We start from the raw sequence: 477,226 nt of genomic DNA on the forward strand, positions 1-477,226 counted from the left end.
AAACGTTACAATCTCTGCAAAACTGTAAGTATTCTGTGCCACAAGCCTCAAACTTTCACCACTTGACTGTTACACCACCTGTGTGTAATTAGCAGCTTGACATCAGATGGTAACTAGAAAGTTACGTTAAAATGAAAAACCTAGGCAACCTGATTTCCTATTTTCATTTTATACAGACAAGAACAGACACCACAAATGCATAGTCCCTTCCGTGCACATATTCTCTCAAATATTTGTCAGAGGCTTTACTGTTTTAACCAAGGATACAGCTAGCTGAATGCACATGAAATACATTGTTGTTCATGCAAATATTTTCAAATTAGAACGTATCTGTGATATATTTTACAGAAACTTTCAGTGTTAGCACAGCACAGCCACATGAAACCCACCTGGCGAACTGTGAGGTGTCTGGTTTCAGAGCCAGCTTCACTGAACCTAGCCCTCGTTGCAGAGTTAATTGGAAATATTTGTCCAGGGAACTTGCCTAGCGAATTTCGTGTGTTGTTTGATTTCCTCATTCTTGGCGTTTAATCTGTCATATCAGAACGCGTGGTTTGGTGCAGTTGGTTGGTACTGTCTAGAGGAGGGGATGGGGTTGGAGGGCGAAGCCAGCAGGCAGCGCACCTCCTGCTCCCTTGGATCCCCAGCAGCTGGGAAGCCTGGTGAGGAGGAGGGGGACAAGATAGTGGCCAGGGATTTTGGAGGAGGAGGAGGGTTGATGGACAGCTGCCTGCTGATAGCAAGCACAGGTTGGATTTTTGGCATTCAGTACAATGCCCTCCTTTGGGTAAAAGTGATAGCAGTAGGATATCTCTGTGCAGGATCACTGGCTGAGTACCCCACTATGATTGCCAAGTAATCCTAATTGTGTTTGTTCTTTAATCCAAAATTAATCTGAGCTAAGTCATCTGAACTCTTTAAAGTAAAAGCATTTGTTTCATTGCTGCTCTAAAATAGGTAAATCTCTTCTTCCGTGTTCTTTTCAAACTTTTGAGCAATACCTTGACTTTTTTTTAAAGGTCTTTTACCAAGTTATTTTCTTAAACAGCAGTGACAAGAATATGAAAGGAATTAGAAAATTATTGTGGGATTAAGACTCATGCACAAAAGACATGTAGATTCCCTGTCCTCCAAAGAGAGCAGGATCGGTTCTGCTATTAAACCTGGTGTACCTGAGTACAAAAGGGGCTCCTGTGCAGTAATGTATGTGCTAGGTAGGAAAGTAATGCATGGAAGAATCTTTGACTAAAAAAACCAAACACCTCTCTCCCCTAGACAGTCTAAAAGGGAATAGTCACAAATCTCTTACGATTTTTAGAACTGAAGAAAATGTATTCTTCACCTCTGTTTGCGAAAAAGTGTTATCTGTCAGTAAATAGCAAAGTGGGTACACTTCTGACTTTACTGATTCTGTAATATGTTATTTCTCATCAGTAAGAGATGCTTTGCTGTGTGGACAGATGTTTTTCTAATTCCGTATTAAGTTCCCATGTAGAGTGAAATTAGATGGGATACAAGAATGATTTATTTGATGCTTCTTTGAGAGTTGTCCTCCCCACCTAATTTTCAGCAAATGGAAATGTCGCCATCCATATCCTTTGCCTTCTAACCATGGATATGCCAACAGTTTTCATAACAATGCTGTGTATATGAGCAGGAAACTGGGTTTTTTGAGGAAAATTACATACAGCTCTCTGAACTCCTGTTTGTTACAAAATCTGACCAAGAAATAATTACTTTAAAACTCTACTGACTGGACTTTGGGCTATTTGGACCTCCCAGCTGACTGAGGGCCAGTCTTAGACCATGAACTCTAAGCTTAGTGCTTGGAAACCATAAAGTTAATATCACTGGGAATTGCATCAGTGAGGGCTTCAGGATGTGGCTGTGTGCATTACTCTGTACCTTATCCTAGTTCCTGTTTTCTTCTCCCTTTGAAAGCCCTGTTTGAAGTTGCTTCTTAATCTCCTCAGCTGATGATTTGAAAATGCAGCAGACCTCCTAAGCATGAGTCACACCAGCCCTCAATCATCAGTATTGTCCAGAAATGCTCTGTTTCCTTTCTCATCTCTTCTTACTCCTTAACCAAGGGCAGCGATGATTCATAGTGTAAAAGGACTAGATTTGCCTTTGATATGAGTCAACTAACTCAAGATCAAGAAACAGCATCAAACAGGCCTTGCAAAAAGGGAAGGCAAATTTCTTATTTACTGTGGCTGAATCAAAAGTACAGGCATAGACATTATTCTTGAAAAATCGAAAGATAAATTACACTGGCTTGAAAATCCCCTCATACAGATTCTGCAAATGTTTGAAGAAATCGATGTGTGTTAAAATATACTATGTTCCAAGCAAATCAAAATCTTGTTTCTCTTTTAAACATCTTTGCATGGAAACCTTTCTGCTTTTCTTTTTCTTTTTTTTTAGCAGAAATCTTTGTGCTAGGCACTTCACAGGCAAGCAGAACAAGATGAAAAAATCTCCCTTAAGAAATATTTTTAGGAATGCACTTAAAGTGTACAAATCTCATCTTATTTTAGATGTAAGTAATTATGTGCTTACCTGCTACTTATGTCTTTAGGCATTAATCACCTCTTTAACGTTAAGTACATTTATAAATTATTTTCCTCCATTGTGGTCTAAATACACAAAATAGGGGGAAAGTCTAGGGAGGGATCAAGACAAAATGGTTATAATGAATCTTGTAAATCTAGAAAGTTACTTCAGGGATCTTGAACTACTAGTATTGATCAACTCTGGGTGAGTAATACAGTTGAGCAGGAGCAGACTTTGCAGGATGGCTGCACCCCGTAGTCTTGGGGTAATTTCCTCTGAAGCAAATTAATATATTCACTATAAATATTGCCTGTCTCTTTCCCTCTCTTTTGCAGAACTCAGTTAGCCCAGAAGATGACTTGTTTCTTTAAACTGCCTTGAAAAAGATGCTGGAGGAGATGGAAATGGAAATTTTTATTAACATACTGAAGGAATTAGAGGGTTTCCTTTCCCTCTGCCTGTCTCTTGAAATTCAGCTTCTGTTGCTTTTCCCATCTACCATCATTATAGTTGTCTACCTGAACTCTAAGTTCTGTGAGGCTCATCTTGTGTCTTTAGCTGGTAGCCAAAACAATCACTTGTCATTTTCAAAGTAAGCTGACAACTGCTCAAAGGAAGAGTTTGGGAGAAAAGGAGATGGCTCCCTGAGCAAAGTCAGGCTGCTTACACCTACCTAGGTGTAAACTAAAATAAGATCTTGGACGGCACTGAGGACTTTCATTTCTCCATGGAGGCATGGATAAAATTCACGTGATGATGCAGCAAATTCTTCAGAGCTGTCCACTGGGCTCTGAACTGGTGCTCCTTTGGTTGTAGCTCTCCACAGTGTTTTGTTCAGTTCTCAGACTGATGTTGGCTAATCCCCTCTCCATTTATAGTCTGCTCTGATTCAGATCCTGGAGCCTCAGGATGTTTGTTTTTCCTCTTTCTTTTGTGCAGCTTTTAAGGTGGGCACTATTTGTGTGGACTTTCTTAGTAATCTCAGAGAAATGAATGAACTTGTTTTACAGGACACAAGTGATTTTCATAACTGCATTTGCTGTCAAATACCTTCAGTGTGCTATTCTGTGCATAAAAAGATTTTAAGTCATGTGATATACTGTCGCAGTAGGTCTTCTGTATCATTTTGTTTCAATATATGTGCACAAATTTTAAAAAATGCATTAATACCATCTTTGGTTCTCCAAAGCAAGTAACTTCTACACAAACAGAGATTTTGTATGTGTGGTCACAAGTTTCATGGCTGAGTACCCGAATGATCATATTCCTGGAAATTAGGAATAACCATATAATCACAGAATTATTAAGGTTGGAAAAGACCAAGATCATTGAGTCCAACCTGTGCCCAATCCCCACCTTGTCAACTAGACCAGAGCACTGAGTGCCACGTCCAGGCATTCCTTGGACACCTCCAGAGATGGGGACTCCACCAAGTCCATGGGCAGCCCCATCCAATGATTAACATCCCTTTTGGTGAAGAAAATCTTCCTGATGTTCAATCTAAACTTCCTCTGGTACATCTTGAGTCTCCATCTGCTTGTCCTGCCAACCAAAACATGAATAGTTATTCATCTATGTACGTACACCTGTATACATCAAATGTGGTCTATAGGTCTTACCTTGTTTAAAATTACAGTTTCTCCCCCACCCCTCTAGTTTCTGAATATTCCTGGTTTTGACATTTGCTATTGTATTGATAGGGCTTTATTCTCCCCTGAATCTGCATTAATTTTGAATCAAATATCATATGTTCTTAAACCAGACTCCTCCACTCCTGGTGTCCACAGACCTTGCATGTATTCACTTTTGTGTTTGCTACATTGCAATTTTACATGCCAGTTATCTAGAACCTCTGAGCAAAGTGCCATCTGCCACATAAATTTCTCCTTCAAAGTTGTTAAAAGGAGTAGGTTTACACTCAGAAGGTCAGCCAGCCTTAATCACTGGCTTTACCTTTTGCAAAGTCAATGCATTTTTTTGCATTACTGTCTCTTGCAGTGACTGATTGCATCCTGTCTGAGACCAAGAAAACTTTCTTGAACCTGTTTACACGAACAACATCAGACTCTGGTGTTTGTACTACCTCTCTTTTACTGAAAACTCAGACAGAGTTTTTTCCAGGTTTATATTCTGGCTGTAAATCATCCATCTGCAATTGAAATAACTTTTTCTGTTTGTAGACTCCTTTCTCCACCACTGGCATAAGCAGTTTATAGCCTGCTTTGGCAAACAAGGAGCCAAGGGGTTGTGCAGGCATAAGCACTGGAAGCTTTTAATTTTCCTGAACATATTTTCTGGCATTCACCTTCTGTTAGGTTTCCTGAAGCATTACCTACAGTCTCTGACGATCCCCATCACTGCAAAAATGTTGTTGCAAGACATCACATAGCGGGTTCAGGTGATGATTCTGTATAGCAATTACCATCAGAAAAGCAAAGGAAGGGTGTCTTCTTCATAAGCTGTTCTTAGGCTAATTATTATGATTAACGTGTTTTGTACACATTTTTTGTGGATTAAAGTATTTTAGATCAACCATTATGGCAGTCAAATTGGATAGAATTTTTTTCCAGCCAAATTTATCATTCATGTGTACTTTTTTTCTCTGTAAGTAAAGAAATAATTGATAGCCATCTCTAACCCCCCAAGGCCTAGAAGGGCCCCCAGATCAGACCTGGTTTTCCTATGAAAGTTAATTATTCACTCCTACCTTTACATTGCTGTCTGTTATGTTCCAAGCTTACACCACCAACTCCCCATCTGTGACACCGTTCCATTGTTCATACTCACAGCAAAATACCTTTGGTAAACTTCTGTATATTCCCACGTTAGGATATCCTTTCAGGAAACAATATGGGTGCAGTGCACAGCCTAAAAGTTACAGTGAAGCGCTGTGTTTAGAGGGTGTAAGTTAAAATTTCATGGACTATAATTTTCTTTGTAAAGAAATTTTCCACCACCCCATTGAACTACTTAGGATGAGATGAGAGGAAGAGGGGGTAAATGCATTTATTAAGAAACACTCTTCCTGGTAGATATGTGAAGTTCTGCACAGGCATTGGCTTGGCCCCTTAGGAGGTAGATAGAACATAAAATCACAGAATGGTTTGTGTTGAAAGGGATGTTAAAGCTCTTCTCATCCCGCCCCCTGTCATGGATAGGAACACCTCCCACTATCCCAGGTTGCTCCAAGCCCCATCCAAACTGGCCTTGGATACTTACAGGGATCCAGGGGCAGCCACAGCTTCTCTGGGCAACCTGTGCCAAGGCTTCACCACCCTCACAGGGAAGAATTTCTTTCTAATATCCAACCTAAATCTACTTTCTGTCAGTGTGAAGCCATTCCCCCATGTCCTGTCACTCCATGCTCTTATAAAAAGTCCCTCTCTTGGCTTTCTTTTAAGCTCAAGGTGGGGGTAGAAGGTTTCCCCTTCCTCTTCTGGAGCTGGTAGATGGAAGACTCATTCTAAAAGGGCATCAGTACTCTCTTCTGGATTTAGAGCAATAAGTCTAATTTCTTCCTTAAGTTTTCATCTAGGTATGCTTCTAAGTATGTGTTGGCACATGTATAGCAGAATTTGAATTCTGTTAACTTTATTTTGTGTTCTGTTGATAGCTTTTCTATGCCATTAAAAACATCTGAGAATATATTTTTGAGCTTTTAATGGCTTCTGTCTTCCTACTGTATTCACATTCTTAACAACCTAATATCTGGCATTTTCACCCCTTGAGTAAGTACTCCTTTTCCTGAAAATATTTTATAAGAAAACAATTGTAAATGTTATTTCTTCTAGATTTTGTTATACTTTCACATGGAGTTCATATCCACATGTTATGGTTTGATTTCACTCTAATGTCATCAAAGAAAGATTTTATCAATTCTTTCCCTATAAATAGGTTTTCTTTTCAAAATGATTTTGGTAACTTCAGCTGACTTGTATCCTGTACATACTCTCTGGGGGTGAGAATAATTTATGCACCCATGTCTAACCCATAAAAACTTGTAGCCATATGTGAAGAGTCCCACAACATTTTCTTTGTTTCTATTTCTCGCAATACTGGCATGCACACTCTCTCGCTTTTTGTCCTGGTATTTGGCTAAGGCTATGGCTAAAGTTTTGGTTCTGTGATCCACAGAGCTAAATCAAAATCTGATTACAGCTTTAATCAGTCACAGTCAAAAAATGGTGCTAAATACCTCAGAAGTCTTTCCATCTTTTTGTCTCCTAGGAAATTTCTATCCCAATGGCTTGATTTTTCCCGAAACTGCAGCATTGTGATTTCTGTAATTTAGAATGGCAACTAGTTTGCTCTTCTCCTCAATACATCTAGTGCTTCTGACCCAGTACTATGTAATAATAGCCACTTTTGCCTTCTCCCCCATCACTGTCTTCACGGAGGAAAATATTGGTTGAACCTCTTTCAGTTGTGTAACAGATGTCGTGGAGCAGTGCTGTGATTGACATGAGCCCTGCACTTACCCCTTAATCTCCACCTCAGGTTTTAGAGATTGCCTCCAAATTTATGGGATCAGATAATGCTCAGTCACCACTCCAGTGAGAATCTTGCATTGATACTTATAAGCCATAGATAGTCTTTTCTAGAATAAGCAAACTGTGAAAAGAGGGGATTAGTGAGAAACCAAGGGCAGAGAGGGCTCGCCACAAAGTCAGTAAACATCTAGGGACAGGATGAAATTAAATGCTCCATGCCTTTTAGATGGCCAGTTCTCTTGCAGCATGTGTCCTCTTTTGCCCTAACCCACAAAAAACATTGCCATCATGCTCGCTGGAGCAATAACATGGGCTTCTTTTTAATCATGTTCCAGTTGCTCTTGTGCTTGATCTGGAAAGGAAAATACCTGAGGCCAATACTTGGCAAACTCTTTCTGTGTAGCAGCTAAGATTAAATAAATGTTCCACTGAGCTAATAATAAGAGCAAGTTTATATCCAAAACCATTTCTGAAAATATGTATTCATTTTTTAAAAAATGTTTTCAAACTAACTTGCCTTCCACAATTTTTCAAAGAAACTGTTAATTCAGATTTCTCCAGATTTTTCTGTGAACCCTCTTCCTCTCTGAAAATCAGTCTACAAGCATTCACCAAAGGTACTAATGTTTGAGATGACATTCTGCTCTTTGTCAGACACTGCTGCTTTAACAGGATTATTTACAGTGCATAGATTACATTTTTAATGTTTTTTCAGGCTTACATTCTGAAAATTATTTTATTCCAGTATTCAAGCTTTTGGGAATTCATCTTTTCCCAATATGCGTAGTTGAAGGACAAGAATGAATCACAAAAAGAATTGAGTAAAACTCAATTTAGCATTTCTAACAAGTTATTTACTGTTCAACTCACCCACTCCTGCAGTGGAGAAGGGGGGAGGCTTCAGGTAGAAGTTGAGACCCTGTAAACTCATCTTTTATGCGTATAGGATAATGCAAATGCCATCCAGTTTCAGAGGAATGACACAGATGGGTTTTGCATATGTTGTTAGAGTCAGACTAATTTTAAGAAAAATAAATACAAAGGAGAGCAGGTTGAAGAAGGAGATCAGTAAAACTCAGAGCAGGGTTCAGGTTTTACAATGTATGTCTGTTCTGATGGCTATGGAGTTATGCTTATACATATGCTCACAATCTCTTTGGGTCTTGCATTTCCACTCTGGTTTTACTGTAAAGAAGTTTACAGTAAAGTTTTAGGTTATTAAAATACTTGAAAGTTAAGCTATTACCTTGAAAAAGGCCAGGTGAAATAGCACTTTCCAGTGTTCACAGTTGATTTTCCTGTGTTTTGGAGCAGTGTAACTCTAAGCCAGTATGTCACAGTACATGAAGTTCCTGTGAAAGTTAGTTGGGATATATCCTTGAGGACTGTTATGAAGCATGCAACCACGAAATATGGATCAGAAACATAAAAATGGACACAGAAATCTGCAGCTAGTTGGGGCTGTGCAAGATGTCCACAATGAAAACAGAAACTACATGATTTTTTTAGTTCGAGGATTTGTTTGGAAATTCAGAATAAAAACTGCGTTTGTCTGAAGTTTTATTCAAGTCCACTAACTTGTCTACTGATTCTGAATTCTTCTTTCAGATAAATCTAGGCTGATTTATAAACTGGTATGAAAATCTCACTAAATTTGTGGTTTTGAACAGTTTAAACTGGCCATGCTATAAAATTGAGGTAGCACCCAGTGGTTTTGGCTGGGTTTTGAGCGGCTGTTTTGAGTTCAGTAGAGCCCCAAGCTCAAGGTGGAAAGCCTGGAGGTGCCAAACCTGTCCTGCCTCCCTGCCATGAGCCTTTGGCAGGGCTGCAGGATTGCGCAGGGGAGCTGGGTCTGCTTCTGATAGAAGGACTTTAAGTGAGGGAATCTGTCCTTTCTCCTCGAGCAGATGTGCTCAGTCACAGAATGAAGTGTGAGTGTGTGTCTGCATAGGGCTGAAAAGCTGGTCTGGGCAGTGAGCACTCAGGCAGAAAAGTAACTGCTGCAAGTTCAAGAATGTTTTATCCAGTTGTGAGTTGAGAGTGTTTCTACTTGTGTTATTATGTCTACTATTATTAACCTCTTTCTTCACCTCATGCCAGATTTTATCAGTAATGCGTGTTTTGAGAGACAAGCAGCTCTTTTCGGAATGGGGCTTGTTTCTGTGACCACTTGTTCTGCATCTGTCTTGGGTGATTCAGGAGCAAATTCATCCACTTGTCTCCTCTGAAATATAACCCACTGTGCTTCTGTTATGTGCATAATTTCACATATTAAATTTATTTCTTGTGCTGCATTTATTTTAAAACTTTATTCAGCCATGTGCCTCTGTGTGCATTTAAAAGGAGCCACAAATATTTATGAGGCAATTTTAACACTTACCAATTGCTTTTGTGGGGCTTGATACTTTAATAGCTGTAGTTATATCAGCCTTGGCTGATATTTCCTAATTATTCATATCCTGACGTGTTATCAGCCATCATAGAGCGTTACCAGCATCATTTTAAGCTCTCTTCACCTTCTTCAGTCTGGGTTTTATTTGAAAAGCAGACATGCAGTCCCCAGTGAGAATTAAAGTAGAAGCATTAGCTTGCAAAATATATGCCAATGACCTAATGATTCTGACATTTCCACAATACAAGCTTTACAAGAAGGCATGCAGACAGCAAAGTCTGTTTTTCTATCTCATATTTTTTTAATGGCTAAATGTTTGGAGGAAACAAAATGGATTTATTCTGCTCAATCCAGGGTATAATATCAGGACTTATCCGGTTCCGGGCCCCAGGGCTTCAGACAACTAACAAAACACATCTTACTTCTGCTCTGCTAGTTCTCTGTTATGCTTTTCACATGCAGGAAGAATCAGTAAAAGCATAACCCAATTGAATAAAGCAGCATGGCCTGCTATTCTTTGCTTATGAAGCATCACATGATAGACACCAAATTAAGAAGAACCCCCCACCTGTGGTTAAGTATGTGTGCAACTGTCAAGCCGTTTTATCTAATAGAGAGGGAATTTTACCATTCTCTTCACTGCCAGAGTACAAGAATATGTTAAAAATGTTAATGCCTTACCAAAGCATGCTTCATTGTTTTTGAATAATCCAGTGATTTTACATCATTTAAATAAAATCAAAGCTGCTCCCTGATCTATTTTGAAATGCTTCCACCTTTCAAATCCTTTGCTCTGATATATGGAAAGAAGACTAATCTGAGGTGGTTCTCCTTATAGAGTTTAAGTTGCAATTTGTTTTTTGGCTCTTCAGTTGCTGTTTATGTAAGGATGTATTGGGATAGGGCTGTCTGCCATCATATGGTGAAAAAAGCAAAACCATCTTTTCCAATAAAAATAAGATGCTGTTTAAACAAGAGGCTAAAGGAAATCTATCCTCTCTGTTGACCTTTCAGACTGTGGTAAGCATAGAACATACAGTGCCAATTTTATGACACAGTCATGTCAAATAGATTGTATGTGACATATTTGAGTTGTGATTTCAAAGAAGGTTTAGATGTAAGAGTCAGGAGGGAAAACCCATTCAAATATGTTCTTGTTACTTTTTGTGCAGTGACTTCATGGACCAACCACCTAATGACTAAGACATGCCATATGCAAGAACATTCCCTTAACCACAGATTTTTCTTGTTCATTTGCTTGAAGAACTCCAAATTTTTCCTGTCATTGCCCAGGAAATCACAAGCAAATCTAACGGCATTGTCAAAGTCTTAGAAGTGCCTGGCATTTGTTCGGATACTGGGCTGGTCATTTCCTCTTTCGTGTTTTTCCTTCCTCTCTTTTGCATCCTTTATCTACTCAGGCAATGAGCTGGCTGCAGGAATTTCTCATATCTACAGATAGTGGGGTCCTTGCAGCAAAAGGGTTTAAATATCAGAGGTGGCCTTTGGACATTAAAACCATATAAACCTGGATTGCTTTCTTGTGATGCAGTGTTCAGTAAACAAGCAATGAAACAATAACTTCAAATTCAGCAGAAGGATTCGTACTGCACTTGTCATTGCCAAGTTCTGTGACAGAAATATTCCAAGTACCTGTCTGTAGACCAAAGACATGCAGAAGTGGCTTCTCACTGGGTGGAGAAACACAGTCCTTGCTGAGCATAAGAATCATTAGTTGCTTTCAGGGATTTAGCCTGGAATTAACATGACTCATTTTCTTGCAACATTTCTTTCCTGCCGTTGCTGATTCTCTCTGTGCATGTAAAAGCACTGATAGGGCCATCATTAATGCACAGCACCTCTTTTCTTCTTAACATTGGCTTCTCTTTGCTGCAGAGGTGAAAGCTGTGGAAGCTTCTGCCTTTGAAGAACTACTTAAGATGAAATGGTTTTGAAGTGCATTTAAGGGTGTTTACTTTAGGCACTTTATTTTTTTCTTTATTTTTATTATATTGGAACTGGCTAATGTTATTCATTAAACTAACAATTTCTCCCCTGCCTGTTCTTAAGTGTGACTTGTGACCTTGCAATCTGTGTATTTTGTCATCACAATGTGTTACCATGGAACTGATTTTGATGTCATGAATAAGGGCATTGTGAGTTTCCACGTTCCCAAGCATATTTGAGACACAGGTTTGGAAACAAAAATGACTTCACCAGTTAAATATTGTTAGATCCTATAGTATATCAAAGGTAAGAACACTTGTGCCCTATATTCCTTTACATAGAAGAATCTAAGGTTAGGAATTTCAAAGCAGGTATATACAAGAATGACACTACAAATAGCATTTTGCAAGATCAAATATTTTGTGAGAGTATTGAACTCTAACCCCTTTATGTTCCTGTAGACAAAAATCTTTCATATTGTTCATGGAGCCTCCTCAGACTGTCTAATAGGGATTCTGTATAAAGAGGAAGAAATGCAGTGTGCTGAACAGCTCCGGGATGCTGCTGGGACTTAACTCCTTCAAGACAATAGTGACCGAAGGGAGTTTTCCACCCAAGATCGCTCGCAGGCAGACAGAGGGCAATGTACCATTGCTGCTTTTGAAGCTGGGAGGAGTGTCAAGGATTTTTCAGAAAAGCACCTTACACAATGCACAAAGGGAAAATGTACTTTCGTTGTGCAGCAGAATGCATGTATTTCATGCCTTAAATTAAAAAAGCAAGTTCCCTCAGTGATCTACCTACCCACATAAGGTTAAAAGAGTTCAGTGGAATCTCTTGTCAAGCTGTTCCCCAGGGTGTTTAATTCATCACAGTTAAAGACTTAATAGCATTCTACTATAATGGAGAAGTTTGAAAATCCTCAAGTGAGTTTTAAATCCTGGGTAGCAAAAAAAAATCTAGTTTAGCAGGAACCTCATATACAGTTCTGTTTACTTGATCTGCTGGTATTTTTTTCAGATGAGACTTACCCATCCATTGCATTTTACAATCTAGCTCAGTAGCAGTTTGCTCCTGGCACCAGGCAAATATGTCCTCATTAAGTAAAATTTATGCTAATACCATTCTGATTAGCCAGCAGTCATTGATATTCACTCTCATTAGCTAAATTGGTTCACTGGAAGACATCCCGTCGAGGGGCTTTTTCTGTTTTAAATGGAATATAAAATGTATGGATTCACAGAGAAGACAGATGATGATAATTATACCCTGTGTTTACTCCAGCCGCTTTTTTATCCTAAAGCCTCCTGAAGTAATTTGCAGCATTTAGATCTGCAAGGAGGGAGAAGACTTTTTTCCCCCTTAGAGAAAAACCTCTGTCAGAAATATAGAAGCCATTCTGGTTTTATTGTTATTAGCACAGATTGCACAAAGGAATCTTCCATTCTGAATTTAGGAGCACTTTTTGATGAGACAAAATGCAGATACTTCATAGGAAATCTAGCTGGGGAATAAAGTCAGTTCATGCAGCAATGGGACTTTCTACATGCAATCCTTTTGGAGTAACCTTGTGACTCTGACTTACCATCTCTAGGAGTTGTGCCTGCAGTGATATTGCAAAATTAGCCTCAGAGTGAACCTTTCGTCAAAAGTACAAGGATCCTGTCTGCCCAAGCTTACAGATTTTGGTTAAAGGGAATGATAATTTCAGCTGAGAATTTTATTATATTTTCTTATGTTAAAACATACATGATCAGTTCAAGCCATGGTTTGGTGCAGTCTGGTATGATGCTGTGATGAATTACCACCTGTTTTCTCTTAACTCTGTTAAAGGGCTCTTGTTGGGCAGAAAAGACCAAGCTGGAAGCTGTTATTGCCAAGGTGTGATAATCTTGCCATTAACACTATTAAGTCCAAGAACAGGTTTCTTTGTATCACAGCCTCCATTTCAAGTGCAAGAAGGAAAGCAGTGGTCTTAATGCCTTATATTCTTACTGATATTAACAAAAATCCCTATTGATGTCTCTCTCTTTATGCAGAACATATCTGTCCTTTCCAAACTCTGCCCCTATAGTTGTCTGATAAAGTTGTTTACCTTTAAATATTGACACTGCATATACTCCATTCTCTTTAAAGAAGAAAAACATTTCTCTGGTCCATTCAACCCTTGACCTTACTAGAAGGATTATAAACAAGGATGTCTCTTCTTGCTAATTTTTTACCTTTTGGATCTACAACCAATACTGCTACTTCATCGAGGCTGCCAAGCAGCAAACAGATGGCAGCAACCACTGACCATTGGCAATGGTGAGATGGGAAACACTGGCCTACAGTGACCTTTGACTGGGCTTGAAATTCCTCAGTTTGCCTTTCAGTTCCCATCACTGAATAGTTCACATCACTCCTGGGCAATAATTGCAGTGTTTTCACATGTGCACTTCTGTTTCAAGTAATCTCCCTCTTAGATTGATCTAATCTTTTCTTCAGTAATCAAAACTAGTTCCACATCCAAAAGATGCTTTGGAGGGGAGATCTGTGACCACGAGCAGCAATGTGAAACCACCCAGATACAGATAAATTGCTGTTCTCTCTCACTGCACAGAGAAATTGTGTCCTAATGGTACAGCAATTACTTTGTTTCCATGGTAACGTGCGTGAGCACTATAAATAATGTTTGATGTTTATAAACAATGCCGTTTACACTGAATTACATACACTATTTGTATGCTAATTTATGGGATTCATTTCTAGTTGTTTCACAGCAATAGAAGAGCAAACAGAAAGCTGAAAGTTTTGTGGGTGCTGTTTTGAACTGTGTGGTTATTAATTTTTCCCATGTTTATGTCCAAAGGAAAAACTGCATGAGCTGAATCTATTTCCTTACCATAATATATACACTCACTAATGGAAAAAAAATCTTGGAATGAAAAACTTACAGAATTAGCAGATTGTTTTGCTTTCCATCATCACTACTGTACTGGGGGTTTTGTACCAGAAGGTAAAAAGCATTTGGATTACAATTCAGCAAAATGTTTCTGTGCATGCTTATTTTTAAGCTTGTAAAGTGATCAGATATCTTCGTTTGATATTTTAAAATTGCTTTTTAATTTTTTTTCCCACCTTTTATTATGTAACAGCAAAATATTTTCTCTGTTTTAGATTTGGCCATGAATTTTCATGATTTTTTCACAAAACCAGCAAAGAGCTGCTGGTATTTTTTTTAATAACGTAATAAATTCACTGCAACAGCAGTTTATTTGCTAGTCACAAATAGTGGTTGGGGGAAAAATGGGGCTACTACAAGTATTTAATGGGGTTGCAAGAGTGGTTGCAGTGAAGGCAAATTTTAGTAAGTGACATAGGAATGTCCACTGGCAGCTGGAAACACAAGGACGAAGGCACGGCTCTGGAACGATGGAGCTCTGTCATTATCAGCACGTTGGGAGGCACGAAGGGCATTCCTCTTCCCTCCTCCTGCATGTCTGGGGAAGCAGAGCTCCCTCATGCAGCTCCTTGGCCACGGGCCAGTGTGACTGAAGCACTGCACCTACCTCAGTGAGCTCTAATTGCTGCCTACACACTCTGCGAGCAGTGTTTGTGCTTGTTTGGCTTGGGAGCTTTGATAGGCTTTAGCAGCCAGGCTGGAAGAGGGAAGCAAACATGAGCAAACAGATTTGTGTTAACAGACTGTGAGTGTTCATAGGGCACAACACCTGTGGGCAGACACGTAGACAGCGGCGGGTACACCTCTGAAACAGTAAGAGAGTGCCATTTACCCATTGTTAAGGAGTAAATGAAATACATTGCATTAAATTTGTTCCTTGGCAGTTGTCCCAGTTGAACTGCCATGCTGGTTAACTGTGGACGCCCCTGTATTTACATTAAAATAGTTCAGAAAACTTTGCCTTTATTCATGCCCTGAGTATGCAAACTCAATCTCCTCAGCACGAGCTGCAGAAAAGGCATCGAGGTGGGCTGAAGGCTGAGCTTACACCTCTCTGGTTCCTGGTTCCACACCATGGCTCCTTGCTGGTGGCAGAACAGCCTCCCAAGGGCAGCAATCCCAGTCCATTCCCCTGAGCAGATGGGGTCCCCTGTACCTTTGATTTCCTGACACAAGCCACAGCCAAAATGACATGAATGGAGTATTTGCTTTATCCTCTGGGTGAGAGTTGTTTGTTTGCCTCATCCACACTCAGAGTGACTCCTCAACCTGTGCTGAAGCTGTGTAGCAACAGGCAGCATATTTATTTTGCACTGTTTGGTTGCTGGTCTTGAAAAGAAAAGTTTTGTCTTTTAGGAAAGCACCAAGGAAACAAATACGAGCCAAATAATAAGGCTGAATAATATGGGATTCAGTAAAGGGCTGTTAGCATTGCGACAGGGCTGCAGTGTCACTTGGGAGCCTCTGCTTGGGCACTGACTGCATCTTGTCTCTCCCTCTCTTAAATAGCTTCTCCATCACTGGCCTCCATGTGTTCTCCTGAGCTGGTACCACGAGAAGCAGAAACAACCACACCAAGTTTTCCAGCAGTTTTCCTGTAGCTCTCAAAGTAGCATTCTGTATCCTTCTGCCCTCTTCTCCCCCAGAGGATGCAGAAGTAGTCACTACTCAATAAGTGCAGAGAAGCCAAGCATTTTCCATTTGGAAGTACTGAAAATGACTGAAAATCGTTCCAGCCATAGATTGCCTGTTGGATTGAGTATTCCTGTGTTTCACAAATAGCTGTGGTGAGGTTAAAATACCCTGCTCAGTCTGTGCCTTGCTGCACCTACTGTGTGTTCCTTGATCCCTGTGTTTGATTTGATCTCTCTGACATGTCCTCTGCTAAACCTGACATCAGGACTGAGTTTTACCAGGGTTTGCTGAATTAAGGAAAGGGGAAACTACCCAGTCATTGGGAAATATTTCACACATGAGATCTCAGGTCAGGCCAGTAAGCTCGTATTTAATCAGCTGTATTTATTTTAAAACTGTGGCAGAATATGGTAGCCTGGCTTTGTTTTAATGGTAGGTTTCTGCTATTTAAATGTTGTTTTCTGTGTTGTTTTGGCGGGTTTTTTTCTCTATATCTTAATATCTTTAAAAAATACTCGTAACACCTTTTGGCTTCATATATTTCTCTGAGATGAAGACAGTGGTATAATCCAGTTTTGTTTTTTTTTTTATTTGGATGTCTGAATTTGGAAGAATAACAATAACAGAATATATCTGAGAAGGATTAGAGAGGGGAAAAATACAGGACTATCTTCTTTTGGAACTGAGATATGAAACTCCACATGGTCACCTAGTCAGGATTTTTGCAAAAGTAGGAGGAAAGAAAGATTATCAGCTGCATTGGAACAGAAATGTTCAAAAAGATAACATGCCCCTTAACTAGGAGTAGGATGATTTCCCCATCATGAATACACAAACACACACACACTCACACACTCAAAAGAATCCTGAAAAGTGTTCTCTTTCCAAGGAAGCACAAAAATTTATAGTTCCCCTTGATTTAAGATAGGGTCTGGTTTGGACCAGTCAACCAATTTCAGTTTGATATTTGTGAAAACTTTCTGTGTCTTGTTCATCCTTTCTTTCAAGCTTTTAGATTATATATATTAAAATATGTAATTAAAATAATGCAAAAATTAGGATGCTGAGGAGGCCTGCCTTAAAAAATGTTCTCACTCCTTGGTCTTTTGTTTTTATATTTAATTTGAGATATGCATCACAATTCTATTTTGGTCTTGATTAACCTGTCTTTTTTCACCAAAGATTTTTTTTTTGCATAGTTTGAGAGGTACACCAGTGTTAGAAGACTCCCTCTAGGATCCCCTAGTCTGGCTTTGCTGGGTGTAGACTCAGAGCCGAATTTGGTGCAAACCATCACCTTGGGCAGGTTTCAGGTCAGGAGTTGAGCAGAGCCTGATTTGATTTATTGCTCCTTAAGCTGATGTGTCTTACCTTGCAGTCATCCATAGTGGAAGGGGAAGCTCAGCCCCCTCCTCTTTCAGCTGGAGACGATAGGAGCAGGCAAACACTTCACTGCTTTGAAGTACCAGCAGAAAGGCTTTCAGGATCGTGGCCAACACCCTCTGCAAGTGCCTTTTGGATCTGTCTCAGCTTGAGTAGAGACATTTGAACAGGTATCAGGTTGTGAGGGAGTGTAGCCAACTAAAAAGCTGAAGTGGAGAAGGAAGCTCAAGTGAACCCACCTAGGGAAAAGAGGCAGCTCTTGAACGCAAAAGGCTTTAAACAGAAAACTGAGGATTCTCTTTTTAGAGGGAAGCGAATGCAGGTCCTAGGGATAGCATTAATTTAGCTGGGTTTTGAAAAATTTTATTTCTGTTTATTCTCTTTGCTGGTGGGTAGTTAGGCATGAGAAGAGAGTTTCAGGAACTACCTAAAACAAAATTGACAGTGCTGGTACTTTCGCTAAATGTGTTTTGTGTATACATGACTTCCTAATGCAGAATCAAAAACTACAAAAATGGTTCGAATACTAGTAGAGGGCATTAAATTCACTAAATCTTAACTTCCACTTCAGGGAAACATCCTCAAAGGGGTGTAGGACCTTTTTATTATCTGCTTCTAGAATCAAAAAGAGTGCTAGTTCTCACTTTAAAAAGTAATACGGTTTGAAAAATATGCACTGATTAAAAATTAACATTTTCCACATGTACATTTTCATTTTAATATTTAGTTTGCAAATACAGCCAAAGCATACAGTGGCATCACCAGGGATTGTTAATGGCTCATTGCTTCCTCTTGCAGGTTTTTGGGACTGAAAGTTGATAAATACCTCTGAAATGGGGTTACCTCTGGATAAGTTAATGGGAGCATTACGAACTCAGGAGTTTCTGGTTTATGATCCTGAAGATTAGAGAAGCTGAATTTGAATAAGGTGCTTGGGAACAAGGAAATTTGCTGTTCTGACCTGATGTCTGTGTCCTTTTGCTACATTTTTTTCCGTTTCTAAAATTAACTTTATAACTTTACTGAGTATCTCAGGGGTTATTTCTATTTCATGGAGACGTTTCAGCACAGACTATGTGAACTGTTGCAAAGGGTTTGGAGATGTAGAGTGCTAGGGGTGTAATTAGCCAAAATTAGTGTGGGCGAAAAAAATACAGGATATCCAACTTCTGTAAAAAGACCTTCAACCAGAATAAAAGAACAGAGGCTTATTCCAGGAACATTAATGCTTAGGAGTGGCTCTGTTTGACTAAGAAAATGCCATTAGAACCAAGTATTTATGACTAAACACACTTGAATAGAAAACATGTAGAGAAAACTCTTGGTAGTTCATTTGTCAAAAGCTGGCTGAACTGTAGCCCTGTAATAATTATGTACTGGGTATCACAGCCAGAGAAGCTGGTAACCGCAAACTGACTTCCTCATTCCTTCCCCTTCCTCCAGGAGTGGTTTGGATTAGGTAGTCAGCTGAAATTTCCAAAGCACGTATTTTCTTACCATGCTGCTGCGACCCATCTCCAGGTACTTCTTGCTTAGATTCCGCCTAACTCCTTCTTTTTTTATTTCTTTGATGAAAAGAAAAGTTTATTAATGGATTGACTCAGTAAATCTTTCCCAAGTCCCTCTGCATGTGCACACACGCACGGGGAGGAAAGCAACTTAGACACTAAAAAAAAGACAACTGGGCACTGTTGAACACAATCCAACAACTCTCTGGTTCCTTGTCCTGAACAACAGATATTCTGTATCACCTAATATTAACAAACAAAAGATTTTTTTCCCACGCCATTATATATTTACATTAGCCTACTCTTCAGGCTTGGCATGTTGGCTTCCTAAGACTATTTGATCCCAGATGCAGCTCTGTGCCAGAATTGCTGGAACAAAATGCAGTGGGTGGACAAACCTGTCCTGCTGCATTGCTTCTGGCCTTTTAAAAACAGAAAGCATTTTTCTGACTCATTACTGTAAATGTACTAACAGAGCATACCTGTGATGGTTTTCTGACTGAAAGTACCTGCATCTGCTCAAAAGGTTAACACGGGTGCAGATCAAGTGCATATCATGACACATTTGTTGATATCAGCCAGGGGCAAATATTAAGTAGCTTATCTTTTTAAGAGAGAGATAAGGAGGAAGGATTGTGAGGTGCTTGCCAATAAATGTATATTCATCACAACTGTCGCTCCTGTGTGCTGCAGGAACCACGGCAGGTAGGGCTGGTAACAGCACTGAAATCCAGGACGTCTGAGTTCAGCCCTTACTCTTGACCTTTGCTGGGGCCTTTGGCAGGGCATTTAGAACTAAATTAGGCTGCCTTCTGTTCCTTACTAGGTGGAGGGAGAGGTTTCACACATATCCCCTTTTAGCAACTGCAAAATCATAGAATCACAGAACAGTTTTGGTTAGAAAAGGCTCGTAAACATCATCTAAATCCAACTCCCCTTCTGCTTTCCATTGAGACCTGCTAATAAAAGAAAATACCTACAAATAAAAAAGGAGGTCTTATCAGAAGTTATTGGGTGCTGATGACACAGACATATGGAAGACAATGTACAAAATTTGTATCCCTGTATTTCAGTAGGAGGCCACAAAATCCACTCCCCTTGAAAAGGGAAAATTGAGGAAGGAGCTTATAGAAATTGTTCTGAATATCTGCAGTGAGTGTTTTTCAGATATGCACACACATATACATTTTTATGTATTTACATGTATCTGTACAAGTGTGTGGAAATACATGGATAATGTGCATGCATTTTAGGATTTTTATTTGGGATATAAGATGCAATTTGAGGACTACCTTTTTTCCCCCTCTCTCTGGGTATGCTAATTCCTACAAGTATCATAGAATCATAGAATATCCTGAGCTAGAGGGAAGCCACCTCAAGATCATCAAGTCCAACCTCTGGCCCTGCACAAACATCCCTCAATCCCACCCTGTGTCTGAGAGCATTGTCCAAACCCTCCTGGAGCTCTGGCAGCCTTGGGGCCATGACCATTCCCTGGGGAGCCTGTTCAGTGCCCCAGCACCCTCTGGGGGAAGAACTTTTTCCTGATATCTAGCCTAAACCTCCTGTTATATGTATATTTCTGTGTCTTAAAAGAATGCAATACGTCCCTCAGCAAAGTGCTGAGGTGATATTTAGCACGACGGAAAATTTTGTATTGTGTCTAGCACTACTGAAAATACGTGATTGTTAAATTTCCCTGCCTTTTGAACAAGCCTAACCTGGAAGCTGAACTCAGCTGGGTGCAATGTCAGGGTGCAATCCTTGCAGGTAATTGGGATGCAGTTGCTGTGAGAGCCTTTCAGTGCAGCCTGGATCCACTCTGGTGCAAGAACCAGGAGAAGATTGCAATGGACATCCATTACGATTGTCCACAACCAGCATCATTAAATGTTCACCCCTTGAATAAGAGTTCTCTGGACAGCTTATATGTTTAGAGGAATTCAAAATCATAAATAAGATGCTTTGTAGGAAACTACTTCAATCAAATCACTGAATAATAGTCTGCTTTAACAATTCTCTTTGAAATAATTTCTGCAGGGAAATAGTCCATGCATTAAATCAGGAGTTGGAGATTGGCTGGAAGAGAGGAGCGGATAGCAGTAAAAACCAAAAGCAAAGCAAATTTCACTGATGTAGTAGCGTATGTATTCCACAACACATAAAATAATAAAGATTGCACTTAAAAAAACCTAAGGAAAATAGAATTGGTGTCCAAGAGCAACTGAGGCAAATGGTAGAGGGGAAATGGAAGCGCATTCACATGATACAAATTCTGGTGCTTAATTTCAGCAGATAAATTATCCAGCGTTGTCTTCCTAGAGTTTTTCTCCAGATGAGAAGGAGAAGGTCTGTCAGAGCTGAACTAAGGCCCCCCCCCCCCCGGAGCAAGATTGCTCTCCCTATTGTAGAGGGGCTCCAGGGAGGCTGTCACTTCCCTTAACCCGTCTTTTAGTCTTTTAAGTTGAGTGGTGTGAATAGCCTTCAAAATGCCTTTGGGTTTCCCTTTACCCAAAGATTGAGGGAATGCTCCTTTTCATTCTCAGCCACAGGAATTAAACAATAAGATCAAAATCTTGTAATCTCCTTGGGAATTCCTTTCAGCTGTATGGGATCTAAAATGCAGGGTTTTCCCTAAATTGCTGGGCAAATGAAGGCAGAGGCTAATCATACAGCTGGCTTTCGATACAAACATTTCCAGTCTCTGGTATGGTTGCCAGTTGCTTGGGATTGCCTATGAAACAAATATCTTGATTGTTTTTATTACCTATGCAAGTTTAAGTCTCATTAAGCTGGTTTGTTATTGATTTGAGTATCTGTTTGCATCAAGAGGACCTGGAAACAAAGCAAACTTTAATGTTTCAATTTTTTGGTCTTTCATTGCATTGACTTCTGAAAAGGATGATCAAAATAGACTCACACTGGGGTCTCCAAACAGCTAATAAATAGTATATTGCTTTTAGTACAAAGAGCACAACAAAAGATTTTGAGTTTACAGTAGTACTATACCCTCTGTCTTTGTGCTCTATGGAACACGTTGCAAACAATTACCATGTATTATGTGAACTGCCATTCTTCACTGAATAAATCTTTTAAAGCAAACATATCTCTACTGCAGGAATGTGCAGGGGTGAAATGCCCTAAATCTTCATTTAAAAAATTAGATGCAAGTTTTAAATTTGAAAATATATGTTCCCTGCCAGAAAATGATCCCCTACCATTTCCTAATAGCAAATAAAACATGAAAAAGAAAATATTTGCCAACCTTTAGGTAGGTTTGTTCAAGTCTGAATGCACAGAGATGCAGACGGGGACTTTGGAGTTGAGGGGAAATGAGTTTGTGGGTGAAGTTCAGCCTACAGTGCGGTTTGTTTAGCACACAGGAGGTTTCTTACAATATCACTAACACAAACTGAAATTGCTTACAACTTCCCATGCCTTTCCAACTTTGATGTTTTTTTTTCCTTAGGCATAGGGGTTTTTGTGTATATCCCACATCTTGTTGTGGCTATCACTCAGAGAGAAGAATGTTGGGTCTTTACTGTACCATTTACTGTATCGCCTTCGCTGTGGGAACTGTCATTGCAACAAAAGCTCTGAAGAGCTGGAAAGGAAATGTGCAGTCATTCTGTCCAGTTATGAAAATTAGCTTTATAGAAAGCATTTTCTGCTGAATGCCATTTGTGCCTTCAATAGTGAAAGCCACAGTGAGTTATTTGCATGGGAAAGCTGCTGTAAGGGAAGGTCTTGATTTGTTACCTTCAGTATCACTTTGGAGTTTCAACCTTCAACTGAGAAAGAAACCCATGGAAATATGTTTAAAACTTTAGGTGACCTGTTTACAACATGCTTTAGATTTGTGAAAAGATTTGCAAAGCCTTTGATGAGTTTCATCTAGTTTCCAGATGTCATTGTAGAAACAAATGTAATATTATCGTGTGCTATAAAAGCTTCCTGCAGCTCTATTAACAAGTTTCCCATGATGTAATTAGAAAGAAGGTGCAATGTTTTCTTTGGCATCCGTGGGTAAAATGCTGTGCATACTTATGCTGCTGTAAACCCAGGCCAACTTAGTTCATTTTAATGAAGTTATTTTGGACTCAGTTCATGTAGAATTTCACTATAGCTCTATCTGGATATCTTCCCTGAGGGTAAATACAGCAAAAGTCACACATTTTCTTTAGATTTTGTATAGGAAGGCACTATTCTCAGTATCAAACAGGTTGTAACTATTTTAACCAAAGTAAGTGCTGTAAAATCCTTCAGGTTCAGATTCAGGCAGGATTTTCAGATGTATCCATACCTGGCTTGAATAAGCTGGAGCATGTACAAGTGACTAAGTCAGGGCCTTCAACCCTCTGTTCTATGGCTCTTATTCCTCTCTGCTAATCTGTTATGTGAGGTTCATGGACAAGCACCATTTTTGAGTTGGATGCCAAATTTCTATCACAAAACATTTATTTTCTTCCACCGAAAAATTTGTCTTTTCATTGTAGCCAGCTAAAGTCTCTGATAGCAGCAATGTTGGTGCCGGTTTCTCTGTAGCACTGGTGTAGGTAGATGGCTTGAGTCTGATACCACACACAGTCATGTTCATTACTATTTTTGCCAAAACACAAAAACTGCTTAGGACTTTGAATTTGCCCGTCATTTCTCATGTGGAGAAGCCTGTACACAAATGGCCTTTTCATAAGACCTTGTTGCCTTTTCTTTTTTCCTAAACAAAGAACAAATAAAAGGAAAAGAAACTAGAAGGGGAAAAAATTAAGTTTTAATGGAAACACATTTCATTTTTGTTTTCTGCTTGCCATAAAACATTAACATAGTAAACAAATTGATCTTTGTTCTTAAGTTCTTTAATAACATAAAGTATTTTGAGTTTTGTCATGGCTAAAGTATGGTTAAACCACACATTGCTGGTCATGTTCCAACCTGTATTGTCACAGGTCTTTGACATTAAACTACATTTTTAAAATAAAAGTTGTGTGTAACCCACTTCTATTCACAGACACCTTCGTTAAAAGTCGCCGTTTTGGGGGTTGTTTCAGTGTTTTAGTGGTAATGGTGTTTTCTGACCAAAACTACTTTTCCTTGGGACATATTTCAAAGTCCAAGCATTCCCACTGCCAGCCCCTGCTTTGTGCCATACATCACCTTTTTGAATGCTGCACCTCCACGTGAGCAAAGCTTTTGTAGGATGCTCTGAAACATTACATTCTAGACTGCTAACCCAGTCATGGGACTGTTACAGTGGTCTTATAATAGCAGACAGAGCTATTTCAAATAGGGGTGTGGAAGAGAGAAAGTGTCACTTTGGTCCACTTTTCAGAGTGGTTGGTGTTATAATATATAACCTTTTTTCCTTTTTTTCTTTTTTTTAATGCAGTGTAGTTCGCAATAATTTAAAATACTCTATAGACATTTAAACGATATACAATAATATAACTTAATTGGATTCCTCAATTGTACTTAACAAATACTATTCTAATGTATTTACAGTATCTAGTACCATAAAACTGTGCATTACTGTGTTTGGGAGCTTTATTTGCTTCCTGTCAAGAATGTAGTGAAAGTACAGTATTATCACTATTATTCAACAACAATACCCATGAATCCAAGGGCCTTTAAATTACATGGAGTGAATCTAGTATTTTGGGGGCCCCTTTGACTTCTGTGAAGTTGCACTCATTCATGCTGAGGCTGGTATTTAGAAATCAACAGCAACATTGAAAAAAATAAGCAATTTTGCATTGCTCTGTGGGGGAGTTATCAAAGGGGTCTGATTTTCAGAGGGTAAGTGCTTGGGGTCAGAAAGGCAGGTCCTCACAAGTGTTCAAATGAAGGTCCCCGAATCTTTAATTACCTTTGATAATATGGGTCCACAAATTACAGAGGTAATTCTGGCTCATTCACATACCCAGCACAGGAGCTGGTGGAGCTCTGGGTCCAGCAGCCCCTTTCCCCAAGAGCACCATGTGGATGGACAAGTGCTTCTGTGTCAGGTGGGGAGGACTCATGGTTCTGCAGCCCCTCAGTATAAGTAATGAAATGAAAATAAAAATGAAAAGCTAAAAATGCAGATATGCAGATGTAAGGACATTTTTAACTCAAGTTTTCAGAAAATCAGGCAGGGACCCTTGGGACAAGCAAATAATTACATGGTTAAATGGGCTGTGTTATAAGTGGGCATATCTGGGCTCTTGGGGTTAAAACACTAGATTTTACAGCAGTAAAATATCTGAGGCTGTTTTAAAAATCTCTCGTAGGGAAAAGGTATGGGAATTAGGATTGAGTGCTATTAAGAAGTGAGCTTCTTTCTTTTAACATTCATGTGCTTAACAGGGGGTATGTTATTGCCAATCTTAAAATAAAGATAACACAGACTAATCCAGATTTTAGCTTTCTTATGCTTGTGAAGCCATGACAGCTCAGAGGGTGCAGCAACCTAGAGCTCAGCTGCCAGACTTTTATTGACTTCTGAGTGCATACTGAGCGTAAGTTATTTAAAATTCTTGGAAATATTAACTTTCAAGGGAAATATTAACTTTAAAGGGAAAACACAATGCCTGGAAAATCCTGCCAGTGCATTCAATGGCAAAGCAAAACCTTTGATATTTGTTGAAGCACGTTTTTGTATCCTAAAACTCCCTATGAGGAGCTGTGAGCGGGTGCTTCACACCTCAGGCCTGAGTCTAAAAAAAAGTCATTCTTATTCAGGAGGCAAGCAGGAAAAGTCAGTATCAAGCATTGGTAACCAAAGGTTCATGTGATATTTTCGTTCGGTTCTGAAAATTGCTTAAGGCCTACAGTAATTGAACTCTCTAATAGTGGAGTGACAACAGATCAGTAGCATTGAAGAACTTAGGGAGAACCAAATACAAAAGTCATAAAGTCAGAGTTCCAATAAGTTTACATTTAGTACAGAATTAAGACATAGCTACCCGTTAGTGCTTAGAATTTTTTGATACTATTAAAAACATAAATAATTATTTTTAATGTTCATTCAAAGAGTTCCAGTGTCACTGGCAGCTGTTGTAATTTTGTGAATGTCTGTTGGGGTTTTTTTCCAAACTGATAGTGGAGTATTTCTGCCATAAATTTTGCTCCCTACCAGTTGTTTGCTCTCTACCTGCTTTCTTAGAAATTTTGGTTTTTGCAGTGAGAATGCTGTGTTCTAGTCAGTGAAGATTTCATTTCCTTAAAAAAAGTCTTTGTTTGCACAGGGCTAGAGAGTTTTGTTGCTGTAAAATAGGAGAAAGTGTCTTTTTCTTTTAAATGTCGTGGGAGCTGCAATGCAATCAGCTTCTCTGATATGTATAATTTAAAACACTAAGAGAACTCTACAACACTCAGATTGTAGTTTAAAAAAAATAGAGACAGAGAGAAAGTTTCATGTGGTTGTCAACATCACCTTAATCCTGTTGCCCTTGTTTCCAAAGCAGTTACAACAGCCAGCCAGCCAAAATGCACCATCCTTAGAAGTATAAGTAGTAGTGGGGAGGGAGTGGTTGTTGTGGTGTAGGCTGGGGTTCTTTTCCCCAAGAGAATTAGATGTGCAAAATGACGCTGTCGTTTGTTGTACTCCACTTTCCTCGCTCGGTGGTTTGTTCTGTTTGTTTGCACATGATGCCGTTATTTGCAGGTGAACACCTCTGTCCGCTCACTACACGTGTTGCACTTCACAAAGCAGCACCAGTGGAATTTGCAATTGCATTGCCACACCTTGGTGTACTGGTGTGTGTTGTACCCTCTTCCACAGCACATCATGTCACACCCGTCCGCATTGGGAGAGGTGCGGTTGCAGAGTCGTCCCTGGGTGCCGACGCTCCCTGTGGAAGCATCTTCCTCACAGTAGTTGGGTGACTTTTCAATATACACTAAATCTGTTTCCATGGGTTTCTGGTAGCTCTTAATCTGCTTGATCTTCAGGAAGGTTGGCTGTCTCAGTCTACTGGCTCGTACCACCTCCACTTGCACTGCAGCGTTGTATTTCTCTTTCAAAATATATCCAATCTCTCTGAATTTAGGAAGCGTGGTCCAGCAGGTCTTAGTTGTACAGGAACCTGAAACTCCATGACACTTGCACTCCAATTTCATTCTCTCTTCGAGAACCTATGGGTACAGACATTTGTGTATTGTTACTGCAGGAAAACAGTATTGCAAGCCTGCCTAAACCTGGGTCTGTTTAGGTCATATGAATATTCATTACTGCTGGTTGAAATTTTTTGAATGCATGCTTGTAAGTCTTCTCACCTCCCAGCTCATAACACACTTTGTTTCAAGTGGCACCTGGTTGGAAATACAGTGTTTTGTCATTTTTTGGTAAAAAATTTCCATTGTCTTTCCAAATATTGGAGAATATTTACTGACATTTTAGAAGACATTTCTTTAGAGCCACAGGGGACTTAAATTTTTTCAAAATATTTTCATTTTGAAAACAGAAAAAAAAAAAGGAGTTGGGGGTTTTTTAAGTGGTGTAAGATTCAGAATACTTAATTGCTTTAAGTAACGATCAAAGAATGCTTAAAAGGAACAGTATATACTGTGTGACTGAATAAGCCTACATGCAGGGAGGTGAAACTAGATGATCTCTAAGGTCACTTCTAACCCAAACCATTTTATTATTCTATATTCACTGCATAATTAAAGATTTTGCCTATGCACCTATACTTATACCACCAGTGGTAAATTTATGGACTATTCCACCCACAGAATGTCCCATCCCCTTTAAAAGCAGCACTCGTTGCAGTATTTAGTCCAACTATTAAGTGAATAATCAGTCACAAATACTTTTTTTTCCACCAGGGCAATAATAACACAGCATTAGAGGGAAAAAAATGCACTGAAGGGTCCTGCTCAACAGTGAGCCAAAGAGAAATGTATTGCTGTTGTAGGAGGTTCAGCCAGAGGGGTTTAATTCAGAGTCAGAAGGGACACAAACTGGTGGCTGCTTGGGCTCAGGCTCCACTGTCATTCTGCTGTTTTCTGCTGCAGCCAAGCCATGCCACGACTGGCACATCCCTCCTTCCCTGGGCCAGGTTGTGCCCGGGGGAAGGCAAGCGATGCCCTCCCGCTCCGTGTGTGCAGCAGAAGGAAGCCAGCTCCACGGAAGCGCCTCTCTGTTTTTCTGCCCTTGCGCTACCACTTAAGCCTGACCATAATTACACCCACAGGCATCATTAGCTTATGAAAATCAAGGCCTAAGAACAAAGCGAACTGATCTTTCCCCTTTGCAATGGGATGCTAACAAAGAAATATGAGCTACCGAGCTTGTCTGAAAACATTACTGATGCTGCAGACCATCTCCTGTAGTGGTTTCACTGCAGATCCCAGAACATGACTGAAATGGGCAAAGGATAAAAGGGCCGAAATCTGAGTACAATGGCATAATGAAGTAGGAGGGAGTAAAAACTGCTTACTGCTTCAGAAACTGGCCTCAAAATAAAAGCTGTACAGATCTGGTTATCCCTGCAAATAGAGGGCACCCTCCTGAGTTGTTTGAGTTTCACTTAAATTGTATGGTTTGTTTTTTCCCAAATTTCTGGGGTTTCAATATTAAAGAGACTATTTGGATTTGATTCTCCCTTGCCAACATACGGTAGCAAGTATAAGATAGCTGAGCAACCTATACAAGAATTATAAAATATCCTGCGTTGGAAGGGACCCACTGAGTCCAGCTCAGGACAACTCCAAAATCCCACCCTGTGCCTGAGAGCATTGTCCAACCACTCCTGGAGCTCTGGCAGCCTTGGGGCCGTGACCATTCCCTGGGGAGCCTGTTTAGTGCCCCATCACCCTCTGAGGGAAGAACCTTTCCCCTGATATCCAACCTAAATCTCCCCTGACCCAGTTCCAGCCATTCCCTCGGGTCCTGTCCCTGGTCACACAGAGCATAGATTGGAGCTGCCCCTCCACTGCCCCTCAGGAGGAGTCGCAGCCCCTGCTGAGGTCTGACCTTGGTCTGCTCATACATTAGACCTTCTGGAACCACAGGCTTTACCCAGGTCAAGGTCAAGTTACCCTATCAGAGGCAGAAAAGGTGTTTTCCAGCAAGGTTTACTGAGTTGGGGAAGAAATTCCTATAGCTGCAACTGCTCTAAAGAAAATCAGCAAGGCTGTGATGAGCTGGGTTTTTTGTGGACACTGGAATGCACTGTATCACCTTCCTGTCTCCTATACTGGTAGAAGAGAAAACTTGCCACCTTCTGCTGCAGCAGCAGCATTTCAGTGGCGGTGAGGAGATGGATGTACTCTGGACGTACTCTGGGGTCTTTTAGGATCTCCTCTGTAACCATTTCAGGCCTATGGAGAAGATCTTTGGAGAAAGACCCCCAAATAAGATTTCAATCCTGTTCCACAAATCTGGGTTCAAATAATCTATTGGTATTTAGTTATGTTTGTAGGTATGTATAAACATGCTTAGAAGCTGTGCTTGATATTGCTGAAAAATGTTTGGTTTTGTTGAAACTAACCCATTCCTGCAGCTTTCTTAGCATGCAGTTGCAGCTATAAGAACTGCAGCAAAATCCATGACAAGAGGTGGAGGCAACCTTTACACCTCCACCAAACAGCACTATGATCTAAGGATTTCCAGGAAAGCATTGCTGATGGGATCTGTCACCCCTGAGTCATACTCCTCCCTGAGCAGTGAATCTTGATGAAGTGTACATATTTTGTCATGCTCTACATGTGTTTCTGGTGGCTGCATTTTGGTTGAAAAGGCCAAGCCAGTAACTTGCTAAGAGAGTGGAAGGCAGTGAAGTTCATGAGGCTCCTTATTCTTCTGTGGTCTCAACACTGTGGGCACTGTCCCAAGGAGCCTCTGATGTGCTTCCCTGATACACTAGAAAGTGTCATTGTTCCTGAAAGACAGACATCACCCATTTCAGTGTCCTGGGTGACATCTTTGGAAATGTATTTTTATATGTGGATTCCTGTCTGTCTATATAATAATTGTTTGCCTATGTGTATTTGGTTGAGATACTGATGTTTATATACATTATTACATATGTTTTGTATATATATGTATATAATCTATAGACACTGCTTGGCAGCCTCTATAGTACAATCTCCAGCAACTTTATCCTAAGTCTTGATTTTCTTTTTTTGCTGTTATCTTTCTGAAGGTCCAGTTTTGTGATTCATTTTGGTGAGCAGAAACCTGATTTCACTGCTGTGTTTTTTCAAAGATTCCCACTGTTTGTGATGGTGGGAGGACTTGCAAATGCAAGCCATGCAGGCTCAAAAAAGCAGAAGTTTTGAAAAGTATTAATTCATGCTCCTGAAGCCAATCTTGCAGGTTTTTAAAATTTTTTTGGAGGCTTCTCTCATGAATGTGGAATGCTTGGGGTTACAACACTGAGCAGAGGCCCAATCATCAGGTAGTTAAATTCCTGAATGCTATAATTTGTGTGCCCACAGTCAGCTGTGGGTATAAAATTGTGCCCAAAAACTTGGAGGTCAGGGAATACAAGGCCCAAACTAAGCAAATTCTAAGCAACATTTTTTCCCCCCTCTTTCCACCCAGATGCTGCATAGTGCCCCTCCTTGCTGACAAGCCAGCATGCTCTGGCCCTCCCAGAGGAATGTCTCTCTGCATGGTGTCTTGAGCAGCTTCCCACTTGCCAGAGAGGTGCCATGGGACCTGGCAAAGGTGGCCAGATCTGACCTTGCTTGCTCAATGCTCTGAATGAGGAGCAACTAACATTTTGCTTCCTAAATGTCCCTCCAGCTCAGCTTTCCTCAGTGAAATTCCCATCAAAGCTCTGACCCTGAACCTTAAAGGTACTTATTTACTCAAATCTAAGACACGATGCCAAGCTAGGTGCTTAATTAAAGATTGAAAATCATTAGCTCATATGAGCCACTCTCTCAGCAGTTTCATTTGTCATATGTCAGTGCCTCGTATCTAATCTTGAATGGTTTACAGCAAGATCTACCTCCCAGAGCAAATTCCCATCGTTGGGCTGTGCTGCCTCAGATTAATCATAGGAACATTCCTCAGGTCCCTTTTCCACATACAGGCCCACTCCCACCCCAGAAAGATCTTGCCAAGTAAAATTTTCTAACTACTGCTACTTTGTTAAATGAATTGTGAAATATAACTTTAAAGCTTTCTTAATCCCACATCTTTTTATACCTATATAAATCATACATTTAAAATGCAATTTGAGGGCTGCCAGTTAAATAGAAAAAGACATGCGAAGACCAAAATTAAACAAAATGATACGCATGAAAAGAAATTCAGTTTTTCAAGTTCCATATCTAGACCCAACTGCATAATATCAGATACAGTTTCTGTACATAGTAAAAATCCTATTTGGATAAAGTATGTAAAAACAATAGTTACATTTTGTGTGTGTTTTGGCTTAGCCCTGCTGGTTTGTGTTTTCCTTAATGGAAATGCACATTGTTGGACCAAATGCTGAATGTAACAAAATCCATATAACTTTTTGACTGAAGTATCAAAAAGAAATAAAAGACTTTAAGAGTTTTGCCTCATCAAATATGCAAGCGATCAACTTTTTGTTTTGGGTAACAACTACCAAAAGAGAGAGATTCTGGTCACAAGATGTCACCACTTTGATACTCATACAGCTGCAGCCACGAGAGCCGAAGGCTTGCTCATGATGTGTGGGCACTGGCTAACCCAAGTCTCAGTGCAGTCTGGGGCCCACCACTGCTGACAAAATGCTGATCTTCTGGACCCATCTGGGAATCCAAGATGAGTTTGTTTGGGTTTGGTTTTTTATCTTGGATAGGCCGGGGTGTAACTAAGATTAGTAGGGTGTAATGCTACTCCTCTAATACAAATGTCCTGAAATTATTCTTTGTTAATAGCAGATCACAGAGCCCAGAATTGAGTAGTTCATGATGTGTCTCCTTAGGTTGTGCCCAGCCCTGTGAAGAGGGAGCATGGAGCCAGCAGGAGAGGAATAAGGGTACTTCAGCTGCATGATTTTCTTTCTGCTCCTCTGTGAAGCTGTTCCATCAAGCATCACAACAGTATTTATATTCTGTGGGATGTGGGATGAGGAACTGAATTACTGTGTTTATTCCTCTTGTCACATCCCTGTTTTTCTTATTGTTTAGTTTAATGGGAGCAGGGAGCCTTGGCTTTGCAGCAGGTTAGTATCCAGACACAGCATGAGGCGGTTTTTCCCTGGCACTGGCCAGAGCTTAGCAGGGCTGGGGACTGTGGGGGGTGCCAAGAGGTATCAATTCACCTCCTCCTGCCCTCCACTTGCCTCCCTAGGTAAGGCATCTTCTTCCATAGTGTCCCCACTTAATGCGTTGAAAAAGCTGAGGAAGGCCCACTGCACTCTTTACACAAGTTCTCCTCTTAGCTACCAGGAAAATTAACCCAGCATTTTGGGACCTGCTGTCCATTAGATGGATGTCTCTACTGTTATGAGGATGAACAATAGCCTAATCCATCAGTGTTTATTCTCTGCTTTCTAGGAAAAGAGAAAATAGCTGTTTGAGCAATAAACTGCTGCAATTGGTTACAACTTTCTGAATATTATTTTTACAGTGGAATGTTGCAAAAAGCAATCTTCTTCAGAAACGTCCTCCCAATCATCCCCAAAGCAAGTGTGCTTGCAGTGTTCCACTCTCTTTTCTATTTGTTGTAAACCTTACAGGTAAAATTTTAAATATCACCTTAAATAGTTAAAAATATTTCACTGGTAGTGTTTTTCTGTCAAGCAGAACAGATGTGTCAGGTTTGAGGTCGTGCAGTGATATTTCACTGATGTTTGATACGTTTTGCATGCATTACATGGTATGCAGGGGCATGCACATTTCTTGAATAAAACCATTTAGCAAGTCCTAAAATATTTGGCTATTCCCCCCCTCTAATTTTAAAGCAAAATGTTCAAAATTAGGGTAGTACCAGATGTAGCTGCTGGCAGTCTGCGTTAAGGGTGTGTTTCTGGAAGAACAAATAGGCTAACAAATCCAGCCCAACTGGAAGCAGGAGATCTATTCTCATGAGATTTTGAGCCAAAGCTTGCATATTCAGGACATATGGATAAGCCTTTAGTTGTCCATCTAACCCACCCAAGCTATAGCACCAAAATTTTTGAAATTGGATTTATGTCTGCAAATCACTTTAAGTGGGAAGATGGAAAGTATAGCATGAAGTACAACTATCAAAAGCTTTTCTTTCATGAGTGGTCTCACAAGGGATGTGTAGTGAAATAATTTGTCACTTTTAGAGAAAGAAACTTTCAGCAAATGATGGACTCGAGGCTGTAAAACCTGGAAAGTCACATTCTTTGCATCACTGAAATGACTTAGGAAACAAAGTCACATTTTAAAGAATATTTTAGTCTTATAAGAGCATAAAATTAGTTGGCTGTCACGTTTGAAACTGGAGTTCAGCCTCCACTGTGTCTTCAGAACATTTCATGCAGAGTCTTTTTCTGGGCATTGCTTTTTATCTCTACATCCTGTCAGGTGACAGTGTGGGCAGTCTGTAGCATATCAGGTGCTGTGCATCTTGCAGGAGCGAGCTGATTAATTATAATGCTTCATGTGAGGTGAAGGGAGCTTACACTGTCTTACATAATATATGCACAGACAATATACATAAATATGTATAAATATCCATTATAACATGCACACACACTACGTATATTTATGCCTGTGTATTATATTATATTAGTAATAGTATTGCATTATATATTAGTTTTATATCTTTATATGTATATATATATATAATGAAAGGTAATCAACAAATCACCTCATTAGCTATTCTACAGCCAAAGCAAGTGAGCAAAAAAACCCCTTCCCAATGCCACAGGCCTGTTGCACCTGAAACGATGAGAAAAAGCCATGGCTTAGATGGAAATGTTGTCCCAAGTAATAGAAAAATCTTTCTTGTTTTTTCCCCACACCCCATACTGTTTCATATATAAGATAAACTCTTGTCATCTTCCAGGAATTCCAAAAAAACAACAGGACAAACCCATTGCCACTACAAAGGAGTAAATATTGGGATGGTATCAGGCTGAGTTGCTGGCAGTGAATGTGATGGGTGTGTTTCTGGAAGGGCCAGTTTGTTCTCCATGTAACCACAGTCACTGTCTACTGTAAGAGCCTAATTGATTGATAAACTGTTAGAAACATTTCTACTTTTTGGTAAAAGCTGCAATCTGCTACCAATTTGTCAGTTTGTTCTTCATACTCACCCCATAAAAACAAAGAGAAACATCCATTTTTATAAATGAGATTCCCCATGAGAGATGGTTATTGTTTTGAAGCTTTCAACAAAAAGTTAAGATTAATGATATGTGTTCCTAGATGTTACTCTAAATTCATTTATCCCAGAATAAAGATACTTATTTCTAAAAATACATGGTAGAAAGCTGTCTCATAAAACAGCATCTAAGCTGACTTGGTTTGTTGGTATTTAATTTTTCATTACTCTGTCAAAGTTTTGCCCACAGCTCTCTCTGTAATCTTTCAGATTTGCCACAAGACATTCTTTCAGTAACATTTGTATTAGACTTATACTAGTCCTCCTTTGGGGGCTTGTTTTCATTTACTACACTTGTACTTTCCATCCCGAATCATAGTGGACATTTAGAAACCGACAGAGAAGTTTGTTCCTCTGCTCTTTCACACCATGAGGTGCTGCTTTGCCACCAAGCATAAATCTTCCATCAGGAGCATCTTGTGTCACCAAGAATCCCTGAGCATTTATTTATTCCAAATGACACCAATGGCAAGATTATGATTTTGTCACTGATGCTATTTATTGCAAATCTGTCAGAAACTTTGCAAACCTGCCATTAGCTGAAACAATTCTTAGAAATGCAATGCAGAGCCATTGGGGGATGCACGGCAGGGCAATTGGGGGATTCATTCATTCCACAGTCATCAGAAATTCCCTGAAAAGACTAAATGAAATTTTTTTCCAAGGAGGTAATTTATCAGAGGGTAGTACTGAACATCTCAACCCTAGACTCCAGTAAAAGACCCCCCAAGACTGTTTTTCCCCTCATCTGTTTGCAAAGTTTGTGCAATTATTTTTACAGCATGCTGCTTTTCCACGAAGAAAAATTCCTCTGGGCTCTGCTTTTAGCAACAGTGAAATGCCAGCAGGCCAGATTTTGAGAGCATCCCTACAAGGGCAAAATATTAGAGCCATACTGCTGTACTTACAAACCCCTCTGATGCCCAGGCGTGTGTGGGACAAGTGCTGGGAGAGATTGAGAATGGGCAAGATTTCTGAGAGCACATGAGAAAGTCCTTGTGGTGTTATAAGAGAACATTCAAATAATTGCTCAGGGGGAAAAACTGGTGGCCTTGACTAATGATCGTAGCAATGAACTTCTGGCCACCTGGTAGACATCAACTGAGGTCATCAAGGGCCTACCACTGACTTCAGAGCAAGTTGGGAATAATTTTAGTTGGGGTTGGGACCTCTTCGTGTCCCTTTTTCCTCATGTTTCTATCTTAGAAGGCTCTGGGCTTCAAAAAGAAGACTAAAATGAAGGTAGCACATTTGTTGGCTAAAAATTGTTCTTAGCTAACTCAAAAAGCCTATTTGATATGACTGAAAAAGAACTGCAAGCCTTACCATTACACATGTGAATGTGGGGTTTTTTAAATGGTCAAAGTGCTGTGAAATCTCTGTAGGAAGCTACAAAAGCATATATGTCCTTTACTGTCTTTACCATTACCACTCTAAGGTAGAAAATACTATTTGAGCACTTCTGAAGCAACGAAGTAATTAAAAAATAAACAGAGTTGACTGTGTTTTCCTTCTTACCTTTCATTCCTATTCATTACACAGGTAAAATATCCTTACTTTGGGTTTTTATAATAGCAGTCATGAACCAGAAGCTTGGCTACAACGTGTTTCCAAATTCTAAAACAAGCCACATACAGATCAGCAGGATGATACTGAGAGACTTTCTCAGAGCAGTACAAGCATTTCCCAGTTGTGTTGTGAGAGTTTTGGAAGGGAAAAGGAGAAAGATGGAGGTTCAGTGTAGTATCCAGGCAAATGGAGGAGCCAGTGAGGGAAGGTGTGCTTCTGGACCTTACTCTAACAAACAAGGAAGGCCTTGTTGGGGATGGGAAGGTTGGGGGCAGCCACGGCTGTAGTGACCACAAGATCATGGAGTTCAGTGTCCTATGAGGAGGAAGGGAGCTGCAGGAGCTGGGGCTGTTCAGCCTGGAGAGGAGCCCCAGCTGAGAGGGGCCCTCAGCCCTGGGTGTCCCTGTGTGCAGGGAGGGCTCCAAGCAGGGCCCAGGCTCTGCTCCGTGGGGCCCAGCCATGGCACCAGAGGAACGGGCAGGGACTGATGCCCAGGAAGTTCCACCTGGACAGGAGGCAGAACTTCTTCCCTGGGCAGTGCCCAAGCCCTGAACAGAGACCAGAGAGGGTGTGGAGCCTCCTTCTCTTGTCATACTCGAAAACAATTTGGACACAATCCTGAGTAACATGGTCTAAGGGATCCTGCTTGAGCAGAGGGGTTTAGACCCTTCCAGCCTTACCCATTCTGTGATTCTGTGATTACTTCCGTGATTCTGTGATTTCTGACTTGACTGTGAATAAGGACCATGTGGAGTATGTAAGAATTACATTCATTCATGCATAAGCAAGATCTCCTGGTTATAGATTTTGTGTCAGGCTCACAGTCCAATCCAGCTTTACCAAGGACCCCCAAAACTGCCAGATTTCAGGTGAATGTAGATCAGATTACAAGTTTGCCTGGATTCTCAGAAGGAACTTGTGATTTCACACTGAAATTGCAGAAAACTCTGTAACTGCTTTTGTAAGGGTCCAACCCAGAAACACAGAAAGCATATCCTGTGTTCCAGAGTTTTGTTCTAACTTTAAGTTTCAGTCAGTCTTGAATTCAGAATGTCTAATTTATACAAATAGGAAATTATCTCAGAAGAACCAGAATCACTAAATATTACAACTCTGAATATTCATTTTATGGAAATATATATCATAACACCAAGATTATTTCTAAACATGACTCTCAAAACCACCTTTTATGTTAGTATTATGATTTGTTTTTTGCAAGAACATTTGCAAAAAAGAAAATTTTAGAATTGTTAAATGGAATTTATTTGCATGAATGCTGTTACCAGGAGTATCCGTAAAAATATGCACTTCTTTAGTTTGCTTATGTCCCTCTGCTTATGAAATTCTGATGAAAAGTAAAATACTTAATAAGAATCAGCAATGTGGTCTAGTGGTTACTGGACTGTATTTAGAATTGGGGGACCCGTGATCAATGCCCGGTTCACATAATGAGCTCTTTTTGTCCTTGGGACTTCACTGTTCTCCATCTCAGCATCTGCTTTTGTTCTTTTGTCCCTCTTTCACATCTAGACTGTGACATGTTCCAAGCAGGACATGCATCAGGATCTCCATGGGGGTGGCACAGCACACACCACAGAGGATGCCAGTTTAAGGAGGGATGATAATGCATCTAGCAGTAATAAACTCTCCCTGGCAAGTTTAAGAGCTGGCTTGCATCTTCTTTTGCCTCCAAACACAATTCATGATGCTGAGCTGCAATTCCCAGCCTAGGTGAAATGGTCAGACCTGGTCTTCCAATGTGATGGTGAACTGCTGAATGAGGTTCTTTTGTGCCCATGGCCACAATATTTTAGGAAAAAAGGACTGTGCCCCTCAAGGCTGCTTTCCTGTTTGGCTCTTCAGTCAGCTTTCTCCTGCACATCTGGAGACCTCAGTGTGAGACAATCCTGTCTCTATGCCTGAGATTATGCCTCTCTCACCACATTGAATTTATGTAGGATTTCCATCCCAGTGACTACTGCCCATACAGAACCTTCAGTTTCAGTGCACGGCCAATGCAACTGTGTTAATAAGCAAGATCCAGGCAGTAAGATAATTGCACTGTTTCTGTCACCACCAATTCTACTCTCTTTGCCCAGTGCTCAGTTGCAGGACTGAAAGCACACATGGTTTCAGAGGAGGAAAATTCAATCTTATTTTGGTGATTAGAGGAGAAGGATTTTATTGGATTGCTATATTGATATATTGGATTTTTCTGCAACATCGGAGTGGAGGGCTTTTCCTGGGGGAAAACAATTTAAAGGGTATAATCTCTCCTGGGGTAGGTATATATGATGCAGGAAGATCTGTTACACTTTTTAAACTACAAGCTTTGAGAGCTATGAGGATTGTTAGTGAACATAAATCAGCATAGATCCATGATGTTTATTGTTTCCATGACAAGCAATTCAGTCATGGTTCTAGACATGAAACTGTTTCTTCTTATGCAGCCGTTTGTAGCTGTGTAGTTACAAAGAGACAGTTGTGTGTTTGCCAAGAAGTGCCCTGTGTACTGCTACGTGTATTTCATTAGAGCCGGGGTCAAGTGGTTTGGGTTTGGCTAGAGTAAATATCTGGAAGTGCTGTGGAAGCTGAGCAATGCAGACAACTCAGTTCTGTCCCATCACAAGCCCTGACATCCCTTGCTAGATTTTTTGCAAATTGGATGAAAAGCAGTGATATATCATTATACCAAACAGATCCTGCAAGCTCCTCCCTGTTATCAGGGGGGCTGGAAAGAAGGCTTAGGAAGCAGAAATTTTTACAGGAGTACCTGTAATATATGGCCAGCTCTGAATAAAAAGAAACAGCAAAAAAACTGTGAACAATAGATACCATCTGGTGACTTGATGTGGGTGCGGGATAACATCAGAGAGAGGGTAAGTTCTCAGGGAATGCCTCCTGCCACCAAGCCAGCCTCCCCCCATCCTCCAGCACACACATCCCCATCCCTTGTCCTTTCTGGAATACCTTTCTTCCAGCCTCATTGTTGTGCAAGTTCATCAGCCTCCGTGCATTCTTTTTGATTTCTCGGGCATCAACAAACCTCCGGGAGAACTCAATGCCGTATCTGATATCCGCAGAGCAGCCTCCCCACTTCCAGCCCTCCTCCTGGTTGTAGTAGCCCTGTTTCTCTCGGTCACAGCCACAATTGCTGAGGTTGCCCTGGCTGCAGGCGGCCGTGACAGCGTGTGCAACCCCGGCAGCAGTAATGGCATAGGTGAACGCAGCTTCCCTGCTTCCTGTGGAGAGAAGCCAAAAGCTGATGGGTTGGCAGAAAGGCAGCACGTACTTACTAAAGAAAGTACACACATTATCTACAGCAAGGGGGTCAGGCAGCAATGTGAGGAGGGCATTACTGCTCAGTGTGGATTTCTCATTCTTACAGAATTCCACGCATATTTAAAATGCTTGGCTCAACTCGGGCTTATTACCCCAGGTATGCAGCCATGTGATAGTCCCATGTAAACCCCTTCACCAGAGGGGAACTTGGCAATGAATCTGGACAGTGGTGAGGTGAGGCCACAAGATTTGTTTTCACACTGTCTAGTCAGGTTTGCAAGCTGAACTTCATCTGTTTCAGATTAATAAAAAGTGAGTTAATAACTACCTCTAAGCATTGGCACTGCATGGATAATGAAAAGTGTTCAGACAACAACAACAAAAAAACCAGGGCACAAAGGGGGCTGATTATTAAGCTAACTTTATAAATGCTCCAGCAGCACCCATTAGTGATGCTGAGTGCAAAGTACTGCAAGAGAGACCTACAGAGACAACAACTGTGTAGGTTTCATTTCCTTTCAAGGTAGAGGTTACTCCTTTCCCTTGCAGACTTCTCCTGTGCATTAGTTTGGCTGAAGTGACCCTTTTCCACTCCTACTCTGAATCAAACCTCTGCATTACCATGGCTATTGAGCATACAAGGGGCATAGAAGTGCTGTGACAGCACTATTTTCTCTCCAAAACAGGAGAGATATTGTCATGGAAGCACAGACTTGTTTTAAAAAAAGTTGTTTTAGAAAAGGAGTTCTTTTTTTTTTTTCTGTGATGCTGCTACTTGCAAAGGTTCCTCATTGCCAATTCCATGTAATAGCTGTTGATAATGAGTATATGAAGAGAGGTAAATAAGGCCCCCTTCTATACTGGTGGGCTGAGGTGCCTGTGAGATGCAAGGAGATAGCGAGGCAGAATGATGGGAAGGGAAGCTACAGCCCATCCCTGCTCTCATGTGAGACCACGCTCTGTCACTGACTTCACATAGGGCTGAATTGCGGCTCTAGGTGTTTTGCTGCACTTATTTATAACACTTGCCCACAAGTTCCCTTCTCAGTGCTTTCCTCTGTGTTTCTCTGGTAATAAGCAGACAATCCTGTAGTGCTGCAGCCAAAGAATAACTGTAAAGAATTTGCAGAAAGTTGCTGAAATGCTTTAATGACCACACACAGAGCTCTAGTATCATAAGTGCATTTGGGAAGGAAAAAAAAGGAACAAATTTTCCAGAGGAGGAAAATAAAAACCAATTTAGAAGCTAGTTTTAATATTTTAATTTTTGGATTTGTAGATCTCATAACTATTCTGGAATGATAACTCCACAGTTATCATTTATATGATATTTATATGAAAAATGGGGGGATTTATATTTCTTATTTCATAGATAGCTTCCTGAAAGATTACATCATTGCCAGACATGAGGAAGATCCTACAAGAAACAATCAGAAACTGAGGTTTGGCTCCATTTGCTTGTTTCTCTAAAGCAATAAAAAAGAAACTTTGGGTAAGGGAAAAACAAAAGGGTGCTGTGTTCTTCAGCTACCAAGAAGGCTGAACTGACATGTGCATTATTTGAGCACATGGTGCAGTTGCAGGACGGCCTCTGCTTGCAGACACAGAGGTGTTTTGCTGGGCTGTACGATGTGTGCAGTCTGGTGCAGTGCTTCCCAAACCATGGTCCGCAGAACACTGGTGGTCCAGGAGGCCACGGTAAAGGGTTCACAGCTAATCCACAGAGCCATATTAAACACTATTTTAAATAGTGTTTTCAATTAAAACTTTGATGATAATGATGCCTGGTGGTCCATAAGAAATTCTGAGGGTTGATAGCAATCCAAAACAGTTATGAAACTACTGTTCTAGTTCCTAATGTTATCTTCATATGTTGATATTCACTCCTCTCCTCTTCGCTTGCCAGCTGAAGTCAAATCTGGCACTCTTGTTTTAAAATGTCTTCTGTTGACTTGCAGGATTTCTTTCTTCTTCTTTTAAAAAAAATTCTATTTCTAATCTATAAATTGAAATATTGGAAGTATGAGAGGTAATAGAAGCTACATACATAGATACAGTTTGCTTTTCTTCAGGATGAGGGTAAATGACAATGCAAAATCAGACCCAGGGAAATTTTTGGTTCAGTCACCTTTGAAGTACATGTAGAAAGGTTTATTAACAAGAGGAAATTTATTCCTGTAAGGGAACATAGCAGCTGTGACCTACAGTTCAGTAGATTCAGAGATTAACTAGTGACAGTTGCTCATATTTTGTGTTTAAGCTCAATATATTCCGTATGTCTCCAGAATACATGGTAAGACATTTTATTATGGCCACTGTGTCTGTGACCTCTTTGTAAATTTTCACACATTGCTTCCCTTGATCAGTTTCATAAAATGTCAGCATATAATATTCCTATTATATGCTGACTACCATGAGCAATAAAGGAAAGTATCTTTCCTTTACCCATTTGAGAGCTATAGGAGGGATGGAATTATCTCAAGTCATGGGATAATATCAAATGGAGACCACAGTGACTCTCTGAAGAGATTACTCTCCCGTTTCGATGCAACTCTAAAATAAGAAGGTCTCAGAAATTAGACCTGGCTTGAAAGCCAGGTTTCTTTAGCAAGTTAAGTTGTCCTGCTAAAAAAATAAGGGTTTTGGGAGTTACTAATTTTTTAACTAGAGGATGTTCTAAAACTTCACTTGTGTTCCTGAACAGTTTGCTAAAGTCCCAGGATCAGTGCAGTCTATCAGAAACTGCTGATGGGGGAGGGAGGGGAACCTCTGTGCTCAAATAATGTCCGCTGTACACAAAGCTTTCCATTAACATGTCATCACTTGGAATCTGTTCTAAGCAAATCTTTGTTAGGCAGCTAAAAATATTTATGTAATGATTGCTGTGACACCTTAATGGAGAACAATAATCTCGTTTTATGGAATTTTCTGAGATTTCAAAAATATTCTTGGTCTGTAACGAAAAGGAGACAAGTCTTTCCAGAAATGTTCATGAAATGAAGACATAAGTAGCAGCAGATTTGGGATTTGACCCAACTTTGGGGCTAGATTTTTCTTTTTCCAGTGAATATCCTGATTATCTAGTTATTTAGCACTGTATATACTCAGTGTCTCTGTCTCAAGAAAAATTCTTGTCTGACTTCCAAAGTTTTCTGTCGCATAAACCAGAATAATTCTGTCAAGATTTTTATTTTGGTGAAAAACACATTGCTTCGGCTTTTATTGCAACTCTTGGATTCATCCATTTCTCTGTTAGAAATGCCTGCCTTGGTGTCAAAGACAACAGTTCTGACTTTATTCCCAAAACATAGAAGGGATGTTTTCATGAGTAACATGATCTAATAACCATCTGATCTGATAACTGTCTGATCTAATAACTCCAAAAGGAGATGACTGCCAGTATTAATTAGGATTAAGCCTTTTTTCTTTGGTGAAGGTGCTCAAAGCCACCTCTAGCCATCTGCCAGGCCATCAGAGAAGTCTGTGGTTTGCCAGTCTGAGTTACTGCCATTATCTTGAGTTCATTTGCATTCTAACAAAGGACTGTACTTTAAAAGTGCTCTAATAGACAGCAATGCAGGCAGCTGCTGCTCAGACAGACAGACATTGGACCACTGGTTCCTTAAGTGTGTGTCTTCTGGCAGATAGGCAGAGAGGAGCCTTTTTTGTCATTGGAGTCAAGGAGTAGCCTATATTTTACCCCTCATTTAGATGCCATTTCTGACAAAGTTTTAGACTTCTAACTGAGCACTAAACTTAGTATGGTTTGATGTGGAAATTCTTACAAGTTCCACAATTGCTGTAGCTTACCAGACTCGAATATGCACAGATTCAGCAGAGTATTTTCAGCCTGGAGCCACAATCAGCTGAGAATCACAGAGGCTAAATACATATTCAATTATTCAGCAGTGAACACAGAGTTAAAAAGACTTAACTGTTCCACAGCTATTTGCAAGACATCTATTTGTCTGAGTAACTAGATGAGAATTCTGCTATTGCACATGTCATCCTTCAATGACTCATGCCAGCAGCTAGATGAATAAGGCTGCCACTGAATGTCAGCTATTAGAACTGTAATTTAACTTGAAATATTAAACTGCAGAACATACAGTGTTTGGCCAGTAAGTTCCTAGATCTTGCATCAGCAATGATAGAAAAATGTACTACACACTGTCGTTAAACATAACAAATTCTTCATGCACTTACACAAGACACCAGATTGATTATATGACACAATACAACATAGGTCAATGGGAAAAAGAAATGAACCACAGCAGAACTAAAATTTTTTTGACAAACCTACCCTTTTCAACAAGTCTTGTAAGCTGATGACAGATTGAGTCATTTTTTATGGCAAAAGACAATAGATACATCTAGAGGAATAAACTAAAACTCAGACAACAGCAGCCTAAGTAGTGTTGGATGAAGACTTTTACAGACAAGTTTATTTCCTTTGTAATTTTGTATTTTATTCAACACACATATTAACAATTCTCAAGGAAAATAGTGCAGGCTCTTCTTTTTGGGTTTGATCCAAGGGCAATACAAGTCAGAAGGAGTTTTCTCACTGTCTGGAGCAGATTCTTTATTTGCATTTTCAGTGTAATTAACTTTGAGCTTCTTGGTTTATAAAAGCAGGGATTAATTTAATTTTTCTGTCCCTCTAACTTTCTGTACCCAGTGCTACATGTCAGAACTAAGGGCCACTGAAACCCCTTTGTACAGGCAGAAAAAGTAAGGCAGAAGAGCAGGAAACACAGGAGGGTCTCTAGTCTGTCAACCCTGACATAGGCTAATAAGACAGATGTTCCTCACAACAGCTTTTATTCTTCCTGTTCTTAAGGATCTTCAGTAGAGGAGGTTCCAGGGTCTAGTCCAGTACCTCAGGACCCCCACTGGTATGTATTTCACTAATATTAACCTGAAATTGTCTTTCTGAGTGAAAACCCACTGCTTCTTTCTCTAGGGCTGCCAAGAACCAGTTATTCCCTCCTTCTAGCAGCAGCCCTGAAATATGTAAAGACTTCCACCCCTTCCCAGATGTGTTCCATCATCAGTCCTTGTCCAGCACCCCCAAGAGCTCTGCTCCTTGCCCCTGCTCTCCCAACTGGCTGGTTGGTGTTGCAGAGATGTGACAGGGTGCTCCAGATGAGGTCTTGCCTCCTTGGGCCCTGAACAGAAAGAGCCCTTCATATGCCTTGTGTGCTGTAGTCCTGTTTATTCCTGCCAGCATGGTGTTTTCACAGCAGCAGGACACTTTTGACTCTTGCTCAATTTGCAGCTGTCTTCTGTGCAGCTGCTCTCACACCAGATGTTTCCCATCTTGTATTTCTGCAGATGATCATTCCCATGTATAGACCTTTGTATTTGCCTTTCTCATTTGCCTCCTCTTTCTTTGCTTTAGCTCTTTTTTCTTCTTTTCTGGATTACTTCTCTGTCATCATGTTCAATTTTGACCTCGACTTCCTCCAGCTTCCTGGTAGTCCTTCCCAACATTACATAATTCACAAATGCAGTGTGCTCATTCTCTTGGTCAAATCAAGAGTATAATGCTGACTGGTACCAGACCCAGCACAGATCATAAGAAACCTAGTCAGCACGCCCTTCCACTTTGATAACTACCCTGCAAGTACGATTTTCAGATGGTCTGTACCCATGTGGCATCTTCTTATTTTTCTTATGAGAATGTCATATAAAGCAGTGTCAAAAGCTCCCTCTAAGTCCAAGATGTATGGTACAAACTGCTTCTGCTCTGCCTCTGAGGGCCTGGGTGGGCAAAGAAGGAAATGAGATTGGTTTAACATGATTTGTTCTTGACAGATCCTGGTTGACTCTTACTCATCTCCTTGTTCTTAGTTATGAGCTTACAAACGGGGGTCTGTACCCATATTTTTTCAGTTACTGAAGTTAAGCTGATTGGTCCTACAATTCCTTTCTTTTCTTCTTTTTTTTAAACAAAGGCATACATTTGTCTTTTCAATTCTTCTCAATTAGAGTTCTCCGCAAGTTTGGTCCTACAATTCCTTTCTTTTCTTTTTTTTTTTTTTAGACAAAGGCATACATTTGTCTTTTCAATTCTTCTCAATTAGAGTTCTCCGCAATTTTTCAGCACTAGTGGCTGTCAGGACTACCAGCTGCACACTGGCTCCGTTAAATGTTCTGAGATGAGGGACAGCTAACTGGAAAGCAATCAACATGGACAAATACTGCTCTCTAATGCTCAGAGGGTATTCCTGTGTTGATGGTATTAGTTTATAACCATCTGCTCACCATTCACCTGTTTAGTGAAATCTGAGGCAAGAATGCTTGGCATTCTTGGTATTATCCTTGGTTTGCACTCTCCTCAGGGGTCCACTCCACTGAGTAGTGGACCAGCTTTTATTCTACATCTCCTACTCGCTGACAAAGTACTACTGACTCATTGATTTCTGTGTAGCCTTCTGTCAAAAAAAAAAAAAAAGATATAGCCATCCATGTTGTGAGGTTCCTTTGTAGCACCTATGCTCAGAAATATTCCTGAACAATGAACTTGGTACTGGTTGAGTATCTGTTACTGGCAGGACTTTCTGGTCAAGTCTTATGGAGCCTGCTGATCGTCATGTTCAGTAATGTTCTCTTTACAGTATTTATTCATTTCATTTTTCCTCCTTAAACCCCTGATTTTCTACTACAGTCTTGTTTAATTTTGTTTCATCCATATAGGTCTGTTTAGTTGGACTAGAGCTAGAGCAGGGGTTGCACATGATTACAGCAGCTTCTTCCTAGGCTCTCTGTGGTGTCTATTTTCAATTACATGTGGCCAGGACAGAGAATATTGCAGATCTCAAAGCTGAGCATGTGTAGTGATATGACATAATGGTTTATTTACAGATTCTTCTCTTATTCGGCATTTTTAATCTCCAGGCTCCCACTAAGTTTTTATGGTTGGAGGTGCCAGGATCTGGGCCGTCCATTTAGAATTGCTCTGTCAACTGGATTGTTTTCTGTTGCTCATGTGGGTTTGTCAAATCTTCTTTTAGAATGGGCTGTACATGAACCAGAATTATTTCACACGAGCCTTATGGTAGCTTCTTGCTGTCACTGTTTATATACTTTTGGAAGCATGTCTATTAAGAAGAGATACTTACTCTGCCTCTGCTTTTCACATTTTTTCAAACATGTTTTGAATGTCATGGTTATTTTCTAAAGTCTTGGTAGTACTTTCCACAGTGATTTCTGTAATGAGTCTTCCAAGGATTTACAAGGATTTTTTACTTAATTTACCCCATAAATTTATTCCGTTAAATCCTGGCAACCTTAAACAATAGTCAGCACTTCTGTTCCAGTGAGCATAATCGTGTTGTGTTTTTGACTGTCTTTTGGCAACATGTCCCTTGGTGAAGTTTTCTGGGACAGTTTCTGTGAGGTTAGTGAGTTTGCTGTAATCTTTGAAAGGATGTTTAGCAGTGCCCAGAGAAATATGAAATTTTTTTGCTCTCCACTGTAACACTATATTTGCCATAACAAATATTTCTTATCAACTCAGCCCTAAGAAGCAAACTGTATCCCATTCTTAACAGAAAATGGGGAAATTGAGGTTTGGTCCCAAAGCACCAGTGCTTGTTTTTGTCAAAGTTAAATCAGAACATGGTGCTGAGCACACATTTAAAGAGTGCATGAGAGCATGGCTTCAGGAGCACGAGGGGGTAGTTCCCAGATGCACTGTGCCTTTGAGAACAGCCTGTGTGTGTCACAGCCAGCTGTGTTTTCACAATGCTGCTGCTAATACTATCAAAGTAGCATGTGGGAAGCAAGAGCTGGAGCAGAGAGATCGTCTCCTGCTTGTGTTCTCTTCTGGACCTGCTGGTGTCCCACTGTGGCACTCAATAATTCCCTGCTGAATGTTTGGTGCCTTTTCTTTTCAGCGATGACAAGAGGTTTGATATGTCATAGTATGTGAAAGCTCAGCTGGAGACATCTTGCAGTGTACTGGAGTTTTAAAAAGTTCTTTGCACCCCTTGCATGGAAAGCATGGAAATCTGAAGGCATCCCAGAGAAACTGGGTTCTTAAGTATACCAATGTCCTTAAATTAAATGGGTCTGTGAGGAGCCAGATGTGTTACGTATTCTATTCTATTCTATCCTAATCTAATAAGTCAACTGCCTCAACCTGTTAACAACAGTTCTTATGTAGGATTTGACAATGCATTAAAGTCTCTCTTTTAAAGGGCATTTCACAGAGGAAAGTAAGTCCAATATTTAAGAAAAATGGAAGGGAATCTATAACTATGTGGGCACATATTTTTATCTTTTTTTTAGGTTTGGTCTTGATAGTACTCTTGCACTATAATATGGCCTGTTAAAGGTTTCTGTGGTACCTGTGTGGTGCTCAGCGAGGGAAACACTGTTCACTCTGATTTAAGAAGTAGAAAATATGCCTGCCACATAATAAAAAACAAAAGGAAATAAAAACCAAGCAGAAAAGAAACCTCCACTCTCAACCTGGCAAGAAAACAGAGTGCAGTACTACCAATCACGTTTTTAAAGTATGTTTGCTTTCAAGTCAACTTTGTGCTCTATTTAATGAGATACAAGAGCAGAGCAGGTGGCTACCATACCACTGAGATTTTCATGTGCATAGATTTTATTGGCTTGAGCCTTCCATGAGTGAATCAGTTCAGAATGGATGTACTTTAGGTAGGATCCTACCAATCTAAGTTATTTGGTGATTTTGTGTCTATATTTGGCTTTGCTCTGGACCCCATTTCACAAATACTCTGTCCTTCCTTCTATAATATTCATTAATATTAAAAATCCACTACCATGCAGAATCAGACTTTCTCAGTGGACTTTTTGCTGGATCAGTATTTTAATTAACTGATTTTAATCATCTCAGTGGCCTAACATAATTGTGCTGTGTTGAAGAGCACCTCTATAAAAATAAATCTGCATGAATGCCATTTGCATGGAGCCATCTTTTCCTCTATCATCTTATGTCATTTCTAACCCAGATAACAAATTCCCAAGGGCAGAGGTCAAGTCCGTATTCTTCTGTAAATCACTGTGCATACCTGTCCTTTGCTGTAGAAACATGTTAAATAATAACACCTTCTAAAGGGTCCACTGAATTATGGGTAGTTGTATGCACCAAGCTCCTATACCTGAGCATGCCAGAGTGTGTGTGTGTGGGTTTCTGTGTATTCTGCAGATGAAATTTCTGATCTTGCTTCCTGAAGTGGTTTAGTTAAATCATGAGTATTACCTGAGTGTCCTGTGCAGAGCCTATGAATGGGCCAGCGCCACTTTGCCAGAATTATTGAATTACAAATATCTGAGTGATACCTGGATGAAATTGGTGTTGGACACAAATCTGTTTCTGCAAGAGGCAGTCCTTGCTCTAAGGAGATACATCTTTCAGCTGGAGAGGGCAAGAGAAGAGAGATATTTTTACCTCTCTTCCACAGGGGAGAGGTTAAGATATTTATCCAGAGGACAGAAGGACATGCAAGAGAACAAGCTGTCCTCTTGTCGGATTCTTTTTGTGCGGAGATAACAGAGTAACTCAGTTGCAGTCTTCTCAAGCAACAACTGAAATACAAATTCAAGCCAGGGAGAATATCCATGGAACTGCATGGTGGGACAGGAGCCCTCCCAGAGAGGAGCAGCAGTCCTGGGACTGGAAATCCTCTGCTCTGCTCTTCCACTGTTCAATACAGTATTGAACTGGACATCTACTGCCAGAAGCATAGAGAGGTCTGACCCAGCAATGCTGAGCATCCCAATGCCTGCCAGAGAAGGACATGGCTGTTGGAATCCACTCCTTACACTCACACCCACACACATCCTCACATGCCATACCTGCTTAGCATGGATCCACATCCTTCCTTTTCTTTTAATTTGGAAAAAATAACTGACTAAAAAAAAACTAGTCTTCTCAGAAGAATTGCTGAGGTCCTGTCTGCTTCTGTTTCAGAGAGATATCGAGTGATTTCGCATCCCCATTTGGAATTGATAACATTTCTTGACTACTAGTGAGATATGTGCAGCTTCAAACTGGATCTTCTGTTTGTCAGCATAGACTTTTTTTTTTAACTCACTTTTTATGTTAGCCCACACAAACGTTTGAGATAGATAGATAGATAGATAGAGATATAGAAACATATAAATCTAGAAACCTCCTTTTGGAAACACATACAAAGCAAGCGTAGCCCAGGACATTTAGCAGGTATGAGATACTGCTTTCAAACTAGGTCCTAACATGTATGGGATACAAAATTAATTACATCTATAGGGCAAGAGCTAATCACCTAGAGCTAAATCTGCAACAGGGTGTTGGCTCTAAAAGCCTGTCTTTTAGATGTTCTTCCACATAGCATTTTCCATGTGGCTGACACAAAAATCCAGCCTCACCAAGCACTGAGAGAATTAGAAACCAAAAAAGCCAGACTCCCAGAAGGTATCAAGCTGCATGGGGAAGCCCCGAAACTGGCAGTACAAAATGCAAAGAAAGGGAGAGTCTAAACTTATCCCATCAGAGTTAAGCCAGATTTCCCTGCACAGTGAGTCTTTCCAACTGCGCTGGCAGCAATCATCTAAGTGTAATTGCTGGGGGGACATGGTGGTTTTAGAAAAGCAGAGCCCACCCTTAAAATATTCTGACTGGGGAAAAAAGATTTCTTTACATGAAAAGCCAGGAGATGACTTTGTTGGTTTCACTGATTAGAAAAAAGACATTCTACTGAACATAATATAACTTCTTCTAGTGTTTTTTTCTAGGGTTTTTTTTTTTTCAGTATCATTTAACTTGGTTCTATCAAGTACAGAATTAGCATGAGTTTACATAAAGTACTAATTCTACTTAGTCATGACATTTCTAAAGCAAGATTTATGAAGAGCAGCAGTATCTTTTATTAAACTGAATCACATACACTAGGCATCTAGGTGATCTATGAAGGGTCTAATAAATATATATTTTTTTTTTTAAATTATCTTTCAGATTTCCAATCTAAATCCAGACAAATATAATGAAATGGAATAACCACTGACATTTTAGTTCTCACTGCAACAGTAACACAAGATGAGCATTATGTGAAATAACTATGAATTAATGACCTTGTTCTACACAACATTTCGTGGTAAGAGCAGTGAATATGGAGGACATACTGCCCAAACCGAGAAATGGTGACAACCAGACTGGGAACTCTGAAAAGCATTTCAGGCTGCTGGTCATGGAGAAACAGCTCCTGTGTGCCTAGGACAGCACTTTCCAGGCACAGAGATTGTTATGCTTTCTTGTCTGGTGACTCTACTATTCAAGATGGCCTTATTCTTAATAAGTGCACAGACATAGACAAATGAGTTAAGTTTGACCAAAAAAAGGAAAAATAATTTGCATCAAATATTATACCAGAATGTTGTCTTCTGTAAAAATTCTGCACAGGAACATAGCAGAGACATTCTTGCTGCATTTGCTGGGAATGGCTGTTGGATTGTCTCTTGGAGGATAATTCTGTATTAAGGTTGTCCTACAAATCTGTGGCTCACATAAATTCCTGGCATGGTTTCCAGTGCCCGGCAGGATACCTTAGAGAACCAACTCAGTATGTCAAATTCCACAAGCAAGTCACTTGCACTGTCACAGGTGACCCATCCTGTAGGTGTGGGGGCTTTCACGTGTTTGCTGCATTCTTGGCAAGGCAGAGTTTGGCCAGGGGAGACAATAGTGAGTGTTATGGGGCTGTTCAGGATGTTCCCACTCTCTGGATATCTCCCATGGCAGCAGATGTGCCTTGCTGGCTTTAGCCCACCCCACCCAGCCCTTCCCTGGTGGCTGCAGCAGAGGGGCTGGGCTGGCAGACCCCGGCCTGTGCCTGTGCTCTGCTAACTCTGCTCAGAGGTCACATCTCCTGGGCTCAGGGCAAAAGGTTGGGCAGTAAACCCTGCAAGTGACCGCAGTCCTCTCTCAGAGCTCAGAGGCTGTGGAGAGCAGATGAGAAAGTTCTGGTGGAAGGGCTGGGTTGGGACTTGCTTTTGAATTTACTCAAATGTTTTCCAAATGCTCTTTCACACTGCTTGTCTGGCTGCATTCACCTTTCTGATATGTCTGACTTGCCTGTACATCTTGCTGGGAGGAGAGACACAGTCAAGTGATGATGTCCACCCTTCTTGGCGTTTAAAGGGTCCTTGCCTGGTAGTCACGTTTGTAACCCCGGGGAGCAAGACACAGCACAAATCACACATATGAAAGAGATTTAAAAGACTAAAGATCTCAGAGAAGTTTGGATAAATACACTAAGTTTAGATTCTGATCCAAACCTCTCTGGTTTGCAAAATGAGTTTGGAAGCATCACAAGAGCAAAGTCTTTTTTTTTCAGCTCTGGAGTTTCTGGTCCTGACAAGAGTTGGGAAGTGACAAGATTCACATAAACAAGGAAGGGTTATCTGAATCTTCTCAGGATTCATGACAGATACTGAATCAATGTTTAATGTGAGCCTGTCCAGCTAACACCACTGGGTCAGGTTATCTGATCTAGTAGACAAGTGGTTGCTGTTTATTATTTATGTTGTGTTAAGCTTGTGTCTTGCCATGTACTGAGTGAGCCCTCCCTAAAATGCTGATCCACACCTGCAAGAGATTGACAAATGGCAGATACCATAACAACCCTGCAGGTTACCTGCTGAAAAAACTAAATGTTATAAGAATAAAAAGATCAAATTTCTAGCCCACAGTCAACTGTTTTTAACCACTATACCCTAGAAATGAATGATGAGTTTTAAACAAAGACAAGAAGAAAAATTTCTAGGTTTTTAAGGTACTCCAGCTTCAGACCAGGATCCAGGCTTTATGACCAGGAAAGGAGGAACAAGACCCTTTCTGCCGTACGTGAGTATTTCAATAGATAGATTGGTATTAATACCAGTATTCCAGAAGCTGCTCATGTAAAACTGCTTCTAAAAACCACTAGCAAGTGTCTCTACTGCAAATCCCCCATTAAAGCAAGATGTGGGTCTCACTAAATAATCTTTCCAGCCCCCCATTTTGCAGCAGCTTATTTCCAGATCTGAACTTTGGAGTTGACCCTTGTCTTTGTGATGGGCCAAACCAAAAGCCAGATCTGAACACGGCTGAACTCTGGGAAAGTTCAAATCTATCGTTTGTGGTTCAGGTTGAGCTCTAATTAAAACAGACCAGCTAGAAAGGCAAATGTCTTAAAACCAAAACAAAACAAATGTTTCACGTGAAAAGTTTTGGATCAGGCTATATGGTACCAAGTAGTGTTTTTGTCTATCACATGATGTCATGTTCCTCTGGTTAACACAAACTGACAGCATGCACATGCTGCTGCATGAGATGTTCCATGCAGACACTTTGAATCCAACTTCAAGAAGAAAACAGTATTCATGGAAGTGCTTTCATGATGTGCAAAACCCCATCAGCAATCTTCCCGCCACTCAGCTCTGAGGGTAGGCTGCCACCTTTCAAACTTTCCATGCCCATCCCTAGCAGCACAGTGTTTCAGGGTCTCCCAAAAAACCAGTGTCTTGCTTTCTCTGAGTGAAGCTTATGCTTCATTATGTCAGTAGTATGTGGAATATTGCCACTAATCCCTGAAATAAACAAGAAGGGGGTACTGCAGAACCTTCGGTTGCGTAAGAGGGCAGGGAACACCCAGATAAATCTCCTGCTCAGAGCTTCTATTTATACTATAGTTAATACTACAGTGTCTGTAATAATCAACATGGTTGAGCAGTAGACAAGGGAAAAGCAAACAAAAGGGAAGGGAACTTGGTTTCAACATTACTGAACTGCTGAAGTGAAGGAAAATGGGAGACAGCAAGGAGAAAGGAAGGGAAAGAAGGAAAAATTCTAGCGCCCCATCTCTGGTGTCAGGATGTCACAGTGCACCAGTAGCTAGAAAAAGAGGGAACTCAAGACAGGAAGATTTACTCAAAGAATCACAGCACACATACAATAAGTAATGAGGATTTACTCTCCCTGTGGGCTTTATTCGCTCTCTTTTATTTTACATGTAAGTACTGAACATCAGTTCAGTGTTTTCTCTTCATGAAATTTGAGTGGACAGTTACTTAAGGTTTCCAAACTTCCTTCTTCTGCAAACTAAGCTAATAATCCTACCAGACCTCTTCTACTGAGATTTTTCACTATGTTTTTTTTTCAGGCTGGGACTCACTTTTTAGAAGACCAAATTCTTCCATGACATTTCTGTCCTTTTCTTTCCTCTTTGTATAAGAAGACTTTAACAGCAACCAGTTTTGCTTGAGGATACATCCCAAATGTTTGAGTGGACGTTAGTCCCCAATAATTTCAATTCTTCATAGTAATTTTTACTTTCCAGAGAGTGAGATATGAAGTGACTTGACCAGGGACACAAGAGAAGGCACAGCTGGGAGCAGAGAACAAGTCCGTTATCTCCTGGTTCACGCTTTCACCATAAAATGATTGTTCTTACATTGAACTAGGAAACACAAGGTATGTGAAAAAGAATAGGAAGGGAATGGTATTGAGCTTCTCAACGTGATGCCTTCCTCTCAGCTTAGACTCAGAGAATGAAAAATTTTTTTATCCATTCTGCATGAATACTTCTCAAGTTAAAGAATATTCAAATGTTTTCGCTCAGGAAATTTTCACTTCATTTTCACTGGTGAAGTTGTAACTAAAAGAACAATCTTTCTAATTAATCATTCTTAGCAATAGACTAAATTCTATTTATAGCACCATTTTAAACACACCAAAACACCAGAAAGCAGTAAAAGACCCACATAAGCAAAGGAATGAGACACAGTACTTTCTTCTGTTTTGTGACGTTCATGAAATAGGATTGCCAGGAACCTAGTTATTACTTTAGAATTTTCTTTAAAGAAAGAAGTAGAGTAGAATGGGAATAGATACCTGCTCATGTGCTACACATGATAATATATTGATGGCCAGAAAATCTAGCTGAAAGAATCACATGGTCTTTTGTCATTGTGACAAATATGGCAGAAAATACATGCGTGTTGAATTGCGCTAATCCTTCTCTGAGTGTGGAGGACCCAAATGCTTAGGAATGAGAAGCAGTCAGAGAATAAAACCCACCTGACTGTTTAGGAAAGTTCACCACCTTTGCTGTGCACTTATTGAAATACCCTGTCTGTTTCTGCCTGGGATACTGGCATTAGCAAGTTTCCAAACTATTGACTTAGACATCAAGATTATCCTTCAGAAATGCACTGACAGGTACCCACCACTGATAGAACTGCCTCATCTTACAGCAATGCACAGGTGCTCTGTGCTGGCCACATCTGATTTTGGATCCTGTAATTGCCCTTCACCATTACCAATTTTTACTGCTTCTGGCCCATCCCTTTTTCTTTCCTCTCCCTTCACATGCATTTATAGGTCTGCTACACTCTTTCCCACTTCCTCACATCCCTAGCCAGGCAGTTGAAAGGCTTCCATCCCAAAGATTGAAAACATACTCCATATTAAAACAGGATAGTATGACCAGCAGTTCCATGTTTCAAACACATTCAATTTATATCAAACTGAGAATAAACAGCTGGGGAAGCTACTTGGTGGGTTGCTGGAGACTGTGGCTTCCATTTTTTGTGTAACATGTCTCTGTCACTTGCTAAATAGGTGCACCATCTGGTGGTAATTTTGGACTCCCACTTCTTAAATTTCCAAAGAGCAGTGGTGGAGCTACGCCTGTGGTTGCAGCATTTATTTTTTTGCCACTATCTGTCTGAAAGTCCTCAGATAAGACAACTTTTGCAGGTACTACTGGTGATTGAGTACTAAGAATAGGTAGGACTTTAAATAAAGATCAACTTTCCATGTCTGCTGCGTGGGGCAAGCAGGTATGACTTTCTGAAAGGACCACATGCTCCCCTGAGGAACATACATAGGGATGGAAAAATTTCAAACACAAAGAGAAATTAGGTATTAGGGGAGTCTAAACTCCCAGGATAGGAAACAGGGACTGTCATGCAGTCGAGTTAAGATCCAAATCACCCTCTGGAAGCATTTCTCCCTGTTCTTTGACCATACAAGGAATACAGCCTGACATCTCATGCAAATGCCTGGAGCTGTGTGATGTGAAACTGGGCCAAAGGAAAGAAGCGAGGAAGGGGCTCCTCATTTTTCTGCCTTTGTTGTCTGAAACCCTTTAATTCAGCAGCAGAGAGAAACCACTACTATCTCTTGTGCCATTCCCCTCAGAAAATGCAAGGTTGCACTGAGCATGTCTGATGGAACTTAAAATGGAGATCTCCTCTGAACAGGATGGCTGGAGGCTGAATCAGACAGAAAATGAGTCTCCACATTTTGGTGAAGAAATGAGTGAACAGGTAAAAATAAGTCATGATCCATGAGTAAACTTTTTTTGTTTTAGCAACCTGGATAGAGCTGTAAGGTCTACAGCAGTTCAGTGCATGTCTGTTGAGCTTCTATCTAGAGATAGCAGTGTCTTCTCTCAGTGCATCAGTGATCTTTCTGGGGTGAGAGCAAACCAAAAAGACACCTCAGTAATTCAAGCCCACTTAACTGACACCGGCTAAGTCTTAGGAATCATCTTTCTCACACAATCCCAGAACTGGAGTTGCGGAGAAAGCATTATAGATAGGAAGAAATTACACTTGTGGCTAAAAGTAGTCCGTCTCCTAGGTACACTCCAAGTGGATCTGGGATGGGCAGAAGGACCCATCATCAGCTTGATCTTGCATGCTGTCTTTCGCTATGACTTCTGTATTCTGCAAACCACTTGGTTCTGCCTTTAAAATGAAACACTTTCAAAGCCTCTTTATTAGCACTTACAATGGAGGGTTTAAAGTTAAGCACGTATTGGGTAAAAAAAGCATGGCTGGAGTCTGTGGCCAGTTTGAATCCTGAGGGAATGACTACCTTAGAACTACAATGCTAGATTCACTTTCTCAAGCCTCCAAATAATAGATTATAGAGTCCTCTTTCTTGCTTGCTTTATTTCTTTTTTTAAATTTGCCTCTTCTGTCAGTAAAAATAATATTGTACTTCACAGTATGAACATCAGTAAGAAATAAACTACAGTCATGCACAATTTAATCCAATGCTAAAAGGTCAGACAGGATACGCACGAAGGAAATTTTGTCAATTAGAAAATGAGGTATTTGTCAGATGTAATATTTTGCAATACACCAGCCACTTCATTAGGAAAAGAAATTGCTGGTGACTGGAGGCATGATGGCAAACTGCATGGATCAGTGATCTAATCCTGAATGCTAAAATATTTGTTTGCAAACCAAAATGTGCAGATAACAAATGCTGTGTTTTTTGTAATGTTTGTACATGCCTCTCTCTGCACTTCAAGCTTTTCAGTTTAGAAACAGATGGTTTACCAAACAGAACCTATCCCTAAGAACAGAGGAGAAAAGGGAGGGATGCTGCTACATATGTAACTCTAAAGTCTAATGGCATGTTTAGCCTGGCCTGCTTGATGTAGAGGTTGGACTAGATGACCAAACCTATCATCTGTAATTCTAGGGAAGAGATTTTGACAACACACTTAACCGCAGTAGTAAAGCTCAGGGAATCTCCAAAGTCATTAGAACCCCAAGTTGTTACAGGATCACATACCAGCAGGTGCTGTCCTATACTCCCTGTCATCCTCCATAAAGAACTTCCCCTGCAGTGGCAAGGTTTGGCAGCACCTGCCTGTTTGCAAAGTTGCTCTGTACTTAAAAAGTCAAATGTCATATGGTTGATTTCTGTTTAACTAATTGGGTTTTAGCTGAGTCCCTCTATGAAATTCAGCTTCACTTTCAACTTCTGCTCATAATCAAAAGCCAGGAGACTTTTGAGTGGCTCTGGTGAAACCAGTGGCAAAATTTCTACTGACAGCAATAGGACAAGAATTTGGCCCCTGCCCTTTTGGATTAAGACCAGCACCACTTTATTTGACTTTTAATGTCATTTGCCTTCCTGGTTTAAGCATGCATTTTGTTGTAAGTCATTGACCAATAGGACTGGGATGCTGAAGTAACTCATGAGTCAGCATGCTATGGAACATTTGTACTCAGCAATTTTATTAAAAAGTGATATGAAAAAAATGACACTAAATGAACATTAATGTTCCTTGGAAGCATTTGGACGTAAGGAAATGCCAAGCTTAAAGCTGCTATGTGAAGTTAGCCCTGTGTCCAAACTTTGGTACAGTATTCAACTAAATCATAGCCTAGAATTTGCATACTATCTTTTCCACAGGACCTCTGACTGACTCATCCCAAGGGAAACCAGAAAAGTAATATGGAAAAAGTTACCTGAATAGCTACAGACAAAGCTAAAAGAGAAAAGGAGGACTTTTGTTCTGGCCGGTGCAGAGCAGGAAGTTATCATCACAGACCCAAGGCCCCATCACATGTACCTATTCCTTTTCCACTACACCTAAGTATGCAGTAGGATGATCAAATGCCAAAACCTGTGAGTACCCATCCCTCCCCCTCCCCCTCCCTACATGTTTCTTTTCCATACTGACGCCTAAATGGAGCGATTCCATACAATAAAAAAGGTCCATTTAGTTTTGAACCCCTTCCCCATGTCAGTCCATCAGTTTTTCAGGAGATCTAAGGTCACAGGAAGACAGTGTGTCGTGCTATATGATGTGCAGCGTTGTGGAACCTTACATTCCAGCATACCCATGGAAGCATGTGAGAGCAGAGTTGAGGAGATCCAGAGACTTGAGTCTCCCCAGTTACAGTTCTTGGCATTAATTTACATCAATGCATGGAACAAATTTAAAATTAAGTGCTCTGACAACAAAAATGGAGTTGCTCACAGTCTGGTATGTTAGTGTATTTAAATTTGAAAATGTCTACAGAAAAGCACCTGTTCCAAGAAAATCTTCATTTTTATATGGAATGGAATGACTCAGAAGACCTTTCCTTAAGATGGAAAATCCAGATTTCATTCAGATCAATAACCACCATTCCTCATCCAGCTGCGAGCCACACACAGTTCACCAAGTAATTATATTACCATATTAGTGCTGTGTTTGGAATAAGGATGTCTGCCTTTTAAAGAAAGTCTGCTGCCAAATAGGTAAGTATTTAAATGGCAACAAGAATGTTTTCATTTAAGAGAACTTATACTATTCTTCACACTCATGACCCTTGAGGGAAGAGAAAACACAATTGAGCTATACTTGAACTAAACAGTAAAACCTTACAAAAAGACTAGGAAGTGGAGAAGATGAATTGAGATGTATAAAAATCTGTCTCTTCATGGCTGGAAATTATTATATGCTGCAGACTATATATGCTTTTATTTCTTTTATAGGGACACAAAAAAATAAAGATTATAAAATGAATGTAGCAAAGTGTCATTTTTTCTGGTTAAGTCAAACAAAATTTATTTCTGTCAGCTCGTAATTTACAAATGGTACTGTCCATTTATATTTTTCTTTTCCTCTATGATTGACAATGTGTTTTGAAAACATTACTAAGGCCTCCCTGAATCATTTTGAGGTTCTGGCATCTAAGAAATTTTTAAAGCACAGAGAAATTATCACCCACAAATGTTCAAATTGATTCACCAAGCTGGGAATCCTCCATCCTGTCAAAACAGGATGTTTCTTTAAAATAGCAGCACTTCCTTAAAATAAAAAGATATTTTTTCTTTTTTAAAAACATCCAAGTGACAGACATTGAGAGTCTGAACCTACCACTCCCACAATAGCCTGTCTCCTCAGCTAAAAAAATACAAATTCCTAGCACCTTAGTGGTTTCATAACTTTTTTACTGCTCCTTCACAACCTCAGCTACCGCCAGCTGGGAGGGTTTATTTTCTTATTCTGGTTCAGGTTACTGTCTTACTTTGTTACTTGTGAGAGTAAAAAGCTTGCCCCCCTTCTACAGTAAGAAAGTATGAACTGTTTGAATCAACTCCTCAATTTCCCCCAAAGATGATAATACAAACTGAAATGCCCTCTCACACACTTCGCCTTGTAACTACTACATTATCACACCTTTTCCCCCGTGTTCAGCTTTCAGTTGTGATGAGGTGCACTGAGGAAACTGTTCTGCTAAGGCAGCCTGCCTTTGAGGACTTTTCTCACTACTCGGAGCAGCATGCAGGGCTTTGGGTGGAACAGCTCAGCTTTGCTCCAGCATGGCCTGTCTACCTCTGTAAGGCAACTTGTGGGATAATCACTGACACACCAAAATCCTTCTGCAGTAATATATAGCTAATAAGTGAGAACAAATAGATTGGACATTCTTAAGGTTAAAGATATTTTCGTTTCTCCTTGCAGCAACAACATGCCAGTTGTGAAAATAAAGGAGCTGTTTGGGACATTTTAAGAGAAGACTTTACAATGACTGTTTGCAGGGTGTTTAATCTTTCCTGCAAAATGAGCATGCAGAGGAAGTCCACAGATTTGGGGGGTTTTACCTCTTTACTGCCTGCCTTTACCTGCCAGCCAGTTACCTAGCTGCTAGGGGTGGTGGTTCATCATGCATGTCTTGTTGTTTTTTTTTTTTTTAATTCAGGCTAATAATGAGAAAACTCTCCCTCTCCAAATAACCGAGAAATATACATCTTGTTATGCACCACTGTGCTTCTATTAAGAGCTTATGCTTGCTTAAGCCACGGATCATTAAATTTGCCATGGTATTTGTAGTTTAACTAAATCAAACGTGCAAATGCAATGACTCCACATGGCATCTTGGGAAGTGGACATCAGCAGTCACTCCAAGTTGGCTACATGAGCAATAAGGATATTGTTTGTACTGGTCTTACATCATCTTCTGGAGCTGCACACATCCTTAGTACAGACTGCAGCCGATTGAATGCATCCTGTGCACCTCTCTCCTGGCATCCCAGACAGCCCACTGTACTAGGAGCTGAAAGCTGATGCCATGCTCTGAGAAGCCACCCCTCACACCGGAAAGTTTTTTACTATATCCTAGCACCAACAGAGAAATCCAGTTAAAATTACTGAAAACAAATTTTTTTCTCCTCAGTTGCTTGAATGCTCAAAGGGCATTGTTGTCTGGGCCCATGCTATCCAACAAAAAACCCTAAATTTTTCCACATTAGGTCCAAAAGCCACTGTGCAATTGAGGTTCCCCGTAGCTGACAAGTGCCTAAACCAATCATAGCACCTACTGCTATGACAAAGATAATTACTGCCTTTCCGTTGGTGAAGTGTGTACCCCGCTCTGTATCATATTTAAAATAATCTAATTCCAACTCATTTTCCCCCTCCGAATTGTTTCCAGCTGTACAATTCCTTTTTTCCCCCCATATTGTTTTTATTGGATATAGTGCAAGTTCATAAAGATAGATTTTCCCATAATAAATACACAGATGTTAGAATAATAAACATACAGTCAACCTGATATATGAATATTACTAAGCCTTAACAAACATATAACAAACAACATAAATTGATTTTAAAAAATTGAAAATGAGAACACAGAGTAGCCGAGAAGGAAATGGCAGGAGAAAATAAAGGCAAGAAGCGAGCTAGAAATGTACTTACTTTAGCAAACTGTCTGGATTCATTTATGGTTCCCTTTATTGACTTGCTGATAGCATTAAAGCACAACTATGGTTGTAAAGCATTCCCAAGAATGCCGCCTGTCTTCATGTCTTGGAAGTTTTCTGCTCACCCTGAAAGCCAAGCTTTCCAAGTTGGCCAACTCATACCACACTAGAAACTACTGCGCTAGATTAATCCATCTGCTTGGACCCAAATATCCATTTTTGGAGAATAATGAGCCTCTCTACTCCTCCCATTTTTGGTAGGAAGTTTTTATGAACATTTGGCATCTCGGTTAAACCATCATCATAGCCCAGAATAAAAATGACTGGATTCATATGTGGAATCCAAGTTTAATTAAGCCTATATATGGCCTGAACCAAGAATAATTTACTGGCTGACACCCCCTCAGCATGTGTGATAAGATGCCAACCGTTTCTCTGTGACTCCATCACTTAGATATCTTTCATGCCCCATTCCCATGTTCCAATTCAGGCCTGCAGCTAAAACATGGGATCAAGAGTGGACTTACAATGTTATCTGATTCCAGTACAAATAGAGCAAGAATCACTTTTTTTATGAGTATCTCTCCTTCAGAAGCTATCCCCCTCCCTTTCCCAGTCTTACGTTTGGAATTATCCATCCTGTCCCCAGTTTATGTGTGCATGTGTACAAGTGCATGCTTGTAGAGAGAACTGTGACATTCAAGTTTATGATCTGATTGTGTTTACCAAAAGTTTTCTTCACCTGGGAGTTAATAAAATTCATGCACAGATTTTTTTTTTGCTCTAAAAATCCAGGGTTTTTCTCCTATCCCTCCCCCATTCTGCCTGGAGAGTGGATCAAAAGTTGAGTGAATGGGAAGAGACAGGAAACTTCTTAAAATGTTCTTCTCCTAAACCTCCCTTGGTGAGCAGAGCTGTAACTTCCCTTCAGATGCATTTTTTCAACACAGCAGAAAACTAAAGACCAAAACAAAAGGTAAGACATTAAAAAAAAAAAAACCAAACTTCAGAACTCCCTTGGGTTTGGCCTACTTGTTAATATTTCCCTGTCAGGTGTCCAGTTTAATGATTTTACAAATCACTGCACCAGTGACACCACCAAATATTGCTAAATCGTGATCATTTTCCACTTCATGAGTCTGAGAAAGGAGACAGGTACAGATCACTTTAGATATCTTGACAGATATATTTTTCAAAACACCAAAACACCTCTGTTTTGCCCTGGATTTAGCACTGGTAAGAGCTGCCTGTTCATAAGCACTTGAGCTGGAAGGATTCCAGTGGAAAGGGTCAATGCACAAATAATTAGCCAGAATAATCCACTGTCAAAGAACAACAGTAGGTTTCATTTCTGCTATTGATTCGGACTTCATACTACAGAGCCTGCACTGCTTACTTTTTTGGGGTGGAGTTCTTTGCTTTCTATGCTATTAATGATCTGTAGCTTTTAGAGGCATGTAAGTGACAAATTGCTCTGCCCATCCCATTCCCATTTGGGGGAATAGAGACCAGTTCCTAGTGGAGCTGGAGCTCTTTTGCATCAATAACCTGATAGGACCGGAGGCGTTACTCATCCAGATCAGGGTCCTCACTTTCAAAATGTTAGAAGGGCAATTATCTTTCAACAGTGATTACCAGTAATAACATTTGATATATAATTATTTTTTAATTAATTTAAAAATTTTTAGTTTTTAATTTTTGACTCGGGTTGTTTAAGAGGCTTAAAGCAAGAAGGATGAGTGGAGAGTACAGATGATTATGTGAGAAGCTGGCATGAAAGCTAGGGATGTGTGCAAGAAGGTGACAAATGTGTGTACAGGACAGCATGGGTAAAGTAAGTGCAGGACTGACTTTCTTTGGGGATGGCATGAGTATGGAAGATTTCCCAGCTATAAATATATCAAAATAAGCTATATGCAATGCTTGGCTGATTCATCCCATGCTACAGTCTTTGTACATGCCACTAATTTAGATTTCTCTGTCACTTTTTATCTCTGGCTGCTATAAATCTTTCACACCAACATGAATGCCCCATCATTTCTATGGTTGTTATTCCATCCTCTGGACTATTTCCATTTTTTTTAGTACAGATTCTATGTACTGTATTGGTGATGCAGCCCTCATTCACTGAAGTACCTCTTTGAGTAAATAACTCCTCATTGATCCATCTTGGAGCTTAGCTAAAAAACTGAGGACTTCTCCTGGCACAGTAGGATCCTTGGAAAACACAAGGGGGGATATGTGTCCCTGTGTCATGTCTTCTGGCTTGGTGGTGGGTGGAAGACATGCATAGTAAGAACATAAAGGCACCCAAGAGGTGATCGTAGCAACAGATACACATCTGTTGGAGAAACCTCACATTGGGTGAGTCTGAGTGTTTGCTTTGAATCTTGAAGGGGGAGTGTTGCACCAAAATACAAGTTAGAATAATCATAAATCTTCACTTGTCAGTGTAGTGGTAGAGTCTTGGCCAGTGGTTAAAGAGCAGGTCCCATATTTCCCATGCAGCAGGAGAGCAATTAATATCATGTTATCACTGCTTACTTTCCCTCCCCACCCTGAGACCTGAATAACTCACCTTCAGTGTTCATCTCCCCAAGGGATTCTGGGATGGAGCTTTCCTTTGGGGTGAAGTGAAAAACATGCCTGTCTTTTTTTAGTTTTAGTCCTTTCTTCAGTATGTTCAGGCAGAACCAAATGGCCGGTTTAGTGTTTCTGTGTCAGACACAGGTGTGTTTTGTTACACAAGTGAATATTTATGCTTAAAGGTGTCTTGTACTTTTAAGTAGTGGGGTTTTTAAATCTTTGTCCATTTTTTACCTTTTCCCCCTTTGCTAGTGTAATAACACTACTTCCTAAACCCTATCCTTTTCCTAGGTACTGACCTCATCATCTCTGGGTGCTACTCCACTAATAAAAAAAATAAAGACATGTGAATTATGGGATCCTTTATAGACCTGCATGGAACTCGTCTGGCTTGGCTGGAAGGGGTCATGTAAACCTTCTCCATCTGTTGGAGTCTGTGTGGTTTCTCTCCCAACAAATGTCAAAGCAGAACTCAGCTGCAAGAGCCAAGTTTCATCTGTGCTCGGGTTAACCCATAAAAGAACCCACCAAATTCCACATCAGTCATTTCAGACTTTCAAGAAACCATTCAGGTTCAGTGGAGAGGTCAAGAATCTGGTAAACATTTTGGCAAATATGGCTTGAACAGTGGCTCAAGAAAACCCTGGTTTTTCCAGTTTTGTATAGTCTGACCAACCTGATAGCTGGTCCATCCTAATGACAAATAATTTCTGTTCCTTGTAGCACTTACTTTGAGTAGAAACATTGAGAATGAAAGCACAGCTACAACTTGTCCTCTTTAGTCATTTGAACTGCATTAACTTGCAAAGTTTTGGAGGAGGAAAAGAGTCTCTGTGGTGAAGAGAATTGTTACCCATAAGCACAGTGGTGGAGCTGGTAAAGCACCACAAGATTTTCAGCTTGGAAAGGAGAGCAGAAATGGTGAAATCCTTTTCACTGGAAAGCTTAGTAATGACACCAACTCTGGTACAACCCTCCAGAGTGGCCCTTCTCAGGCCATAGGGGATCTCACAGAAGGTAAGAGAACCCACTTATCTAAGGTAAGAGCATGCCCGCAAACTTTGGCAGATGAAAACAGAGCATGAAGAAGTACAGCATGCTTGGCAGATGTATATTTTCTGGCAGCAACATAATTCTGGTCATTAACTGAAAGCAAACAAACATATTATCAACCAAGGAGGACCAGACCATGCCTCTAACAGTCAAGACAAGTGAATAGAGTTTTTTCTGGTTCATTTAAATTTGAAGGTAAAAGTTAGGCTAATTCCTGAATATGATTCCTTGAGAACATAATATAATGCTCACAGAATATGACAGACCCTCTGCAAATGTAAGTCAATTGCCCAATGCCAATAGATTTATTTTACTCTTTACAGCTGAACCACTGTGTCCTTAAAGTGCCCAGACCCCAGCCAGATTCTCAGATTCGGATATTCTTTCAAAAAATATTCAGTTCCCTTGTTGACTCAAACATACCTCAGTTTTTGGCATTCATTTCACAAGGGTGTTAGAAAAAAACCCTAAAGCTTTGACCACCACTACAAACAAAAGCACCATGTGAGTCGACTCCTCTTTGCACAGAAGAAATTAAATGTTATGCCTTTTTTTCATACAGTTTTAATGAGATCTTATGTCTAACCACACTCAGTTGTGTTGGAGGGACAAGACTCACCTGAACCATTGAATGCAAGAGGTATCATGCAGAGAAAAATGAAACACATGAAGAATAGGCTACAACCCCACTGAGAAGCTGGATGGTATCACTTTGAGTGCCCTTGAGAGAGCCACACAGTACAACATGTTATCCCAGCCCAAAACAGCAGACAGCATGTGAGAATGGGCAGCCCTTGGGGGAGAGAGAAAAGGTCAGGAATAAGCTAAGGATACCCAGCTGGGTGATGAGGAAAATAGTGACCTCAGTGCTGGAAAAAAATTTACATAATCTCCCCTGTGAAATAGTATCAGACATATGGTAAATGGAAAGGTATTGATTTAACTTCTGCCAGCTAAAAGCTTGTCAGGCCAAGACCATGTGTTATTTTCTTTGAATAGATTTCCTGCCTCAAATCGCAGTATTTTCTTTGCAGTATGATAGCAACACTAAAATGTATCACTGCCGCATATAGGAAGGCCAGTGTCATATGCAGAGTACTTCCATCAATTATTTGGGACTATCGCATTATTTATGCTTCTGGGAAGTCTTCAGAGGGATTTTTCTGAGCTGCTTTTAGTTCATTTTTGATTAGCCTTAATATTCACCACAGTTATCATGACAACCTGTAACAAGACAACAGCTGGAAATACTCTCTTCATGAGCTGTGACCTTGGATGGCTGTGCAGGCACTGAGGCCATTGCTGGGTCTGAAGTTGCACAGATATGAGTGACTTCATCTACAGATCACTGGAGATTTCATGTGTCTTGCCAGTTACTTTTCAGCGAGTGGAAACACACTTGTTCTGGGAGCATCACAGTTGAACTCTGAGGGTTATAAACCTTTGCAGGACCATAGCAAGAAAGGCAAAAGAAAACCATCTCAAACAGATCCCTACAGCATCGTATTAGAGACACCCTTACCTACTCGAAGCTCTTGTCCAAAGACTGTTTTCTCTCCCAGCGCAGAGCAGTTCCACCTCCCATACCGAAACTGGTACTGGCACTCATTGATTCCCATTTGTGCCCCTTCCCCGATCACAATGATGGCATCAGGGCGGCTCTGGCAGATTGCTCGCTGCCGAGGGGCCAGGCCTGGGATTTTGTTGCAGATTATATTAGCTCCTAAAGCCACCACGGATGACAAAGCTCTGAGGAAAAAAGCAGAAAGACACGTTATAACCAAATTGAGGTGACCAGGTGCTGCTGTGTGGCTGGCAAGGCACTGTGCAAAAGGGGAAGGGTTGGAGGTTGAGTTCCTGTAATTATGCCAGCTTGGCACAATGTCTCTGGTCTGGTATAGGAGCCTGGAAATCTTGCAGTAATTCCTGATCTGATTTGTGCCAGAAAAAACAAAGAAATGGAATTTTGGCACTTTTGTTTCCAGTCCTACACAGAGACATCAGCTTGTGAGATGTGGAAAGCAAGACTTATTTAAAAGAAAAATAGTGACAAGTGATCATCCACAAATCTCTGAAATTCATGTCTACTTTGAATGCGGGTTCAGGCTTAGTGTTTTAGTTACTGCAGCCAGTTCATCCACCCCTCATTTGAAACTGTTAAGCACAATTTAGAAAATGACTTGACACTAGCAACACTCTTGCCCATTGTTAGGCTCAGGGTATTGAATGATTAATGAAGTTCACCAGCATAACTGTACTCGAGATCTGGCAAACATCATGGAGTACATAGGAATGATTCTTAGTACGTGCCATCCAGACTATATCTGCAGTTCTCATTCTTCAAGTATATTTTCAGAATTCATTATGAAGTTTGCATATAACTTGCACCTGCCATATGTTTTCACTTGAGTGTATTTATTTTTCATTTTTCAGCTCACTTTTCAACATCTTCACAGGCTCATTTTTCAACATCTTTACAGGCTACATTTTAAATGGTAATATTTTGGGAAAAAAATGGGAAAACATGGATACACGTTCAGTGATGCCTCTGGTCACATCTACTGAGTAGCCACCAGGCTCATGTGGAGATGCTTCAGGTGGCTCTGGACAAGCAGACACTGCCCCATGATTCTACTTTCCCTCTTGAACACCAGCCTAAGCCTTTCATCTTAGTATTAAAAACTTCCCACTGGAAATGCTTCCTTGGGGAAATGCTGACTAAACAAAATTAAAGAATTACATAAGAATTTATCAACTTCATCACTGCAAAATTACATAAATGCTGCATTTCAATGAAATCAGAGTGTTTAATTTTGCCATTTCAATAAGCTACAGTAAAGCCAGACCAAGGAGGGTGAAATGGAGCACTATTCCCTGGCCAAAATGAAATACTGCTATTCCTGTGGAATGGCAATTCCATGATGATTCCCTCTGCCTTTAATAGGTATTTGTGCATCTTTTCCAAAGTTAACAATCCATGAGAAATTCACCACTTAGGGGTTTTTTATTTATAGAAAGGGGGGGGGGGGGGGGGGGGAGGGGAATGGATATAGAGATAAGGTATCAACACATGCCCTGTTGTTCTGCCTATTAAACAAAAGTAAGAACAAAAGGTAGTTGCAGTCTGACCACTCTCAGTGTTGGAGCAGGAGTGCTCAGACCTGTAGCTTTAATTTGTGTTCCTCTGGGTGCTGAGCAATGAAGCTGGAGCATTAACTGGAACCAGAGAGCCCCTGAGATTCATGCAGGTTTTGAACTAAGGTTTTGTTTCTGACAAAAAGTGTTTCTCCATTTAAAAAAAAGAAAAAGAAAAAAATTTAAATAGTGATGTCTTTAAATCAGAACTTTCCAAGAGATGTGATAATCTTAAAAAAGTATTATGAGTTTGATATAGGGGTAAGATTCTCTTTAGAGTGGCTTATGACCTTAATGTTATGGCTTCAAAAGCTGATGAAAATCACAGAGGAAAGTATCAATACTTAACTTTTTAAAAAAAAAAAAATCAGACACTTTTCAATATTGAAAAGTAAAAGTGTTATTTTCTTTGGAAGCTTTTCTCTCTCTGACTTCATCCACTTCCCACACAAAGTAGGATGAACATTCTGAAAATATTGCAGTAAAACACAAAGGAAAGCATTTTTCCTTAATAGATGTTTTGTGTTAAATTCAGAAACATGCACTCGTTGATGATGCTAAAATGCTGTGCCCCATTCTTACCCCATCCCCTCCACATGGCTTTGCCCAGTTCCCTGGGACAGACCAGGTGCCCAAGCGTCCTGCAAGACCTTCCCGCCTGGTAACCCATTTCCACTTCTGCTTCAGACACTGACCCTTCCAGGAAAACCTAATCCTGAGGAAATCTGGGGTTGACTCCTAAGAAAGAAACATGCACAAGGCATTCATCATTCCATTTGATGCTTAGCACATGCACAAGACATACAGTTCTGGTCTCGTAGCTGCCTGACAGTCATCAAGTTACTGAGGCTATGCCACCATCTTACTAGCAAGAATTACATCTAAAAATTGTTTGTATGTTATATAAATACTTTTTTTAAAATTAAAAACTGATAAAAACTATGCAATAACTTCCTGACATCATTTTTTTTAAACTGGTGGGCTTCCAGAGTTTCCACTAACTGTTCTCAAGTTGAGCAGCAAAACCTTACGACTTTCAAAAAAAAGGAAAGCAAGAATTGGCCACAGCATCTAAACATATAATTTTCAGTTAAGTTGCTTGCTTCGTACACATTACTGCTGTCTCATGATTAGGTTAAAGAGTATATTCTTTGGTTTCCCATTGTTTTTTGGAGCAGACCTTGGTCAAACTGACAGTGGGTCAGTTTATTTGTCCAGAAAATAAGCATGATCATATCTGCCTCAGAAGGTATCGTGAGGGTGTCGTAATTATTGTGTGCTTGTAACGTGTATTAAAACAATTAAACTGCAACTATTGGGCATTGAAGGGGTCTTAGTTTTTCTATTATTACTTCCAGAAACTTCCCCCTCTCTGGCCTGAACTTACCAGCATATTCCCTCAGACTTGTTTAGCCTACTTGTAAATTGTTACAGTGCCAAAAGAAATGCTGAATCATGAAACTGAGGTTTTGGAAAACTTTATTTTTATTAAAGAAATGCACCCAACAGCATTTCAAGCTTCCTCTCCTCCATTTCTTGTGGCATCCCTCAGTTTGTGCATCAGTCACACATTCGGGAGGGTTGTGCACTGCCCCTGCCCCTTGGCAGGTTGAAGTCTACATCATTTTTTTTATGAGATGGAGATTGTTTTACTTTATAGCTGTCAAAAGGCAGATCCTCCATGCCACATTTTGGCATCTTCTTTCATCTAATCTTTCTCTGTGGTGCAAATTTCCTTGACTCTTATCACCAGAAACTCCTGAGTGTGTCATTTTGTTAAGATTTCTGATGCAGTTTACAGTAATTGTAACCATCCTGCACCACGACAGTCTCCACACGCCTCAGAGTCTTCTGCTGGCTCATCCACATGGGCTATCCAATTAAACATCATCCACATGGCTTATCCAGATAAACAGAGCTAGTGGAATAATGGCACATTTCCTGAGGAATTAGTGTCCTTAGAATCCTAAGGCATTAGTGTCTGGAATATGGAGAGCCTTCATGTTTCTTCATGCCTATGCCATTAATCCAAGGGAAACACCAGCACTGAAATTGAGCAATGGCTATAAACAGAGTTATACCCGAATTAAAAAAAAAAAAAGAGCAAAAAAACAACGACCAAAAAAACCACAGGAAAAACCCAAACAACCCAACAACAACAACCAAACAAACAAACAAAAAAAAACCAAACCAAAAAAACCCCACAGATCTGGGCTTGGATAGGACCTTGTAGTTCAAACTTCCATCAAATTAAACCTGATGAACAAGGTTTTGGAAGGCGTGGTCTCTGCATAAGAATTTTGAAATATCAGGGTTTTTTCCTTTGAAAAATAACTAGGACTGTGTCACAGCAAGCAGAAATTCACGGCAGTGGGAGACAAGTTTCAGCTTATTTTCTGAAATAATGCTTGCTTACTTATGCAAAGACAGACGAATCCTGTCACAAAACGAGAAAATTCTCCCTCCAAATGTATTTCCTGTTACAGGTGTATCTCCTCTGTAGGACCTAAGCAACTCCAGCTTCCCTTTTCACAAAGTGAAACGAAAATTATTAAATATTCTAAGTAAGTCATAAAAGTAAAGGTCTTTGAAATGCTTCAGAAATTAAACACTAAAGCCACTTGAGTTTTAAGAACTGCTTGTTGGAAGAGAAATGTACTCTTCATTCCTGGTTGGCTTGCTTGAGTCTCCATTTTATATTTGCAAATACAAGCATCTGCTTAACTTGAGCGTGAGTCATTTCATTGATTTTCAGTGTTATCAGGTCCTTGCAACTTCTGATTAATTTCAGGTATAGGAAGGTCATCATGTGAACTGCAGTTTACAGAGTCTTTGCACAAGTGGAAAATACATAAAATAAATCCTTATAATGGACAGCTGTACAAGCACATGAGAAAAAAAAAATTTAAATTTTATTCTTGTTAAAAGAATCTGAACTTTGATAAAATTATGCAACAAAGTTGTACACTTATAGATGAAGAGCAGTAACTAACCAATCTTTGGAGTTGTCCCCAAGCTCCTGCACAGGCAGAGATGTGTACTGATATTTCTCCAAGGAGTTTAATATACCATTCTGACAAATACATGACAAAAGATGTAAAATAAGAGATTAAGCCAACAACGCATTGTATACAGATGAAACGCTTAAACAGGTTGATTTTAACCTTTTGGCTAAAAAAAGTTTTTAAATTGTTTTAAAAATTCTCTGCCAATCCATGTTGCCTGGGCAAATTACATTTTATTGGAGCCCAGGACTGGCTTCAGGAACTTCTTCTCCTCCAGCACCCTCCTTCATTTGCATTCCTGGCTGCACAACAGCACAGTGCACACTTCCCACTGAGCCAGCCTTACTGCAAGCCCTTGGATAGGCAACTGTAGGGTCACTGAGATCCCACCTCAGCTCTGCTTCTCGATATTCACCTGAAACTGCTATTGGGCAGGGGGTTTGTTTTCAGCAAGGAATGAAGGGATTTTATCCACATGAATCCCATTATCAGCAGGGGAGCTGTGCAGCTTTTTGGCACACTGTACCGAAAACTTGCCCAACCACCTCTCACAAAAAATCCACATAGTGGGTTTTTTGTTAGCAGGAACCACCGAGGTATTTTGTGGTGACACTGCGACACATCTGAAACTGTACACCGCTACCGAATGGTTGACTTAATTAAGAATTTCTAAGTAAATATTTTGAGTGTGTATCAGTTGCAGAAATTGGCAGGAGTGTCCTGGGCTCTGAATGCCATCTGCATATGTTTAGGCTTTCAGTTTTGTTTTCCACCCTGGCTTTGGGAAATTGTTGTTCAGCACATATGTTACTGAAGCGGAAATCCAGTAAGGCTGGGTGGTACAGCCCTGTGGTGCTCTCCCCTCTGCTGGGGCTCCGGACCTGGGGGTTGCACACAGCAACCTGTTCATTCCCACCAAATGAAAGGCAGAGATTTCTTTGAGGAGCTCACCCAAAAAAGTACCTGATATCCTACGTAGTGTGCTTGCTGGCAGGAATGAAAGTGGCAGGCTAGGTGAGTTGAGGGGATGACTCACACAAGGGCAGAACATGCCTCGGGCTAAATGCCTGCTTGAGAGAGGTGTGGGGGCATGGCCCCCATCCCTGTATGCCATAGTGATGGGGGGAACACCAGCAAAGCCTTGGATCACACCCTCCCCTACCTGCCAGCTGGGATGGTTGCTATGAAGCCAGCAGTGAATCATTAGGCTTCAGGAGAAGGAGGGGAGACATTGCCTGGGAGCCATGTTCACAGATGAGCACCAGCAACCAGCGCCAGCCTCCTGCGAATTCCTACTGTTCACTGAGCAAGAGAAATCTGATTTTGACACATATCTTATTTGCTGTATGACTGGTCCACTACAATAATTTTTATTAATCTGTCAGTGAGGCAACACTTGATATGTAGCAGCAGGATATCTTGAAGACTGTTACATCTGTAGTTTACCTGTATTCAACTTTTTTACACCAAAGAAAGGCTCGTGGAGAACAGAAATGCCTCACATGCCTCATGTGTCCTATTGCAAAGGTCACAGTAGCAAATTCACATTTCCATTTTCATTGGACATTCACTCCTCCTGAATTTTCATGGAAAACTACTGTATAACGAAGATTTTCTTTCTTGTCTCAAAACACTTTATTCTAGGGGCATCTTGTTATATGGTGGAAAACACATCCTGTGGATATAAAAATTAATGAAGATAAAATCAGGTGTTAAAATATCTGAAGTGTGGCAAATAATGATTCCAAAGGAATTTGTGTTTCAAGAATTTTTGGTTTGCTAAACCAGAGAAGACTGATAGGCCAGTGTTGGAAAGCTGCAGGAAGGCTGCAGTTCTGGCATTCTCCTGAGCAATTCATGGAAGGCTGGAATATGCCTGCTTTGGTCTTGTCAGTGATGAAGATGGTGACATACATGGTGTAATTGAACTTATCTGAATAGGCTTAATGAAAAATTGAGTTGATATAAAACTATTTGATTCCTTTTACAACCAAAACTTAATCAGATTTAGAAATCAAACTGAAACAATTTTGTTTCACACTGTTATTTTATTTTGTCTCTATAAACACCGTTAGCAGGACCTACCAGTTCAGTTCTGCAAACATGCACACACCTTACTGTGCAAAGTACCAAGCAGCTTCCACCCTCAGTAACAACAAAGTCCATTCCTGAATGCCAAGATGCCTGTTAAGCACTCACAGTTGGTGTTGTCTATAATTATATATTATTATATATATTATATTACTATAATTTGCCTTCCACGCCATTTCTTTTTCTCCTTAGCACTAGAAAGAGCCACACTGATATCTGACAGAGAGGCACAGAGCTGTTTGCTGAGCAGCAACCCACCACAGTGGAACACAAAGTTCCCTTGCAGAGTAACTGGCGGGGGGATATTGCAGTTCTCCTGGCGTGGAATGCAACTTTGAAACACCAAACTGGCTGGAAGAGATAACTCACAGATTTTCTGTGTCTATGCAGAAAACAGTCCAGTATCATAGAAAAATAAAATTTTCACACTTCTATATGTAAAGTCCATGGTTTTGTCATGTTTTTCATACAGTAAATAAGAACAAATAAGCTTTCTCCAATCACATATGGCATATGTATAGATATGGGCATTTTCCAAGCTTTATCAATTCCTAGCCTTAATTAAACTTAAGCAAAGTGCATACTTTGGCTCTAACCAAAGTTTAGCAGTCTGTTCTCTTTGGGGAACAGGTTAAGAGGAAAAGAGAAAAAGGAAGTCTTCAGGCAAAGTCCAAGATTCATCAAGACCATACCCTGCTTAATTTGTCAGATCTGATGAAAGCGTGTCACAGTCCTACCACAGATGCCCTGCACAGAAGCAGTTATCCATGGGTTAGCTCATTCTAAAATGCCAGGTATGCACTGTGGCTTTAAAATCTTTAAGGTGGACTGTTACTGGAATCTATCTTAAAATATATGCTTTGTGATATTTTTCATTAAACATTTATGATAGATCTTAAATTTTTGGCTTTGCATGCATGAGGCTTCCATAGATATGATACAAAAATTGAAAGAGGAAAGCATTTAATAGTGGGTCTACAGGAAAGGAAAACTTTTCCTTCTTGAAGTGAAATCAACTGGCTTTACTGCTATCGTGGTTCAGGTAGGAACTCATTTTTGTTAGTCTGAGCAACCAATGAGAATAAATTCTGAAAGTCTACTGGTGAGCCATTATGTTGGAGAATTTAGTCTTTTGTGTTAATATTTTAAGACTCCATTGCAGTGTCTCAACTCCTGGGTTGCAGTGTATTCTATTACCATCCCCATCAGCTGTTGAAATCAGGCGGGGCAGTGTTTCCTTGCCTCCTCCCCCCAGACTATCTTTCTGTTAATTGCCCATCATTGTCCTGCCACCTGACTCAGAGATAACTCCCTCTGGACTATCTTCTGTTAATGAGCCTAATCAACACTTTGCCTCATGACTCATTATCCCATTGTGAGATGCTCCACCCAGAGGGAGGAACCAAGCATCCCATCGTGGATATAAGCTGAGGCTGAACACCAGAGACAACCCTTCCCACTGGATTTCCAGAGGACAGGAGCTACACAGCCACCACTGGACCTTCTGAGGAAGAGCAGACTGTGTTACTACAGGATCACTGCTTCAGAGGACTGCAGCCACCATTCTACCAGACTGTTACCACCACCCTGCCTAACAGGGTGTCAGGTTGTACCTTGACTCTGTCAGTTTGACAGTGTTTTCTTTTACCTTTTTTTTTTCCCCTTTTCTTTAATTTCCATTAAATTGTTATTCTGACTTGGTGCCTCCCACTGGTTTGTTTTCAAACTAGTACAGTCTGTTAATCATGAGGATCAAAGTCTGTATGGAGCTCTGAGGTACACCCAAAAAGCCATACAAAGTTGTCTCAGCTGTTCTTTTGTCATTAAGGTGGAGAGGCCACATTGACCCCTCCCACAATGTGTGCTTCAGACTAAATGACCACTGAAAGCGCTATTTTTGCATGGAGATATGACCACAAAACAAGTCTTACTGGTCTTGAATTAGCAGCAGAGGAGAAAAAAAATTAATTCTCTTTGTCAGTGACACTGAATTTTTATCCACTGAATACCCCACTATTACGAGCCATGATTTATTTCTTTTATTCTTGCCCTCACCACTGTTTTCATGGTGGTAAATCTTTCCTAAGGCCATAAAAAATCAGGATATGGAATTAAGTAACATCCACGAGCAAAATTAAAACCAAAAACCCATAAGCTTGGTGCTGTCAGGTTTACTTACTGGCTCCTACATCTGGAATGGGAGCATTGCTCAAACCAGCAGCAGCATTTGTTGTTCTCTTCTGCTCTAAGTGCCTCAGGCAAGATCGTTGTCAGGGGGGACAGGGAGCAGAATGAGTTCTCTTGATGTTTCTCTACAGCTGCTGAAGCTTTGGAGTGACAGATCATCAGAAGGGCAGGTCCTCCTGCTCAGGTGTGCAGCAGGCGAGGAAGTGAGTGTGAGGAGTGGGTACATCCTTGGCACCATCCAAGCGGGACCAGACACCTTGACATGGTCCCAGTTTGGTTGTGAAGCCTTGAGCCCTTGTGTTTTCCTCCTCAATTACTCACTCTCCCCTTTCTCTCAAACTACAGTAGTTGGGGAACACTCATTCATAGTGAACACACTTGCATTGTTCTCAAGATGTGGGAAAAACTGTAAAAGAAACACCAAGTCCCAGAAGCAGAAAGCATGGACCTCTCCAGGCTTAGCATGAACGGGTAAGAATGGGGAAAACTGTGGGGTTTTAAAAATTTTTTATATTTCATTTCAGAGTTTATTCCCTCACTGGAGAGCTGCAATATCCCACCAGATATGGGTGGTGTGCCTGCATGAGGCTGGTTGGTGGTGCAGAAGTACCTCTGTCTGAGACATAGGTCGAATGTACTCTCCATTTCCAGTACCAAGGACAGGAAGGAGAATGCACCTTCCACATCACCTTGAAAAGAAACAGCTGCTGCTCTGCTCCTCAGAGTCATGGTATGGTTTGGATTGGAAGGGACCTTAAAGCCCATGCAGTCCCACCCCCTGCCATGGGCAGGGACACCTCCCACTAGACCAGGTTGCTCCAAGCCCCAATCCAACCTGGCATCAGGCACTTCCAGGGATGGGGCAGCAACAGCTTCTCTGGGCAACCTGTGCCAGGGCCTCACTTTCCAATAGAGCAGGTTGCTCAGATTGACACAGGCTGATTGCCTGGATACATGTTCTGCTCCCAGGACAGGTTTGGCAGCCAGGAGGTTGTGCTAGGGCTGCACAGGCAGCTTTGAATGAGCTCCCTGGGCTGGCTGCAACTTCAAACAAAAGTGCCCTGAAAGTCCCCTTCAGCCTGCATAGCTCAGCTAAGCTCTTGCAAAGCCTGGTTTAGGAAGGAAAATTATTTTAGGACCACCTTATTAAATACAAGAGATCTATTGCAGATTTCAAGGTGCTAGATGCGTGGCTGACACCCTTTGTGTTTTCCTGGTCATGTAGTTCTATTTGCTTCCATGGAAAATTTGCTGTTCAGCTGCAACTCAGCCCAAGTCAATGCACCAGAATATGTCCCTGTACAAAGACTTCATGCTAAACACCAGATCCCAAAATAAATTAAGAAGGTAGAGGTGTTACACTAAGGTAGTTGCCTAAGAAATGCAGAGCGCAGAAATGCTGCGCTTGGTAGGTTTTGTATATCTTTAGTTAATAGTTACTGAAAAGAAAAAAAATGCAACATATTTTCAAGCAAATAGCAAACGTCACTTGGATATAATTTTTTTTAATAGTCTCTTAGTGTGTTAACTAATTCTGTCTCTCATTTTCTGAGTCCGTTTCCCTATGAGAAAATTATTTGCAGCCTATCTTGTACCACCACACCAGCTGTAAGGAAAACTGCTTGGCGCTTCCATGGAGCAGGCCTGCATTCCCTGCACCCAGCAAAACTCCCAGTGGCTATTGGTGGTCACACAAAGAGAAATTCTGATCCATCAGATAGAAAACTTATGGCTAGCTCCTTACATGGATTAACCTACTGAAGTTATGAGACAACTTGTCTACTTGAGATTATACATGTTGGTTATAGGAAAATAGGAAAGGAAATAGGGTTTGATCACCAGTCTGATCAGACCTTCAAATCTGTACCTAAAAGTTGGATATTACTATAAAATAGCTGCAGTCTGAGAAATCCTCAAGTGTGGAAAAAAAGGGTGAATCCCTCAGAAACTGCAGAATATAAAAGATTATTTCCTATGCAGATTTCCAAGCATTTAAAACATTATTGTATGCAGCATGTGGGCTTTCTGTGAACAAAAGCTCTCTGTTTTATAATCTGAACTGTCAACACTGGCACAAAATAATGTGACACCAAACAGGACCATCTATGAATTTCTAAGGTTTCTTTCAGCTACTTATTTCAAAATTTTAATTCTGAGTGATGTAAGAGGCCTGGTAAACCACACAGTAACTTTTCTAGTTCCCTGGCTTGTTGAGTCTATTCCAGGTGTTCAGAAGGATTAGCAAAAGTCATTTTGAGTTGTTTTTGTAGAGGGAGTTTCTAAATTTGGTATGCAGCCATAAAAATCGTGCATCTGTGTTATTATCCCAGTGGCCTGTGCTGGGTGTGTCCTTGGTGTTTTGCAAATCGCTATAAGCTTGTGAAAGCAGCTGGATGGAATACTTCTCCTAAAATCCTCTCTCAAAAGATCCAACACACACTGTCAATCATACACATGCAGGCATTTACCTGCCTTTCTGTTATGTGGCATATTGATCCCAATTTAGCTGCTTCTTGCCTTCAAACTGAAGATGCTGCTGACTATGGGCATCTTCAATTTCTTTTTCCTTCAGTTCTCTCTCTGAATCTAATAATTTGAAAAAGTCCCTTTATGGCCATGCAATCCAAAGAGTGAAGAGATTTAAAGAGGTAAGTGATAAGGATTGTTTGGGATTCATAGCTGAGCCTGCAGAGGCAGCACTAAAACAGCTCCACCAAAGTGAGTCGCATGAAATCTACAGGGGCTATAGGCAGCTGGTGGCACACACAGTGTCAGCCAGTGAGCACCCAGAGCAGGTTAAACCTGGCTTAACAGCTACATCTGAGCCACATTCTGTTCTTCATCTTCAGTTAGCCCCACACTCTTAGAGAAATCTTCTTTCACTGCTAACAAATATTTACTCTCATTTTTCTCCCTGATGCTTTTAAATTTTTACCCTTAGGTGAAACAGAAATTGATGGAGAAGTGCAACCTTTCTGTCTGAATTGCATTTATCTGTTCCACAGAAGAAAAACTTAAGCTAACAACAGCATCACAAACTATGAGGAAGATGAGAAATTATCAAAGTTTCCTAAAACTCAATGACTTAAATATATTTTAAGCACTATGGCATACTCAGAAGGAGAGTTTGTTTTAAAAGGGTTGTGGTCATAGGCAAGGGCAGCCACAGACCTTCTCTAAGATGTGAAATCTTCAATCTGTCCCCTCAGTTCCCCCAGTGGTTACCCCAACGATGTGATATGCCTTTGTACATGGTGTTAGGCCAAGAGCATGCCTGTCTTTAGGCACTATATCAGAACTCCTGCACCAAGGGTTTTGAAAGCACATGCCAAGGCATGTCAGACTGGCAGCTGTGTGTGCAGAACTGGCCCCTGTGTGTGCATGTGGAAAGGCTCCTTTTGGGAGAGTATGAGACCATGAACGCTGAGGACTGAATGAGCTGCATTCCCTCGAGAGAGCTTGGTGAGAAAGCAATGTGGTGAGCACATCTCTCTGAGGGGTGATGGGAAGGCACAAGATTCACAGAAGGGAGCAAACAGGACAGTAAGTGACTGTGAGGAGACAGTAGTCCATCCACCTTCCCTGGGCAGGATCAGCTACACCTTTCCCACTCCTAACAGGTACTTTGTACCATTAATAAATCATCCTACCTAAATTTTCCCTAAAAGGGTGGTTGGGCCCTGAACAGGCTCCCCAGGGAATGGTCATGGTTCCAAGGATGATAGAACTCAAGGAGAATTTGAACAACACTCAGGCACAGGGTGAGGTTCTTGAGGTTCTCCTGTGCAGGGCCAGGAGCTGGACTTTATGATTCCTGTGGGTCCCTTCCAACTCAGAATATTCCAATATTTCTTTTCCATGATTCTATGAAATTTCTGCAATTGAAGCTCAGGGTTTCTTCTCTGATACCCGATGGGAACAGAATATTTTGTCCCTACAGGCCTTGCACTGTCATTTAGGTTGTTTATAAATCTTCTGCAGAGCAAAACAGCCCTCATTCAAATTTTCCTCTCATGCATGAGACCTCTGATCATTTCTATCCCTCTTTTCAACGTTCCCTCCCACTGGTCCAAGCTTTTCCGCACAAGAAGATAAACTAAACATCATGACTGGAATTACACTCCCGTCTCCTCCTCTGGGATACAATAATAAGATAACCTCTTTTGTCACCCGACGCCTTTAGCTCCACTTAGTGCAATAGAGTTGAGACCTAAAGTGGCTCTTTAGTCCTCATTCTACAGTGAATTACCATTGCTTCTGACTTCTTCAGTTCCTCCATGGACTGGATTGCAGCTGTGTCAAATGGGCCCAAAAGTATTTTGACTCCTTGTGTCTCACCCCCTCATTAGTAGAACAGTAGCTGTTCAGCAATTAGTGTCCAGTTATGAGCATTCCTTTGATTTGCAGCATCTGACTTTGAGAACACGGGACAGATGGAGGGGAAGTATGGTTAAAAGTGTAGAAAAACAATTTGCTTAGATTGTGCTTATTATTTACATTGGAGGTTTTAGTGTCTGAGACGGGGCAAGTAAAAGTATCTTCACTAAGTACCTAAAATACAAAAAGCTTGTGTTTTAAAAGCACCTATTTTAAGAGTCTTAAAAATAATGCATATATTGCCTTGCATTGATACACTGCCTGAATAAATCTACGCCAAGTTTTGGTGCAGTATTGAGTGGAATTACAGCATAGGAATCAATTTTCCCAATAAACCATAGCCAAAGTGGGCTTGATGTGTTTTGGTTTCATTGCACTTCTGAGAAATGGAGTGACTGCACAGGAGAATGAGAATTGCTCCAACTGGAGATCTGTGAACCAAGGGGATGAGGTGGCATCACTTCCAGCCTTACTAAGTCATTCTCTTGTGTCTCCAAACAAAGCCAGAGAAGTTTTTCTTGTAAGGAACTACATGCATTGGTGAAAATGTGTCTTTCAGTTGAAGGCTGAAATACTGTCACACTTTGTTTGATTTCTAGGCCAGTCTGTACGTTCAAGGGACCCTAGGAGTTAAGATTTACAGTTCAAACCATTCAATGCTTCTGAATTTTCTGTAATTCATGGATTTTCTATAGAGCATGGATGATGTAAGTTTCTTTCCAGTAACACTTCTAGAATTAAACCAGTGTTTACATTTTTAATCCAACTTCTGAGCATTTCACCCCTAGCAAAAATCAAAGTGCCTGATTTTATTGGATTACCATTGCGTTATGCCATTAAACACGAATCTTTAGACTCCAGTTTCTGTACCTCACACACAAAGCATTTGTGCCATATCCACAAGTTTTCCTAGCACAGCCTACATGATCCAGGATGAAAGTTTACTGCCATGGAAAAAAACCATGCAGCATGGGAAAGACATTCCGAAAAAATAAAACTGAGTGGAAACTGAAAGCCCAAAGGAACTTTGAGAGCTGGGTTTTGGTTTCTTTGGATCTTTAATCCCCAGAATGGCTCCATTTTTTTCGTCCAAATTGTTCACCCAGGTCTAATGACCATTGAACAGTCTGGCAGGCACTACACATGAGATAGGATTAGGAGGTCATGGGTTCAGTCCGTAAGTAGGACCACTCACCCCTCTCACAAATCTACTCAGTTGACAGACAATTCTTTGTGATGAGTTGGCCACCCATTTGGAGGGTCAACAGAATTCTTGCTTATTTTGAAAATTTGACCATGAGACACAAACTGCCTTTCTGTGTGGGGAAGCCCACCCCACAGACAGGGAAAAAAATCACAGTTCATGCTGTTCAAAATCCATCTTCCCAAGACTCTTCCTGTGCTGGCCAGTGTTTTCCAAGCCAATTGCTTTTATTCTGTCTTCTGGTGTGTTCTAAAAAATACTTACAGAATGCTAAAAATCTTTATTTTAAGGGAAAAACTAGTTACACTAAGGGAACAACATATGTATTTCTTCAGTTACTTTAATGAAGAGAATATTTTGAATGCTTTCAGGGAAAAAAAATTTTAAGTAAGACCTTAATGCCATGTCTTAAAGTATGCTTTAGAACTCCCCTAAGCATCTTGTTTGTTATGCTTCAAAGCTTTCTGTCACCAGAAAGGAAAAAAAATCTACAGCATTCCTTCTGTCTTACAGAAAGACGAGAGTAAGAAAATCGCCCCTTTGGGGTTTTTTGTTTGGTGTTGGGAAAACTATAACTTCATGAAGGATCTGATAACTAACCCATATGGTGCATGATCCCGATAATACAATCCAAATATCACAAACCAACTCCCCAAAGCTAACAAGAATCAGCGTCTTTGTTGTAGAACAAAACAATGCGATTTCATGCTAACCCAAAATCCAGTTCCTCTGGAGATAACAAATGCTTAATTCACAATGAAAATAGATGGTGATAGATGATGACGCATGTCCTACAGTTTGATGTTGCCTCCCACAGATGAAACAGAGGGCTTGATCTCTTGTGGTATTAAAAATCCTCTGGCATTTTTTAGAATCAAAGAACTGATGGAAAATCAGATAATTAAACTTGCCTGTGTAGAATCCCTGTAAGCATTAACTATATGTTGTATTCTTCTGTTCTGTTTAAACAGTTTTTCTGCATTTTGTCTGTATAAAAACCATCCTAGCTTTTTTATTCTGGGGGCAAGAAACCTGCTGATTACTTAAGTAAATTTGATTGTTTCTTGCTAAAGGGCTGATATTTTACAGTTCAGATTCAAACTATTCAACCTAGGAGTTTAGACATGGTATTTAACTCTATGGCCCAAGAGGACAATCCCATGAATGTAAAACTGAGCACACCAGCAGAGGCCTGCAACTGTTTTGGGACTCATTCGGGGACACAAATATTGTATGTTCATGACTTAGCTGTATGAAATGCATACAAAGCATAGGTGAATATGGGTTTAACTCAAAAAGAAAAGGAGTAAAATTTTGCTTAGGGTGTTTCTTAGGGTGCTCCCCGAATGAAGAAGAGAAGTGATGCCAGGATAGATTTTGCCCATAACCTACCATAGAAGAATTTTGGGTGGCAAAAGAGCCAGACTTATGAAATAGGCTAGTTCAGGGCTTTCTAGAAATGGTAATGAATTAATCCACACTGCACAGAAGAGATGATCCTCCTTGTTTTACTAATAAAGCTAAATGGGATCCACAGATCTAGAGACTTCAAACGGGAAACTTGACCTTATAATGATTTTTATACCGTGGACTATTTTTGAACCATAACTGTCATGATAAGTTCCCTATCCAGTTTGGTTATTTAGCTCAAAACCACCGCTGTGCTATTTCAGTGAAAGACAAACACTGACAGCCAGTTTCTAGGTGAAGGGATTATTCTCAGTTCTGACAAATGTTCAGCAGTGTATCATCATGTATGTCCAAACAACACCACTGCACAAATCTCTAACAGAGAAAAGTTCATCATGAATAAAAGTGTTTCCCATGCCAAAAAATCAGTCACTCAGAAGGAAAATGGAAACCCAAAAGAGAGATCAAGTGGCTTGTGGTGTAAGGTCCTAATACACTGCAGCCAACTAAAGTCACTTCTACTGGCTGAAGTCTGCAGCAAGGCTGAAATGGAATAAATTCCAGGAATAAAATAGGACAGACCAGAGAAAATTGGAAATATTGGGAGAAAGAGGTCTCATAGAGTGAACCTTCTGCTATCCACTGTCAGTGTCACTTCGTCCATGATGTGTTCCCAGCTGTGACAGCACCAGGAGAAGCTCTGCACAAGAAGGGGGAAGGAGGCGTGGTGTGGCCTGAAGAAGCTGCTGGTCCATGCCAGGCACCACTGACTGCACTGCCAGGGGCACCCAAGCCAAGCTGGGCCTGGGAATGCCAACAGCTGCCCTGTGCCAGCCTGCCAAGATCCCAGAAAAGATGGGCACTATGGCAGAGAAGATTGAGCCGCTTGACCTCAGATGACTCAGTGTGACAAATACAGGGCTTGCAGAGAAAAATAAAACTCTACATAGCCCAAAAAAAAAAAAAAGTGATAATTCAGTGTTTGCCTGATGGCTTTTTTTCCAGTTATAAAAAGCTTCTTGTTCAGCTTTTATAAGATACAGTTGGTGTAATTTTTTTAATGCAAGAATGAAAGGAGAGAAAAAAATTCTGGCACACTTCTTCTGGTAAGTTTCTAGAAACTGATGTTCTACCTCCCTTATTTCCCTACCCACATGCAATGACTGCTGTATTCACTGGTGAACTGGAAAAATCTTCTCTGAGGATGAAGAGATAGTTCCTGTTCTACAACCAGTAAGTCCTTGAATTCTATGTAGAGACCATCAATGAGGCAATGATAGATAACAGCTGTGGTGTTCTGGGTTCTGGAAATTACCTCTAGGCTGGCCAAACTCACATCATTCCAAACTACCAGTTTGATCATGATCTGAATCAAAAATGTGAAAATAAGAAGCTGTATTATATTTATCTATAATAACTTATCTCAGTGGCCACAAATTCTTTGCATCTTCATGGGTTTAAAATTCTGCACAAAATACCAAAATTCCACCCGCAGTCCCCACGCTTCACTAAATTCAGTGAACTCACATAGAAGTAAGCTAATATTTTCAAACTGCTGTTACTCCAAGCAAGAGGGGGTGGAATTAAATATCCCTGACACTGAAGCATGGCAAACTGGTGGGTAACTTTCATTTTTTTCTTATTGACAGACTGTCTTCCTAGTGGCTGAGATCCTTGGGTTTGATTGCAAGCTGTTGACTTGCAAGCTTACAGCTGTCCTGGCCTGGGTAAAGTTATAAGGGAAGCTGTGTAGAAAGCAGCCAAATTGTAACCTGACACTGACTAAAAAGAAAACATGAAGAAATAGTTCCCTGAGATGATCTTGTGAGTTACTGAAGCCAGGAATCAAAGCCAGACTCCTGCAATTTCTGTACAGCAACTTTATCAAGGAATTAAGTGCTGCTGCAGGAACTCTACTCTTATCCTGGCTACAATGTGTTAGTTTCCATCAGGTCTTCTTAATTGGCATCAGCTGATGGTGGGATCCAAAACATTCTGAACCTTCCTTTGAGCATGGTGAGACACTATATAGGCAAATGAAATAATCTTCAAACCTACCCTCTGTGAAATAAAGAAAAGCCTAGAGTCTTAAAAAATCAGAGATTGAAAATTCCAAGCACTAGCAATAGATGAGAAGTGGTACTCTAAGATGTGAATATTGAAGCACAGAACTATGCAAAAAGCTGTTTGATTTGAATTTGAATGTGGCAATTAATCCAAAACATCTTCTAGTTTGCAAAGGTTTTAATGAATTTTAATGAAAAAGCTGATGAAAAGTATCTTAATTGGCTCCCTACCCATTTTAACTTAGCGACATCTTCCATATGTGATATCTTTGTCAACCAAACTCTTGCTCAGCTCCTTGGTGATTACTGAAACTTGAAGAATCACCCATTCCTTTTTGGAGACAATTCCAACCCTTACAGCACAATGTAAAAGGAAGGGATTGAAAACCCACAGAGGAGCTTGTAGAAAGCTGTTAGTTTCCTGCAGATGTACATGTTTAGACAGGATCAAACCCAAGCAGTTGCTGGACACGAGATTTGGTTCTGCTGGTTTTAGTTGTCTGCACTAGTATCTCCCACATTTCAGAGTCTTACAGCTTCTAAATGGCATGGGAAGTCTCCATGGCACACACTGAGGGCAGTATTTCACATTTACATTCCTGTTGTCTTTCTAAATGAAAGACCTTAGGACTATAATGTCAAATCACCAGAATGATAGGCCAGTTCCTCCCATAGGTTAGGATTTGAAATGAAAATCTGAGATTGTCCTCTGGAGACATAGACTCATAGAAAATCAGGCAATCTGACTCAGGTTCACTGCTCTGTTCACACCTAGAACATCAGCTCACTTCCCATGTTTACAACCTAAGGCAGGTTGTGGGAGGGATGCATCCAGTAGGTGCAGGATATTGAGAGTCTCCTGGTCCTGAAGAGCAGCCTAAACTTTCTCTCCCTGTTTTCCTATTCTTCCAGAAGATCCACAGATGAAGAGAGCCACTTCTCCAGCAGCTCCAATACTGGATCAAAGTAACAAGATCTGGTCCTACTCTTGGCTCTGATCTGCTGTGTAGGTTTGAGTGAGCCACCTCCTTACCTTGTGCTGCTTTCCTGCTTCTTTGCATTTATCTCTTACCTTCCTAGGCAGAGCATAAGCCAGGACAGTGACTTGCCCGTACTTGCAATCTCTTCCATGCTACAGACTGAGTGCTAGGCATTCATTTATTTGAAAAATTAATTATAAGGTACATATCAACTGACTCTCACATAGGTACCACCAATAACAAACAGGCTGACAGCAAAAAGGAGAGGCATTAAAAAATTAGAGTACCATCAGTTTTAGTGCTTCCCCCCACCATCCAAATTATCCTTTTCAAACTCTTTTAAATGATCACTTTTGCTATAGCTGCTGTTATTCATTTGCACAGAAGAAAGGTACTGGGCTGGAATGTGGTCTTGCCTCTCCAGCTGCCCATAGATTTTTCCCAGCTGAGCTGATGTTGTTGCCAAAGTAGTAATTCTAAAACAAACCATCCTCCTCACTCCTGCCAAACATGTGTCAGTGCTTTCCAGCTCCAAAGAAGGTACATGAGTGTAGGCACAGCAAATGTTAAATATCTCCTTCAGGTTGCTCAGGAGTACCATCTTAAGGACAATTTTCAAATTCAGCCATGTTAAACAGACACACACTAACTAACATGTTAGTTACGTTCCTAGGATGCTAATGCTAGTTTGTGGATCAACTATCTCCCACTAAGGATGAGGAGGACATCCTGAATGTATTAAATCTCAAATTCTTAACATAGATGCACCAAGTATAAATCCAGCACAAATTTTGTGAATTTGTAAGTGCTGACTCCCCACTTGGCAATAACACACCTCTTCTCTGCTCCACTATCCTTGCCTGCTGCACATTCCATGGTTCTGAAGGAGCTGAGCTCCTACAACACACTGAAGCTGTGGTGCTGTGCCTTGGCTGGTGCAACTACAGGACACCCATATCTGCACTGCCTCTTTCTCAAGAACCAAGAGGCTGCACAATGCCATGTAACACTTTGTAGTATCACCCAAATCCTCTTTTGACCCCTGAAGAGGTCACAAATTATTCATCTGAGAAACCCAGCTTTAAACACATGCTGGAATGGATTTTGATTTTTCATGAGCACTTTCCAAGATGAATAGCCCATCACTTCCCATAGCAGTTTGCTCTAGCGATTCCAATTGAAACATAAAAACATGAATTTTTCTGTTTTCTGCCTCTAGTCATTGGTTCAGACACACACATTTGTCACAGAAGAGCAAATGACAGCCAAAAAGAAAACTGAAACATCTGCAGTACGAAATTCAGTTCTGCCCTATGACTCTGACAGTGGCATCCTAAGATGTAGATGCTTTCTCTTTCTTCACTAACCGATGTCACTGCTTTTCCCTGGGTTAGTTAAACAGCAAGAGGCCAGGTTTACCCCATCTCTTTCCCTATCTTAGGTTCTTCCCAGCTGCCCATTCTCTTTGTGTGTTCAAAGGATACTGCAGTGCTCACTCTGCAAGTTTAGCCACAACCCAGGGGCCTCTCAGAGGGAAAGACCTTTCCAGGCCTGCCTCATGGCCACGGAGCTAACACTGGAAATAGGGGTGTTAATTACTACTGGTTACAGAAGTGGCCTGATGGGACCCATGGGGGAGCCGCTGCTGAAGCTGCAACATCTATTTTCTCCTCAGCCACCCAGCAGCTCTGGTGTGGTGATGTCCCCCAGTTAATATTGCTCTAGGCAGAATTCGGGCTGCTCATTGTGAAGCTGGGAGATCTCTGTTCAATGGGCTTTGGCCAGCCACTCTTCTATCCAGATACATGCCACAATATCCTGCTTCTACTACCTACCACCTTTCTTCACTTACCCTGGGAAACACAGCCAAGCTGCTCTGCAGGCTGTACCTTTTACAAGGGCTTTTTCTTAAAAATAATCCAAAGCAAACCCAGAAACTGCTGAGATTGATTTTCTTCTTTCAACTAAGACTCAACTCCACCTTGTTTCAGATACTGGCACACACGTACACATGTACCTATGCTCATACACACCCAGCCATTCACCTTCTTTCCCTGCTCTTGCAGAGTGCAATCAGCCGTAGATATTGCAGAGTGTTCTAACATCTTTATCTAAAAATACACCTTGTTTTAATTAGATCAAGCATTTAGGAGCTAGGATGGATTTAATCAAGAGTTTGTAAGCAGGGTGCAACCTTTAGCAAACACTGAAATTATCACTTAGCAGTTTTCCATCACCCATGTAGCAAAGTTTTCATTTGCCCCATGAACGCTTCTGTTTCTTTGGCAATACACAAAGTAGTTCTTTTTTTGTTGTTCCCTGCAAAGGCATCCAGATATGTCTCTTTGTTTACTGAGTTGCTGACACAAAGGAGTCCAGTGTAACAGGCCAAGTTGATGTATCTCTTCACTTTGAGTAGGACTAGAAGGATTAGCCTTCGAAAATGAAAGGGGTGCAATAAGCCAAATACCAACGTCATTAGAGCAATATGATGGATGAATTTGAGAAATGCCTCTAAAATTCCAAACTGTTAAACTCTAGGATTTAACAGGCTTCAATTAACTTGGTAATTTAAAAGTGACTGAGCCAATATACTACGATGCATCATAGATGAAGCCTCAGAAAATTAAGCGTGAAAAAAACTGTTCCCTAAAACGAAAAGACAGTTTGCATCAGGGTTTTATGTCCTAGTTCATTCTGCCAGTCTTCCCATTCAAACCTCTCTAAGCATACATAATATTAAGTGATAGAAAGCAACTCTACAGTAACATTTTCAGGTCATGAGGTCAAGGACTTGCAAGTCAGAAAATGCCAAGACAAGGACTGACAGGGAAACTTGAATTCACCTGTCTCCTGTGCATGCACAGGAATGGAATGCACCCTGCAGTTCTACAGCAACACAACTTTTTTTTTCCACAGGATCCTCTCATCCACTTGGTGCACTGGGTGGATGCACCCCTTGATGAGGAATTGCGTTGTCTTGCTTCCTCCTTGTTCACTGTGCACACCCAGGCTTTATAAGCATTTCAAACTCCATTTTATTGGAAGAGTCTGAGCTTGACCTTGCCTTTTGTATAGAGAAGATCAATACAATGTGTGAGAGAATCACAGAAAAATCATCCCATAATACCCCTTTGAGGAGAGGAGACATTATTCCTCCCACCTTAGATATTCAGCAAGATTTAGCTATGAAGTATTGACTGGTCCACGGTTTGACAACTCTTAGGACTTCAGCCTTCAAAACAATTTTTTTTGTCTGATCCTTCTGACTTCTTCTGCAGCTGGGATCACTCCCTGTTTCAGCAAGTCACATTCTGGGAACCTGAATCAAGCAACCAAATACAGGGAATAGCTACTACTCACTCAAAACCCAAAAGACTTTCGTATAGCAACACTCAAATACTTGACTCAGAGGAGCCTTCTGCTCCCCCTCTGCAGCCCTTACCCTGACACAGCCCCTGAGGAAAGCCTACAACCCAAAGCCACTTGAAGTAAATGCCCCGAGGCAGAAATACTGTAGAAACATGTGACTGAATTAGAGATCAGACACTAATGCACACTTAGGTGGGAACCACATTCAGGATCCATTGGCAGTTGTCAGAAAAAAAGAAGTAACTACTAGACTGAAACTTTAACCCAAATGGGAGCTTTCAAATACCAAATCTGGGCACAACTTGGATACCAACTGCAACTCTATGTTCAAAAGCACACTATGAAAGGTCAGGGCAGCATCACTTTCTGTAGCCTCTTTTCTAAGCATCTTCTGAACTGTCTCATCTGAAATTATTGAGGCAGAAATTTCCTGTCACAGAACAAGAGAAGTCTTGACACCATATCAAATGCATAACAATCCCTCCTATAATTTCAGATAAAAATTCTCACTCCCTGCTCTGGTTTGTATGCATAGCCTTCACTTTCATCTGTGGCCCAGTTTCCCACCCTTATATCCATTCTGAGCAGTGGTACACTTCACCTGTAAATGGAATCAGTTGAAATGGCTTAGGTCCATTATTGACAATTACATTTGAAATTCACTGCATTCTGTCCTTCAGGAAATGGGAAAAAAACCCACTTCTGAATTTTGGGAATGCCCAAAATTTAGGCTTTATAACATTTTAAAAGGGTTAGAGAAAACTTTACATTGTCCTAGACATTGTTTTTCTGCCTTAGCTTCAAAGATGCACTTCCATCTTTTTTATTTCACGTCTGTTTTGTTATTAAAATCTAAAAGCTGACTAAAAAGATTGTTATAATGCTTATTCACCTTTCAATGCATTTTCTAAAGAAAGAAGATAAATGAATCACTGACAGGCTATTGCAACGCACAGTGCAGGCCCTAGTAAGGGATAATGTTGCAAGTAAAAGCAGTAAACAGTGATCTCTGCATTGACAGAACTCCCAAAAAGAAACTTCAAGAGTTAAAAATGTTTCTGCAGACTGCAAGCCTCACATTCAGTGCCACCTAAAAACCAAAGCAAGCAAGACACAACACTGAAATGAAGCAGCACTAGGGAAAAAAAAAAAAAAAAAAAAAAAAAAAATTGTCCTGCAATGCTTTATGGGCAAAATTTATTGAGTTATGGAAAGAAAAGCCATTAGAATAAGAAGGGGTTTTCTTGTATTGTTCATGCATTCTAGCACCCATTTAATAAGAGATTACTGGGAAAAACAGCACAGCATCTTTCTGGAAAAGCTAATCATCTGATCTTGTTGCCCATGCCACATAATTGCTGCTAATCCATATTCCATTATGTCATGCTCCACAATACCCCTTTCCTTGCATTTGCAGTCCTGATACCTCCTCTTCCTCCACTCACGTCGTCTTCTCTGGTCCTTCTAACCACAGGAAACAGTTTTCCTTTATTACTTTCTGAAAATTGTGGTTGCTAAAACCTCTTTGGTATTTATGATAACTATTAGTATCTATAGGGTTTGATTGACTCACACAGCCACCCTTGGCTCTTTCATGGTAATTGCCTTCCACCCACACTCCCTACCTTCCCAGATCTGAGCTCCCTTCTCTTTCTCTCTCTCTCTGTCCCTCCCTGTGACTCACCCTCACTGCCTGGAAGTCCCAAGCACACATTGGCAGCTCTAGAGATTATGTTCCCTCTTCCCAAGGTGCTGCTGAACCCCTAACCTGTTTGAGAAAACACCTTTGCTCTGCTTTCTTCTCAGTTGTACACTGATAACCCAAAACAAAGCTGGAGAAGCTGTTTTGCCTCAGGAACAGCAGTGGGTTGGTATAAGTGGAAGCTGTGTCAGGGGAGGGTTAGGCTGGATATCAGGAAAAGGTTCTTCCCCCAGAGGGTGGTCACACACTGAACAGGCTCACCAGGCCAGTGGTCACAGCCCCAAGGCTGCCAGAGCTCCAGGGGTGTTTGGACAATGCTCTCAGGCACAGGGTGGGATTGAAGGGTGTCTCTGCAGGGCCAGGAGTTGGACTCCATGATCCCTGTGTGTTCCTCCCAACTCAGGATGATACACTATCCCACTTTGAAAGAACTGTAGTCATCTACCAATGTCATCACCCTCCTCAGTCCAGCAGCCTGAAGAAGGATGCCACTGGTGCAGCACCTCAGAACTATTTCAGTTTATGAGGGGCTCTTACAGCTCCAATTTAGCAACCCAAAAATCCATGCAGCACAAAGACTGCCATTGCTGTATTTCCCCCAACACTGCTTGGGTTTCTTGCATGCAGTGGGTCACTGGTACAGAGCAGAGTCTGGTCCTCTGCCTCTTTAGCATCCCGTTTGCTCCCTTCCAATTCTCTTGCAGCTCACCATTCAAGCAACCAGGCTAGGTCTAATTAATTTTAATGGGAATTAAAAACTGATCTTTCACAGAATCATAGAACATCCTGAGTTTTGGTAGACTTCTTCACTGGGTCCTGTCTTCTGTCCATTCACAGTGCTGCCAGATGCACCTGAGGGAGGCAACCAGGTGCACCAGGTTCCCTCTACCATCAAGGAAAGAGCCAGACACCTCCCAGGATGATTCAGAGCAGAGGTGAACTGAATTACCCCGTGGACCTGCCTGTCTCTCCATTAGCTACAGGAGGCACCCAAGGGAGGCCAGACTCCTAACTTGAGAACATCTCATTGCCTAAATTTGGCTGTATGAATCCACCTCTGCATGTTGCTGCAGATGAACATTCAAATAGATTGCAACACGCCACCGCCTTTCACAGCTCCCTTTGTTCTTCTCTTTGTTTACCTCTTATCATGGAGCAATTGTGGTTTCCGCATATTGAATTTTTCAAAGGAAAAATCCGACACACAAATATGTATTCCAGTTGACTTTGAAAACAACTCTGGATTTTAACACCGAGGCCAATTTTCTGTCACTCCATAGCAAGTCATCTCTGAGGAGCCACTCTGGTGTGCTTTGGCTTTAACAGGAGCTGCCAAACATTAGCAGCAATATTTGCCGTCCCTCTGGGCCACGGAGGAACATGCGGTGTGTGTTATCAGCCACTCCTGGGCTTGATTCAAAGCTCATTGAAAACAGCAGGAGTCTTTCCACTGGGTTAATTGGACTGGGAAGTCAGTTCTCATAGCAAAATGATTACTTTACATGTTCATCAGTACATGACAGACAGGTGGGTTTCAAATGTTTCATGATAAAGGGGCCTGAGCTATGGCCAGATTGACGTGTCAGTTCTCCACAGATCAGGGGCCATGTGGGTCTGGTGTTACAGTCTCGTGTCCATGCCTTTTAGTGCTGATGGGAGTGCATTAATCTTCCTCTGCTAGGCTGGGAATGACATCTCATACACATAGGGGTTTCACAAGTGAAGATAAGTGCCTTATCCAACACTAAGCTCCTCTCTATCTGCTCCATCCAGCATTCTGCATTTGAATAACAGGGTGTCAAGTAATCTCAGACTTGCGCTCCAGTTTATGGCTTAGCTTTTCATTTTTATGCAATTAGAAGTGGTAACATTTATCTGCTTTCAAAGGAGACTATTCCCTCTTCCTCCCTCCTACTGCAACCTCCACACCCTCCCCTTCAATCAGCTGCATGTCAAACGGGAAGGGAACTGGAGTAATTTGACTCACATCGTTAAAGCAAATTATTGTATCAAGCAAAGGCAACCTGAGCCAAAGTCCATTTAAGCTACAAGTCTCTGGGGACTTCAAAGAAATTACTGTTCTCGCTGGCAATGAGCATATTAGGAAGCCAGGATTAGTATCCTGCTCATGATTGTTACCTTAGTGTTCCTGTCTTGTGCAGGACCTTGCTTGTGCATGTTTTCCCCTTTCCTTCCCTGCTAGACCAGGGGATGGGTGGTGGATGATGAACCCCAAAGGTGCTGATGATTGACTCTGCTAGAAGATACTTTGTTTGGGCAGCTGTGGAGTCCAGCTTAAAACAAATAAATAGCAAATATTAGAATGGCAATGAATGGGAAAGGACAATGCCGGGGTGACCACCCCTAGAGCAGAGTTGGAGAAGACCAGGAATAAAGGGTCACACCACGTCTTTGTGTATATATGGGGTGGTGAGGCAGCCCTGGGGGCAGCTCTGTGAAAAGAGATATGGCATGGGATCCAGGCTATAGGCATAGCCAGGGAATGTGTGCATCTTTGGCTCAGTGTACTGGCAATAGCACAAACATGCAAGGGAATGAGTGTTCTTCAGGCCTTCAGAGAAGGTGACTACCTTCACTAAGCTTTTAGCACTGCTAGGAATGGCTTCAGAGACAGATAATTAAAAGGAAATCTGTCCAGCAGCCAAATTTTCCAAATAGTTGAAAGCCATATTTCCAGCACAGGAGTAGTCCGATCTCCTGAAGAGCTCATACCTCCTTTGGACAGTACTTGATGTTACACATTCAGCACGTTCCGTATGCAGATCTGTCACTTTCAATTTTGCTGATTCCAGGCAGATTCCCTAGAGGTCTGAGCTCCTGTGCTAAAGACAGCTCTTAAAAACAGCAACACAAATGGTCCAAGCACAGGTCTGAGAGGAAAGGGACAAACAAAACATCCCTGGTCAGGAGTAAAAATGTAACTGAAAACAGTCTGGTGAAGCAACCACCCACCCGGGGGAGCAGGCTGTGACTGAAGCATGCACGTCACTGGTGGCTGCTGATGGCACTCAGCCTCTCGGTGCTGGCCCCGTGGAGCACACCAGGCATGGGCTGCTGACACACACTGAAGTGCGTGTACAGAGTTTTAAACGCATATGCTCCCACTGAGTTCAAGCCACAGCCAGTGGGATACTCCCAGACTTAAGAATTTTGGTGAAAATTGGCCACAAAACGCCAGAACTGACCCTAGACAAGAACCCAGTACAACAGATTGCTTTGTTCAGCAAGACACTGATATCACTTACATTGTGGTGATATCAACTGCTAAGCTGTGGAAATCCTCCTCTGGTACTCATCCTGCACCTCTTGTACCCATTAACCCAGGCTCCCTGGAGACACTTCTGAAGCCCCAAACCTAAGCAGCAGTTATAAAACCACCAGCACATACATAAACATATTTCCCCCCAGAATCAGTATTTCCTACGTCAGACACAATAGTCAGCCTTGGATGACTGATGGGCTTCATGTGTAATATCTCATAAGTCATTTTGGCTGGAAAAGAGCATGCTGCACCCCTGAGGAATTGTCTTGTGTCCATTTCTAGGCCTTATAGGATCATATGACTCTACAACGATCCACAATTTTACCTTGTTTATGGCCTCAGGTTGCCTGAAAAGCACCCCTGGTCCAACATATTCTCATTCACCCTGTGGTCTATAGCTTATGAGGCTTTTTGCACTTAAAACATACAATTGTTTTTTCTCCTGATTGCAAATAACCACACTAGACAACAAAATATCCATCCAGCTCTGGGACCAAAGTGAGAGGATATGATCACAGAACCATTAAGGTTGTAAAAGACCTCCCAGATCATCAAGTCCAGCCTGTGACCTTATCAACCACGGTGTTCCTTGGACACCTCCAAGGATAGGGACTTCACCACCTCCCTAGGCAGCCAATGTCTACAACACCTTCCATGAAGAAATTCTTCCTGATTTCCAACCTGAACCTCCCCTGGCAGAGCTTGAGCCCATATCCTCTTGTCCTGTCAAACTGAAGTTGAACTTCAATTTCCAGATTGTCATCAGAGTCATCAGAGCAGTGCCGGCGGAAAGGATTTTGCACAACTGGGCACTTTCACACCTCCACAGTGCCAGTACTGTGTTACAGACAAGGCCCTGAACTATCAGTATTAAGACAGCTGGCTTTGGAGGGAGGTGGGCATGACCAGCAGTAAAGATAATGTTTCGTAACTCTCTCAGGTATTTCCAGGATAAACCTTTATTCTGTACAGGGCAGCATCACTCTGGGTGTGGCAATCCCATCCCAGCATACTGGGGCACCCACAGGGTCTCCTTGCGCCACATGTGGGGCTCTAAGAAAGACATCCCTGGAATACATGATGACAGAGGCAACAAGGCTTTGTTGCCAGCAGCTTACACACCCCCAGCAGCACTTTCACACATGCTGGCAGGCTCTCCCACAGACAGGAACTGGGGCCAACTGCATGAACATGTCCTCACTCACTGCTGGAGCTGCAGCCCTGTTCTGGTCACGAGTGCTTCTATAATGAGTTCATTCGCCCTTCAACACACCAGCTACTGAAACCTCACTGCTCCCCTCAGTCTGCAAGGAGCCTGAAACCTTAAACCCAAGAGAAACATGAGCTGCCCAGTTCATGCCACAAATCTGCTTTTCCTGAAATCTGGCAGAAATAGTAATTAGTGTGCTTAATCATTTCACTCCTAGTAATGCAACCAAAAGCTTTCAGGCAATGTGCTCATGGATCACTTTGGGTTGAAGTATCATCTAAAAAGGATGCAGCATGGAGAAGATTCCTCAGAGCCACTGCTCATGTGGGACTTAAAGAAGGAATTCAAGCTCTGCACCTTTGCATGACAGCCCCGCTCCATCTCCCATCTAAAAGATATCCCAAGCACCCAAACTACCAAAACCCCTTCCTACAGAAGCTCCCAAGTTTCAAAAGTGCTGGCTTTCAGATCCTTGTGTCCAAATCCCTACTTCTCTTCTGACAGCCTCTTGCAACAAGGGAACAAGGGGAAAGGATTCATAAAGTAAAATTAAAATTTGGAGCAACACAAAATGCCATGCATCTTATCAGAATACATAATGCACAAAATAAGGTTTTTAACAGCACAAGAGGTCATGCCCAACCAGATATAATTTAAATGCAATCTTGCTGTGACTTATTTTGTTGGTGTAGGTAAAGGTTATATGAGAACAGCTCCATTTACTTTCTCTCTCTTAGAACTCAAACTTGTTTCCAAAGTCTCAGTTCTAATGAGATGTGAGATTTTAAGCAGTATTCAAGTTAGTCCTTGGAGCTAGTCCAGCTTCAGAGGTGGTGCAATACAGAGAGGGAGAGCAAGCAGACATGAAAACACTAATGAGAATGCATCAGGATCTTGAAGGAAGAGGGACACATGTGTATCATTCAGGGGTACACAAGTATCATTCTGACACTACTCCCCCCCTTTACTCTCCAGGATCTTTAGCAGCAATAGTCCAGCACTTTTCTGTCAGGTCAAATGTGCCAGCATACTGCCAGACAATTTTTGAGAATTCTCTGCTTCTCAGCAGTTAAATTTTTGTCCTTTGCAATTTCCAGATTTCTGACAGAACTCCTAGTGACAGTTGTAATAATATTCTGTAAAATGCTGTGGTGGTGATTCTTTGAATGCCTTTGTGGTTTGCTGTCCAGAGTTATAATAACCTATGCTTGCCCAGATATGTGTTCTCAACTTGGAAGCACTAGAGCGAGCATTTACTCTTCTGCCTGGGGAACTGCATGTGTGTGCCTGCATGTGTTGCTGAACATGAGAGCAAGTCTCTCTCCAGGTATTTGCCAGGTGCTTCTTGGTCCCCAGGAAGTGCATTTTGGGGTTCACATTTCAGGGAAAGTGAGTGACTTGAGGTTTATTCCAAATAGTAGAACACACTGATGGGAATTATAGGTGGTTTCTGAGCCTCCTTTGAGTTTCATGTACTTCTCTGTCAGTTATCTCCTTCCTTAATCATTTTATTTTAGAAACAATAATAGAGGGAAGAGAGGAGAGGGAGAAAAAGGAAATACAGCTCTGAGATTGTATGACAAGACTGAAATGGCATAGCTACACTGAGATAAGCCTTGATTAAGATAGCTTACTTCAGATACCAGTCTTCATCTCAAGGAGTTTAATTCGAGTTACCGAGAAGGATGAGATACAATAGCCAACTTATGTTAATATTTGCCTGGTCTCAGGTCTACATATATATGTCCTTGGTGAAAACCGCTGAGTGAAACTGAGAATCAGGCTTGGACACACAGCAAAATCATATATGTATGGATGAGGTACCAATTTCAACTAAAATGATGTGCAACTTTGAAGAGAGAACTCTAAGAAAAGCTAAAAACCTAAAAACCCAAAACCACTCATAATCAGTCAGACCTTCTCTGGAGTCTTTCCATACCTTATAAATCTTTTATATATATATTTCTATCCATGAAGAAAACAACAGAAAAGAGAGATGTGAAATATGAATTTTTCTGGACTTAGTTTTATATAAAGAAACATATATCCCAAAAAACACTTTACAAAGTAATAAACTAGACCCTTGTAGTGCATGGATGCTATAAAAGCCAAGGTTTCTATTCTGTGCCAAGCAAAGACTCCTATATATATTTTAAAAACTGGATCCCACTCAGCTGAAATATTGAAAATAGTTCTAAAGATGGCAAGGAAAGAGCTGAATTTAATTTGGGAAAAAAAATCCCTTATGGTTTGGCTGCACACAAACAACGCTATACTCCCTGAAAGCTTGGCTTTTGAAATGAATTCATGCTCTAGAGGAAGGCAAAGCTGAGCATTCCCTCAGCAGCAACTGTGAATTCAGCCTCACACACCAGTGTCACACCAAAGATTTGCAATACTATGTATTCCCAGTACACACTGGGGTTGTGGACTCTCAGGCCATACAGTATTTTCACCCTATATCCACAAATTAAATCCTGTAAAGACAGCCTTTATTCCACATCCCTTTTAACCATCAGAATTAGAGCGCTTCTGAATCTCTAAGTTTAAAAGTGCACCCATGTGAGGCCTTATATTTCTCAGATGCTAAATCACAGAATTATCCTTAGGGCAATTCAAGAGCCACATCAGAGACACCAAAATCCTGCAACCGTAGAGCTGAGCACAATTTATGTGGAGCAGCCATGCAGAAAATCTTCCAATACCAAATTCTCTTCCTGATGTAAACTGTGCTTTGTCTCTTATCTCTTTTACATTTCCTCTCCTGTACTTCTCCTCTCAAAAAGGGGATCAAGCTCTACTAGCTGAAACTAGCCAGCTATGACCTGCACTCTGTCCTTTGTTGTCTCTTTCCCTGGCCAGAATGGTCAGTCACATCCTGTCTGGGGAAAACCAAGCCACCAGCCACACAGTGGGTGTCTCTGGGCTGAGCTTGGTTTGCTGAGCCACTCTGCTCACACCTCCTGATCACACTTCCTAACGCCCCACTTGCCTTCTGGTTACAGGATATGCTCCTCTCCAAGCTGTGATCCTCATGATGAGTGGCAAAAAAGCTGCTGTGAGGTGATTAAATTTCAGACCAACTGATGGGGTCATGGCTTGGACCAACAGGACAGGTTGAGCAATGATTGGACTAAATGCTAAACATGCCAAGAACTGGCTCCCTCTCTGGCAGCCATCCTAAAGCCTGTTTCATCCTCCAGATGCACCTTTTTCAGACTTCATGGACTTCTTACTTTTTTCCTTTCAGTTGTTAGTCTCCTTCCTGATGGGTTTTTCCACCCCTCCCTGCTCTCCATTCCCTTCTCCCTGGGGAACATGCAGGCCCTTCCCTGGCTGTCCCTCCCGTGCCACCATCACTCCACCTCCCATCTCAAAACTCCTAGGATGGTAAGCTTGGTCTTCACACGCAGCCAACAGGCTGAAAGGCAAAATCTGACTTACTTACATAAACTCGGGTGTCCCAAAGTGAGATTTCTCTGACAAGGTACATTTTCGGCTCACTTTTAATGGGTTTGGAAGGGAAAACGTAAACTTGAGACATGCCACCCAAATTTAGAGCTTGCTTCAGGAAAGAGTTAAGCATGTCTTGGAATCCCTTTGTACTCAGGGAACATACAAGGGTGCTGGGCACTGTGTATATCCTGTGTTTTCTACGTGTGTGACATGGTCTGTTTAAATATATGATGTAACTACAAGCTCTCCAAAGCCTGTATGCTTCCAGCTCTCCATGAACTTAAGCCTCAGCTGTTACTGAAAGGGAAGCTTCTACACTGGAAAGAGAAACTATATGCAAAGGGCTCCAAATAAGCAGAGAAAGAGAGAAGAGACACACTTAGTTTTAAAAAAATTAAAGAATTATTATTTCTATGCATATCTATATGGCTACATATAATTGTTTAAGCACAATTTCTTCCCTACTCTTTATCTTCCTCTATTTCTCTTAACAGGGATAACTTCTTCACAGCACGAGGATACATAAAATAAAATCTTTTCCTTTTCTTTTTAACAAAATAAAAGGAAATCCAAAATAGATGTTTCACAGTCCAAGACTAATATACAACTGGTAAGATGCCTCTGACACTTCACCTGTGTGAGAGAAAGCAGGTTCTACCACAGCCTCACAATACCATCAATAAATACCATCATTTTTTCCTCTATTCGTTCCTTCAGAATATCCATAGCTGTAATGGATTTGCTCAGAATTCTCTATCATCTTAACAGTCACTCCTTTGTTATCCCAGCACACGTCACTTCCATGTGTAATTAGGGAAGAAAGAGACAGGTGACTCACTGTTCCAAGGAACTAAAGCAATTGAAGTAGTGCCCTCATGCTAGCTTCAGTGTAAATTACCCCCAGAAAAACAAAACCAGTTACCCTTCAGGAACTGCTTCATCTCAAGGGAGAGCTGGTGGCAACACTGCATGGTTATGTATTACCTGAGGAAGGCCAGAATCTTTAATTCGGCATGCTGAAAATGTGCTGCTCACCTTTGGTGTTCTCTGGCCTGGGTCTCTTCTGGGCAAGAGCTACAGCCCAGGAAGCAATACTATTTATTACCAACAAAACTATTTCAGCTGCCCCTAACTCCACTATCAGGTGTGCAGAAGAGAAGGACTTATGGTTTGGGGGTCAAGCTGGAACTCCATTCCAGTTCCTGCCCTGCTGGGCCATACGATTTGAGTGAAAATACTTACTCTCTGCCTCCTACAGTTCTGCAGTATCTGAGAAACAAATCACCTCCCAACAACTCAGGGTGCTAGTGGGCATGCACAGAGATCTGTGGTGGGTTCAGCCGGGGCCACTGACAATATAAACAGCTGCTGGAAATGTTACCAGATCTGACACACAACTAGGTATCTCTGAAAGAACAAGAGCAATGGAGAATCTGATCTTCAATTTTAATGGCAGTTTTTCTCCTGAGGGATTGTAAGATAAATTTGAAGGTGCAAAATCAATTATAGGTTAAAACATAATGTAAGCTGGGGTTCCAGAGTGTGTAGACACTATCTCGGAGAGCTTATTTCGGATCACACCACATGGGTCTGCCACCTGCCATCTTCCAAAATCCTTCCCATCATCTAAGCCCTCTACAATCAAGTAATGAAAATTATGTATCTTAAAGTGCCAATATGCACATTAAAAATCAGCAGATCAAAGTAGAATCTAGGACAAAGAATAATGTTTTCCTCTTTTTAAAAAATTATTCTGGGAAACTGTATGGCTCAGGGGCTTGGTATTGGGATATGGAGCCTTTCATCGCTGATCCAAACATGACCCAAGTCGGTAGTGACCAAACAAATGGTTACTGGTTGGCAGAAGCTTTGTGGCCTAGAGTATTTGAAATGAGTTGATGGTCTTAATCCAGTTCCCAGTGGATGACTATCCACATCACAGAAACCACCACCACAATTGGCACCCTCTTTGGCAGCCTTGGCAGGTTGGCCAAGGATTAAATAAGTACAGAGACTGAGCCACCCGCTTATGCCTAGCTAGAGGTTGCCCCTCTAGGTCATGGATGAGACATGAGGATGGGGTGGAGTGGGGAAGCTCACACACCCTCTGCTTGTGCTGTGCTGGTTTTGTGGGTAAGAAGAGGAATTCATTTTTCAGGGCTGTGATTCAGGCACCCTTCACAAGCAGTATATTCATATACATCTGTTTAAATTAAAAAGGAGCCAGAAACTGAAAGAATTTCAGGATTTTTTTCTCAAAAAATATGGCACCAGATTAATTTCTGGGGAATTCATCCAAATCAGGGTAGTTATGCCTGGGCTGCATTTAACAAAACGCACACAACCAACCTGTAAAGTGGCTCTGCTTTGAGAAACATTCCTTTTGCTCTGCTATGTTTTCAGTAAACACTTTAATTATCTCACAAGATGTCTTAGAGCGTACATAATCTGTGCCAGCTGTTGTCAGAAGGCTAAAGCTGATTTCTAATTAGGTGTACAATGGCAACTATCATGTAAGAAAATATCTGATACACCTCCAATAATCCTGTCTGGGCAATACAAAGAAAAGCGGGACTTTGGCTAGTGCTGAAAGTTGGTTTTCAATTTTGGAGAGGTAAAATGCACCAGTTTCTCTTTCCAAAAAACAGCACTCTCCTAACAAAATACTGTGAGCTAAATCCTGAAGTTATTCAGGCAACGTTTGGGTGGAACCAAAGTTTAAAGTTCAACTTTAGGCAGTACCTAGCTGGCTGTGAGTAGGGAAAATAGCACAAGTCTTGCATGTGCTTCCAAGACACAGAGCCGTCCTCCCCTGCTTGCAGGTCAAGCAGGCAATGCTGGAAGAGCTTTCCTGCGCACTGTCAGGAAAGGCTTCCCCAAAGTTGAAGCAAGACTTGAGAGCACTTTAAGCCACTTCTTGACTACCTCATTTCTTATCTCCTACAGCACTGCAGCAAACATGGCAGGCACCGACAGCTCTGCCCAAGGAAAGACACAGAGAACAAACTCCGCAATTCACTGGAGGCCCCCCTTTCCTACTCACCTCCATGACAGCCAGAACACGTCACTGTCTGTTGGACTTTGCTACACCAAGTCTTTAATATGAAGGTGTGACTGATTCAACCCCTAGCTTCCACACCAAGACAGCAAGGCAAGAAAGCCTAGAACAGCAAGGTGTTTTCAAACTGCAAAAAGGAACTGTCATTTGATCTCCCCTGCAGCATGGCCCTCATATATTTAAGAATTAAAAGACCTTATTGCAAAATGGAAATCCCAGGAAGCAAAAGTGGCAAACTCTTAGAAGGTTCCTCATCTCTTACATACAAAATGGAGCATCTTGTCCAAGGGAGCCACTTCATTATTTGCACCTGAATCAATGCTCAGGTTAGTGGGTCTTTCTGAAGGGAAAGTCCGGATTTGGAAATAAGTGGAGATCAAAGTGGTGAGAAGTAGGATCTCTTCCCTGTTAGTTGGAGGAACACCCCTCAGCCCTGGACGTCCACACATTTCTCCCATGCCAACACATGTTAGGTGTGAAGAGCACCCTAACAGAAGTACTTGACCCAAACTGAACAAATTTCCTAATTGCAGTAAGACGACACTTGACAAAAAATCACACCCATGGACAGATCAGGAGCATCTGGCTGCACCTCATGACTCCTAATGGCCCAGGGGCACAATTACATCATCAGGTGCCACCTGCCAAGTCTTGTTGCTAAGGAACTGGCTTTAGCACACTGCCTAGCTGGGGTGGGGAGAGGAGAGGAGCACACAGGGCCAGCCACACATGCTTGTTTTAAGTGCATTCCTTAAAAGTGAGTATTTACACCAAGAGGCTACCTTGGCTCTGCTCAGAAGCATGTCTGCATTTGGGGATTACAAAGGAAGGAGCAAGCTGTTGTTTCTAAATCCTGTCCTGCACCTCCACACCCCTGGCACAGCTTGCATTCTGTGTTACTGGCTCATGGACATCCCTGCACTTGCACTCTCCATCCACAGCCTTTCCAACCACTCAGTGCAGCGTGCAAGAGTCCCAAAGAGACTAACAGGCCTGGAAAATTTCTTGGCTGGCAATTTTCAAAATGTTTTGCCCTTTTGCTCCTAAGAGAGGACAAAGGCACAGTGAGATGCAGACTGTATGACTTCCAAAGTGCTGTGACCATGAAAACAGCATACTGACTTCAAAATCGACAGCATGTGTCTGGGTGAGGCTGTGCTGCTCACATCACCACTGCATGCAAGTCCTGCTCATCTTCCCTGCTCTCTTTCATCCTTAGTTCAAGGTGTGAAGCCTAACCTCAACATAACAATTAGTGGATCATGGCCCAGCAAGAGAAGACAGAACAAACCTCTGCCAGGGCTGTGGAGCTTCTCTGGAACAATGAAGATCATAAAACACATGACAAAGCTCCATGCCTAGAGGTAAGTTACTCTCGGTCAAAAGGATCTGTCTGGGGAACAAATTTTTAGAGATTAGCCTAATCCAGAGTCTGATGACCTTTAGGTCATAGTGCAAGAACTTCCTCTTTGATACATCTTTTACAACATAACCAGAGTGACATTAACAACAATAACCTGACCCCATCCCTCCCCTCAGAAGCACCTACCCTGGGCAAAGCTCCCCAGAGACAGAGTAGGCAGAGGAATAAAAGACTCCAGGGAGTCTACTAGGGATGTGCCAATCTAATTATCGTGGGCAGTGCCAATAAAAAAAAGCTAAGCAAAAACTGTAAAGCTAGTTGATGTACTCTTTAGGCCATGGGAGTGGAGAACAAGTAATTTACTGTGAATCAGATGAGGCCATATTTATTTGCGCTTCCACCCTCAGCCCTCTCGATAGCGTCAAAGTCCACTGGGTTTGAAACTACCCTGAGAGATTTAGTCCACAGCAGCAGGGAAGGGATTTAAGTCCCATCCTTTGCTTCTTGCTCACTGTGCTGCAGCAGAGCTGTTCTCCATCCAGCAAAATCATCCTTTTCTGTAAGGCTCAGCACAACAGATCTGATTCAGGAATGTTTCCCTTCCTCTTCATTCCCCTTGAATCTCTCACCCTGAGTCATCAGACTACAATATAACTTTAATGTGGAAAGTTTTGTGGGTATGTTTTGTTTTCTTTTAACTTCAGAAAAGAAAAGGTACAACCAGAGGGGGAAAAAAAGTGTCTCATGGTTGAGAGGACTCTTTTGACCAAGGAGTCACATGGCTCCCTGGCGAGCAGCCAAAGGAGTCATGAGAGATGTGGCCATTCCCTTCAGCACTCCCTTAACCATGTCCTGCCTGATGCCCAGCACGCCAGCGGCCACCTCATACCCCAAGGCCAGCAGCTCTCTGAGGCCAAGTCTTGTGTCACACTGCCCACAGTGGCTGTCTGGCTCCCAGGGAAGGAGAAGGCACTGTCAGAAATGACGCTCATGACTTTGGTGAGCAGCCCTTTCCCCGACCTCTCCCCGAGGGCATGCTTGGCATGGTGGTGAAGAGGGCGACAGCGATGCCGTGTTTCAGATGAGACGCAATTGCGCCGTCTTTGCTGCTTGTGGTCAGAGTCACTGAAAGTAATGACGCAGCACTTACGCTGCATTTTCTCTTTCCAAAATGCTGTGGCAGCTCTTGCTCTCTTGCCCCTCCCCTACCTTCAAGTCTTGCCAGTGCTGTTATTGCCCTATTAAAGCTGTGGGAAACTGAGGCAGGCAGAAGTCACGATACTGCTATTCAGCATCTCAGACACTAGCCCAGTCTCGGACTGTTCCTGTCTTCAACACAGAGTGAAACCCACCATGGGAAAGTGCAATCTTTAGAGAGACTGGCCCTGGCTAGGGTCCAGATCAATTAGAGATGTGCTTGGGCTTTTTCAGATGCTTTCCTGCCTTGCTGCCAGGAATGTCAGGACTGGTGCTGGTCCTGCATGTCCATACAGCTCTGCTGGGTGCTGCACAGCAGCTGCTGCATTCTACCCCAGCAGTGAGGGAAATGATCCTTGCCAAATTCACTTGAATACTGGTAGGATTAATTGACTTACAATCCTTGAATGAAACTATTATTAAATAGTAGTCACATTTGATAATTATGTCTCACTTCAGCCAGACTAGGAAGGTGGATATGATATCCAGTCCCAGTACTGCAGCACTTTAAGATTTTAAATTAGATACAACTCAAAACATTTCCCAGGCCCTATTGCATGCAGATAGTGGTTTATATCTTTCTGGCTTATGCTTACTTCCAGCTTTGAAGCCTGGGATGCTCTGCTATACCTCTCACGCAACAGCAAATGCTGCAAGGTTTTTGATGTGCTTTTCCCCTCAAAAAATTAAATAAGGTTTTGGACTTACGTCTGGCCTTGCTGATTCCAAAGGCCATGATTCTTTCAGTGGCCCGTGGAACTGATTTTGGGGTTTGTCTGGCATGGCCTCCTATCAATATTGTCTTCGCTGTATGTTCTTGTGAACTATGGCCAGATTCCCTATAAATTGCATAAAATGGGAGCCTGTGCCAAGGCTGCATTCAAAAGGATACTGTAAGAACAAGGCTGGTGCTGACTTTCTGTTTGGTACTCTTCTTGATTGCACTGAGTCACTCCATTGACTGCAGCAGAGTCACTCCTGCTTTATTAGCTTGCTGAGCTGTGGATATGGCCTCAGAGGAGAGAAGCCTTAGGTCCTTAGTGCTTAAAGGACAAGATATAAGAGCTTGCTAAAATGCTACACAGTGATGGCCATCCAAAATGAAATTATTTCAAATGCCTTTGGTTGTGCATTCCAAGTACGTGCAGGTGAGATGCAACTTGCCAGCATTACTTTTGCATCACAAATCTGCCAGTAACGTCCACAGAGTTCCATCAGGTTTGAAAGTGGTGCCACTGCCTAGTAACAGTGTGGCTGTACTCCAAATAAAACATTTGGAATGTGCAGGAACCAGTGAACTTGGTGCCGCTACATGGGGGAAATTCTTCTGCCACCTATCAAACACCTGACCCTCACTTCCACCCTCACTTGCACACTTGCTGTACCACTGGATGTCCTTTTTCTCCTTATTAGGAACTCAGGGTGATTTCTGACCTTGGACAAAGAGCTGAAACAAAGACTGTCAACATGATGATTAAGTGGGATTTTTGCATAAACGTGAAGTTTATCCTTTTTTAAGGGAAATCTGATCCACTGAAACAAAAATAAATGTTCAAAACCATAACAGCGATACGAGTACAAACTGTACGCGCTATTAAAATTATTTCCAGGAAAACAAGATACAATAACACTCTGATTTACTCTGTCTTGAGATCTTCTAGAGAATCTATGATTTGCTGTAAAATAATTAGTAGGTGATAATCATCTTGCTGTCAGCTCCTAGTGGAAGAAAGATGTTTTCATGTGAAGAGCAACTCTTGGCCTTAACTTCAGAAAACATGCCCATACTCCATTAGAACTGAACAAGGCAGTGAACTTTCAGCTCCATCTGGAAAACTGACTTTTAGAAAGAAAGCCCAAGAGGAAAGCATAGAAAAAACAACTCAACGTGTTATCTAAAGTTTTGTCCTAAAAACATATTGGCAGTAATGAAAGGGAGAAGTCATAGAAATGCATATGGATAGGAAAACTTACTGAGCAAATATTTAGGTCTCTGTATCTAGAATTTCTTTCCATTTTTGCTAGAGCAGTATATGTTCCTTAGGCATGTGTTATAGCAAATACAAATACATAGGAATTGTCTTGGCAAGAAGTAAACAGCAAGTCCTGCACAACTCTCCACAATGGAGAGAAAATATATCCTTCTACATTTGGGGGAGGATTGAAGGGACAGTAAAAGAGGAGAGGGTTCTAATAACCCTTAAAAGACTGAAAGACATTCTCCAGAAACATGCCTTCCTTGTCTTTTCTTCCAGAGTACTCCTGCGCCTACACTCCTGGACTTTCTTATCTTCCTACATAATTCTGGGCTTGTAATCCTGAAGCTTTTGGTGACAAGTTTCTTCAGCTCATTGACAGGGTATTCACATGTGCATGGCACAATTCCAGAACAAAAAAGTCATGGAGATTTTGCTTTTCAGTCATGGTTCTCACGGAGAGAGGCCTGTCTGGTTTTCACAGAACCCTTCCATGTAGAGTTTTACTGTAACACTACGCAAGTTACAGACCTGGGGTAGGCAGGAGAGATGCTCTACAGAAGGGCAGTGGAGCATCAAGGGGGAAAGAGCAAAAATAATGAGAAGAACCAAGCAGACAGGCGAACCTGGAGTTGCAAAAACTTATCTGTCAGGTAATTAACAGGTAGATGTGCTTTGCCAGCAGCCATGAAAGGCGCCAGTGAGAGTCCACTGAGGGTAAAACAACATGCAAAGTTTGTGGGCTGAAGAAATTGGGCTTGCAACATTAACCAGCTCTGTAATGCATGGTGTCGGCACGACTGTAGAGCTCCTTTGATCTACAGCTGGTCCCAGGTTTTTGTTGCTTGGGGTAACTTGGGAGGACTAGAGGGTTAAACCGTATTTTGGGGTTAGGAGGCTCTGTGCATTTCAGCCCCAGTTACACAGTCCTGTGCACTGAGAAAGCCCATGACACCATTCTACCCTCAGCATGCTATATTGCCAGGTACACATGGTATGTTTTTCCCATTGCAAAAAAGGTGTTTGTCAGTCTAACTGTATAATTGCAGGTCATTTTGTTTAGCTCTTTAAACTCTCTTCTGAGGTCTAGCCTTGTTGGGTGCTTAATACGCAAACATATCTCTATTCAATCTTACATATTCATCTGAATATTTCATATTGCTTTGTACCCACTTTTTATATTATGTTAGTAACCCAACATATGTACTAATTCCATGCTGTCGTCCTACACATTCTGGGTGCTGTCACCTTTCCTTATAATTTCTAAAGTAATTTTTTTTTTTCAATTTCAAGGCGTGCTAAACATCTAATTTCTGGAACCTGATTGTTTCAAAGGATTGAGAGAGTTGTCTTCATCCAAATGCATTTGGATTCAAGGATATTCAGGATTTGAGTGCTTGAGCTAGACCTTGGCAGGGAGAGGAGTGGCCAGCCACAGATTTACCAGAGCTCTCTGGTTTTAGACAGGGAATTTTATTCTGGGTCTCACAGTGAAATGCTGGACTTTACCTTCTAGAGCTACCAAGAAATCATACCACAATTATTCTCCCGTCTTTGTGTAGCTGCTTCAATACATGGAAATATCCTGTCTTAGGCAGGTAAGCCAAGCTTATGGCGGTTCAGCATAAAAATATCTTTTATCTTTTCTGCTGAGCAAAAGCATTAGCTTTAGATGAGCCTGAAAATACTTGATACCCTTTGAAGATTCACCTGTTCTGCCTATAAGCGAATACATTGCCGAGGGATGGTAAAGTGGAAGGAAGTCCTATTCCAAATCCTCTTAGAGAGGATCATTATTACAGTACCACGTCAAAGGAGAATCTAAGGATCTCAACAGCACTCTCCTTGGGCATTGTATACTGCATAACTAGAGGCTGAGAGAGCAAGCTTGCCCTAAAGTCTCAGTTATAAAATGTACAAGGTGTAAAAGCAGGGAAATGATGGATTTACATGCAGCTCAGTGACTGAGCCAGAGACAAACCCATTCCCGTAACAGTCAGCTTAATCCTGCCCTGATCTAACCAGGATTAGAAGAGTGGGCCAGGCCTGTGTAACCCTGACTGCACCAGCTAAAGTGGGAGCATCAATCACACCGGCTGGCATTGCAGGTGAAGCTGTGCCCACTGTCCCCTTGAAGGCTCTGCCTCACAGAGCAGCTGGGTTGTTCTCTGCCTGTGCAGCTCCCTCCGGCACTGACAGATTAGGAGGCAAACTCCAGGGACTCTCTCCAGCAGTCCTAATCTTTATGGATTAGGCATGACCACTTTCCTGTAGGCATACGAACAATCTGCATTCCTTCTAATCTGCTTCCCACAAGTGTGAAGAAGCCCTGTTGTTAAGGATACGGAATTGTAAGGATGTGGAAGAACCAGCAGAACAAATGCAAAACATGCAGAGGATTTTTCTTTCTCTACATTTCCTAACCAAGCAGTGACATCAACTCACCAATATAAATGATTTGTTGTGTTATGGTGTTAGAAAACATATCTGCTTTGGAGATTTGTGCTGCTATTACTACATACACACACTCTGTCTTATGAATTATTCTAAATCACTTTATAGCAAATAACTGAATTAACTGTGTCTATGTGCCAGCAGATAATCCCTGAAATAAACTTCTTAAGAACCGACTCTCACGTTGCTGGTGAATGCATCCAGCCCTAAAGAAGATGAACAGTGAAAGGGGAGCACCAATGGAAAATGAATGTGCACCACCTTTAAAAGCAGCTAAATATGTGTATGTGTACAGACACATGCACACTCCCACATGCACTGCAAGAAACAGTGGCAGTGTTCTACATAATCCTGGCATTTAGATATTTATATTAATTACACCAATATTATTTAATGGCAGCCTTATACTTTAAATATTGAATTGGATTACCAAAATATATCCAGCATTAAAATGCATCCGCTATTGGAGCCACAGTCAGTTTTCTTTTTCAGAGAGTCAGACACATTTCTTCTGGTTGTAAAAATGTTCACAGTGCCTCAGCAGGCCAAAGGCTACCAGGCAAGCACGCTGAAGAAGATTACTTTATCAGATAGCACACTTACAATATAGAAATCAATTTTATAAAGGAGTTGGTTCTTTAATTTTGGAAGTAGTTGACTAAAATTTAACTTTCTTCCCAGCTATTGCACACCAGACACTGAGGTGTGGTGCCCGTTTCATTTCATTTCACCATTGCCTTATCCATTCTGAAAACCCCATTTCATGACGATGGGATTTCTCCTTGACAGGTTTTGTCGCAGAATAACAGGGCAGCATCCCATCGCCCCCGGCCTGCATTCCCCGCACCAAGAGTGACTGAGCACGGACACCCCGCACTCCGTTTGCTCGCCCGCTGAAACTCGCCCCCTCTATCCCTGAAGGAGCAGCAATGCAGAAGCCAATGAGTCGTTCCCATAGCCAAAAGATGATAGAGATCTCGGGGAAATTTACCATAACCATTGACAGTCCCTGAGAGCTCACTAAATAGCAGCTTGGGAAGCATCCTTCCCTTCAGAGTCCGGAGAGCGAAGGTAGCAGAAACAGACACTGGTAGATAATGCTCCAACAGGCTCTACTATGCTTTAATCTTCAAAAGCTACCATTAGTAAGCCAGAGAAGTATATTTATACACCAGACAAACACCACAAGTTCAATAGGCTGCTCTCCATTAAGCACTGAAATAACTCCTCTTTCTTTTCACTTCCTACAAGGAGTGAGGCAAAGCACCGCAGCCCGCCCAGCTCTCCCGCCGCTGCTCCCGCTCTGCGGGAAGGATGGGGGGGACACAGCGGAGACGGAGCAAGTGTGGCCGGGGGCTGGGGCCAGGGGTGGCGTGGAGGGGAAGCGGGGGGCTCGGGTCCCAGGCACCCTGTCCCCCTTGGCCCCGCGCGCTGCTTTCTCCCCGGGAAAGCAGCCTGCTCCGTCCCTCCGGAGTGATGGATGGAGGGAGGTGCGCGTCGCTTTGGGGCTCCGCTTTGTTGGGTTTCACCTCCTGATCCCTTTCGCTTCTGCTCTGCTGGGCTGCAATAGGCACCTCCGCTGCGGCTCCGCGGGTCCAGCTCCGAGTGACCTGCAGCGGAGGGGATGAACTGGGGACGGCCCAGGGAAAGGCGAGAGAGCATTATTTATCCACCACAACTTCTCATTGTCGCGGGGCAGCGCTCAAAAGATCCCCAAGCAGTTGGCTTTAAATAAAGCAGGCATTGCTTCCCTTGTGTTTCCCCTCAGCAGTCGCCTTAGTATTATTATTATACTTCTATAGCTTTTGCTTTCGGACCTTATAATTATGTCACACAGCAAGGGAAACCGCCAGCATCCCAGCATCTGGTGTGCGGTTGAAAACTTTTGTTTTAAGATTTGAACTATTTATAGAAGGAAAACTTGGTAGGATAGTAATTTCCTACGGTTTTGAGAAAAATATGGCTACGCTTATATTAAAAGGGTGTATTTATTTATTTATTACGACTCCTTCCTCCTGTCTAAAAAAAAAAAAAAATAAATAAAACAAACCAACCAACTAAAGATAGCACGGCAAGCTTTTTTACAAGCTATTGGTCACCTACGCAGCAGACATATCCCTCCTGTGAACAGAAACAGGCGGCTCTGGCTGAATTGATCTAACGTGCTTCCATAAATCTAAGTGCTTTTAAAAATCGGTGGCCAAGACATGTGCATTTCATTAAGAATTAAGAATGCAGAAATAGGCTTTTAGTTTCTTTTTATGGGTGTGTTTATTCCTACTTTTCTCCCATAGCGGTGGGATATGTTTTTTCCATAGCCCACAGAAAATAGACGGACACACACACAGAGGAACACACGTACTTGTTTATGTGCATGTGTTCCTGTGCACGCTTACAGAGAAAAAACCCCACATACATATTAATCCACATATAGTTCAGGGATAGGACCTCAAATTTGCATCCGTCGGGGCATAAAAAACTGAGGTCGGCATGGGGGTGGGAGAGTAGGGAAATCCATCCGGCCCCGGCAGCCGAGATAAATGCGGGACCGGGGATGCCTAGGTGGGATTCCCCATCACCGACAGAGGTGAACCCCTCTGCCGCAGCCCCGGCAGCCTGGGCAGGCTCCGAACCGCCCCAGAGCTCTCCCGGGCCCGATCCCCGCGTTCCGGCACCGAGACTCTTGCCGTACCCCCGGGACTGGGGAGCTGCTCAAGGGAGGGAGAAGGCTCCCCGATTTTAAACCGGCTCCCTCCGCCGGGTACCTGCCGCCCCTAGCGCCCTCCTCTCCGCACGGCTGCCCCGCGGCGCGGTCGGGTCTCCTCCGGAGTGCAGGAGAGCAGAAGCCCTTGACAGTTCCCCGGCAGCCCCTCCGGACTCCGGCTGCAGCCCCGGACGGGCCCGGCTCCCCTCCGGCCGGCGCGGGGACCCCGGCTCACCACCCCCGCCACCCTAACGCGGCGGCCGGCGGGCGCAGAGACCTGCCGGGAGACCTGCAGGAGAGCGACGGCGGACACTCTCTCCGCAGCCCGCGCGGACTAGCCCAGCCGCGTCTTATCCACCGCAACGATAGATACAGATACAGATATTTTAAAAAGAGACCGAAATTCCTCGCAGTCCCACCCACCGACTCTCATTTCCCCCACCCCTACCTCCACCCCCTTCCTCGCAAGGAAAAGGTCCTGGAGCCAGCTCTAACTGCGGGACTGGAGATCCCTCCGGAGCGAAAGCAGCCGGTCGACGAGCGCCTCGGGGTTGGGCGCTCGCCGCCGGCTGCGGCAGCCCCGCGCTCCCCGGGATCTCCGCACACAAACAGCCTTCCCCCGACGGGCGCGAAGCAATGCCCATCTCCGGTTTGGCAGGAGGAGGAGTCGGGGTCGGAGTCCCCAGGGGAGACGCCGGCCGCTCCGCGTCCCGTTGCCCCGCCGCCCTCCCAGGTGCGCCGCCCCCGCTGCGGGCACGCCGGGCCCCGGCCTCCCCGGCGGGGCAGCCCCGGGAGTTACCTGGCGGTGCGTCCCTTCCCCCGGCGGGGTCCGACCAGCAGCGCCAGCACCGCCACCAGCACAGCATCTCCTCCTCCTCCGCCGCCACCACCACCACCATCCTCACCACCACGCACCGCACGGAGCTGCCGCCCGTGCTGGCTTCTCCCGGCTCCCTCTGCTCGTTCTGCGCATTGCCCCTAGGTAGCTGCTAGCGGGGGCATTGCAAACAGTATTTGAAAAAAAAAAAAAAATCTGGATCACTTACAGGTAACTCCCACTGGTAAGGATGAGGAAAATCTGAGGGTAATACACTGAGAGTAACACACTGCGAGATGAAAAAAGGATCATGGCTGAATCCCGTTTACACTCTTGAGTTCGCTTCCTTGGTTATTCCTTTCTGGCCCCCCCTGGTCGTAATTCCCCACCCTTTTTGGTGTCAGCTGTGGCTTGAATCTGAGTTGGAATCCAGTCCCTTGGGCTTGGGGGGGCTTTGTCTGTTTGTTTGTTTGTTTGTTTGTATTGTTGTGTGTAGTATTCCCCTGGTGCTAATGCTGCTCCCTGTGCAGAATGTGTGCTGCTGCTGCTGCTGCTGCTCTCGCTGTTGCTGCTGCCTCTGGGCTCCTGCCTGTCATGTCTCAGTGGTTGGAAGTTGTTACAGTGGGTTCTTGTGTTGGAATGAGGATGGTTTAAGGGATTTGGATGGCAGAAAGTGCCTCTCTCTCTCCCTCTCTCTCTCTCTCTGTAACTCTCCTGAGACCCGGGGCTGCCATTGGGCAGTCAGTCACTGCAATCCGCCTACTTTTTTTCTCTCCCTCTTTTTTTTTTTTTTTTTTTTTTTTTTTTTTTTTTTTTTTTTTTTTTTTAAGGGGAGGATGACAATGGAAAGACACTGATCTAGCCCGGGCTGCAATGAATCCGTGCTCCCTGGCTGAGCCTTCTCCGTACGCCTCGCCCGGCAAGCGCTCCTTTCGCGCTCCATGGGGCATTTTTAACTCCCCCTCCACTGCTCGGTGGGCTGCGAGCTCCCTGCGTCTGCCGTGGCACCCTTAGCTCGTCCTGAGAGAGAGCCTGAACGAGCTGGCAGCTCCCAACTCCGCTCTCAGTTAATTGCTTTATCGTGGCCGGTTGTCCCGGTTCCACCGAAGGGTTACGCCTTCCCTCCAGCCTCGGCGGGGGTTTGGCTGTTGTTGTCCCCCCGATGTTAAAAATTAAGCTTCGATTTCAGGAGCAACGCAAGAAAAAAGGGACGCATTTGTAGTCATAGCTTGACTGAGTGAGAAATAAAGACATGCACACTCGTGGCTTCCCGGCGAGATTGGGTTTCGCGTGAGAGCAGGAAAGGAAAGGACTAGTGTGGAACAGCCGCTGTAGGGAGCGAGCGGGGGGCGGCTGCCGGCGGCTCTCGACTCCCCACAGCTCTCGCCACTCCCGCAGGAAGAGCTTTCGTCTCCACTCTTCCCTCTCCTTCTCTCGTTTCCGAGAAGAGACGTTTCCCGGCAGGTTAGTTGCCTCTCCCCCACCTTCCCCCCGAGCCGAGCGATTCCTGCCCCTTTGGCACCGCCGCGCCCCGCGGCCAAGAGATGCTCGACCCTTCCCGCTCCGGCGGGCGGGAGCCCTTCGCCCCGAGCAGCCCCAGTCGTGCAGGAGACAGTCGCTCTTCCTCTGCATTGTTGGGCATCTGTCCTTCATTTCGGAAGTGCTGAGAGCGATGGTGCAAAGATGTGCGCTGCAGATACCGGGGCTGGAGATTGAAAACGAACCCCGAAAGAGAAACGGCCACCGAAGACAATTAAACCCAAATGCAGCTGAAATGAGCAACAACCAGGCTCCGAAGTGCCCTCGGTCTGTAAATGTTCGTCTCAGGTTAATTGCCTAATGACTGAAGAAGATGTCTTGGCTAAGAGCTCTACCAAACACCCTGGTAGCAACTCCTCCAGTTAACCAGTCCCAGAACGGGTGCAGCTGTCTCCGCGACACAACGAAATATTCACTCAGATGGAATGGAAATTGCAGAACTGGTGCAAAAACGTTGTATGCCACTCAATATGCGATGAATATCTTCTCGGGGTTTGGTTGCTTTAACCACTTTCATCTGCAATGTCAGCCCAGACGTTGGGGCAGTCAACATCCTTTGGAGAAACGCTGATCTCGATTAACAAGAGACGGAAGCTTAAGCCTTTCAACGATTCCAGAACCGTCTTATTTATAATTATTTAGGATTCTAAAATGGTCGTATTTATATTTCTGTAAGTGTGCGTGCGAGTGTATATACAGCAAAAGAGTTAGAGATGTATATCTCCTGCAGTGCCCTTTCTCCTGCTAGACATGGAGCTGGGGCAACTCTGCTAAACGTGAAACCAGGAGAACGAGTAGCCACTTTGAATGTTTTATTTCCAGCATTTGTTCCGCTTCGGATAGGTATTTTAAATGTGCCTCTGCTTTTAAAGATGTGCCTGGGAGGAAAAGGGAGGGGGAGAGCGAACTGTAAAAATGCAAAGTAAATGTTGGCACTGGAAAATTTCGGACTTGTGCTGGCAAAGTTTGACCCACTCCAGCTGAAACGAAGACGGTTTGCCAATTTCTAATTTTCAGGTCGAAACTGACTTTATCCACAGATGTGTTGTGTAGGGGAAGAAAAGTCGTATAAAGAAACCAAGCCTTGCAGCTTCTCTTCGGGGAGTTAGATTTGATTCTAAAACCAGGGGCCGGTTATTATGCCAAAAAATTACTGATGATGAATGATGATGAGGAGGAGGAGAATGACGATTATGATGATGATGATGATGAGAATAACCTTGTAAATTCCATCCAAATGGTTTCTATACGTATGTCAGCCGGGGTAGCGAGAACCACATTCATTTTGCTGATTGAAGACGAAAACATTCCCTTCAATAAAACGTCACACCGGAAGAGAGGTGCTGTCGGTAACGTCTAATATGGGCACTTCAGTATCTGTCACTTTTTTTTCCACAAACAGGTGTATTTTGGACAAAATGGGGGCAGAATGACACTGAAATAGTTGCCGACACTACAGGCGGGCAGGCACTAATAAACTATTTGCTTTTTTTTTTTTTTTCCCTGTCATCCATCTATTCCCAGCCGCGGTTCCGTTTTTACCCTAAGCCTGGGGACGGTCCGGAAGAAGGGCACGTCGGAAGCCGGGAAGGTGCGCCAGGCGGGCAACACACCGGGTCCTTTCTGGGAGGAACCGCGCGTTCCTTGTACCTCACCGAGCTCCAAGACCAGTGCCGGAGGAAAGAAGGCAACAATGAGTCTCAGAATGAGCGGTGTCTGGCCGATGGGAGGGCAGAGAAGGCGGTGGCGGCAGCACAACGGCAGGTGCCCGTGGAGGGGCCGCGGAGCGTATGGTCCCGCCGGCGGGACGGCGCCAGGCAGCCCCGGGCCGCGGCCGCACCTTCCGGCGTTCCGGGCATAAATCGCGCGGGTCTCCTCTCGGGGCCTCGCCGGAACTCCCAGAGCTCCACGTGCTGCCCGCCGCCGAGGCTGAGCTCCGGCCGCTGTCTGCCGAGGGCCGGGGGGACAGGGCCGACCCGGGCGGGCTCCCCGCGGCTGGACAGCCCCGGGGACGGCGAGGACAGCGGGATTTCGTTGGCCTTTACCGAAAACGCCGCAAAGCCAAGGCGAACTTCGACGCAGGAGAGGCGAGTGGGACCGGCTGTCCCGTTCCCCGCCGCAGCGTCCCTGGGAGTCCCGAGAGGGCGCGGCGTGCTCCGGCCCTCCCAGAATGGGCCGGGGTCCCCGACGTCCGTAGCTCTGTGCGCCCTCAGCTCGGATGGGCACGGAAGAAGCGTCCCCGCCGCCTCCCAAACGGGTGCCGACACCTTTCGTTGCTCCCTTGGGCAGCGCCAGCTCCCGCCTCCCGCATCCCTCTAACCGCACCGTGACCTTCTCCCCGCGGGGAAAGGGGATCTTCCCCGCTCCCTTTGGAGCTGCCTGGCTGTCACCCTTCTTTTCCTCCAGAATAAAGAGGAAAAGGGTGGGGTTTGCCCCCAGATCTCTGAGCGGGGTATTGTCCTCGACTCCATCTTTCTGAAAGACACATCACTCATCCCCAGACCTTCCGCTGTGATTTGCATCTGTGGTGCTGCTGTGACTTTTAATTTCTGACGTATTTATTAATTAAACGGTACCCGAATGCTCTGTGATCTTGGCAGGAAATATTTCTGTTTCAGTCCTGCCTGAGGTCAGTATTTGATGTGACCTGTTTTCGCGAGGGGTTAAATGGAGTTAGCGGGGCTGCAGATGCTTTACGCTTCAGTGCCTGGAAACGTAATCGACAGAAATATTAAGGGATGCTTCACCTCACGCCTGTTTCTCCAGCAAACTGGGGGACCGGAAATAGACACGGAAACAACGGAAGATCCCCGAGAGGGAGGACTACCTGAGTGGGACCCTGCTCTCTCCTCCTACCTGGAGAAGATAGTGGTTTTTCTGTGGGACCCTGCCATGTCACCCCATGCAACACCCCGGCCCGTCCAACAGTTTCTGTATTGCGTTATTTTCTCTCCCCTCGGTGTCATGTTTGCCACCGAAAGTGGAGCTTTTAGCACGTTTTATTCAGACACGAAGACGTGCTCAGCAGTAAGGAAAAAAAAAGCCAACCTGCCAAGCCTCCCCTCTTTGCCGTGGCTGACACGACAGCTCTCTCCTTCCCGCTGAAAATCAGCCGAATGCCCTGGAAGACAGACTGCGTTTTATCTGCCTTCACACCCCCCCTCACCCCCCCCCCCCCCCCTTCCAAAGCAAAGAGCTCACCAGAAAAGGCATCATTACACCCAAAGGATATGGTTTCAACAAAATGGTAGTTCCAGTGGATGATGAAAGAGGAAATAATTGCACCCCACATGCCTAGCCCAGAAGTAGCCCTGGATCTCAGAGCAAATTTCTCTCCTATTGTTCAGAGAAAGTGAAGTATCCTCATCGCCTTACAGGCACGGTGATGGATCTGATAGTTTCCGCAAAGGCTTTTACTGTTCCTGATGTCCGCTCAGTTTCACTTCCAGGCTCAGTCCGACAGCATTCTTGTGATTTTTGCTCTGCGTCCCTTCTAAAATAGCCAAAATTAATTTCGAAAAGAGATCTGCTTTCCAGACTGCAACAAGTGCCCAATCCTCTGTTCCCTTCCGCCGCAGCGAAAGCAATAGCTGTATTATTGCTCTTATTTTGCAAAGCGTTTTCTTCGAGCTCGCCTGCCTCTCTGTGAGGGGTGTGCTGTACAAAGTCCTCACACTATTGAAGTAGATAGGGTACCCTGTCATCGCTTCATTTATGGATACACAGCCTCAACAAATTCACTACACATCTAAACTCGCAGCAATCCGAGCCTGGAGGACGACAGAGCCCATCGCTGCCGACCACGGCTACGACAAAGGGCGGCACAGGTACTTGGCCTCGCAAAGGTTAGAGCACTGAAAAGACCTCCTGTCTCCAGCGGTCAGGATTTGGAGCTACCCCCGGGCATGTGCCTCAGCTGGGGCAGGGGCGGACGCGGGCTCCCCACCGGGGCAGGGTAGGGGGCAGCGCGGAGGGCGTCGCCCGTGCCCCTTCCGCATCCGCGCATCCTCCGCGGGTCGCCTGCGGGGCAGCGCCGTGCTCCGCCGGCCACCGCGGCGGCACCTGCGGCAGCAGGGGCGGGGCGAGGGCCGTGCCAAAAATACCTAAGTAAGCAAACACAAAGGGATGCGACCTGGCTGGTGTCCGCCGAGCAACCCGCTGGGAACACTCCCGGGACGCAGCCCGCGGGTCTCGCCGGCGCCCTGTAAATGGGACAGCTCTGCTCTTGCTGCCCGCAGCTGCAGGAGCTGGGGGTATACAGAGCCTGCCGCTCCCTTTCTCATCCCCGAGGAGCCCAGATTAATTCCTTCCCCCCTCTGTTTAACCTTAATCCGCGGCTCTGGCGTGCTCCCTCTTGCAGATTCCCTCCCTCTCCTTGCCAGCCCCCTCCTCCCGCCGCTGCCTGGGCTCCTGACACGGGGGACGGGGCTGTCCTCGGCGCGCATCGTGCGCGGAGCAGCGCCCGCGGCGGCGGGTCCCCGCGGGCAGGGCCAGGCCGCTCCTCGCTCCCCGTTGCCCTCTCGCTCCGCTGCTCTGGTCGGGCTCCAGCCTGCTTGTCGCTCCGGGGAACTGTGCCCGTTCTCAAGCCTTTGGGAGCTGCCCTTTGGCTTCCCCGTCCTCTTCCACGTATTGATTTCAAGGTGGGAAGCGAGCGTTTTTGGATTGCAACTCACCTTATGCATTCTTGATCATAAAAAAAATAAAAATAAAAATCCCGCAGCTATGCAAAGACAGGATCTTTAAAGAGTTTGTAGCTCGACAGGTAAGGACTCGGCTGGGGCTCAGGAATGTGGAAATTCAACTCAAGTCAGCCTACTGCGACGAGCAATATTAATAAGGGCATACAGGCACTGGGGGAGAGGCAGAGGGAAAGAGGGCGAAACTTGGCAACCAAAATAACCGCGTGCTCTCGATTGGGGTGATCAAACACCGGGGAGCAAACAGCGGGCTCCCCGGGAGCCCCCGCCGCACCCTCCAGGGCCCCGGGCCGGTCCCTTCGCCTGAGCCCGCTTGGCTTCCCGGGAGCACCAGAGCAGAGGTAGCCGGACCAGTTGTCAAGTTAATTTCAACACGTCCGTGTGATGGATAGAAACGCAAATTGTGTCTAGGCCTGCATAAACCAAATCCCTGAGCGCAGGTTCAGAGCAGGGATTCCCCTCCTCCCGCCCCTTTCGCCTAATACCTCAGCTCTGCTCTATTGTCCCAGCAGCAGCGCCTGAGTTAACTCTGTCAGGCTGCCTTTTTCTTTTTTTTTTCCTTTGAGGGTACTGCAAGCCAGAGATAATATTTAAGTTCGCTTAAGCAGTACAAAATAAAAGGATCCGTCATCACCCGCGACCGGCTCCCTGCAAGCTCGGGGCGAGCAGAGCGCCCCGCCGCCGGGCATGGCCCGGGACCAGGGAGACCCACGGTCGTGCTTCGGGGGGCTGCCGGCGCTCGGACACCCGGGGGGCGGAGAGAGAAATAACCACATCTTTCCTTTTCTTTTCCTTTTTTTTTTTTTTTTTCCTCCTTTGCAGTATTTTTCTCCCAACTCTGCACTAACGTGACCCAAAAGCCAAGGAGATTTGTCGTGCACAAGGACTTACCCTAATTTGACATAGATGACTCCAAAGCATAGAAACACGTAGAAAATCCACTTCCGAAAGTTTCTGTGCATGATCTAGGAAATGGACTGAGCCATAAAAATCGCACAAAAAGCCGAACTGATCTTGTCGATTAAATCCCAGTCAAGAGCATTGCTGAAGCTACCCGGGAGCAAAGCTGGCCGAGCTGTAAAAACTCAACTCCGCGCAGATAGGCAGCTCTTCCCAGAGCCATGGTGACCGAAACCGGCTCTGATATTAAAGCTAAAGAGGAAGAAAAAATGGAAAGGGCTGCTCAAAAGCGTAAAACAAAGCCCCAAGACAGACAGTCTGAGGGAGAGAATGAGCAAGCACTGATCTTGATCAACTGCCTCATAGAGCCCTGAAGTTCAATCTGTTTTTACTTGTTCTGACTTCCCCAGGTAACACTACGTATCTTGCAATCTATGGCTCCAGGTAGGAGGATCTCTCTCTCTCTTCTCTTCTCTCTCTCTCTCCCGCTCTTCCCTCCACCCCGCATGTGTCATATCTTATCTGTGTGTGCGTGTGCGAGTTGTGCGTGTGTTTGTGTTTCAAAAGGCATGTCCTTAAGCCGGAGTGTTGGGGAAAACACATGAAACCTATCCAATAAGGGAAATAAAGGACTCGTCCTCTCAAACCGAAGCATTTTTTCATTTCCTCTAGTATGGTAACGCGGCTGGATTTGCAATGTACAGACTTCGCAAAAGAAACTGTTAAAACTTTTTTCTCTCTCTCTCGCTTTTTTTTTTTTCTCCTCCTTTTTAAACAAACAGAGGCAGGCGTTAATCCCCACTTGCTGCACTTGCTGGCAGCTCCGTATCCTAAAAGGCAACGTGTGTCCAGACCACTTCTTCGGCCATTTGACCCTGCTGGACAAAAATGCCTGCCACCAAATTTGATATAATTTTCCGCAGTAAGAAAACATGCTTCCTCCTTTGAGAAACAGATACACTTGGCTTCTAACACCAGTTTAGGATATTCAGTTTGCTGCTCCTAGAGAGATTAATCAGTGAGACAAAACCTCACTTTGTGCTCAGACACTAACAAGGAGCAAGGCTTCCTTTTCTTTCTGTTTTTTCTCCTTTCATTTCTTTCTCTCTGTTTTTTCTACTTTTCTTCCTCACTGCTTTCTGAGCTGCTCAGTTTATTCCTGCATTCTGTGGAATTATCTGTTCCAGTCAACTATACAATGTGTGCCTGTCCGGAGGCACAGATCTTGCATGCATACGCACGCTTAAATAGCACTCTGATACAAGTCTGTGGGCTGTAGGGAGTTACACAGATACGGAAAAACTCGTGCACCTCTGCCCTCTCCTACACATACATTCATATACGTGTAGCAACAGTCAGCACAGATGGCTCTAGGCATCTCTCAAAGAGAATCGGCTAAACACACCAGGAAAGGCTGAAAGGAAAGCAGGCAGTGACAAGCAAGCAAAAGAGGCTGAACACACAACTTCATCGTAAAGTATCTATCCTGACGGAGAGAACAGAGGATCTTTTAAAGGCCAGCCAGGCTGCCGTTGTTGAAGAGGTGCAGTGTGAAATCGCAGTTCATGTTTAGACTCCCTCAGTAAAGGCTGTCCGCACCTTGCCATCACCCAGCCAGCCCACGAGAACAGAGTCCTCTCCAGGCATCATGCAGAGACCCCAAGCCGGTCCCAGTGAGGGCAAGCGGAAGCGAAGTGGGACAGAGAAGGGCCGTGCTGGGGAAAGGGGGGCTCAGAACGAGTCCCCCAGTAGAGACGAAGGCAGCCGAGATTTCCCACTCCACCGCCAGCTCCGATTCCTCTGCCTGAGGATCGGTTTGGCTCTTTTCTCCCCGCATTCCTCAGTTTTATTCTTTAATAATCAGCGCTCCGGCTTTCGGCGGCAGCCAGCTCTCCTACAGTCCACTCGGCTACACTGTCATCAGTACTCAACTACAAACGATTTGTCCTTAAAAAATGCCGAGGCTTCCCTTCACACTCATTTCCTTGTATTTAAATGTAATTTATTCTCTTTTTTTTTCCTGATCCAACATAAGGGGTTTTTTGTTCTTCATTCCCGCTATTTTTAAAGCAATTTTTGGTAAGATGAGGCCGTGTTTCACAGAATCACAGGAATCCCAGGCACATGGTGTGATTCTTGGGGTTGTCCTGTGCAGGTCCCTGAGTTGGACTTTGAGGATCCTTGTGGGTCCCCTCCAACTCAGAATATTCCGTGACTCTTCGTGATTCTATGTTTCCCCTTTGCCAGAACCATGTCTCCAACAGCCTCGTAACTTTACGCACAGCTGCCTCCCAAAGCCTTCGACCAACACCAAAAGGTCATTCACGATGCACCCCCACAATCACCCGCCACCTGTGAACCTTTTTTCCGGTTTTTGAAACTTTTTGGAGACGAAGTGTCGTGCGCCCCTCACGAGCGTCGCGGGCATGCGGCGGCGGGAGGAACGGGGTACGCAAAGATCTGCCCTGCGGCCGGGGCGGGACGAGGCGGGTGGCAGGGCTGGGCGATGCCGAGGGCGGCGGCGGGCCCGGACGGCGGCAGTGGGCGGGTGCCGCGGGGATGTGCCCCGGGGATGTGCCCCAGAACTCTGTCCGCAGAGCTGCCCCGGGGATGTGCCCCGGGGATGTGCCCCGGGGATGTGTCCCGGGGATGTGTCCCGGGGATGTGTCCGCGGAGTTGGCGCAGCCCCGGCTCCGGGCGGCCCCGGCCTGTCCCGCGGGGTCACAGCGCCACCCTGCGGCGATTCGGCGGGGGCGGGGGTGCTGCGGGGCTCGGAGAGCGGGGCTGCGGGGCGGCCCCGGTCCTGCCGGGCTGGGATGCGCTCAGGAGCTCCGGCGTCGACGGGACGTGCAGATCGCGCCCCTCCGCCGCCGCTAGCTATAGGAGCGCTGCACCTGGGAGCTGCCCCTGCGCTACCTCCCTGTCCTTTGCCCCCGCACCCGTGCCCAAACCCGGGTGTGGGTCCGGAACCGGCGTGGAGGGGCAGGCCGCCTCCCGGCGTGTGAGGCCATGTACATTCACCGGCCAGGGAGATTAGGAGGAGTGAGGGGCTCAGCGTCACAACTATGTGTTGTTACTGGTCTCCTCTACAGACCCCTCGTACCTCTTTGCCTGTTTTCTCACAAACCCCATGGAAGCAGGAATGCAACTCATATTGTCTTCACCTCCTCAGTGACTACATGCTCACCATCAGGCTAGCACATCCCACTTGCTTCTGTGAATTAGTGAGTATTCTTCATGCAAACCCAAGAAGTTTCAACAACAGAAACTAGGCTAGATTGTGGCATCGTTTAGAGGGCAAAAAATTTCTGTATTTTTGACCCTTACTCCACTGTTATCTTCAGCTAATTGATTTGAAGATCCTGGACTGGGGGAAAATTAGATTTTCTTCCCTTCAAATATCAGTTTGACTATTCCTGAAAACTTAGGCTAAGGATAAGAAGATTTAATGAAGCTGAATAATTCTGTGATTTAAGAAAAAACCCCTGTAGAATATTAAAATGGTTAATTCTCACATTAGTATTCAGAGATTCACCTAATTACTTTATGTGCAAAATATATAAAGCCCGTTGAATTACTTTAAACAAATACCATCTTAGTAAAGCTAAAAGACTTTCTGGACACAAGGTAATATTCCTGAATACTAAAGCATTGGTAGACGTGGGTTGAAACCATTTGCTGAATGCTTTTCTAGCGCACATTCTTATTTATTACTCATCCAAAACAACTGGCATAGCAGGGGATATAGCCAACTGAAAATTCCGTAATTCACTTTCTCAGCCACTGACTTTCTGCTGACAAAGCTCAACATTCACACCTCCAAAACCTGCCAAAAGAAAGGTCACCTACACACACTTCTGCTGGTCCCCACACTCTTCCCACACCTCCCCACAGCCTTTTGATGAAGTGGCTTCTGTGGTAAAATATTTCAAAGCCCTACTGAGCTTCAGCTTTTCCAATCCATCACAAATGCATTTACCCCCACTCCAGATGGAGAGCCTTTTCCTTCACCTAGGGAGGAGAATCCAAGAGACCTTCAGAAGTCACTGGTCAGGCTGTGAATCTGAAAGCTTACTTAGGTGTTAATTTCTTAAAAAAAATGAAGATGATGGGAATGAGATTCACTGGCCCAGGCATAGGTCCTATTTATTCCAGGCTGTGCCACAAGGGACATAGTGCTGTTTGTCTGACCTGGGGCTTATAGGATTTCATGAACGGAGAACTTTGCCCAAGCAGGAGAAACAATCCCCACAGTGTGAGAACAGCTTGCAGCCTGCACAGCTCTGTGAATGGAAGTATGAGCAAGCAGGACCAAAGGGGAAAGGAACTGTTGGTCACAGGTCATCATCTTCCCTAGCATCTTTCCAAGTACAGTGTTCAAAATCAGAGTAAATCCTGTCAAATTTCTGGGGAATGCAGACAATTACAGAGAAAATTACTCTGTGATAGGCCACTTTACATGCCTTTCTCTTCTTTCTGTACTGCTCAGATCAACCACTGGACCAGGAGCTGGACTTGGATGATCCTTGCGGTTCCCTTCCAGCCCGGATATTCTGATTCTGTGTGCGCTTGTTTTAAGTCCCGAAGGCTTAACTACAAGGCAAATCCAGCTGCATTTATCCCAGCCAGCCACTCTCTGGCACTGTTGCTCCATCCAGGAGTTTAGAGGAACACACAGAACAACTGTCTCTAGGCTGTATTTCAGGAAGCAAGCCCTTTCATTCTATCTTGCAGAAACAAGCGTTCTCCCCAGTCCTCGCGACACAAATGTCTAATCAAATGAGCATTTGCACATTTCTAATCAGTACAGCAATTCAGAGATTTAAGGTTTGAGACTGTAGATTTCGAAGTTCCGTGAACAACTTTTATTCCATGCTTCAGATAATACAGTGAGACATCATTATTGAACTCAAGTCCACAACTTGCCTAAGATAGCCCTACTAAAGAAGCCTACTACCAAATGAACGCAAACTAAATACTCAGTTTAGCAAGATTTCTACTGGAATCAAGATAAAATAAATTTAGACTAGTAATTAAATCTGTAATCAGCAAGTCTCTAGGCCCTACAACTACATACGATGCAACAAAGGAAAAATCAGGATTCAGAAGTAATTTTTGCTGTGATTTACGTGCTCATTCCTATTTTCTAATTATATTCTCAGACATATCTAGGTAGGAAAACGCCTTTTTAGTTATCTGTGGTTTTGAAAGATGACTACAAAAGATATCATAGTGGGTTTAGATTACACTTAACCTTTAAAATCGTCTTTCAAAAGCTAGGGGACTGAATAGCTTCATGAGATATACTGATCTTGTTTTGCCTGCCTGTTGAGCACTGCAATTTTTGAAAATATTACAAGGGAAGCTGCACATTGTTAAGCAGTCTTTTCTTCCAAACTGATCTTCTCTATTGTTACCTTACTCTATCTGGTGCAAAATGCTTTTTAGCTTCTGAGTTGCAAACCAATAAGCATTGATAATCAGCTTGAGAAGACTAAAGCTCTACCTCTTCTTTGTGTTTGGCCTGATGTTCTGTCCCGGTGAAATTGCATCACTGTAGATTTCAAACACAACCAGACTTACAGTTTGCATCACAGGGAAAAACCTTGAAATCTCATTGAAGTAAGCAACACATTCCCCTTCAGACACAGTGAGACCCACAGTGTTTGTACCAGGGCAGCATCCCAGTGTAAGGCCAAAGTGGCCACAGTGCCAAATCTGGGGATGAGCTTGTAGATAGGGAGCATAGCACTCTTCTATCAATGCTTCTCTCAAGGGAAGATTGCTTCTTAGCGAAATTACAACAGAAACCTTCCTACCATTTAGTTGCCAAAGAGAAAAGTCTACCAGGTCCTATTGTAGGTTTTTCACCACCGCACCTGTCCCCTTGCCAGATATTTGCTTTATCTCTATTGTATGAAGCAAGATTGTGAGTCTAGAGTTGCAGGGTCCTTTGGATTCCTTCTTCAGGTAACCCTCCAGAGATGTACTTTTCATTGTAAGAAGACAGGGTGCCTTAGTAAGAATAAGCATGAGAAATATAGCGGAGAAAGAGTATTAATTGACAAATAAAATGTGATGATGGTTCTCTCTTCCAATTGAGCCAGACATCAGTATTTGGAGCTCTAAGGTATCATGAGGTTTCCACTTACCCTATCTCCATCCATCCATGTTCTGGCTTCATTGCCAGACACTGAGACAAAATTTACTTGTTTCTACTTTGAGCAGTGTGGAGATAACTAACTTCCCACTGGCTTGACCACAACGTGGATGAGCTTACCTCTTTTTTTCATTTGTCAATATATCACTGGTGATACATCTTAGTCATGTGAATCTCCTTTAGCAATTCATCTTACTGCTTTCAAAGGTATTACTCATAATCTCTCAGATAAATGCATTTCTGTCATCAGACAAAATACATGCCTCTGGGATTGCCTCCAGGCCAGAACAGCATCACTGCGTGTACCTACACAAAAATCTTGCATTTTCACTAACTGCAAATACAAAATCTTGTAGCTTCATTAATTGCAAAACCAAAAACCTTGTCATTTCATTAATTTCAAATAACCATCTATAAAAGAAAAAAAAAATCCCAAACCTGCTTTTTTATTTTTTTTCTTTCTGATTTCTAAACTACACTTCCCAGAAATCTCAGGTCTACAGTCAAAGTGCCTATCTCTGTCTTGCTACCTGGTGCATTCCCCTGTCAGGGAAACATCCTGAAAGGCAAATAGTGCAGATATAAGAGTATCTTTTTTTCCCTCATATTCAACTCATTTCAGCAACCAGTACGAAATTCCATAATAGTAGACCTATGTTTAGGTCATATTCGGTATCTTGTAATTGAGCCTTTAAACATTCTTTTTTCTCCTAAGAATAACTCATTAATGGACTTGATAACCATCTCTTCATAGAAATACAGGACTTTACAGGCTTTATTCATATTGAAATTATTAATTTGTTTTATTGTATACTGCTTGCTACTTGGAGATAAATCTGTGTGAATATGAACCCTCCTGTTTGGAATAAAAATATCATCTCTCAATTTTGTGCATGTTGTTTTTAAAAACTACTCTGATGATCTGTATTTATATACATTTGGCAGTACATTATTTCTAGATTTCAAAAGCTAATCACATGCCTTCCAATGCCTGATGTTTTTAAACAACAAACGAGAACCTCTGGATTATTTTGTTCCATACACGTGAGATGCCAAGAAAAACTCCTTAATGTGATTTTTTTTCCCTGCTCACAGAAATTACTGCCTTCTAAGAAAAACAGGCATATCTAGAATTGCAATATTTAAAATTATCCTGATTTTTAAAATAAATCTAATAATGGAAATGGGGGAGGGAGAGTCCAGACATTATTTTTGAAAGCACAGGATTGATGATATTAATGTTGCCAACCTAAACATGAGAACATTGGTTTGTTTAGCTTGCTGTCTTTTCCACCAGCCATCATTTAAAACCATCTACTGCTCTTACCTAGGAGAGTCTGCAGTTTATTTACAGCTACGGTAAAGTCAGTGCTGAAATAAATGTCCATTCATTAGGCTACTTCTTAGGAGTAAGAAATATTTCTAGTGTCTTAAATCTAAAATGAATGCCCTATTAAAAAGGTTTTCAGGTGACAATGACCCCTAGTGAGTAGTTTTATAAGGATGTGTCCAACGAATTTTACTCTTCATTCATCCTTCATCTGTTTTCCAGAACACTTGTCTCTTTTACATGGATATTTTAATCATCCCCTCTGTATATCAGGGTTTGACTAACCTAGCTATTATTGTCATGCTGCAGTTCTATGACAAAGCAGAATCAGATATATTAACATATATGTAGTGGCCAGACTTTGGAAATTATCTAAAAAAGTTTGCCACTCTTCCCTTTACAGCTTTCAACGATACATCAAATAATGTTGTTTGCATCATGTTGTCCCCCAGGTCACTAACTTAGAATGGTCACTTATCTACAAATCTTTCCTACATTTTCCTTCTATTACAATAAGCCTCTCTTTCATCAGGATTATCAACAAAAGCTGCAGGGTATTTTATCTGGCTGCAATTCAGCTTCATGTGAGGGTACTCACATGCACCCTGTGGTATTTTGTGCAGTTACAAGCAATTTATGAGATGTTTAAAAGTGCATACTTCACTTTACAGATTTAACTCTTTGCTTGACTCCAGTGTCTGATTAAACTCTCAGTACAAGATATCTGTAGAGACCAGAATTTAAACCTTAAGTGCTGTTGACAGCCTCTACTCTTTCGTCACCTCCTTTGGAGCCGAAGGTTCTCCGCAGATTGTTTGGATGCAGCCCTAACATGCCTTAAATGCATTATAAAAAACATTTAAAAATTCCTTCCAAACCAAGCACAGGCCTTCTGAGCAAGGGCCCAAAAAGGCAGGAGATTTCCCATTAAGTCTTTCTGGCATGAGACCTGCACTCCTGCTCTGGGGCTTGGGCTAGGTGTATCTTTAAAGGTCCCTTCCAACAAAAACCATTCTACCATCTATGTTTATCTGAAATCAGTGTGTGGCCACCACAGCATCTCCCTTTCCCCCCACCCAGTACCTCCCTGAAAGCTGTGAGCATGCAGACAGTCACCTAAGGAAGCACACCAAACCAATCCTGTCAGACACTGGGCTGGCAGGTGCTGGCTCCTGCTGTACCTACCACCCCTGAGAGCAAAACAAACACGGAGCAGAAGGCAGTTATTTAGTGACTTCAGCCACGGCCTCACTGTAGCAAGTCTTCAGTTCTGTGGTTTCTAGAATAAATTTATCTTCCTGCTTTTTAAAAGAAGGGTGGAACTAAGAACAGATGCCACTGTGCTTTTACCTGCATACCTCTACCTGTGCTTTCAGAAGAGTGAAGAATTGAAGAATCTTTGAGAAAGATGAACAGTTCCTGTAGGATGAACATGTTTCACCCCAGAGTATTAATTAAATTCTTTCATTCTTCTTTGGGTACAGACAATGACTTTTTTCTACAAGTTCCTATGAGGGTTAGCAAATTGGAGACTAGCTTTGTGACCTCCACATAATTCAACACAGAATTTCTGATTACTGAGTGTAAATGATTAGTCCCCAACATCCTTCCAAATCCAGAGCATAGCTCCAACATCCAGTATTGTTCTTGGGGATGCTCCTCACCACTTCACATTGTGTCCATGGGATCTCTGGATGCAGGGGAATTTTATACTGAGTAAATTATTCCCTCTAAAGTGATCAAAAGCTTTGTTCACAGAATCGTTCCGGGCTTGTTTGTGTGCATGCCAGAGCTAATACAGTCTTTTGCCCTTTGCTATTTGGGACCTTTCAAACTCCAGTTGATTGTTATGAATTGTCTACTGAGCCTCTGTGAGCCATAAAGTGAGAATCTATTTATTGCCTTGAGTAAACACAGTCTCTGGGCTAAATGTCTTTTTATCATATCTTTTCACTACATTTTTTTCTTCTTTTAGAAAGTCATAACCTGGGTTGATTCTAAAGGCAATGGCCCATAGACAGTATCTTCCACAATCATGAGGCATAAACACAGGGAGAAAAACCCCTCTTTTGGCTGACAGCTGTACATGTCCCCTTACTTCTGGCAATTAAGAAGAAAGAACAGCAATTTCCTATGAGTTTCTTTCCAATTGCCATATTGTTGTATGGGTACTTTTCCTTTGTAATGTGAAAATCAAAGCTTGTCTGTCTTTTTTAGAACTGCACTATGTCAGCTTTTGTAAAGCTTGCCCTGTTAATAAATCTTACTTTTCTTGGTGTCATAACACAGAGCAATCTGTTTTCTATATGTAGCATAAGTATATGTTTTGGAAGAATCCAATTTAGGACAACAAATATTTAGAGGGCTTTAAGGGTGGCTATTACTTCTACTTACGTATTGACCAAAAAAAAGAGTCTTCAAGAGAACAGAAAATGGAAGGCAGAAATTGAAGAACAGTGATATAAGAGAAAAATGGTGCGCAGAAGAGATCAGCAGATAGAAGAGAGGACTGGAGGAAATAGGAGTTAATTGGAATAGTAGTGAAGGAAAGATTCTGGAACTAAATAAAATCAAGCACTGATAAAATGAATCACTGTATTAAAAATTACAGGATATACAGCATTTCCTTGGTTTCCCTAAGAATTTGCTATAAATCAACAACTATATTTTAAAAATAAAAATGAAAGCTGGGTTCAAGAGTGTAATCTGACAGAAAATGTAGTATTTCTAGAATCCACAAGATGCTGTTTCTTTCACAATTTCCATGGCTAGAGCTCCCTTTTTGAAATTAGAATGTCACCTCTCCTTCAAACTGGCTTTTCTGATGGTCTTCCTTGTAGATGCTGACATACCAATTCATTTCAGCTCCAGCTCAGTCATTTTAAGTGTATTACATTGTTAGTCTGTCAAGCCATACTGCTGATAACGCAGTAAAATAATACAACCATAGAAGTCAAACAAGTGGCAAGTGGGTGCCCTCTGCCTTTTAATTCTTTGTCACAGATTACTTCAGGTCATCATTGTGGTTTGTCATGACTTCAGGAAACCTGAGGACGCTGAATTTGACAAGCCTAATGTTAGCCTGCACTGAATCACTTCCCTACTGAATGACTGTGAGTCACTTCCATCACAATGCCTCCTGCCTCAGCAAGGAGATGCAGACTTTGCTGCCAGCTCCTTCTCTACAGGCTTTACTACCTACCCAGAATCAGCACTAGAAAAGACAGCAGGGATATCAGTAGTGGGGGGAAAGCTAAACAGGTGGCAATAGATTTGGCTGATATGAAAGAAGCGATAATAAAGCCAAAGGATATAAATATTCCATGGTCTTTGGATGTGTGAGCTAGTTTTGCCAAATGGGATATGCAAAACCTGTGACCTAGACCTTTGCATTCATGGCTTGCAAAAAGCAACACGGATGTTTTGATGTTATTACTGGGAAGATTGTTAACACTTTTCTACATAAAGGGCAGAGTATTGGTCACTTTTGCACATTTTGTAATGAAGGCACTGCTACAGAAAGCATCTGTGAATGCCAGTGACTGCATCAGTTGTTGCTCATTACAGGCAATTAAGCTGTTTACATTCTCACCTAAGAGGTTTTCCATAAGTTATCTATTTAATTACCAATATGGATGAAACAGGGGGAAATTACCACTTCCTCCCAGGAGGAGAAACAAGTCAGGAGATCAGGTTTGCCTTGTTAAAGACACCACATGTATTTTATGAGATCACCTGATACTCCCTGAATCACTCTTGGTTTGTTCAGGGAACTTTTTGGAAGTACAAGGACTCTGATTTCTACTACTTCTACCCCTTTAAGAATGATTTACCTATCTTTCTTAAAAGCATTGACATTTCCAAAGACACTGGAAAACCCTTTCTAGAGAGCTGATCAATGCCCTATACTTGTCAGAGCTTAAGAGGCATTTGGACAGTGATAACATGTTTTAACTTTTGGCCAGCCTTGAAGTGGTCCGGTAGATAGACCAGATGATTGTTGTGGCTCCTTTCCAACTGAAAATTTAATATTCTATTCTATTTTATTCTACTCTATTTCTCAGTTTGCAAACGGTTTGCATGAAAAAACTTTTCTTTCCCAATTACTTAGAGAAAATGCATCATACTCAATTCAAACAACGTAATGGTGATACTGGCACGTAGACATATCTTGAAGGAAACAATTCAGAATGATAAAAGCTTAGTGTTGGTGCAGAAACAATTTTTACACTTCTGCCAAAAGACCCACTGTGTATTTGTTGGACTAAGCACAAAATATTAAAAAAAGTATACATATAAAAACAAGCTTCCTTAGACCTTAACATATACAGAGAATCTCTTGTTTTACTCAATTCCAAACCAGTGCTTTAAGAGTAAACCTTTATTCACAGGTAAGAGCAAGAAAATGGACACACAGTGTCAAAACACACGCAGGTTTATGCACCATTCTGGGTTTTGGTGGTGGGTTATTAGAGCACGAATTATTAAATAAAAACTTTACACACAGTAAGAATTTTCATGGCTTAAGACATATCTTTGGTCCTCAAGGACTCATGTAAAGGAGCTCACTTGTATTTCTTTTGACAGGTCTATGACTTTCCATTTCTCTTCTTCCAACTGTTATTGTTTTACCACTCTTTAGGTCCTACATCTGGGTTTACAAGATGCTACTGACCACACAAACATAATTTAATATCCTGTCTTTGGTTTCCTACCAAACCACAAGACCATATATCCTATTTATTTTTCTCATTTTTCTGTCTTCTTTTTTTTTTTTTTTAACGTAATTCTCAGTCTCATATGAACAAGCCCAACTCTCTCTGGTGCTGCACTAATGTTCCTGAAATTCAGATCTACCTCTTAGAAATTGACACTTGGTTTCCTCTATTGACATCAATAATACTTTTTCCATAAACTTCCTCATTCTTCCCATTATTGTTTTATGTTACAGAAGAATATTATTCTAATCTGCTCATTTTCAATCAATCTAATATAGCCCCAAAGTGGATTAGCCAGCAGGCACTGCTAGACTGCGCATCCATCAGTTGACAGCTATAAAATCCCCGGATAATTAAATCCAGAGAGATATCCAGAAAGGGAAGGGAAAATTAATTTGTCTCCTACTTTTCCATCTGTTGCTGTTCACTCTGTATAGTTGAGGATCAGCGCCTTGCCCTTTCTTCTTCCATCCACCCAAAGCTGAAAGTGGCTTCCACCCCTGGGGCAGAAGAAACAATGTTTTGAGAAACTGAACTAAGGGCAAGGAGGATATCCCCTCACCCACTCCTGTCCCTAGGTAGGAAGTTTCTCCAGTAGTCCCACCAACACTACAGTACGTACAGAGGGTTTGCACCATGATGGCTACACCAGTGTCAGTACAGTGAGGCATCCAACCCCATGGCTGCCATGTCCTGAGGGTGAGTGTTCAGTAAACCATCTGTAAACTGCCCTGAAAGCAGGACATTATATGACACCTTACTGTAACAGGGAAGTAAATCGAGTGTCATAACCACATTACTAAGCACCGATGGTTGTGTCCTTTGTGTGCACGGGCTTTTTCCCCATGTTCATGTTTCATCATGTGGACAAAATAAGGGCGTGAATGAGATTTTTTTTTTTGTGAGTTTAATTTGTCTCTTTCTCTCTGCCTACCTTTTTCTTCCTTAAGTACATGTCACCAGAACATGCAAGTATGTGCATTCAATAGTCATGATTTCTTTTAATCATGTTCCTTTTCTAAGCAGTTTCTTCTTAGACTGCAGAACTTATCTTCAGAACAAAGAAGGAGCTTGAACTTGTATGTTTTGTTCAGAACAGAATGTGTTCCTTCAAGCTGTCTGAACCCCACTACACCAATGCTAATGCCAATCCTGCTTAGTATGAGCATTACTATTTCTATTCTTTGAGAAGGCTATTCACTATTTGTAAGGAGTAAATTTATATTTGCTATAAATATCTTTTGCAGCATTTTCCATGTAATTACATATCAATACATATCAATTAATTGCATTGTGATATTCATCTAACTGAAGGTAACTGGTTATCAAGCATGCAGACTTTTCCCCTGCTGTATCGGCATCTCCCACCCTGTCTTTTCCTTCTGACATCATCAGAGCCACTATACTGCAAATGCTGCTTAACTACCACTCTCATCACTGAGTCAAAAAAGTAAAACTCCAGCAAAAGTAAGAGGTCCATTTTTCCTTTAAGCTATCTGCCAGCAGACTAGTTGGTGGGGATTAGTGTTTGAGGTTTCTTTCTCCTGCTTTAAGGAGGAGCTGCTGAAGGATGCTTGAGGAAACTGCTTTGGCAGGGAGAAGCTAAAAGGTTTTGTTAGTTGCTGTGTGTGCATTAGGTGGATGCTGTAGCACATTTTTGTCAGTCTGAAATAAAATAGTCTTTTTAATGGTGTGGGCTCCTCCCTGCTGCCCAGAAGGTGCCTCAAACAATTGCAATGGAATGGAAGTTCTGGGGAGGAAGGAAGATGAAACGAGTCATGAAGCCTCCAAAGGACTCAGGCTGCCCCATTCCACAGACCTTTAACTCTTGTCCTAACATTTTAAAATATTCCTCTGACATATAAAAAAACCCCTAATTTTCTTCTTCTTGGACAACAAGTAAGATAGCATTACTCCTACAGATCCAGCTCTTTTGAAAGAGGCATACAATACCCCTCTTTCTCCAACACAAAAAAAACCTTGTGTAGGCTTTTTTTCCATAACTGATCAAAAGGACTCGTAATTAAGCAGCATCCAAAGCAGGCAAATCCACAAATCTTGGCTTTCTGACTTGACATGCCTTAAAGCCAGAAGCACTGAAGTGATTGACAGCTTGTAAGAATCCCTTGAAATAAGCACTGGCCCCTTCCCACCGCTCCCTGCCCTAAGCCTCCCTATCTTCAGCGACTTATGCTCAGCTTCACAATAAAATATATGAGTCTGAAGGGCTGGGAGAAGGTCTTTCATAACAAATTATAATCCCACTGAAATCAGTCATACTGAAGATACAATGTCACTTGTATATCTGGATATCCATCAGCTTTAAATAAGATGCTAATTGAAGCATCTAAGCGTGATTACAGCTGCAAAAACATTTAGAAATGCAACCAGTGCTCACTGATGGTGCACTTTTGTGGTACTTTTGACAGCATCACTTCTTAAATGATGCAGAGCAGTGTTTGTGCATAGAAGTTGAGCTTCTCCATCTTAAGGTCTGCCACTGATAGATTTGTGTGCTTTGGCAGTGAAACCAAGACAGCCAATGCCAAGATAGAGCCTGAGCACAGGTGAAGTAAAGTGCCATGATGCTGTGTAATGGATGCAGCATCTTTCTGGAGGAGACAGATCCCTGAGGGCACCAGATGCCACCCCTGAGGCCAGTGAGCTTGACAAAATGGTGGAATTAAGGGTCTTCCCCTTTCATCTTATTTGCACTTCTTTCCAATCTGAAACTTCCTCTGACCACCCCACTTCATGGCACACTCTGCAGAATGTCTTTTTGTACACACCACTGAGGGGAAGAGTCCTTGTTTTTTTAGCTGGAGGAGACTGAGGTCAGACCTCACCAGGGTCTGCAGCTTCCTCCCAAGGGGCAATGGAGGGACAGCTCCAATTTCTGCTCTGTGTGACCAGGGACAGGACCTGAGGGAACGGCTGGAGCTGGGTCAGGGGAGGGTCAGGCTGGATATCAGGGAAAGGTTCTTCTCCCAGAGGGTGGTCGGGCACTGAACCAGGGAATGGCCATGGCTACCACAGCTCCAGGAGTGTTTGGACAACACTCTCAGGCACAGCATGGGATTGTTGGGGTGTTCTGTGCAGGGTCAGGGGTTGGACTTGATGATCCCTGTGGGTCCTTTTCAACGTGGAATATTCTATGATTTTGTAAGAAGAAACAGGATGATGAGTGCTCGGTCCTGAGGAAGGAGATCCTTCTCTCTCGCAGGACAGCAAGATTTATGTCATGCATTGTGTTCCTTGGCTTATGCAAGGCACAAATTCATCCCTACTCCTTTTACTTCCATGAAATCCCAGATTGTTATCATACCTTAAAGGAGTATTTCAGTGCACAAGCCCAGCAACACTGTTCATAGTATCAGCCAATCTTTGCTTTTTAAAAGTAAACTTAGAATAAAACCTTGATTACCTGCATAATTAATCCCTCTTCACAGTAATTTGCATGCCTGAATAATTAAAGAATTAGGTTCTAAAAATGAAAAGCGAGCAAATCCTGCATTTTTGTACTTGAAAAGCTGCAGCAGCAATCATGATAGCTCACAGCACATAAATAATTCAAACTGAGCTTCCTCGCCTTTATTTTTTTTTCTTGCAGAAATCCTCTTAGCGCTTCCTAATTAAATGAAAATATTTTATAAGCCATCACTTTGTGACATCACAAGAATATTTTAAACTCCAGATTAGACAAACCGGATTTACATTTTTGGTATTTGCGATCTGATATTCAACATTTAAAGGAACCATAAACCACCATAAAGGGGTGATAAAACAGGCACGTATTTTTAAAGGAAAAAAAAAAGGGATAGAAGCTGTATTGCACTGGTCAACTGAGTTTAACTCAACATTCATTTTACTTGGCAACTCGGCACTTTTGATTTACACTGCTTAATTAAAAATTTTACAAAATCCTGACATAAATTATACACTCAGCAGGTGCTGGGGGGCCGCCGTATACACTGCACGATGCCAAGCCAGAGTTGAAAGACGACGCTTTCCCCACAGAATTACTAAATTTTACGTGTTTAACTGTCCCGGCGCCCCGGAGGGCCGTGACCGCTGCATGAGGACAGCAGGGGGCGCCCACCGCCCGCCATGCCAGGCTGGCAGAGCCCGCGCGCGGGGAACGTTCTGGAACGGCCCCGCGGCCGCCTTTAAGGGCCGTGCCGTGCGGGGCCACGCCGTGTCCGGAGCCCGGAGCGGCTCGGGCGGTGTGTGGCTGCCGAGTCCCGGTTAAGCCCAGACGGGCGGGGGGAAGCTCACTCGCTCCCACCTTAGCAGGAAGCTCAGACCGCTCTTCGGCCGCCCCGCTGCCGCCATGCAGCCAACCCGCCTGCCTCCATTTTCTCTGGGCTCTCCCCGCAGGCAGCCGTGCTCAGCCACCGCCCCCGCCGCCTTCAGCCCGCCCTCCCCTGCGGGCTGAGCAGGCTTGCACGGCCGGGAGGCCGCGGGACGGGTGCCGGACAGTGGGATCCCGGTTGGCGAAGCGCAGAGCCATCTCCGCCGTGGGGGGCAGGACCCCGCGGCCCACAGACATCTTCATTTCGGTACCCCCCTCCACCAGGGGACACGGGCGTGTTAGGCTGGAGGGCCGTGCCTGGAAACACAAACTGGAAGAGGTCGCGGCTCTCCTCCCTCGTTGTCACCAAGGGTTTTTTTTAAATCTTGGCGCTCTCCGGAAGCAGCCCTGAAGGGGCGCGGTGGGCGCAGGGCTCTGTGTGCTCGCATGCCCCTCTGGGGGCTCCTCGGCTCCTCCGCAGCCCCCAGATGAACGCTTGTGCCATTCCTGGAGCTAATCCCACCCCGTCCTCCGCTGTCCCGTTTAATGCGCAGGAGCGGGGGCTGTGTAAAATGGCGAGGCTGGCTGTGTGGCGCTGTGTGCAGGGACCGCCTGCTCTCCCCCCTCCCCGGGGCTCCTCTCTTTGGATCTAACAAAAATTCACCAAAATGCTAACATCCACAGCGTCCCGGTGCGTCTTTTCCCTTTCGAGTAACCGAGCACGTAACATTCCGGGCCCCCGAAGTGTATTTCGAAGACAAGGTTGCTGAAATCATACTAATCCTTTTGAGAAACCCATACCGATTGTTTAAAAATACTTGCATTGCACCCGTGTCACGATTTTTACATGAGTTTATCGCTACTCCTGAACACTACATTTTTTATTTAAAAATAACTTCAAAAAATTGCTTTGCCCCCCCCCCCCCCCCCCGTCACGGTTTTTACATGCGAGCTTATCGCCACACCTGAATTTTTTTACTGTTCGTGAAGAGGAAAACGAATCCTGGGATTTAAAACTTTCCCCGGGTGCGATGGTGGATTTTAATTCCTGCAGCCAGCCCCGCGGCCGGCAGTCACGAGCAGAGGGATAACCGGGGATGTACCACTGTAAAACAATCCCGAGGTGTTTGCAGAGAGTGGCACCGTCATATTTTATCACTGCGGTTTGTCACGCTGCTCAGGATCACCCGGGGATCGTCCTGGTTAATCCCGTTGGTTTAGACTGAGCACTGTCTGACGCAGACATAAAGACAAAGCCTGTCAGACAGAGCCAGAGAAAAGCTGCTCATTTTACTGACTTTGCATTACCTCGAGTCTGATTTTTTCCCGATATATTGAAAAAGGCTGGAGGGAGGTTAGATATATATTTTAATATGTGCGTATAAATATATAATCTGTACTTTATAGATTTTATATGTATAAAAACTAAATGTCAATCAGAATATCTCAATCCCGGGTTTACCCCTTATTAAACTGTTTTGGAAGATTCTGCAGGGCCTAGTGCACGGGGACGGGGTTGCTGATTCGTGCAGAAAAGAGAAGTGACATTGCAGGGGGGGAAACTAACTAACTAACTAACTAAACTTTAAAAAAAACCAAAACCAAATCAACAACAACGACAAAAAGAAGGTTCCTTCCCTCCGTGCTGGAAGCGTCGCGGAGGGTAATCCGAGCTCAGTCTCCGTGAGCCAGCAGTGCTGCGCTGCTGCCCGCCTGTCCTAGGCTGGTATTTGGGGGTGTATTTTTGTTGGTTTTTAATTTTCTTTCTTTGCTTTACTGAGATCTCCACAATATTTGGGGTTTGGGTAATTAACTCTTTCTGTTGCTAATTTAACGATCAGGGAGGGCAGTGTGCGGGCCCGATGCCGCAGCCCTGCCTGCGTCCCTGTTGGTGCCGCGGGCTGCTCACTCCCGGTGCTGGGCTCTGTGTGTCCCTGCGAGCCCGGCTGAGTTCTGAGGGTGCTCTTCTATTGCTCCGCCTCGCAGCGAATATCTGATGAGTTGGAAAGGCCGGACGCGGATAAAAATAACTGGTGGGAGTCGGGGGCGCCCTGGGCTCTCCCCCCTGGCGGTTTTGGTTCTCAGCTGGCGGTCCTTGTTTTGGGCATCCCCCGCAGGTGGGTGCCGGGGCAGCGGGATTTACACCCCGTGTAACGCTGCGGTGTCCGTGGGACGGCGGTCGGAGCGCGCTGGCTGTGCTTCCTCAGGGAACGCACGAGTCTGCAGGTCCTGCTCCTGAGCGCGGCTGTCACATCTCCTAAAAGCATTTTTCCGTTATGAGAGCCCTTCTTTTTTTTTTTTTTTTTTTTTTTAATTCCCGTTTCGGCTGTAACTTTCGCACACTTTCTGTAGTGCTCACATTGTTTACGTCATCCTTTGAGCGTGGTACAGTGAATTTGGGATTGAAACGAAGTCGCAGGGTTTATTGCTTGTTAATGTGGGCTGTTCAAGTGAGGCTGTTTAAGTCCGTAGTTAGGCCTTTCTCGGAAGGTGGCCCGTTTTCTCCTAAGGCTTCAGCACCCAGCACCTTCCAGGGAGATCCACGGGAACAGTGAGCGCTTAGCAAGGGGGAAAATAATTTTCTTTGTATTAAAAATAAAACTAGGAGCCCCAGTGCCGTGCTGGTCTTGAGAAATGAGGGACTAACTCTGTGTTTTCCTGTTTGAAAGCCCTCTTGCTTTCTTCGAATAGTGCATGTTATGTGGAGAGCAACTGGAAATCGCAAAGAATTTTCAAATAAGTAACTTTCACGGAGCACTGGTGAATAAGTAACACTGGTCGTTAAAGCAGTTAATGGATTATTAGAAAAGTAATTTATTTGAAGCGTGAATCGAAGCAGAATATTGCGGGGTACTTGATAATTCAGTGTAATCCCTTTTCTCTGCGCTTTGGAAGGGAATATCTGCAAAGCCCCTGGCTTGGTTCTGGCTCCCGCTGCCGCGCCGGTCCGTCGGTCCCGCTCGAGCAGGGCAGCTGCCGCCTGCCACTCGTGTGCCCTCCCTCTGCAAAGGAAGGGACCCCGGACGGTGGGGAGGGATTCCGGAGAGTTCTGGGAGCAGCTCCGTGCCGCTCGGGCCGGAGCAGCCCTGCCCCGGGATGGTGCAGCCGCCGGGGCCGGTGTGCGGCATCGTCCCGCTCGTCTCTCAAGGCTGAGGAGACAAAGGAAAATACACCTGGCTCCTGTAGTGATTCTCATAGGGCCTCGTTCACTTCCAACCTAAGTCAATAGAAATTTTGTCTTTCAGTTAGTTAAAAAAGTACAGTAAGGCCCTACTCGTCACCTCCATAGTTTTGTTTTGTTTTTTCTTCTGGATATTCTTATTAATGGACTAATGTACTAAACATGGATACAAAGTGGATCTGAAAAAAAAAAAAAAAACCAACCAAAAAAACAGCAATAAAAGCTCGACATAAAATAAAATAGTTAAAAAAAATACAACCAACCAAAAATCCTGCACCTCCTGAATTCTACATTTTTTACTGCTTGTGAAGAGGAAGGTCAATACAAGCAAAATTACTGAAATCTTGTTTTGTGAAGTCTCTGTTGTAAAAAGAATTCTTTAAGAAAAACATTAATTCCTAACTAGGGAAAATGAATAGCTATCAGAGTCTTTTTTCCTAAAAGGCTTAGTTCTTAAACTGGTAGGGTCATGTTTTAAATGTTCCGTACGTCTGTAATCGCGTTACTGGGATGTTTAATATCTGCGGCATCAGCCAATACTTTAACTACAAAAGTAACAATTAAGCGAGCGAGATTTTTAGAGACGTATTGTGTGTTTCCTCCTAACTGCGGCGACCTTGGGGCTCGGAGGGTGTCCTATTCTTTTTTTTTTTTTCTTTTTTTTTGCCGCCAGCTATCAGTCCTTCAGCAGGCTTGCCTGAGAGGTACTGACAGTTTCGGGAATGCTCTGTTACTTTACCGTCATCTCCAGGTAAACTCCGATGTGGTCTTAGAATTATTTCCTGTATTTATATGTTTATTATTTAAAACCAATTGCGTCAAAGCAGCCCTTAGTAGTAGGACGTTTACTATCTGTAATGTCGATTAGCTTCCCACAGGGAGCTGTCGTCTGATTTTTTTTTCCTCTCCATTTTAAATGCTTCCAAATAATCCCGCATCCTTCCAGCAGAACAACGGGGGTAGCGTCTTCTAAAATGTTATTTAACACGAAATAACGACGCGTTTGAACGTCTACAAAGTACTGAGTGTCTACTCTCAAACTATTACCTCAAATAACATACCACGCTGTGTTCAGGGCTGGCGTTTGCTCTCCCGGCTCTTCCTGTGTCCTATTAATAGGATAAATCCGCCCGCGCATGACCCTTCCTACAAGAATTCGGCTACAGTTTGCTTTGACTTATCGCTGCCTGTAAAATGGGTCCCTTAATTAAAAAAGGAAAAAAAAATACTAGTATCTTTCCTCTTTCAAAGCACTTCGATGGGGAGCTTGGGGTGGAAGAGCACCACGCGCGTATGCCTACAAACTAAGGGAGGTGCGGAACCTCGCCTGCATCTTGACAACAGAAATCTGCTAGCTTTCACTAGATAAATTGTGTTTAGTTTAGCATTTTTTACCCCAAGGAAGTGTGTTTTGGTTGGTATGCAAAAAGCAGAGCGGCCGTCAGGGACTTGCCGCTTATTTCCCCAAACTTTGTCAAGCGTTGACAGATCAGGAGGTGAAAGCACTTGTATAAAAAGCCTCCTTTTTAAAAGAAAAAAAAAACCAAAACCCAAAACCAAATAAACACACAAAAACAACGAACAAATATATGTGTGTATATATATTTTAAAAAAGACCTCATTAAGAAAAAAAGTAATAAAACAAACCTATGTTTTGTTTTTAAGGTAAATTTGTTCTCCTGCCCACATGGAAAGGATGCCGAGAGGAAGAGCTGCAGTCCAAGGCCAGCTGAAATCCCCGTTACCATCTCCCACCTGGAGACCCCCGCGGGGGCAGACCTGCAGCCGGGGCCCCCCACTGCGGCCGGACTGCAGGACCATCCCCTGCCAAAAAGCGGTTCCTGCCAAAAATCAGGTCTCCTGGGAGGGGTTGGAAGATGCATTTGCTGGAAGATATTAGGAATGAAGGAAAAACAGCTGGTAAAGATGAGCTGGAAAGTTCTGTGTATTTGTCTCCAATCAGCATAAACACCGCGCCCCCGCCCCCTTTTAATTTTAGGGGTTAAAACCAGAGGATATTTCCTCAACAGGTACCTAAAGGAATAATCCTGATGTTTGCTCTGTTGGCGCCTTTGCATTTAGGTGTGGGCTTTTGTGCATTTGTTCCTCACAAGTAGCTATTATTGCTGTTAATTGTAAAAATAAGGAGGAAAAAAAAAACCCACCATGTTAAAAAATGTGAATTCTTAGCCTGCTAGCAGAGAGCTCTCCTCACTCTCCTGGCAATTAAAATAAGGGTGTCGATTTGGGTTAGGGAGCATCCTTCAATTTTAAGGGAGAGGTGCTTGAAGTCAAGAATGCCTTTTCTGTTTTGTTGTTTGTTTGCTTGTTCGTTTGCTTGTTTTTCTCTTTTTTCGAAGGCTTTTCCCTTTTACTATTTAAGTCATTTTGGAAGAAGACATTTCTCCTCCGTGCTCGTTTAGGCTATCCCTCCCTTGGAAACTCCAGACGGGAGGGAAATAGGTGCACATAGTTTGGGGGTTTTGTTGTTTTTTAAGGGTATTTGTCCTGCTGCAACCATTATTCCGAGGCTCCTGCGAGGTTTTCATTTACCGGCTTTCAGGGCCCCTTTCTTCATATTGCAGCCGGCCCAACTTGAGACTCCGGAGGAAAAAGAAAAACAAGTAAAAATAATAATAATAATAATAAATATAAAACAACCTTCCCCCTTCCCTCCCCATCACCCCCAAACTAAGCTGTACCCCAAGCAAGGCTTCGCTTGGGAAGTCAAATTACCGCTCTTCCCATCAGGACGCTTAAGAGTCATTTTATCTGCCTGAATTTTAGGACAAAGCTGTTTTCCAGAGGAAATTTCCACTCCTGCTCCCGCCTCACACCAGAGGGCGCCAGGAGCCTTCTCAGGCTTTGCTGCCTCAAGTGCTGCCGGAAATTAACTCTTTGGGCGCTCTCCCTGAATGTTTTTCTAACCTTTCTCTTTTAAAATATACCACTAGATTCTAACTTTTTTCCCCCTATAAAATGCATGTTGGTTTGTTCTGGTTTGGGTTTGTGAGGTTTTTTCCCGTCCTTTTACTAACCTTTCCTATCTCTTCCTGGCCTTCACCCTCCTGCAGCAGTCCCCCAGAACTCTCAGGAGATGTACAGCTTCGCTCTGTCTCTGCTAACTTGGTTCTAATTAAGTCACTGGATCACATTTGTGTGACATTACCGTGTTGTCCCTCATAAATGTGTGGGATGAAACTATGAAACTTGTCTGGTTGTGTTTAAGCTTAAAGGGTCACTTAGGGCTCTTCAAGCAGAACACCAAAGCGTGGCACCAGACGGAAAGCAGTGTGGTGAGGCCCTGGCACAGGTTGCACGGAGAGGCTGTGGCTGCCCTATCCCTGGAAGTATTCAAAGCCATGTGGGACAGGACTTGGAGCAACCTGGACTAGTGAAAGGTGTCCCAGCCCACATATGCACAGTATAAGGTCTCCAACAGAGCTTATAATTCTCAATAAATTACTAAAAAGGGAGGTAAATAATAAGAAACAGAAGAAGAAAGAATAAAGAAAACATTAGGATATGTCATGTTCATGTTTCCTGTAAACTTTCATCAAGAAGCTAGATAGGATTTTGCTATTCACAGCTAAGGATCAACATAAATGCAAAATGCATGATCCAAATAATTATTAAAAAATCGGAGCATAAAGCATAAAAACTAACCAAGAAAAACATTTTAATTCTGGAGGCTGGTGGGAAAACTCAGTTGAAGATAAATGTTTGTCCTTGTGCTGTTTAAATTAAAACATGGATTTAAAAAATTTATGGGACTGTTTGTTCATTTATATAATTTAATTTAGCATCTGTCAATCATAAAAAAGAAAATGAATCAAAGGCTTCTGACTTTACTCAAACTCTAATCCCTTTAAAGGATCAGATTCTATTACTTACTAGTTCATGTTGAGTTTTATCTTTGAAGTGTGTGCATAAGGTGAAAATCTTTGTCTCAGAGCAAATGGGATGGTGTGCTGGACATTGTGAGAAAGTATTTTAAAAGGCAACAAAAGTCTTCCAATCCTAAACTTGGAAATAGGCGGTGTTTCTCTGTGCCCAAAATACTGTGTGTGGTGGAACGCCGACATTCAGAGGTCTTGATGGACATTCATGTCTGGCCATGACAGTGGTGGATGCTTGATAACTTGCTTGAATTTTTTTTTTTTTTTTTTTTTTTTTTTTTAAGGAGTTGGGAGCCTTTGGAGGGACTTCTTGACTCTTGGAATAAAACAGAAAAAAAAATAATGTAAAAATGCAAGTGGCCCTTATGCCACTTTTATTGAAGCTGATGGTAACCCCCTCTTTGACTTTACTGGGAACAGGACAGAGCCACTTAAAATGCTATTTTGTAATATAAATCTTTTAAGTCTTAAATATTTCCATACAGTGGAGCAAAGAAGTCTCAAACATCGTCAGAAAGACTGCTTCTTGTTAGGCTGTTACAATGTGCTATTTCTGTTCAAATAACGTTTACAAATAGGAGAGACAAATACATTTGTACAACTTGGAAGTCTGACACTACGGTTGGGTGTTTGCAGCTTTTATACATTATGGTATTTCTGACAATAATTTTAACTCTTTGGTTGCATAAAACAAAGCCCAGATGTTTCTCAGCAGCAGCATTTCCTCATCAGGTCTTTTAGCTGAGCCTTACTGGAGTGTAGAGTTTGGTTACAGCTAAGCTCAAATCTAAATTTTCCAAGAGTATGGAGGGACTACGTGGCAAGGCAGGGGTAGGAAGAGGGAAGAGGGACACGGAAGGAGGAAACAATCTTCTTCTCCAGATGTACCAAGTCTGCACCTGTGGGACCTTGGAGAACTGTTAAGTTCTTGTCTTTGGAACTTCTTCCCTTCTTGGCAGTGGCTTTAGAAAGGATTAAGTGAGAGAACAGTTGCAGAAAAAGCTCTCAAAATACTATACTTTGGGAAGGTCAGGGAGGCTGCCTTCTCCAGAGCTACAGGGGCTCCAGGCTTCAAATCTGAATCCTGAGCTGCTGTGATGTGTGCTGCTGCCCAGCACCATGTCTTCTCACTCAGGAATACAACTTCCATGGATTAATTGTTTTCCCCCAGCGTTAGCTTGTCTGGGTAAGTACAACTGAGCAGCATTCATCTAGTCATACAGGTCTTTCCAGTGATTTCCTAACAGACAGGTATTGTCCAAGTGCAAATTTACCTGATTTTTTGCAAAATAGCACTACAAGTCTCCATTTTTTTTTCTTTTTCTGGGTGTGTTGTGTCCAACTGTGGTGTCTTATAGGAAGCTTTGCAGGGGAGGAACTGTCTTTATATCTGGTGTCTTTATAGCATCCTGTGCAGTGGCCCAGGCTTACAATTACTGATGATAAGATGCCCTCATCTGAAGAAAGACAGACTGATCTTTTAAATTCATATTTTGAAGTAGAGGATGATTAACAAAGGGGAAAAAAAAAATGAAGAAGAGTGAGGGTGCATTTACATCGTGATGAGACGGGAGACTTTTATTTTCTCTGCACCTTCCTTGTCTCAGGAAGTACTTGTGGCTCCTTGTAAGATGCACAAGGCCTAAAAATATTTAAAGGTTTAAAGACGTACTGCAAGGGGAATAAGACCCAAAAAATGTCAAGCTATATACCCATTGGAAGGAAATACATCTTTGTGGGAGAGGCTTTAAACTGTGGCCTTTTCAACGAGGGAGGAAATAGAAATACTACCAGCAAAGTCATGATAAAGGTAGAGAAAACAGAAAATAGTTCTACTGTGGTACTTGTACATTTCATAACAGTTGAGTAACCTTTCCTCATGCTTTGGGCCTGATCTTGAAGAATATCTTAACCAGATATCTCTGAGGACCATAGTGGTACCACATAGATCAGTTCCATGTGTTTGGGTCAAAAGGGGTCCCAGATCTTAGAGGATAACTATCAGCAGAAACTCAAACTCCTTCAAGTGAATAGCAGCAGAGGAGTGAAAATGCTCTGTAATTCTGTCCTGGAAGTGTTTACTGGTATCTGCCTTTAATCAATGAAAGCAGTTCAGTCTCTTGTGCTGCTGATTCAGAGACTTGCAAGCAGATCTAAAAACAGCTTCACGTCATAACACTGGGAAAACAAAGAGATGGACATGGGGAATGCCGGAATAGCTCCTAGGGTTACAACTCTGCACATAAATGCAAGCATGAAAGTGCCAACATTTCAACCAACAGAGCTTGTTTGGCATAGTCTAACTGCACTAGGAAGAATTATTGTAGTTATTCTTCAAATTAGTGCAACATGGTCCATTTTGACTCTAATATCTTCCTTGAAATAACAAGGGATTCTCTCTGTGGTTAGATTGAGTGGGATGGAAGTAGAGACTTCAGTGGGGTTTTTCGGTAGCGAGGTTCGGTCTGTACACACACACTGGCATCAGTAGAGTCTCTGTGCCTTTGTAGTTGCTGCTTTTGTTTAGTTCCTCATCTGACCATGTTTGTGTCCACAGCTGGAACCCCAAAGCACTGTCAAGTAATACATGTGCAATAGAAGACTCAATACAATAAACTTTATGTATTACCTGTTTTTCACCTAATATACCTCTAAGATTCCTCTTTTCACTAGTTCACTGTGGCAAAATCCACTTCTTTAATGTCAGTCTTATATTCCATTTTATTGTTAGTTTATGGCAAATTTATTTTGGATTAAATTTACAAGCACAAATACCACCGTTTAACAATGGTCCTCTGTCTACATTTGTAATACTTTCCAGTGTACTCTAGTGAAGGAAAACATAAAAGATATGATAAAACAGCCTCCTGTTTTGATGAAAAATTGCTAGCAATCATAGTGTAATTAACTTAACCAACAAGAAATTAAGAGCCCAGTTCATGAGTGATCCCATATTAAGGCTAAATTTCCTAAAAGATTTACAGCGAAACATTTTCCATTAAGTTTTTCATAAAATTCTGTATTCAACAACATTATTTCCTTGGGTCTTTTGGTATTCGACAAGAGGACTGTGGTTGAGAGAGAAGCAGTGATATACATGACCAAAAGGTTGTGTCCCATCAGTGGGAAAGCTTAGGCAAAAAGATTAAAGTGTTATACATTATATTTTTCTCTGAGCAGACTTTAATTGAATGCTCAAATGATAGGGTCATTATTTTTTGTATTTCTGAGGAAGTAATATTTTTGCTACTTGTAACTGACTATTTGTAACTTTTGCTATAATAGTAAGTACCTGTCCAATCAATCTTGATTTTTAAATCTCTTTTAGTCTCTTTAACAAATATGTTTACAAGAAAAGTCCAGTTTGTTTAGAATCATGCAATGATTTAGATTGCAAGGGACTTTGGAGGTCATCTGGTCCAACCTCCTACTCAAAGCAGACCTAACCTACTAAGTTGAGTTGGTTTTCTTTCTTCCTTTCTTTTTTTTTTTTTTTTAACAATTTCAATAGCAGTATTTTGTGGCAATAGTTCTCACTGAAGAGCTAGTTCTAAACCACTTTCTATTCACTAAAATTCCGTTTTTGTCTTCTCTGGTATGAACGTATCCTGTAGTTACCTTTGGAATCAACAATCCCTGTTTGTTATTTATTCTGCTCTTGCATCTTGCATTGACAATGGAAAAGAGCAGAGACTAATCTGAGTATCTAGGGTGAAATGCAGTTTGGAAAATGTTGCCTTTCCCATGTTAAAAGGATTATAAGACCATATTCTAAAGTAGGACCATATTTCAGGATTATTGCTTTGAAGCTAAAGGTAATTAAAGCATTCTTATGTCTTTAGGCCCAGAAGAAAAATTACTTTGTTTTCTATATATTTCCAAAGATGATGAGCTGCTGATTTATGTTTCTTCTTAAATTATAGGAGAGCTGAACACAGTATGAAAACTAAAGGCCTGGCTTTACTCTCAGCTGTTCTAGTATAATTTGAGCTCAGCTTCTCCAATGTTGATAAATTTATTCCAGTTCTACACTGCGTGACCAAACCAGAATTTATTGTATAGTTTGCATGAAAGAATTGGAGCATTTTCCTGTGTTTTTAGATGATGAGCTTTCTCTTAGCTGGTCTATAGTCTCTCTTTCTCACCCTCTCCCTATTTTAAAATTTTAAAAAATATTTCTTTTCAAAAGAAAATGCCAAACTACCTGAAAAACTGTATTACACACACAGTCTTGCAAACTATTGTTTTTTAAAGAGAAGCCCTTTGCATACCATGAAACTTGGGAAGGATCCTGTGGAGGATTTGATCGTGTTTAGAAACCATCCAGAGTAGCTATGACAACTTCATATCCAGGGGCCAAGATCGTGTCTACATACCAAATATCTGACACTATCCAAGATCCTTATCCAATGTGAAGAGGAAACTGTAAAACTGTAATTGCCTAAAACAACCCCTAGAGAGAATATTGCTGGTTCTTAAGAAGATCTTTTGACATCTTAAATACAGATTTTTTCTTAAAAGGTCTGAAACAGGAAACTCGTGAAAGAAAAGAAAATAGTGAAATTAAGGTATCTATAACTCTGGAAAACAGGTTTCCAGCTAGGTCCCTTCTTTGTTACTTGCTGTGATTTCTTAATGAACATTTAGTTAAATGAACTTGGAGTGTTCTATAAGCCTCTGAAGTATATCAATATCATTTTATTTGGTTTATATCTTAAGTGGGAGTGGTATCCAATCTGGGTTTCAGCTCCCTCTAACCTGGGTTAGGTGGGATTAATGCTAAATGCAGTTGAGGAAGGAGCACTGAGGGAGGCTGATTGTAGCAAAAGTGACTGGTCAGGGTCCATTCAATCACCTTGTCCAGGCAGTTCAGATGCTGACTGTGGTTTTTTGGTATTACACATGGAAGTGAAGCATTCTAAGTGATAAAAATCTGTGTTTCTATGCAATGAATATGTTGGCTACAGCACCTGCAGCCTGTTCTTTTTGGTAAAAGCCAGGCTCTGTGATAATTCTCTTAGTTATTTATTGTTAGTATCATTTCTGCTTCCTGTCCCTGCACAGCAGTGAGATTTTTACATCCTGCCTGTATTTGATCCTTTTCTGTTTCTCTGGATGTGGCAGGGTTCCACAGGACAGAATTTTCTAAAGGAAGAGAGTCCTGGAAAATGCATTACTAAAGGTACTGATTTATAAAAATGGGTGAATAAATGGTGTTTTTGCTTTGGCAGCCAGGATAAGGTTTTGCATATTGGTTCAGGTAGAACCAAACTCAAACATTTTAAAGATGGCACATTAACATAACCGTCTATGCAAAATATTTCTGGCCATTTTTAATAAAAGTAAAAAGACACTGATACACTTGGATAAATAGGAGCAGATGGTAATTTTCATCATTCTTCCTTTCCCCGCCGCTTTTACTAGCAGCCCAGTGAGGGAGAACTAAAAGGCAAAATCTTCTCTTAAGTGAACTTGGAGCAGAAACTGCAAAATAGATATCCCAACTTAGGCCTTAACCTTTGCCCGGTGGGGTCATGCTCTTGAATGCTCTTCATCTACTTGATTAATAAAGCCAAAGGATTTTCATCCCTGAAAAGAAATGTTCAGATGTGTTTGCCAGATGTTACATGAGTTAAGGACTGCTTTGATTTGTGAATACTGCATTTTCAGTGAATAAGTTCTTATCTAGGAAAAGCTCTCCATCGTGATAATGGTTATCTGCAAGTCAATGTTAACTTGGCAACCTTCATGTTTGGCAGCAGATTTTAGCTTTACGTAACACTGAGTTATTATTAATGTACCATATTGCGGATTTTATGAAGGAATCAAGTTTTCAAGTGTTGGGTTTATTTTTTTAAGTCAGGAAATACAACAGATAGGCTTTTTACAGGCGTGTGACTTTATGCTCTACGTATCCTGTACATTTCATTATATTTCATTTAAAATACGGATTAGGTCAATGCACGTATTTAGTAATAAAAGATATCTATTCCACCTGAATACAAAGAGTCTCATTTTATGTTTCAAGATCTTTTCCATTCTCCACATTTATAAAATGCCCAGTGTTAATATTGCATTGGCATATTGTTAATATTTTATTGGGTTTTTTATATTTGACACAAGACTGAGGATGTCTGACTGATCTTGATTCAAGGTATCTGTCACATGAGGGACAGAATTTCTCTCAGTAAAGATTGCTTTGTTTTTAAATCAAGTGAATAAAAAAAATACCTGTAAAAGGCTAGAAGGTGCTTAAGGATAGTGGAGGATGCATTTGGTGACAACATTTCATACAGCGTAAAATCTCCAGCTTACATTATTGTTCCACCGAGCTTCATACAAATAGGGTTTTTTTGTTTAGCAAGGTTAATGAGGTTCTATAGCAAAAAGATACACAATATCAACAAGCAAACAGCTAGTCTGTCATAAATGCTCCATGTCTTGATTCCTTTCTAAATCCATATTAATTTTGTGTAACCTTCCTGTCCCTGTACTGGAATTGAAAGTAGGACATCTGTAAGCCCAGTAGTTAAACAAATTAACCAGACCCCTATTAAAAAAAAAAACAACAACTTTGCATGGCAGTGGTCCTACTTTGTTTTCCAAAGCTGAAGTTGATTTTGCTGTAATGTGTATCACAATCCCATGTCTCTCACATACCAGCAGTAGTAAGAAGATTCACCAATTGCCTTGTTAGTGCAGAAATCAAATGCTTCTGTCACAGGAAAACGCATAAGCATTTCTGACATTCCTGTGATCCATCAGCATCATCAGTTTTCCCACCTCCTTTTTTGGAGGATGCAAATTAAGTTTTTTGTAGTTGGAGTTGAGGAACGAGACAGCTCATTGCTACATGCAGAGGTAATGGAGCTTTTTAGATCAGAGATGTTTCTTATAGGCCTACATTAGAAACTTCTGCTCACACACTGATATTAGCCTGGATCTGAAAATAAGCCCCACCTGCCCGGTGGAGCTCAGCCAGCAAAGTTCCTGGTGTGGACACAGCTGTGCTGCCAGGAAAAGGCTGCTGCCAGATTAACCTGTTGGGTTTAGAGCCTGATGTAAATACGACGGCATAAATCTCCTTCAGCTGACAAGCATTGCACCCTTGCTGCAGAGCTCTGCTGTTGTGGCTCTGTAATACTCACAGAGACTGTACCTGCAGACACAGCCCTGGTGTGAAAACAAAGGGGAGACAAAGATACTGAGAGTCATTGCCAGGTCTGCTGGTAGGTGTCCCTTTGGACTGTGGGAACCCCTTTGAAAACTTCCCACTCCATAAATCCATCTTTTTCCCCTGGAAGATACATTTCCTATGTGTGCCAGTTTCCACTGGCTGCAGGAACATCTACCGATGCGACTAGATTTTCTTTGCCTCAGAAACACTGAGCATTTATTGCCCTTGCACTGGCAGCTAAATGCTAAAGAATCTGTCCCAGGAGGATTGCTCTGTGTAGTAGAAAGGAGTTGGGTCTTCAGCCAGATCCTAGTGGGACTGTAAATGCCTCTGGTTCTTAGTAGATACTACGGTAGGTAAGAACTCTCTGCCTGCTTCACAGTCACAGCAAGAGGACTGCACAAAACCATAACCCAGCCCTATATCAGGTTCAAAGTGTTTCTTCTGTCATCACATGCATCTGCCTTGGGTTATCAGAAAACCACAGAGAATTACAGCAGTGAGGAAATATTCAAAGGTCAGCCCGGGATCAGTCTGAGTGACAGGTGATGACTGTGTTTTTACTAAGCTTTCTGTCTCTGATACCAGTTGATGTAGGAATGGTTGAGTTCATGGGGACCAGCACCTTCAGGACTCTTCAGCATATGTGGACTTGTTTGATTACTCTTTCTTCCACAGATGAATGTGAGAAAGCTTGGATGGTGTCAGCAGTGGCAGACAGAGAAATGTGACTGTGATGGTCTTTGACCAAAATTAATTGTCCAAAGCACTTCAGCATGGAAAAAATGTCACTGGACAATGACACAATAGGAGTTAGTGGAGTGAAGAAGCTGAAGAGGGGGTGATTGTTCACCTTTTTCTGCAGTATGAGAAGTAGAGAGCATCAAATAGAGTTTCAGTTACTCAATACTTGGAAAATATCTCTGGTTCCTGAGTAAAGGTGTTTGGAGGCTGGATGAGACAAGTACCAGAGCACTGATCTTAAACACTTGGGCTTTGTACAGCAGCTGTTTCTACTGTTATTTTTGCCTTATCAGGAAATAAAAACCTAAATGCTCTCCTCCTCTGCCCCACGAGGAAGCTGACAGAGCTCCTCTGAAGAGAAGGAGGTGAGGCTGCAGATAGGGAGGATATCAAGAATGGGAAAAGGGGAAGACTACTTCCAGAATTCTGGAGGAACTGGAGCTGCAGCCTAGCACATGTGGAGTTTACATGCACCCATTTTCCCTTGTATTGAAATATTAAAAGTATTTTTGGTTGAATATTAGGAACTAGTCATGCTAGTTATTGCTGTCAAACAGCTTTGATAAGGTGGCTATTTAAAATCTATATGTTTTAAGTGTGAAGTTCTTTAAGTGAAGTTCTGACATGATTGAAATGAAAGTGTTAGTGAGTCAAACACAGTAATTTTGACAAACTGTATGCTACAGCAAGCTTGCAGTTTCCTATTCCAACTGAATAAAAAAATTTAAAACAATCCATGCATCAGAACTTCTAAATCAATCTTCTGAAAAATCAGTTGCTTCAAAAAAATATCCAAGTCATAAGATACAGCAATCAAACAGAGTATTTTAGTGATTCTCTTATTGGGAGCAACCTGTTTGTTGGCCAGAGACTGACAGGCCAGCAAATATGCCTTTGCCTCACATTGGTGTTTGGAAATGGGCAGGGAACATAGGTGTAAGGCCTGCTGCTTTTCTACCATGGAGGGAATGGTCTAGTACCAGTCTGGAGACAATAGCACATCCTAGAAGCTCAGAGATGGAAGAATGAACCACAGCAGAACATGAAACTGTTTTTCCAAATAGAAAAGCCTTTGCCCCCAAGTATTTTTAAACCACTTATTTCAGAACACATCAGACAATTGATTAGCAATCTGTTGCTGAAGTGATGTGTTTATCTGATGCATGGTTTCACTTAGCAGCTACAACACGTACAGCAAACAGTTGAAAAAAATGAACTGGAACTCTATACAACATCTTTTATTCAAAACAGATGTATTACTTGGTATATGTTTAACATTCTCCTCATAATCCTAACTTGATCCTTAACCATCATGCATTAGAATGTTGCTTTTAAAGAAGATGAAAATGGGCTGCTAAAATGCTGCCCATATAATCTGAATTATTTTCAGCCCTGTTGCTAAAGCTTAGAGATAAAATTCTCTTTTGAACTAAGGTTGAAGGCATTGTGTTTGATATATTGGTGTAATTCCTGCCATATAAATACTCATAAATTAAGTTAGTGGTATGGTATGATTTCCTGTAATCTGTTTCCAGAATCAATATTTTATCGAATGAACTTCTTATTTTAACTTCTCACTTACTGACCCAGTGGTGCAGCTGTAATGTGTGCTTGATCACTCACTCTCCTTTATTTTTTTAAAAACAGACCTGACTCTGCAGCAGTGTAGATGGGGCAGGTTTTTGGAAGCATTGAACTTACTATTGTGTGGAAAGAGATGGAAAATATCTCTATCATGCCCTAATGTAGAGACTCCCATCTTAACATCCTGTAGTAATTTAGAAAATGGTTATGTAATGTTACCCCCATTCTACGGGCAGGAAGACTGAAGCCGTGATTATTTCCTTCCTAAAGGATGCCTAACTTTAAGCACCTCCTACTGTATTTACTTTTCTAAATGTGGATTTTATTTTTAAAAATCCTTTATACATAGCAATTGTCATTTAGTTAACTATCCAAGATTTATTGCAAGCTTCTGCCAATGAATGTGTGACCTCATGCACAGCAAAAGATTGTTTATTCTGAGCAGGTAGAATTATCTCACCTTTTGGGAATGTGCTAATGAAGATGCACAGCAGTAGCTTTGGTGGCTGGGGTCCATTGGCACATGACAGCTCAGCCTTCTGCTCTGGGTTTTAGCCCTCGTGACTTCCTGAACAAGCCAGCCTTCAAGCAGTGGGATTGCCATGTGCTGCTCCAGTTTTAGCCTCTTTCAGTTTGCATTATGGTAGCAATGAATTATTTATTAGTAGTAATCATATTAGTAGGGTTAACCCTTTTGCTGTATTTTCTCCCCAGCAGGCAGTCTTTGATCCGCTTCTGAGGCAGAGATAGTGACAAAGACAGATGGCAATTTGAAATTGTTCCCTTAGTTGACTTTTGACAAAACTATGACTGCAGAGAAGCAGATTTCTGTGCTTTCTTCCCCTCACTTGTACGCAATTATACAATTCCCATATAACTCTCTGCAAGTCAACTGTTTCCTAGGGGCACCTGCCCCTCCTCAGTAAAACCCAAAGAGAGAAGATCTGCTTTCTGGTTAAAAATATAGAGAGGAAGAAACAATGACATGCATTTTGGGAACATTTTAGAGGCTGGATAAAACAAAATACAATAAAACCAAAAAACCCTACAATGAACACTTGAAAAAAGCCACCAAAAATATTCAGTGTTTTGGTCCATATGCTCTTACACTTGATGGTTTTCTGCATATCCAGTGAAAGGAACCTTGTTCTGAAAGTAGAATTGCAGCTTTTATCACTTAACCATTCTTGATAGTAGAGAGAAGCTGGAAATATGAAATCTAACATCTGAAAAATGACAGCATAAAAAGATCCCAACACTTAAAAAAAAAAATCTCAAAGTTTCAAATATTATTTTTCCTTCCAGAAAATTAAATTCTTATTTAGCATATTTATATGAAGTAACGATACCTCGATCAGCTCGGTAGCAATGCACAGTTCCTGTGCTGTATCCTTTTCAGGAACACAAAAATTACCAGTATTCAGCATCATTCCACACAGACCTTCAGGTACTCCAGGTCTCCTGGGAGCTTTGGGTTGCTGCAGCAAAACCTGTTGCTGCGTCTCTCAGCTGCAGAGCCGATGATTTTATGATTTCCCTCTCCTCAAACAGCTCCTCGCTCCCTTTTTTCTTTGCCGTTGCTTGTTCTGTGTCTGTGCTTTATAAGCTACACCACATTTAAGCATGCATTGATCCCACTATGGGTTTTGGGGGCGGAGAGGGGAATGCAGTGGAAGTACTAACAGAAAAATTGCTCTTTCTTTGGTGGCCAGAACAACTGTATTAGATGAAACTGCTTTTTTTAAATCAGCATTTTAATAGTATTTTCTGATGTGGTAAAAACTGTTATGATGGAGTTCAAGAAGGTGGAGGGTATGTGAAAGCATATATATTATAAAAGGAAACCTGGATTGTTTCATAGTTAGGGGTTCTGTACCTAAAATATCTCTACAGGTTAAATTTCCAATTTCTTTGGTCTCAGACATTTTGTTCCAGATGGGCAAACTGAGAATGAACAAGGTTTAAGTTGAAGCCTTCATAGAAGCAGCCTGAATACTCTAACTTGTACATGCTGGTCTGTAGATTTATGGGGGGATAATGCCGCCATAAAACTCCAAGACAGTACAGATATTCTGCCAACCTATTTGTAGTCCTAATCCTGAGAAATCCCCTGTAAGCAGTGAATACTGACCTCATATGGGGTAGGTACGAACCTCATCCCTAGTCTCAGTTTCCTCCGTAGTCTTGTCCAGCATCACTCTTGATATTTCCAAAGAATGTAAACTCCATGAAGGCTGGTGTCATTCTCCTGTGGAGATTAAAATGGCATTTGTGAGATCTGATGTTCCAGAGGGCAGCCGTGTAGTCCTATAGCAGGAAGGAAACTGGCCTCCAAAAGATACCACTGTAAGAAAAGAGCAAGGAAAAGCCCAATCCTGGCAAACAAAACAGAACAAAAAAGTGTGGAAGTCTGATGAAAAGTGATTTTGAGCCAAATAATATTATATCAGTTTTGTATGCTGGAAAATCTTCCATGAGAAGTTTCTGTTCAGTTTTATCTCAGGGATAGAAGTTGCTCTTTTGCCCCATAAAGAGCTGAACTTCCTGAGCTGGCACATGTTGGAAGTTTTTTTACACTGGCATAGGAAGCTTTTTTTTTTTTGGTAAAACACTTCACATTTATGTTCCCACTTCAAACAGAATTCAAGCCGTAGGTCCCTGCTCCAGAGCCCTCTGAAGACACTGAGATCTGCACAGTGACCTCTACGAGTTTTAGAGCATGCTCTTTTTTTGGGCTCCTTTTGTTTTAATTAGTTGCCATTTATAGAACAGAGTTAAAAATTCAGAGGACACAATGCACACAAGGAATATGCAGTTCAGGATCGAAAGGGGAGGATACTGTGTCCAGCAAAACTAGCCTCTGTCTTCCCTGCTCCTTGCTGAGTAAGCATGAGGAGAGTTTTCCATCTCTGCGCTGACCGGGTGCGACTGACAGCTCACTGCCGGGTTCCTGCTGCTCCTGGTAAACCACTATTCATCTACTCTCCCATCTACAGAATAAAGGAACCAGATAATCAATGACACTCTCGTCTGTCCATATTTAAACATTTATGGGAGAGATGTTGACAGATGATCTCACCATCTAAACTCCCTTTGTAGTTGATGGAAGGACAAAGACACTTCTGTCTCATGTTTTTCTGTACGCATTTGCAAGTAAACAAATGGGTATACATATATACAAATGTAAAGGTTATTTTAAATGGTGTCATGACAAAACTTGAAGAATACAATTAGGTGCTCTTTCCTGGCCTTGTTTCTCTTGTCTTCTGTTTTGCCAGTGCAAAGTGAAGTCAGTGGACTTTGTGTAGCCAGAAGTATAAATCTTTTGAAACTCCAGCAAAAAATATGTACAGCAGATACAAATAAAATTCAGGGTAGATGACACCTTTCTGGGATTTGTGTGACTGGATATTCTGTTTACAATTAGCTGTTAAATTAAGGATGTAGGAATATCTACAGTTAACAAAGCTGAAACTTTGTTTTGGCCACATTAATGAGGTGTTTGGTGTCCTGCTTCCCTTCTGGGCTTTTGCAGCACTGACCGAAAAGCTGCACTGTTGTTAATGCAAAGAGACTGTCTTTTTTAATCCTGTGTCCAGTTGATTGACTTTCCCCCTATGCTTCATCCTACAGTTTCCTTCTGAGGGAGAGCTGCAACTTGAAAGTCATAGACCCCAAAGAGTGCTTAGTTTACTGAGAAGAGATGAAATTGCTGCTGTCTTTGTATAAAACCATTTATCTTAGTACAAAATCAGTATCTTGTTCAGCCCTAGAAACTTTTCTGACAAGGCTGAACCGAAGTCTCAGTCCTCCCTCAACGCATGTGATTTTGTCCATCATGAAGGTTGCAAAAACATCTGTCCTGGCACACAGGGATCCCTGTCTGGGATCACAAGGAGACTGATTAAAAACCTGGAAGACAGACATTTCCCAGTCTGAGCTTTCTACCATGGAAACAGGCACCATAATGCAAACCTGACTGATCTGTTGCAGAAAAAAAAAGAAAAAGAAAAAGAAAATATCTTTGTAGACAGCTGCTGTTCCCCTGTTCCCTAGCTGATCCTGAACTGATGGAGCCCTCTCATGTTTGTTTCATTAATGTAATCAGTAAGTTGTCACTGTAAGCTGGCAAGGCAGGCAGAGATTTGGGGGAGTCCTTGAAGGCAGACAGAAGGAAGTGTTATGTACTTAGGAGATCTGTGTTTGTCTGATAACCAGCCTAGGCCAATTTGTAGGCCTATGGCATATCTACCCAGGACTGAAGTGCCATGATGGCTTTTTTATTGTGACCTTGATTGCTTTGGTAGGGTGAGCTCACAGAGAGGGGGAATATGCGAGAAGGAAACCAAGCAGGACCAACTGGCCTGTTCCTGCAGGATGCAGTGTCTCTGTGGCTGTAGCTGGGCTCCGCAGCTGCCCACAGCGCTCCTCCCCTGGGCAAGGAGGATGGGAGGATCTCTGCATCCCACAGTTTCACTGCACAGCTCCTGGTGGCATACCAAGTTATGACTGAAAGCTAGGAATTCTCTCCTCTTCCTCGTGTCGTGATACAGAAAAGATTTCACCAGTCCTTTCAAAAAAAGAAAATTCATGGCATAATTAAAAACTACTCATTTAATACAAAAGTCTTGTATTACAGTAAACTGGCTGGTTTATCCACAAAAAGCTGACCATGTTTTCTTTTAACCTTTATCCCATTACTGATGTGTTCATATTTGTGCTACATTTACATAAAGTTTACTGACAAAATATGTCTTTCCTCTTGCATGTTTGTGTATTTCATGGTTGAGCACATCTGTGGAATTGTTTAGATATGAACAGAACTAATGCAATACGAAAACTCTGATCTCACTGTGGCTTTCTCTCACCAGCTTGGATTATGCTTCAATTATTCCTTAAGGTAGGTTTCAGCTCCAGGCTGTTGCCTGCTCTGCTACCTCATGGGGAGGAGCACTAACCTGATGAAGACATTTGGGATGTCTTCATCGTGATGATGACATTTGGGAGTATGACTGTGTCCGGGTCAGCTGCAGGAACCAGTAAATCTGCAAACATGAGGTGGGCAACCTGCTGAGCCCTGAAATTGACACATCCTCATGGAGCTTTATCTTCACAGGGATGCAGAATCCCCCTTTGTAGAGCTTGCAGGGGACTGCATGGGGATGGTTGGCTAATTGGCATTGATCTTTAATGGGAGACGGGTGTTTCCTGTGCCTCTGAAAAGTCTGGCTGGAGGAAGTAATTTTTCTCTATCTTAACAGCCAGTTCTTTCATCACATTTTTTCACACTTTCTAGCACTGTGAGAACATCATGTTCATACATGAGGGAGGAATTTTAACTCTCTGAATGGACCTGGGTGTCATCAGTTTAATGATACTGTTCAGATAAGGAAAGAAATGATGGTGCTTATCCATGCTTGTGACAAAACTGTATCACACCAGCTGTTGTACAAGCTTCCTTGGAAAATTATGTACAGAGTAGCTTTCACCTTCATAAATGCACACATGAGAAGTGATTTGGTTAGATTAGCACGAGCCCTCAAAAAAAAAAAAGTGCTATATCATGCAACTAATTCATAGTTTTTAAATCTTCACAGGTGGAGAAGGCACACATTGATCAGGACAAAGTCACATGTGAACCATGAATTGGGAAAAAAACTTTCAGTGGCTCAGTAAAAATCAGCTGATGAAAAGTGCTCGGGAGCCTCCTGGGCTAAGGGCCCAGGTGGCCTGGAACAGCCAACATCTGCATTAGTAAACTTGAGGTCCCTAAACCAGGGTGTTTGCATGCAAATTGTCAGGTGTTTGAGCTTCCAGATTGTGGCCAGGATATATTTGGAAGAGTTTTAGTTGGCCCAGGCCAAGCAGTGCCAGTGAATGGGGTCATGGTACAGTCAGTCCTGTCCCAGGGCACGCTAACAGTTCAAGCACTAAACTTACCCATCTGTATGAAGGAACAAATTTCCATGGCCCCTTGGTTTTAAACATGCCAAGCCTGTGTTCTCACTTGCAGGCCTCAGCCACTGCTCCGCTGCTGGTGGCCTCTCTGGAGAGATAAACCCTCACTTTACCTGAAGACAATGGATGAGGCTGGACTGAGAGTCTGTGCAGCCTCCATGCTCAGAAGCTTTCAAGACCCAGCTGGGTGAAGCCCTGAACAAGCTTGTATGAACACACAGCTGTCCCCACATTGAGCAGGAGGTTGGACTCAGGTCCCTTCCAACCTGAATTATTCTCTGTGAAACAGGGTCGATCCTCTGTGATTCACTGAGCTACCATCCCGGAAAGATGACTGCATGCTCAGGCCGTGGCTGTATCAGTGAGGTGACAGCTGTTTTACAGCACCATCCATAAAGAATGGCTATGAATTGATAGGAAATATGGGCAGATGTAAAATGGAAAAACCACAAGTATAATAAATATCTCATTTTTTGTCCATGAGTTAATGCTGAGAAGGTAAAAAAGAACATCAGATGTTCTTTTTTCCCCCCCCCAAAGCCTAGTTAACTTCATAGACAGAGATTATCATAGAAGCAGTTTATGAATAATCTATTTCAACAACAGGATTTGTGGCTTGCATAACATTGTGGTAACACTACTGCAGCTGCTCTTTCAGCAGTTTGGTTTAAACCTATGACCTTCACCCAGCAATTAAAATACATGTCCTGAGTAGTGTGGTGATTCAACATGCAGAATTTCCTGGGTGGGCTGCAAATCCTTAAGTATACATTTTCGCAAGTCATTGATGTTTCTGAACCTTTTTGCATAATTGTTGTTCTTACTCTCCTTCCTACCTTACAATGTCTCAACATAGTGTATTTTTTAGAAAGCAAAGAGCCAGGTGGAGTTCCCCGGGAAAAAGAACAACTAAAAATACTTCTACTCTATATTCATTCAGTGGCATTGTCTGATACTATATTACAAAAGATTAATGATCTAATGTAGCTTGACATTTTACAAGAACATGAAGCATCAGCCAAAATCTGTCATAAGATGTGACACCAGACCTAGAAAGCACTGTAGAGTGATAATAGGCCAATTAGATGTGTCCGTTTGTGTTACTGGCAGGCAATGAAAGGCAGCCGTTTCGTCCTCCCCTCCAGATTCACCATCTGAACCTGTTGTGAATGAGAGACCAAAAGTGTGAGTTACTCAGCCTGTTTATCAACAACAGCAAGGGCCAAATTCTTCCCCTTACCTGGCACGAGTCATTATTTATGGACTTAGTGGAAGCTTCTGGACAACTCAGTGTATTCTGATCAGCCTGGTGTCTTCTGAAAATAGTTGCCACTATTCCCATTTTGAGACTGTAGTACCAATGAAAGGTGGCAATGCTCCTCTGGAGTGGCTACATAGTTATTAAGAAGTAGCCTGAATGTAAAAGACAAACCCTGGCAACAAGTTTTAATCACCAACAGCCTGGGCTAAATATGAAAGATGAGCCTAAAGTTAAAATACCATCCATTTCATAAGCAATCTGGCTGTCTTTCCTTTCCTACTTATTTAAACGCTGTTTTGTACAGGCCATTCTTTTTTGGGTTTTCCATTCAATATGGACAATTTGCCTCCTTTTCCCAGCTTCTGACCCCACAGATCCCTGAAGAGGTGTGGTGTGATCCAGCTGTGCCAGGGCCCTGGAGGTGTCAGGGTTGAGTGAGATTAATTCTGCAGTCTTTGATCATGGAGTTGCTCCCCTGTAAAATTCACCTGTGACAAGGTTGCACATGACTCTTGGTACCGTGATTCTCTGGTTTTGGTGCAGCCATGTGCTTGAGTACAAATTGATAGGCCACTTGGACCTATCATTTGATTTTCCTGCTTTTCCCCTTTTCCTGCACTGGGAAATTTAAAACTACTTACTTAAGTCATACTGTGGAAGGATGCAATATAAGCTGACAGTGATAGCTGACTGGGCCCATCTACTTAGTAAAAAAGAGGGAAAAAGTATCATAATTCAGTATATATTTTGTGGCTCTTCCACATTGTTTCCATCACACATCATATTTCTTGTATCTACTAGCTTTTCAGTAGGAAAAAATAGATTTATCTTCATTGAAATTAATCTAACAGTCATAGGAAAACTAGACTGCTCAATTAGGCATACACTTGTGATTTCTGTATCAAACCCCCTGTAATACTAAATCCTCCTCCACACAGGGTTGCCCTTTCAAAACCAGGTACAACTCATGTAGGCACCTGATCCTTGTGTCCTTTTAGAACACCTCCTGTATAATTATTCCAAGGCACACAGTTTTAGCTCTTCCCTCACTGAAGTCAGGAGCAAAATCTCTGCTGTCTGTAATAGAGAAGAAACAGCTATTACCAGTGCTACTTAAAAGTATGTCGAAATTTTTCCTCTGGTTTTAGTAGGTGCTGGAATAAGCCCCTGTTCTCCACCTGACACACTTAGTTTGAGCTTTCACCACAGACATTTCCCTGCAGCTGATGTTCAGTTTACACTGGTTGTGATGTTCTAAATCTTTATTGCTGATTACACAGAGTAGCCTTGCCAGATGAGGAGTCAGAGGAAATGTGGGTGTCTGGTTTTCAGTCCTTCCTCTCAGTATTAAATTAAATATCTTTCTAGTAAAAGAAGACTTGACCCAAAGGCTGCTGAAATCAGTTGAAAGACATCCACTGAGAAGGGTTTCTAGTAAGGTCCACCATTCTGAAGGCAATTGACTCACACACAGCCATTCCTTCCTGATAGATATTTGCAGCTGGGGCTAATAATTGTAATGTTCTTTCTAATAAATCTCCTTTCATATGTTTAAAATGTCCAGTTTTTGGACATATGTTTATCTCTATTGGGTGTTATCTGATGTAAACACATCAAAATGCTGTGACTATTTAGCCCTTGCAAACTAAGACAATTCTGTACAATCAATCTCTTTGGATAGAATTATTTTCCTTTTGAGCACCTTTTGATGGAAAGAAGTTTATACTGGCCTTTGAAGATGGTCTGTATCAGGTTCTCTGAGAGATACCATCATTTTAGTTCTTTGCTTTTGCTTTTATTTTTTTCCCTGGAGCACCTCTGTATATCATATTATCTGCCAAAATCGCAAGTAAGTGGAAGGGAGTTTTGAACATATGCTACATATTTTACAGTGAAAATTTTTCTCTAGAAGTAAATTTCTAAATAAATTTTCCATTTTGCAGGCTCACTTCCTATATTCCTCTTGTCTTCCTGTTTCTGGCACAAGCAAAATCCCACTGCTGACTGAGGGACAGGCCTCACTGCTGACTGAGGGACAGGACATAGAGGAGGTGGATATGTCACTAGAATCTCTTCCTCCTCCTCTTCTTGCTCCTTGTAATGAGTCACATTTTGCAAAACTGGTGTCAGCTGTGAAAGCAGAATAGGTTTTCTTTCAAAGACTCACTGAAGTTCTGAACTGATGAAGGAGTTTAATCCTGGCTCTCTCTCAAACAGGAACACATTCTGAAAGTCTAACTAAAAGTCTCTCTCTGAAAAGCGCATTAGCATTAGCGAACACTCTCCTGTCACTGTGGGATACAGCACTTTAAATCAGCTATTTCATGATGGAATTTTCCTCCCCTTCCTCAGAGGCTGTGAACTGTTCAAGCTAAGTCAAGCAGAGCATTGGCAATGCTCATAGTCCCCTTGGCAGGCGAGCAGCAAATGACTCTCAGCTGGGATTCTGTCCCAGAACAACTATCCCTATTGGAAACCCTAGCTAAGATGAGAAGCACCACATCTGTAATCTATACGTTTATTCTGCAGACCTCCTAAAATAAGGACAGATAAATACCGAAACCTGTTGTAGCCAGTACATGGGGACAAAACTTTTATTTGAAGGGGGAACAGACAGATGGCAATGTCACTGGGTTTGAGGTAAATCCCAGCCCTGCTGCCAGTCTGCTGTGCAAACATAGGTGTCATTTGCACCTAGATAGCTTTTCCAAGTTCCTCTGGGAGGGTTGCCATAGTGGAGAAGGTATGACACTAGTGTTGCAGTGAATAAAGATATGTCTGTGTCAGTGTTGTCCATTTTAGTTCATTACCACATCTCACTGTTGAGCTCACAACACTAAGAGGGAATCTAGGCACTGGAAGTTAGTTTTCTGAAGACCAGAGGCCTACTTCTGCCACATCCCTTGTTTGTGATTGTAGAAAGTTGCTTCTCCATCTGGTATCTCTCTCTCTATTCATTGGCCAGTTAAGTAGTGCAGGGAGGGACACACAACAGGCTGCAGCAAGTCTCCACCTCTGTAATCCCATAAAATATCTTACATTAATTTGCAGGAAATGATCTGCTGGGGCAGCTCTGGGCAGCATGTTGGATGCTCAGGCTCAGGCAGTACTGTTGGATGCTACCTGCCTTACTGATGGAGGGCGAGATATAGGAAAGCAGACAAGAAACACATTAGTTTGAACAGCAAAGCAGCCTTGCCCCTACTCAGGCTACATGCACTGATGGGATAGACCTAACAGAAGGGAAGAACCATGTTTGTCTTTTCATTCCTGTCCTCAATCGCAGCATCAGCCATCGGATAACTTGACCACAATACCAGTGTCAGTATCAGAAAGTAGCATGAAACCCAGCTGGCCACCTTGCTCTGAAGTATGCACAGTCTGGGAATTTTCTATAGCCTGGAATGTGGTTTTTACAACAGGGAAAATCACTCCAAGGGAATCACAAAATCCCAGGGACTCTGAATCATGCATGAATTGTCCATTTCATCCAGACAAGAGATAGAAAAAAAATTGGCATTAATCTCTGCAACAGCATGAACACTTGTAACATGAGGGTAGGTAATGCTTTCTGTCGGGTGAATGCATGTGTAGCTCCTTGCGAGCCCTCTGAAACTCCAGAGGGAAGGCATGGCAAAAGTACAGCACATTACCATCTGAAAAACCAGGAGCTGGAGAGATAAAATCCTGGAGACAACGGAACCCTGTGTACGCAGTATGGCAACTCAGATCTGCTACACTGAGACTTGGCACTTGCAGAGATAACCACTGGCGCTGCAGCAGGGTTAAATGTTGAATGAATACACATGATAGGTCGTCATCCTTTCGTCTTTCCTTCTCGGAGGAAGTAAATAAATCTGTCAACTTAATCTAGCACATTAACCTTAATCCTACAATTTACTTACTCGGGGATTTGTATAATCTACCCGATAAATAAGGACAGTAATTATTCCTGCTACAGAGGGCTGTGAGAAATATTTGCAATGAAGCTTGAAGCTGGATTTAAAAACTGTTTTGGTTTTATTAGAAACACAAAACTCTGGCCAGGTTTCCTGGAAAATTCCACGGGGCCCAACGCAGGTGGAAGCTAATTTTCTCGGTGTGTGTATGTGTTTGCTTTGTCAAAGTATAGATACAGGGCTGCACGTGGTCCCGAATAGCGGGGAGGAAGGACATCTAGGAATATATTTGCAGGAGCACACGGGAGGAACAGCCTTGTGCTTCACTGGAGGCCCAGCCACTGCATGATCCCACCAAGAAGTCTCACGGTGGAGAACAGCAACATAGCCCTGTCCAGCCCTTATCTGCTAACAGGCCTTATTGCCTTCTCCACACCTCCCTGGATTCCCATCTCTTGTATCAAAGCTATTTCTTTAACTTCCCTGTTGGGAGATGAACTTAAAACATGATTTGAATGATCAGAAATCTAATTGAGGCAATTATCAGGACTGCAAGGGAAAGTCCTGAAGGACTTCAGCGACTCACAGCAATGAGTGATTTTCCATTCCTTCCTGGAAGAGAAAAATGCTTTTCAGAGTTTAGCACAGTGCCCTTTGAGGGCTCAGAACATCAAGAGCACCCTTTGCATTCCCCAAAACTCCTGTTTTCCTGGATTATATGGGAAGGGCAAACTCGTCACTCTATCCTGAACACTGGATATCATGGGCATTGACCAGCACCTCCCTCATTGCAAACACAGCCAAGATTAGCAATTGAAAATAAACCGGTCCTACTTCCTAGAGTTTTTTTTTTTTGCTATTTCTCATTGCCAAAGGTGTATTGGGAGGCATGAAAGAGACAGAGTAGTCAGGTTTTATATCTGTGATCATCATAGTCACTCTTTGTTGGTCTGATTTCATTGATGTGGATTCCCTAAATGCACTCACACACAAAGCTTGATTTAGGCACTTGGGGTGAAGGGACATTTGGACAATTCCCATTATTAATGTTGCTCCAAGTGTCTACACTGAACACACGCACGTGGAGGGCTCCTGGATGCCCGCATCAGTCCGTACCCATCTGCTCAGATGGCAGGGTGCCCACACAGACACGAGCTGGACTCTGGTCCCCGGATACAGGTATTCTGTAGTAGGGGGGGTCACTGAGGCCACACTTTAAACAATGTTAACACCATCTCTTCAGCAGGACAACCTTCCTGGTGGGTAATTAATTGAGTTTCCAGCAACATCTGTCAGCTGTTTGCAACACGCTGGTTTGCCTGACTAAGCAGCCACGATGATACTGCTCTTGTTTCCTCTGGGGTGTCAGGGTGGGGGGTTTGGCTGGATATAAGATGATTATGTATGAACAAGGCTTTTGAGTGCTCAGTTCCCGTACCTACATGTGAGGCAGACAATGAGGGGCAGCAGCTTTGAGCTGGCCTTTACAGAGACAGGACACCCAGTCTAGCTCAACTTAGAATTGAAGAAATCTTAGCACAGAACAGAATCAAAAAGGTTTAAAGATCTAAATTCCTTCACAGTAAGGAAATTGTTGCAGCTATTTCCAAAAGTGCATGCAGCGGGGGAATCTTTTGAGGGACTGTGGCAGTGTGCAGGGGGCTGTTTTAGTGGGTTGTCCTATATCACCCTATTCCATAGGGCCCTTTTAGGAGGGGTCTCCTAACCCTCCTCATCTAACCATGGTTTCACATACTTCTATGACTAATGTGGTAACTCTCATACACAGTCTACTACATCTAGAAATGAGGCATCAATACTTTTAATAATAACTCCTCAGAGTGTATGCTATTTTTACTGTTTATTTAAAGACTTCAGCACTTACAGCACCTTACAGACACTTTCTGATCACACCATGGAAAGAATCCCAAGCCCAAATCCTGGAGTGCTTTCTGAAGCACAGAGGAGGGATAGCTGTCTTTGGATAGGTGGGAAGCTGCCTGTAATACTGCTCTAAAGTGCCTATTATTTGTATCTTTTTTGAATCAAACCCAACTGTGAGTTACTCCAGCTATTTTAGAAGCCCTTTTAGGACTGTTTCCATACCTACTTTCACCTTTAAGATGGCCAAGCAGAGGGCTGGGACCTGACTCTCCTTCACAAATGAATAACCACGAGGCACAAAAGGTTATTGCCTCCACCTCCACTCATCCTGCCATGTCAGAGCAGCTGCCTTAGCCATGTCTGGAACCAAAGCGCAGTGGATGCCCTTAACAGACACACCTGGGGCCTCCCCTGTGCAAACTCCACCTACTGCTCCAGGAGCCCTATTTAGGTTCAGCTTGAGGACTTTACTTCTCTCATACAGAAAACCTGCTGTGCTGGCTTTTTTCTCTGTCTCCTGCTGCCCCAGTTTGCTGAGTGACCTTTCTGTGTGGACCCTAAAGCTGTGCTTTCGGTACCTCTGTGCCCAGGCCCATCTCTGGTCATTTTTCCTGGCTGGAAAAGATATTATAGGTAGCCTTGTTTCTAGGCTTGTTTCATGCAGTTGCTGATGGTGCTCTCTGAAGATGTGGCCAGCTCATCACCTGAGCCTGAGACTGTGCATGGGTCTGGGCACTGCCCCAGCCCTGCCCACAGCCCAGGGGTGGCCTGTTCTGGGGTCACCCTCAGCAGGTGCCTTGTTCCCCTGGGAGTCCTGTTGTGGCTGGAAGCTGAGACTGACACCTGGGTTTCCACGACTCGTGTTTCTAAGGTCATCAGGACAGTGTGGAGGTGTTCTGCATTTGTTTTTTTGGGGGTGGAATGAAACATGCGACACCATTTTGTTTCTTGCAGGGAAGAGAGAAGAGTGTTTCTTGTTAATCGTGTCAAAAGACAATCACAGTTTGTGGAGAGGCACAACAGGAAAAAAGGACATCGTTCAGCATCTTCTCTGATTTATGGACTGTTTCTGAATGAACTATTTAACAATAGTATTTGTTCGCATTATACCCTTTAAGTGCAGATGGCTGATTTACTTCCCTGATGTTCCCATCAGGATGCAGACCCAAGCCGTGTGTGGCAGGGGGATTATTGTTCTTGCTGGGTGGCTGAAGTCACTTGTGCTTTGGCCTCTTGCTGCCACCTGAGGCACGTGGCAATCATCCAACAATGCACCACCTGTCAGCTCATATTGCTGATCTGTGTGTCCTGCTTAACTGCAGCCTTGTCAAAAGTCGCTTTGAAGTATTAGCAGGAAGGCCGCCCAGGACACACAGAGTCAAACCTGGACACAGAACACTGTGTTCTTGGGGCACAGCAGTGCTCTCAGTGTGCTGAGCAGTTCATGTGCACTGTGAGTGATGGTGTGGCAGCCTAAAGCCTTTAAGGACCATGCACAACTTCAGCTCTAGCCAAGTAAATGGGGTTGGGAGCGAAGAGATCTATTTTGCCTTTCCCTGGACAAAACCTGTGAAACTGGAGCTGCAGAATGCTCAGTCAATTACTTGCTGTCACAGATGCTTGAGACAAAGGGGAAAATGACTGGGTTTAATTATCATCAACTGATTTCCTAATTATAGTTGAGTGAGAGGGCCACCAGCAATTATTCCCTTGATCTCCACAATGGATGAAGAGAGAATGACCAGACATAGAATCACAAAATTAGTTAGGTTAGAAAAGACCTCCAAGATCATCGGGTCCAGCCTCTGACTGATTCCCACCTTGTCAACCAGACCAGAGCACTGAGTGCTTGGGCACCTCCAGGGATGGGGACTCCACCACCTCCCTGGGCAGCCCCTTCCAGTGCCTGACCACCCTTTCAGTGAAGAAACTCTTCCTGATGTCCAGCTAAACCTCCCCTGGCACAGCTTGAGGCTGTGTCCTCTTTTCCTGTCAGATTCCTTAAATCCAGGTGTAACTTAGGACTTCTTGTCAGGAGTGCCCTGTGCAGTGTCTTACCCCATCAGGACTGTCCCTGTCTCAAAGATGAGCTGCAGGAAGGTGGTTGTGGCTGTGTGAAGGCACCTGTAAAGGATCACAGATACATGTTTTGGTAACAAGTTCTTTAAGGTTGTCTCTATTGATGTGATTGCATTAAGTCTGAACAGCAGCAGCTCAGGGGGTGCAAGGGGATGTGATGGAGACGCTGTTTCACAGGTGAAACAATGACAAACTAATGGAATTCTGAAGCCAGACACCAAAAAGTCAACTTAGCTTTTAGAAAAAATGTTGGCTATTACTGCAATGCCCTGAATCTCTTGACATAAAGGAAGTGCAAGTGACAAGTTTCATAATGATCTGGGCCAGGGAGGCTGCCAGGGCATTGTAATTAATACTTAGCAATGGACAGTGATTGTGGTCAGCCTCGGAGTTATTGCAGTTAGGGATTTCTGTGCCTCTCCTGGCAGGTTAAAGGCAGTGATAACTCAAGTTTCACTGTATTCATGAATTTGGTGACAGAGGAGCAAGGTAAAATCAGTTGTGAAATGCTACTTTGCCTACTACCAGAGGTTTCACTGCAAGGGAACCAGTTTCTTTTTACTTTGTCATTACTCTGTTACTACTGGTGAAAACTTAGCAAATATATTTTGCTGGTTTTCATTGTAGTGACTGCAGACCTTTTTTAATCTGTTGGTTCTGATGGAGTTTACCAAACTTGCATATTGTTATTTGGGGCTGTGGTGGAATTCTGCAGTCTCACCATTCCTAGAAAGGAAAATCTCTCCCGGATTAGAGCCTGGATTGGTTAAAAACGTGATTAGAAGTCATCCAAGAAACTGCTCACAGTAAATGGAAATCTGGCTTGCTGTCTTAATCTCTTCAGAAAAAATTGACTTGGAGATAGTGCCACTGAATTTCTTATATAATAAGCATGCCCTCCTCTTTAGGGGAGTTATTTGAAGTAGCCTTCATTTAGGACTGCATGCCTAGTGCCTTTTTTTTCTCTCATTCCTCTTCCCCTTACCTCACAGCTAGTAGGTAGCTACTGACAATTCTGTACCCACGTTCATCCTGCAGCTTTGCTGAAGCTTTAATGTATGAAAAGCATCATACTGAAGTATAATGTATGACAGCTGCCTTTGTGAGGAAGTTTTGAAGCACCTTATTACAGCAGAGTGTATTTCACCTGAAAAGCCTCCTGCAAGGTGGTGCCCACTTAACTGCTCAGGTTCTCTGCGCTTGCAGCTCACTCAGTTTGCTGTCTCTAACAAGTGGAGGGAGATGTGGTTGCTGTAGGAAGGCAGCAACCTTTAGGTCCTTTCAAGATATGTCTTAATGCTCAGGTGGTGGATTTTTTTTTATTGACATCATCCATAAAGAAGTTAAATTCTTTCAGAACTTAGGAGGCCCAGATCAACTTGAAGGTCGATACAAGTAATAACAGAACTGGTAGTAGAGAAGGAAACCTAGGTCTCCATTTCTCAGCAAACTTTAATTATGCAGTAAGTTGCTGTCAAGAACCCTTCCAGAATGGAAGTGTCATGTTGGAAGAATGCTGTAAATAGTGAGTGGGTTTTTTCTTTTTCAGATCCAGGCTAGCAGTTCAGTGTGTAGACTTTATTCACAACTCAGGGAATGGTGCAGCAGCTAGAACATGGATGTTACTTCTGAAGTAAAGGAATAATGCTGGGAAGACTCACATCTTCAGTTTCTGTGGGCAGCACCTGCAGTTGGATCGTTTTAGCATTAGTGTAACTCCATAGGATTTCCTGTTTAAGCGGTATTAGATGGCAAACATATCTAAACTCCTCGGTCACAGACACAATTAGTATGGATCAAAGTAAGCTACTTGCTTGCTTAATACTTTCCTCCTCCCTGTTCCCCTCCTACCCCAAAGTGCAGCACTGGGCATGTCAGGTGGCTACTTTACTGTGCTTGGTGAGGAAAGCCAAGGGCAGTCTTGGGTATTTTACCCAAAAGTTCATTTGGTAGCATGGCATCAAAGTGCAAATTATCACAGAATAAAAAGGCTTGCTTAGTGTGTTCTGATTCAGCTGGGAGTTTCTGACCTCCAGGCATGAGCAGTTTGGGTTGATCTGACTGCAAGGGTCCCTTAATGACCCGTATCCCATGTCACTCTGAGTTCATCAGCTTGGCTTGAGAGTGGGCCAGAGTGGAAAGTGAATCTGAGTCAGATGTGAGTACCTTATCACTTTTCCATGGAATTAGGCAGGCAGCAGAATGTGGAGGCTGTGCCACCTCTTGCTTTTGAGCCAGCTCAGTGCTGGCTGCGGGACAGCAGGTACCAGACCCTGTGTAACATCAGGAGTGCTGTGAGCAGGTAACTGATCTGGCAGCCAAGGTTGAGTTGATATGTCAACATTTCAGGAACAAACTTGAGCTGGCAAAGCATTCATAGAAGAAAAATTCATTATGTCATGTAGGATGTGGCACCTTTTTATCTGAGCCCAAAGCCAGAATTGCTTTATTGTCAGGTCTTGATCTGGGGGCAATGGGTAGATAGGTAGACTGAGCCTTGATCTCCCATAGTTAACACCTGGAAAATTCCTGTGAATTCTCCTTTACTAGGCCTGTCCTGGTCACCAGTGTTCAGGCACCAGCAGAGATTCCTTGTAGAAAGCCAAAACTGTAACTTGTTCTTGAGCTGTTTACTTCTGTTTGAGGAAGTACAAGTTCCACCAGAGTTGAGTCCTGGTGGTTCACAGCAGAGCTTTATCCTGGAGTAGGGAGAGAGATCCAAGCATCCCTAGAGTGTGCACAAATCCATATCTCTGAGTCTTTCTGGTAGATCCTGCTGGCAAGAACAGAAGTGGAAAACAGTCTTTATTTTTCAAAGAAGGTCTTTTCACAAGGAATTTTTAACGCATTTTTTTTTCTCTAGCTTCTTCTGAGCTTTTCTAGTGAAGATCCTCATTGACTGTATCAGTGAATAATTCACTCTCGACATTTGGCCAGAAACTATGGGAAATTGTATGATATTATTATGTCAGACTTGTCACACTCTAATTTTTTCCCACTGCTTCCAGGAGGAAGGTTTCCAATCAATACAGTATGAACTAGTAAGTATACAAATCAGGATTCATCCTGTTCTGTGCAACCATATGTCTGTTCCCATAGTTCCAAACATAGTTAATATGACAATCCAATATATTTATGTAAACCATGGACTAAAGACCCAAACAGCAAAACTGGGAAGTGTTTTAATAGAAAACAAAGATTTAACAAAAATTCTTCCTTCCTGCCTCCTAGATTTCTAGTCCTGCATGTGCAGCCCACATAAGAGAATAGAAAGGCTTTTTTATGGATAACATTCCAATTTTCATGGACTCACAAGAATATATGTCTCAGATATAACCAGTGATTCTGACAACTCTCCAAATCCTGGTTTGCTTTGTGGTAGTTTTTTCTATTTTTCTTTAAATGGCACTTGAAATTTAAATTGGTGTTAGTGGCTGCAGAGATTTAGATTTTTTTTCAGATTTTCAGAAAATGAGTGTCCATTTTTCTAGTAAGAAACTTTCTGAATCTGAGTCCTTTGAATATGCACATTTTTATGAAAGCTCTTCTCATCAAAATATTCTAAAATAAAAAGGGAAAAAAATTTCTTCTATTCAGAAGAATAATGGCTGAATTTTAGAAATCTAGAAAGATAGAAGTTGGCACCAAAAGTTCATAATATTTTGGGATTACTCCCTGAATACATTCATATTCTAATAACACCATATTTAGTTTTTCTTTTCAAGTTTGGTCCTTTTTTATTTTTTTCTTATTGTTGGCGAGAAGCCCCTAAAAGTTAAAGGAGAAGAAGGAACATGCCGAATAGTAAAATCCACTCTGAACAGAACCTCTGTGACGTTTTGTACCAAAAAGCCCATTACAGCTCTGGAATTCGTGGTGAAATAACACTTTATGCTGCAGTATTCTCATGCAGCTACTAAAATTCTTATTCATTCTAAGAGCTTAACACCTGCTCTACCTTCCATGAGCTTCCAAGCTGGTTTGCCAGACGTGTCTGCTCAAGCAGAGGCAAGGACAGACTGAACTGATTGGAGTTTGAAGTCTTCATGAAATACCTTTCCTGTCATTCTCCCTGTATAAATTGCTCGTCAAACAATTCCAGGTTTGTGGCAACTTGCACTGTGTTTGTGCAGCTGGATATATCACCACATGAAAGACAGGGAGGTTCTCTTGGAGGAGGTGGAAGGCTTGAGGAGGTTCAAAGTTAACTAAGAGCAGTTCTTGTGAATGTAGATATATAAAATTGGGCTCCCATGTTGTTTTTCATCAGATTTGGTGAATACCTGCTGAGTTTATCAAAAGCTGTCGTTATTTAGTATATTTGAAAAATGTGCCTATGCTTTGATTTTGATGGTTTATTTGCTATAAAAACCTGGGCCTATATTGTCGGCCTTCCCTGGGAGGTGCCAGCATTGCAAATAGGCTCAGGCTGCTGAAAGGAGCTCTGAGGCTCCTTGGAAATAGGGCTGTGCTCATGCTCTTGTGCACATGTGAAGTGTGGAGCATGGAATACAGTGTCAAACTGGATTATGGACACCTTGCAAAGAGGGGGCAGGTAGAGATACTGACAGTAGGAATTAAGTCACCTGTTTGATCCCACATGTAGAGGTGAGGTGTCCTGATAAACACCATTAACAGAATATTTCTGCCACTGATTTTATTCAGTCTCCTGTCCAGAGCTAGATGAAACAAAATGGAAGGGGAATGATTTGCAGCTGGAAACTGGATGTACACTGGGAAGTGGTGCCACAGCAGCAGTTCTGTGATGGGATGTGGGTGGCTTGGGATGTACAGCATTGACATTTGCTGGTGTGAATTCACATTTGGCTTGACAACTGTCAACCAACTGCACAAGGTGTCTTGACATTGTTTTCTTGGAAAAAAAAAAGGATATAGAAGAGTGTAAGGTAGAGGAACTTAACTGGCTAAAATACAGAATAAGATCATGAGTCATACCAGTGATTTAAACAATGTACCAGCACTTCTGGAAAAAGTACAGAAGGCCTTAAATAGTCACTGGAAAAGCTGAGGTTGGAAAATACCCAGTAGTATAAACAGACTGCTCCTATGAATCTGAAGGCATGCCCCTTTTCAAACTTGGTAGCTCGATTTGGATGCTGAACTTAGTCCTGATTTAGGAATAAGAATTGCTGATTAAATGCAAGGAAAAAAATATTATTAAAAAGAAGTCAGGATATTTTTTTTAAGCAGACTTTGGTAGAAGGGGATGAACAAAATTGTTTTGTTCTGATGGGTGTTTCCTGAAATAAAATGTAGGTGGCAATCAGGTAATGCATCTCAAGGGATGGTGATGTCATGACTTGCTTTTGGAAATTGTGAAGTGTCAGTGAATTCAGCTTAAAGATTGGAATCTCCAGTTTGTTCAAAATGAATAGATTAATCCTTATCAACACAATGCCAGAGTCACCTTAAGAAGAAATCTTCAACCAGGAGAGGTAGTTGCTCCCATTAGTTCAGATGTGTTCTCACCCCACTCAAGAAAACTTCTCTGCAGATGCCCACAATGATGCACACAAACTGCTGCACGGTGAAGTATTTCCTAAAAGGAGGGTAACATAGAAGTGACCCTGATTTCCCACTGGTGTCCTGGCTGCCTTAGGGAAGACTGGAGGTTGTGCTGTCATGAAGTGGGGTATGAACAGCTTGAGAAGAGTACAAAACTCACTGGGCAGTTGAATAGTTATGAAAATGGTTTACTGGAATTATGGAGTCTCTCTTTTTTTCTATTGCAAATGGGATATTTCTAGGCTGACACTCATTTCAGGACTGGCCCATCTTAAAGATTCTTGGTAAAATGGACAGTCAAAAGCTTTTATTCATGCCATGGGATTAATAATGTGTGCTGTAATTCTTTTAATAGCTTCATTCCATTATCAACTATTTATTAAAAAGATTTTACCACAGATATGGGCTTTATGGAGATTACTGTGCACTATACTTAATTACCAGATGTTCAGTATGTTTACAGTATATCTGGTATTCAAGTAAACTTCTCCGTGTGAAAACCATCTAAAATGAACAGTTAAAATACCACTGTAAAGCTTTGTATTATAATGACTGGAAATGGAAATTCCAGCTGGGCAGTGTTATGAAACTAAAACTACAAAATTTCAGTCCTACTCCAAAACAACATTATTGAACTCCAGTAAAAATGTGTTGCGTTGTCTGAATTTACCTTACGCATTCAGTCCATCAGATAAACCATCACCCATGTGTTTTTCATATTCTTTTGGTTAGTTTATTGCTGTCTTTCATCAAAACTATACAAACTCAACTGTATGCTCAACTTTGTCACCAAACTTCAGAGTTTTATGGTTAGGAAATTATAAAATAAAGACATGCCAAAGGCCAGGACAAGTGCATTACATTGTCTCAGTGCAATCATGTAGCTTTCTTAAAATTCTGTTTTCCAGGCAATTTTTTATTACTCATTAACTCTGATCTCTTTAAATTTACCCCTTTTAGAAACATATGACTAGCAAAGTTCTCCATGTCTAAGGCCAATCTGTTATAAGCTCAACTCACCACCTTAAAAGCAGAAACATTTTTCTCTGTATCTCAAGAAGTTGGCTGATCCAGAATCTTTCTGACTTTGAGTTTACTTTAATTCCTATTTTACATCACTTTGTACTGGGTTGACATTGTTTTTCACTTTAATAATCCTTCTCCTTCCCTATTACTGATTTTGAGCAATTGTAGTATTTTAGACTCCCCATTGAGTCTTATTTAATCCTAAACTAAGTAAGTCAAGCTGTTTTCCAGTCTTTCTATTCCTCTGGTAACATGTTTTCTGGTTTTCATCTTTCTATGACCAGAACAGCACACAGATATTCTCATGCACAAAGTCTCATGAGTACCCTTGTAATAAATTTCGTAATTCTCTTTCAGGGAAACATTAATGAATTTCAATATATCTTTCCATAGCTGCATCATATCAGCAATTCATAGTCAACCTGTGGTCAATTAAAAAAACCAGATGACTCTGTCCTCCTCACTTCTACCTTAAGAACCCCTAGTTTGAATCCAAAATACTTGTCCCTACACTCTCTGTAGTGATAGCACTCTGTATTTCACTCCCTTTCTCTGATGCCACCGAACACAGCTTTGATTTCTCCCCTCCCAAACGTGCTGCTGTGTCACACTGTTGTTAACATTAGATTAAGTCTTTCTGCAATTGCCTTTCTGTTACACGTGCACTATTTACCAAAGCCAGCTCTGAAGTTCCAGTGATTTCACGGCAAACACTCGTGTGCTGGGATAACTGAAATACCTACAGCACTGATGTTTCCCTCCTATTTTTATCTGCTGCAGAAAGGGCTGGAATGACCCCATTATTAATACAACCTAATTCTGTAGTAACAATACTATGTATCACTGCCATCCTTCAGCTCTGTGTTTCTGTCTCTGCACGCTTCTGGCAAGAACAGAGAGATCCATCCTATTGCTTCAGTGAAACTTTTCAGTCTGAACCTCAGCTGGTTTACTTTTAAACTTCTTCCAAGCCCAACACATGAGAAGACACCGGTGATATCTAACACCTCTTTAATTTCTGTAAACTTAGGTCTGGATCTGCTCTCAGTGGCACATAGGGAAGTTTTACTGTTGATATTAAAGAGAATGGAACCAGGACCCAGGTGAGCAGTGACCCATGACTGATACCCCAACACAATCCCTTCAGCCCCAGCTCTGATTAGTCCTTCAGGAGCTGTATAATAAGGACATGAGGGTGAGATTTCATCCTTTTCCTGTCAGCTTCTCATTCACAGAATAGGCTTCTTCCCTTGCCACAACTTTATTAAAAGGGATATCACCCTAGACAGAGCGTCTAAAGGGATTATCACATAGTAAATGCAATTACATATTTCTCAGCGTGTTGCCATTATTTGCCAGTGAAACATGATAGGTTTGATCCCTGTGTTGAGAATTCTCCACTGTGACCGCTACAAGTTTCAAAGGTCTCAAATCATCTGACATAAAAAATGATAAACAAATCAAGGTATAGAGGCTCAGCTAAATTCTTAGCAGTTTGTGTTTCAAATGTTTCAGCTTCAGGTGCTCTATTTGCTTTGCAATGGATGTGGAAGCAGTGTAACCATGCTTCGGAGGAATTATTTGTCTATATCCCAGTAGGATAATTTTCGGTTGCCTATGATTTGTACCAGAATAATTCTATCAGTAGTGAAGCAATAAAGAAGACCAAAAGTACTAAATACCCCCACCAAAGCTGTTCCCTTCAATTCTTGCCACTAATAAGTCCTTGAGACTAAATTGGGACTTTGTTCTTTTGAAACAGCATAATGCAAAGTGCTCACTACCCTTTCTTATAATGAAAATGGTAGATGTCATACTCACAGATTTGTTCCTATAAACTCTGGGGCACTGTTTAACCCCAATTTGAAGTACGGTGCAAGAAGTCAAAGACAGGTGACATTATTCTTGTTGTCAGCATTTGTCCTTATTCCACTGGCAGAACTCAGGTTCTATCCCAACAGAATAAAAAAGCAATTTCTATTTCTGAGTTATAATATTTATAGTTATTTTTCATATTAGTACTGGCAATGCCAATTGACACTGTATGAAAAAAAATTATATTTTTAATTTACAAACAAAAGCATTCTAATGCTTATGTTTCGGAGAGAGTTTGAAAAATTTAAGATGAGGCTCAAGAAAACCCAGAAAAAAAGAAGGTTCTACAATGGTTTTTTGTTTGTTTTCTGGAAAACCTCTGTATTTCAAGCTACTATGAGGATTGCTTAATGTCTAGGATTGGCAAGTGTTGTTTGTAAAAGGATGCAGGTGAGCTGCTTGCTCTTGAGAAATGAGGTAGTGTGCTACTCCTGATGGGGGGCCAGGCAGGGTGCTGTGGGTATGAAATTATTAGGGTACTGGCAGGAGCAGTAAGTAGAAGTAGTGTTTTGAGAAGTTAGCCAGGATGTTATGAGAAATTTGGAAGCCCTTCTGGAAGGGAGGGATGGAGACTCATGTACATGCTGGAGGATGTGAAGAGGAAGACGCAGGCTGGAGACCACGACAAGGCACAAAAGGAAAGTAGGAAGGGGAGGAAACTGAGGAGAGGAAAATGTGAAGGGGAGCTGTCAGGAGATGCATGATTGAGGGGAGAAGAGCATGAGAGAAGTGAATGGGGCAGCTGCTGATTGAGACTAGCCAGGGAGTGCTACCCAACCCTCTGCCCCGCAAGGCTGAAATGCAGGAGAGTTATATTCACCCAAGTTATGGCAGCCAGCTGTGTGAGTTGATGTGTCACAGAAATACCTCGGGGTTTGTCTTGTAAAGCCCCTTTTGCAGTGCTCTCTGTTGCACACTGTGGAACATTTTACACAGGGCAGGAGCTTTTCAAACCAAGAACCACTGTAACTGGTTCACCTGGAAAGAGACACCTCTGGGAGGCACCATCCACCCTGCCTCACTGAGAAATAGTGTGAGACTTGCCTCTCTCTGTATAGCTGAGAGTGCTGTGGTTACTCATGCGACACCCAAAGCCAAGCTCCAAGTGGCACAAATAGCAGCAGAACAGGCCCTGGGCTTCACAAGCTGGGAGAGCCCCAACAGCTCTATCCAAGGGTAATTCAGCGTTTGGTTTCCTTCCAAACTGTCAAGTCTGCACTTGAATCTACAACTCTCTGTTTCCAAGGCTTACAGTGAGGTATTTGAGTTGTATGGCTGCATGGAATAGCAGTTCTTGTGCATCAGTGGTGCCTTGTGGCTAGTTTTTTCCTACCTGTCTCTCTTCTTTTGTCTTTGTGTGCTCTGGTTGTCACTCTGAAGATCTGAGACTTCAGCTGTGGTGATGTAGCCTCTAAGAGGAACCATGCAGGTTTTGATTTAGGTTTGACAGCACGTGCTTTAGCTAGGTTGGATGTGCTACACATGCTCATCTTGCCATGTCTTAGTTCACTGTCCTTGAGCCCTCACTCAAAACCGTAATGTCTAGGAACAAGGTTGCCCATTTCCATACTGCTCCATTTTGCAGTCTCTTTTTGGCATGGTAGCAGGGCAAACCAACCTGAGTCATACGTGTCTCTTTTGGCCTTTTTCTACCACTCCTGAGTGCAAAGGAGCAGTGAGAGCAGAAAGCAGTCTGCAGTGCTGTAAGTGAAAAGGCGGGATACCAGCCTTTTCCTAGACTTTTCCCATTTGCTTTGCACAAAGGAAACCTTATTTTCCCATCACTATTTCACTCCTTCACAAACAACAAGCAAACAAGAATAGGAGCCGCTGGATTGTATTTGCTGATGGTTTGGTAGGGCTTTTCTTTGGAACTTTTGTCACCTTCCTGTGTTTCAAAGCACTAGCTCTCCAGGACAGTGTATTTAGGAGTCTTGTATTCAAAGCTGAGCTCTGTAGTGGCACCTCTGCTTGCCTGTTAGTTGGGTGACAGGGGTATTTCTGTTCTGTGCTCAGTGTAACAGGGCTCAGCCAATGCAGAGCTGCCTTGCCATGGAGAGAATATGGTGTTTTGTTCAGAGCTTCCCATGAAATGTCTACAGCTGAAGCCCTGCCTTACATTTGTAAAAACATTGAAAAAGTAATGTCTAGCTCTTATTTGCTACAATCTGTTTATATTTCCTGTCAAGCACCTCACAAAGTAACTTAAAAAAAAAAAAAAAGACTTGAGCATTTAAGAGTACAAATGATAGGCATGAAACCCTGAATTCACTGAAATCAATGGAAAAACTGCCTTTGACTCTGGCAGTTAGGCTCTTGCATCAAAAATGTGGTATCAATTAGGAACAACTGTCCTCTGCCACCTTACAATTCTTCTTTTCAAGATGACATCTCAAACTATTGTCCGAGAAATTTCAGTCTAATGCTAGTCTCATTTAAACTGTTATTGAATTATATTGGACTTTAAAAAGCCTTCAGGATGCAGTTTTTTTCTTGGATTTAGATACTAAAACAACCCTATTTATATTTTTCCCCTGTAGCCTGGAAACAACAAAGCTTCCAGTTACCTTGATAGGCTTGCATATTGAGCAACTCAGTTATTTACATAAAGATATTTCTCCAAAAGGAAATTGTATAAGCCCTACTTTTCCACCCTATGTTTTCAATACATCTTCCAATTATTCAGTAACTTAAAGGTGTTATTCCTATAGGAATATAAAGTGCCCATAGTCTAATAAAGTGTAGCAAATAAATCTGATCTATCCAGTGACACCGTTTCTTGAAATATTTTCCTTTTTGCTTTATACAGCAAGATGAAAGAAAACTATGCTAGTAGGTGCCCTGTAAACAGAATTGTTCATGAATGTAGTTTAAATGCCTCAAATCCACACACACATTCAACACATCACTCAAGTGTCAAAACAGCTTAATTGCTTTTTTCACAGCTTTGATCATACTTGTGTTATATTGGACTGTTCACATTTTCTGTTATAATCACTTGTTATCTTTCCATACAATTCTAACAAGTACTGTCTTCATCAAAATTTTTGTTGTTCAACTTCCCTATTTCATTTTTAATCTGCTAAATGAGCATTTCCTTTCTTTAGAAAAACAAATAAATCAAAAGGGTCAATTTGCTTTTGTGTCTTGAAACAAAGCTCTTTTTGTTTTATTTCTGCTTGGTCATTTATTATCCACAGCATGTTTGATATTTGTGATAACGAATTTTACATGGAATAAATTACATGCGCATCCTGATGAATAAAGCCCCTGTTATTGTGCAGTTAATAATGCTGGTTGCAAACTTTGTTAATGTCTTACAAATATTTTCAGTAATAACACATCAGGCTTTATGTGTATTTCCTAGGAAAAAGTTGTCCTTTAACAAACTCAGCAATTTATAAAGGGGCATGACTGGTGTTATCCAAGGAGATTTTTAATCTTAAACCCTCCTGTTCTCAATTAAAAGGTATGACACAATTCTTTGCCCAGCTTGCCTCCTGTTTATGGCATTTACATGAAATATGGCACATTATTTAAAGCAAACACTGTAATTGCATGTGCTTCAACAGGTCAGAGCACAATAATGCATGTGCAGTGTTCAAGACTCAATTTGCTCTCTAGATGCATGATAACCTATTTGGCATGATTTTTTCCCAGTATATATATTAGTGGCCAATAATGGCTCTGATCCAGGAAAGCTTTTAAGCATGCATCTAACCTTAAGTAGGTGATCAGAACCCTGAAACTTGCTGCTCTTTGCTGGTTTGTGCTCTAAACAAACTAACACTTCACTGTTCGCTGCCCCAAGCCTTCTCTTTCCTGATGTGATCCTCCTTGTTGAAAGGATCAGTTCCAGCAACGCTGCTCTTGTGTCCTGCTGTGTCGCCTTTCAGCCCATCCAGGGAGGTTCAAACCTCTCACAAGGATGAGGGTATGTGGATGTGAAGCAGTCTGAAAATGGCTTTCCTTGACCAGGCAGACCCCAGCAAACACCCACCACCACATCTCCTGTGCTCGTCTGCCCTGTAATCTTGACCCCAAAGCTCCCACTGGCTCTGTGTCTGTCCCAGGCACAGCTCCTCACATTCCTGCTGCTCTCTCATGTACTGAGCAACTCCCCCTCCTCATCTTCCCAGCCTGTCCTTCCCACAGGACCTGTATCCAGCCATTGCCACTCCTGTTTGAGCTATCCCACCATGTATCTGTGATCCCAACAAGACTGTAGCCTGTGATGGCACACAGACCTCCTATTCCTGCGGTTCCTTCCCAATGCTGCTCGTGGCAGTTCACAGGCAGTAGCCATAGACTATCAACAGATACATTAAATACATGTAAATAATTGTATCTATACATATAAAAAGATCTGTGGGGTGATTTATGAGGTGAAGCAAAGTTCCTGCTATCCTGCTATCCGAATATGGCACTTGATAGGGTCTAGAGCCCAAACTAGAAATTTAAACTAAACTAGATCACTGAGGAAAATGAATCCAAGATACAATCCCAGGCAAAGGCTCTACCACAATTACTTACATTTGCACTGTTCCTTTTATTCTGGTTAGACAAAAATTAACAACAGTTAACCAAAGTGTCCCCAGCAAGTCCTGGTGTCATCTTCTTTTCATACGAATACTCTCTAGTTTCCATCTTTTACATGTACTGTTATAGTCAACTCTGTAAATTTTTCAGGCCAGAAGTTATGTTCTCAGGAGGCTGGACTTGATGATCCTTATGGATCTCTTCCAGCTTGAGATTCTGATACATCCTTTTGTGTTTTGTGTTAACTGTACAGAGTCTGTTTATCTCTTCAGTGCTTCACAATTTAAAAAAAAAAATGTTATAGGCCTGATAATTTTCACCTTCCTATATAACTTTTTACTTCCCCCTGAGTGGAAAATGGAGCTGTAATACCCGTGACATTTTCACTGTGCAGCAGAGGCAAGATTTGCACTATGTGATGGTCATGACCTGCTGCCTACCCCAGCTGTAAGTGACAAGGATCAACAATTAGGTGGTCACTTGATTCTTCCCACTGATTTTCCTCAGTTTGTTCTCTGTTTCCTCGAAGTTCAGAGGTCACACCAATTTGAGGGAAACTTTTCTCTTATTTGTAATTGACTCTGTGTGCTTCTCTGTAGTTAAAGTGCCAAGTGGACAAAAGAGAACATGAGCCCATTTTGTATTGTGTGTTACTTGGCTACAGAGTGAGCCAAATAAGTTGTTCCATGTAAGAGAAATTATGGAAGGAGAAGACAAAAGTGGATGACCAAAGTCAGAGAAGTTCAGATGCAGAGTGCTCTTCTCTTTGATGTATCTTTGCATCATCAGACAATTTCACCTTTAAACTGCTCAGATGGTCAGCGCAGGAATTCAGCTGGCTAGAGGCCAGGTTTGTGAGGTTAGTGTGATCTCAGGTTCAGTTCCCTGTCTCTCAATCAAGTTATAAATTAAACCCATCTTCCATGCTTTCAAATTGGGACCCATGGTAAATATACTTTTAAAAATGACACTTGAATATGATCAAATCCTACAACTGGGTGTTTATAGCAGCACTGAAGATAGTCTCATGACTGTCATAAAACTAAGTGCCCATTTCAAAAACCAGATGTAGGAGATAAACCTGCACGTAAGGCCTCACACTTAAAAACCTTCCACATGGCAAGTCAGAGCAGCCCATTGTTCACTACGGGTTTGGGGATTTTTTCCCTTTGGGTTCCCAGCAGAAAGGGAAGTTAACTTTATGGACTATTTTTCTTTTACATTTGCTTGATTTCATAATGGCAGGGTGCTCAATCACTCCCCAGATATTAGAAATCTACAACTTTGATTCCTTCTACCCCTGGGTCTATAGGAAATAGGAAGGGCATTCTCTCCAAGATCCTCTTTATTAGTACTCTGTCTCAGTCTGGAGGCTGTGTTTACACAGTACCAGCCTGGGGCTCTTGAAGTCTAACAGTCTGAATTGCTGCAAATACAACTTCTGTGTTCCTCAGGGTAATGGCTGATTTTTATTTTTTTTAATTCTCTCTGAAAATACCTACAGCACTATATAATTTGAACAGTTCGGGCAGTGGAACAAGGAGGAACAGCTAAAGAGCATTTATTTGAATATTGGAATTTCACAAACTGGACCTACACTTTACTTTTGTCCTTTTTTGCCAGACTGAAATAAACAGCTCAGCTAAAACAAATGTGGCGGTTTTGTCTGACTTGGGTTTTTTCATGATTGAAGTGTATCTAGTTGGTATTTCAGCAGGATTATATAAATGACAGTATAAGAACATTACTGAGGCAAGCTTTAAGCATTAAAATAATACCTGTTTTTAAATCCCAATTAGTATAGTTGGAAAAAACCCAGCCAGATACACTTTCCGACATACAAGTGCTTTTCCAGATCTGAGGACATCTAAGAGCCCGTATACCCTAAGCAAATGCAGATGGCTAACTATCTGCTGTAAGTCATCCTGCAAGGTTGTACAACCTCTCTACAGGTGAGGACCTGTCCTGATTTTGGAAAAAATCACTTTTTCTTCTGCTGAGGCAGCCACGTGGAGGCAGCAGTGGAAATTGCATCCCTTGGATGTATGTACCAGGCCATAAAAGCAGGTGCTCTGGCCATTGTGCCTTTAGATACATTGTGCCTTCTGGTCTTGGCAGCTCCTCTGAAGCAAAGGCAGTGGCAACAGAATTAGTCAGTGTGCAAGATGATGATGTCAGTGGAACTAATCTATTTTAGTCTATTTAATTATTGTGTTTAGCAGTCATACAGCAAAGTCTTCCAATCTCAAAAACATAGATAAAGGCAGACTGACAATTAATTAAAGTCTACCTGCTTTGGAGTACCACTGTATTTATTTTTAGGTTCAGCAATTAAAGAAAGTTGATACATAGACTATATAAAATAACCATATGCAGAAGCAAGAAGTCAAAGCCCCAAGTAAATCTGGGCTCACAAAAGCCTTTGTTCCAAGTAGTGAACAGACACCCTGTAAGAAAACAAAAATCAACTATTTCTTGAGGATCTCTGCAATACCTAAGTGTGAAGAAAAAGAGCTAAACATAGACTTTTAATTTTGCTCTCCCTGTCTCTTAGCTGTTACAGCCCTATTATTTACATTATTGTAAAACTGGGTTATTAAAAATTCAAGCATAGTTAAAATGACTAGAAGTGATTTATAGTGTCAGTCCAGAAGATTGTTGGTTGTTTTTTGTTTATTCACCTGTTTTCTGACTCCTTGAATAATTTCCCTTTCTTTATTAAAAAAAAAAAAAAAGAAGAAAAAAATAGAAAAGAAAAAAAAAAGGCCAGCCTGCTGCTACTGAAACAAATAGGTACTGTAGGGCACTTGAGTCCCAGGCTTTGTTTTGCTGCCTGCATTAGGTGGGTTTAGGGGCCAGATGCACTGAACTTTGCAACAGACAGTGCTGGGACCATCTGTGCAGAGTTGGGGGGTGTCAAAGAAAGGCTGTTTGTGTAAGTCGTGGGAAACGTAGTGGCCTGCCTGCCAGTGTGCTCCATGAATTGAACTAATTGAAGATTATACTCTAGAGCTTGCCGTAGCTCAGTGAGAGGATAATCCTTCATCAGCTGCAGTCGCAGCCAGTAATTGGTGCTTATTACAGGGAGGAGTTCCCCCGCAGTGCTGCAGAAACTGAGAGGCTTTAGTGTTTAATTACTGTCTTTCAATAGAGATGGGAGGAAGGGGAAAAAAGGCCAGAGTAAGAAAGTCCGGGAGTAAGGGGAGGGGCAGCAAGTGTAATGCAATTTCTGATAGTCTAGGCTAGACATTTAACAAGTGAGAGCGCCTTTTGTGTGAGAACACAACATTCTGGCATGGATAATGAACCTCTGTTGTTTGTAATTAACCCCCGCATCACCACAAAGTCTTTGTCTGGAATATTGTCTTAAACGGATTGTTTTCCACACCTCCGGCGCAGCTGAAAAGACTTTAAAGGTCTGATTTGCCACATTCATGACAACCTCACTTTTGAAAAGGTGGTTTGGTGGGGTGGGTTTGGTTTGGTGGGTCTTATTTATTTATTTATAGTTTATTGCAGCCCTGACTGTAGGTGACACTCCCATTTGTCTCTGGCTCCATATTCATACTGGAAGCTGATCAAGAAGAATGTATGGCCATACACATAAACATCTATGAAAAGGCAGTTGAATGATTCTAAACTTCTAGAAGTGAAAATGTTGTTGATTTAACTAAAAAGAGATGCTGCTTGGGTTTTATTATTGGGTTTTGGATTTTCATGATACAAAATTCTCCCTTAGGTTAAAACTGATGTAAAATGATAGACCTGGAGTCCTCATATGTGCAATTTCTTCCTTTCCAGGCACAAACTTCTCTTACTCCAATTCCTTCAATATTGGTGTTAAAAAAATGAGTCTTATTGGGGAGCTAAGATGAGCCACTCTGGTCCATAATCATCTGAATTATGGTTTGTGTAAGAGTTTCTAAATGTTAATGGTATTGAAAAATAAGGATGCAATTTAAGCAAGGTAACCGAAACCCATTTCCCCAATGTAAAGGTTGGGAACCTAATGGGTAGCTGTCCATCTTACAGGCTTGTGTGTGGTGATGCTAGTCTTCCAGGTGCTGTGAAGAGCATACACCAGCTCAGAGATGGGGCACAGCCTCAGCATTATCATGGCCCAGAAACGTAAATCCTCACCAGAGAAAGGCTGGGGAAGACAGCAAAGGCAGCCCATCCCCCGGACACTGCAGTGTACTGCTCTGTGCTATCATTTATTTGTTATGGCATCCTCAGAACAGGGCAACACTACTCATTCATTTCAGCATCAGCACGAGATTTTAAAGTTAGCTCCATTTGCCTTCTGCTTGTGCAAATTGCACAAATGGAAGTTTGTTTCTTTCACCTAAGTCTGCTAGGAAAAAATATAACAGGCTAGCATTGTTTGGTGTTATAGAAGATAAAAAGCATGCCTGCTGCTAGAAGAGTCTTGCAAACCTCATTATATATGTTTGTCTGTCGACAGACTGCTTCCTCTCTGCATATATGTAGAATGGGGGAGAGAAGAAGGCATGTCACAAGTAGGTAAATCAGGAATTAAATGCAACTATTAGGTAAAAGCAATATCCCTGGTAAAATATATACATCTTTCCAGAGATTACTTCTGACAGTGTGTATTTGAATTTGTTTAAGTTTTAAGCTTGCATGCTTTTTTAAATTGCATTTTTTCTTCTATGCACAGCCAAATACTCAACTGTGCACTAAGACCTATGCACTTCATTAGAATGTAAGTATGCATTCCAATTTGTTAGATCTATAGACTACCCTTTAATTATTTTCCTTGTGGCATCAGACAACTAGTAAATAGCTGGGAAAAGTCACCATGTCATGAAATAAATCCCCATCTTTATTTTATAAAAAGCCATAGGGAGGTATAAAAGCTGTCAAAATAAGGAAATGGATCAAGAATTCACAGTAGAAATTTTTGTATCAGAAGCAGAAACACAAACAGCCACCTTTCTGAAAAGAAAGAAGCTCTTTATTTGTCTTTTGTTGCTGAATACAGGCAACAATAATGACCTAAATGAGACCTACTGAGAGCAAATAGGAAATAAATGCATAGCGGGTTTCTAGCACCAGCCATTCTCAGACACTTAATTGCAAATTGTTAAATGCACAGAGTTACCAATTTATTTTAACAAAATAGCATTCACAGACTCTCACCAGTTTCAACCTTGGCACCTGTTGAGCAGCTCCTACCATCAAAAAACTAAGCCGGCTTTGACACTGAGTAAAAATATCAGGACACAACTCTTTTTTGTTAACTACAAATATCCAAACCCATCAGTGTTCGGTACACAAGTATGGTATCAGATATATCTGGGAGATGCTATTCCTTTAGTACAGTGAGGTGGAAGGAAAGGAAAAGATTCCAGCACACTAGGATCTCCTAGTTTCTCCTCAATCTTTTCCCCAAAGCTCTAGGAAAAACACTGTAAGAGCTGCAGTTGTTCACTGTCCAGAAGTCTGTGTAGTGGCAATAAAGGTTGGAGGAAATGTGACTTAAAACTGATGCCACAAAGAGCCAAAAAACCAAACCAAACCGAACCAAAAAAATTTCCTGAGCAACCTGAATCAATTTAGCCTGGGAAAAGTGAGTAGACAGACAAACCATAACATGGCAAAATTGGCTAGAAAGGATTAGCAAGCAGGAATCTGAGATTTGCTCGAACCAAACAGGCTGGAGTGAGGCTGAGCAGGAACCTGTCTGGGTGTGCTGGGCAGCTGCTGGCTCAGACAATCTCTCACCAGAGACAATCTTTTTGCCACTCCACCCTGCATCTTTTTATCTTTTTACCTTTTTCCTCATGCCAGCCAAGAGAATCTTGAAATGTATATAGATAGTCTGTGTGTGTGTGTGACATTTATGCTTATAATACATATAACTTCAAAAACTTGAGTTTTGGAAAAGATTTAATCTAATTGCAGCAATAATAAAGGATGGAAAAATTAGTTTATTTTCATACCTAAAAAGCATTAATGGTCCTTCAAACGTATCTATAGATAGATAAAATAAAATAAGTGCCTTTACAAGCTACTTAGAGAGTGTTTGCCTTTGGGAAAACAACCTTTTTTCAAATGTATTTATCCTGTTTAACAGAGATTTGCTTTGCGATTTTTAAATACCAAATGTTTTTGTTCAAAATCCAGGAAACTTGTAATGGGTAGGTATTGTATAACTTGCAATGCCTTCTTAGACTTCAAAGTTTTAGGAATTGTAAGTTGCTAGATGAAAAGAAGCAATATTCCAGTTATGAATTATAAGTATAATAAAGAGTAGTAATGATTCTTCCCTTGCCTCCGGCAGGCCTCAGACCAGTCTTGTTGGAGCAGTTCCTTAAATCCACAGCAATTGCATTATTAAGCCGAGTTACACTCAGGCCAGAGCAAACATTAAATGAAGGGCGTAATTACGGCTTGTTCCAGTAAAACTGACTGGAACAGGGCAGAGCTAGACAGATTAGCTCATGGACATGGAAGCTGCACGTTTGTCCCAGCCCTTTCACTGAAGTGATAGAAGAGGGAAATGTCACCTCTTTAAACAATATATTTTTAATTATGATTTCTAGTTTAGATGGTTGTAGAGAAAAAAGTTGAACCAAACTTTGACTTGTTTCTGAACACAGAGATAGTAATCAAAAAAACACCTAAGATGTTTATTTTTGCAAATATAACTATTTTTAAATCATCCTATTTTGAAGACTGACTGGCACTTTTGAGTACTTATGGTTGGTAATGCCAGAAAGCTCTGAGGCCATGTGGAGTCACTTCAGCAGGTCAAAAACATGCCTATTACATTTCCAGGACGTTCAGTGTTTGGTAATTGGCCTCCTTGGCTTTCTCCTTCATTGTGAACCCTCGATGTGGCCCCAGAACAGATTCTGTTCTCTGGACACAGTCTCGTTCCCTTGTCCATGTACTCACAACTCTCTAGCTGAGAATTGCATTAAACAGGGTTAATGTTACATGATTTTCTTAATCTTTTTTCTTTAAGGCCTCAAAACTGTCTACTGCATCTTCTTTCAGTGGCACCAAACCTGACGGGTTTTTTTCATTTATTGTCTGTTTTCTCCCCTGCATTATGTCACACCGAACACCTGAACTGGGCTCTACCACACCTGGCTATGAACTGCTGCTGCTTAAGGGGCCTCCATAGCACACAAAAAAGAAACAGAAAATTTCTCAAACCTAGTTTAAGAGGTTCATAAGAAGCCTAACTGCCCTTCAGTAATCCCCTCTGATTCACTTCAAAACTGCAAAAATGCAGTGTAACCTTTTGCTGGCAATAGAGTCACAGTTCTTCTGAGAGATTGTCAGACAAACATAAGGTTTTGTGTGTAAAGCCCTTCTATACCCAAGAGCCATGAGTAGTGTCCAAAATCTACTACTTATTCATGAGGATCTCTTACTGGCCATAAACTAGTTTTCTACAAGAAGTCAGAAAACATATAAACAGCACTACCTTTAACTAAATGCTGATGTATATGAGGGGAATCTGTTGCTACCAGTAAAGCAGCAGTGTACAGGATCAGTCTACCCAAATTTATTAGGTGGTTTTAAAAGCTCCCTTCATCCTGAAATAATTTCTAAAATTGCAAGGAAGTCCCTGCTTTCTAAAAAATATGTTTATTTTCTCATACATACATACATACATATATATAATTGTGACATAATATTTTAAATTAGTCTAGCTAATTTAATTTTATTAATTTTCTTGGAACATTGCCTTAATCTTCACATTCCCTCTGGCTTACTGAACCCACAGTCAGACATTTCTGTTTATAGTGACTGCCCTGTTTAAACAACATTCTACTGAGTTTTTGGCCTAATGGTATTTAACCAGGAAGGGTCAGTAAATTACTTCTGCTAGTATTAAATATCCACAGGAAAAAAACATCAGAAAAGAGGTTTGGATAACATTTCAGGTAACCAGTGTTTAGAACTGAACTCTTAGCACAAATTCATCCACAGGGCAGAGAGATATTAATTCCAAGCAGGCTGAAATCCCTGGCCATGAAGGTTTGGTTGAGCATGGATTCAGACTTTGGCTGTAGACTTCAGCTCAGCAATACAAAGGAAAGTTATACTGAACTTCAGAGGCTCACAGTTTTGATCTCATTGACTGTTTTGACTGGATAAAAGAATCAAGCTTTTGGGATTATAGCACTTAACTCTTTTAAGATTGGTTAAGAATTTACGGCTTATTAACCAATTAATCTTACTTTAAGCTCTTAGTGCCTTAGCATGGCTGGGCTACTCTAAATTCCTAAGGAGACTTAAGCATCTACAGTGTCTTAACATAGTTAAGATTTCTTCCCTCATTAAAAAGACTTAATCATGTTAAGGTTCCTTAAGCATTTAACAAAGTTTATATGCCCTGTAGTTGTTGCCAATTTCCTTCTTAATTTCTAAGTAAGCAAAATCAGTGTAAATAATTGTGCAATATGAATTTGTGAGATCAAGCTCTTACCTGAGACACTCAAGAAGTGAAGTTAGCCTCAAAGTTAGCTCAGGCATGATGACTGACTGAGCATTTCCTCTGTGGAACAGAAACCTTCATCAAGTGGTTCTGGCTATGCCACCAGAGAGAATTCTGCATTGATAAATCACTAGAGCATTGAATTATTGAAATGCCTGACCACAGAGCCCCTATTTTTTTAACTTAGGATTCATATTTATTGTGTTCATATATGTATCCTAAATTACTAAAGTATTCATTAGTTTATGAACATATTACTCCTACAGAGTTAAGCAAAAACCAACTCTTACACAGGTCAATAAAGCCTTTGTATGAAAGAGATCTAAGTCAGGATAGAGTGCTCAATGGCACTGAATCCCTTCTCCTCTACTTCAGGGTATTTTATTAAGTCAACAATAAACGTTTATTTCAAATTGTTCATATGCAAAACAAAGACTATGCAATGCTTAAATTGTGTAGATCTTTCATGCACTTATGTGAGGAGAAGAAAGAATGAAATTAGATTGTTCGTTCATTTTGAGCTAGTTGAGCAGGAAAGAAAACCACTTAAAAACATTGTTGCCTAGTTTATGCTTTTCTTTTAAGCATCAAGATTGACATGACTGAGAATTGTGTTTGTTCAACTGAAAAATTCTAATTCTACTCCTAATGATTATAACAGAAGTGCAGTAACCTGTATGATTCATTGTCAGTTCTTTCAGATGAAAAGAGAGGTGTATCTATCCACAATGCAAAGGAAAACTGGGACGGTTTTCAAAGATGCTCTGATATATGAAACACTATAATTGCTGCCACAAACTAAAAAACCTGCACTCTTTCCTTTTTATACAAGATAACTTTTGAAGGAAGTGAGGACAACTTTTGAGGCAGCCTTTCATGGAACATGTAGTAAAATGTTTTTTCTCCTTTTTCAGTTTATTATTCTGATGTGAGTTTTGTGGTTGGGTTTTTTGTGATATATGCTGTTACTTTGGGAAGATAATTGTTTAAGGTGCTTTCATTCACTCACACAGTCTAACGATTTCATATAAACACAAGTACCCATTCTCATACCCGACTAAGTAACAACAATGGATGACAGTCAGAGGTAACAACAGGTATCCCTCCTTTACAACAGTCACCCTTCCATGGTCCTCCATAAACTGCTTGGTCTGCCAAACACTTGCTTGTCTTTCATAGGCATTACCTGAGGCTAAAAACATTCACAAATGTCAGAGGCTGAATTCAAGGTTCCTGAGCTTCAAGAGCTCATCACTTTTTTATTGCACTTTATATACCTATGCTGCAATTCCCAGTTACTTCAGCTCCAGCTGTGACAGCTCTGCAATCCCTCAGATTGAATCTCCAGTGAGAAAAGAAGCATCACGTGGTTAGGTGTCTAGCTGTGGAAAAGATCTTTTTTTTTCCCCCCACCATACAGGACCTCTACAGCAGAAGCAGATATAGTTCTTTATCCTCTAATTTCCATCACTTCTCCACAGCAAGTAAACTCCGTGGCTTTGCCCTGAACTCCAGGCCTACAAACTACCCCTCTCCATTCACAGTTTTCTTTTGCCACAACACCTCAGACATCTTCAGTTTCTGAATATTGTGTGTGATGCTAAAGCCTGCAGGTATCTCTCCCATCTGTCCTGGTGCCATCTGAAGTGGAATGTGAATAAGCACCAATATGTGGCACACTGCCTGCCTTCAAAGGCTCAGCAGGATGCTCACTTTTATCTATCTGTAGCAGAACAAAACAGCTGCGAATCTATCAGAGAAGCATTTTGTCCTTGCACCACAATTGTTGGTGATGGGCAATCCCTCAGCAGTGCTGGGAGCTCTGAATCTGAAGAAAACAAATGGCTGATGTCATAGCTGTCTCTCTCTTTAAATGGGTCAGGTATATCAATAGGGCTCACATGAGGAGGAAACATAAGGGGTTTATATGATTTTTTTACTTTAACCAGCAATGGTTCCAGAATTTCCACATGCAAAAGCAAGTTTTCATGAACTTGTGTAGAAACATACCCCAAACTTCTTCAACTCCAAAGAATTTATTGCAACCCCGGAACTGGGACAGAAATTGACTATGGGTGCTATTTAGAAGTTGGTTCTCACAGCCTGCACCAGATCTGCAAGTAGTTCATTTGTTGCTTGCAAGTCAAAGGTTAGGGGATGGCAGCCAGATATGTATGACATAGACAACAAAGGCTTTCCATCTACACCAGAGGCCTTTGAAGAAGAACAGTAATGCTCTGGACTCCGCTGGAGTGATTCTGACTGTGTGTTGTCCCTGTGAAGCACAAAAGGGATTAAAAAACCATAATGGCTGTGCCAGGACTTTGTGGAATAGAGAGCAACACCAGCTAAAATACCGAAATAGGAAGCAACTGCAACTTACAAAATTCAAAAACCAAGTTCAGGTAAGCTGGAATTTTGTTCATTCTTTATGACTGACCCTGAGACAAAGTTTGTTGCCCATCATGAATCTGGCATTCTGCCCATATTTTCTCTCATGGCTTATGAAGATTAATATCCCTGTACATTTGAAAGGCTGATGGCAGGACAGCCTTGCCTCTTGAAATCATTTGGATATCTAAGTTGGAGATGCCACACGTGTGCCATATGGGGGTTGTTGAGCATTGCAGTCTTCCCTTGTCCCTGCAGACTCACACACTACCAGTCTAATCCAGGTTTCTCTTCTCTTTCGCTCCTTTCTCTGTAGGCGCTGCAGCTGCTGCTTCAGGGATAGGTCTTGTTCTTCTGATTCCTGAATTAATCAACTTTCTCTGATGCCTTTCCCTGATCTTAAAATCAAGAATCAAATACTATTAGAAGGAAAAAGGGATTTTACTTCTATATTTATTTTAAGGATCCTTAGGTGCACCACGTCCAGGTGGAGTGCGCCGAAATGCACACCTCAATGCACACCCACAATAGATCTCGTATAACATTATAGGTCTTATTAATTAGCATTTCTATCAAAGATTCTCTAATGAGAGGCTCGAGTGAGCCCCCCTCCCCAAGGAACCTTCCCCTGGATGGTTCTATCTTAGTTTACAGAATGTGTTCTGGAGAGGACCTTGGTGTCTGGGGCTTTCTGATCCCTAACTACGAGGCTTCTGAGAAGTTTAGTCTCCTAGCTTGACAAAATACGTCTAAGAATGTGGGCTAAAAAACACTAAGTAAAGGTATAAAAGGGGTATAAAAGAAAAGGCAAAAAATAATCGTGGCATCACCTCCAGTGTGTCGGCAGCAGCAGGTCACTAAAGTACTGGAGAGACATATCATGTCTTCTGTTCACAGTCTTACCCCAGTAACGCCCAAGCCAGAGATGGAAATCTTCTCAGTGTCGATGTAATTGCCGATTATTTGCTGCTGGAACTGCACTCCAGACTTGGGGCAAGAAGAATCTAACCCCGCATGAAATTGAAAAGGGCCATTGTCTTCCCCAGCAGTTTGTCTGGTCCTTAGGTCACCTTGAAATGTTATTTAACGATGCTATTAACAATTCCTTCCCATCTCTTTCTGCAGCTTCTTCTGCTTCCTTCTTGCACTGAACTGGTGTAATGGGTTTCACCTCATGCTTTGGGTTTTTAGTGTAACAGAGCAATACAGCAGAGTGTCTGGGAACCAAGGACTTGCAGGAGCACATGCCAGGATTGTCTGTGGAGCTCTTGGGCCTGGGCATCTACTATACACATCAGAATTGCATGGGACTGATCTCAGCCTGTCAGGAATTTCTTTCCCATCCCACGTTGCAGTAAATTCACATAGGCAGCAATTTTCAAAGGCTTATAAGTAGTTCATACTCAGTTGATTTTCACAGGCAAAGTAAAAAAAAAAAAAGTGTAATTATAAACAAAATTATTCCTTCCTGCCAGTTTCAGGGCAGTGAATTGGAACAAGTGAGCTCTGCAGTGAAAATATCTCTTGATTTTTTTTCCCTTCTCCCCCTCCCCCCGCTTCCCAAGTAAAACAGAATGTTTTTCCCCAACACTCATTCTTGGAAGCCATTCTATTTATTTTAGCTGAAATTTTCCAACACATCTCAGATTGAGACACAGACATGGCATGGAAAATTTCAGCCCAAGCATTTAGTGTTTGGCAAAGGTATAAGCAACTGGGACTTAAAATGGGAAGAGTTTGGCAATCTAGGATGAACTAACAGCCTTCCTTCTAATGAACATTCTTGTACAAAGCTTATTAATAGACTCAAGAACAAGTTTGAAATTCAGAATAGACCAAAAATAATGCTGGTGGCCTGTCTGAACTTTCTAGTCTTTATGGGAAAGTACTTTGAAAAATCATTGGAAAGCAAAGTTGTGTGACTAAAGCCAGTATAAATCTAACTATAATTTTCTGGTAGGCTTAAGAGTTGAAATATTGTCTTCAGCTTCAGTGGTGATATTAACAAAATGCAGTGTAGCACTAGAAAAGCTACAGAAAAGGAAATTGAGAATGATCTCTAGAGATAAAGGAATGTGCAGGATGGAGTAAAGTAATTTGCATAAAAATTGTTAGATTGGTATTTAATTGAATTATATTGGATCTTGCATTTTTTAGATAATGTCAGTTTGAGTTACTAATGTAGGTTATTATAGACTAGTGTATTATTAAAGAAAATATATTCTTGAAACAAGTTTTGACAATGTGCTTACCTGGTAAAGTCACCTGTTCAAAGCACTCACGCTTTCTCATGCAGTGAAATATGATAGCACTAAATAAAACCTATTAAATTGGTGGTTTCCATCATTCTCATTATAGATCTCTCCCACAGGTGCCTGGAGTATGTTTGCAGCAGATTCAGCCTTGTGCAGCAGGCCAAGGACAGTACAATTTGGTGAGTATTGTTGATTGATGCTGTATCATTATAATACAGTCAGCCCTTTCTTTCCATGCCCCCCTCCCTGCTGTTCAGCCATTAAAATAATACTGCCAGGTTAAAACTGCCACGTTTTTAAAGCTTATTGCATGTGAGTAACACTGTTGTGGCACGTTAAAATGCCACAATGCTAAGAAGAATGCTAAGTAATTGAATAAATATTGCTGTGTTTAAACTGTTCCTGTTTGTGGAGACAACTCAAAACCTGAAAGTACATTAATTGCCACAACATGATACAGATGTGCTCTAGCAAATAAAAAATACTGCTGACAACCCCTGTGATGACTGCTTTAAGCCATGGTGTAGAAGCAAAATCTCCATTTTAATACCTATATGCGTATGTTTTTTATGGAAAATTTAAGCAATATTTTATTTTTTTAATCTAGATGAAATTTTTGGCATTCAATTCTCTAAGTAGTGATTCCATCACTTTCCTGTTCATTGGTGATTTCCTCAAGAGCTGAAACTTGTACCAGAGTTGGACCTGTGAGATACTAAATCAATAACTGAGACATTTCAATATTCGTGTGTAATGAGCAACTACTAGCCAGTGGTCACTATATTACTGTCCTCTTGCATTAAAAATAAGCGCACAGACTGTCTGTATGATTTTAATCATACTTATGCTGGGTTTTGAACTTGATTCCATGTAATCACAGATGAAAATCATGCAGATCTTTACTAAAGCAGCAGTCAGAAAACCTGATGCTTTTGGCATATTTTTAATCTCAGCACTCCTCCCAAATAGTGGGTCACAATATTCTGGTCCCTCCCATAACATGTGGAACGCTGAAGCGTATCCTGTTATCCTTAGTTTAGTGCTGACTGCTGTGAGTCAAGCCAGATGTGTAAGAGTTGATGACTGCAGCAGCCCCAGAACACTGATGCTTCTGATTTTTGCGGAAATCTAGTTAAGGGTAACTTCTTCTTAATGTTACTATTTACTTGTTTGCAATGGTAGGTGGTTTTTAAACAAAAACTCTTCAGTTCTGATTTTGTCTCCAAGAATCTTGGTAGATTGTGGGCTCTACTGGGATATTTTGCTGTGTGGCTCATCCACACTGCTGACTTGGACCAAGGATTAAAAAATGGGGTTAATTATAAACCTCTGAAGATCTCAGATGGAGATTTTGCTGTTGTTTGCATTACTAGATTTCAAAGTGATGCAAGCCTGTGAGGATGAATGAAAGCAGTGCTGGAGAAGTCTAGATAGTCAGGCCGGAGCTGTGATCCCCAGTCATGTAGACCTTCACAGCCTCCTGGCGCCCCTTGGTATCCATGGGTTTTCTTCAGAGGGGCAGAAATCCACCTGTGTGGTTCAGCTTGCCAGTGGCCCTAAGAGAGCATCAAAGTGTACAAATAGCTGCAGAACTCTGAGGAAAGTTAAGAAATGGTATAAACAGGCTGCCTTCTGTTCTGCTTGATCATTTTGGGGATTCGGAACTGATCCTTTCCAAAAATCATAGGTGAGGATTCTGTTACACCTCCAGAAATTGACAGAAACTCAGGAAAAAACAGGAAGAAATCCAAAGAATTTTCTGTGCTGTTTTGCAGTGTTGGGTGACATCAAGTCAAGTTCAGTACAAACGTAGAATTTGCCCTGATTGCTGCTTCAGAAATTTGCAGCATTCTGCTTGCTTATTCTCCTTGGAAATGCTGGCAGATATGTAGGGAATCAGGAGATCTCTGGAGCAGAGGTGGAAAATCCAAGACTGAGAATGACCTCTTAGCATGGTGTTTAAGGCTCAGAGAGCTCCGTATTCTAGTCGGTGGTCAGAGAGCAACTGTTTTTATTTTAAATGAACATATGATGAAATACTTTATCTGCAGGATGGAGTTTAAAGGGTAAAATCTCGCTCTCTTGGATTGGTCCACAGCACTTTCTTTTTTCTTTGAAAGAGAACATTGCTGCCCATACTCAAAACCAGTTTGTGATTTTCCTGCTGCCAACTGTCAGGTGGCTAAATCTTCAGTGTATGCACCTTTCCAGTTAGTGTTTCTAAGAGCAGCCAGGTAAACAAGTTCCTGTTCCCTCTGAACCTGTTTGCTGGTCCCATTCCAAGCAGTCCTGAATTGCACATCAACTTAGTTGCTCACCTACAGTCAGAGACTCTCATGTAGCGAGGTGTCAGAGGAAGTACAAATAAGCAGCAAATAGACCAGAACTGCAATACACGATTCCCTGGTTGCCAGATCCTAACTGCAACGGGAGGTGCTGATGTCTGCTTTCTCACATTTGCTTTCGATCAACAAAAACTATGTGTCTGTGATGAGAAGCTAATCCTGTATGACATGGGGTGTCAGATCTCATCGCCATTATCTATTTTAGCTTTAGATCTGTTGTTTGGTTCTGAATTTTTTGATTTGAAGGAAAAAAAAATGGAAAATTATTATAACCTAATCCGTTCACCTATGTAATTCTCCTTTCCTAAATTACTGCTTTTCAATAGCAAGCTTTCTTTAAGTATGGTAATGCAGTTTTGGCATGACATAATGCATAATTCTTAAGTTTCTCCTTGTAAAATTCCACTATGGTCATCATTTCCAGCTGATCCTCCAAAAAATTTTGCTCTTGGCTCCTATTTTATAAGTACAATGAAGGCTGTGCCAATAGCTTGTGCTTATCTAGCTTGGTTACAACAGTTAGAGTCTGGTTTTCCAGCCTTAGGAAACAACTGAAACAATATTGATTTGCTTCAAGCCTGCCAGTTAAACTGGCACCACAATCAAGATTCCAGTAGCTTTCTAAGTTTGGGGTTTTTTTCCCAGTGTATCTGCCATGTATGCAACTTTGTTAAAAATAAGGAAAAAGTACAGTGGTTTAAGATTTTTTTTTTTTTTTTACACTATTTCAGACTGGAAGATTTGGTGCTGTCAGTATAATGAACTTTTTCAAATAATTTTTTAAGCAATGCTGTCCCATAAGCTTTTGGTGGGAACCTGAACATTACAGCATTGGTTAGGAAGCTATGCTTTACTCAAAAAATTCTTTGCTAGAGGTGGCATTTTCTTTCTTACTACAGGCTGAAAATGTCCTGTTTGTTGATCTAACTTAGAGATATAAAAATGCAAACCATTAATGTGCATGATTCAACTAAAGCTACACTGAACTTATTCTTACATTTGAAAAAAGTCACAAATAAACCCTTTATGTGGGATATAAACACAGAAAAGATCAAGCCTAAAGAAACCTTAAAAAGTAGTGATGAAATGAGAAATAGAACTGAATTTTCATTTTAACAATATAGTTTTCTATTTGCTGTAATGCATGGATAAACATCTAGAACTGGTATCAAAAAAGTAGCAAGAATGTGTGCTCACAGCTTAATATTTTACTACGAAATTCCAACTACACATTGTGTATAAGTAATTACTTAGCTAAGCCAAGTGAACACTCTAGCCAGTTCTTGCTAAAATAGATTGCACCTCACTATTGGAAGGGTATTAGCAGAATTTTGTTGTTTACCGTACTAATTTCTTCAAACAAATGCCTAATATCCCATTTCTGGAGTCATGAAAAGCCTTCCAGAGGCTTATATATGTACTACACTCAAGAGGCAAAAAAAGGTGGAGACAAATTTTGAATAAATGAAAGAAGACACTTTTAAGAGCGATGATGAACATGACTTTAAAATATCAGCCATTTCTACAACACATGGCAGAACAAAAATTGTTGGTATCTATGTTAAAAAAGAGGCAGTGTGGAAATCATACTTATTTGACACTAATGCTTTCAAGCTTCTTCTTTGGCAACATAAAAGAGTCCTAAAATGTAAAAATTGAGTATCTTAGGTTTTCATATTGATGTGGAAGTGGTGACTAATTATTATTTTTTATTTACACATGTAACATGCATGAGCATCTAATCAGATGAAAGTAAACACTAGTATCTTTAACACAAAACATTTCCAACTTATTTATTATGTCTATAAAATTTCTATTATTTTTATGCTTTAAAACTTTTTGTTTTTTCAGTACTCCGCAGTCAGAAGTGAAAGCTTTGCTTATATAGTTCTGCCCATGTGTAGACACCTAAATCCACTTGAACACTTTTGCCTTGTGAATTGGGAATGAAATTTCCCCTGTACACTGGAAGGTTTTACTCCTAGCATTTGATTGCTCCAAAACAGATATTGAGAAGTTGAACTAATTATTTATTTAATAAATTAAGTAGGAAATAACATAATCTAACTTAAAACAGAGACTGAAGTTTGATTACTGGAGGCACGAGCTACATTTCAGTCAGGCTATCATGGCTTGGAATACTGCAGGGAGTTATAAGGATATCATACCAGCAAGCTGCAACTCGGCCCCAATTTATGAACTGTAACCTCCACATTCTTTTAAAGTTTGTTTTTCTTTCACTTTATTTTAACTGGTTTCAGGTAAGTTCTTTTAGAAGTTTAGTGTATGTGAAAGATCACTAAAAAACCCCCAATGTTTTCATACCTTTCTCTCCTAGTTTACAAAATTGGTATTTTGAAAAATACTTTTTTTTTTTTAAATTATTTTTAACAATTGCTATATGGGTTTCATTCCAAACCCAAAGATCCTGACTCAAGTTTTTACAGTTTTAGTGGGAAACTATTGATAGATGCATTGGGTTGAAGATGAAAGGTGCATCACTTCACCTCCTTGGGACTGGACACAAAAGGTGATTGAAATGCACCGCAAAATACCATCACTCGACATCTTTATGGAGCTTTGAGTAATTTAATTAATCCTTTAATACGATGCACTGATAATTGAGGTATCAAGTAGTTTATTGTATTTTCTCTTTCAATCAGGTTGTTTTGTTTTTTTTTCCAGGTTGGACCAGGGCTGCCTGACCAAAGCGCTCCACTCCACCTGGGTAAGGAGCGCGTGTCCCTGTCGGGATGCCAGCCCTCATCCCGAAGCGGCTGTGCCCAGGAGGGGACACGCTGAGTCACGTGCGAACACCTGGATCCTGGAAATAGCTGGAGTGCGGGAACGGCGCCGGAGGACACAGTGCCCGAAGTCAGGGCCGCGCGTGGTAAACTGCTCTGAGAATAAAGGCGCTGCATCAATACACTGGTTTTTAGATGACTGTCATTCCTTTAATAGGAAATACATTAAAGAGATTTCCGGAGCCTCTTCGTGCAGAAAAACAAAGCAAAATAAAAACCGCAAACAAAACAAAACTCCCAAACTATCCTTCTAAATGGAAATAAAAATTTTAAAAACCAACAAAAAAAAAAAACCCAAACCAAACCAAATAAACCCAAGCAACAAAAAACCACCGTCAAGAACGAGTGTTGCGTTGTGGTGACTCTGCTCGTCCCCTCTCGCTCCCCCGAGGCCGCGGTGAGGGAGCCATACCGCCCGCGGGCTCCGCCGGCGGAAAGCGCCGCTCGGGATGGCTCTGCCCTGCTATTTTCCCCCCTCGGGCGGAATCCCGTCTCATCCTGGCCGCCACAGATGCCCGGCGCCGCTCGCTGCCGCCCTGCAGGGGCCGGGCTCAGCCTTGCCCGGGCACAAGCGCCCGCCCTCCGCCGCCGCCCGCAGGTGCGCGGGCCGGGCAGGGCCGGCCGGCGGGGCCGGTTCGCTGCGGGCCGGGGGGCGCGGAGCCTGCGGCGCTCCCCAGGACGGCCGGCGCTGCCGAGGTGAGACGGCGCGGGGAGGGGGGTCCCGCGCGGCGTCGGTGCCAGGCGTGAAGGAAGCGCTGTGCTCTGGGGGGCCCGCGGGCGGACCGGCGGGTCCCGGGGAGCGGGAGGGGTGGACGGCGGCCGCCGAGCCGTGGAAGGGCCGCCCTGTCCGGCTGGAGCCGCCTGAGGCGGGGGATGTTGGCAGGGCTGGAAGGATCTCGGACAGCCCTCTCCTAACCCCAGACACAAAATGCCCTCTCAATCAGGCCCCCGGGAAAGTCAAGCGGCAGGTGGGTTTTGCCCAGCCCGTGGCTCAGGGGCAGTGGGCGGGATGCGCCAAGCGGCTGGGCAGGGGAGCTCTGTCCCTGTGTGCCCGCTCTCCCGGGAAGGCCATCAGGTGCCTGGGAAGATGTGGGGGGGGAAGGCTATGCTGGTGGCGCTGAGAGGGTGTGAAGGAGCTGTCTGCGATGGTGTGTGGGGGATGCTGGCTGACTGAGCCAGGTGATGGGATAGATGTGTGTAACATCTTTTACTGTGAAATTCGGGAGTGATAAAGTTGATAGGCAGCATCCATTCTTTCCTTATGGATGTACTAGTTGCCTGTTTTGTGAATAAGTTAAGGTTATATCAGTTGATCAGAAGTAGGACCTTCTTTCTGAGCTCTAACTTGGCGGGGGCAGGGAGCAGAGGGAACGAGGAGATGAATTAATTGTTAATGATATTTCACTTTTTTCATAATCTCTCCCTCTTCAGGCAACTCTTTGAATTAATAAATCTGAACACATTTGTAACTCTCTCTAGTAGCTGCCAGCAGTGTAGGAGTGATTATTTTTTGAGTCATTCATTCCTCTATTTTTCCTATTTTTTTTTTTAATTTTTTTACTGGGATTTAACCTTGCATTTTGAAGGCTGATTTTGATCTGTTTTTCCTTCTCACAGAATAGATACAACAATAACAAATACTCATTGGGACTCAGTAGTGACATGCCTCCCTAGCTCCTGCTGACACCTGTTGCTGGACTGCCCTTTATGGTTTCTGTCCTTCTCTGTTTGACCAGTCTTTATTTACTCATATGTAATGGAGAAATGGATGTGAAGGACAATTTACTTGTTCGTAAAACTTCATAAACTTCTGGATTTTTGATTCCTTCGCAGAGTGCTGGTGAAAACCTCTGTTCATTTTTACAATAGTAGTAGTGATGCATATGCCGTGTACATACAGCTTTAAAATGGTTTTGCTGTAGTGCTAAATATTTAAAGGCCTTAAGTGTGACTCAGAAGTAAGCTGAGGCTGCTTTGCACATGTTTTATGAATCTCATGGTCAAACATTGCTAGTTCAGTTAACTTTAATTTGTATGTTGTCTCTGACTTGGTCACATATAAGCATGTTACTGTCTATAAAGCCTTTAATTTGAGTTGACTGGCCCTGCTACAGCTGCCTCAGCAAAGCCCACATCAGGTCTCCCTTCACAAAACACCCGGCACAGGACGGTCTGAATGCTGACTCTCTACCTGCGGGGAGGTAGTTAAATGAAACCTTGCCTCCGGGTAGGATTTTATGACAAAATGACTCTTAAAAAAGTCAAGTACTTGTCAGTGAAGGTAGATATTGGTGCTTGGGACTGAGACCTGCAGTAGCTGAGGGTCTGTAGCCATGGAGTGCCTCCCTCTCCCATGACAGCTTGGAGAACAGGGCTGCCTGTTTTGAAATTTATATTTCAAAATATATTATATATATTTTCCAAAAGCAATAGGTAATGTTCTAAAATTAAATGACCTGAAAATAACTAGTGGTTTTAAAAAATAAACTCTCCTGGTCATTATTCTTTGACTAGACTTTCAGAATTTTCATACTTAGACATATGGCTGATGCTTATTTTTAAAGGCTCTGGTTTCCAGTGTATAAGTAATGTAAAGTTCACAGAAGAAATCGTCAGACTGATGCTGTGTTTCCCCGTTCATAGAAGTAAACAAAATCCAAATACACAGGGTATGCTATATACCTTTGCACACTACATGGTTATGAGATCCTCTGAAAAATGTGGGGTTTTTTTCTTTTTTTCTTCTTTTTTTTTTTTTTCCCAAGAATGCAAGATAAGGATGGGATTGGGAGAAGATTGCTTGCAGAACAGCTGGGGAATTAAATATAGGCTAATCAGAAAGTATAGTTAACTTCATATTCTGCATTAGAAATACGTATTTAAATTTTTTTGCAAAGTAAATATGTTTCTTAAGGAAGATATGTAACTTAATGATAAGTGTTCTGGTGGGCAGAGGGGAGGAAGAATCTACCTTTGTATAGAGTGAAACCTTGATGAATTCATAGCATGAAAAAAGGACCTACAGTGTTACTAGACCAATGTAAACATTCCCACTCCCCCAGAAGGGGCTTACTGCTGCATATACTTTTATTCTGTTAAGGTGGGGATATTATCATTTATCACTGGGAAGGACTCCCCATTACATAACCAGACATCTGAAAATATACCACTCTACATGGGAAACCTGGCACAGCCAGCCAGAACCTTTTTTCCATTTCAATAAGCTAAGCCAAATTTTAGTATGGATGGAGAGCTTATTTTCAGATGCTTAATGATTTTTCTAATCCTGTGACCTGTGTGCCTTAGGGAAATCTTCCAGGAGTGCCCCATGAACTTACTGTGTGGCTGTATTATACCACCTTTGGGATTTGGATGTTTTCTTGGAAACAGCAATGGCTGGAGGAGAGAGACATGATGTTTTCACTAGACCAGGGTAGAATGAAGTAAAGCAGTTTGAAATATAAATCTTCTGTAACTAGTGTTTGAAATTAATGGAATTAGTGTTTGAATATCTGTGTGATTTCTGGCCCTGACTTATTGTATGCCTCTGTTATGTCTAGATAGGAAAGTTTTTTATAAACCCTAGTGTCAGGCCTATCTAATTGTCTAAATTAACACAGATCTTTGCTGATGAAGTAGTGAATAGGGTAGATGAGTGTTTCCCAAACTTCTTGCGAATGTGAGCACTGTTTGGGCTTATCCTTCTCTTTTTGTGAACTTCCTAAGTAAAAAGTTACTTCTGTACTACTTTAATTGCTGGCACTAGCTAAGTTCCTCAGGGTACTGGATGGAAAAAGGCATGAAAATCAGCTGCAGTGATCAGCTGTGGGTGTAAACACTGTGCATTAGCCGGGAGGAGCAGAGTGCTGCTAGCAGCTGAAGGGAGTGGTAGTTCCCTAGCCAGCATAAATCCACACAGCAGGTAATTATAGCTGCTGCTGACTCCCCTGGAGGAAATGAGCTGCTTCCAGCTGTAAATCAGGGCCGTTTGGTTTTACTGTTTTTCTTGTTATTTTTTAATAGCTTAATATTTTAATTGTTTTCTCCTACCTGTTTATGACTCCTACCCTTTGAATCTTCCTGTTAGTTCATTGAGAGGTGCAGTTCGGATAAGAGAAACACTTGTTGGTTTGTGCCCTTATTTTTTTAGAAAAAGTCACTTGTCATCAGATGGCACTATTACCAGAACCTCCAGTGTGGCTTGTTACTGTAATTCTACCAAATAATAGTTTGTCTTTCATTAAACAACTGAGTCACAAGTCCATTTCTTTGGCTCAGATTTTACGAAGTGCATTACTACTAGTGTAAGTTATTTCTGCTAGGGTAGGGAGAAGATCTGTACAGCTGAGCAAGATTGGAGGATTCTTTTTGTAAACAATTCTTAATTCTACTCTGCTAATACTTCCAGTAAAATAAACCTTAAATTTTTGTCTAAGATACTTTAAAGTGATGAGAGAAGAGGGAAACTTCTAAATTAAATTTCAAAATGCAAACAACTTGCATAGTTGTTTCTCCTTTTATTCCTTAATATAGTTTGCTGGTATTTTTAACATAATACACACAAACTCAGGAGGAAAAAGCTGTTACTACTGAATATTGGTTGGCTTGTAACTAAAAGGAAGTCACCTAGTGCTGTGTGTTTGTGAGCACAGCACAGCAGCAGTCCGCCTCCTGTCCATGCCACCTGTACCTGCTGGCAGTATGCATCAAAAGATCCAGCTGCTGGTTTGCTGGTCTGTTTATTAGTCAGATGCCTCCCTTTGTTTGGTTCTAAAGAAAGTGTCTGCATCTACATTAAGAATTAAACAGAGTTTCTTCTAATAAATGAGGGGAAATCAGGCAAGTGTTGATTTTTCTGCACAGTACTTGTCAGTACCTTTGTTCAGAATGTAGCTGGATACCAGTTTGTGTATTGGGACAAATGTAAAAGGTTTCTTTTAAAGTCCATGGAGTTTCCACTAAACATTTTCCGTAGTGGAGGAAAGGAAGGTTGTCCCAATGGACCTTACCTTTGTGACATAGGGTTTGGTCAAGTATGCTCTTGGCCACAGCTGTTTGGAGTTCCATGCTTACTGACTACTGACTAAGCTCACTGTCAGTTTTGTTCTAGTTTGGTTTGGGTTTAATTTTGCTGAAGGCCCCCACACTTGTACTCTGCAAACACAGCTTCTGTGTAGCTGCTCCAGCCTGTTTGAATCAAAGTTGCCTTGGCAAGCTTACATGTTTTCAGTAAGACATTTTAAAAGACAGACATAGTTTGCTGAGTCTTACCGTTATGAAGACTCACAGTGTCCTCCTTTTGGAATACTTTGATAGTGAATGGTATTTTAATGTGTATTTAAGCCTGAATCCTGTCATGTGTTAATTTATCACTGCTTTTCTTGTGCAACAACAAAATGATCCTGAAAGTGGAATTTAAACATGGATAGGAATGTATTGACACTTTTCAGGAGCTAGTTCAGCAAGCAAGCCTTGGCTGCACATGTTGGCAATCTGGAGCCTGTATGTGGACATGGTGCTGCATCATTATTAGCTCAGCCCCTCTATGTGCGGATACAAACAACAAATACTGCTTGGTTTCCACATAGTACTCTAGAAAAAGATGTTCCTACATTTCAGGATTAACACATGAAAAATTCTTCTAAACTTTTTGGACTTGAGTTTAAAATAGTTGCTTTCATTGTATGTCATGGCTCCACCAGTCTTTGCCTTGTCCTTCTCAGTGGAACTTGACTCCACTTTCAGTGTTTAGACTCCTCTCATTTGCTATAGTACCCTTAAATTAAACTTTAAAAAAATCCTTTCAGTAGGAGTGTCATACCTGACAATGAGTGATTGCTATACAATATATACTGATAAAGTACTGCTGTAATCCAGCTCTCAGTTGTCTTATTTATATAACATTTTTCACTTTGGAGAAGTGAGACAGCTCATGGAGGTTTTAAAAACATTGTATTTGAATACTGTGCCAAGAGTGAAGGCTGCCCTCTGCTTGCATAGCTTGGACAGAAATGGAGTTTTCTATACCCTTCTGGTGATACTGGGGAGAAGCATATGAAGAGAGATAAAGCGGGTACAGCTACTCCATTCACTGGCACCTTTTTTGCTTTGGAACCACAGAAGTGTTGAAGTGTTGAAATGGATACGGAAGCTGAGGGTGTGTTGGCTTCTTAGGAATACACTGTGAATACTGAAATACAGCTTCTCCGGTTTTTCTCTCATTCTGTAACCTTTCAGAAGTGTTAAAACAACTTTAAGATGCTGAAATAGCAGATAGCACTGTTACTTATTTTGCTGGCATGTAAGGAAAGTTAAAACTCTATTTTCTTTAACTGGTCTCTACCCACAAGTTGGTTGAATAATTAGTGAAATAGATACGCAGAAGTTCCTGGGGGTGGCAAGAACATTTTTCAGGAGCACGTCCTGGTCACCAAATGCTGCATCAAAACATGCACTGTAGCTATACAGAATAATGTCTGTGTGTAAACTTGTTTGTCCACTTCCCTGTGATAGTGAAGTGTGAAGGACAAAGGCAGGAAAATGTGAGACACTTTGAGTGGCCTCTAATAAACATGGCACAGGCTTTCATCACAAACTGCACACATTGCAGTTCCAACAGTGCACTATAGTGTTTCTCAACATCTTCTATGGTATATTTTTTCAATGTCTGGAAAAGTGAGGGAGAGTTGAGAGGATTTTTTTTTTCTCCTTAGTGAAAAACATGCTTGAAATGCTATATTTTCAATTCCAGACACATGAGTCTTGTAAGCTGGACTTAATGGCTTTGCCTTCTGAGCTATGTGTGTTGGTCATTCCCCTGCATCCAGCTCTTTCCCTATGAAATATTTGTATGTCAGTCCTAATTTTTTGCTTCTCCAGGAGTGACGTTTGCAATGTATTGTACTTCTCCTAAAATAAATGAGGGGAAATAATATGGTTATTTTTCCAATTGGAACGACCATCAGTTATAAAACTGAATGTTTCACTTTCTCATTTGACCTCTGTATTGCTCAAATTTAAATTACTTGTGTTGTTCCTCTAAGATTAGTGCTATACATAAAACGCTGGAGGTTGAGAAGACTAAAAAAGCTGGGTTTTTACCTAAGGGAAGATAATAGGTCTTTGTGGGTTTTGCTAGAACATTTGCTGCTTTTATGTGATATGAAATACAGTTGCTACCTGGTCTTCTAATTCTCCAGTTTCTGCACAGTTTTAGTTGTCTACATGCTTTATGATGCAGAAGTGATGCCTTAAGGAATCCCCTGCTGTGCAGGATGGCATTCACCTTCATTAGTAGGTATGGAGTCAAAAAAATGCTTAATTCTTTTTCTTTCGCTAGAAGTGAGTTGCTCGTGCATCCCTGTTAGTTTTGAGCTGCAACTTTGGAAACCCACAGATGGGCTTTATGGGACAGAAAAGGCATTTGGCAAAGTTTCCTGGCTATGGAGCCAGTGTGGTTATCCATTTTTAATTATGCATAATGCATATTACCCTGAAGAGGTAGTACTCACTGGCACTCTAGGTTCTGATTTCTGTAGCACAGCCAAGCAGACCTGATCGTATGAGTTCTTTTGAAGTTAATCAGTGCTGTCTCACAGAACAAGATTGCAGTCTTTCTAAAAGAAATCCAGTCAAGGCATTGTCACTATATATAATAGCACAAAACTATTGACTCCATATGAAAAGTATCTTAAAAGTGTGCACTGCTGCAGGTAACTAGAAGAATTAATGCTCTAATCCAAGTATCAGGCACTTTGCACAGGTTCAGTCACTGTTTTGCCTTGTTATTGTGACCAGACTTGCTGATTTGTAAGTTTGGGGAAGGGAGAGAGGAAAAGAAAAATCTTTACACTCTATATATGTAAAGAGAAATTATGTGTAACAGATAGAAAGTACTTATGATGAATGTAGTTCTTAACTAATCTTAGGAATCTATTGATCAGTGCCTTGAAAGTATCCTCCAAAGGAGAATATGAATCTAAATATCTTTGAAAGGAATTAAATCCAGACTCTCTAGCATTTAAGGACAGCTTATTTCATTAAAAATGTAGAAAAATAGGTAACCATTACTTCAAAAAGTTTGTTGTTGAATTTAACATGGCCTGCTTCATACTTAGCATTGAATCTTGCTGTAAATGTAAAAGGTTTAAAAGAAAGAAAATTTTTGGATGTAGATTTCCTAGGCACTGATTTTTTTGTCAAGTCTAAAACAATTTGCTTGGTTCTAAGTAATTTTACTAATTTTGCTGCAACAGTGTTTGTGGAGGACTTCACTTATCAGACAGTTTTTTTTCAGGGATTTATCACTTTTTCCATAAACACGTAGCTCTGATTATAGATTGGTACTGTGATTTCTGTCTAGGAGCACTTGTTCCCTGATGAAATAGTGAAAAGTAGGCCTTTAAAAATTACACAAAGAAGCTTTGCAGGCTAGAAGGCCTTAATTTAAGATTTTCTTGACTTTAAAAGTGGAGCAATTAAACCATATTAACATTTATTCTTTATTTTTAATAAAATCTATTTGAAGAGGAAGGTCAGGGACTAGTGCTGCAGGTCCACAAGTCCTAAGGATCCCTAGCTCTGATCAAGGTCAGAATAGACTGTGATCTCATGTGATCAGTATTTTCCTTCAAGTTCTACTTAAAGGAAAACTAAAACTGCAGAAAAGAATGGTTGACACCTCTAAAATCTAAAATGTACCAGTATTGTGGAATCTAAAGGGATTCCCTGTCTGGAAATGCCCAAAAAAAAGAGGTCTCACCAGAAAAGGGTTCCCATCGAAAAGAATTACAGCTTTAAAATGAAAAACTGAAATCTTAAGGTTTTGATTATAAAAATAAGCTTACTTGCTCTAGGGTCCCAGTTTCCGAGCTGGATTGCATCTCAGGAAAGCATCCAAAAGCAGATACTTTTCACAAAAAGAAAAAAAAAAATAGCTTTATTGAAAACCTGGTTCATTGCTGAGGAAGAGCTTTCATGGAAAAATTTTGACTAGGTCTGTCTCAAGCATAGTAGAATATAAATTTATTCTTGTTTATTCTGAGGCATCCAGAGTTAGGTATTCTGATCTTTCTGAAATCAGCAATATACTTAACTTGAGAGCAGGCAGTATAGTAGATTTCTTGTACAGACTCCAATTGCTGTATGTTACTCTTGGATCTGTTGGATAACACAAAGTGTGGTTAATAATAAAGCCTGCCAGTTCTCTTCCCTCTGCTCTTCCCCTCTCGGCAGATCACCAGATTTATGTTTGATTTCTTGGATCTTTTTGTTACCTTTTTTTGCCAAAGAATTTGCTCTGACTGAACTTGCTGGAAAGGAGAAAAAGCTGAAGAATTAGTTTCTTGCTCCTCTTTGTCATTACAGTTCTGGTATTCTCTGCTGATGGCAGTAACCAGTCTGCACTGTTGATTTACTCGTTTGGAATACCAGCTATTCCAGAAAGGGGTGCAGTGTTCATAGAATCCCGAGGGACCCACCAGGATCATCCAGTCCAGCTCATGACCCTCAATCCCACCCTGTGCCTGAGAGCATTCCAAATGCTCCTGGGAACTCTTGGGGCCACGACCATTCCCTGGGGAGCCTGTTCAGTGCCCCACCACCCTCTGGGGGGGAAGAACCTTTCCCTGATAACCAACCTAAGCTTCCCAAGTATTCCAGAGACCAGCTGCGGATGACACGAAACATCAGGCTGTAGCATGTTCCAGCTGCAGCAGTATCTTCCTCCTATTTGCTTTTCATGGTTAATTCCAAGTCAAGCGTGGTGGTAACACATTCTCTTAGGACAGAATTAGGGTATGCCTTTTCAGGTGAAGGGTGAGTTATCTCAGGGAAAAACAGTGCAGTGGTTGCGCAAGTGTCAGAGTCAGATCTAGTGGGGTGCTTACCGTTCAGTTTTGAAGCTTCTAGGCTTTCAAACATAAATGAAATTTTACATATAATTTAAAATAAACTAAAAGAAGTTTGTGCTGTATGCCTGAGACTGGAAAAAGCAAGTGAGACTGCAGACACACCAGCTTCTCTGCGGGTGTGAAAAAGAAGTGTCAGTGTGCCTCGAATGCTGTTCCCCTTTCCCAGTTACACCTGGTTGCGTTTAAGAGTTGTTACTGATTTCTGGAAGTTTTTCTCCTGTTTTTTCAGCCTGTGGGAACTGTGACATCACTGGTGTGTGTGGGTACAGCTACAGGCAGGCCATTGAAATGCTACAGGAGCTTCCCCGGTCCCCCCTTCTTTGCTTCCTTGAATAGAAACCTTTACTAGTAAACTTAGCAACAACAACAGCAGCAAAGCCCAGACAAAAGAGAGCTTTTGGGCTGCTCAACAGTCCCAGGAGGAGCACTACCAGCTGCGGGTCACTCCTTTGTGCCGTCTCCAAGCGGGATGCATGGGCTCTGCTCTGCCAGCTTCAGGTTGGGGAGCCACGGGGCGATCTCTGCCCCAACAAGAGCTTGTTTGTCTGTCTTTCCTGTTATGAATAGCAATGGGTGAGCATGTTTTGCATGATTTCAAATCCACTTAAAGTTCATGGGTTTGAAATCAAAACCAGAACTCAAATCGTAGGAGGTTTTTGTTCTGTTAGGAGCTGGCCTTTTGCCAGGATGGGTCTGTTCATTTAACTTTTAACCCTGTAATCAAATACATACCAGTTTGCTATACCGGGTCACTTGTATTGCTTGATATCCTCTTCCTTATATTTTTTAACGTCTGTTCCATTGCATGTATTTATGGATATCAGAAAGTTGTTAGCATAGGTGTTTGCTCTCTCATGAGCATAAGAATTTTGTCTTCCATCTTCATCTTGTTTCACAGTTTCAGGACTCACAGCATGTGCCTTCTGCCTGTTCCTCTGTATATCTAAGGCAGTAAAGAAAGGCTGAAATCTGTCCTCTTTGAGGGCTGTATTTTAGATCCTATATGCTTTGAATATGGACTGAAGTAAAGCCCCAACTATCTATGCCCTGTAATGGTTTGGTTTACCCACCATTGTCTGTTTCTGAGAGGTGACACAATCACAGCAGCTTGGCAGGGCACTGAGGAACAGGATCTTGCCTAGTGCAAATATGGGAATTTTTTTTTTTTTCTTTTTTTCTTTTTTTCACTAAGCCTGTCTTGCCTCTAGTGCTGGTGTACTTTTATGCAGGTGCATGGAACCCCAAGCGACCCTGATGGGGAAGATAATAGAAAGCTTGCAAAATGACTGAAAATCATCTGCAGTGTCATATTTTGTAGGTGAACCCAGTCATAGTCTATTGATTCCATATAGGTTCACTTGCTGATTCTTCTCAGGTTTTTTTCCCTTTAAATAGTTGCACCTATTTAAAAAATTTAAGTGTGGTGTTTCTGTGTATCTAGAAAAAAGATATATATGTGTTTGTTGTTATCAGCATATTGTAGTTATGTGTTAGCAGACATTTTTAAGAGGTAATATGTTAGTTTAATAAATTATACCCATGCTTTCCTTTGGTGAGCAGGAAAGTGTTTATTTTTCAGTATTTTATACTGCGAGGTGATTATGGGAACCTGCTGTGATCATAGCCGTTCACTTAAATATAATCTCTTTGATCATGATTATCTGTAAAACAGATGCAATATTTTTGAGTTTGTTTAGTTTTTTTACAGACATGTGATCAAAAGCCTATAAAAACCTTGGTCTGTCACTTCTGATATAATGTGAAATAGTGGTTATTTGAATTGCAGTGTGAATTTTTCGGTGCGTATATTTCTCTGAGTCTAAGTGCAGGAGATAGGATTTTTAGCATCAGTGCTTGTGATTATGAACTTTGAATATGTTTTCTGTGTATATTCTGCATTTTAGCTATTACTGTTTAAATGAATTTTTCTAACTCACTGGAATGTCTCAGAAAGCACTGTACTCTTTTTAAACTAAATATATTTTTAAATTATTCTAAATATATTTTAGTGATTTTGTTTTAGATTAAAAGAACTGTAAAACTTTTAACTTTTTGCAGTATCCTCACTTTGGATGTTCATTGAAACCATTCTCTGTTTTTAAAAAGGATCATAATACACTATTTTACTTCAACCTGAGAAAGTGATATAAAGTAATTCCACCTTTTCTTAAAAAACCCAAACAAACAGCAAATCAAAGGGAGCTATTACTTTTACAACGTTGACTATATCAGCATTAAATACTTCATTTGAATACTTTTAAAAGTAGATTTAAGCAAAATGTTGTCAATTCTGTATACAACTGCTTGGGAGTTATTTTTGCTGCCATAAGCAGAAGAATCAAAGTAGGTGAGGAGCTGAAACTTTAAACAACAGTATTGGTTAATATTCAGATGTTCATTAAAACTTCCACTGGGATTTTGACTGGCTGTGTTACAGATTAAAAGTGACTAGAGATAATCTTATCAACTCATTTTGCTTTTTCTCAATTCTCAGTCATTTAAGATAGAAATGGTGGTGAGAGGTACAACTTAAAAAATTACTTTAACACCATTTTGGGATTGATAGTTTTCTGCTTTAGCTGTAAATGTTTCTAATGTTCCTTTTTTTCTGTTTTTCATCCCACTGGTGATGTACTGCATGAGGTCTGTAATCACAAATTCCACCTTAAATTTTAGAGCAAGTTTAAATTCGGTGTTAAGACTTACAGACATCTATGCCACCAAAGGAAGATTTCTCCCCATGCCTGTCCCCCACCTCCCCTAATGTTTTAGAATTTCACCATGTTTCCTCTAAGGGCTTTGGATCAAATTTTGGATAGAGTTACTGGGTTTAAATAGCAGACCTCTAATAAGAACTATTGTTCGCTGTCCTGCCAGCTGTTCTGTACCACAGTCTGGGCAATGGATCCTAATCAGTAGATGTTATAAATCATGTTATTTGTCCTTTGCCAACTTTGCCTCTTCTCAAGAAAGAAGCTGTCAGTCTGAATCTTGAAAGACCCTCTGTGAAGAGCAGAAAACTTATGGTAGCTTGAAAAAGGGCTTCTTTTTCTCTTGTAAAGGTGAGTGAGGGGATCAGCAAAAGAATCTATAAAGATACAGAGAGGGCAGAGCCACTGCTGAAGCTGGAGGCTTTCACCAGCTGCTGTTTATTGTGAAGATGGCTCTTGGTTTATGTGTACGTATAAGAATGATGGATATGGAACTGGGATAAGTTCATATCTTTTTAAATTATGATTAAACAAGCAATTTCAATCACAAATTATGTGTCACCCTGTCTATAATCTACCCATTCACTTTACAAAGTAAAGGAGGCAGCTGATTAAATTTAGCCGGCATGTTTTTTTGCCTGCTGTCTAGACAATTGGCTTGGTTCCCATTCCTCTGGTCTTAGCTCTCTTTCTTGGTTGTAGGCCCACTAGGCTACTTAACCATTCCGCTGTCGTTCGAACAGTGTGTTCCTGAGGCTAATAAAGAGCATGTGGGGATGGGCTTTTTCTCTTCTTGGATCGTTAACAGAGAACCTGGTACTAGTAAATAAACACACACAGGATCTCTGCTAAATGCTGAGTGAGTCCTGTTAGAGTGAAAATCATTCAGCTCTAAAATCAGCTCCCTTTCTACTTTGCTGCTCCTGGAATTTAAATGAGCCCTTTCACCTGACATCACTGCAGAAGCAGTGTACCAGTTCCAATGTGCTGTCTTTCCCACTGGAGTTTGTACATACATAAGAAGTCAGTGAAACAAAGAAAAAGACCCTGAAAATAAAACCTAAACCAAACACTGCCCCCCACCTCACCTGCAATCAACACCAAACCCAAACTACAAACAGCCCTGACTTTGAGCACCCATCTCCAGGTGCTTTGGATGTAATCACCCTCTGCATATACAGACCCAAAAGTTATTGATCTTATTGGGGCATATTGCAACAATATTCTTCCTCTCTAAAATGCCCCAGTGCATCTGCTGAGCTAGGTTTGTAGTGTCCTTAGGAGTGAGGCTAATTCTGTTGTACAAATGGTTGTTATTTCTGGTGTATGATTTCAGGCTAGAACTGCAGACTGACCTAATTAGGTCATGACCATGGGATGAAGTGGAGTTCTGTTTTGAGTGAAGTTTGGGATGTAAGTTGACAATTTTTAAAAAGTTTCACACAGAAAGTGCTTAAAAATTTAAACTGCTCTTATGTGCTCTATTTTGTACATGGGGTCAGCCTTGTGGTTGGAGACAAATGGATGCGAAACAGTTGGGAATTGCCTCAAATCAGTGCATGTTGGTCAGTGCAGCGCTGAGCCTGAGTGGTGTCCAGGTGTCACAGCACCCAGCCAGGCTGGAGGGCAGGCAGAGATGCTGGAGTAGTTGGGAATTGTGCTGCTTAGTGCATTTTCCTACAGGATATAAATACCCCTACAGGTCCCTTCAGCCAGCCAGCAAGCTGCACTTCCTGTGTAGGATGGATACAAAATAGACTGGAAATTAAATTTTCGTAAGAGACATGATGATTCAGATGAAGCTGAGTTTTGTGTCCAGGCCATCTATAATAAAAAACCTAATTTTCCCTCTAGAAGCATAGGCATCCTAGTGGATAGATTTTTAGCAGCTGTATTGTTATCTTCCGTTGGGTTTTTTTCCTTACTTTTTTTTCCTTTTAGAACACCACATTAGTCCAAAATGCTGTGTGGTCTTTGCTCTAGTAATGTCATGTGGTTTTTGACGTGACAGTGATGCATCTCTCATGCAAATACTTGCTTATTGGAGCATTCAAATAGGAAAGCTATCATTCATCATTTTTAAATTGCAGGGATTTGGTAAAGAATCTGTAGCACCCAATCATTTCATCCTTTCTGGGTCTATTTTCCTGATTGTCTGCATGGGGTGTGAAGTTTTTGTGGGGTTTTGTTTTGCCTTTTTCTGTTTCCAGGATCAGCACAAGTTTGTGCAGATGCCATCTGTTTTGTATTTAAACTTAGTGTACCTGCTGCATTTTCTCCTCTGATTAGGGCAACCTGAAATGTCACAGTCATGAAACTTAACTCAGAAGTTAGGGTTTTTTTCCCTTTTACCCCCCGTTGCTGATTCTCCTACTAATTGTGCTGGAAGAGCTGTATTTTCCCTAGCTCAGTCTGGTGTGCCATTTTGCCTCACCTGTTTCAAAGTGATCTCATACCACAGTTCCTCAGAAAACCATCTGTTAGAATTCTTGGTGATTTGACGGTCTTTTCTGTCTTTTTCCTTACAGTTACACACATTTCTAGTGTTTGGCCTCACAAATGCTTTGCAAAAATACTTTGTACCCTGCCAGAAAGTCTACCCTTTTGTCTTCAACTAACAATTTAATTGTTTTTAATGCATGTGTCATAGTTATTTTTTCTTTCCTCTCTTTAGATGGAAAAATTAATATTTTTCAGGTGCACTTTGCACTTCTTACTTACAGGAACTAGCTTCTACCCTGCCATTTTTTGGTTTCCAAGTTGGACATGAGCTTCCACAGAGGTAGTTCTTTGACTCTTGTTAATAAATAGAAGGCATTGTGTGGCTTCTGGATATTTTCTGCAAATTATATAGGTTCAATTTTATACGATGGAAAGGAAACACTGAATAGTTAGCTTCTAATTCCAAACAATGATTAATGCAGTAAGGAAGACAATATCCTCTTTAAAATCTATTTTTGTCTTTCCCTCCAATTTTGCTATACAGCTTCCAGACCTTCCCCCAGACTCATCCTGCCTGGCTTCCTGTTGAAAACGTGAGGAAACATTTGCACATATCCTCACAAAGAAGCTTTACTTAGTTGTTGGTCATTGCACATCATTTTCATAGCATTATTTGCAGCTTAGACCCTCCCGAAAAGAAAAAAAACCAATCAGTTTTGCTGCAGCAAATGAGTTTTTTTAATTAATTGGTACTGTTTTGGCTTAGAGGCTAACACAGGCATACTTTTAGTGAGAATAATGTCTAAAAATGTGTATCATGAGTTAGGAGGAAAAGAAAGAGGCTACTCTTGAACCAAATTTCATATTGTGTTGTGTGAGAGATTCCACATGTTGTTACTTCATACAAATGTTTTCTCCCAAGAAGGAGAACAAAGTAGGATATTCAAAAGAACATAACAATAAAACATATGGATTTGAAAAAAAAAATCTGTCATCTTAAATGAGCAATATCATTCTTTAGCTTGCCTCCAGTGGGTCTGAGATGTTTGTAGGCTGTTAAAATATGAGTTCATTCTAGGACAAAGAAGGTTTTCTGTTTTTTACATTTTCCTCTGTAAATCATTGGTGGGGGGGAGAGAAAAAAGGGTGGAATTATGCTCTGGACGCTGCTGCCTTTGCATTTTTGGCATTATGCCTTCTTACTGTTTTATTGTCTATTTTGGCTGAACTTGAGGTTCCAGCCATGCTCCCTGCCAGAAAGAAAAAAAAAAAAAATTCAGGTCCTTTAAGGATACTGAAAAATGAAGCCAGTTTTTGAATCCGCCACGTCCTGTAAGCAAATAAAAATGAATCTCTATGGAGCTCAGACGTTACTTCCTGTTCTCCTTTGGATTCCAAGGAGGAATGGAGCAATTTTTCTCTGAATCCAAAAAAAAAGGAGGGGGGAGGGGAAGAACTGATGGCTTCAAAGCAGCACAGGAGAAATCTTTGAGAGGTTTCTATGTAGCTAACTTTTAAAATATATGTAAAATGTTTTACACCTTCAAGTAATATATGTCTGTACTTGAAAAAATGTGCAGCAGCTTTCCCGTGCCACTCCAGCACTCATATTTTGTAAGACAGCGGACATATTAAATTATGTATAATTTTTTGTTGGATGTTTCCTTTTCTACTGGTTTTGTAACTTGTAAACTAAGCTTGCAATGTTTTGGTCTTGATAGCATGTACTGATTCCTTAAGATACATGAAAGTGATCAAGAAGATCCTACTTGTGGTTTCCCCAGGAGACCAGAATTAGAGGAGAAGCAGGGGGGTGGAGAGAGGAATGCTTTTCCAGATAAGCTAATTGGGTTTTTGTTATGGTAATCGGTGCATCGTGATAACTCCGTCAGTAAAGATCTCAGTTTTTAGGTGCTGCTACTTTCCCAACTTTTGAATGACTGGAGAATGTATTCTGACATAAAAGATAAACTGCTAGCACAAAGTAGACTTCTGGATTTTTGCCACTGTAAAATTAGGAGTAACTGTAACCCAGGCAGACTAGCCAAGCTTGAAATTCACTGTGGACAAATGTTCTTTGTGCATAATTCTAGAGGAAACTATTTTTGGTAGTGAATGAATATATGTAATCATTAACACATGGCGGGGCCGCTGTAAAGGCATCAGGCTGAAGCATGAATGCTTCCAGCACCCAAGAGGTGCTGTTGTATTTTATTTAATAAACTGTCTGGAATGTTCTATTACTTTGACTTTTTTGTTTTCTTATTTCTTAAGTTTACATTAATAAAGCAACTTTAAATTTATTTGTAGGAGAAAAAACTTGATTTCTTTTCTTCGAAAGAAGCAAAATGATATAGCTCAAAAAAAGTCAGGCTGTTGAAAGGAACAGGAAAGAACACGAAGATTCTCCCAAGATCTCTGAACATACTTTTATAGGCAGCTTCCAGTGTGTATACTTATTTGTGTTTGGGAAAGGTAATTTATCTGAGAGACAGTGGATTTCTGCATATAAGTAGAAGTTATTACTGGTTTTGCAGCAAGTTAAGTCTTAGAGATCCCATTATGCTTCTTGCCAATGTTGAAAGGGGGTTCATTTAATTTCTCATCTCAGCATGCAGTGGGACACAGGAGAGCTGTCAGCATCATAGACCTGATTGCAGGAGTTTCCTGAAAGTAGCTTTTAGCATTGCCATGTCTTTCTGGGTTTGTGGCCGGAGTTTCAAGGAAGATTCAGAAGTGATAGGAAAGCCAGGAGTCACTGAGTCGATGCCCCAAAGGCTGCTAGAAGGTGTGGACAGTGATCTGCTGTGTCCTACGCAGCCGAAGGCCAGTCCCACATGTTGGGCAGTGCCAGAGTGCTACAGAGAGTCGACGTGCTCTCCTTTGCCTGTGGCATGGGCGTTTGGGTAACAGCTTGCTTCTGTCCTGTTAAAGTGTCTTGAGTGGTAGGGGGGGATACACTGGGGAAGCCGTGCTATTTCTCAGAGCAGTGGGAAGGGTCAGGAGATTGCCAACCTGACTCGGAACCACGTGGGAAGGAGAGCATGGGGTAGAGAGTGACAATGATTGGGTGAGGTCCCATGTTCCATGGAAATCAGTGGGAATTTTATCTTACTAAAATGGATGAAATGGATGATCTGCATATCTTGATTGATGGCCTAGGTTTGTGTTCCCTTCCCTTTGACAGGGAATAAGGAAGCTGTTAACTTTCCAATAGATATGGACTATTTTTTTACTTCCCCCCTCTGCCCCCCTCCCCCCCCCCCCCCCCCTTAAGGCTGAACTCTGACGGGTTATACAAAAAGTAACTAGTGGGAATAAGATTTACTTCTAGGTGGAGTATTACATACAAGCCTTACATCTGAAAACATTTACTGGATCAGACCTTATCTGGGATTGCAAGTCAACCAAGGAGCACAGCAGGAAACAAAGAAAATGGCACTAGTAACTCCGATTTTTATTTTTTTTTTTTTTTTTTTTTTTAAATTAGTGGTTCTGAATTTCCTTCATGCAGGTTAGTATTTATGATTTTGCCTAAAATGTATACTTTTCCACATTAGGGTTGGTCTAGCAAAGTTTTCACCTGTAATGTTCATTTTAGCCATTCCATTGTCTAAGACTTGTCTTTTATGTTTAGAACCTTTTTGGCCAATGATTCCTGACTGCTTTTATAAATGCATAAAACCAGAGTTTTAACACGTTTCACCTTCCACGCACTACAGAAACTGCCACAGGTGGTAGTTCTCTCTCACACTTTCGGACTACACATTGCTGTGCTATTGTATTAGACTTCAGACTTAGTTTTTGCAGAGAGAAACTTTATTAGTATCCCAAACTTTTTCTTTAACTGGATTTCCTAAGGAGATGAGAATTACTCAGTTGTCCCATGTCTGTCTTTCATGACCCAGCTAATAACCTCTAAACTATTGCCAGGTTTGACAGAGAGGTGCCCAGTTAGATACTGCAGTTTCACACAAGGCCTTCTCTATAGGCTGTCCCAGGCTCTGTGCAGCCCTGCGGCATCAGAACTGCAGACAAACATAATGGGTGGTAGTGGGAAGCACAGGGATTATTGGAAGGACTTGTGGAATATCACATGGGGGAAGGAGAAGCCTGGTCCATCCCTGATGATATGAAATTGTCGGAGACTGTCCACACTCAGCAAGTTTTTAAAAGAAGTTTGCAAAATGAAGTGTCTGAATAAAGGAAAGAACTTGCCTTATCTTTGTGATATCTGGGTGAGCTCAGCTGTTTTTAGATACCAAAGAAATCTTTCTCATAGATGTTCTGTGTCCCCAGGAGATTCTTCAGTGTCTCTGAAGTGCTTCATTCATGCTGCAGCCTTACCATGCATTGGTCAGAGAAGTGCACCTGCAAACACAGGCAGAAATGGAGCGTCTGCAGCTCAAGTGCCAGTAGAGCTGTGGTGTGCTTTCATACATCCATAGCCTACACATCACTAAACTAAATTTCTGTGTGTATCGTTCAAAGATAAAAGACTCCAAACTAAAATAGGTTTGTGCCGAGTTCCATTCCAGTTCATGTGCTTACAGCCAGGTTCCATACACTGTATTGTTCAGGGGACAAATTTTATTGGAATTTCTTAAATTCTTACCACCTCACATTTTTTAAGATTATTCTTGAGTAATATTAAGTAAAAAAAAAAGAAAAAAAGAGAGCCAAATCTGCTTTCTTGAAAATAAAGAATGCTCCGAACATTTAACTGAATTTATTTTTGTTTTATATGCTGCCACACGTCATCTGTCTGATTTCACAGTTCTTTATATTAGAAAATACAGCAATCAATAGCAACAATAGAACAATTCTATTACAACCCTGCTGTTAAACTCTCTCCTCTCTTCCTCAAATTCCCTATTTTAACCCAAAGAATTAAAGTGATACTAGGAATGGAGGTCATTGCAGCCTCTTCAGGGTTGATGCAGTTGAATTGGAATGAGCCTTCCTTCAAAGGAGTGTACATAGTCCTTGAAGAAAAAGGTACACCTGGCATGTCATAAGGTGCCTCTCATATGGGCCCAGCCATCCATCTTCCCAGAGGCAGTACAGCCCTCCTCTAGGAGGGTTTACATTGTCCTGCTCTTGTCTCTGCTGAGGTGATTAAATCCTGTTTTGCAGAGACAGAGGTCGTGTCATCGTTAGTGCTGTTGTGGGGTGTTCAGTCTGGAGAGAATTTCAAAGCAATAAAAATCAGTGCTCTAAAGATGAAGGAGAAAATGTTACAGGATCTAGGGACAGCCCTAAATCACTACAGCAGATCATGTGGAAAAAGGTCTTTTAGAAGTACCTGTTGGAAGAACTGTGTGTTTTGTCCCTGCTGAGGATGGATGTTTGATGGCAAGCCGAGAGAAAATAAAGCTGTTTCTGAGTTTTGCCTTCAAAACAGCTAATGATTTATGGCTTCAGCTATGTCTTACACCTTTCAACAGAGAGATCATATTTCTTATTGGTGTCACCAGTACAAATTCCCTGCTTTCCATGGAAGAGGTATATTCCTTAAACCACCCAGTGCAGCAGCAGCCAAACCCTGCTTGTTTGTACTGCTGGCTCAGACTTGCGTCTGAAAAGATTAATTCTGTACTTAAAATAATCTGAATCTTACATGAAGTAAATGTGTGATGCAATCCAAGAAACAAATATTGCATAAGATCACGGGGCTTTGCTCAGATCTAACCGAGTGACTGGAATTCCAGACTTCACTGTTGCAGCCATCTGAATACTCAGCTATTCCTGCTTTCATCTCTTGGCTCTAAAGGGAATGCAGCAGTGGTGAAACCATGTGGGGACATGGAGAATTCAGACAGTGAATTTAGTAAACATATTTTTTTCTGTATTTTAGATGAGAGTAGACACATTGTGTTTCATATTCTTTGAATGCTGGATGCTTTGTACAAACGAAAATGTTTTTTTTTTTTCTATAATGTCTAGCATTTCACATTTAATTTAAAGCTTGGCTGATACAGTTCTTCTGCATACCTACTGGAACAGTAATGCAGGGATTCACTGGAATTTTTATTGTGGTTAGACAGCAGGTTTGCTATGTTAGCTGTTCCACTAAGGAACAAATTGAGGGAAGGAAATGTTGTTGATTTACGTAGAAGGAATTTCAGTTTAGGTTCCTACTCTGGCAGCAATGAGTGCATGTTGGCTGCCATTGACGCAATGAACATTTGATTCCATTGTAAAGTCTTGAGTGTTCTTTGTTTTGCAGAATTATTGACATCATTAATAAGGTAATTAATGCAATCTGTTGATAATTATGCTCCTTATATTCAGTTTTAATATCTCATATTGCCTAGGTGGGGACAGAGTAAAACAAGGAAGCAATTTATTCAGGAGAGCTGCAGCTCTGAGTTAGAAGCTTTTTGTTGAAACAGTAAGTGGATATGTTCATGTGTGAAGGTTTTTAATGGCTGGGATTTTGTGTTACTGCAGTTTAAGATCGTCAGTGAAACACTGGATGGTGCCTTTGGGAAGGGTGTTAGGGGTGATGTTCAGTATTCTGTTTCTCTTGTACCCAAGTGGGAATGTGATAGTCTTATAAATCAGTTAACTACATCAAGAGGTTTCAAATTAACAATGATGTCATAGTTTCTAAAAAGTGCTAAACTGGAAAAAATTACGCATAAATCCTTATCACAAATCCTACTTAATCCTTTTTATATTGCTTGTTATAAACAGACACATATCACCATATACACAGGTTATACATAATATATTATTATGTGTATTCCCCTGCAGAGAAAGCTTGGTCAATGGGGATTCAGTGTGGCCTTTGCCACAGGTATTTGTAATTACAACTAGGTGACCATGACATGAAGAATCAGCTGACATTTGCTTGAGTAAAAACTAAGAATTTGCTTTGATGTTTGTGACCATTTATATTAGTTTTCTGAATATTTCTATAAAATCACTATTCTGATGATGAAAACACTGATGAACTGAAGGAGTAATTCCAGTTGTATTTGAGTTGGGCTGCGTTTCGTGCAGAAGCTTTTGTCTGAAGAGTTTGAGATCGCTAAGAAGTCTTCACTCATGTTAAAGTGCTTTACTTCTTAATTGAAGTTTGGTGTAAAATCAAAAGAACAGAGAATATGGTGTATTGGAGGTGACCAATCTTCACAAACAATGATGTATAAAAGTATAAAAGCATAATCAAGACCAGTAGTTAACAAAACTCAAACCTCAGAAATGCAGGATGAAGCAAGGGAAAAGAACTGTCAGTTTTCCTGTTTAGCAAGATCTTTAGTAATTTTGATAGTCTTTAGTAATCTTTAGAGATCTAAAGATTACTAAGATCTTTAGTAATCTTCAGTAATTGCCAACATATACTTTCAGTATTTTGCCTTCCAAAACCTACAAACTTAACTGCAGTCTCTTATGAAACCATGACTCTATTTACAGGTTGCCTTTCCTGCTAGCAAGTGTCTGATTGACCTTTGTGAGCCAAGGGAGTTGTGAAGAACAGAGTTCCTTGTCTCTGCCTACATTCTGCAAATAGCTTGGAACCTTCCTGTATCCATGTATATCACATTCTAAGTATTTACACTCTAAGGTTTCTTAGGGGAAAAATGACACAATAGTTACTATGAAATGTCTTCTTGGGGTTGTATCTTTAATTTTATTTCTCTAAGTAGTAATAGGTACTAACTCCTGATGTTCAGTAGTCATGCAAAACAGGAAAAACAGTCCATGCAATATGGGTTTTGGGAGCTAACTTTTTCAGCTTGTTTGTGCTTGTTTCAGAGTGTGAGCTGTACTCAAGTTTAAAACCAGGTACAGTCTACAAGTTGTTGGGTTTATTTTATGCAGTAACAGTGCTGGAATCTGCTGGATATCATTGCATATTTTGTAACTTCAAAAGAAAAAAAAAATTGTTGATTTTTACTTTTGCAGAATTGGCCGAAGTACTCAGTCCGATTTACATTAATTTACATTAATATCGGTCATGAATGTTATTATTTCCAGCACAAACATTTCTGTGCATTGCGCTCAAACTAAATGACTTGGTAAGGTGACTGTGTATGACTTGTGTCTCATTTTCAGCTGAGACAAGAAGAGGATGCATTTTCACATGACCACTCAAAATTGCTGATAATGGCCCAAAGAAGCTGCACTACAGCTAGATCATCAATTTGATTTTCTTTGCTCCACTTTATACACAGAAATTGCTAAGTTAGAAATACTAATATTTGCTGCTAAGAACTGAGGAAAGCATTTATTTATTTTTTTGTCATTCTTTAGTTATGTTGTTTAGTTGTTATATTGTTAGTTTTGTTGTTTAGTTATAGTTGTTCTATGCAACTCTGCCAGTTTAATCAGTTTAAGATCAGAAGGCAGTATTTTGACAGATGCTCTTCTGTGTTTGCTATGTCAGTAGCAGGTTTTCGTGCTCCTCTTCTCCAAGAAAGCAGAAAATCAGCATGGAATTCCAGTGGCTAAATTGCTTTCTGTAGTTGCAGCTAAATGGTTTATGTGCTTCACATTTTACTCAGTTGCAGTCATGTCAATGTAAGTGCTGCTTTCCTCCATCCCCTAATACGTTATTTAATGATATTAAAAAGCTGTCCTTTCAAGATGCATTTATTTCAATCGTGGCATGTTGCACACTGACAAAAGCTGAGTCAGTAGACCACCTGAATTTAATGTTACTCTGAAATAAAAAGATTCAGGTGAGAATCGTCTCAGTTTCCCTAAAAAAAAAATCTTTAAATCTTGCATATGAGGCAACAAACAGCATCAAGGCATAGCTGTCATCCTGAATGAAAATGTGGCACAAGACCTTTGCCCACCTGATGTAATTCCCTTAATACCTTTCTGCATCCTTTGCAGTTTCTTTTCCCTCTGTGTGTGTATTGAGATGCCTCTGTCTTTTTTCTTTACATGGTCATTCTCCAGGTGCCTGTGTTTCCTCTTTTGCCTTTCCGTTTAATTTCTTGTTCCTTGTGCTCTCTGACTTTCTTCCTTGGAAGAGTCACAGTAACTATATCAAGCATGTTTTTTCTCTCATGATCAGACTGTAATTCTGCTCTGTATGTCTCAATCTACTGCATAAATGAAGCTACTTTTTCCCACTCTAATGGTACAGAATCATAATACCTCTTTGCTAGGGATCTACTCAGTTTTCCACCTTTCCCTTTGCATTTCTTGAAGGCAAAGTTCTTTTCTTCTACTAGAAGTACAAAGAGAGACTCGTTTCTCAGAGAGACTCTTAACAGGTATTTCTTAGCGGTCTTTAAGGCTCATTTCAGAGAGATTCTGTTAACAAAATCCTCATTTAAGAGACTTGTATGTAAAGGCAGGCTCTGTGCGTGTAGGCAAAGGCAGATTTTGTTTGAAAATTACAGAAATAACAGGCAAAGTGAATGCATGTAATCACTTACTGCTGCAGTAAGGAAGTTATAAAGTCAGCTGTAAAGCATAGGGCTTTGTATCCACCTATATCTGAATATGTGTGGAAACCAAAGGACTTAAAGAAGCAAAATTTGCTCTTCTCTCCCCCTGCCTTTTTTTTTTACTTCCTAAGACTCATTGAAAGAGTTGGTAAATTGTGTATCACATCCTGAATTTACCATGATTGAGGCAATAAGGGGAGTTAATGGAGGGAGGGAGGTAGGTAGGTAGGTAGGTAGGTAGGAAAATTAGAAAAGCTGTAATGGCTTTCAGATCCCATGTAACTTCTGGCTCACTGAGAACATGAGTCTGTATAAAAACCTCCTGGAGAGGAGAGGATGTCTGAATGGCTGTCTCTCTTCAGGCAGTGAAATGTCCCATTATGCTCTTTTGTATTAGAGCAGTATCACAAAACACAAGCTCAACTTCCGTGGTGGAAGGAATTCTTATTAAGGTAAGTTAAACTCCTTGTCTAATCTGATACCAGATTATACTGACAGGTGCCCTCTCTGCAATAGATACATGAGTACTCCAAGCAAAGCTCTCTATATGCTTGTACAGTCTGTGCATCTCATTGGCCATGGTTTTTTTTAACTGAACTGCCATGTGGTTTTTTAAAGCGTGTTTGAGCTAATTGCCATCAAGCTACATGTATAACAGTTATTATTTTCACTGCCTTAAATGCAACTGAAAATTAAGATTCTCTATTATGTTATTAAATTATGTGAGATTTGCTTCAGACAGTGCAGTTTTCTCCCCTTTTGATAACTATTACATCTGTTGTTTCTCATGCTGCAGAGAGAGAAGGTTTCATGTTTATGGTTGATGTCATCCCAACTCAGGGCTGTCTATGACAGGAGCCTTCTGTATAGCCTGCAGGTGGACTTTTAAGTTGTGTGCCTAAGTCACTGAAGCTGTAGGAGCCACAGCTTGTTTGCCCTGGATGGGGCAAGTGTCAGAGCTCTGGGGAGCTGGAGCTGTAAGTCATGTTGAGCACAAGTTGAATGATGACACTGAATTCTTCCTCTTGGAGCTGCACTGGTACACCTGATAAATAAAACAGTGCTGCACTTCCTTTGGTTAGCTGGCATGAGTTTAAGTGTCTTCTGGTAACTCACAGCGTCTGAGCAAGATTTGGTGGAACCGTATCTGAGCTTTTGGAGAACGTAGATAAAGGGGAGTTCAGCAGACCAGGTTTTGTCAGAGGTTTGAGGTTAAACCACAATCAAGTCACTTTGCTTTGTTGCACCTTTCCACTGTCTGTGGCTAAAGATGAAATCAAAGATGTATTGGATGTTGACGTTTATGTACATAGAGGAAGAAAACATATGGTGAGTTTATTTTGTGATGACTTCTAAGCCTCAATTAAAAAAACATTGTAAGTGTGAAGCTAACTTAGTATTATTACTATTATATCCAAACTATACAATACATTCAATACATTCATTTCATATACTTCAATACATTCACTGTTTTTAGTAGAGGTATTTGCAAAGAGCATGTTTTTTCTCTCCCAGTTTGGTATTTTAGGTCAGATTCAGGTCTAGAGTGGGCAGGTTCTGCACCACTGAATTGGTGTCTGTATGTGGCCTCCCCCCTTTAAACAGCTGTCACTCTTTCAATTTGGAATGGAGTCACTATTCCCCCCTTTATGTATATGGAAGAATGGCACTGAAACAGCACTTAATGAGTCATACCATGTAAACAGTAGTTGAAAAGCCTATTCATGCTGTATTTTACCACTGCATAGGAAAGCCAGGATTATTATTTTGATCCCAAAGTGATTAACACGTCCAAACATGCTGCAGGGAGTTAACAACTCTTCCTAACCACACATAGATCAAGCAGAGCAAAAGTGTGTCTTTACAGCTAATTGAAGGTTAGCTGAGCTCTTTTCTACTTTGGGCTTTCCTGCTTAATGCCACCGGCAAGATCTGCCATTCCCTTTGTTTCTTCTCCAGCGTTACTGCCCTCTGCTTGGGGATTCTGTTCTGCCCACATCTCTCTGGCTTCCTTCAATACCATCTTTCCATTATGTCTGTAAACTTCGAGTTCCCCTGCCAAAGAGAGCTGACAAAACAGATGTGTATATGTTGCAAGTGGGTTTTGGTACAAGAGAAATGTAGAGTAATAGTGGGAATCTGTGCAAATTGTCATGAGGAATTGCTGCTGTAACTAGGTTTGCAATTTGGGTTTGTTCAGACCATCTTCGTATACCTGTGTGGGTATTTCTTAGAGGTCTTTAAGACTCACAAAAACATGAGATGAAAAGTAAAGAAAACAAGCAAACACTGGTATCTGATTCTTTGTTCTGGTAGTTAATATGAAATGAAAGCAAGAGTGTGAGATAAGTTATTTTATGATGAAAAAAGTTGGTTTTTTAATGTAGATATTATGTTGATTAATGATATAATTCTGAAGTTTTTAGATAAGATGCAAACACTTGTCACAAAATTTGAGTACAGAGACTTGTAGCAAAGAATGCTGAAGAAACTTATTTCCTTAGCTGCAGCATCACAATGTTGGAGTCTGGGTGAGGAAGGGGGAGAGATTGTTAGAACATCTTTAAGACTTACGGAAGAAGAAGAATAAAAATATTTTAGTAGTTTGGTTCTCTGCACATTGAAAAGCAGTCCCATTCCATGTGCTGATTTTTGTAGAACGTATTTCCTTGTCCCTTCCATACTAAGCCTGTCACATTTTTGGGATCTCTTCTTCTGTCTACAGTAGGTCCTGGAAATTACTATTTCCAGCTGTTGCTTCTCATTGAGGTATTTGTTGGCTTGTTGCAGCTGGTCACTGTGTGGGTTTGGGTTTTTTGTTTTGGGTTGAGTTTGATATTTTTTTTCCCCCATCCTCTCTCCATATATTTATGCAGTTTTGCAGCATGTCTGGCACACAGATTTTGGATCCATGCTTTTCTTTTGTCCTCAACAGACAATATTTTTCCAAGTGTGAAAGAACACTTCTGGTACTTCAGATGCATGTATATAATTTGGTGCAGCCTTCTTGCATATACAAGGATTCCTGATTTCAAAGTTTGTCCTTAATCAAAGTCTGGCATGTCAGAATTTCTGGTTTCTCAAAGGTTTTTAGGCTTGCTGTCATGGTCTTGCAGAGGCACCATCAGAATCTTACCTGGCAATATCCCTGAAGGTATTTTCCAAGCCTTCATTAGAAATGGTATTAGTAACCACAGAATGGAGGTGCAGACATCTGTAGAGCATATTTATGCTTCCCACCAGTGGTACATGAAATGATGTTTGCCAGCTGGCCCTGGGAGAAGTGCTGATTTTCAGTATCAATGGATTTCCAGCCCTTCACTCTGTTCCTGTGTATTGTCCACATCTGTATTAGTGTATTCATCTTCTCCTTTTTGTCCTGTGTGAGTGGCCGAAGGTGCCGCATAAAATCTCAAACCCAGGTCATCTCTCACATAGGCTTGCAATCACATTTTTGAGAAATGCAGTTCCATTTCAGAACCCCTTTCACGGTGACTCTACCAATGAAATATAGTGCAACTTCAGCCCATCTGGAAGGGAGAAGGGCAGCATGAAAATAAACCTATGTGCAGGCATGACTTACTGTTATGTTTACGTTAATGAACTTGATTGAACTGGATCGATCTCAAGGGCACAGATTTTATTGTGCCAATTTGGCCGAGTGCTTTTTCTGGTGTACTTCGCGTGAGACTCATCACAATGATATTTTTAATATATTTCAATTTTTAGTCTTTAAATTACTCTGTATCTGTTTGTGGCTTTCATTCCACATTAAGGAAGAATCCTACAGAATAGTCAAAAATCGCTCATGTGAAAGGAGAGTATTTCTTTTCATCACTGTTAGAAGTAATTATTATAGTTGGCCACTTTAAGGCTTATCTAAAATCAATGTACTTTTCCTAGAGAAACATCATGTTTCTCTGCTTTGTGTTTTAAGCTGGAATGAGTTTTGTTTGGTTTTATTTTTTAATAGTTCAGTCAATGGAATTCCTCTTCTGTAAATTTTCTATTGATTTTTCTTTTACTATACATCATCTTATTGCCATGAACTGCAATAGAAGTTCCTAACTTAAAATAACTACATGTAGAGAAGTACCAGGAGAAAATAACTGCTGTTCATGTGCAGTCTTTTGTGGCGAGGAGTTGGGAATAGGATTTAATGTGGAGGTGCTCTGGGTTTGGTCAATATATTAAGATCCCCTAATAAAAAGACAAGTTTTCAGGAACCCAGGTCCCTGAGGCCCAAGGAGAAGTATGAAGCAACAAAGACTCACTCTTGGTGGAGGAGGATCAGATTAGGGAACAGCTGAACAAACTGGACATCTGTAAGACCATGGGGCCCAAGGGAGTGCTGTGGGAGCTGGCTGGTGTCATTGCAAGACAGCTCTCAATTTATCTCTGAAAGGTTCTCGTATTCAGGGTAGGTTTCTGAAGACTGTGATAAAGCAGATGTCTTCAAGAAGGGGAACTGTGGGCTGGTCAGCCTCACCTCAGGAGGTGAGGTACTGGAACAACTAATCCTGGAAACAATTTCCGGATGTGTAAAGGACAGGAAGATCATTAGAAGTTTTCATCCTGGTTTTATGAAGAGGAAATCATGCTTAGCCAACCTGACAGCTTTCTATAATGAGGTGACTAGTTTGGTGGATGAGAACAGTGCATTCTGCTTAGTTTGGCTTCAGTAAGGCTTTCAATGCTACTTCTAATAAACACGCCAAGGAAGTAAGGCTAGGATAAGTGGACAGTGAGGGGGATTGAGAATGGTTGGGCCCAGGCAGTTATGATGAGTGGCAGAAGTCCACCCGGAGACAAGTCGCTAGTGCTGTGCCTCAGGGGTCTGTACTGTGGCCAACACCAATTAACATCTTAATTAATGATCTGGATGGTGGGACAGTGCACACCCTCATCAAGTTCATAAATGATACAAAGCTGTGAGGAGTGGCTGATGTGCCAGATGCTTGTGCCACCACCCAGATGGACCTGGACATGCTAGAGAAATGGCAGAGAAGAACCTCTAGTCTCTCTGTGAGGGGAAATAAAAAATCCTGTAGCTGGGGAGGAGTGATCGCATTCACCAGTATGTACTTGAAAGCAGCTCTGCAGAGAAGGACCTTGCGATTCTGATGGTCACCAAGCTATTCTGATGGTCACCAAGCTAATCATGAGTCAGGAACACACAGTTGCAGTAGGAAGGCCAAAGCAGCTTGATCTGTGTTAGGAAGAGCATGGACAGCAGGTTGAGCCCTGGTGAGACCACATCTAGGGTCCTGGCGTTTCAAGTACAAAAGAAGCTTGGACATACTGGCATGAATCCAGTGAGGAGCCATGAAAATGACTAAGGCGCTGGAGTACCTTTCCTCTGGAGAGAGATTGAGAGTTGGGACTCTTCAGCCTAGAGAAGCTTTGGAGTTCAGGGGGCTCTGGTCTTATCAAAGTGTATAAATACCAGAGGTGTTTATTCAGGAGATGAAAATGAGGAAGCCAGGCTCTTCTTGGTAGTGTACTTGTCTTGGTAGTGCCCAGTGACACGCAAGAAGCACAAAATAAAATGCATGGAATTCCATCTAAACACAAGAAAAAGAAGTTTGTTCTTGTGAGAGCAGTCAAAAACCAAAGCAGGCTGCTCGGAGAGGTTGTGGAGAGAGTCAAAGCAAGACTTGACATGGTTGTGGGTAGCCAGGCCTAGGTGACCCTGCTTAAGTAGGGGATCTCGAAAGGTCCCTTCCAACTCAAAGATTCTGTGATATGCTCTTAAAAAGAAAACAGTAACTCCTGAATTGGTCCTTGTTTTGCGCTTCTCTTACAGTACACACAGATAGAGAGTGCAACTTGATCTGCTTGATAGCATTGTTCTGCATTTTAGATTGCCTTTGCCTTCCTCTGCCACATGTGCTGGCATTGCAGCACTCTGGATCAGAATTTTTATGTCACCTTCTAATGCCCCGTGGTACTTGCACTATTTTTCCAAGTATTTTTAACCAAGGCACTGACTGAGTCCAGATTTTGAGTTCAGGAATTGCAGAAGAGCTGCATAAAATGTGATCTTACCAAAGACGTAATTCTGTGGTATTTCAAGTGACTTAGAAGGAGTCAGTCTTGCTCCTAACAGGTAGTCAGGTACATGAGTTGAAATAGATTTCTTGGCGAGCTTGACAAGACATCTTTTTCTGAGGCAGGTAATGTCATCTTTGGTGTGTGGAGAATATATTTCTTAGGCAAAATAAATACCTTCAGAATAAAAGGCTGATTTGCTTTCCTACGTCAAAGCTGTGAGATGTAAAAGGGAACATTCTGTAACTTCTGTTTCTTTTCCTGCACTTACGATAAACTTAGCATAGTCCTGCTGCTGTGTGCTTTCTTATTAGAGGTGTGAAGGAAACAAAGAAAGAAGGTGAATTTGGTATTTGTGCATTTCTCCTATCATAAAGAGTAGTGGTTTTCTGGTTTGGTTAATGAACTATGCATCAATTTTGCTCTTTAGCAAAAGGTCACTTTGATCTCAGAACTATGCCAAGTGGCTTTAAGGAGATGTTAAATAGGAATGATAAATAAAGCAATTTAAAGTACATAAAGTACATTTGGGTCAAAATTCCTCATCACAAATATCTGTCATTTCACTACCTATGCAACCTTGTAACTGAAATCCAGTGGGAACACATTCCTGGCTAACCGAAACAAATCTGCTTTCTCTTAGCAGCATTTTGGTAACAGATGTAGTCCAGAGACTGAACTTTGAAGATTGTGTATTGGAATTAAGATGTTTCGCCTTAATTCAATAAATGTTAACAACAGTTAACTAATTGCACAAAAAACATGCCCCCAAATTGTGAGGAAATAAAGTTATTATTTACGGTTCTACATTTTTGTCATTTTCAACTTGGAGCATCTTGGCATTGTTCATATTTTGAAAGGGAAGGTGATTTTAGTTATTTGAAATCCAGTTCTTCTAAATCTTGATGTAGATGGTTAGAAAAAAGGCAACACATGTATTTGAAGTATTTTTGTATGTATTTGAAGAAATTTTTGTCAAATAGACTCAGGTGATAATTTTTCACGACAGCAGCATTTGAATAAACATTAAACAAACAGGTTGAAAATTCACGGTAACATTGCTCCAGGGTGATGTAAATTATATATCCATCACTTAAGCACTTACCCTTTTCTCATTGACCTTGATAGCAATTACAGATGCTGTATTTCTCTATAGCAATCTGAAGTCTGAACAATTTATTCACTATATGAGAGGCAAGGAGGCAAGACTCCTGCACGCACACAACTGTGAGATTTTAGAGCAAAACTTTCTGTGGTCATTGGAAATAAAACCAGTTTTCATTTATATTGAGCTCTTCCAAGTCTCATGAAAGAAAATGCCAAAGCTAAATTTGTACTTTTTTGTTTTGTCTTTTAACACCATGAGCATGAATCCTATTGAAGGCTCACAGTTTTACTTTATAGAGATTAGAGAGGCTTGGGGTTGGGGTTTTTTTTGGATTTCTTAAAGTCAGCATGTAGGAATACCTGTATTCTGTTGTGTGTCACATGAGAAAGGGGAAACAGGCACGCAGGTCACTGGTCTGAGTGGGCAGTGGGCAGAGTATTCCTACAGCAGGGAATATATACCCAGCCGCCCTGGGTATTTGATGGCTGCTTTTGGGCAGGTATGGGGGTAGCTCGGGAAATGTTTCCTTCATGTGGGATCATTCATGGTTAGATACTGTAAAGCAAAGGCAGGACCAACCAGGTTTCTGTGTTTTAACTATGTATCCAGTTTGTGTTGTTGAACATGCTTTTTTTATATACAGATGGCTTTAACATAATAAACTGATACCAGTGCCTCAAACCCAGTAATTAAACAGGTCACATAAATTGCTTTTTATTAAGCTAGACACTATCTTGCAGTACTATGTTTTCAATAATATTGATTCTCTCCTTTTCTATTGTCCTTTCACTTTTCACTATAACATGTTTGAAGTAACTTCCTTTGTTATGTGTTTTTCACACTAAAAATGTAATGTGAGGAAATGGTGACAGGTTTTACAGAGGACTCTTGAAACTAATTTTTGTGGAAGTATAGTGATGGATTGAGTGCCAGAGCAAGACTTCTCTTTACATCAGGTGAAAACAAGTCGAATTTAACTTTTCCTTTATGTGTTAAAATCAGAGCTACCCAGTGCAGTTTTCATGGCAGCAAGTTGAACCAGTAGTGGTTTTTTACAGTCTTTATTGTAGAAGTGGGAACTCAAAATGCATGAAGAGGACTTCTTTCCTTTTCTTTAGGGGCCTTTGTGCAGTTTATTCTTGAGAAATGTCCAGGCTTTTCCTTCCAAATGGTTTGCAGTCTGTAGGCACTTCTCTCACAGACCCTCAGGAGATTTTTGAGTATTCTAGCAAAAGGGTTTAAGGTAGTATTGGATATCTTTCACCAGCCTTTTGCATAGGTCAGGATTTTTCCTATAATTTGTTTCAACAATTCCTTTACACTTTATTTTTTAGTAAAAGCACAAATAAGAGAAATGAGAAATGAGCTGGGCCTTTTTATCCTGGAGAAGAAACAAATGAGAGGGGATCTTATGAATGCATAAAAGCATCTGAAGGGTGGGTATCAAGAGGATGGGACCAGATTCTCTTCAGTGGTGCCCAGAGAGGACAAGGGGCAGTGGGCATATAAACTGAAACATGAGATGTTGCATCTGAATATGAGCTGCCAACTCCCTCAAGGTTTTTCATTCAGATTTACACAGCTTGTGTAGCACGAGGAACCTAGAATGGATATCTGGTGATACCCTGGAGCCATTCTAGTTCCATCAACATTCTCATGGTTTATTCATGATATATAGATGTCTTTGTTTGTATCACATGGATATCAGAAAGGGATTTTTGCCATAACAAAGTGGTTTTGCCTGACAGATTTAACTATAATAGCTATTAACTTTAGGATTTTCTTTTGTGTTGACCTGCCTAGGAAATAACATTTATTTTCTTTAATTAAAAAGAAGTGAAATGTAAGCTAGCCCTTCCTAATTAACTTTGTGCTGGAGAATGACTGCAAGTGGCAATGAGAGATTCTTACAGACTTTCAGGAGGGTAAAAATGTATTCCACAACTCCTGTTCTGTATGGTATAGTATCCAAAAGAGATGAATTAGTCTGATGCATTTTAGTGGTTTACACTGAAAAGAGCTCATTATCCTGCAAATATTTCACTACTTTGTACAAAGTTAATACAGGGCATGTATTTTTTATGACTTATAATAGTACAAATATTTACAGAGGGTTTCATTCAGATGTAGTATCATTTTAGTATTAACTGTTAAGTTCTTCTTATGTAAGATCAATATTTAAGAATTTGATTTAGATATTTAATTTTACAAGATACATAGCTTTACCAAATACAAAAATATTCCTTCAGTATATATTTTTCACCTCTAAATTGACTACAAGTTCATTGCCCCTTGGAAGATAAAGTAATGTCTTTATTTGGGCTCACAGTACTTTCCACAGGTGAGACCTAAGTGCTTTTAGCCAAGTCAAGTGTCTTCTGTAAAGAAAACATTTTGGTTTAGAGCTTGAATTCAGTAAAATAAAAAAACTTTGAGCAAATACAGCAATCTTAAATGTTCACCCCACAAATTTAATTTGAGTAGTCTTCCATTATTTTTATTTAATATTATTTAAATATTGGTTGCATATTGCTTACATTTCCAGGAGTTTTGGGGCCCAGTTTAGACAGTGACCAGTATGTTCAGCAGCAGAGGAAGGAAGGTGTCTGTAGCAAATTGGTTTTGTGGCTGTCATGAGCAGATTGTCCAGGCCGCAGACATTGCCTTTTGTTCCACTCCATTGTCTGAGAACAACTCTGACTTCAGATCTGAAGGTTTGTCACCACAGATAAATCTTGTGGCAATAGCTTTTCATCTCCTATGTCAGGATTAAATTATAATACATATTATAATACATACCAGGCTGTTTCAAGTTCTGAGTTTTTATAGTTAGGACTGCTTTTCTTTTTAAGTAACTACTTTCAACATACCTTTATTTTAAAATACGTTAAACTTTGTATAATTTGCTTTGATCTTTAGAGAGACTTATGATTTTGTGCAACAACTGCTCATTAAATATTTAATCTCACTTGATAATGCACAACAAGAAGTTATTTTTAGTTTAAATATTCATTTAATGTCATAGTTACAGAACCCCAAATTTATTATTGCTTTGCAAGCATATTTTGCTTGTCTTATTTGTTTTGGGATTATTTTCCCTTCCATAACAGATGGGTATATTGGCTAGAAATTCTTTATTAAGTATACAAAAATTCATGGTAACATACAGTGCCAGGGTGATAGACAGTGTTTGGCAGGATGCTTCAGTCACACATAGGTTTCATTCTTGTTCCCAGATCTCACTGTTCCACTGGACGAGCCTAGGTGAGGTCTGCATGCTCTTGTCTTTCCTGCCATGGAACAGACTGTGACAAAGAGCCCTTAGGGCCAGGTGATTGTAGGGTGACAAGGAAAAGACCTCTTTGTGTTCAAACATTGCAGATGTGGACACTGATGGCAGTTTTTGCTGTTTGCTTGTGTTTCTTAGGCCCTGAATTAGGACTGGTCAGCACCATGCAAACGCCAGGAAGCTGTGCCTGGGTTTCACTGTGTTGGCGGGTATGTTCCATATCCCAGAAACCTGTCTCAGAGCCTCCTGTCCCCTTAGAGCAGGGGCGGTGTGACACCACCATTTCTGCCAGAAATGTGTATCCAACCCTTGCTGGAGGTGGCAGTCCTGGAGCAGTGTCACCTAGAGCTTGTCCCTAACCTGGGACTCAATGGCCCATCCAAGAGCTGATGTGTAGGCCTGCTTATATGCAGAATATTCTTGCTATAATGTTATAATTTGGCTCTGAAAAGAGTTAATTGCTTAGAAAGCTAGATGAGAATCTAAATTTTTTTTAAGTAATCTATTACAATTCAATTCAATGGATACAGAAAATAAAAAGGAGAGAAAGGTGCCTCTTGTTTTATTTGTAGAGAAAAAGGGCTCTGCAAATTCAAGCAGATACAAATTTGAGCTAGGTGGAGGAATTGGCTAACATTCACACACATGCCTACAGACTTTTTCATTGCATTATTTTCTTCTTTTGCCATGAAATTCATGTCTTACTGTGCCTTTTCTCTAATTATGCATCAGCTTTTGATGGAGTGGCCATGAAGTATTATCTTTTTTCTTCTTTTTTTTAATGCCTCATTTAACAAAACTATTTCTCATGCAGTGTATTACAAAATTTAATGTAATATAAAGTTTGTGTCTTTCTTGTGGTTCATTTCCCTTGTAAAGAAGACATAAAACATCTTTTTCACAAACTACATTTTTCTCAGAACTTTTAGTCATGTTCCTCTCCCAGTTGATTTTTTTTCCATGAATATCCCTTTCTAAAATTATATGCCTGAACAACAAACCAACAGATTTGATTATCATCATAGAATATGTGCAGAGGTTGTTTTCCAGACTCGCATATACCTTTTTGTTCTTCATTTTTAAACCAGATGAAGAAGATAAAATATTTTAATGTTAAACCAGAATAAAGCATACATAAATAAATTAAACTTCACTCTCATTTTGTTAAAAAAGAAAAGGTCAATGCGTCATAATCCTATAGCTCTGTAAATATCTTTTCTGTATTTTTCAATTAAAGATTTTTTGAGAAAGGCTTGGTCTGGTGATCAGCAAGTCAGATTTTGGAATCTGGCCACCCCAGATGCCTCCAACTGGATGTAGGCTTTCGCTGTGTCCTGACAGTCACGTAGGGAAGTTAGGGGAGTGATGAACTGCCATAGCAATAGCAAGCCTCAGGTTCCTGTTGCGTGGTTTTAGCCCTCTGAGAGTTTGGTGCCTCCCGGGACCATCCTAAAGCAGGTGCTCTCTCCGTAGGCAGAATGAGGTTGCCTTTGGAATGGCTGGCTACAGAAGGAGTTGGAATGACTGGCTTGGAATAGGTGCCTAAGTATAAAGGAGAATTTAAATGCCCAGCTTTTGGCTGATCCACATGATGAATCCTACTTTGATAATTTTTAGGTTCAGGCTCTCAGTTATGCTTCCACTTGGTTGTTTTAATAAGTTGTAAATCTCAGTAAAATTGCTTGTACTTACGTCATATAGTCCAAAATCAATATTCTCTCCTAGTTTTTCCTCTGTATTCTCATCTTTTTCCTGGTTTATCCTTAGTTGTTATCCTCAGCTGGAAGAATAGCAGCAATGCAAAATGCAGATTTTGCTTGTACTTGAAATCTACATATGTATGCTTATAAGATCAAGTAAATGTTTGGACATGTTTCACTCTTCAAGAGTGCCTGGTTTCCGTGGTGATGGAATTCATATTGGCTCAGTGGCATGTATTCAGTCTTGTAGACATCCCTTTTGTATTCCAAGCTGTACTGCCATCTATGACGGATGTTGGAGATACATCCATACTGTGGTGTGGCATTTGCACTGGCAGTCACTGGCTGGTAGAAAGGGTTTCTGGAAGTGGTCAGGTGGTCTGACTCCATTGTCAAGGGTATCATGCTGTTCTTACCCCAGGAGAAGACCAAAGCCGTTTCCAAAAGCAGGATGAGTGTTGTCTTGATTCATGAGTGATCCCATGGATAATGAAGTTGGTAGAAATGGTTCATACTGAACTGAGTAACTCAGGGGGCACTGTGACCCCTGAGGTCACAGGGTTCGGGCTGTTTGGGATTCCAGCTCAGTAACCAGGATATTGACAAGGGTTTAAAATACACCACACACCTGTTCACACTTGCCTGATTTTTATGGTGTGTTTCTGGAAGAGTTACAGTAACATCAAGAATTGTGAGAAGATGACAAGGTGGTTGAAATTTCCAGCTAGCCTTCTCTTACTCTGTTTTCTTTTGGACTCGTGCAATTGCTTGCTTTGAGGTCAGCTGTTTTAAAGTACTTACAGGAACAGATTTTTTGAGTTACAAAAGTCTTTTGTGGTGCCTCTAAATGTCAATAACTCAATTGCTTAGCATTAGATGACCAACATATACAGACATTCCTAGGCTAGCTAACTAGAACACAGAAATGGATTAGCTCTTGTGACTGCAGAACAAATAATGCAACATCCACACACTATTAATTACACGTTTCAGTGCAAGAAATTCGAAGAAATGTAGCTAATGGATTGCAAGACTGGTTGTTGGCTTAATAAACATATCAGGGATGTTGACACCTAGAGACCAGTGAACTGGTAAATTGAAGATGACCTGGTTTTGCTCAATCTCTGGTCATTTTCTCAGCCACATACACTTTACTGGGCTGCTGCTGCTGTTTGTAGGTTCTGTCTTTCTAGGACAGGTGCTGGGTTTAATTTGTTTGGCTTTTAGCAAGTCAAAAGAAAGACATGGTAAAGCCTTTTTGAAGCTGTTGATGGAATATGATTATAAGCTGTGATGTTGATCCTGTCACTTGTTGAGGGATTCTCTCTCCTATCTATTCTGTCATAGTGGCAGGCTCGAAGAACTTCAAGAATTCTTTTGCAGCCAATATAAATACTGAAAATATTAAAAAGTTAACAGTAGAGGGAATAGAATGTTCATCTAAGAAGGAAAGCTGTAAACTTACCATTTTTCCTTTCCTTTGCTTTTTCAGAAGTCTTTTCCAGTGTTTTTTTCCAGTGTGTTCCCTTGCTTCCTCCCCTGTCCTCACTCTCACATAACCTTCCCCTTCCTGAGGAGCTTTGTATTTTCTTTTTCAGAACATTCATAATAATTTCCTTGTCTCATTCCTGTCTCTTTGCTTACATTCTTTTCCTGCTCCAGAGACCTTTAAACTCATTCTCTTATCAAAATTAGCTCCCTATTATTGTTTTCCACTTCAGATGAACTGCAAGCCATTCATTGGGTCCATCAGCTGAAACCCACAGCCATGTGCTCATGCACAGCCAGTGGTGGCAAGTCTTGGGCTGGTGGAGGGAGTTAGCAAAATGCAAAAGCTGCAGCTTCTTTGTTGGAGGAGAAGGAATGTAAGAAAGGCCTCCTTTCTGTTCTTTGTTCACTCAGGTGCTGCAGACTTCATATTTTGACATCTTATTATCTCACCTGTGAAAAAGTTACCATGTACTGTTGTTACCTTGAAAGGCTAGGTAAACACGTGGAAAAGAATTCAGCAGTTACCAAACTACTGTATCCTGACAGAGACCTGAGCGAATACAAGAAAAGAATTTTCCTAGTTAAATAATAGAGATCTGTGACTCCTCTCTCAGAATATGTATTGCATAAACTCCTCTGATACTCAACCAGTAAAAAAGGGCAACGTGTGTGATAACGTCTACCCAGCTGTCGTCCTGCAAAGCATATCAGAAAGTAAGCCTTATACCAGCCTAACTCCTGGAAAAGCAGGAGCTGATTGAAAATAAAAATCTAAGGCACTGCATGTAATGGCAGAAGATCCATTAGAATCTGCTGAAGCATACATTTATAAATTTAATGTGAGTGAAATGGCAGACTCAGAGTGAAGTCACATATAGCAGGATGCATGTTCTTGTCATTAAGACTATACCTGCATTAAAATAGTAGATGGCAAAACCAAAGGGTATGTTTGTTATTCCTATCTTGCCAATATAATGTCAAAACTTCCTAAGGGGCCTGCCTCGACCTAAGCGTAAAGGAGGTAAGTGACACCAGCACTGGTTCCTTTACCCTTCAGTGTAGTCTTTTGAATGACCACATATTTTAGCCAAGGGTCCTTATCTTTAGCACTTATTTTGTGCTATTCTGAAAGCATTGTCCCTGGTGCTTAGGAAGTTCCAGCTAATTGCATTTTTTGGCACCTCTGTTTGGCTGTAATCTTTACTATAACTCTTGTGTGTGATTTACCTCCAGACATGGTGCACCTTCCTAGCAGTGCCTCCTGTCACTGCAGAGGAAATCTCTTATTGTAGTCAGTTAATGATGGTTTATGTCCATTTTTGCCTGCTTTTTAACTTTGTTCTGCACTAACTGAATGACTTCCGTTAGCATTTTTGAGAGTTTGGTTAAAGTAAGTTTCTTATCTGGGGCTTTAGAAAGAAGCTTCCAAGAGCTGCATTTTGATCAACCTAGGAAAGTAAGGAGAAGAAAAGTTCAGTAGGGCTTCATACAGCATTACAAGTCATGAGGTCTGAGGAGAAGAGTCCTTGTCTTAGGGAGAGACTGACTGCTTCCATTTTTGTTGTAATCTCTCTAAAAGAAGAAATTGCATCTAGATCCTGTGGACTGTGTAACTCTTATGAGTCCATTAGTATAAAGTTCACAGTGAGCAAAGAAATGAAACACAGTGGGAATTTTCAAAAGACAAAATGAGGTTACTGGTACCTCAGAGTGAATACCTGTAATAGTGCTGTCTTCAGTGAAGAGAACTCGTTGCGTGCATTAGCCTTCATAACTCTACTATTTCATGCTCTGATGAGTTTTTATCTTACATTAATGCTCCCACCAACTGAGAGAAAGGTGAACTCTGAAAAAGTGATGGGAAGGGACCACAGTGCTAATCTGCATCAGAGGTCTGGGTTTCTTCTGTAGGATTGCTCTGAGTGCTGGGCCGAGGTTGATGCCACCACAGTAGGAGCTGCAGGCTGTCTCCTATTCCTTACCATCCATGTTTCGCACGTAGTTTTAGGGAATGCTAAGGGTGCATAACATTGTAGTCACATGTTACCTACATTTAACTGCAGGGAAGAGCTGGCTGAAAGGCAACTGCGTAAGTCTTAGTCTCAGTGGAGAAGTTGTGACTATTTTATACCTCAAAGTAGAATTTCAATTCTCTTCATCAGATCTGCTATCTGATGTTTCTGGCTGCCATTAGTTACTCACAGGTCTTCTTTTGGGGAATCTGCACTGTGTTTGAAGAAGGCATGTTTGACATGAAATATCTTGTACAGCAGCAGGGTAAGGAGGGAATTACATAATAAAAAATTTGCATAAATAATATTACTTAATAATTAATTTCTCCTATTAGTAAATAAAGCACAGTTTTAAGAGCATGAGGCTCTTTTTGTTAGAGCTCATCTTCATTCTTAACATCCTGCAATATTTGTGTGCTTTGTCTGTCCAGGTCAGAGCTGGTTTTATAGGTTGCTGGAAAAGAAACCAGAACTACCTCTTTTTGGCATGGACTTTTAAATCTTTAAGAAGTGTCACGTATTTTGCCAAGCTCTTCCTTCCTGCCTACTTGTCCAGACAGACTGTGACTGAATGAAACCACCACAGCTGTAGAAAAAAACATTCTGATGACTAAATTAGTGCATGGTGTTCTTAAATAACTACCGAGCAGCTCCAAATCTGCCACACACCCCAAAGAAAAAGAAGTTCAAGATGGTGCCTGCCATGCCTGCCATTCTGTCTGCATCTGGTATCAGTATCCTGTCTGTACTCACCCAGTGCTGTCTGTCACCAGCTGCCATATCTGAGAGTCAGTCTCATGAGGTTGTTTGCTGGGTTTAATGCTCAATTCAGCCACTGAAGAGCCAGAATGGGAAATGAGAACAACATGGAGCTTGTTCACAACCTTGAAGCTTCTCATCTGTCTCTGGAATTGTGGCATTAGCCTGCCAGGTCTCCATTTTGGTGTTTCATTTCCCATCTTGCTGTGAATGCTCAGATCAGAATGCTATGACTAAGTATTTTTTCCCATCCCACCCTGCTGCCCTCTGTGTGGGACTATCCAGGCTGGTAGAATTACACTTGTTTTCATGTTTAGCTGTAATTATCTTAAATGAACATTTTGCTTAGTCTAAGACCAAGAACAATCAATTGCTGTCTCAGAAATGTCTCTGACAGTGAGACCTGGGCACTGGCTGCCATTTTTCTTTAAGGAGTTGCCAAGGAAAACTTGTGCCAGCCAGAGCTGTGAAGTGTATCTTCCTGCATCTTTCTTTTAAAATGTGCTCACAGTGATGCAAACTGCATCCCAAACTCAATATCGTTTGGAGACGACCTAAAACCGTAAGTTGTTGTCATACAAAGCCACAAAACTGCTGAGGTCTCCTGGTTGAGACTGGATAAAAATAAATGGTTTGGAAACACATCTCCACTTCATTTAGAGTGTCAGTGAAAGACAAGTCTCCTGCCTCAGATTGTTCTCCATTCAGCAACTTCCAATGGCTTTTTGGGTTATGATTTTGACATGACAATGTAGGGTCCTCAGAGAAAAGTCAGACATTCTCTCACACCTGGGGCCTGGATATTCTGTTTCTCTTTATGCTGTGGACTGTCTGCATGCTGTGTTTGTCATTCTCCCTCCTGTCTCACCTGCACTCTGCAGTCTTTCAACCATTGAACAGTCTGTGCAACTCAGAAATGGAGAGATTCCTGTACGTTGCACCTTTCCCCAGAGGTATCTGTCTGACCCAAATTGCAGTACTTGGGTGCAAAGCAAATAGGCATTTTTATCACTGCTAGCTGCAGCCCCCAGAAAAATGTAATATTCAACAATGAACAATGTGTTGTGAACAAATGAAGCAGACACCTCTATCATCATCAGCTGATTTTAGGAGCAAAGGTGGTTTTTATAACTGATAGTAAGTTGGTAACTCCTGCCAACAAATGCAGTGCATTTTAATTCCTATCAGAAATTAAAAGCTGAGTGTAAGACATCTTTGCTATTCTCAAAAACTCCATAAGCAAAAAGATTTTCCTCCATGCCCTGCTCCTAATATGCACTATACCTTGGTCTCTGTGGCCCTTCAACACCTGCCTAAGACTCTGTATGAAGTCTCTGCCTTGGCCAATCATGAAATAACTTTAGGTGGTTGCACACAGAAACTTAATGACAAAAAGCAAATGCAGGAGGCCTCCCTTCCTGTGCACTGTGGAGGTTGTAGCAGAGCTGTTTCACCAGAGTATTGTGTGCGCATCTGGGCACTGGCTGCCTGGCCACTGCTCTCCTGCTTTAAAGCATACATTCAGGCTGTTTTCTGGAGATCCTGTGGGAGGGAAAAGTGCTATGTGACAGACAGACATGGCCTTTCCAGTATAAGGGGAGATAAGGGGAATCAGAAAAGTCATTTAACATCAAACTTTGTTGTTGTGATGTCTGCTTCACAGTTCGTGATGTTGTAAATCATGAAGCAGAAAGAAAAAATCTGACAGCTGTATAAGAGATTGCATAGACTTAGTCTGGCCTGTGTTTTATTCTTTACACATGATTCTCTGCCACATTTGGGTGCTCCTGTTAAAGAGAATTTTAAAAAATTTTTTTTGCTGTGTCAGCACTGTCAGTTCAAAACCAAATCTAGCAGTAAATCAAGATGCTCTATATTTGAGTGCTCTGCTGTCTTAGAGCCAGGAAGACTTCTCTCTGTCACTTCACTTGGTCTTACAAAGAATATCCTGCTCTTTCTGGAGTGACCCCAGTCAAAGGGAGGAGCACTGTCTTTGTACAGGCTGACCAAAGACTGACTTTGGTCAGGACTCTTTGTTCTGTGTTCAAAAAATAGAGGTGCCCACTCACCTAAGCCCTGCTGATTAGCAGGTGATGGGAAAGGAGACATACCAAGCCAGTAACAAGCACAGCTGGATTTTATACCTGCTAGAAATAAAGTATTGTCAGATAAGTACAACACATGGAGCTGCTTTTTGTCTTGCTCTGAGCTCAGATATAGGTGGCGTGCAAGCGGATTTGCGTCACATGGCAGTGCTGGGTGTGGGCAGCAGTTTTGACCCAAGAAGGTGTGGATACAAAAATGCTGCTAGCAGGGATTTTCTTGCTATTTTCTAAGCCCATGAGAGACTTTTCTCTCTCACAGAAGAGGTAACAGAGTTATGTAAACAACCAAACACCTGCAGCCTTGTAAAGTCTTGTTTATAGTACAGTAGAAAAATATTTTGACAATGGATGTTTTAGGATTTTAGCCAATCACCCCCAAGGGGTGGCTGATCCTTTGTCTATAAAAGAGTTTGTAAAATAAATCAATCAATCAATCAATCTTGCTGCACAATTCCTGCCTGCTGGATCTTCTCTCCTCCTCCCTATGGCTGTGGACATGGTGAAATACCCTAGGGTTGCAGTAATAAGAAGGCTCTGGTAGTTGTTTCCCTAAGGAAAAGGAGATTGTGTGTGTATGTGTACATGTGCACAGGAGAGAGAGTGCCCATGCAGTGACTACATGCTTCAATAAGCCCTCTTCTCATAGCAAGAGGGAGGCCTGCCCCAGTGTCACTGGGGGCATTTCCCTTGGTGTTTTCTCTAGTACCTTAGAGATTTCTCTTACACGTGGTATTTTCCTCTGGGAGCATAACGGTCCAGTAAATAAAAGGACTGTATGTCTTGCCTGCACTGTGATGTTCTTGAAGAGACAGGTGTTGGGTTGCTGAGATGTGGCTTGAAGGAGATGATGATTGGAGTTGTGTGTGATGAGAACTCTTAAGAATGCACATAGGTAACTCCAGGTAAAAGCATCAGGTTCCAAGGTCACCTGAAAGGTCTTGGCAATTAGGCTAATCCTTTAACATGTCCTAAGGCCCAGTCCAAGAATTGGCCCAGGTGGCCCTGCAGGGGGTAGCAATTAATCTGTTCATAAGGTTGAACAAGTAGTAAGCTGCAGAGGGAAGAGCTGGATAAATCAGAGGCATTGGCTCAGTGTTACCAGGCTGCAAAATTCTGCAAAAGTAAGGAGAAAAGAGGTCTTTTCATGAGAAGTAATGAAAACTTCCCCAGGATAACATGTCTTGTTTTAGAGGGGAATCCCTTTGACCAGGGCTTAGGTGGAATAGCCATGGAGCTTAACTTTTGGATAACAGAACTGTTTTGAAAAGCTAAATATCCGTAAGACTTAAAAGGTGCAGAAAGAAAAAGCTAAGTCTTAGTATCTCTCTATGATGTTGTTTGCTTATCCAAACATGCACATCAAATAAAGCCCAAATATTGTAGTCTGACGACAGAAACTTGCAATGGCTGTCCTCTGTGAGAGCATTACTTTCCTTTCTTACCAGCATTATTTTAATTGATTAGACTGTGATTGTGAAGTTCAAAAGAAGACAGACACCTGCCTATTTTAAATGGCTCTTGGAATTGATGGACCAGCAACTGGTTAATCTAAATTTAAACTGAACTGAAAAATCCTTATTCATTATTAATAGGCATTGTTCAATCCTTACAGTCAGTATTAAAGTCAGTATTAGCTTTTATTCAATACTAAAAGGTAGCATTGCATTTTCTTGTGCTCTGAGCTTGCCCAGGAGAAGGGAAATGCTGCCAGCTCTAGCAAGCGTGTGACACCAAGGAGAACTGCACACTGAGGCCAGTGGATTTCATGTCATGGCACCTGGTGTAGCAGAATTAGAGTTAGTTAATAGTTCCTGTCACAAAGGAGGCTCAACTATCATTTAGTCCAAGTGATCCTTCTTTAATTACACTGAACAATTCTGTGGAAGCTGTGAAGCAAACCAAGGTGGGAAACACTTGCTATCCATTTTTTTATTTTTGAAGTGACATAAATATAGATCTGATACACGTTGTGAATGTGCAGTCCTGTAAAAATAGAAGAGTAAGTGTTAGCCTTATAATATTTCATTTTGATTTGGGAAGTTTGAAATATTAATGTTTCTAGGTTCCTTTAAGGTACCTATTTGAGAGTTCCTATCCATGTTAACAACCTCTCCATGCAGTACTGTCACTGGAAGCTGTTTTGCAAATGTTTCTAACCCATTTAATTCTAAATAGCACCCAATTTGTTAACAGAGAATTCTGTAGCTGTATAAACATACTATTTGTGGTGTGCAGCCTAATGCAATTAACCATATATTTTTAACTTCAGATAAAGACACGATATAAAAAGATTAAATAACAAATAATAATCTGAGAGTGAAATGAATGTAGATATTTGCTTGTCTTAGGCTGGAGCATTATGAAATAGAAGTTCAGAATGAAATGAGAAATTGTAATGTAACAGAAGTAGTATGTGATTAAGAGATATAAGACCAGGCAACTAAACTATCTGAATTACGGTATTTAATATCCTGTCTTGGCATAACTCCAATGCCTGTTACATATTTTGGTGCAAATTATTCATGCATGTTCACTTTTAAGCCTATTCCCCTCAGTTTTGGCCTATTCTCCTCTTCTCCCATTTAACTAAAGTTACATGTAAGCACTAAACATGAAACACAGAAGGACAGCTGTAATGATATTCCTGGTGATTCAATAGATAGCACAGCTATCAAACACTGATGCCCAAGGCTAGAGTTTGCAACTAAATCTGCTAATTAGGTTAAGAGCTAAAATACCAGTAGGTGCCTATCTGCATCCTTAGGCACCTAAGTACCTTTAAAATATAAGCCCATAGCCACTCTTTTTATTTGTAGAACAGCAATGATAATCATTCCTTACTTTGCAATCATCCCAGGAAGACAAGACCAGGAAGTGTCTCAGCAGCACTATAAAAGGGGCCAGAAATGAGAGGATCCTTCCTGTCTCAATCTCTTTTGCTCCTGGTTAAGGCAGCCTGTTGTGCCTTTCTGGCGTCTGCACTAACAGCTCTGCTCCTGCCAAAGCACCCCTTCAGCTTGTTCAGAGCATAATCCATAGAGCAAGCAGTGGCATCAAGATTCAGGGAGGCTTACAGAAGGAGCATGCTGTATGTTGCATTGTATGTTTTAAATGGTCAGTATTTCTTACTGTCTTTTAAGCCACCATTTTTACATGAGTTGAGGTGGAAAAAATTGCAAATCTAACGATTGCTCTTAAACCAGCTGTGGATAGAAGTGGGTTTGTACTGTGATGGTTGTACAGACAGTCACTGGGATTTCCTTGTGCTGTTACTGATTGCATGACACTGACTATGGCCAGTGCTTTCTGTCCCATTCCTGTTTCATTGTCCAGAGACACAGGTTGTGTTTAATGACTCTTGGCAGGGGGGAAAACTGTGAGGAATATCTGCTTTTCAACTGACTCTCCTTCAGAACCAGAAGGATCTTTTGCCCAGCAACTCACAAGCCTGTATGAAAGAAATAGTGCTTAAAACGAAGCTAAATGGGTAATGTCACCTCTGTGAACAAAAAGTAAAACTGTTGTAAAAAGATGTCCTGAAGGATTTATAAATTTGTCCTTGTCTGTGGCTCATATGGGAGCATTGACTTTATAAAGGAAGTACATTTAGACTGTGGATTTTTATATTGATTGTATGAAATTAATGGGTTATTTTAAGGAGAAATGAAACAAAATTCCTCTTGTTATTCTGTTATAGATCTAGAAGTACTGTTTTGAAGATGGTATTTGCCTCAGGTTAATTCTAACATAATATGTGTCTGGAAACAGAATACTTTTAATAGACAGCCCAGCTGAAAAGCAGTTGTGTTTTAACTATAGGAAATAAATTGTGTTTCTTCCCCAGTCATGGGGTCTTTTCTCAAAGAAAAAAGTTATTTTGATGATGCTGCATTTAAGTTTTCTGCATTTAATCAAACCATTTGAAGGTGGTTGTTAGGTCACTGACCACCTTTTATATACAGAAGGAACTAGTACAGATTAAGATAACTTTATGGAAGAATTAGTAATTATTTTAATTACAGCAGCTGTGTTGTAAGTTGCAATGAAGGGGTGGTGCACATTCCCTTACAGATTTACATGCCCACATGTGCATTTTAGAACATACTTCTGCACGTGAGTAGTTTGGTTATTAGCAGTAAAAAATCATATTCAAGATTCTTAAAAGCTGATTTTAAACTTCAAAGTAGGAGTGAATTTTTTCCAAGTTTTCCAGCAGCAGCTCTATAGTTGAAAAAAATACAAAGATTTTTAGTTTGCAAAGTCCAAATAAAATTCCTAATAAAAAAAGAGTAGTGTGTGAAAAGATGACCAAGTTGCCTATTGTCTTCTAACACACCAAGGTAGAAAACTAATTCCCAAAGGCTGGCAAATTTGAAAACTATTTGTGTTTGACATCTTTAGTGCAGATGATGAACATGAAAAGTAGGATGGGTTCCTGCATGACAGGCTCTACCTTTGAAACAGGAGATAAATCATTTTGTTAAACCGATTAGTTGGCAAAGCCTGGGAAGTAAGTTTAAAAGTGCATGTAAAAAAATGCATTCTCAAAGTTCTCCAAGTAGGTTCCCAAGTGGAGAACTTTGAGAGAGGGAGGAGGCAGGTGCAAAAGGGCTTGAGAAATGATGACATTATTCCCAAACACTGCAACGGAAGGCAGCAATAGAGAGCTGGGGCTGAGGTGGAAATAAGAAAAGGAAATTTTTTTTCATAAGTATGTAAGAAATACTCTAATGTTTTTCTGTCCTTAATTTGAGTAATATGTGATATACTCTGTCATAGTAGATATTTTGTCAGAAAAGTTACCTAGAAAAAGAACACTCTCATTTTAAACATCGTAATTAATTGAAAGTGCAGAGACGCTCCTAAATGAAGATATATAGGAATGAAAGAGATTAATTATATGACGTAGGACATAAGTAAGGACAGACATAAAAAATACAGAAATCAATTAGGTGTACAGAAGGTGAACTGGGAGGGGTTTTACCCTTTCTTTAGTATAAGAATTTAGCAACATTCACAATGCAGTGAAATGACACAAAGAAAACTTTTTTTCCCTTTCATCTTCAGGCTGCAGATTGCCTGTAGATGTTCTTAAATTCAGATGTGCAGAGAATATTGTTGAAACACAGAGTGAAGTTTAGAAAATGCCAATGGCTGGTGGTTCACTGGTGTGTGGTGCCATTCCTCAGTTTTCTGCAGCTCAGGATATGTCTCCTAGTGCTTGACTATGTAGTTACTTAAGAGAACAAAGGAAACCATATGAGACACGTGCAGTATAAACGCTCTCTACTGCATGTTTAAATCGGATTTAAAACCTCAAAGAAGAAATATCATGGTAAAGATTGTAACTTGTTTGGCTACTGCTTTTTGCTCCAGAGTGCTGGGTGTCCTGTCTGGAGGTGACTCCGGCAGTGCTGCCCCTGGGTGCCATGGTGGCAAAGGCTGTGGCCATCTCAGACTTAGGACTGTGAGGCCAGGCTGTGGCCAGTCCAAGGGATGATGTGGCTCTGGACCAGCCTGCTGTGCCCATGGGAGAAGGGAGAGCAGGGCTCATGCCTCTGTTCCCTGTGCAGCTGCACCGGCGAGATGGGAGCCTTGGGATGCTTTGTATAGCCATGCCCCCATTCACTCAGGCTCTGAGCTGCTTCCCAGGACTGGATTCTGGGAGGAGTTTGGCCCTTTTGTTTTCACATTCAGTGTTTCACAGCAGGTTCAGCTTTGGCTACTTCAAGGCCTCTAAAATACCACTGGAGTTTGGCAGTGGCCCTGGAGAAACCCCTGGCAGCCAGCTCTCCACTCTGCTCTGTGCCATATGAGCCTTAGCTGTTCCACCCCACCTCTGAGTCTTCACGTGAGCTTGGGTATTGTTCTCGCTAAACAGGGGGTAACCGGACTTGAAGTAAGAGTTTCCAGAAAGATAGGTCCAAATCAAGGTCAGGGTCAGCCTTCATGCAAATGACTACAATTTCATCAGTTCCAGTGAGGAAGTGCCTCTCCTGGGTGGATCCTCTCACTTTGCTACGATGTTAGGCACATTTGCTAGAATCTCGCTTTGTCCCCAGAGAGGATTCTCCCATACGTACACACGTGTGTGTGCACCAAAATAAAATTAGGATTGATACCTTAAATATCAAGTGACAGTGTATATCCTCTCAGTTCAAGATGCAATTACTTAGAGCAATCATTAAAAATCAGTGTTTGTGAGGAGTATTACCTGACTGTGACAAATTTGTTTGAGGAGATTTGCAGGGTGATATCTGGTGGGGTACAGATCAGGGCAGGGTTGACACACTATTTTGAAATACGTACTTGCCTCTGTGTATCCTTAAAGAGAATAAAGAAATTTCCAGGGAAAAGGAAAAAGAAAAATAAAAGGGGAAAAAAAACCCCAAAACCTGTTGCTTCCAGGGAATTCAGAGTAGGAAAACTTTAAATCTGTCAGCAGTGGTTGTATTTGGAGATTTCTTAAGCAATGCATGAAATAATGTTCACCGAGCTAGAGAATAGCAGTATCAAGTAAAGAACATCCAGCTTGAACCTTCCAAGCTTTCAGTGCTCTGCTCTCCTTTCCAAAGCACTGCAGCAAGACTTGAATACTGTTTGAAAAGTGGTTTTCCATTCTCCATTTGCAGAGTATAGCATCACAGAAAGTAGGATTCAAAGAGCCCCCCAGATGTTATGTTGGCCACTCCTTTGCCTGGAGAGAGGATAAACCATACTTCATTCCCAACAGATGCCTGTCTAACCTATTCATAAAAACTTCTAATGAGTGAGATCCCACAGTCTCCTGGGAAAATCCATGGCAATGCTTCACACTATTAATCCTTAATTTTTTCTCCCCCTGCCCAAGTAGCCAAAACCTTCCCACATCATTCATTTTATGTGATGATCTGGAATGCAATTCTGTTTGCTTTTAGAAAACTGCATGAGCCACTTGGCTGCTAGGTAATTCAGTTCCTTTGGCAGTCTCACACTTCAATCCTGCACTAGGAAATTCTTGCCAGTTCTTTGTGATTTTCATGTCTGTCTCATGATACTTGGTGTTTTTCCTGAAGCTATAGTTACTGAGCCACAGATCTTCACTTTTATTGCAGAAGGGGAAAAAAAAATCAAGTGTTCCCCACCCAGGAAAATGCTTGCAAAGACTTATAAATAAAAAACCAAATCAGAAACAAAGGAATTGGCAACCAATGTTTTTAAGTTTGCTTTATAAATTTTTAGGCTTTTTAAATGCTTGGATTTCAGAGAATTAGGGGTTTTGATCCATATGTGCATGAAGGTCTGCTAACTTGCCTGGATCTGTGCGAGCACAGCAATCAGCTCAGAGAAGTGAATCTTAAACTTGATAATCTGTAACTGCAAAAATATCTTTCTGCTGTTTTCAAAATCAGTACAGAGTTGATTACTACAATTGCCCTGTAGAATAATGGTTAATAAACTGTATTTTATACAAACATGGTATTTGCAATCACAGCATCATACCAGTATCAAACCACAGTAAGGAATGTCATGTTTGCCTTGAAGGAACTGAAGTGGTTCAGAAAGTTTGGTAAACAGGGAGCTGCATTCAGGCAAAAAGGAAAATACTAAGGTAAAATGTTTAGATGTGGCAGATCATTTTTGGGAGGAATATCGGAGGGATTTTCTTGGTTTGTCACATTTACATAGTTATATATGGTTTTTAATATATATATACATATATATATGTCATATATATACACAAAAATATGTTATTTCATTTTCAGACTTTTTTCACATAGATGTTACCTCATGTACAAAAACATAACCTCATGTATATGTAAGAAATACTAAATTATAAGGACCTGTGTCTTAAAAATTTTAGGATTTTATAGATTTGCATTAAAGTGGAGTTACTTGTTCAGAAGAGTTTTGCAAAGTTCTTCAGAAAATAGCATTAAGGAAGGGATCGAGGGGAGAGAAATGCCAACTGCCCTCATTTTGTATATTATTAACACATACCAGATGTCTCTTTTACAGAACAGATTATGAGTTGTGACCAAGTGAGTTTGAGTAACAGACCTGTAACTTTTCATGTCAGTGAAATATTAAATGTTCTGTGTATTTTGTCTTGTAGATTGCTGAGATGCTGAAAATAGGTTTGGAGGTTTTTTCCTCCTCCTCTTGCCCCAAATCAGAATACATCTGGTGTTTGTTGTCTTTTTGTAAATGATGGCTGGACTTAGTGGTTTTGACCCGGGTTCATTTTGATTAAGCTTGTTAATATTTTATGGGTTTAGTATCTGTTTTACAACATTTCCATTACTATGTATTTTATTAAGGTTCAAGTGGTTTGTATTTTTATGGTTGCATCTGGTCTGCATAAGCTCTGCTCCGGTTTAAAAAGCTGTTTGTCTCAGTACTGGGCATGGGGAATTTTGAAGTATAGTGGGATGTGTGCGTGTTAATCACATGTTGGCACCTACAAAGCTCTTGCTCCTGGAGTAGCTCACAATAATCTTACTGCCTGAAGTATGGTAAAAGCTGTGTGTCCCTGTTTATTCCTTTGTGTTTGTTTGTGCTTGCGTGTGTAAGTTTCATATATCCGCACCTTCAGTATTTTGCCATGTTTGCCTTCAAAACAAGAATAGTTTCTCTTGAAAGGTGGTTCAGAATGCTCTCAGGATAAGTTACGTGATCCAAATACACTATTGGACTGTTATGTATTTTAAGTCTTTAAGAAGAAATCCTATGTCAGAGTCAAGGACTCTTGAGCCTAATTACCCATGAAATCAATATGATGTTTTTCTCTTGATAATTGTACAAGTTACTGATTTGCTTTGGTGTTCAGCTGGCTGCATGTTGGGTAAGCTTCTTCTGCATCTATTGTTTGATTTATGTTTAAAAAGGAAAAAAAAAAGGATGCTTTCTTATTTTAGTCCCATAGATTATTACATTTCTGAAAAGTAAAACAGGTGAATGTCAAAGCAAATTTAAATAGTACTGTATTAAATAACTAGTTTCTGAGACTGTAAATGCACTGAAAATAATGTTCCCAAGTCTTTCTTGATTTTATTATCATATCCCTTTTAACATGTTTGTTCTGGAGCCCTGGGAATTTGATGGAGTCCTTGCCTGACTTTCTTTAGAGGCATCTGCTCTGTAAAGCATTTGTTGAAGGACTGAAATACTAATGCAGCAGGATGACTTTGCAGGAGTGCACAGTCATGGAACACGACAAAACATTCAGTGATCTGTCTTTCAATTCTTTTCCCTAAAATCTGATCACATACCTGAGGATGCAGTCATGATTCTGCTGTGAGCTGGGATCTAGACTCGCCATGAACTGCTGTGTCTGAACTTTACATCCTTTGCTTGGCTCTATCCTGGCTCCTGTGCATCAAAACCAGTTGTTCTGTACCAGCATTTCAAAGAGGATATTGTTCAAATCTTGTTGCTGCTAAAGTGCTCTTGAAAATCATGTCTTGCTCTTAGTGTACCTCACTACTCCACTGCAATTCTGAGGTTTTTATTTCACGGTTTTTTTCCTTCTGCTCCTCCAGCACTGACTGCCTGTCCATACCATTAGTCCTACTCACTTTCTCCTACAAGACAAATTTTGTTAATGGCTTAAGAGGATTCCAGTATGCCAGAAGTATGTGAACAGATACATGAACATACGTATTTTGTGCATACAAAGTTTTCACAAACTGTAAGATGGGAGTAAAACATATTGGTGCTGATAAAGAAATTGGACTAATCGGGCTCTCTGGTGGGTTTTAATTTCCACTTTATTTGTTTCTTCAGGTCAGTCAGTTATTTGAAGATGTTCTATCAGCAAAATCTCTATCAGCCTCACAGCTCAGAAAAGGGCAGAATTACAGGTTAATTCCCTGGTGTCTGTCTGTGGTCTGTGAAGTATTAGAGAACTCAGTTTCTCATGTGCTTAGCTGGAGCAATGAGACTGTGAGGGGACTAGTTTAACACCTTAGAACTGCAAGAGTATTTTTACAGCACAAGGCATGGCAGTTCATTTATGTGCACCTGTGCTTTGAAAAAAGTAAGTTAATGTCTGCAAACTTTCAGTCTTGTTGTTACAGAACAGCCCTGCCAATAAAAAAGCAAAATGAAAGCTAAATAAACACATGCTCCTTAAACAGCTCTGACAGTGTAATCCAGCCCCTGCTGGATGTAGCTCCATTCCCCACCACTCTCTGGGCACAGATGTCCAGCCAGTCTTTTACCCAGTGAACAGCGAGTGCCCCTGTCCAAGCCATGCGGAAAATGCTGGGAGAAACAGCGTCAAAGGCTTTACTAAAGTCCAGGCAGACACATCCACAGCTTCCCTCATCCACTGAGGGGGTCACTCTGTCCTAGGAGATCAGGTGGGTCAAGCAGGACCTGCCTGTCATAAACCCTGGCTGGCTGGGCTGATGCCCTGGTTGTCCTGCACGTGTTGCATGACGGCACTCAAGAGGATCTACTCCATGACCTTTCCCAGCACAGGGTCAGGCTGACAGGCCTGTAGTTCCCTGGATCCTCCTTCCAGCCCTTCTTACAGAGGAGTGTCCCACTGGCCAACTTCCCTTCACCTGGGACCTCCCCGGTGAGCCAGCACTGCTGGGAAATGATGGAAAGCGGCTCCATGAGCACTGCCGCCAGCTCCCTCAGTACCCTTGGGTGGATCCCATCTGGCCCCATGGACTTGTGCAGCAGGTCACTGACCAGATATTTCGCTCTGGATTATTTGGGCTTCATTCTGCTCCCTGTCCCTGTCTTCCAGCTCAGGGGGCTGAGTACCCAGAGAACAATGGTCTTATCATTCTGAGGCAGAAAAGGCACTTTCCTCATTCTTTGTCACTATAGGACACCAAAGGATGAAGATTCTCCTTGGCCCTCCTTTTGTTGCTAATGCATTAATAGAAATAGTGTTTTGTTGTCTGTGGGAATAAGATTAAGTTCTATGTGGGCTTTGACCCTTCTGATTTTCTCCCTGCATGACCTCACGACATCCATGCAGTTCTGCTGAGCTGCCTGTCTCTTCTTCCAATGGCCATGAAGTTTCTTCTTACACCCTGAGTTCCAGACAAAGCTCCCTGTTAGCCAGGCTGGTCTTCACTGCTGGCTTGTCTGTGGGCACATGGGGACAGCCTGCTTTTGGATTTCCTTCATGAAAAATGTCCCGCCTTCTTGGACTCCTGTGTCCTTCAGGAATGCCTACCCAGGGAGTGTGTTGGCCCATCTCTTAAGTGGGCCAAATCTGTCCTCCAGCAATCCAAGGTGGCAGCTCTGCTGATCTCTTTCCTTGCTTCTCTGAGAATTGAAAACTCCAGGAACCTCCTGGACTGTTTCCCTCTGTGTTGAGTTTCCAGCATTTGGTAAGTTGAAGGCCCCCACAAGAACAATGGTAGTGATCATGAGACTTCTCCCAGGGAATGTTCTAATCCTAATTTTAATATTATAATATAACAGAATATTTCATCCAGCTCTTTGTCCTGGTTGGGCGGCCTCTGGCAGACTCCTGTCAGGATATCTGCCTTGTTGGCATTCCCTGATAAAACCATAAACACCTCTGTCATTGCCATCACTAAGCTCCAGACAATCCAAACTCCCAATCGCACAGGGCTACCCTACCACCTTTCCTTCCTTGCCTGAACCTCCTGAAGAGTTTGTAGCCACCCACTGCAGCTCTCCTGGTGTGCCGGTCATCCCACCATGTCTCCATGAGGGCAGCTCTGTCATAGTTTCTCTGCTGCACATTGACTTCCAGCTCCTCCTGGTTGTTGCCCATGCTGTGTGTGTTGGTGTAGATGCACTCCAGGCAGGCTGTCCATCCCACCACGTTTCTGGAGTAGAGAAGCCCTTGAAGTAGAATGTAGCATGTAGCAGGTTCAGTTAAAGTAAAATGTTAATTAAAAACTAGTTTGCTTAAAAATACTGCATACTGTGTAGCTTACTAAGCTTGCTTTGAACTAAGTTGTGGTGCATTTTATTTATTATGCTATTAGGTCATGGGAAAACATTCTACTGCCCTTCTGAGTTTTATCAGGAAATGCAGAAAAACTTCATGTGGAAGTGGTTGCATATGAACTTCAAGACACAATGTTCTTTGACAAGAATGAATAAGAGATTCAGAAAGTTTTACTAGCGCTGGAAAACATTTTTGCAGTCTCAAGGATCTGGACTGGAAAAAAATTGTAATGTAAAAACAGATACAACTGTGAAATGCCATATGGCCATGGACAGCATTTTGAAGCACAGTTTTTTCAGGCCAAGAAAAGCCATGTTGATCTCTGAGTGCAGGCCGTCCCCAGTGGGTTGGGCAGGACGCGGGAGCCGGAGTTCCTGCGGGAGCCGGAGTTCCTGCGGGAGCGGGCGCTGCAGGGCCAGGCGTGGCCGGCAGGTGGCGGCACAGGGAAGACAAGGCCCGCGGGCAGGGCTGGAGCGCGCCGGGGAGCCGGGGGGAACCAGGGGAATCCAGGGGTGAGATAAGTGTGAGACAGGTGTGATCCAGGGGCTGATCTAGGGGTGATCCAGGTGTGAGACACGGGGGATCCAGAGCTGAGACAGGAGTAAGACAGGTGTGATTCGGGGAGTGATCCAGGGGTGAGGCAGGTTGTGAGCCAGGGGTGACACAGGTGTGAGCCAGGGGTGAGCTCAGGGGAGGGATGGCCTGCCTGTCCTGCCTGTCCTGCCTTCTAGACACAGCCTCGGGCTCCAAAAGACTTCACTGCAACACTGCAAACACTGCGTTCTGTGGAAGCTTTACAGAAAGCTTATATCTGAGTGTGTTTACACTAGTGTTTGTCTGCAAAACTTCCGATGTTCCAGTAGTCATATGGTATGAAGGATCATGAATTCTGATGGCCTGCTGAAAAAAATCACTACAGCAAAGTGGAGAAGCATTAATTGTAACTGGGGCTCTCAGCTTATATCCGGTTCAGAAAAAAGTAAAACCTTAAAGCTGGTTCTCCCTGCACAGGTCTTTGTTAACATTTGGTCACCCAGAGCGAGAAATTGCAAATAACTTACATATTGTGAATGTATTTGGTATTGCTTTTTCCTTGGTGACGTGTGCAGTGGGTGTGCGTGTGTGTGTTCCCAAAAGAGGAACAAGGAGGAGTGAATTTAGGAGGTTTAATTTTCATCTTTATCTTAAAATCTGCTTTAGTACCATCTGCAGCTTAGGGAGCATCTGCAGCACTGTCCTTGTTCTGTGTAGTTTATGGTGTTGTTCTGCATACTTTAGGGTGTTCTCTGCCTCGAACTTTTGTTCTTATTAAAGAAGACACAGGATTGAAACCATGAGTGGGTGCCTTTTCGTGGAGTGTGCATATGCAGTTACTTATACTGTACTAGTGATTTATGCTGTTGCCAGACAGGCCATTCCACGGTTTCATTTAAAAATGGTGAACAGGATTTGAGGCATAGACAAAAAATTACCAGTGACCCATCAAGATGAAGAAGACAAGGGGGAACATCATTGCTTCTATGATTCTGTTTTCTCTTTGAATCTGTCTTTTATTTTGACATGGATATTTTAAAAACAAGTGGTATTCATTTAAAATTAAAAGAACTCTGCCAGAGGTGAATCAAAGACTCAGCAATTTGTTTAAACCTCAGTCTGCATGTCTAGCCTTCTACTAGTTGGCTGGTGATTTTTCTGTATTGCGTTCTGCAAAATAAATCAGTTGGAAACTTACCTCATTGTATCTGTATAGGTATGGATATCTGTAGAGCTCTGTGAGTTGTTTATGGATATTTTATTGGTACAGCACAAGCTTATGCCGTGGTGAATTCTTGCTTACTGAGAGTTCAGTGTTCGGAGGTTTTAGAAGCTTAGCATGATGTATTTGTTGGGTAAATAGATTGAGACAGGTACCAAACCCTCTCTGTTTCACTTAACACACGCTCAGCTTCTGCATATATTAATTAACACTTGCATTGATTGTGCCACTGTTATTCCAGAGATTTTAAAATGTGTGGTCTTCTTTTTCACAGGTCAAATCATATAGAACATATTTTTTTACAACTTTATTCAGTTCTAAGGGCATGGAATGAAGTTGCTTGATTTTAATTGACCTCAGAGTCCATTTAAGAATGTGATTATCCTGTGCTTCAGACAGAGTCCATTGTTAAAATACTTTTAAAAAGGAGTATCCCTGGGTAATTAAAACCCTCCCCTGCAGCTGGGTGGCTGTGTCCTTGCTGTGGTGACACAGCCAGGACTTGGCCTTGCCCTCACGCAGCAGACACAGCACAGTCTCATCCTGTAGTGCATGGTGTGGGTGAGCAGCACAAATCTGTACTCCTTGCAGGCCAGTGCTTTTGTGGTGTTAATTTGAAATACCATCTATTAGTTTATTATCCATTTGGAACTGGCACTCTTGAAATCTAGAAGTGAAGAAACCAGAAGTGGAAGTTGAGAAATTCCATTGACCCAGTTAACTGTAATTGCAAGGTTAGAACTGGGGCCAAGACGTTTCAGTTCTGCATGTAACGTTTCAGCGCTCAGCCCCATTTCAATGGCATTACCTCATCTCACATCCATTTGGGAAAAGAGTTCCAAATCCCACAAGTACAAATCTAAGTTATCCAAGGTCACTGTATGACCAGAATGGTGGGAATTCTTTTGACATTTTCAGTTACAAGGGGATGCTTAAAACTCTGTTTGATACAGCACTGCATCTGTTACGATTAGTTTGGTTGGGGTAAAATACATTTGTCAGACAATTCTTCTGCTTTGCCTTTCCCATGTGTTCCATGTGCCAGCTGCAAGTGAGTGATCACAGTGTCAGGAAGAAGGAAATATAAATATGCTAAGGTGCTCTGTAAAATACTGGCTTTCTGTGAGCAAATGGCATCAATTGGAACAAATGACATACTGCTTCCAGTGATGTAATCCAGAAAGTCTGAATTGCTTTTAATGCTTCCAGCACGAATAAATTCCTTTTCTCTTGAGTTCTGCCCAGTAGTCAGCTTTTATTTTGCAAGCAGCAGGCTCGATCTGTGTTTATTCCTTCATTTTGAAAATTTTGTGATAGAAAAGGCAGGTGGAATAAAACCTTAACACATTGTATGGAAATACTAGTATATCAGAAGTATCTGAAGGTTTGGATTTTTTTATAACATTGCTGAGTGAGCGGCAGCAGTGTTCTTTTTTAATGTGCATGTTTTTATTCTGTAAATATTGACAGGGATAATAGGCTAAGTTATAAAGTCAAAAAATTTAAGCTGGGAGCGGGGTTCGGGTTTTTTTTAATCCATATCCATTTTTGTATATGTAGACATAAACATCAGTGCAATGAAATGAGGCAGTGAAATAATGTATTGAGTAAAATATCCATGAATATACAAATACAGATTTTCAGCATATGTAACAGGTGACAATGTGATTAGAAATACAAAACATAGACTTTTTAAGTGCTTGCTAAAGCACTAGCTTGATTGTTATTGGATATTTTTTAGATCTTGAAATAATTCTCATTGCCATTAAGAAAATGTCATAGTTGTGAGATCAGAATTTGGAAGGATCTTCGTTTCATTTAAGACTTTTCTGAAAATTAGGTTATGTTCTGTTGTTTATTTAAGAAATTTCTCCCGATCTCTGGCACAAGGGCTGTGTCTTTTGAAATGAGTCTGTCTAGCAAGGGCTTTGAATGTCTGTGTTGATTAACATTTGAAATTTCTTGATACGCACAATGGAGAAGTATTGCTAAATTGTATGCAATTAATTATCAAAATTATTGAAATTAACAAGCCAATTATTATTGAAATTAACAATAAAATTTCCTATAAAGACTGCTGTTAACACTCCAAGGCCTTTCCCTTACCTCCAAAGGATCAGATAATTCACACATCAGATAATGCCCACCCTGAGTCCTGTGACCCCTCGGAATGCCATTGATTGCACTAGAATATTCTGTGGAGATAAGTGATTACATACGAGTGAAGGCCACAGGATACAGCTGGCAAAGTGTTTACTGCTTCAGAGAGAGTGTGTGTTTTTTGGTGTTTTGAAAGCAGAAGCTACCATAACTCTTCTGTTATTTAATCTAAATTAGTAGGGTTATTTAATCTAAATTAGTATTTTTTTTACTCAGATTGAACTGTGTCATTTTAAGGGCTCAGTCTACTGTTTTATTACTGATTATTTTTTGTATGTAATAGTCTCTGGTAGCTTTTTCCAAATTTTTCCTGTTATTTTTACAAGTGTAACTGCTTGTTGAAATATGAAAGCATTCTGAAAAGTTTTAACTACACTTCCTATGTCACATATACATCTACTGAACATTCTCAATGGCTTCATTGTTCCTTAAGTGTGCTTAAGTTACATTTTCATTATTTTAATCAAAACAAAATGGAGAAATAAAGTTGTTTATTTCTTTGTGTTTATCTTGAAGTCAATCAGTAGTAAAAATACATAAGTAATAGTACAAAAAATGATTATAATTCTGCAGGTGTTATGAAGTGTATTTCTGAAATTAGTCCTGTAGATACTGCTTTTGGGAAGGCTTTCTTTTGGTGTAGCTTATGAAGAAATTTATCTCAAACCTTTTTGTTTGCAGAGTATAGAAAAGCCTTCCAGGGCTCAACTTTTCAATATTTAGACAAGTTGACTTATGGAAAAAGGACTGATTGATTAGACACATCATATGATGCCATTTAAATTTCCAATATAATGCACTTTGTTGTACAAGAGATAAAATGATTTGCTAGAAGGCAAAATATAGGAAAACTGTTACATTCTTACAAGAAAAAAGAGCCTGCCCCTATACTCTAAAGAATGAAAAGCGAGCGCATTATCTTTGAAAATCAGTCCAGGGGAAAAATCATGTAATTGAATCCCTTAATCCTTTTTTTCCTGAGCAGTTCCTTTTGCAGGACCGTGGTGTCTCAGTGCAGTGCTGGCACTCACTCCAGCTGTCAGTGTCTCGAGGAGGGCAGGCACTGGGAACGTGCTGCTTGCTCTGCTGGCAGGGCCAGAGCTTGGTGAATGTCTGCATTTTTTATTAATTTTATTTTTTTTACCTACACATACATGTATGTAACATCAGTTTGATAAAAGAAGAGTTCACCATCTTCTTCCTTGTCAATTGGCATTTCTCCCTGACATTTCCTAAGATTACAACTAGGAGTTTCACAGAGCTGCCCCTACAGCAGAAAGGGGAGAAACGGGAAAAAAAATGACTGAAATGTTTTATCCTCCCTCAGTGGAATATGGAATTTCCTGCATTGTTCTCTGGGTGTCTGGGATCGGCAAAACTCCTGTGTAGTTCACTAACACATTTTACATAAATATTTGTGACAGAGTTTTAAAACCTCTCTTCTCTCCCTGCTCCCCTCCCCACCCCCCCATTTCATAGCTAGAAACAACCAGGAGCTTTGTATCAGGGCAAAAGCATTGCTCAGTTCCCTTTGGTTGCAAATCCCACTATGTTGTGTTTTTGAATGATGAGTTTTTCAGCATAAAGCTTTACATTGGGTGTCCCTACATAACTTGTTTTACATGTTCTTAATTTGAATGTTTTTTCCCTTTTGATCTGTCTTTGATTAAATCAGGTGTGCAATGGCTCTGCTGATGTCAGCAGAACCGCTGGCATGGAGTGAATCGCTGGGGCTTGGTGGCCCAAATGGTGAACTCAGGTGACCTTGGGGCTTGTAGCTCTAAACCCTGTAAGAACAGGCACTCCTAAAACAGGAATTATGCCTTGGACTTGCTTTTGTGGCTCTCAGTCTGTGACCCAGCCCTCAGTTATGCAGGGATGGACAGGAGGTGTGTAAGCAACAGGCTCTGGGCTGGGTATTGGAATACCATCCTCTGCTCTGAGCTGGACATGGCTCTCTCAAATACTCTGTGAGGAGGGATTGTTTCCATTGTTACACTTTTTGTACCACTCCTGCTGTACTTGGACTTTCTGCTTCCCAGGAGTTGTAGAGGAAACAGTACATGGAGGAAGTTGGTTGTAGTTGGTATCTTCTTGCTGCTTAAATCTGTGTGACTCAGGGAATTGGTAATTGCTGTTGGCTATTAAAAAAAAAAGGCTTTTAAAATTATATGGGCAAGAGAATTTTGCAGAAAACAAAGCATCCTTGAATTGAACTTAGACCATGTTGCTCTTCTGAGCTTTAGGTTCTGGAGCAAAAGACCAGATTAAAAAGAAAAATTGAAGATTTTTCAAGGTATTTCTTTTCCTTATTGCTCCCTGAACAGTGTTTTTTTTTCTCTCAATTACCTTCTTCATCTCAAATAATATTGATCTCCTACCTGTCTCTTCTGCTTTGTTTCAGAGTGGCTCATATACTTCCCCAGCTAGTAGCCAGTTACCATGTGCATGAAGCTTTATTTTACATAGTATTTGGAATTCAGTGCTGTTGGGGAAGATGAAACAGGAAAGCCTTATAAATATGATTGCCTGACAAAAGATTTTGGGAATATGAAAACTATAAGCAACATCGAAATGAAAGCCACTTTTGAAATACCAAGTCTTAGTTACTGAACAACTGGAAAACAATGGTATGGCCGACTGAAGGTAATCCCCTCTTGATTGAACAATACCCTCTGCTTGCAGGCAGGTCCAAGGGTCAGAGCAGACCCTACTAGCTCAGCAGAAGGGGTCCAAAGAGTAGTTTTTAGAAGTTAAGATGTAACACTCTATGGTAATATAAGAACTCTTATAGGCTGTATGTAAATGCTACAGGATTTGTATCTTGTATTAGATTGGTTAGTGACAATTAGAATATTCAGTACAGAAGATGATTTATTGTATTGTAACCAGGACTTCAGACACTCTTACTCACACTCTTACTACACTCTCTCTCACTTCTTCACTCTCATTCCTCTCTCTCTCTCTCTCTCTCTTTCTTTACTTACTCTCTTGCTCTCCTGGGCCTGCTCCGAGCTGCAGCTGGCAGCTCTAAGCAGTGCCCCTATACCCACGCCCTTTGCAATAAACCACATGTTCCAAGATCTGACTTCAGAGATCTCTCGTCTCCGTCCGTCCCGACTGTCCGAACCCACCCCAGGCACCTGCAAGTGCTACCTAATTTTTAGCTAGGATTCTTCTCCTCCCCATCAGTCTCCTAAGAGGTGGTGCAAGAAGAGGCCTCATTGCGAATTAATAGATGCACACAAAGGCAATTGGCACTTGGATACAACTGAGAAGCCCTTACTTGTGTGAAACTTCTGTAATGTGTCACATTAGTTTGTCACATAAAGTGATGATGTAGTCGTAATGTGGTGCAATCAAGCTTATTTGATCTGTAGGTGATAGTTTGGCTTTACATCCCTGCATGGAAAGAGGTTTAGGCTTAAAAAAATAGTTTGTGGCTCTGTCAGGTTTGTGCTCTTACTAAGCCTCCAGTTGTCTGTTCTTACTTGTAGCTGTAGTGTCTCTACTTCTGGTCCTTTGCAGTTCCACGCCGGGCAGGCACTGGGGCCTGGTCAGCAAAGCAGATGACCAGGTTCTGTTCCTGGCATTGTTGCTATCTGGTTGGGGAAATATCAAGTCACTTCTCTCTTATTCTTTTTCGCCTTCCTTGTAAAAGTCTGTAAATTAAGTATCTGTAGGTAAACATTTCTTCCTTAAAGAATTTGTAGTCTTGAAAACAAAATATTTCAAAACACAGAAAAGCAGCTCTCTGTTTAAGCATGTGCATCAGGTCATCTGGCAGCCTGTGTCATTTACCTACCAAATATGATTTTGGGTGATGAACCCCAGTGTCAGACAGAGAAATTTTTTGCCTGGAGCAAATCTACAGATGTTTGCACTGCACTTCTGCCTCAGTGTCTCCAGTCTGGATGTAATCAGTGATCTCATTTGCACTTGAAGTCTCCAGAGGAGAGATAAACTATACATTGCGTCCTCATCCATCTGTGTCCTCAGTGATGTAATCATATTATTGGTCGGGTGCAGTTCAGTTCCACTGGTTGACTTACATGGCATCAGTGTCAGTGCTGAGTACACTTCACTGCCAGTGCCATTCTGGCACACCCCGATGGAAATGTTTCGTAATGTGTTCTGTGTTTTGTCAAAAGCCCTGTGGATTGCACATAGGTCAGCTGTGTCACACTTACAGACTGAGCTGTTGTGTTTTCCTTCAGTTCCTGCAACGTCATGGTTCTGTTTCCTGAGCCATCTGATCTCTCTGAACCTTACTGGCAATGGGATTTTGACACACTGGAGTGTAGCTCTTGGTGGTTGAAGTCTTTAGGAACTGGTAGCTTCCGTAACTAGTGACTTGAGCAACTAGTAAATGCAAAGTTCCTGAAAGGCAAATCTCTTTCCCTGAAACATCTTTTCAGTGCCTGAATAGTCAGTATTGACATCAGCCAACAGCCTGATGGATTTTTGAGGCAAAACTCTGCAATACAAACAGTATACCTGCTGCTTCATGGTCCAGTCCTATGAAGGTGGTGGTTCATAGCCATTGCTTTGTACCATGTGGGAGAATGAAATGCTATAGCAGATCCATACCAGTGCAACATAGTACCGTGTAATGCTTTTATGGAGTTAAGGAGTGGGAGATCATGCAAACAGAGAACTGCTCAAAACATGCCTGAGCCCTGTTTGCCCTGTTCAGGATTTACCTTAAGATCACAAATATTTCAGGGTAAGGTATCTGATGGTGGTGTGAGGCAGGTAATGGATATTAAGAACGAGAGGTGGTCCCTCATTGTACCATCCCATGTCCTGCACTGTTGTGATAAGGATTTATGACAGGGACTTGCTGTTCTAGAAACACTCTCCAGCTTGGGAGCAGATGTATGATAGTTACTGCAGACAGCATGGCTGGGAAGACAGGCATGGGACAAGCATGGGGAAATGTCCCTGTGGTCTTAACTTTCTTTGTTCACTCCCCGAAATGGTCATTTCAGGCTGCAAATGGCAGAGGCTGGAACAGTCTGAGTGTACTGGAAAATGCAGTGATAGACTGCTAGTGAGACAGTGTCTGTTGAGTGTTTGTTTCAGACAAATATCAGTAAAAGGACACTGGAAGGAACATTCTGTGAAGGATCAGCATTCTGTATCTCTAGGTCTTGGTAGATCTCAGAAAGGTGGCCATGGGCTGTGGGCTGGCAGAATTAACAGGCAAAAGCACAAATACTTAGTTGTTGCTTAAGCGGCTCATGCCTGTGGACATGACTCCTAAACGTGAATCAGAAACCTTGCCAAAATCTGGGAATCTCTGAGTGCCATATAAAATATCATAATACCTTATACATTATACCATTAAATACCTTTAATAGTAACATTGCAAAATATACTTTACTTTCTCATGGATTCATGCAGATTGCAAAGACCAGCCGGGTGTGGAACACTTTGAAGCTGTGCTGCATTCTCCACATCCATAAGGCAGGCTGAGTAAAACTCTGGGCTGGGTTAACTGTTCCAAGGTAGCAGCAGTTAACACCCTCTGTCCTATTCTCTTGTTACAGTCATATGTAGGGAGATAACTGTCAGTTCACTTGACTTGCCTGATGCACACTGACATGGAAGATCCATAATGTTCTAAGGAAAAAGGAACTACAAAACTGGCACACTGACTTCTCTGGTCAGAAGAAACAGCACAGAGAAAGTTTCCATTCAAATAATGCACTAAATTACCAACTTGACAAAGGTATTGAGAACAAGATGCTGATATTGATACCTCCCACTCTCACCTTAGAGAAAAACTTTTTTTTAACACCTACAGCAGTTAATTAACTATTTTAGAAGTGCCTCTAAAAATATTAAACTGTTAGGGTTTGTGTGTTTGGGGGGTGTTGTGGGTTGTTTGTGGAGGGAAGTTGGTGAAAGTTTGCCTTTGCAAAGATTACCAGTGCCTTCTCTTTACAGAAGAAGAACAGAAATTGCAGTCGTATCTGACACTGAGTGAAAAGCCTGCCTAGGGCAGGAATAGTCATTTTGGTATGGGGATTTTCCTGTGACAGAACATACCTTCTGCTTTATGGCATAGCCCTGGTGCAGAAAGATGTAAAGAGATGTAAAGATTTATCAACAGTAGTCTGAAATAACCTGTGTGACTGCCTATCATTTTATCATTTGTGGGTAATACGGAAAGCCTGTTCTCATGTCAGGAAAACTTGCATGGCACCACACAATGTCTATTTCTTCCCTATGCCTCATTTCTAGAGAAGTAGTATTTAATGGTATACTGAAACGCAGCTGGATAACCTGAGATGGTGAATCTCTGATGAGAATGGTTTGTTTTCCTCCAAATACAGCAATCTGTGAAAATCTGATCAAGCCAAAAGTTCCTCGCTTTCCCAGGGAAACAGCCTCTTCTTTCTGAAATAGAAAATACTTGTTAGAGGCTTCCCCCACCCGCCCCCCCGCCTCATCCTCACCTTCTGTGTGTAAGGGCACAGGACCACATGAGAAGTGTAGTTGGGGAAGGGAAGAAACTCTGTGGAGAATATGTCCATGTGCATATGGCAGCAAGCTTTCAAATTCTAGTGAGGATGAGGCATGTTTTCATTTAAATATGCATAGGGCATGAAGTGGAATTGAGTTAGGTTAGGTAGAAAGTAATGTACATCCTACCAGGCCTGAGGCACCTAAGCTAGAACTCAGAATTTTATAGCAATTTTAATTTAATTTCTTTTTTTAATTTTTAATTTTGCTTCTAAATAAAGTGAGTTAATCCCATCCATGTCTGTCTCAGACAGTAAACTGCTTTCTGCTCTATTAGTATGGATTAAATACAAACTAATGCCATTAAATACATCAAAGTGGAGCAGAGGAGAAAAATTAACTGTAATTTTTAGGGGGTTTTCTCCGTCTTCCTGACTTGCATAAGTTTTACTCTCTTCTGTACATGTAAACTTCTGTAAATGTACATGTCTAATTGTCTGTACCACGAAATACTGGTGCGATATAGCTCAGCAGCTGTGAGTTTGAAAATGGGAGAAGCAGTTTTAGGTTTGGTGACTTTTTATAGTATCTTACAGGTTTGCAGTATGTCTGAGATGCAGTGCTTCCTTTTGCAAAGTAATGATCCAGAAGGCAAACGTGGCTTTTCTGACAGGCTTTTACAACTTTTTGAACAGAAAGGGTATTGCTTGATTTTATTCTTTGAATTGTGCATTGGCTACAAGCTGTTGACACCAGGGTTCCAGGAGCACAGTGGAGGACCTGGAGGATGTCTTCTCAGAGATTTTCAGTGACTGCACAGGATTCCTGTGCTTATTTCAAACTCATGGCAAAGATATTGTAAAGATAGAGGACATGCAATATTAATACATATTACTTTCTTATTTTTGAGCTGAAGGTAGTTCAAGTATTTGCAAAAACTCTTGTCAGTGTTTTTAGAAAGCTAGAGGGGAGTAGTATAATAGTGGTATATAAATGTAAGTGTAAGCATATTTATATCTCATATAAATATAATAGTATATAAATATCACTTGCAGGTACCTGAGGTGACTGAGAGTGAGGTGCACCATGTCTTTGCCCTGCCCCTGCAGTACCATGACTCCGCAGGGATGTGCAGCAGCTGTTGGAAATGCCCCTCAGCCTGCAGGAGCTGGGACAGACCCCAATGAGTGCAGCATCCAGCTGAAATTCCAGGGAGGATTTTACACTGCGTGACACACACTGGATCCAGGAGGATCAGAGAGCTCTGCATTATCCAGCATATGAGGTTTCTAGGTAGAAAGCTGAGGCCTACCACTTCTTGGGGCCTCTCCAAGAAGGAAAACAGTCTAATGTTATGTAATAGTCTGTAGCCATGACCATGAAGCACCTTGTGGTTACCTGAGGCCAAGCACAGCATTTTCAGAATAATATCCCCTGAAGCGATTTGTTTAATAGCTTTCTATTGTGCTGGTGAATATTCCTGGCAAAATCCACATTTAAAGAGAATTAAAGTCAAGAACAGTTATCAATGACTCTAGGCCACAAAGCATTACAGAACTGTTTTAAGTACCCCAATGAACAGGATTTGCAAAACTGAGGGATTTTAGAATTGCAGTGAAACTCCTCAGAAATCTGAACTAAACAAAGGATAGATAAAGGTCACTGAGAGTCTTCTGTCTCGTATTGTTCTTTATGTATTCCTCTGAACACTGCACACAAGTTTCACAGGGGACATACTTCAGAACTTTATCTTCCCACTTTTCTTGTCGTATTTATCAGTGTTCTTCCTCTATAGCATGAATTATTGTTCCATTTGTTGGCCACATTCTCTTCTCTTTTATTCTTCTGCAGTGCTAGGTGATAATATGTTTGAAGAATTGGTTTTCTCATTAAAGAACTCAAGGTTGTTTTGTCTTGTTGACTGTATTTTTTTCTCTTAACTGGATTTTTTTTCAAGAAGCTTCTTCACGTTTTCTGTGTGTGAAGTGCCTTTTCCAGGAGGTTTTCCATTGTCCTCTGTGGCAACAGCACTGCAGTTTGTCTTTGCTTACACTGAAATCCTTGAAGTGATAAATTCCTGAAACTTCATGTATTAACATTGACCCTAAAACATCATCCATGTAGATTGAGGGGACATGGGGAGGGACAAGTGCTTATTGTTTATGATCAGTCTGCACCCCATTTCTGTTGTGACTAGGGAACTTTGGTTCTTAGAACAACAATTTAGTTGAAGGTAATGTCTTGATATCCTGGAAGTCCGTAGCAATAACAGGCATTTCAGTAGATGACTGCTTGGAATGAAACTCTCTAGGGAAGAACAGTTCAGCTGAATGAGAAAAAGAGGCATTTATTTTTAAAGAATAGTATCAAACCCCACAAAGCCTACATATGCAATTTGAGTAAAGCTGGTATATAATATTTCAATGAGTTTTAACTCTGTGATATATCTAATGAGCCTGCTTTGTTTGGCATGGGGTCTTAGGAATAAAAGTGTTGGGTATCTTCAAGGACCAATTTTACATTTACTTTTGTTTGTAGCCAAATTAATTTGGCTACAAATTTTAATGTCTGAGAGGGAAAAAATAACTGGCCTGGGAATATACATATGACCTTCCTATTCTAAGAGGGAAATTTCTTTTAGCCACAGTTGTTATTTTTAAATTCCTGAACTGTAAAAAAACCCTTTAGAAGAAGAAGGGAAAAAAAAACCCTTTAAAAGGAAATAAAGCATGTAGAAATAATAACAGCCATACCTTATAATCTTGACTCTTCCTGCTCTGACTGGACATGAATGTCCAATACATACGTTATTCCTAAGAGATGCTTCTTACCCTGTTTATCAAAAATCCCCATAATGTGAATTTCCAGGCTAATTAGGTAATCTGCATATCCTCCTTTGTGTTTAGCAAGCTTTCGCAAAGCCATGCCAAGCAAACATTCCCTTCATGTAAATTAATCCCACTTACCCCATGGGGAGAGCCCCACCATGCCCTGGTGTGTGACATGGCAAAATTGTGTGAGTGACACCCCATTGGCGCCCATCTTCAAATGGATATGCAGTTGTAAGAATGCCTCCTCAGTCTTCTCTCCATAGGATGAAGATGCCCAAGTCCCTGACCTTCTCTTCCTCAGCCCTGTTTTGTCAGGAGCTCATCATTCCTTTCTCCTGGATTCTCTGCTCTGTCCTGTGGGAATGGCCAGGCTAGGCATTCTGGCTGAACTTCCCCAGCCTGGACAAAGGAGCCATCCCGCTTTGGTGAGGACAAAGTCAGCTCAAGTTAACTTGGTGCTTTAAGAAACAGAACAGCAGCTCTCAGTGTGGTTACTTAATTGCATCCATGTTCTATGTGATGAATAACATTTCCCACTTACAGAGCAAAATTAGTAGACAAATGCCCTCCTTCCTCCCAAGCTGGGGGTGGGGGAGGACGTATGAAGATGATGTATCTATAAAAACAGATGTGTTATTTAAATGCTGCAAGCTAAACAAGGAATAATTAAGGTTAACGTGCTGCCATTTTAGTTCTTAAAACCACATATGAGAACAATGTCTTAGACAGAAGGATCTGATTTAAGTTCAGTTGTTACTTGCTGAACTTCCCTGACTGACTGGAAAATAATTTGGTTGGTTGTTCTTTGAGGTGGCAGGTTTAAATATCAATCTCTTCTATGCCATTTTGGTTTTGCTTTCAGTGCAATTCCTTAAAAATACAGATTCTTGACTGTCTCAGTTCTGAAGCCTTTTACTAGAATTGTAAGTGTTTAAACCATCTGAAACCTTGGCACCATATATTAACTGCCTTTTCTAGAAGAATCTCATCCAGTTGCTGGTCTTAATCCTAAGTTTTCTTCCTCTAAGTTACAGTTTTTTAGTGTCCATGGTGGCTTTAGGAAGTGAACTCTTTGTGAATGGAGTACACTTGTAAATGCTAAAACTGGAGTTCCTGATGCTGCTCTTTCATTGGGGCAAAAATGACTGACAAGTATGACAAGCAATTTGATACTGATCTGTCAACCTTTGAGGCATCCCCTCTTATTTCAAAGGAGTTAATGAAAGCTGATTTTACATTTCTCCCCTCTGTTTAGCATAGGAGGAGATCTGAATATGGAATATGTGGGGGGGGGGGGGTTTGTTTTCAGTTCTACTTCATTCATGGAATGTAAATAATACTTTTATTACTAAACAGTAAAATAATTTATTCCAATACAGTAATATGGAAAAAATTAAAAATATACATGGGGAGAAATCCACCACCAGGGACATCTTACTAAAGGTTCTGAGAATGTGGGAAATGTTTATAAATAAAAATAAAAATTAAAGTTGCAACTGTATATATATGTGTTAGCTGGGTGGTAATAATTGATAAATTTTGTGAAACCATTTTACATGTTCACAATTCTGCAGAAGTAGAAAACAAAAAAACAAACCACAAGCTGCTAGTAAAATAAATTAATATTTGTAATTGTGTATTTGATCTCTGGATTGCGAAGACCCTCAGATACCCAAGTTTTCAGCTTATTTCCCTGGCAAGATTTCAATCTATTTTACACTGACTCTGTGCTGTATAATAAAGGCCAACTTGAATATTGGATGGGGCTCGGAGCAGTCTGATGTAGTGGAAGGTGGTGTTGCCCACAGCAGGGGGTAGAATGAGATGAGCTTTAAGGTCCCTTCCAACCCAAAGCATTCTGTGATTCTAGGAAATACTGATAATAATGGTGTATCCTTGTATAGCCAGTGTCTAGATTCATGTAGTGGATACACAGTTCTCCATTTTCTGCCTGTATATTATCTTTGCTATTCTCTCTGTAAAAGAGAAGCTTGAAAAACATAAACCAGGTAAAACTAATTTTTAGAAGTGTAGTAGTACTCCTGCATATCTGTTGAGAGCCCTGAGACACAAATTCTGAGAGTCATGAACTCAGAGATGCATCAGTTTGAAACTATGGGCCATGTAATAAAAGCAAAGTGTTTTACCCCATCTAGCCATGCTGTGACACACAAAGGAACCTGAAAGTCCCTCTTTTTTCTTTTCAAGGATGGGGAAAAAGCAATGTAAGTGGGGAATTTCTGGCCTCAGCCTTGAAGAAGTGCAAGAGGACGTTGTATCTGCAAGGTGAAAGGAGAAAGAAAAGTATGTCACTGTTGTTCCAAGTGGGTTTATAGAGCTGTGAAAATCTGTTGGAAAAAAATGCATGATGATCTGAAGATTTGAGACTTAATAGTTTGTGTCCTGTCTTGAATTAGGTCCTTGAAAGTGAGACCGTGTGTGGCATTGCTGTTCCAAGGCAATAGTGCAGTGCTGTGTTTAGTACAGCACTAGGCTGCATTTATGTTCAAAATAAGCTCAAGTTTTGGCACTTGAATTGTCTGAATGTCAGTGTATAAGAAAGAACTTCTGAAAATTTTCAGCAAGACTAGAAAAGAGAGTTGGATCTATCCACAAACAGCTTGTTTGTCAGGTATTCAGGCAGCTGGAAGTCTTTCTGGAGAATTGGACTGAAGGGAGACTTTCACCTGGGTCTCCTGCTGCCTAGGTGTTGGGGTTTTAGGAGTTCTCCTGTTTTCTTTTTCTCTTAAAGAATTTTCCCCATACATGTTGCCAGGGGACAAATTACTGGGTGCTTAAGAAAAACAAAAGACCTGGCCTCAGGGGGAGAGGTCCATCTGGCTACTGTCTTTCACCTGGGCTTGTGGGGTGTTAGCTCCTGGCGTTTGGATGGAGAGGGAGGCTGGAAGGAATTCGCCAGCACTGGTGACTTCTGCTTTCTTTCGGCTGCCTTCCTTCTACCAGAGAGAGCCCAGGATTCCCAAGCCCGCCTTTCCCTGCCCCACTGGGAGCCGGACTGCTGCCACTCTACCCCCACCGTTGCTACTCTGTAGCCCTGCACGTCCTGCCTGCTGAGACCTCCGGGGGTTCCCACTGCAGCTCCAGAGTTTGATACATCTCATCTGCCACCCAGGATTTGTGCTCGTCCCTGCTGTTCCAGCCTGCTGTTCCCGAGGTTCCGGCCGGACACCGCGATCGGCTGCCCAGGGGTTTGTGAAGCTCCTTTGTTCCATCCTTCCCGGGATCCCAGGGCACCAGAGCCGCGGGTTTCCCGAGCTCGCTCCGGAGCGCCCCCTGCAGCCGCGGGGGAACCATCGCACCTGCCCTGCTCACCGGGAGCCGCCAGCGCCCCTGCCGGCTGCGAGCGGAACTGCACCCGAGGGGAAAGGGCCCGACAGCCGAGAAGGGATGGACTGGGTTTGTGATTGCTGTTACTGCCATGGTTATTGCTGCTTGTTTGACTGGTTATACACATAGAGATATAATAGTAAAGAACTGTTATTCCTATTCCTCATACCTTTGCCTGAAAGCCCCTTAATTTCAAAATTATAATAATTTGGAGGGAAGGGGGTTGCAATTTTTTTTAATTTTTTTTCATTTCAAGGGAGACTCCTGCCTTCCTTGGCAGACACCTGTCTTTCAAACCAAGAGACTAGGGAAGTGTCCAGATCATCAGCCTGTGGAAATGCAGACCAGTGAGCATAATAACCAGTGAGTGATAAAGTATGCAAACTATAGCACAAACAGAAACCTGTGGTTGTGGATTTACTTGCTGGAACTGGTTTGCTTTTTAAGACCAACTTTTGCTTTTAAAAGGTGGTATTTCTGGGTTTCCAACTAGCTCTTTTTTTGGTAACTGTAATCTTACTAGATGCATATTCCCTTCTCTTCTTGTCTGTGTGCCTCCAGAGTGTTGTGCCAGGGGCCAGAGCACTTTTCTGATGGAACAGTCTTGCGTCTGCCTTGATATCATGCTGATATCCTTGAACCCTGCTTTCTGCCAGTCAAAGAGAATGGGATAGTACTTACTCAGTCTTTCAGGATAAGAGCCAAAGCTGAAATATCTACCAAATGAGCCAGCCAACTGAAATGCTTCTCTTCCTTTGTACTGCCCAAGAAGACAAGAGGAAGAAGAAAGTGGAAATGAGAAATAGAAGATTGGCAGTACCCTTCAGTAGCTCGTAAGGACTGTTTTTACCATTAGAACTGCTTGTGGTTGAAGAGCAGAAGCTGTTCTCTTTTAACTGATACTGACTTTGGCAGTGGGAATGGTCAAGGAGAAAGAGAATGAGGACAGAGAATTAGGAGGATTTAAGACTGGAGAAGAGCATGATAATAGCATGTAAAATGGCCATCACATCTTGAGAATCCTGGTACACTTTTCATTATAAGTCTGAATGTGTATTATTTAATCAAACATTCATCAAGGGTTTTGTCAGAACTAATTTACTCATGTCTGTCTCCCACCCAAATAGTTGGAAAACAACTAAACCAAACAGCTAATTCAAAGCCTTCTGTAACTGAAGTCCTTAAAAACATTCCACATGTAATTTTTTTCATCCAAAAAATGCAACAAATAAATACTTTGCTAGAGTCACTTTATGTCAGCTAATCTCACGTGAAAACAAAAGCTGTTATTACTGCGAGGTCACGGTGAAAGAGAGGTTATGAGTGCAGTAAACAAGACATCAGCATTACATGGTGGCTGCTGGGTGGACAGAAGGCCTATTTATACGGCAAACAGAGGATGGGAGAAAATGAAGGCATTCAAGGATTCCTATGGCAAAATAGATCACCAGAGCACTAAATAGCTAAACTGTCTAACTCCTGAACAATTAGAGTGATTCAGTAAGCTTGGGAGCTTTTGGTTTTGCTTTGTAGGAAGCAGAAGTCAGTAGAGGACGAACAGATTTGACTCAAGAGGAAGAAATTGAGCAAGTTTTTGTCTATGTTCCTGAAAATAGTTGGGGGGTTTCTTCACTGATGACTAATACCAAAATGATCTGCTTACAAATGAATTACTGAGAATCAGAAGTATACCAGCATAAGAGGAGACATAAAAACCACGTGTGCCTGTTATGTCAGGGTTTCTATTTGGGTGCAAAATTTCATTTCGGTGGGTGTGCCCCTTGTACCATTACACAAGGAGCAAGGGATAGCAGGAAGCTGAAGAAGATTTGAATGGATATAGTCTGAAAAAAAAATTCGAAGCCTTTAGGCTCTTAAATCTTGACTTTAGCTTACTCTATATGACAGCTTGTCAGGGTATTGATCCTGGTTTTCAGGAGTCCAGAGTGAAGTCTTGCGCCTTGATTAAATATGTATTTATATGTACCAGGATAATAAAAGCCACAAAACAATAAAGCATTTCTGTACAAAGATATTTTTTCCCCCTTTTTGAATATTAAATTTGGTAAGTCAGATGAGTTTTGTAAGTGCATTTTTGGCTTCTGCTCCTTTCACACCTTGGCTTTTCTTCCAGAGGCACTACTGCAGTGATCTCGATGCTTAAAGATATGGGCTGACAGTCACGTTTTGAAGTTTGCTTCCAGAGCAGTGGCATTTCTGTTAAAATGTAATTGCTCTATTGTCCTGTACTCTGTTCCATGAGAAAGATTTTTCCTTCCCAGAAACTGGTGAAGGTTTCAAGGTTCTTTCTTTCATTTCCATTCTTATTCTTCAGCAGGAACTTGTGAGAATCAAATCCTTTGTACTAGAAATAGGAAAGGGTTGCGTTGCTGTTAGCTGATAGTTGTTGTGGTCTTCGCTTCCAAACAACTTCTAATTTGTTGAATCATTCTACCTTCACTTTTTTGCAGTAATTGTTGCACTTATATCAAAGTGGTTTGGTCAAGCTTCATGTGGTCTTGTGAAACACTGGTCTCAGTTTCTGACTGACCGCTTTGGTCTAAAAAGGATTCTAAGACCTTGTCCATAAAAGAGTGTTTATCAGAATTGCTATTCCAATGTAATTATGTGACAATACAAAACAAATAAGTTAATGCTCTGGGTGTTTGGTCTTACAGTAATGGGGTGGGGTTTTTTTAATATAGCTTCGTTCATTTATTTGGTATAAGCTAAACACAATAAACATAATTTTAAACTCAGCAAAACTGTTTGGGCAGGCATTTGCAGAAATTTTGCTAACACTGTTCCAAGCACACCTTAAGTGATTGGTAGAACTGGGAGCATAGACAAGCTACTTTCATCCTAGTTCCCAGGAACAGAAAGGCAAATTATTCACTGACATCAGCTGGATTGGGTTTTACATGGTTATTTACTGCAAGTACATGGGCATCCCATTTTCGTTACACTCTTGTCATTTGAATCTAACATTGAAGTACATGGATGGAAAAAAACCATCATAACTAATTGTTTATAGCACTCTGATTTTTCCGTATGCTAATATTAATTTTCTCTGAATTACTGGATTTGGATTGTAATGTAGCAATGAAAAATACACACTGACAAAGAAGTAAAGATGTGGAGACACACTGCCTCCAACATGTAAGAGTTAGATCTGATATCTGTGCTACCTTGTCTGTTTTCCTATGCTTCCTGTAAATATCTGCTATTTACAGCCTTGAACTGCCATGAAGTTTCTTATTGAATAAATTACACATTTCTTAGGAGAATCACTTGCATCTTTCTTCCCTTCCATTAGCAGGAACCTGTTGGAATTAGACAGAGACTGTGAAAATTACAGAAGTGCTTGTATCACATAATGTAATTGAATAATTTAATGACAACCCATCAAATAGTTTCATTATGGGTCAAATGATAGTGATCATTTGACCACATTTGATCACTTGGCTTTTGGTAAACCACCAAAAGCCAGGGAAGGGAAATGGGTAAGGAGAACTGTCAGCGTTCTTTAAAGTGTTCAGCTAAGTGAACAGGCAAGCTGGAAAAGAGAATGTCTAATTTTTTATTACGTTAGCCTGAATGTAATATGTATGTACATTCATTTGGTTTATGCTTCTCTTTGCATCTCATGCAATGGTGCTTTTATAATTCAGTACAAGTAAACCAAAGGAATTAGCTGTTTGAATAAGTGGGGAAAAGGCATGAGGTAGACATGTCTGTTGGGAGAAAAGGGAAGGCTGGGAACAAGTAATGTGCATGCAAGGTTTCCTTCTGGAAGTCACTACTTTTCTCTCTCCTTTTTAATATTTGGGGGAGGGGGTCAAAATAACTTTTTATTTAAGAGTTTTAGTGGATGGATTGTATACAGCCTGTTTCTTCTGCAAAACATCTGGATTGCAAAAATCCTCACAAAAATCAATCTGACTCAGTCCATTTGTTGGTGGTGTCAAAGCAGCTGAGCAGATGGAGATTATGTAAACCCATGTAAATGACTCTGGGGTACTAAGCAGTAAGTTCCATACTTCCAGGTGGGTTGAGAGATGCTTCCCATGGGTAAGGTTTAATAGATGTAAATCAAAATAGATTAATAGAATGGCAGATCTAATATTACTCACATTTTAAATGGTTTAAGAGTAGAACTGATGTTGCAGTTCTGCTCAATAAATTCAGTACTAAATTATTTTGGGGTTTGTTTTTTGTTGTGTTGGTTTTTTCTTTTCCTTTTTGAAAGAGATGGAGAAAACTCCACCTGTTTATATCCCTTTGAAAGGGCCAAAAAGGAAAAAAAAAATACCAACTAGTATGGGTATTTTTATTTTCCCTAGGCAAAATTTCACTGTATTCCAAAGAGAATAGTAAGAATCATGGCAAACCCTCTCTCTCTTCACTGGGTTAGGGAGTCTCGTGACTCTGTAGCTGCTGAAGGCAGCAGTAACCTGTGATTCCACATGCTCTCTGTTTCATCCAGAGCCTCATGGATCTCATCCCTGGTCGTGGCAGTACTACTGCCACATAAATTGTAACCCAGAACCTTCTGCCACAGTCTGTCATTGATTATTTTGTTTCCTGCGTAAAATTTCTGGTCAGATTATTCATTGGCTTTAGAATTTCCCATTCTAAAGTCAGTATGGATATGTAGCATTTTGCTTCAAATGTGGTCTTAAGGCAACTTTTGTACCTCTTGGTAGCCTTAGAAATCTGCAATCGGAGTCAGCAGTCTGGTTATTCAGTGCAGTCCCTGTACAACTTCAATTTGTGACTGTTTTTCCTTTTAGTAAAATACCAGCTCAGGAGCTGAGAGTGTTCCTTTTTCTGAGACTCCAGCTGCTGTTCTACTCCTGCAAGGCTGTTTCTCTACCACGCAGGAGAGTACTAATTCTTTCCAAGGTGTTTTAATAGTGTAAAGAATGACTAAACAGAACATCCTGGGAATTTTGTGTTTAATTCGTTCCTTTCCCTGTGTCTATCTGCTTTTCTTTTTCTGAAAGACTTACAGATTGCCTTCCTTACAGGTCAGAGAAGGGTTCAATGTGAAAACTACTGTGTGTGCTTTCAGCACTGCACTCACCGTAAGAATTCGCAGTTGGAATTCAGTTTGCTGCTTGTGGCTGACATGCCAAGAAGGACACGGTTCAAGTGCTTTCACATCCTTACTGTTGAGATTCTGGTAAGTTATGAAACTTTGGGAGTTTTTTATTGTTTTAGAACAAGCAGGTGTGACTCAGCAATGCTTCAGGATCCAAAGTGCTGAATACAAAGATACCTATTTTTATATACTCACCTGTTTTTTGGTACTCAACCATTACATCTGAACAGACACGGGCAGATCCTCTCCAGGGAGATGGGTAGAAGGCTCTTCTTTCCTGCTCCACTGACAGGAGTATCCATCAGGCTTTTCTTGAAGGTGATAGATGTCCTAATTTCTTGTCAACCACCCTTTCATATAACTTTTTTAATGCAGACAGGAGGACTTAAGTTTACATTATTAGGTAACCTTGGGTTGTCTTAATTTTTGGAGGTGACTTCACCAAAGTTCTGTTTTGCTTCAATAACCTGCCTTACCTTTGCTCCATCATCATGGTTGTGAAGAGAGATGGCATTTACCGTGTGCAAGGCACTTGTACATCCCCTGTAAGCCCTTCACCTTCTGAACATGAAAAACAAGCTCTGTTTTCACCTGAGAAAACTTGGGTGTTTTGTGCATCTCAGAACATTTACCTCAAGCAAGAACAGAGTGGCAGCCATGCCCAAGAAGTCATTTTCTCTTGAAATTAGGCGTACATGCACATATTGTCCCCTGAATTGCTTTGAGATTCCCTAAAAAATACTTTGCTTTTCCTTTTCCACTTCTTCTCTGAGATTTCACAGAGCCTGTAACCTCCATCAGACCTTGGCAGAGAAGACTGTGTATGATTTTCTGAGGTATCTGTTTGCATTCTGCTGGGTGGCTGACACTGAACTCCCTCACTGCTGGTTCTCCAACGTCAGCCTCCTCTCCTCTGCTGAGGAGTCAGGCATCAACATCCAAATGCATCTGGAAAACAATGCTTTTATTTATCCTAGTAAACTAAGTGGGGCCAAGATGTGGGTGACTCAGACACTGGATCTCCATCCCATGTCTTTAAATTTTAAGTGTGTGCTCTAGCACAATTCGAGTCCATGCAATCTCTCTCCTAAACCATGCTTGAGAATATTTATCTCACTGAAGTTCAAGCTTGTGGGCTTTGAGACCATCTGTCCTGTGTGTAGGAACTTACTGGAGCTCTTCTCCTCACTGTTTTGCTGAGTTCAGATATGAAGGGCACCTTTGCTTTCCTCACCCAGCTGCCCCTGTTGGCACAGACCTGAGTCTACTTTTCAGTGAATTCTGAAGCCAGTGGAAGGTGATGTCGGGAAGGGCTGTTCCTCCCACCACTTGTAACTCATGCCAGTCTAAGAGCTGTCTAGCTGCTAATTGCAAAACTTAAATGTCAGAAAAAAAATCAATACTGTTTCAATATTTGCATATAGTCCTACTTGTCTTTTTAGTAACAAAAGAAAGGGTTTAGAAGTTTAGAAAACGCTGCATCTTTGCTACATGCCTGGCAGGTGTCCTGGTAGGGATGGTCCCATCAGCAAGCAGCAGTACCACCTCTCCCTAATGAGGACTCCACAGCAAATGTGTTACAGGGATCTGGCTGTTCCCTGACACTTTTAAAGTACTATGAAGTGTATAGGGGAGAAAATGAGTGTTGCTCATTTTCGTCCTGCAGAACTGTTGCTTTACTAAATGTGGTCGCGTTTTTTGTTGTCTCTGTCATTGTCTGGCTAAGGACCAGGATTAGTCACAGAACCTAACTTTGCTTTTGTACTACATTCATACAGGCTTCTTTTGGGCATGATTTTTGTCTGTAGGCATGCTTTTCATCTTGGGCCTTTGGGGAAGTTTGCAGGAGTGTTAATTAAATCTGTACTTCCAGGCCACCTGTGTGCTGGTGGTGTTTGTCTCTTAAAATTCAGAAATTTGTTCTTTGTAGAAGGCTTGTAAGTTTTCCTGTATGTTTTCCTTTGGTTTGCATTTAGTCTAGGTCACCTTATGGCAGTAAATCCTATTCTGTAGTTGTTGAAACCTTGGAAGAAATGGGTGGTTTTGGCAAGGCAGTACAGTTTTGCAGCAATAAAGCTTCAGTTTGTGTTTTCCAGGGCTACAACTGGACTTAAAAGGTAGTAATACAAATAGCAGCATAACAAATAATAACAGGTGCTTTACAGATGTCTCTATCATCCCCTTCCTCTTTCTTATATGCTACCCTGGAAATAATAAAAACAGTCCTGGAAAGAGTTGTCTGTAGGTTGGATTCAGGAAATCCCCTCCGTCTTTGGGTGACTATATGATGTGTATCCCCTATTGATGCTCTATACCCACAAATTATTTCTGTGCCATTCTGTGCCTTTAAAACTGAGCCCAAGAGGGGGGAGAGGAAAAAAACTGAGCAAGCTTTTCAAAACAGTTGTTCAAGGACACAGATACACACTCCTCTGTGTCCTGCTGCAGCAGCAAGAGCAGAAGAAGCACCCTTCTTGCTTTTCAGCCAGCTTTTGGCTCCTTTTCTCCGGAGGGAGACGGAGAGTTGAACTTTGTTTTCCTGGGACTTCGGTTTCTCCCTTTTTCTCTTCTGGACTGGTTCAACATCAGAACACACCAGGAGAATTTTGCACCGAGGCCCTGGAGGTGGGCCCACATCGACCCAGCTCCGAGGAGGAGAGAGACCACACCTACAGAAGGACTCTGAAATCTTCCCAGGTTTCTCTCCACAGCAAGAGATTTTATTATTCAGCGTTACTATTCTTTTCATGTGTGTTTGTTAAAGAAATAGTTTTTTTATCTGTTTCACTTTTCTCCAAAGAAAGTTTTTTTTTCCTGAACCTGGTGGGGGAGAGGTGGTTGTAACCTGCCTTCTCTCAGAGGATATTTTCATCCAAATTTGTCAAAACCGACACACATTAAACATGTTGAAATTGTGTTAAATCTGATAAAGGATGCCAGAGGTTCAATAAAGTTCCACAGTGTAAGTGCAAATCAGACAAATCTCTTACAAAGGCACACATCCCCCAGACAGATGTGTGAAATTCAGCGGCCTACAATGGTTTCAGACTCCTAATTCCAAATAGGATATATGCTGAATAAACCATTACTTGAACCAAATATGTAATATTTATCATACAATGAACCAAAACAGTATTCCAGCTAGTGTCTTTAAAGCTCTCTGGAAACTTGAGTAAGCTTAAAATTCAGGTGATCATGGCCCAGTTCTTAGTTGAGAAGAATGCCAGAACCTACGACCACTTGCTATTAATCAGGTAATTTAAGAAACAAACCCATACTGAAATTTTGAAAGCAAAGGCATTCATTTTTTAGGATTTGCATATATAGCATCTTTCTATTGTGAACCCCCTAGCACAGGATAGGCATATTGTGATTGGGCCAGTAATGAGTGGAGGAGTTCTACATCAGCATCTCTCAGCATGGTTTTCAGTATGTTGATGGGCATTTTCCCATATCTTTAAACATATCAGTGGTGCTGCATCACATAGGCACAGTGATGGGGCACCTTGCTGTGTGTGGAACTCCTTGATATTTCTGTAGTTTGAGACCATGTGGATAAAGCTCACAAAGCAAGGCTACTGCTACTGCAGTGATCAGCACCTCATATCTGGCTTTCTGCTCTTCCTGGCAGTCAGACATGAATGGTTTCTGTGACATGAATTGTCCAATGCCAAAGCAAGTGTTACACGTCACTTTAGAAGTGAGCAGCATGAACTGTGAGTCTGGAGATCCCATACAAACACCACTTCTTACAGCACAAGTAGTGCTAAGAAAGAACGTAGATCCTCGTGCAGCTGGCATGGCTGTGTGAGTGTGTCTCACATGCACTGACTTCTGAAAATGAGCATTTGTTACTTTGGACCCCATCTAAAAGGTTTTCTTTGATCTTAGCTGGGCATTTGTTGGTGGTGTTCAATAGTCAGTGCAGATGTTTGGGTGAAATCTGTAATGAGGCGTCTTTGGTAAATAGTTCTTCAGATAAGGTAAAACTGCCTGTTCTTATTTTCCAAACCAATCAAACCAGGCACAGACTCCATGAAATCTTCTTGAGCTCTGCATTATATCCATGAGAATGTATAGAAGCTGAATGCCTCTGTGATTGCTTTCACACAGAGGCTGTATGGACCATTATTTCTGTATATAGGTACAAGATTAGTAAAGGTTTAAACTCCTGACTAACACAGTAATGCCTGCAGTGCCAATTCAGAGAGAGTGCTGCAGAAGTGGAGAAACAGTGATACCCTGGGGTTGTAGAAAGATGAGCTCACTCAGGGATGTGTTGAATGCTAATATTATGTGAATGCTGATGACCACACCTTCCCAGGGGCAGAATCACTCACTCAGCTAAAGGGAAAAGTTTCTGAATACAGCCTCTAAAGCTGCAAGAATAATTTGTCCAGGGACAAGTTCATTCTTGTTTGGCAGATTTTTTCAGCGCTCAGGTTGAAGAGCAAGGGAACCTAGGAGAATCAGCATTTAGAAAAACAAAAGAATAAAAGTACATACAAATTATAAATCTTAATGGTCTTCTAGAGATGCAAGTAGCAATGGGTTTGTTAGAGCTGAAAGTAGGAATGCCAATAAGAAGATACCTTACAAATGCACACAGAACAGGAACATTGGTAGGAAAAAAAGAGACATAGTTTTGTTTTCCATTTTACATGGATATTATAATAAAAGACAAGCAGGAAATTCAAGGTAGTAGTTTTAAGAATTAAGACTTTGATTAAAGATGGTCTTTACCCTATGGTGAATTTGTTCAGTGGCTTGAACCCAACACTAAATGTACTTCAGGCTAGAAGTGTGAACAGGAAGGACTGACATCTGGGTTGTGGGAGGGAAAGGAAAGAAACCCTTTTGCTGCCATGTGCAAAGGGATTGTGGTGCAGGAGCTGAGACACAGTACCATGATTTCCTAAAGAGCACCTTGACCAAATGCCAGTCTGCATTTTAGCTAGTAAAGCATAAATTTAAACCTGGAAATACATGGAAAAGCCTAGAAAAGAAACCAGATTACTGAGATCCATTATATTCAGGGAGAAGGAAGAAGGTATCAAATACAGGACCGAAATGGCAGTTTGGTGGCACCACTATAAGAGAGCAACACTGATGCTGCTGAACTCAGCACAGAGTTTTCTTTGCCGTGGAGAGTTACATGAACATTCAGGTGATGTGCTGTATCCATACTAGGGAACTGAAGGAAGACTGCAGGGAAAGCATGCAAAGGTACAGCTGTGAACCAGTAATACAAAGATTAACTGAAATTGGGCAGTAGATGTGGATGCCAAGGTGTAAAAGAAGGAAGACTGAAGCTAAGGATGTTGTTCAATGACACCATTACCAGAAGAGAGACTTTGATGCAGAAATACAGGCAGAACAATCTTTTTTGACATTCAAATAAAAAATCTCACAGATACTAAATTAGAAATTTTTAAATTTTAGGAACAAGTTTTTTATTGGCTTTACTCTATTTGAAATTAGCCTGCAATTGCAGTTACAGAAACCAGTGTAAAATATTTTTCATGTAAGTACTAGTTCATCAAATTTCCCTCACCTTTCAGGTGAAGTGAAGAGACTCTCTTTGCCTCTTTGACTCCAATTAGTTTAGTTTTTAAATTCATTTCTGTAAACAGTAAGGTTTTCCCCCAAATTAATACATTGCTTCTTTTTACCTGTCCTTTAATATTTATTTAAAGACCTATAGGCAGTACTTTTCATGCATTAAAATATAATTTATTGACTAGCGTGAAGAAAAAGTACAACTTGTCCCATGAAATGTGTTATTTGCCAGTTGCTGTCTCATTAAATACTCTGGCTTCTTTCATGGTAGCTCTTTGCTGCTGAACTTTTGAAAGATAACATGAAACATAACAGGAAGCAAGAGTTTGCCATTTTTTCTTTTTTTCTCCCCTCAGAAGTGGAGTCTGTACTTCTCTTGCTCTAGTAAAACAGTGTTTGTATGGGGTTATTTATAATTTAACCAACACAAAAGTCTATTCAGCTCCTCATCCACGTGGCCTACATGACTGAAATAATTACTCAGTTAAATACCATATTTAAAGATACGAGAAAAATGAGTTGTGATTTCACAATACTTCATCAAGTGGGCTATGTTTTTAAAAACAAAACGTCTTTCATTTATTCCATGGTTATTTTACTCTGTTCAGTGCAGGAAATGAAAAGGTAATCTTACAGTTTATGTTTGTCAAAGAGTTCTGGGGCTCATCCTATGCATTCTGCAATCCCCAAATTGTTTCCTATTTCGTTTTCTGCAGTAAGTCTTTGAGTGAATATTCTTTGTGGAATTGATTTAAGTTATTCACAGAGATGTGAGGAAAACATCATACTAAAGGTGTGATAGTAAAGGGTGAAAGAAAAACTTGTTCAGCTCTAATCTCACATTTGTGTAGGTATATATGATTCTGTAATACTAAGAGAAAATTAGAATGCATTTCTGAGACAGAAAATTGCTTCCAATTTGGGATAGCATTCAAAATACATACTGGTGGAGTTCCTTATATGTATTGTGCCTGACAACAGCTGGCAAGCGAACATCTATGTGTAGGTACCTGTTTGTGCAGCATATATGGGGTGTGGGAAACCGGCAAGGAAATTGTAAGTTAAGCTGAGAGCTGTGAGATTTTGAACTTTCCTGTGCTTTCAAAGACTGTAATTGTAAATGTGTATATTAGAGAATTCTTCAGTTTGATTCAGGCTGATGATACATGTTGCTACCTGATACACGTTCACACTAAGAGCAGGCTTAAATTTGGATCAGTGAGAAAGCAGTTGACCTCTCTATACTTACACGCTTTTTCTCCCAAACTGAACATTTTACAGTTCCAGTTTTCAAAAATATCCAATCAATTCTTTGCGGTAGCCATTGCCAGGTGAGAGGCACTAAGTGAAGCCAGTATTTGAGCTGTCTCAGAAGGGGAGAGGGTTTTTTCATAACTGGTTTATACCCATTGGAACCTCATAGCTAGAAGTTCTCAGGCAGTTTTGGATGAAATTACAGTATTACATGTTGGCTCCTCATGAGCAAAAATGACTGTCACTAGACCTGCACTCAACATTTGCTGTAATAACTGTTTTTAAGTATATGTCAGCAGTTACCAGGATTTTCAAATCAATTTACCTTATGTTTGTAAACTGTTTAATCCTGTATGTCATTTTAATCTGTCCACATCTTTTGTACTAAAGCATCTATTAGCACTTGAGGGGAAAGTATGACAGTCATTGTTATGTTAGAAATTAACCATCTGAGTTAACTTCAGCAGTTGTGGTTGGAAGAGTAGAGACAAGCTGTGAGGTGTTGGATTTTTAAGCAGCACTGGTAATTAATAAAGAAACAAAGCAAATTCCTGCTTGTGAAAAACATCTGTGATTGTGAGAACAGTGTCCACACTGAGTTGAAGTGAACATGGCCTGGATGGTTCTCTTTTTAGTGGGGATGACTAAGGAGGACAGACCTTCTAACTGAGAGTCACTGGGAAGCTTACTTTAAGTGCTAAGCATCTTATGTTTAGAAGTGGTGTCTTAGGGCTATACAGAGATTATGATTTGTCCACCTCATAAACCTCTTCTGTGAGGCTAAAGCCATGTCTCAATACAAAATCACTGCCAAGCTGAAACCATAATCCTTTCAGTTGCTTCATACTGTTCTCTGGAGAGATATGGCCTTGCCAGGACAAGCGGGGGCTGCTGCAATGTCCTAGGAGTAAAGCAGTGTCTTGGCTTTTCCTGTGTGTGAAAGAAGTTTTGTATAGCAATGGGTGAAACCTGAAAACTCATTTCAGTGTGTTTTCCACTCAGTGGCCCTGCTGTGAGTGTGGTCAGAAGCATTTACAGTCCCTGAAATGGAGCTGATGGCACCTCACAGCAATGGGGCATCACTTCAGTTGTCGGTAGAGCAGCTCTGTTTTAGTGAAGAATTCTGCTGAGTGCCAGTAAGTAGGAACAAAGATCTGCACATCAGCAGGAGAAATTGTGATCCTGAGAGAGGGACAATGCATTTCTTAACCTTGCACTGTGTAACTGTAGTTACTGAGTGGGTATGGGTTTGATGCCACCTGTAGCATTGCTTCCAGTCTTCCTGCTGGTTCTCCTGCACAGTGCTCTGCTGCATAGCTGCTCTTCTACTGCTGCTGGAGTGAAGTTTGGACTGTGCCTTTCACCTGCCTGTTTTGCCCATGAGCATCTTCTGACCTGATTACTTTTGGCTTTAGAAAGGAGTAAAAATGCCAGTTACTCATGACCAGTTCTGCAAATAGGAGGCATGCCTAAAATTAGAGGAGTTTAAGAGATGTTTGACTTCAGAACTGTTGTCTGCCATAAGCCCTTGGCTGTAGCACTAACCTTTGGACATGGAGAGCGCTATGTGATGCACACCAAACTGGGGAGGGGGGATAGGGTCTTTGTAAGCTGGTCTCTTGCTCTCTGGTTTCAATTTTCTCCCTTATTCTCAGCAGAGGTTGGGAGATGTTACTGCAGTTTTCTGTGAAATTTTGATCAGAGGGGCTACCCATGGAGACACTTGAGCAATTTAGGATCTCAGAAACTTTCTCCACATTGGAGTGGCACGAGTGTGTGTGCGTGTAGGAAACTAGCAAAAATCCTAGTGTTGAAGTTCTCTTATTTTATGAAAATAGAAGGGCTTCTATTAAATTTGGTTTGTTCTTGGTTCATTTGAACTATTCTTTAAAAAACAACTTAAATCCCACCATTCTTTATTAATCAGATGTTTTTATTTCCTGTTTTCCTTTCCCATTTGGAGGTTTCTCAAACAGTAAACACGTTTTCAGAGCTTACAAACTGAAACGTTGGATGTTATTTATGAAATAATTTTTTTTCCTGAAGTCTGTTAACAATCAAGCTTTGGAAAGGCATTCTTGTCAAATAGCAGTGTTAAAAAATTTGCTGAAATTGAAAGACAGAGAATATTGTCTTACGTAGTTTGTTTCCATATCTGCCTATAGCAAATTTTTGTGACGGGAATGTAAACAAACCTAAAGTACAGCAGAGGAGGACTTCTGATAATACAATATGTTTAAATAGTACACATTTTTCTAAGTATAACTTTGTCTGAAGTTGACTTCTCACTGATGTAAGTGGAATTTAGTAAAACTTTTGTTTAAAAAGAAACTTCTGGAAAAGCATAGTGTATGCAACAGCATATACTGCTATATCTCATTTAGATAATGTAGTAACTCTTTCAGCCATGTCATAAAACTCCTTTATGTTATGTATCAACCATGCACTATTTTGTTCTTTCAAGTGGAAAGGCAATCCAAAATTTGAAAATCAAACCATAGCCATTGATCAGGATGCAGCTAGTGTCCCCAGTGTATTTTAAAATAAGGTTATACATGGGAAAAAAGGAAGATAAGGTAGAAAGGTAGACTTAGGTTCATGTCAGTCTTTTATAGGTTTGCAGCATCTAAATTAATTAACCTTTACCTGTTTATAAATAATTGCATTACTCTGACTGTGATTTAAAATGAGACTTCAAGACAATTCACTCTCAGATACGTTTTCCTTCAAGTCAGGAGAGCAGATACCACGGTGTATGTCCCAAAAAGTTATCCTTCTAGTTTCCCCAGTACTTTAGGGTGATACAGGTAGGAGAATGAATTGTTTTAATTATTTGTTTATCAATGCAACAGTGATTTTATAAATTTCAACTGGAAAAAAGGCAACTCAGATCCTAATGATAGTGTCAGACATTTGGAGAAGCTTTGTGTGTTTAGTAAGGTCAGCTTTATCTGGCTTTATACTGCATTTCCCATGGTATGGTCAGTTTGTCCTTTCTGGCAGCAGGTCTTATCCTGGTCAGATGTGCTGCAGGAGCCTGTGAAATTTTATGCTTCTGCTGAAAATTTCCATTATGTTGTGCTGCCTCTAGATACTTCACTGTACTGAGCAAGGGTTTCAGTTACCATCTTCTTGCCATGACATCCAGATGCTGAGAATTTATTTCTGTTCACGTGGAAGAAGCAGTCTTGGAAAACACTTATCAGATGGTCTCTATTACAAATTTATACAGCACCTACCAGCAGAAATAAGAATGCAGTCTCAAGAGTATGCAGGTATTAGCCTTGCTAAAAGAAGGTTGAGTGTGTTATTTTTCATCTCAGGCAATATCCCTCTGTGGAAAAGGGCTGTAGAAATTAATTTGGATTAAATAAATGCATGATTCTATATAGAAATCACTCTAAAAGCAAATACATTTTGTTGCCATGATGTTTTAGTTTTGAGAGATATCATTATTCATTTGTAATTCTGTAGCAGGACCACCACATTCACGTTGGTGGTTAACATCATGTATAATGGAATCTTTTCCTCAGAGTCGCAGTGTATATTGTAGTCCTTACATATACATGTTAGACTCAGTTAATATTTAGGGTTTTAGAAGCAATAGGAAATGGTTTCTTTGTCTTTTTTTTTTTTCCCCCGAATTATTCATAGTGCAGTAGTATCTTTAAAATACCTCAGCTAAGCAGAATTGACCAGCAGTCTGAAAGGCTCATGAGTGAATACTGAATTTTGACAAGTGAGGGTGAAAAGCAACTGGCTGGTTTATGTTTATTTACACATCTGTCCATATATGCACACACTCTCCTTTGTGGCTGGGGCTGAATGTTGTACAACTGCAGAGCAGCAGAGCTTTGCACAGTGTAGGCTCTGTGTGAGAGTTGAGAGTATTTTTTGATGCAGCCTCTGTGCTGGTTCAGTGATAAAGCCTGGGCTGGTACCTTCTACATACACCCAACTTGTGGATATGGGCCACTGAATAAATAATAAAGACAACATTTGCAGGGAGGAAATGATGACTGGAAACAATCAGCATGGATTTACCAAGGTTATACTCACTGCCTTGTAGGATAAAACAGCTGGATGAGGCTGTGGGTGAGGGAGAGCAGTAGATGTCATTTATCTTAACTTCAGCAAGACTTTTTGGACAAGGTCTACAAATATTCTTGTGTCCAATTTAGAATTTGGATAGGTGGACAAATAAATGCATAACTAGTGGTTGGCTGGTCTGGCTTAGAGGATAGTGATTTATGGATCATACTCTAGCTGAAGTCTGTGGCAGAGAGAACACCACAGGATTTTTTGGGGGGACTTGTCCTGTGTGACACTTTCAGCAAAGACCTGGAGGGAGGTGATAGAGGCATGTTCATGAAGTTTGCAGATGACACTAAATTGGAGAGCAACTGATAGACCTGAGGACAGGGCTGCTGCTCAGACGGACCTAGACTGGATGGAGGGATGGGCCAGCAGGAACCCTACAAAATTCTGCAGGAATAAATACAATGCCGTGTGCGTGGGAGAGAAGAATCCTCCTGCAGTGGTGGAGGCTGGGGAGCAGCTGTGCAGAGACAGCACCAGGGTTGTTGGCAGAGAGCTGAGCAGGAGCCAGCCCGGTGCCATGGCAGTGACGATGGCCAGCGGCATCCTGGGCTGCTGTGACATGGGCTGCACTAACAGGAGCACAGTCAGGAGGCTGAGGGAAGAGCCTACATATGGTTCGTCAAACCTCATCTAGAAAGCTCCAGGCAGGGTAGGGCCCTTCAGTATGAGAAAGGCATTGATAAACTGTAGAGTGTCCAGCGAAGGGCCACCATGATGGTGAGGGTGCTACAGCTTTCTTTGGAGGGGAGGCTGAGGAAGCTGGTTCTGTTAACCCCAGATGAGAAAACTTTGGAAGAAAGGGGGATTTGATAACGGCCTTCCAGTTTCCAAAGGAGGTTATTGAGATGATGGAGTCCCAGCAGTAAAAAATGAGAGGCTACAGAGACAATGAACATGAATTGAAGCAAGAGGTTTAGACTGGATGTAGGGAAGAAATCTTTCACCATTAGTTCAGTCAAGCAAGCAGTGGAACAGGGTGCCCAGAGTGGTTGTGGAATCCCCACATTTAAAGGATTTCAAGACCCACCCAGATGAAGCCCTGGGCAACCTCGTCTAAACTAATAGCTGTCCCTGCATTAAGCAGGAGGAGGGAGCTGAGACCTCCTGAGGTCCCTTCCAAACTCAGTTATACTTGATTCTGTAATAACTGGTTGAAATGCGCACAGCTGTATACAGCTGGAAAGGAATTCTACTTATCATTCTTTCTCTGTGCTGAGGAGATGTTGCCTGAAACCTCCTGAGTTGTTGTCTAACACATGAGCTTACCAAGAATGCTGTAACAAAGAGGGTCGTATTGCCATATGAAACCCATTACCAGAAGGTTTAAACCTGAAGCCTGTTTCTACACTACATGGCAGATTCAACACAAATCCATGCCTTGGGCAAAGCTTCAGCAGCTTTCCCACAGGGGAGAAAAATGGATCCCATCTTATGATGAGGCCAAAGAGCATCCTTCCCTTCCTGTCTTCTTCCTCCCCTGAACTGCTCTCCTGATTTGCTGTCTTGGTTTGAAAGACAGGTGTCTGCTAAGGGAGGCAGGAACCTCCCTTGGAATGGCAGATGCAACCCCCCTTCTCTCCGAGTTATTATAATTTTGAAGTCAAGGGGCTTTTAGGCAAAGATATGGGAAATAGGAATAACAGTTCTTTACTATTATATATCTATATGTGTATAACCAGTCAAACAACAGTAACTATGGCAGTAACAGCAATCACAAACCCAGTCCATCCCTTCTCGGCTGTCAGGCCCTTTCCCCTCGGGTGCAGTTCCGCTCGCAGCCGGCAGGGGCGCTGGCGGCTCCCGGTGAGCAGGGCAGGTGCGATGGTTCCCCCGCGGCTGCAGGGGGCGCTCCGGAGCGAGCTCGGGGAGCACGCGGCACCGGTGCCCTGGGATCCCGGGAAGGGATGGAACAAAGGAGCTTCACAAACCCCTGGGCAGCCGATCCCGGTGTCCGGCCGGACCCTCGGGAACAGCAGGCTGGAACAGCAGGCTGGAACGGCAGGGACAAGCACAAATCCTGGGTGGCAGACGAGATGTATTTAAACTGCGGAGCTGTGGTGGGAACCCCCTGGAGGTCTGGGCAGGCAGGGCGAGCAGGGCTACAATGCAGCGAAGGCTCGAAGCAACAGCGGGGGCAGGGCAGCCACAGCCCGGCTCCCAGCAGGGGAGAGAAGGCGGGCTTGGGATCCCGGGGTTTCTCTGGCAGAAGGAAAAGCAGCTGAAGAAGCAGCCTCCCTCTCCATCCAAACGCCGGGAACTGAGTGCCCACACACCCAGGTGAAACAAAAGAGTAGCCAGATGCACCCCGCTTCTGTGGCTAGGTCTTTTGTTTTTCTTAAGTACCCAGCCATTTGTCCCCCTAGCAACACGTGTGGGGAAAATTCTTTTAACAGAAAAAAACCCAGGAGAACTCCTAAAACCCCAACATTTGCATATTTTAACTTGTGCTTCTTTTTCAAAATCTGTATATTTTAGTAATTTTAAGTATTTCTAAATTTAGACATTCATATATTTATATTTACTTTTTTTTAATGGAACAATGTAGCAAAACGTGCCCTTTTGCCAATGCAGAATGGAAAATGCCAGCATGTTTTGCATGTGAGCTTGCTGTGATGATTCTAAAATTTAGTAATGTGTACAGAATTTTGGTTTAGTTCAGATGTGCTTTTCTTCATTTTAGGTGTATTTTTTTCTGTGTCTTTGAAAGGAAAGGAGAACACCTCTTCTGGAATTCAGCTCCCATCTCTTTATCTGTTCAAGTGCAGTGTTAAGTGGCTTTCTGTAACTAAAAGTCAACAGTGATTTAACTCGCAACTTATCCTTTTACAAGAAAAATAGCCCCTCATATATTTCTGGTTTGATATGCCACTTTAGAAGGCCTCTTTGCCTGATCCAGTGCTCACTGAAACCTGGAATTTGTTGGGGTTTTTTCCATTGCCTTCAGTGAACACAATCTCAGCAATCTAGGATTAGTCACCTTCAATTTTCCTTCTCTGGGAAACAACACAAAATACTTTTTGGACATAAATCAGGATATCCATGATTTTTTCTGTCCAAGAAAACAAAAGCAGCAGAAAGCAACCTGCTCAGGTTACCTGGGCCAGTACTTGTACTAGAGGATAGGAGTGAACAATGTCGAGGTGACTCATCACAGACTCATCACAAGCTCTACAAGTTGTCAAGAAAGCATCTAATTGACTCTTTGGCAACACCAACAGACTGCTAAGCCCATTTCACGTTTCTCCACATGTCTATAATTAAGAAAAAGCAGTGATCCCACCACAGTGTCCATGTCATGTTTCCATCTCTGTGATCAGCCATTTAGAGGAGAATGGGAAGTGTAAAGAAGCCTGGCAGCCCAGATTTCTATCTGAGAAGTGGTGGAAGAGAGAGCTGCCATGGGACTGCATTCAGCACCTGAAATGGAGACATTTGCTTTAACTGTGCCATCATCCCTGTGCAAAAGATAGAGAATCACAGTATTCCCCTCCTGTATTCATGTAAGGCATTGTCCAGCAGAATGCTGAATATGCCCTTGATACATCTGACTGCCCAGGTGACTCATTTCTGAGCACTACCAATTTGAGCAGCAGATTGAATCAAGGCATCTCTGAAATGGGTGGGTCACCCTTGTGCAAAACTCAAATCCTTGACCAACATGACCAACTGCACTGGAGAGATTAAAGGGAATGCTGTAATTTTTAGATTTTATTTCCACCATTCTATATGAAAAATGTTTCCATGAAATCAGGGCAAAAGAATATAATACCTACAATTATTAATTTTAAAAATAGTAATTTAGTAGTTCACCCTCTGAGTTTTTCATTATTAAAAGCGCACAGAGCTCTAATTTGCAAGATCCACAAAGCAGTTTTATCTTCTGCTGGCAGGTCTGGCTATGTAAAACTGATCCAAGAATCCCCTTCAGTGTATCCTTACACAGCAATGCCCTGTACTAATTATGAGATTACAAGTGACGTGTACTGTGATGTCATAGGCAAAGGCTGGCTCGGGGTATCTCAGAAACCCGAAAGGCTCCTGCTGAAGTCAGCAGGAACCCTGGACCTTTGGCCTTTTTTACTTGGATGAAAATGCTTTCTTTGTAGTTTTATGAACTTAGGAATTCATGCTCTTATTCCTGTTTGCTTACAGTTTAGGAGTAGGATGTGTTGCAGTTGCAAAACTCAGCAGGTGAGGTCATGAAGCTGAATCTGTAGAGATGTAGAGTTGCAGTTTGATTTAGTTTCTTGCAAGAAAAATGTGCTTGCAAGGAGTCTTGGGCTAAGGTTCAGAAAGAAATTGTAACACATACCTTTTGCAAAAAGCTGTTCTGCAGAAGGAGAGGATAAGTGTGCTCCCTCCTTTTTAATGCTTCCCTTGGGAAGCAAAATGCAGAGAGAATCCTATGTAAACCTTTCCATTAGACCTACTGATTGTAAAGCACAGCTTTAGCTCAAAATTTCAGTTTGAATCAGATTTCTCTAAAACTTGGAATTTTTTAAGCATTTGTGATAATTTATTCTGCTGCAATTTGCATCTGCTTTCAGATAGCAAAGGAAGAATTTAATATGGCATCTGGAGGTCCATTTGAAAAAGGAATGTCCTTACCAGGGTAATTGGTGCAGTGTGTGGGACTAATTCATCTTTCTTCATTGTTAGTCCCAGTGCTAACAATGAGCTGATGAGTTCAGAGCTACTCAGGCAGGTTTGGGCTCTGCTGGTAGTTGCAGTCCTATGTGTGTGTCGGACCATCTTATTTTGCATTAATTTCAAGTTTTTCTCATAGGAGTTCCAGGGAGTTCCAGTATGGAACTTTTGTATAGGGTGAAACGGGAGCTCTGGTAACTGATCTCTTCTCTTCCAGGGTTAGTTGGCTCTCTCACTGCTTGTGTTGGCACTGCTTGGTTTTAAAGCTTCCAATTACAAAATTTTGTCTTTTTGCCTGAAAAAGTGAAGTTCATTTTGAGGTTAATTGAAGCTGTATTACAATGGCAGATATTTCACCTATTGTTACATTAAGCTCTGTTCCAGCTTGTGTTTGGTCTCAATACCCGGTACCATATTGCTCTCATATTAATCGAGCTGTATTACACTCTAGTGAGAGACAGTTTTAATACAAAGAAATTAGTACAATGAAGGTTGTTTAATATGTTAAAAACTCCAGGATGCCTTCTAATGTTACAGAAGACTCAGAAACGTTGTGTTTGGGAGGAGTCTAACCTTATATAATTGTACTTTCTCAAAAAAATACTTTAATCATGCTCTCCTCTGTTTCAAACAGCCACCTTTTGTCAGTACAAAAGTTAACACAGTTAAGGCCTGTTTTTGTAATGTCTGACTTTATTGCTCAAAAACATTAAAGATTATATCTCAGTCTGGCTGAAGGGAGTGGGGTTTTCTTTGTCTCAGTAGTAAAACACTTAGGTAAATAAGAACAGTGGGGTCTGAAGAAATTTTTTTGCAAATGTGGATATAAATTATTTTCTTTATTTTTCTAGTTGAAAAAAAAAAAGTATTACAAAGTATCTGGGTTTTTTCTTTGTCCCAGTCGCAAGCTTACTATTTCATCTCAGGCATGTAACTTTCTCCAACTGTTTGATTTTATGTTTGAGAGTTTTCTGAAGCCTTTCAAGATTTTAAGAGGTATTTTTATACCACTTTGCTTTACAAAATGCTGCCATTTTTGTCTTTAAACATTGGTAGCTCTGCTTAGCCCCTCCTTGTCACCCTCCTGATACGCTTTTTAATTCTTCAGTCTTTGGTGAATTTGTCGGTGAGGAGAGCAGGGGGCCTGTTCTGTGGCATTGGAAATGCTGACAAGTCTGTCAACACTGGATGTGCGATTGTCCCTCGGAGCTTACATCCAAGTTTGTTGTACCGAGCAGAGAATAGAATGTGGGAGAAGTTATTCTGAGTGTGTGTGCATGTGATTGCAGTTTCCAAGGAGACCACCTTCTTTGTCTGAACATGTCCAAAATGATTGCCTAATTGATCTCATCATGTGGGACACTCTGTCTGTCTTTCTGTCTGCTTCTCTCATGCGTTCTCTCCTCCACATTGTTAATCAGAAAGCAAAAAATGAAAAGTTATGTTCTTGCAAAGAGCCAAACAAAGCCATTAGCCTGCTCAAACAACAAGCTGGGGCTGTCCCTTAGTCAGAACCAATGGCTAGTGTGTCACCAGTGTGGAAGTGAGACGTTGCTGCTACTATTTCTCCCCAGTCTGTGCTCTAACTTGTGCATAGATGATGCTGAGCGCGTCTTTGAAAGAGACAGCTGTTAATGCTCCTACTGAATTTCCACTAATTATAAAATGAAAGGACTGGCTCTCTTTTCCTTCCCAAAGCTCAATAGTCTAGTTTCACTGATTAAAGAACCAACAACAAAAAATCCCCCAAAACACAAAAAGCTCAGGAAAGGAGGAGACGTCAGTCAGTGCCGGTGCTGAAAAGCATGCTGATGTGCTTTTTTTGTTGCTTGTGGTTTTGTTGGTACTGATGATTTGCTAATGAAAGCCAAAGCTCTTTCAAATTTAGTCCCTCGACACTGGAACTGGAAATGAAGAGTTTAAAAACATTCCTGCTAAAGGGAGGAGAAGATTGCACAGGGCAGTAAGAATGAGGTTCTGCAGCAGAACTGGAGGTCACTGCCACTGCATACTGCAGTTCCTATCACTCAGGACTTTGGCCAATCCCCACTTTCTTTCTAAGCAAAGACTCCAATTAAGCTCCAGAGGAATTTAACCTGAACTATGGAAACACAATATTATGGAGACAGAAACTGAAATTGCATCACAGTTCAGTACATAAAAAAGCTTATTAGAAACAGAGTATTGAATAAATATAGCAACTACTGAAAGAAATGTCTTAATCCTCTCTGTGGTTTCATTTATTTATTTATTTATTTATAATTTTTATTACAATCCTCTTCTCTAGAAATGCAGTGCTTAAAGAAGAGGAGCATCAGTTGCATAGTATTGTTTTGTTTGTTTATTTGCAATAAGTGTCTAAAATCTGTGTGAAAGTGGGGAGAGGGCATAGTCTGTGTCAGCTTATCTACAATGTGTCACATGGGGGGTAAATACCAGCTGGCACATGAAAAAGGTCCAGGCACACGTAAGCCAATGGAGTTGAGCATAGACAGCTTGAGGAGCAGAGTCTGAGAAAATACATGGAGTTTGTAGCAGCTACAGCTCTCAACTTCCCTTGTGGCATTTACTGGAGAGAACATGATTAATCTGTCTCGTTATGAAAAAATCTCCATGACTGTTAAAAGCCAGACCCTCTCTGCTTTTCCTACAAACTGGAAAGAAGGGAATAGTTTCAGAGGCTTTGATCTTGCCAGTTACTGCTGCCTCCCTTGCTTCCTGTGAGCAGAGCTGTTGAGCCTGCTGGGTTCAATCCAACACAAAGTCTTTGCAATTGGACGTGACCTGAGCATGGAAAGGTTACAGACTGGTCATTTACTGCATTCACACATCTTCATGACAGAGAATATTTTCTCCGTGTTTCATAAAGATCAAAAGTTAGGTAATAAGCAGCTTGAGGACAGCTTAAATGACTGAGAAGTCCAGGCTGAGAAGTCCAGGGCAAAGCATAGATAATGAGACCATTAGGTGGGACAGAGCAGGCTGGTGCAAACTGGGGTGAAGCAATAGTCGTTGTCAGCACCTGGGGATTAGTTTAGTGGCCTGTTTAGGGAATGCTATGCTGATAAAAAATATAGTACTGTGGCTGTGAATCCTAAATGTCCACCACAAGCACCCTGGTCCTCCCCGTACAACTCTGGGGAAATATTTAATTAAAGCATGATAAATTATGTATTTGAACAAATAAATCTCCCCATTTCTGTCACTCCCTTCTGGCCAAAGCCTGAGGCCACTTCATCTCTCTTCTGTTCTGGAAAAGTGATATGAAGAGAAGCTAGCAGGACTCATGACCTTTTAATTTTAATTTTAATGTCTTACGTTTCGGCTAAGAGGAAAATCAAATTTGTAGATACACTGGATTTTTTATTTTAATAATAACTTTTTGAACCTACTTGTGTTCCGTGCAAACAGGGTACTGTTGAAAAGGGTTCATCTTTGAAAGACTAGCTGTGAGGCAGCACTTCACAAAGTTTTCCAGAGAAACCTATTCCCTCTGGGAATCTGACAACAGGCAGCACAGTGGCAGTAAGGAGCATGATTGCTGAGCAGCAGAGGTGTTGCTCCCACCTTGGAGCGAAGCTAAGAAGTAGCTCTCACCTCCAGTGTCTGCACCTGCACCTACCTGGCCTGAATGAGCAAGGCTCCCAAGTGATGTGTGCCTGTATTTGTAATATGGCATGTTTGGAGTACTGCACAAACAGAACTCCCTTCTATTTAACGAGGGTCATGAAATATACATTATAAATAGACTTTGCTGGCCCACTTGACAAAATAGGTCTTTCTGAGCAAAAGGTTGAGACATGATAATCACCTTTAGTGTACATTTGAAAAAAAACTCTATATAATCTGTAGGAGATTCAACTGCTTTTGAAACGTGTCAGGTATTAGACCACCAAGTCAGAAGTGACAGCAGTGCATGACACAACCACCCTGTCACTTGTGCACTGAAACACGGAGCTCTCCAGACATACCTACCTCACTGCCCTTACGTAATAGCAGCCAGAAGAGACAGGCTCAATCTTTTCCTCTCTCCTGTTCCCTCACCTCCCAATCACTAGCTTCCCTTTTCTTAGCTCCTTCTCAGCAAAAGATGTTGGACAAAATCGTGCTCTCAAATGGTGCTCCTGACCCACAGAAACTGTATTTATTACTGTTCTATTATTTATTATTCAGCCAGAGTCCCAAATACAAACTTTTTGTTTGGTGTTTCTACACTTCCCATCTTTAAATTCCTTAGTACAATATTCTGTGCCAAACTTGGGCGGATCCCACCCAGCAAAGCCTTTCTTGTGGGAGTGCTTATTAAACTGAAGTTAATGAACAGTAACCATGTAAGAGCTTTCACCTAAGGCAAATTATTTTTTATTGCCATTTTTAAAGTATATTCCATAGTACTTGGACAAAATATGTTTTAGTAATCTTTTTAAACTAAAGAACAGATTAGAAGAGCTCCTTTTTTCCAACTTTATATATAGCTACTGTACATGTTTTGTCTTTGGCACATACTCTTTCCAGAACATGACTTTTGTTGTGATGATAATCAAGAAGACTCAGCATATTTTTTTCAGTATTAGGAAATATTTTTGAATTTGGTTAGGACTGAAGAACAATTTACCACAGTATCAGGCAAGTCAGGAAATCCCAGCATTTGCTTTTCACATGGTCTGATATCTCCCATAAGTAAAGCAAGCTGAGTGGAAGCATGTTACACACATGAGGCAGGAAGGCACAGATGGGATTGTCATTCTTCCTCACTGGAAGTAACAAAGTTTATGAGGAGGTAGATTTGAATTAGGTAACTCTGTATTTTTTATATTTTAACATTTGATTTCCCCTGTAATTTTTTGATTCTTTCTGTAACTGATTTCATTGGTCCTTTCTGGCTCTTTCTTTTCTTCCATGACAGAGAAGTCTATTCTGTTTCAGTATGGGGTTCTAAGGGTACGAGGAGCAGAGAGAACACAGCAAATATGTTTGTCATTTTACTCAATTTGAGTATTTTGTAAACTCTTTCTCTCTCACCCACTATCTTGAGTAGAACACTGATGTTTCCTTGCATTTCAGTGTTAAAGGACTGCATCTTCTGACTGGGATGACATCCTAGATGTGTGTTCAGATCTTTTTGGCCCTTCTTAAAGCTGTTTCCCACTGTTCTGAGAGCCTAAGTGCTAGGGACAGGCTGGTGTGATGGCCACACTGCTCCCATGGATGGGAATCAGTACATTAGGGCAGCTTTTTTCTCACTCTCTGTTTTAATGTGTAAACATTTCCAATCTCACAGTGGAGTCAAAGGGTGTAACTGTTGGAAAATCAAAATAAGACAAGATTTTGATCAGCCTCACACAGTTTTGGGAGCCAGAGATGTGTTTTCAGAGACAGTATTTTCAGATGTGTTTCAGTAAGTATTGGCACAGTAAGATCTGCCCATCTAACAGACTACCGTCCCTGATGGTACTGGTAATTAATTTAATTATATCACCTGTGGCACCAGTTGTTAGATTGCCTTTGAAAACAAGGTGTCAGAATAATAGTACTTTGTGGACATTTAGAAAGTTATAATTAAAAATTGATTCTCAAAACTATCCCTTCCATTTCCCTTCCATTTTTCTAATTTAAGCGTTTCTAAATAAAACTTGGAAAGAAAACCATTCTTCTTGTTCCATGTATTCTGGTTTTACTACTCCCACAACAGTACAGCCTATTGTGCAGAAGCAGAACTTTCCATCTTAGTCCAGAGGGGATTTTAGAGCTATTTCTGTGTTTGTCATACTGATAAGGAGGCATTATTTTATTGTGCTAGGTACTGCATAAACAGGAAAAAGGATCATCACAGCTTTAAAACTTTTCCATCTTTTTATCCCTTTCACTGCTTGCCTGAGTTTTGTGATTAATAGAGGTGCGTATGGCAAATTCCCATGGTATTCCCTAGTGGTCATGATTTTGCCCTAATCTTCCTCTTATGTGTACAGGAGAAGAAACTCACCAGGTTTGGCTGACCAGTTCACTCGGTCCTGTGTGAAAGTAGATGGTATGGGCATGGAGATGGTAGGAGTTAATTAAGAAATATAATTTGGTGATGTCTGGCTAAGGCCTTTGGAGGATAACACTCACTGAATATTATCAGGCTTTGTCCCCAAGGCAAGGTTTCACTGGCAGGAGAAGGGAACACGTATTTCTTGAGCTATAGTAACAGGATCATCCCATTTTTTCAGTAGTTCTGCAATGCCAGTTTATTCTGATGTGTGGGCATGTGGTGTCCTCATGTATGCATGTGCACACCAATATCCACAAATAAACCATAATTGTGGTTATTTATTGCCATGGACTGTGCAGCTGGTTCATCAATACATAATCTCTGAAAGAACTCTCATAATCTCTTCTTGTAGCTTAAAGCTACTCTTAACGAAACACACACACATATATATGTCTCTGCCAGGGAGCGATTTCGTTTTTTCCCCCCTTTGCATATGTGGAATTTCTCCCCCAAACTATTTTGGCCCAATGCCCAGGAGTCCACAACAGTCAGTGGCACAGTGACATGTTGTAAGTTCTGCATGAAACAAGTCTCCTGCTGGAGAGGGGAGAGTACCAGTTTTTGGGGCGCATGGCACTTGTTACCAGTTACTGTTCAGAGAACAGTCTTCAAATCATGAGTTTTTCACATTAAAAAAAGCTATACTGGGTTATAGTTAGCAATTTTTTAATATAATGTTTCTGTTCTCATTTCACTTCTGAGGTTTTAGAGAAGGACATACCACAGTGTAAGAGAGGAAAAATAACAAAGCTTATGGTATTTTCAGTGTATATGCAGAAGATACAATGATGTCAGGTGTGGTGTTAGTGTTTTATTTGCATTAAGTTCTGATGACCTATATTGCTCTGGGCTTCACAGTTTTGGGGCCTCACGGTTAGCAGGGTAGAGATAAAGCTGTTCTACCACAGCATTTCCATTCTACGTGACTTCTGTAGGGTATTTAGTGTGTGGATAGAACTTGGTGTACAAATTACATCTCTTCCATTCTTAAGTACAAAGAGCAATGAAAAAGATTTATAAATACACGGGATTATAAATATGCATAACATTTTTCATGAAGGCAGTTTTTTTAGCCACTTAATTGAAAGTAAAGGGATAAAAAATTAATAACAGTTATATGGATGTCAATCCAGTGCAGAGGGTGATTGTTTGTTGCAGTGGGGTCTCCTGCAACATGCATTAGACAGCAAGGCCCATGGAAAGAAATAGGGAACGATTCTTGATAGAAGTTTCAGAGATCTTTATTCTCCAGCCGCATGGCCGGGGGACTACCGAAGAACTGCTCATCACGGGACCAGCTGGGTCCTTCTCCATGCAGGGGAACACAAAACAACCAATGGGGAACGGGATTAGGGTACCTGTGACCAGGGAGCAGGGAGACCCCGTGCCTAGGCCATGCCTCTACCCCAGGGTCCCCTCTCCCAGGACCCCATGGCAGGGGGGAGGAACCCCAACAATTGTTTTCCTAAATGCCTTAACTAAGAAGTCAGTTGTATGTGGAGTTTTATACTAAGGCAGCAGGAATGAGTAAGTTTCTTGTGTCTGTCTCGTAGCAGCTTTTGTTGTGCTACTCAGCAGAGGATTTTGGCCTATGGAACTCTTTAGAAATGCAAGGAAGCGGTCCCAAAGTTCAGACAGTAAAACAGTCTGAAGTCTCTCTACCTTGAAATTCCAGTCATATGGCACAAGGGCAGCAGGAAGATGATCTGTGGGAATGGAACTGCCTCTGGAGAAGTAACAATCTTGTCATTTTATTTAGCAAACTTTGATCAAACTAACGTTTCATTAAAGATAATATGAAACAATGTTTTCCCCCTTCCTCAGATGTCCACATTTTAAAACCAGGGGGAAAACCCAAAAAGTGTAAGTGAAGCAAAGGGACACTCAGGTAAGGATATTTAAGAAGTGGCTGCTCAACTCTAGTTCTATCTAGTTCTATCCCACAAATATTGGGATATAAACACTAGTGTACATATACTGTGCCAAATGAATTTTGATACCTTTTGGTTTGTATCTGAATTATTTTACAAGAGGCAGTTTCAGAGGAATAAATATGAAAAACTTGTCTTTCTCATAAGACTACATCTTTGTTTTCCCAAGACCCCATCAGTACTTGTACTATATACATTTTCTTATGCTTTCTTATTGACCTGAACACAAATTCCATATAAGTACGGGATAACTCACCATACATCAAATGGTTTTGGCCTTTGATGGTCTCTTTTGCAAAGCATTTTAAATGTTACAAGTGTTCAAGTTGTGAGATTTCTTCTCCAAGTCAAACCAAATTTCATTAAGTTCCAAGGACAGTCTGGTAAACCCCTTAATGCATGTTACTTAAGTATAGTGCAGGTGTTTGTTGTGGTTGCTTATAAAAACTGTAACAGAAACCGCAGATTAATACAGATCCTTGAAATCTGCTTTCTGACTTATGAAAAAAGTACTGCAATTCCACAGTATGAGAGTAATAAAGGCAAAGAAATACATGGCTAAGGCAGCTGCTGTTAGAGTTAATTCTCTAACATTCCCCTCTGTATCAGGCAAGGCAGAAGTTGTCCTTGGAGGATTTACAAAACTAGTGAATTATTTCTGCCACTACAAAAACAGTTTGTGTAGCACATTGGTCTGTATCTTTCGTTGTGATGTATCATGTTCTGTAAATAAATCAGGATGCCTGCTCATCTGATGGTAACAGCTGGGCTCTTGATACTCCAGCTCACCAAGAGAAAAAAACTTCCGCAGTTTTTTTCCACCAGAGTGTTTAGTCCCACATGATTTGCCCTCACCTACATTACAGCTTTCTGAAGTTTGATGGTGTTTGTATGCTAAAGCCAAAAAACCAAGAGGTCAGTATCTACAGTATTCAAAATCTGGAGCTGGAGCAAGAGTTGCAAAACAGATCAACACCCAGAAGCTCAGTGTTTTAGGACTTCGGCCACTCTGTGTGTGTGAGAGCTGGGTGCTTTGCAAAGCAGGCCCTAAGAAAGATGATCTCCTTCAAAAAATGTGACCCTAAAGGGCTTGGCAATGTCTATTCCACTTAAGAGTGTAGAGCTCCAAATTCTTGAGTTGTCTGTTCTGGTGTTGGGAAACAGCCCCTCCTACCCAAGGGAGCATGGCCTGACAAAAAGAGCATTGAGATACTAAAGTGCATTCCATGTTTCTAAAAAGCGGCAGATAGAAATATTTCTAGCATAAATTAATGCTGGGTTTTGCTGTAAGAAATTGCACTGTAGAAGGATGTTAGACATTTACCTTGTTTGTGTTGTTTATTTTCATCTGGTTTAGACCAAAGAATAAAGCTCACAAGTAGCGTATTTTATTTATATGTATGTGTGTGTGTGTGTATAACATAGGGCTACTACAATGCCTTCAGATTGAACCTGTAATTCATGAATAGAATACAATGAAATTGTATTTGCCCTGTGAGGCACATATTGTCATATTCTCATATGAGGTACAGTTACCCATCTTTCTTTCCCTCAGATGAATACCATGAGCATTCTAACACAAGGACCTGCTAGGAAGGAAGGGTAGAATGTTGTGGTGGTTTATTCTAAACGCTCTTTCAGAGTGAACAGGACTTTTTTTTTCTATGTTTTTTCACTATTAAGCTGTTGTTATCTGGGTGCCTGATACATGGTCTGGATAAGTGAGAAGGATTATGTCTAGAAACCTCTTTCCAGCACACATGGACCCAATATCCAGGTGCAATCAGTTCAGATATAGAAACTCAGTCTCCTTCAAAGCCCGTTACAATGCTCCTGAAGCACAGCTATGAATTCTCATATATCCATGTGTTTTATATATTTGTGCTAGAAATGAAAACACAAGAAAACATAAATGTAGTAGCATGAAATCGCCCCGTAAAAAGCAGAATGGAGAATTGAACTAAGACAATCAGGCCGCAGAGAGAAGGCAAGGTTCTGTTGCTATTGTGTTACACAAAAAATAAGCAAGGAAAGGATGAATAAACTTTCCACAACAGAAAGTTGTTGAAGAAAACATGTTCACATCAATGTAGAATGAGTTTTGAGACTCCTGTAGTTTTTGAGGGTACTGGAGTATTTAATGTAGAAGCTTTCTGATCATTCCTGTAGTTCTCAGTATAGCTAATGTCTTTTTTAAAATGGTCTTAGTGCAGTGTACAGAAATGTTAAGTTAAAAGGCACATAGAAGAAGTCAGTAGTTAAAACCATCCAGAAGATTGTCTACAGCAAGGGCATACCAATATTTTAGTTGCCTCTAAAAAATAGTTATGTAGGTAGAGTCATTTTGGGACTAAATAAAAGTATGAATGTCTGGAAGTCTAAATATATAAAACAATCAAGAAGATTGTCTGGAGTATGTGTGTAATTTTTATGCTCTTCCCAGTGTTGGCAATAACTAAATAAATTGATTCTTGGAATAAGTAAGGATGTAACTCCATGTATTTACTCAGGGGTTTGATTTGGGACAAGATGAGAATTCTTTTACTTTTCTCCTGATTCAGTTGTTTCTAGTGTGGTCTGCCACAATCTCAGAAAAAGTAATTTTTATTTATTCTGTCTTGTCATCTGTGAGTGAACAGGCTGGAAGTGAAAATGCTTCTCTTAAATGTGAGGCTAATTTCCAGTATTTTATTAATAGGCACCTCTGCCAGGGCAATGAGGCATATGAAATGCACGCCCCCCCTGCTGTCGGGGTGTCCTGAGCACACGGTGACAGAGCCTGAGCTCAGGGACATGGAACGATGGAGGTGATTTACCACAGCCCAGGGCAGGCGTGGGAACTGCCCCCACCGCACAGGCAGGCTCACACTGCCTCGTGCAGAACAATCGGGGGGATTGTGTTGCTTGGCTGTTCAGTGCAGCGTTTGGAGACTTCCTAATGATCCATTCCAAATGGTTTGGCCAGGCAACCTTTTTGTACAACTCGGCATATAACCTTGTGTGCTTCCCACTTTGTGCTGTGACAGACAGTGGTGCTGCTTACACAGGGTTGAACCATGCTTCTAAAAATAAGAGTCTTTTACCTCAGTCTTGAACTTACTTATGGGAATATTGGAGAAAGCATCAGAACACAAGAAACAAATTAATTGAATGAATCAAAAAGACTTGTCTCCCTAGTCACATACAAATGAGTCTCATGCTAATTGTGCAAATCTCTTAACATTTACTTCAGGTTCCTAAAGCTCTGATATATAATTCACGATTTACAGCAGAGGCCAGAAATTAAGAGGCTGAATCCTACTTTCATTGAAGCCAACAGCAAAGCTTGAACCAATGCCCCTGTAATAAGGAGAACGCACTATTCCTCAAGATCCATTAGCTTTCTCAGCATAAACCATTTGAGTATCTGCTCTCCCACTGTTACATGATTCAAGTAGGAACTGGTGGCACCAGTGTAGTATGAATAGCTAAACACAGTTTAGTACCTTATTGTAATGGGTCTGGGGCTTGTGACAGTCCTGGCTCCAGCACTCACAAGTCTGCATGGCAGCACCTTTCCCAGAATTGACCTTTGGGCTGACTAATGAAGGGTGCTTATATTACATTTGGCACAGAAGAAAGTGCAGTCTGGAGGAAGATGCTTTAGATCGCCTGTGATCTGATGGAAGCAGTGCAGGATTTCTGTGCTGTTGCCCATGCTGTTGGGTTGGAGATAAGAGCTGTACAGTTGTCCTGGGGAGATGCAGCAATTCATTTTTCCAAAGAATTATATTGTCCCCTTTGCCTTACAAAATAAGGACAAACGGCCCAAGGGAAATGCTGTGTATAATACTATGAAGAATAAATATGTTCTTAGAAAAATATTAGCAACTGTAACTGAGAAAAGACTTTCCTGGAAATTAGTGAACTAAACTAAACTAAAAAATTAGCCAGTTTAACTTTTCTTCAAAGAAAACACTGTGACACAGCAAAAGACACAGAGGTTGCATCGAATGCAAAACAAAAAGAAGTCAAACCCAAGATTTTTACTACAACATGTTAGAACTATCAAAGGTATAAATTTTGATGATCTCATCAGAAGCGTTAAAATTTATTTTTCCCCCCTACGTTTTGCTGTTTAAATTAATGGGAAATTACTGCTTTTAAGTTTGCTGTACCTGATAAACATCTATGTTTTAATAGAGATCCATGATTTTATATTTATAACCATGTGTGACTCGATCTGACAGAACTTCACCAACACTGCTTGCTCCAAAATGCCTTCACACCCCAAATCCTTCAGCAAAACCCTTCCATGGCACTCCTCCTGAAAGAATACCTTCTCTCACTGTCTCTTTTAAAATTTACTAGTCACTTATACTTCTATCAGGTTCTTTCTTACAATATTCTGAGAAATGCAGTGTCAATATGGGTTGTCCCTTTTATACAAGAGATTTACCAAGTGCGCGCAGGTTTATGTGAGGGATGGCCCCTCTCCAGAATGGACTCCTACAAATAACCTTCAGTTTTTAGATTGGGGAATGAAACCCAACCACCTTAGTGATAACAAAGCACTCTCCAAATTCTAAGCAATTTCTGAGGTTGAGTTTGGATGAAATCTTATCTGCAGTCCTTGTTTATTTATTTTACTTGCTCTTTACACCTCACCTAAACAAGACTTTCTGCATAGAATTAGATGCAGAATTCAAATCTTGAATTATTTATAATTTGAACTTTTTATTCCTGAACAAAATACTGTGTTGCAGACAAGATTTACTCTTTTTGTTCCAATGTAGGTGTCTTGGTTTGAAAAACGGGTGTCTGCCAAGGAAGGCGGGAACCTCTCTTGGAATGGAAAAATATGACATATGACTCCCTTCCCTCCAAATTATTATAATTTTGAAATTACGGGGCTTTCAGGCGAAGATATGGGACAAGGAATAACAGTTCTTTACTAGTGTATATATGTATAACAAGGCAAACAAACAGAACCACAAACCCAGTGACAGCCCTCTCTCAGCCGCAGGCCCTTTCCCCTCGGGTGCAGTTCCGCTCACAGCCGGCAGGGGCGCTGGTGGCTCCCGGCCGGGCAGGGCCGGTGCGGTGGTTCCCCCGCGGCTGCAGGGGGCGCTGTGGCGCGAGTTCAGTTGTGTCTCCCTCACGTGGTAATGGCGGGCGGGCTGGGTGGTGACAATGGGCTGCAGCAGGAACCTTGGAGCGGTGGCTGGGATGGCAGGGACGAGCAAATGAAATGTATCAGAAACTCCACAGCTGTAGCAGGAGCCGCGGGGTGTCCCGGCAGGCAGGGGGTGTGGGGTTACCGTGTAGCGAAAAACCTGGAGCAGTGGCAGAGGAGCGGTGGGGCTGGGCAGCAGCAGCCTGGCTCCCGAGCACGGCCAGGAAAGGCTCCCTCGGAGGGGGTCAGGGCCCCGGGTTTTCCCCTGAGGCAGCCCAGTAGATGGTGAGAGTCCTTTCTAGTGAGGTAGGGTGTTAATAAGGTCCAATGGCTGCTGTTATGAGCGAAGGCTCACCCACAGTAAGGAAGAAGCAGTACAGGGCTGGGTTCTGGCGGTGGCAGTGAATTCTCCTCACAGTGAGCAACAGCTCAGCCGTCTTCCTCCTATGCTGACAGCGAGAGAGCAAGAGGAGCCAAGCCCAGACCCTCAGCCCCCAGCCAAAATCTCACGGTATCTTTGCTCTTCCAAAGAGAAAACCCCACAGGTAAGAAAGTAGCCAGCTGCACCCTTCCCCCACTTTGGCCATTTTTTTGGTTTCTCTTAAGTAGTGGTTGTTATTGTTTCTTAGCAACAGATGGGACAAAATTCCATGAGAGAAAGAAACAAAAGGAAAAATCCTAACCGCCAATAGTGGAGTAATGCTCTTCTGTTCAAATAGGGATGAGTTAAACTAAAGCTGAACAGTGAGTGAATGAGAAAATTTGCCAGCTCACAGGAACACAAGAACAGGGATGATTTCTCACATTTACTAATCAGACATGCTTAAACTGTCTATCAGTGATAATTTTCTTTGTAAAGAAAAGAGACTTCCAAATCCACAGCACAGAAAATTCTAAAAGGCGCAAAAAGACGTATGGGCTGGAAGCCCTAGAGGATGTTAGGCTGCACATTGTACTCCTCATGTGTCAGGAAAGCTGGAGAAGCTCTCCCAGTTGGCAGGCGCTTTGTGGGTCGGTAGCTCTTGATGGATTGAGAGTCCATTCCAGGCTGGAGTCAGTGTCAGCAGGGAAATGGGAACAGAGGCATCCCTAGTTTGGGTCTTTGGGACAGTTCTCCTGTGTGCTTGATTTTAGTCAAGGGCAGGCATTGAATTAAGGTCTTAGTGCTGTTCTGTTGTGTATAACCAAGACATGGTGGTAGTGTTGTAGCTGTGAGTCAGGAGGTCCAAAGGTTTTTGGTTTTAATTTGTTTCTTTGATAACTGTGTGGTTTTATTACCCAAATCAATTTTGGCTTGCCTTGCAAACAACAAATGTAATTCTCCAGAAATGTTCTTTTTCAAGCCTCTGTCCTTTAACATTTCTAAAATGAAGTGCTGCTGAGGAAACCAGCAACCTCTGCTGGTCTCGTGATTGTAGGCCCAGTTTCACCCCTGAGAATGCTGCAGTAGGGAGTGGCAGAAGGAAACCCTGGGCCGTCTTCATACAGCGATGGGTGGAAAATCTGTGCTGCCTTTGGGATTCAAAAAAAGCAACAGCCTGCTAGAAATAGAAGACCACTGGCCAAGAGTTTCAGGACAGTGGACCTGAAAGGTGGTTTTCTGAGTTCATTATTGAGCTTACAGTGTGTGTAAAGCTCCCCACATGAGTGTCCCTTTGCTAGTTCTGGGTTTGCATTTGTCTCATCTTTGGCCTTCCTAGCTTGCTGAGGTTTTCATAGCACTCAAAGCATTCTGATTAATACCTTTTTGTAGTATATCTAATCTCTACTGTTGATGATTACCCCATCTTATATGAAGAAACTTAATCAAGGAATGCTTGGACTGAAATGGCCATTTAGTCTGAATTTAAAGTTCAATTGACTGAGACACCTACTCAGGTATTCTTCTTGCAGAAGGTCAAAAGGGACCACGGAAAAATTCTGCTGTTTCAAAAAAATGCTATGAAGGCCTTTTTTTCCCCACTCTTCAGCTTCATGTAAGACATGACACACATGTGAAGTGTCATTAAGTTCATGCTCTTCTGGCTGGGTGTTCGTAGTATCTCCTGTGGGCCCACAGGTTGGTCTTGTCACTGGTCAGAAAAACTAAATGGCTTTGTCATGCCTGTCTTTGGTATTAATAAGAATTTTCAGTGTTTTTAAAAAAGAACAAGGACATGCAAAACAGAATTAAGAGAACTGTGGTGTCTACCACTACTTTATTAGCTTTACTTAATCAGTCATGGAGCTGTCCAGTGGAGCAGACTTTTGGGAAAACATGTTCTACCCCACAGCAAGCGGTCCTACGAATGACTAGATGGAGGAGGTGATGTGAACTGAGAGCCAGGAGGTGCATGGAGCAGTGCCCTGACCCAAGAGACACTGAGGTAGGCTTTTCTGGGTCAGATCTGATTGGTTTGAGTAAACAGAGCCTGTGCATTTCCAAAAGGCCTCTAACAAATGTGTGAGACATCCCGCAGACCTGTGTACCGGGGCAGTGCCACAGCTGGGAGCTCACTTTTCAGCTGTGCTTTGCCTGCTTCCATATTTCAAAAGTTACCAAGGATCAGATGAAAGTTTTAGATACGTTAATGCTTTTGAAACTCATCTGACCCTTCAAGTTCTTGAAACTGTAGCAGGAAAAGATTTTTAAAACAGAAAAAGCATAGTTGTTTTTCACATTGAAACAAGTCCATAAAATCTGTGAATTTTAATGTGCGCTTCAGAGGTAAACTCCTTTTAATCCACAGAATAAATTTGCTGCATTACATGAAATGTAAAAGAGACTTTTTACACATCTTTGTTTTTGCAGAATGATCTACTAGTTGTTTCTAAGGTAGAATAATGGTAATTTGGCTTCATTCATTTCATCACAAGGCAGAATATTGCTGACACTCTGCAACACTAACACCTTTAGCAAGCATGGATTGAGAAAAACCAAAGGAAGAGCATGCCCTTCATATTCTCATATTTGTCTTTCTACAGACTTTAGCCCCACAATGGTTATAAATGCTGCAAATCCAGAAAAATTAGGATCAATACCAATGCCACTGAAAAAGTATTTTAAAACAAAATACAGTTAGAGCATATAAAATTTATGCAGAAGTGCAAGGAAGAGATGACCGTCAGTGAGTTTCAATGAAATACCTGCTTTTGTTTCACCATTTGCAGTTTCAACGTAGTGGAATTTATTTTTGGGATATGCTTTTGCTTTATAACACAAGACTATGGATAGAAAGCTTCAGCCTCTGGATGTTACATCTTGTCTTTTGAGGTCATCAGTGACATCAAGGATCCTATTGTAATGGCTCTAGAGGTGGAGAATGCCTTCTGTCACCTCAGAAGACAACTCCTATGATGATAGGTGTCTTGTTCTTCTGGCTGCACAAGCAGCCCAAAAGGCAAGTCACACTTGGTTCCTAACAGAGGCGGCTGCTACTCATGGGATGAATTCCAGCCTAAACACCCTGTGGGCTGCTGCAAGCCCAAATCTCCTGGATGTCTGAGAGTTGGGGATACAGATCTCCTTTCATAAGAAACATGCCAAAATGGCAGATTTTTAAGCTCATTGCTGGGAGTTCTCCACAGATACATTACTTATTTTGTACATCTTTTGCATCTGTCACTGCATGTAAGTCAGTGATTCTGAAGTGATTCCACATGCAGCCGGACTCTGCTTTAAACCTCCCAGCGCGTGCGTACATTGACGTTTGGTCCAGAAGAGACTTCCTTCTTCCTGTGCAAATTCAGTAGCCTCTCACAAGGGTTTTTGCCTTACCTTTTTCTCACAGGTGATAGAAATGTGAGTGTCTCCTTTTGTGGTATCTTTTAAGTTATTCTGGCTGCCAGTTGCCTCTGCTTTTTCTATGAGGGAATGGGGGAATGTTTATGAAATGGTTTTATGTCATACGCGCTTTAATGGAAACTTGAGACAAATCTTCTCAGCTTTTCTTAACACTCTGTTCTTAAAAGCCAGATGTTGAAAAAGTTTCAAAAATGTATCTGTCATGCTCAGAATCCAAGCATTTGCACACCATCAATTTTCGACACGCAAGTATTTTGCTGAATGCGAAAAGACTAATGGCAGCTGCTTGTAGGACTGGTGCTCTGGCCTGGATTCTTTCTGCTTTAGGAAGATGAGATCTGGGGACTAAATCTCAGTACCAGATCAGGAGTTTGCTCAGCCCAGGCTTCCAAGCACAGTCACCTGGTGATCTGAGTGCTCATCATGAGGTGCCCCTTTTTCTTCACTGCTTACATCCACAGCTTCAGGGAATTAGATGGATGAATACCTGAATTAAGGAAGCACGAATTTATCTGATAAGGTGGAAGTGCTCAGGCTGAAGTCTAGGGCCAGATTCCATCCCTAGTGGCCCTGCCTAACACACAGCAGGAGCACTGAGGTAGCACCACATTGCCACTGCATTCCTGTGCTCTTGTTCAGCCCTTTCCATCTGCACAGGGACTGAGGCTGCTTTAACTGGCCTCTGGTGAACGTGGACCAAGGGAAGGCTGCTTGCTCCCATTCAGTCACAGACCTGTACTCAGTCAAATACAAGAATCACAAGGGCATGCAATACTTGGGAAAAGAGTCGCCCACTTCCCTGTTTTAGCCCCCTCATGAAAAGAAATTGTTTCACTGAGTAAATGCCCTACAGTGGTGCCTTGTTTCCTTTCTCTGATTGGAAAAGATTTTGTTGGGTTACCATATGAGTTGGATCTTCCTCACCTGTAGCTTTTTTGGGGCCTGTATGGAAGCTGGAGTAGTCAATATTGTCAGTTATCACCCTTCACTGAGTAAAAACACAGGAATAGTGATCACTTAAAGAGAAATAGCCAGGAATTTTTGTAGTCGAGCAGACCTTCTACTCTGAATACACTTTTCCTGAAGTGTAGTGTAGTTCAGTGCTAGTATGCAATTGGTTAGCACACAACCATTTTTTATGTTTGTCATTTACTGTAAGTTTGCTTTTAGGGCATGAAATTTGGTGGCTGAAGCTGATGGGACCTCAGACAGTGCAGTCGCTGATTTTTTCAGCTGCCAATTTCCAGCCTGTTTTCGAAACTGTGCACTCTTCTTTTAATAGCTAGATAATTTTACTCCATATTACATTATATTGTGGAATTTTAGGTGAAGTATAAAAAAAGATAAGAAAGATGGCTTTTTTTTTCCTGGCATAGTCTGCACTTTATGTCTCTGTCAAGTGCTTTTCTAAAGCTGTTTTTCCCAGACTGTGTGTTTTGCATGGGTGGGACAGTGGGTTATTGTTAGCCTGTTAGACACAACTCGGCTTGAATACCCTTCAGTAGTTTGGGAGGCAAGTCAGCTCTATTTGCATTTGTTCCAGTCACAAAGGTTTATAGGTCAGCAAAGGCTGGCTGGAAAAATTCAACATGCCAATGCACTATTCTTCTATGGTTGTCAGGAATTCAAACGTGCTGGTTTTTATATTTCTTCTTGGTCATGAATATATGATCGCACAGTCTGAAGTCGCTTTGTTTCTTCGGAGCTTGGTACCAGCTGGGACTAAGATGGAGGATGTGACTTGATGCCAGCTTTCCCCCCCTCTTTTGCCCGCACTAATCAGCAGCAAATCAAATGTCCGTGCGTCTGGAGGCAGTGAGAGGGCACTGCTCACCACTGCACTGGAGTGCTGCCGGGTTTTTCTCTTCTGTGAAAAAGAGTCCAGCTGAATAAAAGATGACATTTGTCCTTTAACAGAAAACATTGCATTAGCTTAATCTCCCTTCTGGTTTGGGTTTGGGTGCTCTTTTTGCTTTCTGTTTCTATGTCGGTATGTTTGGGTTACATCCTGAAATGTTTCCTGCTTAGTTAGATGCAAAGATGGTGTGGAGGTCTTCATTTGTGTACAGACTGACAAAGAATAGGCATCCTCTAGGATTCAGAACGTTGAAAGCCGTTCATACAGCTTTAATGTACACTGATAAAGATATCTCCTGAAAACTTTGGTATATCACCAACAGCCTGATCTTTTGAGAGCCTGCAATCAAGCTAAAAATATGTACTAAAAAGACTGTCTTTCCCAAAGAAAGCATTTCCTTAGCTTTGTTTTTTTGTCCTCTGGTTTTAGAGAAGGTATAGCCTTTTGCAGTCCTTAAAATGAAATATAGATTTATCCACTGTAATTCAATTCCTTCCAAGCTGCATTTTGAATTTTAAATGGTGTGTCTGAAAGCATTGTGCAGGATACTATTGCAGTTTTGCTGGGAGCTGACATCTTATTTCCAGGCTGGCTCAGGCCTATTACCCTGAAACCCGTAAGCCCCGCTTGAGCTGGACTGATTTAAACTCAGTTACAAAAACCACTTGTCTTTATAGCTATAGCTTGAGATCTGAGAATTTTCTTATGAAGGAATAAAATAATGCCAGATCTCCTTTTAATATGCTCATTGAAATGCAAACTGTGACCTTTCTTGTTTTGTTGTAAAGAGACTTTCTGCAAAGTAGGGGCTGTTTGGGGGCGTAGGCACGGGGGCGTCGCATGTGCAGACTGGGGAGGCAGCAGCTCCCCCTCCTCCTTGCTGCCTCTGTTGGGGCAGCCAGGGAGCCCCATTCCTTTTGAATGCAGGATTCTCTGCCAAGTTGGCACCATCGTTCATGTTTATAGATTTAAATTCAGCACATGGCTTTAACTCTTCAGCTGCACTGGCTGCAAACAATCGCTCCAAACCAAACGCAAAGGTATAATCAGTTCATTGTCTCCGCCTTGCCAAGTTGCATCTGACCCTTGGAAATCCAGTTGGGAATGTTATTTTAAATGCCATCTTGGGTAAGACATATGCAGAGAGCAAAAGCATGTTTTACATGGAAATGTTTCCAAAATAGTAAACTTTACTGGGAGAAAGCAGCTCCTAAAATAAACATTTTTAAAAATCACATAAAGTATTGAGGGGAAGATGGTCTGGAATAATTGAAAGACTCCACAGTTAGAATACTATTAAGCACCAAAAAACATAGTTGTTTATGAACCTCCTTTTTCTGCCTACACAACTACTAATGTGGTGCAAACAGCATAAAATTGTCAGTCGCTGGAAATTAATCTGAGAAGAACATGTCATAATTTGGTTGGAGGGGTTTTTTAACTCTCAAAAAATCAGTTCTGACTGTTCTCGTAAATAAATATCTCAGTCAGTTTTGACTATTTTATTAAGCAAAATATTTTACCACTCTTAAAATAATTTTTAAAATGCAACCATGATTGATTTATTAAGAACGTTTTCCACAATTAGAGACATACTGGTCTATAGCTTTAGTATTTAGTAAAGGAGTAATGATAACATGACTGCAAATGTAGTCATGCTCTGAAATCTAGCTCTTTGAATCTTAGCTTCAAAATGGACAAATAAACGTTTTTATACAGTGATTGGGTGAGGGCCATCCACCCAGTGAAAGCATAGGCTGAATCATACCACCTTCTAAGGTTTGAGTATGGACAAAGATGCAAGGAAATGCAATTTCCAAGTTTTTAGCTGCAGCCTTTTATCTGAATCAAATATTTTTTTCTAACTTGCTCATGTGGTTCATACTTAGAAGCATCTCAGTTATGACTCTATTGGATACAGAAATAGTATGGTTTTAGCACTTGTATTCAATCATATTATAGTTACAACAGGGTTGGGGGTTGGAGGATTTACCTGTTTTTTCCCAACAATTTGCAAGGCATAAAGCACTTTGCATGTGACAAAATAGCTGTTCCATTCACTAGTTATTTCCTTTAGCATTAAGTTCTGGATGCAAGTGAGTAGTGACCTATCTGTAAAGTGTTCAGTGTAATCAAAGGCTAATTTGATAAGTCCCTTTCTGGGGGTTTTAAATATCTTTATAATCATGGATGTGATGTAGTCTATGGGAAACTTCTTTGTAGCTAGCTCTGAAAACAGATGAAGAGCAACAAAGCATCTCAGCTACACTGTAAACGTGTAACTATATTCTTATTTTAGAATAATAAAAATTTCTCTTATCTTTTTCTCTCAAACCCTGTTGAGTGTTTTGGTACAGGATGCACTCAAAATAGCTTTCTTTTTGGCAATTATTTTATTCTTTAAAGTGAATAATTCTTTCATAGCGTATCAGATATACCGCATTAATAATTTTTTGTCATTATTCATCTAATTGACACGTGTCTGTGTGAATGTGTGTGTGTGTGTATACATACGCATGTGCTTTTCCGTTGTTTCTGAAATTTTAAGGAGGTGAGAAGCACACAAACTAAAGAGTTTTATATTCTCTTATGGTTTGCTTGCTGTAGAAAACAGATTTATTTTTATAAAAATACACACTGTTTTCTGACCTAGTGTGAAAGATGCTGTATTTATACAAACACTAATGTCGGAAACGCAGCTGTTACGTTACTTTGTGCTTTCCATCAGCTCCTAAACCCCTTGGATCACTCCTAAGTGAAAGCCAAAGTTGCAGGCACAGCTTGGATGCCCTTGTGTGTCCAGTGGATTTTTTGGCGGTTGCAGTCATGATCGATAGGGGGCTTTTTGGGTTTGATTTGGTTTGGTTTGGTTTTGTGGAATTGGTTTTGAATAGTGGAGGGAAAATACAGAAGTTGCATATTGAGATTTCAGTGCCACAGAAAAGGAGCAAGCAGACCACTGACATATTGCAGTAAATTTGGATGATGACATATCCTTTAATTAGGTGTGTGCAGAGTGAGAGACCCCATGGATAAGGTTGTTGAGAGCTTGCAGTTTTCCAGAGAGAAAAAATAATAAATCAGCCTTGGAGAATTGCTTTATTTTAAAGTGGGAAAAGGACGTGGGCTTTTCTTACCTGGTGCTTCAGTTTTCCTCTACTTGTACTCTTTTTTTTTTTTCCCCAACACTGATTTTATTCTTTCAAATCTCTCCCCTTGTGTTTTTCAGCTCCTGCTAGCTCTGCCTCAGGACTGATGGCTGTGTTGAAACCCCAGCAATAAACTCTGAAGAGGTAGGATACATGGGATATCTCAGTATTAGAACAAATGGCCCTTTTCCTCGTTGTGTCATTATGCAATTTGTAGACATCCAGAAAAGCCAGGAAACATGACAAGTATTTACATGCCCTGATACTGCCAACAGCCCACTGAGCTTCACCTTCCCCAGGGAGCTTGTCCTCCCTCCTCATCCATGTCCTGGGAGCCGTGACAGCCTGTCAGTGTCTGCCTCTTGGGATATGGCAGTGGCAGCTCGCTCACATGGATGTTGTCTGATCCCAGGATCACTTTTTTACACTGTGTTCTTTGCCTTTCCTTCCCAGCTGAAGTCCCAAACCAAACAGTGTGACCGGGAGCTAGAGTTTGCAAAGGCTGGTTGCTGCCAGAAGTGTTCTGTGATGGAGGGTAGAGGAGGGAATGAGAGACTTTAGATGTCAGTTCTTGGACAGAAGAATTGTTGGGAAGCCTCATCTCCATTCACCTCTTGCTCTGACTAAGGCACAGTGGGAAACGGAAAAGACCAAGTCAGTTGACAAACAGAACTTGGATCCCTGCAAAGGACCCATATTTTCCTCCCATCAAATCTTCAAAAGATCAGAAAAAAGGTCTTGCTCTTACTGCCTTTGATGCATCCCCTTCCATCCCCTACTTCAGGACACCATTAGTAATCTTCTTCACTCATACTGAGAAAATTGTGTTGGAAAAGGCAAGAATATGCCTGATGCTAACGAAGAATCCCCTTATGATGGTGACCATTTTTCATTATGAAGATTACTGGTTATGCTTTCTGTCCTGTGGGCCTTGGCCCAAAGATATACTGTACCACTAAGCGTAGCTTTAGTCCTCATCTTACCCCATGCTGTTATTTTATCTCAGTATTTTTTCACTGATCCATTAAAATAGGAAATACTTCTGAACGATTGCTCTCACTGAATTCAGATTCTCAGAAAAGTAGATGCTGATTTAATTTTTGCAATTAAAGATTTTAAGAACATAACCAATTAAGTTAAAAATAGTTACTCTTTAGAAAACATTTAGCAATCTAAAACCTAAAATTCTGTAGAACTTTGCATACTTCTTGGTGCACATCCACGTGGCCCAATTGCACAATGAAATGTAGCCTCTAAGCAGATGGGTTACTTTACACAACACTACCCGAAATTAATTTAATTATATTAAAGAAGCAATCATGGCACTGCTTGATAATCCTTTTTCATTTTTGCCACATACAGGAGTTTAAGGATATTTCTTCTAATGTGGACACAACCCTTTGAGCAAGGGTTCTTTGAGGAATTGGGGTGGAGGACAGTCTCCTTTTGAACGCTCCGTTTGTCCCTTCACTGAAGTTCGAGTCAAAGGCACACACAGAACAGCTGCACCTGACAAGGGACATTTTGAATTCCTTGGCCCTGCCAGAGGTAGTGGAAAGGAGCACAAGAGCCCCAGGCCTGTCCCATATAAGAAATATGTCCCTTGCCAATATTATTGCCAATATTATTTCACACCAGTTGTGCCCTGTAAAGAGGGGGATGTTTTGTACGCTTAACAATACCAAACCTAAGCAGAAGTGGGTTTAATTGTGACCATGGTTCTCCTGTCCCGGTGCACTGTTCTGTGGCACTCAGGGCTGGACTGTGTGCAGGAGCTGAAAGCCACTGGGATGGAAGCTGGAAGGATGCGATGGCATATGGGGGCCTGGAGATGAACCCAGGGTAGGAAACTGGTGAGACACAGGATGAAAATTGTTTCTTTCCTTGTATTAAGGTCTAGATCAGCCTGACCCCTCCTTGTCCTTCCTGCTGTCACCACATTAGCACCAGCTTTGACACTTAGAGCTAACCTGTGAGATGATGCAACCATGGACTGAGAATGAGTAAAAAAAGTGTGGCATAGAAGTATGTGGGAAAGGCCGTGAGGGGATTGCCAGCCATATAAATTTCATATAATTTTTTTTCCTTAGAAGGGAGATTTGCACTTGTTGCATTTGGTGGACTTGCATTTGCCTGACGTGCAACTGAGTTGCATGACTTAGGTGTTGTATACAGTCCCTCTGGGATTTTTTTTGACATAACCAAAGTATTTTTACTTTGCAGGGAATGTTAGCCTGGAATGTGGCCAAGTGTGACCGCTCCGTGTAAATTTTGGATGTCTGAAGGGGGAGATGCCATGCTTGGTTGGTTCTCCTTCTGGCATGTCTCATGGGGAGTGTTCTCTTCCCTTGGTGAGGTCAGAGTGCTGCTGCTGGAGGGAAAGCTCTAACTAGGCACTTCTTACAGTGTGGAGGGGTCAGTTAAAGAATAATTGCCGTGAAAGATTAATACTGTGTTTTAATTACTTTTAATGGTGGTGACTCTGGTTCTGCAGCTGCTCTTTCTTTCTCTGTGTGCATCCAATGCTAGAAAATTTTAAGTTGCGCAAGAAATACAGGCAAATAATTTGCTCTCAAATGCATTTTACAATGCTTCACCTAAAACTACTTCTAAACAAGTACTTCTAAAAGTACTTCTAAACAATGCAAAAATTAACCAAAAACAAGAACCAAATGTAGGTGGCTTTTTTCTGATGAACATGCTTGCTTTATATAAGCTTCCAGGTATACATACTGGTGCTGTGTACGTGCTGTGGCTTTATTGTTGCTATCCTGTTTAGCAGTATGGTGATATTGGCTAGAGAAACTGCTTTTCATGCATTTTTTGCATTCATCTAGCTCTTTCATGACTTTCTCTAACTTGCAAAATTTTCTGTTTCCTCAGAAGGGCCAGAATCTAACAGAAAAGTAATTATCTACCACAAATACGGTTTTTATCTAAATAAAGAATTACAGTAGTTGCAGTATTTAGTCCAGAATCAGTGGCACAGCTTGAGGATCAGGTAATTTGGTGGAATAGCAACAGAGAGTTTTATTCCTCAAGTGGCACTCACTTGAGTGCAGGTTACAGCTTCAAGTCTATAAAACTGTTGAGATACCAGACTTTGGAAAATTGTAGCATTCCATTGCATAAGAAACATGAAAAATATTTTTAGGGAGTTTAAAACTTATTAGCACTCTGATCTTGCACAGCAAAACCTTTGGTAACCAAAATAATCGGTATTAAAATGTTGAGACTAAAGTAGGTTGGATCACCATTTCTGTCAGCATTGTGTAACTCAAGGGGCCTCATAAATCTGGTTATGCCACCAATGTCTTGTAGTTAAATGTACCACAGGTTTCAGTATCTGGAAGATCATTTCACAGGTATAATTCCCACTGGCAGTGAGTGAGGGCCAGCTGCACACCTGGAGTTCTGGTGTTGGGAGGGGAAAGCTGTGGAGACTGTGATCCCATTCCTGCAGGGAAGTTCTCCACCTGCCTCTACAGCACAGCGTGTCCATCCAAGTAGCTCCCAGCTGCAGGGAGATGCTGTGTAACTGTATGACATGGGCTGGTGAGAGATGCCGTCACACTTCACTCAAGCATGTCAGGTGTCCAAACATTGGTCTGAGTAAGAGTGTCAAAGGTTCTATTGTTATTGTAGTTTATTAGTTCTTGAAAGAATTTTAAAACAGAAAAATGAATTCACTTGCTAACTGCTGACACATTTTCTGAGCACTTCTGAATAGCTGCTGGCTACTGTCTTTGGATATAATAATGGAGTTCAGGCAAATTCACCAACAAGTGTACTGGAAATCTTTATGGATATATAAAGAACATGCTGTCCTCTGCTGATGGTGTGTACTGGCCTTTGCCTTGTAAAGGCCTAAGCCTTCTAAGAGAAGATGCTTTAGTAATGTCATTTTATAGACAATACACGCAATAAACATCCTCTGGCACTTCAAAGTTGCTAAATCTACACCCCAAATGAAAAGTTACATATATACACTGTGCTTTTAGCCTCCTGATGTGCCTTAAAACTTCTATATCTTGGATAATTTCTGCCTTCCAAATAGTAGTTGGCAAGGAAGACTAGGAGCTGCTCTTCAGAAGCAATGCTTGATGGATCTGTCACTAGCAGGCTGGTCTGCAAAAATTCCATGTGAATTGGGCATGCAGGTCTCCACCCTTCAGTACGTCTGAGTTCTGCTTAGCAGAGGGCAAGTGGAAGAGGAATCTGAAATGGCTCAGCTATAGAGGTGTCACCCCTGGTTCAGCCTCCAAAGAAGATAAAGAAACCGGAGGCTTGGGGAACTCTGTTCTGTGGAGTTAAGGGCATCTCAGCAGGGACTCTTCTGATGTAAAATTATGCAAATAAACACTCTAAGTAAGTTGCAACCTCAGAAAGACGTAACACATGATAAGGTAATGGGTGGCAGGACATAGACAGAATGACCTGCTGTCCCAGTTTGAGACAAATTGGAGGAAACTTCCTCTGATAGAAAGCAGATTTCAGCTGCCCCTCCCCCACCAGGTTCGGGGAAAAGAAATTCCTCGGAGGAAAGTGAAAAAAAAGTTATTTATTTAACAAGCAGGGTGCACTCAGGCACCAAAAAGAATGAATAATGTTAAATAATAAAACCTTTCGCTGTGGAGAAGACCTGGGAAGATTTCAGAATCCTTTGTGGGTGCGGCTCTGCCCTCTCCGGAGCTCGGGTTCGGAGTGGGCCCCTTTGGGCTGCGGTGTCGGGCCTCCCAGTGATGTTGTTCCAGACCGGAGCAGAACAGTCCTAAGAAAAGTTCTTGCCTCAACTAGCAGGCTAGATAAAAAGCAAAGAGTTTTAACTCTCCATCTCTCTCCCGAGAAAAGGAGCTGAGAGCTGGGAAAAGCAGGAAGGTGCTTTCCTCGGCTCTGTAGCAGCAGGAATGCAGGGGAGTGTGCATGTCCTTGAGCACAAAGCTCTCTGAAGAATTCACCTGGCTTCTCTCCCCTCTCTCCTGAGAAACAGCTTAACAGGAAGGCACAGGATTAATGTCTGGCATAGGGCAGACCATAGGGAATATGGAATCATACAGTCACCCCAGGATACCTGCATAAAAATTGGCTTTAGTTCTATAGTTTTGGGTGCATCAGAGAGCAAAGAGAGTGAGCCTAAGCTGACCAAAAAGTGAGTTGGGAGAAAGCTTAGTTAGTAACCAGGTGGTTTAGGGGGAAATCAGACCTTTTCAGAGCATCATATCACATTATAATCAGTGTAGGGCATTCTACACTGACAGTCTAATGCTTCTGGCTGAGGATAGTCTGGCCAAGGCCTCAAGGGCTTTCATGGGTCTGAGCAGGTGGGGAAAGCTCCAGGACAGACCTTCTACATAGCGTGTTTATAGGCAGACAACAGAGGTCTTTGCAGGTTCAACATCATAACTTCCTTGTGTGAAATAATGCTATTTATTTACAGTCTTGTATTTTGGGGAGGGGATGTTTGAGGCATAATGTGTTTTTTTTCAGAGACATTCTGTCACTTGGAAAATACTGCAGTACCTTTCAAAAGCTATTTTTTTCCATTTATAAACTGTTACATTCAGCCCTTGCAGATAAGAAAACCATCTGATATATGAAGAAAAACTCCATACTGCATTTTCCTTTCTAAATAATACATGAATATTTATAGATGAAAGCCCCTCCCATTAGTTAAATAATAAATAAAGAGTTGCATGAGTTTTCTTTCAAATGAAACATTTTAATTATTCCTGATCACCCCAAGCAAATGCTACTGTTGTGGCGATGGCTCCAAATACCAGCCTCACACAATCAATAAAAGGGCATTATCTTCCCAGCTGTGCTGAAAGTACCGCACATCATGGTCTCATGATTAGTTGGGACTTACATTTTAAAAAGAAAATGTTTGTAATTTCAGGGAGCACTCTTTGATTAGCTTCACGGTTGTTAATAGCTCTGTTCTCCTTCATCCCCCATTTTTATTTCTATTTATCAATATTTGGATACCTAAAGGTTGAAATAACAACAGGTAATACTAAATCACACACCTCTTGAATTAAAGGGACCTCGGAAGTCAGAGATACTACTTTAGTTCCACATTGAGTTACTAAGCTTAATTTAAAGGCAGCATTTTGTTTATTTCTTAGCCTCTCCTTCTTCCCCAAAGATGCAACACATCCCCCAAACCACTGCTCTTGCTCCCAGCCTTGCCCTGTATTGTATTTCTCCTCATTAATATCTATATTAACCCTGTACATTATCCAACGTGCACAGTACCACAGCAGTGCCCTAAAATTAAGATGAGATCTCAAGTACTCCTGTAACACTAATGAATATCAGTAGTAAATTCTGGAGAGCAGGTAATGGATAACTAAAGACAACTAATCCCATTTTAAAAAAAGTGACTAGAAGTTGAAAATAATGTACTGTACTTTGCAGTCTTTCATACCGTGACCACTGCCTTGGCCAGGTTTTTGTTTATAAGCAGTGACAAGCTGAAGATGTTTACCCCACAATTGACACACACAGCCGTTTTTCCATCAAGAAGTTCCTTTCATTTGCACAATGTCTGTGTAAGTGTTCAAATATTCGCCACGGAGCTTGGAACTAGGTATTGGCCAATGATGACTTAGAAACAAGTATGAGCTTGCTGTCCTGAACCACATGCTCTGCTTTTCCATATCAGATGGTTAAACTGAATGGACAGCTCAAGCCCAGACAGTGTCTTCCCTCCAGCAAGGTAACCAGACTGTATCAGACCTGTCCTCAGAGTGGTATTTGCCTCCAACCTTGTCCCTGCACACCCCAGGTCCCAGGCTGATGTGAAACAACCTGATCCTTGTTGAGTTACTGGTGTTTAGACCAGCCCAGCAAAGGACCCCCTCTGAAACCTGGAAAGAGAAGGGTGGGGAAGCTTCTCCTGTAGTTTGCTTCATATGGATTCTGCTTTGTCATTTTGGTAGCCTTTCCCTCTGCAGTTGAACAAGGGTTTCATTGTGTGAGAAACTCTGTCATGGAGTTTCCACCCCAGGTGGAAACTCGGCCCTGTGCAGCTGCTTGCTTCCTCATGCCCATAGGACACAGGAGAGAATCGGAAAAGTGAGAAAAAGTGAGAAAACTCATGGGATGAGATAAACATAGTTTAATGGGGAAAGCAAAACTGTGTGCACAAGCAAATAAAACCAGGGATTCATTCCCCACTTCCCTTGGACAGCAGGTGCTCAGCCATCCCAGGAAAGCCGGACTCTATCACAGGTCACAGTGACTTGGGAAGACAAATGCCATCACTCCAAATATCCCCCCCTTCCTCCTCCTCTTCCTTGTATATTGGGATGATTCTATATGGTCTGAGATGTCCCTGTGGCCAGTTGTGGTCAGCTGTCCTGGATGTGTATCCTCCCAACTCCTTGTGCCCCCCAGTCCTGTCATAGGTGGGGTGGGCAAGGAGCAGAAAAGGCCTTGGCTCTGTGCGTGCCCTGCTCAGCACTCACTAAAACATCCCTGTGTTATCAGCTCTGTTCAGCACAAATCCAAAACACAGCCACTACCAGCTACAGGGAAGAAATTTAACTCTACCCAGGCAAAACCAGCACAAATCCTGAGTCCTTTCAAGTCGTGAGGAGTCAGGTCTGTGACTGGGGAGAATATCAGACCTGTGGCCCCATGACATTCACATACTGACGCAAGTTTTCCCTGTATCCTGTTGACAGCCCTGGGTATCCTGTTGAGCCTCAGCAAGCAGGTCGTTAGTGCGGTGTCCTCAGAGGGTGTGGGCAGAGCTGGGGCCAGCCCCTCTCTCACCTCCTGCTCCTGGCACTGGGGTGATTGGTGGAGGGGATGGAGCTGTTCCTCAGGTGCTGCTTGAGCCATTGAGGTCACTTCAGGTGAAAGAAAACATCCTAAAATGCACACAACCTATGGAGTGCTGCAAGAGCTCACCAAGGGGAAGGGAAAGGGAGAGAAAAAGGGGAAAGAAAAGAGGAAGAGAAAGAGGACAGGGAGGCAACTCCCAAGGGACTCCCATACTCCTCATGACATCAGGTTCTCTCATGCCCTTTACTAGGGAGGGTGCTGGAGGGGTGCAAAATGTTTTAGAGACTTTTTTATTTTATGTTTATTTATGCCTGTTTTCCCACTGTGTATAACTTTGGGCCTTTTTGTACCAAAGCTCCCATGAAGTGCAGATGAAGTGAAGAGGTGAATCCACCCCGTTGTAATGTTCAAAATACGCTCATTCAGCTAAACATACTTTGAAATACTGGCAAAGCAGCAGCCTGCACAGTTCAGGCTGAAGCAGTTCAGGTAGTGTCTGAGGCTGTTTCCTCTACAGTTCAATAAATCAACAACTCATAGTGTAACTAATATTCTTTTGCCACTAAAATACACCTCAAAAACAGAAGCTGGTGTTTCAAAGGGATGTGGACTTGCTTACCATGTACTCTGACGTAGCTGAATAACTGACCAGTAACTGGAGTACTTTTATTAAACAAACCTCACACACATGGATTTTTTTCATCTTAAACTTTTCTGTTTACAAAATGCTGATCTCAATATGGTGAGAATGAGAAGATGATTTTTCTTTTTAATTATCTGGAATTAGCCATGTAAGAAAACATATTTTTTAAGAATTTTATCTTTTAAACATTTTCATTGCAGAAAAGGCATACTGAGATTTTCCATTAGAAATAATCATGCACTAACTTAGAATTTTGGGGAAATTTTCAGATTAAACTATTATATGCATTTTTTTAAAGGAAAATGTTTATTTTAGTCAATAAGGTGATGAAGTTGGTGTGGATTTTTCTAATTAATGCTTGTTAACTACTCTGCAGAGGAATACCCTTTAAATGCTATTTCTTCAACTAAAATTTGAGATTATATATTACAAATATGTAAGATGTTTACTTATTTTGTAAAAAGGGCTGTAGCCCAAAAGGCATTAGAACCAAAGTCCTTGTCTTTGCTAAGCACTCAACACGGTCAGGCCCAAAGTCAGAGTCCCTGTCCACTGCTGCCACCTCGAAGTTCAGGAATTCAGGTAACTTCAAACCACACAGTATGCTCCAGGTTCCTTAAATGACCAAGAAAATAATTTTTAGGATTTTTTAAATGGGGAGTGGGGTTTTATTTGAAGTGAACAGAAAGTATGGGAGATAAAAGCTTCAAAGTACTTTTTTCAGCAACTGCCCTGGTCTTTCCCAAATAATGGCAATTTCTGTTCATTTTCTGCTAATTGCATGTGCAGACAGATTTTGAGCCATCTGTGGTGGCTCCAGATCGGAGAATTTCCTGCAAAGCAGTCAGGTTCCAGAGGAACTGGTCTGTGGTTCAAACATGTCCTGGTTTGAGCTCCCCCCCACCCTGAGATCTGGGTCCCTGTCGGCATCTCTACAGAAGCGACACATCCTCTGTCTGCACATGGTACAAATAATATTTCATAATGAATGTATGAAAACTGTGAGACTTTCTTCTGTGAAGAACAAGCTGAACACAAATCAGTGTGTCTTCCAGTGGTTTTTCTCAGTTAAGAAAAAAATCCATTTTATAGCTTCACATCTTGATATTACAAAATGTAAAGGTGGGCAAGGCATTTTTGGGTTATGGCAAGCTGTGGTTGGTGTGTTCCCTCAGACTGCACTATGAAAGAGCCATAATTCTCACTAATCTTCATTCAATGAGATTTAATCATAGAAAATTCTAAATAGGTTTAGGTAGGATGGCAGTTTTTGGACTAAAGATAATACATCTTAAAATAGTGAGGCAGAAATATAAAAGCAAATCTAGAAAAGCCAATAAGGCATGAATCATTCAATAAAATAAGATCTAATGGTAGGAGTGTATTATGGAAGAGTTCAAGTAATCTTTTATGTATTTTTTTTTCCATCGCCTGTTAGATTTTATATATAAATTCAATAAGTTACAGCTCCTGGAAACATATTTTGATTTGCTAGATCTCTATCTGCATGTGAGAGCTTTAGTCACAAGTGTATTTAGATTGGGAGCAGACCAATACAGATTTATTTTACAACACACACAATCCTGGGAGTCCCATACAAGCTTGTGCACAAATTCCTGACAGATGTATCTATATCAAAACAAGCAGCCAGAATGTGCTTGGCCACTTTTTCAAATGTCAGGATACCCTTAAAAATGCAATTGAATTAACCCTGATTTCACTACTCCAGCTCATTTTCCACTCTTTATTTTAAAATAATACAAAATTTAATCTATTGAGACTAAAAAGACCCATAGAAGGTATCTTTGAGTGACAGCATGGTTTATGGGGAGGAAACTAATGACATACGACAAAATGCAGAAACATTGCTTGTCACACAGTCCTGTGCTACAAGTAAATTCATCAACGAAATAACACTTGGCTAGGTTGGTTTAAATTTGGGGGTGGTTGATTTTGACTTTTCTAATCCACTGAACAGAGGAATGTCTGGGGGTTTATCCCACTTCTTCCATTATTTTTCTACTTGGGTATCAGCCTTACTTTCTAAGAGTGTATGTCTTGTTCTGGAAGATGTGAATACTGCTCTTACAAGGTTTAGATAAGAATATGACTTTTATACAGAGGATTACCTGCAGTTGAGTGTTGGGAACGACATTGTGCTGGTTTGGACATTAAGAAGGAAGCTCCAGTACTTTCTCATCTCCCAAGCTCCTTTTATTTTTCACTTGCCTTTTCACCTTTTGAAATTAACAGTGTCCATTGTGAACACAGGAAGTTTAACTCTTAGTTTACCTACTTTTTAATCATTAAATCACTCGCCAGGTTCATTTTTCTCTAATTATGAGAGTACAGGGGGGTGAATTGTACTTCTCCAAAGAAACAGATCTTTATAAGTTACAAGTTTTATCAGAAGTAATCCTGTATTCTGTAGGAAAATGAAAGAGCTGCTTTCACATTCAGGTTTTTCTGTTTGTTTTTTGGGTTTTTTTCTTTGAAAATGCTCACACACTAGCCAACAGTTCCAGATTTAGGACATTTCTTCCACATAGGTCATTTAGGATTTCAGAATGTGATTTTAGCAGTTTTTTATAAGTATATTTCTGGTGAAATAGAAGTCCTGAGCTGAGGCAAGAATGACAAAAGTACTTTGTAGGGAGAAACTTGAATTTTCCTTTCTCTAGATTAGAAGAATCCCTTCAAAATAATACTCGAGTCCTTTACAAGTTTTGTTTGGATTATTTTAACTCTTGTTCTCCTGGAATAATTTCTTCAGCCTTGGTCAAGCTTGCCCTGAGTGAGGCTGGTTTCAGGTTATAACAGTGTGCCAAGAACATTTCATCCCAAAAGGCCACTACCATTCCATTGAGAAGATGCTGGTCTTTGTGTTGGAAATGATGTTAGCAACATTTTGCCCATATCATCAGAGTTTCAGTAATTTGTGTGTAGCATATATTCAGGCAACTGTTTGCTCTTTGCCAAAACATACCAAGTGTCCTCCTGGAAGGTGCCATCTGACCACAGTGCAGGGTCGTTGCTGTTGGCATCATTATGCTGCAGTGTAGAAGCTCATTCTGCCAAAGACTCAGCTGCCCTTTGGGACTCAAGGTCTCTTGTGCTGTGCAAAAAGGAATTTATGGTTCAATCTCTTTGCAATGAGTTCTTGCCACACTCATTCACCTTGGAAAACAATTTTCTTTCTAAATACTCTCCCATTTAGCTGCAGAAGGCATGTTGCCTGTGATTTCTGGATTTATCACACTCAGAGGTTTGCTTCCGGAGGTGTCTGAAAGGTGCCTGTAAAAGTTAGTGTAAGCATTCATGTTATTACAGGTTTCTTTGAGTTACGACTTTCAGCTCTAGGCACATTCAAAACACTGAAAATATTCAAGAAGGATGAAAATTCACAAGAAGCTGAACACAGTGTTACTAGAACAATAATCCAAAATAATCACAGACTCAAACAGCCAGTAAGTGCACTGTGGCCTTCGCTGCTGCCCTGACCTGGATCCTCCTGCCTCAGGCAGTGTGAAAGGAATGTGCATTCGCTGCAGCTTCCCAGTCTTCCTTTTGTGCCAAAGGAAAAGCAAATCTGACTTTGGCCTGGCAGGTAGTTTCGATGGTCACTTTGTAGTCCTTTCCTCAGTTCAGCACACATGTGAGCCCATGTGGACCCTGAGCTGTCACCAGTTACAGGAGCTGGGATCTTGGCTAGTGCCCACTGTATCCGCTTGGACACAAACCAGCAATGCTCTGCAGCCCATTACGCCCCCCAAGGCATTACTGGAATTTCCAACCGTGCAAAATTTATGAGTCAAACCTTCCCCAATCTTAATATTTACTTAAAATGAAGATATTAAAGGATAGAAAATAGTTTTTAAAACTGATTTTATTTTATGGTGTTCCAGCACTATAACACTGAGAAAACCAGTTTTATTAACCTGGGATAATGGGAAATACTCCCTAACCTCTTAGTGCCTGGTAGAGCTTGCTTTAGAACTGTGCCTTGTATAGAACAAAGGGTGTGTGTTTGGCAGAAATCCATGAGGGCAGGTATTTTACTTTTTTTTTTTTAACACACTCATAAGTCAGTTAATGTTGGTTCCTCATATGCTCCTTGGTTGTGAACTCTGGCAAGGGTTTGCCAGTGGGATCCAGGGGAAAGGTGCTTCCAGCACACAGTGCCAGTATCTGCGGTGCTTTACCAGGAGTTCAGGCTCCCAGGATGGAGGGGATACTTGTGCCAAAATCTTACTCTTAAAATGTGGGTACTATCTCTCCTTCAGCTCATGGGATTTCCATGAATGTGAATTAGAGGATCTCTGAGAAGTGTCCAAGGACCACAGTGGTAAATAGTGCCACAGCAAAACCTTATAATTCAGGCTCCAGTGGGTAGTTTGAGAAGCATCCAGCAAATAAGACATGGAACTGCACCTTGTTAGTGAGGAGAATACAAAATAGGGTAGCCGCCAATATTGGCATTGTTTTGTTTCATCCAGTTCCTGAAGCTGGGCCCCAGCAGAAAAGATGGAAGGCCCATGAGTGAGAATTGTACTGTACAAACAAGGGCTGTATACAAGAAATGCTGCTTGCTGCAGAGCAGATTTTATTCCTGTTTTTCTCTACTTGATTCTATACACTTTAATCCTCTTTGAACAAGATTAACCCTTGTTTCAATATAGTTTTGACACATGTATGCATGTGTCTGTGTGTCAGTGCACATGCTTGAGCAAGTTGGTTTTTTGCAAGTTAGGGAAGGGGGTTAATAGCAAATTGCATGAACAGAGATTTTATCCTGTAGCAGTCTACTAAGATCCAAATGAGTCATCAGGAGGAGTGGAGTATTCTGAACCATCCCACAGTGCTACTTGAGCCATCTGATGGCAATAAGAAGATAATTCTCTATTTCAAGCATCTCCATAAACAACACAGTTGTTGGTGATTCCCTCTTTTCCCTTGACAATGCTCTGGCTTTTCAGCACTGTCTATTTTGTACCTGCTCCCATTTGCTTCCCCAGCCAAGAAGCCCAGTTTCTTTTTGCAAATAGTTTTAGCTTACCTGTTCAAGCAGAGTCTATTCCCACCTTTCACACTCAGCCTGCCTCCCTTGCTCCACCAGTCTCTGTCACTTAACTGTATCCCTTCTCCCTTCTTTTCCTTGTATTCTGGTTTAATAGTTTTAGTTCTTCCATACTGAAATCAAGCAACTTGCACTAGGCTGTGTGGATGCCACAGGAGAGACATTAAGAGCTGAGGATGGTGGTTTTGTGGCGCCCAGGTGGACAGTTCCACCATCCCAGGCAGAATGACAGAGCTCTGGTGTCGGGCAGGGAGGTTTGTCTGCATCTCACCAGCAGCATGGTCTGTGAAAGTGAGGGCTTTGGGATTTTCTCTGTCAAACCTCAGCGAGCCCCTGGCTGGTGTACACAAGCTGAGGCTTTCCCAAGTTGGCAGCCTGGCCAGAGTGAAGCAGCCAACTCCCCCTACTTACCATGCCACTCCCATCCTAACCCCTGCTCCAAACGTGGGCAAGCAGGAGCTTCTCAAAGAAGAGGTTTCTGTAATTTGGCAGCATGACCAATCTTTGGTAGGCTCCTTCTCAAAAAGGCCTAAGATGTTTGGCTGAAGATTTTCATACAAATCATCCCCCAGGCACACACCTGGTGAGGAACATTTTCAGCCAAACAGTTGAAGTTTGGCAAACTCTTTATGGCAACTGAAAATGTAGTCTTCTAATAGGAGGTATCTGGCAATCATTCCACCTGGCAGTTATGCCAGCCCCACCTCTCATTTTTTGGATCATTTAATAAAGCAGTGAAGAATTTTAAGGGAGTATTTTTTCCATTAGAATTTAATAATATACAACCATGCAACTTCCTCATACCCCTTTGAGCTACAAACCGTAGGGAGAGAATTTCAAACCGGCATGTAGAGTTTGGAATCACTAGCCAATTCCCATAAGCTTCATAATACTGGGAAGTTTGTCATTGAACATGTAGATAAAAAAATGAGAAAAAATATACTAAAATTGTTACTTTTCCATCTTGAATACCCTCAGTATACCTTTAATTATTTTAAAAGCATGTTTTTACATGTTCTAAAAATTATTTTATAAATGAGAAATTAAAGTCTTACTGCTCTGTTTCATCGCTGAGTTTGACTATTTATTGTATTAGCTCTGACAATGCCTTGCTGCTTTAAACCAGAGAAAAGCAGTAAAGGACACTGAAAATGAAGAACTTTTTGGTATATGCAACTTCTGCGTGTACGAATTATTTGTTATTTGCTCTTGTGACAACACTGAGCAAACTTCGTAAGAAAGAACAAGGTTTTTACTCATTTTCACTTGAGTATTTATTAGTATTTTTATAGCTAAAGGATTATATCCTCCAAAGAATTCTCTAGCCTCTGAAGCCAAACACTTATCCAAAGAACTGGGGCCTGCCTTTCTAAGTAATTATGGGCTGTGGTTTGCTTGGTCTGCACTTTGCTTGTTTGTTGGATGTCAATTCAAATGCAAAACCTTCAGGTGTAACAAGTTGCTCTTCATATTTCACGGCACAGTATGCTTTATTCTGATCTGTGAAGGGATGAAAATGTTCCTGACAGTGGTAGTCACAGCATGACTTCGTTGAGTTGCCCAGTGTGGCTTCACCTATTATAAGGATAAACAGATCACAACCAGTAAAAACTTCTATAGAATTCCAGCAATAGGAAGAAAAACACAAAACTTTGTCATGCCTGATCAGCCCACTGGTGTTTCAGCTCTCTCCAAGTCACCAAATGCTTTAGAGGAAACGGGAGGACTCTGACAAACATGCATCTGTTAATATGCAGATGGGGAAAATCGCCAATACGAATTATTATTATCTAGCAGGTCCTGAAAGTGGGGCTCTATAAAGGAATTTGTGTCAGTTTGCAGCCTGTCCTTTCTGTTGTTGGGCAGAATGTCGATGGATGTGCTGAATAGTGCCAATGGGATTACAGCTGCTCAGGATGAATTTGGTACCAGGCTGCATGCTGAGGAGATGGGGCATGCTGAGGAGATGGGGCATACCTGGTCTGATTCATGCCTGGATAAATTCTGCTTGCTGGAGCCACCCAGAAGGTGACAGCCAGAATTCATATTCTGCAAAAAAGGGGGGTTTAAAAAGTCAAATAAATGTGTGCTTGGCTTAACAAAAGAAGGTGCTTTAGTTTAGTGTACAGTCCATCTATTCCACACATCCCCCGGCCAAATAAAGGGCCCGTCTGCAGAAAAAACTGTAAGTGATGCTAATAACCAAGGGAATTAAAGATTAAATGGGAATAAATGGCCAAAGAGTCACAGGTGAAATTCTGGAGTAGCTGGATGTAGAACAAGGGAAGGATTGCAAAAGGAACAGAGTTAAGAAGGCGAGTTGGGGAAGGGAAGGGAAGGGGGGACCGAGGGGGTTGCCGGGGTGCGGGAGCGGGCGCAGCGCTGCGGGAGCGCGGGTCCGGCCCGCGCGTGCCCGCCACGCGTGTGCGTGTCTTTGTGCGCGCTCCCGGTCCCCGAGTGCGTGAGCGCGCCCGCGTCACGGTCGGCCCCGCCGCGCGAGTCCCCCGAGCCAGGGCCCCCTCGGTGCCGGGCGCGTCCCCGCCGAGCGGCGGGTGCCGTCCGAGCGCTTCGCAGCTTCGCTTCCCAGCGAGCGCCTCCGGGAGCGCTCAGAAATCCTGGCTCTGCCCGAGACAAACCCCGGCCCTGTGACAGGGAAAGCCGAGTGACCGAGTCCTCGGGGGAGACACAGCAGTGTGAAGTTGGAGCGCTCTGAAAAAATGGTTGTTAAATATTTTGATTACTGTATAGAGCGTATTTATTACTCCCATTTCTGTCTGAGGATCTGCAATTCCGCGTGCGAGTTAATCACAGCATTGCAATGGGAAATATTTTCATGATTTGGCACACTTGGATGAGTTTAAATTACACAATTCGCAGGTTTTTAATTGTAATATCTCTTTATATAAATAACCTTGTAAATACTCTTTTAACCTTACTGCATGAGAATAATTTACAATCACAGTAAGATTTACAAATTGTTTTTTGTGGTTTTTTTTTTTTTTTCCAAATGAAAAGGTGATGATGAGCGGATTGCAGGAAATGCTGTTCATTAGTCGGCGGCTCTGGAGGGCCTGTGCCAGAGGCCTCACGTGGTCGCCTAACGACACGCAAACAGCAGAATTAATTAATATTCCCGGCGAGTTCCCGGGCGGCGGGCACGAAGGGGTTAACGCGGCCGGGCCCGCGCGGGCCTCCCTCACTCGCCCCTTTCTTTTTTCCCCTCCTTAATTAATCATGCGCTGCTCCGCAATTTCAATATGGAGATGGCGAGCAATTATTAATGAGCCCGCGGGCTGTCCCGCGGCGCCTCTGGAGGAGCCGCGGCCGCTGCGCCCCGGTGGGTGTGAAACCTGCACACACAAAGGCTCCTCCTCACCGGGAACACGCCCCAAATCCATAAATAAATAACGAGGGAAGGGCTTTTGTTCGTCCGGCCGATGGCACATGACCTTGTGGCTGAGTCGCGCTGCGTTGTGCCCCTGCGCTGTGCCCGGAGAGGGGAAAGCGGGGGGTGAGGGCGAAGCCCCGAGCCGGCGTTCCCTGGCAGGAGTGGGGGGGGAAGGGGGGTGTGGATTTAACGGGAAATAATACAAATAACCCCCAGATCCAGCTCTGCCGGGCAGGAATGTGCGGAGGGATGGGGGTGGAGGATTTAACAGGGAAATAACACAACTAGCCCGCAGATACAGCGCTCCGCCGCACAGCGCAGTGCCCCGCGCTGACCTCGCGCACAACATGGCCGTGTTCGCCCGGCCCCGCTCCCGCTCCTCCCCAGCCAGAGGGGCGGCTCGGGGGGCTCCAGCGGCACCATCCCGCTCTCCTTATGTATTTATTTTTTATTTATTTTTACTCCACCCACCCACTCCCCTTTTCTTTTTTTTTTATTTTTCTTTTTTTTTTTTTTAATCTCTTTTCCTCCTCCTGCCGGTATGCCCGCTATCCACTCCATGCAGTGCACGACTAGGTAAAAACCACTAACGGGCAGCTACTTCAATAAGACGGGTTGGTTTTTTTACAGAGCACTGATAAACGAGGAGCAGCCCAAGGTGGGAGGAGGAAGCGCGGAGCGGAAGGGACCGGGGATGGGGATGAGCGGTGAGGGATAACAAAGAGTCAGGTGCAGCGCTGTACGGCGCCCTCACGGCCGCTTATGGACGGCTCTGGTCTTTAAGCACTCACCTCACAATTAAATACGAAAATGGGAAAGCCGCGGAGCCAAAAGCCGCGTTTGTGCCGGCAACTGCAGGGCTGGGAGAGGCGAGTGCATTGTGCGGGGAGCGGGTGATGAGCGGCCGTCCCACCCCATCCCACGGGACAGCCGCGCGGAAAGGTGCGCCTGGTGCGGCCTCCGCTGCGGGACCGCCCGCGGCCCCGGGCACGGCCGCATCCCTCGCTCGGACCGCGTCCTGCAGGTTTGCCGCGGCGCATCGGAGCGGGACTCCCAGGACTGGATGTCGCCGCGGAGCGAAACAAACCGGGGGCAGAGACGGGGATTTCAGAAATGGCAAAGGGGGGGCGGCGGGGGGAGGGGGATAAAAAAAAGGGGATCAGGGTATGATAAACAGCACTGAAAAATGGCAGGAGGATAACGTTTACTTTTGAATCCCTGGCCCGCTGCCAGGCTGGCGCTGGTTTTTAGGTTAGCAGAGGTTGGAGGAAGGGCCAGACTGAGGCGGGGCTTGCTGCTGTCAAGGGGAAAAAAAAAAGGGGGGGGCCTGCAAATTGCTGTTCTCAGCTTTTTTTCTCTCCTCTCTTCCACCCCCGCCCTCCCCCGAAAAAAGTCAGTGCTTTCTCTTAGGCTCTTAAAAATGATGCAGAATTTTAACCATCTGCTGTACCCGGAGCTCTTCGCTGGTGCTGCGCAGCTGAATTTTTGCAAAGGGAAGAAATTGCAAAGCTTTCCGAAATAGAAAACCGTTTGTAAGCATGTAAAATATTTTAGGGAATCCTGTCTTTAAAGAAAGATTCTATTTAATTGTGGACTCAGAAGTGGGTATTAACAGAACTGAAACGTTTTTAGCCTATTGTGGATTTTTTGCTACAAGAGACACAGGTGTACTGCTACATCACAGCTCTGCAAACATAGCGTGAGCAATCGGAGGCTTGGGAAGTGTACAGTGATGGGAGCTGATCATTTTTGTAAAGCTGTGATTTTTTATTTTGAGACTCGCTCTGGAAGTGTAGATGTAGCGGAATGCAGCAGAGGCATCCCTTTACCAGCTGCGTGTGTATATATGAGAGTAAAATTATTTAATGAGCAATATGGGGACTGGCAAAGGAACCATGTAACTGCCACGGCCTCCTGAACTATCATAGTATGTCTGGTGCACAAAGGGAGATTATTTCTAAATAATAAGGGATGGGGAAAAGGCTTTTGAAGTGGTGAAGCTTAAAGGAGAAAGTAGAAGGAGTCTTTAATGTGGAATCCTTACTTCCCATAAATTAGATTAACTGTTTAAATGCCATGAACAGCAAATTAAATATTTCAGATGTTCATAAATCAGAATATAATGTTTGTCCGGAGTAAGAGCTAAGAAAATTGGAGGTTATTGGCTCATAATTCATCTGCGTATTTAAGATCAATTAGCAAGTTGTAGGAAAAAGAGATTCCAGTGAAATATTTGAGGCATGCAGTTCCTTTGAAAATGCAGTTGGGATTTTCTCTTTCAAGATCTGTCAATACCAGATTGTTACCTCAAGTCACTAGTTATTGTTTGTAACTGTAAGGACTGTATTTTCTTTAAATGAACCTCTACAAATAAATACTAAGAAGGGCATTTACTTTCTGAAGCCAATGTAGAGGCCTGGCTAAGTCTCTTCATTAAATTTTAATTTATTTAAAAAGGCTATGTTACAATGGAGATGTCTCGTAATCTACATACATTTTCTTATTTTTAAAGCTGAAGACTGGGGCTGTATTTTGTCACCTGTTGCCTACACAGGACAAAAGGGACCGGGAGAGGGGGGCGGGGGGGGGGGGGTGGGGCGGGAAGAAGATTTACTGATCGTGCAAGCTTTTGCAGGGAACTTATTCATCATTTCATTACCGATTGGTAAAAACTAGCCGCTTTTTTCCCTCTGCTTTTAGGTGCCCCAGAAAATTGTACAATATGTGTGCTTCAGACAGTGCCAGAGAAGCATAATGAGGTGTTTAGTCACAGTTTGGATGTGGTATTGGTAGAAAACAGTGCAGGAACTGTGGGCTGGATTTTCAAGGGAATAGTCCTTGTAATCCAAGGCTGCCTAAATCCCAAACTGGTATCCAGGCAATAGCGGCACTAAATTCTCTGTTTGCTTTTTGTTAGGCTGTTGTCTGCTGAACATTTTCCTTTTCTTGCAAGGACTGCTGTATGGCTGGGCATTTTGGTGGTAGGGTTTGTTGGTTTGGTTTAGGGTTTTGTTTTGTTTCTTCTGTTAACCCTTGGATTTCTGTTCGCTCCCTTTATTGCAGAGCATCTCCGTAAATAGGAATGCAGACAGTCTGGAGTAAGTGTGTTTTTCTGATATGGAATACATGGATGGGAGGGCTTGGAAGGGTGAATATTTGTTTTGTGGGCCAGTAAAATACTAATGTGCTAGCATTTTCCCTTATTGTGTATTTGGATTTAAAAGTCAGTGGTGTACTAGAGCACTCTGGTATAAATGGCACTTACCTAATATTCTGCAGTTTAGAGAACAAAGATTTCTGTGGGAATAATCATGTCTAAAAGACTTCAGTATTGATATACTCTGCAAGTCAATTATACATATTTACTGTATGTGCAAATACAGCATTATGCAGGCTTTGAGAATTCAGAATTGTATATTGGAAACCTGATAGGATGTAGGACTGTGTGGAACTGCAAACACCTCGACTAGTAGTGAAGTGTATCACTTGCTTGTAACAGTGTTTTTCTGTGGGTGTACAATTGTACATGAATAAATATGTAGAAGATGCTGGTCTTACAAAATCATTTTGGATTTGGCATTATTTAATATACTACCTATAATGTATGTTGTCATCCTCTAACACACAGCTCAGAATAACCTCTGTTCTTATTTTAATACTAATTTGTTTTTTCAGCAGGCATAATAGCATGAATCTGTGGATTCAGGTTATAAATTTAGCTCTAAATTGAGATAAATAAGCAGCTTATTTTAATATTTTAATTTCACAGTCCTAATGATAGCGAAACAAAAATATCTTTGTGCAGTTATTTGCAAAAAAAAAATTGAACTTAAGTTGCTGAACCCTAAATATTGTACTTCTGCTTTATTGTTGAATGCTGGAGCTGGTTATTTGAAAATAAGTAGGTGTTTTTCGAGATATGGGGGGAAGCTTGCTTTCTCACTTTGTATTCGTATTGAGTATTTTCTGGTTAAATAGAATATGAAATGTAGTATAATTACAGTGTCATTTAAATAATGAATTAAAGCCAGCAGATGACACAATATGCAAAACAGTTTATAGCAACAATAAATTTCCAGATAGTTCTGTGTACTGCCGAATTATGGATAAAATAAATTGTATGAAATATAATAAGAGTAAGGAAACATTGTGTGATACTTGCTACACAGCATCATTATTACCTGGGAGAGTTTGAGTGATACGTGAGCCGGGAAAGTCTTACTTTTTAAAAAATAAAGTCATAGATCTGCCTGAGTGTCAAATCCATAGAATCCCTGAAGAGACAAATTCTGGGATGTCTATGTCAGCTTGTCTTGTGCTGGCATCTATTACTGCTACAAAACATACAGGTTCATCTGAAGATTCTCTGAAAAGCCCCTGTTCTGTGAATTTTTCCAGTACCAATGGACAACACGTCATATAAAACTCTAAAAAGAGATAGCCAGAGGGCTTATTTCTGCTGTCAGCATAGAACACATTTTCATTGTTGTTTTCCTGTGGTTTGAATAGAGATTCAAATCAGGCCTACAAAATTTGTTTGAAATGAAACAGAAAATACAAATATGGATGTGTGTGCAAATATATTTGTTTCTAATCTGCCTAATTAAATCAGCAGTATGGTATCTGATGTCCATTAAAAATGTGGGGGTTTTTTTGGGTTGGTTTTTTTCAGGGCCAGGCTTGGAAAGTATTTAATGGTCAGTGGAAAAAAATGAGGAAGAGGAGGGTGTGGCTGCCACTGGGAGGCTCTGGCCCTGCAAAGGGTCCCTGGCTTGTGGAGATGTGGTCCTTCATCGGAAAAAAACGAAGACTTCTTTTAGGTAAAATTGAATTATTCTTTTGTTGTTGTTGTTAATCAGAAAACAAGCGAGCATTTAATCCTGCTGTTTCTAATGCCTATTTCTGAAGGCTGGTCAGTGGTCCTCACTTGAGTTCTGCTAGCTTTATTCACATTTTGTTTTGCCCCAGACTTTTCAACTCTTTCCCTAACCAGTCATGACAAGAACAACAAAAACTAGTTTCAGCTCTGCAGAGTAATAAGAAAAGTGGTTTGATGTTTTGTTTATTCTGAATAGCCAGTGAGGGACCAATCCTGTACGTGCTGGAGTGGACCTGAACCCATGTCTGAATTTTCATTTCCACGCTGTGTGTTGTTCCTTTAGCCCCTGAGCTAGCACATACACACACCCAGATACTTCTGTCTATAGTTCTTTATATTATGGCCACAATTACAGCATCCTAAAGTCTTGAAATGAGACTGAGAATATTTTCAGGTTACAATTCTTGTGGGATGAAATTTTGACAGTATTTTGAGTAAAACTATATGTTGGTTTGCGCTTTTTTTAAGACATAGGCCCCACTTGTTATAAGTGCAGTTTCTTAATAATGCTGATTTACAATTTCAGTTCTGGCCAGTTGATGTTAAAACTATTTTTATGCAGTGGCATGGTTTTAGCATTCTTTTTTCCCTCTGCTGCTGCAAATATAGTTTGAAAACATGTGAGTTCTACTGATACCATGAGTGAAGACAGAGCTGAAGAAACTTTGGTAGTAAAACCACTCACCGGTGTGGTTACAGAATCTGCTCTCACATCTCATGTCTTCTATTTGAGTTCATCATCTCTTAATTATGTATCCTTGTCTTCCTTTGAAGAGCAGCAGTGTGTGGGTTGTGGTGAGGTATTCTCACAGCTTGGGTGAATTACTAGCCACAAGACCAAAGGCTGAGTGTAGCAAACCACTGTATGAGTGGCAATATCCCAGGATCTGACACACAACTTGGACTCTCTTGTAATTATTAAATGGGTTTTGCAAATAATGATGCATGGATGGGAAAAACAATAGTAAGATTAAAAAAAAAAGAAATGCATTTATATAGCAAAGCAAATTCTTATAATTTAGGTTCTTGCTAATTATTTGTGGTGGTAGGGGGGAGAGCAGGTGGCAAAGTAAACATGCTTGTTTTTATGTGTTTTTGTGACGTTTGAATGACACATTGACAGCATTGTGTCAGGCACCATAGCTAGCTTAGCAGATGAGGCATTTCACATTAGATAAAGTGAACTCATCTATTTTTTTGCCATTTCTTTTGGCCATAGAAAACAAAAGTAGTAATCACTGCACTGGAACAGGCCCACAGTGTAATTAATGCCAAGTCTACCCTGACATATTTTACAAAGGGTTGATTGGTAAGAGGTGGAGGGTGAAGATGACCAACATCAGATCCTTTTGGAATATCCTGTCCTTGTCAGAAAGTGGGGCAGGTAGGTCCCTTTACTTTGTGCAAAGGTCCTTGTGGTCTTTCCAGCAAACAATCCCTTCCAACACTATTTTTGTAGGCTATGGATAGAGTCATTCTTTCTGATTCCCACTGATGTCCCTTAACAAGGCATTGATTTTCATGTGCTCAGGCTGCACATTGAAGAATAATATATTCCTATAGTTTGAATTTACTGCTTGTTTAATTTAGCTGAATCATTTCCCTTTCAAGACTGGAAGCAGGTGAGAAAGTTGGACTACAGATCCTGACTTTCAGACTGTGTATCTCTGTTGTGTTCCCTGTTGCTCATGTGCTCACTAACATAAATAGTTTGATCACTCTATGTCCTCATATATGGCAGTCTCTTATAAGTGACATTGTTGTAGACACCTGCCTGTGCACTCCTGTTACTTCTGTAGCTTTAATGAGGAAAGGCTCATTAGCATTCTCCAGGAAGCTGTTTCCCTGGCAGGCGGATATTAGAAGGATAATGTTTTCAATACAGGATTCTGTTTTCCTGCTTGACTTACCTGGCATTATTGCATATCCCTGAAAGTTTCTGTTGACTTGTTATGGTGGTCTCTTCCCTTGGAGAATGTTTCAATATGATCTCCTTAGCAATTATAAAAAAAATATTTATCATGTTTCACATTCACTCAGCTTGGGTAAACCCTTCAGTAACCCCAGTACTCTCCCCTTGCTTGTCATTTCTGCCACTCTGTATTTTACAGCTGATCTTTCTAGACATGAACTAAAGTTAAAAGCTGATACCAGCATGGCCTCTGCATGCAACAGCTCTTAACACTTCTCTTGCCAAAATGTCTTTTCATTCGTGCATTTTACTTTTGGCTGCTTAGCTTGTTTTTAATCAGGATTCCAACTTCCAGTCGTGATTATTGTGTTTTCTTTATGGTCTTCATGAGTCACATTGTCGGAGCCCTTTTGAAAGGCCAAATAAATAATAATGAATTCTGTGGATGCACTCAAAGTTAAAAAAGACGTATTTTTCATTATGTTATCAATGTTGTTTTTCTCCCCATTATGTAATCCCTGCTCAGGCATTAAAGTTATAATCTTTTAAAGTAGCCTTCCAGACGGTTTACTAAATCACAGAATTCATTGGTGTGTAATCTGGATCATCATTTGTGGCTATTTTTGAGGACTGCTACCCCTTCATTCCTGATAGAAGAGTGCAGATTTTTGTTGGAAGCCCTGCCTCCAACCTTGGGCTGCTTCCGAAAGGCTGCACGTGTCCTCAGAATGGCTTGCCTTTAATTTATCCCTTTATTTCTGTTTTCCTATCTGCTGTTCTTGCACCCTTTACTTGCAAAAGAATTGATTAATGGGATTTGCTGTTTGAAAGGACCAGAGGGGACAATTTTGTGACTTGAATATCATATTTTTCCATCTGTATTAAGCCTGATAACTTCTTTTTAACCTAAAAGGCACCTTTTATCTGTCTGGATTTCTCTATCAGGAGATAGAGAGGCGTATCTTAGAATATGAGGTAGGATCAAGATTGCTCCATCGCCCCAAAAAATGGATGATGCAAGAATTTTGTGTCACAGAATAATGTTTTCTCTGTTTTCCTGTTCAAGAGAAGGGACATCTCATTCCCTAACTTTCCCGAGTGTTTTTTTTGCTTCTCATCTTGGAGGGAGAGTGCTGTTGGTTGGTGTGAAGGTGAAAGAGAACTGAAAAAGGAAAGACTAGGAATTTCCACTGGAAGAAGTAGTGGGTATTTTTTATTTTTTATGAATACCCCAGATTAGGAACCCAGCTAACAAGAAATGTTAGTGTGGTCATACAGGGTGAGAAAAGGCAAGGTTCCTCTTTTGCATGACTAAATAGCTCAAGGTCATAATCAGCCATTATCTTTTCTATGGTGTTTTTCGTTCTCTTTCTTCACTCCCTTTGTTTCCTAGTACTATTTCAGACTTGCCAGACCATTGTTGTGCAGTCTTCCCGCTTCTAATGTATGTCAATAAATTGTCCTTATGTCACTGGTTCAGTCCTTATGCTCCCAATCTCCATTTTTAAATCTTAATGTCTAAGTATATTCTTTGTTCTGGTTGTTTCAGTCCAGTGCTTTTTGGAAAAGGTACCCCTTTGCCTCAGCCTGATACAAAGCTTTGCTCAGTACTCACATTGCTCTTGCCCACCTGCTCCTTCTGTGTCTAGAGATTTTGTTAGCCTTTTTTCCTGACAGATATACTCTGCCTGCATAATCTTTTGTGCCAAAAAGCAGTGTTTCCATTGAAATCGATGGGAAGATCTGATGAACATACAAGGTGGCAATATTGCACTGTATTCTAGGTCATTTACTTTAAATACCTGCTCTACATTTTTGCTTTGGCCTGGACACAGCCCTTTTAAACCTGTTGTCAAGGCTTTCTCATTCCACTTTCTTTCCTTGATTCCTGGTGTATAATAAAAAACCCAATGCTGTCATATCAGATTTCAGGGAACAGCAGTCACAGGAAAGTGTGGTACTAGATTTGATTGTTCCAGCCACAGAACTGGACAGGTGAGAGTTACCCCGAGTGCCAGTCCTTCACCCACCTGCAGTGGGAATGCCGCCCAGCACAGTGCAGACACATGGTTTGGAAGTTTCTTCTTTACTCTTGGCCATGTTGGAATCTGCTGTGATCCATTTGGGCTAAATGCCATACTCTCATGGGGCATGTGCTAGGAAGACTTTCTCCTTTTGGTTTTCCTGATCGCAGTAAGTTTCTGACTCCTACTGCTGGGGTGAGAAAAGATCAGAAAGCACAGGAGCAGGAACTGCAGAGGTGGGTGAAGAAGGGCCAGTGCAGGCTGGATGTAACAAGATCCCAGCTTGCCACACCTCTTGCATTAATTCATGCTGCTAGAAACTAGAAAGGTGAACATACTGTTATGGATCCAAAAATAGCTATTTTGCACAAAGTGTCTGAGAATGGAAGGACACCCTCTCAGCCCTCCCCCTGAATGGTTCATACTGTTTTGTGGGACTCTAGGACCTTGATTTTTTGGAGTTGTGACCTGGTCCTCTTCTCAGAGTTGCTGGTGGATCTCATGCTGATTCCAACTAATTTACCCTATGTGGCTCCCTGCACCAAAGACTTTGATCAAAAGCTTGCCCCCTTGCCTGACCTGATTCCTATTATTTTCTTCTGGAAGCTCTAACATAATGTTCACCTTAATTAGAGGTGCTTCTGCCTGAGGATAAAGAAGGGAAAATACCTTAGTCTGGACCACTCCCTTCTATGTGCTCTTTTGCTGCTGTCGTGGCCATCTAACTGATGGTAACATCTGCATCCCAGTGAGCCACGTCACAACAGATGAGGAGACCAAGGTACAAAGCAAATTTGGGATCATTCAGCAAGCCAGTGGATTAGAGGTGAGAATGGAAAGGAGACACTCCAACATGCTGTCTAGCTGTATGCTACCAATGCAGCATTAATTTAGCTGTTTCAAGAGATGCTTCTTTTAATATTCATATTAATAATGATGTCGTAAGACATTATGAGAAGTTGGTAAGAGAAATCTTAACAGCTAAAATAACTGCTTATTTAGCCTGATAAAGTTTAGCAATAAGCATATGTGAAATTTTATAGGCAGCATATTTTCAGTTTATTTTCCTTGTTCTCCTCTTTGCAAGTGAGCCATCATGAAATTAGCAATTGTCTACAGCAACAGGCAACTTCTCTACCGATCCACAGACTACAGGATATTTTAAGAACTCCATTTATAATGGTTACTTGCACTTTTTAATAACCACTTTAAGACCCAAACAATTTTATAAATCAACTCAGAATTTTTCAAAAGGAGATATAAAATTTAAAAATTGTATTGAGGTGATAAGTTTTCACTTAAAGTATTTTTATAACTTTAAAAATAACTTCCAAGCAGCTGGCTAGCTCTGCAGAAATTAACCTGGTTTTGAAACATGAATTTGTGCAGACTTTTGTTCTGAAAATAATGTTCCACTGAGCCATGATAGCTTAAGGTGTCTCTTTTTTGAAGGGGGGGTAGGTGGGGAAGTCCAGTGATTTAGTGACTGAAGAGAGTTGCCACTTGGTGAGCTCCATCCCTAGGGATATGACCTTTTTAATCCTCTTTAGTTAATGTATTGGTGATCTTTACTTAGGCAGAGTAAACAGTGCTGTTCTGAACAAAGGGGAGGTCATGCTTCCTGCATTACACTCTGACCCCGGGGTCACGGCCTTTGTTCACTTCTCAATGGGAATTGCTCTCCGAGGGCCACCACAAAATGGAGAACTAATTTCGGCACGTGCTGGCGGAGAATGGCAGAGTATCAGGTTTGCCTCACCCGAACCTCCGAGTGCGCCGCACTCGCAGCCAGAGGAAAAGTCAAACTGTTTCAAAGAGCACGTGTTAGCTCTTTAATTACCAGTGGCCGTGGCACTTAATCCCTCATTGAACTAAATATATTGCTTGGGTCTTCTCCCTGTAATTCAGTTGCTCACTTTTCAACCTTTTTTTTTTTTTTTTTGCCCCTGACTGGATTATTCCAAAGGAAGAAGCACAGACTAGTGAGAAATAGTGATTTTTCTTCCCTAGAAAGAAAGTGAGAAAGCACATGGCAATTGCAGCATCAAACTTGGGCCTCTGAGGTCTCAGAATGAGCCTTGTTTCTCGGCCCATAAGGAAACGTGGTGCTGTGTCCCAGGGATTGTGTTCAGCACCTTTTCTGTAACTTTTTCTGTGCGTTGCAGCAATACACACACACGCAGGGCCCTCTGAGGCCGAGCACGGCAAGCCCAGGGTACTGAGCCAGAGAGAACTAGAACTTCCTTGTCTTTATCACTGATTTTATGCAAAAAGGCTGCAATTTTTTTTCCTTTTTTTTTTTTTTTTTGGCTTCAAAAGTAACTGGTGGCAGAATGTGATGCATCTCATTTTTAGTTGCTGTGACTAGGGAACATATATAAACATGGAAGCTGAGATAAATTATCTGGAAGACTTGCATGCAGAAAACCACCACCTTTTACTGAACGATTTTGGTTATTTTTCATCTATATGCTCTTCTTTGCTCAGCAGTAAAATCTGTGAAATACAATTTTTGATCATAAAATAATTAATCTATAAACACTCATCTTCAGTTAGCATACGGCTTTTCCACATTTCTTACTTCTATCAAAAAAACCCCCAAACCAAAAAAAAACCCTAATTGCTGATGACAGCCAAGTTGTGTAAAACACAGCAGGGTTAGAACTGAGCACAAGGGATCTGAGTGTATTGGGGGGAGCTTATAATGTTGCCATCACAAAAATAAATAATATTAGAGTAGTAAACTTTGAGACTTCTGTGGCTGTCAACATGAATAGGATTAAGGTAAAAATGTGTCCTTGCATTCCAGTCATTTCAAGTAAAACCTTAGTCTCTCTTTAAGTTTCCTTGCAGTTGAATTATTTAAACAAACACTTCTAATAATCTACTGTTAGACTTAAAAGTACATTCTGTAATACAGCAGAATGAGCTCTTTAACAAAGGAAGTGGCCGAGCAACTGAGCCATCATGCCCTGTGAGTGAAAACTTGCCTTCAGAGCTGAACCAAATGTGAGCAGCAAGTGATGCTGACTGCAGCAATATTGAAACCAGCCCTTCTGTGTCCCTTACTTGTTACCGGAAATTCCTGAAGTCCGCTATCTTTAGATTTTTATTGGAAGATGGAGTGGAAATGTATATTTACCTGTTTTCCACTAAAAATAATATTGTCAGGTTGACAAAAATCTGTTGCTCCCTCGTGTTACTTATAATTAATATGTTTACTAATGAAAATACGAAGTCCATCCCCTTTCATCATGTACTAGTACTGCTTTTCTGTTATCTGCAGGATTTTAGAGACTAAAGAGAGTCTCAAGGCAATGCTATTTGCATTATTTTGGGGGTTCCTTTTCTTGCATTGATATGGTTGTTCTTTCTTTGGAGTTAATGAGCTGTAGGAGAATTTTAAAAATGTGGATAGCAGCTTGGAGTTGAAAAGAAAAAAGTTAAGAAAATACTCGGCCAATATTCAAATTTTAAAATACTTCTTTTTCCTCAGAAAGACATTGGAACCTTACAATAGCTATAGGAAGTGCTTGCTGAAAGGAAAAACAATTTTTTTCAGAGTGTGTTAAACATTTCAGCATGCAGTATGATAATTTAGGATGCCATTGTAGAAGTGCCTCTTCTGAAAGATCCTTAGTGAAGGGAACCTTTTGGAATGTTTTTGCTTTGAATGTTCCTGACTCAAACGTCTCAGGATTTTTTGTTGTTGTTGTTTGTTTAGTTTTGTTTTACTGTTTAAAAAATAGCTTCCTCCCTGGAAAGATTTAGATTAATAGAATGAGCAGAGAATAGTCTATTTTACTGTGTGAATTTGATTCCTCAGCATTACTATTTCTGGCACTGATTTTTCCATCTAGTGTACCTGGTAAAGCTTAAAGGTAGGTAAGATTTCTCTCATTTCCTAGACAAAGATGTTGCTGAAATTAAAATACGAGCTTCTAATTTTGGTATCAAAATTGTTTCCAAATGTGACCCCTGCAGTGAAAACCAAGGAGGAACCATTCATATTTGACAGCCTTCTCTCTTTAGCAGCTGGTGTACACTTGTCTGTACCGCTTTTAGTACGAAACCATTTCTGTTTCCCTGTTGATTTCCTTGATTCGCTGGACCATTGCAATATATCAGTTTAAGGAGAGAAAACATGAAAAATTTAAAAAATAGTCCTGTAGAACATGGGGTTTGGTCAGGCTTTAGGTGTGCTATGGAAATTTTGAAGCCTGTTCTTTACATTTGGAAGATAAACATTTTTCTAAACACTAGGATATATATTCAGGCCTAGTGTAATTCAGCAAAATTCATTTGAAATGAGTGGTTATTTCCCTGATTTGTCTTATGTCAAAATCTGTTATTCTGCCTCTTTCCATTAAATACTTGGATAAAAAGAAGTATGTGAAAGTGTAAAAAAGCTACCTGGGTGCAGATAGCTGCATATCATACATTCATGTGTGTGTGGTTTTTAAATTAATACTTGGGTGAGCAGAAAATACAAGACAGATGTCAGTTGCACCTGTAAAAATAAAAAGGCAGCTTCTCTGGGAAACTGCACTGCTCAGTTTTTCTGTGGTAAGAGGATCCTTGTGTTTTCCACTGGCGTTAACCCCTTTGGAAGGAAAAATGCATGACAGCCTCAAAATGGTGTTCTCTGTTAGGGAAAGGCAAAGATGAGCTAGAATTGCACAGTAGTTCAATCACAAAAGGGCCTTTTCTAATAGATTTCCAATAATTCTCTTAGACTGCTTAGTGTTTTGGCCAGTAAAACCTGAACAATAATACAGTAAACCTGATACTCCGATAGAAATGTTTCCCTGTGAGTATGGGATCCCCATTTGCTACACAAACAGTCCTGTAAGCGCAGTTTTAAAGCAAAATTGTTTTTTCAAGTCCCCACGATGAGTCTGAAGTACCTGTTTTGCTCTCCCCTCTGAGCTGAACACTCAGGGCACTGCCAGCTGAAGGCTGGAACATTTTGGTCTACGCATGCAGTGCTTTATTCAATGAAGTCCCTGATGTTTATGTCAGTCTCCCTCCTGCTTTCAGGTGTGGGAGCAAGGTCCTGCATCCAGGCAGTCCCAGAGCAGGGAGCTGGGTTCTCTGAACATAGGATGAGTTGTTACGGTAACACTGAGTGATAAAATTCCTGCTGGTGTAGTGCTGTTACGATCAACTTCGTTCATGTAGTTCTTACTCTATATTTAAGTTGTGTTAAGGTTTTTTAAATGTGGCATTTATTTATATAACTAGAAAAACAATGGTCGTGAACCGTGCCTTCCATTGATTTTCCTGTTGTAATTCAAATATAACCCTTTGTTAGTAATCTTTAGGCTGCATTATAAAAATATTTCTATTGAGAAGAATTACATAAACAACATTAATTTAGAGTCTTATTCTAGTAGTATTCACACTTACTGGGCTGTGGTAGCAGGAGACTATAACTGCATACATACACATACATACCTGTATCCACAAGTCCCATACTGCACACATGTACAGAGGGGACAGAGTATGTGATTTTGTTGAAGTGATTGGTGGGGGAAGGTGGAATTGTTTAATTTTATTACAGATAAATGACGGAAGTAATATGGGCTTCAGACATCAACTTTAATTTTGGTATTTGGCTTCAAAATTTTTTGAAAAGCAGCTGTATTTCTACTTGAGTCAGGGAGACTTCTCCACGTCAAACTCAGTCACATTCTCCCGTTGCCAGGAGGCACAAGGTCTGTTTTTTTCCCCTGTACAGTTTTCTTACTAAGTGACTTGTTTGCATTAGAAAAAAAACTGTACAGTTTTCTTGAAATTTTTGGTGAACCAAAAAAATTTCATTGCATTATATTTCTGTTGGTAACTTTTTCTGGGAATATATATATAAGAGTTGACCTTTTAATATTTCAGTGCTTTGATCAGCCATCTAAAATCTTCAGCAAAAAGCTTTTAGGCCGTAAGAAAAAAACGGCTAAATTTGAAACTTGAAATTACCATGGATTAGTCACAGACATCCCCTGGGATGAACTGAAAAACATAGTTCACTGAATAAGCCTGCAAGCAGCTTTTCACAATTTTGCGCCCCCCCCCCCCTTTTTTTTTTTTTGCAATGCCAGTTTTAGTATTCATGCTGCACTTTATTAGTGTAGACAACATAGCCAAAACTTCATTTGGTCTTTTCCTTTTAAGGGCTTTTGTGTTGGTAATAAACTTCAGTAAAATCACCTTTATTAAATTATGGCACACGTTTAATCTGCTTAGATGCTGATTCGTCTTTGAAACAGCAAAGTGGGAAATTAGGGGGAAAAAAAATAAAGATTTTTTGCACTGAATTTCTCGTTTGCTGGCAACACCAAAATGACCCTCTTTTCTAAAACCCGTTTTACACACCAGTGTGGAGTGTCAGCCCAGGAGAAGCATGGCCTCATCCCAAGCCCCAGACTTGGAACTAGCCATTTCTGTCCACAGGGAGAGAAGAGACCTTTAGTTATATCACCTTTGCATCTGTGCAGGACATTTTGTTCACTAAAACTGAAACGTAGCAGAATCCTGTTAAAGATGAGTTTATAACTTTAGGCATCCCTTGGAAATCCATGAAACTTAATAATGCACGTGTGACAACTCCAATAAATGTGACATGACAGACAGGAAGGCAGAAGACTCAAATGACACCATTCATGGAACACAAATTCTATGAAGTACTGTCCTTTTTCCACAACTACATATTATACCTGCAGTTGATTACCAAGAGTGTAGAAGCTTGTATTTATCTGGCCGGATAAACACATGAATACTTCCAGTAGGTTCATTATTTTCTTACCATTATATTTGATTATAACAGTAATGTGTCAATATCATTCATGTTACGAGGGCTTTTTTTTTTCAAGGAGAGGGATTTAAAATTACCAGTGCCAATATACTGTTATTATGTGAGGTTCCAGTCATCCTTTATATAGCCAATCTAAGGTGCACCTTATGTACCATATATTTTACCTTTAATGTGCTCAAAAGAAATGGTAACTTGAACTGTAGATCTGATACTAACACTTAGCTCACAAACAGAATTCTGTATCTACAACCATTTTGGATTGTCTCTGTGTGTAGTAAGTAATTGCAGCTATACTATGAAAGTGATACTGTAATGGAAGTCCCTTTTTATTTTCTTACAGTTTATGCAAATTTTTCATCTTTGCTAACATTTCACTACCAAAATCCACAAAGGAATTTGTGCTGTATGTAACTTTTGTGTGCATTGCAATTCACTTTGTTGAGGATTGTTGCACTCTGGTGTAATTAAAAAATAGATACTTGATATCAGAAAATTTGGTCACTGGATAGCTCTTGACTAGTTTTAAAACCTTTAAGTAATTTATGATATAAAGGAATTTTGAGCCCTTTTTAGACCTGAGAAATTGTAAGTTTTCAATACAGATTTCATCATGTATATTTGCTTACTTTTTGCAGCTTATCCTTCTCTAAAAACCAACATTTTCTTTTTTTTTTTCCTATGTGTTATTTTTCCTTTCTTTTTCTTCTCTCCTTTTTTTCTAGATTTTTTTTTTTTACTTTTTTTTTTTAATCTCCAGCACCTTTTTCTGCGAGGCACCCGATTCTAAGCAGAGGTGCCCATTAGCTAGAGGGAGGGCTGGGCTTGAAGCCCCCCCCCCGCTTGTTTGAACGCGGTGCTCCGAGGCAGAGCAGGAGTGCCCGGCCACAGCATTCCGAGCGGGACAGCCAGGCTGCCGGGAACGCCGGCTGGGAGCAGGCTCTGCATGCAGGGCTGCCAAAGGGCTGCCAAGGGGCCGCCGCTCACCTGCGCCGGGGGAGCGGGAAGGAGGGAGTGGGGCCGGCCGTCCCGAGGCAGGAATACAGTAAAAAACGGGGGAAAAAAGTTGGAAGATAAACAAAATTGGGTCGGTAGCACCCTTAAAAACCTGCTAATGCAACCACCCCCTTTAATGCCTCCTTTCTTGAAGAAAAAAAAATTAAATTAAAAAATAAACTTGTCCTAGTGCCACAGTTTCACTTATGCTGATACCAGTTTAATGCCAAGTTTTCTGTACAACACTATTGTTAAAGTACAGTGTACTGGAGGAAGTGTTTTTGCAAAATGCTTCATTATGTTTTGAAGGGAAGGGTGTAGAAATACATCCTCATTCAGCTTGCTTTTACAGTTTAGATCATTTCAGAATTGTCTGTTTGGTATTTCAGTGTTTTTCCCCCGTAATTTAATAGGCCACTGATCCATTGGAAAGAATGCAAGTTATCCAGCAGTAAATAGAACTTTCCTAAGTGACCTGCACAATGGCACAATGTGTAATTGCTGTCCTTTCTCTGAAGTGTGCACCCCTGTAATCCCCAGACTGGTCCTTTCAGGGAATGGTGCACTAGACTGCTTTGCTTTTCTAGATAGATTTTAATTATTTTTATTTTTAATTCCTAGAGAGTGCCTTTAAGAAGAAAAACTGTCTAAATGTTAAGTAAAGTTATTCTTGGTGATGTTTTTTTATAACCTGCATTGGAATTATTTTAATGATACAATAAAATAAAAAAGAGGGAATTTACACTTTTCTGGATAACTTAATCCTAAAAAAAGAAAAAAAAACCACCAAATATGTTTAATTGGATTATTAAAAAACAAACAAACCCTATCCATGCACCTGATCATCTTTTATTAAATATTTCTGAAGGCTGTTAGATTACAAACCACCCTGTATTGCAAATGAGCTGTATTATCTGGAGAGCAAAAAATCATGATCTGTTTAGAGGTGACCTCAGTGTGGATGTCTCTATCATACCAAACTGAGAGGAAAGAACGAGAGATGCTGCTCTGAGTTAAAATACAAGCAAATGAATTAGTGTTCAGTAGGAGTATTTATAGTGAGTTTCCAATAGACAGAACTTGTGATAAAGGAAAAGAAAGGAGTTATAAAATTCTGTAATTGTATAAACTGTGGTGTGAAAATACTTGCTTAACACTATTTGCATAATTTGAATTTATTCAGGCATGATGAATCTTAAAATAATTCTTCCACCTCTCTTTTTGGAATTTCATTTCTGTTAAGCGAAGCTTACAAGTTGGACTTGAGGTAATTGTTTTCCTCTTTCCTGAATCTGTAATTTTTTAGTACTGCGGTAACCTAAAGTTAGACAACTTTCAATCTTACTTCACAACTGTGGTGACAGACAGAATGCATCTATGTATCTCCTTGACTAAGGGTAGCTTTGAGTGATGAATACAAGTCATAATTGTGTAAAGGAGAGGCACTTTTAACCCTCCAAATGCACCAGAATTATCCCCATTAGGAGCAGGCAAAAGAAGGGATGAACTTCAGCTGTTTTCACATTAAGAAAAAATGGGAAAGGAAGGGGCAGGTATGGAGAATAAAGAACAGGAAGATCTGTATTTTATATAGAAAGTATAAAAATAAATGAGGAGCTAAAAATCATGTCTGAGAAACAAAGGGGAAAGTCAGTCAGAAAGCTGATTAAATACAAGTAGAACACTCTGAACTAAGCAATTAGTCTACTTAAGTCCGATCCTCCCCTAAAAAATAGGTCTGTCTTTTATATTTCATTGGCATTAAAAGTCGTTGAGTGCACTATCACATGTAATCTCTTTTTTTCTGTGCAGGGTTAACATTTTCATCTGTGCATGTTCTCTTAAAATAAATACTATCAGGAATGTCATGCCATTATTTTAAAACAAAAATGATAAGAGTTTTAGCTGGATATGATGGCTGTCTGCTGCTAAGTCTGTTATCCAGAAATTTTGCTTGCTTTTACTTTTTAACCACCCAGAATTTATGCACATCATCTGCATCCACAGTCTATATGCAATAGAGACCAGTTATTAGAAGAGGTCAGAATTACTAGGTGTCATTTTACCGAAATAAATATTTGTGGGAAAGTTACTGTTTAAATATCTTGTCAACTGTGTCCTGATAATCTCTAGTATGTTTTTACTATAATTCCCTAAAAATAAATATTAGAAACATTTTGTGGTTTCACACCATTAAAAAAAAAAAAAAAAGTTGGTAAGGCAAAACCATAAAACATAAATTTTGCTTACAGAAGAAATGTGTATTCTCCTCAGAATGCTGGTGGTTGAGCATTTTCTGGAGATCTGAGGCTGGATCAAAATGGGTAACAGAGGTTCCCTAAATTTGCCACTGCAGGAGTCATTGGAGCTATGGCTGGGCCACGCAGCTCCAAGAAAGCCACATGTGCCACCCTGTGCCTTCTCGACTTGGCTGATATGGTGCATTTTGAGAGCAGAACTCGCTCGGTGTCAGGCCTGAGGCCGGAGCTGGGCTCCATGTCCATGCTGCTGTTCCAGCCCGGGCAGGCTGGCCGTGCCAGGCACAGGGTGTGCAGCTCCACGGCTGCCTCACAAGCCAGGATACCTGGGGCATAGAACAGAGCCTTTGTCACCATCTTTGCCGCAGCTGGTCACTGAAATGCTGCACTTGTGAGGTTATGGAAGAGGGAAATGCATCTTTGAAAGAACCTCTGACTGAAACCCTCCACTCCATTTTGCGGGATAGTGCATTGGAGAGCAGCCACTTTGGATGGGATAGAAATAAGTATCTAAGGGTTTTCTTTTTACATTGCAGTTTTTTCTATCACCTCATGATCAATATTTAGTGGAATAAAATATCAATGAATATATTCTTTTTCCTGAAGAATATTTTACAAACTTAGACACACATGGTATTGACTTTTCAAATCAGTCAAAGCTGTCTAGCTGCTTTAAAAGTACATCAGGAAAGCAGTGATAGCATAAGCAAAATCAATAATAAGTGAGAGGGACAACTATGACTTTCTTTAAGTAACTATGTAATCCCTTTTTTCTTACAGTAACATATTTTCCACAAAGAAGACTCTTCAAGGTTGAATCCTGTACAGTCTCCTCCCCCTCTCCATCCTCTCCCCCCCTAGTGCAGGGCAAATCAAATGCTTGACAACGTTTTTTGTTAGGAAAGCACATGAAAAAAAATTTTGAATATACCAATAACAGAAAAAGTCTATATATTTTTATTGCAAGAAGGAGATTTCATTGGCTGAGTGAAATGGCGAGATGTGACGCAAAAGGACACTTGGACGGTGGAAATGCTGATGTATGCCAAAGCAGGCGCACCAAGAAATGCTGTTGCTATGAGAGAAACAGAGGGAGAGGGAGGGAGGGAGGGAGGGAGGGAGAGACCGTGAGAGAGCAACTTGTGGAGGCCTTAGTTTTCCTTTTTGGCTTATAGCAGAGAGACTACAATGTCTTCCGTTTCTAGCAGGAAGGGTTTAGGACCTTCCAGTGGATATTTTCATGAGGCTGAGCATTTAGAGGAGCGGAGGGAGACGAGAGAGATGCAGGTCACCTTAGAGCACAAAAGCAATTGGAAAGTAGGAGGCTGTATGCACTGAGCCAATGATCTGTGCTATGATAGATATACAAATTAGTACGGCAGATGAAGCAGCTTAGCTCATTATCCACCTGATGGTACTGAGACTTACAATTCAGAATGACAGAATTAAAATGCAGACACACACAGACACACACAGACATATATTTATAATGACCCCACCTTTTCAGCTTATGAATTATCCAGCTGGGATACCGACGTCTCTTGTGTAACATTCTTAAAGAGCTGCAATAAATTCACTTTGTGAGTCCATTAGCCAGAAAGGGGGAAAATAATTTGCAGGAATTTTTTTTGTCTCTCTTCTTCGGCAAGGGGGAAAAAAGTTTGTGCTATGAACTTAGCCTAGCAGCTTCTGGAACGTGAGCCAAAAGGGGCAGGAAGTTGTTTTACAATAGCGTTACAGTGATCTGCCACAAATGGAAAAAGCCAAATGTTGGACTCGGCAAAGAGAAAAAACATCCTTCTCCCCCTCGCTTCCCTCCTCTTGCCCCTTTAGAGAGAAAGAGGGAAAGGAGCGCTGAGCTAGAAGTTCTTTTTTAATTACTTCTTGTAAGTAATGGAAAGATTATCTTACTTGCATATTCCATGGCAAGCAGAAGGGAAAGTATCAAAGGGACGTTTAAAAAAATGCACTTGGTAACTAGCAACGGGACTTTTGGCACAATTCCTTGAGTTTGCTTGAGGTTATGGAGGGGGGATGGGAAGAAGAAAAGCAAGTCGACGCAGCACGTTTTCTTTAAAGAAGGGGAGGGTGTATGGAGGCGAAACTATATAATTTTTCTTTTTTTTTAAGGAAGTGTATGTTGATCTTCCGAAGCTGAATCCTCAGGCATTTGTGGCCCGTCCTTGCAGCCTGGTATGTTTTTTGTGAGTGTGTGCGAGCGCTCTCAATCAAACAGCAATCATGGCAGCTGTTTTTCTTCCAGCACAGCAGTTGAGCTGTCTCGCCCAAATGCTTATCAGCTTTTGACTCGGTGCCAAGAGAGTTATAAGGGCCAAGCAGCCTGAGCTTGGCTGTGCAGCTGGTTTGGAAGTAAGGGCATGAGAAAACAAAATCACAAAGTTTTTCTGTCACATACAGTATTTACTTTTTCAAATAGCCATTTTCAGCTCGGTAGGTTGAGGTTGGTTTTGTGTGTGTGTGCTGTAGTTCGTGGTCCTTGAGGACTGCTGTGTTACGCAGAGCGGTGTAGGTGTGTGAATGCAGAGAGGAGCCTCTTCTCTCCGTTTTAATCCCGGGAGATATTTCCGTAGAAACCACCCCCCCACACACACCCCCACCTCCCCCAATTAAAAGCTTCATTAGCCGCACTGCCCTGTCAAGCATATTGCCATAGCGTGGGTGCATTTACATTCCAGCGCAGCGCCTTTCCTCCCATCGCTGCCTCTCTGCCGGGTCCCCTCCCGGCGGCGCCGTCCCCATCGCAGCCCCCGGCCCGCGGGAGTACCCGGCGGGGGTCGCAGCGGGGCCGGGCTCAGTGCGTGTCCGTGTTCCCGTGGCTGCGGGGGATGGAAAGGAGCCTGTCCGCGCAGGGCCGTGCCGCTTTCATCATCAGCTCCAGCCCGCTGCGTTTCGCTGGCTCACGTCGTCCTCCTCCTCCTCCTCCTTCTCCTTCTCCTCCTCCTCCTCCACCAGACTACTCCAGTCGCTCACAAGGAGGAGGCTGGACTCTGGAAAGGCGGCTGCTGCTCGCATTCCTGCTGCAAGGGCCTCCCCTTCAGACGGCCTTTGCCAGAGCAGAACTTTTAAAAATGCTGCAAATAGGATCTTCTTTTTCCTCTGCTTGCCTGAGCCCTCCTCTCCTCTCCCAGCGTTCCCGAGCGGGGTTGGTTCTCGCCTCTCCTGTGCTGTACATCCCAATGCAGAGGGCAAAGCACCGAGGGCTCGCCCCTCCGCTCATCCCTTTCCCTCACTCCCTTTTCCCTCCGTTAAGGAAATGGATTGTTTTTCCTGAGCAATGACTCGGGCTTTGCAGGTTTGTGTGCTCTGAGGATGAGGGCTTTTGCTGGCGATTTTCCTCCCCGGAGTCCCCGTCCACAGTGCTGCTCAGGGAACGAGCCTCTCGCTTTCTCTGCCTTTCTCTTTCTCTTTCATAGAAATATATTTTTAATGGCTGTAGGTATCTGCGCCATGTGAAATAGGGCGTGTGATATCCCTCCAAACCCCTTGTAATTGGACCATGGCTGAAAAGGAAATATGGGGGGGGGTGTCTGGGGGGGCAGGGGGTGCACAGGCTGTTTCGTCCTTGCAGACCTCCTCCCCCTCCTTCCCCCCCCCCCCCCCCCCCTTTTCTCTCCTGAGGAGGGAAAAGGGGATGTGCAGTAAAATGCCGTCTCTGGGACAGGTGCCAGCTCCCAGACAAAAGAAGTAAAATAGGCGGTAAAGAGGGAGGGGGTTGGGGGGGGGGGAAATTAATAGGCAACAAAAATAGGAATCGAAAATCTCCGAGAGGCAGGGCGGGCGAAAGGGCTGGTGCCCGACTGGCCTTTTTGCTGAGTATTTTCTGTGCGATGGGTGGGAAGGAGAAAGTTGCGGCACACTTTTTATTCCCGTCTCCTCTGCAGACGTTTGGGAGTGTGAAGGGAGGATGCCTTTTTTTTTTTTTTCGCCCCCCCGCTTCTTTTCCCTCCTTTCTACTGAATTATTCATATTGTCAGTCGTGAAGCCAGGACTATTAGCATGCATCAGACATGCTGTTTGTCTGTTTGCTAACATTCTTCATTCAAGACTTGTTAACTACCAGACAAGCTTAACACGCTTCTCTTTTTTCCCCTCCCCTCCTCTTTCCCTCCGTCTCTACCCCCCTCGCTCCCTCCCTCGCTCCCTCCCCTCGCTTCTCCCTTCCCTTCTGCCTGCTCTGCTCCCTTCCCTTCGCCGCCGTCCCTGCCACCCCTCGCAGCCGCCCATTGTTGCCGGCGGGGCCGGTGCGGGGCGCGGGGCGAGGCCGCCTCCCGGGCCTGCCCGGCCGCGCAGATGCGCCGCCTCGCCCGGAGCCTCCCGCCCGCCTTCCCGGGGACTGCGGAGCTGCGAGGGGAACACCCAGCGCTGCATCCATCGGCGGCTCCCGGGCCGCCGTCCCGCCCTGCCAGGGTAAGCTGCTCCCGCCGGAGCGCAGGGGATGCCAAGTGGGAAAATCAAGTTTCGGGAACTACGTGGGGATCGGCACATTGGCTCGCGTCTGCCTGATAATTTATGATTAACCAGGAGTGCGTTATCAACCCGGCGATGTCCAGGCTCATTCGGGAGGATCGCTTTGCTGCCTATTAAGGATGTGATAGACTAATATTTGCTATTGTTGCTGTTTTTTAGGTTCTCTTCTCCCTCTCTATCGAGTCTGCCCCTCCCTTCGCTAGCCTGTTTAAAACCAGCAAGCTTCATTTTCTTAGCAGACAAAGGTCGATCACAGCTTTTATTTCTGAATGCAAATGTTCTAGGACTTGTGCCAGTCCTGCCTTCATTGAGCACAATATAGCTGCTTTCCTGAATGGCGCTTCCCCCTTCCCTTCTAAAAAATAAAAATAGAAGAGAGCTTAAGAGAAGAAACAAAGTTGGGCGGTGCAAGTTTTTTACATTTATTTAATATTTCAGTCTGTGTGAAGCATTATTGAGCATCCCTGTGCAGAGCAGCTGTAACATAGCCATCAGCCAGTGCATGGGGTTTTTTTGTAGGGACACATACAAGAGAAGGGACCGGGTGGCATTGCTCAACTCCTGGCTTTGCAGGTAACTATCTGATGCTCTTCAGTCATTGTATCTCATCTCGGTTACGTTTCCTGATTTTTTTAGCGACGTGAATTTGAACATAAATATTTTCAGCATTCATGTATTAATTTTTTAATACCTGGAATTGTTCAGGATTAGTTTCAAATTACCATTTTTATAATATATTTTAAAAATACTATTTTTCAAGGCCTTTAAAGGTCCATAAGTGCCAAAAGTGTATTTTCTTTTTATCTTTTATGTGTGCGCCCTGGCACATGCTCATGCACACTCCCACTCTCTCTCTCTTCGGCTGTTAATGAAGGAATTTATTTTAAGTAGAATACTTAAATATTAGAGTAATGCCATTTATAGACCAAAGTAGCATGTAGATAGAGACGTACTGAATTAGGCGCAATTTGACAGACGGTTAAACACTTAAGATTTACTACTACTGTGAAATTGCCAGACTTATGATAATAGGTATTTTCAACTCTTTATATAGACTAGTCTATATAAAGAAATTAAAGTATCTGGAAATAAATATATTTTTAAGAAACTTTATGAGGAAATTAGTTCTTTCATATATATTTCTAAACCAAAATGCTTTTTCTGCACATTAGAAAAAATAGGAGGCTCGTGTAAAATATTTTAATCTTTTCCTGTTAATTTTATTTATGTCTAGGATTTAAAGTAAGTAACAGACCAAATACAATTAAGTTTGGGGGTTTTCTCTGCAAAAAAACCAACTCCAACAAAAAACACAAACAAACAAAAAAAAAAACCAAAATAACCCCCAAAAACCAACCAACCAAACCAACCAACCAAAAAAAAGCCTCCCCCCCCCAAAAAAAACCAAAATAATTTGAAAATACCTAGTGACTTATACAAAAATAGTTTTAAATTCAGGTCATTGACAGCACTGTATCAAAACCATCTCTATATTGGCATTGCATTAGAAGTGTTTTGTGGCAACATAAACTAAAATACAACTCATAACTGTAAGTAGTAAAGCAGTATTTATTGGCTGATCCTGCTCAAAGTAACTAGAGAATGTTTTAGTGAACTGCATAGATTAAGAAAGGAATTTAGGAGCATATTGCTTAGTGATAGCTAAAATTAATTTCTTCAAAGTAGTTTTTAGAGGCCTGTAGCAGCTACACAGTAAAATGCAAATAAAATATTAGTTGAGGGGTTTAACTTGTAGTCGTTATAAAATCACAAACTGCTGAACACTCCTCACTGAGAAATTTCAGAGTACTTGGTGATATTGCTCCTAATGATGCTATTTATCTAAAGAAGGTATTTTTTTATCCTTAGGTTGTAATACTTGGGGGCTGTTTTATTGATAAGCTTAAAGGAATATAAAATTGTTTCTTAGTTCATTATTTTGTGGTGGCTTGCTAGAAATGACCTCTGAAAGTAAAAGAAGCAGAATTGCCTGGTTTATTTCACAGTGAGGGTTTCTGTAAGTATGCTGAAAATTAACATAGCAGTGTATAAAGACCACGTGCATGTTAATTGAAGAGGGATTAAAATCTATTCGTTAGATTGGCAATTTCCAGGGTTTAAATTTAAAATTATTTTTAGTCTGTAACTTGAAATATAACTGCTGCTAGAAGTATTCATCCCCTCAGATGAATGTCTTCAGAAATTATGCATGTGAGCTGGAGCATTTACATTTTGAAAGTGTTTTGTGTTGGAGTGCCAAGATTCTCGTACAAAACGTTTGGTGCATGGAATGAAGAATGAAAAGCATAGACAATACTTTGCTTAATTAAAAGATTTTTTAAATAGCTGGCTAGGATGAAGTTTGGCATATTTTCAGATAATAATTATGAAGTTTTGCATATTTTCAGGTAATAATTGAGTGAAACACAGTGAGAATAATCTAAGATAGACTGAGTTGGGGGCAAAATGAGTGTTTCTCCCTCATCTCAATCCTCCAAATGGAATTTTGTCCTCCGAAAGGAAATTTAAGGAGTTGCTGATAAATGAACTCTCTCTTCTTAACCTCCCACCTGTCTTGGCTGAAAATCTGGCTTTTACCTATTAGTGTGGAGAACGTGGGGAACACAAGGGCAAGGTCCATGTGTTCTAGGCCTGGGAGGGGTGCGGAGTGCTGGGCAGAGCCGTGCTCCGTGCATGGCACAGCAGCATGGTCTGCAGGCAGGTGGGCTACCATGGGACCCTTACTGCCAGAGATAGCAAGTGGGCCATCTGACTAAACTTTTTTAAATGAACTGGAATTTTGTACGGATGAACGCTGCCAGGTTTGGATTGGGGTAAGAAAGATTTTATTGTGGGTAAAGGAGAGGGAAAAAGGAGGAGGAGGTGGAGAGGAGAAAGGGAAAGAGAATGGAGCGGGAGTTAGCTCTTTGAGATGTGGGTGCAGTCTGGGGTTCTCGTCTTTGTTGAATATATAAGATGAGTAGGACTGTGAGGTTGGATTGTGTTTTGTGTGGCTCTGTGGGTACATCACCGTCTTCTCATAGTACGTGCCAAGTATTCATAAATCTTTTGTAGCAGCTAAGGAGAAATAAAAGGAGTGGAAGGAATCCCTTGTTTCATCCAGTTTTCTTGGGGAAAAAAAAACCAGGATTTTTTTTTCTATTTTGTGGGGGGGGTGGGGGGGTGGAATGTAATTCACATCCACTCAGTGCTTCATCAGCTCCCCTGCGAGCAGAACTGGTTCTGTGCTGGACTCGGCCTCCGTCCGTGTGCCACATGTTCCATAAACCTTGGCAGGGCCTTGGTTCTCAGAGTCTGCCGTGCACATGGGTGCTCAGGGCAGGGGCAGGCCTGTGATCGTGACACCTTCCCTCAGGAAAATGGAAGTGTGCTCTAATTAGGCATTTTTCCTGCTAACTGCATCAGTCCCTCGCAGCTTGAAGCAGGTGCCGGTAATCAGCCCTCCCTCCTCCCCCCGCAGTGGTGGTGCTTGTGCAGGTCTGAGATGCACAACAAAGCCACGCTGCCACAGTTCTAATGCTGATTTATGGCGCCTGTACCTGTCCGAGAGGGGGGGAAATATAATTTAAAAATATGATTGCATGTCTTTTGTTTCTCAAATAAGACACAGTGTGGAGTGTGTTTCTTCATAGCCGCATGCGTGTTCGTGCAGCGTGTGCTCGCCCAGCGCATTTGATTGTCGCAGAGATAAGTGTTCATTTATTCAGTATGCGTGCAGCTAGCTAGACTCACGTTTGCAGCCAGAAGACAAAAAGTTGGAATCCCTGTAGCCAGCACAATAGACATTCCCCAACAGAGTGATCCCAGTAGATAGAAAAGGGACGGGTAGATGTTTGGAAGTGCACACACACTTTTGCAAGTCCTCAGTTTGTCTGCTGTAAACTGTACTGGGCTGTGCAGATCTGTACTTGTTTATGCATCTGACTCCATACCTGGGCCACAGTACATTGAATTCTATTGAGCTGAGTTTGATGGGCTTTGGAGCAATCCCTCTCCACCAGATATTCACTAATGTAGTCTGTGTGCAAATTTGTGGAATCACTCATCTGGCCTGTAACTTCTCACTAGAGAGCAAAGCAGCCTGTGATTCTCTTAGGAATGGTGCAGAAATCTGTCCACAGGTATTCCTCTGCACTTGCAGAGGATATTTTAAATCTCCAGTTCTAGAAGGGTTTCATTTAAATTTGACTTAAATAGAACATAATTCTGTTCAAGACACCTTCATTTGTAGAGGGATATGTAGGAATAAAATGCCGAGGATCAGGCCCTTTGGAGCCTCTCTTTTAAAAAAAATATACCATCAAATATGAGATCTCATCATTTTGAGTTGCCCTTTATAAAAACTGTCTTTTTTCACAGATTAATGTTACCATTTATTTAGTAGTTGTATACTCCTCGTTCTTGCATACGTTTGAAATTTGCTGTTCTGTACCTCTGGAAACAAAGGATCTGATCCAAAGGCCTCTGAAGGCAACGGGGGTTTTTCCACCGACTTCAAATGGGATTTGGATTAAGACTATATACATAACAGTTTCAAATAAAGATCTGACTGCTATAGTGGTTTTCAGGGTCTTCCACAAAACTTTTCAAAACTCTCATAAAAATTGTCTAGGCATGATGCTCCAAAATACACATCTAAGCATGAATCATGTTTTGTTGTTTTGCTTTAAAAAAAAAAAGGGGGGGGGGAGGGGGTGGCCCTCCAAAGAGCTTTATCTCACTGGTCCTCCAAATGAGTGTTCTATGAATAAAAAAGAGGGAATGTTGGGTCAATATTTGGTATGTAGCTGATGCATTACTTTATGCATTCTTTATTTAAATTAGGGCAGCCTTTTTGGAAGGAGTCTATAGATTTGAGATGGCAATGTACTGCCTATTTATTTTTACACACGTAAATTTAAATTAACCTCAACTGTCGTATCCTGTTATCTGCCAAGGAAAACATTTTAGCTCCTGTCCAATCTCTGTGGAGTTTCAAAGTGATTTGCTCTTTTCAAACTTGTTAAAGCACAAATAGAAAAGTAAATTGCTTTGCATTCCGATCGAATATTTTGCAAAGGGGAAGGAAGAGGAGCTAAGGAAAAATGAATTTATTATTATAATAACCAATATACCTTTATCAAATATTAATTAAGTCATCATTTTCTACAGCCCATGATTGATTGCATTTGAATTGCTAACTGATATTTTGCCACACTTTAAATCTGAGGGACACTTAGCATGTTGCCCATTTATTCAGATACCTTCACACAGATATGTTTGCTGTGGTATTCATTCAGCTCCTGAAGTTCTTTTGTCAATGTAAGCAGACATTTCCAGAGGAGAAGGCAGCTACATTTCAATAATAAAAGAGTTGACATGGTTTTATAACTACAGAGGCAAATATTTTTGGAGTGCCAAATTAGAAAAAATAGCACTATTTAGGCTGGTCTTTTTTTCTTTATTTTTCTCTCTTTTTTTTCTTGTTTTATGTAGTTTCAAAAGTAGGAAAGTACGCTGCAAACAGTTGATCTCAGGAGCTAGAAAACAAGGAGCAGCACCATCAAGTCTATTTATTTTAATGCTGGGGGACAGGCCGTGGAGCTGAGTAGCTTAGAGAAATATATGAGAGTAGAGAGTTCTTGTTTTTCACAGCCCTGCTAGGCCAAGGTTGCTTCGCACTGGAGTTAATTCCTCAGAGAGAGGAGTCAGTTCGAGTGACCTGTAAAAGTGATCACTAAATACTGGTTTTTTGACACAACTTATGTTATTATTTCTAAAGCATTGCTCACAGTAACTGGACTCGTGGAATTGCAGCAGCAAAGGTGATCGAGGAGGGGTTGTTCTGTGGGAGAGTTCATTTGCATTTTCATCTGCAGGATGTAATAACCATAAAGCAGCTACAAATATTGACAGTGTCTCAGATGGACAGTTGTTTCAGTTCAGGCAGTTCTGTGTTGGTGAACACGAAGCTTTGACATGGACTTTTATTGCATTGGCAATCTTTTCAGAGCTGCTCTTGCTTTTTATTGGAATGCAGTCTGCAAAAGGCTAGGAAGGCTGTTTTGTTGCATCCAAGAGATTTTGATTGCTATATTTGTTTTGCTACCCAAACACAAAGAGCTCTGGTATATTTACTTCTACATTTGTATATACAGCAAGTATTATTTTCAAAAGATTTTCCTCTTTGATAAATCATTCTTTATTTTCTCCTTTTTTAATGTATATATTTATTTTTCTCTCTGGTTGCAGATTTTTTTTTTTTTTTTTAAAGGAAGGAGAGTTCTCATGATAGTTTTGTTACCCTTGGCAGGTAAGATGTATTGTCTAATTTGTCTATAGGAAACAAAATAGTATATCCAATCCTGAGTCAGTGGAAAGTCTCCCACAGATATCAGAGGGTTTCGGATTGTACTCTCAAACCCAAATAACACTAATTTAAAAACCTGATTCAGGAAGCCTGAACTCGAATGACTCTTAAAGTGCATTTAAAGAACGCTACATTCTGCACAACCTTCGGACTTTTGAGCTTTTTGAGTGAGCTTTTGCACCTTCTTGCTTTATCCAGTTTAACCCAAGGAGTGTCAGAGTCCTGCTTTCTGTTTTTAAGGGACACAGCGTCAGTATTCTTCCTACTCCAGCATGCATTTATGAATTGCAGGGTACATGGAAGGAATTGATCACATTATCTCAGAATGGATGGAAACTCTGTTACAGGCCCAAAGGACATATATAATTTTGCTGCAGGGGTTCATCATGAGGTTTAGTTTTGGTTTTAATGCAGTGTGACATATAGGGTTTTTTCGATTGCTTAGTTATTATGTGAATAAATAAATAACATTTTAAAATTTATTTTTATTAGTAACCATTTTATTAAAACAGTTTTTCAACTTGATCTGTTATGAAGATAGCTAGTTACTAGTTTTTAATTGAAGGTTATATATTTCTCATTCTATAATTATTACAGAAGGAGGAATTAACATGATCACATGGAAATTTTGTTTCTTAAATAGAGATTTACATTGATGGATTGAAGGTTTAAGGTGCAGTTTTACATTTAAATTACATATTACGTGACATTTACATTTTAAATTATACTAAAACAATTATTTCTACTGTCTTATTGGTACCTTCTGAATGTCTCTATTTCATTTAAAAGTATAACCTACTCTGCTATATATATGTCTCACATATGAGATCTGAGTATTTTTTGTATGAGTGCGCTCCTATTTGGAGTAAATAAAAGTGAAGTTGCATGTATAATATTCACACGTATACATTTAAGATGCTATCTAGCACTTTACTTAGAGTAGTGATTACTTGTCTGTAACACAAAATGGTTTTGGGGTTGATATTTAGCAGTATAAAAATGATATCTATCTGATGCTTGCATTTTATTTTCCCTAAAATGCTTTCAGGAATCAAAATTCAACAGTTTGGCTTAAGAGAAGATTAAGGGTTTCTATTTAATTACTTAATTAAAATCTATTAAGGAATAGCACATGGCTGCAGGTGCAGCCAGCTGGAAACAAGGTGGCTTGGAGTCTCAAGGAGAGGGCTGGTTTGGGACAGGAAAGCCAACTGGAAGGTGGTTGTACCTGTTGTAAGGAGCAGGCCAGAGTGGAAGTCAGGAGTGAACACAGAATAATTGTGTTTTTCTAAGGACACCTTCATGTTTCTGGAAGGTACCATACATGTATGTCCTTGCTGGTGCAGGTCCCTTTGGTCGGTGACGCTGTGGGCCACATCTTGCAATTGGTTTTATCAAGTTGGAAGGAACTTAAAGTATGAGCATAATTCTCTTCCCAAAATAGATTTCTTTACACTGTCAGTTGGATATGGCTGGTTTGCACCCATATAAGGTTCTTGCCTGGACACAGAAGCACTAAAATTACATTATTGTTGAAATAATTGCTGAAAGCCTTTTAACTTTTGAGGCCTGCTGAGCTGAATACACCAAAGAGTCCACATAGGCCTGGTGGTGGGTTGGATTTCACCTGGAAAAGGGGGGTGAGTGCACCTGTATCCAGTCCCTGAATTTTGTAACTTTCTTGTCATCAGTATGTTCCTCCTGAGACACAATCTAACCTAAGAGTAAATTGAAGAGCAGTTGAAGGATCAGCAGGAAGTGCTAACAAGTTCTCCTGAACATTAATCTGAGAAAAACTAGGCCTGCGCCTTTACTGTGTATATTAGTTTTAAGGTTGCAAGTAGTGGAAGAACAAATAGAAAAGTCTCACAGTTCAGTTAACACCAAGAGATCAAGCTGAAAAATCACTCTGCCAGTGCACTTGCAGCCTCTGTTCTGGCTCTGTATGAGCATTCTGTAGAGCATTCAGGACAAAAAGGTTTCCACAGGCGGCCAGTGGCTGTCGGGCGGGTATTGCTTCTAATGGCAATTAAAAAAAATGAAGCCATTCTTCACAGAGTGAATATCATCTTCTTGCTGATGACTAGTTAAAGGCCTACATAGAGTTTAAGTCTCACCCAAACCACTTCAGACAGCCGCCAGCTTTTTTCTGTCTGTCGTGTTCCATGACCTACTACTGTAGGAGCCACTGGAAGGAATAATGGGTACAAAGAATAATTTGTATTGTGCCATCAAAATCACTGGAGTTAACACTTCTGGGACTGCAGATTATTTTGATCACAGAGTTTATTTAGTCATTCTTCTATCTTTTCTTACAATATCCTTTAATTTGTAAAATATGTGTCTAAGTGTGCTATTGTCCAGAAATTAGGCCTTGATGAAGTGGGATGTGGGAATTGTGGTGCCCTTGTCTGGAAAAGTGAGTGAGAAGTTGGGAGATTATTTTTGACTCAGCCTTGGATGTAAGAGTAAGAGCCTCTTCAAGTTTCCTCCTCCTTCTGTGCCTCAGCACCTCCCCTTGTAAGTTGGAGATAAATCTGGTGTTGCCCATGAGATTTCTGCTGTGAGAAACAGCTGATGTCTGAACAAACCATGTACAGCAAACGCACAGCACAGAACACCAATCTGGGAAGGGAGAGTTGCTCGGAATGCAAAGCCTGCAGAATTTGAGGGATCCAGCACCGCCTTGCACAAGGGACATCTCATAGTCTAGACCTGGGATGTGGCTGCTGTTCTAGGCCTTGACTGCCTTTGAATGGAGGCTTTCTCTGATAGCTTTGGGAAGCCTTGCCTCCCAAAGTTTGGTAGTATTCCTTACCAAAGTGGAAAGGTTATGTATTGCTTGCCATGAAGTTTCTTTCATCACCACCATCTTGTAAATTAGTCACTCTGTTTTATGCATTGATAAATAATAGGAGAGATTAACCCACTCAGCATCTGCATCAATATACCCCAAGTCGAAGTCCAAGTTTGATCAGAACAGCTTGGGAGAAAGATGCTGTGAAATTGCCTGGTCTCTTGTTCTTCCAGTTTAGGATTCTGGTGTGCAAGTAATTAAAATCCAGTATGTTGATAGCCTCTTAAGATTATATGGGGAAGTTAATTAGATCATTGTATAAAAAAATCCAAAAAACAAAACAACCCCCCAAACCTTTACAAAATACTAAACAATGACCATGAAAACTGAAACTTACAAAGCATAACATTTTATGTGCTCCCTGCAAAATAGAAAGCTGGGAGGCAGCTTTTAAAAATAAAGACACAAACATATTTTACATGTTTTGTTTGCTGGCTATTTTGGCTTTTTTTTCCCTCTCTGACAATTCTATTCGTTTTATCTACTGCTTGCCTAAATGTAGTTGAGTTTAGGATTTCTTTCTTTTTGCAGCAGCCTCTCCTCCATTTGCACTAGGAGATTGGTTTCTGGGAGCCAGGAGGCAGGTTTTTCCACACTGACACCGTGGCACTGCAGTGGCTGGAGTAGCAGATGTGCGGGTCACTCTGTGTCCAGTGTCCATTCCCCAAGGGCACGGCCACCCTGGAGTGCCCCAGGCATACATGGGGTGGTCAACAAGGAGCAACTGAGTGCACGGAGCCACGCTGGTTCCACCCTGTGGACTGCTCCAGCAGGCCAGGGTGTTCCAGGAACACTGGAAAAGCTGTTTGGATTTGGTTTTCCCTTCATTTTTAGTAAGTGTGCCCGTGAAAACCAAATCCTGCAGGTGCTTGTGCATAGGCCTGACCCGTGCACCCACGTGTAGTCCCAGACTGGGACTCCACATGTCCTCTCTCCATGTCCTCTCCGCCTCTCCACCGCATCCCCTCTCCCCTCGTCCGCAGCTGCTTGGTGCTGAGTGGCAAACCAGTGCTTTGAACCAAAAGTAGGAATACAGGAGTCCTGCAGGCAGACTTCTCTGAAATGTTTCCTAGTATTCCTCTGCCCAGTTTGGCCGCTTTATAGTCTGATTATTAATGGCTCTGAAAATCTTCATGTGAGTGCTGCTGGGCCCCTAAGTTGTGGTGCTGGTGTTCATTTCGGTGTCTCCAGCTGGCTCAGGAGTGCTTTTGGTAACTGGTGGTCCTGGACTCTAATTCCCACTTCCAGGCCCAGCTGCATATGGATGTCCTCAGCACCAGGGGAGTGTAAGCTGGCTGGGGCAGGCGGCTACCCTCCCTTGTGTGCAGTATCAGTTGAGATCAAATGGGAGAAATTAATATGATAAACCTAAAAAGAAAAAGAGAAGGTGCAGATGTTCCAGTCTGGACTGTTGAGTTGGGCGGGGTTTGTAGCCATCTACATGAAGTGGGTGTTCTGGGTTTTTTCATGCTCTTTGCACAAGACTTCCAAACTTCTGTGATTTTTTGGGTTTTCCCCACTCTTTCTTTCTTTACCCTTTAAGTCAATTCACATCCAGTCTTTCCAACATTCCTGGTAGGCAAAGCTGTGTTTGCAGGCATTGTTTTGCTCGTGCACCTCCTGTGTGGTCGGTGCCTGCCTTTGATACGCGGATTGGAGGAAGGCAAAGGGAGCTCCCTGTTCTCCTTGGTGAAAGGTGTGCTCAAAGGGATGAGCAGGTTTCAGCAGCCTGAAGCAAAGGCTTGGGAGCTCCTGCTGCCACAGCCAGACTGATACGGTTTCAGTGCACTTTTTGAGAAACAGATGTGCCAATTGCTCCAGGAGTTCATTGTCAGAGATAATGAGAGTTGCAAGTACATGAGAGATCTTAGTTAGGAAGAAAATCAATGGTAAAACAATGTTTCAATCTATAGCCTCAGTAAGTCGTTTACTTTTGAAATCTAGTTCTGCTCAGAGGTGAAACCTTTTCCATTCGTGATTTGTTGAGTCACATTATTAGAGTAGTAAGTCAGTGTTGGGAAGGTTTTCTTTTGTGTAAGAAGCCCTTCCAGTAACTCCTCAAACTCCTCACAGCTGTTTTCTTTGTGTGTGATTTTAAAAAGTGGAATTTTTTTACAAGATACATTTGAATTTTACTTTGCAATCGGTAAAAGGTTCCTCCTTAGCATGGAATATACACATTGCAGACTATTTAACTGGAAGCCAATTTTTGTTTTGAGCATATATTTTATTAATAAGTTACTAGTATCACTTATTCTTATTGTAGATGTACTGCTGCAAATAATGTGGTGACTTGTATGACTTGTACCTCTGTAGGAGTTTTGCAAAGAATTACACCATGAGATATTAAACCTCTCCCTAAAATATATGAAAAAAAGAAATGACATAAAAATTTTTCTTTGAGAAACAGAGACAGAGAAAAAAAATAAAGACAGCTGGGTGAAACATGTTTCTGTTGATTTGAAAAATTGTATTTTATTTTGTCTAGCAATCAAGATGCATTTTTTTCTTTTTAGAAAATAAAAATACATAATTTGATTTCCAGTTTGAAAAAACCAGAAGACCTATTTTTCCATATTCCACACGGTTTCATTTTGTACTCCGATTTTAATTTTGCGCTTGTGTGTCCTGTTTTCAATATGAACTTCAGTGTTGAAATCCACTGCTTTTGTAAATTTTTCTTTTAAAAGGAGAAAGGTGCTGATTTCAGTTCAGATATGTAAAGCAACAGATGTGACTCCGTGGCTACTCCTGGTGAAGGAAGAAGCATGGTAGCTTCTGGAGTGGCAGCATCAGACCCCGAGTAGTTGTCTCTGCAGTAGCCCTGTGCCTGGTGCTGGACTGCTGGGCAGGCTCATCTTCAACAGCACATGGTGCTCTCCCATTCGCTGTACCTCTGCTTAATTTGTCTCATCTGTGGCACAGTCTCCTCTAAAGAGCTGCAGCTTCAGATGAAAATGTAGTTCTCAGGCAGAAAGGAACTGCAGTAAAAGTAGTTATACTACTAGTTCATCCTATGATTAATAGTAAGACTTGCTTAGAAGTTAGTCTTTGATTTCCTCTGTTTAATTGTAGCCCTAAGTGAAATGGGTTTTTGATTTATAGAAAATGCAAAATTGGGTACAGAAAGTTTTAAATTACAGTAACAGTAAAAAATTTCCCACAATAATCATCCCATATTGTTTCAATTCAAAAGAGCTAGGGCTTGATTTGTGTGGGAAAGAACCCATAGCAGCCAAGTTCCACATTTGAAAGTGGGGAGAGGAGAGGATCAATTTGGTCTCTTCTGAGAGTATAAAAATGTGCCTGAACTTCACTATGTAATACTTTTATTATATATTCCCTCTCTGGAAAGGTGTGTGTTGATTAATTAATTTAGAATAGCTCTTTTCTTACATGGGTACCATGTAAAAGCAAGTAGAAAAATTGTGTTCGAACATACAAGAACATCGGTTAAAAAAGCATAAGCTTTAGGAACAGCAGTGGCTTGTAATCATGATGGAAAACTGATCTGTTCTGTTTTATGATATTTGCATTATGCAGACTGGTTCGATAAACTGTGAAAGTTCTAACAGCCACAGTTCAATAACAGTAGCTTTAATAATAGTAGTTTAATTCCTAAGCTACTTTTTGGAAGTCCTGCATGGCTGATCTCACTTTTGCTGCACCGTATTTATGTTGACTTTTTCTTTCATTAGACCACAGTGCCTATGTGTGTTTACAGCACTAATCCTAGATGTTGAAATTCTGGATAGTTAAAATATATTAAGTATCACTGAAACTATTCTGAAGTAAATGACTTTGCTTTAATGGATGAGACCAAATTCTGCTCTATTTACAAGGGTAAATGCTGAAAAACACTGATCTGACCTATGAAAGTTTGCATGCATGTTCCTGAGAATAGGTGTTTTGGCCCTTTATATTTGCTTTTTTGTCTACCACAACAAATTAAAAATAATTTTGAAAATAATAAGGCAGTTGTTATTCTGTCGGCCAGCTTGGTGGTTTTTAAAATTGTGCTTCACAGTCTCTCCTCACGTACAGTTTTGTTCGGAACACACTGAGTTTACAGTTTGAATATAAAATGCTGCTTCTATTCCATTTGATTTGGCATGACCGAGATGTAAAATCTAAACATAAAGCATAGTATTGATCTGTTTATAAGCATTTTCAAATTGTACTGCACTTCTTGGATAATTTATTGTTGTAGGATTTTGAAGTTAGGTGAGCTCTGCATTTGTGTTATAGCCTGACAGTTTAATCAAGATACAAATTTAGAAACAAATCAGCACTGTCTTTTGTATAGTGCCTCTAAATCCATGGTAATTTGTGCCAGACTCAGTAACAGGAAAGGATCGCCGTTTCATGCTACCAATACCAGTGGGTGTTGCTCCCCAGCTGCATCTTATAAGAGAAGATGCAAGAGAAATTAAAGGATCCCCACATGTATTTTTCTGTAATGTACCTTCTGCAGAGTACGAGGTTGATGGAAAATTCCCTTGAATTCAGTGTGTGAGCCGACTGTAAATAGTGCCATATGTTCTGCACGCTTTAACTCCTACCTTTTGAAAGCACTGGGCAGTTTTTAAGTCAGCTTTCTTTACTTTATAGTTTTGAAACCTTTAAAAAACATAAAAGCTTGTACTCTGCAAACTCGGAACAGGGAGGGGAGAACTCAAGTGCTGCTGGTGCCTACCCTGGCTGCCTCGGGACTCTCCCAGAGGCCTGTTTCAGGGAGCTCTGCTGTGCCAGGACATCCCTTGCAGCACGAGCTCGTCCCTGCGCGCTCAGCTCCAGCATATCCGAGCTATAGGCTGAGGCTGTGTGCGCTGGCAGCACAGATGGAGTGTGCTCTCATTAGGACTGTTTGTTGCCTGTTGGAACACACAGCATATTTCTACCGTGGCATCAACAGTTTCTAAGAACTGAGGTCAAAATAAACAGGTTGCAGTTGGATTCAGGAACAGTCTGGGAAACAACTTAAAATTCCCTGCTTAGGCATAACTGTATTCCTAGATAGGTGGGTAAAAAGGCATTCTCATAGCAAGGGCTCATCCAAATTGATGTTTTGTGTGTGCAGACCAGCATGGAGTTGCAGGGGCACGTCCAGTAAATTTTCTACAGATATTGGCATGTGTATGCAAAATTGACTTTATTTTAAATAAATGAGCAACTTTAAGCACAGCACTCCTGCACTGTTTCTCCTGGTCTTTGTAGTGCTTGAGCAAAGTGAAAGCGATGTCCTCATGCCCATTTGGAAAGTGCCTGTTTTAACCAGGCCTCAGCCTGTGCAGGCACGGATGTCACTGGAGGCCCTGGTATGCACGGGCTCTGTGCAGGAGCAAAGCTGAGGTGCTGGCAGACAACCTCTGGCAAGCCTCCTGGAAGCTGCTTTGAGTTGCAACTGCCCCGAACTCCCCACCCCATCCTTTCCCTGGGGATTAGTGCTTCCTCAGCAGAACCGACACCTGAGCTGCCTCATTGCAAACCCACAGGTCCAGCTCTGGCCCTTGGAAGGGCATCGCTCACTGTGGAGCTGCTGCAGCACGCCTGAGGTCTGAGCCCGTGGATTCAGCGTGGAGAGCCTTCATCTCCAGCAGCCAGGTGGAGCAGACCGCTGGGAAAAGGGACTTCGGTGTGTGATGGCAAGATTCACCACCACTGGTAAGTACTTACAGGATCAGCCCATATACACACTCACATTCCAGGTGACAACCTGGCCCCACAGGCATGAGCCGAGTTTTAGCCAGCAATATCAATGAATGCAGGGTTTAATTTGTAGTTTTTAAAAGCCAGCGAAGTTTTATGTAACAGGACAAATACTTGTGATGATTTTGGCTTGAGTAGAGATGTAAATAGATTTGCTTCCTGACAGAATCAGCAACAGTCACTTGTAAAGGTTTATTCATATTTACCTGGTCACAGGTCATTTACAGCCAAAGGAACTATCCTGTTTATTGAGCTGCAAACACACAAAGGCATAGCAGTCTGCTAGATATTAGAAAATGTTCTCATGGGTTTAGTTAGAAAATGTTCTCATGGGATTTGGGGTTTTTTGAGTGGGGAGGGTTAAATGTAACTGTAGTTTCAGTGGTTAAAATTAAAAAAAACAAAGTTATTTTTTCCTTTTCAGAAATGAAACATTATTGAGCTGTATGGTATGCATAGTAAATGGCTAATACAGATATGTGTACTGGAGTAGTGAAAAGAGGTGTCAAAATAATTATGAAAATTTTGAAGACTAATATGGAAAGATGTGTATAATTCTCTAAAAGAAAGCGTGAAAAAGAAAGCCTTCCCGTATTCTTTGCTGCTACCAGTTTACTGCTGCTGCTATTACTTCCCATGTCATGAGGCATTCAGTGGTCTGTGTTACAGCCACAGGAATAATATTATCATCCCTTACTTTTCCTCAGTGACAGGGGAACAGCACTCCTAAAATACCTTGTTTATGGGATGATTTTACTGTCTCCACCAGGTTTTCTTGGTTCTTGCTGCTGTTCTCCATAGGCCTCTATACACAGTTTGTGTGTAACAATGTGCCTTTCCATCCTTGACCCTGGCAGGTCTTGTGCAGCCTCATTCATCCTGACCCACCACCTCTTCCCTGCTCGCAGACAGCTGCTGAGTCTCAAGCTCTTCACTGACTGTGAATGCAGTTGGGAACACTCTCCTCCCCCCCACTTTTAAGTTGGCTCTCAGAGCCCATCGCAGATGGTCTGTACCTCATACATAATAAAGATTTTTTTTTCTTCTGAGGCGGTTTTCTGTGAATGTGAGAGGCAGACAGTCTGGCAAGCTTAGACCTGTGTTTTTATATTTTTTTCTAAGTGAGCCTTGAGGGATTTGTTTGCCATAGTTTGGAACCCCTTAATAGCTTATGGAACTCAGTAATATCTTGATTCCAGAGGTTGGAACCTGATTTGTCCATTTGATATTTTCTAAGGGGAAATTATATACATTGGCAAAATGGAGTTAGGGCCCAGCTGGACAAGACAAAGAAATTAAGCAGAAGCATTCCAGGAACTAAAACAGTTGCTTCAGGAAGGTGGTCTTCTAATATGAGTATGGTGGGTTTGTGCTGTGTGTGAGAGTTGCTTTGGGGTCGCCTGTTATAGCTGTGTATTTTGTAATACTTGTAAGAGTTTTTTCAGTGAGCTCCCTCTGTCCTATTTTTAGACTTGAGCAGTAACATCTGTGTACCAAAATGTCCCCAGGACCTCACGTAAGAGCCTAAGGAGCATTTTCAAATGTCAGATAATTTGGGTTCTAGGTAGATCAACACTGCTTCTTCCTAGTTCCCTTGTGTATGGTTGTATTGGTGGTGTTTATGCTCAGCATTCCAGGTCCATGTGTGGAAATCTGCTTCATGGGCCAGGCTGCCAGAGGGCTCTGGGTTTCTGTTCTGCATGGAAGCTGCCATAGGGCTGTTCCTGATCTCTGCAGTATGCTTTGGGAGCTGAAAATGTAGAACATGTGTGGGAGGAAAGTAATGGAAATACATTTATACCAACAGTTTCAGCAGCTGTTTTGACCCCAGTCAAGGTGAGATAGGGGGTTGTATGTTTTAAAAGATACGGGAAAAACGTCCTAAACTAAATTGGATTTCGTTCATGATGAGGAAAAAATTTTTTACAGGTATTTCACTCCTCTGTTGTGCATGTTAAATGCTGTGTGTGTGTGTGTTGTTACTCATTGTATAGGAACAATTAAGTCCAAAACCAACCCGAGAACTGTAGAGTATTTGCTAAAATACTTCGGGGTTCAATTGTCTGAAGCTGTTGGCTCTTAGAGGGCAAAAAAATCCCGCTGGTGTCAGATAAGACACTTTTCCAGGGCCTGAAGGGTGTCAAGAGTAAGGGTCTCTAAGAAGTGAACAGAACAAAGAGAATCTTTTGAGAAGAGATGAGAACATTCCAGTTAGGCAGCAACGGTCGGCAGCACAAGGCAGTCATAGGCTCATCCTTCAGAATGGAAGGACCTTGGGAGGCATCTAGTCCAGCCTCCTGCTCAAAGCTTGGCCAGCTCTGAGACCGAGTGGCTCAAGGTTTCATTCAGCTGGGTCGTGAAAGCCTCCAAGCATGGAGACTGCACAGCCTCTCTGTTGCAGCCCCTTCCACTGCTTGACTGACTTCACAGCAGAAGGGTTTTCCATTATTTCTAACCTGAACCTTTCATATTTCAAATTCTGTCTGTTGTCCCTTGCTCTTCCACCATATCCCACTGCAAATAACCTGGCTCTGGCTTCTCCTAGCCTCCCCTTGGGTGCGGAGAGGCTGTCACCAAAGCCTCCTCAGGCCCCTTAGCCCCTTCTCACAGGGCTAATGGCCATTGTGGGGGTCCTTCTCATTCTGCCTACACTGCAGTAATGCTCACCAGACTGAGGAGTGGCACAGGAGCCTCTCGGGACAGTGGTGGGGCTGACCCATGTTGTCCCATGGGATGTTGCCATCAGGACAGGCTGGGTGGCTGCCTGTGAGTCGTACTGCTCTTGCCCAGCCCCCTTAAGGGGTGTGGGTGTTTTTGTTGACCATCAGCTGGAAGCAGTGCCAGGAGCTGATGCTGTTGGCTGGCCTTGGCCTTCACAGCAGATTCCTGGGTTAATAGTGTGGCGTTACTAATCTCAGGTTTTAATTCAGAAAAATACTAGTTTGGATTCAAAAATCATATCATAGTTTAAATGCCAGAAGATGTTAAAGCGCTGTAGAGTTTCTTAGCAGAGTGATTTTTGAGCTGCTGTGATACAGGTTTTAAGCAAAACACAAGGGTTAGAGATATACTTAGTCTTAAAAATTGTTAGGTGTCATGTAATTGCATAACTGCAAAACACAAGGCTTCAAGAACAATACTGAGTATCATGAAATTGTGATTTGATTTTAAAATTAAGCAACATGGATAAGATCAAGAGTCTGCTGCTTTTGTAAAGCAAATGTTCATCTAAGAGGGGTTTTTTCAAATAGTGAACCACGTCTGTAAAGTTCTGAAATGATAGCTGCTATTATGTGCTCATCTGCTTGGCACAGTAATTAAAGTATACATTAATGCTCTGAGACACGTGTTTAGAAGTATGGATTGAAATTAATCCCCCTGCCCCTATAGAAATTGCTCACCGAGTCTAACAGCATATGTGTTGCTATAGAAAGTTGTGAGTTTGTGTATTGTACGCGGGTAGAGGTACATTTAGTATTTCATATGTTTTATTAAATATAAATGCAAAAATACATTTAATTTTATTAAAGATATGGAGGGGGGTTATTTACGTATTTATCCAGTCTGGGACAAGCGTTTTTACAGGTAAAACTTGCACTGTAACAACTGCTGAAGATGGAATTGTCAAGCTGCTCAAATACTGCTCAAGGAGTCTTTGAGGTGTCTGCAAGCATTGTGTGAGCAGGGCAGGAGGAATTCCTGCTTCTGTGAGGTGCGGCTCACCCAGGGCCAGTCTGGCACATCCACAACGGGTCCCTCATGGAGCACTGGATGCAGGATGGGCTTGTGCCGAGCTGAGCTGTGTGGAGGAGGCCCTTGGCTGCTGAGAGACAATGTTAATTCTGCAGCCACTGATGAGTTTTATCTTAGATTTAAGCTTGCAATGTCAATTCCACCTCTGGCTTCCTGGACACAGGACACAGTTGTCCTTAGGAAGTCTCCAGTGTGAGTTTACAACCCGTGCAATTACCAAGTGAGGTGCCACCTCTGCCTGTACCATGGTTATTCTGCCTGCCAGAAAAACTTGGTGATAAATAGTCCACAAGATGCTTGAGAGGCCATGATGTCACCCCTGCACTGGCCAATTCACGGGGCCAGCTTTGCTGTTATTTTACAGGCTATGTGACGTGTAAGCCAAAGAGCAGCTGCAGGTCCTTCCCGCAGTGCTGAAATGCAGGCGGTGTGCAGCTCAAAGCACTGCTTCTGTCCCGTTTCCCAGTGCGGGCAATGCTCTGCTTCCACAGCCTGTGTAGGGAGCGGTTGGAGAGCTGCTGCTTTTCCTGGTGGCACAGTGCAGTGTCCTGACAAAGAGCGCCGCTCTGCGCAGTGCCATCGTGAAGCTCATGGACTGAGAGAGGGAAGCATCGAGCAGCAGGTTGAGAAGGACACAAGAAGAACAAAGTCGTTGTCTGGGGGATTGTTTGAGAATCACTGCCCCTGCGAACTTAAAATGTGCGTGCAAAAAATGTCTTGTTCTTCCCTGCCTACAACTCCGACATAGGACCCAGTTTAAAAAAATGGATGTTTTTGCAAAACTCTGACTTCTATACTCTCCCTGGTCTATGTACCTCTTTGTGTGTCCAAGATCTAAATGCAGTGTGCAGGCAGCCTTTCTCTTACAGCTAATATTGATATCCTGCCCCAGAGTTATAAAAGAGAGAGAAGAAAACCCTTACAGATATTTACTGCTTCAGTTGATACATATTTGCCCATTTCTGGGTGGTGAAAATTGTTATTTTTATTATTTTTTGCAGTGTATCGGTCTGGATGTAGTCAACCTGTCAGGAGTGTGAAATTTACAGCAGAAATTATTTTAACACTGGAAAAGCTCTTACTCATCTGAATCGTCATTCAAAATGCATGATGAAGGTCACCAAGCAAAAGTTTTCCATCCCATTGTCTGCAGGACTCCTGCAGGTCTTCTGAAACTTAAGGTAAGATTAAAAAAAAAGAACAAACAACTTAGTTGCAAAGTAGAAGCTGGTGCAAAGTGTGAAGGTATAATTCTAGGGCAGAGAGGATCCTGTTTGTGCATTGACCACTGTCTATAGGAGCAGTGGCATTGTTAAAAAATTTCAATGCAATATTTGTTTAAATAATCAAAGCAAAAAGAACAATAAGCCCAAGATTACTACCAGAATTAAATATATAAAAATGTATATCTATATAGAAAAGAAATCTATATAGATTTCTTTCTATCTATATAGGAAGAAATTGCTTAGTATTAAAAAATAATAGGATGTATTATGTTTTCTTTATTCTTTTGAAAATATGTGTCCAAGTACAGAAGTGTTTAACTATGAAAAATAAGTGTTAGTGTAAGCAGGGAAAGTAGGAACGACTGACTAGGACAATGTATTTTGTCTTTCTTAGCTCCTGAATTAAATTCTTCCAGTGTATTTCCTTCTTTCTCTGTCAATGTAGTGCAGGCAGCTGGGGTGTCATCAGGATCCCTTCTCTGTGACTGTAGTCAGAGGATTTTGTATAAAGAGCATTTTCCAGAGGCTATCAGTATGTTCTCTTCCACATGACTTTTTTTCTCCAGCTTGTTTCAGGTCGTATATATAACTAAAACACATTCCAGAAACCTTGTTTTCTAAATGCATGTTGGGCACAGTTGTTAATGTTGCAGGTGTTCACATTCAGGGCAATATAAAATGCTGCTTATGACAAATGACAAACAATGGAATGCTCACTTTAAAGCCTTAGGAGTTTGGTCTGGGCCTACAAACAATTATTTTTCATTTGTTTGTAGACAGACAAATTTATAATTAAGACGGTAATGGGCATAAGCATTCTTGCAGCCTTTGTAGCTCATCTATTTTGTGAGCATCAAAGAGAATATTTGTGGTAGAATGCACAGTAGTAAGTGTGGGGGAATCAACAGCATGCAGATTCATTTGTTTATTTAATGAATCTGGTTATCCCCTATCCTCCTATCATCTGTGCCTCTGCAATAAGGCAAAGCATGTCTATTTTCTCTCTTTGCTATCACTCTAAATGCTGTAGATAAGAACGATAGCTGGACACAAGTACCACACTGTGCACCCCAGAACACCAGAGGTATTAATGAACACAGGCAAAGACTTGTGTAACCATTACATCAGTGTCCTATTTCTGGAAATGACTACTGTAAATTACCATTTGGCTGAGGAATCCATCGTGCTGATCTGGAGCCTGCGTGGCCCGACTGTGGATTACATCAAGCACATGGAAAAGCTGCCCAGGAATCCTGGCACAGAATGATATTATTTTGTTTTGCATAGGAAACCTGTGTGTTGATGGATACACGTGTATAAATGTGTAAAGTGGTTTGGATTGCCCATGTCTGAGGGCAGAGCCCTGTATGTAGCAGACCTTTTAACTTCAGGGGTTGTACATCTTTTATGTCAGCTCTGAGGCAGTTGAGATGAGCTGAAATGCCAGTCTGGGGGGGCCACTGGTGTGTGAGAGTTGCCACAACACAGTTTCTCTAAGGGCCCTAGGAATCTATGATTTGATTCCTCTTACAGCTTGGTCCAAACCAGCTTGTGTTTATTGGCCGTGAAGCCCATTTATCTCTGCAAAACCTGGGGACACCAGTTTGGAGCTGTGTATCTGATGAAAAGGTACTTGGGGGTCAGGAGTTTTGAGGCCTTAAATAATTTTCTAGAGGGATGACTTCTATTGAGGAAATGTTACCAGTTTGCTGATTTTTGTCTTGGTTTATGTCTTTAGTTAGTGCCAACGGTGTTAAAAAGCTGAGATTTGTGTGTTCATATATTTTACACTGAATTTAAAACACAAATAGCTCATAAGAATCTTCTTTTTAAAAACGGACAAAAAGAAAAAATATCAGTCTGGTTAAGAGGTGGTTGTTCTTATGAAGAAAACAGTGAGTTATTATTGCTACCTCTGATGTATCTATGTCTAGTAATACATGTATCTCTTTAGGACTGGACCTCAGAATAAATTGCAAGATCAGAAACTAAATTAAAATCTTCTAAAACTTGGTCCTCATGTATTTTTAAGGAAGTGGTCTATTCCAAGAACTCTAATGTATGAAGTCTTGTTAAGGTTAAAGTCTCAGTAGGCTGAAGTTCATTTTTTGAGGAAGAAACCCAGTTAACAATAAAATCAGGTAATGCCCAATGATATTGTCACAAATAGTTAATTAAAATAAATTTGTAGTTGGAACATCCTCAGTGTGTACAATAAATAATAGCTGAGGGAAAATGCTGACCTCACGCTTGTTAAATTGCTTGAAAGTTAATTTGGATGTGTTCAGGTGAAAAAGAAGTTTGGTTGTGGGGGGTTTTCTTTTTCTCTCAGCTGCAGTTTTCTTTGTAATTCGGCAAGAAATTGAATAATTTGGGCTTGCCAGACCCACCTGTGAAAAGCAGATGCCCTTGTACACAAGTGATCTTCACTCAGCTGGTGAGCAGTGAATACAGAGAATGGACAGTGCAGTTGCTCCAATATTAAATTGCTCTTGCGAGCCTTTCAAGCTGGATTTCTTTCCAGCCCACAGGAAATGACTGATAATCCTTTTTTCTTTTGTTTTTTTTCCCCAGAGAAGGAATGTTCTGGGGTAGAAATACAGTATGTAACATAAAGATTAATACATAACCTAAAGTTAGATAATTGTAAAGGTATTGACTTTCTGCAACTGAAATGAGAGTAGTAAAACCAGGGAAGTTAATTGTGGGAGAGCCTGGCTGCCTCTTACTGTCATTGTTATCTGTTCCTTAGAATATTGCCAATCTTAAAATATTTGGGGAGAACTTTCAGTGTTGAGTATATTATTCAGACTTGCTGTCATAGGCAAGTTCAGTCATAACAATTCCCTTTTCCTGAGCAGAGGGCAGCCTTTCCTTTGGCATCTTTTAAATTCTGAGAACTTTGTGCTTTAACTATAACCTTTTTCTTCTCTAAAGAAAATCTTCATTTGTACAGTCAGCTGGCTGATTCAATCTCCAGCTGAAAAATGATCACGAGATGAGTGTATGTTCCTTAGAATTCAGTGCTGTTTCTCATGGGTTTTAAAAAGCGCCAACAGCTTTAGTTAAACACAGCAGTGGTTTTCATTATGTGGCTCTTTGTCTCTGTACAGGATTCCTGTGCAGGAGGTCCTGTGAGAAAAAGCTCTATCAAACATTGGAAAAAAAGACATTTTATTTTAAGATTTTAAGGAACAAAAGGATCTTGCAAGAAATAGCATAAGAGGATGCTTAAACCCTCTGGGTAACCAGGAGAAAGGTAGAACAGCAGTAATGTTAATTTAGAGTATTTGGGGTAAGTCATGATCTTTCTTGAAGATTTTGGTATAAGTCATGTTCTTTATTTTTCTTAAATATCATGTTTTTTTGAATTACCAAACAGGTTACCAAGTACTTTCATAGTCTCATAACATTATTTTGCTATATCCAATAACTTGCTTGTATTAGTAGTCAGTTAAACCAAATTTTTTAATAAAAAAATAATTAGCATATGTGAATTCTTATCCCTGGAAGCTCCATACTCAGGTAAAGCAAAACATGAGAAAAATAGTCGTCAAATAAGTTGGTATTCCTGTATTTGAAGCACCCAGAAGCATCGTTTCTCTGTAGGTGATAAAATGACGTGGGTGGGTTTCCCCACCTACTTTACAAGCCTGCTCTGGATGGAAGGGAGGTTTCTGGAAGTGCCAGTATCCTCATCAGGTATGGTGAGTGCCCACTCCTGGGTGTCCCATGGCCAGCAGGTTGAAGTCCCAGGAGATGACCCACACACCCACATTGCTTGGGACTGGAACCAGTGCCTGTTAAACTGGCTGGGAAGAGATGTGCTGCTTTTAACAGGACAATTCAGGACACCTCTGGTCAGTCTTTAATTTTTTCTTTACATTGAACCACAGAATCACAGAACCATGGAGTGGGTTGGGTTGGAAGGGACCTTAAAGCCCATCCAGTTCTACCTCCTGCCACAGACACCTTCTGCTATCCCAGGATGCTCCAAGCCCCATTCAGCCTGGCCTTGGACACTTCCAGGGGTCCAGGGGCAGCCACAGCTTCTCTGGGCAATCTGTGCCAGGGCCTCCCCACCCTCACAGGGAAGAATTTCTTCCCAATATCCCATCTAACCCTGCCCTCTGTCAGTGTGAAGCCATTCCCCGTTTTCCTGTCACTTCTCTGTCTTCAGGTGGCCTGAGATGAGGAGCATCAGCTTTTAAGAAACCCAGTTCAGATGCTGAGTAAAACCCCACCAGTTATGAGGTCATTGTCTTCCTTGTCTCACATTTTCAAAGACTTCAGGCACTTCCAGCCCAATGTGTCTGTCAGGGGATTGTAGCAACACTTGAGATGGGTAGCAGAATAGGATAAGGTGGAATGTTAAAGGAAGGGAGTGGAGCCCTTTTGCAGGTATATCTGGTATTTCATTAAACCTAGGCATGTGATGCTCAGGATAGGATTCTTATATTTTTTTGAAGGTTTTTAAATTTATGTATATTTTTTTGTGGGAGGGAACTGCTTCTGCTCTATGAAAACTCCAGAGTGCACACTGTTGTTGAAAAGTAAGTTTTAAGGACATGTTGTTTAGAGTGTAAATGTGGAGCTGCTGGTCACAGGCACACAGACTGCCCTAAATTCATAGGTTCATGCAGCACTACTACAAATACTGCTTATAGCATAGTAGTTTAATGAAAGTGCAGTGTATCTTTCTCCCGTTTCTAGATATGGTTTAGCAGCCTGACATGATTAATCAATACCATGTGACCACTCAACTCTCTTTGGAAGAGCTTCTCAAATCACAGGCAAGTTTAGGGCTCCTGAGATGGTTGATGTAATCAGGTCATGCATCTATAAAACTGGTTTTGTACAATCTGGGTTCAAGCAATTACCTGACCTCTCTGCTCCTTCTTTATTTTTTTAATTTCAGTATTATTGGACAAGGAAATAGTGTACCCTCAAAATTCAGATGTAGACTGGCTACGATAAACAATCATTAAAAATGGCATGAAAGACTAAATAATTTTAAGCGTATGTAGATATAATTGTAATGGCTGTGCCATGTATTATTCTCAGACTGGAATGAGGCACAGGGACTGACATAACTTTCTCTGAGTGTTCCCTGGATTAAAAATTCTTGCTGTTTGGATTCTGTCATGAAATGGTTGGCATCCCAACAGTTGTGACAAGTGTATATGTTGGCAAGGAATTAAAAATGGTGGTGCCTCTGAAGTTTAGCAGGAGGTTTCCTGCCTGGGGATGGCAGACAGTTGTAGCTGTTACAAATGCCATTCCCTTGTCTGCGTTGCAGCTCATTTCTGAAACAAAGCAAGCTTGGGTACATGTTCCACTTTGTAATAGGAACTGCTACATTTGGTTTTCTTTGAGTCTTTTCTGACACTGGAGTCTTCATGTGCCCACTTCTCTTTTTTTTCTTGTTGTTTTGTTAATAAATCAAGTCTGACTACAAGATCTCTCTGCCTCTAAACCACAGTAAGGGCTGCTTGAAAAAGCGTGAGCCTCCCAAATTTTTTACCCTCAAGAGGAAATAACTGATCTTTTTGTTTGTCTTTGATCCAGTCTCATCAATGCAATTTTCCTTCTTCAAACAATTGGGCCTGCAGTTCATTATAGTGCAAGACCGGAACCTTCCTATTACCTTATTTTTAGCAACAATTAAATTGAGCCTTAAAATTGCATTTGCAAAAAGAAGGGCCTGCACTGGTCCCAAATCTTAGAACTCAACTCTTGAAATTTGCTCTGAGGCTTCCAAAAGAGGCAGCAGCAGATTGAATCCCAGCACTTTGCTCTCCTGGGTGTGAGCATCATTTGGTGGTGTGGCTTGGTGGTATTTGTGACCCCACAGAACGATTTGAATTCTGACATCCTCATTTGCAGGGCTTCCACTTGCTCTGATAAAGCACTCTAAATGAGTTTTTACTCCTTTGAAGTGTAGCCCTGTTGTACTTGTGTCTGAGACCTGAGGGTACTGTGCCTCTTTGGGTGTGGCAGGCCCCTGGACCCGCCTGGACACACCGCCTGTCCTGGGAATCCTTTCTGGCCTCCTCCAGCCTTGAGTTGAGGGTGTGGGGTCAGAGAGCACTAGGATGCCTCAGGTAGGTGCATCTGTGCTGGAGACTCAGTGGAGCTTCTCAGCCTGGGACAGTGAGGAATGCCCACCTGCCAAGCCCCCTCTCAGCAGAAGGGACATGGGGTGCCCTGCTCCTGTGGGGTTGAGCATCTTCCCAGAGCACAGCTTCTGACTATTTATCAGAGCTTATGTACTTCATTAAAACGTAACTTCCCTTCAGCTTGTGGAGCTTAGAAGCTCTTAGAGGCATGACTTAATGGAGAGACAGGTTGTATCTGCTGCAGAGTCAAGGAGGTGCACTGCAGAAGAGAGAAGTCTTTCTGCCAGGTGATTTGTTAGGTTCAAGCATTGCCTCCAGAATTTTTCAAGCAAGAATGTTTATGTGCAGTTGGGACTGACTGACATGATCGCTTCTTCTTAGGAAACTTGCCATTAGAGAATGTTGTAGTTTTCCTAAACATGGCTGTTAGAAGTCTAGGAAAAGAAATTCACTACTTAGGCAGGACAGAGGTGAGGAGATTTGAAAGTGTCTGCCTAACTTATGAGAACAATCTCCTGTCACAGTGACTGTGGCAACGCAACTGGAACTTAGAAAGAGGAGCATAGTTTGAAGCACTGGGTATTTTACTGTCTTTGTACCCGACTGAGATATCCACCTATTATAGGTACTAAAGCTCTCCAAATACCCATATTAAAGTTTGCTGCAAAAATACGGAACCCTCATGTTATTTACGTAGCGTGGTGTGCATGGAAACACAGTTAGCATCAGGCAAGCTGAGAGACCCACAGAGAGAAAAAATCTGATTAACGGCACCTAGAAATGGGCAGAGTAAGCCCCTGCAAGGAACCAGACCCCTCAGAATGCAAAACTGCCAGACCAAGAATACAGGCACATGTGGAAGAGCTGTATCTGTGCACGAGCCTGACAAAGGGGATAAAAATGACAAGATGAAGGTAGAGCTTTGTTACGCTTTCACCAGGCAAAATGAAAGAGTGAAATAAAATTGCCAGGAATGAATACACAAACCCTGAAACAGCTGGGAAGAATATTTGAGGAAAATGTACAGGAGGTAGCAGAGGGATACTTTGCTCTAAATCCCAAAAGCAAGAAGCAGAGAAGAGGATAGATGCTTGCATTGTGTGGCGGAAAATTCTGGCATGCACATGTACATTAGAGACATAAAAGATCTCCTAATTAGAGACAGGATCATTTGTGGGACATGTGATTCCAGTTTACAGGAGGAATTGCTGAGAAAAAAACATCTAACTCTAGAGGAATGAACCAAAGAACAGGAGCAGCTGAACTGTCCAGGGAAAGGAGCAAAATGACAGCTACTTTTGCAGGACATAGCAGAGTCCAGGAGAGAGGGAAGAGAGGGATGAATCTGTGAGCAATGCACAAAAGTGAAGTAAGATTTGGGGATGGTGGGAAGGGAGCCTCAAGGGTTTAGTTCAGCAGTGGGGCTGTGTCTGGCTGAGCAGGCTCTCCCCTCCTCAGCCGGGATGCAGAAGGAAACCATGGGGCAGTGACAGGGCATCGGCGAGGTGGACAAAGCAGCAGGCTGTTCTGGAGCTCAGCATGTCTGAAGGAAAATGGAATCAAAGAGCCAGCCTTTAGGTGTCTCTGGGTTAGCAATCTCTAGTTAGTCACCAAATGTTTGCATGGAGAGCACAACTGTCAAAAGGAAAGTTGGGGTGATCCATTTGCATTTCTGAGAGAGGAGAAGGAGAAGATAAGGTTTGAAAGAGGCACCAGAAAGTCAATCTGTCTGAGCATGACCTGAATGTTACCCCGGTTTTTTGTGTTTCTCTACACCGTTCTCTAAAGAAAAGCCAATTATATTTCAGAAGAATAGGGGCCTCTCATGTTGTTATTCATCATGTGGCACATGAAACACCAACACTAACTCCGAAACTGTGAGTTAACCTTGTCCTTTCATCACGTATGGTCGTCTCATCACTAGGCTGGTGACTGCTCAAAGCTGCCTGAAAGTGGTTGAGCCCCAGACAACTAAACTTTTATACATCAGTACAAAAGCAGCAAAGAAGATGAGAAGGAAAACTGATTGTCCCTGGGGACACAGCATAGTGGTTTGGGTAGTCCTGCTTAGAAAGTCACTTGTGGCTTTTATAATGAGGAACTTAAGGTTTGAATTTTCAGACTTATTAGCGGTACATTTGTTTGTTTTTTATTAACTTAATATACTACGTGCCACATTTTCCTTGGGGTATTGAGTCAAGTGATGGATTCATCCAGTTTAGCTCTAAATACATGGGCTTCTCTTTTTCATAAAACTTTGAAGAGATTTGGGTCTCAAATTTCCTGAAAGGTTTTATTTTATGCCTGTATATTTTGGTACAGCAGCTAATGTTTTCTATCCTGTTTCCTTTCTGACATTATGTGCTTCTGGCTAATATAGAGAGGGAATGTAGTTTTTGTTTGTTCTCTTTCTTGACCCGTGAGAATTAGAGTTGTCTTCTTATATGAGCAGACAGAGTTAAACCACTTTAGTCTACAAAAGAATCACTGGAAGTTTCCAATCCCCTCACTCTCTGCTTCAATGGAAAGAAAAACAGGTTTTAGAAAGTCTGAGAAAGATATGGCTATTAAGCTAATCCAGTATACTTCATCTAGCTGCTAAAAATCTTGACTCTTAACAGTGATTAAATATAATTGCATCAGTAAAGATGGTGTAAAAAAACCCCTGGCTTTCATTAGAAGCTATCTTTAGGAAACCATGATTCCTTGACTTAAAAAGTTCCATGTAACGTTGCTGTTTTATTTTGAGAGTGCTTTGAAGGTTTCCTAAACCCAGGGTTATGTAGAAAGAATAAATAAACCCCAGCAGAACAAATAGACAATTCTGAAGTATTCTTCTATATTTCAGTATATATCTGCAGTGCATGCTATTTATTCAAAAAGAAAATTTGGCATAGAACTGAAAAGTTAGTGGGTAAATATTCAACACCTTAGAGATCTGGTCAAATAGTAAAGATATTTGGAAGTAAAGAACAAATTAACAAACCACCACCTATGTGCCAGATAAAATTGTCATAGGATGGAATGGAAGGACTTCCCGTAATTTAAATTAAAGCTGTTGAATTCCTCCTGTTTGCTACTCTTCAGTTTGGAAGGAAATCTGTTCATTATTTTAAGAGCTGAAAAACAACGTTGCTAAACTTTTCCTCTTATTTTCATTAATGTAAAATCTGAGCTGTGTCAGATCCTTAACACTGCACGATCTTTATAGAGAATTTAAAATTTCTCCAAGTTATGTGATCTGAAAATCTCTTCCTAGACAGTTAGATGTTAAAAAATTCAGCAGTTTTGGTATAACGCAGAACACCACATGCTGCTCTGTATCCTTGGGCTGAACTGGATATTTGCACTTCCGGGTTTGTTTTGTAGATTATGAAAAATTGTGTAAACTGAAAGAGGACTGTAAAACCTCCTACACTGAAATACTGAAAAATAAAAAATAATCTAGCTCTTACATAGCTTTGTCACTGCCAATGTTAAATGTTACTGCAAGTATTTGTTGCAAGAGCCTGAGTTACTGCAAAGACAAAAGTACAACAGTGAGCCTTGTTTGCTTAGAGAAATCACATATTCCCAATGTGTTCCAGGGGAATAATCATCCATTTTTTGTGGGTATTCAGGTGAAGTGATAATTCTGAAGCAGAGAATGCTATTGATAATATTTCCACTGGGATACTCAGTAAAAATGTATTTAACTGTTTCCATAAGCAGAGTTTAGGCAAAGTTTTAAGTCCAGATCGTGACTGGCCTGTGGTGAGATGCTGAGCTAAATGCTGATGTGTCTTCTCCACATACTTTCTGCTTTTAAGTTACTAGATTTTAAAACCATGAAAGTATGTTGATATTTAGGGCATTTAATGAAAGATTCAAAATGTAGGCATATATAGATAGATATGCATTATACAAAAGAAGATAGTGTGGATGATGAAAAATGAGTCCTTTGTGAATCCATTATTTCTATTCTGTTTAACTATTTGACTCTTATTTTGAGAATCCCAGTGTGGAAAAATATTTTTATAATTTGTATATGGCATTTTGGCCCTCATGCAGTTTTGATTCACAAGTTGAAATCCTGTTTCCATGGAAATTAGCTGAATTGTTGATAAGCTTTGAATTTCTCCCACAAATTAAGGCAACTGGGGAACATCATCTGGGCTAGTTCTGTCCATAATGTCAACCATAGTATTTTCCCTTTTATTCCATGTGAATGGGAGCTGTATTTTGATGATGATTTAAGTCAAGATTCCCAAATGTTACTGCAACAAGTTATCCTGTATCAAGGGAAATTAGGGTGTTTGATAGCATCGAGTTACTTTTTGTGTGACAGCCGTTCACGGCTTGCCAGCAGGAGCAGCAAATCTGCCCCTGCCCCACACCAGAAACACCAGCGATGGGTGGAGTTTTTCTCTGATTAGTTTCAGAACAGCTGAAATAAAAATAAACACTATTTTTTAGGAAGAAAAAAAAAAAAGCCTATAATATAAGGTTGATATATAGCTTGAGAGGAGGGGTTTAGGCTAAACTTACTAGAATAGTCAGGAGAAGTGAAACTCCACACACCAGCTCTGTGTGTGCTTAGCTCTAACTCGTAACTGGAAGAGGTGGATGGGGTAGGAATTGGCTGCTATGGGCAGGGCGGGACAGGAATGCCATTGTTTGCTGTTCTGCGAGTGTCTGTCCCAGGCCCGTGGATGGGAGGGTGGCGGTGAAAGCAGACACTTCCCTGCACTGGAAATGCCAGGTGATGGACTTAAGCAATATTCACATTCTGCGTGTATTTCTGGCTTTCCTAATCTTTCATCCTGCCATTGAATCCGCAGGGGTGCAAAAATCCACCCACATAGATCCAATGTCAAAATCCTGGCCTTAATTATTTATGGTTTGGTTTGGACAAATTACTGTTCTCTGTGCAATAACCACAGTTGTTACCAGAAATACAGAACAATCTAAACTGTACATATATACATTATATAGATATGAACATTTATTTTTTTAATAAAGATCATACCTTTATTAATGTGTTTTAAGGCTTAACTGAAATTCTCATTTCTCAGTCTTGCCCTGTGCTGCTTTTCACCTGACCAGACTGGCCTGGATCTATGGCAATTAATTCTCAGAAAAAACGAGTTCATGATTTTTATAACCTGAAAGCCAGCCTAGAACGAAAAGAACATCCAGCTTTACACGCCTTGCACTAAGATCCTACTGGTTTGCAGTTGAACTGTACTAGTTTTTTGCACTAAAGAGGCACCCCCTTTTTTAAATGTCTCTGGGCTCTATTCATGAATCTAACCATCTCAATTTAGATCATTTTAATCTGCATATAAATAGAAGATGGATCTCTTAGGAAAAAACCCTTTTAAACAGGAACAGTAAATCTCATGAAACAAAAAGAAAATTTGAATTATACAGCAAAATCAGGCATGCCAGAGCCACTGCAGAGCTTGGCAATGCCAGCCAGCACTATTCTTTAATTAAGTAAAGAAAACTTGTGAGTTTTATCTGTTTCCCAAAGTCTTTCTTTCCTTCTTTTCAAGTTAGTTTTTCCTGAATTTTTAATAAGTTAATGCTGATATAATTGCTGACATAATGCTTACAAATAGGTTCCCAGCAGTTAAGTATTGCTTTAAATTTGGATTTTTGTCTTTTGTTTTTTCCTTGCTAGACTGTGTATAAAAATATACTCTCTTCAGAAGTTCATAGTTAGGACATGGCAGGCCTGGTCATTTCACTTTTAGCATGTTCTCAGTTGGAAGGCAACTGAAAATCAGCAGAAGCTCACAGGTAATTCCTGTGCCTGCACAGAGTTGTTTAAAACAGATTTGTTTGAAGTTAAAAATTTGTACCCCATTCTTCAATGGGGTGCCAGCCAGGTGCTCTAAAACATGTTCCTAATTATTTGCTTTTGATATGATGAGAAAGTAGCACTAGTTTTGATTTTCAAGTTCACGTATGCTTTTGCATCCGAGATTTCCGTGGAGTGTGTTATGGATATGGATTGCAGCCCCAGTCTCAGTGTCTGAAGCAATTCCTAGAGTCACAGGAAATATTTGTTTTGCACATGTTATTTTTGAGGAAGACCAAATGGCAATAAAAGTATTCCAGAATAGAAAAAAACTTTCTAGTAAAAATCACGTTTGTGTCAATGACCTATCTGAAAATGCTAGAACCTCACAAAGCACAGCATATCTGTCTCACCAGAAATAGTACACTTGCTTTTCATTAGAAAGTATTTGCAGTTTTCAAAAATGAAATACAGCATTAGCATTTTTCCAGGTTATTAAATAATGCAAAAGACCTTTTCTAGTTTGGTACAGTTCGTATTTCCAAGTCGTGGTTGTGTCGGGTGCTTCTTCAAAAATAATATTCTCAAGCTTTCGGAAGTGCATGTTCCAGAGCTTTGGTTCTGTGCAGTTGGTGTTGGAATGAATTGTTTCCTAAGCCTGAACTAAACCTCTTGAGGGGTTCCTCTGTCTCCTCCTGATTGAGAGGAATTGTAAGGTAAGGCTGAGGGTCCACTTAAGGCTTTTAGTGATGAGAAGCCAGTTTCACAACAGGGAAGAATTTTAATATATTTGTACAATTTTTTTTTCCCTGCAGAATTACCAGATTCTATCATGGATTGTATGGCTATTACAATTTTTTTTAAAGATCGTGAGCCAAAGTTTAAAAATCACTCGTCATTCCGGAAATGACAGTGTTGGAGAGCCAATCTAGAAAACTTGCTGATAGCTCTGGCAAAGGTTTCAAATCATTCAGCTCTGTGCAGGAGATCTACCTATTAAACTATCTCGGGTTGGGATACAAAAGCCCGAACTTACCACCTTTCAATCTTTGACCTACTTCGATTTTTATAAGAAATTGCTATAAATATGTACTTCCCAATTAATACAAAGTGATAGCTGATAGCTTCCCACAGTAAAAAATTGTCTGCACACAGATATCCATACGGGGAGCAAGGGGGATGTGATACAAAGAAGTGTGTTTCGTCTTTCAAGCTACAAGTTGATTGTGGCTTTTCAAAATCTGCAGATTTTCTCTCTAAATTAATCTTCCAGTGTCTTTTGTTGGTATCTTTCAAGTTCTATTGGCTTCCAGCTAGAATGCTAATGATAAAGCATCAGAATTGCACCCTTTTAAAAGACGAAAAGCAGGGTAGGCATCTGTAATAGTAGTGTAATGACACCAAATCTGCATGTACAGTTTAGAATTATTTGCCTAAATGCTCATTCATTGGCACACGGACATTTTCTTCAGTGCTTTATCTACATATGATGTTTTGCAGCACCAGTCTGGCATCATTAGACATCTACCCACCAGCATTTTAAAGATTTTTCCACAGAGCCATAAAATTGCACCTTCCTCGTTGAATCTAAAATCCAGCCCACCTGTAATAACAGAGCAGTGGAACATTATGGATCTCTCCTGGATGTCTGCAGTGCAGTGAGCTGAGGTGGCTTGCCTTCACACTGAAATAAAGGTCATGTCCTAATGTTATGCCTTCCTGTTTAAAATGAATGGCTTGTAAATGTTTATCTCAACTAGAAGTGAGAACGTGGTCTATGTCTGTGCTCTCCAATTCCCCCTTGGAGAAGCTGTGCAGTGAAACAGCTGCATATCCCTTCACGTCCTTCTCTTGCTGTTAAACATTTACATCTCTGGCTTCAGCTCTTTGCCAGGTTTCCCCCTGCTCATGTTTGGATTCCTGGTTGAAGCTTGCGGTAGTGTTGTCTGGATTTATAGTGGGTTACACTGTTTTCTCCAGGAAAGAGCAAGCTAAAGGGAGCAGAAGGATTGACAGTCCACGCACAGCGTCATGCAGTGTAGAGTTTCTTTGTGTTCTGCCAATAGGTATTGCAGTGTAAAATGTCTGGAGGCTAGTTGGGGCTACTTCTCTAGAGAGAGGACCAAAGTATACAGTATACTGGCTTTCATTTTGCTGATTTTGGACAGTCAGGGCTGCTTTCCATTTCCTACAATGTTCCAATATAACCAAGTCACATGTGCTCGGTAATGGAGGCTTCTGAGACCTGGGGCTTCTGTAAAAAAGGAAAAGAGCAAAGTAGTATTTATACAATATAATATTTTGATTCACTAATGAGCTGTGAGATGGGTGTTATCATGAACTACTGCGCAGCAAGAAAGGTTCTTAAAACGCATATCAGCTTACTCCATCTCCAAATCATTGCAGATAACACAGTGTTTAGTTTCTAATTAGACTTGTGTTGTGCTAATTCTCATGAGCGGTGCAAGTGATTGACGTGCTGCATTTTAGTGGCAAGTAGCAGAGCAGCTGAGTGGAGCTCAGAGCTGAAGCCAGCATCCTGCTACTGAGGAAAGCACGCTGCTCCCAGAGACTGATTTGCAGGATGAACACATGCTGATTGGTGTGGCCTTGGTCTGAGGGGAAGGAGGAAATAAAGGCACATAGTCTTCAATTAGACCAATGATACTCTAGTCCTAAAAGGATTAGGAAAGAAATGTCTAAATGAAAATAAAAGCCCATTGTGTAATAGTTTACAAATCATGTATTTACCTTGGATAGTTTTTTGCACTGTTTCTTAGGAGAGGATGGACATTATTCTTTTTCCATGCCTCAGTCCCCTGTATTTAAAATACGGATAGGTCGTTCTAAGTGCTAGTTTCTGTACATGTAAATAATAAGTGTAACCCTCAAGGCAGAGCCTTGTGAACTGTTCCTTGATGGAAAACACCAGAGCAGCATAGGCATTTTATGTAACTAAAATTGTTTCAGAATCGTTTTTGCCAGCACTTTTCTTTGTGGCCAGCTCAAGTCAGTATGTTTGGTAGTGCAGTTCCACTGTGGAAATAAAAATAGCAATATGGATTTGATACAGACAGTCTCATTGAGCTAGATTGGGTTACTGTAAGGAATATCTCCTAGTTTAAACCCTCTAATCAGGTTTAAATCCCTTCAGTCAGATTCTTAATGTAAAGTTTGGCTTTTTCAAATCATAATCGTTGCATTCAGCACTAACAAAGGCTGTGCCCGTGACTCTTGGATATCATTCATGTAGCATTTCATTTTTTCACAGCCTCTAAAGCCCCTGTGAGGCCAAGCAGGGCTGTTCCTCTGCTTTAGGGCCTTTTTGGGCCCCCCATACATGTGTTAAAGGAGAGGGGCTGGATAAGGAGTGGCATTTTCTCAGGATGATCAAGCTGTGGCTTGCTGCAAATCCCATCTGCCCTCTCCACATGCAGCATTAGAGGCCCTTCCTGGAACAAGCTCCTCGGGGATTTACCTGCATGAGGTTGCCGGTACGGGATCACTGGAAAGGCAGATGGGACACATGATGACAGACTTGGACCAGTTGCATTTGGCAGAGAACAGACCTGTGGAGTAGGATAGTGACTTTATGGGTCAAAATTTCTATTTAAATGGTATTCTTTGTGGATCTCATCCCCCAGTCAAATATCAAATATTGTAGTACAAATAGCAGTGGTACCATGCAGGGGTTGAATTTTCAGAATTGCCAGGTGGGCACTGCAGGCTGCAAAGAGTGTTTGTGCAAACCATAGAACAGATAAAGGTATTTACTCCTATCTGTGTGCTTCAGCTTGCTAGGGATACTTTTTTGCAGGCTGTGTAAATAAAGGTCAGATTTTGCTTTGTCAGTTGACATTGGGGTGAATTAAAGTAGACTTGAGAGCCACAACAATATCCCAGGTAATAAAATTTGATCTTGAAGTAAGAATGATACATTTGTCTTCTGCTTGAGAAAGGAAGGTGTAGGGCAACCCAAACTTCTTATTCTGTTTTGTCTCTCTCAGAAAATGCAAAAAGAAGGCTCTGGACTTTGCGAGAGCTTCAGGAAACTTGGGGAGAAAAATCATGTGGCATAAACATTATTTGACCTAATTATGGGCAGCATGTTTTAAGTATATGAACTTGTAAAGTGCTCGTGCTTTGTAATACTGAATAAAAATGTTCTGCTACTTGTTGTGAAGATGAAACTTGTCTTGGACTTCACTGGCAGTGAAACCAGGTTTGCTACAGATCTGTGTTGCAGATTAGGTCGTTTACTCATATTTCAGCTACATTTTTTCCAGTTTCTCTTCCTCCACTGCTCTGTAAAAGTTGTGCAGCTGCCTGGAGGGCCATAGGCATTAAAAAGGCTTGAAGCACTAAAAGAAGAAATTTTGGGTCCTTTTTCTTAGTCAAACAGTTTTTTGTATGCCAAGTACAGTATTTTATGCTGTCCAAGGAAACGGATATCATTTGCTACACTTTAACACAAAAGCCATTACAGCTCTCCTTGAAGCCAGTGACAAAATTCCACTTGCTTTCAGTGGCAATTTGCAAGCAACACCTGATGCAGTTTCTGTTAGAGCAGGAGAAAGCTGAGAGTCCACAGTATCATGCAGATGTAAAATGAAAGAACTTGGTGCCGTATCATTTGCACATTTCAAGAGAAACTGTCTTGGTTTTGGAGGAAGAATCCCATAAACTTGTTACCCAGGCACTTGCAAGTCATCCAGAGAAAGAGTCCAGAGAAAGAAGTGTGCAACTGTGCTCCAGCCTAGTACTGTTTTGTTTGAGTGTGTATCAGAGCATGGGGAAGGAGTGACCACCTTCTTGTCCCGGGTGTTCCCTTCAATCTGGAAGGTGAAATGTCAGCTGCTGTTTGAATGTGTAGTAATCACCAGTAAATCTCAAACTCTAAAATACTTGCTTGTGCAAAGCAGAGATTGAAATGGAAGAACTCCAAGGAAGACATCTCTTTTTTTAAAGTGTTTTCCCCTGGGCTTTCCCCTCCATGGGCCAGCAGAAATTTGGCTACCCCAGAGTTGTTCCCTGTGCACCTGCTGCTCACTGTGCCTGAGCAGCCCTGAAAAGGGGAGCCCAGAACTGGGCTGTGTGTGAAGGGAAATGTGTGGGTAAATGTACCTTCCAGACACCCCCATCAGCAGCATGGCAGCAAAAAGAAATGTCTCGTGTTCCCTCCGCGTGAGATCAGCCTTAAAATTCTCCAGAACAATGAGGCTTCTCTGCAGCTGTGGAGAGCCTGGGGCCTTGTCAGGCATTCTTGTATTTCTCAGCTTATTCTTGTTGCACCTTGATAGAGATAAGACTAATTATTAGATCCTCAGCTTTAGACTCCCTGCAGTTACTCAGTGCACAGAGTTTACTTTATCTATCATTTTCCACTCTAGCCTTACAGTTTACTTTAGGGAGATTATATACTTGCAGCTACTGGCCTACCAGGAAAGGACATGATTTTGAGCTCCATGGGATGTTACTGATCTGTAAATCATTTAATCTCTTCCAAATAGTGGCCGCTCTGTCATTTTTCACAATATACCTTGCCTTAATATTGGAAAACAATCAGTAATTTGGGTGATCAGGTTCAGCAACCTTCAGAGGGACCCAAAATCTTTAGAAATTGGTGTTAGGGAAGATTGTATCTTCTGAAGTCACATTGCCCCAAGTTTTGAAAATGTCAGGCTTGCATCAATATTCATAAGAGACCCAAGCTCAGTGATATTTAATGAAAGAATACCTTCATGGAAAGTACTTTACATGAATAGTAGATGCATTTTAGAACCTGTTTGAAATGGATATGTAGAGCTTTATGTTCTCACAAAGGCAAAAACTTAGTGAACAGAAGTGTTTGAAGCATGTGGATCTTTTGCTACTGGATTTGGATTTTAGTTAGACCTCTGTGTTGCTGTCTGACCTGTGATGAGGTGACACATCAATCTGCCGTGCAGTCATCAGGACAGAATGGTGAGAAGAGGCAGAGACCTGGAGAACCAGGGGTTAGAGGAGACTTGGACTCGTGCCTGATATGGCCCGTGGCAGTGTCTGGTTGGTGGGGCTGCCTGGAGTTTTGAAAGACGAGCAGAATCAAGGAAAATACCAAAGAAGGAGAAATGAAGTATACTCTGGGCATTCTGTAACATTTCTGTTCTCACCCAGCTCTACGAGAAGTTGCAATAGATGTGTACTTATGTCGATTAATCTTCATGTTAATGTCAGTGAACCAACTCTTCCATAAAGGTAGAAGACATTTTCTTACTGGCCTCGAGAGAAAACAATTCTCTGGTGTTTGTTGTGATGAATTTACAGGTATTTCACAGGGCAATTTTCCCAAATTCTCTGCTTGTATGAACTGGTACAGCATCACTTTACTCAATGCAAGCTTATCCCAGTTTTTGTGGCAGGTGATCTGGCCTTGGTGAGCAACAAATCATTTGCCCCCAGTTCCTGAGTAACCAAGAGATGGAAAGTTTTCATTAGGTTTGGATTGTAGCTTTCCTATAACGTGCACACTCCAGGTGAGTTGGCCTAAGCCAGTGAGGTGTCTGTGTATGCAGATGTTGTACCCCAGCTAAAACACGTTTCTAGTTCAACTGAAGAAGGGTAGCAGGAGAAGAGTTGGCAAAGTAGTCACTAAATCCAGCGAAGCTTCAAGCACTGCCAGTAGTCTTGAGGGCAATTCAGTTCAGGAGGTTCCAAACAACTGCTGAAGGAACAGTGACATGGTTTGTTTGCTGTTGCTTGTTTATCTGTTCTGCATGGTATGTCACATTTATCAGTCAAAAAGATTGTAGGGGGTAACAGTAATGATGATGTTTTGACTTTTGCTGTGTTTTTTCTGTGTTTTCTGACTAAATTCATACTCAGATGGCTTCTTCTTCTTCTGCTGTTCCAGCATGTCTGTCTCAGGCTGCCGCTAAAAAGAAGAAGCAGTAATCTGGCAAAATGAACTCAGAACACAAAAAGAGGAGCCACTGGAGACTAATCTGCAAGGTGTTCAGGTATTTGGACTTTCATATGGTACAGTAATTGGTGCATACATGTGGTGTGCTCTGCAGTTCTTGTTCTTGTTAACTCACAAAAAGTGGCTGAGAAAATGAGGTAAATAAAAAATTATGTGAAGGATGAAAGTTGTTTAGTCAGAATGCCTCCATGGAACTTAAAGATGGAGCCAGGTTTGGAAAGGTAGAGTTGCAGCTCCAAGGTCAACATGTTGATGCTGCTGTCCATCACATCTGTTAGCCAGATCAGATTTTACCATCTGTTTCTGCCCAGAGCACCAATGGCCATCTGAGAAGTGGTGGAGAAAAAGGACCCTTCTCTGACATCCGCTGGAGCAAAGCGAACAGCCCCTCCTCTGCTGATAGGCTAAGGCACTGTAACACTCCTGGTGACCTTAGGAATTAGGTCCTGGGCTAGGTCAACAGTGAGGAAGAAATTAATTTTGGTTCCCATAGGTGCCAGAGGTCCTGTGTCACTTGCCAGGCCTCAAGGATTTTTGGCAGCTTTAGGTTGTATATATGTGCTGGATACAGCTGAAAGAAAATAAGCTGGATACAGCTGAAAGAAAATAAGGCATTTACAGTTCTTCTCAGTGCAGAAATGAGACTTTCTAGTTGGAAAGCAAGAACAATCTAGAGAAATGTTGTAATTTTCTAGATAATAGGAAAATGGATTTTTGTTTTATGAATACATACAGGAGAAATAGCACAGCTCTGTTGAGTTGTTCCATGTCTCTGAAGCAAGGAGAACACTTGTGTGATTCCTTTTCCATGCTCCATGTGAGCAGGTGATGACAGACAGACTATGGATGTGCAATGTGACCGCTTAATGGCAGCAAGTAATTACATACATGTTTGTATGATGATGTAAGTGCAGAGGTTGGCTATACACGGCTTTGTAGCTGATTAATTAGGGGAAGCAAATGAGCTGCTAATGGGAGTAAAGGTAAGAGTTGTGCTTGCAGAGTGCACCAGTACCAAGGTGCATTCAGAGAAAGCATTTTATTTGTACAGTCATTGCAGTCTTATGTTATCTCATTGCAATGATTAAGCTGTTATAATTAACTGTTGCTCATAATTAAGTATTTTAAACAATTCCACAAAAGCAGAGGTACCTCCTAAGGGTATATATTTAATGGTTATATCACTGATATGTGAAAAATCACTCTTGTTGAATGTTACATCATATGTGACTGAAAAGCAGATGCAAGTAAACAGCAAAGTCATTCTGGATATTATTTTAATTCCTGAACTACACACTCTATCAGCTTGCAGATATTTATTCATGTTGGTATTTTTTATGTGTGTATTCCCGTGGTTTTGGCAGTGTGTTCATAGACACTGTTGATGTACTGTTTCAGATTCTGCTACCAAACTGCTTCTGGGACTTCATGCAGTTCTCTTCATCTGAGAGAACCTCAGATAAGTTACATGGAAAATTCATAGTAAATCCCAGAGCACCAGATTTTGCTGCACATAATGCAGATGTAACACATGGGACCAGTGAGTGATGGTGTAGTATTATTAGTACTTTTCCTTTCAGTATTTTGTCTTTTTTTTTTTTTTTTTTTTTTTTTCCAACATTGGGCCCTCAATGCAAGTAGTTGCTTGCCGTGGCATCTCAAATAAGTAAAGTCAATGGTGAAAATTCTTAGTTTTTTGCCAAGTGTTTTAGAGCCTTGAGCCAGCTCATTAGCCTTCAGAAACATCCTCAGTCTCACTTTAGAAGAAACATTCTCAGTCTCACTTTAGAACTAGAGTATTCTCTGCAAGAACAGGAAACTGCTGTCAGAATCTCCTAATGTAGATTTAGGAAAAGTTTCTATTCAACTTTGAAGAGTGATACTGTTTTCTTGCAAGAAGATTAATTGTATCTAAATAATTTAAACTTTTTATCCTTTTGAAAATAAGTACGCTTGAGATTAAAAAAATGTTTTACCATTCAGTTATGCAGTTCCTTCAAAAGAGTTATCACTTAAAGACAGGAGAAACAAGCCTTACACAAGTCTTATTGATGATAGGAGGAATAGTACCTGAGAACATTTTGTAAGCTGAAATTATGGACTCGTTCTGTACCCAAAGGTGGTGGTCAAAGCAAACATCCAGTATTTTAGATGAGAATTACTGACCTTCCTTAATGTTCTGAAAACTCATCATTATGGGGAAGATAGAATTTGAATTTCAGATTGTGATCATTCCTCAAAATAACAAAACTCTAAAAGTCAGATTTTCCTCTGAGAAATTTCAGACTGTATAAGATTTGGGTAACTATGAGTAACAAGCTGTTTTAGAAAGGAAATTTTTTTCCTTCTTTGGGGAAAAAATGTGCTTAATGCTTTTTGCAAACATTTCATGTTTCTACCACTATCCTGATAGACCATTTTCTAAACAAATTACAGATACAACAAAGCTACTTACAAGTGTTGCTATGTTTGAGAGATGCAGATTTTAATTTAGTTCTGTTTTCATGGAAAGAGTGCTTCCATTTCACAAATTTTGTGTCATTTTGGGACCTGAGAAACTTGAAATCAATATTTTATCACAGTCAGTATTTCTAGAAGATGATGGTGGATTAAAAGGTACTTCTCCTAATTATAAAACTTTGCAAAACTCTCAAACTCTCATGGTCTTTCTCATTCCAAAACACTCTGCATTGAGCACAGGAAGAATTAGTATCAAATAACTAATAGAGCATGTGATTTTTGCTGGGTCTGGTAACCAAGGCAATGGTTCCAGACAGTGCAGAAGGGTCAGTTCCTTGTTTGGAACTTTGGGTCTGCACTGAGTGGTGATCATGATGTCCGGGTGCTGTTTAGTTAGTGGGGAGGTCTGGATGCCTTTGTTTCAAAACCATGGCTTTGCACCTACTACACAGCCCAGACATGAGCAGTTCCTGATGCAAAATGAAGACTAGGGAGGAGTGGTTAGGTGAATGTCAGCTGTAAAAATCTAAATGCAGTGATGACACTAAGAAGGGAAAAAAACTTAAGGATAGCCTTAATTTCTAAAGTTCCTGAACTTGTGGTCTGTACGTTTGGTTTCCCTGATAATGTCCAAAAACATGATTTGGGGTTTTTTCTTTTCCTTTTATTTTTCTTTTCTGGAGGCAGGGCATTCATTGGACCTAAGTAGCATTTATTGACAAGTAATACGGAGAGGGAAGAGAGTTTCAGATATGAATTAAGTCTGAGTTATAGTGAGTCATAACTGACAACAGAACACCCAAGAAGAGCCATGAGACAGGATGAGATGAAGTGAGACAAGCCATGAAAGAAGGGACAGATTTATGAGTTATTGGCCTACAGGTGGGATGAGAAGATATGAGTGGAGAATGAGATCATCAGGCAGAAGTCTGGTAGGGGAAAAGGAGGGGGTTCTCAGGACACATCCTGGTAGCCTCCTGTGCATACTGGGAGGATTGATTTAAGACACAGGAAAATCAGTGTTAAAAATTATACAACGATGGGTTAGATACCAAACCTCAGAGGGGCTAGATTTTTCTCTCCCTACACTTAGAAAAACAAAGACACAACACTTAGGATGACCCTGAGCCTGCAACAGTACACGGAGACCACCCACTCCAAGGGTTATCTCACCTGGTTAAATCCTATCAGCCTGCTTTCAGTGTTGGTAATGCAGGGCACTTTTCAGCAGTTCAAGAAAACTGTTGTATTGCTTAGAATAAAGACAGGAGGCAAAATTTTCACCTTCAATCTAAACAATTCAACAGTTTTCTTAAAACATTAAGATTTGCTTTTCATCCCTGAAACTGAAAGCATGTTTCCAAATAACTACATCCTTCATACTAGGCTGCAGCCAAGGCACTGTGTATGAGTTATAATTGGTGGAACTGATTGCCAAGTGTGTTTGGGTGAAATTTCAGCTGGCAAAATTATAATCCATTTCAAGATTCAGTATCTTAAAATTCTCACCTGAAAGATGAAAGTAAGACCTTGGCTGCTCACAAGGGCCTGTACAGATCTGTGAAGTTTTTGTGTTACTGTAGTCATGGCCCCTGCCCCTTTTCTAGTTTTGTTCCTGTATTCTGTACAGAGAGATGAGGAAAATCTGTTTGGAGAAATGCACTGAAGTCTGTTCTTTAGCTGAATCTGCAGAATCAGTTGGCATCCTCTTGAAAAAAACTTTCCTGGTGGAATTTCTTCTTACACCTGATTCTGATACGAATAGATAGGAGTGGGGAAGAGGCAAATGTGTGTTTCTCACAGATTCAATTATTTTTGCTTCGTGATTTAGCTAAGAATACTAAGGACTCATATGTGCAGGTGGAGAGATTGAATTAAAAGTCATTAAACTTGGTAATGGATTGGTAGAACTTGAGGTGATCAGTAGAGCAGTTTTGATTTGGTTGGATGTATGAAATTTAATTTAGACTATAAAGGTGAACTGCATTAAAAATTCACAAAATCTCTATTATTCTTTAACTATATTTGGAGCTATTTAGTTTTGTGTGGAACTGAAAAAAATGGGTAGTTTTTCCTTAAAACAGTAAAGTTAAAAAATTGTGAAACTTTTTTTGCTCGGTTTGAGCCAGTGGGCTAAAACAGGATTTGGTTAAGCCTCAGTGTGTAATATTGTATATTTTGTTTAACTGTTGCTGATCACTTGCTCCACAGCAGTGTGCACGGAGTCAGAGCTCCCTTCAGGAAGGGCTGGAACATCTGAGCTTAGTGCTGGGACTCGTCCTGCAGCAGAAGGACTTTCCAGCTGCTCAGACTGGCACCTGTCCTCAGCCCTGTCCAAACCCAAATGCCTAAGGAAGTGTGTAAGGACAAGGAAATTGTAGATCATATTTCAGCTAAGTGATCTCTTGGTGCTCCCCCACCCCAGAGAAACATGCAGCCAGGCATAGTTTATTTCTCATTAGCAACTGAAGTGGATTTCTGTTCTGTAAACTTTCCCGACCTCCCTGTGAGCCTTGCAGCCTCCCTCGCAAGGAGTCCTACAGCATAACACACCTGTTGTGAAGAGCCAGTTCATTTTTGTTTGTTTTGAAACTACCTCGTGCTAGTTGGAGGTGGAAGGATGCCTTATAGAGTCCAACAGTGAAACTGGAAAAGAATTTTTAAGATTGTATTTTTGAAATGTAATTGATGTTTAGGCATTATGTAAGTGTGGTAGAGCACAGTTAAGTAATCCAGGACCGGGTTGCCTTGTGAGTGGAATAACCAGTAACCTAAAGGGTCTGTGCTTCAAGAGAAGTTAAGTCTTAGCAGCCATATCAGTTTTAAGCGTGGGCATATTTGGTAATAGCAGAAAAACCCCAATGGGTTCCAGTTGATGAAGCATTTGAGCATGCATTTAACTGCTCTGCGCATTTCAGTCTGAGCTGTGCTGGACTACGGAGTCTGGGTGTTACTCTGGAAGTACCTCTCTGTAAAATTTGATCCTGTTGCAGCGCTTACAGTGGGGTTTTTTTGTTTGCTGGATAAACACCGTAGGCTTTTGACTTTGCTATCCTGTGTTGGATAGTGTTTGTTTTGTGTAGAGCCCTGATTCTAACTAGGAGCTTATTGACGTCAACGTGTTCTGGGATGTTTCTGCTTGCCAGTGATAAAAGGCGTGAATGGTAGAGAGAAGTAATGGGAAGAGAGAGGTTAAAGGTGCATGAGGAACCCTGACATCTATGGAAGATAGGAAGAACATAGATCATCACTCTTACATATTGAGACACAAGATCTCCTTAGGATGGGCTAATAAATACTTCAGTAACTTCAGCTGCCTGAGCTGCTGTGTCTGCAGACATGGTTTCCCCTTCGTAGCACCTTCTGTGAAATAAAAACACAGTAAGAGCTTCAAATGGAAAACAGTGGAAAGAGAAAAGTATTAAAATTACAATTTGCTCACCAGGTTTTGTAGACTAATAAGATTATTCCTGCAAAACAAAATGACCAGCCAAACAAACATACAAAATCATGACAATTGAGAGACTGATTTTAACTAAATCGCCATAGAGTCTTGCTGTCTGTGGGAATTTTTCCTTACTAGATTTCATTTTAAGAAGGTTTCTTAATGCAAATGGACTTTGCAAATCTTAGTCCACTGAAACTTAAAAATCAAATCTTCTCTTTTGGCAAAATATAAGAAATATAATGCATGACATTACATTACATAACAGTGTTATTCCAAAATGAGTAGAGTTCCAGGTTAAAATTCAAGACAAGCTGGTATAATACCATATTTGATCCACACATATACTAAATTCCTTATGCAAAGACAAAGCTTGGGAGAAGACAAAATACCTTCTTTTTTGTATGACATAATGGGGCACTGAAAGATTAGGGTCACAATGTTAAAAATTCTGAAGTCCTATTTAGATTGCAGGACAGAAGACTGGACTTTGAAAAATGCTTAGCTCTATTGGCCCTGAGCTATTCCAAATATCTGATCATAAGAACTGGAGCAGGAGCAGGTTGATGCTGTGCTCACTTGGAAATCTGACACCAGTGGTGTCACTAGCAGTAGAAAATAGAGAAGCTGTTTGGAACATCTGTTTCAGTGCAGGAAATAAATGTGGATGCTGACATTTAACCCAGTGTCTAAACAAAACACCTTTCTGGGTTTTCATAAGTATTCTTCATAGGCAGAGGGTAAGGGGGAAGGAAACAGAACAAATGAAAAGTCATCATTAGGGTGGAGAGGAATGAGGGCAGCAGGATAGCAGGTGTAGGAAGAAAATGCCATGGACATTGATGTCAGTGAAAGATGCAACCCATCAAAAGCCATGCCAAAAGTAGCAAAAGAAGATGCTGGAAGCGGTAAAAAACGGAATTATTTTTCCCACAGGTGTTGCTGTTGAGCAGAAATTGGAAGCAAACTGTGGGGGTCAATAGATTAAGAAAATAGTCCTGCTCATCATCACAGGAAACCATAAACCTCAGCACTGTGGGACAGGAGTGACCAGCAGTGACCAGCTTTACTGCCTTAGGAGCATCCCCATTAGCTGTATTTCTCAGATAAGGTAAGAAATCAGTTAATTTCTGAATTGAATTGGGAAAATACTGTTTATAATCAAACTAAATGCAGCCTAAGCAAAAAGCCTGAATATAAACTTCTAAAATCAGTGACTTTATACATCTTCCAGAGGCCATATATGTCAAGCGTACACCCGTCTTTCAGACTGATACAGTAGAAGTGTGTTAACACAGAATACTGATGTAATTCTCTCTGTTCATTTTCTTTCTTGAAGCTGTTTGCTGCATTTCAGACAGGTTAAAATGGAGTGTTTTTCTGACTCTTGGGACTGACATTCAGCTTGCCTATTATGTCTTATTAAAGGCTCTGTCAGGTTTGAAAATCAGAAGTGTTCAAATAAAAAACAGTGTCTGGAGAGAGAGGCACAATATGCTTCTGTTTTCCAGCCTGTTAATAAGTGAGGAGTGGGAGGTAAAGCAGGGTTCAGTACAGGACTGGGGGCTACTTTAGTCCTTTCTTTAACTGAAAAGAGAAAAAAAATGTTTATTTGTTGGGGAACAACCTGTGTTTGTATGCACTCAAAATACTGATTGATTTGCTGATGTTACTGACAGACACTGCATGCATTTAATGTCCTTGGACGAGAATTTGCAGTAATTCTGTTTCCCTTTGTGGAGATAATTAAGGCACACAACAGCTGTCTGGGAAACATTAGCGCTCCACTACCTGTTCCCAGGGGAGCAGAGGCAAGGCAGGAGTCATTTGACCGCGTGATTGGCAGGACTGGAGTGAGAATCAAACCTTAACCAAGCCCTGCAACCGAAGGTGGACACACAGCATTGTACTTAAAACATCTACAGTTGCTACGCAAATCTTGGAATTGTTTTGGTTGGAAAAGACCTCTAGGATCATCGAGTCCAACCATCAAATGCAGAGGAGAAGGTAGTTTTGTGTGTAGAGACAAAAGATACAGCTGCGCTAAATGCTCTACAAATACATAGTGAGAGGAATCCTCATCATGACACTGCTCAGCCTATCTAAAAGAGGAGGAATCTCCTGTATGTTTCTTTTAGATAGTAAGTCAACTCTGCCACAGCTGAGCAAGATTTAGACATGTGTCTTTTCTTCTCAAATCAAAACTGTATATTAGTTAAAGGGTACACCTTTTAATTAATTTCTCAAAATGTGTGTGTGTATTGCATTATTTCACAGAATTATTTAGCTTAGAAGCACAAGCTTCCCTAAACCTCATGGTTTGTGCAGTATCCTCCTTATCTATAAATAAACAATATATGACCTTTGTACTCTAGAAGCCTAGTAAAGACTCTGGCAGGACATCACACAACCTCTTAATATAACTTTCCAGCTATTTGTGGGAGTCTGCCTCCGTGTCGCTGAGAAACAGAGTTGGAGGTGACAGTTCAGATTTTGCCTCCTCCTTCCGGAAGCCATTTCAGTCATACAGCCAGTTATGTATCTTACTGTGCATTTATAGCTTAAGGAGTCATTTCCACTTGGAAATAGTCCTGGGCACAGCGAAGATGGACATAGAGTGCAGGCAAAGGTACAGCTCTGTTATTGCTTTAAGGTACTGAGATTAAATGTATGTTTACCAGGTTTCTGTTTCAGTGAAAATTGCAATAATAAATGTGATTATGTACAGTTCAGTAAAGATGCAATTTAGAATGTTAAAATATTTATGTGAGGTCTCAAATGCCACCCTAAGTAGGTGTTATATTAAAATTGCATATTAAAACAAAATACAGATTTCCCTTCCATACTTGATGTCAGTTACTTCATTTCAATTACTGAAAATATTTTGCAATTGTTTTTAGTTTCCTGTTTTTCTCTGCTTACATAAATAAACTTAGAAGTTTAATGAATTATGCTTAGATCCTTCAATATTTAAACTTCTGTCTGCTTTGATAATTAAAATTGAAAGCAAAATAAAATTTAGAAGTGTAGAATGCAGGCATGGTGTTTCCACATGGCCAGAACGTTTTCAGATGTTCATAAATGTTGTACTGTTCTGGAGCATCATATTAATATTTGAAGCAGATATGTGTTCAACTATAGGAAGACTTTCTTAGGTCTTTTTTTTGGGCGTCAGACCTCCAGTAAGCTGTTTAACATGAGGGCTCCTCCAGTGACCCTTGCTGAAACAGTGTTTGTTAGAGTGCATGTGGCAAAGCAGCCACTTGATTCCAGGAGTCTGGAAAATGCAGTGATATTTCAGGTGAAAGCGGTGTATTCCACTAGCAAAGGTGGTGATCTTTTTGTAAACTGAAATTCTGTGAATTTTAGAGAGAAGCTGTGATTTTTAAGGTTATACCTGCATTAGTGGTATGTATTAGTTTCTACATTGTTTAGTTTACATATTTCACCTACATTCTTGTAGCCAGATGCAGAGCTGTTTCTGTCTAATGAGTGTCTACTCTGAGGATATTTTTATCAACAACTATACAAAGGAAACTGAAATTAAAGACTTCCCCATAGGCTTTGTGGATCATCCACTGTTTTGTTGTTGAATTAATGAATGTTCAGTACAACACTACAAATGGAAAATGAGCTGCCATTGTAAGGGAAATTCAGATATGTTTTATGGATCCTTTGTTTTTCTTGCTTCCTTGTGGTTGCACAAAATCTGTGTTTTAGGGAGAGTGAGAGAAAATCCTAAGGGCAGCTGTCAGAACCAGGACAGAGATTTGGTTTAGTCACTGGTCTCCATGCAAAGGGACTTCTCTTTCCTCCTTCCCTGCTGCTGGACCTAAAAATGGATTTTGGAGTCCCAGAGCTTGTGGCTTCAGTTATGTGGGTATATGTTGTGAGAATTAGTAGTGCCAGTGGAACTCAAGGTTGATAAATACTACTATTATTTTACAATTAGGTATTAAATGTTACCTGTATTACCCTCTCAGGACAACACACGGCACTTCAGGGAAGAAACGCGTAACATGACTTGAAGAAAACGAGAACGTGTTTAAACAGAATGTCTCCAGGATAGTCAAGGGAGAGATTAAACCAGAGTTCAGAGGAAGTCTTTTGTAGGTACACACACTAGTGAGGAATTACCAAAATGGGAGAGCCAAAGGGGGGTGCTTAGCTTGCCCTTTTTCCCCACAGTAAAATCTGGGAAATGAAATTTCAAATGTCATGTGAATATTGAGCCCTATTTTGGTTTACTTTTAGTTTGTTGCAGAAAATAATTCCAAGGCTTCTTTTTTTTTGTCCTGCTGTTGTTGGACAAGGGTTCTTTCAGCAATGTCAAACTGGTTGACTTACAATAGGAAAAAGTGCTGTGAAAGAGTGATAAATAAACAAAACCAGAAAGGTTTTTTATGTGTTTGTTCTCCACTAACTTTTTACTGTGCTGATACTCTCAGTGATTATTTATGATTGTATGAAAACTGTGTCTGTCTGCACAAATATGAGAAGACACGCTTGGTTTAGTTGTGCATATGAAGAAAAGGAACTGCATAAAATATTTTTCATTCCTCTTGTTAATTCTTGATTGAAATCCATTGAGCATTGTTATTCTTTTGCTGGTAATGCACAGACAAAAGAGCAGACTGTCACCAAAGAAAATTCCTTAATTCATATTTTAAAGGATAAAAATGAAGAACATGTTATTTATTTTATGGATATGTATGTGCATAGTTAAACGTGTATCAGTTATGGGCCAAGGAAAGCAGAAAGGAATCCTTAGTGCAATGATGGAATGGGAAGGAGAGAACCAGAACAGAGCTGGCTTTGAGATTTGAGGCAAAGGAAGGCATTTCATGTGCAAAGGATCAGGCTCCTATTGGATTCCCAGTACTGGGGGCATAAAACTTTAATTTCCTTACAGAAGCAGAGCAGTTTGAAGTGATAGGTTTGACAGTGGAAGCTGAGTATTGGTTTTCTTTTTAATGTATTATTTATAATTTAAGAAGTTGTTATAATTTATTACATTTTATTTTACCTTGTCTTTAAAACTGCTAGTTATTTTTTAAAATAATAGAGTAAGGTTTAGAATGCAGATTTACACAAATACATATATATCCATTGTAGAAAAAAAAAAATCTATGAAGCAAAGACAATAGATTTAGATCAATTCAATTTGACATTTTGTGTGCAAGCAGACTTGGGAGCCTAATTTGTACTGATTACAATAAAAATAATTTTGATGAGGGAAATGTTATGACCCACACACAAAGGTGGGGTAACTGAGGTTCTTGTTAATAGATCCCTTGGGGTGGATCAGAGTGAAGTGACACTGTGGTTTTAGAGAGAGAGATAGGGAGATAGATAGCAGGTTTATTTTAGAACCATTTGATTGCAATGGAAAGGAGGTATGTAGCTGGCTTGGTTAGTATCTACAGAAATACAGCAATATAAAAGTATAAAGGTACCACTTAAGAAAACATATAAGGAAAAGAAGGGAGAAAAGATAAGAGTAGATAGTGGAAAGATATCACCACCCATGAATCCAGTGACAGGACTTGATTGTTACAATTTCATTGTCTGTTGGTTGAGGTGATAGTCTCAGTCTTGATCCGTGAAACACAAAGTTCAGTGGGTTCAGTGTTCAGGTTCAGGTGGGAATGCTCAGGTACCTCTCCTTGGACTGTGGGAAGTGCTACACTGTCTGATACAACACTGTGGATCATGCACAGTTCTCTGGTGGAAGGCTGTAGAAATGAGTCTGGGGGCATTTCAGGTATCTTTGATGGTTTATGACACCCTCTAAGACATGACCCTGCCTCTCATGTCAGTGCAGTTGAGCTGGTTATGCCCCATCAGAAGGGATGAAAACTCTGAGGCCTCTGTGTGAATGTCCTGATACTTCCTCAGGTGGGATTTTACACCTGAGCCACTTGTGTAAGGGAGGACATTGCCGTGATCAAAAGCGCTAGTCCACCTCACAGGATCTGCTTCTTATCGACCTCTTCCCTTACCTGGCTCAAAACCAGCTCGTTGCTAAACAAAGGTTGGTTTTCTTGTGGTCACCCTCTGGTGGTGGATGGTCACCGCCTCTGCCCCTGGGGTGGTGCTTCTGCAGACCAGAGGTTCCCCCACAACGCACCCAAATCCTCTCTTCTGCTCCAGCTGGGGGACTCAGCAAAGCACCTGCTGCTTTGGCAAATGGCCCATCGTTTGAGTCATTAACCCTTAACATTTCAGTCTCTCACATGAAAGAATGTCTCTGAAGCAGTTCCTAGAAAATGTCATTAGCAAGGTTAAATGCTTCTGCCTTAAAGATTAAATCACAGTAAAGCACCCTGTGGAGAGTTTTGGTCTTTGTAGCCAGACCATGAGTGTTATCACAACTGTCACAGCCCAGGCAAGGGTTGTCCTCATCTCCCTGTGCATGGGGCAAGCCTGCTTAGGCACACAGATGTGTGGGGTATGATTCTTCCATTCATCTGGGCATTCTTTGTGCAGTGCTTTGAGGAGTAGCAAGGGTTGTGCCTGTTCAGTGTCTGTGGTCGCAAGTGCTCACTGAAAGCTGCATCATGAATTACACCTGAGAACCTTTCCTCCTGGTTTGCTCCCTTTGACTTGAAGGATAGAATCAGGTGAATTTTGAATGGTTTAAATATATTTTAAGCTGTGTCAGAACACATTTTTTCTGGTGTTTTTGGTGAGTTTTAGTTTGCCCTATGAGTATTTTATTAATACCACTTTATGTCATTAGAAATTCAGAAATACAAGAAAAGTTATATTTTGTTGCTGTAGTGTTACAGAATCACAGAATCCTTCAGGTTGGAAAAGACCTCTCATATCAAGTCCAACCATTAACCAAACACTGCCAAGGCAACCACTAAAACATGTCCCCATCTACACATCTTTTAAATCCCTCCAGGGATGGTGACTCCACCATGCAGCATGTTCCAATGCTTGACAATCCTTTCCATGGAGAAATTTTTCCTGTTACCCAACCTAAACCTCCCCTGCCACAACTTGAGGCTGTTTCCTCTTGTTCTGTTGCTTGTTACTTGGGAGAAGAGACCAACCCCTACCTGGCTACTAGCAAGTCCCATAAAAAGTCCTTTAATCCTTAAAGAGTGTCCTGGGTTGCAGTGTATTCTATCACCATCCTCATGAGGTGTTGAAATCAGGTGGGGCAGTGTTTCCTTGCCTCCTCCCCCCAGACTATCTTTCTGTTAATTGCCCATCATTGTCCTGCCACCTGACTCAGAGATAACTCCCTCTGGACTATCTTCTGTTAATGAGCCTAATCAACACTTGGCCTCATGACTCGTTACCCCATTGTGAGATGCTCCGCCCAGAGGGAGGAACCAAGCATCCCATCGTGGATATAAGCTGAGGCTGAACACCAGAGACAACCCTTCCCACTGGATTTCCAGAGGACAGGAGCTACACAGCCACCATTGGACTTTCTGAGGAAGAGCAGACTGTTTTACTACAGGATCACTGCTTCAGAGGACTGCAGCCACCATTCTACCAGACTGCTACCACAACCCTGCCTAACAGGGACTCAGGTTGTATCTTGACTCTGTCAGTTTGAACCAGTGTTTTCTTTTAGTTTTTTTCTTTCCTTTTCTTTAACTTCCCCATTAAATTGTTACTCTGACTTGGTGCCTCCCACTGGTTTGTTTTCAAACTAGTACAAAGAGTAATGAACCTCACCTTTGGCAAGGTGAAAGAATATATGAATAAATGCAGCAGCTGCTGCAGGCTGACAGTAAGTTAAAAAGCTGGTACTTTCTTACCAAAATGGAGGCCAATCTCTTCTTGGAATCAGTACATTGTGAAGTTTTAGAAGTGGTAAAACACAATTCAGATTCCATTATGGGTGTGCTTTCCTTCTGAATTAAAAGATATTTTGCCAGTGACAATTTTCAGGTTGGATACTTGTGTTATCAGACCTGAGGATGACAGAAAAGATCATTGTTATAATGTGTCCTGCTTAATAAGAGTGGTCATGATTTCTTGAAGCTAAAACTACCTTCTCAGCAACTTTCTAGTGGAGGAAGATGGTGTGTTCTTGCTTTTGTTACCAGGATGCTTGCAGTAATTCCAGATATAGCAATTGTTACATCCACAATGGGATTTTACAGCTAAATGATGTAAACTCAAATGTTCTGAAAAACTCTGGTACAACTTTTGAACAGTCCTGAGGGGCAATTTGGGATTGTTCCCAGATAACAAAGCATAGTATAACAGGTAGATGATTTTTTCCCTCGAGTTAGTTTCTTGCATTCAATGCAGCAGGATTTTTTTGCATCACATAATTTGTTGGACCTTACGGCAGCTGAGAACACAGTCAGTGTTGAAAGTCCCAAGGTGTAAGTTACACAGTTGTTCCAGAGCCCACCAGAATACTGTGTTCTCGATCTCTGACATTGCCATGCAGTGACAGAGATTTGTTATTCCAATATCAGCTGATATGGACTCTTTTTTGATTTTGGGTAATAATAGTGGTCAAATTATTAATGTATAAAATCAAGGCCATGGAGCTAAATGAGATGGGTACTTTGGGTTGCTGTGTTGCATTCTGACAAGGTTCAGCTACAAAAAGCTGAAGATGTTTGCTTGTAATAACATATTACAGTCAGTATGAAGGTGCACGAGCCATGCTGATCATAAATACAAATGTGGCATTTTTTCGTAAGTTTTTTAAATGGTCACAGTGAAAATCTTGAGAATCATAAATAGAAAATTTTCCAGGTTTTTTAAGCAATAATTATATTTTGAACAGCATGCTACTAAAAACAGGCTCCAGACTTACTCCTGGACATCAGCTGAACAGTAAGTGTTACTGATTAGAAGATTTCATAGATGAGACCTATTTCAAAATTGCCTTCACTTAGGTCCATCTTGTGTGGAATCATTGGTAGTGGCTTCTGATGAGTGTGATACTGTCTTTAACAGCTCACTGGGATTTTCAAATACGTCAGTACTGAAGTTTGACAGTGCTTGTATTCCCTGAGGCATGGAGAATAAAAGTAACTCTGAACAAAATTCTGTTCTTTATTTCAGTTTCACTGATAAACATGCAAATCAGAATCTGTTAACCATTGGCTGCTCCAGATATGGCATGAAAACCAACAAAGGAGACTTGATGTAGTATGGCTCAAAACCAGAAGTATTTTGGTAAGTCACATTATGTGCATTAAGAAGTTGAGAAAGTGATCATTCATGGTAACAGATACTTTTTCTGCTCTTTGTTCTTAAAGTGTACTTTCAAGAAACATTGCTAAAAAGCACAGTAGACTGTTTGGATTTTGGAAAGTGCTTCCTTCAGAGGGCTAGAAGACCAAACCTTCATACAAGGAAGGCTTAGAACATCCTGCCACAGCCTAAACTTGTGGAGAAATCCACAGTTCCACAGCGTGGCATTCTGTTTTTGGTCAGGTGTAACAGTGCTCTTCCTATCTGTGCAACTTCCACCTTCTTTCAGGGTTATTAATTCACCTCTTTCAGTTAGAACATCTTTCTTGGTAAGCCTGCATTACCTCAGCACATCAAGAGGAATATTCTCATATTCAAACAACAATGAAGAGTATCGTCTGCTTGAGGAGTTTTGCATTGCTTTCCAAAATATGTATTGATTGCAGCAGAATTTAAATAAAACAAGTCCCAAAAAAAAATATAACTCTTGTGTATTCACTATGTAAATATGATTTACGGGGTTTTAATCTCTTTCTTGAACCCTCGAAAGCTTGGTTTTTAAAGCGGTAACCATATGGCTGTAATACTATTCGCCCTTAAATGCACTGATGCTATCATTCTGCATGCATGGTTCTTTTATACCTAGAGGACTCTTTAGTGGTGCTAATACAGCTAACAATACCACTTGACTTGATTAAAGCCTACTAATGTGTTTACTTGGGATTGAGAGGTCACACATTTTCTCTTCCCAGCAGTAGCAGTCACCTCTGGTGTGTGTTTTTGCTTTCTTACATTAACACATGTGTTACAGAGTATCTGTGCAGGTGATTAAAAAAAAAAGACTGCATAGCTCTTTGGTGTCACTGGAAAGTAAATACAGGTATGTACCCTACTCAGGTGAGGCTCCATATGAACGTGTAGACATCACCTAAAGGTAATTGCATATGCATCTAAAAGACAATTTCTGGAGAGAAAATTATCTTACATTGTCATGGGCTCCTGTCCTATTTTTATTAATGTCCCAGATTTGAGAATCAACTGAAACAGAAGCTGTATCCTTACTGTGATACCTGGGTGTCACACAGAGCATGAAGGAGTAACTCATACAAATTCTTATTTTTCCACTCATAGAACTCTTGTATATACCTCCCCTATCCCTGTTTTTCTCCCCAGAGTTTGTCATCTTCTGTTCAAGAACTGCAGTTCTTTATCCCAGTTTGGCCCAAGTAATAAGGAGATACTAATGACATTCCCTCAATCATTGTATCTTGCTGCTGACGTTTATGTAAGGAACAGATGATGATGTCCAGTGTTGTACCACTGTCAAGGCATGGAAGAGTCTTCCTTCACTTCCTGGCCTTCCTGATGTTGTTCCAGTGAAACTGTTGCAATTGTAGTTGATATTACATGTCCTCTGGACTGGTGTGCACATGCTGTTCCCTGCCTGTACGTGTTTGATCTGTTTAATTAGAGCCATGGAAGACATCTTCTGCACCTCAAAATAATGCTTCTTGGCACTACAGCTGGAGGAACAGGCATCCACCATAAGCTGGGATATGACAAGAACAGCAGAGGGCAGCTAAAGGAGGGATTCCCAAAGTCTTGGTGTATTTCTCATGGTACTTGCATGAGAATAAAGCATCTGCAAAATGGCTCCAAATGCATTTGTCTTCTGCAAGCTCAGAGCCTGGGACAGAAGTGGAAACAGCTGTAACCCCTGCCTCAAAGAGGTACAGTGCAGATCCATTTATTTAGGGATGCTATCCCAGCAAAGTTAATTGGGCAACTCCTAATCTAAGGTATTAGTATTTTATTACCATGATTTTCTTCTTACAACCACACATGAGCATTTACATTACCAGTGCATCAGAAGAGGTCATAGTTACTTAAATAAATAACGTTGGTATTTTGCAAATGAGCAATTAAGTTATGAAAGAAGCCTCTTTTCACATAGCTGCTGGCTTTGATCCTTCTCTGCATTATTTAAGACCTAAGGCTCCAGAGTTAATGCCTGGTGTCAGATACAGAGTGTAGCTCTGCTGTGGTAAAGTGGTGTATGACCTCTTGCACCAGGGGCAGGGCAGGCTGCAGTCTGGTAACAGTAGGTCCTGATTTTCCCTAGGGTGGAATTCCTTGCTTGTCTTTGCAGCCTCTGTGTCCCCTCACTCCTGTCCTTTCCCGCACCGTCCCTTTGGCACTGGTTTCCTCTGGTTCCTGGCACAAAAGTCTGTGGTCACAGCACAGTGTGTGCCCTCTGCAGTGTCCGATTTCTGTCTTGATTGGCATTTCCGAGGTCCTCAGAACATTTGCTGCCTCTCCTCCACCTCCTCATCTGTATCTCCAGGTCTGAAAACTGCCTGCACAAAATATTTGACTGGATATATGTGCCACCACATGTCACCACAGACAGGGGAGTGGTCAGCCTATGCTCTAAGACTGTAAAATCCAAGTGGAAATCTGCAAATGGGAATGTCCCTTTATATTGCAGTTTATCAGAAAGGGATTCCTGGAGTTAAAAAAGAATTCCTGTGAATTCAGAATTACATTCATTTTTTAAAAAAATATGAGTTAGTGTTTACTGTAAAGTTCTCTTTTGACTACAGACTGAACAAGGAAGGAAACAAAATATTTGAGTTCTCTCTGTAAGGCAGCTACTTTCTCTGTGCCTTTTTCTTCCCTCTGTTTAATTCCCAATACCTCAGAGACACAGTTTCCTCCTTTAGCAGGGACTGTGACCTTAAAAATAGCTGGCTTCAAAGTAAACACGGAAAAAACCCACTTCAATTGTTTCAAATATGTGGTAAGTAGCCAAAACCACATCCACGCTAAGTAGCTGAAATTCACCGTCTTTTGGAGCTGCACTGGGGCTTTTGCTTCCCCGAGCCTTCGCGTGTTCACACTGCACGCTGGCCTCTGTCTCCAAAGACATTGGCAAATCTTACAGTGTCATTTTAAGTAAATTGTCACTACTTTTACCACTCTTGCAAAATGTTTAGAGGGGACACTTTCTATTTGGATGAAGGCCAACTGTGGCACCCAGCACCTGTGGAAGTGGTGATCCCAGGCTGCTTCCGTGGTGTTCTGGTGGGCGGAACATCACAGCTGCCTAGGCCAGCTGGAAGAGTTGGGGATTTATCAAACAGAGTGCTTGTTCTGGTCCAGCTGCAGGAGGAGGGAGGCAGGACCCTTCTGCACTGGGGCCATAGTGCAGCCATATCCATAGGGCTCTCGCTGCCACCCCTGCCACTGCTGCCCTCACATCTGCCCACAGCTGGACCAGAGCTTGCAGTTCCTACAGAAGTTTTTCCAGGAACAGGACTTACCATCAGATAGATTTAGTGGGGCGGTGAACCAAGTCCCAACCTGTTCCAGTAACAAGGCTGGTGTGCATGTGTCAAAGCAGCTGTGAACAGCTGTGCTGTACATTTCACTGAGGAGCCCTTGGTATTGTGTAACCAGTAAGGACAGAGGACAGGAGAAAGGACATTCAAGTCTGCAAATTAAATCCGTTATGACAAGCAAGTATTGGAAACAAGTATTTTCAGAGTCTGGCCAATGCCCTTGCATGGAAAAGTTGGTCAGGTCTTACAAACACCTCACTGGGCAGAATTAAAACTGGTACAGATCCAAGAGTAACAGTCCACTGAGTCTCTCGCAGACACCAAGCAGTACTTGTGCAGACTGTCACAAAACACAGGTATTCCCTTTGCTTTTTGTCTTGCAGGGGGATCTTTCTATCTCTAAATATATGAGCTATATCTGTGTGGTGTAGCAAATATATGTCACTTGAGTATTTTCCTCCTAATATAGTCTAAAAGCCTTCATTTATTTAGAAGAAATATGTGTTACAGTGTTTTGAAGCCTCAGAATAGGACTAAGAAACTTTTGATTAGCATCAACAGCTTGGTCCTTTGGTGTAGGGGAAAGAGGAACAGTTGAAAAAGGAGCAGGGGGAAACTGCAGAAGAGTGGTTTTTGTACTTTTCCATCTAAGATGCAGCAGAGTTTGGGAAGGTTTTCTTCACCCATCGTGTTGGCCTGATCCACAGGGAACTCATTTTGAAATTAAATATACCAAAGCATTTATGATTTATGGGGGGGGGAAGCCTTAAAAAATATCTTGTGTTTTGTCGCTATGAAAATATTGACCAAAGGCAAAAGAATGGCCTTCATTTAGCTTATTATTGTTGGCTTGTTTTAATGCTTTCTTATTAAGGGCAAACTTCCATTAAGATGTGATATTAACTCTTTCACAGTTGCAAAGGCATGAAAGATGGAAATTTTGAACATTGAACTGTAACCTATTCTAAAGTAGGTAATTCCTACTCAAAAATGCATAGTGTGACTGAGAAGGATGCTTTTAAAAGTAAAAAACATATATGGAATAAATTGTGCAGAATTTGTGCTGCAAAATATCTTCAAAAAGCAGCTTCTATGTAAAATCAGAAACACGGTGTTAATGACAGTTCTAAAAGAATTTCTGAAAATAAATACTTTTGGCGGGGGGGGGGAAGAGCATGAAGTGGTAACTACAGACCCAACACAAGGGTTCCTGGGACCTTAGCTTCATCCTTCCACAGAAAGCTCTCCATTTGTGGAGCGTGCTTTCCATGGAAGTCAGCGAGCCCTCTGGGAGCCTGTGTTGAAGGACAAGTGCTCCCAGTGCTGAAATGAGCAAAGCAAGGAAGAAACTGGAGTTGGTGCAACACAGCAGCTGCTGATTCAGCCAGGCTGTGCCTCTGTCAGTTGCCCTGGGAGTCCAGGGCTGGGTTTGGGGGCAGTCACTGTCACATGAGTAAGAACTAGGTTGAGGTCTGTGCCAGAATTGCACCTTAGAACGTACTCAGAGTGGGGTCCAGGGCACCGCCTGGATGTGGCAGCACAAGAGATCAGGTCTAGGGTCCAGCCTCCTGCGCTGCCACTCATGCTACCGGTGTTCATTAGTTCAAAGCACTCTTAGGTAGCTGCAAACTCATTAAGGCTGGCAGAAGAATGATTATCTAGCTCCGGGTTAGTAATGCAATGCCTCATGTTGCAGAGCAGGCAGACCTGAAGTTTAAGGTCTCTGTTGTCACTTCAGAGAGACAGATGTTACTACTGCCAGCCTGGAATTCCTAAAAAAAAAAATGCTAATTTAAACTACTTACTCCGTTAAATTCCCGTTGAATTAGCATTAGTAATGAAAGTAGTTGCACTGTTATCGCTGTAGTATCTGAGGAGGCTGTTGGCCAGAATGTCATATGAACAGGAATGTCTGTTGGGATATTTAATTTTGTCTCCCATGACAATGTGTGGTTGTTCTCTTTTGTACATTTTCTGTTAACTCTTAGTGGTCTGGGTGATGTTTTGGTATAGGCAGAAGTCCCTCCAGGCCAGCGCAAAGTGCACAGCAGTGAAGTCCTTGTCTGAAGAATGGCAGTGTGCAGAGTTAGCGTTCCACTGCAGTGAAACAAGATGCTCACATTTGCCTTCGCAGAATTTCCCACCAGGCTCTGGTTGTATCTGCAGCCAATACACCTCCATGTCTCTGCAACTAAGAGAGAACTTTAGGATTGTTACTCACCTGATCCTGCAGAGATGTCCCTCCTTGGAGGCTGTTTGCTCAGATGTGCAGAGGGTCCCTCGTGAGCCTCTCAGCACATTTCACCTGCTCTCAGGTGTCTCAGTGCATGCAGAGCTCAGCACTTAATGCTCTATCCTTGCAATACTTACATTATGTGTCGTTATGCTTTCACTGGAGGCCAATCAGGAGACACAGGTTTGGATTGGTTTGCCATGGGGACACAGAATGAAGTTAGAGATGTAGGAGGTATTGGTAATAAAGCTTATAAAAGGCAGCAAGCTTGTGCTTGGAGTTGTGAACCAGAAATACCACCTTCCTCACAAAATTCCTTTGGTGTGCAGGATTCTCTTTTTTTTTCCTTTGGTTTCTTTTGTGTTGTATTATTTTGCATCTTTGAGTTGTGGGGTGGATTTCCTTGTCTCAGGAACCAGCAGTATTTAAAAATAGGGGGACATTGCTTTATTAAAGCAAGTCTTTCAGTTGTCACGGCAACTGGTCTTACATAAATGATGTAGAAAGAAGGAATGTATGTAAAGAGATACATTAGGTCATAATGGTGAATCCAGTATTTCTTAAACTAACAAGGAAGCATTTTGGGGCTTGTTGCTGTAGTTCATTTTATCCAGGTGATTTTTTACTTCAGTATTCTCCAGGTTCAGAATCAAAAACTGCTGCCTTTGTGTGTTCACAGCTGTATCAATCGCAGTTTCTCTTGTCTATGTAACTATTAAGTTCCTCCATAGGATATCTATTAGTCAAAAACAGACAGAGAACTGTATAATAAAAAAACCAGATCTGATACCTCGTGATTTTCCCCCAAATGTTTTTCTGCTCCTCCCTTCCAAAACTTCTCCCAGTCAGATAGGCAGAAATGACAGGATAGTGGGAATTCTGCCATGCCCCCTAGGTGATCTGCCTGACCATTTTATACAAACTGCTACTTTTCTTACAGCTTTGCTCAGTTAAAGGATAATTGGAGACTTGGGGGGCAGGGGATATTATTCTAGAATCGGCATATGTGATTTGCAGCATTTCCAAGTTGCTAAGGAGTAATTCACCAAAGAAGTGGAACCCAAGAGAATAGAAGTGTGCTGCCAAAATTTAGGATTTTTTTTTCACGTTCTCTAGGGATTTAACAGTCGAATCAAAATTCTTTACTGCTCAAAAGAGTTCTACACTTAAGAAAAAAAGCATGTCAAAGAAATGTGTCATGAGTAACATGCTTAGTCTTTTTATTCCCATTCCCTGATTTTCAGCATGATTTTTAAAGCTTTTTCCCAATATTTGCAGGTTTTAAATCCTTACTCTCATCTGTCTGTGATCATCTCACTTTACCTTTCTCTTTTTCTGCTTACAGTCCTTTTCTTTTGTTTCCTTCATGCCACCTCTCTTAGGTAAGTCAAAAATGTAACAAATGTGCCTCTGCCAGCGCTCCCTACTGTCTTTATTTAAATTGAAGTGGAACTGGAGGGTGTGTAAACTTCTGCTTTTCCAATGTCAGCAGGTGAAACTTAGTATATTCTTCCCAGGAGCTCATGAAAACATTTTTTTCTTAATCTTTGTCTTGCTGTGTTTAAGTTTGCAGCTGCTGGATTCCGCTTTGAGTTTCAAGTTCAAAGGCATCCAGACAGTCTTTGTGAAATATCACAGAAACCACTCAACTTCACCTGGGTTTGCAAGGAAATTTTGTCAAGCCACGAGTTTCCCACACTTCCAGGGTAAAGCCATGTGTTAATTCAGAGCTCTTTTCTCCCAGTTCAGGTTAGTTATCTTAACTCTGAAGGATCACAACCCATAGGGAACTTCTTCATAAACTTTGACCTGCTTTGAAGTTTGCAACAAAACTCAGAATTCTTTCCACAATTTCGAGGGCTTGTAACAAAAGCAAAGGACAGCTGTAATCCAGGTTGGTTTTAAATCCATGGCTTTAGAGGTGGGTTACTGGGAAACGTATCCCAGTGGTATGTCAACTATAGGCTAAATTCTTCCCTTTTCTGAGAACATTTTACCCTGCTCTCCCTGGGGGCTCAGAGTATTTTTCTTTCAACACCGTCAGGCTGTCTGCCATTTCTTCCAAGAGATAAAGTTTCAAAATACGCTTTTTCTGACTGTTTTTCCAAGCAGCTGGTTCAGTCTGCCACCTGCACTCTGGGAAGAGTTACCTATCTTTGGCTTTTGAGGGCCAGCCCTTCCCATTCGGTCACCTCTTCCTCGTTCTGTGAATATCAAGTAGCAGCATCACCCTGGAGCATGAATGGAACAGAGGGAACAGAAATGCTTCAGCCTAATTTCTTCTAGCCTCAGTGTACCTGTGTAATCCTGTGTATTCGGCATGCCTTGGTATAGGGATGTGTCTCCCTTAGCTGTTCTGTTGGTTTCATTTCTACATTACAAGTCCTTCAAAATAAGAGCTGCATTAAAATTAATAATGATGATTTTTTTCCTTATATAATTCCAGGGTGTTGGGGGCTTTTTTACAACTTATCAGCCTTTTCAAATACACTAGCAGCTCAGATGCTTTGCTTATTCTCTGTCATTAAAGAAAAGGAAGGAAAATCCCCTCAGCCATTTTTTCTTTATACCATAGTTTTTCTGTGTTAGAAAGTTGTAGGTTTTCGGTTTTGTTTTTTAGGTGGTTTGTGCTTTCTTTCCCCCTCAGGAAACAGTGTGAAATATCTAAATCTCTAAACCAGTAGTTTGCCAGGTACCTAAATCTTTAATGAATAGCATGGGCTTTGCAGTTTTTCCTGAAGATTTGCATATTTGTTTCTTAGGATCTGTCAGGTGCTAATACTTTTACAAGGAGGCTGGTGGACACACACTTGAGGAAAAAATGTGCTTATTAATTCTTGGTGCTTTTTGCTTTTATCGGCTCTGATGTTACTTTGTTTGGCTTTAGCTGTCCCTGGCTTATTACACACAAGACAGTGAAATTTCAATCAAAAGTCACTTGCAGAGATGGAGGTGTAGGCTCTGTTTTTTAAGTGTTCGTTTGCTGGTAATGTTGCAAGTGCTTTCAGAGCTGTGCTGAAGACTGTGAAGTTCCTGGGGCTGTAATAGAAAACATTGGTGTCTGGACTTTCAAGGGAAGAATGTGGTTAAGATTACAGTGACTGAGTCAGTGTCAATGGGTGGTCCTGAGTCCATGTGGCTCCCAGAAAAGAGTCTCTGCTCACATGGGTGATGAGCTGCACTCACCGCAGTGAAACGGCTGGGAAAGGGCTGCCCTGGGCTATATTTTTGCCTGCGCAGTGGCCAGATGCTGTCAGGTGGCTTCTCAGCATGGCTTGGCTTTAACTTTCCTATAAAATAAGATAAAGGATTTGCTTAAAAGCTGAGCCGTCACAGAGCTGCATGCTCCTTTCGTCCCCATGGGTCACTGCCTTTCCCTTGGCGCATTCCCATTGTCCTGTTTAATGAGACAGTTACAAAATGTCTGCCTCACTCCCACCGCCATTTTGTAGCCTGATTGTTGGATAATGAAGACTGTAAGAAGTAGAAAATCAACAGCATGGCGTGGGGGAGATTTCAAAAGGAGCACCAAATCTGCATGTTTTATTTAGGCGTTTAATTGTTGCCGACTGGCTGCGTTTAAACAAGTGACTTTACAGTGTCTGGAAGAAAACCAGCTCCCAAATTTGAGGAGCTGACCTTGGGTAGATGCCATCAACTGTTCTTTTCTATTGGCACGAATGTGCTGCTGGCAGGGTCTCCCTGTAGCTGCAGTCGCTCACCCAGCTCTGAATCAGAACCTGCTTACACTGTACTGGGCCACCAAATTACAGCACTGTCATGGTTTAACCCCGGGTGGCAGCTCAGCCCCGCTTCCTCCCATGCCATGGGTCTGGGCAGAGAATCAGAAGGGTAAAAGTGAGAAAACTCGTGGGATGAGATAAAGACTAAAAGACAAAGCAAACGTGTGTGCACAAGCAAAGCAAAACCAGGGATTCGTTCCCCACTTCCCTTGGACAAGCAGGTGCTCAGCCATCCCAGAAAAGCTGGGCTCTATCACAGGTCACAGTGACTTGGGAAGACAAATGCCATCACTCCAAATGTCTCCCCCTTCCTTCTCCTCCCCCCAGCTTTGTATACTGGATTGACACCATACAGTCTGGGATGTCCCAGATGTGGCCAGTAGTGGTCAGCTGTCCTGGATGTGTATCCTCCCAACTCCTTGTGCCCCCCAGTTCCGTCACAGGTGGGGTGGGCGAGGAGCAGGAAAGGCCTTGGCTCTGTGCACGCCCTGCTCAGCACTCACTAAAACATCCCTGTGTTATCAGCTCTGTTCAGCACAAATCCAAAACAGCCACTACCAGCTACTGGGAAGAAATTTAACTCTACCACAGCCAAAACCAGCACAGCCATTTTTTCCAAATATTATTTTTAGCCCCTTCAATAACCAAGATTTGATCAAGAAAATATAGGATATTTAAAAATAAGAACCTTTAAAATAGCTGTAATTAAGCTTCTCCCATAGAGCAACACATAACATTGTTCAGGAAAAAAAAGGCAGCAGGGTAGACTCCAAATATGGTGAAAGCAAACTAAAAATGCATGACAGAAACTGAAGGGACACTGTACAGTTATTCCTGTTGTCCTAGGGATGCAATACTGGCCATGTGAGGAGCAAAGTTAGTGGCATTTACTCCATTTCTCTATGAAATGCTCTGGTTTGTGTGTATAACATGGGGGGAAGGGGGATGGGAAGGACACTTTACATTCACAGGAAGGTGCAGATTCAAAGCTGTTTAAAATTCTGCCATATCTTAGTGATAATAGTTAATCCCAGTATCAGAACAGTACTTCTATTTTTAAAATGCAATCAATCAATCATTTTAATACACTGCACGTTAGTGCCAAACACCTCAGAAAACGATGTGTACAGCAGTAAAAATAAAGCATCTGAAACTCCTTCTGTAGAGTCATTCTTCCTTTCTTTCTTACCCATCTAAGTACGGTAAAAGCTCAGTGCTGCAAGAAATATCTGAAATTACATAACAAGGAGTAAATCCTCCAAACAAGACTGATTGGCAGGCAGGGATTGCTAGCATGGACTGAGGAAGGAGGAACAGAGAAATTGCCCCACCTGACTAAAGTTCTCTCTAAAAATACAGCATGTGCTGTTTTGTTCTTGGGGTTTGGTTTTTGCTTTTGAGGTGGGAGTTGTATGCTGCCTCTTAAGAGGGTAACACTGAAAATTGCTCCTTTCTGTTTACTTCTCAGGAAGGTGTCCCATGTCTACCGTGCTTTTTCAGAAAGCTGTTCACGTAGAGGTGATTGAGGTTGTAGGTAATTCAAGTTCAGTTTCTGCCTCTGCTGCAGTGATTCACACAAAAGCACAAGAGAGTCTTGTACATCTGTTCCTCACCTGCAAAATAAGGATTAATGCTTCCTTATCTTAGTGCTTGTAAATTACTTTGAACTTCCTCCAGTGTGCTGCAAGTATACCTGTTACTGTTGTTGTTGATAAAAATGTGAAATACCTACTCAGTCATGTTAACAGCATATTAACTGAGAGGATTTTTAACACAACTTGAATATAAAAGTATCAGCACCATATTCCAGTAAATAACCAGCTACAGTGAGAGGATACCTTTACATCACCTCCATTTTCACTTCCACATGGGTTTCCTCATGAGTGGTTTTTTTCATGGGTCACTTATTTTCTGAGACTGACCCTCAATCTTGTACTGATCAAAGACTGCTTTTTCATATAGGATCAGCAAGAAACAGTGTTTTCAGTCATGAACTGGTAGGACCACTACATTGGACCAAAACATTATGAATTAATTTCAAACATTCTTGTTGCCTCAAGATAATTAAAGAGGGCAGTTTTGAAAGGAATTTTTGGTAGTCTCCACAAATAAGTATTTATATAACAAAAATAATGAAAGCATGTTTAGTTGAGGTAAAATTGGAGCTAAAAGCACAGATAATCTGGACACAGATCATAGGTTACGGAGTTAAGACATCTGGATTTCTATTCAATTCTCTGAAGGTATAACTAGGAGTTAATAAGGTTTGCTTTCCTCTTCCAGAAGAGCTTTTTTTATGTGGTGTCTGAAATCTGGCTTCCTTAGGGGATTAATAAGTGTTTTTCCAATTCAAAATAACAGCTTAGGATAGTCCTTCCTAACCCCTTATGCATTCACAGCAGCAATACTGTAATTCATGATTTGCAGACATGACTGAATCCTTCCTAGGAACAGCTGTCCCAGCAAGCAGGATATTTGAGCCAAGGCTTCTTTAAATCATTTGCTGCTTTGATATCTTAGGCAGTATCTGAAAGGATTTTTTTTGAAGTAGCAGTAAAGAGGGCTTGTATTTTGTGTTTGTCTGGTCCACAAGGTCTCCTCCCACTACGTGTTTCATTTTGATATTGATACACATGCTTTTGTAAGTTATTGCACATTTTTATGTCAGATACATTTATAAGTATGTATAGGCTCAGTTCACTATACTTAAATACCTATGGCACAAGTGAAATATCCTCTTATAGGGTGTGTGGTTAGTGAATGTTAAATTCATCCTGCAGTTCCATGCATTGCTTGCTTGAATGGTAGAGGACAGAGTGCCACAGCAGGGAATTATCAAGTATCTGATTCTCTTCTGACCCTTTTCTGAAAAGGAGATGTTGGCTATAGGAAGGGCATTGCACTGAAAAAACTTCAGTTGTATTTTAATGTTTGAAACACCATTTGTGCAAAATACACCATATATGTATATATACATATATATATATACACACAATTGTTTTAAGCTCCAAAACACATAAAGAACCTCCATGAAAAATCTAATTTTTTTCATTAAGTTCTTGAGATTCTTTTTTGTAATTGATTTTTTTTATTATTTTGAAGTAAGACCTTTCTCCTCTGAACATAGATTGCAAGTTTTTCCAAGTAGTTTTCAAGCACTTAGTTTGCCCAGTGTTTTTACAGAGAAGCAGCAGGAATACAAGGTAGTGCCAGATGAATGACAGCTTTCATTCCTTTACCATTGTTAACAGCAAAGTTTCAGAAGTTGTCATACCAGCTTTTTAAACAAAATTGTAAAACTTGCAGTGCCCATGTTTCCAGAAGCAAAAAGGCTTGCTAACGTTCAGGCTTCTTGTGGTGCTGACTTTTTACTTGGCTATTTTGTGTCTGATTATTGCTTCTTGACATTACTTTACCAGAGTCATTCATTTAAAAGATCTCAGGGAGAAAACCTCAAACAAATGCCAGTATTTTAAGGTCCTTACCATTGTGTCCCTTTGATATTAGACACCTGTTTTCACATAGCAAGAAGGGGTTTTTTGCTTCTAATTTATTAGGTCGCAGTTGTGATAACATGAATAGATCTACTTCAGATTTAGTCTGGTATCCTGCTACAGCTATAGACCTTTAAAAATTACGTGGCACACCATGCCTGTCTTCCTATCTAGAGTGATCATTTTGGGGGGACAGCCCTTCTTGAGAGCACATGTTGTTAGAGAACATAGAAATGAATTATGTGTATATTCCCACATGCCTTATTAAAGCAGGCCTATGTATTATGTTCCCATCTTACTCCAGATGTTGCAAAATATTTAGTCTGCTTACTTCATTGGTTACCATGCAGTGTGGATAGCTGGCAATCCTGTTCATCCTTTCAATTCTAATACTTGGTAGTAGGTTATGTTTATGTTGGAAAGACCATCATTTTTCTTACATGAATTACCAAGTACGTGAATGTTATAATTGTTATTCAGAGCCTAGATGATTCATTATTGATAGAAAGTGGTGTTCCTTTCTTAAAGGAATGGGCTGTTCATTTGGAGTGTTCAGTGTTAGAGCTGTCTTTCCAATGACAATGATTTGGGGTTTGGTTTCCTTTTCAGCAACTCAGGATCATTCTAGCAAAAAGTATTGGCAATCCACAACAGGGCACTCTCAGTATCCAGCATCTAGATTAGAAAGTGTTCTGGGATTATCATACCCCCATATGTTCTTAGACATACCCTGTAGACTTGGTATGTCCCAGGTTGTCATCCACATTTTATTTAAGAGTGTGTGGCTTTTCTTGTTTGCTTTTGTAAAGGTGCTTTGTATGCACTGTTGATGCTGCAAGACATAGAAATTAGGAGACTTCTATACTAGCACTTCCACAGCACCATAAAAGATTGTGGAAAATGTGTGTTTGCCAGCATAACTAGTATCCAAAATTTATGCATTCATAATATGTGGAAATACAAGGAAAATATTTAAAATACAAGGGAATATTTAAATGTAGGAGGGGAAGTTAAGCTTTTAGATTTCTTAGGTGTTATATCTTTAAATATTTGACTTGCTAGGGGGTCAATTCTAGGGGGTTTTTTTGTTTGTTTGGGATTGTTTTGGGTTTGGGGGTTTGTTTGGGTTTTTGGGGGGTTTTAGGGGGGTTGTTTTTGTTTTGGTTTGTTGGGTGGGTGGGTGGGTGTTTTTTTTTTCTTCTTGTACTTGCTTGCGTATGTATTTTACAGGCTCTGACTTTCTGGCCACAATAGAGCAGACAGAATTACTTGATGCTGAGAACCTTGTTAATTTTATGGCCCATTTTCACATGGAGCTCAGCTTTTATTTCCCCTCTTACTCTTTATTCTTGATTCAGTTGTTAGTAAGGTTTACTGAGCAAAAACACTGGGTGTATTATGGGAAGAAATCTAATCAATGCAGCACCAAGGGACAGTCCTTCAGAGTCCTCCCTGTGGCTGTGAGCCAGACTAGAGGTTACTACGAGGTTACTCTGTCTGATTTTAACCAAAATACCCATCTACTTCTGAAAAGGCTGCCGGCCGCCCCAAACATGTGTAACAGAAGCCTCATTAATATGAGCTCCCAATATATATATACACCTGTTGTACCAGCCCCCAGCACAGAGCCTGTGCTTCCTATTTTAAACACTTTGCATGTCTGTCTGCATTCCCTGCTGTCTGCAGTTGCTGTGCTGTGGTACTGCAGGGCAGCTCGCAGGCGGTACCTTCAGGGAATGCAGGAGGCTAAAGAAAGTGGTGGCAGATGTCAATGGACTTTGCCAAATGCTATTTTTCAACTTAGATTGTTTGAAAGATTCACTGGCTAATCCAGACTTTGTGATACAGAAGTATCCTCATTAGTCATGGCTTTAAGTGTGCATTTCTTTAATGCCTGCTCCTTTTTCAGGTGTTGATACAGAGAATTGCATTGACATGTGTAGGAAATCTTTATTTGTTTTGCAAGACTCTGCTTCCTAGCAAACCCCAGCCCTCCTGTATGCGGAGTTTACCTGTTCTTAGAGTTGAATTATTAGAAAGATACAGCACTTCCTTAGGGCTTTTACCTGTCTTGGCTCTGAGTTCTAATAAATCATTTGGCAGCAAAGTGACTCTAAGATAAACTTTTCCCCTTTGATGAAATATTTGTTCAGCACATTCTACAATATAGGTTTATGTCAGGAGTTATACTTCTTCCTTGTTAAAGACAAAAAAAGAAGGATCAAAACCATTATCAGACACAACTGCTGATTCAGCACAGGCGCAAAAACTTCATATACCCAGTGAGCCGTATATTTTCTGGCCACCTTGCTTGATTTTCCTGACAAACACATTGGGAATTGCCTGCCAGTACTTCTTATAGCCCTTGCCACATTTTGTGTAAAAGAGCAGTAAGTTGTTAAGGAAAGTATACCATTCCCCCAAGCAGGTCCTGAGAGCCTCAGGTGCTCTCACCTGCACACAGGTGGTTTCCGGGGAACACCCTCCCAGTAGTTGTGTGGCTCCTGTTACACTATGAGTGACTGAAATATCTGCAAACGGGTACATCTGCTGTTGCATTCACAGTTTTCATAATTGTTTTCACAAGGCCTGGTTGATACTGTCTGCATTTTGGGTTTTTTTATAAAGTTTTTCCATGGAAACTTCCAGTAAGGTATGAATCCTAGCACCAGATATTGATGGCTAAGAGGAGGCTGCAGTTCTACTGGCAATGAGCTGCAGTGAATCAGAGACTTTGAAGGAACTGAATTAACTCTATTTCAGTTTCAGCACTTCTCTGTGTGCAGTGATGTTCTTCCTGCCCGTACCATGTTGCAGCATTTGATTGTGAATTGTAGCCTGAGAAGCATGTGGCGGTTTCAATATGCATGTATGTTAAGCAACACTTTGAAAGAAACAGTCTCCTCAGTTAAAAGTTCTTAAGAATGTAGGAGTTCTGGGCCAGAGAAGGGTCTCTCTGGCCTACTGTCTTGTTTCCAGCAGTGATTAGTGGTCTGTGCTTACAGAAAAAATACAAGTGCTAAGTATATGGAATAAATAGGCAGGAGTGTTGTGGTTGTGAACTCAGTCACTGCATGTGGAAAATCTCCCTGAACTGTAGGTGCAACAGGTCAGAGAATTCTTAGGCAAAAGCTTGGATTTGTATGGTTGGATCCACAATCACATACTGGGCATAGTGACTGGCACAGCATAAACACCAGACAAGTCTGGGACTAAGCCCATGGGTTCCAGCCATTTGCAAATAATCTATTTGTAAGGGTATTCATCTTCAGTGACAGTAAATACAAGAGTGTTCAAATGCAACTAATGATTAACTTACTCTTAACTACTTTAGTAACCTGCTTCTTTCAATAATGGATTTGATTTGCCTGCGTCGTTTTCATATTATTTCAACATAAACCCCATTCCCTTAGTCTTTGTGGGTGCTGGAACTCGATGATCCTTGTGGGTCCCTTCCAACTCAGCATATTCTGTGATTCTGTGTTTTGAGGACTTGGACCATAGAAGTTGTTTTCTGTTGTTAGTTGAAGTGGCATCACGTCACAAAAATCTGCATTTTGCACAGAAGTCTGCACTTAGTAAAGTTGCAGACAGGCTGTAGAGTTTATGGGCACAGGAAATAACTGTAGTTATCACACCTAGGATGTCTTTTGCAAATATGAAGTATTCCAGGAAAGGTTAATAGCCAACACTTTCCTAAAATGGGATTAGTGGTGCCACTTCGTGGAGATCCTATTTCAGTGGGGTTCCAGTCAGTCATGTCATTGGGGTGGGGGGGGTTAATCAATCAGAAGGATAATTTCTCCTTTCTTCCCACAAAGTAAACATCTTGCATTGCTCTACAGTAAACTGGGGCTTTTCCATTTTAGCAGACACCAAGTGTCAGTTCTACAACATTTGGTGTTCTATATTGCACTACTGTCGTGATGTGTAAGGGTTCCATTTCAACAATCATGAGTTAAAACAGCAATCCTATTGTATTGCAACCTTCCATGGAAAAGGGTCGCCTATGCCATCGACCTTCAAAAGTACATACCCAGGTTAAGCTAAACCAAGTACACTGATTTCCAGTGTCAGTCATTAATGGCTGAGGTTATCATTAGCACCCTTTTTTGGTGCACTGCATTAGTGAGGAACCACCAGCTCTGCAGCTTGGGCCAAAACTAGATGTAGACTTAAGCTTAACTGTCTCGGTGTGTAGATACTGAGTACAAAGGAAGTTCCACACTCTTCTAGAAGAGCTGGATTATTATTAGTTCTCTGACTCTCAGGCTGGGTCAGTTGGCTGCCTCAAAGACTGTAGTTAACATACTCCTGTTATTCTCCTCTTTCTGCTTTTACTCACAACGTTAAAATACAGTTCTTGCTAAAGAAGATCATGTTTGTTGTTTGGGAACAATATCCCTGATGTTCAGTAATGTCCCCATTCAGAATAATACATAAACATATCTTTACTTTTAGTAACGTGTATCAGTAAGCCCTTGAAGACCCTGGAGCACAGGCATTGTGCATTTCAGGATGCAAGTTTAATATGATGTTTCTTCTTGTGCATTCTCATGTTTCAACAGAAATATATCTGGCAACTGTTGCTCTTCTATAGCTGGTCAAAGAGAGAGGGCTTTCTTATTAACTCTCTGGAGAAGAAATGTAAGACCCAGTCATGAAAACACTGACATGACTGAATAAAGTTCTTCATGTCTAAACACCTGCAGGATTGTAGCCTAATGTAATAATGGAATAGTCTGAAAACCATGTCTATAAAATCTCAATGTGGCACTGTATCAACACATACTTTGTATACAGCCTTAAGGCTGTCAAATTTGAAGAGTTTCTTTATCTGTACCATTTCTATCCCATCTTGTGTCTGGACTTTTTTCTGCCTGTAGGTTCCCATTGGCCAGATGTCTGACTGAGGCTAAAGATGATTTTTCATGTACGTTTTTGTACAGTACCTATATTCTATTTTAAGGGAAAATACACACATGCATTTGTCTTCTTTATTAATAAACTGAGTGACAATCTAAAATAAATTCTTTCAGCTGTTCAGAATGGTACACAGATGTACTGGCACATGAGTGAGTTAAATAGAGAGCAAAGCATTACATCGCCTACAGAGCTGAGGAAGAGGAGCTGGTCTCTCATCACTAAAGCAAAACAAAGCAGTGCCAAGGTGGTGGCTTTGAGAAAGATAAACCAGACTGTTACCTCTCCTTGTAGATTGTGTGGGGAACTCTGATGCCTTACTGCCTTTCATTCCAAGGCCAGATATCATCTCACAGTGGGTAACCCAATCCTAATTTTTAGGATGCTTAAGTCTTTATATGACTTTACTCTCAGACTTGGCAGTGAAGAGAACATTCACTTGCATTTAGATCTAATTTAGGTGCATGTGTAGGTAATTGTTATTCCTAAGCTGCTGCTATGGAGAGAGAAGAGAGAGGCTCCTAAGGGGTTGGTTCAGGGTACGTATGTTAAAGATGTACTGCAGGTTTCTCTCTGAAGGACCCTGTGTCTGTGTCTGGACACTCTATACGATCCTATCACCTTAACTGAGACAGTAAAAGAGAGCTGTATCCTCTCCCTGTCTCTACATTTCTGTTCTGTAAACAAAGGCAGTAATTTTTCTCCTGTGAGTTTGGGGGTAACATTCAAAAGGAGTTGTGAAGCACTTGGATTTTATGGTGGTCAAAGACTGAGAAATGCCAAAATGGAAGATGTCTTTTGTTGGAGAAAAACAGTATTCTAAGAAGAATTGATGGGCTGTTATATATAGAAATTTTAAGGATGTTGTGGTGAAAAGTAACCTTTGTTCATAAAACAGCAGCAGAATTAGCTGAAAAATACTAGAAGCAGTAAGAAGTGAACAGAGTTAGCATGTGATGTGATGTGATGTGATGTGAGAGAACAATCACAGCATCACTTCTTTGGAATGACCCAGAGTAACTTGTGTGGAGTGTGTAAGGGATGAAGCCTAGGTAGTTGCACTGTGAGTTCAGACAGTGCCCTAAGGGAGAGTTCCAGAGGTGGGACAGGGATGGAGCCCACAACCTTAGTGTTGTCAGCACCATGCCCTGAGCCTGTTTCAGGGTCAGTCTCACCTCTGAGAGGCTTAATATTTACTGAATATTTGTTCCATTACAGGCAGCGTTTCTGCACCGTTTAAGTGGATATAATTGTTGAGAGGGCTAATGTTTACTGAATACTTGTTCCACTAAATTTGGTGTTTCTGCATAGCTTATGTGGATATAGTTGTGAGAGGGTCACCATTTTTATATTTGTGCCATTAGAGCTGTTTATTATGGACTTTGAGTGTTATCTCACCTTAATCCACATTGAGGGGAATCTGTGAATCTCAGCTCCTCTCCTCATAGTGGGGACATAACAGAGTGTTTTTTCATGTTCCCCATAGTTCTATTACCATCACAATGCAAGAAACCAGGTATTGTTATTTCACCACAGTGTATGTATTTTTATATGAGATAGTGGTTTCTGTACTTGACCATGATTACAAAGGATATGTAAAGATATTACTGACACAAATGCATTATCAAAAATGTGTCCCTGGCTACTGCGACTAAACTGCTGAATACTATATTTTAGGAGTGATTTATACCTGATGTGTTGATGTCCATGATTGGTCAATAATCTGACCACAATTTATCTTTATACTAGTGATTGGTACAGTAATTTTAAAGGTCTGAAAACAAGGATGATATTCAAGGGTAAAGGTTGAAATATTTTTATCTGGTAACTTTTCTTTAAACTCACTTGGCTATGAAAATAGAGGACACTTTTTTTACTCACAGCTTTCAAGGTTTGCTGCTATTAAATTGACTGGTCTCAGGAATCTTGTCATAGTGCTTCCCTGAAAGTAAGTCATCCCTCTACAAAGTGCCATTCCTGCCCTACTTACCCTCAATTAAGGCTTCCAAAGTAAGTTTGTGGTGGGACACTGGCCTTCTACTGAAACACATTCCTCACCAGCAGAAAAGACTTTGGAATGCTATATTTAATATTTGTATGTCTGTTCCTCACTTTTTCCTTCATAAGGATAACACATAAAATTATTTTTTTTCTTTCTTTCTCTATAGAAGCAGAAAGAATGACTTACTGGGGAACCAAGTTAGAAAATGAAAGAAGTGAAGATTGGTCATCTCTGCAGAGGAAATGACAAGGTATGCATAGTAATCACACTGGAGATTCATTTCTTGCTGGTGCTTAGGTCTTCATGGTACATTACTTGTGTCAATAAAGTTTAAAAATAGTCCTCAGAAACCTTGAAAAAGATGTTTGGAAAAGAACTTTTTTCTTCTGTGTGATTGCCACAGTAAGCAAAGTAAATATTTATATGGTTATAAATATCTTTGAGATGCACCTTTAAACTCATTACTATGCTGAATTGTAGCTGTGTTTCTGCAGGTAAATGGCAATCACATTCAATGAATTGGTTTTTTGGCTGAGGCCAGTAAAAACAACCCTTCTCCCAACACTAAACTGAAATGCCTCCAGATACTATCAGTGGTCATCCTTGAGACTTGAAGTGCTTGTTTCATGGACTCATTTTAATCACTGTGTGCTCGGTTCAGCAGTTACCATTTTCTCCTCCTCATTTATTACCATCACAAGGAGATGCACTTAGTACCTGTTTTGCATTGCATTTAAAGAATGTGTCCTTTTACATTTGTCATCCTGAAAATCTGTAACTTAAGGGATGCAAAATCAGCACTAACAACTCCTGTCTCAAATATTTTCAGTAAAGTGAATGCTTAATATTTATCCAGTGACTGCTCAGAGACCAGCACAAGGCTTTATACCACTTAAGTCCTGAGGTTAAATGTTACTTCAGTGATGCATAAAATTTGTATTGACTATCTGCCCTGCACTGAGTTGAACCCATTCATGAATAAGCCTCACAGTACCACTGTGAGATAGAGAATTATGGTCTCCATGTAACAAGTAATAAAACTGAGCCCCAAAGGGCTTATGTAACCACTTCAAGTCCTACAGGAAGTGTATAGTAGAACCAGTAATGAAGCCCAGCTAACCTGACCTGCCATCCTTCCTATTTGGACACCCCTGCACCTGGTATCCTTTCACTATCTTCTGTTATCAACAGCTATACACTCTTTATGTACAGTTTCAACCATCAAATTCTCTTGCAAAGAAACTTAAAACACAGCTGATGTGACCTGTGAATCCTTCTCGTCCGTAAAGAGCGACATGAGACACAAGGCACAAAGGCAGCACAAACAGCACCAGATGGCCTTCGTAACTGGAGCAAGTCAGCACAAAGTGACAACAGGGAGAGCTGTTGTTGTGACCTCCCTTTCTATTTTTTTGCATAATGTTGAGAGGAAGACTATGCAGATCTTTCTGTACTACAGAGAGGAGCTGCTGGTAGAGGGCAATCAGTGCTTTGCCTTTTGTAATCTTGCTCAACATCTCTTTGATTTCCTTTAGTAAATGTCAGGTCACATGTTGACTGCTTGCATTCTAAAGCTAAAGTATAAATCATCTTCTCAAGTGACAGGAACTGTCATTTCTCCTTGCAAAATATTTTTCTAACTATGTCTTATGTAACTGTTACAGTTGTTGACATTTTTCTTAAAAGCCCTGTTGGTTTGACACTCAGGATTCAGTATAAAGCTATAGACTGGGATAGAGAATTCTTCTGCCTTTGCTTGTATCTCTTTGCTTTCTCATGAGCCGAAGAAAGAAATATTATGCCACTCTGAGTCATGCTGTAGAAAGGTGTTGTATTTTTAATATCATTAGAATTTTAAAAGAAGGAGAAAGATAAACCTTAGCATAGTGAAACCAAGAGTTAATATGCTTCAATTATAGAAAGTGGCTATTAAATTTTGATGGGATGCTATGACTGATACTTCAAATAAAATGTTGATGTGGCAAAGTGGGGAGTGTCGATAACAAGTTGAATACTAGAGAAAGGCTGTTGATTTTTATGGAAAATATATATATAAAAAATACATGATCCTTAACCAAAGATGTTCTTGTGGAGATATCCATAGGAAAAAATCAGAGTAGAGACTTCTTATGGCTTGTCTCTACAAGACAGAGACGTCTTGGCTTGTGTCTACAAGAATGCAGCCCTATATAGCTGTGTCTTGGCACAGATATAGGCTGAAAGTACTTGCCCACGTGAGATGTTTTACTGTGCCAGGCTTAAGGATGATACTGATTCCTGCCCCGCTTAAGGGTGATACTCTAGCATTATTAATCTGCTTTCCCTCTGCTCTTTCATGCCTGCAGAAGAAACTGTTGATATGTCTTCCTGACAGGTCTTTCTCAGAAGAAACAGCTGCAAAATGTGGAATCAGTTGTGTGAAATTACTGCTGGCAAGGCCTTTGACCTTCGACTGCTGCTGGATCCAGATGAGTGATCAAAGAGAGTACTTTTGCAGGTATTTCATGTCTTCACCTGTACTAATCTCACTTTAATGAGAAGTAAATTATTCTGGAAAAAGAAGTTCAAGAAACACTTGTGTTCCTTCTGAGGGAATGAGAGTGATCTGGAATGCCAGGAGTTTGATCTTGAGTGGGCCCATTAATCCTACTGCATCCAAGTCCGATTTTTTAGTTAAATTTTAAGCAAGCTAGAGACCTTTATGTTAAATGCAAGATATTTTAAGACACGTTTAGGACTCTGAAGATACACTAGATGTCTGTATTGACACAGTTTTCATCTCTCAAAACCAGCATTGTTTGGTTAAGTATCCTCTGGCTGTCACAGAACATTGCTGAATGTAGAAAGGGAAGTCAGATCTTGATCTAAACATCTCTGCTTTATAATGAGATGCTGTCTAATAGCCTTCACAGCAAACAGTTAAACTCAATACAGACACATGCTAGAAGGGGCACTTGGCCTGTTAAGAGAAGGAGTGAAAAGTGCCCTCCTCATCCCCATGACTGAAGGCCAGACTCCCCACTGAGTTTAGAGCAACCTACCTGGCATCTGTGGCATCTCATGATCATGACTCAGGGTTTACAGAATCACAGTTCCCTTCTTGTCAAAGCCAGAACTAGGATATAGTCCCTGTGAAACAGGTGCCCTGTGTCAGTCTAGGTACTTAAATGATCTTAGCGCTGAAGATGCCCAAAGCTGGTTCATGGGCATTACAAACTTGTTTTCCTCAGCACATAGAGGAGGAACACAATATTTTACAGGTATGGAAGTGAAGCACAGCTGTCTGTTTTAAGTGGATATTTTAAGATGCATAACCTCAACAGATAGGGGTAGATCCTTAAAAGCTTTCAGTGTGGGTCAGCTTGTGACATTTTCAGGGAGACTGACAGCCAAGTTGCCGTTCGCTTTTGAAAGTCTGATGAGTTATTTTAGCATCTAAAGAAGCCAGAAGGACTGAATTTATTTTTCTGAAAACTTGACCCAGGTATTTGCCCAAGATTATGAAGGAAATATGTAGTCCAGTTGGTAAATTAATCCAGCTCACTTAAATTTCTGCATACCCAGAGGACCTTCCTCTCTCCCACCTTGCTTACTTTTCTGTTCCAAAGATTCTTTTGCTGAGTACTTGGAAGGCAATGCAGCTCTTCTGTGCTAATTAAATCTTCCTTTCTCTTGCTGCCAGCTGTAACAGAGTGGAAATCCCAACAGGACTGTCAAAGAGTCCTGTTCTGCATATTAGGCCATACTGAGTCTGGAACCCTAAAGTCTCCAAAGGCTTACTGGATAATCTCTTTTTAAGACCTCTGTTAGTATCAGTTATCTCAAATTGCAAACCACTGTCAAGTCTCAGGAATCTGCAAGAGCAGGTCTCCCCAGTCATTAGATAAAACAACTTGAAGAGAAGGCTCTGGGGAAACCTTAGAGCCCCTTCCAGTGCCAAAGGAGATCCAAGAGAGCTGGAGAGGGACTTTGGATAAGGGCTTGGAGTGACAGGAATAGAGGCAATGGCTTCACACTGACAGAGAGCAGATTTAGATTGGATATTGGGAAGACATTCTTCCCTGTGAGATTGGTGAGACCCTGGCACAGGTTGCCCAGAGAGGCTGTGGCTGCCCCATCGCTGGAAATGTTCCAGGCCAGGTTGGACAGAGCTTGGAGCAACCTGGGATAGTGGAAGGTGTCCCTGCCCATGGCAGGGGCTGGAACTGGATGATCTTTGAGGTCCCTTCCAACTCAAACCATTCTGTGATTCCATGATTCAATACCCCAGGAGATCTGCAAAGAAAAGGAGGATGATTGAAATTTATGGCTGGAGCAAGAAGTCAGAGGGAGCATTACCCCACTGTTTGTTTTAAGAAGTTTTTAAAAGGAAAACTATTTTTCACTGACAGGTTGTTTGAATGATTGAATACACTGTGAGCTCAGTATTTGCAAGGCCTAGAGGAACACACTGATTTTCTGCTGGAAGATTGCAGTCTTCAGCCCTCTCAATATGAAGAACATTGGACCCTGGCTTTCTTGCTGATGTTTCTAAAATGAACTTTAATCAATCTTGAGAAAGGACTTTCATAACCTGAATTATGGCCCCCAGTACTAGATCTTTGATAGGAGAGTGAGCCTAGCAGTACTGATTTTCTCATGCTCAGCATTTATTCTGCTATTTTTTGCCACTTGTTAGGAATGTGTATTTTAAGAAAACCTCAGTTTAGGAAGTGCCTTTTCCCAGCAATTTTTCTGTGTTTAAGTGGAACGTTTTTACATCATTCACATATATTTTTCCTCATTTTGAAGTAAATGATTTTTTTTAGGAACTCCTGGATTCTGAAATCTAAAAATGGAAACTTCCTTCCCTCTCCAAGTATGACACAGCATTTGTCAGTCGCACCAGATGGGGAAGATGAGCCAAGAAAGCAGCATAGATAGTCAACCAATTTTATTTATTCATTTTGATGTTTTTCTGTGAGGAGGCAAATGTGCTTTTTGACTCAATGTAGTGTTTTAAGTCCTGGCTTGTCTGTTTAGAAGAACTTAAGAGTTGGTTTTAATAAAACAGACTGGAGAGATTAGAGAATTTGGAGCCTTTCTGAGAGAACAGCAAATACTTGAAAGGGGCTGCCTTCATTTTTGGCCAAGAAATCCGATGGGGAGTGCTAAAAAACACCCCATAGCTGAAAACAGAATTTTCCTTTAGTGCTCTTTGTGCATTGTGGTTTTATTTGCTGCAGAAAAGATTCTGTACAGTGCTGATTCTCCAAAGCAGATGGCAAACAATGATTAACCAGTTCCTTGCAACTGCTCACTAATGAGCAGACACCAAGTTGAACTAGTTATTCATATTGAATTAAGCTTAAAAAAAATCATTTAGTTATGAGCATAAATGTTCTCATCTAAATGGAAACTTTCCCAGAATCATGCACTTGGGGCTGGATGGATATCTTCAAGCATATTTCTAGTGGCAGAGGGTATGAAAAAGTAAATGATAGTAGAATATGATTGTAGTTCTTAATGTAATTTAAAATTATTCCATTGTAAGTGAAATACTGATGCATAAGGGCGGGACCTCTGATCTACATGCATTTGCAAGCCTGTCCTACACAGCAGTAAGTGTCTTGTGTGGCTGCTGACTCTTACTATGCTGTCTAAAGCTTCTTTTAAGATTTGAGTGGAAGCAGTGCTCTAACAGTAGTATCAAGGATTTTAGATTTATGGCATTAAGAGCTAATGGGAAGCACATTTGCTGTACATTCACATTCCTAAGCTGTTCTACTCACAGCACTTCAAGGCCAAGTGAGGCCTAGGATAGATGAAATTTTTAAAAAAATAAAATAAATAAAATTAATATTGATAATTTGGAAATGGTGTAAATACTGTCATCAGTGAGATCATGATGAAACAGCTGTGTAGGAAGCAGCTCAGCAGAAAAGGATCTGGGGGTCCTGATGCACCCACCAGCCGTGTGCAAGCTGCATCCAGGGCTGCACGAGCAAAAGCACAGCTCAGAGCAGTGATCCTCCCTCTTCACAGCACTTGTGAGACTGTGTTAGAATCACAGAATGCTTTGGGTTGGGAGGGACCCTAAAGCTTATCTCATCCCAACCCCCTGCCATGGGCAGGGACACCTTCCACTAGACCAGATTGCTCAGAGCCCCATCCAACCTGGCCTGGAACACTGCCAGGGATCCAGGGGCAGCCACAGCTTCTCTGGGCAACCTGTGCCAGGGCCTCACCACCCTCACAGGGAAGAATTTCTTCCCAATATCCCTGCCCTCTGTCAGTTTGAATCCAGTCCCCCTTTTCTTGTCCCTCCAGGCCCTTATAACTAAGTAGTCTTTCCCTGTCTGTCCTGTGGGCTCTCTTTAGGTACTGGGACATTTAGGTCACCCTGAAGCTTCCCTTTTCCAGGCTGAACAATCCCAATTCTCTCAGCCTTTCTCCACAGCAGAGCTGCTCCATCCCTCTAATCAATGCTGTGTCCAGTTTGAGAGCGCCCTTGTTCAGGAGAGAGACCAGCACTGTGAGACCACAGATGCACTGACCCAGGCAGGACCACCAGGCTCCTCAGAGCTGGGCCACGTGGCAAGCACAGAGAAGCTGGGAGAGCTGGGTCTGTCCAGGCAGGGAAGAGCAAGACAGAGGGGAGACCTGCAGTGCTGCCAGCAGCTGCCTGATGACAGGGTGGGAGGGTGGAGCCTGGCTCTTCTCTGAGCTGCGCAGCAATAGAACAAGGGCCGTCAGCCATAAGTTGGAACAAAGGACATTCCAGTCGGATCAAAGGAAAATCTTCTAACCAAAGAATGGTCAAAGGTTGGGATAGGTGCCCAGAGAGGTTGTGGGTTCTCCATCCTTAGAGGTGTCCAAGATTCAATTGGGTGTGTGCTTCAGCAACCTGATTAATTAGACCTGCTTCGAACAGGTGGTTGGATGGGATGCTTTCAGGGTCCCCTTACAACCTGAATTATTCTGTCATTCTTTGATTTTTTCACAACAAGGACTAAAACAAAAAAAATATTGCAGACTTGGACCACTGAAAGATCAAAAAGGAGCAACTTAAGTTCCTTAAGGAGAATTAATAGTACTGTACATCTGCTTGTTCACCTTCTGGCATCAAAGAGGCAGGAGTTTATGTAATGAATAGTTACCTCAGCCTTTTTCTGTCTGGCTCTGCCTAAAAGGAAATCACAGCTTCGCTACATGATAACAAAATTCTTACTGACTTCAGGAGGGTCTGAATTCTGCCAGCTTGAATGGGCATCACTGGAGGGCTCTTTAAAGTCAGATAACAGTTTTAATGTGGAGAGAACTTCAGAGAATAGTTCTGAGTTTTTCTGAAAGTGTATTTCACAACATCAGATTCCTTTAGCATGTACACATTAATTTGTGCTAGTATTGGAAACAAACAAACAAACAAAAGGTACTTCTCTCAGCTTTGAACCTGTGTTCCTGTAAGCGCAAGTATTTAATTGAGTTGCTGAAAAAAACAAGGGAAAATTGCAGGGAAGAAAAGCTTCCCTATGATCACCAAGTAAGAAAATATTTCCAAGCTTCGCATAATGTTGGCCAGCTCTGACATTTAGACGGCTCACAGAGAAAGACTGTAAAAAATCAAAACTTTATCAAGTGAGCTTGCTTACACCCTGAAAAAGCCTGGTTTTTACAGCCAGGATAAAAACATACGAACTGCAGTATACAGTGCCCTGGTAGGGCATATGTTCTTTTACTGCATTTGTGACAAGGGGGAAGGGGTTTTGACATTGCTTAGGCTGGCTTTATGCAATGGCACTTGGCAGCAGAGCATATATAGCCCTGGTACTCTTATGTTTGGATGATAAAAAATGTCCAGGGTATGTTTCCTTTTCTTATCTAACCAGCCTGTTCTACTTCATAATGTTGTATATGCTAGTGATTACAGCATTTTTAATTGTCTGGATTATGTGTGAGTACCAATAATGATAAATTCACACTGGAGTCTACTTGGCCCATAAAAATTTTATGCAACTCTGAGGAAAAGTTACTGTTATTAAAGAAACATTTTGGAAGCCAAGGTGCCTGCTTCCACAGCCCAGCCTTAATCCTTTAATGCACTCAGTGTTTTGGATGAGTGCAGGTGTACGTGGTCCACGAATATTTAAGAACAAAAATACTGCTTATGCAGTAGAGGCTAATTTCTGGAAAATAATGGCTGCAGAACCATTTGGTAATTTTCTACCCTGCCCTTCCAAAAGAACAGTCTGGATCTGAGGAGTGTCTGTCACATGTTATTACCAATTCCAGTGTTTGGCATTTGTGGTGATTTTATGCTAATATTAATGATACATTTATGGTTTTCTTCCTCATACATTTTAGCCCCCAGAACTTGTTTTCTTGGCAGTGTTTTCCCTGTAGTCATGAGGGATTTTTACGTATTTGTAGAGAATCTGAGACAATGCATTTGTCCGGTAGCTGGAGTATTAAAAAGCAAGAAGCATAAATCTTGCAGTTCTGAGGACTGGTAATACTGCTTTTAGGATTTGGTAAGACCTTTTTTTTAATGGAACACTTACATGCTTGTATGTGAATCCATTACATGACATACACCATGGTTAGCAACAGCTTTTGTGTGTCATGGCACAGGTTCCCATACACTCCTGACAGTTTATGCATATTCATGAGATCCATGACATTTTCCTGCATCTGCTCTTATCACAGATTTCATTTCAAAGCAGCACTTCATTGATGTAGTACACTGACACATTTTACATATAATTGCTTTTCATCTGGTTGCATGATTATTTTGTGACACCTAGTGGATAAATTGATAGTGGTGCTGATTTAAATTGCTTCTGTTTCTTTTATTCTCCTGATAAAAGTTCTGGCTGGAGACTCAATTCACATCACAACACATAAACTCTCTTGCTTTCTAACATTCTTGTCTTTTTTCCCCCTCTTTAACTTTGTTCATGGAATAACTTGCTCATAGGTGAACAAATACCCAACTCCAATCGAGGAAATTCCAAGAGTCCCAAAATAATGCAAGGTAGTAAACGTTTGAAGATGTCATGGTATTGTTTAGTCAGGCTCCCTATCTGTGCAGTCTGCGATCTTCACACAAGAACTTCTTCTACTGTATCAACTTTTTCTGAGGTGTGCTTCAAGCATGCAGTTCCATTAAGAACCAAATGTGCAATGCATAAAGTAAAAGATTGTAAAGAAGTACTTGTACTTATTACCCTATGAGAACTCTTAGAAATATCTGTTCCTTTTGTGTTCTTAGAGAATGAACTCTGACAAATAATTAAAATACTATTCTATACACACAAAAATATTTACATGAAGAGTCTAGAAATGCCTTAAATGCATGACCTACTTTCACAACTAAGATACGTCTTTTGAAGTATATCTTAAGTTACATGTCATGGATTCTGTGCCTAAAACTTATTTCTCCAACAGGAAAATATTGAAATACTGTCCAGTGTGTTTGCTACCAATGCTGTGGGATAGAAAAGCAGGTACTTCTACATGGCTCTTACTTTTTGTGTTGATAAGGGGAAGGGAATCAATTATTTCAGTTGCACCAAGTCTGCTTGCTGTATTTCTGAGTTGACACTAGTAATGTGCATGTTTCTGTCTTCAGAGAAGGTGTAATCTGCTCCTGGCAGGGCAGATCTTAAATTCTGAAATCTGTCATCCCTGAGCAGGCACAGAACAATAGCTTACATGATAGCTAAGATAGAATTTAGTAGTTTTTAAATAGGAGCTAAGAGGAACCATAAGGCAGATGAATTTGGAGCTAAGAGGTTATGTATTTTTCATATGTGGGGAATTGGAATGGAGCTGTGCACAGGACATGAAGAAATTGATTCTAAAGACCACCTACAAGATTTTAGGTTTCAGCTTGTTACTCTTCAGAGAAAATGTGTTGCATATTTTGACTCCCAAGAGGCTTCACAATCAGAAAATGTAATACTGAGCTGTGTTTTTAATACCAACTGACAAGGTACTCTTTCCCTGTGCTTTTCCTGGTTGCTCCTCGTAACAGTTCTCTTGTGACTTCCATTTATGTAAAATTAGGGCCTGTAGCAACAGCATCATGAATAATGGACACAGAGAGTAGAACACACCGTGGAGCTCTGGCAAAGATCTGCTCGCTCGCTACCACTGCTTCAGCCCAATCATGGATGTTTAACCAGTGAAAGCTTTAGTCTCAGGTACAAAAACTTACACTAGAATCCACCTGTGGAGAGCCCTGGTCACCTGAGAAAAGAGAAGGTTGTGTGGAGCTGAGCACAGGCAGTGCTGTGTGTCTGAGCCCCAAGCCCCGAGCCTGGAATTCAGGTGGAATTCTCTTGTTGCAGCGAGTGCCATGCTCCAAAAGCCTTCTCCCCCTCAGCACACAGGCACAGCTGGGCAGAAGGGCCCTTGTGGTGAAAATGGCAATTTTCAGTGGTTCCCCCCTTGCTGTTTAAAGACTTGTGTAAAGCTGGGCTGGGTAAGGGTGTGCATAAGCCTCTTGGCAGTGTTGTTGGAGTGCTCTGGATGGAAAATAACTGGTCAGAGCAGAGGCAAAGTCATCGTGACAAAGCACAAGTGTATGCTTCTGAAATCATAACACAAGTTGAGACGGGATCCCATCCCAGGGTGATAACAAAGCTGTTATAGTGCACAGGGGTCTGTGCTGGTGACCAAAGAAAAACAGTCACTAAAAGGAAACAGGGAACTCTGTAACTGGCAGTGTCATTAACGGCAAATTCCTGGAGGTCCCCTGATAGGGACACAAAAATGCCTAACAGGGTCAGTAACAATACTTGCTCTTGCAAATGGGCTTGTCTGATCAGGTCTATATCCTCACACCCTCCCCGAGCCCCAAAAGTAACCAGAAACAAACTGCAGCCTGGGTTTGCAGTGCCTGTACAAATGCTTTCTCCGTGTTAATGCATGTGGACTTCCGGGCCTCTGCTGGCTGACTGTCAGGTTGAACCAAGCCCACTGGCTCAACCCCAGACCCCAGAACATTGTTCTGCAATGGAAATTAATTTTAAGCTTCTAACAATATTTTAAAACAAAGATACCACACAGAACAGTGATTTCATGCCAGTTTTCCATATAATGTTATTCACAATTTCAAAAGCTGCAGGCTCTAAAGTGATCATCACAAATGGAACAGTTTGTAAAGGATGGATTTTGCTTGTCTGCCATCATATAAAGCTCCTTCTTCATTAGCACTCAAGTAACTTTATCATGTTTGTGATGATGGCAAATGTAAGGGTGCATTGATGTAAATACAGAATTTTAGGCTAAATCCATGTGACACTAGGTTATTCGGAGCTTTGACCTACTCCTGGCTCCCAGACCACTAATTCACCCACTCCTACTTGTCAGCTGCTTGATCTCACTAAGGGCTAAAATTTAAAATGAAAGCCTTATGGGAGAAAGGCCAGAAGCCATTTTTCTACCAACTATAATTATTGGCACGGCTGCATTCTGCAAAATGAATTTTAGTTTCTTGTTGAGGCTTACCCTGACAGATATTCCCTCTTGGTGCTTAATTAAGTTAGGACTTGCACATACTAGTTTATTGCATGTCTTTTTAAAGAAAAACAATTTCAGAGTGAAAATCCAGTTTTCCCAAAAAGGAATTAGTGGATTGAGATTGGGAAAGGCATTTTTAAAGAAGATGTGGCTCTATTTAATTTTCCCTAGCTTATATAAGGAACTGAAAAAAATAGCACTTTCTCAGTGATGTCACGTAGGTTAGGTGTGACACTGTATGAATTGCACATATTAAAAAGCCAAATCCAGTTGACTTAAAATTCAGATGGCTTCAGAAATTAAGATTCTCTGTGTAGTAAAGGCATTTTCCATCCAAAAAGAATTTAAAATATCACTCAATTCCTTGTGAGATGGCTGAGTATTTAGCTGGAGAGACTGGAAGACTGTGATCCTGACTGTGCTCTGCATCATTGATTGTGCTCAGCTTTCATTTTCACAGGGCTTGAGGGGAAGTGGGAAAGGTGCAGTTTTGGAGAGCTGGACATCACATATCAAGTCAAAGATGAGGGTGTTCAGTTTAAGAGTCCAGTTTTGTGTTCAGAGATGTTAAAGCAAATCCAGGTGATAACCTGAGTTAGGTAAGCTCAGGTCTTTCAAATATAAGGTCCATTGTTCAACATCCTAAAACTAGTGAATCTTTGTGGGGGTTGTCATTAACATTTCATTTTTGTGTGAGTTGCATGAATACAATCCTCCCAGGAGCGTGGAGATAACTGAGGAATGTTTAGGAAATACTGTAAGAGAGGCATTCTATGCCCCTTTTACTGTCTCTATGTTCCAAGAGAAAATAAACCTGACACATTCTCTTTCCTCTTTTCCTAATAAAAAGTGATCCCTAATTTGTCACTGCTTCATCTCCTCTTGCTGGGACCATCTCCAAGGTAATCCAGCCCTTGCACTTCTGCTTTTACACATGATAAGATAGCAAGAGTACCTGTAACATTTGTTTTTCCTAAGATGTACCTCACCTGATGGATTTGCCATTTCCACACAGGTTTCACCTCCCCTGGACTCTGGACTTGCCCTGATTTCTGGGCTTTAGGATCTGGTGGTGGTCATCTCTGCCATGGAGAGCTCAGGGATACAGTGGGGGCAAGCACAGCAGCTTGGCTGGGAAGTCAGGAGATGGAAAGATTGTGCCAGGAGAACAGGAGATTGATCTGTAAGTCCTACAAAACTAATAGCTTGTAATACACTGAACAGTTCTGTGGTGCCTTTCAGAGCTTTTTTTTTTAAATATATCTCCTTAAATGTTTATTTGCTTAAGATCACAAGTGCAACATACAGAGCTGCCAGTGCTTAGCCCTGGTTTAATTTCTGTATTTGTGGAAGCTTTGAGACATTGAGTGTTTCATCATTCCCTGGAATGCCAGCTTTTGTGGCTTTCTAGCATTCAGAGCAGTACATAAGCAAAACACAGACATAAATGCAATAGAAAAATAACTATTTTGTCAGTGTAGGTACTGCAGTTCACGTAATCAGAAGACATGATCCACCTCCAAGAAAAATGAGGTGTATTTTTGATGGAAAACCGTCTTGTCCCTAATGCAGTCCCTTTTGAAGCATGTTTAACATTCCAGGCATTTCACAGCAGAAGTGAAATGCTAACATACACCTATAGAACATGTCTGTGGTGATGCAGAGCACCTTTGGTGCACACCCAGCCTGTGGATCTGCTGCTCGTCAGACCTCCCTACACCCAGTCAGGGAGTTAGAGCAGCTGTCACTAAGCACATTCCATTTTCTGATAACCACTGTAAAACTTTTCTGGAAGGTCGTTTCTATGGAGGAATTTCCTTGACTTTGACATGGTTCCACACAAGGGTGAGGAAGTTCCTGTGCAGGTCTGGCTGGTAGGCAGGCTGCAGTATGTGAGATGGACTTACTTAAGCTGATGTAGACATTTAGCCAGAGAGTTCTGACTTGTTTCACAGCTGCTCCTTTTTCCCAAATACTTGCAAACCGTTCAATAATGACAATGGCTTCACTGAATACATAAAACTATTTATTATAAAGAGCCATGTTGCACTGCCTGGGATGTTCTGTGTAATAAAGAAAGGATGAACAAAATTTACATAACTGATTTTAACAGATAATGAAAACAGTCATTGGCCCCTAAATTCTTTTTGATGTGTAAGCCTTCTACAAATCCAAAAGTGTCATTTTGAACTTCTGTGACTCATAATTTGTGCTGTATTGGATAATCAGGGCCTCCCTCAAAGCCACTGAGGCCAAGTGAGGGTGTACTGTTGATCTCAACAGTGTGTGAATTGCTCCTGTCCTTAAAAGAAATCTCTCTGATGAATCTGAGGGAAATGCTTTCCTGCAAAACTGTGCCTATGGTTTGTACAAAGCAGGACAGCACACCTGACTGCTCCAGCACTGGGGAACACCATGGATGAGCAAACGTCGTGGCCAAAGTTCACTACCCGTTTGTGCTTTATCACAACGGACAGAGCAATAAACTTGCTCCCCTAGTTACAGCCTGGCCTCACTAATGGCCAGGTGAAGATGTGAGCAAGCTGCTGGGCGCAGCTAATACTCTGGAGCTGAGACAGACAGACACTTGTGCAGAGGAGGAGCCCTCCTGAACTGAATCTTAGAACATCCTGTGCATCTCCTCTGAGTGGAGGAGGAGGCTATGGAGGTCTGGTCCTGTAAGTTTTCCCCCATTGTGCCTGCCTGAAGTTCTGGCAGAATCTGTCCTGTATTATTAAATTACAGCAAAGTTTCACAACTGGGGAAAGAGCTGTTGTTTGCCATTTTAGAAGCAACTGTATTTAAGTAATGAGTGAGATCATGAGTACATGTTGTATTTCCCGGGAGTCACAACATCTGTGTTTGTAGAGTATTTTTTGCTTCTTGAAGTTTGCATGCTATTTGAAGGCAGTGTGTCATTTTGGTTATATATAGTTAAAAATATATTTTAAAATACACTGTGTGAAATGTATCACCCATAGATCCAAGGAAACTGAATCCTTCCCTCCTCTAAGTAATCTCTACCTGAAATCTCCAGGAAAGTTACCTGCCATGATACTGCTTTGGCACAACCTTGCCCCAGAAGAAGGGTGTGGCAGTTCTGCTGCTGATCCAGGCCCTGCTGAATTTGGTCAGGAGGCTTCCCTTGGCTGCTGTGTCCACCCTGGCATATCCTCAGCCATTTCCCCCACAGTGCTCTTCCCAAAAATGTTTGTGACGTTTTCAGTCGTGAATCTGTAGGAGCAGAGTGGGGACTGTGCATCACTTAGGAAGCCATGAGACAGTCACTGCATGCAGAGAGATTGGAAACTATTGGTCTGGCCTGCATCCAGACCCCAGACCTTGCTGGGGAATGTCCCTTCCTTGGAGAGCCTCAAGCCCTCTTCTTCCCTGATAATCACAGTGCACTCCAAGAGCACACACCCAGGGCATTTCCTTCTTCCTGGCAGCCAGGGAGGCTTAGCCTTTGTAAATCCTCACGAGGTTTTGGGGGGAAGTACTTTGAAATTGCAAAATTCTTGTTCTGTGCTGTCCCAGTCTGTTCATTAGTAAGGCTTTTAGTTACGTAACAACCCTGCTTTAAAACTGTCTGCTCTCCTGTAACATCACAGAAATAGGAGACTCGGCCCCCTGCCTTTTGCAAAGTGACTGCTGAGGTACTTATTAACATCAGTTCCAAGACATTTTTCGGTGAGCAGTGAGAGTTGGAATATGGAAATGTCATATTTTTCCTAGTATTCAACAGTTGTTAAACTAGAAACATAACTCTTGCCAGATAGTTATTTCTTGTGCCTGTCGTCTTCATAGAAGGAAAACGAACGTGCATTTTTCTTCCATTAAGTATTTTAAAGTTCATCCTTGTTTGGTGACCTAGTCAATTAAAATAAGTTTATGAGCAGCTTGTGAGAGCAGAAGACTAATTAATTTTAGGTGTTAGATAAAGCACATTATTTTCCGTTTTTGTCTGCTAATGAGTATTACTAATACCCATAATAACAGATCTTACAGAAAATAGTGTTACACAGAGTTTATGGTACTTTACAAATAATTATCTCAATATCATTATGAATTAACAAACTACTACTTTTGTGGGAAAACATGCATTAAGGCAACATTATATTAGCACAGCACCTAGAGAAAAGAATCTCTAATATTATTTTCATAGAAAATAAGAGCATCTTTCAGAAATGGTTCATTAAAGTTCACCATTTTTTTGACAGGGATGAACATTTTCCAGTATCCCACCTAGTATTGCCCCCAAAAGTGTAAGTGAACTCCAGATATATTAAAGACAGGCAGTGTACATCCCTAGAACATACTCCAGAATGTTGTTTTTCTTTGGATCTATATTTCTGTCTCTTAGAGTCACTGAAGTCATCTGTAAGTGTAGGTTCTTCATCCAAAATTCCCTTTCACTGGAGTTGGTTCGATCTGTGGGGTAGTTTGGGCTTTTCACTACTGCGAATGCATCCTTTTAGAGCCAGACTGGTTCTTTGAACTGCTTTCACTGGACCATCCAGCATAAAGAGTTGCTATTCTGAAAGGTTACATTGTTTTTATCCTACCACTATAAAGTAGATGCTTACAAAAAGTCTCACTTTGAAGTCACACAATGCTCAGCTTTTCTCCGATTATATTATGTAATGCTGTTCTATTGATATAAGCACAGGGTTTATTTTACACAGAAACCACTTTCTGAGAGGTGACTGTGCAACACACCCAGTCCTGCTGGAACTGCACAGAATTTTAGCTCCACTTCAAATTCTTGGCTCTTAGGAAAAATACTGAGATCTCTGATTTCACACATAAAGAACTTGTTTATTTTTAAATAGTTTATCTAAAAAACAGAGGTACAGGGTAGGGGTGTTTTTTCTGAGGATTATTGGGAGAGTAATTGACTGTGCCAAAAAGATGGTACACAGAAAATGCTGAGATTTAAAACCCTTAAGTACATAGAGAAGACTATCAGGCTTTCTGCTAGAGAGCTTTCCAAAAGGGTTCTTCATAGTGGTTAAGAGTGGCTTCTGGTACCAGTTTTGGGGTTTTTTTACATTGATGAGATGTTGCAGTCTCTCAAGGTATTCCTTTGATATGGTCTAGAAAGAATATCATCCTGTTTGGCCTACAAGGGCTTTGAGGTTCCAAGAGGTGCAGTTCAGGGTTGGACAGTGTTTCCTTCCTTGCAGTGATCTCAGCATGGTCAGAGTTGCACCTGTCCTGTTTTGTCCAGCAAATGGCACCATGTGCAGCTCACAGCAACCAATGACCTCTTTCTACGTGGTCTCAGGCCACTACAGTGAAATGATGTTCAGTTGATGGCGTAACATTGTCCTTTATAGATCAGCACATTGATATCCAGTTTGGTCAGATATCTGCATTCCCCTTCCTTCTCTGCTTTGTTTAAAAATGTTTGTTCCTTGAAGGTGAAGTACCTGATACCTCTCTCTGCCTGTCTCTGCAATGCTCCTAACATTCAAGTTATAAAAATAATAAAAATAATAAAAAATTTATTCTCTTTTCACTGTACTTTTCTCTTGCCTGTCTCTTTTGAGTCGGGGTCCCTGTGGGCCGTGGTGTAATTGTGGTAGTAACAGGTGAATGGGAAAGCTGATGCTCTTCATGTTTCTCCTGGAGAAAGAAGCTGCTCCCTGCTTTTGCACATGCTCTCACCCACCTTACAATTGTTTCAGTGTGGAGTGAAATACAATTGAGACATGTGTTTTGTCTTGCTCCTCTCTTTTCAGGTCTCCACATTAGTGATGCCGAAAGCCAGGGCAGATGGCTTCCATCCCCCTGCAGTGTGACCAGCTGCCCTCAGGGTGAGATTTGCCGAGTGAAACAACTCTCTTGATCCATGTGGGGCTGATGGATGCAGCATTTATTGTGTTCTTTAATTAACTAGCAAAAGGTTAGTTCACTGATTAAGGTAGGGTGTTTGTTTTAAAAGTTTGCTTATTTATTAAAGTAGTGTTTATATTAGAATACAGACTGATATCTCAGTTATTCCCACTTCTTTAGATCTGCCCTGAATGGGAAGTGTTGCTGTTCATCAAACCAGGTGGCAGCGAATAACAAGCCCCTCAAATTCGAGTATAAGTTTGAGGTTACAGAAGCTAATGCTGTAGTGGCATTTCTGCCAATCCCCCTAACCGAGGTCTGTCTGGTACAGTGGCATGTGTTTAATTTGGTCATCAGTTCAGGGCTGGGTTACTACTCAGTTAGGAGTGTTGCTGAGTAGGCCACAATTCCTCACAGTCTTGACAAAATCATTGCTCAGTCTTTGGGGTTTACCTGTGTGGAACCTGGGAAATTCACTTAGAGAACCTCAGCTCTTCCCCATTAGGATAATGGGGGAGTATCTGGAAGCATGTTAAACAATCCCTCTAAGTTAGCATCCATTCTAAGTCATAGTGATGCCTTTCCTGAAGTGACAAACTGGTTTGATAAGGTACAGTCATGTAGGAGCTGGAAGTACACAAGTGCAGTTATTAAAAATGAATGCTGTATCCTGTTTCCCTTGTGTATCTTGTCACTGACGTGACTTCACAAGTTGCAAATCTATTAAACATTTCAAACATGAAACTGGAGCTCATTAAGCAGAATGTTGACTGGTATATAGCAAACTGTTTCAAATTCAAGACTATTAACATTTGTCTCCCAAGTTTTTTGTCTTCTAGGTTGTCATCAAGCAATCCAGCTGCCTGGGAATACAGCCTGTGCTTCCTGTGATCAGAGTGTGACTGTCCTTTGGGGTGAGGTAGTAGGTTGTATAGTTTTAGGGCTATGCCCTGCCTGTCAGATAACTATACAATCTACTGTCTTTCCTGAAGTGGCTGTGATGTCAGCGCTGGATGTCTCTGAAAGACAACGCAGATATTTTTCAACTGTACCATTCTCTGGCTCTGTCTGCATGTTTGGTTCTTGTACACAAATGTCCTTGGAGTGTTTAGATTCCTGTATTTCCCATTCAGGCTCAAAAGCCATTTCCTTCTGGCATTTTCTGAGAGCAGGTGGGGTGTGAGTGCCAGGACACAGAGGTACAACCCAGTCCGCAATGGATTTCCTCACGCGCAGCTGTCTGGGACTGCCATGGGAGTGGCCACTTGGAAACAGCTGATCCATTTCTCCACTGTTTTCTGGCATTTGTCTTCATGTTAAACATCAAATGGCACTTTTGATTCAGCAGCTGTCTAAATCCACTTGGTGTAGGCTGTTTGAGAAACTACAAAGGGATGAGCTGGACAAAGCCCAAAGAGGATGTCTTCCAGTCAGTCGTGTTTTGCCCTGGAACTGGTAAATGCTTGAACCCTAAGTAAGAGGTCTCTTTAATCAGTTTTGGATGCTGATCTAACTTACTTTTTTATTACATATTGCTAGTTTGGGAGGGACAGTGTTTGCCACTGCAGTTCTCCTGTCTCTGAAGTCCCTCCACCAGTTCTGTCTGACTCCCAGGTAGGGCTGTGGGGAAGGGCTGAGAGGTCACACATGGCCTTTCTAAGGCTAAGAAATGTGTGGGCTGGAGAGTGATAAGGTAATTTACTTACAAATGGTGAAATGTTTCCTTCAGAAGATGCACGTGATGCTCTAACAGGATGAGGTAGTAGGTTGTGTGGTTTCAGGGTAGTGATTTTGCCCCAATCAGGAGATAACTATACAACCTACTGCCTTCCCTGATAGGCAGCATAACATCAGTGTCCTAATTCACAGAGAAACAAGAGCTAAAATACACTCCTGATATACTTCTGAGACCAGCAAAGTAAGTCTAGATACAATTGTCGCTATCCTGTCCCTAATAGCTCTAAATTTATATTTTTAGTGTAGATTTTTGATAAGCGCCTGCAAAATAATTATTCTTTTTTAAGTCTTTATCATGAAAAAGTTAATTAAAGAAGTTTTATTTATTTCAAAGTTTGCCTGCTCTCAATCTGTTTCATTTTTGGTTCATTGAGTGGGATAAAGTTACTGGGAGAAATGATTCCAAAAATGCTGCAAACTTGCATTCAGGAAGTTTGTATTTCCTTGACATCTAAGTTTGACTGCAACAAATTTTACTAGCAATGCACTGGTTTAGTTAACCTTACCTCTCCCTCAGGAATCTTGCAATGTTTTACAAATAGTACTAGGTTAAGTCACACAACATTCTTCAACAGGTAACCTTTATATTGCAAGGGAAAAGCTGTAACAGTGGAAATCAAGAATGAGAATTAAAAAATCAAAACCAGACATCTATTTAGTCCCTCAGTTTCTCATAACAGGCTCATTTCATGACATTTAGTGCCCCTGAAAGAATTCTCTGCTATCTAAAAAGCACAAATTGCATCTGAAAAACTATGGACAAAAAATGTTTGGTCATTAAAGATATTTTGAGAATATGAACTTCAGAGTCTTACAAGAAAAATCTGCAGAAGAAAGGGAATATGACAACAAGGTGCTGGGTTTGGTTGTAGACATAGAAATTGTTCTCCCACATGCAAAGTGTACCCAAAAATAGGAGTCTGTAAACTTTAAGGTTTCCTTGAGGCCAGAGGTATCAGACTGGTTTTGTATAACCATTAATATCTATTTTGATTGTACAGCATCCTGTTACTGTAGACCAGAGTAAAAATTGAAGGTAGCTGTAATCCTGTGTTTCTGTCTGCCGTGCTTCACAAAGGCAAGCCCGCCTTCCCTGGATACCTTTCCCCTCATCTCTGTAGCTGGGAGAGATGTGACATGCACAGTGAAAGCAAATGGAATAACTCATGGTACAGTCAGCAGCAAAAGTGGGTATTTTATTGCCTCTCTGGTCCAAAAGTACCACACGTTATCTGGAGTCAGGTGGTATTTGAGGTCATTCAACACCTTGAAACAGGGCCTTTCCTTCATACCTTTGCCAAAGGTTTGGAAGGTTATTTGACTTGATTTCATAGAGATGGGAAAGGCTGTTGGTACAGGAGGAAAAGTTGGTGCATGTCTGAAACACCCACAGAAGAACAGGCAATACTCTGGCTGGTTTTAATCTTCTCCATTCCTCTGGCTCTGCATCTCTTAATGCAGCACTGCAGGTCCTGAGCTCTTTCTTGCAGCCCCAGGGCTGCAGTGTGAACGTGAGAGAAGCTGGGATAGTATTTGCATTGTGTGTAGCCTAAAGCATCGTGCTGCTCTCCAGGATGCACAACGGGCTGGAGAGCACAGTCTTGCATTCAGTAACTACAGAGCAAATGTTCTCTCTGGGACAGTGGGGTTAACAGAGGGAAAACGCTGTCCACGTTCTACAGCAGCCTGTTAGATCTCAACTCTGAAGTATTTTTCAAATCTTCTGGCTCTGCCTGGGTCAGCATTTTGCTCTTGGTAATGAGCTGTGAGTTTTCAGATTCTAGTCGTTCTGGCAATCCCATTAAAATAAAGGGCCAAAAATATCCATAGTGTTCTCCTCTCTAGGATCAATGGTAAATGCAAAACCATGTGCCTGTACTTGGCAGCGTGTGAGCCTGCAGATAACCAGGCCTGTCCTTAGCAGTGGCTGTCATTACAGCTAATGACACTCCAACAGAAACTTGAAAGCACAACTCAGGGGCACTGAGTATTTCCCAGAACCGCATACTGAAAATGTTTCTATCCAAATGTAAGCAGCAGCTTGGCCTGCTGGAATCACAAGGGAAAAACTGCTGAGTTTTTTTAAAACTCAAGTCAGCATTACCACTTCTTGAGGTCTCATGCTGTTTGTTGTGCAACTGCACAGACACACACATCAAGTGTGAGGAAAGCTTAATCATGAGTACACATAACATCACATGAGAAATGTGTTTCATGACATGCACTTTTATAGTGTGTGTCTGCTTAAACATCTCTCTTGGATTTAGTGTGCCAGCAAGTATTCATCGATGAGCAGAAGCTTAATACATCTTGCTGGAACAAAGCCTGTACATTTGCTTATAACAGGCCAGGTAAAAAATGGTGGGTGTAGGATTTTCCATGAGGCCAGGACTTCAGTATTAGTTTCCCTTCTGTGCCCTGGAGAAAATGCATGGTGTTTTGAGACAAGGCACAGAGAAGACATTAAGCAGCTCTCTGACATTGAAGCCACTGTTGAACTTTGGATCTCCACTGCGTGGATGTGTGTTCTGCCTCTTCTTCCTTTTCAAGGCTCTTACAGTTTTGTTGGGTTTTTAAACATGAGCAAACTTCCTTATTCTCCGAAACCAGTAATCCAGTGTAAAAATTTTTACTTCATTTGGCAAAACACAAAAGCAAAGGTAGATGTTTGCAGATGATCCTAATAACTACCCTAATGACATGTGCTGCCAGCCCCACCTGTAAACACCCAGCCTTGCTCCCGTGTATGGGTGCCATGGAGTGCAGCTGCTGGGGCTCTTCCTCGGTGGCTGCAGCAGAGAGGCAAAACCATAGAACACAGGAGTAGTTCCTGGGCGCCCTGCTGAAAGGGCAAATTGCAAAGGGGTATTTATACTGGGGGAGGATCTGAAAGCCCAGTAAGACTGTAGCTGTTGTGCCAGTCTGTGCTGGTACAGGTGTGACATGGCACACCACATCTTGCTAAACAGGAGGGGCAGTTGTGGTTGCAAGGACAGAGCTGGTGCTCGTTGGGAAATTCAGAAAGCCCTGCCCTCCCTTGGGCTTGGAAAGGGTTCTCACAAGGGGCCTGGTCCCAGCATTGTGCTCTTACTGGGAGGTGAAAAGTAGACAGAGAATCGTGGAATATCCTGAGTTGGGAGGGACCCAAAAGGATCACTGAGTCCAACCCCCAGCCCTGCACAGACATCCCAGCAATCCCACCCTGTGCATCCCTGAGAGCGTTGTCCAAACGCTCCTGGAGCTCTGGCAGCCTTGGGGCCGTGCCCATTCCCCGGGGAGCCTGTTCAGTGCCCCAGCACCCTCTGGGGGAAGAACCTTTCCCTGATACCCAGCCTCACCCTCCCTGACACAGCTCCAGCTGTTCCCTGGGTCCTGTCCCTGGTCCCAGAGAGCAAAGATCGGAGTCGCCCTTCAGGAGGAAGCTGCAGACTGCAATGAGGTCCCCCACAATCCCCTTTTCTCCAGCTGAACTGACCAAGTACCCTCAGCCACTCCTCATATGGCCCCTCTGATGCCTTAAGAGGCCTCCTAGAAACAGAGACTAGACATGAGTAAGGGAATAAAAGTAGGTATTTATTTGAAAGGCCTTCAAAGGTACACCCTGGGGACCCAGATGGACCCCAAGATGGACAAGAGGTCACAAGTTCTTGACACTTTTAAAGGTTTGGTTCCTTTGCATATCAGGGTTAATTCTCCAATTAAAGTTTCCGTTTAATGATGTAATTTCCCCTCTGCTTTCCCCCCTTAGAGGCTCTTTGGTTTATACTTTCTGGGCCTAGGATGGTCTGGGTGTCCTTGAAGAGCAGGTCCAGAGAGACTTTGTTATGTCTACCTAGCATGAGAGAGCAGAAGTTAACAGGCTACAAGAAACTTCAGAGTTACACACTAAGCAGTACAGAATTTGAAAAATATAAAAGTTAAAACCTAAGGCATCACCTCCAGATCTTTCACCATCCTTGTGTCCCTCCTTTGCATGCTCTCTAAGAGCTTTAGGTATTTCTTATCGTGGTGGCCAAAACTGCCCAGCGCTAAGAGTGGCACACTAACCTTGAATGACAAAATCATTAACAAAACATGTTCAAGCTATATTGGCATTGCTCTGATCCATGTGACTCATGGATGGTTATCCATGAAGGCATCCAGATATTAACTTCCATTACAAAAACTATGGGAGATAAGAGCCTAGGAAGATGTCTGTGAGGATCTGGGATTCAGTGATGTGCATGCTCAGATTTCACCAAAATATCAGTGCCAGCACTGCTTAATAAAGCAAGACAAAGTTATCAAAAAACCTAGGCAAAAATAGCCACTGGTTTTCAAAGAAATCTGTGTTCCCAAGTCACATAGACACTTTCAATTGTTCTACAATTAAAAGTAATGAGCACCAGTTGTGCTAAGCATTTGATGGTATAAAGGCTTTTATTTGGTTGTGGGATACTGTTCATGCCTAGTGTCCAACACAAACCAAAACCCAGCAAGGAACCAGGTGAAGAGACAGTTGTAAATGAGTTTCCTGCTGTGTCTTATGTTCATGTTCCAGAGGTTCTTGCTCTGGATTTTCCCTGTCCAGCTTGCTTATACAAATGTAAACAATAATGTCTCCATCCTCAAGGAGCCCAAGTGAGACTTCATAAACTAAACAAAGTGTGTTAACAAGGTTTCTCAATCAGCTGAAAGCGAGCAGCAGTTTACACATTAATATCTGGTTTTAATTAACACTTAGGAGAGAGTGAGAAACACTGGATGCACTTTGAAGTAACACAAATAAAAGTACCACTCTTAGACAGTTCTCAATGTAAACATCTAAACTGAAAATAAAATTGTTCCTGATATGGTAAATTTCCCTTTTGTGAAAAAAGGCAGTTTAACCCTTCCTTTCCACAGTAAGACAGGTCCTTTGAACATCTCGCTTTTGATGATGAGAACGTCTCACTTGTAGTGAAATTATTAAAACACACTTCACAGCACTCAGGGATCTGGGAGGTTTCAGTCCAGTCTCGGACTTTACAGTCCTTCCTGAGCAGATTATTCCTGTGTGGAAGCATACCCTCTTCTCTGGCTTCAGCCTGGATTTGGTACTGTGTTTCTCACATCTGGTAAAAAACTACCCTGCAAGCTTGACAAATGATAGTGTAACAGTGACTATTTGAAAATCAGATGGGGAATCCCGCAGGTCCAATTTTTATTTAGGCTTGGCTTGCTGGCTCATTCCAGTGACCTCCGATGAGGTTTGGCATAGGATACTCATGCTTGCAACATATATTTTTCCTCCTTTTTATACAACTTTTTCATCCAAAGTTTCAACATGGCCACAACTTTGGTTGTATTTTCTTTTTCTGTCCTCTTTTTTGCTTTTTACCATGGGTAGAATAAAATGATTGATGGCCCAGGATTCAGTGATTTACCTTTTATTCCTGCATCTTAGCAAAACTTAGAGTCTGAGTTTGGAAGTTTGAATGCATTTCACTCCCCTTTGCAATTCAACTTTTCCAAAGTTTAATAAGTTTTAACTGTAGCACAAAGAAACCTTATAAAAATATTACATCCATCATATTATACTAGCTGGCAGAAAAAAGAAAAGATTATTCAAAATTTTTATTAAAACTTGAGCAAAATTATTTTTAGGAAAGTCTCCCTCGGAAAGCTTCCACACTTGAAAGGTTTTTCCCACTAGAGCAAAGAAAAAGAGATTTTACTATGTAGAATATGGTAGCATATCCCTAGCTCCAGCTCTTCCCAAACTTCCAGTGGAGAGCTACATCTGCAGTGGTTTGGGTGAGTGTGTGGGCACACGCTCCAAACCAGCCATCACTCACATACAGCTGCGAAAGGCCCACAGTGATGGTGGAGCTTTCCCTGACCCAGAGCTGTGTCTGCAGCTGGGACACGAGAGAGGCTTGGCCACAAGTGAGCCCAGCCAGGTGTGGTGCTTGGTGTCCACAGGTGACGCCAGGTGGAGGCAAACCTGGACACGCACGGCGTGAGTGGCAGCCAGGCCATGCTCCCCCCTGCAGTGTGTGGCACATCCCACAGGGCATTCCCACCAAACGCAGGCGGGTGTGCTTTTCCCCAAGGAGTATTTAAAGTAGTTTTATCACTGTTCAATCTGGAGACATCGGAACTCTTTTTTTTTGAGGCTGGTGTGCTCACCTTGGCCCGAGGGCAGATGGGCTCCAGTGGCAGGGGCCAGGCTGCAGCCGCCTTCCAACCTTCCCCTGAGTTCTCCTGTCCAAGGCCTCTCCAAACTGATTTACGGCTCCCTCCGAGTGCCTGGGATGGAATTAGAGTGCCTTGTATTACACAGTGCCTTCCCTGTTACTCTTGCTGCATGCCACAGATTTATGATGGCTTTTAAGCCAGGCAGCACGTAAAGAAATATGATCTTAACAAAATATAGAAGGGACCAAAGGAGGTCAATGTGTGGGAGCTGAACACTATATGGTGATCCGGGATTTCCTTTTATTTACTGCTCACACCTTTTCAATCTCAAGTGGATTTGGGCTGTCTCAGGCAGCCCTACCCCACATAATCCTCTGAGCCCAGAGACTTTGCCATCAGCGGATGTCTTTCATTACGATTTAGCACATGTAGGAAATCCCAAAATGCCACTGGTGAATTAAATGAATTTTGAACACAGAGTGCCAGAAAGACACACAGCATCAGGGTAGGTAGGAACCCCACATTCATCCGGGCAGCCTTTCTGTCTCCTGACATCTCTTGCTGTGGCACCAGCTGAGGGTTTTCCAGGTCAGTGGTGTCCTGCAGTGCTCCTCTGCTTTCAGTGCTGAAGGAGAATCATTTGTGAGAGTCCTTCATGGAGACATGGAGCAAAAGCTGTGCCCGATTCCATTGCTAGGACTGTGGGACAAGGAAAGTAATGCTGTAAGCAGTTCTACTTTATAGCTTTATTTACATAGATTCATCAATTATTCCTAAACTGTAGCACACAAGAAAAATAGAGGCCTTGCCCTTAGCCTGCAGACGGATAATGTGAGACCTGCAGCAGGTGCAAGGTGTCTTGAGCACAAGGGCAGAGCTGCAGGGAGTCACCTGCAGGACCATGGCCTGACTTAAACACTGCCTCAAACTGCAAAGGGAAACAGCTGGCAAGGGGGAGGGAAGCTGTAATTACAGCCAACAACTGACTCCTGAGCTAGTGACTACTGCTGAGAGCCTGATCTTGAACCAGAAGCCAAGAACGGGAGCCTTTTCTTTTCTGGGTGAGGGCTGTCATTCCCTCTAGCTACAGTATCATTCTGTCCATTACTAAAACAAGGTCTGGTGTACTCCCTTTCATTCAGATTTATTATCATTATTTCTCTAGCTGGGGAAAGAAATTTGTCTCCCTTCTAGCCTAGGGCTGTAGCAAGGTTCCCATGGTGTGGGGGTTTTGCTGGTGTTATTTGGGGGGAGGGATGCTGGTGGTCTGTTTCTTTTTGGAAGGCACATAACAGTTCATATAGTAGTTCACCTGCTCTTGTAAGCTTCCAGAGCAACATCCTTTCCAGTTCTCTAGCTGCTGGTTGCTGCTCACACTGTAAGCTCTTTCTAGAGCAAGAAGGGTTGAACCAGGCTGGTCCCCAGATGTTCTTTGGGAATTTCACAGGCCACGAGTGATTTGAAGCACCTTTTTTTAGAAGTCTGGACTCTTGTGAGATTTAAGGCAGACATCAGCACTGACAGTCACCACAAAACTGCCTCCTCTTGACCAAGTTCACAGGTGACTCGCATTGATAAAGTAAGCAGCACCCCTTTAGTTTTCTACACAGAATATGGTTAAAACAAATAGAGTAGTTGCTGGAAATAATCCGCAGGAGGTTTGATACTCTGCTGGTCACACCATTGTTGCCATTTCTTTCCCAGGTGCAGTTCCTCAAAGCCTGGGCTTTGCCTGAGAAGGTCTCAGCTATGGGTGTTCTCCTGAGATTCCAGGTCTCCTCAAGAGTGGCATCCAAAGAAGGGTGAGTGATGTCACTTTGCCAAAAGGGGAGATGTCTGGCCTCCCACTAGCCTTGGGATCCTTGTGTTCCCCAGCTCTCTATTTTTCAACTGATTACTGAATTTCTCATGCTTATATCCTCACAGTGTGTGCTGATTATCATGACATCAAAACAAATACCTCTTGGGAACATTAACCCTACAGCACATGTTAAGTGTAACATCTAAATCAGTCAGTTCTTGTGTATTTTGAACAAGCTGATAATTTGACATACGGCAAGACCTGGTACAATATGAACATGCTACCTCCTTTTTTCCTCACTGTAGTTTTGATGACTCCCCTCATCAGGAGTTCCTGTGTTTTTGCCAAGTGGTTGTCCTCAGCTTAGTCTTTCATTATTGATGATGCAGAGAAGGTGAGGAGGAACAACTGGATCCCGCCTCATGCATTAACAGACCTAGGGAAGGGCATATTCAAAGTGCTCAGAAAGAGATGATTTTCCCCTGGCTGTTATAGTAAATCAGTGGAGATTGTTTCTGTGGAAGGTGCTGTGGTGCCCTTGGCCGTAAGAGTGAGAGGCTTATGTGGATGAGCACAGTGTACATAGCACTCCTGTCTCAACCAAGGGTGGATCCTGGGAAGGACACAGCCTCATTTTTTGAAAGGACTTTTTCAGTTATGTTTAAAAGCTGTGAAAGGCTTTTTTTTTTAATGGCAGGAGCACTGGCTTTAAAGAGTTTGGTAAGAAGCTGTCACAGTGCTACACTTGCTGTCCTTTAGCTGATTTTCTCTTTGGTGTGTTTTCTTTGCAGGGGTGACTTGGCTTCAGAAGCACAGTGGAGATCAATCTCAGAGTCTCTGTGTGTGTGTGGGTCCCCCACTTTGGCCAGGGCTGGACTTCAGCTGAAAGCAGCCCAAGCTGACAGCAGACTTTGCTAGGGGTAATCATGTAGTAATTTTTTCACTGTGTTTCCCTATCTTGGTGACACACTTGGCTTGTGCAAGAGCCACAAAGATGTTCATCAGGTCCCACTTCTCCTGTCAGGAGCCTCTTGCCTGTGCACTTGATCTGTGTGCTCAATTATAACCATTCCAGTGGGACACAAAACTCATATTTTATGTTGAATGAAATTATGAAGTCACAGCCTAAACTATGTCGCACTTCTTGCTGGGCCGTGTAATGCATATTTAAAGGAAGAAAGGTCAAAACATTGCACCAGCATAGAAAGGGGCACATGATGTTTTTCTCTGTAGAACAGGGATCACCCTGTATGCTTCTCTGCCAAGGCTTCAGCAAGCTTGACGGCACAAAAATTAACTTTTCTATTTAGCAGGGCCAGGAAACGTTGTAAGAACAGTCAGTGAGAGGATGACTGAGGGGACTGAGCCTTTCACACTTGCTGTGGCTTTATGCCTTACACTTTCAGGAGAACACAGCCTCTTCTTTCCTATGCACCCATAGACAGACCATACGGATAAAGGAATAACAGAAATTCTGATCACCTCTGAGCCTTGAAAATGTTCCTTCTTCTATTGGTGACATATCTAGGTCCAAAAAAGCCAAAAACTCCTAAACATACCTGTAGTTTTCTACTTCATAGCTACAAGCAGAAATCAATACTGAAGGTCTGTAAACAGTGCTCTGGCTATGTAGTGTCCTTCATCTCAACTGTGGGCTGTAGGAAACCTCAATTCCCTGGCTGCAATAAATGCTGCAGGCTCCAGAGCCAAGCAAAAAGTTTCACTAAAAGTAGATAGATAGATAGATAGATAGATAGATAGATAGATAGATATCTGCTGATGCAGTCTCTCACTCTGGCATCTGAAGTACATAGACCTCTTCTGGAGGCACTGGATGATTTAGATTTCAGGGTCGCTGCAGAAGCCTTCCAGCTGTCAGCATGCAGCGAGTGCCTTGCGGTTCTGTATAAAGACTTCCTGATGCCCAAAGGCACTGAGCTCCCATTGCTTTACATGCCTGGCCTTACCAGTTCGTGAGTTACTCGCCTCATGTGAGCGAGCCAGCGACACCTTCTGTGCTCTTAGGCAGGCACTGCTGGAATTTTACGAGGCACTGGGTTTGGCAGTTCATGGCTATGGCAGCATTGGTGCAGTGCATGATGTTTTGGCTTTCAGGAAGCTTGGTGACTTTGAGGAAATGTCTTGCTGGTGCTTTAGCACCAGACAAGCCCTGCTCTTCTATAAACATTTAATGAAATGCAGTTTTTTGTTGATTTGTGCCTTAAGTCTCTCTTAGCACTGCATGCTGCAGCCTGAACTTGCCTCTTCTTCCTTAAATGAGATTATCCAGAGCATTGTCAAGCAAAATCTTTAATATTTCCACTAAGGAAGGTCCCACCTCTTCTCTGGGAAGCCTATTGCTCAATTATTTTCTGTCTGAAGAATTAGTTTTTTCCTATATCCAGAAGGAATTTCCCCTAAACTGTCTTGTGCCCACGGCCTCCTGTCCTGGCACCAGAAATCCTTTGGAAAAGAATGTCTCCATCTCCTCTAGAACCACCTCCTTTGGGTGTTGAGACACTGACTAGACCCATCCTGGGCCTTGCCTTCCCCAGGCTGAACAAACCCACTTCCTTTAGCCTTTCTTCATGGGTCAGGTTCTCCAACCCTCTCTCCAATGGACCCTCTCCAGTTCTTCAGTGTCTCCCAATGTCTTTCATTTTCTTGAGCTGGGGGGCCAAAAGTGGGCATCAAATTCCAGGTTCATCCCAACAAGTCTTGAGTAGCTGTGGCCTGATCAATATGTTCATGCAGATACTGGAATAAAAGGATAAAAAAAATCTAAAATTCAGCTTCAATATACAGAATTAATTTCTTTCAGTACCAAAACAAGTTCAGAAACGGAGATTAACTCTCTCCTATTGCAAGGTTCTTACACAAAGATGAGACCTCAAAAAAAAAAAAAAAAAAAAAAAAAAGAGTAAAGCAGGGAGAAATTAGTTCAAATCATATAAGAAATCCCAATATTCAAAGCATAGTAATATTCTGTAAAAGACAAAATTTAATGGACATTTTGAGGAGAAAATTCTACCTATCTTTTCTTACATTCCTTCCAATTGAATGATAGACTCAGTGTAGAAAAGTATTTATTCATTTATCTATTTTAAGTTTGCATTGCTTAACATACAGGAGTCACTGAAAGGCAGAATTGGTGCTTGTAATTAATGCCCTGAATGCTGAAATGTGTCCAGCCTGATGCTAAAGCAAATTTTTAGTGGGCTAAATGTGCTGCCAGCCAAGCTAAGAATGAAACTTGAATGATATTTGTCCATCCTCTCCTAAAGGAGAAAGGAATCCTGAAAATAGAAAATTAGAAGCAGGAGGAAGGGACGATATAGGGAATGATTCAACAGGTGATGGAAATTCAACAGAGATTGCATATGTGCAAGATAATCAGGTTGAAAAAATAATTAGTTGAGCTGGGAGAAAAATGAACTTCTAGTGGAAGAAGTTGGCTTAGTCAGGAGATAGAAATCTGATGCTGGAGAGAGTCTGAAGCTGAGCCTGATCAATCTGATTTGAGTTTTTCAAAATACAAATTCCTCCTGCTCGGCAGGTCATCTTCTAGTGAAGAGAGTATACATTGGCTTAAAATAACTCCACGTGAATTGGTCTTCAAAGTGAGAGTTTGTCTCAAGCAGTATCTGAACTCTTGAGAGTGTGAGATTCTGCAAACCAAGCAGAAGGTCTCCTGCAATTCAATATTCAACAGCTGTCGAAGCTTTTAAGTTCATCATGTGAAAGAGGCAGTCATGGAAAACAGGGGAAAAGAGGCTTCAAAAATGCTTTTACTGACCTGCAGGTGTAAACATCCACTGGAGATTGAGGTACAGGGGAGCTGGCAGGGAGGGCTTGGGAGAGACACTGGGAAGCTGCTCAGAAGATCATGTTTCAGCACTGCCAGGACTGTCAGTGTGTGCATTAAAGATGGCAAGAATGAAAAATGAAATACTAGATTAATATAACACATCAAGCTGAAATAAACTGGATCTGAAGAGAAGCTGGAGAATGATGAGGCTGGGGCATCCGTGACCCCACACGTGGATGTGTGTGGAAGTGTCACATCTACAGATGCATCCCAACTACAAAACAAACACTTCAGTTTCCAGACATTGGGAATCTGGGGTACAGCTTCAGCTGCCAGACTTGTCTGAGATTCTGGGAGATGCACATGAAGCTTCTTGGCAAAAGGTAGAAACTGAGGCATCTAAATTATGAGAAAATTCTGTTTAAGAAAGTCCCTAAAGAAGCAGTATAAAGTATAAAGAATCAGCATTGAAACATTAGCTATGACTTACAAACCCCCAGTATGATTCCATCTTCACATCTTCCTTCCTCCCTTCCTACTTATTTAACAAGTTTTCCATGTACAATAGTGCTTTTATACGAAGTTTCAATTCTTTTGCAGCAAGTATTACTGAGTTAATATAAAGCTGCTCTTTAAAAGAAGTTACTTCCCCTTTTGGCACTACTAAATATTTCTGTTTCGATTTCATGCTCCTTTCCCCCCAAAATCTGAATTACAAAACTACTTCCTTTAGTCCCCAGTGGAGGCCTATTTGTATTGGCTTTGACATGAGCAGTTTAGCTGCTTGGTTAAATTTTAACCTTTCAGGTGAAGGGTTTGTTCAAAATGAATTACACAGCATGAAATCTTAAAAGCCACGGTGAGATGCTCATGGAAAAAAATGTGTAACAGGTCTGGCTGGGGAAAAATGTTACAGAACTGATGTTCTCCTTGTCTACAAAAGGAAAGTACAGGTGGTATCTTTGTCAGTCTCCCCAGTGGAAATAATAGGCAAGATTTTGAAAGCTGATTAACTGCTGCAGCTAAAGAAATTGAACTCTGACAATCACACAAAAATCAAAAATACCAAAATAGTCTTAAATAAGAGCTGGATGCTTTCTAAAAATACTAAAATTAACATCAAGTGGCTTCCCAAGAAGTAATTACAGGTGATATAGACTTGAGGAGATAAAACCTCTGGGGCAGCTACAGTGTCTGGGCAAATTAGGAAGCCCAGCTTTAATGTTCAGAAATATGAGATGGATGGGTAAAGCCACTGGCCAGCTGGCTGCCACTGATCAGAAAATGTCCTAAGCAGCATGGTAGTACAAAAAAAGTGAACTGCTTTGGCTCATACCGACTGAGAGAAACTGCAGCAGCTAGGAACTTGCAAAAGGAAATTAAAAGCTGTCAAGATTCCTTGACGTGGAGACACAGATCCATTCAATATTTCAAATTCTTTTTACTTTGGATACAGATGTCAGTGTTTATAGACCCTAAAATTACTGCCATAAGAGAGAGTGGAAGGCCATGACTATAAAAGTCTAAATTTTCTAGGCGCACAGCATCAGTCAAGACTGAAGAATGATCTTGCTGCTCTTGCTTTGGGAACAATAAACTAGAATACACCTCAAACATAAAGAGTTGGAGTGGGGATAGGAAAGATGGAAGCAATTTCTTTACCTCAGAATAGCTAAAAAAGGCAAATATTAGCTGTAGAGGAAAATGTCTTGTTTCAGCATATAGGCAAAAACCTTCCTTGAAGTTATAATCCCTGCCTTGATGCCAGCCAGATGTTTTCCGTAAAGGAAAATTCACCAAATCTTCAAGTACCACAGGTGTATGAAAAGCCACTAATTTTATGCTGGCTAATTAGTTCAATATCATTCCACAAAGTCACTATAATTTAACTCATCAATGCTCTAAAATGGCTGGGATGAGTAGGAGTACCAGTGCCAGATAAAACCCAGGAAGAAGGATGGAGACATTGAGTTTCTGTGCTTGTAAAACCCAGCCCCAACCCACCAGGTGGTGCCAGGAGAAGCTTCTGGGTTTGGTCACCACATTGTTTTTTTATTCTCCCTTATACAGTGCCAAGCAACAGGTGATGATGTTTTAGGTTTCACTGGAGGCATTTATGGAGAGAAACCACGTTGGGCCTGAATATAATAATGAAAAATAGCACAATGTCTCCATGGGTCACAAGAACGTGTGGAAGAAAGTACAATTCATGGAAGAGCAATAATGTGTCAGCTTTTTCTGGGAAGGCTGCAAAGATACGTAAAATGCAAACAATAAGGACAGTATAATTAATTTTCTTAATAGACAACATAAAGCCACCCAAGACAGGCAACCCAGAAAGGCTGATGTAGTGAAAGGAGGGAGATTTGACAGCCTATGCAGGAAGGAGTCTCTCAAATTGTGGTGGGGTTTTTTGTGAAAAGCTGTGCATGGAGGAGGTTCTCAGAAGTGGCTGAATCAAAGCATTTGGAAATCTGTCTGTGAGGGGATGCCCCTTTGGCCTGAGTGCACAAGGGAAAACCTGTGGTGCGGGCACAGGGCAGAAGGGCTGCCTCCCCTGGTCCCACGCGGTGCTTTGAGACGCGGATGAGATGTCGTCATTGCTGTGTCTTTCAGTGGGACACGTGTGTGTGCTCTACCCACCCTGCAGGGTTTGGGGCTGCTGGTGACAAGAAGCTTGAAACCCTCTGAACTCACAACCCCTCTTTGTACACCCCTAAAAAACCCCAAATACTCCTGCAGCTGCAAGGATTGCTCAATATTACCTTGCCAGTAACACACAAGGCGCATCCTCATGGACTTAACTCGTGCTCAAACCAGTATAAATATTTGTTAATCTAAGGCCCTCTCAGAGCTGTTACAGCTTTACCTGTGATTCTCATTAGGCAGCACTGCAGTTTGTATCTGCAGTAACATCAGAACCCCTCGTTTTCCTGGAACATCTCTTTTCAGCTGGAGAGGAGGGCGGGAGATGAACACTTACTGACCGCTAAACACACTTCTGGCTCTGAATGTCAGAGAAATTACAGTCCTCTGCCAGCCCATGGCTGCTGGACCATGGGGCATGGGCTTTATCACATGCAACAGTCAGCTACAATTTAATAGAGAAAAGAATACTTTTTGTCCCGTGAACCACATTAGCCACAGAATTATGCCATTATTTCTTTCTTCAACTGCTTTTCTGGTTCAGTTCCAGTTCAGCTCTGCCTCAGCAGAATCCCAGCCAGGCTGAATATGAATTTCAGCTGAACCAGAATCTTTGCTGGTTCAATGTTCCTTTTTTGTTGTGATACACAAATTAACTAGGAACTGGAATGCAATTAAGATTGATGAGTACAAGGATTTTTTTTTTTACTCTCATAGTTGTATCTGTTCCAGCTTCTAAGTCTTCCTGTCTATTGGAGCAAGAATGAGGGATGAGCAGCACATGTATTCTATGTCAGCAAGTTATAACATCAGAAAGAGAGTCAACAACCCCTGCAAGCACCTCCTACAAATCTAGGAAATGGATATTACACACACCAGAGGCCTATGTAGAGGCAAACAAGAGTAGACACTATCAACTTTGGGTGTTTTAAAGCCAAAACGCTACAATCTGACTGAAACTCTGTGACTTAAACCTTCCTCTACCAAAGTCAGGATTCGTTTTGAAAGTCTAAAATGAGCTGAACCCCAATTTCAATTTACAAAAAGTGAATTTAGTTTTTCAACCAACATCCTGTCACACCAATAAAACTGGGAAGAAATTATCAATTACTAAAACACATAATGAAGTATCTTTTGAACTGGAAGAGGTCAACTTATGTTTTCCCAAGGGTCATTATACAACTTCACAGCACCAGACTATGTATGATTTGAACACTGTATTTCTAAATGAAATAGTTTTGGAGTTCTCACTTTTTATGTGGCAGTTTTTCTGCATGAGAAAATGAACTGTAATGCTGATTTCCTCTCAGCTCTCTCAGTTTTCCATACATACACGCACACACACGTACATACATACACAGTGTAGTGTTAGTTCTTGGTACATTAATGAAATGCCTAAGTCATAATAGCCTATTTAAGTAAATTTGACCACCAAGTCTACATTGGAGAATCTCTTCCCCATAACTTTTCTCAGCATTTAACACTACTTGCAAAGTTAGGGAATAAATTCTGACAAAATCCTGTGGTGCAAAGGTAGGTATTATAACTACTGCTATTAATGTGCTCTTTGGAAACAAGGCAAAAGGAATTCACTTTGATCAACCCATACTACAGGTGTTACAGCACAGAGAGATTTGGCTCCACATTCTCCCCCTCTCCCCCATCCTTAGGACCCTGAAACCTTTCTGCATATAGTAGTTTAGCAAAGATTATGATTCTGTACTGTCATCTGACTTCTGGGTCACCTGTGCATGGACACAGCCAGCACATGGCTGGATGAGAACGAGACAGCCAACAGTGCCACAGTGTTCCTGGTGTAAATCCTCACACGGAGCATCGCTGCTCCTTGAGGAGGATGGCAGAGTGTTTTGGACTTGGGTGAATTACAACCATGAACTTTGCATGTGCCAACTAAAACAGCACAAAAATATAAATTCCCCCCCACGCCCAGCAGTGGCAAGGCTTTCACCAGAGCGAGCACAGCCATCCAACTATAAATAGCAACTTCCCTAAAATTAGATGGAACTGGCAGGCTCTGGGCCATGAATGGGAGCACTGTTAATATGCTCATCAGGTACTGGAAGGGCTCCAAATCTGACAAGGCCTGCTACGGCACAAACGTTCTGTGCCTGGAAAAATGAGCAGGAATGGCTGAATGAATGGAGCCAGGGATGTTTTCCTAACTGGGTAATAATGTCACAGACTGCCTGACGATGCTGGTTACATTTAAAGGAGTATTGCAAATAGGGTATTTCTCCATATTTCTTACTGCTTTGCTTATGCTAACAGAAAAATGCTGTTTAATCTAATGAATAAAGAAAGGTGGGAAATCATTTAGGGGGAAATTAATACCAAGATACTCAGTAAAGTTAAATCAAGATGGGTAACAGTGTAAATGTTAGTATATAACTGCTTTTGGCTGTTTTCATTCAGAAATGGTTAGGGCTTCGCTGCACTCCTCCATGGTGATTTACTGAACAGTGAATAAAAATATGAGTCGATGGTACACCAGGTACTCAGTACTAATTGGCTGCTCCCCTGCTATGGAAACATCAAAAATGCTATTTGGCTTTCTGCAGTTCAAAACAGCCCCTATAGCACAGAAGGTGCCATTGTGGTCCCAAAATGGCAGAGAAACTTCAGCTGCACAGATGATGTATGCTGACCTTTTTTCCAGTGTAGCACCATTGAAATCCAATCACTTCTGCACCTGCTATCAATCAGCCCACACTTCCATACATAGCCTTTTTTTTCCCCCTAAAAAAATTAAGTTACCTCATACAAAGGCACCTTGAGGGCACGCTGCATTTCCACAAGGGAAGTTAGAGCACAGCAGCTGATGAATTGTGAATTTACACCAAGCTTATTGGACAGTGTCTCTCCCATGTTGATAAACCATTATTTCACTTCAGTTTAATTCACTTTGAGTGTGAATTAAGTTAAGGTAATTATGGCCAGCTGACTCCTAAATGAGTGTCCATAGAGAAATTATATATGCTCGAGTTATACTCACTTTAAATTCACATCTTTTTTTGTTAATTCACTTGGACATCTTGTGTAGGACAAGCCATTGGATATCTTGGGCTTGTGCCAGAGCACCTTGAAGGTAAGGAAGGAGAGTTTGAACTAGTCTCAACAGAGAGAAGAAAAATCAGATTCTCAGAGGCTACTAGATGAAAAATATTGCAGATTTTTTTTTTATTAAATAGAAAACATATAAATGGCTCAAACATAATAAGATTTTTGGACATAACTATGATAATTTAATGTCTTTTATGAAAAACATTAAACAATATAGTACTGTTTCTATGCCCTTCTCAAATCAGCACTTGTCAGCCATAAGGAAACCCCAGATTTACCCCACCACGTCCCAATTAATGTGAGCATTTAAATGGGCTAGAGTATTTGCACAGCTTTTTTTTTTTTTTTTTCTGAAATCATCTCTTCATATGGCTGCATTGACTTGTTTATAATGTCCAGAACGCTTTGAGTCATTTGTAGCTTCATTTTCACTCTGGCTTCAGGAAATAAGCATGAGTTACTCTAACTCCAACTGGAAAATAATGATGCCATTGCTCCAGTCCTCCTGCAGGTTTGCCACTGTCACATTAACAGATTGTATTGGTGGTCTGAAGGCCTCACAAAGCTGTAGTGAAAAGTAGGTTTAACCATAGCTTCCAGACAATGGTCTTTTGCTTAGGAGAAAGTTTGTGTAAACCAACACTTTGAAATTTAATCCTACAGGGGTTAAAAACAAGACTGTTGTTTCTCAATGAAGGGGATTTAATATTTGTGTTAACCACTTGATTAGTAAGTTTATGACCTTTGTTTATGGAATAGCTGCTGTATTTTTAGCCCAATAGGAAAGAAAGCTTTGATGTCCTGAGTGCTGATAGTGAAGTATGTATTTTCACCGGGGAAATGTTCTGTCAGTGAGGAGCAGAAATGAAGTCTAATGAGGACCCAAATGGCCTTCTTGAATAATTGTGTGTGCATGGGGGGGAAACAACCAAATTGACAAACTTACCAAAAGCTTTCTATATGAAGATACAAAATCTGTTAGGATATTGCTATATTTCTTTTGGAAATGTGTACGCACTTCTTAAACATAGTAAAGTACACACTTCTTAAATATAGTAATGTACACACTTCTTAAACATAGTAATAAACACTTCTTAAACATAGTACACACTTCTTAAACATAGTAATAAACACGAAGAAAAGTTTCAGAAACAGAAATACCCTGGATTCTGAACTGAGATTTCGGTAGAAAAGATAATTAAACAAAAACTGACAAAGCAACTAGTGGAAGTTCAGGCTCCACTTCACAGTTCCAGTTTACTCCATAATCCCTTTTTCCCCCACATTTCCAGCCCTCTCCCTTCCCACCGAGCCCAGACAGCTGCCACTAGAGGTCAGGGGTTTATCGCTCTCCTCACTGCCATCGAACACCTCTCATGCTGCTCGGTTAGAAACGAACCTGCCTGAAGACAAATTAGAAATCAGAGCGAGGATGAACTGCGAATTTACACCATGTTTATGTGTTCTTCACAAATCAGAGCACTTCGAATCTAGTTAGGATTTTGTGTGGGAAATCTGCAGGTTTTAGTGTGCTATATACAAAGACGGGAGTTCCCAACGGGCAAAGAAAACATTCATTGATTCAAGTGCTGCACCAAAACCAATAGAGAAGCTATCAGCAATGGTGATAAAAGCAATGGTTAGGTACAGTATGTGAAGGTTTGGAATGGTATAGGGCAGGTTTTGCTGTAATTTGTACCAGTAATGATTATTCTTCTCACACAAGAACAGCACGGGGACAAATCAGCTACTTTGCCCCAAAATGAGGGATGCTGGAGGATGTTCAGTCTAGGGCTGAAAACAAAGAACATGGAGCTAAAGGAACTGCGGAAGAGGAAGTGGCCAGCTGAAGTTCCCATCACACAAAATGTTTGGGAAATCGGGCTTTGCTTGTTTCCTGGCACACTTGCAATATGTGTATGGCTAGGAATAGTTCTACTAATTTTTCCAACTTGCTCTCAAGCCCTTTAGTAACTACACAGTCTGAATTGCTACCTTGTGTAAAAATACAAATGTAAAATTTTGTTGGGTTGGGTCTTTCCCAGTGAATGCAGTGAATAGTCATACAAACTAACACAAGTAGAGCAATCATTCCAGGTCCAAATGGATGCTCATTTCATCAATACTTATATATTTTTATAGAGGATCATGATGATTTTCTGAGCAAGAGCCTAAGAAACAAGAGCCTAAGAAAAAACAAGAACTTAATTGCTTAAAACAAGATGTTATTTAAATTAACTAAACCAGCACAGGATGGTGACATCAGAGAACCCCACTTAAGCTGTTGCCTCCCAACTGCACATCTGCATAGGGACATGCATTAAATGAGTTTATGGTGGTGGATCCACAACCCAAAGGCATGTGCAACGGTATTTAGCAAGCAGCAGTTACAGTCACCTGAAAACACAGGTCCAGAAACTCCAGCTAATTGATGGTGCTTCTAAAAGGACAAAACCAGCTCAGCACAAGGAAGGAAACTGCCCCCTTAGCCTTCTCTTTCACAAAGGTGTTCCCATGACATGCCCCTGTTCCATGGATCTAAGCAAGAGGAGGTATTTTGCTTCCTGTAGAAGAGATGAAAAATCATCTGCTATCCTTCCTTTGTTAAATAAAACAGTTGGGTTCAATCTTTTGTCGGAAACCATTCAGTAGCAAAGAAAAAGCTCTAGGCTATGTGGATGCAGCCCTGATCAGCCCCAGGCTTCATTGCCATTCCAGCACTCTAAACTTCTAGTTTTCTAAGCTTTTTATTCGAGACATCTCTACAGAAAAATGTGGAGAGTATCCAGCTTCACTTTAAAATGTATTTCACCTGACATGCAGAATGTCTCGTGTACACTGCACTGAGATGATCTTCAAAGCCTGTTCTTTCCTCCACTGCCTCCTTCAGAGTGCAGCAAATTCTCTTACAGAGATTTCTGTGATGATAACAACAATCATTACATATGTCCCAGAGCACAGTCTTTTATTCATTGGCATCATTATGTTTTCAAAATATTTTCCAGGTGTGTTTGAAATAACTAATTTGAATTTGTTATTTAATCTGTACCTCCATCCCAAATTGCAGGGGACCTTCAGTGCAATGTCTTAGAACCGTGACAGGGTATGAGGTGGTATAAAATTTCATCACTGAAAAACTCAAAGCACATCAATTCCAAATTTTTGGAGAGATTTAACTTCATTAACAATTAGAAAAACAAAATAATGTGAGAGTAAAAAGCTTGAAGTACCAGTCATACACATTAGTAAGAAAGAAGAACTATGTTTATTTAGGTTTGGGAGGGTGGGCTTTGAGGGTTTTTGGTAATAGAAGTAAGTCTTTTTGTCTTCGTTCAAACGGTAAGTGGCTACTGTTCTAAGCAGCAATATGGAAAGGGGTACAAGCCGTTTTGTCTCAGGTGTTTCCTGTTCTCTCCACCTTGTTTTTGCCATTTGACACTGTGCAATCACCGGTACAGAAGTCCACAGTTACTCAATGTCCATTTACTTCATGCAAATATTTTTGTTATGATAGAATCATTAGTTTAGAGGATGGTACAATGGTCCTGTTACTATTTTAAACCAGATGCTGGTAATATGAAACTGCTCCCAGAGTACTTTAAAATGCTACTCTATGGTTTGCTAAAACTGGATTTAGGGTTTGTTTAGTGGCTTTGATGACTATGTTGCTCAGATGCTGCTGTGCTTTATGCTTTGTCTGCTCAGAAGAGGGACTACAGCTTTTCTTTTCAACCAGAGATAAATTTAATCAGCAAATATTTAATTTTTAGGCTTAAATAATTTCCAGGGGGGGTGTTCTTTGTTAGTTGTAGAGACAAAATTTTATAAGGATTAAAAAAAAAAAATTAGTTAATGGGAAATCACCTATTTATGTTCTTGTAATGCCATAAGGCAAATGCAAGGAGAAATATTTTTAAATGAGAGAGGAATGGTTCTATCAAGCAAATGTGAAAATAAATTTGATAAGTAGGTACTCGTCCTCATTTTGCAGAGGAGACATATAAATACATTGAGTGTTAAAAGGTCAATCTAAAAGATCAGCTCTTATTTCAGACTTCCACTAATTTGAGGGCAAAAGATTTGCACTCATGGCTGCAGCTGTTTTCTGCAGGGCTGAACTCTTACCAAATCTGATGACTCTACAGTGCCTGCACAGTTCTGGGTGGAGCCCTGAAAGGTTTCTGTGCCTGCTGACAAATAGGAAGAGTAACTTTGTTAACACTGAGTGACTGCATTTTGTAAAGCTAAACCACTGCAGGTGGTTATGAGTCCTTTCTTTTCTAAAAAACAGTGCTTTTAAAATCCATTTAATGCTGGAAGGTTTAGCATGCAGCAGGGTATTCTCTGCTGCTGCCTTCATCTCTCTGTGAGTTCTGGCCCAGGCATTTGGAGGCACATCAGTCAAAGGTGAATTTATACAAGGAATCCGTGCATCTATCTACTCCTGACAAAGGGATAATGTGACTGGTTTATGTGGTCTGCAGGAGAACTAACTTCCTATTGATGCCATGATGATTTTTTGCCTTTTCTTTTATACCCCTTTTATTTGCCTTTTTACAGCTTTTGTATTCTAAGTGTTTTTTAGCCCACATTCTTAGACATATTTTGTCAAGCTAGGAGACTAAACATCTCAGAAGCCTCGTAGCTAGGGATCAGTGTGCCCCAGACCCCAAGGTCCTCTCCAGAACACATTCTGTAAACTAAGATAGAACCATCCAGGGGAAGGTTCCTTGGGGAGGGGAGCTCACTCGAGCCTGTCATTGGGGAATCTTTGATAGACATGCTAATTAGTAAGACCTATAATGTTATACGAGATCTATTGTGGGTGTGCACTGCGGGGATCCTTAAAATAAATACAGAAGTAAAATCCCTTTTTTCCTTCTAACCGTGTTTGATTCTTGATTTTAAGGCCAGGAAAAGGCATCCCTATCAGCTGCAGTCTTGCTGTGTTGATCACTTAAAATTTTCATAGCGAGGAAAGCAAGAATGCAATTTTGTAAGGGTTTTATAAAATAGCTTGCTGGCTGTGTCTCTCTTCTACACCAGTGAATGTGGCAAGACAAAAATAACTACATTTTTCTCTCACAGAACCCCTCAAAAATAGGTAAAACCTGCTCACAGGATATGGGATAGAGAGGGTACAGGGTACTGACAGAGACAAAAGGGTGGAAATGTCAATAGCCATCCTGCCCCAGGCTCCACTCAAAGTTCTTCACTGTCAAAAAAGTACAATTTGAAGTCCTCTGTATCCTTCCTCCTCAATGTCTCTGCATCTGATACATCTAGGCAGTCCATTATTTTCCTTTTTTTAATAGCAGCTTCCCACTCCTGAGCCTCAATCTGAACACCACCCATAAAAATTGACGAAGGTTCCAAGTTCAGCGCAGCATTTACAGAAGAGAGGTGCCACATCAGGCTTTCATTGTGACCTTTATTTTGACCCTCATGACCTCAGGCTCCTCCTGGGAGTTTGCTGCTGCTGTAGCACAGGCCCCTCTGGGAGGAGCTGCCCCTTTTTTTGCTGCAGAGTGCTCTGCTCTCTGTGAGGAACGAAAAATAACAGCGGTGGGTTCCAGTATGCACGGCATGAAGGATGTGGCTGCCAAGAACAAAGGCTTGATCCTCATGTTCCACAAAAAGAACGGCTCAGTGTACTTAGCACATTGCTCTGAGTGATTAATCCAGGGAATAAAGGTGGGGGTTTTTTTCCCAAGGCACATGAATATTTTTTAGAAGTACAATTTTATTCTCTTGGAGCAGCAAAGCCTTAGAATTGAATAACCTAATTTCTACTAGTCCTATCACGACTTGTGATGAAGAATGGAAAAACAATATAAAATAGTAACCTACTGTATCCAACATATTTGTTCAATAATCTTTTTGGTATCCAGGAGCTTATCAGAAACCTCGTATCAGGCACAGACTGCTCTGGGTACAACCTGCTGTTCTGTCTGGAGCAGTGGCCAGATCAGTTATCCAAATTCAGAAATATTGCAGGAAGAATTCGGTATTTTCATACATTTGTGTTACCAACCTTTTCTTTTAATGTAGGATTTGTCCCTTCACTCCAAAGTAACCTTACCTAGAGCCTATTTAGTGAAGAGCCTTGCTGGATTCAGGCCCACTGGAAACTATTTATCACTGTTTACAGAAGAGAAAAAAGCAGGGCCACCAGATTAGCAACCAAATCTAAAGCTGACTTCAAAGTACATTCTCCAATAGCACAACACACATCTTTCAAATTTATGGACATGAGTGGATATCTGAGAAAAACATGAAATCATCATTTATCCAAAGACAGCCTGACTTTCATGAACCACGGGGACAAATAAAATGTGCATACGTTCCAGAAGCAAACACTGTAGCCAGGTCTCAAAGGTAACTCAAATCTGACTAGATTAATTTAACATCTGTTAGTTGTATTTCTAAATCAAAGCGTCATAAGTGTAATATATATACCAGCTGTAAAGTTTTTATTTCTGGAGTGAAAAACCAATGTAAGACCTAGAGACAGAAAAAACCAAAAAAAGGGTGGTTGTTTCACCTGGGCTCTTCAAGGATTTACAGAGTTTAGGGAGAAAAAAAAAAATCAGCATTTTATTTTATTTTTAATCAGAGATTCACTGGGCCTGGATTAAGGATTTTGATTCCACTATTCCACTCTGATTTTTTGAATGTCTAGTTCACCTTTATTTATGTAATAAATAATATTTTTCTGCATGTAGTTCATGAGATTGATAGTGGGGTAATGATTGACTTGAGTCTTGGAGAGCAAATGAAAGTTGCTAAGATGTCTTAAGATCTTTAGCTATGTATAGGCAAACAGCACTTTACAAAATTGAGAGAAATGGTAAGATTTAGTCCCAAAGAACTGAATAGTCAGGTAAACAGGAGCAAGAATTCTGTATAATTATGTTAATAGCAGTCAATGAAGAGTTGACCAATTGGAAAAACAAAGGTTGCAAAAGAAATAGGGCTTGAAGGACTGATGCAAAGACAGCAGGTAAAGACAGTGTGTGCTTGTGAAGAGGGACATTGCCTCAGTCAAGGGGTTTGAAGATGGGGGGAAAGAAAAGAGGAGTAAAACTAATTCTAGTGCAGTGGGAAACCAGACAAGCCGTTAGGGATTTCAACCATTCTTTGATCTGTTTTTTAATACCCAAAGAAAGTGGATATGGCCTTTACCACCTTCTTCCAAGGTGTGGTTTAACAAACAAGTGAACTGATGTAACACCTTACAGCAGCAAGGTGGAAGGTCTCCTTTCCTTCTGCCCTCTCCCAGTGTCCTCTCCTCACTCTCGTGCCTGCTCTGGTGTTCCGTGGCTCCCAGCTGAGGCAACGCAAGTCCCTAACCTACAGGCAACTAGCCAGTCTTTTGGGGGGATTGAAAAATGCCAAGAATACTAAAGCCCAAAGAAGGTAAATGGTGGATCCTGTGCCTGAAAGAAGGGATAGGAGGAGGGAATGTGGTTTTCTATTTTCAGCAGTGCTGAGCAGATACATTGATATTACCCCAAAAGACTCCTCTGCTGCCAGAACACCGTGAAGTGCAGTTGTGTGACACCTGTGACACCTGGCTTTGAGGATTTCTTCCTCACTCAGTTTCCAGTCTGAACACTAGCCTATGGCATTGCCCTTAATAAGAAAAAAAAAGACATTTTTTCACTTTGTGTTTAATTAGAGCTTTACTGGGTCAAAAAAAAAAAAAAAGGAGGCTTGGGTTTGTTTTTACTTACAGCTTGTGTTGGAGCACAGTCATAGGCAATAGCTAATCTAACTGTAAAATCTGAGTGGAGAGACAGCTCTTGTAATTGTACTGCCGAGTGATTAGGTGATGTCAGCACACTCACACCCTCAGTCCATCTAACCTCACTTACCCTGTAATAACATAACAGTGCCTTGCCTTCCCCCTGTTTGCAGTGCCACAGGTACCTTGCTCTGTGTGGGGCATCTGAGGCTGTCCGTGTGTGTCTGCGTGCCATGACAGATCCGGTGACATGTGGGAGAGTGACAGGGCACTTTACCTTCTGCACAGCTCCAACAGGCAAACTGCCAGAATGTAAACATGGATGAGATGTACAGCACAGGTATATTGACAAGATCTTTTTTCTTTCCAGATTAAATAGAAATAAATTGGAGGTATAGTGAGATATCAGAAACATTTGAAAATCCCAGCCTGGACATTAAACAAACATATGTAATGCTGAGCCCCAGGATAAACAGCAAATATTTTGTGTTCTCTAACAAATATTTGCAGAGTTGCACACAGATGAATTAGGTAATCAGAGCAACTGCAGTCAGGTAGCGACTCAAAATGGGTGCAAAACTCTATGATATAGCTCTAATTAACCATTCTTGTATGATGCTTCTTGTACTTGGAGGTTCCTGAAATGGTATCAGTGACCTGCCTGTCCTCTTGTCAGCATTTCCCAGTGGCTTGGGAATTTTTGGGGTCTCCAGCTATGGCTGTAGAAAGCTAGAAGCCAGACAACCAGTGTGTGTGCACCCTTAGAGACAGGCAGCTGGCAGGAGACCAGCTTTGGTGTATCTACTACTCTACATTCAAACCTTATGGATTTTGGCTGCCAGTTTCTAGAGCCAAATGTACCCCAAGACGTAAAAAGGAGGTAAAAAGGAAGATAATTATATTAAGATATGCAGTAAATAGTAAAATGTTTTATTTTTTTTTAAATGGGGGAAGACCTGTGAAATAATTCAGTTGAAAACTAAACATCTGATGACACTAGTACACAGAAAATCAGACTTCACAGGCTGCTGCTTAGAGAAGTTCTTTCCTCTTTTAAACCATATATCCAGACTTTTCTTCTGGCTCTTGCTGCATTTGTAGTGAGTGAAATGATATAAGACAGTTTCTTCGTGTTTTTGGTTTTCTTAACTGGAAAGACATTAGCTCAGGGATTATTATGAGAAAAAAGCTGTTTGGAAAATATGCTGAATATTGCAGATGTATAGCTTGGAAAACCTGCTGGATTTTCATCTAGCTCTGAACACAATTTCTGTTTCTTGCAGGTTCAGTATTAAATCTTTTCCATGAGGTCATTAGGTTTTCCAAAGCAAATGGAGCATTTTAGGCTCGGTTTCATTAAAGAGAGATAGGTCTTGCTGCACAAAGATCTGTCATGTGCAGTTTTGTTTACTTGGGCCTGTTTGCTAACCTCCAGCTTCAATGAGTCACGGTATTTTTACTACCATGCTGTCCATTCCATAGGCTTTAACACACTCCTCCACTTAATTATTAACAAAGTCCAAAGGTATCCGCCCCTCTCCCACACAGATCTTCCAGCTAAACACAGCTTTGAAACCTCTTCTTATTTAAAATTGTTCTTTACGGTTTGGATAAATACAGTGTTAGCAGTTGATGCTTTCGTGTTGCTGCAATGACGTCCTTCCCGAAGAAGGCTCCTGCTGCTGCTTACATTCCTTATGTCCAAACAACCCAGACTTGCCTGCACTCCTACAGATATCCTCTGGCTTTGCTCCTCATGATCCTGTTGAAAATCACCTCCTTTCCCAGGGTTACCTGTAGCCACTGAAAGAAGCCCTTTGCTCTATTTCCTTATTCCTCAGGTTCCTTGCCACAGTCATCTTTTCCATGTCCTTGGTCAGGCTGGACCAGGGTTTGATGCCAGGCTGATTTCCAGGATAGTGCAGATGGCAGGAATTCAGCCAGTGCTCCTCCCGGATGTGAGGCACGTGCCATGAATTAGATTGTGAAATGATTTTTATTTTCTGCTGCTATTTTCTGTTATTTTTCAGTGGAACAGGTTCCCTGATGTGGTTCACAGGAAAGAGCTGGAATTGGGAAGATTGAGGACTGGTGCAGCATGGCACGAGGACAAATAAGGTGGTACAGGGTGCTGGGATGTTTCTGAGGCCACGGGATCAGAAAACTGTAGCCTTTCTGCTCCTGGCCTGGGGTGAGCCTCAATTTCTAGCTAATAATGAGCTTGTTAATCTGCCTTATAACAATGTTTTTTCAAGTCTCATCTGACCTCCCTCTTCTATGTTTTTTAACATCTTGTTTACAAATTATTGTATCAAACACTTTAAACAATTTTAGAAGTACAGTCTTGCTTTAAAAAAACCTCTCTAGGACTTAGTTACAAGCAGCTCCTATTCACACAGCAAAGCTGGTCAGTGTAAAGAGCAGAGAGAAATACTTGAACAAGAACATGGCCAGTCGAAGTTTAAAGGAAAAACTGGTACCTACAAAGCATCAGCCCCATTACATGTGCTTTTGTTTTCAAGTCTGACTTGTAGGTGTGCAATGATTGAGCAGAGAGCCCAGAAATGAACTGTGTGATTGTTCATCCCAAGGCAGTTGTGGCTGAGGCTCGGCATATCAGTTGTGAGTGCTGGAAAAGGCTGGGTGTGTATCACAGTGGGTGTTAGTCACGGCCTGGAAGCAGGGTAGGAAAACAATTTCAGCTGAATGGTTACTCAGCTAATTGCTTTGACTAAGTCTCACATTTACACACCCAAAGCACCCAAACTCAACGTTTTTACTTGACAGCATGCTACAAATACTTGCCCTTCCTCTGGGGGAGGTAAGTACAAGCAGTACAACGGAAAGAAACTGCTTCCATTAAGGATCCTGGAGAACTGTAAATCTGTGATTAGATCAGCTCTGGGAAATGCCCTGGAGTGGACACACGGCACCAGTGCTGCCCAGTGTGTATCCTACTGTGTCCCACATGCTGCCAACTCCAGAAACAGCGCCAACCTGTACTTTCCCTTCAATTGCCTCAGCTAAAACCCAACAAATCCAAATCGGCTTAGCTTTGAGCTCCCCTTCAGGAGCCACCGGACTTTGCACCAAAACAAGCACACATGCACGATTGGCACTGCATCTCCTCCGGTGCTCTGGCAGCAGTACAACCTGTATAATCACTGCATCTCCTTGCTAAAGAGGTGTGCTTACAGCTCTGGGTGCATGAGATGTACAGGGTACAGAGGCGAACAGAAGCTGCAACTTCAGTTTTAATTTCTGCACTTGGACTGAATTATTTACAAAGCAACATTATTTAGGGCAAGCTGATCTTTTCACAGCAATTTCATCTTGAAATCTGCATAAAACATGAGTGAAGGGCCAGAAACTTCTGCAACTTACCTTAAGGCTACAACTAAAGCTAGACAAAGATAGGTAAGCATTGATGCTGGGAAAATTGACCAGTGACAGTATAAGCTGATCGAGGCATGCAAGGGAATAAATACACACTGCAAGGGAATAAATACTGCAGAGCTGCATAGGAGGACACATTTTAAAGAAAACCAAGTAGAAATTGCTAATAATAGTATTAAGAAAGGCAATCCACCGAACATTCTGTCTTGCTTCTGTGTTGTGCCGTGTCATGCTCATATACAGGCTCTGCAGGGAAGGGACAGGTTTTCTGCAGGATTGTTAAAGGAGAGTAGAGAGTGCACCGGAAGTTACAGGAAAGAAGAGCTGGGAATTGGAAGCAGACGTCAACGGGGGTACAGAGTTGACGTAAATAGTACAGAGACTTGAGAGGGGACAGTGAAAGTTAGCTTTAGCTGGAAAGAAGGGAGAATGAGGGCCAGAAGAGATGTCGCAATAGTCACTCGTGAGTAAGATTTGAGTCACAGTTATGAGGGGGACAACAGGGGCAGATTTTAAGTATATCACCCAAGAAGAGAATCTCAGTGAGATAGATAAAACACCAACTGGGAAACTGAGATTGGAGGAAAAGGGACAACAAAGGCTTCATTGAGCCAACAAAGCAAAAGTAGGAATAAGTGGGAAGCCTGGATCAGAAAGAAACTCTTTCTTTGAAACGGGAAACATTCAAATAATATTCAGTTCAAAGAACTGGAAATACAGGGATCAATAAATTAAAATGCATTAAGCAACTAAATTAAGAATACATTTATTTCCAAGGATAATAGGGAAAAATCTGCCAAAAAGGAGGAAATGTATTCCTTCAGTCACACTATGGCAAGTACCACGTTCATCAAAGAAAGGAAGGAGCAATCCACTCCTGTAAGAGAAAAACAAAACTTCTCCTCAGTTCAAGACACCAAGCAGTGATTTGTTTTCTAAAATGTATATGTTTATTATATTAAGCTTAACTGATTTTTAGCAGTTCTTGGAGACAAAAAACTAAACCTGCAAATAAACCTGCTAAATCCTGCTGAATCTGGTAATGCAGTGTTCAGCACAAAAAGAAATTTATAGAAAAGGAATCTTACACTGGAGAAAGAAATTATTCAGATGAGAAGGTAGGGCAAATTTGGGAAAGAATAGCCACAGGTGAGTTTTAAGAGTAATTGTGTTTTAAAAGTGTTTTCAAGTCAGTAATTTTCCCTCTGGTTCCTCCCCATCCTGCAGAAGGCTCCAGCATGGGCTCCCCCTCAGAAGAAAGATTTGGGACATCAGGTGCTTGCTCACTGCTAATAGTTTTCTTTAAAGAACTTTTTTATTAAAACAAAGAAATGAAACACACTGACTGTAATAATGATGGGGGGGGAGAGAACTGTCACATTAAAAAAAGTTTTAATTATTAATTCACCAGTTCTCAACCTGGCTAGCAATCATGTAGCGAAAAGCCATAGCAACAATGACAGAACCAGCATAAAGAGTAATGAGAGGAATTCTAAACATTTTGGCTTAAGAAGGGTTAATAAGTTTCAAGCATCGTGATCTTACATGCCACTGTTCTGAAGTCTTTTCGACACAGAAAGAGATGTATGGACACCTGCAATGTTTGATCTTGACACTCTGACAAGTAATGAATTGTTTCAGTAAGTGAAGAGTAATGAGCTAACTAACTTTCAAACATGAAAGAAATTATCTGAATGACAAAGGCCATACCTTATATTGTCAGGGTGGCATAGTAAACATCTCTAACAAAAATTAAATGTAAGTAACAGCTTCATTGCTTATTTTGTTGGGAAATATAATCTCATCTTAGATTTTTTTTTTAATTGAATGTTTAAATAGTTTTGTGAAACAGTGGACTTGTGTAAACCTGTAAGTTGCATCCTGCTTCCATCCAAAACCTATCATATTAAAATGAGGCAGATGAGTCTTATGTGACTTGTCTAAATGTTTTTCATTTATCACCTTTAGCCGTAGAGCTTTGTTCTAATCCAGGAGAAAGACATGCATCTAAAAACAACCAACCCTCAAATCCAGCCTGACCTAAAACCAACAGCAAAGCAAAGCAGCACAGATATTTCTGTACCCAGGCTGCTATGCTGGGACAGAGCTTCATAAGGAAAGCTCAGGGTGGATAAATCTCACTGGTCTCCTCTGCTCCACCAGTTTTCTTGGCTGTTGTTTAGGTTTTTTTAAGGGGGTTGGTTTAATGAGAAAGAATTGTGCTTTTAACAATAATTTGCATACTGTGTATATTAAATAAATCAGATGTAATCATCCCCTGTTCTTTATCACATGGGACTTTTGGCTTAAACATATTTTGACCAGGCACAAAGGGGCAGGATCCAGCATGCACAAAGTTATACAGAAAAAGATTTAAATTACCCTCGGATAGTTTTCTAGACTTCTGCTAGTGACCTCTGTTCATAAAACTTGTTGCTTTTGTGACTGTCCAGCCACTTCTATTATTTTAATAAGAATGAGTCAAAGATGATTTAATTAATTTTCCATTAGTACATGTTAGCTCTGTAAGGCTTCAGTAGGCACTCAAAGAGAAACAGAACCCTGTGTATGCTATTTCAGCTGATAAAGTGCTGGCTACAATACCGGGTCTCTGCAGTTCCCACTTCAAATAAATACTCAAATGGGAAGGCTCTATGGCTCTATCGACTTTGTAGGGGAAGTCTTTCACGATGACCCAGCAAAAACAAGGCCCATTGTCTGTTAAAATCTCTATCATCAAATCAGCAAGAGAAACCACAGCAAATATTTGAGCACAGGGTCAGCCCACTTCCTGCGTTCTCCCCATAGCTGGAGGACGTGGAGAAGGCACTGCTAATTTTTCCTGGTATGGTCTGTCTCCCAGACTTCTGAATGAGTCTGTGCTGACTTGGAGCTTCTCATCTGCTGCCGCAGAATTGTTATGAGAGGCTCCATATCTGGCCTTTAAATAAATTTAAAGGCATTTCTCTTTTGCAAATGAAAATGTTTTGTGATAGAAATGCTGTGCATGGCTGTGCAGGCCTCTGACAAAGCCAGCTGGCTACTGGAAAGATGGAAAATCAACAACTGCACAAGTCTGGCTGCTTCTTTCACAACTGTCGAGCTGTTAGGCAATTGTAATAAGGTTATTGCATATTAAAAGAATATAACACTAATTAAAGCTTATTCCAGCTAAAAACCTAGTAAATAATCTAACTTCTGATTTCTAAAAGCTTGCACATTCAAATAGCTAATGGATGTTTATGGTATTTAGTATGTGATTAAGATTTGAACTGTGATACAATTTATACAATCCAGCCAGTAATCTACACTTTAAAAGCGCTTTCAGTACAAAAGGAATTACTACAGTCTCCTGTGTAAATATTTTAAGTGTGGGATAGATTCTCCTCCTTCACCACTTTCTGCAACACCAGTCATTTTCGTGGACAAAATGTTTCCAAGTTCTTCAGAAGAATCCCTTCCAGAACACGGATTAAGAGAGCTCTCCTCCATGCCTGGAGTAACACAGCCCTCCTTGCTGCAGATGGAGGTTGCTACATGTTTGGTGTGGGTTGAAGAGCCCACAGCTCATAAACAGGAAACGACCCACAACTCATTTTGAATTCCAATAAATACTTTGTGTTTTTACTGCCTTTGGGACAGTGCTTGTGCATGACTCAGGACAAGAGGTATGGATAAAGCTAGGATAAAGATTAGTCAGCCTGGCATGCCTCTCACTGGCAACAATGGTGAATCCCTCAAAACGTACGTATTCCCTAGGCAAAAGCCTGCATCCATACTAACATCTTACTCTAGAAAATTGTACTGCAGCACTTGTACCATGTCACCACAGCTGTAAGGAAATATGTAGGTGTTAAAACTGGGAATTAACTTGCTAAATCAA

The 477,226-nt window shown here is 41.3% G+C and overlaps 1 protein-coding gene and 6 long non-coding RNA genes across 25 annotated transcripts; 5 read left to right on the top strand and 2 right to left on the bottom strand.

Moving 5' to 3' along the window:
- Nucleotides 1-23,604: 23,604 nt before the first annotated feature.
- On the bottom strand, nucleotides 23,605-118,665 carry WNT7B (Wnt family member 7B). Of its 4 annotated transcripts, none has more exons than XM_048302275.1 (4): nucleotides 118,281-118,665; nucleotides 65,629-65,855; nucleotides 38,657-38,928; nucleotides 23,605-26,967 (listed from the first exon to the last, which is right to left on the bottom strand). In XM_048302275.1, the coding sequence occupies exons 1-4, from the start codon at nucleotides 118,349-118,351 to the stop codon at nucleotides 26,488-26,490; spliced, it is 1,050 nt and encodes a 349-aa protein (XP_048158232.1). In that variant the 5' UTR covers nucleotides 118,352-118,665; the 3' UTR covers nucleotides 23,605-26,487. The 4 variants fall into 4 exon arrangements, with proteins under 4 accessions (XP_048158232.1, XP_048158231.1, XP_048158234.1 ...); XM_048302274.1 differs by lacking the exon at nucleotides 118,281-118,665 and adding an exon at nucleotides 111,383-111,832; XM_048302277.1 differs by lacking the exon at nucleotides 118,281-118,665 and adding an exon at nucleotides 111,136-111,280.
- Nucleotides 118,666-135,705: 17,040 nt separating this feature from the next.
- On the top strand, nucleotides 135,706-141,735 carry LOC125325382. Of its 2 annotated transcripts, XR_007203311.1 has the most exons (3): nucleotides 135,706-136,905; nucleotides 138,643-138,720; nucleotides 139,635-141,735. It is a non-coding gene; the product is annotated as an uncharacterized LOC125325382 (long non-coding RNA). The 2 variants fall into 2 exon arrangements; XR_007203310.1 differs by lacking the exon at nucleotides 138,643-138,720 and having other exon boundaries at nucleotides 135,706-137,014.
- Nucleotides 141,736-182,721: 40,986 nt separating this feature from the next.
- On the top strand, nucleotides 182,722-197,929 carry LOC125325398. The gene is made up of 3 exons (XR_007203314.1): nucleotides 182,722-182,836; nucleotides 192,662-192,724; nucleotides 197,576-197,929. It is a non-coding gene; the product is annotated as an uncharacterized LOC125325398 (long non-coding RNA).
- Nucleotides 197,930-198,312: 383 nt separating this feature from the next.
- Nucleotides 198,313-264,909, top strand: LOC125325045. The gene is made up of 3 exons (XR_007203188.1): nucleotides 198,313-198,390; nucleotides 232,758-232,828; nucleotides 264,058-264,909. It is a non-coding gene; the product is annotated as an uncharacterized LOC125325045 (long non-coding RNA).
- Nucleotides 264,910-274,215: 9,306 nt separating this feature from the next.
- On the top strand, nucleotides 274,216-445,038 carry LOC125324675. 15 transcript variants are annotated; one of them, XR_007203069.1, is made up of 12 exons: nucleotides 329,827-331,754; nucleotides 333,329-333,476; nucleotides 366,744-366,912; nucleotides 371,712-371,891; nucleotides 390,733-390,838; nucleotides 397,643-397,817; nucleotides 405,758-405,871; nucleotides 425,792-425,875; nucleotides 427,971-428,122; nucleotides 435,052-435,110; nucleotides 435,673-438,313; nucleotides 442,875-445,038. It is a non-coding gene; the product is annotated as an uncharacterized LOC125324675 (long non-coding RNA). The 15 variants fall into 15 exon arrangements; XR_007203071.1 differs by having other exon boundaries at nucleotides 331,241-331,754; nucleotides 438,146-438,313; XR_007203064.1 differs by having other exon boundaries at nucleotides 435,052-438,313.
- Nucleotides 346,105-349,398, bottom strand: LOC125324676. Its single transcript, XR_007203078.1, has 2 exons — nucleotides 349,033-349,398; nucleotides 346,105-347,859 (listed from the first exon to the last, which is right to left on the bottom strand). It is a non-coding gene; the product is annotated as an uncharacterized LOC125324676 (long non-coding RNA).
- A 3,546-nt stretch (nucleotides 445,039-448,584) lies between the features above and the next one.
- On the top strand, nucleotides 448,585-455,604 carry LOC125325345. The gene is made up of 2 exons (XR_007203290.1): nucleotides 448,585-452,666; nucleotides 453,457-455,604. It is a non-coding gene; the product is annotated as an uncharacterized LOC125325345 (long non-coding RNA).
- The last annotated feature ends 21,622 nt before the right edge of the window (nucleotides 455,605-477,226 follow it).

This window comes from Corvus hawaiiensis, chromosome 4 (assembly GCF_020740725.1).
Source record: "Corvus hawaiiensis isolate bCorHaw1 chromosome 4, bCorHaw1.pri.cur, whole genome shotgun sequence".
NCBI classification, from domain to species: Eukaryota; Metazoa; Chordata; class Aves; order Passeriformes; family Corvidae; genus Corvus; species Corvus hawaiiensis.

What these genes read in the sequence shown, in the direction of transcription:
- WNT7B (XM_048302274.1), bottom strand. Translation starts at nt 111,465, where the DNA reads ATGATCCTTTTTTCATCTCGCAGTGTGTTACTCTCAGTGTATTACCCT. An exon ending in TGGACAAGAGCTTCGAGTAG is followed by an intron (nt 38,929 to 65,628) that starts GTAAGGGTGTCT and finishes TTCTCTCCACAG; the next exon opens with GAAGCAGGGAAGCTGCGTTC. An exon ending in ACAATGAGGCTGGAAGAAAG is followed by an intron (nt 26,968 to 38,656) that starts GTATTCCAGAAA and finishes CTGTACCCATAG; the next exon opens with GTTCTCGAAGAGAGAATGAA.